Source organism: Lutra lutra, chromosome 6, assembly GCF_902655055.1.
Source record: "Lutra lutra chromosome 6, mLutLut1.2, whole genome shotgun sequence".
Taxonomy (NCBI): domain Eukaryota; kingdom Metazoa; phylum Chordata; class Mammalia; order Carnivora; family Mustelidae; genus Lutra; species Lutra lutra.
In genome coordinates, this window is record NC_062283.1 from 471,862 (window position 1) to 1,048,577 (window position 576,716).

Consider the following 576,716-nt stretch of genomic DNA (forward strand, 5'->3'; position numbering starts at 1 on the left):
CACTGTTGGTGTATAGACCACAGCGTCCTCGTCCAGTTGTCCATCAGCGGACACTCAGGTTGTTTCCCAGTCTTGGCTACTGTAAACAAGGCAGCTGTGAACATGGGGGTGCAGCTATCTTGTCAAGTTAGTGTTTTCATTTCCTTTGGATATATTCCCAGGAGTGGAATTGCTGGACCATAGGGTAGCTCTATTTTTAGTTTTTTTTGGATCCTCCATACTGTTTTCCACAGTGGCTACACCAGTTTAAAATTCTACCAACAGTGCACTAGGGTTCTCTCTTCTTCACACTCAGGCTGACATTTCTCGTCTCTTTGATAATGGCCATTCCAGCAGGTGGAGGCGATACGTCATTCTAGTTTGAACTGGAGCACCTTTACATGTACCCACTGGCCTGAAAGGCATTTTCTGAAAGTGACTAAGTCATTGAAAATAGGTTTTTATACTTGTGAAGACTGTGAGATCATATATTGGCAGGTTAAACTACACAATTGACCCTTGAACAATGGGAGGGTCAAGGTCACTAACCCCTGTAAAATTGAAAATCCAAGTGTAACTTTCAACTCACTAAAAACTTAATTACTGAAAGCCTACTGTTGGCAAGAAACCTCATGGATAACGTCTAGTAACATACATTTTTTAGGTTATAGGTATTCTACAGTGCATTCTTATACTTAAGAAGGTAAAGAAAATCTTAAGAAAATTACAAGGAAGAGAAAGAATACATTTACAGTAGTGTACTGTACTGAAAAAGTTCACACATAAGTAGACATATGCAGTCCAAATCTGTTGTTCAAAGGTCACCTGTTTTTTTTTTTCGCTCTTTTAAAACACAGCAAAATGGAAAACTGCTAGCAAATTTAGATCTTTAATAGCAAACAAAAATGCTAGCTTTCCTTTATGTGTTCAAGGAGTATTATGAGTACATTTTTAAACCTGCGATTACTACCTATTTTCTCTTCAATCTAGATCTCTGTAATGTGTCATCAGGAAAATAGGAGTATAAAACAAACACTTTCCGAGACACAGCAGAATTATGTAATCAAATGTGAGTTGGCTTCAACTTATACAATGTTCTATATTGATTATATTTCAATAAAGCTAGGGAAAAAATGAAAATAAATGTTTTTAAAAATAAAATTTGAAAGTATACGTTAAAAAAAAATGTGAGTTGGCTTCCTAAGTCATCAGTTACCTGACACTTACTCTCAGTGGATCACAGATCTTCAGAGCAGCAGCTCATTTGGAATTAGCTGTGACGGCATTTCACCAGGGCGGTAAGGAAGGCTGCTACACTACTCTGTGACCTAACCTTGAGTTTCTCATCATGTCATCTCTTTCAGTGTAACTATCTACTGGTGACTTTCTGCAGCCATGCATATTTTTAGTTTGAAGGGAGAATTAGTGATATCCCATCTGTCAGCTAACACTCAGGAAAAATAAAAAGCTCTGTGGAGAAGGTCGTGTTGTGCAATGATGATGACAAATTTTATCAGAACCATGGACAGCAGCAACCACCCTACTACCCTGCCCTGAATTACAGACTTAATATGTGCAGGGAATAGCCCCAGGCCACGTACATGTAACTACACAACATACGCAAGAGATAGAAATGGGGAACATTGCTCCTGCCAATGAAACCAGAAATGGACAAAATAAGAACATTTGGAAGATATATAGGTTGTGAGTGGACTTCAAAGCTATTCAGACCGATTTCAATCTCTGATTTTAGAGTTTTATTTTTAAATTTACTGCTGGAATATCAGCAGATGCCTGAGTTTGACTAAAACACTCTAGGATGATGCTAGAATGTGTGTGAGGCTCATGCAGATGAAATACTGTTTTTGTTGGATTATGTTCTGAAAATTGTTTCAATAAGCATTTGCCTTCAGTTTTCAAGGAAATTTTCAATGTTCCAGAAGAAAATGCTGTGGCTCTGTATCTTGAGGACTGCCTTCTAGCTTAAAGATAGAAAGACCTGGGGCGCCTCGGTGGCTCAGTGGGTTAAAGCCTCTGCCTTCGGCTCAGGTCATGATCTCAGGGTCCTGGGATTGAGCCCCACATTGGGCTCTCTGCTCAGCAGGGAGCCTGCTTCCTCCTCTCTCTCTGCCTGCCTCTCTGCCTACTTGTGATCTCTGTCTGTCAAATAAATAAATAAAATCTTTTTTTTAAAAAAAGAAAGACCTAAAATGTTTTATAAGGAGTTTTCTTTAAAAAAAAAAAATCAAGACATCACAACAGCTGGTATGTATATCCTAGAGAACCAGGCAAGAAAAGGAGACTATAAATATGGCAAAACAAAACTGGGTGTGTTTTTGAAAAGAATATAGGGAGATGTGATTTAGGGAACCATTCTGTGTTACATTTATTGATATTTCAATTACATATGATATCTGTCACTGCTTTTGACACTAAGGAGGGTCAACAAATTTTTGAAATGACAAAATGCAAATTATATTAGTGATTGGTGTAGCAAAAACATTGGCTTGAAGAATTATCAAAATAATCTTACAAATCCTTAAAAAAAAAAAAGCAGCAGGACCTTTAATAATAAAAAAATTCCCTGATCCATTCCCCTTTAATGCTTTATCTAAAAATGGAGCTCTTGTATTACTCATTTTGGTTCATTGATTTTTCTCTACTATGGTAAAAGGTTATTTCTCAAATATCCTTAGCTCTCTCATTTTCCACATTTGTTACCCTTTTTAGTTAAATCAAGACAAAATGTTTTACTCTCATAAAATTTATATTTTGTTCTTTGCCCCGAGTTCATGAAGTGTTCTGTAACCTTTATTTCTCGTAGAGCTCTTTCTCCCTGATTCTCCCCAGACTCACAGCTTACATCGCCTGTCTTAAATTGTTCTAAAAACTAAAAAAAAAAAAAAAAAAAAAAAAAAAAAGATTAATCTCTTACGTATTCCTTTTTATTCACCAAACACGTCTCTTTCTCCGGAAACTGCAGGCCTGCCTTTGTAGTCTGGACTGGCTGCCGTCTCTAGGTCTGCTGCTCCAGGGGCCGGGAGGTCTGACATCATTTCCTTCATCACCTTTTATTTATGGTTTATTTCCTTATAATGCTAAAATGTCTAAGTAACCTTCTAGGATCATATATGCGGAAACAAGTTTTCTGATGTCTGCAATTATTTTTTATTCTAACTCACACTTAGTTGAAAATACTGAGTAGTGAACAGCTGGTTTAAAATCCTCTCTCAAAATTAAAAACAAAACAGAACAAAAAACAAAAACCACTCCGCTGTCATCTGTTACCCAGTGTTGCTGATGAGAATAGCAATGCTAATTAAATTATCCCAACTTCGTAGGTAAGTACTTCCTCAGCCTCTTCTGCCTCCTCCCTCTCCTTCCTCCAGACAAAAAAAAAAAGGGAAAAAAACACAACTTCTGAATTTCTTCAGTTTTTCTGCAATTTCGCAGCTCTTCATCACAGTACCAGGATTTATATTTTCATGGGTTCCGGATGCTTCTTCCATGTGAAGACACATTTTTTCACATTGCCCTTCTGGAACCCCCGTCTGGCTGACGTTGGAGTCGCAGCAATGTTCTCGGTCGGCTCCTTCCTCTGGCATATTCTGTGACATCGTTTCTCTTGGAATATCATCCTTTTTCCTACTTGCTGTTCAGCAATGATACTTTCATTTCTTTTCCCCTCCCAGTACCCTTCTGCGCCTCACTTCTTGTGAACAGCATCACACTCCATTGCACACTTCTTCTGAAGACACATTCGTTCCAGAAAGACTTTGCTTATACATCTTGCTCTCCTGCTCTCCCTCTGCAGGGCTCAGGCTTTCCTCGAATCCGTGCTGGGCTTGACGGTCTGTTTGGATTTAACCAGGAGACAGGGTGAGCAGAAGCCAGGAGCACCGTGTGCTTTGCTGGGCTGGACTGATGGAGCTGCAGTGCTCAGGGTGCGGCTGGAGGGCGGGGCGGACTTTTCCAGCTGGGGGGGGGGGGTCTAAATGCTGGTTTGTGAAGAACTTTCTACCCTGGGGCTGTTCATTTCTCTTTCCCTGGGCAGCAGAGTACAGTCTTCTGTGTGGAAGACATTTTACCAGTACTCGAGGGGAGAAGCCTGCTGTTGGAAATACTGTTCCACTCATATTTCTGTTTCCTTTCGTGTCTCCCATCTGCCCCAAGTTATCCCCACCTTCTCCAAATACTGATCTCCAAGGTTATCCATGGGACAAAGTCTTCCTGTGGCTCAGAACTTCGGTCTCAGAACCGAGGCTCACTCTTGTTCTTCTCCGAGTCACTGGTTAACCATCTGACCCATCTGTTCTCTGGGACTTACAACTGTGTGGAAGTGTTTTGTCTACTACTCGCACCCCATCTTTTTCTCTTTTTCTTTTTGTTATGAAATTATACCCTTTTACTTCATTTATTTTCAATTTACTGTGTCTTCAGAAAAATGAAAAAGGTATGTATGACCGATTTTTCTTTTAGATAAATGTTACTGTTTGGAAAATTAGTGTACAACTTGGCAGAGAAAGAATGTATAGCTTCTGACTTTTCAGATCTAATTTTATGATGGTTCAAATTATTTTTCTTTATCTAAATATACTTGGAGTTCTTAGAGAAATGTCAGACCACACAATTACCTAATATGACTGCCACTGGCATGCAATGGGTTATTTCAAAAATTAAGGCATGATTCTGTGAAATAGTGTGTGTGTGTGTGTGTGTGTGTGTGTGTGTGTGTGTGTGTGTATTTTCAAGCCTGGAGTATCTAGTACTTTAGGGTCTTCTGATAATTTTATTCAACATATTATTCAGAGTCTTAGCCACAGCAGTTAGGCACAAGAAATAACAAGTACCCAAATTGGAAAAGAATAAGTAAAACTGTCACTATTTGCAGAACCTATGATTTTATATTTAGAAAACCCTAAAGACTTTACCAAAAAAATGAGAACTTAGAAATTCAGCAAAATTGCAAAGTACAAGGTCAATACACAAAAATCTGTCCCATTTCTCTCTGTTATAAACAAACTATCAAAAGAATTAAGAAAATAATTCCATTTACAATTGTGTCAAAGGAATAAAGTATCTAGGAATAAATTTAACCAAGGAAGTGAAAGGTCTGTCTCCTAAGATGTGTATACAGTTGATACAGAAATTAGAAATAAGTTGAAAGACACTCTGTGCTCATAGATTGAAATAATTCAGATTTTTAAATGTCTATATTATCTTAAACCATCTGTAGATTAAATGAAATCCCTATCAAGTACCAGGCAGCATTTTAAAACCAAAATAGAACAAACAGTGTTAAAATTGGTCTGGAACAACCAAGATCCTAAATAGCCAAAGCAATCTTTTTTTTTTTTTTACAGAATATTTATTTATTTATTTATTTATTTTTAATCATTTTTTAAAATTTATTTTCAGCATAACTGTCTTCATTGTTTTTGTACCACACCCAGTGCTCCATGCAATCCGTGCCCTCTCTAATACCCACCACCTGGTTCCCCCAACCTCCCACCCCCCCACCTCTTCACCCTTTAGATTGTTTTTCAGAGTCCATAGTCTCTCATGGTTCACCTCCCCTTCCAATTTCCCTCAGCTCCCTTCCCCTCTCCATCACCCCATGTCCTCCATGCTATTTGCTATGCTCCACAAATAAGTGAAACCATATGGTAATTGACTCTCTCTGCTTGACTAATTTCACTCAGCATAATCTCTTCCAGTCCCGTCCATGTTGCTACAAAAGTTGGGTATTCATCTTTTCTGATGGAGGCATCATACTCCATAGTGTATATGGACCACATCTTCCTTTTCCATTCGTCCGTTGAAGGGCATCTTGGTTCTTTCCACAGTTTGGCAACCGTGGCCATTGCTGCTATAAACATAGGGGTACAGATGGCCCTTCTTTTCACTACATCTGTATCTTTGGGGTAAATACCTAGTAGTGCAATTGCAGGGTCATAGGGAAGTTCTATTTTTAATTTCTTGAGGAATCTCCACACTGTTCTCCAAAGATAGCCAAAGCAATCTTAAGAAGGAACAAATCTGGAGGCATCCTGCTCCCTGATTTTGGACTATATTACCAAGCTACAGTAATTAGAACAGTCTGGTGTTGGCAAGAAAACCAACACATAGATCAATGGAACAGAATAAGGAGAAATACAGTCATGGATGTATGAGAACTTATGTTAAAGAAGACCAGAATATAAAATGGAGAAAAGATAGTCTCTTCAATACATGACATTTGGAAAACTAGACAGCAATATGGGGGACAAAAAAAGGAAAGGAAAGAAAAAGAAATCAGACTATCTGTTATGCCATATACAAAAATCAACTCAAACTTGGCTGAGGCCTTGAACCTAAGACTTGAACCCACAAAATGCTCATTAAAAACAAACAAACAAACAAACAAACAAAAACCTAGGTGGTAAATTCCAGGACACTGTTCTTAGTGATTTTTTTTTTTTGTGACTCTAAAAGCAAAAGAACAAAAGCAAAAATAAGTGGGACTATATCAAACTAAAAAGCTTCTGCACAGCAAAGGAAACCATCAAGAAATCAAAAGGCAAATGATTGCAGTCATTTCTCCCATTCAAATCATATATCTTATTAAGGGGCTAATATCCAAAATATATTTAAAAGACCTCATACAATTCAATAAAGAAAAATCTGATTAAAAAAATAGGCAGAGGATGTGAATAGACATTTTCCCAAAGAAGAGGTACAAATGGTCAACATGAAAACGTGCCAAAATCCCTAATCATCATGGAATTGTAAATCAACATTCCAATGTCATATTACCCCATACCTATCAGAATGGTTGTTATCAAAAAGACAATAAATAAGGGGGCACCTGGGTGGCTCACTCAATTAACGTTCTGAGTCTGGATCTCAGTTCAGGTCATAATCTCAGGGTTGTGAGATTAAGCACCATTTCAGCCTTGATGTGGGGCAGGATCCCACTTTAGATTCTCTTCTTTCCTTCTCACCCTTTGTACTCCCCACCCCCAAAAAAGACAAGAAATACCAAGTGTTGGCATAAAGAAAATGAAACTTCTGTGCAGTGTTACTAGAAATATAAATTGGTACAACCAATATGGAAAACATTACACAGGTTCCTCTAAAAATTAAAAAAAGAAATGCCGTATGAACCTGCAATTCCACTTCTGGGCATTTATCTGAAGTAAATAAAAACACTAATTTCAAAAATGCACATGCATATGCACCCGTATGTTTATTGCAGCATTATTTGTAATAGCTAAGATACGAAACCACCTACGTGTCCATGAATGGATGAATGCATATGGATGATGTAAAGGGGTGTGTGTGTGTGTGTGTGTGTGTGTGTGTAAAATGTGTGTATATATATTATATACATTTAAAATATATGTTATATATGTTTTATGAAAGGGGGTATAATATATAAAATATATACATATACATTATAGATCTATAATTGAATACTGTGTTTTATATGTAGGAATATATATACGTAAGGAATATTAGGAATACATATATACACACTATATATCTGTATGGATATGTAGGTATTTAGGAAAACTACTCAGCCATTAAAGAGTGAAATCTTACTATTTGCAACAACATGGATGAAGCTTGAGGGTATATGCCATGTGAAATAAGTCAGAAAGAGAAAGAGAAATCCATATCATGTTACTTTTATGTGGATCCTAAAAAACCAAACAAATGAACAAGATCGAATAAAACTCACAGATACAGAGAACCAGAAGGGTGGTTCCCAGAGGACAGGAGGGTGGGAGGTTAAGTGAAACGAATGAAGGGAGTCAAGAGGTTTCAGTTCTAGTCATGAAATAAGTAGGTCCTGGGGATATAATTTCATAGGATGGTGACTAGCATCAATAACATTGTATTTCGGGTGCCTGGGTGGCTCAGTGGGTTAAAGCCGCTGCCTTCGGCTCAGGTCATGATCCCAGGGTCCTGGGATCGAGCCCCACATCGGGCTCTCTGCTCAGCGGGGAGCCTGCTTCCCTTCCTTTCTCTCTGCCTGCCTCTCTGCCTACTTGTGATCTGTCTGTCAAATAAATAAATAAAATCTTTTAAAAAAAATAACATTGTATTTCATTGCATATTTGAAAGTTACTAAAGATAAATCTTAAATGCTATATTCATAAACAGAAATGTTCTGTATCATTGTACGAAGACATAGTAACTACTTACTGTGGTAAACATTGGGCAGCATATATAAGTAGTGAATCATTACGTTGTATAGCTGAGACTAATGCAATGTTACATGTCAATTACACCTCAAAAATATTCATAAATGATGGTGAAATGAAAGAAAACTTTGTTTTCTATAGCAAAATACTGCTTGGGATAAGCAAAGGTAGAAATCAATTTACTGTTTCTGTCCTTACATCTAGAAACAAAACACCTGTGTGGAAGGACTACACTGATACTGTATTTCTGCTGTACTGTCCAGCGTTTGCTGCACAACACGTTTCAACTGTTAAAAATAAGGGGGGGTGAGGAGTAGAGAGGGGGCCCTTGTGTTACAATATAGAACTACTGTCCTCATAGATGTTGCTGTCAACAATTCTCGACGGTAAATGAAAAACAGTTCTAGATAATGCCATAAAATTGCGATCTCTCAAGAACCAGCTCACAAGCACATTTAACCATGGTGTGAAATGTGGACAAAGAACATAAATCCTCCAGTAAGAAATCAAAAGGTGTAGCAGGGGAAGACGTCGCAGCAGGGTGCTTTAGCCCAAAGGGGCATCGCAGGAATACTTGCAAGAAAATGGGACAGATTTTGCTTATGCTTTGAAGGCAAAGAGTCAGTTCAAAAACTGTAAATAGAAAGAGTTCAGGGTCCCCAGGAAAAGGAAAAGGAGACGTAGCTTCTGTGACACAAAGTCTTTAGGCTCCCAGCTATTTTCTGAGATCTGTACTCTACTTACCCAAGCACATGTGTTGCAAAACCCCTAGAAAGTATCAGAATTACAACAACAAACAAACAAAGCAAAAATCTTGGTAGTTAAGGACCTTAAGAGAAAAAGGGACTCCAAAAAAGGAACAGTCTATAGACAAGGAAAGAGCCTAAACAGATCAGAGAGACACTAAATGAGTAGAAATCCACCCCCCCAAAACACACAGCGCTGGGTCAGAAGTAAGCAAGGCCCTGCATTCCCTACCTGAGATAAGGAGCCCCAAACCCCATCTAGTTCATTATTTACTTTTTATTTTGCTTATTTTTTAGTGTCAACCTTTCGTTTAAATCCCAGTTGGTGAACATACAGTGTAATGTTAGTTTCGGGTGTAGTTACTCATCATTTACATATGACCGCCAGTGCTCATCCCAGCCAGTCCCCATCTAGTTCTTACCGTCTCTCAGGACATACCGACAGCCCCCTTCCCTTCCTCCTACCTCTGCTTCATTATCATGTTAAAATCTGCACAACGCGTGTATAGGCCTGTTTCCTACGTACTCACGCATGACCTCACACCCACCGGGACATGCGATGACAACACTCCCTTTTGTGAACATTCATCTTAACCCTAAATAAAAGAAACCCACTGCCCCTAACTGGGGAGTCACAGCTTTGTAATGTATTCCCCAACATCTTCTTTGCCTCAGAAAACACCTTCCTATGACAACTCTGCCTGGTAGTCACTCTCTGTAACTCACCAAGAAGGGAACTCACGTGAGTTCTGTCACAATACTGGTCTTAGGAGACAGTTTTTAATACAGAAGCCAGTTAAATCTCTGCAAGGCCTTGGAGAAAATGTTTTGGCTTCAGATGGCAAAACCCTCAGATTTAAATGGAAATGAAATCTCATGGAAAATCACATTGACAAAAAACCACTGGAAAATTGTGGGTTTTTTGTGCTTAGGCTTGAGAGTGCGGGAGGAAATCAAGTCTTGAGTCTTACTGTAGGATGGGAAGCACTACCGGACAGAATGAACATTTAGCTTCCTTTCTAGACTGAGCCAGTGGAACCCTTTTTCTGAACCTTTGGCTTGACCAGAGTAGTGGACTTTGAGAGAAGAAAATGTCAGGGAGCCGTGGTATGCGGTCTGATGGCACTCACGTTGAGGTGACTGCTCTGTCCTAAGCCAGCAGTGTATTTCTGTGACAGTTCCTGTTAAGACTATCTTGCCGTTCATGAAGGCAGTGAATATTTTGCTACTGTTTTCCATTCTTTCATGTGTGAGCAAGCTGCGGGGTTTAACAAGCATCCTGCAAAAGGGTAGAATTTGTTTCATTTCAGTTGAAAATAAATCCCTTTGATATAACTCAATTTTGACCGAGAATTAAGTATTTTGTGCAGCAAAAACTAGGCACAGGTCTCACATTAAAGAATTTTCAATTCTTGCAGCATAAAAATACTTTTTATACATACAAACTTGTAAAAGGAGTTCAAGGAAATAAAGCCTTTATGTTAATTCCGTAATTACTATGCTTAACTATTCACTTCTGTGATACCACTCCATAAGGAATGTTTTTTCAAAGTCATATAAATTTGTGTCTTAGACTAATTTGTTTGCATATTGTTTTGGATTATGGCTAAGTTAAATTTTGCTATTGAACACTGTCAATAACATTAATCATCATTAATTAATGATTAATTAATTAATTGATTAATCATTAATTAATTAATCATTCATTAATGAAAATCAACAATCAAATCAAACAAATCAACAGCGTGCTGGTCTCATAACAAAGCTTCAGCCACCAGCATTTTCCCCAGTTATTAATACCAAGTATTACTTCCTTATTTTGGTATTTCATTAAAGAAGAGTTTTCTTAAAAAAAAAAAAAAATAATAATAATAATAATAATAAGGGGCACCTGGGTGACTCAGTAGGTTAAGCCTCTGCCTTCAGCTCAGGTCATGATCTTGGGGTGTTGGGATTGAGCCCCGCATGGAGCCCTGCATGGGGCTCTCTGCTCAGCAGGGAGCCTGCTTCCCACCCCCCACCTCTGCCTGCCTCTCTGCCTACTTGTGATCTCTCTCTGTCAAATAATAAAAATCTTTAAAAAAAATTTTTTTAATTGAAAATGAAAAAAAATAAAGAGTTTTCTTTTCTCCCTTATATATTTGTATTAGTATGGACTCATGAGTTCCTGTTTTATGAAAGGGTGTATAATCAGATAGTTGTAATTATTTTGATGCCCAGTTGTCCTCGATAATACTCATTGAGAGAACCATCAAGCAGGCTTTTATATCCTTTGACATGTCTTTATCATTCTTTGAGCACATCTTTGCTCTCTGGGATAAGTTATTCCTGGACAGGAAGTCCTGTTAGTGCAGACTGTATTTAGAAGCCAGAGATATGGTAAGTGGCTGTCAGTGAGCCTATACTCATCTGTGAACACACACACACAAACCCCTGATTCTCATTATTTGTAGCATAAACATAGAATGTATTCAATGAAGTCATTGCAAGTTCCAGATTAGGAAACACTGAATCATTGTCCCTGTGGGTTTGGAGCCTCTGGTCACATTTCCACTAGTTGATCAATACATGACCACATTCTCTGCGTGTTTCTGGTTGAAAACCCATTTTTAAAAATATATATTATTGATTCATTAACATATACCTCATGGTAACAGTGTAAGTCAAACCTGAACAAAGCTCATCTAAAACATGTATTTTTTCCATAAGACACATCATAGTTACTCTGTACTAGGAACACCAGATGGAGGGGCCCCAGGGTGGCTCATTTGGTTAAGTGACCAACTCTTGATTTTGGCTCAAGTCATGATCTCAGGGTTGTGAGATCAAGCCCTGCTTCAGGCTCTATGCTGGGCATGCAGCCTGCTTAAGATTCTCTTTCTCCCACTCCCTCTGCCCCCTTTCTCTCCCTCTCTTAAGTAAAAAAAATTAATTAGTAAGTTACTTAATTAAAACTTTTTCCGGGGGGAGGAATTAAGATGGCGGAGAAGTAGCAGGCTGAGACGACATCAGGTAGCAGGAGAGCAGCTACATAGCTTGTCAAACCATTGCAAACACCTACAAATCCAATAGGAGATCGAAGAGAAGAAGAGCAACAATTCTAGAAACAGAAAATCAACCACTTTCTGAAAGGTAGGACAGGGGAGAAGTGAATCCAAAGCGATGGGAAGATAGACCGTGGCGGGGAGGGGCCGGCTCCCGGCAAGCGGCGGAGCAACGGAGCACAAAATTGGAACTTTTAAAAGTCTATTCCGCTGAGGGACATCACTCCAGAGGCTAAACTGGTGTGAAGCCCACACGGGGTCAGCGTGGCCCAAGGTCCTGCAGGGTCACAGAAGGATCAGGGGGTGTCTGAGTGTCACAGAGCTCACAGGTATCAGAGCAGGAAAGCCGGCTACAGAGATGGAGCCGAGGAGTGAGCTCTCAGCTCGGGGTTACCTTGAACTGGTCACAGGCTGGGTGAGCTCGGAGCGTGGCCAGAGGCCAGGGAGACGGGAGTGATTGAACACTCGTCTCTGAAGGCACACTGAGGAGTGGGGCCCCGAGCTCTCTGCTCCTCCGGGCCGGAGGATGGTGGACGCCATCTTTATTCCCGTCCTCCGGAACTCTACGGAAAGCGCTCAGGGAACAAAAGCTCCCGAAAGTGAACCCAAGCGGTTAACTTAGCCTGGCCCCTGGCAAGGGTGGTGCAATTCCGCCTCAGGCAGACACTTGAGAATCACAGCAACAGGCCCCTCCCCCAGAAGATCAGCAAGAAATCCAGCCAAGACCAAATTTGCTTACCAAGGAGAACAGCAGAATTCCAGAGCAGGAGAAAACAAAGCATGGAATTCATGGCTTTCTCCCCACGATTCTTTAGTCTTACAGTTAATTAATTTTTTTTAATTTTATTTTTTCTTCTGCTAGATATTTTTTAACTTTTACCCTTTCCTCTTTTAACTTTTTTTAAACTAGTTTATCTTAACAATAACTTTCATAAAAAATAATAATCTTTTTTGAACCTTCATTATTATAGTCAAATTTTATCCTTCATTGTATCTAACTTTATTTTTTGTATACACATAGGGTTTTTTCTTCTAAAAAATTTGGGGTACAACTTTTTCTAATAGATCAAAATATACCCTAAATCTAGCTCCGGGCTTGTTCTAGTCTCCAGCCCAAGCAAATTCTCTCCATTTCTTTTTCTTTATTCTCTCAACCAACTTACTTTACCAACTCCTTTTTTAGAAATTAAAAAAAAATTTTTTTCATCTTTATAGGCATATTCCATCCCTTCATTGTGTTTACCCTTATATATGTTTTTCATTCTTTAAAATTTTGGAAGGTAGTTTCTTCTAAGAGACCCAGATACTCCCAAAATTAAGTGGGTGGCCCTGTTCTAGTCACCAGTCTAATATATATATATATATTTTTTTTCTTTTTTATGTTTTTTCTTTATTTGTTTTCTTTTCTTAATTTTTTTTTCTGAACTTTTTATCCCCTTACCCCCCCCCCAAAATTTGGGGTCTCTTCTGATTTGGTTAAAGCACATTTTCCTGGGGTCTTTGCCACCTTTTCAGTATTTTATATCTTCCTTCATATATTCTTATCTGGACAAAATGACATGGTGGAAAAACTCACTACAAAAAAAAGGACAAGAGGCAGTACTGAAGGCCAGGGACCTAATCAATATGGACATTGGTAATATGTCAGATCTAGAGTACAGAATGACGATTCTCAAGGTTCTAGCCGAGCTCGAAAAAGGCATGGAAGATATTAGAGAAACCCTCTCCGGAGAGATAAAAGTCCTTTCTGGAGAAATAAAAGAACTAAAATCTAACCAAGTTAAAATCAAAAAAGCTATTAATGAGATGCAATAAAAAAATGGAAGCTCTTACTGCTTGGATAAATGAGGCAGAAGAAAGAATCAGTGATATGAAAGACCAAATGACAGAGAACAAAGAGGCTGAGCAAAAGAGAGACAAACAAATACTGGACCTCAAGGGGAGAATTCAAGAGGTAAGTGACACCATATGATGAAACAACATTAGAATAATTGGGACTCCAGAAGAAGAAGAAAGTGAGAGGGGAGCAGAAGGTATACTGGAGAGAATTATTGGAGAGAATTTCCCTAATATGGCGAAGGGAACAAGCATCAAAATCCAGAAGGTGCAGAGAACCCCCCTCAAAAATCAATAAGAATAGGTCCATACCCCATCATCTAATTGTAAAATTTACAAGTCTTAGCGACAAAGAGAAAATCCTGAAAGCAGCCCGGGACAAGAAGTCTGTAACATACAATGGTAAAATTATTAGATTGGCAGCAGACTTATCCACAGAGACCTGGCAGGCCAGAAAGAGCTGGCATGATATATTCAGAGCACTAAACAAGAAAAACATGCAGCCAAGAATACTATATCCAGCTAGGCTATCATTGAAAATAGAAGGAGAGATTAAAAGCTTCCAGGACAAACAAAAACTGACAGAATTTGCAAACACCAAACCAGCTCTACAGGAAATATTGAAAGGGGTCCTCTAAGCAAAGAGAGAGCCTAAAAGTAGTAGATCAGAAAGGAACGGAGACAATATACAATAACAGTCACCTTACAGGCAATACAATGGCACTAAATTCATATCGCTCAATAGTTACCCTGAATGTAAATGGGCTCAATGCCCCAATCAAAAGACACAGGGTATCAGAATGGATAAAAAAAACAAAACCCATCAATATGCTGTCTACAAGAAACTCATTTTAGACCTGAAGACACCTCCAGATTTAAAGTGAGGGGGTGGAAAACAATTTACCATGCTAATGGACATCAAAAGAAAGCTGGGGTGGCAATCCTTATATCAGATCAATTAGATTTTAATCCAAAGACTATAATAAGACATGAGGAAGGACACTATATCATACTCAAGGGGTCTGTCCAACAAGAAGATCTAACAATTTTAAATATCTATGCCCCTAACATGGGAGCAGCCAACTATATAAACCAATTAATAACAAAATCAAAGAAACACATCGACAATAATACAATAGTAGTAGGTGACTTTAACACTCCCCTCACTGAAATGGACAGATCATCCAAGCAAAAGATCAGCAAGGAAGTAAAGGCCTTAAATGACACACTGGACCAGATGGACATCACAGATGTATTCAGAACATTCCATCCCAAAGCAACAGAATACACATTCTTCTCTAGTGCACATGGAACATCCTCCAGAATAGATCACATCTGGGTCATAAATCAGGTCTCAACCAGTATCACAAGATTGGGATCATTCCCTGCATATTTTCAGACCACAGTGCTCTGAAGCTAGAACTCAATCACAAGAAGAAATTTGGAAAGAACCCAAATACATGGGGACTAAAGAGCATCCTACTAAAGAATGAATGGTTCAACCAGGAAATTAAAGAAGAATTGAGGGGCGCCTGGGTGGCTCAGTGGGTTAAGCCTCTGCCTTCAGCTCGGGTCATGATCCCAGGGTCCTGGGATCGAGCCCCGCATCAGGCTCTCTGCTCAGCAGGGAGCCTGCTTTCCCCCTCTCTCTCAACCTGCCTCTCTGCCTATTTGTGATCACTGTCTGTCAAACAAATAAATAAAATCTTTAAAAAAATTTTTTTTAAAAATTGAAAAAAATTCGTGGAAACAAATGATAATGAAAACACAACAGTTCAAAATCTATGGAACACAGCAAAGGCAGTCCTGAGAGGAAAATATATAGCAGTACAAGCCTTTCTCAAGAAACAAGAAAGGTCTCAAATACACAACCTAACCCTATACCTAAAGGAGCTGGAGAAAGAACAACAAAGAAAGCCTAAACCCAGCACGAGAAGAGACATCATAAAGATCAGAGCAGAAATCAATGAAATAGAAAACAAACAAATAAAAAAACCCCAAAAAACCCAGCAGAACAAATCAACAAAACTGGGAGGTGGTTCTTTGAAAGAATTAATAAGATTGATAAACCCCTGGCCAGACTTATCAAAAAGAAAAGAGAAAGGATCGAAATAAATAAAATCATGAATGAAAGAGGAGAGATCACAACCAACACCAAGGAAATACAAACAATTCTAAGAACATACTATGAGCAACTCTATGCCAACAAATTTGACAATCTGGAAGAAATGGATGCATTCCTAGAGACATATAAACTACCATAACTGAACCAGGAAGAAACAGAAAACCTGAACAGACCTATAACCAGTAAGGAGATTGAAACAGTCATCAAAAATCTCCAAACAAACAAAAGCCCAGGGCCAGATGGCTTCCCAGGGGAATTCTACCAAACATTTAAAGAAGAATTAATTCCTATTCTCCTGAAAATGTTCCAAAAAATAGAAATGGAAGGAAAACTTCCAAACTAATTTTATGAGGCCTTGATCCCAAAACCAGACAAGGATCCCATCAATAAAGAGAATTACAGACCAATATCCTTGATGAACACCGATGCAAAAATTCTCACCAAAATACTAGCCAATAGGATCCAATGGTACAATGAAAGGATTACTCACCACGACCAAGTGGGATTTATTCCAGGGCTGCAAGGCTGGTTCAACAGCCACAAATCAATCAATGTGATATAACACATTAATAAGAGAAAGAACAAGAACCATATCATACTCTCAATAGATGCTGAAAAAGCATTTGAATTTGAAAAAAGCTGCAGACTTTCCCAAGAGAGAAAAATCACAGGTGCAAGCACATGATCCCATCCAACACTCTCTACCCGTATCCCTATACTCACACAGACACTATTACACACATTTCCATATATTTGGACTTGCACACATTAAAAACTCTAATAAATTCATATGTTTTTATAAAGAAGCATGTATTCCTGATTTCTGTTTAGAGAATCAGAATAAAAATTTCATTTAACCAGAAGTCAGTAAAATATGACCTATGGGAGAAATCCAGCCCAGTGGCCGATTTTATAAATGAAAGTATATTGGAATACAGCCTGACTCCTTTATCTCGTGTATTATTTGTGGCTGCTTTCATGCTGTAATTACAGAGTAGATACAGGACTGTATGGCCCACAAAGCCTAAAGTGCTTGCAAACTAGCCATCTGAAGAAAAGGTTAGCCAAATCTAGAACAAAAATCTTTATGTGTGGGGAAACAAAAATTCAATCTTTAACCTATTCTTAAAAATAAATTAAAAAAAAAAAAAAGAACGCTCTGACAGCATGGTGGACTGAATAAGACCATTATCTGCCAAAAGACCCTACAGTAATGGATAATGTGGGAGAAAATTATAAAATAAGGTTTCACCTCTGCACAGACCAGGGCACTGCAAGTGAGGTTCCTACACAGATTCTCCTGAGGCTGCCCCAGGGGACAGGAGACAGAGCTCCAAACACTGAAACCAGAAGCCATGAGGGAGGTTATATGCACTCAGGGTCAAGGTTCTCTAGGAGGGAAAGAATAAAAATCAAAATAAATTGTCACATCTGGGGGGGAAAAGAAAATCAAACTAGCCTATGCTACGAAAAAGTCAGTCTGAACTTACACTGCCAAGCCAACATATTAACATGATCAAACCCATCTGCTATACAGAGGTATTTCCACAATCAAGCCTTCATAGAACTGCCATAAATTAACCAAGCTACACTCAAGATCAGTTTACAAACCAAAATTTTAAAAAAAGAATTCACAATTAGATAGCATCAAAGACAGCCCATAAAGGAGGAATAGCACCCAGAAACTTAATAGAAAAATGTACACCCAAAACAATAACATATCTAGGAATAAACTTAACCAAAGAGGTAAAAGAACCGCACTCTGAAAATTTCTGATGAGAGAAACTGAAGATAACACAAAGAAACAGGAAAACACTCCATGCTCTTCAATTGGAAGAACGATTGTTTTTTTCTTTTTCTTTTTTTTAATCATTTTTAAAAATTTATTTTCAGCATAACAGTATTCATTGCTTTTGTACCACACCCAGTGCTCCCTGCAATCCATGCCCTCTCTAATACCCACCACCTGGTTCCCCCAACCTCCCACCCCCCACCTCTTCAAACCCTTCAGATTCTTTTTCAGAGTTCATAGTCTCTCATTGTTCACCTCCCCTTCCAATTTCCCCCAACTCCCTTCTCCTAACTCCCCATGTCCTCCATGCTATTTGCTATGCTCCACAAATAAGTGAAACCATATGATAATTGACTCTCTCTGCTTGACTTATTTCACTCAGCATAATCTCTTCCAGTCCCGTCCATGTTGCTACAAAAGTTGGGTATTCATCCTTTCTGATGGAGGCATCATACTCCATAGTGTATATGGACCACATCTTCCTTATACATTCGTCCATTGAAGGGCATCTTGGTTCTTTCCACAGTTTGGCAACCGTGGCCATTGCTGCTATAAACATTGGGTTATACATGGTCCTTCTTTTCACTACATCTGTAGCTTTGGGGTAAATACCCAGTAGTGCAATGGCAGGGTCATAGGGAAGTTCTATTTTTAATTTCTTGAGGAATCTCCACATGTTTCCCAAAGTGGCTGCACCAACTTGCATTCCCACCAATAGTGTTAAGAGGGTTCCCCTTTCTCCACATCCCCTCCAACACATGTTGTTTCCTGTCTTGCTAATTTTGGCCATTCTAACTGGTGTAAGGTGATATGTCTCAATGTGGTTTTAATTTGAACCTCCCTGATGGCTAGTGATGATGAACATTTTTTCATGTGTCTGATAGCCATTTGTATGTCTTCATTAGAGAAGTGTCTGTTCATATCTTCTGCCCATTTTTTGATATGATTATCTGTTTTGTGTGTGTTGAGTTTGAGGAGTTCTTTATAGATCCTGGATATCAATCTTTTGTCTGTACTGTCATTTGCAAATATCTTCTCCCATTCCGTGGGTTGCCTCTTTGTTTTCTTGACTGTTTCCTTTGCTGTGCAGAAGCTTTTGATTTTGTTGAAGTCCCAAAAGTTTATTTTGGCTTTTGTTTCCTAACAATAGCATTGAACAGAAATATAGACACAATCTACAGAAAGAAAGACTTCAAAGGTAACACGATGTCAATAAAAATGTATCCATCAATAATCACTCTCAATGTGAATGGCCTAAATGTGCCCATAAAATGGCACAGGGTTGCAGACTGGATAAAACGACAGGACCCATCCACATGTTGTCTACAAGAGACCCATTTTGAACCTAAAGATACACCCAGACTGAAAGTGAAGGGATGGAGAAGCATCTTTCATGCCAATGGGCCTCAAAAGAAGGCTGGGGTAGCGATTCTCATATCAGATAAATTAGATTTTAAACTGAAGACTGTAGTCAGAGATACAGAAGGACACTACATCATTCTTAAAGGGACTATCCACCAAGATGATCTAACAATTGTAAATATCTATGCCCCCAATATGAGAGCAGCCAATTACATAAGAAAACTGTTAATCAAGATAAAGAGTCATATTGATATGAATACATTAATAGTAGGAGATCTTAACACACCTCTCTCAGAAATAGATCATCAAAGCAGAAAATCAATAAAGAAACAAGAGCATTGAATGACACATTGGACCAGATGAACCTCATAGATATATACAGAACATTCCACCCTAAAACAACAGAATACTCATTCTTCTCAAGTGCACATGGAACCTTCTCAAGAATAGACCACATACTGGGTCACAAATCAGGACTCAACCCATACCAAAAGACTGAGATTATTCCCTGCATATTCTCAGATCACAATGCTTTGAAACTGGAGCTCAATCACAAGGAGAAGTTCGGAAGGAACTCAAACACCTGGAAGCTAAAAACCACCTTGCTTAAGAATGCTTGGATCAACCAGGAGATCAAAGGAGAATTGAAACAATTCATGGAAACCAATGAGAATGAAGACACTTCGGTCCAAAACCTATGGGATACAGCAAAGGCGGTCCTAAGGAGGAAATACATAGCCATCCAAGCCTCCCTCAAAAAATTTGAAAAATCCAGCATACACCAGCTGTCTCTACACCTTAAAGAACTGGAGAATCAACAACAAATCAAACCAACTCCACACATAAGAAGGGAAATAATCAAGATTAGAGCTGAGATCAATGAGGTAGAAACCAGAGATACAGTAGAATGTATCAATGAAACGAGAAGCTGGTTTTTTGAAAGAATCAATAAGATCGATAAACCATTGGCCACACTAATCTAAAAGAAAAGAAAGAAAGCCCAAATTCATAAAATTATGAATGAAAAGGGAGAGATCACAACTAACACCAAGGAAGTAGAAACAATCATCAGAAGTTATTATCAACAGTTATATGTCAATAAGCTAAGCAACCTAGATGAAATGGATGCATTCCTGGAAAACTATAAACTCCCAAAATTGAGCCAGGAAGAAATTGACAACCTAAATAGACTGATATCCAGTAATGAGATTGAAGCAGTGATCAAAAACCTCCCAAAAAACAAGAGCCCAGGACCTGATGGATTCCCTGGGGAATTCTACCAAACTTTCAAAGAAGAAATAACACCTATTCTCCTGAAGCTGTTTCAAAAAATTGAAGCAGAAGGAAAACTTCCAGACTCTTTTTATGAAGCCAGCATTACCCTGATCCCCAAACCAGACAAAGACCCTACCAAAAAGGAGAATTTCAGACCAATTTCACTGATGAATATGGATGCTAAGATTCTCAACAAGATCCTAGCAAACAGGATCCAACAGCACATTAAAAAGATTATACACCACGACCAGGTGGGATTCATTCCTGGGCTACAAGGATGGTTCAACATTCACAAATCAACCAATGTGATAGAACAAATCAATAAGAAAAGAGAGAAGAACCACATGGTCCTCTCAATTGATGCAGAAAAAGCATTTGACAAAATCCAGCATCCGTTCCTGATTTTTAAAATTTTCTTAAAGATTTTATTTATTTATTTATTTGACAGAAAGAGTGCACACAAGCAGGGGGAGCAGCAGAGGGAGAGGGAGAAGCAGGCTCCCCGCTGAGCAGGAGCCCTATATGGGGCTGGATCCCAGGACCGTGACCTGAGCTGAAGGCAGACGCTTCACAGACTGAGCCATCCAGGTGTTCCAGAAGAACAAATACAGTTAAAATGTCTGTATCACCAAAAGCAATCTACAGATTTAATGTAATCCCCATCAAAATGACAGCATTTCTCACAGAACTGGAACACACAATTCTAAAATTTAGATGGAACCAAAAAATTCCGCAAATAGCCAAAGTGATCTTGAAAAAGATAAAAATTGGAGGTCTCCCAGTTTCAGACTTTATATCATTTTACAAAGCTTTAATAATGAAGAATACGGTTGTAGCACAAAAACAGGCACATAGACCAGAAATAAACCCACAATTATACGGTCAGTTAATCTTGTAAAGGAGGAAGGAATATGTGACCGGCAGAACTGTCTCTCCAACAAACACGTTGGGAGAACTGGCCAGCAGCATGCCCAAGCAGGAAGCTGGACCGCTCTCTCTCAGTGCACACAGAAAAAAACTCAAAATGAATTAAGAACCAGGTGTGAGACCCGAGATATAAAAAGCCTTGAAGAGAGTGCGACAGTGACCTCTGACGCTGGCTGTAGCAACCTGTTTCTAGATCTGCCTCCTGAGGCAAGGGAAATAAAAGCAAAAAAAGCTAGTGGGACTCATCAAATAAACAGCCTCTGCACAGCAAAGGAAGCCACCCACAAAACTGAATAATAATGTACTGAATGGGAGAAGATACATGCAAATGACGGATCTGATAAAGGGTTAATATATAATTTTATATATATATATATTATAGTAGACTATTAGAGATACTATTATATTACATATATTATTACTAATATATGTACTACTATATTAGTATATTACACAAATATATATATATATATATATATATATATATATATATCTTTAAAGAAAAGTTCCACAACTCAACATCCAAACCAAAGAATCCAGATAAAAAAATGGGCAGAAGACATGAACTTTTTTCCAAAGAAGATGTCTAGAGGGCCAAGAGACACATGAAAATATGCTCAACTTCACTCATAACCAGGAAAAATGCAGATCAAAACCACAATGAGATACCACCTCACCCATTAGAAGGACTAAAAACAAAAATCAAGGAACAACATTGTTGCTGACAATATGGAGGAAAAGGGTACTTGGTGGCTTGTTGGTAGGCATGTGACGTGGTGCGGCTACTGTGGAAAACAGTACGGAATTTCCTACAAAGTTAAAGACAGAACTACCTTGTGAACCAGTCATCACACTGTTGGGTATTCCTTCACCCCCAAATCCAAACACACTAACTCAAAGGGACACATGCACTGCTATGGTTGTTGTAGCATTATCTACACTAGCCAAGTTACGGAAGCAGCCAGTGTCCATAGATAGATGAGTGGATAAAGAAGGTGTGTGTGTGTGTGTGTGTGTGTGTGTGTGTGTGTGTGTATGAGTGAGCACGCACATATTACACACAGTGCATTAGGATTCAGCCATAAAAAGAACTCGGTCTTGCCATGTGCACAGCATGGATGCAGCTGGAGAATATGTTAACTGAAAAAGCTGGAGAGAGATCAATACCATGTAACTACCAACGGATAGAATTTATTATTTTTATTATTTTTAAAAGATTTTATTTATTTGTCAGAGAGAGGGAGAGAGAGTACGTGCACAAGCAGGGGGGCAGCAGGCAGACGGAGAAGCAGGCTCCCTGCTGAGCAAGGAGCCCGATGCTGGACTCGATCCCAGGACCCAGGCAACACGAGCTGAGCCCAAGGCAGATGCTTAACTGACTGAGCCACCCAGATGTCCCACAGGTAGAATTAAAAAACAAAATGAACAATGAGAAGAAACAAACTCTTACCTATACAGAGCAGCTGATGGTCACCAGCGTGGAGTCGGGTGGGGGAGAAGGGGGAAGTAGGTGGCGGGATGAAAGAGCATCCTTCCCGTGATGAGCACTGAGGGATGCCCAGAATTGTTGACCTGCCCACTGTATCGTGTACCTGAACCTAATGTAACACTCTGTGCTAACTATGCTGTACTTAAAATAAAAACTTCATAAAGTCAATGGTGTGTAAACAATGACTCTTGGAACACTGAGAAAAAAAGTAACAGAAAATCTGAAAAGACTCTACAAGGACTTAGCTTACAAACCTAAAAAAGAAAATATATTTAAAAAGGTGGAAATGCAAGTTGGTGCAGCCACTTTGGGAAACATGTGGAGATTCCTCAAGAAATTAAAAATAGAGCTTCCCTATGACCCTGCAATTGCACTATTGGGTATTTACCCCAAAGATACAGATGGAGTGAAAAGAAGGGCCATCTGTACCCCAATGTTTATAGCAGCAATGGCCACGGTCACCAAACTGTGGAAAGAACCAAGATGCCCTTCAATGGACGAATGTATAAGGAAGATGTGGTCCATATACACTATGGAGTATGATGCCTCCATCAGAAAGGATGAATACCCAACTTTTGTAGCAACATGGACGGGACTGGACGAGATTATGCTGAGTGAAATAAGTCAAGCAGAGAGAGTCAATTATCATATGGTTTCACTTATTTGTGGAGCATAACAAATAGCATGGAGGACAAGAGGAGATGGAGAGGAGAAGGGAGTTGAGGGAAATTGGAAGGGGAGGTGAACCATGAGAGACTATGGACTCTGAAAAACAACCTGAGGGTCTTGAAGGGGCGGGGGGGGGGTGGGAGGTTGGGGGAACCAGGTGGTGGGTATTAGAGAGGGCACGGACTGCATGGAGCACTGGGTGTGGTACAAAAAACAAGGAATACTGTTATGCTGAAAATAAAAAAAAAAAGTTAGACACCAGGGAAATTGGTGAGGAGACGGGTAATGTAACCATTAGAATTTCTGCAAGTTAAAATACAGCTCTTGTAAGTTAAAAATTCAGCAGAATACTTAGAATAAAGAATATCTTTATAACGTCTGGAAAGTAAATAAGTAGCACTGGATCAGCTGATCTCAACACAGCCCATATGGATTTTCCCCCGACTCATGTAGATTTAGTCAGCGTACAACACTGCATAAGTTTAAGGTGCATATATGTTTTTATCTACTTATGCATTGCAATGCAGTTACCACTGTACTATTAGCTAGTAGTTCCATCACATGTAATAGCTATCATTTCTAAAAGGATATAAAAAATAGAAAAGAGGGGATAAGGGACACCAAAATAGAATGGAAAATTCAAGTATAAATTCAATAAAATAAGAAATTTTTGAGAGGCAGTATTAGAAGAAATAATAATTAATAATTTTCTAGAACTTTTGAAAACTATTAGTCCTCCCATTAAGGAAGCTGAAGTTATTCTCTCCATAAATACATAGATAGGGAGATACATGTCTCTCTTTTTTTCTCTCTCTATCCATACACACGCGTGCACACATGCACACACACACAGGTGAACTCCTTATATGTGCACATTATAGTAAAAAAGGGGAAAAAAATCAAAGCAAAGAATATTAAGGCAGAGAAAAAGGGTAGTAATTCTAAACATGACATGATAAAAATTTAGATCAGTGCCAGGATTCATGTTTACAATACAGACCAGATCCTAGAGAACATTTTCCGTGTGCTCAGTGATAACAATTTAGGTGTTCCTATGCTACTAAGGTATCATTCAAGATCAAGGGAAAAAAGAGCATTTCCAGACAAAAGAATGCACAAGGAAGTCTACTACTCGTAGACTATGGTAGAAAGTCTTACACCTGATTTATGTTCAGACAAAACTAAGCTTAGAATGAAAACAAGAGATTTAAGAAGAAATGGTGACAGAACAAGTCATACATTTTTTAAAAAATTATTAATTGAAAATTACTGTGCTATTTCTAAACAGGCAGTAGCATTAAAAAAATAAAGTGCATAAAAAAAATAGAAAATGAAAATTCCAAAGAGGAGTGGATAAAATAGGAAGATAGTTGCCAAAGAGGGGTCTGAGCACACATACTGACCCATGTCCATGTTTAGACACATTGAAAAACGAGGGTCATTAAATGTACTTGCCACAAGCCCAGAAATCTGGGGATGTATGAGTGAGCTGGGGATGCAGAGCACAGTGGGTAACAGAATTAAATCTATTTATGGGAGAATACGAGATGGTGGACATTTCTTTACTGGTGAAGCAGAGGAGGAAGTGGCCAGCCAGGTAATCTGGAAAGACTCCTAGAAAAAGCAAGACAGGCAGAAAGCTTGGGGGTTGAGAGTGGTTTCTAGGAAGTCCATATATGGGACAGTTGGACTAGGTGACCCCCCCAAGACTCACACTCTTGGTCCTGTACCCTGTATCTGGCCATTTCAGATGACACAGAGGACAGGGAGTAAGGGGCACAGATGTTACCCAGGTCAGTGGAGAACTACACGCCTCAACAGAAATGTATCATCATCCCCGAAAGCTATGAGAGATCCCATGGTGGCTGCTGGTTCCAGAATCTAAATTACCTTCTTATTGCTACACACGCTGCACATCAGCAGCAGAGCAAGGAATGACCAAGAAGAAGTAACAGCGTGACAGGAATGAAAACAGTGAGAATTGCAGGCTTCAAGAGAAAACTGTAACATTTCAAATTTACATTTTCAGAATGATTCAAGGATGTACTAGTTCCATAAAGCCAGAATATTATATAAAATGAACTACAAAAAGAGTAGGATGGGGTGGGAAGAGACTTTTAAAATGGTATACTCAGTATGGAAGTTAAAAAATTTTAAAGCATTAAAAAAATGCAAAAAAAAAGGAAATTTTATTCAGAGTTAAAAAAAAGACTCATTGATTGAGAAAATCATTCTCAATCATTCAAAAGGAAATTTTATTCAGAGTTTTTAAAAAAACTCATTGAGAAAAGATTCAAAGATTGATTCTAAGAGAAAAGCAGCCCAATGCAGCATTCCAATAGCATCCGTATATGAATGGCATGAATTTGAGCTGCGGAGGGAAAGAAATGGAGGAGAAATACCCACAGCAGGAAGAGAAGTCATTTATAAAAGCTGAGGGGGAAAACCACACAAATTTCACAATAAAAGGGACTGCTCAGTACCCTTGAGAATAGGTGGAGAATATAACTAAATAAATCTTCCCCTCGATACGTAACTTTGAAATGCGGAGCATTAAGTGTCTAGAGAGAAAGTGTAGGAGAACTGCATCAGATTTTCATCAGAGTGGAATCGACAAATAAAATTGTGGTGGATCTTTAACATGGTGATTGTAAAATAGGATTTGGAACCTAAAATTCTCTGTCTACCAAGACCACCAGACAGAAATTTTACCTATGTTTTCTTTCCTCCTGTGTCTTCCTCACTCTGTGTATCTTCCTGCCTCCCTGCCTCTTTCCCTATCTTCATTTCTTTTTAAGGATGTTGTCTCAACATATTAATAAGAGAAATACAAGTTAAAAGAAGGCTATACCCACAATAGTGAAGTTCACCTAGTATTCCAGCAAAACAGAAATGGTAACTTGATATGTGCCTAAGAAGACCTTAAAATCCATGAAATTAAGAACATAAGCTGAGTGACATCTAAAGAAAAAATAGCTTGAAGAAAAGGAACTGATTAGATTCCAAAATATATGTGTGGAATAAATAGTCCACGCTAAAGAAGGCTCACATTACTTCAGGCCAAAAGGACAGTGTAAAGGTGAAATAGAAATGCTGAGTGAAATAAGTCAAGCAGAGAGAGTCAATTATCATATGGTTTCACTTATTTGTGGAGCATAACAAATAGCATGGAGGGCATGGGGAGTTAGGAGAAGGGAGTTGAGGGAAATTGGAAGGGGAGGTGAACCATGAGAGACTATGGACTCTGAAAAACAATCTGAAGGGTTTGAAGAGGTGGGGGGGTGGGAGGTTGGGAGAACCAGGTGGTGGGTATTAGAGAGGGCACGGATTGCATAGAGCGCTGGCTGTGGTACAAAAACAATGAATACTGTTATGCTGAAAATAAATTAAAAAAAAGATTAAAAAATAAAATAAAATGATGATTCAAAGATAAAAAAAAGAAATTCTGGAGAAAGACAAGGAAATGACAGATGCTGGCGAGGATGTGGAGAAAGGGGAACCCTCCTACACTGTTGGTGGGAATGCAAGCTGGTGCAACCACTCTGGAAAACAGCATGGAGGTTCCTCAAAATGTTGAAAATAGAACTACCCTATGACCCTGCAATTGCACTGCTGGGTATTTACCCTAAAGATACAAACGTAGTGATCCGAAGGGGCACGTGCACCCGAATGTTTATAGCAGCAATGTCTACAATAGCCAAACTATGGAAAGAACCTAGATGTCCATCTACAGAAATGGATAAAGAAGATGTGGTATATATACACAATGGAATACTATGCAGCCATCAAAAGAAATGAAATCTTGCCATTTGCGACGACGTGGATGGAACTAGAGGGTATCATGCTTAGCGAAATAAGTCAATCGGAGAAAGACAACTATCATATGATCTCCCTGATATGAGGGAGAGGAGATGCAACATGGGGGGTCGAGGGGGTAGGAGAAGAGTAAATGAAACAAGGTGGGATTGGGAGGGAGACAAACCATAAGTGACTCTTAATCTCACAAAACAAACTGAGGGTTGATGGGGGGAGGGGGTTGGGAGAGGGGGGTGGGGTTATGGATATTGGGGAGGGTATGTGCTATGGTGAGTGCTGTGAAGTGTGTAAACCTGGCGATTTGCAGACCTGTACCCCTGGGGATAAAAATATATGTTTATAAAGCTGTAAAAAAAAAAAAAAAAGAAAGGATGAATACCCAAGTTTTGTAGCAACATGGACGGGACTGGAAGAGATTATGCTAAGTGAAATAAGTCAAGCAGAGAAAGTCAATTATCATATGGTTTCACTTATTTGTGGAGCATAACAAATAGCATGGAGGACAGGGGAGATGGAGAGGAGAAGGGAGTTGAGGGAAATTGGAAGGGGAGGTGAACCATGAGAGACTATGGACTCTGAAAAACGATCTGGGAGTTTTGAAGGGGTGGGGGGTGGGAGGTTGGGGGCACCAGGTGGTGGGTATTGTGGAGGGCGAGGATTGCATGGAGCACTGGGTGTGGTGCAAAAATAATGAATACTGTTATGCTGAAAAAATAAAAAAATTAAAAAAAAACGAATCTAAAATAACTGTAAGAAATCACTCTTTTGAGACCTTGATGATGAGTAAGAAGACAGAATCCATTTCAACAAGGCATGGGCTGCATGCTTGAGTGGCTCAGAGCTACGACACTGACTCACAGGGAAACAAGTTTGCATCAGTTTACTACTGCCTGTGCAAGCAGCAGGGTTCTAAGTCATAGAATTTTAACATTTATCGTTTTTCATCTTCGCTGAAAACTTCAATATTCATCAGTGTAAGTTTTAGTCAACCTAGGCAACATGAAAGCAAAGATTATAACTGCCAGAAAATGATTGATGGGAGGAGAAACAACTGTGGGGGGAGGAATTTTCATCATCTGAGAGGCAAATCAAGAGGCAGCATGTAAACCACTTAGGACAAAAAATAGAAGATACAAGGTATCATTTAAATATCCCAGAAGTAAAAAAGTTAAAATGATACGAGTGGTGACAGGATGGTGAATTTGATCTGTACTCTTAGCCATCCTAGCAGTGAGTCATGAGATAAATTCTACAGATAAATAAAGAACACAGACCATGTTATTCAGTGATACGGAGGTAACGGTCAGATCTGTGAGAAGCAGTACTGGGCTGGGCTAGGACTCCAGCTTTCAGTTATGATCCCTCATTTTTTGGGGCCATGCAAATACCCCCATTGTATATTAAATATGAAAAAAACAAATCAGTGACTGTATACATGTCTGTTTTTGAAATTTTAATTATGAAATTAATAACATTATACATATCAAATATAGGCAAAATTTATTTTTATGGGCCATAAACTGATAGTTTTCCTATGTCAATTTAAAGTAAATGTAACATAATTTTCAGTAGTGACCTTTACTCACTCTTAATTTACTCACATGTTCTGCCTGTAATCAAATTTAACAGTTTGCATATAAACATTATAGTGTTCATTTCTTTATTACATTTAATTGGCCTCCATTTGTCAGTGGGTACTTAACAAAACTTAGTCCACATTGTAGCGATATTAGATAAAATACTGTTTTAAGTGTAATAGACAAGGTCTAAATGATTTTCTCTAAATAAATCAATTACAGAGCAACTGATATCAATTCAACTAGGAAGTTCATCATTGGCTTTACTTCAGCCAGTATTTATAATGAATTCACCAAGGATAATTTTCTTGAATATATCTGCCAACCAATAAACTCACCAAATGTATTATAACATTATTCTTCTTTCACATAAAAAATTATGAACATGTTTAGTGTTTTTAATCAATATTCATCTACTTTCTGATAAGTACTAGTGTGGTTTTAAAATGGAAGAAGGCAGGGGTACCTTGGTAGCTCAGTGGGTTAAGCCTCTACCTTTGGATCAGATCATGATCTCAGGGTCCTGGGATCAAGCCCTGTGTCCAGCTCTCTGCTCAGCAGGGAGACTGCTTCCTTCTCTCTCTGCCTAACTCTCTGCCTTTTTGTGATCTCTCTCTCTCTCAAATAAATATTAAAAAAAAAAATAAAATGGAAGAAGGCAAAGAATTAACAAGTCATTTTACAATAAGAAGCAATTACATGGAAAATACCTAATAGTAGGTTTCATGGGTGTGCAACATAGACAGTCACACAGAGCCCCATGCTGAGAAACTCTCCCTTGGTTTCATGCTCTGCTGTGGTTGTCTTGTACATGCTAGTCATTTAACACAAGGCCCTACATTTTCATTTTTTATTGGGTCCTCCAAATGATGCAGAAGGGCCTTCAACAAATGGTGTACTTAAAGAACACAAGTACTCCTTTCTGGAAGAAAAATCTGACTTACTCTATTTTAATTTTCCTAAAATCTTGACATTTTCTGTAAATTTTTTTCCTACAGTTTTTACTTCTTGGGTCCCTAGAGTCCAAAAGCAAAATTAATATGAATAATGATTGAGTTTAATACTTAAAATATATACTTTAGAAGAGTAAAGTTTATATAGAGGTGATTTTTTTCCTAGAGTTTTTAAATATTTTTTTCTCTTTTATTTTAATAAGTCATTATCCAACATTTTCTTTAGCCCAGATATGGGTGTGAGGTCTAGAAGACATACACATACAAATAGTTTCCTCTGATATTAAAAATGGAGACTTTTTTGTGTGTCTGTGTCATGCTTTAGCTCTGTTAAAAAGACTTTTGAAAACCAATTTAAAATTTAAACATAGATTTATTATGTCAAACGTCTGGCCATATAGGTTTTAGAAATAATGTATTAAAATTAATTTGCTATATTATTCCTTTGCTCTTAGGAAAGTAGAGTCTTAGCTTTATCTAGACTATAATTGTTTTTCTAAACTAATTTAGTCCTAGTGTTCCAAGATCAAAGGCCAGGGTACGTATAGGAGGTAATTTGCTATCTCTCCCAATGGGTAGGAGAGAGAAAATGATCCCTGTGGCCTCTGTCTTTCAAGAATGCTGGTAAAAACCCAAAAACAAAAACAAACAAAAAACCAGATTAATCAAAAGTAGTTGATTAGTTGATCATGGTATCTACTGAAAAATTACCAATACCAAAACTCACATTTTAATTATATTCAGGAATTAGGATTTGAGGATTTTAAGGTTATCTCACCTAAGTTTCTCTGAAGATCAGAACTCTGATTACTATTGAAACACATACGGGAACATAAGTTCCAAACATGGTGGCCTGTGCTATATATGGGCTATCTTATTTTACCTAAGAGTAAGAATTTTTTCCTGTAAATTGGACAGCTATGAATAGAAGAATGAAACTCAACCGTTCTCTTAAACCATACACAAAGGTAAACACAGAATAGATAAAAGACCTCAACATGAGGCAGGAATCCATCAAAATCCTAGAGGAGAACATAGGCAGTAACCTCTTCGACATCGGCCACAGCAACTTCTTTCAAGACATGTATCCAAAGGCAAAGGAAACAAAAGGGAAAATGAACTTTTGGGACTTCATCAAGATCAAAAGCTTCTGCACAGCAAAGCAAACAGTCAACAAAACAAAGAGGCAACCACGGAATGGGAGAAGATATTCACAAATGACACTGCAGACAAAGGGCTGATATCCAGGATCTATAAAGAACTCCTCAAACTCAATGCACACAAAACATAATCACATCAAAAAATGGGCAGAAGACATGAACAGACACTTCTTCAGAGAAGACAGACAAATGGCTAACAGACACATGAAAAAATGTTCATCATTAGCCAGCAGGGAGATTCAAATTAAAACCATATTGAGATATCACCTTACACCAGTTAGAATGGCCAAAATTAGCAAGACAGGAAACAACATGTGTTGGAGAGGATGTGGAGAAAGGGGACCCCTCTTACATTGTTGGTGGGAATGCAAGTTGGTGCAGCCACTTTGAAGAAGTGTGAAGATTCCTTAAGAAATTAAAAATAGAGCTTTCCTTTGACCCTGCAATTGCACTACTGGGTATTTACCCCAAAGATACAGATGTAGTGAAAAGAAGGGCCATCTGTACCTCAATGTTCATAGCAGCAATGGCCACAGTCGCCAAACTGTGGAAAGAGCCAAGATGTCCTTCAACAGACAAATTGATCAAGAAGATATAGTCTATATATATAATGGAGTATTATGCCTCCATCAGAAAGGATGAATACCCAACTTGTTTTTATCAACATGGACAGGACTGGAGGAGATTATGCTGAGTGAAATAAGTCAAGCAGAGAGAGTCAATTATCATATGGTTTTGCTTATTTGTGGAGCATAATAACATGGAGGACATTAGGAGAAGGAGAGGAGAAGGGAGTTGGAAGAAATCGGAGGGGGAGATGAACCATGAGAGACTGTGGACTCTGAGAAACAAACTGAGGGTTTTGGAGGGTGGGGGGGGGAGATTGGGTGAGCCTGGTGGTGGGTATTAAGGAGGGCACGTATTGCATGGAGCATAAACAATGAATCTTGGAACACTGAAAATAAAATTAAATTAAAAAAAAAAATAACTGGAGGCATCACATTGCCTGATTTCAAGCTTTACTACAAAGCTGTGATCACCAAGACAGCATAGTACTGGCACAAAAACAGACTCATAGACCAGTGGAACAGAGTATAGACCCCAGATAAGGACCCTCAACTCTATGGTCAAATAATCTTTGACAAAGCAGGAAAAAATATCCAGCAGAAAAAAGTCTCTTCAATTAATGGTACTGGGAAAATTCATTTTTAAGTTCTACACATGACTGAAATCATATGATATTGGTCTTACTCTGACTGGCTTATTTCACTTAGCATTATGTATTCTACCTCCATCTACGTCACAGCGAATGGCAAGATTTCATTTTTTATGGCTGAGTAATATCCCACTGTGTATTACTCAGCCATAAAAATAATGAAATTACACACACACGCGCCACCCCTTCATCCATTCATCAGCTGACAGAGTTGGACTGTTTCTATAATTTGGCTATTGTAGATAATGCTCCATGTATCCCTCTGAATTGGTATTTTTGGATTCTTTGTGTTAATACTTAGTAGTAAAATTGCTCGATTGTATGGCAGTTCTATTTTTAACTCTTTGACCGAACTCCATACCGTTTTCCAGAGTGGCTTCACCACTCTACACTCCCACCAACAAGGCAAGAGGGTTTCCCTTCCTCCACATCTTCCCCAACACCAGTTATTTCATCTGTTCTTGATGTCAGTCACTCTGACAGGTTGGAGTGGACAGCTGACCGTAGTTTTGTATATCCCTAGTGGTCAGTGATGTTGAGTGTCTTTCCATGTGCCTGTTGGCCATTCGTATGTCTTCTTTGGAAGAAGGGCTCTTCATGTCTCCTGCCCATTTTTTAAAAAGATTTTATTTATTTATTTGACAGAGATCACAATTAGGCAGAGAGGCAGGCAGACAGAGAGAGAGAGAGAGAGAGAAGGAGGAGGAAGCAGGCTCCCTGCTGAGCAGAGAGCCCGATATGGGGCTCGATCCCAGGACTCTGGGATCATGACCTGAGCTGAAGGCAGAGGCTTTAACCCACTGAGCCACCCAGGTGCCCCTCCTGCCCATTTTTTAATTATTCATTTTGGGGGTTTTGAGTCTCTTAAGTTCTTTATACATTTTGGATACTAACCCTTTATCAAATATGTCACTTGCAAGCATCTTATCCTATTCTGTCATTTGCCTTTCATTTGTTGTTTCCTTCACTGTGCAGAAGCTTTCATTTTGACAAAGTGCTTGATAATGACATGCAAAAGAATGAACATGGACCATTTTCTCATACCATACCCCAAAATTAATTTGAAATGGGTTGAAGACCTAAATGTGAGACATAAAAGCATAGGAGAACTGCGGAAGTACTAGAGGAGAACTCAGGAAGTAAACTCTGACATTGGCTATAGCTACTTCTTTCTAGATACATCTCTTGAGGCAAGGGAAAGAAAAGTAAAAATAAAACAATGGGACTTGACCAAAGTAAGTTGTCTTCTGATTATTAATCCACTATCTTTTGTAAAGTATGGCCTGCCTCCCTCTTTTGAGATTGACAGGCCTTTTTACTGGTCAAGCAGATACACCCCAATGTCCTTTATATGTTTGTTGTTGTTTTTTGGCGATTGTCCCTTTTTTCATTTGCATAGTATAAAATCGGAATAATTTGATTAATACGTATTTGGAAAGACGTAAGAACTGTCCACTCAGTGACCTTCTATCAGATGACTCATTCTCATTTTTACTCTAATAGCAGGAATGAATGTTTATATGGAGTGGCCCCAAACTTATCTGCTCTGTATTTTTTTCCGTGTCTATTAGACTCAGCTGGGAAGCCTAATTGCCTGATTCCTTAGAAAACATTAACCTGTATTTCTCAGTATACATGTTACACGGTCTTTTCCTTTTTCTTCTTCCATTCTCAACAGTTTGCTCAAGGAAACTATATATATATTTTTAAGATTTTAATTATTTATTTGACAGAGAGGGAGATCACAAGTAGACATAGAGGCAGGCAGAGAGAGAGGAGGAAGCAGACTCCCTGCTGAGCAGAGAGCCTGATGTGGGGCTCAATCCCAGGACCCTGAGATCATGACCTGAGCTGAAGGCAGAGGCTTTAACCCACTGAGCCACCCAGGTACCCCAGAAACTATATTTTTAGGGATGCAGTTAGGGGTGGCTAAAATACCCACAGCAGGTATTTTAGCACAAGTACAGATACACTGATTTTCACAGTAGTTTCAAGGACAACTAATTTAAGACCAGATCTCCAAGTGCCATTTTAAAATAGTACCAGGCTAGTAAAGAATCACTCAAGAATGCCACTTAAGACCCAGTCATTATTTTAGAAAAATAATACTCAAAATCATGGTTATTTTATGCCATTAGGAAACAGACATGGGAACATGAACCCTGTGAATAAAAAAAGTAGCAAGTCCCCTGCTAGATGAGATCATGGTGGATTTAACCTCTAACAGAGAAGTGAGAGGAGGAAGAACCTCCCACATGCTGTGAAGAGGAAAACAGGTGAAATTTAAACATGGGAAATGGCCATCCCCAGAGGTAAGGCAGGAGAAGTAAGGGTCACTTGTTGTCAAGGGACAGCAAGGGGCCTGGCGCAGAGTAAGGATGTATGTAGAGGAACAGGAGAAAGTTAACAGGTGGCTGAACCTTACACAAGGCATCAGGCCCTCTACCCTTCAAGCCCAGATGAGTAACTTGGCGGATGAAACAGTCTCATTTCTATGGGAAACACTTTTTATCAGTTCTTTAATACAAAGTATCTCACATTTAATGAAATATTTTAAGAAATGTGACACCATATTACTCTCATAATAATGCTATCAGACCCAGAAATGTCCAGATGTTGCAATTATCAGAAATGGATTAAGGTGATTATGATTAATGTGCTAAATAATTTAGAAAAGTAAGCAACATGAGGGAACAAATAATGCTTTTTAATAAAGAGACAGAAATTTCCAAAAGCACTGCATGGAAATACTACAATAATAAAAAAAAACCCTCATATTAGGCATTAAGATTGATTTTTGGGGGCTTTCAAGAGAACTGTAAATAGCAGATAAAAATCAATGAATATATACATATCAGACAAAATGTGGAAGAATTTATCTCCAGCAGACCTGCTATATAAAGTCTGTTAAAAGAATTTCTTTAGACTGAAGAGAAGAGATGCCATATAGAAAACGAATTATGAATAGATGGCAATGCCTGGAAGAATAAATACATGGTAAATACAACAATATAAAAAAAAAACAACAACTAAAATCCTCTTCATAAATTAGTATTTGGCCTCATTAGTATCCCTCCTCCAGTCTTTAATTAGGCAAAGAAAGTCAGTAAATATATAGAAGATTGGAAGAGCTGTACCATTTTGACTTAATTGATGTTATATAACATCACACCGAATACTGGTAAAATACACATTTCTCTCAAATGTACTGGAAATACTTAGTGAGAGGAGCCATATGCTGAGCCACAAAACAGGCCACATTTTGTTAGAGGAGAAACCGTACAGAGTTTGTTCTGTACTACAGTAGGATCCAACTCTAAGTCACTAAGTATGAATCTAGGAAATCTCCACATGCTTGAAGACCATACAATCTACCTCTAATAGATCATGAGTCTAAAAATAAAAAACCCTCAAGAATAACTGATGAAAACACAACGTATTAGAAGTTGTCTCAGATGCTAATCAGTGTTTAGATTTATGGCATTAAATGCAATTAAAAAAAGGAAAAAGGAGTCCAATCTAGGACATAAACTTCCACATCAACTGAAGGACGCCTCGCTGGCTCAGTGGGTGGAGCCTGTGACTCCCGATGTGAGTGCAAACCCCACACTGGGTACTGAGATGACTTTAAAAAAAAATCTTAAAGAAGCTAGTTGAACAAAATAATCCCGGAGTAAGTCAAAGCTGTCAACATAAGAAAAAAAAAAACACCCTTTTATATATTTAATTTATTCCATTAAAATTAAAGGAGAAATATTATGTGCTAACTGCAAAAGATGTGTTGAATACACTTGAGAAAATGCAACATACATTCATGATAAAATTACTCAGTAAATTAAGAATACTAGTAAATTTTCTCAACCTCATAAATTAAATCTCAAAATCAAAAACAAAATTGAAACCAAAAGCTACAGCTGATTCCATAATTAATGCGGAAATACAGACCACTTTACCCATGATCAGGAGCAAGACAACATGTTTTAGTCTTACCAGAGAAATTAAACAGTATATCCAAGACCATATAGCTAGCTCAATACGTCAACAGTCCTGAAGTCCAATCATACCTCAAATAACATTTTAATAGCTAAGAAAATAAGAACCAGAATGGTATTTTGGAAATAAAATATTACAAAGACTGAACAACAACCACCACAATAAGCCACATAAGGAATAATATTTTAAGGCTCTCATGCTCATGTTTTCCATATACAGAGATAAATACACACACACACACACACACACACACACACACACACACCTGTATCTCCAACTCTTGTCAATGTCAGTATTATCTGAGGTTTTCCAAAATTAAATGTAGTAGCTGATCTCCATTTTCAGTGTGATCTCTCTATTATCAGGAAACTATGGTACATATGTGGGACTTCTAATTCATCTGTAATGCTTTTTCAGAACTTTCAGAGTCACCAAGAAAAGTGATCTCACAGTCTTGGCTTCAGAGAGGACCATAAAAATAGTTCTTGACTCATTTATTCAAGTATGTTGTACTCTTAGGAATCACTTAAGAAATTAAAGGATATATTTCAAACCGTAATACTTGGAGAAAATAAGGGAACAATTTAAGTCATAATGAAATTAAGTTTGGAGATATATAGATTTATAGATTATGGCTTTATATAAGACAATCAGATGGTTCTTGGTAGCACATAATCCTGAAACCTTTCTTATGTAGAGAAGTAGCACTGTCATCTTTTTGTCACATAAATCAAGTATTTTCCTAACTCTGTTACATCTCTAACTTACAATAATTATTTGTTTCCATTCCTCCTTTCATATTCTTTTGTCCATTCCCAAGGGAAATTCATAGGGCACTGCTATCCTACTCGGCCTCAGAGCTGAACACAGTTCCTAACTCAATATAGCAGTTCTGAATTTAATTCAATTGGATTTTAAGGATAAAGCAGACATCCCTAAATTCTAGAGAGAGCAGAATAAGACTCTTAGAATCAAAGGTTAAAAACATGGACAACTAGAAAAGCCAACACACAAGGAGAATTTGGACATGAGAGTGTTTAAGAAAAAAAAAACAATTAAACTCTGAAAAACATTGTAGTAGCCAATTACAGAAAACAAGAAAACAAAAACAATTTGTTCAGCACAGTGGAATATTTTAGTAGTTACACTTCTCCAATGAAGACATACAAATGGCTATCAGACACAAAAAAATGTTCATCATCACTAGCCATCAGGGAGATTCAAATTAAAACCACATTGAGATACCACCTTACACCAGTTAGAATGGCCAAAATTAGCAAGACAGGAAACAACGTGTGTTGGAGAGGATGTGGAGAAAGGGGAACCCTCTTCCACTGTTGGTGGGAATGCAAGTTGGTGCAGCCACTTTGGAGAACAGTGTGGAGATTCCTCAAGAAATTAAAAATAGAGCTTCCCTATGACCCTGCCATTGCACTACTGGGTATTTACCCCAAAGATACAGATGGAGTGAAAAGAAGGGCCATCTGTACCCCAATGTTTATAGCAGCAATGGCCACGATCGCCAAACTGTGGAAAGAACCAAGATGCCCTTCAACGGACAAATGGATAAGGAAGATGTGGTCCATATACACTATGGAGTATGATGCCTCCATCAGAAAGGATGAATACCCAACTTCTGTAGTAACATGGACGGGACCGGAAGAGATTATGCTGAATGAAATAAGTCAAGCAGAGAGAGTCAATTATCACATGGTTTCACTTACTTGTGGAGCATAACAAATAACATGGAGGACACGGGGAGATAGAGAGGAGAAGGGAGTTGAGGGAAACTGGAAGGGGAGGTGAACCATGAGAGACTATGGACTCTGAAAAAAAACCTGAGGGTCTTGAAGGGGCGGGGGGGTGGGTGGGAGGTTGGGGGAACCAGGTGGTGGGTATTGGAGAGGGCACGGATTGCATGGTGCACTGGGTGTGGTGCAAAAACAATGAATACTGTTACCCTTAAAAGAAATAAAAAATTAAAAACAAAACAAAAAAAAAACCATAATGTTAACCTTTCATGGGACAATTATTTATATACACAGAAATCCATTATGCATTCTAATGAAAAATTTGGGAAAAACTTGACTTAAATATCTATATAGATGTCTCCTTCTGCTGTTGAAAGCAGGATCATTTTGAGACCGCATTGAGTCAACCCTCAGATGTCCCTAACAATCTTCCAGTGAACTATTACATTTTGGATTATGGGGAATAGGGACAAACTACCTCCTCTTAGAGGAGAGCATGATAGAGTAACTTGTAAATGGATGTAAGTAGCAGTGACACAGCACTGAAGACTTCCATACTAGTTTCAGGTATAGATCAACATTTTTTTCGAAACTAACAGGTTTCATTGCCTCTACCAAGTCTTACTTTTGTTATTCTTTTTTTTTTTTAAGATTTTTTATTTATTTGTCAGAGAGAGAGAGGGAGAGAGAGCAAGCACAGGCAGACAGAATGGCAGGCAGAGGCAGAGGGAGAAGCAGGCTCCCCGCCAAGCAAGGAGCCCAATGTGGGACTTGATCCCAGGACGCTGGGATCATGACCTGAGCCGAAGGCAGCTGCTTAACCAATGAGCCACCCAGGCGTCCCTTACTTTTGTTATTCTTAACCAGAAATATCAGTATTCAAAGCATAGACTGTGCACTTCCAAAATTTGACATTAATTAGGCTGAAGACATTTTTTCACTGACAGGTTTGAACTTTTTGGATAACCATGAAATTAAATTTCATGAATATAAAGTAGGGTGCAATTATTTCCTTTTTGGAGAATTAATGAATTTTATCAATTTCCTTTAAAGGTTTTAATTAATAATACCAACTGACCACGTACCCACATTTTACTAAAATTATTCTATAATGTACAAATTCTGAGGTCAGAACCGTGTTCTTATTTTTGTCCGACAGATACATATGTATTATGGTAATAGGGTATCTCCAACAAAGTCAATATAGAACATAAGAAGGCTATCCATTTACTACTCCTTAATTGGAAGAAAAATTCTCATGTATGGAAATAAATACAATTTAAGTTTAGCCTCTGCATAGACTAGTACCATTTTAACAAAATTAAACACAAATTTTAGTAAGAAAAGTGAAAGTTACATTTATTTGGTCACTTAATGAATTAAAAATTTAAAACATCTACCATTTGTTCTTAAAGTCATGGGGAATGTATTAAAAGAAAAAAAGGTTTTGTCCTTAAAAGATTTTAATCTGGGACGCCTGGGTGGCTCAGTTGGTTGGACGACTGCCTTCGGCTCAGGTCATGATCCTGGAGTCCCAGGATCGAGTCCCGCATCGGGCTCCCGGCTCCACGGGGAGTCTGCTTCTCTCTCTGACCTTCTCCTAGCTCATGCTCTCTCTCACTGTCTCTCTCTCAAATAAATAAATAAAATCTTTAAAAAAAAAAAAAAAAAAAAAAAAAAAAAAAAAAAAAGATTTTAATCTATAAAAGGACATCAGAGGATATGTAAATCTTGGAGGTGAAAACAAAGGAAAATAATTACACAACTTCTTTTCTGCTGCAAAAACCATCAAATTCTCCATGAATTACAAAAATAATATTTATTTTTAACTCATGTTATGTGAAGTCTGCTGGATGGTTGTAGCTCAGACAGTTGGTTCAAATTTTCTAGGCTCTGTTAATTTGACCGGTTTATAGGAAATTTGAAATGGGATGTCCATATGAAAATATTCCCTAAGAACTAAATTAATGCACACATATTAGGAATGAATTTCATAAATATGCTTTCTTTTATGTTCTCTTTGCCCAAGACAGCACTGTAAGTAGCAAAATGTTATTCATTGCCCTTCTCAAACTAATCTGTTATGGTTTTATAAAGAAACAGTCCCAAATGTCCATGCTGATTGTTCTAGAAAAATCTGTGTTTTATTTCTTTGAGTCCCTGATTGCCAACAGTTAGACTCCCTTTTGAATTCAACTTCTTATAGGCATTAATAAGATGAAATTAGTAACATATCACTTGCAATATTAACATTCTGTCTCAAACTTGTTCTCCCAAAGCAACTTCGCTAGGTGTGTTTTCTACCTCCTGCTTTAACCAGGCTAACACTTGTAACTTTGCCGAAACAAACTATGGACCGCTACTTTTTCAGTTTTCTTTAACAGTAAAATCCATAAGCCTCCGGTCAGGTTACCAAAGGAAAGAAAAATTACAAGAGAAGACACAAATGACAAATATCAGAAGTTGGAAAGTCCCCGTCACTACTGATCCCATGAACATTGCAACATTAGTAAATGAGTATTATCAACAACTCTGTGCCCACAAATTCGATAATTGATGAAATAGAGCATTCCCTCAAAGTCATCATCTAAAGAAACTCTTACAAGATGTAGAATCTGAATAGATCTCTATTAAAACAACCAATTCAGTGATTAACAACCTCCCTGAATAAAATTACCTATTGCAGATGGTTTCACTAGTGAATTCTGACAAACATTTCAATAATAATAATACCAGCTCTCTATAATCTACCCAAAAAATAGCTAGCAAACCTTTCCTAAGTCATTCTGTGAGGTCAGTATTACTCCAATAACAAAACTGGACGGCAACATGAAAAAAAAAAGAACTACAAACCAAGAGGTTTCACGAACACAGATATAAAAACCTACAACAGAACATTAGTAAATAAAATTCAACCTTGTATGAAAACAATTATACACCATGAACAATTGGAATGGATTCCAGGTATATAAGGCCGTATCAATATTTTAAAATTATAATCCATCACAACATGTTAGACATGAAAAATTGTATTGATACAGAATTATTTGAAAAATGCAATACCATTAATGATTAAAAAAAAAACAAAAACTTCCAACTAGACATAGAGGGGAAATAAATCAAGCTGATTTAAGTTAAAACTAATATCCTATTTAGTGGCGAGAAACCAGGTACTTTCCCCCTAAGATCACGAACAAGGCAAGGCGATCTCCTTCCACTCCCCTTATGAAGCATTGTACAGGAAGTCCTTGCTAACATAGTAAGAAAAAAAAGTACATAAAAGGACACAAGTTGAGAAGAAAAAATAGAGGGCCAATGAAAGCACATGCGAAGCTGCCCGTATCTTACGGCACTGGGGAACTGCAAATTAAAACAAGATAGCACTGTGCATCTAGAATGATTAAAACCCCAAACGCTGACGACACCAAAATACTGGTGAGAATGTGGAGCGACAGAAACTCTCATTCACTGCTTGCACGAGAGAAAATGGTCTGACCACTTACATTTAGAACACAGTGTGGAAGGTTTTTTTTACAAAGTTCGTCACAGTCTTATCACAATCTCCATCAGTTACTACTCTAAACATATTTACTCAGAGGAGTTGGAAACTTAACGTTCACACAAAAAGCTGCACATAAAGGTTCTATCACTTCATTCGTAATCATAAAATATGGGAAACAACCAAACGATAGCTGATATATTGGTGCATCGTAACAGTAGAAAATTATTCAGCAATAAATAACAATCAAGTTTTGAAGGAACAGAGAGAAACGCTAAATATTTATCACGGAGAAGCCCGTCCACAAAGATGACGTACAGTGTCACTCCAGCTAAATGACATTCTGCAAAGACAAACACATGGAGAGAGTAAGAAGACGAGCGGCTGCTGAGGATGAGGGTGTGGATAAAGCACAGGCAGTTGCAGGGCAGTGAAAACACCCTGCGGCACACTGCAATGAAGCAGATACACGATAGTACGCATTTATCACAACTTCCAGAATGTACAACACGGAGAGTGACTCCGACATAAACCAGGTACCTCAGGACACGATAGCATATCAGGAATGGTTTGGTTTTAACAAAGGTACCTCACCAGTGCGGGAAATCACTAACGTGGGAAACTCTATGTGGAGGAGGAGGATATATACCAAATTCACTGTTTCTGCTTCATTTTTCTAGAACCCAAAACTAGTCTAAAATACAATCTATTAATTTAAAAGGCCCCTAATGTCCAGTCCCAGTACCGCATGGAAAGAACTTGGAATTTCTTGCTAAGTTAGAATAAAAACACTAAACAGAGAGAAAAATCTGGAACTCTCCACGACTCTCAAGAGAAGACAGGACACAGGCCAGCAAATCAGCTGCCCCCAGCACCAGAGAGACAAGCACAGGGAGACAGGGGAGTTAGGACTTACCGCAGCAGAGACTCCAGCAGAAAGCACCACTGAGGGAGAACTAGGGTAAGAAAACCCCGAGTGTGGTTGCTGAGCTCCCAGGGGCTGCGCACAAACAGCTCTGAGGTTTTAACTCCGGGGTGAAGAGTCAGAGCGCGGCCCCCACCAGCTTTACCTCCCAGAGCGCGACCAGGTTTCCTCAATAAGGAATGGAGCAGACCTCCCCCACTGTTGTTCGGGGCAGGGCCTGGGCAGATTTGAAGTTGGTAAATGTAGTTATTGAGGATGAAATGCTCGGTGTGTTGGAACTTATTATACTATTCCTTCTACTTTAGGGAAAGTTTGAAATTTTCCACAGTACGGGCGCCTGGGTGGCTCAGTGGGTTAAGCCGCTGCCTTCGGCTCAGGTCATGATCTCAGGGTCCTGGGATCGAGTCCCGCATCGGGCTCTCCGCTCAGCGAGAAGCCTGCTTCCCTCTCTCTCTCTCTCTGCCTTCCTCTCCGTCTACTTGTGATCTCTCTCTGTCAAATAAATAAATAAAATCTTAAAAAAAAAGAGAAATTTTCCACAGTAATAAAAACAATGTTAGAAAGCTAAAACAAACAAAACCTGAAAAGAAAAAGAACTAACGGGAGCAAACTGCTTTCCTCTTAATGAAGCCTGCCCTCCAGGGAAACTATGTAACCAGAGTGGAACCTGCGGGGTTTAGGACACCCAGCTCATCTGCTGAAAGAGAAATAGCCAAGTCCAGCTGGTCTCATTGTCCACGGCAAAGACGGGAAAGAGCCAAATATAGACCATTCTAGCCATCCTGTACCGCCTAAAAGAAAGGGAAAAAGCAAACAAAACAAAACTGAGAAATGCTTATATGAAGTGCATAGCTCAGAAGAGACATACATTAAGTAAAAGACTCACTAAAATGTCATGAGGCTTAACCATAGGACTATAGAAGGCTCCCCCTCTCCTCACGCCTCATACTGCAACACCAAAGGTCTATTTTTTTATTTTTAAAAAGATTTTATTTATTTACTTGACACAAAGAGAGAAATCACAAGCAGGCAGAATAGCAAACAGAGGGAGAGGGAGAAGCACCCCCTCCCCCCTGCCCTGAGCAGGGAGCTCTATGTGGGGCTGGATCCCAGGACCCAGGCATTGTGACCTGCACCAAAGGCAGCTGCTTAACCAACGGAGCCACCCAGGACGCTGCAAAAGTCTATGTATAACTGGTCCATTCACCCAGTACATCCTGTCTGGCTATCAGGAAAAAACAAAGCAGACCAAAAGGGCAAAGAAAGCAATTTGAAGAGAGAGCAAGCATCAGAAACAAACATGGTAAGGATACTGGAATTATCAGACCAGGAATTTAAAACAACCGTAATTAATATTCTAAGGGAATATGCAAGAATACGTGGGCCGTGTGAGTGAGAAATGAAAATCCCAGGGACCCAAAAGAAATGTCAGACACGGAACACAGTGTGATGGAAATGAAGAACACCTTTGTTGGGCTTGTTAGAGGACTGGACACAGCTGAGGAAAAAAGCTCTGCTTTTGGGACTATCTCAATAGGAGTCTCCAAACTGGGGGAAAAACACCTCAAAACAGATACAGTACAGTCAGGAGCAATAGCATCAGTGTAGCTCAGGATTGCCTCCTAATAATCTCTAACTTCCGAAGAGTTGATGAAAAAGTTGTCCTCAACATACATACTGAAAAAGAAAGCTAATTCAGTTTGTTAATTTCCAAGATTATCCACGGTGAGCTAGGTGGGATTCATCCCTGGGACGCAAGGATGGTTCAACATTCACAAATCAATCAATGTGATAGACCAAATCAATAAGAGAAGAGAGAAGAACCACATCGTCCTCTCAAATGATGCAGCAAAAGCATTTGACAAAATCCAGCATCGGTTCCTGATTAAAATGTTTCAGAGTATAGGGATAGAGGGAACGTTCCTCAACTTCATAAAATCTATGAAAAACCCACAGCGAATATCATCCTCAGTGGGGAAAAGCTGACAGCCTTCCCATTGAGATCAGGAACACGACAAGGATGCCCACTCTCACCACTCTTGTTCAACATAGTACTAGAAGTCCTAGCAACAGCAATCAGACAACAAAGAGAAATAAAAGGTATCCAAATTGGCAAAGAAGAAGTCAAACCCTCTCTCTTCGCAGATGACATGATACTTTATATGGAAAATCCGAGAGACTCCACCCCCAAACTACTAGAACTCATACAGCATTTCAGTAACGTGGCAGGATACAAAGTCAATGTACAGAAATCAGTTGCTTTCTTACACACTAACAATGAAAATACTGAAAGGGAAATTAGAGAATCTACTCCATTTACTATAGCACCAAGAACCATAGGATACCTGGGAGTAAACCTAACCAAAGAGGTAAAGGATCTGTACTCGAGGAACTACAGAACACTCATGAAAGAAATCGAAGAAGACACAAAAAGATGGAAGACCATTCCATGCTCTTGGATCAAAAGAATAAACATTGTTAGAATGTCTGTACTGCCCTGGGTAGGTATTAAGGAGGGCACGTATTGTGTGGAGCACTGGATGTGGTGCATAAATGAAGAATCTTGGAACACTGAAAAAATAAAATTATATTAAAAAAAAAAAAAAGAAGGGCGCCTGGGTGGCTCAGTGGGTTAAGCCGCTGCCTTCGGCTCAGGTCATGATCTCAGGGTCCTGGGATCGAGTCCCGCATCGGGCTCTCTGCTCAGCAGGGAGCCTGCTTCCCTCTCTCTCTCTCTCTGCCTGCCTCTCTGTCTACTTGTGATCTCTCTCTGTCAAATAAATAAAATCTTTAAAAAAAAATAAAAAATAAAAAAAAGAAAAGAAAACCTGAAAATCATGCTATGTAGATTCCCATATTCTGCATATTCTTTACAGTGTTTAACATAAAATACTAATTTATGCCAGATTGATGTTTTCAGCTTAAGGGATTAGGGGTCCTGTTTCAGCCATTTGAACAGAAGCTCAGATCAAACAAGTATAAAAAACTTATTCCCATCACCTCGAGAAGATAACATAGTTTACACTTTTTTTTTTGGCCAAATCTTTATACTTTCTTTTTAATAGCAATCACGTCCATGAACCATGACATGAGCGATCAACACATTCCAAAATGCAAATACAAATGCAATGGTGCCATCAGGAATAACGCCATTGCAACCAGAAAGCAGAAACCGTTTTCCACCTTCATTGCTTTATCTGTGGTTTCAAAGATGGTTTACACACCGCTGTGTGCAGTGCCTGAATGCCAAGAAAGCAAGAGACAAATTCCATTCGATTTTAAGGGTTCGAATGGTCCTCTTTGTGCTGACCCTCTGGCCTCCAGGCTGGCGGGGGCGTCCGTGCGCAGCCCCTGTGTCTGCCATGTTGTCCCCCTGCCAGGGCAATGTCCACCACAGAGCTGGTCCCCCACTTTGACACTCTGCCAGTCTTGTGGCGGGGTGGGGGGGAGTGGGCAGCGCTGCTGATCTCCAAGTTGTCTTTAGGGTCACTCGTCACTTTCCCTGGAGAAGAAAGCTTGTTCACAACCAAAGAGCCCCATTTCCCATCCTGTAGAATCCCAGGAGTCTGGCGATCTTGGTGTCAGCAGGACACACCAACCCGTGTTGTAGAAAGTAGGTGAGCAGCTCTCCTGGCCTTGCACAGTACACGTGAGTAGAGCCGAAGAATGTGTTGACTGTCCCTCCATCTGCCATCCTGTCACTGATGACAGAGGTAGCCCTTATGATAACAGAGACACCTGTTATGGGTACATTTACAGCAAAGTGTGTGTGTGGTACCCGTGTGTGTGTTCAGAAGGTGGCGTCCAGTCGATTGCCTTCCAGTGAAACAGAAGCGCAGGCACCCGAGGTGCTTCTCTCTCCAGAGACCTGCCTCTCCCTCTGATACAGACGGGAAGCTGCCTGGGCAGGAGCTCCAGAGGTGCTGCTGGGTGGACAAGCCAGCCCGCTGCTGCCCGCAGGACAGCCTGAGCTGACAGGCTGCCCTCAAGTGGCTTCTCCACTGCCTGTCCCAGATCTGGGAGTGGGATCGAACTTTGCATCACGACCAACAGCTGCTACCGCTGGATGGTCATTCTTCCAAGAAGATGGGGACTTTTTCCTCATGTGTGGAAAAATAAAGGAAATTTATTTTAAAAGTTGAGGGACTCCAGAGCTAATTCCCTTTAGCAGTGAACAGAATCAGGTGTGCACGTGGTCCAACATTTACTATATTTTTGGCCACAGGAAAGTGACCACCTCCTTCTCTTCGCAGATACAAATCACCTCGTCAGCAGCTTGGTTAAGAGGAATGTGAGAGCAGAGTCTGTTTCAGTGCAGCATCTCCTTGAAAAATAATGGTTATTTCTGGAACAGAAATACCCCAGGAAAACATCATCGTAATGGAGAGTTGCATCAAGCAAAGTGAGGCCACTTACCTACCATCTTTGTCAGAGACATGGGGCAGCCCCAATTTTCCCTCCTGACTGTATGGACAAGGGAGCCCAGCAGGTAAATCCACACTCACTTCAGGGGTGTCATGGCATTCAGGGTTTGATTTTAGCACCGAAGGGCATGGCCAGGGAGGCAAATGCTAAACACTGTGACCACCAGTATGAGTTTCCTCCTGTTGCTACAATTCTGGAAGAAGGGTTGATAATGGTTTCATCTCAACAGAAGTTCAAAATGCAACTGATGGTTGCCATGATGCTGATGAAAATAAACCACTTATTTCGTTTAAACTGGATTAAGTAACGATTGTGTGAGATCAGGTATTATAAGGGCTGAGGGCTCTAAGAAATATGTTTTTATTTCTTATTCAAGGTATTTACGAGAAAGTCAGAAATTTTCATTGAAGGTTTTTCTTTTTTATTTGTAAGAAAGTTGTTCAGATTTGACCCCACAGGTAATTCATCTACCAGAGTCATTTGGAAACCCCAAACCGACGGTTCAGAGGAGCAAATGTTTATGACGACATTTCCTGATCTGTGCAACTGAATAGTTTAAGGGACGCTGGTGAGTTTTACACAATTTACTTTATGAAGTATCAGCGGACTGCCTTAGATGGCCGAATTCATGTGCTTTTGTAATGAAAGCATATTGAAGCACATAGACCGTCGGGGTCACTGCAGAGAGAGACCACGAATTAGATTTTTCTAGAGAGCAGTATTCATAGAGACACCAGACCTATGACTCAACTAGGAAGATCACAGAAGTTCTCCTTAATGTTCTTATCATGTCAGTCATTATTTGCTTCACAGGAAAACAATGATTATTAACTGTAACCATGCCTAGCAGCTGTTCTTGTATGAAAACTCTAACTAATCTTTGTGTCTAATTCTGTACACCTTCTCTCTCAGATCCTTGCTCACCAGATGTATCTTTTAATTTATCTGTTACATCTATTGTCTATCATGTACTGCATATATAAAACAGTCATCTTTTCAATTTCTTTGCTTTTTCACAGCATATGCATTGACGGCCTATGTGTTTTATCTTCGGACAGTTTGATGTACAGTTCAAATCTGTTTTGGTGTGTGATTGTAATGTGTATTCTGTGTTTCTATATTTCCTTTCAATGGCTTTAATGTTCTCATGACTATGGGTTTTATCTTTCTGTCTACCTAACAACTCAACTTATATTTTTTATTTTGCATAATTTTGTCCTTGTCTGTTGTTTTTCTCTATATAAGTCCAGCGTCCGAGTGCCCATTTTACTCCGTTTATTATTTTTCTATTGGTTATGATATCTGACTTTCTTCCCGTAGGAAGATAACAGGAATGACAAAGAAGGGTGACTCACAATTAAGAAGGAATGAAAGGGACAGATTTTAGCAATCCAGTAGGTTTTATCTTACTGGGCTTTTCTGACAAGCCCCAGCTGGAGACAGTCCTCCTTCTGGTTGTCTCTACCATATACATTCTGACAATGGTGGGGAACGCAGTGATCATACTGGTCTCCAACTTGAACCCCGAGCTCCACATGCCCATGTACTTCTTCCTGTCAAAGGAAGAACATCACCTTCATCACCTTCCCTAATCTCTCCTTCCTGGACCTCTGCTTCACCACCAGCATCGTTCTGCACATGCTGTGGAATCTCGAGGGTCCTGAGAAGATCATCAGCTACCCTGGCTGTGTGATCCACCTCTGCGCTGCCCTGGGGCTGGGCTCCACGGAGTGCGTGCTCCTGACTGCGATGGCTTCAGTGCCATCTGCCAACCACTGTCATGTCGCCATGCACCCGAAGCTTCTCCAGCACCTGGATGCTGTGGCCTGGACCAGTGGTTTCGTGGAGGCCACGGTTCAGACCATCCTCATCTTCCAGTTGACTCTCTGCAGCCACCACACAGTGGATGATTTTATGATTTTACGTGCAAGGTGCCTGCCCTGATTGAAATTGCCTGTGTGGACACCACCTCCCTACAAAAAACAAGCTCTCTGTAGCAGGTGTCCTCTGCTTGGTTATACCTCCGGGGCTCATTCTGGTCTCCCGAGGCTGCATCGCTAGGAGTGTGTGAGGATGAAGTCCGCCGAAGGCAGGAGGAAAGTATCTGGGACCTGCGGGTTCCCTCTCCTTGTCATGGTTTTGTTCTTTGGGACTTCCGTTTCTGTCTCCATGCAGCCCAAGAGCAAGTACACACAGAACCACCGCAGTTTCCTCAGCCTCTTCTCCAATGCAGTGACTCCCTCACTTAACCCTTTGATTTACGCCTTGAGACACGAAGAGGTTAAGTGGGCTCTGAGAAGATTGCTGGGGAGAGATCCCCTTCGGGGAAATGTGAAAGACACTCACGCAAGCCCCCAGAGACCGAGGACTTTCAACATCATCTAATTATGGCTTCTCGCGGCATTTATAAGGATCACAGCTTCATCTCCTAAATAAAATAGCTGTGAATTTTCCTTTCCATGGCATCCTGAAGTTACAACTCCAAATCCTTCTTATCCTCCGTGCCAAAAATGCCATGCCTCTTTTTCTGGTTATTTCGTGAAGATTCTTTGAATAAATAAATATTTATAGGAATGCACATGGGTATCTGAATTACACTTTCATAAATCCTGGATTTCTTGCTCTAGGAATTAACTAATGCCATGCCTGAACAATTATGGTAACTCTAGTGCCTCATCACAAAAGTCAACCTTCCAGCTTCCGGCGGGAGAGCTCTGGTCACAGCTGGGTCAGTCTGGGTCTCCCTGAGGACACGGCTCTGCAGCAGGCTCTCCCTCTGCAGCTTGCCTGAGTGCAAGGGCCCTGAAAACCCACAGCCGCCTGACAGTGTGCCTTCAGCAGGGTGTCCTTGATTCTTGTGCACACAGAAGAGCATCTGGGGTTAAGTACACTCAGGGATTTGTCTGACCTCTCCCACCCACAGAGAAAACCACTGAGGAAAAGGGGCCATGAGACTCAGGAATTCTGTTATGCATGTCTCATCACCAGAGACTCACTCCCAATCTCCTCTGATCGACCCTTTAATGCTATATCTGAATCTAAGACACATATGCAAACACATTTAAGTACTCTCATTAAATCTGAATATTTAAATCTCAGTCAGATTTATTTACAAATAAAAATGATTGTCTTTGTCATATTTAATATTCCCTTTGATTGATATTGTAACTGCATAGAATTTATAAAAAATTTTTTCTTTATATTGAATATAAAGTTTTTACCCATTCTAGTAACATACTTGAAAATGCTGGTAATTTTTTAAATTTGAAAATATTGGATTTGTTTTCCCTACTTTCACAGTAGTTAGTGATTTACAAAATATTATCAAATCCTTATTGTCTTTAGTTCTAGAGCCTGCTTAGACATGGACATAGACACGGACATAATCACCCCTCTGAAAAGATCTCACACATTAGAAAGAAGCCTGAGCACCAGGGCTGTCCCTTCCCAGCAGAGACATTCTTTGGTCTTTTCACTCTTATTTATTTTGGAGAAAGAAGCTGCAGGGAATCAGAATTAATGGAATGAACTTTCCTGGAATTTGTTCCTGCACCAGACCATCCATACCCAGTGCTGGTCCTTGCTGACATCTGGGGACAAGCAGCTCCAGCCTCTGATCCTTGGTCTCCACGTGGGTAGAACGACAACAATAGTCCACAGGTAGCTTTTAAGGTCAGACATTAGACAAACATTGAAGGATCTTGAGCTGCCTTTCTATATAGTCAGAATCTGGTAAATGGTGGGTATCCTATGGTTGGTGCTACTCTCAGAGCTGGTGCTGAGGAGAACGAAGTCCAAAGCCTCTTTGAAACCAAATGGCACAGAGTTTGAGGACCAAAGTCAGCAAAGAATTTCTCCCTTATTAACACTCGGGAGTATTGAATAGAGAAGATATGGAGGATAAGTTAATTCATGACAATATAGATATTTAAAACAAATATTAAATGTTCAAGAAGATGCATTTTTGTACTTTTTACATATTTTATTATTATTATGTTCAATTAGCCAATATACAGTACATCATTAGGTTTTTTTTATATTTTTGACTGCTTTCAAAATAGTATATATGTTTTAACAACATAATCTGTCACGAGAAGGGACTTGAGTCTGTGTGTGGATGTGTGTGTGTCTGTGTGTGTGTGGTTAGCAAAAGGCTAAAAATAAAGTAAAATAAATAGGTACATTGTTTATTCCTGCATGGAAGGAATATACATGAAATGAATTTTAATCTTTACATTTTTATATATTTTATAAATTCGCTCTGAAAAGCATTATTATATTTGTTTTAGTAAAAGTGTCCACAATTAAATATTTTAATATTTGTATTATACATAAATTACTTGAATGAGTTGGCCAGTTTTTGTTTTGTTTTGTTTTGCACCGGCTTTATTTGAAGAATACAGATTGAGTTTTTGCTAAAATATGGATATCTGGCAAAACACACATCTTGGTCATTAGTGAATATCACTATTATCCTCTGATAAAATTATCACATTCTTTGATCTTTTTGAGCTAATTGAGATTTATATCTCAAGTAAAACTGCACATCTTTAAGGTGTATAATGTGATGATGTGATACACATTTGCATTCTGAAGTGATTAGCACAAGTTATTAACACACAGTGTCACCTCACAGCAATTGTGTGTGTGGCAAAAACACTTGAGGTCTACTCTCTCAGCACTTGTCATGGGTACAATACAGTATTGTTCCTAGGAAACCTGGCTGTCCATCACACCCAGAGCTTTTCATCATACACAGTGATTAAGGCACAGACCTTCACTATGTCCTTTTACAGCTCCTACAGGAGTAGCTGCCGGCCCTCATACATGCCAGCACCTCTCCGAGAACCAGGTGCTCACATCCCAGGCAATGCCCTTCAGATGCCTACAGCTTATTTCTCTTCAGAGCAAGTGTGTGGTGGATTTCCAACACATGGAGTCAGAATTCATTTGCGCATATGCAAATTTTGTAAATTACATAACAATCCTTTAAATTATTTAGGGTAATCATTTTTAGTTCATTATTCTCCTTTTCTCCTTGAATTTAAATTTCTCCTTTGAATTTAAACTTTCTTTTTAAAAACATTTTCACCATAGAGACTCTTGATAAGAATATCCCACTTTTTTCTTTTAATATTCTGCAACAAATACCTCTGACATGTGTTTACTTTTTGGGGCATGTTTATGTATTTTTATAGTACATGCGACTCACAGAAAGAATTAATTCTATATCATGTAACAATTAAGGTTGAAATGTTTTAAGTATTTTTTGTGGAAGGAAATAATGTGCTTCATGGAGTTTTAGGGAATTGAGAGTCACGTGGGACCAGAGACCAGGGCAGAGTCGGAAGGGCTAGAAAATGCCTAAAAGTACAGAACGAGAATTGTCTGGATTTCTGAGATATAAACTAGAATCTGTTCAGCAAGCCCAGATGGGCGTTTTTTGTAAAACTGTCTAGTGTTGGACTCACCTATTGAGATGCTTTGGTAGCCAACTCCCTTCCGGAATCTGGCGATCAGAAGTTTGACTGAGAGTACAGAGGTGTCTCCAAAATTACTCTACCATCGTTAAAGAAGGTCCTTACAAAATAGGTTGCAGAGAGCCTTCACTTTGTTTCTTTCTTTACTCTTGGGTTGTGTGTGCATTTTTTCAAAGAACAGATTTTCCTGGTCCTCTGGTATCTACCCAGTCAGAGTCAGAACCTTTCTCTTACCCAGGGTTCTCTGGAGAGCTGCCTTGACCTCCTTGTTCCGTAAACTGTAGATGATGGGATTGAGCATGGACGTCACCACGGTGTAGAACAGAGCTAGGAGTTTATCTGTTCCTGGTGAATGGCTGGCCTTGGGTCTCAAGTAGGTGACAGACCCGGAGCCATAGAAGAGCGTCACGACAAGCAGGTGGGAAGAACAGGTGGAAAGAGCTTTATGGCGGCCTTCAGGGGAGGGCATGATCAGCACGGCAGCCAGGATTCTGCCATAGGAAGCAATGATTAGTAGAAACGGACTGGAAATGCAAAGAATGGCCGCAACAAAGACGGCGGCCTCGTTATGGGATGTATCACCACAGGCAAGAGCCAGGATAGGGGGGAGGTCACAGAAGAAGTGGTCTATTTCACAGGGGCCGCAGAAGTTCAAGGAGAAAATGTAGTTGGTCTGGCCCAAGCCTACCATGCAACCCACTCCCCAGGAAGCAACTGCCAGCTGGGCGCACACCCCCCGGCTCATTCGCGTTGCATAGTGGAGTGGGGAGCATATGGCCATGTAGCGGTCAAAAGCCATGGCTGCCAAAAGACAGCACTCGCTGATACCAAAAAATGTGAAGAAAAACATCTGCGTAGCACACCCCTCCCGGGAGATGCCCCGGGCCTCACTCACGAGGCTCTGCAGCATCCTGGGTATGACCGAGCACGTGTAGCCAATCTCTAAGAGAGACAGGTTGGTCAGGAAGAAGTACATGGGCATATGGAGGACGGGGTTGGTCCAGATGGCAAGGGCTATGAGGGCATTACCCATGAGGGATGCTAAAAACATGAGTAGGACGAGGGTGAATAAAAGGAAACATTGTTCAGTGACCTCCGAGAACTTGGCAAATACAAAGTGCTTGACAGACAGGCTGTTGTCCTGCCACAGGGAGCAGCTGAGGTTCATGACCTGGGGAAAAGGACAACAAGGAAAATGTCATTCAGCTATAAGTGCAAATCTCTATATTGCTTTTCCTAAGTCAGAGAGATGCATTTCTGACCACAATTCCAAAAATCAAAAAGCTTGGAAATTACACCCGTTCTCACAAGTTTACAAACCAAATCCTATTCCGTGTTCATGAAGCCCGTTTATCTGTTCAAAAATATACCAAGTCACACTGAAAAGAAATTTAAAAAATAAACAAAAATTTTTTTAAAAAGACAAAAACACACCTAGTCATCAAGCATAAAATTGGGGGAAAAATAGCTTAAGCTCAATTCCTTCTTCATTTCTCTCATTAATCAGTTGTCAAATACTGCCAGAAAAGGTTTTCTCACACCTGTCATTTTCTCCCCATTTCTTTTGCCACTGAATTCGTCACACATTCATTCAGCAAGTGTTTTTTGAGCACAAAGTATTCTGCACTTACTACTTCAGGTCCTGAAATTTAACAATAAAAAAACAAAACACAACTCAACATTTCTTCCCAAATGGAACTTATTTAGTGAAGGAAAGCAGAAATTAAATGGGCATTCAATGAATAAAGAATTGCTGTAATTCAGAGCATTAAAGCCAGTGTCCTGGGGACTTGGTGTTGGAAGGGGGCTTGGGGCATGGCGCAGCAGGAGCTCAGGTGTGAGGACCCCCACACCCTCACACCACACTGACCCTGCATGCTGAGTTCCCTGCTCAAGACGACAAACTTCTCTACCTTTCGCACTTGTCATCTGCCAGCCTTTCCCCATCAGAGGGTTCTTTGCTAAATGGAAGTTACCTCTGCCTTCAAGTTAACATTCAAATGTCTTCATGTAATTCTTGCAAATCCATGGATTGGCTCACCGCCAATTGATAGAAACTTTGATCTTATCCCATAACCAAAGGACCTCTTAGTACAGTATATCCAGCTACACACACTAGCAGCCTTTAGGGTGTGCCTTGCTTGCTTGATTTCCTAGTCTTTGTGCTCATTTTCTTGCAGGGGCTTGACATATGCCTCCTTGACTGTCCACCTAGTCTCCTGCTCAGTGTGCTCAGATTGCAGGACAGTGTCTTCTCCTTTCTGGAAACTTCTTCCCCACTGCTACACCCCACTGCTACACTTTCCCACTGCCTCACCCCCATACTCGGGAGGGAAACCCCTCCACGTGTCCCCACCACTCAGTGATCTCCATGAGAGCACCATCATAGCACTTCAAGGACAACCAATTGTTCATTTCTTCCTGAGCATAGCCTGGACACAGACATGGAGAGCAGAACTGCATTTCTCACCTTACTTACCATTATACCCACTACACTTAGTAATGAATAGGTTCTCCTGTAACGAGGAAAAGCTGGAACACTAAGCTTTCCTCTGGCTGCCCAAGCATCTGCCCATGGGTGCCGAGTGTGTTTTCTGAAGTTAATTACGATAAAGCTCATCTCCCTCAAATGTCTCAATATGACAGTTGTCTCTCAACCTAATACCTATGAGTTCCTGACAAAACATTCCTCATTCTTCTTTGTGGGTATACTGCCATTTGGCTTTTCTTTTGAAATGTCATCAAGCACGAGTCTAAGGAATGTTTGCCATGAAAAGGGCAGACGACAAAGGAGGTTTTGCGTCCACTGCTCTGGACTCTATGTGTTCATCAGCATAACATGAGACCATGTTTACACTACATTTGTTTAGAACACATCATTATTTATTCCACAGTAATATTTGATGCAGGTAAATATAACCAAAAAATGTGCTTTTTGAGGTTCCAAGTTACTATGAAAAGACAAATATATTAGGTGCATTCACAAAAGATACATACAAAAACATACATTTTTGCATGTATTCATCCATCCGTACACCCACACACAAAAGCACACAGATTCAAATCCGTACTTAGGAGCATCAGAATTAAGAGTATTTTGGAGATATTCTATCTGGGTTCAGATCCTAACACAGCCATCTAATGCTGGGCCAAAGTTAACATTTACTCAAACTATCTGTTTCCTCAATTTTTCCACTTATTAAAGGAGATTATAGTGGTATATTCCTCATGGGGTTGCTGTGAGGATTAAGTGAGCTAATTCCCATAAAAGCACTTAGGAAAACGGTTCAGTACTCAGTAAGTATCAGCCACCGTTGTGCCTGCGTCCATGTGTATGTTACTATAGGTTCACCTCCATATATTCCCGCTTGTGGAATTTCTTTTTCGTCACTGTCCCTAATCATCCTTCTTGACGTTCATCCGCTCTTCATGTTTTGCCATGCACATGCCATGATGGAGAGAAGAACAGCAGAAAATACGTACATACATATATACATACATACACACAAGCACAAAAATGCCACCCAAACATTATGTCCTGGGAAAAGATGGTGGTGTCATGGATCATTTGAATCTACTGCTTTGCTGTAATTTACTCTACTGAGCCTTGCAAAAGCACCCAAAGTTAAGGATGGGAACAAGAGAACACTGAAAAAATAAAATAAAGTAAAAAAAAAAAAGGAATAATCACAGACATATGAAGGTTATGTATCTATAAGCATAATATAATGTGATCTAACACTTATCCAACAAATATTGCTTGCAACTTTAAATACCTGTGCCTTGATTCGCAGACCTGTACCCCTGGGGATAAAAATATATGTTTATAAAAAATAAAATTAAAAAAATAAATAAATAAATACCTGTGCCTTGTAATAATATTTGCAATTAAGTTGGAATTAAAAATGTTTTAAATATGGCAAAAAAAAGGATGGGAACAAGTGGAAAAATTCAAAACTGCGAAATATGAAGTAACAACTCTGCATAATGTCAGGGATTCCAATACATGTGACTGTTGGAAACCCTGCTCACATGTCACGTAGTAAAGTAGCCATACATATATTAAAGCATTTGTAGGCATCTTCCTGACATAGTAGTTGATTTTAATATGTATGGTTCCCATGAGGTAAGGTAATTCAGGCAAGGCTAAAGCAAAGAAAACAGGTCATGATTGCTTATCTTTTTTTTTTTTGACCCAAAAGATTTTCTTAAATATCCTAACTCTACAGTAGTCAGATTCTCTTCTCCCTCCCTAACAGTCATTTGGCTCGACATGGAAATAGGTAAAATCCGATTTTTGAAATTACACTTGCTATTGTTTTCATGACCTTCCACTGACCTTAGACTGGGGGGCCTGGGGTCCATGTAGTAGCGACCAGCTTTATGTACATACCAAGAACAATTTATTTTAATCACTGCTATGGAAAGAGTGAGATACTTGAAGCAGGTGCCAGGTGTCTCCAGAAAGAGCATTAAGCCAATAGAACCATTGGATTTGAACATTGCTTCTGTCCCTCACCTGACATATTTTCTTAACTTAAAGTTTCTGATTCATCATTTCCATGTAAGTGAAGGATAAAGAAGCCCTTCCTTTCCTTCTTGTGTTGGTTAGAGTTAAAAATGCAAACTATAGAGACAAATCATGAAGATAAGGTAAGAAATGGCCTTAAAATGCAACTTATCAGCATCAAAACCTCTTGTTTTTTTATAAAACACCATGTTAATGAATTCATAGGACACTGCATGGAATATTCTCTATTATTATCAGTATCTATTGTTATAACATGTTATATACAAAATAAAGGTGTATCTCATTAATATAAATGTCCTATATATTATTATCAGTCTATAAAAGTGTCCTATGAAGAGTCCCTGATTAAGCAAATGGCACTGTCATATAATCTGAAGATACAGGAGTTTCATGCTCTATGAGAAATTCTATTTGTAGATTCCTATTCCACGTAATAAAGATTAAGTGGCCTTTGAATGCTGGTGAGATTCTGAAGGTTTACATATTGAGGTGGACTTTCAGTGTCATTTGGATATGTGAGAGAAATAGAGAAATAAGGCAATGTCAAAGGCTCAGCTTCATCGGCTTCCTCGCCCAACCCTAAGAGCCAAGACAAGCACTCAGTATGTGATTCTGGCTTGGAAATAACCCAGCACAAGAGATTCATTTTGGGTCATTTCCACACAATTAGATATGTTGCTTGAGTGTCTCAGCCTCTTATTAATCTCTGTTTTCATAACAAATGTTTATTTTTCCTATCAATCAAAGGAAAGCATGATAACTGTTATTGGACACTATAACTGAAACACTACAGGAAACATTTAGTAAATATTAATCCTCATTATTATGAAATTTTCACTTCTGAAATGTCTTTATGTAAATGGCTTATTACAGATTATAGAAATGATTACCCACTGCTTTCCACAATTTCCCCAGTCACTGCACCTAGGATCTGATAACAAGGTGATGCCTTATAATGACGCAGCGGAAACTATTTTATCATTCGACTGGACTCTGGTGTGCAGGAGAATCCAGGCATTTCCTTCCCCAATGGTAACAGACAGTTCCTATGAAATAATTAATTTAGAACAATTCACAGGAAACTTATGACAGGAATACTGGTAAACTGAGTAAGTTATACTCTTTGGAGAAGGAAAAAGCTGATTATGGTTACGGTCAGCATAAAAAAATGCTTCAGGCTTGGCTGTCCATGTTCACATTGGAATTCACCGTCTTCCACAGCCCTCTTTTCTTAAGACATCTCTTGCACCAGGTACCTGTAATCCTAACATTTAAGGGAAACACTAGATAGTTGTTGCTTCTGATAAGCCACTCCCTGACTTTCTCTGCTCTGTCCCCTTACCTTACAACCTCTCACACTCCAGATGATGTAAGTCTCCCAGTCCTCTTAGACTCTGCACCTAGAAGCTTTTGTGGTAGTCAGTGCTGCATCCTGTCTCAGGAAGCCTGTGTGTCTCATGGGAGAGCATCACGTAACCTCCAGTCATGCCCGCCATGCTCCCTTCTCCCCTCACCACAGAAGCGTGCAAGGCTGTGCCAATCACTGGGTGATACAGTTGAGCCTTCCTCCTTCCTGAAAAACCCTAGAGTCTGAACATGTTATATTTCAATTCTTCTTGTTCTGGATTTGTATCCTTTCCCCCTCCCACAGGAGGCACATTTTCTTTTCACTGGAGAGTGTAGGAAGATGTTTGATTCTCTCTCTCAGTAATTGTCATGGGCAGGTCCGTCTCTCTCTGTTGGTGAATGCTAACATTTAGGAGAACAGAAATAAACATAAAGGATAGAAAACTCAATAGTTAAATATAATGAATAGCTTATACTTTGGAATTCCGTGTAAAGAACTTAGTGTCCCAATAGCTCTTGGAGGAGGAAGGCAAGATGGTGGTGAAGGGGACCCCTTTTCAAGGGGTCCCCTGAATTCAGCTGGATATCTGCCAGATAATTTTGAACACCTATGAAATCATTGTGAGATGTAAGAATATATATCAGGATCTCTACAAGCAGAAAAGTGACTGCTTCTTGCAAGGTTGGACGTGTGGAGTCGTGAATCCACGGGGTAATATAAGAAAAGAAACAGAAGAGGGAGGCAGCCTCCATAAGCTGGCTCCTGGAAGATGATAGAACACCAGAGTGCAAAATCAGAACCCATAGAAATCTGCTCTAGGACAGATATCCCTCTCTGAAAGGGGCTCTGGAAATGAAAAGGCAGAATTCTAGGTAGAGCATTGTAGTCTCAGGATACGAGGGACCTCAGAGAAAAGGGGGAGCCTGAACTGGTAGACTGCCATAGCATTGGAGCCAGGAGGGAGGTTACGGTCAGCAAGACCAAGAAGAGACCCTCAGCTTGGATTGCCAGAAACTGAACTCAGTGGGTCGCTATCCACTCTTTCCTTGAACAGCCTGAAAAAGATGTGAAAGCTGAACATAGGACTGGGCAAAAAATCGTGGAGCAGTAGTGGCCGGGAAAGGACTTTAGGGTGGAACACAGACCTGATTCTGGAGTTTTGGGTGTGTGCATGACCCACAGCCACTTGGCGGTTTTCGAAGCACAAAAGGCAGAGTCACCCCCAGGCCCCTTAAAACACTTTTGAGAGATTGCAGTGGGCACACACTGCAGGAGGCTATGGTTTGGGGCACCTACAGAAGTGGAGACTGTTTGTCCCAGAGGGTTTATTAAAGAGGGCAGAATGCAAATTTTCTGCTCTGGCCCAGAGGTTTGGCTGTGGCCATATTGGCCCTGATCCCCTGAAGAGGTGTGGAAAGACCCCAGGGAACAAAAGCCAAAAAGAGGTCCAGTTTCCACTGAGCCCATCCCCCTGACAGGGTGTGAGGCAACTCTGCCCAGACAGGGATACCTGAGAAACAGTGAGGCAGGCCCCTCTCCCAGAACACAGGCTGGAAGGACAGGTGGAAACAACCCTATGGACACCATAAGACTGTAAAATCCCACTGCCAGGGTGAAATTGTATATTGAACTCCAGGCATTGCCTCAAGACTTGTTTATTTTTCAGATATAATTCTTTTCTTTTCTTTCCTTCTTTTGTTTTCCTTCTCTCCTGCCATTTCCCCCTGCTGTATTTTCCTTCATACCTTATCCTCATTTCAACTAGATGTCTATTACACCAACTCACTATTCATAGTGTCTTTGAACTTGTATTTTTACACACCTATTTTTTTTATAGATGTATCTTTTAGCCCATGTTTTACCCTATTCTGTTTTCCCTTTTTATATATAAAAGTTTTACTTTCCTCATAATTTTGGGATGTAGTGGCCTCTAAAACACATACTAAAATACACCCAGGGAAAACTGAAACACCCTGCTTTGTCCACACTGAGAGTTTATGGCCTGCCTTCCCATCTCCTCTTTTTTGAGATTATTTCTTTATTTTTTATTTTTTCTGTTTTTTATTTTTACTCCTGTGTTTCATTTTAGCTTTGACTTTTTGGTGGTGGCAACTGACCACTCTGGATTTTGCTAGGGTACATCTATCTTGGGTCATGGTTGATATTTTGGACTCCATCCATTTGCTCATCCATCCCTCAATAGAATGACTAGGAGGAGGAACTCCAAATAAAGAAAAGAACTAGAGACAATGTCCTCTGCAACAGAAAAAATGCATATGAACATAAGGAAGATGAGAAATATAGACTTCAGGAGAGCAACCATGAAGTCAATAGCAAGGCTTGAGAAAAGTATTAGTGACAATATAGATTCTCTAAGGGAAGAAATGAGATCTAATCAGGCTGAACTTAAAAATGCTGTGAATGAGATGCTGTCTAAACTGAATAACAGCAAGGGTAACTAAAGCAAAAGAATGAATTAGTGAGCTAGAAGAAAAGCTAATATAGAGGAAGGAAGCTGAAGAAGGTAGGGATAGGCAACTAGTAGCACATGAAAATAGACTTAGAGAGATGAACAACACCGTGGAATGTTTTAATGTCAGAATTATTGGGATCTCTGAGGGGGGGTGGGAGAGAGAGGACTAGAAGATATATTTGAACAAATCACAGCTGAACTTCCCTAATCCGGGGAAGGAAACAAACATTCATGTCCAAGAAGCAGAGAGGACCCCTCCCAAAATCAATAAAAATAGATCAATATCCTGACATGCAACAATGATACCTACAAATTTTAGAGCAAAGGAAGCTATCCCGAGAGCATCTGGGGGTAAGAGATTTCTTAGGTATGGAGGGACAAACTTCAGAATAACATCAGACATGTCCACATAGTCCTGTTAACCCAGCAAGTGCTGGCAAGTCACATTCAGGGTATTAAATGAGAACATGCAGCCAAGAATACTTGACCCAGCAAAGCTGTCATTTGGAACAGATGGAAAGATAAATAGCTTTCAGAATAGGCAGAAGCTTAAAGAATATGTTATCACCAAGCCGGCCTCGTAAGAAGTATTAAGAAGAATTCTGTTAGTGAAGAGAAACCCCAAGAGTGGCATAGACCAAAAAGAAACAGAAAATCTACGGAATGACACTAAATTTTTTTTTTTTGAATGACACTAAATTTATATCTTTCAATAGTTACTTTCAATGTGAATGGGCTGCATGCTCCCATGAAAAGACACAGAGTTTCAGACTGGATAAAAAAGCAGGACTCACCCATATGCTATCTACAAGATACTCATTTTGAATCTAAAGTCACCTCCAGATTGAAAGTGACAGGATGGAGAACCATTTACCATGCTAACAGACCTCAAAAGAAATCTGAGGTAGAAATTCTCATATCAGAAAAATTGCATTTTAAGCCAAAGACAATAGTATATCATACTTAAAGTGTCTCTCCAACAGTGTGGAGATTCCTTAAGAAATTAGAAATAGAGCTTCCCTATGACCCTGCAATTGCACTACTGGGTATTTACCCCAAAGATACAGATGTAGTGAAAAGAAGGGCCATCTGTACCCCAATGTTTATAGCAGAAATGGCCACGGTCACCAAACTGTGGAAAGAACCAAGATGCCCTTCAACGGACGAATGGATAAGGAAGATGTGGTCCATATACACTATGGAGTATTATGCCTCCATCAGAAAGGATGAATACCCAACTTTTGTAGCAACATGGACGGGACTGGAAGAGATTATGCTGAGTGAAATAAGTCAAGCAGAGAGAGTCAAGTATCATATGGTTTCACTCATTTGTGGAGAATATGAAATAACACAAAGGACATGGGGAGATGTAGAGGAGAAGGGAGTTGAGGGAAATTGGAGGGGGAGATGAACCATGAGAGACTGTGGACTCTGAAAAACAGTATGAGGGTTTAGAAGGGGCAGAGGGTGGGAATTTGGGCCAGCCTGGTGGTGGGTATTGTGGAGGGCACGTATTGCATGGAGCACTGGGTGTGGTGCATAAATAATAAATTCTAGTACACTGAAAAATAATTTAAAAAATTAAAAATTAAAAAAATAAAGTGTTTCTCCAACAAGAAGCTCTAACAATTTTAAATATCTATGCCCCAACATGGGAGCAGCAAATTATATAAACCAATTAATAACCAAAATAAAGAAACATATTGATAATAATACATTAATAGCAGGAGACCTCAACAGTCCACTCACAGCAATGGACAGATCATCTAAGCAGAAGATCAACAAAGACACAAGGGCTTTGAATGAAACATTGTACTAGATGTACTTTGTAGATATATATAGAAAATTCATCCTAAAACAACAGAAAATTCATTCTTCTCAAGTGCACATGGAACATTCTCCAGAATAGACCACATACTGGGTCACAAATCAGATCTCAATCAATACCGAAAGACTGGGGTCATTCCTTACATGTATTCAGACCACAGTGCTGTGAAACTGGAATGAAACCAGAAGAAGAAATTTGGAAGGAACTCAAACACTTGGAAGTTAAAGAGCATCCTGCAAAAGAATGATTGGGTCAACCAGGAAATTAAAGAAGAGCTTAAACAATTCATTGAGACTAATGAGAATGAAAACACATCAGTTCAAAACCTATGGGATACAGAAAAGTGATCCTAAGGGGGAAGTACATAGCCATCCAAGTCTCTCTCAAAAAAATAAGATAAATCCCATGCACAAGTTAACCTTACATCTAAAGGACCTGGAGAAAGTACAATAAATAAGGCCTAAACCAAGCAAAAGAGAAATAATAAAGATTAGAGCAGATATCAATGAAACAGAAACCAGAAAAACAGTAGAAGAGATCAAGGAAACTAAAAGCTGGTTCTTTGAAAGAATTAATGAGATCAATAAACCCCCGGCCAGACTTATCCAAAAGAAAGGACAAAGGACTCATATTAATAAAATCATGAATGAAAGGGGAGATATCATAACTAATACCAAGGAAATAGAAACAATTATTAGAAATTATTACCAGCAACTATTTGCCAACAAATTAAGCAAACTGGAAGAAATAGATGCCTTTCTGGAAACTTATAAACCACCAAGACTGAAACAGGAAGAAATAGACAATCTAAATAGATGAATAACCAGCAACGAAATTGCAACAGTAATCAAAAACCTTCCAGAAAACAAAAGTCCTGGGTGTGGTGCATAAACAATGACTTTTGAAACACTGAAAAAATAAAACAAAAAGCAAACAAATAAAAAAAAAAAAAAAACAAATAAAGTCCAGAGCCAGATGGCTTCACAGCAGGGGAATGCTACCAAACATTTTAAAAAGAAATAATACCTATTCTACTGAGGCTGCTTCAAAAAATAGAAATAGGAGGAAAACTTCCAAACTCATTCTGTGAGGCCAGCATTACCCTGATCCCAAACCAGACAAACACCCCATGAAAAGGAGAATTACAGAGAGGGAGCGAAACTATGAGAGACTCTTTACTATAGGAAACAAACTGAGGGTTGCTAGAGGGGAGGTGGGTGGGAGAATGGGGTAATTGGGTGATGTAGATTAAGGAGGGCATGCGATATGAGGAGCAGTAGGTGTTACATGCCACAGATGAATTACTGAATGCTACATCTGAAACTAATGATGTTGGCTAATTGAATTTAAATAAAAAAAGAAAGTTGAAGAAATAGAAAAAAAGAGGATTACAGACCAATATCATTGATGAACATGGATGTAAAAATACTCAATAAGATTCTACCAAATGGGATCCAACAGTACATTAAAAGGACTATTCACCATTACCAGTTGGATTTATTCCTGGGATGCAAGGTGGTTCAACATTTGCAAATCAAACAATGTGATAGAGCATATTAATAAAAGAAAAGACAAGAACCGTATGATTCTCTCAATCAATGCACAGAAAACATTTGACAAAATATAACATTCTTTCCTGATTAAAACTCTTCAAAGTATAGAGGTAGAGGGTACATACTTTAATATCATAAAAGCCATCTATGAAAAGCATGCAGCGAATATCATTCTTAAGATCAGGAACACGACAAGGATGCCCACTCTCACCATTATCGTTCAGCATGGTACTAAAAGTCCTAGCATCAGCAACCAGACAACAAAAAGAATAAAAAGCATTTAAGTTGTCAAAGAAGAAGTCAATCTCTCTTTCTTCATAGATGATATGATACTTTATGTGGAAAATCCAAAAGAATCCACACTCAAGTTATTAGAACTGATACAGCAATTCAGCAATGTGGCAGGATACACAAATCAATGCACAGAAATCAGTTGCATTTCAGGTGCCTGGGTGGCTCAGTCGTTAATCATCTGCCTTGGGCTCAGGTCATGATCCCAGGGTCTTGGGAATGAGCTCAGCATCAGGCTCCCTGCTCAGTGGGAAGCCTGCTTCTCCCGCTCCCCCTGCTTGTGTTCCCTTTCTCACTGTGTCTCTCTCTGTCATATAAATAAATAAAACCTTAAAAAAATCAGTTGCATACAAATTTTAGGATTATCTGCTCCAGCTCTTTAAAAAATACCAGTGGAATTTTGATCGGAATGGCACTAAAAGTATAGATTGCTCTAGGCAGTATAGACATTTTAACAATGTTTATTCTTCCAATCCAAGAGCAAGGAATGGTTTTCCATCTTTTTGTGTCTTCTTCAATTTCTTTCATGAGTGTTCTGTAGTTCCTCGAGTACAGTTCCTTTACCTCTTTGGTTAGGTTTTTTCCCAGGTATCTTATGGTTCTTGGTGCTATAGTAAATGGAGTAGATTCTCTAATTTCCCTTTCTGTGTTTTCATTGTTAGTGTATAAGAAAGCCACTAATTTCTGTACATTGACTTTGTATCCTGCCACGTTACTGAAATGCTGTATGAGTTCTAGTAGTTGGGGGGGTGGAGTCTTTTGGGTTTTCCATATAAAAAATCATGTCATCTGCGAAAAGAGAGAGTTTGACTTCTTCTTTGCCAATTTGGATACCTTTTATTTCTCTTTTTGTCTGATTGCTGTTTCTAGGACTTCTAGTACTATGTTGAACAAGAGTGGTGAGAGTGGGCATCCTTGTCATGTTCCTGATCTCAACGGGAAGGCTGCAAGCTTTTTCCCACTGAGGATGATATTTGCTGTGGGTCTTTCATAGATAGATTTTATGAAGTTCAGGAATGTTCCCTCTATCCCTATACTTTGAAGCATTTTAATCAGGAACGGATGCTGGATTTTGTCAAATGCTTTTTCTGCATCAATTGAGAGGACCATGTGGTTCTTCTCTCTTCTCTTACTGATTTGTTCTATCACATTGATTGATTTGCGAATGTTGAGCCATCCTTGTAGCCCAGGGATGAATCCCACCTGGTCATGGTGGATAATCTTTTTAATGTGCTGTTGGATCCTGTTTGCTAGGATCTTGTTGAGAATCTTAGCATCCATATTCATTAGTCATATTGGTCTGAAATTCTCCTTTTTGGTAGGGTCTTTGCCTGGTTTGGGGATCAGGGTAATGCTGGCTTCATAGAAAGAGTCTGGAAGTTTTCCTTCTGCTTCAATTTTTTGAAACAGCTTCAGGAGAATAGGTGTTATTTCTTCTTTGAAAGTTTGGTAGAATTCCCCAGGGAATCCATCAGGTCCTGGGCTCTTGTTTTTTGGGAGGTTTTTGATCACTGCTTCAATCTTGTTATGAGATATCGGTCTATTTAGGTTGTCGTTTTCTTCCTGGTTCAATTTTGGGAGTTTATAGTTTTCCAGGAATGCATCCATTTCATCTAGGTTGCTTAGCTTATTGGCATATAACTGTTGATAATAACTTCTGATGATTGTTTCTACTTCCTTGGTGTTAGTTGTGATCTCTCCCTTTTCATTCATAATTTTATGAATTTGGGCTTTCTCTCCTTTCTTTTGGATTAGTGTGGCCAATGGTTTATCAATCTTATTGATTCTTTCAAAAAACAAGCTTCTAGTTTCATTGATACATTCTACTGTATCTCTGGTTTCTACCTCATTGATCCCTGCTCTAATCTTGATTATTTCCCTTCTTATGTGTGGAGTTGGTTTGATTAAGTTGTTGAGTCTCCAGTTCTTTAAGGTGTAGAGACAGCTGCTGTGTTCTGGATTTTTCAATTTTTTTGAGGGAAGCTTGGATGGCTATGTATCAGAAGAGACCCCAAATCACTAAGGAAATGTTGAAAAACAAAAATAAAACTGGGGGCACCACATTACCTGATTTCAAGCTTTACTACAAAGCCATGATCACCAAGACAGCATGGTACTGGCATAAAAACAGACACATAGACCAGTGGAACACAGTAGAGAGCCCAGATATGGACCCTCAACTCTATGGTCAAATAATCTTCGACAAAACAGGAAAAAATATACAGTGGAAAAAAGACAGTCTCTTCAATAAATGGTGCTGGGAAAACTGGACAGCTATATGCAGAAGAATGAAACTCGACCATTCTCTTACACCATACACAAAGATAAACTCAAAATGGATAAAATACCTCAACGTGAGACAGGAATCCATCAGAATCCTAGAGGAGAACATAGGCAGTAACCTCTTTGATATCAGCCACAGCAACTTCTTTCAAGATATGTCTCCAAAGGCAAAGGAAACAAAAGCGAAGATGAACTTTTGGGACTTCATCAAGATCAAAGCTTCTGGACAGCAAAGGAAACAGTCAACAAAACAAAGAGGCAACCCATGGAATGGGAGAAGATATTTGCAAATGACAGTACAGACAAAGGTCTGATATCCAAGATCTATAAAGAAGTCCTCAAACTCAACACACACAAAACAGATTATCATATCAAAAAATGGGCAGAAGATATGAACAGACACTTCTCCAATGAAGACATACAAATGGCTATCAGACACATGAAAAAATGTTCATCGTCACTAGCCATCAGGGAGATTCAAATTAAAACCACATTGAGATACCAGTTTACACCAGTTAGAATGGTCAAAATTAACAAGACAGGAAACAACAAGTGTTGGAGAGGATGTGGAGAAAGGGGAACCCTCTTACACTCTTGGTGGAGATGCACCCACTTTGGAAAACAGTGTGCAGATTCCTTAAGAAATTAAAAATAGAACTTCCCTATGACCCTGCAATTGCACTACAGGGTATTTACCCCAAAGATACAGATGTAGTGAAAAGAAGGGTCATCTGTACCCCAATGTTCATAGCAGCAATGGCCACGGTCACCAAACTGTGGAAAGAACCAAGATGCCCTTCAATGGATGAATAGATAAGGAAGATGTGGTTCATATACACTATGGAGTATTATGCCTCCATCAGAAAGGATGAATACCCAACTTTTGTAGCAACATGGACGGGACTGGAAGAGATTATGCTGAGTGAAATAAGTTAAGCAGAGAGAGTCAATTATCATATGGTTTCACTTATTTGTGGAACATAAGGAATAACACAGAGGACATGGGGAGATGGAAAGGAGAAGGGAGCTGGGGGAAATTGTGTGTGGGGGGGGAGATGAACCATGAGAAACTGTGGGCTCTGAGGAACTAACTGAGGGTTTGAAAGGGAAAGCGGGTGGGAGGTGGGGTGAGCCTGGTGGTGGGTATTAAGGAGGGTACACATTGCATGGAGCACTGGGTGTGGTGCATAAACAATGAATTCTGGAACACTGAAAAGAAATTTAAAAAATTTTTTTAAATCTAAAAAAAAAAAAAAGACATCCAGTTGGCTAACAGACACCTGAAGAAATGCGCAACATCACTCATTGTCAGGGAAATACCAGGATGAGATACCACCTCATACCTGTCAGGATGGCTAAAATTAACAACACAAGAAACAATGGGTCTTGGCCAGCATATAAGAAAGAGTTGCACTGTTTCTTGCACTGTTGCTGAGAATGCAAACTGGTGCAGCTAATCTGAAAAATAGTGTGGAGGTTCCTCAAAATTTAAAAATAGAACTAACCAATTATCCAGCAATCGCACTAGTAGGTGTTTACCTAAAGGATACAAACATACAGATATGAAGGTTTACAGGTATCTCCATGTTTGTAGCAGCATTACCAACAATAGCCAAACCATGGCGAGAGCCCAAATAACCATCAACTGATGAATGGTAAAGAACCATAACCAACAATAGCCAAACTATGGCGAGAGCCCAAATAACCATCAACTGATGAATGGTAAAGAAGATGTGGTATATATACAATGAAATATTACTCATCCATCGAGAAAGAATGAAATCTTGCTATTTACAATGATATGGATGGAGCTAGAGGGTATTATGCTAAGTGAAATAAGTCAGTCAGAGAAAGAGAAATACCATATGATTTCACTCATATGTAGAATTTAAGAAACAAAATAGATGAATATATGGGATGGGGGAAAAGAGAGAGGGAAATAAACCATAAGAGATTCAATGATAGAAAACAAACTGAGGGTGATGGAGGGAGGTTATTGGGGGATGGGCTAGATGGGTGATGGATATTAAGTAGGGTACTTTTTATGATGAGCACTGGGTGTTGTAAGTCAGTGATGAATCACTGAATTCTATTCCAGAAATCAATATTGCACCGTACATTAACCAACTAGAATTTAAATGAGTATTTGAAGAAAAAAGAACGTGTACAACTCAACATGCAAAATCCCCCAATAATCCAATAAAAAATGGGCAGGAGATATGAACAGACATTCTCCAAGGAAGACATAGGGATGACCAACATACACATTAAGAGAAGGGGCGGCGGGTGGGAGGTTGGGGGATCCAGGTAGTGGGTATTGGAGAGGGCACGGATTGCATGGAGCACTGGGTGTGGTGCAAAAATAATGAATACTGTTATGCTGAAAAATATTTAAAAAGTAATAAAAAAAAGTAAAAAAGAAGAGATACTCAATATCACTGAGTATCAGGGAAGTACATATCAAAACTACAGTGAGATACTATCTCACGCAAGTTAGAATGGTTAAAATTAAAAACACAAGAAACAATAGGTGTTGGTGAGGATGTGGAGAAAGGGGTACCCTCTCAGACAGCTGGGAATGCAAACTGGTGCAGCCACTCTGGAAAATGGTATGGACATTCTCAAAAAGTTAAAAATAGAACTGCTCTATGAACTGGGAACTGCACTAGGGATATTTACCTAAAATATACAAAAATGCTATTTCAAAGAGATACACACACCCAGATATTTATAGCAGTATTATCAGCAACAGTCAAGTTATGGAAATAGTCCAGGTGCCCATGGGCTGATGAATGGATAAAGATGTGCTATACATCTTGGAATATGCAATGGAACATAACTCAGCTGTAGAAAAGAATGAACTCTTGCCATTTGCAACAACATGGATGGAGCTTGAGAGTATTATGCTAAATGAAGTAAGTAAGTCAAAGACAGACAAATACCATATGATTTCACTCATGTGTAAAAGTTAAAAAGCAAAAGAAATGAACAAAGCAGCAAAAAGAGAGAGAGAGAAACAAACCAAGAAACAGACTCTTAACTGTAGTGAATGAACTGATTGCTATGAGTGGGAGGTAGGTTGGGGTTGGGTAAATAGGTGATGGGGATGAAGGAATGCACTTGTGGTGATGAGCACAGGTGTTGTGTGGAAGTGATGAGTCACTATATTGTATACCCGAAACTAATATTACTACTAATATTAATTGCTGACATTAACTAACTAGAATATTTATTTATTTATAAGTGCAAGCAGGGAAGGGGCAGAGGGAGGAGAGAGAGAATCTCAAGTAGACTCCAGACTGAGCATGGAGCATGATGCTGGTCTCAATCTCACCACCATGAGATCATGACTTGAGCCAAAATCAAGAGTCAGAACTTACCCACACTTACCCATCTATATGCCCCTAACTGAAATTTAAATAAAAACTTTTTTAAAATGAAAAGGCAACCTACTGAATAGACGATATTTCCAAATGATATATCTGACAAGACATTAATATACATGATATATAAGGAACTAATGTGATTACTACATTAGTTTTACATTTGAGAGTTCTGAATTCATAAAATATACTCAAGGACAAAAAGGAAAAAAAATTCGTACCCAGCCTATACAATATCAATCCTCTGTTGTAATATGGAACTCCAAAAGTGGGTCGGACTTCTATGATAGATCCATGGCTTCATAAAAATCAACCCCAAAATACTTGATTTGCCCCCTGTTGTTATATGCAGTAGCCAAACCCTCAGGGCTGCATTTACTTTAAACAAAAATTTCAGATTAAAAACATGTGTTACCAATGGGGCACCTGGGGGGGCTCATAGGGTTAAAGCCTCTGCCTTTGGCTCAGGTCATGATCCCAGGGTTCTGGGATCAAGCCCCACATTGGGCTCTCTGCTCAGCAGGGAGCCTGCTTCCCCCACCCCCTGCCTGCCTCTCTGCCTACTTGTGATCTCTGTCTGACAAATAAATAAATAAAATATTTTTAAAAGATGTGTTACCAAACAAAACACAACCCCCCAAAAACCCAAAAAACAAAAAACAGAAAACAAAAAACCCCACCACCACCACCAACAAAAAACCTCGTACGAATCAACAACAAACAACAATATGATTTAAAAGTTTAAAAGTTTCTATCATATGATCTCCCTGATATGAGGGAGAGGAGATGCAACATGGGGGGTTGAGGGGGTAGGAGAAGAGTAAATGAAACAAGATGGGATTGGGAGGGAGACAAACCATAAGTGACTCTTAATTCACAAAACAAACTGAGGGTTGATGGGGGGAGGGGGTTGGGAAAGGGGGGTGGGGTTATGGATATTGGGGAGGGTATGTGCTATGGTGAGTGCTGTGAAGTGTGTAAACCTGGCGATTCGCAGACCTGTACCCCTGGGGATAAAAATATATGTTTATAAAGCTGTAAAAAAAAAAAAGAAAAAGAAAAAAGAAAGGATGAATACCCAAGTTTTGTAGCAACATGGACGGGACTGGAAGAGATGATGCTGAGTGAAATAAGTCAAGCAGAGAGAGTCAATTATCATATGGTTTCACTTATTTGTGGAGCATAACAAATAGCATGGAGGACAAGGGGAGATGGAGAGGAGAAGGGAGTTGAGGGAAATTGGAAGGGGAGGTGAACCATGAGAGACTATGGACTCTGAAAAACGATCTGAGAATTTTGAAGGGGTGGGGGGTGGGAGGTTGGGGGCACCAGGTGGTGGGTATGGTAGAGGGCACGGATTGCATGGAGCACTGGGTGTGGTGCAAAAATAATGAATACTGTTATGCTGAAAAAATAAAAAATTAATTAAAAAAAAAGTTTAAAAGTTTCAATAGACATATTTTTAATAAGACATCTAGATGGCCATAGATACATGAAACAATATTCAACATTAATTATCAGGGAAATGCAAATCAAAACCACAGTGAGCTACCATCTCACATGCCTCAGAATGACTAGTATAAGAGACAAGAAATAACAGGTATTTGTATGGAAGAAGAGAAAGGGGAATGCTCTTGCACTGTTGGTGGAAATACAAACAGTTCAGCCACTCTAGAAAATAGTATGGAAAAAACTAAACATAGAACTAGAACTACCATTGTGGCAATTCCACTTTCAGGTTTTTATCTAAAGGAAATGAAACACTAATTTGAAAATATATAGGCACTTCTCTATTCATTGCAGCATTATTTATGTTAGCCAAAATACTAAAGCAACCAAGGTGTTTATCAAGAGATGAATAAAGAATACAAACACACAAACACACAATGGAATATTACTCAACCATAAAAAAGATTGAAATCTTACCATTTGTGACAACATGGATGGACTGCCAAGGTATTATGTGAGGTGAAATAAGTTTGATGAATAAAGATGAATATCATAGGATTTCATTTATAGTTGGAATCTTAAGAAGAAAAACAAAACAGACTCTTATAGGGGAAAAACTTAAGGTTGCCAGAAGGGAGGGAGGTGGGAGTGGATGAAATAGATGAAGATAATTAAGAGGGACAAACTTTGTGTTATGAAATGATTAAGATGTCAGGATGTAAAGTACAGCATAGGGAATACAGTCAGTAATATTGTAATAACTTTCTGTGGTCACACATTATAACTAGACTTATGATCATTTTGTAATGTATACAAATATTGAATCACTATGTTATAAAACTAATACAACATTGTATGTTAACTATACTTCAGTGAAAAAATACTGTAAAAATTTTAATTCTTCATGGTAATTATCTTGTAATATGCAATGTTCAATATATTTTAATATCTGAAGCCCTTCAATTTTAGACATCTACTGAAGGTTTTTTAAAATTATATTTTTGCATAGCACACATTGTCTTTCTATTTCATTGCAAATACTTTATCTGCTTTGTAAAATTATAAAACTGAGAATTAACATTGAATGAACTGTTCAGCATCATAACATTTCATCAAGATATACACAGTAGCTCAAATCTGTTGGAGGTTTTGAATATACCTGAGATGTCCATCTGGTCCAGTGTGCAAGTTAAAGCCTTTATTTCTTTGTTGACCTTTTGCTTAGATGATCTGTCCATTTCAGTGAGGGGGGTTTTAACATCCCCAACTATTATTGTATTATTGTTGATGTGTTTCTTTGATTTTGTTATTAATTGGTTTATGTAGTTGGCTGCTCCCATGTTAGGGGCATAGATATTTAAAATTGTTAGATATTCTTGTTGTACAGATCATTTAAGTATGATATAGTGTCCTTCCTCATCTGTTATTATAGTCTTTGGCTTAAAATCTAATTGGTCTGATATAAGAATTGCCACCCCAGTTTTCTTTTGATGTCCATTAGCATGGTAAATTGTTTTCCACTCCCTCACTTTAAATCTGGAGGTGTCCTTGAGTCTAAAATGAGTTTCTTGGAGACAGCATCTCGATGGGTCTTGTTTGTTTGTTTTTTAAATTTTATTTATTTATTTCACAGAGAGAGAGAGATTGCAAGTAGGCAGAGAGGCAGCCAGAGAGAGGCGGGGGGGAGCCGGCTCCCTGCTGAGCAGAGAGCCTGATGCGGGGCTTGATCCCAGGACCCTGAGATCATGACCTGGGCTGAAGGCAGAGGCTTAACCCACTGAGCCACCCAGGCACCCCAGGTCTTGTCTTTTTATACATTCTGATACCCTGTGTCTTTTGACTGGGGCATTTAGCCCACTTACATTCAAGGTAACTATTGAGAGGTATGAATTTAGTGCCACTGTATTACCTGTAAGGTGACTGCTACTGTATATTGTCTGTTCTTTTCTCGTATGTTACTTTTAGGCTCTCTCTCTCTCTTTTTTTTTTAAATAATTTTTTTAATTTTTTTTTCTTTTCAGCCTAACAGTATTCATTGTTTTTGCACCACACCCAGTGCTCCATGCAATCCGTGCCCTCCCTAATACCTACCACCTGGTTCCCCCAACTTCCCACCCCCTGCCCCTTCAAAACCCTCAGATTGTTTTTCAGAGTCCATAGTCTCTCATGGTTCACCTCCCCTTCCAATTTCCCTCAGCTCCCTTCTCCTCTCCATCACCCCATGTCCTCCATGTTATTTGTTATGCTCCACAAATAAGTGAAACCATATGATAATTGACTCTCTCTGCTTGACTTATTTCACTCAGCATCATCTCTTCCAGTCCCATCCATGTTGCTACAAAAGTTGGGTATTCATCCTTTCTGATGGAGGCATCATACTCCATAATGTATATGGACCACATCTTCCTTATCCATTCGTCTGTTGAAGGGCATCTTGGTTCTTTCCACAGTTTGGCGACCGTGGCCATTGCTGCTATAAACATTGGGGTACAGATGGCCCTTCTTTTCACTACATCTGTATCTTTGGGGTAAATACTCAGTAGTGCAATGGCAGGGTCATAGGGAAGCTCTATTTTTAATTTCTTGAGGAATCTCCACACTGTTTTCCAAAGTGGCTGCACCAACTTGCATTCCCACCAACAGTGTAAGAGGGTTCCCAGAAAAGGAGAATTTTATCTGAAAAATAAGTCGTGTGGCAAAGGCTAGAGCTCAATATGCTATTTTCCCAGGTGTTGGAATTCTATAGTCTTATAGGATCTGTAGGCTTGTTGTCCACTTGTTCTTCAACCTGTCTTCATGGGGAGAGGGGCCTGCCATGCTGTTTCTCAGGTATCCCTGCCTGGGCAATGTTGTCCCACCCCCTCTCATGGGTTTGGGCTCAGTGGAAACTGGTCCTCTGGCTTTTGCTCCCTGGAGGCTTTTCACATCCCTTCAGAGGATTAAGGCAAAAATGGCTGTGCCCAAATCTCTGGCCCAGAGCAGAAAGGTTACAATCTGTTCTCTTTAATAAACTCTCCAGGACAGAGTCTCCACTTCTGTCTGTGCCCAAAACTGTAGCCTCCTGTTGTGCGTGTCCACTGCAACTCTCTCAAAGGTAGACCCAAGGGCCCTAGAGTGCCACTGTCCTTTGTGTTTCTAAAACCACAAGCAGCCACAGGTTCCTGCAGACACCTGAAGCTGCTGGATCATGTCTGGGTGCCACCCTGATGTCCTTCTGGGCCACTACCACCCTGTGAGCTTTTGCCCAGTTGCAGGCACTGGTTCTAGACTTTTTCAGGCTGCTCAGGAAAAGAGTGATTATCCACCAGTGCAGCTCAAGGTTTATGATGATCTGAGCTGAGAGCCCCCTCCTGGACTCATTGACCATAACCTGCTTCCTGGCTCCACTGCTCAGGCAGTGTACTGGTTTAGGCACCCCCTTTCAACCTGTGGCTCCTCATATCCTGAGACCACAGTGACCTACCTAGAATTCTGCTTTTTCATTTCCAGAGCCCCTTTCAGAGAGGGATGTCTCTCACTAGAGTAGATTTCTAAAGGTTCTGATTTTGTGCTCCAGTGTTTTATCAATTTCCAGAATCCAGCTTATGGAGGGTTCCTCCTCACTTTGCTTATCTTCTGATATATCCCCACAGATTCACAACTGCGCACATCCCACCTTGCAAAAAGTAGTTGATTTTCTGCTTCTAGAGATTGAAATATATATATTCTTACATCTCAGGCTGATTTCGTGGGTATTCAAAATGGTTTGATAGATATCCAACTAAATTCAGGGAACCAGTTGAAATGACATCCCCTATTTCTCCACCATCTTGAATCCCTCCCCCAGCAGCCCTACTTTCACCTACAGGATAGTTGCTACTTATTGACCACGTCACACCATGAGCCAATAACACCCATAACAACTATCCCCTGCCCAGGATGTCCCTGAATGGAAAGCTCAAAATAAAGCCATAAAACAACCTCTGTCCTTATAGTCTTCTTCTTAGTCATTCCCTGTATTCTTTGCAACTGAGCAGAAGGATATCAAAATTTAATAAATATTGTTTTTTAATATTTTATTTATTTATTTGATAGGCAGAGATCACAAGTAGGCAGAGAGGCAGGCAGAGAGAGAGGAGGGGAAGCAGACTCCCCGCTAAGCAGAGAGCCCAATGTGGGGCTCGATCCCAGGATCCTGGGATCATGACCTGAGTGAGCTGAAGGCAGAGGCTTTAACACACTGAGCCACCCAGGCACCCCATAAGCATTGTTCTCTTATAGACAGTGAGAAACTACGTTACATCCTCACAGAAATTATGCTGTTATTTCTGAGCAGAAAGTGAGAGTAACAGGTCCTGATCCTAGCTCCACCTATATAGGAAATTGGCACCAGTGAATGAAAGGCAACTAAGGATTTAACACAGTTAACTAGACAATCTACACAACAAAGTCAGTAATTTATACTTATTATTTTAGTGAAACTAATGAGAACAGTCAACACTTATAGCAATAGCTAAAAAGCAACAAATAAATCTTTGGTTCATAATATTCAAAAGTCCAAATGCATACAGCATGGTAATCAGCCTGAGGCAGGAACTGGAGAACAATTCTCTCTCCACTAAACAATACAGAAGATTTTGTTTAGTATCTGCACTCACCATTTGACCATAAGCTCCATGGTGCTGATGATTTTGTCTTATCTACCATTATATTCCCAGCCCTACTACATAATAGATGTATAATGGAAAGTGAATGAACAAGAATTGGATCTGATGGAAAGAAAGCTATTTGATTATAACAGCATCTAAAAATGAATAAAAAATACAAGTCTATTCCTGTAATTAGGGGTTTGGCATGTCAGGGCTCAAACTAAGAATCTGGACCCTAAACTGGTGAGTGTGGACTTCTACTTGGCTGACACCTTGCACTGGGTAGTTCTGGGCACATGATGGGCAATGGTCCTGCTGTGGCAATGAGGCTCCAGTGACTGGGAACTGAGACCCACCAGATCAGAGTGCCAGAGAACACAGAAGTTCTTTAAAGTTTTCTGTCTCAAAACTTTCAGACCCTTTTTGGGCTGGACATTTGGATGAAAGTTGTAGTTGAGCTTGGAGGAAAATAGAAAGAAGGAAAAAGAAAGAAATGTCAAGACACAAAATATATTGCTTGGTCTTTTATTTTGGTCTGTGTTTCAATTGTATTGAGCATTCTTTAAGAGAATGATGTTAAGTGTAGTCATTTCTATATCATACAGTGCCTCAGTCAGCACCCTGAAGAAAGTGAGGGCCTAATCAGTCACTGATGAATGAGGCTGAAGTCTCAGGGTGAACAAAATGCAGCTAACTCTCCCCTAATTTGGGGCTAGATGGTAAATCTTCAGCTTTTTGCAATGAGTTTCTTCTCTCTTCACAAGTTAAGCTAGAGACCAATATATGTCAGCCACTTCAGTTATTCTGGGAATCCCAGGTCCTCCTCCCCAGCCTTATTAGCGCCCCCTTGACCTCCTTGTTCCTTAAGGTGTAGATGAGTGGATTAAGGGATGGGCTTGCAACAGTGTAGAAAAGGGTGAGGAACTTGTCCTGTTCCTGAGCATAGCGGTTCTTGGGTTGGAGGTAAACAGCTGTGACCGTGCCATAGAAGAGGGATACCACAAGAATGTGAGAAATGCAGGTGCTGAATGCTTTCTTCTGCCCTGCAGTTGACTTTATTTTCAGCACAGCCTTAGCAACAGCCCCATATGAGGAAAGAATGACCACTAGGGGTACCACCAGGAGAATGATACTGGCTATGGACATCTGGATTTCATTGTAGGTGGTGTCTGCACCAGAGGCCTGAATCAGGGCTGGGACTTCACACACAATGTCATCCACCTTGTGATGGGAACAGAAGGGCAACTGGAGGGTGGCGGGAGACTGGACCAGAGACTGGACTAGGCCAGTCCCCCATGCAAGGATGGCCAGCTCCAGGCAGAGTTTGGGGTGCATGATAGCAGTATATTGCAGTGGATGACACACTGCCACATAGCGGTCCACAGCCATGACCACAAGAAGGACACATTCAGTGGCCCCAAGCCATAAAAAGACATAGAGTTGAATGGCACAGCCAATGTAGCTGATGGTCTTCTTTGGACCCCAGAAATTAACTAACATCTGTGGAACGCAGCTGCTGGTGAAACAGAGATCTAGCAGGGAAAGGTTGCAAAGAAAGAAATACATGGGGATGTGGAGTTTAGGATCCTTTGAGGAAACAAGAATTATGATTATATTTCCTGCAACAGTCAAACAATAAAAGATCAGAACAACCCAGAAAAGTATCTTCTCCAAATGTGGCTTCTCAGAAAAGCCCAGGAGGATGAAATCACTGTGGCTGTCATTGCAAATTGTGATCATAGCTTCTGGAGCAGTCACCTCTTTGGAAAATTGTTCAAAAGTAGTGCTCAAGTTGCATCTCCTCTCCCTCATATCAGGGAGATCATATGATAGTCGTCTGTTAAGGGGGTAGGAGAAGAGTAAATGAAACAAGATGGGATTGGGAGGGAGACAAACCATAAGTGACTCTTAATCTCACAAAACAAACTGAGGGTTGATGGGGGGAGGTGGGAGAGGGGGGTGGGGTTATGGATATTGGGGAGGGTATGTGCTATGGTGAGTGCTGTGAAGTGTGTAAACCTGGCGATTCGCAGACGTGTACCCCTAGGGATAAAAATATATGTTTATAAAAAATAAAATTAAAAAAAAAAGTAGTGCTCAAAAGCCTGTGATGGTTCCGATACAGAGGCAGAAAGAGGAGCAGTATGACTTATTTGACTCCTTCCTACTCAAAGATGAGATTCTGCTAACTATAGTTTAGGGAAAAATAAAAGATTCAGTGACTTGTCCTAATCTTTGATACATGTCATTCATAAGGTCTCTGTTTCTTTTCCTCTTTTGCATCTTCTTCATATTTTACCCAATTAGAATTTCTCATTATAAATATTATGTAAAGGATATATTAAACAGCTATTAGTGAAAATCGCTTTGCTAAGTAATAAGAGACTATCCTATCTTTGCTTTGTTGTACATTTACAACATTCATCATAGAGTTTTTAATAAAAATTACTGTTTAACCATATCTTCTTTTGGCCTTTATGTCTTCATTTTGTTGTCTTGTTTCTCTGTATCTTTATATCTCAATTTATCTGAACATTCTGCTCCCATTGTCTTCCCATCCTGTCCTTCAATCTCCTCCTTCTTCTTCCTCATTCCTTCTCACCTTCTCTTGATTTCTGAGCTTGAATTCCTCCTCAGTTACTTAATGCTATGTGATCTTAGGAAAGTTATTTAAACTTTTTTTCTTACCTTAGTTCTTTCCTTAGATTTTCTATTTGGAAAATAGAGTACAATCATAGAAACTACCTATGGGTGTTGGAGGAATTAAATGTGAAAACACAAAGAAAACAGAGAGAGAGAGAGAGAGAGAGAGAGAGAGCCTGGCCCATGGTAACTATGTGATGTGTGTTAGCTACAATTATCACCATGATAATGATGACACTATTCAAATGTTTGTTCCAGATTTAAAAAAAAATCAAAATAGATAGGCAACATTTTGTAGAGAATATGAGTGGCATCATTAAGAAAAAAGAAATATTATATGTCTATATAATCTCCTTTCTAAAATAATTAGGAATGCAATCATACTGTTGAGGATCCATATCTGTACTCTCTACTCTGTTCCATTGGCCTATATGCCTGTTTTTTTTGCCAGTACCATGCTGTCTTGGTGATCAGAGCTTTGTAGTAAAGCTTGAAATCCAGGCAACATGATTCCCCAGTTTGTTTTCCTTTTTCAATATTTCCTTAGCAATTTAGGGTCTTTTCTGGTTCCATACAAATTTTAGAATTCTTTGTTCTAGCACTTTGAAGAATGCCAGTGGAATTTTGATTAGGATGGCATTGAAAGTTTAGATGCCACTGGGCAGTAGAGACATTTTAACAATGTTTGTTCTTCTTTTTTTTTTTTAATTTTTTAATTTATTTTCAGCGTAACAGTATTCATTCTTTATGTATTATAATATATATATATGTATATATATATGTATATATTTATTTATTTTTTCAGCATAACAGCATTCCTTGTTTTTGCACCACACCCAGTGCTCCATGCAATCCGTGCCCTCTCCAATACCCACCACCTGGTTCCCCTAACCTCCCACCCCCCGCCCCTTCAAAACCCTCAGATTGTTTTTCAGAGTCCATAGTCTCTCATGGTTCACCTCCCCTTCCAATTTCCCTCAATTCCCTTCTCCTCTCCATCTCCCCTTGTCCTTCATGCTATTTGTTATGCTCCACAAATAAGTGAAACCATGTGATAATTGACTCTCTCTGCTTGACTTATTTCACTCAGCATAATCTATTCCAGTCCCGTCCATATTGCTACAAAAGTTGGGTATTCATCCTTTCTGATGGAGGCATCATACTCCATAATGTATATGGACCACATCTTCCTTATCCATTCGTCTGTTGAAGGGCATCTTGGTTCTTTCCACAGTTTGGCGACCATGGCCATTGCTGCTATAAACATTGGGGTACAGATGGCCCTTCTTTTCACTCCATCTGTATCTTTGGGGTAAATACCCAGTAGTGCAATGGCAGGGTCATAGGGAAGCTCTATTTTTAATTTCTTGAGGAATCTCCACACTGTTCTCCAAAGTGGCTGCACCAACTTGCATTCCCACCAACAGTGGAAGAGGGTTCCCCTTTCTCCACATCCCCTCCAACACATGTTGTTTCCTGTCTTGCTAATTTTGGCCATTCTAACTGGTGTAAGGTGGTATCTCAATGTGGTTTTAATTTGAATCTCCCTGATGGCCAGTGATGATGAACATTTTTTCATGTGTCTGATAGCAATGTTTGTTCTTCTGATCCATGAGCATGAAATCCTTTTCCATCTTTTTGTGTCTTCTTCAATTTCTTTCATGAGTGTTCTGTAGTTCCTTGAGTACAGATCCTTTACCTCTTTGGTTAAGTTTATTCCAAGATATCTTATGGTTCCTGATGTTAGAGTAAATGGAATCAATTCCCTAATTTCCCTTTCTATATTTTCATTGTTAGTGTATAAGAAAGCAACTGATTTCTGTGCATTGATTTTGTATCCTGCCACATTACTGAATTGCTCTATGAGTTCTAGTACTTTGGGTGTGGAGTCTTTTGAGTTTTCCATATAAAGTATCAAGTCATCTGTGAAGAGAGAGAGTTCAACTTCTTTCTTACAAACTCTGTGGTCAAATAATCTTAGACAAAGCAGGAAAAAATATACAATGGAAAAAAGTCTCTTCAATGAATGGTGCTAGGAAAATTGGACAGCTATGTATAGAAGAATGAAACTCAACCATTCTCTCACACCATACACAAAGACAAACTCAAAATGGATGAAAGATCTCAATGTGGGGCAGGAATCTATCAAAATCCTAAAGGAGAACATAGGCATTAACCTCTTTGACATCAGCCACAGCAACTTCTTTCAAGACTCATCTCCAAAGGCAAAGGAAACCAAAGTGAAAATAAACATTTGGGACTTCATCAAGATCAAAAGCTTCTGCACAGCAAAGCAAACAGTCAACAAAACAAAGAGGCAACTCATGGAATGGGAGAAGATATTCACAAATGACAATACAGACAAAGGGCTGATATCCAAGATCTATAAAGAACTCTTCACACCCAACACCCACAAAATAGATAATCACATCAAAAAATGGGCAGAAGACATGAACAGACACTTCTCCAATGAAGACACACAAATGGCTAACAGGCACATGAAAAAATGTTCATCATCATTAGCCATCAGGGAAATTCAAATCAAAACCACCTTGAGATACCAGTTTACACCAGTTAGAATGACCACAATTCACAAGACAGAAAACAACAAGTGTTGGAGAGGATGTGGAGAAAGGCGAGCCCTCTTACACTGTTGATGGGAATGAAAGTTGGTGCAGCCACTTTGGAAAACAGTATGGAGATTCCTCAAAAAATTAAAAGTAGAGCTACCCTATGACCCTGCAATTGCACTACTGGGTATTTACACCAAAGATACAGATGTAGTGAAAAGAAGGGCGATCTATATCCCAATGTTCATAGCAGGAATGTCCATAATCGCAAACTGTGGAAAGAGACAAGATGCCCTTCAACAGATGAATGGATAAAGAAGATATGGTCCATATATACTATGGAGTATTACACCTCCATCAGAAAGGACGAATACCCAACTTTTGTATCAACATAGATGGGACCTGAGGAGATTATGCTGAGTGAAATAAGTCAAGCAGAGAGAGTCAATTATCATATGGTTTCACTTACTTGTGGAACATAAAGGATAAGGTAGAGGATCTTAGGAGAAGGAAAGGAATAGTGAATTGGGGGAAATTGGAGGGAGAGATGAAGCATGAGGTACTGTGGATTCTGAGAAACAAACTTAGGGTTTGGAGGGGAGGGAGGGGTGGGGGTGGGTGAGCCTGGTGGTGGATATTAAGGAGGGCACATATTGCATGGAGCACTGGGTGTGATGCATAAACAATGAATCTTGGAACACTGAAAAAAATAAAATTAAGATGTTAAAGAAAAGTGGTAATTTACATTTTTATGTGATTATTTAACTAATGTTTGTCTCCCCTTCTGAACTGTAAGCTCCACTGAAAAGGGGCTCTGCCACTTACTTTCTTCTCTCCACTGTACTCCCAGAACCTAACATACATGCTTGTCACATAGTAGGTGCTTTAAAAATACTTCAAGTGACTGAAACAATGAAAAAAAAAAAAAAAAGAAATGTAATCATACCAACTCCCGCCATTATAACTTACCTATCTTTATATTACAAAGCAGATATATCTGTATTTATTGTTCTTTCCTTCACACAAAACCTGATTACAAAACAAGTTTGGGAAATGCACTATCTTTTATTCATTTATGCAGTAGATCAAAAGAGATTCAGGAAATACTTGTTTCACTCCATCACTGGCCTATTCACTTAATGTACTAAAGGGCTGAGTGCTCCTTTTCCTTCTTCACCTTTTTGCTTTCCTTACTCTCGTTCCTGCTTCTCTGCTCTCACCAACTGTCCTATCCATGTGGCATGACAGTCTCTCCTCTTGTTAAGGTTGTTTATATGGTACTTTGTAAATTTCCAGTGTTTCTATTCACAGTGAGCCTTTGCCAATGGAGTCACCCAACAAGACTCACTGAAGGGAAACAATCAGTGTTAAAACAACAGATTTTGCCAATCTATGCCCCACAGTGATTCCTTCGAGTGCATGTTCATCCAAAAAATGTAAACTCCTAGACTCCCTTCCTTCTCCCAAATCAGTATATTTGACGAAGTCTTACTTATTCCAATCTTTAAATAAAAATGTTCATTTTCCGAAAAAATTTCCAGTTTATCAAATATTAAGTTAAGCCAAATCATCAACAGGAAAAGTGAATTGGGGTAAATTGGAGGGGGGTCAGAGCATGAGAGACTGTGGACTCTGAGAAACAAACTGAGGTTTTTGGAGGAGAAGGGTTTCGGGGGTTGGGTGATCCTGGTGGTGGGTATTAAGGAGGGTATGTATTGCATGGAGCACTGGGTGTGGTGCCTAAACAATGAGTCTTGGAACACTGAAAAAATAAAATAAAATAAACATAAAAAAATCCTAATGGTGGAATTGCAGATACTATTCCCACCTCTATGTTTTATAGTTTATCATTTTTTTCCCAAATTATTCCACATAGAGTTGAGAAAATGCACCTATAATCAATGAATAGAGAGAGATTTTAATTAGAGATCTACAAATTAAACAGATATTTAGGATCAGTAGCAGCACAGCCAAACTTGTCTGAGCTCTTACCATGTAACTGACAATTGCCAAATGGATTAGTTTATTTAATCCTCACAGAATTTTTTTTTCAGGTAGTAAAACATGCTTGATTCATCTTCCTATACCTTATCATATATTTTTCATCACTTTTAAATAGTCCCAATAATGATAAAGTGAACTGGAGAAAATGAAATGCTTGGAAATACAGTTCAAAATGTTTAAAATCCTATTAAAAAAATAAAGTTGGTCAAATGGCCCACGCAAGCAAGAATTCTCAGAAAAATCATGGCATGACCTGATACAATCTATTTTATAGTCATACCTTCGAGGTGAATTCTTGATCTCAGTTTAACCCAGTTGAAGAACATGATAAATCATCATGAAGTTATTTATCTAAAGTTTTCACAGCAGTATGTGTTTTTGCTTTCACACAACTTGCTCGAAGTTCCTCTCCAAATATTCTGGCCTTACTGATTCCTATCTGATCCCCTGTACTGGATTGTGTCTGACTTTATCCACACACTAGAAGTAGACCCATCAGTCATTAGTCCCCATGCTCACAGGTAGCTCCCAAACACGGTATCACTCATGTCTCATATCTTTGTTTCACTACTGTGCATTTCAGAAAATCCATACCTCTTCTTCCAGTCTCTGTCCTCTTTTCTGTACTATTGTTCCTTTATTTTCTGTAGCATTTTTGCAAAGTAGAGTTGAAATGTTAGCATTGTGTTTGTAAATCTGAGTTTGATACTTCAGGGAAAGAATAAAGTGTGATGTTTAAAAGAATCTCAGAGTCTTGCAGATTTTCTCATCTTCTAAACCAAGCTACCTCCTCTTCTATCCTGTGACTTTCATCCACTTGCAGTAACTACTGTTTTGTATTCTTTGTCTATTAAGGTTGCTCCTTCTTTTCTGCTTTTCTTCTTCCTTCCTTCTTTCCTTCCTTCCTTTCCTTTTTGATAGTAATGTTTATACCTATTTATATCCTTATCTATGTATCTGTATCTCCATCCATCCATGTTCTTTCTCTCAGTTGCTTTCTACTTTCTCACCATTAGAGATGTATGTTTCCTCCATGGATCAACTATTCTCCAAAGGTTCATGGGTTGGAGGAGAGAGTCTTTGAGTAACTGTTTACTGCACAATATACAAGAATTCTCTTCATCACTGTTCTGTTGACACTTGTCTTATTCCCTCAAATATCAATTTTCCCTGTGATTTTTCTCTTAGCTCACCTCCTCTGCCTGTCAGAACAGGAAAAACTCCTGAGACTCAATTAAGTGTGATTCCTGTAGCTGCCAGTGTGGAATACAATATTTACAATATTTACATCTCACCTTCTAAGGCAGGTGTCTCTGGTGCCAATGTAGCTCACTTTCTCAGCCCACCTCTGATTTCAGCAGAGCTGCAATGAACAGTTCTGTGTGAACCCAGATTCATCTTACACACCCTGACAGTGACCCATTTTGAGCAGGCTGCGTATGTCTTCCCTGTCTGCTTCAAGGCTTTTTCTGACACAGGGGGAGCCAACCTGGCACTTAGACAAGTGCCACACAGAAACATAAGAGATTTAATGACCCTAGGGGAAATCTTCAAACAAGGCAGGATGGTAATTAGTGGGAAATGCAACCCTTCTTTCAAGCAGAAGCATACCTCCTCTATGCTTTTCAGGAGGTCCTGGGAGAACTGAGCTCACGTAGTGCACAACTTGGCTACTACACCCTTAGGTTGGTTTGCTTTCTTATCTCTCTCACTCTGCTTCCCTCACTCATTCTTCTTGAAATCACCTCCTAAATCAAGTGTTCTAACCTAATTTCTTCTCTCAAGCTCTGTTTTTAGGGCACCTAAGCAGAGTTGCAAGAGGAGAAAGCATTCTTAGATGACCTTTCACAAGAGGCATCACTCACCAGACAGCAACAAACGTCTCATTAATTTGGGGCAAATGGAATTGTGGTAACTCACAGCATGCTCTAACATCAGCATCACTAATGAATGGTCTTACCTGGTGTGGCTTGGGAGGAGGTACATGTAGGACGAGAAGCACTGGGGTATATGGTACATCTAACCCTTGAGAGATATGGGAGTAGTGATAATTAGATTATTATTAGGTTTGCTGGTTTTCATTGACTGTCTTAGGAGCCTCGAAGAAAAAGAATAGTATTCTTCAGCCAACCAATTATCAACCTAGAGTTGTGGTTCTCAAACTGCTTGTTACCAAGAGTTCTTGGTTCAATAGGTCTGGGGTGAGGCCCAAGAATTGGCATTTCTAACAGGGTCCCAGGTGATGATGATGTTTCAGGTCCAGTGACACACTTTGAGAATGCTAACTTAGGGAATGTTACAAAAGCAAATAGGTTTCATGTAAGCGTCAAAGGAAATTCCTATATACTATATAGGGAAGACTGTTGAAAATCAAACCCAGGACTTAGTTGTTAGGGCTACAAGGCTGCAAGGGAGACAAAATAATCTCAATAGTCCTTTTATGGTAAAGCCAAGACACTTATGGTGAAGGATTCAGACAATGAGACCTGGGGTAGCAACTATCTATTCAGTTGCATCTTAACATGAACTTCCAGATTTCTCTGAACCTTCCAAACTGGAGAAATGAGTCTCCCACATCTTGCTAGAGAAGAGAAGGCTCCACTTGCCTGGAGATAACGTAATGATGACCCAGTCCTTCCTCAAAATCTCTCATGGCCCTTAATCAGCACCTTGAGAGCCATTACTATGGTCCCTGCTATCAGAGGAAGTGGCTTATTCTAAAATCTGTAGGACTTGGGTAACATATACCATCAGGGACTCTTAGAGGTAAAACAACATAAAGCTGGATGTAGGAAGCTTATAGACATGGAGACACTTTTCCAAGATCTAGGAATTGAACTACTGGAAAGGAACTCCCGGATCCAGTATAACAGTATAGGGGTGTCCATATACACATATATACCACATCTTCTTTATCCATTAATCTCTGGATGCACACTGGGTTGCTTCTATAATTTGTATAATTTGACTATTGTAAATAACACTGCAATAAACATAGCGGTTCATATTTCTTTCCAAGTATGTGTTTTTGTTTTCTTTGGGTGAATACCCTATAGTGGAATTACTGGATCCTATCATAATTCTATTTTTAACTTTTTGAGGCACCTCCATACTGTTTTCCATAATAGCTGCACCAATTTACATTCCCACCAAAAATGCATAAGTGTTCCTCTTTCTCCAATCCTCACCAACACTTGTAATTTCTTGTCTTTTTTACTTTAGCAATTCTAGCAATGTAAGGTGATATCTTGTTGTGGTTTTTATTTGAATTTCCCTGATAATTAGTAATGTTGAGCACCTTTTCATGTGTCTGTTGGCCATCTGTATGTCTTTTTTTGAAAAATGTCTATTCAGTTTCTCTGCCCACTTTTTAATCAGATTACTTTTTTTTCTGTTGACTTGTATAAGTTCTTTATATATTTTAGATGTTAGGCCCTTATCAGATATATCATTTGCAAGTATCTTCTCCCATTCAGTAGGTTGCTTTTTTGTTTTGTTGATGGTCCTTTACTGTACAAAAGTTTTGTATTTTGATGGAGTTCCAATAGTTTATTTCTGTTTTTATTTCCCAGCAGCACACCAGAGGCTGTTTTTCAAGAGGTGTTTAATCCTCTAGTACAAATATGAGGGTTTTCCTAAAACCCTAAAGGTTTTCTTTTTTTTCTTTTTTAATTTTTTTATTTCTTTTCAGCGTAACAGTATTGGTTTTTTTTTAATTTTTTAAATTTATTTTCAGCGTAACAGTATTCATTGTTTTTGCACCACACCCAGTGCTCCATGCAATCCGTGCCCTCCCTAATACCCACCACCTGGTTCCCTCAACCTCCCACCCCCCCCCGCCCCTTCAAAACCCTCAGGTTGTTTTTCAGAGTTCATAGTCTCTCATGGTTTACCTCCCCTTCCAATTTCCCTCAACTCCCTTCTCGGTTTTCTTTTGGTTTTCTCATAAACTTGGCATATCCTGATGCTATTTTTTTTTTTTAACCAGAAGTTAAAACTCTACTACCATAAGGCCTTACAAAATGTATGGCTCAGGTTTCAGGGTGACTTCTACTGTAGTGTAGACCTGCCTTGGAACACATTCAAAGCTGGAGTCTTCTGTGTTATCAGTACCTGTACTGGAGCAATATTCCACAGTGTCGAATATGCTTACTACAATACACAGAGAGACATGCCAGGCACTTCTCTTCCTTTTTCATGATAAGATATTCTTTTTGTGTGTGTGTGTGACACTTCCCAATTTTTTTTGATAAGATATTCTTAAAGCAACAGTGTGTTATACTTTCTTTTTTGTTTTTGTTATTGTTTTTTAACATCTTAATTTTATTCTTTTCAATGTTCCAAGATTCATTGTTTATGCACTATACCTAGTGTTCCATGCAATTCGTGCCCTCCTTAATACCCAACACCAGGCTCACCCATCCCGCCAAACCCCTCCCCTCCAAAACCCTCAGAATTTTTTTGTTTTGCAGAATTCTCAGCGTCAGAATCCAGTGTCTCTCATTTTTTGTCTCCTCCTCCAATTTACCCCAATTCACTTCTCCTTTCCTTCTCCTAATGTCCTCCATTTTATTCCTTACATTCCACAAGCTAAGTGGAATGTAAGGAATAATGATATTATGATATTTGATATGATATCAAATATGATATGATATATGATAATATGATATCATATGATAATTGACTCTCTCTGCTTGACTTATTTCACTCAGCATAATCTCCTCCAGTCCCTTCCATGTTGATACAATACCCTGCAATTGCACTACTGGGTATTTACCCAAAAGATACAGATGTAATGAAAAGAAGGGCCATATGTACCCCAATGTTCATAGCACAGCAATGGCCACAGTCACCAAACTGTGGAAAGAGCCAAGATGCCCTTTAACAGATGAGTGGATAAAGAAGATATGGTCCATATATACAATGGATTATTATGACTCCCTCAGAAAGAATGAATACCCAACTTTTGTATCAACATGGATGGAACTGGAGGAGATTTTGCTGAATGAAATAAGTCAAGCAGAGAGCATCAATTATCATATGGTTTCACTTACTTGTGGTGCCTAAGGAATAACACGGAGGACGTTGAGAGTTGGAGAGGAGTGTGAAGTGGGGGAAGTCAGAAGGGGAGACAAACCATGAGAGACTATGGACTCTGAGTAACAAACTGAGGATTGATTTTGGAGGGGAGAAGGGTGGTGGGTTGGATGAGCTTGGTGGTGGATATTGAGGAGGGCATGTATTGCATGGAGCACTGGGTGTGCTGCATAAACAATGAATCTTGGAACACTGAAAAAAAATTAAATTTAAAAAATTTTAAAAATAAAAGATGAGACCCCCCCCCCCGCCAAAATCTACCCCCAGAGCAATCTACCCTATGGATACAGTCCCATTCAAAATAGCATTGACATTTTTCACAGAGCTGGAACAAACAATTCTAAAATTTGTATGGAAAAAGAAAAGACCCTGAATTTCCAGGGGAATGTAGAAAAAGAAAACCAAAGCTGGGGACATCATGATGCCTGATTTCAAGCTCTATTACCAAGTCATAGTCACCAAGACAATATGGTATTGGCACAAGAAAGACACATAGATCCATGGAATAGAATAGAGACCCCAGAAATGGACCCTCAACTCTTTGATCAACTAATCTTCAATGAAGCAGGATAAAATATCCAATGGAAAAAAAAGACAGTCTCTTCAGGAAGCAGTGCTGGGGAAATTGTACAGCCACATGCAGAAGAATGAAACCGGACCATTCTCTTACACCATACACAAAGATAAACTCTAAGTGGATGAAAGACAACAATGTGAGACAGGAATTCATCAAAATCCTAGAGGAGAACATAGCCAATAACCTTTTTGACATTGGCCACAGTGACCTCTTTCAACACATGTCCCTAAAGGCAAGGGAAACAAAAGCAAAGGTAAAGTTCTGGGACTTCATCAAAATAAAAAGCTTCTGCACAACAAAGGAAACAGTCAACAAAACTAAGAGGCAACCCACAATGGGAGAAGATATTTTCAAATGACAGAACAGATGAAGGGCTCCTATCCAAGATCTATAAAGAACTTCTCAAATTCAACACCCAAAAAACCAAATAATCCAGTCAAAAAAACGGGCAGAACATATGAACAGACACCTCTCAAAAACGACATACAAATGGCTAACAGACAAATGTAGATAAGCTCAACATCACTTGGCATCAGGAAAATACAAATCACAACCACAATGAGATACCCCTTTCCACCAGTTAGAATGGATATAAATAACAAGACAGGGGACAAAAAGTGTTGATGAGGTTGTGGAAAAAGGGGAACCCTCTTATACTGTTCGTGGGAATGCAAGCTGATGCAGTCACTCTGGAAAACAGCTTGGAGGTTCCTCAGAAAGTTAAAAATAGAACTGCCCTACAACCCACCAATCGCACTAATGGGTATTTACCCCAAAGATACAGATGCAGAGAAAAGTAGGGACACATGCTCCCCAATGTTCACAGCAGCAATGTCCACAATAGGCAAACTATGGAAGGAGCCAAGATGCCCTTCGACAGACAAATGGATAAAGAAGATGTGGCTGATATCGAAGAGATTACTGCCTATATTCTCCTCTAGGATTCTGATGGATTCCTCTCATGTTGAGGTCTTTTTTCCATTTTGAGTTTATTTTTGTGTACGGTGTAAGAGAATGGTCGAGTTTCATTCTTCTACATATAGCTGTCCAGTTTTCCCAGCACCATTTATTGAAGAGACTGTCTTTTTTCCACTGATATGTCTCCAAAGGCAAAGGAAACAAAAGCAAAAATGAACTTTTGGGACTTCATCAAAATCAAAAGCTTCTGCACAGCAAAGGAAACAGTCAAGAAAACAAAGAGGCAACCCACGGAATGGGAGAAGATATTTGCAAATGACAGTGCAGACAAAAGGTTGATATCCAGGATCTATAGAGAGCTCCTCAAACTCAACACACACAAAACAGACAATCATATTAAAAAAATGGGCACAAGATATGGACAGACACTTCTCCAATGAAGACATACAAATGGCTATCAGACACATGAAAAAATGTTCATCATCACTGGCCATCAGGGAGATTCAAATTAAAACCACATTGAGATACCACCTTACACCAGTTAGAATGGCCAAAATTAGCAAGACAGGAAACAACATGTGTTGGAGGGGATGTGGAGAAAGGGAAACCCTCTTCCACTGTTGGTGGGAATGCAAGTTGGTGCAGCCACTTTGGAGAACAGTGTGGAGATTCCTCAAGAAATTAAAAATAGAGCTTCCCTATGACCCTGCCATTGCACTACTGGGTATTTACCCCAAAGATACAGATGTAGTGAAAAGAAGGGCCATCTGTACCCCAATGTTTATAGCAGCAATGGCCATGGTCGCCAAACTGTGGAAAGAACCAAGATGCCCTTCAATGGATGAATGGATAAGGAAGATGTGGTCCATATACACTATGGAGTATTATGCCTCCATCAGAAAGGATGAATGTCCAACTTTTTTGCAACATGGACGGGACTGGAAGTGATTATGCTGAGTGAAATGAGTCAAGCAGAGAGAGTCAATTATCATATGGTTTCACTTATTTGTGGAGCATAACAAATAGCATGGACGACAAGGGGAGTTAGAGAGGAGAAGGGAGTTGAGGGAAATTGGAAGGGGAGGTGAACCATGAGAGACTATGGACTCTGAAAAACAATCTGAGGGTTTGAAGGGGTGGGGGGTGGGAGGTTGGGGGAGCCAGGTGGTGGGTATTAAGGAGGGCATGGATTGCATGGAGCACTGGGTGTGGTGCAAAAACAATGAATACTGTTATGCTGAAAAGAAATTTAAAAATTTTAAAAAAACACAAAAAGATGTGGTCCATATATAAATGGAATACTACTCAGCCATCAGAAAGGATGAATACCTACCATTGCATTGACAGGGATGGACTTGAGGGGATTAAGCTAAGTGAAGTAAGTAAATCAGAGAAAGACAATTATCATATAGTTTCACTCATGCATAGAACCCAAGGAATAGTGTGCAGGACCACAGGGGAAGGGAGGGAAAACTGAATGGAAAGAAATCAGAGAGGGAGACAACCCATGAGAGACTCTGGACTCCAGGAAACAAACTGAGGGTTACAAAAGGAGGGGGTAGGGGTATAGGGTAACTGGGTGATGGGTATTAAGGAGGGCAAGTGTTGTGATGAACACTGGGGGTTATAAACAACTAACTAAAGCTGCATCAAAAACTAATGATGTTGAACAAGAGTGGTGAGAGTGGGCTCCTTGTCATGTTCCTTATCTCAAAGGGAAGGCTGTCAGCTTTTCCCCACTGAGGATGATATTCGCTGTGGGTTTTTCATAGGTAGATTTTATGAAGTTGTAGCCACTTTGGAAAACAGCGTGGCGATTCCTTAAGAAATTAAAAATAGAGCTTTCCTATGACCCTACAATTGCACTCCTGGGTATTTACCCCAAAGATACAGATGTAGTGAAAAGAAGGGCCATCTGTACCCCAATGTTCATAGCAGCAATGGCCACAGTTGCCAGACTGTGGAAAGAAACAAGATGCCCTTCATTGGACGAATGGATAAGGAAGATGTGGTCCATATACACTACGGAGTATTATGCCTCCATCACAAAGGTGAATACCCAACTTTTGTAGCAACATGGACGGGACTGGAAGAGATTATGCTTAGTGAAATAAGTCAAGCAGAGAGAGTCAGTTATCATATGGTTTCACTTATTTGTGGAGCATAAGAAATAATACGGAGGATATGGGGAGATGGAGAGGAGAAGGGAGTTGGGGGAAATTGGAGGGGGAGACGAACCATGAGAGACTATGGAATCTAAAAAACAATCTGAGGGTTTTGGAGGGGAGGGGATGTGGGTGGTTGGGTGAGCCTGGTGGTGGGTATTATGGAGGGCACATATTGCATGGAAGAGTGGCTATGGTACATAAACAATGAGTTCTGGAACACTGAAAAGAAATAAAAAAAAAAATAATGATGTAAAAATAATGATGTACTATATGTTGGTTAACTGAACATAATAATAGTAAATAAATGGCCAGATTGTAACCTGAAATTAAAGATATGAACATTAATTTTCACGGACCTGGAACAAACAATCTTAATATTTGTATGGGACCACACAAGCCTCTGAATAGCCAAAGCAATCTTGAGAAAGAAAACCAAAACTGGAGACATTATGATGCCAGACTTCAAGTTATATTACTAAACTGTAGTAATGTAGTACTGGCACAAAAATAGACACATAGATCAATGGAATAGGGTAGAAAGTCCAGAAATAAACCCACAAGTGTGTAGCCAACTTTCCTTGTCATAGTATGCAAGAATATGCAATGGGAAAATGACAGCCTCTTCAACAAGGTGTTTGCAACTCTGGAAAGTTACATGCAGAAGAATGACACTGGACCACTTTCTTACACCATACACAAAAAATAACCTCAAAATGGATTAAAGACCTAAATGTTAGAAAGGAAACCATAAAAATGTCAAAAGAGCACAGGCAGTAATTTCTTGGACATTAGCAATAACAACTTTTTTGTAGGTATGTCTACTGAAGTAAGTAAATAAAGCAAAAATAAAATATTGGAACATCATCAAAATAAAAGCTTCTGCACAGTGAAGAAAACAACCGACAAAACTAAAAAACAGTCTACTGAGTGGGAGAAGTTATTTGTAATTAACATTTCTAAGAAACGGTTAGTATCCAAAATATACAAATAACTAATATACCTTGGTGTGTTTGGATGGCTCAGTTGGTTCTGTATCTGCCTTTAGCTCAGGTCATGATTCCAGGGTCCTGAGATTGAGCCCCACATTGGGATCCCTGCTCAGTGGGGAGCCTGCTTCTCTCTCTGTCTCTGCCTCCTCCTCGCTTGTGCTCTCTTGCTCTCTCACTTGCTCACTCAGTCTCTCTCTCAAACAAATAAAATCTTTTTTTTTAAAGAACTTATACAACTCAATTCCAAGAAAACAAATAATTCAATTAAAAATATGCATAGGATATCGGGGAGGATATGTGCTATGGTGAGTGTTGTGAAGTGTGTAAACCTGGCGATTCGCAGACCTGTACCCCTGGGGATAAAAATATATGTTTATAAAGCTGTAAAAAAAATATATATATGCATAGGACATAAACAGACATTTCTCAAAAAAAGACATACATGTGCCCAACAGATATATGAAATGATAATCAATATCTCTCATTATCAAGGAAATGCAAATCAAAACCTCATACCTATCAGAATAACTAAAATCGAAAACACTTGAAGCAACAAGTATTGGCAAGGATGTGGAGAAAAAGGAACCCTCTTACACTGTTGGTGAGAATGTAAACTGGTACAGCCACTGTGGAAAACAATGTGGAGGTTCCTCAAAATACTGAAAATAGAAGTGCCCTATGAGGGGCAGCTGGGTGGCTCAGTTGGTTAGGTGTCTGCCTTCAGCTCAGGTCATGATCCCACAGTCCTGGGATGGAGCCCAACATCAGGCTCCCTATTCAGCAGGGAGTCTGCTTCTCCCTCTCCTTCTGCTGCTCTCCTAGTTTGTGCTCACTCTCTCTTTCTCTCTCTCCCTCTCTCAAAAAAAAATAAAATCTTAAAAAAAAAAAGAAGTGCCTATGATCCAGGAATTTTGTTACTGGATATTTATCCAAAGGATACAATATCACTAATTTGAAGGGATATATGCATCTCTATGGTTATTACAGCATTAATACCCACATTACCCAGCATAATACCCAAATTATGGGAACCTAAGTTCCCATCAATAAGTGAATGGATAGAGAAGATGTGGTATATAAATATAATGGAATATTATTCAACCATAAAAAAGGGAAATCTTGCTATTTGCAACAATATGGGCAGATTTAGAGGGTATAATACTAAGTAAACCAGAGAAAGAGAAATACCATGTGATTTCACTCTTATGTGAAATTTAAGAAATAAAGCAAATGAACAAAGGGAAAAAATGAGACAAACCAAAAAACCAGACTTTTTAAAATTATGGTCAGTTAGCCACTGTATAGTACACATTAGTTTTTGATGTAGTGTTCATTATTCATTAGTTACGTATAACACCCAGTGCTCATCACAACACATGACCTCTTTAATCTCTCTTACCTATACAGAGCAAACTGATGGTTACCAGTGGGAAAACAGGTGAGGGGTTGGGTGGAAATAGGTGAAGGGGATTAAGAGTACACTTATCTCGGTGAGCACTGAGTAACATAGGAAATTGTCGAATCACTATATTGTAAACCTGAAATGAATATTACGCTATCTGTTAACTATACTAGAATTAAAATTTTAAAAAAGAAAATCTTAAAATTTAAATAATGATTATATGCTATATGCATGATTTTATAATTTATAAAGATGCATTATACACAAAAGAAAAATAAGTGAAAATAAATAAATTAAAATCCCAGCCAGTAATTTTCTGAGAGTATATCTAAGCTTGTATTCAATTCGATTTCAGTTTTCTTTATCGTATTCAAGTCTTAGGTGAGCACATATTAAGTTATAAATTGCACAAAATCAACTTATATTCAAAATCTAGTCTTATGGTAACCCACATCATTTCTATTAGTTCTGCCTTGATGGATTAATGGTAACCTTAAAAGTCGAAGTGATCATTTACATGTTGCGGGTTGGTTTAATATAGTTATTTAAGCTGAGTATCACTAATGGGTACAATCTAAACATATTCATATTCATCAATGAAAAACAGGAATACTTTCTTCCAAATACACTATGAGTAGACTAACTCTCTGACCATGAACCCATTTAAATGGAATTTGGGCTATAAGTTCATTTACCCTTTTGCTTTCCTGAGTAAACACCTCCACATTTTTTCCTAGTTTATGTTTATGCTTTCTGATTATTGTCTTTCCCCTGGCTTTAACATTTGTGAACCACCTGTGTGCCTGTGTTATCCTGCCAGTGCAGTTGGGGATAGAGCTCATTATTTCCTCTCTGGACACAATGACCAATTAAACTCAAGAGACCCTGGAATCCCTAGCGCTAAAATAGAGGACGCAGCATGTAGGAATAGTTAGCCCTTAAAGGGACATCCTCTCTCTATGTCTTAGCCAATGTTCTCCGTGTAAACTCCCCTAGGAACCTGGTGAGCAGAGCCAACATCAGTCAAACATGCTCCAGCAACTGAAGACATACCTATAAATCACTTTTATTTCATTGTAAGGACTTTTCTCATATTATACATTCATGATGCAGCCCAGGTCACATGCCAATGTCATTCCGATCTGTGGGCAAAAGGTCATTGAATAAGAATGTTACAAAGGTTGAGAACTCAAAAGGGAATTGCATATGTCGACCATGTCTCAGAAAGAGGGCACACAGAAAGGCATAGGTATTTCTCTGATACTTGAAAGAAAGGTGAGTAATGGCTGAAGCAAGGAATTCTGTCCTCTGGTCACCTCACCCACGTTCCTGCCTCTGGTGAAGTAATCAGTGTTTGGTTTGTTTCCTAGGGATCTTAAAATAGATGTCAAATATTTTCAGTGATTCAAACCACCCTGGTTATCATTTCACCCTTTAGAATGCACATTTGACCATCATATCACCAAACATTAAAACCATCAGTGGGATGTTTTAAAGCAAAACATGAAATAGTGGTATTTAAGGTTTCTTTTGATTAGTGCAAGATATATAAATAGGACAGATGTAAGATGACAGTGAAATAAATGAATGTGTACTTGTCAAAGGAGGAGTCCAGTTTTCTGATAACAGGAAAGAGGATTCAGAACGAGTAGATCCCACTGTCATACAAAATGTGGGGAGAGCAGAAGATGTGAAAAAAAGAGAAGAAAATACTGATGCTGAATAGAGTCATCTTATGGCCCACACCTTTCAGATAACCCAGTACCCCTACTGCCCATTGATTTGACTTTCATTTACTGGAAACTATGGTCTCAGTATAATGGTACAAGCAAAGAAAAAGTGACATATATATTTAATCATCTCACATTATAATATAAATTTACAATTAGTGTTGGCACCACCAACAGTAAGTTTGGTCATATGTCTTCTGATGTGCATGCCAAGCGGAAATAATGGCCCATTATTATGTTAATGATTAGTACCAATGACTGGTATCCACGATGCTCTAAGGGACGAGTAGCTCATACTCAATGCTTGCTGTCTCAGGCACTCATGACTTCAGAGCTGTGCACTGCCTCATTCGAGCTTCACAGTAACTCTCGTTATCAGTGCAGAGATTCGTTCTAAATGTGGCAGAAGAGGGCTCAACAGTGTGCTCTGGATCATACACCTCAGAAATGAAACGTGGGCATGTGGTAGATCCAGGGGCTGTTTTCCTAACAGCTAACTTTTAAAGGTGATTTTTTTCTACCATTACCAAATGAGTAGATAATGTGATACTTCCTTGTTATTTTGATTTGTGTTTCCTTAATGACAGAAAATTTCTATATCTTTTCTATTTTTAATTTTGCTTCATATTTTTTCTCCCCCAAGTTGTTTATTTATTGGATTTTTGGTCTTGTCTCATAATTATTATGTAATAATTCTCTCTTGAGGGGGGTGCCTGGGTAGCTCAGTAGTTAAGCATCTGCCTTCAGCTCGGGTCATGATCCCAGGGTCCTGGAATCGAGCCCCACGTTGGGCTCCCTGCCCGGCGGGAAGCCTGCTTCTCCTTCTCCCACTCCCCCTGCTTGTATTCCCTTTCTTACTGTCTCTGTCAAATAAATAAATAAAATCTTTAAAAACATATTCTTGGATTTTATTTATTTATTTGAGAGAGAGAGAGACAGAGACAAAGTACCAACATGTGGAGGGGCAAAGGGAGAGGGAGAAGCAGGTTACTTGTTGAGCAGGGAGCCCCATGCAGGGCTCAAGCCCAGGACCCTAGGATCATGACCTGAGCCAAAGATAGGCACTTAACTGACTGAACCACCCAGGTGTCCCTATGTAATAATTCTTTGTTTTAAGATAGCAACCATTTTTGACATAAACACTGCACATTTTTGATCTGGCACTTTGCTTTTATCTTTATGTATCATAATTTTTCCTGTGAAAATGGGTGGCTCAGTGGGTTAAAGCCTCTGCCTTTGGCTCAGGTCATGATCTCAGGGTCCTGGGATCGAGCCCCACGTAGGGCTCTCTGCTCAGCAGGGAGCCTGCTTCCTCCTCTCTCTGCCTGCCTCTCTGCCTACTTGTGATCTCTGTCTGTCAAATAAATAAAATCTTAAAAAAAAAAAAGAAAATTTTAAATTTACATGTATGCCAACAACAGTCAAATCTCATATCCTTTTGCATTTTTCAACTGAAGGTGTATTGCTGTTATTTATCAAGGAATAATATATATGTGTTGCTAGAAAGCTGAAATTGAACCCACATATCGCAGAAGGGTAAAAATATTTTCTAAAATTTTTTTGAGAGACAAGAGTGTATGCACAAGCAGTGGGGAGGAGCAGAGGGAGAGAATCCTAACCAGGCACAGTATGGAGCACAATCTCAGAACCCTGAGATCATCTGAGCCAAAATCAAGAGTCAGATGCTTAGTGGACTGAGCCACTGAAAGTGCCCTGAAAGGGGTTAAAGTTCTTAGAGCTATCTCTCCTCACACTGGTGTAGGTGTACAGTGGCCCGTTCTCCCTCTGGAAAAGACAGTCCGCCCCCACGTAAGGTAGGTCTGTCTTTGTTGTGCTACCCTCCGTCTTCAGTGCCCCACCCTCTGTCTAGCCGCACTCACTATCTTTGTGCTTGTAAATTCAAATGGTGTTAAGTCCTATTAATGATCTGCCTTTAAAAACACAAAGTGGATTGAAGAAACTTCAATGAACTTGGGTCATATCATTAACTTACCTGATCACTTCCACAGACTGAGGAAAATTAACTTGATAATATGATTCTTGATGGTCTTTTTTCATGTATAAGCACCGCTGTGTGGCGTAGTCAATCTTGCTGTGCTCTCTGCATACCTGGAGGGAGACATGGTATAGAAAAAAGAATTGCCCTTAAGTCCTGGCCTCACCACTACTGAGTATGCAGATCATTTATGGTCACTGAGTCACAGTAGCAATAAAATGTAGATCACATCTGTTTTTCAGTGTCTGTCACATGTCAGTCAAGCAGGGATTAGATGATCAAGTGTTGGGGATGAAGGAGTACACTTGTCCTAATGAGTACTGGGTAGTGTATGGAAGTGGTCAACCACTACATTGTACACCTGAAACTAATACTACACTGTATGTTAACCAACTGGAATTTAAATAAACATTTTTAAAAAGATATATAAAGATGTGGGCAGTTCCCACCTGTGGTTAACACAATAAATTTTGTCAGCCATAATTTTACTACCTTGAATCAAATCATCTAGGACCAATATTTTGTACACACATAAGAAAGGGAGAACTGAAATGTCTTTTACCACTTACAGTTGTCTGTGCTCTCTGCATATAATTTATATACTTTATCATTTAAAACTGATGCTCTACCTCATAAATTTAATTGAACATAACTACTAAAAAACAGGGGAACTACTTTCTAACCTAAAAGAATCATACTGTATTTCACAGGGGTTCCATTTAATTGACTACAAATTATATTTGGTGTTTAATTATTCATTATAATAATCAAAATTGGTTCAGTTCCAATAAGAGTATTCAATAATTATGTATTGATTACTTTTCTATTTTATATTTTTCTAGGAATGAAAAATAAGTGAGTCATCATGAACTGGGCTAACGAGAGTTCCTCAAGAGAATTTATACTACTTGGCTTCTCAGACAAGCCCTGGCTACAAATGCCTCTGTTTTTGCTCCTATTAATATCATACACAATCACCATCTTTGGCAATGTGTCCATAATGATAGTGTGCATTCTGGATCCCAAACTTCACACACCCATGTATTTCTTTCTCACTAATCTCTCCATCTTAGATCTGTGCTATACCACAAGCACAGTCCCTCATATGTTGATAAATATTTGTCGCAACAAAAAGACCATCAGCTATGGTGGCTGTGTGGCCCAGCTCATTATCTTCCTGGCCCTGGGTGCTACTGAGTGTCTCCTCCTGGCTGTCATGTCCTTTGACAGATATATGGCAGTCTGCAGACCCCTGCACTATGTAGTCATTATGAATCATTGGTTCTGCTTAAGGGTGGTAGTCTTCTCGTGGCTCACTGGCTTCAGTAACTCAGTGTTGCAGTCTTCCTTGACCCTTAACATGCCACGCTGTGGTCACAAAGAAGTGGATCACTTTTTCTGTGAGGTGCCTGCCCTTCTCAAGTTGTCGTGTGCTGACACAAAGCGTATTGAGGCTGAACTCTTTTTCTTTAGTGTATTGATTCTGCTAATTCCAGTGACATTGATCCTCATTTCCTATGGCTTCATAGCTCATGCAGTATTGAGAATCAGGTCAGCAGAAGGACGACAAAAAGCTTTTGGGACATGTGGGTCCCATATGGTAGTGGTGTCTCTATTTTTTGGAACAGGTATATACATTTACCTACAACCACCTTCATCCACCTCTAAGGACTGGGGAAAGATGGTTTCCCTCTTCTATGGGATCATCACACCCATGTTGAATCCCCTCATCTACAGCCTTAGAAATAAAGATATGAAGGAGGCCTTCAAGAGGGTGATCCCAGGGGCGCCTGGGTGGCTCAGTGGGTTAAGCCGCTGCCTTCGGCTCAGGTCATGATTCCAGGGTCCTGGGATCAAGCCCCACATCGGGCTCTCTGCTCGGCAGGGAGCCTGCTTCCTCCTCTCTCTCTGCCTGCCTCTCTGCCTACTTGTGATCTCTGTCTGTCAAATAAATAAATAAAATCTTTAAAAAAAAAAAAAAAAAAAAAGAGGGTGATCCCAAGAATCTTTTTCTACAAGAAATAAGTACTCCTTTGTGATAAGAATCTTCTGAGCCTCTATCCTTGAAGATGGTAATAAGGTTTGAACGGATTTTCTTATTTTTCAGGCTCTTATGATTTCACTGGCTCTTATGATTTCAAAAGTTAGAAATGTTTTCCTCTTTTCAGAAAGCAATGCTGAGACCGTAAGATACCTTATTTAAATTAAAAACTTCTTTGCTTTCCAGAATTTTGTTCCTTGAGGACCCTTGGGTAATTTACCTTCCTATTTATATGTTATTTGTTCTACTACCAACCATTGTCTACCATCTTAGTTTGGGATTTCTGCATCTTTATAATTTCTTTTTTTAAAGATTTTATTTATTTATTTGACAGAGATCACAAGTAGGCAGAGAGGCAAGCAGAGAGAGAGAGGAAGGGAAACAGGCTCCCTGCTGAGCAGAGAGCCCAATGCAGGGCTTGATCCCAGGACCTGAGACCATGACCTGAGCCGAAGGCAGAGGCTTAACCCACTGAGCCACCCAGGCGCCCCTGCATCTTTATAATTTTTTAAAAGATTTTATTTATTTGACACACAGAGAGAGATCACAAGTAGGCAGAGAGGCAGGCAGAGAGAGGGGGGGAAGCAGGCTTTCTGCTGAGCAGAGACCCGGATTCAGGACTCGATCCCAGGACCCTGAGATTATGACCTGAGCCGAAGGCAGAGGCTTAACCCACTGAGCCACCCAGGTGCCCAAGCATCTTTATAATTTTTAAAAGATATTTTTATTTATCTATTTATGAGAGAGTGAGAAAGAAAGAGAACACCAGTTTGGGAGAGGAGCAGAAGGAGAAGCAGCCTCCCCAGTGAGTGGGGAGCCTGATGCAGGGTTGGATCCTGGGACTCCAGGATCATGACCTGAGCCAAAAGCAGATGCTTAACTGATTGAGCCATCCAGGTGCCCCCCTGTCACATCTTTATCATTAAATAGCCCATGATCTCAAGGCAAAAAATTCCCATCATCACCCAAGCCTTCAGTAACTTCACTCTCACACGCCTTGATATGCATCATCTTCTCCTTCCAGAGTTGCTTGAAACATGTAGTATCTGCCTCTAATCTAGCAGGCTTAAACTAGTGAGGTGTGCACATCTCATACTAGAGACTTAAAATATCAGCTAAGTTTCATTTCTTGCACTATGTTTAATTTATCATTTTATTCCCATGGACAGCATTTCTCCTTTTTCTCCTGTTGGAAAATTTTTATTTGTCTCAAGTTCTGCCCCAAACATGCAGGGTCTCCTCTAAATTAGATAGCTGTAGACCAGAAGAAAAGTAGTCAACAGTTACCCTACTGAAGAAATACCCTAGTTTCTGGAGGAAATGACCCTTAAACCCAGACACTTAAGTAATAATTTGCAGTTAGCAATGTAAGGATATAGATGAGGCAACATTCAGGCAATATAGAAAGGGTTACAAAACAAAGCTTTACAGTATTTAATATTATATTTAACATTTTCATGTTAAATTACAAGGAGTTTAATATGATTACAATATAAAGTAAAAAAAAAACACACAAAATGAGGCTGGAGAGGTGAGCTGAGAAGTGTGGCTGTATCAAGTTAACAAAGCAGAATAATTTCAGTGTAGAAGGTGTCAACATCAGTGGAAAGTAACTAAAAAAATAAGTACAGAATACGGCTTTTATATAATTTTCATGTGTTTACTAAATACAGCATTTCAAATAAATGAGAAAAGGAATAACTTTAAAAATATGGTGCTTAAAAAGTTGCTTTTCTCAGAAAAATTATTAAGAAATTTAAGGTGCAAAAACAAATGAAAACAATAATATGCCTCATACAGATGACTTTTTAAAATTGTTTTCTCTTGTTGAGTATATGATAAGCATTCCAAACCCAATATATTCAAGCCAAGCACCTGCTCTTCCTTCTCAATACAAAATCTTCCTCATCCACTCCCTATTTTAATGAAGACAGTCACCTGTTGTTTACGTGTGCAGATCAGAAACAATGAACCGTATCTTACACCATTACCTCCATAGCTTTGCACATCAAAACCATTACCAAGACATAACAATCATTTCTCTTTGGTATCTCCCATTTCTCCATTGTTTTCTTCTTCACACATATATATATTTTACATGTAATGGAATATTACTCAGCCATAAGAGAGAACAAGATCATAACAACAACAAAAAGGAGGATGGAATCACCATTTGCAACAACGTGAATGGAGCTACAAAGTATTTATTCTAAGTGAAATAAGTCAGTCACAGAAAGAGAAATACCATATGATTTCACTCATATGTGGAATTTTAGAAATAAAACAAATGAGCAAAGGGACATAAAAAGAGAGAGAGGCAAACCAAGAAACAGATGCTTTACCTTAGAGAACAAATTTATGATGACCAGAGGGGAGGTGGGAGTGTGGGTGGGTTAAATAGGTGATGGGGAGTAGAGGTGCACTTGTGAAGAGAACCAGATTTTGTATGGAAGTGTTGATTCATTATATTGCACACCTGAAACTAATATTACACTGTACATCAACTAACTAGAATTTATTTTATTTTTTTAGAACATAATTTTATTTTTTTATTATGTTCAGTTAGCCAGCATACAGTACATCATGAGTTTTTTTGTTTGTTTGTTTTTTGTTTTGTTTTGTTTTTATTTTCAGTATAACAGTATTCATTGTTTTTGTACCACACCCAGTGCTCCATGCAGTCCGTGCCCTCTCTAATACCCACCACCTGGTTCCCCCCAGCTCCCGCCCCCCCACCTCTTCAAACCCTTCAGATTGTTTTTCAGAGTCCATAGTCTCTCATTGTTCACCTCCTCTTCCAATTTCCCCCAACTGCCTTCTCCTAACTCCCCATGTCCTCCATGCTATTTGTTATGCTCCACAAATAAGTGAAACCATATGATAGTTGACTCTCTCTGCTTGACTTATTTCACTCAGCATCATCTCTTCCAGTCCCATCCATGTTGCTACAAAAGTTGGGTGTTCATCCTTTCTGATGGAGGCATCATACTCCATAGTGTATATGAACCACATCTTCCTTATCCATTCGTCTGTTGAAGGGCATCTTGGTTCTTTCCACAGTTTGGCAACCGTGGCCATTGCTGATGCTCTGTTCAACAATTCATTAGTTGTATATAACATGAAGTGTGCATCACAACACGTGCCCTCTGTACTGCCCATCACCTGGTTACCCCACCTCCCACCCCCACTCTTCTGTAACCCTCAGTTTGTTTCTTGGGGTCCTGAGACTCTTGTGGTTTGTCTCCCTCTCTGATTTCTTTCCATTCGGTTTTTCCTCCCTTCCCCTTTGCTCTGGTCCTCTGCTCTACTCCTTATGTTCCACATATGAGTGAAACCATATGATAATTGTCTTTCTCTGACTTATTTCACTTAGCATAATGCCCTCCAGTTCCATCCACGTTGACACAAATGGTGGGTATTCATCCTTTCTGATGGCTGAGTAATATTCCATTCCATATATGTACCACATCGTTATCCAATGATCTGTTGAAGGGTATCTCAGCTCCTTCCACAGTTTGGCTACTATGGACATTGATGCTATGAACATTGGGGTGCATGTGGCCCTTCTTTTTGCTACATCTGTATCTTTGGGGCAAATATCCAATAGTGCAATTGCAGGGTCATGGGGTAGCTCTATTTTTATTTTATTTTTCAGTGTTCTCAGATCCATTGTTTATGTACCACACCCAGTGCTCCATGCAATACCTGCCCCCCTTAACACCCACCGCTAGGCTCACCCATCCCCCACCCTTCTCTTCCCCAAAACCCTCAGTTTGTTTCTCAGAGTCCACAGTGTCTCATGCTTCATCTCCCCCACCAATTCATCCCAATTCACTTTTTCTTTCCTTGTCTTAATGTCCTCCATGTTATTTCTTATGCTCCACAAGTAAGCAAAAACCATATGATAATTGACTTTCTCTGCTTGACTTATTTCATGCAGCATAATCTCCTCCAGTCCCGTCCACATTGATACCAAAGTTGGGTATTCATCCTTCCTGATGGCCGCATAATTTTCCATTGTATATATGGACTCTATCTTCTTTATCCATTCATGTGTTGAAGAACATCTTGGCTCTTTACACATTTTGGCAACTGTGGTCATTGCTGCTATGAACATTGGGGTATAGATGGCCCATCTGTCCACTACATCTGTATCGTTGGGGTAAATACCCAGTAGTGCAATTGCAGGGTCATAGGGAAGTGCTATTTTTAATTTCTTAAGGAATCTCCACACTGTTTTCCAAAGTGGCTGCACCAACTTGCATCCCCATCAACAGTGTAAGAGCATTTGCCTTTCTCCACATCTCTCCAACACTTGTTGTTTCCTGCCCTGTTAATTTTGGCCATTCTAACTGGTGTAAGGTGGTATCTCAATGTGGTTTTGATTTGAATTTCCCTGATAAAGTGTAGTTCCATTTTTTCTTTTTTTTTTTCATTTTTATTTTTTAAATTCTTTTCAGTGTTCCAGAATTCATTGTTTATGTGCCACACCCACTGTTCCATGCAATATGTGTCCTCCATAATACCCACCACCAGGTTCACCCAACCTCCCACCACCGCCTCTCCAAAACCATCAGATTGTTTTTTAGATTCCATAGTCTCTCATGGTTCATCTCCCCCACCAATTTCCCCCAACTCCCTTCTCCTCTCCATCTCCCCATATCCTCTGAGTTATTTCTTATGCTCCACAAATAAGTGAAACCATACGATAACTGACTCTCTCTGCTTGACTTATTTCACTAAGCATAATCTCTTCCAGTCCCCTCCATGTTGCTACAAGTTGGGTATCCACCCTTGTGATAGAGGCATAATACACGATAGTGAATATGGACCACATCTTCCTTATCCATTCTTCTTCTTCTTTTTTTAAAATTTCTTTTCAGCGTAACAGTATTCATTGTTTTTGCACCACACCCAGTGCTCCATGCAATCCGTGCCCTCCCTAATACCCACCACCGGGTTCCCCCAACCTCCCCCCTGCCCCTTCAAAACCCTCAGGTTGTTTTTCAGAGTCCATAGTCTCTCATGGTTCATCTCCCCTTCCAATTTCCCTCAACTCCCTTCTCTTATCCATTCTTCTGTTGAAGGGTATTTTGGTTCTTTCCACAGTTTGGCGACTGTGGCCATTGCTGCTATGAACATTGGGGTACAGATGGCCCTTCTTTTCACTACATCTGTATCTTTGGGTTAAATACCCAGTAGTGCAATTGCAGGGTCATAGGGTAGATCTATTTTTAATTTCTTAAGGAATCTCCACACTGTTTTCCAAAGTGGCTGCACCAACTTGCATTCCCACCAACAGTGGAAGAGGGTTCCCCTTTCTCCACATCCTCTCCAACACACGTTGTTTACTGTCTTGTTAATTTTGGCCATTCTAATTGGTGTAAGGTGGTATCTTAATGTGGGTTTTTAAAAATATTTTATTTATTTGACAGACAGAGATCACAAGTAGGCAGAGAGGCAGGCAGAGAGAGAGAGAGAGAGGAGAAAGCAGGCTCACTGCAGAGCAGAGAGCCCAATGTGGGGCTCGGTCCCAGAACCCTAGGATCATAACCCAAGCCAAAGGCAAAGGCTTTAACCCACTGAGCCACCCAGGTGCCCCTCTCAATGTGGTTTTGATTTTAATCTCCCTGATGGCTCCCTGATGTTCATCCCTTATGAACATTTTTTCATATATCATTCATGATGATGAACATTTTTTCTTGTGTCTGTTAGCCATTTGTATGTCTTCATTGGAGAAGTGTCTGTTCATGTCTTCTGCCCATTTTTTGACATGATTATCTTTTTTGTGTGTGTTGAGTTTGAGTTCTTTCTAGATCCTGGATATCAGCCCTTTGTCTGTATTGTCATTTGTGAATATCTTCTCCCATTCCGTGAGTTGCCTCTTTGTTTTGTTGACTGTTTCCTTTGCTGTGCAAAAGCTATTGATCTTGATGAAGTCTCAAAAGTTCATTTTTGCTTTTGTTTCGTCTTTGGAGACATATCTTGAAAGATTTGCTGTGGCTGATGTCAAAGAGGTTACTGCCTATGTCCTCCTTTAGGTTTTTGATGGATTCCTGCCTCATATTGAGGTCTTTTATCCATTTCAAGTTTATCTTTGTATATGGTGTAAGAGAATGGTTCAGTTTCATTCTTCTACACATAGCTGTTCAATTTGACAGCACCATTTATTGAAGAGACTGTCTTTTTTCCACTCGATATTTTTTCTTGCTTTGTCGGAGATTAGTTGACCATAGAGTTGAGAGTCTATATCTGGGCTCTCTACTCTGTTCCACTGGTCTATGTGTCTGTTTTTATACCAGTAACATGCTGTCTTGGTGATCACAGCTTTGTAGCAAAGCTTGAAATCAGGCAACATGATCCCCCCCGTTTTGTTTTTATTTTTCAACATTTTCTTAGCAATTTGGGGTCTCTTCTGATTCCATATAAATTTTAGGATTGTTTGCTCCAGCTCTTTGAAAAATGATGGTGGAATTTTGATTGGGATGGCATTGAAAGTATAGATTACTCTAGGCAGTATAGACATTGTAACAATGTTTATTCTTCCAATCCATGAGCATGGTCTTCCATCTTTTTGTGTCTTCTTCAATTTCTTTCATAAGTGTTCTGTAGTTCCTCGAATACAGATCCTTTACCGCTTTGGTTAGGTTTATTGCCAGATACCTTATGGCTCTTGGTGCTATAGTAAATGGACTCGATTCTCTAATTTCCCTTTCTGTATTTTCATTATTAGTGTATAAGAAACCAGCTGATTTCTGTACATTGATTTTGTATCCTGCCACATTACTGAATTGCTGTATGAGTTCTAGTAGTTTGTGTGTGTAGTCTTTTGTGTTTTCCATATAAAATATCATGTCATCTGTGAAGAGAGAGAGTTTGACTTCCTCGTTGCCAATTTATACCTTTTATTTCTCTTTGTTGTCTGATTGCTGTTGCTAGGACTTCTAGTACCATGTTGAACAAGAATGGTGAGAGTGGGCATCCTTGTTGTGTTCCTGACATCAAAGGGAAGGCTGTCAGCTTTTCCTCATTGAGAACGATGTTCACTGTGGGTTTTTCATAGATAGATTTTATGAAGTTCAGGAATGTTCCCTCTATCCCTATACTTTGAAGCATTTTAATCAGGAACAGATGCTGTATTTTGTCAAATGTTTTTGCTGCATCAATTGAGAGGACCATGTGGTTATTCTATCTTCTCTTATTTATATGTTCTATCACACTGATTGATTAGTGAATGTTGAACCACCCTTGCATCCCAGGGATGAATCCCACCTGGTCATGGTAGATAATCTTTTTAATGTACTGTTGGATCCTATTAGCTAGGATCTTGTTGAGAATCTTAGCATCCATATTCTTCAGGGATATTGCTGTGAAATTCTCCTTTTTCATGGGGTCTTTGCCTGGTTTGGGGATCAGGGTAATTATGGCTTCATAAAAAGAGTCTGGATATTTTCCTTCTGCTTCAATTTTTCGAAACAGCTTGATGAGAACAGGTGTTATTTCTTCTTTGAAAGTTTGGTAGAATTCCCCAGGGAATCCATCAGGTCCTGGGCTCTTGTTTTTTGGGAGGTTTTTGATCACTGCTTCAATCTCGTTACTAGATATCAGTCTATTCAGGTTGGCAATTTCTTCCTGATTCAGTTTTGGAATTTTATAGTTTTCCAGGAATGCATCCATTTCATCTAGGTTGCTTAACTTATTGGCATATAACTGTTGATAATAACTTCTGATGATTGTTTCTACTTCCTTGGTGTTAGTTGTGATCTCTCCCTTTTCATTCATAATTTTATGAATTTGGGCTTTCTTTCTTTCCTTTTGGATTAGTTTGGCCAATGGTTTATCAATCTTATTGATTCTTTCAAAGAACCACCTTCTAGTTTTGTTGATGTGTTCTACTGTATCTCTAGTTTCTATCTCATCGATCTCTGCTCTACTCTTGATTATTTCCCTTCTTGTGTGTGGAGTTGGCTGAATTTGTTGTTGATTCTCTGCTTCTTTAAGGTGTAAAGACAGCTGGTGTATTCTGGAGTTTTCAATTTTTTTGAGAGAGCCTTGAATGGCTATGTATTTCCCCCTTAGGACCGCCTTTGCCATATCCCATAGGTTTTGGACCCACATGTCTTCAGTCTCATTGGTTTCCATGAATTGTTTAAGTTCTTCTTTGATTTCCTGGTTGATACAAACATTCTTGAGCAGGGTGCTCTTTAGCTTCCAAGTGTTTGAATTCCTTCCGAACTTTTTCTTGTGGTTGAGCTCCAGTTTCAAAGCATTGTGGTCTGAGAATATGCAGGGAATAATCTGAATCTTTTGGTATCAGTGAAGCCCTGATTGTGACCCAATATGTGGTCCATTCTGGAGAAAGTTCCATGTGCACTTGAGAAGAATGAGTAATCTGCTGTTTTAGGGTGGAATGTTCTGTATAAATCTATGAGGTTCATCTGGACCAATGTGTTATTCAAAGCTCTGGTTTCCTTATTGATTTTCTGCTTGGATGATCTGTCTATTCCTGAGTGTGGCATATTAAGATTCCCTACCATTAATGTATTCATATCAGTGTGACTCTTTCTCTTGATTATGGGCTGCTCCCATATTGGGGGCATAAATATTTATAATTGTTAGATCTTCTTAGTGGATAGACCCCTTAAGAATGATGTAGTGTCCTTCTGTATCTCTGACTACAGCCTTTAGTTTAAAATCTAATTTATCTGATATGAGAATTGCTACCCCAGCCTTCTTTTGAGGCCCATTGGCATGAACGATGCTTCTCTATTCCTTCACTTTCAGTCTGGATGTATCCTTCAAAATGGGTCTCTTGTAGACAACATATGAATGGGTCTTGTCGTTTTATCCAATCTGCAACCCTGTGTTGTTTTATGGGCACATTTAGGCCATTTGTGTTGAGAGTGATTATTGAGAAATACATTTTTATTGACATCATGTTACCTGTGAAGTCTTCGTTTCTATGGATTTTCTCCATAAATTTCTGTTCCGTGATATTCTTGGGGTTTTCCTCTTTTATAGAACCCCCCTTAATATTTCTTGTAGTGCCGGCTGGGTGGTGTCATACTCTTTTAAACCTTACTGGTCTTGGTGCACCTGGGTGGCTCAGTGGGTTAAGCCTCTGCCTTCAGCTCAAGTCACGATCCCGGGGTCCTGGGATCAAGCCCCACATTGGGCTCTCTGCTCAGCAGGGATCCTGCTTCCTCCTCTCTCTGCCTGCCTCTCTGCCTGCTTGTGATCTCTCTCTCTGTTCAAAAAACAACAACAACAACAACAACAAACCCTTGCTGGTCTTGGAAGCTCTTTATTTCTCCCTCCATTTTGAAAGTCAGTCTTGATGGATAAAGTATTGTTGGCTGCATGTTCCTCTCATTTAGTGCCCCGAATACATCTTGCCAGCCCTTTCTGGCTTGTTGGGTTTCTGTGGACAGGTCTGATGTTATTCTGATGGGCTTTCCTCTGTACATAAGGAATCTCTTCCCCCTAGCTGCTTTCAAGAGCTCCTGTATAAAATTATGATTCATTGTTTTCACAATCAGGTGTCTCGAGGACTTTCTAGATTCTATGATCTTGGGAGGAGACCTTTCTGCCTCTAGGACATGAATGCTGGTTCCATTCGCCAGATTGGGAAAATTTTCATGGAGAATTTGTTCAACTATATCCTCTAGGCTTCTTTCTTTCTCCTCCCCCTCAGGGATTCCAATAATTCTGACATTGGAACATTTCATGACATCATTTATTTCCCAAATTATGTTTTCATGTTCTACTTCTGTGAAAAAAAAATAGATGGTATTTTGATAGGGATTGCACTGAATGTGTAGATTGCTTTAGATAGTATAGCAATTTTAACAATATTTGTTCTTCCAATCCATGAGCATGGAATATTTTTTGTTTCCTTTGTGTCTTCATCAATTTCTTTCATGAATGTTCTGTAGCTTTCTAAGTACAGATCCTTTGCCTCTTTGGTTAGGATTATTCCTAGGTATCTTATGGTTTTGGGTGCAATTGTAAGTGGATTTGATTCCTTTTTTTCTCTTTCTTTGTTCTCATTGTTAGCGTATAGAAATGCAACTAATTTCTGTGCATTGAATTTGTATCCTGCCACTTTGCTGAATTCCTGAATGAGTTCTAGCAATTTTGGGGTGGAGTCTTTTGGATTTTCCACATAAAGTATCATGTCATCTGCAAAGAGTGACCGTTTGACTTTTTTGCCAATTTGGATTCCCTTTATTTCTTTTTGTTCTCTGATTGCTGAGGCTTGGACTTCTAGTACTCTGTTGGACAGCAGTGGTGAGAGTGGACATCCCTGACCTATTCCTGACCTTAAGGTAAAAGTGCTCAGTTTTTCCCCATTGAGAATATTTGCTGTGGGCTTTTCATAGATGGTTTTTATGGAATTGAGGTATGTTCCCTCTATCCCTATATTTTGAAGAGTTTTAATCAAGAAAGGATGATGTATTTTGTCAATTTTTTTTCTGCATCAATTGAGAGGATCGTGTGGCTCTTGTCCTCATTTATCCTAGCAGTTAAATCCTCCGTTTTTTATTGCACAGCATTAATAGCATTTTTTTATTTCAACTTGGTTAACTTTTAGTTCTTTTATTTCTCCAGAAAGGGATTCTCAAGTGTCTTCTATACTTTTTTCAAGACAGTCAGTATCTTTATAATTGCTTTTCTGAACTCAAGTTTCAACACCTTCCTTTCTCCAAGCTGATTAAGTCCCTGGTAGTCAGTACTTATTTCCTTTTTTGAGATGAGATTTCTGTCTTGTCATTCTGTCCAGGGAACAACAGATGAATGGGGGAACAAAATGTTACATGCCCACAACAATCCCAGAGAAATATACACTAAACAAATCAGATGTGACCCAAAACCCAGGAAGAAAAAAGGAGAGAGAGAGAGAGATCATCAGACAGATGAGCAGAATAGAGCAATACACGAAGTTCTGTGAGTAATTTGGTCTGGTTTTTTTTTTTTTTTTTTAGAAAAGTAGATCCCGGAGGAGGAGTCAAGATGGCGGAGAAGTAGCAGGCTGAGACTATTTCGGGTAGCGGGAGATCAGCTAAATAGCTTATCTAAAGATTGCAAACACCTACAAATCCAACGGGAGATTGAAGAGAAGAAGAACCACAATTCCAGAAACAGAAAATCAACCACTTTCTGCAAGGTAGGACTGGCGGAGAAGTGAATCCAAAGCGACGGGAAGATAGACCGCGGGGGGAGGGGCCGGCTCCCGGCGAGCGGCGGAGCAACGGAGCAAAATCAGGACTTTTAAAAGTCTGTTCCGCTGAGGGACATCGCTCCAGAGGCTTAACTGGGGTGAAGCCCAGGCGGGGTAAGCACGGCCTCAGGTCCCGCAGGGTCGCAGAAGGATCGGGGGTGTCTCAGTGTCGCAGAGCTTACCGGTATTAGAACGGAGAAGCCGGCTGCAGAGACAGAGCCGAGGAGTGACTCTCAGCTCAGGGTTGCCTTGAACCGGTCGCAGGCTCGGTCAGCTCGGAGCGCGGCCGGAGGCCAGGGTGACGGGAGTCATTTGGCGCTGTTCTCTGAGGGCGCACTGAGGAGTGGGGCCCCGGGCTCTCGGCTCCTCCGGGCCGGAGACCGGGAGGCCGCCATCTTTATTCCCGTCCTCCGGACTCTACGGAAAGCGCTCAGGGAACAAAAGCTCCCGAAAGCGAACCCGAGCGGATGACTCAGCGCGGCCCCGGGTAAGGGCGGTGCAACTCCGCCTGGGGCAAAGACGCTTGAGAATCACTACAACGGGCCCCTCCCCCAGAAGATCTACGGGAAACCCAGCCAGGACCAAGTTCACCTACCAAGGAGAACGGCGGAATTCCAGAGGAGAAGAAAGCAAAGCACGGAACTCATGGCTTTCTCCCCATGATTTTTTAGCCTTGCAGTTAATTTAATTTTTTTTTCTTTTTCAATTTTTTTTTCTTTTTCTCTTCTTCTGCTAAATTTTTTTTTAACTTTTACCGTTTTCTTTTTTTAACGTTTTTTAAATAGTTTATCTAATATATATATATTTTTTCCTCTTTTTATATTTTTTCTTTATCGGCTTTCTTTTTTTTAATAGTTTTTTTTTTCTTTCTTTCTGAACCCCTTTTTATCCCCTTTCTGCCCCCTCACAATTCAGGATCTCTTCTGATTTGGCTAAAGTATATTTTCCTGGGGTTGTTGCCACCCTTTTAGTATTTTACTTGCTCCTTCATAAACTCTTATCTGGACAAAATGACAAAGCGGAAAAATTCACAACAAAAAAAAGAACAAGAGGCAATACCAAAGGCTAGGGACCTAATCAATACAGACATTGGTAATATGTCAGATATAGAGTTCAGAATGATGATTCTCAAGGTTCTAGCCGGGCTTGAAAAAGGCATGGAAGATATTAAAGCAACCCTCTCAGGAGATATAAAAGCCCTTTCTGGAGAAATAAAAGAACTAAAATCTAACCAAGTTGAAATCAAAAAAGCTATTAATGAGGTGCAATAAAAAATGGAGGCTCTCACTGCTAGGATAAATGAGGCAGAAGAAAGAATTAGCGATATAGAAGACCAAATGACAGAGAATAAAGAAGCTGAGCAAAAGAGGGACAAACAGCTACTGGTCCACGAGGGGAGAATTCGAGAGATAAGTGACACCATAAGACGAAACAACATTAGAATAATTGGGATTCCAGAAGAAGAGGAAACAGAGAGGGGAGCAGAAGGTATATTGGAGAGAATTATTGGAGAGAATTTCCCCAATATGGCAAAGGGAACAAGCATCAAAATCCAGGAGGTTCAGAGAACCCCCCTCAAAATCAATAAGAATAGGTCCACACCCCGTCACCTAATAGTAAAATTGACAAGTCTTAGTGACAAAGAAAAGATCCTGAAAGCAGCCTGGGAAAAGAAGTCTGTAACGTACAATGGTAAAAATATTAGATTGGCAGCAGACTTATCCACAGAGACCTGGCAGGCCAGAAAGAGCTGGCATGATATATTCATAGTACTAAATGAGAAAAACATGCAGCCAAGAATACTATATCCAGCTAGGCTATCATTGAAAATAGACGGAGAGATTAAAAGCTTCCAGGACAAACAAAAACTGAAAGAATTTGCAAATACCAAACCAGCTCTACAGGAAATATTGAAAGGGGTCCTCTAAGCAAAGAGAGACCCTCAAAGTAGTAGATCAGAAAGAAACAGAGACAATATACAATAACAGTCACCTTACAGGCAATACAATGGCACTAAATTCATATCTCTCAATACTTACCCTGAATGTTAATGGGCTAAATGCCCCAATCAAAAGACACAGGGTATCAGAATGGATAAAAAAACAAAACCCATCTATATGTTGCCTACAAGAAACTCATCTTAAACCCGAAGACACCTCCAGGTTTAAAGTGAGGGGGTGGAAAAGAATTTACCATGCTAATGGACATCAGAAGAAAGCAGGAGTGGCAATCCTTATATCAGATCAATTAGATTTTAAGCCAAAGATTATAATAAGAGATGAGGAAGGACACTATATCATACTCAAAGGAACTGTCCAACAAGAAGATCTAACAATTTTAAATATCTATGCCCCTAACGTGGGAGCAGCCAACTATATAAACCAATTAATAACAAAATCAAAGAAACACATCGACAAGAATACAATCATAGTAGGGGGTTTTAACACTACCCTCACTGAAATGGACAGATTATCCAAGCAAAAGATCAACAAGGAAATCAAGGCCTTAAATGACACACTGGACCAGATGGACATCACAGATATATTCAGAACATTTCATCCCAAAGCAACAGAATACACATTCTTCTCTAGTGCACATGGAACATTCTCCAGAATAGATCACATTCTTGGTCCTAAATCAAGTCTCAACCAGTATCAAAAGATTGGGATCATTCCCTGCATATTTTCAGACCACAATGCTCTAAAGCTAGAACTCAATCACAAGAGGAAATTTGGAAAGAACCCAAATACATGGAGACTATACAGCATCCTTCTAAAGAATGAATGGGTCAACCAGGAAATTAAAGAAGAATTGAAAAAATTCATGGAAACCAATGATAATGAAAACACAACGGTTCAGAATCTGTGGGACACAACAAAGGCAGTCCTGAGAGGAAAATATATAGCGGTACAAGCCTTTCTCAAGAAACAAGAAAGGTCTCAGGTACACAACCTAACCCTACACCTAAAGGAGCTGGAGAAAGAACAAGAAAGAAACCCTAAACCCAGCAGGAGAAGAGAAATCATAAAGATCAGAGCAGAAATCAATGAAATAGAAACCAAAAAAACAATAGAACAAATCAACGAAACTAGGAGCTGGTTCTTTGAAAGAATTAATAAGATTGATAAACCCCTGGCCAGACTTATCAAAAAGAAAAGAGAGAGGACCCAAATAAATAAAATCATGAATGAAAGAGGAGAGATCACAACGAACACCAAAGAAATACAGACAATTATAAGAACATACTATGAGCAACTCTACGCCAACAAATTTGACAATCTGAAAAAGAAATGGATGCATTCCTAGAGACATATAAACTACCACAACTGAACCAGGAAGAAATAGAAAGCCTGAACAGACCCATAACCAGTAAGGAGATTGAAACAGTCATCAAAAATCTCCAAACAAACAAAAGCCCAGGGCCAGACGGCTTCCCGGGGGAATTCTACCAAACATTTAAAGAAGAACTAATTCCTATTCTCCTGAAACTGTTCCAAAAAATAGCAATAGAAGGAAAACTTCCAAACTCATTTTATGAGGCCAGCATCACCTTGATCCCAAAACCAGACAAGGATCCCAACAAAAAAGAGAACTACAGACCAATATCCTTGATGAACACAGATGCAAAAATTCTCGCCAAAATACTAGCCAATAGGATTCAACAGTACGTTAAAAGGATTATTCACCACGACCAAGTGGGATTTATTCCAGGGCTGCAAGGCTGGTTCAACATCCGCAAATCAATCAATGTGATACAACACATTAATAAAAGAAAGAACAAGAACCATATGATACTCTCCATAGATGCTGAAAAAGCATTTGACAAAGTACAGCATCCCTTCCTGATCAAAACTCTTCAAAGTGTAGGGATAGATGGCACATACCTCAATATTATCAAAGCCATCTATGAAAAACCCACCGCAAATATCATTCTCAATGGAGAAAAACTGAAAGCTTTTCCGCTAAGGTCAGGAACACGGCAGGGATGTCCGTTATCACCACTGCTATTCAACATAGTACTAGAAGTCCTAGCCTCAGCAATCAGACAACAAAAGGAAATTAAAGGCATCCAAATCGGCAAAGAAGAAGTCAAACTATCACTCTTCGCAGATGATATGATACTCTATGTGGAAAACCCAAAAGACTCCACTCCAAAACTGCTAGAACTTGTACAGGAATTCAGTAAAGTGTCAGGATATAAAATCAATGCACAGAAATCAGTTGCATTTCTCTACACCAACAACAAGACAGAAGAAAGAGAAATTAAGGAGTCCATCCCATTTACAATTGCACCCAAAACTATAAGATACCTAGGAATAAACCTAACCAAAGAGACTAAGAATCTATACTCAGAAAACTATAAAGTACTCATGAAAGAAATTGAGGAAGACACAAAGAAATGGAAAAATGTTCCATGCTCCTGGATTGGAAGAATAAATATTGTGAAAATGTCTATGCTACCTAAAGCAATCTACACATTTAATGCAATTCCTATCAAAGTACCATCCATTTTTTTTCAAAGAAATGGAACAAATAATCCTAAAATTTATATGGAACCAGAAAAGACCTCGAATAGCCAAAGGAATATTGAAAAAGAAAGCCAAGGTTGGTGGCATCACAATTCCGGACTTCAAGCTCTATTACAAAGCTGTCATCATCAAGACAGCATGGTACTGGCACAAAAACAGACACATAGATCAATGGAACAGAATAGAGAGCCCAGAAATGGACCCTCAACTCTATGGTCAACTCATCTTCGACAAAGCAGGAAAGAATGTCCAATGGAACAAAGACAGCCTCTTCAATAAATGGTGTTGGGAAAATTGGACAGCCACATGCAGAAAAATGAAATTGGATCATTTCCTTACACCACACACGAAAATAGACTCAAAATGGATGAAGGATCTCAATGTGAGAAAGGACTCCATCAAAATCCTCGAGGAGAACACAGGCAGCAACCTCTTCGACGTCAGCCGCAGCAACATCTTCCTAGGAACATCACCAAAGGCAAGGGAAGCAAGGGCAAAAATGAACTTTTGGGATTTTATCAAGATCAAAAGCTTTTGCACAGCAAAGGAAACGGTTAAGAAAACCAAAAGACAACTGACAGAATGGGAGAAGATATTTGCAAATGACATATCAGATAAAGGGCTAGTGTCCAAAATCTATAAAGAACTTAGCAAACTCAACACCCAAAGAACAAATAATCCAATCAAGAAATGGGCAGAGGACATGAACAGACATTTCTGCAAAGAAGACATCCAGATGGCCAACAGACACATGAAAAAGTGCTCCATATCACTCGGCATCAGGGAAATACAAATCAAAACCACCATGAGATATCACCTCACACCAGTCAGAATGGCTAAAATTAACAAGTCAGGAAATGACAGATGCTGGCGAGGATGCGGAGAAAGGGGAACCCTCCTACACTGTTGGTGGGAATGCAAGCTGGTGCAACCACTCTGGAAAACAGCATGGAGGTTCCTCAAAATGTTGAAAATAGAACTACCCTATGACCCTGCAATTGCACTGCTGGGTATTTACCCTAAAGATACAAACGTAGTGATCCGAAGGGGCGCATGCACCCGAATGTTTATAGCAGCAATGTCTACAATAGCCAAAGTATGGAAAGAACCTAGATGTCCATCTACAGACGAATGGATAAAGAAGATGTGGTATATATACACAATGGAATACTATGCAGCCATCAAAAGAAATGAAATCTTGCCATTTGCGACGACGTGGATGGAACTAGAGGGTATCATGCTTAGCGAAATAAGTCAATCGGAGAAAGACAACTATCATATGATCTCCCTGATATGAGGGAGAGGAGATGCAACATGGGGGGTCGAGGGGGTAGGAGAAGAGTAAATGAAACAAGATGGGATTGGGAGGGAGATAAACCATAAGTGACTCTTAATCTCACAAAACAAACTGAGGGTTGATGGGGGGAGGGGGTTGGGAGAGGGGGTGGGGTTATGGACATCGGGGAGGGTATGTGCTATGGTGAGTGTTGTGAAGTGTGTAAACCTGGCGATTCGCAGACCTGTACCCCTGGGGATAAAAATATATGTTTATAAAGCTGTAAAAAAAAAAAAAAAAAAGAAAGAAAGGATGAATACCCAAGTTTTGTAGCAACATGGACGGGACTGGAAGAGATTATGCTGAGTGAAATAAGTCAAGCAGAGAGAGTCAATTATTATATGGTTTCACTTATTTGTGGAGCATAACAAATAGCATGGAGGACAAGGGGAGATGGAGAGGAGAAGGGAGTTGAGGGAAATTGGAAGGGGAGGTGAACCATGAGAGACTATGGACTCTGAAAAACGATCTGAGAATTTTGAAGGGGTGGGGGGTGCGAGGTTGGGGGCACCAGGTGGTGGGTATTGTAGAGGGCACGGATTGCATGGAGCACTGGGTGGTGCAAAAATAATGAATACTGTTATGCTGAAAAAAAATTAAAAAATTAAAAAAAAAAAGAAAAGAAAAGTAGATCCCAAAATTGTAAGGAAAGAAAACTATATTACCAAAATAGAATTAAATACAATGAAAGGATAGAATATAACTGTACACATCGAGATACCACCTTACACCAGTTAGAATAGCCAAAATTAACAACTCAGTAAACAGCAATTGCACTATTGGGTATTTACCCCAAAGATACAGAGAAGGGCCATCTGTATCCCAATGTTCAAAGCAGCAATGGCCACAGTCACCAAACTGTGGAAAGAACCAAGATGCCCTTCAACAGATGAATGGATAAAGAAGATGTGGTCCATATATACAATGCAGTATTATGCCTCCATCAGAAAGGATGAATACCCAACTTTTATATCAACATGGATGGGACTGGAAGAGATTATGCTGTGTGAAATAAGCCAAGCAGAGAGAGTCAATTATCATACAGTTTAACTTACTTGTGGAGCACAAGAAATAACACAGAGGACATGGGGAGATGGAGAGGAGAAAGGAGTCGGGGGAAATTGAGGGGGAGACAAACCATGAGAGACTGTGGACTTTGAGAAACAAACTGATGGTTTTGGAGGGGAGGGGAGTGGGTGAGCCTGGTGGTGGGTATTATGGAGGGCTTATATTACATGGAGCATTGGGGGTGGTGCATAAACAATGAATTCTGGAACACTGAAAAGAAATGAAAAAGAAAAAAAAGAAAAAAGAAAAAAATTTTAAAAAAGAATGTAACCATAAAAATAGAAATTAAAAGACAAGATAAAACAAAATAACAACAACAGCAAAAAGAAGGGACTATAAATAGACAAGTGAACAGAATAATACACTATTCCTGAATGTATTTTACTCAGTTTGTTAGAGAAAACTACATCACAAAATTGTAAACATTTGTATTATGGAGAGCACATATTGCATGGAGCACTGGGTGTGGTGGAAAAACAATGAATTCTGGAACATTGAAAAGAAATTTTAAAAATAAATAAAATTTTTTAAAGAATTAAATACATCAAAAGGATAGAATGTAACTGTAAAGATGAAAATTTAAAAAGACTTTAGAGGGGGAGACAAGATGACGGGGAAGTAGGAGGAGGCGCCCTTTCAACCTGTACCCTAAAGTGAGTTGATTACCTTCCAAAGACCTCCGATCACCCACGAAATCAGCCTGAGATCAGAATTATACACATCTGGATCTCTACAGGAGCAGAAGACGCCAGTGGGCAGGTAAAGCGGAGTGGGAATGGGTCGGACTGATATCGGAAGATAAACAAAAGGGGGAGTGAGCCACCAGAGGCGACCCATTGGAAAGTAATATCCCAATATGAGAGTGCCCTGCGTCTGGGGACCAGTATTAACTTGGAGTCTGGTAGAAAGCACTCAAAAAGAGCAAGGGATCGCGGGGAAGGGGGTAATTGTGGGAATTGGGGCGGTTAGGGACAGGGGCTTAAATCCCCAGACCCAGGACAGCCACCCCTGGCGCAGAGCCAGAGGGATTGCGGTGGAGAAACCAGGTCTTGGTCCCTGAGCCACCAGCGCGTGAGACAGCGCGTGGGGTCCGGCTCCCGTGAGGGGCTGAGAGCCTCGCCAGCCGGCAGAAGCACAGCCTTTTTGCAGTCCACACGTGAGTGCCCTGCAGTGCTATCAGAGTCCAAGTCGCACCCCGCGCCCTCCCCTGAGAGAGGTACGCACAGGCGCCAGGCCAGCCCGATGCTCTCGGACCCGGAAAGACCAGGCACTCCCATCCTGGGCCAGCGGGAAAATCTCAGTGTGCAATCGCTGCTTGGAACCTCTCTGGCAGTCTGAAGCTGCCCAGACAGCCGCTGCTGCCATGGCTTTGGGTACAAGCAAAATAATCCTGCGTCCCCAGGGACTGCGACTCGGAACCTGCTCTGCCAGCAGCCAAGGGGGAATTTATTTGGGCTCTGTAGCCAGACTGAGGCTTCTCTCTGAGAGGGAGGTCAGGGTGCAGTTTGCTTTCCTCTAATCCTACGAAAACCATCAAAAGTGGTCAAGGCGAGAGAGAAAAAAAAAAAAGTGAACAAACATAAAAACCTCCAGAGAACAAAAGCCTGAAAAAAAAAAACAGTTTCCTCAGAGCCCACCCCCTTGAGGGGGGCAGGAGGACTTAACTCCGAGAACATCACTGACTGAAAACCCACGTGGCAGGCCCCTCCCCTAGAAAACCAATCAGGAAAGAAAGAAAGAAAAAAAAAAAAGACGACAAGAGAACAACCACCATGACTTCATAGGACAACTTTTATTTTTAATATGTTCCCATTATTCTGGCTCATTTTTTTTAATACAAATAATTTTTTAACCTATTTACCATCACAGTGAGATGTCCAGTACATCAAATTCCATAATAACCTTCTAACCTGAACTTTTTGAGACATACACCTGTGTTTTTCTTTTGCGTTTCTATTTTTTAAATTTCTATTTTTTAACTTTAATTAGTTTAGTCTAGTTTATTCCTTTTTTACTTTTATTTTCTAATATTCATATAGAGTTAAACTTCAAGGTAATCCCCTTTCCCCAATCAATGCTACCCCTATAGGTAAACCAATTTTTTTTTTTTATAAACATATATTTTTATCCCCAGGGGTACAGGTCTGTGAATTGCCAGGTTAGGTAAACCAATTTTTAATCCCCCTTTATCTTAGGAAAGTTGAGTCCTTTAACAAAGATATCAAGATACATCCAGGAAGAATCAAAACAACCTTCCTCGCCCACACTGAGAATTTATAATAGAATTTATAGCCACTCTCCCATCTTTTTCTTCCACCAGTGTTCCTGTGTTTTTGTGTTTGTCCTGATAGTATATACACTTGAGGTTCTTTTTGATGAGGTTCTTCCTTTATTTGCTTATCTATATATATATTATTTTTTTTCTTCTCTTGTCATATGCTTTTATCAGTCATTTTATTTGTCTTTTTTTGTTTGTATACTTCAAAAATCTTACCTTAGGGCCCATTTTGGCTGAACCTTCTCTTTTATCTTCCCTTTTTTTCCTGTCTCTCTCTCTCTCTTTTTTCTTTTTCTTTTCTTTTTTCTCTCATTTGGGTGGGGAATCCTGATTGCTCAGAAGCGTTCCAGGGTGCACCTTGACTGCACCATGGTCGATACATCCAGCTACATCCGTTCAGCCATCTCTCACCAAAATGACTAGGAGGAGGAATGCCCAACAGAAGAAAAATACAGAGGATGGGCCTTCTGCAACAGAGCTAACAGCTACCAACATAGACAATATGTCGGAAAGAGAATTCAGGCTAACAATTATCCAGGCAATAGCTAGGTTGGAGAAAGCCATGGATGACCAAACAGAATTGATTAGGGCTGAACTGAACTCTAACAATGTTAGAGCAGAGCTGAAAGCTACCAGGGCTGAGGTTCACAATGCTCTCAATGAGTTCCAATCTAATCTAAATTCTCTCAAAGCTAGGGTAACTGAGACAGAAGGTAGAATTAGTGATCTGGAGGACAAACAGATAGAGAGAAAGGATCAGGAGGAAGCCTGGAACAAACAGCTTAGAAGCCATGAAAACAGAATCAGGGAAATAAATGATACCATGAAACGTTCCAACGTCAGAATTATTGGAATCCCTGAAGGGGAGGAGAAAGAAAGAAGTCTAGAACATATAGTGGAACAAGTTCTTCATGAAAATTTTCCCAATCTCGTGAATGGAACCAGCGTTCATGTACTAGAGGCTGAATGGTCTCCACCCAAGATTATAGATTCCAGAAAAACATCAATGCACCTGATAGTCAAATTGAGGAATCATAATTGTAGATATAATCTCTTGAAAGCCGCTAGGACAAAGAGGCTCCTTACTTACAGAGGAAAGCCCATCAGAATAATGTCAGACCTGTCCACAGAGACCTGGCAAGCCAGAAAGGGCTGGCAAGATATATTCAGGGCACTAAATGAGAAGAACATGCAGCCAAGAATACTTTATCCAGCAAGACTGACATTCAAAATGGATGGAGAGATAAAGAGTTTCCAAGACCAGCAAGGCTTAAAAGACTATGCAACCACCAAGCTGACACTGCAGGAAATATTAAGGGGGGTTCTATAAAAGAGGAAAAATCCTAAGAATAGCATTGAACAGAAATATAAAGACAATCTACAGAAAGAAAGACTTCTGGGCGCCTGGGTGGCTCAGTGGGTTAAGCCGCTGCCTTCAGCTCAGGTCATGATCTCAGGGTCCTGGGATCAAGTCCCGCATCGGGCTCTCTGCTCAGCAGGGAGCCTGCTTCCCTTCCTCTCTCTCTGCCTGCCTCTCTGCCTGCTTGTGATCTCTGTCTGTCAAGTGGATAAATAAAATCTTTAAAAGAAAGAAAGAAAGAAAGACAGAGTTCAAAGGTACCACGATGTCAATAAAAACGTATCTATCAATAATCACTCTCAATGTGAATGGCCTAAATGTGCCCATAAAATGGCACAGGGTTGCAGACTGGATAAAACGACAGGACCCATCCATATGTTGTCTACAAGAGACCCATTTTGAACCTATAGATACACCCAGACTGAAAGTGAAGGGTTGGAGAAGCATCTTTCATGCCAATGGGCCTCAAAAGAAGGCCGGGGTAGTGATTCTCATATCAGACAAGTTAGATTTTAAACTAAAGACTGTAGTCAGAGATACAGAAGGACACTACATCATTCTTAAAGGGACTATCCACCAAGATGATCTACCAATTGTAAATATCTATGCCCCCAATATGGGAGCAGCCAATTACATAAGAAAACTGTTAATCAAGATAAAGAGTCATGTTGACATGAATACATTAATAGTAGGAGATCTTAACACGCCTCTCTCAGAAATAGACAGATCATTGAAGCAGAAAATCAATAAAGAAACAAGAGCATTGAATGACACATTGGACCAGATGAACCTCATAGATATATACAGAACATTCCACCCTAAAACAACAGAATACTCATTCTTCTCAAGTGCACATGGAACCTTCTCAAGAATAGACCACATACTGGGTCACAAATCGGGACTCAACCGATACCAAAAGACTGAGATTATTCCCTGCATATTCTTAGATCACAATGCTTTGAAACTGGAGCTCAATCACAAGGAAAAGTTCGGAAGGAACTCAAACACCTGGAAGCTAAAGACCACCCTGCTTAAGAATGCTTGGATCAACCAGGAGATCAAAGAAGAACTGAAACAATTCATGGAAACCAATGAGAATGAAGACACTTCAGTCCAAAACCTATGGGATACAGCAAAGGCGGTCCTAAGGGGGAAATACATAGCCATCCAAGCCTCCCTCAAAAATTGAAAAATCCAGAACACACCAGCTGTCTCTACACCTTAAAGAATTGGAGAATCAACAACAAATCAAACCAACTCCACACATAAGAAGGGAAATCACCAAGATTAGAGCTGAGGTAGAAACCAGAGAAAAAGTAGAACGTATCAATGAAACTAGAAGCTGGTTTTTTGAAAGAATCAATAAGATCGATAAACCATTGGCCACACTAATCTAAAAGAAAAGAAAGAAAGCCCAAATTCATAAAATTATGAATGAAAAGGGAGAGATCACAACTAACACCAAGGAAGTAGAAACAATCATCAGAAGTTATTATCAACAGTTATATGCCAATAAGCTAAGCAACCTAGATGAAATGGATCCATTCCTGGAAAACTATGAACTCCCAAAATTGAACCAGGAAGAAATTGACAACCTGAATAGACCGATATCTCATAACGAGATTGAAGCAGTGATCAAAAACCTCCCAAAAAACAAGAGCCCAGGACCTGATGGATTCCCTGGGGAATTCTACCAAACTTTCAAAGAAGAAATAACATCTATTCTCCTGAAGCTGTTTCAAAAAATTGAAGCAGAAGGAAAACTTCCAGACTCTTTCTATGAAGCCAGCATTACCCTGATCCCCAAACCAGGCAAAGACCCTATCAAAAAGGAGAATTTCTGACCAATTTCACTGATTAATATGGATGCTGAGATTCTCAACAAGATCCTAGCAAACAGGATCCAACAGCACATTAAAAAGATTATCCACCACAACCAGGTGGGATTCATTCCTGGGCTACAAGGATGGTTCAACATTCGCAAATCAATCAATGTGATAGAACAAATCAATAAGAGAAGAGAGAAGAACCACATGGTCCTCTCAATTGATGCAGAAAAAGCATTTGACAAAATCCAGCATCCGTTCCTGATTAAAACGCTTCAAAGTATAGGGATAGAGGGAACATTCCTGAACTTCATAAAATCTATCTATGAAAGACCCACAACAAATATCATCCTCAAAGGGAAAAAGCTTGCAGCCTTCCCGTTGAGATCAGGAACACGGCAAAGATGCCCACTCTCACCACTCTTGTTCAACATAGTATTAGAAGTCCTAGAAACAGCAATCAGACAAAAAGAGAAATAAAAGGTATCCAAATTGGCAATGAAGAAGTCAAACTCTCTCTCTTCGCAGATGACATGATTCTTTATATGGAAAACCCAAAAGACTCCACCCCCAAACTACTAGAATTCATACAACAATTCAGCAACATGGCAGGATACAAAGTCAATGTACAGAAATCAGTGGCTTTCTTATACACTACCAATGAAAACACAGAAAGGGAAATTAGAGAATCGATTCATTTACTATAGCACCAAGAACCATAAGATACCTGGGAATAAACCTAACCAAAGAGGTAAAGGATCTGTACTCGAGGAACTACAGAACACTCATGAAAGAAATTGAAGAAGACACAAAAAGATGGAAGACCATTCCATGCTCTTGGATCAGAAGAATAAACATTGTTAAAATGTCTATACTGCCTAGAGCAATCTATACTTTTAATGCCATTCCAATCAAAATACCACTGGTATTTTTTAAAGAGCTGGAGCAATAATCCTAAGATTTGTATGGAATCAGAAGAGACCCCGAATCGCTAAGGAAATGTTGAAAAACAAAAATAAAACTGGGGGCATCATGTTACCTGATTTCAAGCTTTACTACAAAGCTGTGATCACCAAGACAGCATGGTACTGGCATAAAAACAGAAACATCGACCAGTGGAATAGAGTAGAGAGCCCAGATATGGACCCTCAACTCTATGGGCAAATAAACTTCGACAAAGCAGGAAAAAATATCCAGTGGAAAAAAGACAGTCTCTTCAATAAATGGTGCTGGGAAAACTGGACAGCTATATGCAGAAGAATGAAACTCGACCATTCTCTTATACCGTACACAAAGATAAACTCAAAATGGATAAAAGACCTCAACGTGAGACAGGAATCCATCAGAATCCTAGAGGAGAACATAGGCAGTAACCTCTTTGATATCAGCCACAGCAAATTCTTTCAAGATATGTCTCCAAAGGCAAAGGAAACAAAAGCAAAAATGAACTTTTGGGACTTCATCAAAATCAAAAGCTTCTGCACAGCAAAGGAAACAGTCAAGAAAACAAAGAGGCAACCCACGGAATGGGAGAAGATATTTGCAAATGACAGTACAGACAAAAGGTTGATATCCAGGATCTATAAAGAACTCCTCAAATTCAACACACACAAAACAGATTATCATACCAAAAAATGGGCAGAAGATAAGAACAGACACTTCTCCAATGAAGACATACAAATGGCTATCAGACACATGAAAAAATGTTCATCATCACTGGCCATCAGGGAGATTCAAATTAAAACCACACTGAGATATCACCTTACACCAGTTAGAATGGCCAAAATTAGCAAGACAGGAAACAACATGTGTTGGAGGGGATGTGGAGAAAGGGGAACCCTCTTCCACTGTTGGTGGGAATGCAAGTTGGTGCAGCCTCTTTGGAGAACAGTGTGGAGATTCCTCAAGAAATTAAAAATAGAGCTTCCCTATGACCCTGCCATTGCACTACTGGGTATTTACCTCAAAGATACAGATGTAGTGAAAAGAAGGGCCATCTGTACCCCAATGTTTATAGCAGCAATGGCCACGGTCACCAAACTGTGGAAAGAACCAAGATGCCATTTTGGCCATTCTAACTGGTGTAAGGTGGTATCTCATTCTAACTGGTGTAAGGTGGTATCTCTGGTTTTGATTTGAATCTCCCTGATGGCTAGTGATGATGAACATGTTTTCATGTGTCTGATAGCCATTTGTATGTCTTTATTGGAGAAGTATCTGTTCATATCTTCTGCCCATTTTTTGATATGATAATCTGCTTTGTGTGTGTTGAGTTTGAGAAGTTCTTTATAGATCCTGGATATCAACCTTTTGTCTGTACTGTCATTTGCAAATGACAGTACAGTCCTGGAGTTTTTTAGTTCTTGTTGATTGGTAAACTCAGTCTTGGCTGGATGTTCTTGTTAATATTCTGTGGGAGGGGCCTGTTGTGTTGATTCTAAAGTGTCTTTGCCCTAGACAGATCTGTATCACTCTTGCAGGGTGTCAGGCTAAGTAGTCTGCTCTGGTTTGCTCCATGTGGCTTTTGTTCCCTGAATGCTTTAAGCACAGCTTTAGAGGTTGAGAATGAAAATAAACAAAATGAAATTGTGGCCTCCCAATCTCTGCCTCTCAATCCAAAAGCTCAGTGCCGGGGCGCCTGGGTGGCTCAGTGGGTTAAAGCCTCTGCCTTCAGCTCGGGTCACGATCCCAGGGTCCTGGGATCAAGCCCCACATCGGGCTCTCTGCTCTGCAGGGAGCCTGCTTCCTCCTCTCTCTCTTTCTCTGCCTGCCTCTCTGCCTACTTGTGGTCTCTGTCTGTCAAATAAATAAATAAAATCTTTAAAAAAAAAACATTATAAAAAAACAAAAGCTCAGCGCCCCATTCCTCAGTGAGCCCTCAGAGAAAAGAAGTCAGTCACTCCTGTCTCCCTGTTTTTGGCCGTACTCCATGCTCATGGGGCCTGTGAATGAGCATTTCTATCTAGGGCACATGACCCCAATTTGAGTCTCCAAACCCTGTGGATACCTGTGGGACATTCCCGTGTTCTTCTCCTGGGGGAGGAAAGGGGGTCTCCCCATTTCTGCAGCTTGTTGAACCCCTGCTCAGAGAACAGTGGCCCAACTATGCTGTGGTTCATGGTTTATGGCAACCCCAAGCTGAAAACCCACTCCTGGGCTCACTCTTTGCAGCTGGCTTCCCCACACCAATGCCCGGGAGCTCTGCCACATTCAGGCATCCCTGGTCTTCCTGTGACCCTGAGGATCCTGAGATCACACTGTTTCAGGTAGTGTTTTGCTCCTGCTTAGCCACCTGAGTGACATCACTCACTGGAGCAGACTTCCTAAAAATTCTGCTCTTGTGTTCTGCTGCTATATCACTTGCCAGGAGCTGGCTGATGGAGGCTCCCTCCCCCCACCTTCTATCTTCCAAAATATTTCCTCAGATTCACTTCTCTGCACCTCCTACCTTGAAAAAAGTGGTCACTTTCCTATTTGTAGAGTTACAGATATTCTTAGATCTCTGGTTGAGTTGTCAGGTGTTCAGAATGATATGACAGCTATGTAGCTGAATTCCTGAGACCAGACAAAATTAAGGTCTCCTACTCCTCCTCCATTTTGGAACTAACAGGGTTGATCAATCTTACTAATATTTTCAGAGAATCTGTTCCTGGTTTCACTGATTTTTGTGTTGTATTTTTAGGTTCTATATATTTTTTTCTGCTCTAATGTTTATTTCCTTCCTTCTTCTGGCTTTAGGCTTCATTTGTTTTTCTTTCTCCAGTTCCTTTAAGTGACAGCTTAGGTTGATTATTTGAGAGATTTTTCTTGCTTCTTGAGGTAAGACTATTTGCTATCTATTTCACTTTGGAATCGCTTTTGCTGTAACCAAAAATTTTTGGACCATATGTTTTCATTTTCATATGTTTCCATGTATTTTTAAATTTCTCCTTCAGTTTCCTGGCTGACCCATTCATTCTTTTTTCAATTAATTATTTAACTAATTTTTATTATGTTCAATTAGCCAACATATAATTTGTTTTTGATATAGTGTTCAACAATTCATTAGTTGCTTATAATACCCAGTGCTCATCACATGATCAACACATATGACTCCTTAATACCCATTAAGTATTAACTCCCCCACCTCTTCTCTTCTGTAACCCTCAGTTTATTTCCTGGAGTCTGGAGTCTTTCATGGTTTGTTTCCATCTCTGATTTCTTCCCATTCAGTTTTCCCTCTTTACCCCTGTGGTCCTCCATGCTATTCCTTATGTTCACCATATGAGTAAAACCTTATGATAATTACCTTTAGTCCCATGTTATTTAACTTCCATGTATTTGTGGTCCTTCCACATTTTTTTGTGGTTGACTTCAAGTTTCACAGTGTTGTGGTTGAAAAATCTTTTTGTATTTGTTGAAACCTGATTTAGAACCTAATATTTCATCAAAAAATATTAAAAGCAAAAATAATATATTATCCAACAATTCCAGTACTGGTGATTAGGTAAGAATGAAAACACTAATTCCAAAAGATATGTATACTCCTATGTTTATTCCAGCATTATTTACAATAACCAAGATGCAGAAGTAACCCAACTGTCCATTGACAGACACACACACACACATATATATATCTCACATCTTCCTTATCCATTTGTCCATATGTATATAGTATATATATATGCTATATATATATACACTTATATATGTGTGTATATATATATAGCATATATATATGCATATGTGTGGTGTATGTGTATATATAAAATTTAGACATTAAAAAGATAACTTGACCGTTGCAACAACATGGGTGGCCTAGAGAATATTATGTCAAGTGAATTAAGTCAGACTGAGAAAGACAAATATCATAAGATTTCACTTATATATGGAATATAAAAAAATAAACAAGAAGCAGATTCAGACCCATAAATACAGAGAACAAACTGACAGTTGCCAGAAAGAAGTGGGTGGATAGATGGGAAAAACAGGTGAAGGAGAGTGGGACATACAAGTTTCCAATTGTAGAATAAGTAACTCACAGGAATGAATGGTACAACATAGGGAATATAGTCTATGAAATTATAGAGTTATACAGTGACAGATGGTGGCTACAAATATGATGAGTACATCATAATGCATAGAGATATTGACTCACTATATTGTACATCTGAAAAAAATAGAAAATTGTGTTTATTTTTAAACAATCTTGCAAAGCTTGTTTTTTCCACTTACTAGTTTGCAACATTTTAAATTGTTACTGTAGTATTTCATTCTGAAGCCAAATCCACTGAGATAGTGACAATAAGAAGAAATCTCTCCAATGTTTATTTCAGCATTGTCCACAATAGCCAAAATATGGAAAGAGCCCAGATATCCACCCACAAATAAATGGATAAAGAAGAGGTCACACACACACACACACACACACACACACGCACACACACTGGAAAATTACTCAGCCATCAAAAGTGAAATCTTAGGGCACCAGTGTGGCTCAGTTGGTTAAGCATCTACTTTTGGCTCAGGTCATGGTCTCAGTTTCCTGGGATCAAGCCCTGCATCAGGCTCCCTGCTCAATGGGGAGTCTGCTTCTCTGTCTCCCTCTGCCCCTCCCCCATGCTCATTTTCTCTCTCTCTCTCTCTAATAAATACATAAAATCTTTTTAAAAATGAAATATTCAAACTGAGGGTTTTGGAGGGAAGGGGGCTGGGAGGTTGGGTGAGCCTGGTGGTGGGTATTATGGAGGGCATGTATTGCATGGAGCACTATGGGTGCAGGTGCATAAACAATGAATTCTAGAACACTGAAAAGAAATTTAAAAAATAAATAAATAATTTAAAGAATTAAATTAAATTTTAAAAAAGAGAAATATTGCCACTTGCAACAACATGGATGGAACTAGAGGGTATTATGCTAAGCAAAATAAGTCAGTCAGAGAAAGACAAATACCATATAATTGCACTCATATGTGGAATTGAAGAAACAAAACAGATTAACATAGAGGAAGGGAAAGAAAAATAAAATAAGATGAAAATTTAGATAGGGGCAAGCCATAAGAGATGTGGAACTCTAGGAAACAAACAGGTTCGCTGGAGGGGAGGTGAGTGGGAGATGGGATAACTGGGTGATGGGCATTAAGGAGGGCTCATGATATAATGAACACTGGGTGTTGTACGAACTGATGAATCACTAAATTCTACCTCTGAGACTAATAAAAAAATAAAGAACAAATCTATCATTTCTCTATTGCAATGTTTCATTAAAACTAAATTTTATCTGTCATGGTTCAGTTATATTTTGAAGCATCTAGACAAGTTACTAACATATGTCAGCACTCAACAGTTATTTAGTGATTGAATGAATAAATAAATAAATAAATAAATAAATAAAATAACTTATATTAAGTTTTCTTGACATAATGATATAGTGCTTAAGCCAAATGAGGAAATGTTTAGTATAGTCAATGTTAGGCCAGGTAAAAAGTATATACTGTTCTAGACTATTGTGGGAGAAATATTTGAAGACAAGAGCCTTTAGGTTCCTTAGAAAGCATAGTGAAGGTGACCACCACATTTTTCTCTGTGTAGAACTAGAAATATTCTGCTTTTCTATAGCAGTTTTCAAGAAAGAATAGCCTGAGAAAAATATAAATAAAAGAAAAGTCTATCTTGACACCGAAAGCAATTGTCTTAAAATTTCCCTGAGCTCCAAGAAAGTTTTCCATGATATTGTTGAAGTAAATGAGTTTTTTAGGATTCTTTTAGTCCTGAGTCCATTTCTCACAACAAGGAAAATGCCAAAATTTATCTTTCCACTTTATTGTGGAAAAAAGTAAGTTAGAAGGTAGTATTCTCATGAGAGACTCTCTACAGTGTTTCTTGCTAAGAAATGTCCCCTGAGGTTCATTATCTGTATGAAGAAAATGCCCCACAACTTTATGCAAAGAGAGAACACATCTTAACAAAGATGATTTTAGAGAGAAATTGGTTTCCACATATAAATATATTTGTGATCCTTCAAATCAAATAAATGAATATTATTAAGGAACTAAGATATGATGAAGTGAAGCCACTGAACACAGAGAGAATATTCAATCCTTATCTCTAATACTTAATGCAGTTGGAAAGAAAAGATCAATGTCAATTTTGCAAAAACAAGGAGTACGACCACTGAATACCTGCCATGATTTAAGGTGGGTGTTGGATGTAGGCAAGAGTGATCTATTTAGCTTCATTAATTTTATCTTTTTGTAACTCTATATGTGTTGTCACCTCTCTATGCAGAGTTTTATACTAAAATAAATGTGGAAATAAATTGACACTTTTAATAATGCAACATCATTATAACTTATAACATTAAAACATGCTTCCTTTAGTGAAAAATAATGTAGGGACACTGTTTGCATTAGTGGGTTTTTCTGTGAATTAAAATATATGTATCCTAGCATTAAAAAGCTTAACATCATGAACACCAGATTCAAGCTATATGATAGGAGAGATTTGGGAAATGAAAGGGAAGAAAATGTAATCCTTAAGAGGCTTCTGACAAGGGTAATACACTGTGAATATTTAGATGCAACTGAAACAAGGATTAATGAACTGATATAGACTCTTAATCACCACTGGGCACTACACTTCATAAAAGTAATCACCCACATATTAAGTATTTCATTTAATGAGGCATAGTCACACATATTGGATTAATTAATCCTCACAAAACACAGCTGTTAAGTAAGCAAAGCAGAAAAGGTTTATGTGTTAATTATCAGCAGTTGACTGGATCCAGGTTCTCTGACTTCATATCCTCTTTTCTACTACAACACTGTTTTTAAACTTCTTTCCACTTCTAACAACAAAATATACATTTTACATCATAACCCAAGTCACACATGTACACATACACTCACAAGTACAATGGAAACAAACAGCAAATCCATAAAGAACCATAGAGCTGTCAAGTTTGTGATAGATTACAACTCCTGATGTGACAAGCACCAGCACATATCATTATCATTTTTAAAACACTGATGTCTTGAAAGTCTCATGTCACCAGGATTTAGCATTTGATTTGTTCCTCAAGTACTGAACATGTGGTAAGGAATCATTTCCTTTCAGCTGATGTTTCCTGTTATGACAAAAGGTTTACACTACCAAAGTCACTTTAGGATTTGAGGCATAGACCCAAGGAACAGCACTATGTCTTGTTTCTATGCATTCAGACTGATCTGGCTGGAGCTCAGAAAGTCCTGAACTTACCTAAACCAAGTCATGAATTCAAGCAGAGTGGCCAGGGCCAGCAGATGGTGGATGAAAGAAATGAAGCCATGTGGTAAGTCAGCATGGGTGGTTCCTCTGACACAAGAGCAATGCTGACTTTCCCCTTCCCTAATCATTTTTCTATAAACATTCGTTCTATTGCATCTCCTAGGCAAACTATAGAGATTTGTTGGTCTTTCTTTTAGATGTGCTTCAAAATAATCATGTTTGACATTTAGACTCCCACTTTTTCATGAGTACAAATATTAAATCACTTCACTGGAGTGACACCACAGAGAAACTCCCTGCATATTTTACTATACTTAAATGACTAAATGGACAATCAGGAAAATCCAATACGGAAGTAAAAGTCCTCACTTTGACTTGAATCCACCAATAAGAGGAATGATGGTCATGAGTCTGGGCAATGCAAGTACTCCAAAGGTCTTCATCCTCTTGGGTTTCTCTGACCATCCCTGGTTGGAAATGCCGCTCTTCATAATGGTGTTTGTGGCTTACATCTGCACACTGGTTGGAAACATCTCGATTATTGTGGTGTCCAGGGTAGACCCTCATCTTGACAGCCCTATGTACTTTTTCCTTTCCAACCTCTCCTTCCTGGACCTGTGTTTTACCACAACCACCATCCCTCAATTGCTGTGGAATCTCTGGGGACCAGATAAGTCCATCAGTTATGGGGGCTGTGTAGCCCAATTCTATATGTTTCACTTCCTGGGGGCCACAGAATGCATCCTCTTGGCAGTCATGTCCGTGGATCGGTACGTGGCCATCTGCAAGCCCTTGAGGTACCAGGCTATCATGGACCGGAGATTCTGTGTCTCCCTGATGGCTGTGGCATGGATAAGTGGTTTGGCTAACTCCTTGCTTCAGTCATCCCTCACTATCCAGCTGCCACTTTGTGGTAACAACAAGGTGGATGACTTCCTGTGTGAGATTCCAGTGATGATCAAGATGTCCTGTGTCGACACCACTTTCAATGTAACTATGCTCTCTCTTGTAGGGACGTTCTTCACCCTGGTTCCCTTGTCTCTTATCCTTCTCTCCTATGGGTTCATTGTAGCTACAGTACTCAGAATTCAGTCATCAACAGGAAAAAAGAAGGCCTTCAACACCTGTGGCTCTCATGTTATTGTGGTCTCTCTCTTCTATGGGCCAGTAATATGCATGTATGTGCAACCTTCTGGTACTAAATCCCAGGACAAGGACAAACTCATGGCTCTGTTCTACAGTCTGCTGACTCCTATGCTTAACCCTTTTATTTATACTTTGAGGAACAAGGACATGAAAGGGGCAATAAGGAGGCTTCTCCTCCCATTTAACCATCAGAGAAGAGAATAAAACACAGCTATTTTATACTCCATACTCTCCATGTAAAACTCCAAAGAGCCCTTGCTCTATATATGTCTCTGGATGTAACCCTCTTCCAAAATGGTTAGAATCCTTCAGTCATTATCTGATCTCCACATATGTTTATTCACAAAGTGCTATGATTTATTGGCCCTCATTTTGCAATGTGAACCTTAATTCCCACTTGTAAGTTACATGAGAGTGAATCCCTGTCATTAAGTCCTCTAAGTCCATTGAGAGATGCTGCTATAGGAATCTGAAAAGTTGCTCACTGACTCATCCATCACCAGTCAAACAAAAGGAACCCTCTCATTTTATGCATAATCTTATAAAAATAACACAAGTATCATGTCATCTGTGAAGAGGGAAAGCGCGACTACTTACACAAGTTAGAATGGCAAAAATGAACAAAACAGGAAAAAACAGATGTTGGTGAGGATGTGGAGAAAAGGGGAACCCTCTTACACTACTGGTGAGAATGCAAACTGGTACAGCCACTCTGGAAAACAGTATGGAGATTCCTCAAGATGTTAAGAATAGAACTACCTTATGATCCCAGCAATTGCACTACTAGGTATTTACCACAAAGATACAGATGTAGTAAAAAGAAGGGGCATATGCACCCCAGGGTTCATAGCTGCAATGTCCACAATAGCCAAACTGTGGAAGGAGCTTCGATGCCCTTCAACAGATGAGTGGATAAAGAACATGTGGTCCATATATACAATAGAATACTTACTCAGTCATCAGAAAGGATGAATACTGAGCTTTTGCATTAAGAAGGATGGGACTGGAGGAGCTTATGCTGAATGAAATAAGTGAAGCAGAGAAAGATGATTAACATATAGTTTCACTTATTTGTGGAATATAAGGAATAGTTATGGAGAACATTAAGAGAAGTAAGGGAAAATGAAGTGGGGGGGAACCAGAGGGGGAGAAGAACCATGAGAGGCTATGGACTCTGGAAAACAAACTGAGGGTTTTGGAGGAGAGGGTGGTGGGGGAATGCGTTAGGCTGGTGATGAGTATTAAGGAGGCATGTATTGCACAGAGTACTGGGTGTTACATGCAAAAAAATGAATCATGGAACACTACACAAAAACTAGTGATGTACTGTATGGTGACTAATAAAACATAAAAACATCTTTTTTTTTTAAGATTTTACTTATTTATTTGTCAGAGAGAGAGAGAGAGAGAGCGAGCACAGGCAGAGTGGCAGGCAGAGGCAGAGGGAGAAGCAGGCTCCCCACAGAACAAGGGGCCTGATGTGGGACTCGATCCCAGGATGCTGGGATCATGACCTGAGCTGAAGGCAGTGGCTTAACCAACTGAGCCACCCAGGCGTCCCTAAAAACATCTTTTAAAAAATGAAAAAAAATGGGGAGGGGAAAGATGGCAGAGAATTAGGAGACCCTGTTTCAACCGGTCCCTTCAAGTGAGCTAAATATGTATCAGAACACTCTGAACACCCATGAAATCAGCCGAGATGTAAGATTATACACTTTTGGATCTCTACAGGGGCAGAAGACATCAGTGGAGAGGTAAAGCAAAGTAGGAATGCTCAGACTGATATCAGAGGATAAACAGAGGGGGGAGAGAGCCACCAGAAGTGACCCATTGGAAAGTAATACCCCAATACAAAAGTGCCCTGTCACTGGGGACCAGCATTAACTTGGAGTCTGGTTAAAGCACCCAAAAAGAGCAAAAGATCTTAAGGGGCAACTGGTGGAATTGGGCGGTGATGGGCATGGGCCTAAGCCCACGGTCCCAGGATGGTCACCACAGGCAACCACCTGTGTCAGAGAGAGTCCAGCAGAACCTGAAGCCAGTGGTCCGTGGGCCCACAGCTTTCCACTGCTTGCACCCCTGTCACACCTAAGAGAGCCTGGTGTAGGCGCCAGATGGCAGTCTCTAGGACCGCAGCCTTCTGCAACTGGCCACTGGGTTCTGACCATACCCAGTCAGTATGGCCAGCGTGGGCCTGGACCCCAGACAGCAGTCCCAGCAAAGGCAGCCACCAGAAGCAGGCTCCCTGGACCAGTGACACTCATGGTTTTAGTGGCACAGGGATACAGAGACAAGCGGAGGCCCTGGGTGACCACTGGGACAGGGGCTGTGGGTGCGCACCACCTGTGGGAGGTTGCCCTGTTCAGTGGAGTTTGCGGAGGGGGAGTCTGTGTGTTCTGGATCAGCCAGAGGGGAACAGTCTGAGGCTTCTCTCTGAGGCGGAGGTTTGGGTGCAGACAGATTCTTTCCTTGCTCTGGCCCTCTGAAAAGCTGCAAAAAGCCACTAAAGAATAAAAACCTCCAGAGAACAAAAGCCTGAAAAACTGGTTTCCATAGATCCCAGTCCCTTGATAGTGGGCAGGGGGACTCAACCCAAGCTACTGATGGGAGAACAACGCAGTAGGCCCCTCTCCCAGAATACAAGCCAAAGGAACAAGAGGACAAACACCACAGGGTCTCCATAAAACTGTAAAACCCCAACATCAGGGAAAAACAATATATTAAGCTCCTGGGTGCCTGGATTATGGTTGATATTTTCAGCTATACATCCCCTCAACCACCTCTCACTAAAATGGTTAGGTGGAGGAACACCCAACAGAGGAAAAATTCAGAGACTGTGCCTTCTCCATCAGAACTATTGGATATAGACATAAACAGTATGTCAGAGAGAGAATTCAGGGTAACAATTATCCAGACAATGTCTAGGTTGGAAAAAACCCTTAGTGACAACATAGAATCTCTAAGGGTGGAAGTGAGAGCTGACCTGACAAAAGTTAAAAATGCTATCAATGAGACCCAATCTAATCTAAATACTCTGCAGGTAGGGTAGCCAAGGCAGAAGACTGAATTAGTGATCTAGAAGAAAAACTGATAGAAAAGAAGGATCAGGAGGAGGCCTGGAACAAACAGCTTAGAAGCCATGAAAACAGAATTAGGAAAATATATGACACCATGAAACATTCCAACATCAGAATCATTGAGATGCCTAAGTGGGCGGAGAAAGAGAGAAGACTAGAAGACTTAGTTGAACAAATTCTGGATGAAAATTGGTGTGATGTTCATCATCACTAGCCATCAGGGAGATCCAAATTAAAACCACACTGAGAGGGCGCCTGGGTGGCTCAGTGGGTTAAGCCACTGCCTTCGGCTCAGGTCATGATCTCAGGGTCCTGGGATCGAGTCCCGCATCAGTTTCTCTGCTCGGCAGAGATCAGATCCTGCTTCCCTCTCTCTCTCTCTGCCTGCCTCTCCATCTACTTGTGATCTCTCTCTGTCAAATAAATAAATAAAATCTTTAAAAAAAAAAAAACACACACTGAGATACCACCTTACACCAGTTAGAATGGCCAAAATTAGCAAGACAGGAAACAACATGTGTTGGAGGGGATGTGGAGAAAGGGGAACCCTCTTACACTGTTGATGGGAATGCAAGTTGGTGCAGCCACTTTGGAGAACAGTGTGGAGATTCCTTAAGAAATTAAAAATAGAGCTTCCCTATGACCCTGCCATTGCACTACTGAGTATTTACCCCAAAGATACAGATGTAGTGAAAAGAAGGGCCATCTGTGCCCCAATGTTTATAGCAGCAATGGCCACGGTCGCCAAACTGTGGAAAGAACCAAGAGATTCACTTTAAATTCAAAAATGCAGAAACTGAAAATACAGAAAAAGATACTCCATTCAAACAGAAACCAAGAGCACTAATGGCTATATGGAGTTCAAAAAAATATGCACATACAGATATAATTACTGTAGACGAGTAACAACAATTTACAATGCTAAAACTGATCCACACACCAATGAGATGTAACAATCATAAACATATGCATCCAGCAACAGACTCCCAAAATACATCACGTAAAAACTGATTGGAGAAACAGATAATTCCATAATAATGGTTGAACTTCAGGGCACCCTTTCTTTTTTTTTTTTAATTTCATAATTTTTTAAAATTTTATTTTATTTTTTCAGTGTTCCAAGATTCATTGTTTATGCACCACACCCAGTGCTCCATGCAATTTATGCCCTCCTTAATACCCACCACCAGGCTCACCCAACCCCCCCCACCTCCCCTCCAAAACCCTCAGTTTGTTTCTCAGAGTCCTCAGTGCACCCATTCAAGGACGGACATGACAACCAGCCAAAGATCAGCAAGGAAATAGAATATTTGAATGACACTATGAATAAACCAAGCCCAACAGTAATCTCTAGAACACCCAACTCCACAATAGTAGAATACATGTATTTCTCAGCACTCATGGAACATTCTATAGAAAGCCAATAAGCTAGGCCATAATCAACTAAAAACAAATTTTAAATGACTGAAATCATATAAAACACATCATCTAATCACAATGGCATCAAATTAGAAATCAATAAAAAGACTGAAAAACACAAGTATGTGGAATTTAAACAATGTGAATGAATTCCCTAATAAATGGTCAGGGAAAAAAATCACAAGAAAAATTAGTAAATAATGTGGAAAGAATGGAAAAAGAAGCACAACATACAAAATGCTGCAAAAGTATATTACATAGAGATGTATTTTTAAAAAAACTTCCAATTTCTCTGTGATAAAAATGTATGTGTTATGTGTTTGTAAGTCAAGTGACATAATAAGTACAGAATAGGGGCGCCTGGGTGGCTCAGTGGGTTAAAGCCTCTACCTTCAGCTCAGGTCATGATCTCAGGGTCCTGGGATTGAACCCCGCATCAGGCTCTCTGCTCAGCAGGGAGCCTGCTTCCTCCTCTCTCTCTGCCTTGCCTCTCTGCCTACTTGTGATCTCTGTCTGTCAAATAAATAAATACAATCTTAAAAAAAATACGTACATGGGGTGCCTGGGTGGCTCAGTGGCTTAAAGCCTCTGCCTTCGGCTCAGGTCATGATCTCAGGGTCCTGGGATCGAGTCCCACATCAGGCTCTCTGCTTAGCAGGGAGCCTGTTCCCCCTCTCTCTCTGCCTGCCTCTCTGCCTACTTGTGATCTCTGTCTGTAAAGAAATGAATAAAAACTTTTAAAAAATAAGTACAGGATAACTGTCTTTTTTTGAGCACTAATAACCATTATATTTTCACATAGGTAAAGTTAGTTAATGGAAATTTATATCAGCTATGATCTCAGCAGAAAATTTATGACACACTGCAACTGGAAAAATGAGGGAAGTTTAACAAAGAAAGGATTTACAAAGGTGTGGGAAGGACTGCGAAACACCAGTAAGAGATTTCTATATGTATATTATACCCGAAATACATTATAAACCCAAGGCCTGAAGTAGCAAAACAGAGAAGAAGTACTGAAAACCAGAAAGAGAAAAATCCGTGGTTACCACCAGGACCTGTGGCTTTTGGTGAAACAATGCAGGCAGACTGGTTGGTCCAGCTGAGAGGAAGTTGGTGGATATCCCAACCCAGCTGTTCTCTGTCTCCAGCCCTTAAAAGGTGGCTCTCATTGCCTGATCCCAACCAGCAGCCAGGTATCAAGTAACCATCTTGATTCAGCCTCTCAAGGTACAGCAGAGGGTAGGAACAACATTTGGAATAAAGAATGGATCTGGGGTGGAAGAGAGGGATGAAGAGTATCTACCACACATGAAACATGGAACAGTGCACATCTATATATTCCTGGTGGCTCAAGGAAAGAAGTAGGATTGCAAACCACAGGAAGGGTTGTCAAAGGGAAACCATTCCATTTCTAAGTGATAGTGTATTTGAATTTGTCCCTCAAAATGATTCCCTGTTGAATTACGTGTGAGATATTTTTAAAATCTTAATGTTTATCTACATATCTAATATTATGTGAGAGACAGAGAGAGAAACAGAAAGACTGTCATGAAGTCTTTGTTATAAAATTTTTAAATATTTAACACTGGGTGTTTCATGCAACCAATGAATCATGGAACACTACATCAAAAACTAATGATGTGCTATATGTTGGCTAATTGAATATAATACAGATGCTAATGTAAATATTTAGAGCTTTTAATTTTAAACATCACTGATTCCTTCTTATTGGAAAGATCAATTATTATATTTTTCCTCTCTTTCCAAGTCACTTTTGTGCTCCTTTATTGTTAGGTCTAGAAACAATTAAAACTTATGAGAGAAAGAGAGAGGAGGTAAGAATAAGAGGACCCTTGGCTTACCCCAAACCTTGAAAACAACTAGATAACTATTGAATCATTCTGAATACTCAAGAAATTGACCTGAGGACTGACAGGAAAAAACTGCACAACTAGGAAAGAAGAGGCCACATTGAGGAAGGTAGGAGGTGTGGAGAAATGATTTGGGGGAGAAAAAGATTGTGGGTGCTATGAAGAGGTGGGAGCCCTAATCACAGAGAATGGCAATGGAGAGAAGAGCACACAGGGATATGCAGAAGTAGAACACATCCTCAAAGCCATTGGCTGGGAAACTGAGGGGCTGATTTTCATGTTTCTGTAACCAGTGGGCTCAAAGACTGGAGCTTTAGAGGTTGGTGGGCTTGGCTGGGATAGAGTCCTGAAGACGCTGCCCACTCGTGGTGAGAAAGCAGGTGAACGGCCCTGGGGAAGATGGTGCGATCTGAGGGGTGTCTGAGGCACACAAGGGAGAGACTGCTCTTCTTTGAGCACCTCTGTGAGAGGTGGCATTTTCAGAGTTGCCTCTTCGGGGATAAAAGAACCAAGGTGCACCATTCCCACCCCCCACCACTCAGCATAGGTGCAGAGACACCTGCCAAGGGCAGCTAACCTAGACACTGGCTGTTTAGCCTGCTTGCTCCAATTCCTGTGCCCCTGCAGTCTGACACAACTGCCCTTCTTGGACAAACCTACATCCATCCTGATTTGGTGAGACCTTCCCCCAGGAGACCAGTACAGTTTCCAGCCACAACTGGTCCCTAAAGTTTGGTATTTTAAAAGTCAACAGGCTTGGAATACCTGGGTGGCACAGTAGGTTAAGCATTTGAGGGTTTTTTGGGCTCAGGTCTTGATATCACGAGATCAAGCCTTACACTGGACTCTGTGCTGGGCATGGAGTCTGCTTAAGTTTCTCTCTCCCTTTCTTGCTGCCCCACCCTTCTTGCACAGTCTTTCTCTCTCTAAAAATGAATAAATATTTAAAAGATAAAATAAAAATAAATCAATAAATCAATAAAAGTCAGCAGGCTTGACTGGTATAGAGCCCAAAGTGCACTGTGCAGACAAGCAAACAGGAAACAGTGTGAAAACAGTGATCTGAAAAATGCCTGGGATGCACAAGGAGAAATTATTCACTCTCCTGGGAGTGCTTCCCTCTGAGTAGCAAGCACAGACTCCCAGTTTTAAGGGAGCTGGATGGTACCGTTTCCCTCCCTTCCCCCTCAGCATAAGTACAGAACCACCTGAAGTAAACAGCACAGAGCCTACACTGCTTAACCAACCTAAACTGTTAGGACCAAGTACTGTCCCCTTCTGCTCTGTTGGTACTGCTTTTCTCAGGCAAATGTACCTTAGGCCCAGCACAGTAGGGCCCTTACCCAGAAGATCAGCAGAAAACCCCATATAAGCCATACTTCCTGACCACAGAGTTCTGCAAGTCTTCAGTTCTAACTGAAGTAGCATCAAGTCTCATTTAAGAAGCAGACTAGAGCACACCTAGTTAAAACTCACTGCATTCTGGCCAAAGTCAAAACACTGTCCACTGAAGGTAAGGAGAGTCTCTACAGACAATTGTCTGAAGGATAGAGCAGCTAAAACACAGCAGCAGAGTGCATATACCACACACCAGAGACAACAGCTGAAGGGCCAGGCCAAGGACATTATATGACCTCTTCTTCGTAAAGCCATTACCATCAGGAGCAGGAACATAACCAGCTTTTCTTTTCTTTTTTTTTTTTAAAGATTTTATTTATTTATTTGACAGAGAGAGATCACAGGTAGACAGAGAGGCAGGCAGAGAGAGAGAGGGAAGCAGGCTCCCTGCTGAGCAGAGAGCCCGATGTGGGACTCGATCCCAGGACCCTGAGATCATGACCCGAGCCGAAGGCAGCGGCTTAACCCACTGAGCCACCCAGGCGCCCGTAACCAGCTTTTCTAATACACAAAAGACAGACTTAAAATGTGAAGACAGAGGAATTTATACAAAAAAAAAAAAAAAAAAAAAAAAAAACAAGAAAAGTCATGTCCAGATATCTGATCAAAACAGATATAAGTAGTATGCCTGATGGAGAATTTAAGCCAACAATCATAACGATACTTACTGGGATTGAGAAAAGCATAAAAGACATCAGGGAGACCCTTACCACATAGATAAAAGAGCTAAAAACTGATCAGCCAGAGAAGAAAAAATGCAATAACAGAGATTTGAAACTGACTGGAGGTACTGACCACAGTGATGGAAGAAGTGGAGGAACAAATAAGTGATATAGAAGATGGAATAATGGAACATAATGAAGGTGAACAAAAGACAGAAAGAATTATGAATCACAAGAATAGACTTAGGGAACACAATGACTGCATCAAACATAATAACATTATAATAACACAGGAGTCCCAGAAGAGAGAATAGGGTTTAGAAGGTTTATCTGAAGAAATCATAGATAAAAAGTTCCTTAATCTGGAGAAGGAAACAGACATCCAGATCTAAGAGGGATGGAAAATTTCCATAAGATCAACAAAAGCGCACCAACTACATATTGTAATTAAATTTGCAAAATATAGAGATAAAAAAAAATCCTTAAGCAGCAAGGCAAAAGAACTCCCTAACTTACAAGGGTAAGACCTATAAGGCCAGCTGCAGATCTCTCCACAGAAACTTGGCAAGCTAGATCAAAGTGGCATGATAAATTCGATGTACCAAATGGGAAAAATCTGTAGCCAAGAATACTCTATCCAGCAAGGATATCATTTGGAAGAAAAGGAGAGATAAATAGTTTCCCAGACTAACAAAAAGTAAAGGAGTTTGTGACCACTAAATCAGTCCTGCAAAAAATATTAAAAGAGATGTTTTGAGTGGAAAGGAAAGACCAAAAGCAACAAAGACCACAAAAGAACAGAGAAACTCTTCAGAAACGATGACAAAACAAGTAATAAAATAACAATAAATACAAATCTATCAATAGTTGTAAAATACATTTACATACATAAATGTAATGAACTAAACACTCTAATCAAAAGACATAAGGGGAGTTAGGAGAAGGGAGTTGGGGGCAATTGGAAGGGGAGGTGAACAATGAGAGACTATGGACTCTGAAAAACGATCTGAGAATTTTGAAGGGGTGGGGGGTGGGAGGTTGGGGGCACCAGGTGGTGGGTATTGTAGAGGGCATGGATTGCATGGAGCACTGGGTGTGGTGCAAAAATAATGAATACTGTTATGCTGAAAAAATAAAAAATTAAAAAAAAAAAAAAAAAGAAGGGCACCATGTCGTAATACGGGGAACTCTCCAACAAGAGGATCTAACAATTGTAAATATTTATGCCCCTAACTTGTGAGAATCCAAATATATAAAACAATTGATAATATACATAAAGTAACCCATTGGTAATAACACAATAACTGCAGGAGATTTTAATACCCCACCTACAGTAACAGACAGAGCATCTAAGCAGAAAATCCACAAGGAAACCATGACTTTGAATGACATACTGGATCAGATGGACTTAACAGATACATTCAGAACATTTCATCCTAAAGCAGCACAATACACATTGTTCTCAAGTACACAGGTATATTCTCCAGAATAGATCACATATTAGGTCATAAATAGGTCAGAAAGTATAAAAAGACTGAGATCATACCATGCATCTTTTCTGATGAAAATGCTATGAAACTTCAACTCAACCACAAGAAAAAATTTGGAAAGATCACAAATACATGGAGGTTAAACAACATGCTACTAAGAACAAATGGGTCAATCTGGAAATCAAAGAAGAAATTTTTTTAAAAATACATGAAAACAAATGATAATGAAAACATAATTGTCCAAAATCTTTGGGATGCAGTCATGTATAGCAATACAGGCCTACCTTGAAAAGCAAGAAAAATCTCAAATGAACAAAGTAAATTTACACCTAAAGGAGCTAGAAAAAGAACAACAAATGACATCTAAAGCCTGCTGAAGAAGATAAATAATAAAGATTAGAGCAGAAATAAATGATATAGAAACTAAAAAATATATAACATATCAATGAGTCCAGGGGCTGGTCCCTTGAATAAAAATTAATAAAATTGAAAACCCCCTATCCAGACTTATCAAAAAGAAAAGAGAAAGGACTGAAATAAATAAAATCACAAATGAGAGAGGAGAGATTACAACCAACACCACAGAAATACAATTATAAGACAATATTATGAAAAATTATGTCAACAAACAGGACAATCAAAGAAATGGATAAATTCCTAGAAACATAAACTACCAAAACTGAAACAGGAAGAATAAAAAACTGGAACAGACCAATAACTGCAAAAAACTGAATCAGTAATTTTAAAAAATCCCAAAAGGGGCACCTGGATGGCTCAGTGGGTTAAAGCCTCTGCCTTCGGCTCAGGTCATGAACTCAGGGGCCTGGGATCGAGCCCCACATTGGGCTCTCTGCTTGGCAGGGAGTCTGCTTCCCCCTCTCCCTCTCTGCCTGCCTCACTGATGACTTGTGATCTCTGTCTGTCAAATAAATAAATAAAATCTTAAAAAAAAAAACCAACAACTCCTAACAAACAAAAGTCCAGGGTCTGATGGCTGCACAAGGAAATTCTACCAAACATTTAAAGAACAGTTAATAGATATTCTTCTTAAACTATTCCAAAAAAATAGAAATGGAAGAAAAACTTCCAAATTAATTCTATGAGACCAGAATTACCCTGATTATAAAACCAGTAAAAGACTCCACTAAAAAACAGAACTATAAGCCAATATCTCTGATTAACATGGATGCCAAAACTCTCAATAAAACACTAGTAAATCAAATACAACAATACAATAAAAGAATCATTTACAATGAGAGACTATGGACTCTGAAAAACAATCTGAAGGGTTTGAAGAGGTGGGGGGTGGGAGGTTGGGGGAACCAGGTGGTGGGTATTAGAGAGGGCACGGACTGCATGGAGTACTGGGTGTGGTACAAAAAACAATGAATACTGTTATGCTGAAAATAAATTTTAAAAAATGATTAAAAAAAAAAGAATCATTTACCACGACCAAGTGGGATTTATTCCTGGGTTGCAAAGGTGATTCAATATTCACAAGTCAATCAATGTGATACACCACATTAATAAAAAAAAAAAGAATAAGAACCATATGATCATTTCAGTAGATGCAGAAAAAGCATTTGATGAAGTACAGCATCCATTCATAATAAAAACCCTCAACAAAGTAAGGTTACAGAAACATACTTCAACATACTAAAGGCCATATATGAAAGACCCACAGCCAATGTCATCCTCGATGGGGGAAAACAGAGCTTTTTCTCTATGGAGCAAGTCAACGATATCCACACTCACCATTGTTATTTCACATAGTACTACAACTCCTAGCCATCAGACAACAAAAAGAAATGAACATTCTAATCAGCAAGGAAGAAGTCAAGCTTTCACTATTTGGAGATGACATGATACTCTATACAGAAAACCCAAAAGATTCCACCAAAAGTTTATTGAAACTGATACACTGATTCAGTAAAGTCATAGGATACAAAATCAATGTACAGAAATTTGTTTCATTTCTACACACCAATAATGAAGCAACAGAAAGAGAAGTCAAGGAATCTTCCATTTACAATTGCACAAAACCCATAAAATACATAGGAATAAACCTAATCTAAGTGGTAAAAGATCTGTACTCTGAAAACTATAAAACAGTTATGAAAGAAATTGAAGAGGACACAAAGAAATGGAAAAACATCCTATGCTCATGGATCAGAACAAACATTGTTAAAATGTCTATACTACCAAAGCAACCTACATATTTAAAGTAATCCCTATCAAAATACCAGATGAATTCATGTATCAGTTGTAGCAGTTTTTTGGTGGAGTCTTTCAGGTTTTCTCCATAGAGTATCATGTCATAATGAATGTTTGTAAATAGTGAAAGTTTGACCTGTTAAATAGTGAATAGTTTGACTTCTTCTTTGCTGACTTTGATGCCTTTTATTTCTTTTTGTAGTCTGATTGCTGAGGCTAGGACTTCTAGTACTATGTTAAGTTGAGAGTGGACATCCCTGGTGTGTTCCTGACCTTAGGGTAAAAATTCTCAGTTTTTTGTTATTAGCTGTGGGTCTTTTGTATATGGCTTGTATGATGTTGAGGTATGAATTGCTACCTCTATGTTGAGGTATGAATTAATATGAATTAATACCTCTATCTCCACACAGTGGAGGTTTTTAATCAAGTTAGAAAGTTGTATTTTGTCAACTGCTTTTTCTGCATCTATTGAGAGGATAATATGGTCCTTGTCCTTTACAACTGTGAATCACTATATTCTACCCCTGAACTACCCTGTTAACTAAACTGAATTTAAATTTAAAAAAAATTTAAATACCACCAGCACTTTTCACAGAGCTAGAACTATCCTAAAATTTGTATGGAACTAAAAAGACCCCAAATAACAAAGCAATCTTGAAAAGCAAAGCTAGAGGCATCATGGTTCTGAACTTCAAGTTGTGTTACAAAGAGGCACTAATTAAAACAATATGGTGCTGGCATAAAAACAGACATGTAGATCAACAGAACAGAATAGAACACCTGGAAAAGAACCCACAACTACATGACCAACTAAAATTTGACAAAGCAGGAAAGAATGTCCAAAGGAAAAAAAAAGATAATCAATAAATGGTGCTGGGGAAACTGGACAGCAACATGGAAGAGATTGAAACTGAATCACTTTTTTTATAACATACACAAAAATAAATTTAAAAAGGGTGAAAAACCTAAATGGGTGAAAAACGTGAGACAGGAAACAAACAAAATTCTAGAAGAGAAAAAAGGCAGTAACCCCTTTGACATCAATCCTAGCAACTTCCTTCTATTGTCTCCTGGGACAAGGGAAACACAAGCAAATATAAACTATTGAGACTTCATCAAAATAAAAAGCTTCTGTACAGTGAAGGGAATGATCAACAAACCTAAATGGTAACCGATGGAACAGGAAAAGATACTTGCAAATGACATATCTGATAAAGCATTAGTATCCAAAATCTATAAAGAACTTACCAAATTCAACACCCAAAAACAAATAATCCAGTTTAAAAATGGGCAGAACAGAGGAATACACATTTTTCCAAAGACAAAGGAGTGAATAAGAGACACATGAAAAGATACTCAACATCACTCATCATCAAGGATATACGAACAAGAACCCGATGAGATATCATCTCACACCTGTCAGAATGGCTAAAATTATCAGCACAGGAAACAACTATGTTGGCGAAGATGCAGAGAAAGGATATCTTTCTTGCACTGTTGGTGGGAATGCAAACTGGTGTAGCCACTGTGGAAACAGTATGTAGGTTCTTCAAAAAGTTAAAAATAAAATTATCCTATGATCCAGCAACTTCACTACTAAATATTTAACCAAAGGATACAAAAATACTAATTTGAAGGGGTATATGCACCCCAATGATTATAGCAGCATTATCAACAATAGCCAGACTATGGAAAGAACACAAGTGTTCATCAACTGAGGGATGCATAAAGAAGATGTGTGTGTGTGTGTGTGTGTGTGTGTGTGTGTGTGTGTGTGTAATATCACTCGGTCAACAAAAGAATGAAATCTTGCCACATGGAACAACAAGGATAGAACTAGAGAGTATTCTGCTAAGTGAAATAAGTCAGACAAAGACAAATGCTTGATCTCAATTATATATGGTATTTAAGAAACAAAACAAAGGAACATGGGGTGGGAAGTAGGCAACCAAGAAACAGACTCTTTTTTAAAACATATAATGTATTGAGGGAGGAGCAAGATGGCGGAGGAGTAGGATACCTAATATCATCGGGTCCCAGGAGTTCAGCAAGATAGTTATCAAGCCATTCTGAACACCTACAAACTCAACAGGAGATAGAAGAGAAGAAGAGCAGCAATTCTAGGAACAGAAAAGTGACCACTTTATGGAAGGTAGGATGTGCAAAGTGAATCCAAAGCAATGGAAAGATAGACCGTGGGAACAGGGGCAGGCTCTTGGCAAGAGATAGAGCAGTGGAGCACAAAATCAGGACTTTTATAAGTCTGCTCCACTGAGGGACGTCGCTCCAGAGGCTAAGCCGGGGGTGGAGCCTTCGTAGGGACATTGTGGTCTCAGGACCCTTAGGGTCACAGAAAGACCAGGGGTGCCTGAGTGTGGCAGAGCCCCCAGGCATCAGAGCGTGAAAGCTGGCTGTAGAGATGGAGTCAAGAAGTGGGCTCTCACCTCAGGCTTACCTTAAACTGTGATCAAGGCACAGGTGGCCACTGCTTTTCAAGCAGGGACCCCACAAGCAGCAGATCCAGGGAGATCCCCTTCTTTTTTTTTTTTTTTAAAGATTTTACTTATTTGACCGAGAGAGATCACAAGCAGGCAGAGAGGCAAGCAGAGAGAGAGAGAGAGGAGGAAGCAGGCTCCCCGCAGACAGGAAAGCCCGATACGGGACTTGATCCCAGGACCCTGAGACCATGACCTGAGCCGAAGGCAGAGGCTCAACCACTGAGCCACCCAGGTGCCCCAGGAGATCCCCTTCTTCCTCCTCTGGGAAGAATGGCCTGGGAACATGCAGCAAGGATCTGCTGGGTTTGGAGACTCCAAATGGGACCATGCACCAGAAAGAGAAATGCTCAGTCACAGGCTAGGTGAACTTGGAGCGCGGTTGGAGACCAGGGAGGCAGGAGGGATTGACTGCTTTTCTCTGAAGGCGCACTGAGGAGCGGCCCGAGCTTTTGGCTCCTCTGGGCTGGAGACTGGGAAGCTGCCATCTTCATTCCCATCCTCCAAAGCGGTACAGAAAGTGGTCAGGAAACAAAACCTCCCAAGACCAAAACCACGCAGATTGCTTAGGCTGGCCTCTGGCAAGGGTGGTGCAATTCCACCTCAGGCAAAGACATTTGAGAATCACAGTAACAGGCTCCTCCCCCAGAAGATCAGCAAGAACATCCAGCCAAGACCAAGTTCACAGATCAATGAGAACTGTGGAATTCCAGAGATGCAGGAATGCAACACACAGAAGTCATGGTTTTTTCCCCATGATCCTTTAGTCTTTCAAAGGTAAATTTTTTAAAAAGATTTTATTTATTTGACGGAGAGAGATCACAAGTAGGCAGAGAGACAGACAGACAGAGGGGAGAAGCAAGCTCCCCACTGAGCAGAGAGCCCAGTGGGGGGCTTAATCCCAGGACCCTGAGATCATGACCTGGGCTGAAGGCAGAGGCTTAAACCACTGAGCCACCCAGGTGTCCTGAAAGTTAAATTTTTTAAAATTTTTTTCTTATTCTATTTTCTTTTTTTTTATTTCTTTTCAGCATAACAGAATTCATTGTTTTTGCACCACACCCAGTGCTCCATGCAATGCGTGCCTTCTCTTTCCTATTTTAACATTTTTTAACTATTTTATCTTATCAATACCTCTTTAAAAATCTTTTTTAATTTTTATTGTTACAGTCATATTCTATCCTTTCATTGTATTTAGCCTTAGTTTTTGTAAACATACAGGTTTTTCTTTCTTTAAAATTTTGAGATAGTTTCTTCTAATAGATCAAAATAAACACTAAATCTAGCACATGGCTTTGTTCTAGTCTCCAGCCTGATCACAGTCTTTCCTTTTTTCTTTTTCTTTTTTTAAAGATTTTATTTATTATTTGACAGAGAGAGAGAGATCACAAGTAGGCAGAGAAGCAAGTAGGGGGGTGGGAAGCAGGCTCCCCACTGAACAAAGAGCCTGATGCAGGGCTCGATCCCAGGATCCTGGGACCGTGACCTGAGCCGAACACAGAGGCTTAACCCACTGAGTCACCCAGGCACCCCACTTTTTTATTTTTTCAACCAACTTCTTATCAATTCTTTTTAAGGATCTTTTTAAATTTTCAACTTTACAGTCTTATTCCATCCCTTCATAATATATATCCTTATTTTTGTATATATATGTTTTTCTTTCTTTAAAATTTTGCGAGACTATTTCTTCTAACAGACCAAAATACACCCAAATCAAGTGTGTGGCTGTGTTCTAGTCACCAGTCCAATATATATATCACCCCAATGATTACAGCAGCATTATCAGCAATAGCCAGACTATGGAAAGAACACAAGTGTGTGTGTATACACACACACACACACACACACACACATATGCATGTATATGTATATGTATGTATATATATGTATATATACATATATGTATTTATATACATGTACTTGTGTATATAAAATATATATGTATGTATATATGTGTGTATGTATATATGTGTGTATATATTATATATACATATATGTATGTATATATGTATATGTATATATACATATATGTATGTATATGTGTATATGTATATATACATATATATATTTATATACACACTTGTGTATATAAAAATATATATAAATGTATGTATATACATATATATTTTTCCCCCTCCTTTCTTCTCCCCACCACCCCCAGTTTCGGGACTCTTCCAATTTGGTCAGTGTATATTTTTCTGGGTCATTGCTACCCTTTAGTATTTTGTTCTCTCATTTATCTATTTTTTTATTTTTATTTTTTTAAAGATTTTATTTATTTATTTGAGAGAGAGACAGAATGAGAGAGCATGAGAGGGGAGGTCAGAGGGAGAAGCAGACTCCGTATGGAGCTGGGAGCCTGATGTGGGACTCGATCCCAGGACTCTGGGATCAGGACCTGAGTCAAAGGCAGTCACTTAACCCACTGAGCCGCCCAGGCGCCCTCATTCATCTATTCTTATCTGGATAAAATGACAAGGTGGAAAAACTGACCTCAAAAAAAAAAAAACAAAAAAATGAGGCAATACCGATGGCTAGGGACCTAATCAATACAGACATTAGTAAGATGTCATATTTGGAGTTCAGAATGGCAATTATCAAGGTGTTAGCTGGACTCGAAAAAAGCGTGGAAGATACTAGAGAATCCCTTTCTGGAAAAAATAAAAGAACTAAAATCTAACCAGATTGAAATAAAAAATTAATTTAAATTTCTATTAAATGACCTATTTTTTTCCATTTTTTATGAACATATAATGTATTATTTGCTTTGGGGGGTACAGGTCTGTGAATCACCTCTTATTCAATTCACAGCACTCAACATAGAACATACCATCCCCAATGTCCATCACCCAGCCACCCCATCCCTCCTATCCCCCAAGAAACAGACTCAACTATAAAGAACAAACTCATGGTTATTAGAGGGAAGTTGGACAAGGGAATGGGATAAATGTGTGATGGAGATTAAGGAGGACACGTGATGAGTACCTTATTTTGTATGTAAGTGCAGAATCCCTAAATTCTAGACCAGAAACCAATATTACACTGTATGTTAAGTAACTGGAATTTAAATAAAAATGTGGACAAACTCATGTCTCAAAAAAAATCTCTGAGAGGTATTCTATAAATGAACAAAGATATTAAAGGAACTCACATTCAAATTCCCCAAAATCACTTGTTCAAACTAGATCTACTCTAATTATTTCCTATTCATGTAGTGATCAATGATTCATTAATTGTGTACAATACCCAATGCTCATGAGGTCACATGCCCTCCTTAGTGCCCATCCTATTTAAAATTAGTGTCCAGTATGTTGGGAAATAAAATGAGTTGATTTTAAAACAAATCTAGTAACAGAAGAAACTTTTCTACCACTCTCAGTTCAGTAGGTAATTAAGAAGCATTTCCATGGTGAAGTCTCCCAAGGAACTTTCTCTGCTAGCTCCTCTGGGATACACATAAATGGCCTGATTGAAAACAATGCCCAAGGGTCTGAAGAACATTCTACAAATAGCACACCCAGAATGGATTCTTGATGTTCTCTACTACTGTCTTTCTAATCCAGGGTTTTTTCTCTCATCGTCAGCATTGTTAGAAATGAAAAACACATTTCTGAAGTTAATTCTTAGGTACTCATCTATGTACTACAGTTTCTCTATCATTCTCTGAAAGTTTGGAAATACATGTCTTCTTCCAAAATTCCTTTCGATTGAGTGATACTTATCAAAATAAGGTGAGTAAAAGGACACTTGTTTTAAAGTGCCCATTCTTGGGAGGGTGGGAATGTGTGTACATCACAGTTCCTAATATATATAAGAATAGCAGAAAGCATTTCATTTCAGGAACACTTTTCTAGACTTTGAAAATACTAGTTTGGGGGCAATAGAATGCAAGCAGATTACTTTTGGTAATTAATCTCTCTCAGGCTTTCACTTAAACCAAAAGTGTGTGATGAAGATGATGTAAGGTTAAAATAAGCTGGAATGAAACTGTGATTGGAGGTATAAAGGAGGTGTCAAAAGGAATAAAGGCTGGCACTTCATTAAACGGACTTTAAGCATCCATGGATAAACGGACCCCTGTGCGGTAAAACAGCGATGAAAAAATCATTGGAAGTAGAAGATCCAAAGTCATGGATTCAAGAACTAACAGGAATGAAGTCCTGTGAAAATGACATGGTGAAGCTTACAAATCTAAGATAGAATTGTGACGCTCAAATATGCATAATGTGTGTATTTTATTGATTAAGACACTGCTGTGGTATCTCTAGGGAACTATTTAAAGAGCTTAAGGAGGAGCTGGACTGGTCACCATCACAAACAAAACTAGTCTATGAGATGAGTAATATGAACAAAATTCCAAATAATACAAATTTAATAAAATTGTTGAAAGCATACTTGAATCATTAAGGTTAGATAAAATTAACTGTGGAAGAATTCATAGAGGCTCAAATCTGAAGTTACTCCTTAAAAAATTGAGTTATGTTCCATGACAGGAAAATCTAAAAGGTGAGTATAATCATATTAAATGACAAGACATGAAGGATTTTAGTGGACAACTATTTAATAATGTGAGTAGATCATAATTTTAGAATACTCATTTTAACTAATTAACTCATATCACGCTTTTACTTCAGATCCCATCTAAAACATAGACTCTTTACCTGAAAAAGAACTTAGACAAACATGTGTTCCTAACATAGTGCACTCATACCACATCTTGAGTAATGTCAAGTTCAAATAAGGTGTAGTAGACACATTCATTCAGGAAACATCTCCAGACTACAGATGCTTTCTTTGGAATTTTGAGAGTCTGAAATCATAGTTTTATTATCTAACTACCTCATTTGAGTAATTAATTGCTTTTTGATCTTTAGAACCTCCCTAATTATTAGAAGGCAATCATTCACTGAATGATCAATTATATCCTAAGTGAATGATTAGCAATATCCTAAAATATGGATACCAAAATTTCCTTTCTCATAAGTTCTAGGGAGGAGTCCTAAATGATGTAATGTGTGCAAAATCCTTCTTGGAGTTTTCAGCACCAGGGCTTATTAAGGATTAGTTGGCATTATTATTATTTTATTGTTATTTGTGCACTTCTGACCTAGGGATAGTGTGTAATCAAAGAGCAACATTCACATTTTAGTCATGAGTAGTTTGTTTTTGTTTTTGTTTTTAGTTTTTATTCTAATTCCAGTTAGTTAACATACAGTGTGATACTAGTTTCGGGTGTACAATAGAGTGATTCAAAGCTCCCATACAACACCTGGGGCTCATCACAAATGCATGCCTCCTATCCCCCAAGAAATAGACTCAACTGTAGAGAACAAACTCATAGTTACTAGAGGGGAGTTGGACAAGGGAATGGGATAAGTGTGTGATGGGGATTAAGGAGGACACATGATGAGTATCTATCTGTGACATCTGTCACCCTCTTGATTGCCAGGGTCGATTAGGATGATCTGGCTAGTTAAGCAGGTGGCCCCTTCCTCCCTCACTACTCCATGTGTGTCCCTCCCAAAACTGTGCACTCAGAGAATGACCTTCCCCAATAGAACAGGACCGTTCTTTGGTCAAGGCTGTATGAGTAGCTGCACTTCCCCCACTAGAACCTCCAAACAAAAACTTGGGTTTTGTGTAACACCTCACAAGATGGCTTTGAGGATTTAATGAAATATAGAATGTGAAAACTGTACTTTGTAACCATACAAACATAATGTTTGTTACTCTTAAACCACTAACTCACTAGTGAGGTAACTCAGAATTTGTCACTGGATGCATCATAACCATAATCATAATCTATCTTATCTTGCAAAAAAAATTGTAGATATAACAAAACACAGTTTACCACTAAAGGAAAGAACAGTATAAATTTAAAAAAAAATGGTTCTCTAGTTAATCTTTCCAAAACACTACTTTACTCAGCTGGTTGATTTTCTTGTTACAATGTGCTTATCTTAAAAAAAAAATGGAACACTACACCAAAAGCTAATGATATACTGTATGGTGACTAACACACACACAAAACTAATACTGTGAAAAGAAAGAAAAAGAAAAGGAATATGTAAAATAGTTTGTGAATATGTGTGTGAGTCTCTGGTCCTGACTGAATTGGAATATCGGCTTTCCTCCTGACACCAGTTCTCTGAAGTTAAAAGTTGTATTTGTAGCTATTTACAATCAAGTGGATCACTAATAACTGTGCAAACTCCTATAAAAATAGAATCAAAAGTCCACTTAATAAAGGAAAATCACTACCAGATAGTAAATTAAGTTTTAATGGAAAAATCAAGTGCCCAGTTTGAAGGAAGTACTTATACAAGAAAATACACATCCCCAAATAAATTCTTCAGCATGGGAAACATATGTCATGGCTCAGCTCTCAGTTCAGACTTCAGGAACCTGACATTTCTTGCTCACTTCCAAAATACCAAAACGGACTTGTACAAAATCTACCTTCTTACTCTCCATAGAGATGATAAAACTATTCAACTGACTACTTGAGTTTGGACAAGGCTGTCATGATGGTATTAGAGCTCGTGTTCTCCTTCTTGTGTGTCAGCTACCTCAAGAATTCCACTGCTCATAATATTTCAGTAATACCTTGCATCAGTGTCCCCGGGGCCCCATCTCACATCCACTCTATCAGACACCAAGAGACAAAAATCGATAAATTGCATTTTAACAATCTCCTCATATGATTTTTATGCAAGCAAGCAAAGTTTGAAAATCATTACTTTGGAGTTTCCAAAACACAAGATGCTTCCACTTTCCATTTAATCCTCTTTCTAACACAAGGAGATTGTCGTTGTCATGCTTTTATACATTGAGTTTCAGCATGGTCAGGCTATTTTTCTAAAGTCACCAGCTCTGTTTTGTAGTGTCAGGAGGGAAAGTAAGTCACCTGGTGTCAGATCCCTTTTATTATTTCCCTCACAAGATTCTGTAGCCCATCCTCTGTCAGTGGATGACACATACAGTTCTCCTAACTCTTCCTATATTTTCTGCCACTTCTCTGCTGTAGGTGAAACAAGGTAAAGACTGGTGCAATGAACAACAGCCATCCTGAAGAGTTTATTCTACTAGGCTTCTCAGACCGTCCTTGGCTGGAGCTTCCTCTGTTTGCTATTCTTCTTATAACATACCCCATGGCCATGGTTGGAAACATAGCCATTATTCTAGTGTCTAGGTTAGATGCCCATCTGCACAGCCCCATGTATTTCTTCCTCACAAACCTCTCCTTCCTGGACATGTGCTACACCACAAGCATTGTCCCTCAGATGCTGTTTAACCTGGGAACTGCTCGGAAGACAATCAGCTATCTTGGCTGTGCGGCTCAGCTTTATTTCTTTCACATAATGGGGGGCACAGAATGTCTGATTTTGGCTATTATGTCTTTTGATCGCTATGTGGCTATCTGCAAGCCTTTGCACTACACCCTCATCATGAACCCACGTGTCTGTACCCTGTTGGTATCCACTGTGTGGCTGACTGGAATCACCTATGCTGTCTCAGAGGCCACTGCTACCTTACAGTTACCACTGTGTGGCCTCAATAAATTGGATCATTTGGTGTGTGAGATTCCTGTTCTGATAAAGGCTGCCTGTGGAGAAAAGGCTGCTAATGAGCTTATGCTCTCTGTGGTGTGTATTTTTATGTTAGCTGTTCCTCTGTGCTTAATTCTTGCTTCCTATGCTTGTATTGGACATGCTATATTTAAAATTAAGTCTTCTGAGGGAAGGAGGAAGGCCTTTGGGACATGTTCCTCCCACCTCATTGTAGTTTTCTTGTTTTATGGTCCAGCCATTAGCATGTACCTTCAGCCCCCCTCTTCCATCTCAAGGGACCAGCCCAAGTTCATGGCACTCTTCTATGGAGTGGTGACACCTGCACTGAACCCTTTTATCTACACCCTGAGGAATAAGGATGTAAAGGGGGCATTAGTCAACCTAGTGAGGGGCATATTCACTTCCAAGTGATAGCTGGGAAATAAATAGAAAGTATTTAAAATTACAGTAGGTTTATAGGGTTTTCTCTAATAATTCACTCTTGTGTCCTATTTCCCCAAATTTTATGTGAGATATTCATGTGCTGCATTTGATACAGTGATGTTAGGCGACAATGATGCTTGGCTCTATGCACCACTAAGCACACTATGTTTGTGAAAATGTAGTGAAAGTAGTTCTACACTGTACTCTGAAATACTAATTGTACTAAGTAATAAAATATGTAATAATATAAATTAAAATATAAACCCATTAGTTCAAACTAATCATTATAAAATAGTACTGCAACCCCACATCTGTGCACTTTGTATCATAATGTCACTTGAGAGGTATTTTTCACTGGTCTCTGCCATAGTAGCTCATGTCTCAGTGGGCAGCTGGGCTAAGCTGTGCATTCCCTGTTGGGCACCCCACCCTTCAGAACAACTTCAAGCCTTCTAAGTTTATCAATTCAATTATGGAGACACTATTGTTTTTTTTTAACAGTTCAAAAAGATCTTTATTCTTTATTACTATTTTCTCTTAAGTGATATTAGTCATCATGCAGTACATCATTATTAGTTTTTGATGTAGTGTTCCAAGATTCATTATTTACATATGACACTCAGTGTTCCATGCAATATGTGCCCTCCTTAATACCTATCACCAAGCCAACCCATCCCTCCATACCCCCAAAACTCTCGGTTTGCTTCTCAGAGTCCACAATCTCTCATGGTTCATCTCCCCCTCTGACTTCCTCCCCTTCACTTTTCCCTTTCTTCTAATGTCTTCCATACTATTCCTTATGTTCCACAAATAAGTAAAACCATATGATAATTGGCTTTCTCTGCCTGACTTATTTCATGCAGCATAATCTCCTCCAGTCCCATCCATGTTGATGCAAAAGTTGGGTATTCATCCTTTCTCATGGCTGAGTAATACTTTATTGTATATATGGACCACATCTTCTTTATCCATTCATCTGCTGAAGGGCATCTTGGCTCTTTCCACAGTTTGGCTATTGTGGCCACTGCTACTATGAACATTGGGGTACATATGGCCCTTCTTTTCATTTCATCTGTATCTTTGGTGTAACTATATGGTCAACAAATCTTTGCCAAAGCAGAAAAAAATATCCAATGGAAGAAAGACAGTCTCTTAAATAAATGGTGCTGGGAAAATTGGACAGCTATGTGTAGAAGAATGAAACTCGACCATTCTCTTACACCATACACAAAGATAAACTCAAAATGCATGAAAGACCTCAATGTGAGACAGGAACCCATCGAACTCCTAGAGGAGAACATAGGCAGTCACCTCTTCAACATTGGCCACGGCAACTTCTTTCAAGACGTGTCTCCAAAGGCAAAGGAAACAAAAGTGAAAAATGAACTTTTCAGATTTCATCAAGATCAAAAGCTTCTGCACATCAACGGAAGCAGTCAACAAAACAAAGAGGCAACTCAGGGAATGGGAGAAGATATTTGCAAATGACACTATAGACAAAGGGCTGATATCCAAGATCTATAAGGAACTCCTCAAACTCAACACACACAAAACAAATAATCACATCAAAAAATGGGCGGAAGACAACAGACACTTCTCCGAGGAAGACACACAAATGGCTAACAGACACATGAAAAAATGTTCATCATCACTAGCCATCAGGGAAATTCAAATCAAAACCACATTGAGATATCACCTTATACCAGTTAGAATGGCCGAAATCAACAAGACAGGAAACAACAAGTGTTGGAGAGGATGTGGAGAAAGGGGAACCCTCTTCCACTGTTGGTGGGGATGCAAGTTGGTGCAGCCACTTTGGAAAATGATGTGGAGGTTCCTCAAAAAATTGAAAATAGAGCTACCCTAGGACCCTACAATTGCACTACCGGTTATTTACCCCAAAGATACAGATGTAGTGAAAAGAAGGGCCATCTGTACCCCAATGTTCATAGCAGCAATGTCCACAATAGCCAAACTATGGAAGGAGCTGAGATGCCCTTCAACAGATGAATGGATAAAGATATGGCCCATACATACACAATGGAGTATTACTTAGCCATCAGAAAGGATGAGTACCCAACTTTCTCATCAACATGGATGGGACTGGAGGAAATTATGCTGAGTGAAATAACTCAAGCAGAGAAAGTCAATTATTATATGGTTCACTTACTTGTGGAGCATAAAGAATAACATGGATAACATTAGGAGAAGGAAAGGAGAAGTGAACTGGGGAAAATCGGAGAGGGGGATCCCTGAGAGACTGTGGACTCTGAGAAACAAACTGAGGGTTTGGGAGGGGAGGGGGATGGGGGGTTAGGTGATCCCAGTGGCAGGTATTAGGGAGGGCAGGTATTGCATGGAGCACTGGGTGTGGTGCATCAATAATGAATCTTGGAACACTGAAAAAATTAAATTAAATTTAAAAATTTTAATTAGCCAACATATAGCACATCACTAGTTTCAGATGTAGTGTTCAATAATTCCTAAGTTGCATATATGATTTATGGATAAATGAATCCAAATCAATAAAAGCAGCATCTTGCATGTAATTGAACTTATGTGACATTTGTCTTTCTCTGTTTGAGTTACTTCATTTGGCAGACTACCCTCTAGGACCACCCATATTGTTGTGAGTGGCAAAATTTCAATCTAAAAAAACAAAAGGAGCAAAGAAAACCAGAAACAGATTTATAAATAGAGAGAACAAACTAGTGGTTGCCAAAGGGGGGGTGGGAGAGGGTAGAGGGATGGGTGAAATGGGAGAAGGGGATTAAGAAGCAGAAAATTCCAGTTCTAAAATAGATAGGTCACAGGGATGAAAAGTATAGCTTAGGGAATATAGTCAATAATATTGTGATAACTTTGTATGGTGATAGACGGTGATTATGTTTATCATGGTGAGCATTTCATAATGTTTATGATTGTTGAATCATTATATTGAACACCAGAAACTAATATAACATTGTGTCAACTACACTCAAAAACAAAAGCAAAAAAGTGTCCCAGGGATTTGGTCACTTGTATTTTTCCTGCTTTTTCTCTGTCCTCTAAGGGAAGAATAGGGTTTTCCTCTTAATCCCTAAATAAGTACCTTGTTTACCCATAATACAGTTATGATCTAGAAGGGTAGTTATGATCTAGAAGGGAGGAGAGGAATGACCACAGCATCTTGGTTTGATTTATTGATGGTGGCCCCACTATTTTCTGAGAAGCCAGAGACCTGTGGCATTTGCTTGTCCTTTCTCCCAAAATGGTGAAGACATCTCTATGGACCTGGTTAAAAAGCAGTGTTTGTTGTTTAAAGTTAGAAATATAGTTAGAGAGATTCTCAAAGTACACACTTCTTCCTAAGTAGGAAGGCAGACCCTGGGGACCTCATTATTGAGCTGGCTAAGAAGAGGGACTGATAGCGAGGAGCTCATTTTCCCCAGGTCCCCAAGGACTTTGTCATACTTGGCAGGGAGACATGATGAGATGTTTTGTCCCCGCTCAGTACAGCCATTGAAATTTCCAATATTTCATTTCTATTCACATGGCAATGTAACCTCTGGGGTTGTCTCTTTCAGAGAAGAAAGAGACAATTAAGGACCATTTCTTGTTGAAGGCTAATTGAGGCCATCCCCCTCCCTGAACCTGTCCCCTCCTGGGCCCTGCCTTTAGTGATGGTGCCACTGGGACACCGCCTCAATGCTCTTGCCACCTCAGTCCTCAGAATTGTCAGTAATCAGCATCAGGTGAAGGATTTGATAGGGACCACTATGAGAATAGGTCCTAAAAGGGGCAATATGTTTCTGTACATTCCAGAGATAATGATCACAATGATCTTTAATGCATAATTATTCTTCTTAACCCCCTGCCACTTCAAACCCCTTAGATTGTTTTTCACAGTCCATAGTCTCTCATGGTTCACCGCCCCTTCCAATTTCCCCCAATTCTCTTTTCCTCTCTAACTCCCCTTGTCCTCCATGCTATTTGTTATGCTCCACAAATAAGTGAAACCATATGATAATTGACTCTCTCTGCTTGACTTATTTCACTCAGCATAATCTCTTCCAGTCCCGTCCATGTTGCTACAAAAGTTGGGTATTCATCCTTTCTGATGGAGGCATAATACCCCAGAGTGTATATGGACCACATCTTCCTTATCCATTCGTCCGTTGAAGGGCATCTTGGTTCTTTCCAAAGTTTGGCGACCGTGGCCATTGCTGCTATAAACATTGGGGTACAGATGGCCCTTCTTTTCACTACATCTGTATCTTTGGGGTAAATACCCAGTAGTGCAATCACAGGGTCATAGGGAAGCTCTATTTTTAATTTCTTGAGGAATCTCCACACTGTTCTCCAAAGTGGCTGCACCAATTTGCATTCCCACTAACAGTGGAAGAGGGTTCCCCTTTCTCCACATCCTCTCCAACACATGTTGTTTCCTGTCTTGCTAATTTTGGCCATTCTAACTGGTATAAGGTGATATCTCAATGTGGTTTTAATTTAGATCTCCCTGGTGGCTAGTGATGATGAACATTTTTTCATGTGTCTGATAGCCCTTTGTATGTTTCATTGGAGAAGTGTCTGTTCATATCTTCTGCCCATTTTTTGATATGATTATCTGTTTTGTGTGTGTTGAAACTGGGGGCATCACGTTACCTGATTTCAAGCTTTACTACAAAGCCGTGATCACCAAGACAGCATAGTACTGGCATAAAAACAGACACATAGACCAGTGGAACAGAGTAGAGAGCCCAGATATGGACCCTTAACTCTATGGTCAAATAATCTTCAACAAAACAGGAAAAAATATCCAGTGGAAAAAAAACAGTCTCTTCAATAAATGGTGCTGGGAAAACTGGACAGCTATATGCAGAAGAATGAAACTCGACCATTCTCTTACACCATACACAAAGATAAACTCAAAATGGATAAAAGACCTCAACGTGAGACAGGAATCCATCAGAATCCTAGAGGAGAACATAGGCAGTAACCTCTTCGATATCAGCCACAGCAACTTCTTTCAAGATATGTCTCCAAAGGCAAAGGAAACAAAAGCGAAGATGAACTTTTGGGACTTCATCAAGATCAAAAGCTTCTGCACAGCAAAGGAAACAGTCAAGAAAACAAAGAGGCAACCCACGGAATGGGAGAAGGTATTTGCAAATGACAGTACAGACAAAAGGTTGATATCCAGGATCTATAAAGAACTCCTCAAACTCAACACACACAAAACAGATAATCATATCTTCTCTTGCATATCTTGATCCTAACATGCACCAAGCTGCATGCTGATGGCCTCCCTTTGTTTTCCTGAAGGTGATGCCACAAGTTAAGTATGTGATTTCTGACTGGTCAGCAGACCTTGGCCTGCTTTTGGAGCATGTTCTCTAGCCATCCACTGGAGCTTGCTCTTGCTACTATCCTCAGGACCATGCACAGGGAGCTGGTGGCAGTGTGAGGGGAACACAGGGAACTGGAGGTCCCTATGGGTATCTTATGCTGCCATGATGTTGATGTCACTCTCCCTGAATTTCTATTCCTGAGGATCATGTCCTCATAATTATTTGTTAGAAAATATAAATTTTATTCAGAGTTCAGTACATAAATACAGAGACATCTTAGACAAAATCGTACATAATGTAGACAATTAATTTATTACAAGGCAATGGAGGGAGTAGAGGAAAAACTCTAGACTGGGCTTCCTCTAAAAAGCCAAACAGTGGGACAACTAATCCCAGCAGAAGTGATAGGCTGCCACCAGGTTTACTGAACTCAAGAATATATTGTTCTGGCTGATATCTGTTGTTCAGGAAGCCAGGATCAGTATAGAAATGAAAAACACTTCCCTCAAGTTGACATTCATGGAATACAAATTTTTTTTGGGACAGCTAAGAAAATCACCGAAAGAGTATGTGTTTCACAAGAAAAAAGAAGGCATGGAGCCCACTAACAGAACACCACAGAGGACAAGTAGAAAATTATTTCATAGGATGATTGGAGGGGGGTGTCAGGATGGCACTCATGTGCAGGAGAGTGGGGTCACTGAGGAGATTAAGTGTGCTTGTTAGTTAATTACAGGGTATTATAAAGGAGAAGAAGGTGATAGGCCTGTTCAGGTTGGATTTAATAGATACTACCTAAACAACAACAACAACAAAAAATAATAGCTTAAGTGTATTATTTGGAAATAGATAAATGCCAAAAGGAAAAGTCAAAATATTTCAAAGTGGGTGCTTATTTATGAAAGGTGTCAGGGATAGAGAAGGATGGAACAGGTGACTGTTTCACAAGTGATCAAAAGAATTCATCATATAATGTTAATTTTGTAGATATGTAATCTTTATATTACACACTATATAATGTTTATATGTGTTATATATTTATGTTTATAGTATTATATATGTTTATACATACATTTATATACATATATACATAATATTTATATGTAATGCTTATTTATTGCTGTATATTTCTGTAATATTATGTATTTATATATGTATATAAAACTACATAAAATATTTATAAAATTGATTAAATTCTAAATTAAATTACATTTTAATATTAGTATTATGACTAAAGTTACATTAGTCTTTTTTTTTTTTTTTTAAAGATTTTATTTATTTATTTGACAGAGAGAGATCACAAGTAGACGGAGAGGCAGGCAGAGAGAGAGAGAGAGGGAAGCAGGCTTCCTGCTGAGCAGAAAGCCCGATGTGGGACTCGATCCCAGGACCCTGAGATCATGACCTGAGCCGAAGGCAGCGGCTTAACCCACTGAGCCACCCAGGCGCCCCAATTAGTCTTAATGTAATATACATAAGAAAGTGTTTTACCAATGAATCTTGGAACACTGAAAAAAATAAAACAAAAAAAGGGATTTTACATTTTTCTATCCTTTTTTTATTATTTTCTTATTTCTTGTTTTATTTATATTTCATTTATTCATATAGTTGACATAATATTACATTTGTTTCAGGTGTACAGCATAGTGATTGGACAACTCTCTACCTTCTGCTATACTCACCACAAGTATGGCTACCATCTGTCACCATACTGTGTTGTACCTTTTATTCCCATGAATTATCCATTCCATAACTGGAAGGCTAAATCTCTCAATCCCCTTTACCCATTTTGCCCCCACCCCAGCAACTGTCAGTTTGTACTCTGTATTAACAGGTCTGATTCTGCTTTTTGTTTCTTTATTCATTTGCTTTATTTTTTAGATTCTCTATATAAGTGAAATGATATGGTACTTGTCTTTTTTTAAAATAATTTATTATATTACTTTAGTCACTATACAGTACATCATTAGTTTTTGATGTAGTGTTCCATGATTCATTGTTTGTGTATAATACACAGTGCTCCATGAAATACATGCCTTTCTTAATAACCGTTATTGTGCTCACCCATCCCCCCACTCACCTCCCCTCTGAAACCCTCAGTTTGATTCCCGGAGTCCATAGTCTCTCGTGGTTCATCTCTCTCTCAGATTCCTGCCTTCATTTTTCCCGTCCTTGTTCTCATGTACTCCATGCTATTCCTTACATTCCACATATAAGTGAAACCATATAATTGTCTTTCTCTGTTTGACTTATTTCACTTAGCATAATCTCCTCCAGTCCCATCCATGTCAATGCAAATAGTGGGTATTCATGCTTTCTGATGGTTGAGCAATATTCCATTGTATATATGGACCACATCTTTATCCATTCATCTGTTGAAGGGCATCTTGTCTCCTTCCACAGTTTGGCTATTGTGGACATTGCTGCTATAAATATTTGGGATGCATAAGACCCTTCTTTTCCCTTTATCTGTATCTTTGCAGTAAATACTCAATAGTTCAATTGCTGGGTCATGGGGTAGCTCTATTTTTACCATCTTGAATAACCTCCATACTATTTTCCAAAGTGGCTGTACTCATTCCCACCAACAGTGTAAGAGGGTCCCCCTTTCTCCACAACTTTGCCAAGACTTGTAGTTTCTTGTCTTGTCAACTTTTGTCATTCTAACTGGTGTAAGGTGGTTTCTCATCGTGGTTTTGATTTTAATTGCCATGATGGCTAATGATGTTGAACATTTTTTCATCTGTCTGTTAGCCATTTGTATGTCTTCCTTGGAGAAGTGTCCATTCAGAGGAAAAAGATGGTGAAGGGGTAGGGGAACGTCTTTCAACCTGTCCCCTGAATTGCACTGGGTACCTAGCAGACAATTCTGAACATCCATGAAACCACCCTGAGATTTAAGAAGGTACAACTGGATCTCTACAAACAGAGTATCTCAGGACATTGGTCTCAAAGTATGGGGAGCCGTGATTCCACGAGCAGATAAACAGAAGGGGGAGGGAGCTGCCATAAGCAGTTGAGCTGAGAAGGTGAAATAGTAGTTTTCTATCCTTGTACAAACAGAATATTACATCACTTTCTCTATAAAATCACAGGAGACTTTAATGGTTTACATTAATGGAAGATAGCTTTGTATGGCAATGGTTTATCTCTCACATATATTAGCAAAATGTGTGTGGCTGAACTTATATTGGAGTGACAAAGAGATCTGGCTTTGGAGCCAGCATACTTGGTTTCATATCCTGCTGCCACCACTAACACTGTAGCAAAAGATGAGTGGCTTAAGTTCTCTGTACCTCAGTTTCCTCATTTAGAGAAGTTGGTAATTACACTAGCTTTCTGTATAGGATACTGGTGGGGATTAAAAGGGCCAACTTATGCCAAGTGTTTAAAATATTCTAATGCTTATTAAGTGCATTAGAAGTATTTGCTATTATTACTAGGGAAGGCACATCAAAACCAGTGTAAAATCGGAAGGTAGTATGTAAAGCCTAGGGTATCCAGACAGAGTTCAAATGTGAAAGGCAAGTGAGATGAGTTGGGCTATTGTAGAACCAAAGCACTGTTAGAGTTTGGAGGAAATAAGGGAGATACAAGCTTAAGACTTTCTAATTAATGTCTGTGCCTCTTGCTAGATGAGCAGATATGCAATATAGAAAACAGGCCACAGCATTAGCCATGTGATTCGTTATTAGGAAATGAAAATCCCTTCATGGACAGAGATTTTAATGGGAAGTCAAGGGAAGTTGTTAATGGAAGATTTTTGAAAAATTAAAATTGATAATCATCATAACGTTCAGTATAAAAGGTTTGAGTGATATTTGAATTATTTTCAAAAATTTCAGAAGTTTTTTTTTATTTAAATTCCAGAGTTAGTTAACATACAGTGTAGTATTAGTTTTAGGTGTAGAATTTAGTGATTCATCGCTTACATACAACAGGATTGCTCATGACAAGTGATTCCCTCCACTCACTTCCCCCCACATCTCCCCTCTGATAATCACCAGATTGTTCTCTGTAGTTAAGAGTTTGTATCTTGGTTTGCCTCTCTCTCCCCCCACCCTTTGCTCTCATTGGTTTTATTTCTTAAATTCCACATATATACTAAATCATGCAGTATTTGTCTTTCTCTTACTGACTTATTTCACTTAACATTATACTCTGTAGCTCCATCCATGTCATTGCAAATGGAAAAACTTCATTCTTTTTTTAAGGCCAAGTAATATATTAATATATGAATATTATGACTTTTTTTTTTTTTCTCAGATCTAGGGTTAGGTTTAGGTTTAGGACCAGGTTGATGGTAAGGGTTGGTGTTACTGCCAGAGTGATGGTATGTGCCTGGTATCCTGCAGCTCAGAGACTCTCAAGAGGGTTAAGTTTATGTTAGGGTTTGAATTAGGGGTTAGGAATTAAGAGTTAAGGGTTAGAGTTGGGGCTAGGGCTAGGGTTTAGTTAATGAATGTGCCTAGCAATGTGTAGTTCAGAGACATTTCCATAGAATGAAACACCAGAGTCCTGTTGGGGTGAGAATAGATATGATTGTGGAAGGAGATGAGAGAAGATGAGATGAGAGAGATGAGGGAAGGAGGGTATTTGGGGCTCTAAATACTCTTTAAATAGGTTCTCTAAATTCTGTAGGCATAAACTTACAATTGAATTTAAAAGACAACCAAGGGGGCGCCTCGGTGGCTCAGTGGGTTAAAGCCTCTGCCTTCAGCCCAGGTCATGATCCCAGGGTCCTGGGATCAAGCCCCACATCGGGCTGTCTGCTCCGCAGGGAGCCTGCTTCATCTTCTCTCTCTCTCTCTCTCTGCCTGCCTCTCTGCCTACTTGTGATCTCTGTCTGTCAAATAAATAAATAAAATCTTTTTAAAAATAAATAAATAAATAAATAAAAATAAAAGACAACCAAGAAGGCATAAATGGTGTAGGATGACTCTCAAAGACCACTAGGTTAATAAAGAAAAGTTTAGTTTTAATATATTCCACCTTTCCTGTTTCATGACTCCTGAATCTCCCCTACTTCTAACCAGTTGTCTGGTAAATTTGGACTCTACCCTGATGGGAAGGAGTGGAAAAATCAGGTGACTCTGCAGAACCGATTCCCTTCATTGACAATACAACTCAAAGCAACGTTTCCCCTGTCATTTGGTGATAAGTTTTGTGGCATCTTGGTACAAATGCAACATCAAGTTGAAGGTATTTCTGTGAAGAGGTTTATTTTGACAAACTCAACACCCCAAAAACAAATAAACCAGTCAAGAAATGGGCAGAAAACATGAACAGACACTTCTCCAAAGAAGATATTCAAAAGGCTAACAGACACATGAAAAAATGTCCAACATCACTAGCTGTCAAGAAAATACCAATCAAAACCACAATGATATACCACCTCACACCAGTCAGAATGGCAGAAATACTTAAAATAGGAAACAACAAATGTTGGCAAGGATGTGGAGGAAGAGGAACCCTCTTACATTATTGTGTAAGAAGGCAACCTGGTGCAGCCACTCTGTGGAAAACTATATGAAGGTTCCTCAAGGCATTAAAAATAGAGCTACCCTACAACTCAGCAATTGTTCAACTAGGTAGTTATCCCAAAGATACAGATGTAGTGAAAAGAAGGGGCACATGCTCCCCCATGCTGGACATATGTCCCCAATGTGGACATAGCAGCAATGTCCACAATAGCCAAACTGTGAAAGGATGTGAGATGTCCTTCAACAGATGAGTGGATAAAGAAGATGTGGTTCATATATACAATGGAATACTACTCAGCCATCAGAAAGGATGAATACCTACCATTTGCATTGACATGGATGGAACTGGAGGGCATTATGCTGAGTGAAATAAGTCAATCAGAGAGAGACAATTATCGTATGGTTTCATTCATATGTGGAAATAAGGAATAACACATAGAACCATAGCAGAACGGAGGGAAAACTAAACGGGAAGAAATCAGGGAGGGAGACAAACCATGAGAGACTGTGGACCCCAGGAAACAAACTGAGGGCTACAGAAGGGAGGGGGTTGGTGGTATGGGGTAGCCTGGTGATAGGTATTAAGGAGGGCATGTGTTGTGATGAGAACTGGGAATTATACACAGTTAATGAATCATTGAACACTACATCAAAAACTAATGATGTACTATATGTTGTTTAACTGAATATAATTAAACAATGAGTTTTATCTTGTGAACATTATACTGTTCTTACCTGGACAGTTCCTTGAAGGGCATTAATTGCAATATTGAGATTTGTATTCCCATGGTCCCAGTCAAGGAATGAAAGTCACATTATTCTTTTTGTTTCCACAAAGGTTCTGTTTGCTCTGGGATAAGAATTCCATCCCCTGATACCTTAAATGCCCTAAAGAATTCCTGCATTCTGTTCAAAGCACATCTTTTGGACAAGACCAGGCTTTCTCTTCTGTGATATTGATAATCACAGTTTGTTTTAGACTCTGCTTCCCATGGATAGATTTTGAACATTAGCACAGATGATACAGAAAGACAGGGTGATATTTTCAGATTGCATGGCAGCCTGAATGCTTGTGTTGCTAAGTACACAGTAAGGCATAGGCCAGGAAAAGACAGCAGGGAGAGTGGATAAATACAGGAAAGTCAACATGGAAAGGTTGAGAGAGTGTCGCTTAGTCAAGTTCAGTTCAAAGGAACAGATATGACAGGAATTCAGAGAATGTTAGTGACACTGGGGTGAGAAGACACTGCTAAGCCATCCATTTTCCCTATAATGTTTGTCTTCAAGGAAGAGAGAGAGATTTTATTCCACAGTTCAAAAGGTACCATTGATAGGGTCTTCATTCCCCCTTCTCCACTAAGAGGAAATCAAGCCATGAATCTCCGAACTTCTTTCATCATGAATTCTGAATTTTTTGCCCCTTATCTCCTATCCCTTTTTACTTCTAGGAGAATGCTGAACAACAGCTGGTACAGCAGTTAAAGAAACAACACATAACTCCCATTTTCTTTTAATTAATGTAGTAAGGAATTCAGGCAGCTTTGTAAGGGAAGGAAATTTTGCCTGCCTCAGAGAAAACACCCGCAGCATCTGAATTAAAATATTTTGTGTTTTATTACTACTTATTTTAGGGAAATAAGAAAGGAATCCCTTGGAACACCCCCCCCCCATCCCTCATGAAGTTGACACTTACCTTATCAATAATATTAAAAAGCATATCATTATCTTTGAGAGTTAGTCTTAAGGTCTTGGGTCACATTCAATGTTCCTATCTTTCTAGCTGTAACTCAACCAATAAGACATCCCTTATCTTTTTCAAGGTTACAATATTTGAGCTAGTAAAAGTCCCTCAAAAGACTGCAGGTGGGTCTGTTCTGGTTGAATTTGTCTTTGCCATCTTCTTATCAGAGAAGATGGCAAAGAGTGAGGGGCAGATGTGGCTGGGGAAACTGTTTGGGAACATGTAAGTGTGAGCTATTATATCTTTTAATAGCAACTATATATTAAAGTGTTCGTCTTTTCTATGAAAAATTAGTAACACACAAGAGAAAAAGCCAACTGAAAACCAAATTATTAATGTACATTTGAGTTGCTTAACTTCATTTTTTTACAAAAGAACAAACACAAGATAAATTGTTAATTGGATTTTATGCAATACTCACAATCTTTGTCCATTAAAACTCAATTAATTTTCTATTCAGAGGCATCAATTGAGATTGTAGAAAACCTAAAAATGTGGAATAATTATAAATTATGACTCAGAGTTCAAATGTCTTAGCTGCTGTTCTTAAGCACATGAAATTTTATGGAAACTTTCTTTCCATGCTGTTGTCCAGGCCTCACAGCCTGTGATTCACACCCTTTCAATCCCAAGCACCACCACTGGTTCCTACCCTCTTTCCTGCTCCAAACACCATCCCCTTTCCTCTTGCTCCCTCTGCAGTTTCCTTCAACTCTGTATTTTCATTTTGGTCATGCAAAGCTAGTTGTAGTCTCATTTGTGATTGGAAGCATTCTATTACTGAAACATCCAGTCTATTTCACTTTTCAATCAGGATTAAGATCTTTATTTTAGCTCATAGTGTGAATACTCATTTCTGGATGTGTGTTACATACATGCACCCTTGCTTATAGTTCCAGTCGCATGCTATTTTCTGTCTAGATATAAGCTATTAGCATAAATAAATAAGAATATTTTGTTCATCTTACAATGCAATTGAAGCTTATTTTTTTTCACCCAATGTTGACATTTTAAAATTGTTACTGAGTTATTTTTCATCTCATGGTAAACCCCCATTTATATGTAAGATTATTTAAACTACAGATGTCCCTTTCTCTGTCCCACAAAACAAGAAGTAACCCTGAGATATATAAAAGGAGAATAAAGTGAAAGCATTTCTTTTTGTAAAACTAAAAAAGATTATTTTTCATGAAAATTGTCTTTTGGCTGTGTGGGATGTGATCTTTAATTTTTATTTACCCAAATACTAAATTAGGGATGCATGAAAAGAACTCATTCTCTTGAAAAGTTATTGATTTTTACCCACAACAAGAAAAATATCTGAATGACACATAAAAATAAAGCTATAAAAATGCTATTCTCATAAGAGCAGTATTTAGAAATGTCATAGGTTTTTGCCAGTCTGCGAGTAGGAGATTGGCAATGAGTGGGCAGCCTTTGAGTTTATGATTCTTCCTTCAGGTACAGGGAAAAATGAATGATGAGGGGAGAAAATGCAAGTTCTGAAGGCTACTTTGTTCTACTGGGTTTTTCCAATTGGCCTCATCTGGAGGTAGCTCTCTTTGTGGTCATCTTGATGTTCTACTTGATGACATTGGTAGGCAACCTGTTTATCATCATCTTGTCGTACCTGGATGCTCATCTCCACACACCTATGTACTTCTTCCTCTCAAACCTCTCTTTTCTGGATCTCTGCTACACCACCAGCTCCATCCCTCAGTTGCTGGTCAAGCTCTGGGGCCCAGAAAAGTCCATCTCTTACACCGGTTGCATGATTCAACTTTACTTTGTCCTTGCACTGGGAACCACAGAGTGTGTCCTCCTGGTGGTGATGTCCTATGACCGTTATGCAGCTGTCTGTAGACCCCTGCATTACGCTGTCCTCATGAATCCTCGTTTCTGCCACCTGTTGGCTGTGGCTTCCTGGGTCAGTGGCTTTACCACCTCGGCACTTCATTCCTCCTTTACCTTCTGGGTGCCCTTATGTGGACATCGCCAAGTGGACCATTTCTTCTGTGAAGTTCCCGCACTGCTGCGATTATCATGTGTTGATACCCATGTGAATGAGCTGACCCTCTTGATCATGAGCTCCATTTTTGTTCTCATACCACTCATCCTCATTCTCAGCTCATATAGTGCCATTGCCCGGGCTGTGCTGAGGATGCAGTCAACCGCCGGACTTCAGAGAGCTTTTAGGACATGTGGAGCCCATCTTATGGTTGTGTCCCTCTTTTTCATACCCGTCATCTGCATATATCTGCAGCCACCATCAGGAAAGTCTCAAGATCAAGGCAAGTTCATTGCCCTCTTTTACACTGTAGTCACGCCTAGCCTCAACCCTCTAATCTATACTCTGAGAAACAAAGATGTAAGAGGGGCAATAAGGAGACTCGTGGGGCAGGAGAGGGAGATGTGACAGAGAGATCACAATTTCTGTCCTGCAATTTTTGTTCAGAGTCTTGTCCATCTTGGAGGGTGGTTTCCCTGATTCTTTGATACTTATTTTGTTCTACACCCCAGGAAATATATAAGAAAATTTCAGCCCTAATTTTGGGTTCTTTTTATTGGCTTATTCTGAAAATACTATCTAAAGAAAACATTTTTTGTTTGTACCACTTTAACTTTAATAATTCCATATTTAGTGTCCATAGAAATTAGAGACTGGGTTTTAAGGATAATGTGCTAATTTATGAACTGAGAATTAATATCTACAGAAAGGGAAACAATATAGCAAAGGCACAAATGAACGGAGTCTTTAGTCATTAACAGGCATTTGATTTAGCTAAGTGGTCAAACTGTATGACAGTTCTTTGGTTGAAGCATACTATTTTAAGATACTAAATTATATGAGTGTTTTACCCTATAGGTATATACACTAGTTACAGTGAAGAGTATAAAGAAAGATCTATTCAAATGGATAAACACCCATCCATGTGTTCATCTACTCATTCATTCATTTATTTACTTTGTTAGCTAAATGTCTTCTAGATTTTACATTTTTGCTAACATAGACAAACACTATGATAAATGGTAGACACTCTTTTTTATGTAAATATAACTCATTTTCTGGTGGAAGAAATGAAAATGTAAGGTGAAAAATGAAGTATCTTTACATGACTTAATTTGTCACTGGGCATGGTGCTAATAAATTAGGGTAGCTTTGATGATGAACACTGGGTGATATACTCAACTAATGAATTACTGAACATTATATCAAAAACAACTGATGTACTATACCTTTGCTAATTGAATTTAAATTTAAAAATTAAGGGGGAGAATGAGGTAGGGGAAATCGGAGGGGGAGATGAACCATGAGAGACTGTGGACTCTGAGAAACAAACAGGGTTTTGGAGGGGTTTTGGTGGTGGGTATTAAGGAGGGCACATATTGCATGGAGCAGTGGGTGTGGTGCATAAACAATGAATCTTGAAACACTGAAAAAAATAAAAATAAAAATATGATTTCTAAAAAAATTAAGGTAACTTTTATTTTTTATTTTTTATATATTTATTTTTTTAAATCATTTTTTAAATTTATTTTCAGCATAACAGTATTCATTGTTTTTGTACCACACCCAGTGCTCCATGCAATCCGTGCCCTCACTAATACCCACCACCTGGTTCCCCCAACCTCCCACCCCCCACCTCTTCAAACCCTTCAGATTGTGAACTATTTTTTTAATTGAAATTTAATTTAATTAACATATAGCACATTATTAGTTTCAGAGTTAACTTAGTGATTCCTCAGTTTCATATAACACCCAGTGCTCATTACCTCAGTGCCCTCCTTCATGCCCATTACCCAGTTATAGGGTAGCTTTTTATTTATTTATTTTTTTGCACGTGTTAAACTACTTTTTTTTTTTTTTTAATTTTAGTCCTCAGAAAGGCAGTTCAATTACTGTGGAGTACTGGGTACAAGACAAATTAGCAGCACTATATCCAGTAGGCCACATCATATTTTATTTCCTTTCTTTTTTTTAAATTTAAATTCAATTAGCCTTTGTAGAGTACATAATTTGTTTTTGGTATAATGTTAAATGATTCATTAGTTGCAAATAACACCCAGTGTTCATATCACTTGCTCTCCTTAATGCCCATCACCCAACTACCCCATCCCCACATCCACCTCCCTTTCTCTAACTTTCAAAACTAAGGATACACTATATATTGGCTAATTGAACATAATTTTAAAAATAGGGTATCTTTCTATTTTTTATTTTTTATTATGTTATGTTAGTCATGATACAGCATATCATTAGTTTATGATATAGTGTTCCATGACTCATTGTTTGCCTTTTTAAAATTTAAAATAAAACCAATAGTCTGGCCATAAATCTTGAAAAATCAATATCATTTGGTAATTCCTATAGGAAGATGACAATAATTAAAGAAAACCCAAACCACAGTATGTGTTTAATTTGCTTTGACTTAGTTAATGACATACTGAAGAGACAGTAAAACTTTTCTTTTAAACATTGTTACTCTTTGCTAAGCAGAATTCATTTTTAATGTTGAAAAGAAAATTGATTCATATCCTTTAATTTATCACTATTAGTGGTAGATAATAACGTTGATGAATCATGGGTGGAAGAGACTCCACTTCCGTGTGATTTTTTTAATTACTTAATAATATGAATATGTCATATTTTTCTTGTGATCACTTGACCAATTTATTACACATATCATTCTCCCCCATCACCACTTGAAATAAATCAACTTTGCATATTCTACTTCAGAGTGGAAGACATGTTCAGTCGAAGCTAGTCAGCTTATAGATAGGAACAGTGGTCTAGGGACAATTTATTTTATTTTATTTTATTTTGTTTTGTTTTGTTTTGTTTTATTTTGTTATGTTAGTCACCATACAGTACTTCATTCGTTTTTGACATAGTGCTCCATGATTCATTGTTCACAGACAATTTTTTTTAAAGCGGTATCTTAGAAACTCATTACATTTGTAGCTGTAGATATTACAGATATTAGATACAGAATTACAGATATTAGTTGTGGTTTTTCACCTCTTTTAAGATCTAGATGTAATTGACCTAGATCTTTTTAAATAGATCATAAAACTAAGAAAATAGATGTGCTGGATTTCCCCTAGGTTCCTGAGTGCATTACCATTATGTGGTCTGCTGTACTTGGATTCCCTCTCTGCATATTTTGTTTTATTCTCTCATCTTTTTATTTTTTTATTTTTATTTTTTAAATTTCTTTTCAGTGTACCAGAATTCATTGTTTATGCACCACACCCAGTGCTCCATGCAATCAATACATGCCCTCCTTAATACCCACCACCAGGCTCACCCAACATCCCACCCCCCTCCCCTTCAAAACCCTCAGATTGTTTTTCAGAGTCCATAGTCTCTCATGGTTCGTCTCCCCCTCCAATTTCCCCCAACTCCCTTCTCCTCTCCATCTCCCCATGTCCTCTGTGTTATTTCTTATGCTCCACAAATATCTCATCTTGCTTTTAATCTCTCACTGGACATGAACACTGATAAAAGGTACAGTCCCATGTCTTGAACCTATCCACAAGTAAGGCTCATGTATGTAACAGAATTTTTATTAAATATTAAGTAATTAAATAATAATTTTAATATTAAATCATGTGATGGGATCACTTCACATATCACACAAACTTTACAAAATGTGAAAACACAGACTCCTCCTGCCTCCCTGGAAATCTTACCATTGGGAAACCTCATGTAGCACTCCAATCTTTCAATATATAAATGGTTCTCTTTTTTCAAGTCTAGCAAAGTATAATTTACATACAATAAAATCCATCCACTTAAAATGTACATTTCAAAGAGTTTTCACAAATGTATAGTTAAACCTGTTGTGTCTTGTGTTGTTAATTTTAGCCATTCTGACAGGTGTGAGGTGGTATCATCCTGGTTTTGATTTGTATTTCCCTGATGATGAGTGGCATTGAGCATCTTTTCATGCTTCTGTAAGTCATATGGACGCCTTCTTTGGAAAAGTGTCTATTCATGTTATCTGCCCAATTCTTGACCAGATTATTTGGGTTTTTTGGGGTTGAGTTTAGTAAGTTCTTTATAGATTTTGGATACTAACCCTTTAACAGATATGTCATTTGCAAATATCTTCTCCTATTCCTTAGGCTGCCATTTAGTTTTGTTGATTGTTTCCTTCACTATGCAGAGGCTTTTTATCTAGATGAAGTCCCAATAGTTTATTTTTGCTTTTGTTTCCCTTGCCTGTGGTGACATGTCTAGTAAGAAGTTGCTACAGTTGAGGTCAAAGAGGTTGCTGCCTGTTTTCTCCTCTAGGATTTTGATGGACTCCTGCCTCTAACTAAGGTCTTTGATCCATTTTGAGTTTAGCTTTGGGTATGGTTTAAGAAAGTGATCCAGTTTCAAGAGATTATGCTGAGTGAAATAAGTCAAGCAGAGAGAGTCAATTACCATATGGTTTCACTTATTTGTGGAGCATAACAAATAACATGGAGGACATGGGGAGATGGAGAGGAGAAGGGAGTTGAGGGAAATTGGAAGGGGAGGTGAACCATGAGAGACTATGGACTCTGAAAAACAACCTGAGGGTTTTGAAGGGACGGGGGGTTGGGAGGTTGGGTGAGCCTGGTGGTGGGTATTAAGGAAGGCATGTATTGCATGGAGCACTGGGAGTGGTGCAAAAACAATGAATACTGTTACACTGAAAAGAAATTTTAAAAAAAAGAAAAGAAAGAAAGAAAGTGATCCAGTTTCATTCTTCCTTTGCTGTGAATTTTTCATAGATGGTTTTTATGAAATTAAGGGAAGTTCCTTCCATCCCTACAATATGAAGAGTTTTAATCAAGAAAGGGTGCTGTACATCAGAAAGGATGAATACCCAACTTCTGTATCAATATGGATGTGACTGGAGGAAATTATGCTGACTGAAATGAGTCAAGCAGAGAAAATCAATTATCATATAGTTTCACTTACTTTTGGAGCATAGGGAATAACATGGAGGACATTAGGAGAAGGAAACAAACAGGGTCTTGGAGGGGAGGAAAATGGGGGGATGGGTAAGCCTGGAGGTGGGTATTAAGGAGGGCACGTATTGCATGGAGCACTGGGTGTGGTGCATAAACAATGAATCTCAGAACACTGAAAAAATAAAATAAAAAAATTTTTAAAAGGGTGCTGTATCTTGTCAAATGCTTTTTCTGCATCAGTTGAGAGGATTATATGGTTCTAGAGTTTTCTTTTGTTTAAATGCTCTATCATATTGACTGATTTGTGAATGTTGAGCCACCCTTGCATCCCAGGCATAAAACCCACTTGGTCATGGTAAATAATCCTATGAATGTACTGTTGGATCCTATTGGCTAGGATCTTATTATTGAGTATTTTGGCATCCATGTTCATCAGAGATATTGGTCTGTAATTATCCTTTTTGATGGGGTCTTTGCCTGGTTTCAGAGCAGGGCAATGATGGCCTCATAAGAGGAGTTTGGAACCATGGTACTAGCACAAAAACAGACACATAGACCAATGGAACAGAACAGAGACCTCAGAAATGGACTCTCAACTCTCTCGTCAATTAATCTGTGACAAATCAGGAAAAAACATCCAATGGAAAAAAAGACAGACTCTTCAATGAATGGTGCTTGGAAAATTGGACTGCTACATATAGAATGAAAGTGGACCATTCCCTTACATCATACACAAAGTTAAACTCACAATGCATGAAAGATCTCAATGTGAGACAGGAATCCATCAAAATCCTAGACGAGAACATAGGCAGTTACCTCTTGGACATTAGTCCACAGCAAATTCTTTCAAGACATGTCCCCAAAGACAAGAGAAACAAAAGCAAAAAGGAACTTTTCAGACTTCATCAAGAAAAAAATCTTCTGTACAGCAAAGGAAACAATCCACAAAACTAAGAGGCAACTCATGGAATGGGAGAAGATATTTATAAATGACATTACAGATAAGGATCTGAAATCCAAGATCTGTAAAGTACTTCTCAAACGAACACCCAAAAATAAAGAATCCAGTCAAGAAATGGGCAAAAGATATGAAAAGAAAATTCTCTAGAGAAGACAAAGAAATGGCTAACAGACACATGAAACATTGTTCTACATTACTAGCCATCAGGGAAATAAAAATCAAAACCACACTGAGATACCACCTTACACCAGTTAGAATGGCAAAACTTAACAAGGCAGGAAACAACAGATGTTGACAAGGATGTGGAGAAAGGGGAACCCTCCTACACTGTTGGTGGGAATGCAACCTGGTGCAGTCACTCTGGAAAATAGTACGGAGGTTCCTCAAGATGTTAACAATAGAGCTTCCCGAGGGGGAGGAGTCAAGATGGCAGAGGAGTAGCAGGCTGAGATGTCATCAGGTAGCAGGAGTTCAACTAGATATTTACCAAACCATTCCAAACACCTACAAATCCAACAGGAGATCGAAAAGAAGAGCAGCAATTCTAGAAACAGAAAATTGACCATGTTTGGAATGGTAGGACCTGAGGAGAAGTGAATCCAAGCGATGGGAAGATAGACCACAGGGGGAGGGGCTGGCTCCTGGCAAGTGTCAGAGCAACGGAGCACAAAATCTGAACTTTTAAAAGTCTGCACCACTGAGGACATCGCTCCAGAGTCTAAGCAGGGGTGGAGCCCTCACGGGGACAGAGTGGTCTCAGGTCCCGTGGGGTCAAAGAAGGATCGGGGGTGTCTGAATGTAGCAGAGCTCACAGGTAGTAAGAGTGGGGAAGACAGCTACGGAGATAGAGCTGAGGAGTGAGCTCTCAGCTCCAGGTTTCCTTAAACTGTGATCCGTGGCACAGTCAGACCACTACTCTTTGAGCAGTAACCCCACAAGTGCCAGATCTGGGGAGACATCCACCCCCAGAAGAGCAGCAGGGGTCTGCTGGGTTTGGAGACTCCAAACAGGTCTATGTGCCAGAGAGAGAAACACTTGGTCACAGGCCAGGTGAGCTCAGAGCACAGCTGGAGACCAGGGAGATGGGAGGGACTGAATGCTTTTCTTGGAGGGCTAACTGAGGAGTGGGCCCCGAGCTCTCAGCTCCTCCAGGCCAGAGACTGGGAGGCCGCCATTTTCATTCCCCATCCTCCAGAGCTCTACAGAAAGCATTCAGAGAACAAAAGCTCCCGAGAGTGAACCTGAGCAGATTACTTAGCCCCTCCCCTGTTAATAGATCAAAATATACCTTAAATCTAGTACAAGGTTTCTTCTAGTCTCCAGCCTGATCAAATTCTCTCCACTTTCTCTTTCTTTCTTTTCCCAACCAACTTATCTTATAAACTCCTTTTTTAGAATTTTTAAAAATTTTTTTATCTTTACAGTCATATTCCATCCCTTCATCATGTTTACCATTATTTTGTGTGTGTGTGTGTGTGTGTGTGTGTGTGTGTGTACACATTTTTCTTTCTTTAGAAGTTTGGGAGGTAGTTTCTTCTAAGAGACCAAACTACTCTCAAAATCAAGTGGTTGGTTCTGTTATATTCACCAGTCTAATATAGATATTTTCTTTCTTCTTTTTCTTTTTAAAAATTTTTATGAACTTCTTTTTACCCCTTTTCTTCTCCCCATGATTGGGGGTCTCTTCTGGTACGATTATGCACATTTTTCTGGGGTCTTTCCCACACTTTTAGTATTTTATACTCTTGTTCATATATTCTTATCTGGATAAAATGACAAGGCAGAAAAACTCACAACAACAACAAAAAGAACAAGAGGCAGTACCAAAGGCTAGAGACCTAATCAACACGGACGTGGGTAATATGTCAGATCTAGAGTTCAGAATGACAATTCTCAAGGTGCTAGCTTGGCTCAAAAAAGGCATGGAAGTAGGGAAACCCTGTCTGGAGAAATAAAAGCCATTTCTGGAGAAATAAAAGAACTAAAATCTAACCAAGCTAAAAATCAAAAAAGCTATTAATGAGGTGCAATAAAAAATGGAGGCTCTTACTGCTAGGATAAATGAGGCAGAAGAGAGAATTAGTGATACAGAAGACCAAATGAGAGAGAATAAAGGAACTGCACAAAAAAAGAGACAACTACTAGACCACAAGGGGAGAATTCAAGAGATAACTGATACCGTAACACAAAACAAATTAGAATAATTGGGATTCCAGAAGAAGAAGAAAGAGAGAGAGGGTGGAAGAAGGTATATTGGAGCAAATTATTGTACAGAATTCCCCTAATATGGCAAAGGGAACAAGCATCAAAATCCAGGAGGTGCAGAGAACCTCCCTCAAAATCAATAAGAATAGGTCCATACCCCATCATCTAATAGTAAAATTTACAAGTCTTAGTGACAAAGAGAAAAGCCTGAAATCAGTCCGGGACAAGAAGTCTATAACATACAATGGTAAAAATATTAGATTGACAGCAGACTTATCCACAGAGACCTGGCAGGCCAGAAAGAACTGGCATGATATATTCAGAGCACTAAATAAGAAGAACATTCAAACAAGAATACTATATCCAGCTAGGCTATCATTGAAAATAGAAGGAGAGAAGGGAGATAAAAAGCTTCCAAGACAAAAAAAAAAAAAAAAAACTAAAAGAATTTGCAGACAGCAAACCAGCTCTACAGGAAATATTTAAAGGGGTCCTCTAAGCAAAGAGAGAGCCTAAAAGTAGTAGACCAGAATGGAACAGACAATATACAGTAACAGTCACCTTACAGGCAATACAAAGGCACTAAATTCATATCTCTCAATAGTTACCCTGAATGTAAATGTGCTCAATGCCCCAATCAAAAGACACAGCATATCAGATTGGATAAAAAACCAAAACCCATCAATATTCTGTCTACAAGAAACTCATTTTAGACCCAAAGATACCTCCAGATTTAAAGTGAGGGGGTGGAAAACAATTTACCATGCTAATGGACATCAAAAGAAAGCTGGAGTGGCAATCCTTATATCAGATCAAATAGATTTTAAGCCAAACACTATAATAAGAAATGAGGAAGGACACTATATCATACTCAAAGAGTTTGTCCGACAAGAAGATCTAACAGTTTTAAATATCTATGCCCCTAACATGGGAACAGCCAACTACATAAACCAATTAATAACAAAATCAAAGAAACACATCAACAATAATACAATAAGAGTAGGGGACTTTAACACTCCCCTCACTGAAATGGACAGATCATGCAAGCAAAAGATCAACAAGGAAATAAGGACCTTAAATGACACACTGGACCAGATGGACATCACAGATATATTCATAACATTTCACCCCAAAGCAACAGAATACACATTCTTCTCTAGTGCACATGGAACATTCTCCAGAATAGATCACATCCTGGGTCACAAAGCAGGTCTCAACTGGTACCAAAAGATTGACATCATTCCCTGCATATTTTCAGACCACAATGCTCTGAAGCTAGAACTCAATCACAAGAGGAAATTTGGAAAGAACCCAAATACATGGAGACTAAACAGCACCCTTCTAAAGAATGAATGGGCCAACCAGGAAATTAAAGAAGAATTGAAAAAATTTATGGGAACAAATGATAATGAAAACACAACTGTTCAAAATCTGTGGGACACAGCAAAGGCAGTCTTGAGAGGAAAATATATAGCGATACAAGCCTTTCTCAAGAAACAAGAAAGGTCTCAGGTACACAACCTAACCCTACACCTAAAGGAGCTGGAGAAGAACAACAAAGAAACCCTAAACCCAGCAGGAGAAGAGAAATCATAAAGATCAGAGCAGAAATCAATGAAATAGAAACTAAAAAAACAACAGAACAAATCAACGAAACTAGGAGCTGGTTCTTCGAAAGAATTAATAAGATTGATTAAACCCCTGGCCAGACTTATCAAAAAGAAAAGAGAAAGAACCCAAATAAATAAAATCATGAATTAAAGAGGAGAGATCACAACCAACACCAAAGAAATACAATTATCATATGGTTTCACTTATTTGTGGAGCATAACAAATAGCATGGAGGACAAGGGGAGATGGAGAGGAGAAGGGAGTTGAGGGAAATTGGAAGGGGAGGTGAACCATGAGAGACTATGGACTCTGAAAAACAATCTGAGGGTTCTGAAGGGGCGGGGGGTGGGAGGTTGGGGGAACCTGGTGGTGGTTATTAGAGAGGGCACGGATTACATGGAGCACTGGGGTGTGGTGCAAAAACAATGAATACTCTTATGCTGAAAAGAAATAAAACATTAATTTTTTTAAAAAAAGAACATACTATGAGCAACTCTACATCAACAAATTCGACAATCTGGAAGAAATGGATACATTTCTAGAAACATATAAACTACCACAACTGAACCAGGAAGAAATAGAAAACCTGAACAGATCCATAACCAGTAAGGAGATTGAAACAGTCATCAAAAATCTCCAAACAAACAAAAGTGCAGGGCCAGACAGCTTCCCAGGGGAATTCTACCAAACATTTAAAGAAGAATTAATTCCTATTCTCCTGAAACTGTTCCAAAAAATAGAAATGGGAGGAAAACTTCAAAACTCATTTTACGAGGCCAGCATTACCTTGATCCCAAAAACCAGACAAAGACCCCATCAAAAGAGAGAATTACAGACCAATATCCTTGATGAACACAGATGCAAAAATTCTCACCAAAATACTAGTCAATATGATCCAAAAGAACATTAAAAGGAGTATTCACCAAGACCAAATGGGATTTATTCAAGGGCTGCAAGGTTGGTTCAACATCTGCAAATTAATCAATGTGATACAATACATTAATAAAAGAAAGAACAAGAACCATATCAAACTCTCAATAGATGCTGACAAAGCATTTGACAAAGTACAGCATCCCTTCCTGATCAAAACTCTTCAAAGTGTAGGGATAAAGGGCACATACCTCAATATTATCAAAGCCACCTATGAAAAACCCACTGCAAATATCATTCTCAATGGAGAAAAACTGAGAGTTTTTCCGCTAAGGTCAGGAACACGGCAGGGATGTCCATTATCACCGCTGCTATTCAACATAGTACTAGAAGTCCTAGCCTCAGCAATCAGACAACAAAAAGAAATTAAAGGCATCCAAATCAGCAAAGAAGAAGTCAAACTATCACTCTTTGCAGATGATATGATACTATATGTGGAAAACCCAAAAGACTCCACTCCAAATATGCTAGAACTTGTACAGGAATTCAGTAAAGTGTCAGGATATAAAATCAATGCACAGCAATCAGGTTCATTTCTTTACACCAAGACAAAAGAAAGAGAAATTAAGGAGTCAGTCCCATTTACAATTGCACCCAAAACCATAAGATACCTAGGAATAAACCTAACCAAAGAGGCAAAGAATCTATACTCAGAAAACTATAAAGTACTCATGAAAGAAACTGAGGACGACACAATGAAATGGAAAAATGTTCCATGCTTATGGATCGGAAAAACAAATATTGTAAAAATGTCTATGTTACCTAAAGCAATCTACACATTTAATGCAATCCCTATTGAAATCCCATCAATTTTTTTCAAAGAAAAGGAACAAATAATCCTAAAATTTATATGGAACCAGAAAAGACCTCGAATAGCCAAAGGAATATTGAAAAAGAAAGCCAAAGTTGGTGGCATCACAATTCCAGACTTCAAGCTCTATTACAAAGCTGTCATCATCAAGACAGTATGGTACTGGCACAAAAACAGACACATAGATCAATGGAACAGAATAGAAAGCCCAGAAATAGACCTTCAACTCTATGGTCAACTAATCTTCAACCAAGCAGGAAAGAATGTCCAATGGGAAAAAAGTCTCTTCAACAAGTGGTGTTTGGAAAATTGGACAGCCACATGCAGAAAAATTAAAATGGACCATTTCCTTACACCACACACAAAAATAGACTCAAAATTGATGAAGTACCTCAATGTGAGAAAGGAATCCATCAAAATCCTTGAGAAGAACACAGGCAGCAACCTCTTTGACCTCAGCCACAGCAACTTCTTCCTAGGAACATCACCAAAAGCAAGGGAAGCAAGGGCAAAAATGAACTATTGGGACTTCGTCAAGATCAAAAGCTTTTGCACAGCAAAGGAAACAGTTAACAAAACCAAAAGACAACTGAAAGAATGGGAGTGGATATTTGCAAATGACATATCAGATAAAGGGCTAGTTTCCAAAATCTATAAATAGCTTATCAAACTCAACACCCAAAGAACAAATAATCCAATCAAGAAATGGACAGAGGGGGGCGCCTGGGTGGCTCAGTGGGTTAAGCCGCTGCCTTCGGCTCAGGTCATGGTCTCGGGGTCCTGGGATCGAGCCCCGCATCGGGCTCTCTGCTCGGCAGGAAGCCTGCTTCCCTTCCTCTCTCTCTGCCTGCCTCTCTGCCTACTTGTGATCTCTCTCTGTCAAATAAATTAAAAAAAAAAAAATCTTAAAAAAAAAAGAAATGGACAGAGGACATGAACAGACATTTCTTCAAAGAAGACATCCAGATGGCCAACAGACACATGAAAAACTGCTTCATATCACTCGGCATCAGGGAAATACAAAGCAAAACCACAATGAGATGCCACTTCACGCCAGTCAGAATGGCGAAAATCAACAAGTCAGGAAATGACAGATGCTGGCAAGGATGCAGAGAAAGGGGAACTTTCCTGTACTGTTGGTGGGAATGCAAGCTGGTGCAACCACTCTGGAAAACAGCATGGAGGTACCTCAAAAAGTTGAAAATAGAGCTACCCTATGACCCAGCAATTGCACTACTGGGTATTTACCCTAAAGATACCAATGTAGTGATCCGAAGGGGCACATGCACCTGAATTTTTATAGCAGCAATGTCCACAATAGCCAAACTTTGGAAAGAACCTAGATGTCCATCAATAGATGACTAGATAAAGAAGATGTGGTGTATATATACAATGGAATACTATGCAGCCATCAAAAGAAATGAAATTTTGCCATTTATGATGATGTGGATGGAACTAGAGGGTATCATGCTGAGTGAAAAAAGTCAATCAGAGAAAGACAATTATCATGGATCTCCTTGATATGAGGAAGTTGAGAGGCAAAGTGTGGGACATAGGAGGTAGGGAAGGAAAAAATGAAACAGGATGGGATCGGGAGGGAGACAAACCATAAGAGACTCTTAATCTCACAAAACAAACTGAGGGTTGCCGGGGGGAAGAGTGTAGACAGAGGGTGGTTGGGTTATGGACATCGGGGAAGATATGTGCTATGGTGAGTGCTGTGAAGTGTGTAAAACTGGTGATTCACAGACCTGTACTGGTGAGGCTAATAATACATGATATGTTAATTTTAAAAAAAAGAATAGAGTTCCCCTACAACTCATCAATTGTACTACTAGGTATTTATCCAAAAGATACAGATGTAGTGAAAAGAAGGGGTACATGCACCCCATAGCTTATAGCAGGAATGTCCACAATAGCCAAACTATGGAAAGAACCTAGATGTCCATCAAGACATGAATGGATAAAGAGGATGTGATACACACACACACACACACACACACACACACACACACACACACACACGGAATACTATGCAGCCATAAAAAATGAAGTCCTGGTGGTGGGTATTATGGAGGGCACATATTGCATGGAGCACTGGGTGTGGTGCATAAACAATGAATTCTGGAACATTGTAAAGAAATTTTTAAAATAAATAAATATTTTTAAAAAACTAATCATGTACTATACAGTGGCTAACTAAACATAATAATAATTTTAAAAATGAACTCTTGCCTTTTGCAATGTCGTGGATGGAACTAGAGGGTATTACGCTAAGTGAAATAAGTCAATCAGAGAAAGACAATTATCATATGATTTCACTCAAATGTGGGATTTAAGAGACAAAACAGAGGAACATAGGAGAAGGAAGGGAAAAATAAAATATGATGAAGTCAGAGACAGAAAAACCATAAGAGACTCTTAACTCTAGGAAAGAGACTGAAGATTGCTGGAGGGGACGTGGATGGTTGGATGGGGTAACTGGGTGATGGGCATTAAGGATGGCACATGATGTAATAAGCAATGGATGTTATATGCAACTGATGCATCACTGAACTCTACTTCTGAAACTAATAATACGCTATATGTTATTAATTGAATTTAAATAAAAATAGGGATAAAGGGAACATTCCTAAACTTTACAAAATCTATCTATGAAAAACCCACAGCAAATATCATTCTCAGTGGGGAAAAGCTGACAGCCTCCCCTTTGAGATCAGGAACACAACAAGGATGCCAACTCTCACCACTCTTGTTCAATGTGATACTAGAAGTCCTAGCAACAGCAATCAGACAAAAAAATAAAAGGTATTCAAATTGGCAAAGAAGAATCAAACTCTCTCTCCTCACAGATGACATGATACTTTATATGGAAAACACAAAAGACTCCACCCCTAAACTACTAGAACTCATACAGGAATTCAGTAACGTGGCAGGATACAAATTCAATGCACAGAAATCAGTTGCTTTCTTTTTTTTTTAATTTAATTTTATTATTTTTGGTGTTCCAAAGATTCATTCTTTATGCATCACACCCAATGCTCCATACAATATGTGCCCTCTTTAACACCCACTACCAGGCTCACCTAACCTCCCATCCCCTCTCCTCCAAAACCCTCAGTTTGTTTCTCATAGCCCATAGTCTCTCAGGGTTCATCTCCCCCTCTGATTTCCCCCAATTCACTTTTCCTTTCCTTCTCCTAATGTCCTCCATGTTATTCCATATGCTCCACAAGTAAGTTGCTTTCTTACACACTAACAATGAAAATATAGAAAGGGAAATTAGAGAATCAATTCCATTTACTATAGCACCTAAAACCATAAGAGACTTTGGAATAAACCTAACCAAAGAGGTAAAGGATCTCTACTTGAGGAACTACAGTACACTCATGAAAGAAATTGAAGAAGACACAAAGAGATGGAAAAGCATTCCATGCTCATGGATCAGAAGACCAAACATTGTTAAAATGTCTATTCTGCCAAGAGCAATCTATACTTTCAATGCAATCCTGATCAAAATTCCACTGGCATTTTTCAAAGTGCTGGAACATACAATCCTAAGATTTGTATGGAACCAGAAAAGACCCTGAATAGCTAAGGAAATAGTGAAAAAGAAAAGCAAAGCTGGGGGCATCACATTTCCTGATTTCAAGCTTTACTACAAAGCTGTGATCCCCAAGACAGCACGGTACTGGCACAAAAAAAAATAAATAAAAAGTAAGAAAAAATGTTTCTACTTTCCCTTCCCTCCACAAATTAGATTACCTCTGACAAATTATCCCTCAGATTTGGCCCTTAGCATAATGAGGTGCTAGGGAAATATTTCAGGTAATTCAGGACAACCCATTTCCTTCCCTACGAACACAGTTTAAAGCATTTGTATTAGTGATGGTTGGTTTGTAGGTTCCTTGTTACCTTAAGTACAGGAGTGTGGTATCATGTTAAAGATATTCCTCAGAAGCTGTTCTAACCAGGACAACTCCTGGAAGAACATTAATTGCCTCTCTGGGATTTACCCTCCCAATGGCCCCAGTCAAGAGAAGCAAGTCATATTCTTTTTGTTCCCATAAAGGCTCCAGCTGCTCTTGGAAAATGGTCCATCCCCCAGTACCACGAAGGCTCTAATTTTTCCTCCTTTCAGCAAAACCTGAATCTTTATGGTAAACTCGGGACTCTCGCTTTTATAGCGATGATAATCACAGTAATTTTCAGACTCTGTTTTCCTAATATGATATAGCGGATTAGAATTTGTGGTGTGGTCAGCCATTTATGTTGGCAAGTTCAAGGAGATGAAAACTGGAGGTTAGACAGGTCCACAAGGAAGGAGGGCATAGATCATGAAGACAGATGCGGGGAATGTCAACAGTCACAGGAAGGACAAGTGCTATTTAAGCACAGGTAAGGGCATAAAAGGACTAACATAAGAAAAAAGTAAGCTGGCCAGTGATTTGCAGACGTAGAAAGATTTGTGTCCACCATTTTTCCTTCATTGTGCCTTACTTCAAAAAAAGAGAGGAGATGTTTCACGCCATAGCCGACAAAAGCAACTAGTCATAAAAACCTTTATTTCTCCCTTTGCCAGTAGGAAGAAAATTAAACTATAACGTATCTACCTTTTCTCTAGTTATACCTGGTGTCCTTTTGTCCCATATCTCCTACCCCTTTCTAACTTCTGTAGAAAGCTAAGGGTTAGCCATGCAACCTCACAGCTGCACTTTCAGTCAACGTGTCAAGTTATTCAGGTATCTGTGCAAAGAAGAAGAAAATTATGTCTGCATTGGGAGGAGTAATGGGGATCCAGTTGGGATCGTGTTTCTCGGATGTTTTATCTCCCATTCTCAGGAAAGCAAAAGAGAATCTCGGGATTTTTCCATCATTCCTCAAGTGGAGGTGACCTCTAAGTGAAATAATCTTCATGATTTCCTATCTACTGCTGTCGTTTGGTTCAGCCACAGCAGACTTCTTCACTCAGCAGGCTGCAGTCAGTCCTACTTCCAGTGAGGTCTGACCCTCAGCCATGGAGAGGGAGCCCCCCTTCCAAGTTTGGCTTTTCTCGGGTACTGTCCCTTGGTCCCAGATATCCTTTATAGCTCTATTTACATCATTCTACTCTCCTTCTATGGTTTAATAATTCTTTGTATTAAACTTCTGTTGAATTACAAGAGAATTCCTTTTTAAGCACTCCACTTGTGTGATCATCCTGGATGGATTCTGAGTTATAGAACATGGCCTAGGTCCATGTAACCACTAGTAACTGATTAAGAGTTATAAGGCCTGAATAAGTCCTGTAGCCTTGGGCCAAACTGTCCAAAACTTTCCTGCTCAAACTCAATCAAGGAGCTATTTCTAATATCTTTTTCGAGAATTACATTTGTGGAAGGTAAGCCACTGAGAGGTAACCACAGGTGGCTCTGCTGTGGTTTCTCCCTGCCTTCCTTCCTTTCTTTTTTCTTTCTTCCTTGGTTTCTCTTTCTTTTTTTGTATATGGTTATTTTTTATTTTTATTTAAATTCAATTAATTAACATATAGTGTACTGTTAGTTTCAGAGGTAGAGTTTAGTGATGCATCAGTTGCATATAACACCCAGTGCTCATTACATCAAGCGCCCTGCTTAATGCCCATCACCCAGTTACCCCACCCTCCCCCGCAGCAACCCTCAGTTAGCTTCCTAGAATTAAGAGTCTCCTATTGTTTGTCTTCCTCTGTTTTCCTCTTTTTTATTTTTGCTGTAGCTTATTAGTAAGTGTGAGGGATAATCAGCTGTGGAAGGAGGGAAAGGACAGAGCAAAGCTGAATGAGGCAGAGCCTTGTCATCCTAACTACAGAACAAAAGGAACATCAAGTCTCTCCTAAGAAGGACTGAAAGCCCACAAGAAAAAAAGAATCACCTAAGAGATAGAACTGTTCATAAAGGGAACTTTCCAGAACGCTCGGTGGAGCAGAGGAGCGGCGGCTGCCCGAGCAGTGCCGAGCAACTCGCTCAGCAACATGCTCCTTCCCACTCCCCCCAGTATCGGCCCTCTCACTGGCTGTAGAAAATGGTGAAAGAAACCACTTACTATGATGTTTGGGGGTCAAACCCAATGCCACCCAAGAAGAATTGAAAAAGGCCTACAGGAAACTGGCCTTGAAGTACCACCCTGAAGTACCATTTATATAATGGTGCAACAAGAAAACTGGCTCTGCAAAAGAACGTGATATGCGATAAATGTGAAAGTTGAGGTGGTAAGAAAGGAGCAGCCGAATGTTGTCCCAATTGCCGAGGTACTGGAATGCAAGTAAGAATTCATCAGATAGGACCTGGAGTGGTTCAGCACATTCAATCCGTGTGCATGGAGTGCCAGGGCCATGGTGATCGGATCAGACCTAAAGATAGATGTAAAAGCTGCAATGGAAGGAAGATAGTTAGAGCGAAGAAGATTCTAGAAGTTCATATTGACAAAGGCATGAAAGATGGCCAGAAGATGTAAGGACATATTTTACTGTTCCTGCTCCCCTTCCCCCAGGGGACTTAAAAACAAGTCCCAGAAACCAGCTCCAGTGGTGGAGGCCAAGAAAAACAAGGCTGTACCCACCTTGGGTCTGGCCCTGACAGAAGTACAGCCATCTCGGCAAAGCAAAAGCCGGCACCTTGCATGGTAAGAGTGGGTTAGCATAAGAATGGCCATCCTGAAGGCCAGGAAGCCATTTCACTGAGCGCCCCTAACCAGCCCACACGCGCTCATAACTTGAGATAAGAGAAAGTAGCTAAAACCTAAGAAACAACTTAATCATATACCACCAGGGCGGTTAGGCGATGGCGCCACAGGGACCAGATGTTAAAGAAAACAAATAGTTAACTTGCAGAGATCACAATCCTGCAAGACAGGAATCTCCCTTGGTTTGCAAATGTCCTGGTGATTTAACAACAAAAAGGCTATCTCTTCAATGACCCAATTTCCAGAGACAAATGGCTCAGTTCCTCAAGGCCTAAGGTCGCCCTCCCCACCATAAAACTGAAGGAGGCTGAGGCAGAAGGAAATGTAAATAAAGTTAAATTTCTTCTCAACCTAAATCTCACTTAACCCCCAGGATGGCGCCAGGGTGACACCGGGGTGATAAAAGGTTAAACAAAGTTAAACTGTCAAAGTGGGACGTAAGATATGTATGTAGCTATGGGAAAGTGCCTTGAAAATGCTATATAAACCCTTGGCTTTGAGTGCTCGGGGTCCTTGTTGAAACCCGCTGCGCTGGGCAGATACTTGGACCCCAGCGAGCTGGAAATAAACCTCGCTGTGTGACTTGCATTATCGAGAGTGTTCTCTGTCTAACTGAGGGGTGGTCAACTCCGTACCCTAACAAAGATTACATTCCATGGTGAAGGAGACCAAGAACCAGGACTGGAACCAGGAGATATTATCATTGTTTTAGATCAGAAGGACAACGTTGTTTTTACTCAGCAAGGAGAAGACCTTTTCATGTGTATGGACATACAGCTGGTTGAAGCACTGTGAGGTTTCAAAAGCCAGTGTCTACTCTTGACAACTGAACCATTGCCATCACCTCTCATCCAGGTGAAATTGTCAAGCATGGAGATATCAAGTGTGTGCTAAATGAAGACATGCCAATTTATCATAGACCATATGAGAAGGGTCACCTCATCATCGAATTTAAGGTAAACTTTCCTGAGAATGGCTTTCTCTCTCCTGATAAACTCTCTTTGCTGGAAAAACTCCTACCTGAGAGGAAGTAAGTAGAAGAGACTGATGAAACGGACCAGGTAGAACTGGTGGACTTTGATCCAAATCAGGAAGGACGACACCATTACAATGGGGAAGCATATGAGGATGTCCCAGGGGTGGTGTTCAGTATCAGACCTCTGATGGGGCCAGTGAATAACACTGCTGGCATTTTATGTGCAGTAGTGAATGAGTGAAGGACTATAATCATAGCTCACTACTTGCTATTGTTTTTGTTTAAATATTCAACTATAGTAGTGTTTTAAAAGTTAAATGAAGGGGCACCTGGGTGGCTCAGTGGGTTAAGCCGCTGCCTTTGGCTCAGGTCATGATCTCGGAGTCCTGGGATGGAGTCCCGCATTGGGCTCTTTGCTCAGCAGGGAGCCTGCTTCCTCCTCTCTTTCTGCCTGCCTCTCTGCCTGCTTGTGATCTCTCTCTGTCAAATAAATAAATAAATAATCTTAAAAAAAAATAAAAAAATAAAAGTTAAATGAAGAATGAACTCAAAATATAAAAGCTCAAAAAAAAGAACTGCTCGTAAAATGTACTTAATTTTTTTTAACAAAAAGGAAACATAAAGATTCACTAGGCACAGTATATATTTCAATAATTTTTCAACAAATATGCAGAGTGCTTCTTGAAGTTGGAGAATAAAATTATATGTAGAAATTATAAATTATGGCCAGAATTCAAATCCTGCCTCAGTTACTGTCCTGGACAGGAGGGAATAATGTGGACACCTTCCTCAGGCCTGTGACAGACACAGATCCAGCTTTAAGCCCTATGGTCAGGGTACTTTCTGTTTCCCTCCAGCCTCATGCTCTTCCTCCTTTGCTCTTTCAAAGACTCTGTAGCTTCCTTTTCCTAAAAATCCCTTTTCAAATTCAGTTCCATTTACACGTCCTCTGTGAAGCATTCTAGCTTTCCCCCCACTCCATGTCACAGATCTGTTCATAGGAACTCAATATTCCAGCTTTGTTCATATCATGAGTTGATGTGTGTCTGTGTGTCTCTTTTGTATCTCTATTGGTACCTTAGTTTTCAGCTTAGAAGTAAGCTCTTAGTGCAAGCAAGCAATCAGAAGATAAGGTTCTTTCTACCAGAATATTTAACTGAAGCTCTAGACTTTTCACCCTATGTACAGTAGCCCCATCATCTGAGGCTTCACTTTTTGTAGTTTCAGTAATACTGTGATCAACCATGGCTTACAGAATCAGGTGATCCTAATGAGGCTTCATCAGAAGGTCAACAGCAGCCCGAAGCTACTTCTCATACATGCATCAGTCATGTCATTTCATCTGCTCAGGTGGACATTTCATCGTCTCCCAGCATCACAAGGAGAAGAAGGGTGAGGGCCATAAGGTATTAGAGAGAGACCCCACACTCACATAACTCTTTCAACAGTACCTTGTTATAATTGTTCTATTACTAGACATTGTTAACCTCTATTGTGCCTAATTTAAAAATTAAACTTTATCATTTCCTTTATGTAGGAAAAACGTAGTATATATACGGCTTGGTACTATCTGTGGTTTTAGGAATCCCTGGGGGCCTTGGAATGTACCCCCTACAGATAAGGGGGTCTACAGAAAACAATTTGAAGTCAGTAATAAATCTGATATTGTTTATCATGACTTTTTTGTCCATGTGAAATTATTGGGATTACAATTATTCCGGTTTTTTTTTTTTTATAATCAGAACAATGGAAATAGACTGAAAATATTGACAAGAAAACTAAAGCTATTCATCAAAAAAAAAAAAAAATAGATTATTTGTTCCATGGAAATTTCCTTCTGTTTGCTCTGTTAGGAATTTTTCAAGTCACTATTTACTTAGATGTTACCCTGGGATGGGAATGAGTATTTGACAGTTGAGAGGCTATTTTTCCATAATATGGTAAATATCTGGATAAAATATAAAAGTGAAAATTTTTATTTTATATTTGCTTTCTGTAATTTTTTATTATGGTTAAATTTTAAATTTACAGCAGAATTGCAAAAGTGGTACAAAGAACTAACATTAACCTGTTAGCTAGTTCCTGCAATAGTCTGTATTATACCTAAAAAGATGTTTTCTGTCCATCTACCTACCTACCTATCATAATCTCTTTTTCTGGACCATTTGAGAACAAGTAGGAGATGTCCTGTTTAGTCATTGTTTATTTACTAAGAACAGGGACTTTATTTTATATAACCACTTTAGAGTTGAGAAAACAGAAAATATAGTGTGGATACAATATTATTATCTAATTCACGGTTCATAGTCTTTTTTCTCCATTGCTCTCAATAATGTTGTTAATACCTGTTTTTCCAGTCCAGGTCCACATAGATAACATGTCTCTCATCTGAACCAGTTCCTCAGTCTTTATTTGTATTCATTTAACTTAATGTTTTGAAGAGTACAGGGGAGCTACTTTGTCCAACCTGTCTCAATTTGAATTTGTCTTATGCATGTTTGTATTTGTGATTAGAATCAGTGCATTTTTGGCAGGAATGTCATTGAAGTGACATTGTGTCCTACTCAGAGCATCATGTCGCTAGGCACATGATGTTGGTTTGTCTCAACACTGGTAATGTTAACACTGAGTAGTCTTGACTCTGGTGATGTCCAATGCCATTTTCTACCATGAAGTTTACTATTTTTCATTTTGTAATTAACAAGTAATTAGTGTTATAGACTGTGGAAATATTCTGTTTCTCAAGACATTTTCATTCACTAGTTTTTAACACTTATTAATCATTTTTAACTCTACCATTCTTTCCATACATATTATTAAGATCCTACTGACAGGAATAATTTTTCTCCTCAGTAATTAATTTTTTATTTATACATATTTTATATATCACTATGAGCTTTTGGATTCTTTTTTTTAATTCATTAGTATCACAGTTCCTTTTTAATGCCCAAATTGTCCCAGAGTTGAAGAGTGGCAGGCCTTTCAAACTGGCTTCTCTTTCTTTTTCACATGTCCCTGTGATTCTTGGAGCATTACTTTACTTTTTTTGGAATGTATGTGTTTCTTTCCTCAGGTAATAAGAAATGAATAATGATGGGAAAAAACACAAGTTCTGAAGGCTACTTTGTTCTACTGGGGTTTTCCAACTGGCCTCATCTGGAGGTAGCTCTCTTTGTGGTCATCTTGATGTTCTACTTGATGACATTGGTAGGCAACCTGTTTATCATCATCTTGTCGTACCTGGATGCTCATCTCCACACACCTATGTACTTCTTCCTCTCAAACCTCTCTTTTCTGGATCTCTGCTACACTACCAGCTCCATCCCTCAGTTGCTGGTCAACCTCTGGGGCCCAGAAAAGTCCATCTCTTACACCGGTTGCATGATTCAACTTTACTTTGTCCTTGCACTGGGAACCACAGAGTGTGTCCTCCTGGTGGTGATGTCCTATGACCGTTATGCAGCTGTCTGTAGACCCCTGCATTACGCTGTCCTCATGAATCCTCGTTTCTGCCACCTGTTGGCTGTGGCTTCCTGGGTCAGTGGCTTTACCAACTCGGCACTTCATTCTTCCTTTACCTTCTGGGTGCCCTTATGTGGACATCGCCAAGTGGACCATTTCTTCTGTGAAGTTCCTGCACTGCTGCGATTATCATGTGCTGATACCCATGCAAATGAGCTGACCCTCCTGATCACGAGCTCCATTTTTGTTCTCACACCACTCATCCTCATTCTCAGCTCATATAGTGCCATTGCCCGGGCTGTGCTGAGGATGCAGTCAACCGCTGGACTTCAGAGAGCTTTTAGGACATGTGGAGCCCATCTTATGGTTGTGTCCCTCTTTTTCATTCCCGTCATCTGCATATATCTGCAGCCACCATCAGGAAAGTCGCAAGATCAAGGCAAGTTCATTGCTCTCTTTTATACAGTTGTCACACCTAGCCTCAACCCTCTAATCTATACTCTGAGAAACAAAGATGTAAGAGGGGCAGTAAGGAGACTACTGGGTTGGGAGAGGCCCATGAACTCGTGATCTTCACAAGACAGTGGAGCCCCTCTTCAGCAGGGGACTCATATGCCTCCATCCATCAGCCAGTCTCCTGCCTACTCACTGTGTCCGCACCAGTGGAGCATGTGTTTTGTAAGGCCACAGAGCTCTTGCCCACAAATATGAATTAAACAGTTTGCCCACATACCAATTACACTTCAACAGAGAAAACAGCTATGTAAAATCAAAATTAAACATAAATATTAAATATTTTTAGTGGCACAATAAATAAAACAAAGGTATCCTTTTCTTACTTGAACATTAAGAAATGAAATTCCAATAGGAAGATGATATACTTAATTTTAAAAACCTAGACTGTGGTTTTTAATTTCTCACTTTCAAGGCAGAATTTGCCATTAAATATTTTCTATTTTTGGTTTAGCTAAAGATGTAGTTAAATACCTTAACTCTTCCCTGCCACACTGTTAGTCCTTTTTGAATAGTAGTTCATATAGAGAGGAATTTTGGTCTGTATTCTTTAAGACCCCATTATCAATAGTAAGAAAATAAATTGAACAAATTATAGAAAGAAAGTCCCTGAAATAATGAACAAATGTAAGTATCTTAAAAAAAAAAACATAAGTATCTTGTATTTTTCTCTTTCCTGAGGCAGTGGAAAGTATATAAAAGGCAAAAAATCACTTATACAGGTCTGAGATATGGCCAATAATCTAAGAGTCATTATAGGCCAGGTATCATTAAAAGTAAGTGCTTGGTGGGCTACCTGGTGGCTCAGTCAGTTGAGTGTCTGACTCTCGGTTTCAGCTCAGTTCATGATCTCAGGGTCCTGAGATGGAGCCCCATCAGGCTCTACCTTCAGTAGAGAATCTCTGTTTGAGATTCTCCCCCCTCTCTCTCCCTCTGCTCCTCCCCTGACTTGTGTGCATGCTCTCTATCTCTCCCTCAAATAAATAAATAAAATCTTTTAAAAAAGAAGTAAGTGCTTGGGGTACCTTCAGAGACTGAGGAGCAAAAATACATGAAGCAGACAGAGTTCTGGGCCCTGAAAATGAGTGCATGAAACCAATCAGTGTTCGAAAGAATTACCTGAGAATATATCAGAATAATTTTGTGATAAAAGCGGCATGGGAAATGTTACTTTTTTTTCTCCTTAAGCTTGATCTAATTTGAATGTTTGAGGTCAGTAAGTACATAATGAAAACCAACTTACATATTTTCTAAATAAAGAAATGTTTGTTTTAAATAAAAGGAGTAGTTTTGTGGCCTATATCATTGCCAACCATCTCCCTCTAAAATATGTGTGCTATCCAAATAACACTTAATGCAGGTAGAGTGAAATTGCAGGTGAAGAACAATTCTATAATGTAAAATATTTGGCAACCTGATCTTTGTGTGGTAATCAGAGAATCAGTTGTAGTTTTTGAGGCCTTTAAAGTTTATAGAAATTATAGAAAGATTATATAAAGATTATATAAAGATTATATAAAGATTATAGAAATCCCCATTTCTATGGGGCCTTTGAGGCCTTTAAAGTTTATAGAAATTATAGAAAGATTATATAAAGATTATATAAAGATTATAGAAATCCCCATTTCCAAAATTATTAAGATGAAAAACACATCCCCAAATGTCCACTCCATTTCCTGTGTGACTGAAACTACACTGACAGTGTTGACTCTTCTCTTCTCCTTTGTGTATCTATGATTTTTCTTTATGTCCAGCTAGACATAAACAATACAGTGAAGATTCAGTTGCCCTATTCTACTGTCCAAGAAACAAAAAACCTAGAATCATGCATATAAGAGAACTTTTAATAAATAACTGGGACCACATAGAGTGAACCATCACAGAACAAAAACACTTTAAAAAACAAGCAACATATTTTGATTCTCCAAATCATCTTGCACTATGGAAATCTTGCTGTTTGAGACACCTTATGTAGTACTATAGTCTCTCACCATCTAACTTTAAAAAAAAAAAAGAAAGTTTAAGATTCCCACTCTCTCTTTTTTGTTTTTGTGCTTCCAAAATATATACTCTTGTACATGTGTAGACTCTTGGTTTGGGAATGCCAAAATTGTGGCATATGTGATGTTGATTTCTAGCTGCATTAGGATGCTATTCCCATTTAATTTGTGATCTAAAAGAAAAATCAGTTACCAAAGCTTTTTCCAACAACACAGATATTATTGTTTTGTACTTTTCAAACCATTTATGTGCACCTTATGCAATCTGATCACAGACATGATGGTAGGTATGTTTTTTTCTCTCTTTGTAAATGAAGATACTGCAGGGAAGAAGATACATGACTTGCCTAGGCTAGACTTGCATATGACAAAAACAGGGTTTTAACAACAGATTTTTAGCCCTGAAGCTCCCTTTTAGAGTGACTAACACCCAAGGTAGACTAGAATCCCTAGAATCCTCCCACTGCCCACTCTCAACTTCTAACCAACTTTCGATAAATTGGCATTTACACAGCACACATGGATCTGGGCCACAGGCAACCTTACTGAAGAGCAAGCAGTGGAGCTGGCCTTCTCCCAGCTGCCAGCCATGCCCAAATACACTGACACCCCAGCTGCTGCTGGGCCCCAGGAAATCTCTCCCACTCAGCCACACAGGTGTCCTTCAGTGTTTTCCCACTTCATCTTATACTTGCTCCTGTGCAGAATATTCCCTATTCACATGCCCAGTTATTTCTCCCTGTTGTGTCTCAACAGAACAGGATTACTAGCACAGATATGTCATCCAGGTCATCACAGAAACCAGCTCTGATTTCCAGCAGGTTCACTCATTCTCTGTTCTTCTGTTGGCTTCAGGGTCACATGTCGTGTATCTGTTTGACAAATATGTGGCTGAATAACCAGTGGGTTATGTTATGACAAGTGATTTAAAAAATAATAAACTCAGAAAGGATGAATACCCAACTTTTGTATCAACATGGCTAGGTCTGAAGGAGATTATGCTGAGTGAAATAAGTCAAGCACAGAAAATCAATTATTGTGTGGTTCCACTTACTTGTGGAGCATAAGGAATAACATGGAGGATATTAGGAGAAGAAAAGGAAAAGTCAATTAGGGGGAATCAGGGTGGGGGAGACAAACCATGTGAAACTATGGACTCTGAGAAACAAACTGAGGGTTTTGGAAGGGAAGGGGGTGGGGGCTTGGGTCAGCTTGGTGGTGGGTATTAAGGGAGGGCATGTATAGCATGGAGCACTGGGTGTGGTGCATAAACAATGAGTCTTGGAACACTGAAAAAATTAAATTTAATTTAAAAATAAAAATAATAAATAATAATAAAAATTTCAAATTCACAGCCATCCTATTCCAATTATAACTTCGCAACAATAATCAAAACCACATTGAGATACCACCTTACACCTGTTAGAATAACCAAAATTAACAAGACAGTAAACAAGTGTGGGAGAGATTGTGGAGAAAGGGGAACCCTCTTATACTGTTGGTGGGAATGCAAGTTGGTGCAACTACTTTGAAAAACAGTGTGGAGGTTCCTCAAAAAATTAAAAATAAAGCTATCCTATGACACAGCAATTGCACTACTGGGTATTTACCCAAAAGATACAGATGTAGTGAAAAGAAGGGCCAAATGCACCCCAATGTTCATAGCAGCAGTGTCCACAATAGCCAAACTGTGGAAAGAGCGGAGATACCCTTCAACAGAAAAATGGATAAAGAAGATGTGGTCCATCATCAGAAGAAAGCAGGAGTGGCAATCCTTATATCAGATCAATTAGATTTTAAGCCAAAGACTATAATAAGAGATGAGGAAGGACACTATATCATACTCAAAGGAACTGTCCAACAAGAAGATCTAACAATTTTAAATATCTATGCCCCTAACGTGGGAGCAGCCAACTATATAAACCAATTAATAACAAAATCAAAGAAACACATCAACAATAATACAATAATAGTAGGGGATTTTAACACTCCCCTCACTGAAATGGACAGATCATCCAAGCAAAAGATCAACAAGGAAACAAAGACCTTAAATGACACACTGGACCAGATGGACATCACAGATATATTCAGAACATTTCATCCCAAAGCAACAGAATACACATTCTTCTCTAGTGCACATGCAACATTCTCCAGAATAGATCACATTCTTGGTCCTAAATCAAGTCTCAACCGGTATCAAAAGATTGGGATCATTCCCTGCATATTTTCAGACCACAATGCTCTAAAGCTAGAACTCAATCACAAGAGGAAATTTGGAAAGAACCCAAATACATGGAGACTAAACAGCATCCTTCTAAAGAATGAATGGGTCAACCAGGAAATTAAAGAAGAACTGAAAAAATTTATGGAAACAAATGATAATGAAAACACAACGGTTCAGAATCTGTGGGACACAACAAAGGCAGTCCTGAGAGGAAAATATATAGCGGTACAAGCCTTTCTCAAGAAACAAGAAAGGTCTCAGGTACACAACCTAACCCACACCTAAAGGAGCTGGAGAAAGAACAAGAAAGAAACCCTAAACCCAGCAGGAGAAGAGAAATAATAAAGATCAGAGCAGAAATCAATGAAATAGAAACCAAAAAAACAATAGAAAAAATCAACGAAAATAGGAGCTGGTTCTTTGAAAGAATTAATAAGATTGATAAACCCCTGGCCAGACTTATCAAAAAGAAAAGAGAAAGGACCCAAATAAATAAAATCATGAATGAAAGAGGAGAGATCACAACGAACACCAAAGAAATACAGACAATTATAAGAACATACTATGAGCAACTCTACGTCAACAAATCTGACAATCTAGAAGAAATGGATGCATTCCTAGAGACATATAAACTATCACAACTGAACCAGGAAGAAATGGAAAGCCTGAACAGACCCATAACCAGTAAGGAGATTGAAACAGTCATCAAAAATCTCCAAACAAACAAAAGCCCAGGGCCAGATGGCTTCCTGGGGGAATTCTACCAAACATTTAAAGAAGAACTAATTCCTATTCTCCTGAAACTGTTCGAAAAAATAGAAAAAGAAGGAAAACTTCCAAACTCATTTTATGAGGCCAGCATCACCTTGATCCCCAAACCAGACAAAGATCCCATCAAAAAGAGAACTACAGACCAATATCCTTGATGAACACAGATGCAAAAATTCTCGCCAAAATACTAGTCAATAGGATTCAACAGTACATTAAAAGGATTATTCACCAAGACCAAGTGGGATTTATTCCAGGGCTGCAAGGCTGGTTCAACATCCGCAAATCAATCAATGTGATACAACACATTAATAAAAGAAAGAACAAGAATCATATGATACTCTCCATAGATGCTGAAAAAGCATTTGACAAAGTACAGCATCCCTTCCTGATCAAAACTCTTCAAAGTGTAGGGATAGACGGCACATACCTCAATATTATCAAAGCCATCTATGAAAAACCCACTGCAAATATCATTCTCAATGGAGAAAAACTGAAAGCTTTTCCGCTAAGGTCAGGAACACGGCAGGGATGTCCGTTATCACCGCTGCTATTCAACATAGTACTAGAAGTCCTAGCCTCAGCAATCAGACAACAAAAGGAAATTAAAGGCATCCAAATCAGCAAAGAAGAAGTCAAACTATCACTCTTTGCAGATGATATGATTCTATATGTGGAAAACCCAAAAGACTCCACTCCAAAACTGCTAGAACTTGTACAGGAATTCAGTAAAGTGTCAGGATATAAAATCAATGCACAGAAATCAGTTGCATTTCTCTACACCAACAACAAGACAGAAGAAAGAGAAATTAAGGAGTCCATCCCATTTACAATTGCACCCAAAACTATAAGATACCTAGGAATAAACCTAACCAAAGAGACTAAGAATCTATACACAGAAAACTATAAAGTACTCATGAAAGAAATTGAGGAAGACACAAAGAAATGGAAAAATGTTCCATGCTCCTGGATTGGAAGAATAAATATTGTGAAAATGTCTATGCTACCTAAAGCAATCTACCCATTTAATGCAATTCCTATCAAAGTACCATCCATTTTTTTTTCAAAGAAATGGAACAAATAATCCTAAAATTTATATGGAACCAGAAAAGACCTCGAATAGCCAAAGGAATATTGAAAAAGAAAGCCAAGGTTGGTGGCATCACAATTCCGGACTTCAAGCTCTATTACAAAGCTGTCATCATCAAGACAGCATGATACTGGCACAAAAACAGACACATAGATCAATGGAACAGAATAGAGAGCCCAGAAATAGACCCTCAACTCTATGGTCAACTCATCTTCGACAAAGCAGGAAAGAATGTCCAATGGAAAAAAGACAGCCTCTTCAATAAATAATGTTGGGAAAATTGGACAGCCACATGCAGAAAAATGAAATTGGATCATTTCCTTACACCACACACAAAAATAGACTCAAAATGGATGAAGGATCTCAATGTGAGAAAGGAATCCATCAAAATCCTTGAGGAGAACATAGGCAACAACCTCTTCGACGTCAGCCGCAGCAACATCTTCCTAGGAACATCGCCAAAGGCAAGGGAAGCAAGGGCAAAAATGAACTTTTGGGATTTTATCAAGATCAAAAGCTTTTGCACAGCAAAGGAAACAGTTAACAAAACCAAAAGACAACTGACAGAATGGGAGAAGATATTTGCAAATGACATATCAGATAAAGGGCTAGTGTCCAAAATCTATAAAGGACTTAGCAAACTCAACACCCAAAGAACAAATAATCCAATCAAGAAATGGGCAGAGGACATGAACAGACATTTCTGCAAAGAAGACATCCAGATGGCCAACAGACACATGAAAAAGTGCTCCATATCACTCGGCATCAGGGAAATACAAATCAAAACCACCATGAGATATCACCTCACACCAGTCAGAATGGCTAAAATTAACAAGTCAGGAAATGACAGATGCTGGCGAGGATGCGGAGAAAGGGGAACCCTCCTACACTGTTGGTGGGAATGCAAGCTGGTGCAACCACTCTGGAAAACAGCATGGAGGTTCCTCAAAATGTTGAAAATAGAAATACCCTATGACCCTGCAATTGCACTGCTGGGTATTTACCCTAAAGATACAAACGTAGTGATCCGAAGGGGCACGTGCACCCGAATGTTTATAGCAGCCATGTCTACAATAGCCAAACTATGGAAAGAACCTAGATGCCCATCAACAGACGAATGGATAAAGAAGATGTGGTATATATACACAATGGAATACTATGCAGCCATCAAAAGAAATGAAATCTTGCCATTTGCGACGACGTGGATGGAACTAGAGGGTATCATGCTTAGCGAAATTAGTCAATCGGAGAAAGACAACTATCATATGATCTCCCTGATATGAGGGAGAGGAGATGCAACATGGGGGGTTAAGGGGGTAGGAGAAGAATAAATGTAACAAGATGGGATTGGGAGGGAGACAAACCATAAGTGACTCTTAATCTCACAAAACAAACTTAGGGTTGATGGGGGGAGGGGGTTTGGGAGAGGGGGGGTGGGGTTATGGATATTGGGGAGGGTATGTGCTATGGTGAGTGCTGTGAAGTGTGTAACCCTGGTGATTCGCAGACCTGTACCCCTGGGGATAAAAATATATGTTTATAAAAAATAAAATTTAAAAAGAAAAAAGAACAAAAATCGGTAACATTCCAGTGGGGGGGGAAAATAGATGTGGCCCATATATATAATGGAATATTATGCCTCTATCAGAAAGGATGAATACCCAACTTTTGTATCAACATGATCAGGACTGGAGGAGATTATGCTGAGTGAAATAAGTCAGGCAGAGAAACTCAATTATTACATTTCACTTACTTGTGAACATAAGGAATAGCATGGAGGACATTAGGAGAAGGAAGGGAGAAACGAAGGGGGAGAAATCAGATTGGGAGACAAACAGCTCATAGCTTCGTTGATCTCTTCTACTGTTCCTTTGGTTTCTATTTCGTTTATTTCTGCTTCTTTATTTCCTCACTCCTGCTTTGCTTAGGCTTTATTTGCTGTTCTTTCTCCAGCAACTTTAGGTGTAAGAATAGCTTGTGTGCTTGTGATTTTTCTAATTTTTTGAGGGATTGTATTGCAATGTACTTCCCTCTTAGGAATGCCTTTGCTGGATCCCAAAGGTTTTGCACAGTTGTGTTTTCATTTTCATTTGTTTCCATGAATTTTTTAATTCTGCTTTAATTTCCTGGTTTACCCATTCATTCTTTAGTAGGATGCTCTTTAACCTCCATGTGTGAGTTCCTTCCAAATGTCCTCTTATGATTCAGTTCAAGTTTCAAAGTATTGTGGTCTGAAAATACATAGGAAATAATCTCGATCTTTTGGTATTGGTTGAAACCTGATTTGTGACACAGTACGTGATCTATTCCAGAGAATGTTCCATGTGCACTAGAGAAGAATGTGTATTTTGTTGCTTTAGGATGGAATTCTCTGTATATAAGAGATAAAGTCCATCTGGTCCAGTGTGTCATTAAAAACCTTGTTTCTTTGTTGATCTTCTGCTTAGATGATCTGTACATTGCTGTGAGTGTTGAAGTCTCCTACTATTAATGTATTATTATCAATGTATTTCTTCATTTTGGTTATTAATCATTTGATATAGTTGGATGCTCCCAAACTAGGAGCGTATTTATAATTGTTAGATCTTCTTGTTGGGTAGACACTTTAAGTATAATATAGTATCCCTCTTCATCACTTACTACAGTCTTTGATTTAAAATCTAATTTGTCTGATATGAGCATTGCTCCCCCAGCTCTCTTTTGAGGCCCATTTGCCTGATAATTGTTCTCCACCACCTCACTTTCAGTCTGGATATATCTTTCGGTGTAAAGTGAGTCTCCTGTAGAAAGCATATGGATGGGTCTTGCTTTTTAGCCAATCTGATACCCTACGTCTTTTGATTGGAGCATTTAGCCCATTTCCATTCAAAGTAACTATTAAAAGATATGAATTTAATGTCATTATAGTGTCCCTGTTTCTGTAGATTGTTTCTGTTCATTTCTGCTCTATATTTCTCTTAGGGTCTCTCTTCACTTACATAATCCCCCTTAATATATTTTGCAGGTCTGGCTTGGTGGTCACATATTTTCAGTTTTTGTCTGTCCTGCAAGGTCCTTATTTCTCCTTCATTCAGAATCACAGCCTTCATAAATAAAGTATTCTTGGCTACATGTTTTTCTCATTTAGTGTCATGAACATATCATGCCAGCACATTCTGGCTTGTCAGGCCTCTGCATAAGCCTAATACCAGTCTAATGTTCTTGCTCCTATAGGTTAGGGAGTTTTTGTCTCAGGCTGCTCAGGATTTTCTCTTTAACTCTGAAATTTGCAAGCTTCATGACTATACATCAGGGTGTTGATCTATTTTTATTGATTTTGGGAGGGGTCCTCTCTACCTCTTGGACATGAATGCCTGTTTTCTTTCCCAGATTAGGGACATACTCAGCTACGATTTGTTCAAATATACCTTCTGTCCCTCTCTTTTTTTCCTCTACTTCTGGGACCCCCAATAATTCTGATATTGTTTCACTTCATGGCATCAATGATCTCTCAAAGTCTCTCCTCATGGTCCATAAGTTGCTTTTGTCTCTTCCTCAGCTTCTTTCCTGTCAACTTGTGTTCTGTATCACTTACTCTCCCTCATTAGCCTAGCCTTTAGAGCATCCAATTTAACCTGCATCTCAGGTAGAACATTTTAAATTTGGCCTTATTAGATCTCATTCCTGCACTAAGAGATTCTCTAGTGTCTTTTATGTTTTTTCAAGCCCAGCTAGTAAGTTTATAATTGTTATCCTGAATTCCAGCTCTGACATTTTACTTATATTCATATAGATTAGATCTGTGGCAGAGAGTATTACCTCTTGCTCTTTACTTTGTTGTGAATTCCTCCTTCTAGTCATTTTTTCCAGAGAAGAGTGGATGAATGAGTGAGAACTGTCAAAAATATCAACCACAACCCAAGCAAAATGCACACTAGACAAGTCAATGAGGTCAGAAACTAGAAAAGAAAAGAAAAAGAAGAAAAAGAAAAAAGGAAAATAAAAAAGGGGGGCAAAGGGAAGAGAGAGTATAATCTCACAGGATGGACAACACAGGGTGATCCACTTGGCCCTGAGTGTATTTTTGGTCTGTGTTTTAGAAGACACAAATCCCCAAATTGTAAAGAAAGCAAAAATTATATATGTACAAAAATAAAATTGAATAGAGTCAAAGGAAGCTAAACATGAAGAATATATCTATAAAATGTAAATGTAAAAGATGTTAGTTGAAAAAATACTTAAAAATAAAGAGCTTATACCTTGGCTAATTTAATTTAAATTTAAAAAAACGGGGGATGTCTCAAGGAGGGTGGGGCAGAAAAAAATAATAAAGAGCTGATAAAAAAAGAAACTACTTGACAAGGGAAAAAAGAAATGGAAATTGTTAGACTACTTCGGGTAGCGGGAGATCAGCTAAATAGCTTATCTAAAGATTGCAAACACCTACAAATCCAACGGGAGATTGAAGAGAAGAAGAACAGCAATTCCAGAAACAGAAAATCAACCACTTTCTGCAAGGTAGGACTGGCGGAGAAGTGAATCCAAAGCGACGGGAAGATAGACCGCGGGGGGAGGGGCCGGCTCCCGGCGAGCGGCGGAGCAACAGAGCAAAATCAGGACTTTTAAAAGTCTGTTCCACTGAGGGACATCGCTCCAGAGGCTTAACTGGAAGCCCAGGTGGGGTCAGCGCGGCCTCAGATCCCGCAGGGTCGCAGAAGGATCGGGGGTGTCTGAGTGTCGCAGAGCTTACCGGTATTAGAACGGGGAAGCCGGCTGCAGAGACAGAGCTGAGGAGTGACTCTCAGCTCGGGGTTGCCTTGAACCGGTCGCAGGCTCGGTCAGCTCGGAGCGTGGCCGGAGGCCAGGGTGGCGGGAGTCACTGGGCGCTGTTCTATGAGGGTGCACTGAGGAGTGGGGCCCCGGGCTCTCGGCTCCTCCGGGCCGGAGACCGGGAGGCCGCCATCTTCATTCCCGTCCTCCGGACTCTATGGAAAGTGCTCAGGGAACAAAAGCTCCCGAAAGCGAACCCGAGCGGATGACTCAGCGCGGCCCCGGGTAAGGGCAGTGCAACTCCTCCTGGGGCAAAGACGCTTGAGAATCACTACAACAGGCCCCTCCCCCAGAAGATCAATGGGAAACCCAGCTAGGACCAAGTTCACCTACCAAGGAGAGCGGCGGAATTCCAGAGGAGAAGAAAGCAAAGCACGGAACTCATGGCTTTCTCCCCATGATTTTTTAGCCTTGCAGTTAATTTAATTTTTTTTTCTTTTTCAATTTTTTTTTCTTTTTCTCTTCTTCTGCTGAATTTTTTTTAACTTTTACCGTTTTCTTTTTTTAACGTTTTTTAAATAGTTTATCTAATATATATATTTTTTTCCTCTTTTTATATTTTTTCTTTATCGGCTTCCTTTTTTTTAATAGTTTTTTTTTTCTTTCTTTCTGAACCCCTTTTTATCCCCTTTCTCCCCCCTCACAATTCAGGATCTCTTCTGATTTGACTAAAGCATATTTTCCTGGGGTTGTTGCCACCCTTTTAGTATTTTACTTGCTCCTTCATAAACTCTTATCTGGACAAAATGACAAGGCGGAAAAATTCACAACAAAAAAAAGAACAAGAGGCAATACCAAAGGCTAGGGACCTAATCAATACAGACATTGGTAATATGTCAGATATAGAGTTCAGAATGACGATTCTCAAGGTTCTAGCCGGGCTTGAAAAAGGCATGGAAGATATTAAAGCAACCCTCTCGGGAGATATAAAAGCCCTTTCTGGAGAAATAAAAGAACTAAAATCTAACCAAGTTGAAATCAAAAAAGCTATTAATGAGGTGCAATCAAAAATGGAGGCTCTCACTGCTAGGATAAATGAGGCAGAAGAAAGAATCAGCGATATAGAAGACCAAATGACAGAGAATAAAGAAGCTGAGCAAAAGAGGGACAAACAGCTACTGGACCACGAGGGGAGAATTCGAGAGATAAGTGACACCATAAGACGAAACAACATTAGAATAATTGGGATTCCAGAAGAAGAGGAAACAGAGAGGGGAGCAGAAGGTATATTGGAGAGAATTATTGGAGAGAATTTCCCCAATATGGCAAAGGGAACAAGCATCAAAATCCAGGAGGTTCAGAGAACCCCCCTCAAAATCAATAAGAATAGGTCTACACCCCGTCACCTAATAGTAAAATTGACAAGTCTTAGTGACAAAGAAAAGATCCTGAAAGCAGCCCGGGAAAAGAAGTCTGTAACGTACACTGGTAAAAATATTAGATTGGCAGCAGACTTATCCACAGAGACCTGGCAGGCCAGAAAGAGCTGGCATGATATATTCAGAGTACTAAATGAGAAAAACATGCAGCCAAGAATACTATATCCAGCTAGGCTATCATTGAAAATAGACAGAGAGATTAAAAGCTTCCAGGACAAACAAAAACTGAAAGAATTTGCAAATACCAAACCAGCTCTACAGGAAATATTGAAAGGGGTCCTCTAAGCAAAGAGAGACCCTCAAAGTAGTAGATCAGAAAGAAACAGAGACAATATACAATAACAGTCACCTTACAGGCAATACAATGGCACTAAATTCATATCTCTCAATACTTACCCTGAATGTTAATGGGCTAAATGCCCCAATCAAAAGACACAGGGTATCAGAATGGATAAAAAAACAAAACCCATCTATATGTTGCCTACAAGAAACTCATCTTAAACCCGAAGACACCTCCAGGTTTAAAGTGAGGGGGTGGAAAAGAATTTACCATGCTAATGGACATCAGAAGAAAGCAGGAGTGGCAATCCTTATAGCAGATCAATTAGATTTTAAGCCAAAGACTATAATAAGAGATGAGGAAGGACACTATATCATACTCAAAGGAACTGTCCAACAAGAAGATCTAACAATTTTAAATATCTATGCCCCTAACGTGGGAGCAGCCAACTATATAAACCAATTAATAACAAAATCAAAGAAACACATCGACAAGAATACAATCATAGTAGGGGATTTTAACACTCCCCTCACTGAAATGGACAGATCATCCAAGCAAAAGATCAACAAGGAAATCAAGGCCTTAAATGACACACTGGACCAGATGGACATCACAGATATATTCAGAACATTTCATCCCAAAGCAACAGAATACACATTCTTCTCTAGTGCACATGGAACATTCTCCAGAATAGATCACATTCTTGGTCCTAAATCAAGTCTCAACCGGTATCAAAAGATTGGGATCATTCCCTGCATATTTTCAGACCACAATGCTCTAAAGCTAGAACTCAATAACAAGAGGAAATTTGGAAAGAACCCAAATACATGGAGACTATACAGCATCCTTCTAAAGAATGAATGGGTCAACCAGGAAATCAAAGAAGAATTGAAAAAATTTATGGAAACAAATGATAATGAAAACACAACAGTTCAGAATCTGTGGGACACAACAAAGGCAGTCCTGAGAGGAAAATATATAGCGGTACAAGCCTTTCTCAAGAAACAAGAAAGGTCTCAGGTACACAACCTAACCCACACCTAAAGGAGCTGGAGAAAGAACAAGAAAGAAACCCTAAACCCAGCAGGAGAAGAGAAATAATAAAGATCAGAGCAGAAATCAATGAAATAGAAACCAAAAAAACAATAGAACAAATCAACGAAACTAGGAGCTGGTTCTTTGAAAGAATTAATAAGATTGATAAACCCCTGGCCAGACTTATCAAAAAGAAAAGAGAGAGGACCCAAATAAATAAAATCATGAATGAAAGAGGAGAGATCACAACGAACACCAAAGAAATACAGACAATTATAAGAACATACTATGAGCAACTCTACGCCAACAAATTTGACAATCTGAAAAAGAAATGGATGCATTCCTAGAGACATATAAACTACCACAACTGAACCAGGAAGAAATAGAAAGCCTGAACAGACCCATAACCAGTAAGGAGATTGAAACAGTCATCAAAAATCTCCAAACAAACAAAAGCCCAGGGCCAGACGGCTTCCCGGGGGAATTCTACCAAACATTTAAAGAAGAACTAATTCCTATTCTCCTGAAACTGTTCCAAAAAATAGAAATAGAAGGAAAACTTCCAAACTCATTTTATGAGGCCAGCATCACCTTGATCCCAAAACCAGACAAGGATCCCAACAAAAAAGAGAACTACAGACCAATATCCTTGATGAACACAGATGCAAAAATTCTCGCCAAAATACTAGCCAATAGGATTCAACAGTACATTAAAAGGATTATTCACCACGACCAAGTGGGATTTATTCCAGGGCTGCAAGGCTGGTTCAACATCCGCAAATCAATCAATGTGATACAACACATTAATAAAAGAAAGAACAAGAACCATATGATACTCTCCATAGATGCTGAAAAAGCATTTGACAAAGTACAGCATCCCTTCCTGATCAAAACTCTTCAAAGTGTAGGGATAGACGGCACATACCTCAATATTATCAAAGCCATCTATGAAAAACCCACCGCAAATATCATTCTCAATGGAGAAAAACTGAAAGCTTTTCCGCTAAGGTCAGGAACACGGCAGGGATGTCCGTTATCACCACTGCTATTCAACATAGTACTAGAAGTCCTAGCCTCAGCAATCAGACAACAAAAGGAAATTAAAGGCATCCAAATCGGCAAAGAAGAAGTCAAACTATCACTCTTCGCAGATGATATGATACTCTATGTGGAAAACCCAAAAGACTCCACTCCAAAACTGCTAGAACTTGTACAGGAATTCAGTAAAGTGTCAGGATATAAAATCAATGCACAGAAATCAGTTGCATTTCTCTACACCAACAACAAGACAGAAGAAAGAGAAATTAAGGAGTCCATCCCATTTACAATTGCACCCAAAACTATAAGATACCTAGGAATAAACCTAACCAAAGAGACTAAGAATCTATACTCAGAAAACTATAAAGTACTCATGAAAGAAATTGAGGAAGACACAAAGAAATGGAAAAATGTTCCATGCTCCTGGATTGGAAGAATAAATATTGTGAAAATGTCTATGCTACCTAAAGCAATCTACACATTTAATGCAATTCCTATCAAAGTACCATCCATTTTTTTCAAAGAAATGGAACAAATAATCCTAAAATTTATATGGAACCAGAAAAGACCTCGAATAGCCAAAGGAATATTGAAAAAGAAAGCCAAAGTTGGTGGCATCACAATTCCGGACTTCAAGCTCTATTACAAAGCTGTCATCATCAAGACAGCATGGTACTGGCACAAAAACAGACACATAGATCAATGGAACAGAATAGAGAGCCCAGAAATGGACCCTCAACTCTATGGTCAACTCATCTTTGACAAAGCAGGAAAGAATGTCCAATGGAACAAAGACAGCCTCTTCAATAAATGGTGTTGGGAAAATTGGACAGCCACATGCAGAAAAATGAAATTGGATCATTTCCTTACACCACACACGAAAATAGACTCAAAATGGATGAAGGATCTCAATGTGAGAAAGGAATCCATCAAAATCCTCGAGGAGAACACAGGCAGCAACCTCTTCGACGTCAGCCGCAGCAACATCTTCCTAGGAACATCACCAAAGGCAAGGGAAGCAAGGGCAAAAATGAACTTTTGGGATTTTATCAAGATCAAAAGCTTTTGCACAGCAAAGGAAACAGTTAAAAAAACCAAAAGACAACTGACAGAATGGGAGAAGATATTTGCAAATGACATATCAGATAAAGGGCTAGTGTCCAAAATCTATAAAGAACTTAGCAAACTCAACACCCAAAGAACAAATAATCCAATCAAGAAATGGGCAGAGGACATGAACAGACATTTCTGCAAAGAAGACATCCAGATGGCCAACAGACACATGAAAAAGTGCTCCATATCACTCGGCATCAGGGAAATACAAATCAAAACCACCATGAGATATCACCTCACACCAGTCAGAATGGCTAAAATTAACAAGTCAGGAAATGACAGATGCTGGCGAGGATGCGGAGAAAGGGGAACCCTCCTACACTGTTGGTGGGAATGCAAGCTGGTGCAACCACTCTGGAAAACAGCATGGAGGTTCCTCAAAATGTTGAAAATAGAACTACCCTATGACCCTGCAATTGCACTGCTGGGTATTTACCCTAAAGATACAAACGTAGTGATCCGAAGGGGCACGTGCACCCGAATGTTTATAGCAGCAATGTCTACAATAGCCAAACTATGGAAAGAACCTAGATGTCCATCTACAGACGAATGGATAAAGAAGATGTGGTATATATACACAATGGAATACTATGCAGCCATCAAAAGAAATGAAATCTTGCCATTTGCGACGACGTGGATGGAACTAGAGGGTATCATGCTTAGCGAAATAAGTCAATCGGAGAAAGACAACTATCATATGATCTCCCTGATATGAGGGAGAGGAGATGCAACATGGGGGGTCGAGGGGGTAGGAGAAGAGTAAATGAAACAAGATGGGATTGGGAGGGAGACAAACCATAAGTGACTCTTAATCTCACAAAACAAACTGAGGGTTGATGGGGGGAGGGGGTTGGGAGAGGGGGTGGGGTTATGGATATCGGGGAGGGTATGTGCTATGGTGAGTGCTGTGAAGTGTGTAAACCTGGCGATTCGCAGACCTGTACCCCTGGGGATAAAAATATATGTTTATAAAGCTGTAAAAAAAAAAAAAAAGAAAAGAAAGAAAGGATGAATCCCCAAGTTTTGTAGCAACATGGACGGGACTGGAAGAGATTATGCTGAGTGAAATAAGTCAAGCAGAGAGAGTCAATTATCATATGGTTTCACTTATTTGTGGAGCATAACAAATAGCATGGAGGACAAGGGGAGATGGAGAGGAGAAGGGAGTTGAGGGAAATTGGAAGGGGAGGTGAACCATGAGAGACTATGGACTCTGAAAAACGATCTGAGAATTTTGAAGGGGTGGGGGGTGGGAGGTTGGGGGCACCAGGTGGTGGGTATTGTAGAGGGCACGGATTGCATGGAGCACTGGGTGTGGTGCAAAAATAATGAATACTGTTATGCTGAAAAAAATAAAAAAATTAAAAAAAAAAAAAGAAATGGAAATTTTTAAACTGAAATATGAATGAATCATGAGAAAAAAACTTGAAATCTAGATACTATTTCCCTGTAACCCTGGAGTTTTACAGTCCTGTGTGGTTGGTAAACTTGCTGTTCACCTGTTCTTCCAGTTGTTCTTCTGGGGAAGGGGTCTGCTGTGCTGATTCTCAGGTGTCTTTGCCTGGGTGGAGTTGCACCACCCCTCGCAAGGGAGCCCAGTCTCAGTGTAAGCAATTTTTGGTTGCTCTGTGTGGCTCTTGTTCCCTGAAGGCTTTCCACCTTTCCTTAGAGGATCAAAAAAAAAAAAATGGCCACACCTCAATCTCCCTCCCCAGAGCCAAAAGATCGCAGTACCCTCTCTTCAATAAACCCTCAGGGATAAAAAAAAAAAGTCTTCACTTTTGTGTGTGCCAAACTCTTCAGATTCCTGCACTGAATACCCACACCTATTCTCCTAGGGGAAGGCAGAGGGTCCTGGGCTTCTGCATGTTTTAGGGCCCTGGCATGGAGAGCAGTTGCCCAGAACTGTGCCCTCTCCAACCCTCCTGGGGGAAGGTTGCTGCTTTCCTGGCTTTTGCAGGACACACTGAGAGGTGTCTGAAGATTGTATGTGCACCTGCTTCACCCCTCTCAGGGGAAGGCGGAGGGTCCCCACATTCCTGTCCTTTGCAGGGTTCCCATATGGAGAGTGGTCACCTGATTGGGCCACAGCTCATGGTTTATGGTGAACCAAGCTGAGAGCCCCCTCCTGGGCTCACTGGCCATAACAAGTTTCCCTGCTCCAATGCTTGGGAACTCTACCAGCTCAGGCACCCCCATTATTTCTGTAAGTCTGGGGATCCTAAAATCACACTGTCCCAGCTATAATTCTGCCCTGTTTCACCACTTGAGCACCTTTCAAGCAGGAATGTCTTTCACTGGAGCAGATTTCTAAGTGTTCCAATTTTGCCTTCCAGGGCTCTATCGCTTTCCTGTAGCGGCGCTTACTGAGACTCCCTTCCACCGCTGTTTATCTTCTGATATATCCCCTCAGAATCACTTCTCTGCACCTTCTACCTGGCGAAAGTGGTCACTTTTCTTCTTGTAGCACTGCGGGTATTCTTTTCTTACATCTCAGGTTGAATTCATGGCTGTTCAGAATGATTTATAGTTATCTAACTAAATTCAAGGGACCAGATGAAATGAGGTCCCCTATACTTCTGCCATCTTGCCTCCTCCATAGCCTTTTACCTGGTAAGTCATTCGCAAATACTTTCTCCTATTCCATAAGCTGCCTTTTAGTTTTGTTGACTATTTCCTTTGCTACTCAAAGCAACCTACACATTCAAAGCAATCCCTATCAAAATATCATCATCACCTTTCACAGAGCTGGAAAAAACAATTCTAAAGTTGATATAGCACAAGAAAAGACCCCCAAATAGCCAAAGGAATGTTGAAAAACATCCTGGGGCTAATAATACATTATATGTTAATAAAAAAATACAAAATTTTTTTAAAATTTAAATTTAATTTTTTTAAAAGAGTCCCCGGTCCCATCTTCTTTCACTTTTTCCCTCCCTACCACCCATGACCCCCTTCCCTGCTCTCAAACTCCTCATATCAGATATGATAATTGTCTTTCTCTGATTGACTTATTTTGCTTAGCATAATACCCTCTATTTCCAACCACGTCATTACAAATGGCAAGATTTCTTTTATTTAATTTTATTTTTCAGATGGCTACATAGTATTCCACCATATATCACATCTTCTTTATCCATTCATGTGTTGATGGACATCTAGGTTCTTTCCATAGTTTGGCTATTGTGGACATTGCTAATGGGGTGCATGTAATGGGGAGCTATGGGGTGCATGTATCTTTGGGGTAAATACCTAGTAGTACAATTGCTGAGTTGTAGGGAAGCTCTATTCTTAACATCTTGAGGAACCTCCATACTGTTTTCCAGAATGACCGCACCAGGTTGCATTCCCACCAACAGTATAAGAGGGTTCCCCTTTCTCCATACTCTTGTCAACATCTGTTATTTCCTGCCTTGTTAAGTTTTGCCATTCTAACTGGTGTAAGGTGGTATCTCAACGTGGTTTTGATTTCTATTTCCCTGATGGCTAGTAATGTAGAACAATGTTTCATGTGTCTATTAGCCATTTCTACGTCTTCCCTGGAGAATTTTCTGCTCATATCTTTTGCCCATTTTTTTTTTCTTTTCAGCATAACAGTATTCATTGTTTTTGCACCACACCCAGTGCTCCATGCAATACGTGCCCTCCCTAATATCCACCACCTGGTTCCCCCAACCTCCCACCCCCAGCCCCTTCAAAACCCTCAGGTTGTTTTTTGAGTCCATAGTCTCTCATGGTTCACCTCCCCTTCCAATTTCTTGACTGGATTCTTTATTTTTGGGTGTTCATTTGAGAAGTACTTTACAGATCTTGGATATCAAATCTTTGTCTGCAATGTCATTTATAAATATCTTCTCCCATTCATGAGTTGCCTTAGTTTTGTTGATTGTTTCCTTTGCTGTGCAGAAGCTTTTTGTCTTGATGAAGTCTGAAAAGTTCCTTCTTGCTTTTGTTTCCCTTGTCTTTGGAGACATGTCTTGAAAGAAGTTGCTGTGGACTAATGTCCAAGTGGTAACTGCCTATGTTCTCCTCTAGGATTTTGATGGATTCCTATCTCACATTGAGATCTTTCATGCATTGTGAGTTTATCTTTGTGTATGGTGTAAGAGAATGGTCGAGTTTCATTCTTCTGCATGTGGCTGTCCAGTTTTCCGTCATCATTTATTGAAGAGACTGCTGTTTTCCATTGGATATTTTTTCTTGATTTGTCAAAGATTAGTTGTCCATGGAGATGAGGGTCCATTCCTGGTCTATTCTGTTCCATGGGTTTATGTGTGTGCTTTTGTGCCAGTACCATGCTGTCTTGGGGATCACAGCTTTGTAGTAAAGCTCAAAATCAGGCAACATGATACCCCCAGCTTTTTCTTTTTCAACATTACCTTGGTGATTCAGGGTCTTTTCTCATTCCATACAAATTTTATGATTGTTTGTTCCAGCACTTTGAAAAATGCCATTGGTATTTTGATAGGGATGGCATTTGAAATTGTAGATTGCTCTAGGTAGCACAGACATTTTCACAATCTTTATTCTTCCAAACTGTGAGTATGGAATTGTTTTCCATCTCTTTGTGTCTTCTACAATTTCTTTCATAAGTGTTCTGTAGTTTCTAGAGTATAGATTCTTTACTTTGGTTAGGTTTATTCCTAGGTATCTCCTGGTTCTTGGTATTACTGTAAATGGAAGGGATTCCTTAATTTCTCTTTCTACAGTTACGTTGTTAGGGTATAGAAATGCCACTGACTCCGTCCATTGATTTTGTATCCTGCCACATTGCTGAATTGCTATATGAGTTCTGGTAATTGGGGGGTGGAGTCTTTTGGGTTTTCCACATAAAGTCATCTGCCAAGAGAGAGAGTTTGACTTCTTCTTTGCCAATTTGAATGCCTTTTATTTCTTGCTGTGGGCTGATTGCTGAGGTTAGCACTTCTAGTATTATACTGAACGATAGTGGTGAGAGTGGGCATCGCTGTCATGTTCCTGCCCTTAAGGGAAAGGCTCGTAGCTTTTCCCCATTAAGAATGATATTCATGTGGGCTTTTCGTAGATGGCTTTTATGATATTGAGGAATGTTCCCTCTATCTCTACACTCTGAAGAGTTTTGATCAGGAAAGGATGTTGTATTTTTCAAACGCTTTCTCTGAGTCAATTGAGATGATCATGTGATTCCTGCCTCTTCTTTTATTAATGTGCTCTATCAGGTTGATTCACTTGTGAAAGTTGAATCACCCTTGCATCCAGGAATAAATCCCACCTGGTCATGGTTAATAATTCTTTTAAGGTACTGTTGGATCCTATTGGCTAGGACATTGTTGAGTATCTTGGCATCCGTGTTCCTCGGGGATACTGGTCTGTAGTTCTTCTTTGTGATATGGTCTCTGCCTAGTTCGGGATATGGGTAATGCTGGCCTCATAAGATGAGTTTGGAAGATTTCTTCCTGTTTCTATTTTTTGAAACATCTTCAATAAAATAGGCATTATTTCTTCTTTAAATGTTTGGTAGAATTCTCCCTGGCAAGCCATCTTGCCCTGGACTCTTGTTCTTTTGAGAGGTTTTGATTACTGCTTCAATTTCCTTCCTGGTTATTTGTCTGTTCAGATGTTCTACCTCTTCCTGTTTAAGGCAACTGTGAAGGAGGTATTGTGTGGATGAAAGAACACTGGCAATACTCTACACCACATTCAATACATATTATGTGAGGCATTTCTGTGTCGTTCTGAGTGGGAAAGTAAAAATTATCCAGTGACTCACCCTCTTCATGTCTCAAGAATTATGAAGTGCAGAGGAGACAATTTTTTTAAATTTTATTTATGTTTTCAGTGTTCCAAGACTCATTGTTTATGCACTACACCCAGTGCGCCATGCAATATGTGCCCTCCTTATTACCCACCACCAGCCTCTCCCAACCCCCAACTCCCCTCCCCTCCAAAACACTCAGTTTGTTTCTCAGAGTCCACAGAGGAGATAGTATTTTATGTCTGATTGATTACAATTATTAAGTAATGGGTTTTTTAGAGAGGTATCCCATCACAGAAAATGTCAAAGTTTAATTCAAAAGTCATCACATTTCCCCAAAAAAAACTTGATATTATGGCATGATAAATGGAAATGAAAGCATTTATTCATTTTAAGAAATTACACTACATAAAAATGTACAAATCTACATTTCTCAATATTTCCATAAATTCTTTCAAAAACAATGAATACTGTTACACTGAAAAGAAATTTAAAAAAATTTAAAAAATGCTTGTCCACAGCAAAAATAAATAAATAAAATAAAAATAAATAAATAAAATTCTAAGATCTATAGATAGATCAAAGCCAAATCCTAACTAATATCAAAGGAATCATATTGTTTTTTTCCAATAAGGTTGAGACAGTCATGGAATAAATGTTTCATGAATGAATACATAATGAGTAAGATGGTCTGATCACATTTTAATCCCTTTAATTTGTGTCTTCTCACTTCCCTGTATCACATTAATGAAAAAATAACTTAAATAATAAAGGACATTTACTCAAGATATTGATAAAAGTTTGTATGGCATCACAAGAGATTTAATATACAAGATCATGATTTTGTATATTATTACTTAATATGCAAACCATACTGTATATGTATCCATTCACTCAAGTCTATATTTCTGAAGATCCAAGCATTAGCACAGAAAATATAAAACTAGATCATCAAAACAGTTTCTGTGGGTCGTTAGAATGAATTAAATGTATTCAGATTTATGTTTACATCCTCTTTGTGTAATATTACAAACAAAATTACAAATTCCTAGTGAGCTATTTTCTCTGAAGGTATGCTAATGATGAGAGTCATAATAGAGCTAAGTAAGATGGTTATAGTATTGCTGCATCCACAGAATGTTCATATACAGGAACTTTTCTATTAGTTGTGTTGGTGGTCTCACAATTGGTTGCTTCAGTAGAAAGTAAAGACAGATTCACACCAATAGTGCAGAAGGATTTCTTTTCCTCCACATCCTTGCCAACACCTGTTACTTCTGTTTTTGATTTTAGCCATTCTGACAGGTGAAAAGTGGTATCTTATTGGTCTTTTAATTTGCATTTCACTGATGATTAGTGATCATGAGCATCCTTTCATGTACTCATTGACCATCTGTATCTTCTTTGGAAAAATGTCTATTGAGATCCTCTGCCCATTTTTAAAATTGGATTTTTGGGGTTTTTTGTTGTTGTTCAGTTGTACAAGTTCACTATATCTTTGGGTATGAGCCCGTTATTGGATATATCATTTGAAAACACCTTTTCCCATTGAGTAGGTTGAGTTTTGTTTTGTGGATGGTTTCCTTGCTGTGCAAAACATTTTTATTTTGGTGTAGTCCTAATAGTTTAATTTTTCCTTTGTTTCCCTTGTCAGAGAAAATATATTTAGAAAAATGTATCTATGGCTGATGTAAAAAAAAAACTATTTTTTGCACCATTGGTTGAGATACAAATTGGTGCACCACTATGGAAAAGAGTATGGAGATTCCTTAAAAGATTAAATATATAATTACCATATGATTCAGTAATTCCACTGCTGAGTTACCCAAAGAAATCAAAGAAGAAAAAAAAAAAAAAAAAAACCACTAACTTTTGTCTCTTTGGTTTTTTTTATTTTTGTTTTGTTTTGTTTTTTTTAAAGATTTTATTTATTTATTTGACAGACAGAGATCACAAGCAGGCAGAGAGGCAGGCAGAGAGAGAGGAGGAAGCAGGCTCCCTGCTGAGCAGAGAGCCCGATGCAGGGCTCGATCCCAGGACCCTGAGATCATGACCCGAGCCGAAGGCAGCGGCTTAACCCACTGAGACACCCAAGCGCCCCTGTTTTTATTTTTCATTTAATTTTATTTTTTCAGTGTTCCAAGATTCATTGTTTATGCACCACACCCAGTGCTCCATGCAATACATGCCGTCCTTAAATTAATATCCACCATCAGGCTCACCCATCCTCCTACCCCCTTTCCTTCAAAATCCTCAGTTGGTTTCTCAGAGTCCACAGTCTCTCATGCTTCATCTCTCCCTCTGATTTTCCCCAATTCACTTTTCCTTTCCTTCTCCTAATGTCCCCATATTATTCCTTATGATCCACAAGTAAGTGAAACCATATGAACCCTTATATTTATTGCAGCCTTACTTTAATAGGCATGATAAGGAAACAACCCAGTTACCACTCATAGGTAAATAGATAAAGAAAACAGTGTATGCATACGCACAGTGGAAAAGTACTTAGCCATAAAAAGAACAAAACCTTGCCATTGGCAACAACATGGATGTATCTAGAGGGAAAAATGCTAAGTGAACTAAGTCAGGCAGGAAAGACAAATACCATATGAGTTTACTCATATGTGGAATTTAGGAAACAAATGAACAAACAAAAAAAGAGACAAACAAAAAAGTAGACACTTAAACATGGAGAACAAACAAGTCCTTGCCACAGAGGAGGAGGGTCATTGATGGGTGATACAGATAAAGGGGATATAGAGTACCCTTATCATGTTGAACACTGATAAATGTACAGAATTGTTGAATCATTATAGCGTACACCTGAAACTACTGTAACACTCTATGTCAATTACACTCCAACGAAAAACGAAATAAAGACAATTAGAAAATATATTTCATTGCCTTATCCAGGGTAATATTTTGCCATGAATCTGGTTCCTCTTCAATTTTGTAGATTCATGGTCAACTCTCACGAGTTTCCTCAGTGCATTCTTCATGTCCTTATTCCGCAGGGTATAAACAAGAGGGTTGAGACTTGGAGTGATGATTGTGTAAAAGAGGGTGAGGAACTTGCCCTGGTCTTGGGAGGCACTGTTACCCGGCTGTAAGTACATGTAGATAATAGTTCCATAGAAGATGGACACAACAGTGAGATGAGATCCACAGGTATTAATTGCTTTTTGTTGGCTTGCTTTTGACTTTATTGTGAGCACAGCTTTGGCAATGTAGCCATAGGATATAAGAATAAGGCTGAGGGGTGTAAGGACAATGACAATGCCTAAAGCAAAAACAGACATTTCAACTGTTGTGGTGTCTATACAAGCTATTTTGACCATAGCTGGCAACTCACACAAGAAATGATCCAGAAGACTGTTTCCACATCGAGGTAAATTCAGGGTGAGTGTACATAATACTACAGAGTTGGCCAAACTAATGCTCCAGACTGTGATTACCATCTTGAGACAGAAATGTGGGTTCATGATTACCAAGTAATGCAAGGGCTTACAGATAGCTATGAAACGATCATAGGACATAACAGCAAGGAGGAGACACTCAGAGGACCCCAACCACATATAAACATAGAGTTGAGTGACACAGCCCACATAGCTGATGGTCTTGTGAGGTCCCCACAAGTTAACCAGCATTTGAGGGATGATGCTAGTTGTGAAGCACAGATCCAGGAAAGATAAATTCCTAAGGAAAAAATACATTGGTGTTTGAAGATGCGGATCCAGCAGAGATGCAAGGATGATGGCTGTGTTACCCACCCATGTAATGAAGTAGAAGATAGTGACAACTCCTGATAGGACCATCTCCAGTTTGGGATGGTCAGAGAAACCAAGCAGAACAAAACTGTGTAGAGAAGTGTAATTGTTTTGGTCCATAGTTCCTCAGTGACCAAGTCCTAGAAAGAGAAGAGTAGAGGTAGGTGAAGGAGGATGGGGAGGAAGAGGAAGAGGAGCAGGAGAAATTTGTCAATACAATCTATATAAATACAGAATTTTTAAAGGGAAATAATTTATGTTAATACTTAAAAATAATGGGTAAATACAGTAAACATTAGAGTCAAGTAATCTGGTCTTTGTTGTAGATCCTTTTATAGTGATGCTTCATATATTTTTAATCTATGTGAGCTTGGCGAGGTTACTCTTAAACTCAAGCTCTGAAATTTCTTGCATTTAAGTTTGGAAGTTTGGAATAGATCTGGTTCTAAAGTGATGTGACCCTTTGATCCTGTACAAATCTTCCTGGCTTGATATAGTGAACACACTATTTTAGTTGGTCAGCAAATTCACCTATAAAATGTAATTATTTTGCAAATGTCAGAGCAAGAAAAGAGTGTTCCTCTTTTCTCATATCTTAGTGAGTAGCACTGTTGATGTCCCAGTTTCTTAGGTAGGAGATATAGCATTTATCTTTAGCATCTTTATCTCCCTAAAATTTAATAAATTTAATAAATTTTAAATTAAATAAACTTAATTTAATTTAATTTAATAAATTTAGCAAATTTATCTCCCTAATTCTGATACCTAACTTTTCACTCAAACTGGTAAGCTTGAATGCAAATTACATTTTAACTATCCTCTCACTTTTTTTTCACTTCAACTTTTTTTTAACATCTTAATTTGTCTTTTCATGTTCCAAGATTCATTGTTTATGCACCACACCCAGTGCTCCATAAAATACATGCCCTCCTTAATACCCACTACTAGGCTCACCCATCCTCCCTCTCCCCTCCAAAACCCTGTAAGTTTCTCAGAGTCCACAGTCTCTCGTGCTTCGTCTCCCCTTCTGATTTACCCCAATTCACTTTTCCTTTCCTTCTTTTTAAAAAATTTTTCATAGTGGAAAAAAAATAAGTTAGTTAAAATACAGTGTAATATTAGTTTCAGGTATAGGATTTAGTGATTTAATCTTCCATACAACATCCAGTGCTCATCAAAAGTGCCCTCCTTAATCCCCATCAACTATTCAACCCATCCCCCTTCCCATCTCCCTTCTGGTAACCATCAGTGTGTTCTTTCTAGTTAAGAGTCTGTTTCCTTACAAATCAAAACCACAGTGAGATACCAAGTGAGTATACCAGTGAGATACCAGTGAGATACACAGTGAGATACCACGCCAGTCAGAATGGCTAAAATTAGTCAGGAAACGACAGGTGTTGGTGAGGATGCAGAAAAAGGGGAACCCTCCTACACTGTTGGTGGGAATGCAAGCTGGTGCAGCCACTCTAGAAAGCAGTATGGAGGCTCCTCAAAAAGTTGAAAATAGAGCTTCCCTAAGACCCAGCAATCACACTACTTGGTATTTACCCAAAGATACAAATGTAGTGATCTGAAGGGGCATGTGCACCCAAATGTTTATAGCAGCAATGTCCACAATAGCCAAACTATGGAAAGAGTCTAGATGTCCACCAACAGGTGAATGGATAAATAAAATGTGGGGGAATATATATACACACACATATATAGAGAGAGATCTATATATATAGATCTATATATGCATATATATACATATATATATAGTGGAGTACTATGTATATATACATATATAAATATATATATATACATATATATACACACATATATATATATAGTGGAGTACTATGCAGCCATCGAAAACTGAAATCTTGCCGTTTGCAACAATGTGGATGAACTAGAGGATATTATGCTAAGTGAACTAAGTCAATCAGAGAAAGACAATTATCATATGATCTCTCTGATGTGGGGAATTTGAGAATCAGGGTGGGGGTGGTGGGAAGGGAAGGAAAAATGAAACAAGATGGGACTGGAAAGGGAAATAAACCATAAGAGACTCTCAATCTCAAGAAACAAATTGAGGGTTGCTGGAGCGGGGGAGAGGGGATAGAGTGGCTGGGCTATGGATATTGGGGAGGGTATGTGCTATGGTGAGTGTTGTGAATTGTGTATGACTGACGATTCAGTCAGTCAAATACATAAATAAATAAATAAATCTGTTTCTTGGTTTGCCTCTCTGGTTTTTTTCCATCATGTTCATTTGTTTTTTGGTTCTTAAATTTCACATATGAATAAAATGATATAGTAGTTTTCTTTCTCTGACTGACTTATTTTGCTTAGGATAATACTCGCTAGTTCCATCCATGTCTTTGCAAATATATATACCACATCTTCTTGATCCTTTCCCTAGTTCATGGGCATTTAGGTGGTTTCTGAAATTTGGCTATCACTGATAATGCTGCTATCAAAACCAGGGTGCGTGTATTCCTTCATATTGGTGTTTTTCTATCTTTCAGGTAAACCTAGTAGTGCAAAATAGAAAACCCAGAAATAACCCACAACTATAGTGTCAATTAATCTCCAACAAAACAGGAGAGAATATCCAATGGAAATAAGAGTGTGTCTTCAACAACTGATATTGGGAAAACTGGACAGCAAAATGCAAAAGAATGAAACTGGACCACTTTCTTACACCAGACACAAAAATAAATTCAATATGGATCAAAAACCTAACTATGACCCAGGAAACCATTAAAATCCTGAAGGAGAACACAGGCAGCAACATCTTTGACATCGGCTAAAGCATCTTCTTATTAGCTATGTCCCCTTGGAAAGGGAAACAAAAGCAAAATAAACTATTGATTGCTCTAGGTAGTAAAGACATTTTAACAATGTTTATTCTTCCGATCCATGAGCATGGAATGGTCTTCCATCTTTTTGAGTCTTCTTAAATTTCTTTCATGAGGTTTCTGTAGTTCCTCAAGTACAGATCCTTTACCTCTTTGGTTAGGCCTATTCCCAGGTATCCTACAGTTCTTACTGCTATAGTAAATGGAATTGATTCTCTAATATCCCTTTCTGTATTTTCATTGTTAGTGTATAAGAAAGCAAATGATTTCTGTACATTGATTTTTCATCCTGCCACATTACTGAACTGCTGAATGAGTTCTAGCAGTTTGGAGGTGGAGACTTTTGGGTTTTCCATAAAAAGTATCATGTCATCTGTGAAGAGAGAGACTTTGACTTCATTGCCAATTTGAATACCTTTTATTTCTCTTTGTTGTCTGATTGCTGTTGCTAGGACTTCTAATACTATGTTGAACAGGAGTGGTGAGAGTGGGCATCCTTGTCATGTTCCTGATCTCAAAGGGAAGCCTGTCAGCTTTTTCCCATTGAGGATGATATTTGCTGTAGAGCAATTTAAACTTTCAATGCAATTTCAATCAAAATTCCACCAGCATTTTTCAAAGAACTGGAGCAAACAATCCTAAAATTTGTATGGAATCAGAAGAGACACCAAATTGCTAAAGAAATGTTGAAAAAGAAAAAGCTGGGGGCATCACATTGCCTGTTTTCAAGCTTTACTACAAAGCTGTGAACACCAAGACAGCATGGTACTGGCATAAAAACAGACACATAGACCAGTAGAACAGAGTAGAGAGCCCAGATATGGACCTTCAACTCTATGGTCAAATAATCTTTGACAAAGCAGGGAAAAATATCCAGTGGAAAAAAGAAGAGTCTCTTCAATAAATGGTGCTGTGAAAATTGAACAGCTAATAAGTGACTCTTAATCTCACAAAACAAACTGAGGGTTGATGGGGGGAGGGGGTTGGGAGAGGGGGTGGGGTTATGGATATTGGGGAGGCTATGTGCTATGGTGAGTGTTGTGAAGTGTGTAAACCTGGCGATTTGCAGACCTGTACCCCTGGGGATAAAAATATATGTTTATAAAGCTGTAAAAAAAAAATTGAACAGCTATATGTAGAAGAATGAAACTTGACCATTCTCTTACACCATACACAAAGATAAACTCAAAATGGATAAAGGACCTCAACATGAGGCAGGAATCCATCAGAATCCTAGAGGAGAACATAGGCAATAACCTCTTCGACACTGGCCACAGCAACTTCTTTCAAGATATGTCTCCAAAGGCAAAGAAAACAAAAGCAAAATGAAATTGGGGGACTTCCTTAAGATCAAAAGCTTCTGCACAGCAAAGGAAACAGTGAACAAAACAAAGAGGCAACCACAGAATGCAAGAGATATTTGCAAATGACAAAATAGACAAAGGGCTGATATCCAAGATCTATAAAGAACTCCTCAAATTCAACACACACAAAATAGATAATCATGTCCAAAAATCGGCAGAAGACATGAACAGACACTTCTCCAAAGAAGACATACAAATGACTAACAGACACATGAAAAAGATGTTCATCGTCACTAGCCATCAGGGAGATTCAAGTCAAAACCACATTGAGATACCACCTTACATCAGTTAGAATGGCCAAAATGAACAAGACAGTAAACAACAAATGTTGGAGAGGATATGGAGAAAGGGGAACCCTCTTACACTCTTGGTGGGAATGCAAGTTGGTGCAGCCACTTTGGAAAACAGTGTGCAGATTCCTTAATAAATTAAAATAGAGCTTCCCTATGATCCTGCAATTGCACTATTGGGTATTTACCCCAAAGATACATATGTAGTGAAAAGAAGGGCCATCTGTACCCCAATGTTCATAGCAGCAATGGCCACAGTCGCCAAACTGCGGAAAGAACCAAGATGCCCTTCAATGGACAAATGGATAAGGAAGATGTGGTCCATATACACTATGGAGTATGATGCCTCCATCAGAAAGGATGAATACCCAACTTTTGTATCAATATGGACGGGACTGGAAGAGATTGTGCTGAATGAAATAAATCAAGCACAGAGAGTCAATTATCATATGGTTTTGCTTATTTGTGGAGCATAAGGAATAACATGGAGGACATGGGGAGATGGAGAGAAGAAGAGAGTTGGGGGAAATTGGAGGGGGAGATGAAGCATGAGAGACTATGGACTCTGAAAAACAATCAAGGGTTTTGGAGGGGAGGCAGGTGGGAATTTGGGTGAGCCTGGTGGTGGGTATTATGGAGGGCACGTATTGCATGGAGCACTGGGTGTGGTGGATAAACAATGAATTCTGGAACACTGAAAAGAAATGTAAAAAAAAATAAAAATTTTTAAAAAATAAACTACTGAGACTCCGTCAAGATAAAAAGCTTCTGCATGGTGAAGGACACAATGAACAAAATCAAAAGGTAACCTATAACATGAGAAAAGATATTTGCAAATGACATATCTGATAAGGGCTAGTATCCAAAATATATGAAGAAATTATAAAACGAAAGAAAAAAAAAGAACTTGTAAAACTCAACACCTAAAACACAAAGAGTCTGGCGGGGGGAAATGGGCAGAAAACATGTATAGACATTTCACCAGAGAAGACACCCAGATGGCTAAGAAACTCAGGAAAAGATGCTCATCATCATTTATCATCAGGGAAATGCAAATCAAAAGAACAATGAGATACCACCTCACACTGGTCAGAATGTCTAAAATTAACACACAGGAAACAATAGGTATTGGTGAGGCTGTGGAGAAAGAGGAACCCTCTGACACTGTTGGTGGGAATGCAAACTAGTGCAGCCACTCTGAAAAATAATATGGAGGTTTCTCAAAAACCTGGTGGTGGGTGTTAAGGAGGGTACAAATTGCATGGAGCACTGGGTATTATACATAAACAATGGATCTTGGAACACTACATCAAAAATTAATGATGTACTGTATGGTGACTAACATAACAATTTTTTTTTAAAGTTAAAAATAGAACCACCCTAGGATCCAGCAATTGCACTAGGATGTATTTACCCAAAGGATACAGAAATACTAATGAAGAGATTCATTCACCCTGATGTTAATAGCACCATGATCAACAATAGCCTAATCATGGAAAGAGCCCAAATGTCCATCAGTTGGTGAATGGATAATGAAAATATGGCACATACCTATATACACAAAGGCACATTACAGTATATTCAATTATACTATTACATTATATATGTTTACATATATCATGTATATATGATGTATATATATAAATATATACATATTTCCCTATATAATATTATTCAGCCATAAAAAAGAATTGAATCTTGCTATTTGCAATGTTATGGATGGAACTAGGTAGTATTATGCTCAGCAAAATAAATCAGTCAGAGAAAGACAAATGCCATATGATTTCATCACATGGAGAATTTAAGAAACAATACAGATGAATACAGTGAGGCATCATGGGGAAGAAAGGAAAACCAGGAAATACACTGTTAACTACAGATCAAATTGATGGTTACTAGAGGGAAGGTGGGTGGGTTGGGAGAAATAGGTGAAGGGGATTAAAGGGTGCACTTGTGATGAGCACCAAGTGGTGTACAGACATTTTGAATCACTAAATTGTATCTGAAACTAATACTGCACTGTATGTTAACTAACTGAAATTTAAATAAAAATTTGAAAAATGAAAAAAGCTAACCAATTATAATCATGTATTCTTTAAGTAAAAATTTGTTTAACAGCCCCCCATGGTGGTTCGTAAGTGTTAAAAACTGTGCCTAGTGTCTGTTGCTCTCCACTCAATCCATGACACCTGAAGTATTCCCCGCAATACTATCTAACCATGTATCTGTGTATCTGTGCATCCATCTATCTGTGCACATATCATGTCACCTATCCTCTTCCTTAACCTCTATAATTTACATAATTTTTGAATAAAGACAAAATGTCACTGTATAAATAATGGTGAAAAATCACTTAAAGTTGTTAGTTAGCATTTTTTGTTAGCATTTTGTTTAAGAATTTATGCTAGTGTTTATGAAGTCACCTGGATGGGATGATAGAAGGTGGCAGACAAATGGAAAAGATCTGTGGTTAAATCTATACAGTAATAAATAAGATTTATTCAGTTTGATGGAAAGTAACCTAAGACATTGGTTTCCACTCTAAGGGATGTTTTTGATCACTGCTTCAATCTCGTTATGAGATATCGGTCTATTCAGGTTGTCAGTTTCTTCCTGGTTCAATTTTGGAAGTTTATAGTTTTCCAGAAATGCATCCATTTCATCTAGGTTGCTTAACTTACTGGCATATAACTGTTGATAATAACTTCTGGTTATTGTTTCTATTTCCTTGGTATTAGTTGTGATCTCTCCCTTTTCATTCATAATTTTATTAACTTGGGCCTTCTCTCTTTTCTTTTGGATTAGTGTGGTCAATGGTTTATCAATCTTATTGATTCTTTCAAAAAACCAGCTTCTAGTTTCATTGATGCGTTCTACTGTATTTCTAGTTTCTATCTCATTGGTCTCTGTTCTAATCTTGATTATTTCCCTTCTTGTATGTGGAGTTGACTTAATCTGTTGTTGATTCTCCAGTTCTTTAAGGTGTAGAGACAGCTGGTGTATTCTGGATTTTTCAATTTTTTTGAGGGATGCTTGGATGAATAATAAGCTCAGCCTTATTCAGTAGTGTGATACAGGCAGGGTTCCTACAGCCATGCATGAGGACATCAGAACTGCTTAAATTTTTTAAAGCTGAATAGATTGTCAGTAGTCCTTCACAGCTTCCTATCACTGAGTATAAAATGATAACTTCTTACCACCTGAAGCCATAGTAACATCCAGAATGCGTCTATTAAATATAACTAAGACAAAAATCCATGATTGAAAAGTAACAGTTAAATGTCAAACTGGTGACTCTTTCTTTCTCTTTTTCTGTGTAGATATAGTACAAGAAGTTATGCTTAATGCTTATAATGTCATTTCAAATATGTTCCCTGGACATTACAAGAAATTACTTCAAAATGTGGCTGTGATTCAAAGGTGGACTGTTTAGAAGACCAGCTGATATACTGGCTAAGGTAGTTGTTTTGAGTCAAAAAGAAAAAATAACTCTGAAGTGTATTACACACCATTAGAGGTATACAATGTCTGAGCAGGGGAATGAATACATAATTAATACTTTTTTTTGGTTGTTTGTTTTTACTCTTCTTTTAATTTAATTTAATTTAATTTTTTCAGTGCTCCAAGATTCATTTTTTTATGCACCACACCCAGTGCTCCATGCAATATGTGCCCTCCTTAATACCTACCACCAGGCTCACCTAACCCCCCCTTCCCCTCCAAAACTTTCTGTTTGTTTACTCTTCCTTTTTAAAATTTTTTATTATTATGTTCAGTTGCCCAAAATACAGTATACCATTAGTTTTTCATGTACTATTCAATTGTTCATTAGTTGCATCTAACACCCAATACTTATTTATTTTTTGACAGACAAGTTGGTGTGTGTAATAGTGCCTAACTTCTGAGTAAGACAGACTCGGTTAAAATTATATGAAAACAAAAATGAAATTCTTTTAAAATGAAAGCCATTGCCATGCTGTTAGTTGGTTAGTTATTTCCATCATCACTATAATCTTCAGAGTAATTCAGGAGAGGAAAAAAAATCCATCTTCTGCCTATTAAAAACCTGACACATGCAGTCTTTAAATAATTTTTCATGGTTATCATGAGATTTATAGAAAATAAAAAATATGTAATTCCTTCCTAGCTCCACGGTCTTCATGAATAAAATATTGTCTTTTAGTTCTTCATTTGCAATTTAACTTACATTTCCCTCTTGTATTTCTGCCAGATCAAAATGTTTGAAATCACAAATGAAGAAATAGTTTCATGCTCCACAAGTAAGTGAAACATTGGGAGAAGGAGAGGAGAAGGGTATTGGGGGAAATCAGAGAGGGAGATGAACCATGAGAGACTGTAGACTCTGAGAAACAACCTGAGGGTTTTGGAAGGGAGGGGAGGGGGGTTTGGAGAGCCTGGTGGTGGGTATTAAGGAGGGCATGGATTGCATGGAGCACTGGGTGTGGTGCATAAACAATGAATCTTGGAACACTGAAAAAATAAAGTTTAAGAAGAAAGAAAAAAAGAAATAGTTTCATCTCCTTCTCTTATAGTGGAAAATGCACTTAATCTTTCATAATAGAGATAAAAAGGAGAATTTTTCTGCAGATATTTACAATATTTTTTAATCTAAGAATTCTAAAAGAAAACCACAAGAATTAGTCCATATAAGTCCTAGGGTTTGTTTTTTTTTTTCCTTTTACCTCCCGCAAGTTGTTCTACCATGCCAGGCACATTATTTTCCAAGAGATATTAAAGATTAACATTACTGTGATCCAGAGAGAGTTCCCCTGATATCCCACTTCTTGACTAGTGAAGATCCCACAATGTGTGGAAAAGTTACGCATTTGCTGTCCAGAACTGCGGTTCCTTCATATCTTCCCTGCAATGCATCTGTGAGTTCTGCTGCTCCCCAAGTGGGTTAGGGAACTGATTCTGAACAGGACTCCTCCTTCTTGAACATGTGACTTCACATAAGGGGATGAAACCTATAAACAGATTCTTACTACTTGTCTGACTTTAAATTAACCTGCAAACAGATCTTAGTCCCAGAGACACCTTATAAAAGCAACCATTAATTCAGAATAAGAATTGAAAAAAATTTCCCAATGTTGCCTGAAAACCCAGATCCTCAAGAAAGATTTTCTAAATCATTGACCTGCATCCAATTGATGTCCACAGTGTATCACAGAAAATGTCAGTTCATAAAAAGGTTGGACAATTGGACGAAATCCCAGTCGTTCACTAGGGGACACGGAATAAATACCAAAGTTATGCCAATATGAAGGAAAACTATAAGGTGGATGGTGGGGGTGGGGTGGGGAGAAAATGTATATTCAGAAGTTTTTCTCTAGCTAGTGAATATGTTACAAATAAAATGCACAATTAAATGTGAATTTCAAACTCTAGAATTATAGTTTATATTAATCTTTAAGATACTCTTAACTATTAAAGGCACATATTTGATTTGAAAATAATTTGGCTGAAGCAAATATCATTAAAGAACCTATAATAGTTATCTGATAGTCAAGTTAAAACAGTTACGTGTGAAAGAAATCCTTGAGGAGAACACAGGCAGCAACCTCTTCGACCTCAGCCACAGCAACATCTTCCTAGGAACATCACCAAAGGCAAGGGAAGCAAGGGCAAAAATGAACTATTGGGATTTTATCAAGATCAAAAGCTTTTGCACAGCAAAGGAAACAGTTAACAAAACCAAAAGACAACTGACAGAATGGGAGAAGATATTTGCAAATGACATATCAGATAAAGGGGTAGTTTCCAAAATCTATAAAGAACTTAGCAAACTCAACACCCAAAGAACAAATAATCCAATCAAGAAATGGGCAGAGGACATGAACAGACATTTCTGCAAAGAAGACATCCAGATGGCCAACAGACACATGAAAAAGTGCTCCATATCACTCGGCATCAGGGAAATACAAATCAAAACCACCATGAGATATCACCTCACACCAGTCAGAATGGCTAAAATTAACAAGTCAGGAAATGACAGATGCTGGCGAGGATGCAGAGAAAGGGGAACCCTCCTACACTGTTGGTGGGAATGCAAGCTGGTGCAACCACTCTGGAAAACAGCATGGAGGTTCCTCAAAAATGTTGAAAATAGAACTACCCTATGACCCTGCAATTGCACTGCTGGGTATTTACCCTAAAGATACAAACGTAGTGATCCGAAGGGCACGTGCACCCGAATGTTTATAGGCAGCAATGTCTACAGTAGCCAAACTATGGAAAGAACCTAGATGCCCATCAACAGACGAATGGATAAAGAAGATGTGGTATATATACACAATGGAATACTATGCAGCCATCAAAGAAATGAAATCTTGCCATTTGCGACGACGTGGATGGAACTAGAGGGTATCATGCTTAGCGAAATTAGTCAATCGAGAAAGACAACTATCATATGATCTCCCTGATATGAGGAGAGGAGATGCAACATGGGGGGTTAAGGGGGTAGGAGAAGAATAAATGAAACAAGATGGGATTGGGAGGGAGACAAACCATAAGTGACTCTTAATCTCACAAAACAAACTGAGGGTTGATGGAGGGAGGGGGGTTGGGGGGGTGGGGTTATGGATATTGGGGAGGGTATGTGCTATGGTGAGTGCTGTGAAGTGTGTAACCCTGGCAATTCGCAGACCTGTACCCCTGGGGATAAAAATATATGTTTATAAAAAATAAAATTTAAAAAACAAAACAAAAAAAAAACAGTTATGTGTGAAAGAGAAGATGTTCAATCTGCACAGCCCTAAATGACAACTTGAGGATCACAAGATTTGTATTTTTATTCAGTTCTAACATGCCTTTGTCTTGATGACCACGATAAGTGACTCTTGTGCTTCAGTGTCTATGACAGTTAGTTTCGTTGTGTCTGAGGTCACTATCTAAACCCAAGACCCTGAAACAAGTATCTATCTGAAGACGTTTATGGGTTGCTTTGCAAACATAAGTTGAAGGTGCACACCATATAGAATACATGAGCACAAACTGACTCATGACACATCTTTAAATACATCTTGAAATAACTTCCCATCTCTGAATAATACAATTTTAAGTACCTGCTTCTGTAGGATAGAAAGCAGAGTATTCTACATTTGAGATACACTACAGTATGATGTCGATGGAGCCAGATTTCTTGGGCTGAAATCCTGTTGATTCTAGTCACCAGTTTGCGTGAACTTATGAAAATTACTTAACTTTTCAGTGCCTCAGATTTCTTGTCTATAATAGGAGGATGATAAGTAATATATATTTTAAAGGATTAGTATGAGAACTAAATAAATTTAACATATGTAAAATATTGCCATATTGGCTGGCATACAGTAAGCATTCAAATCAGTATTAACTATTATTATTGCAGTCAATTCAGGGGGTCTCTATGCTGTAAAGATACTTTTATCAATTTTGGGAGAGCTCATACCAGTATTTGACAAAATATCTGGTAAACACTTTCCCCTTTCAGCCACTTCTTTTAACATTATATATAGGGACAGCATATGTATAATTTTGTGTAACTATCCTGTATAATACCATTATTAATATGATGATAATAAGAAATATAAAATCAGCCAATGGCACATTTTTATCTATCTATATTTTATCTATTTTATCTATCAAAATTTTCACATATGGATACTTGAAAATATGCACCTTAACTAAAGATCTCAATTTACAATCTTGTGTTTTTCTTCTTTTTCCCTTTTAGTTAAATTTTTTATAGCTCTTTTTGTTTTTTTTAAATATTCTTTAAAAGTTGTAATTGTATTTCTTAAGAGGAAAAACAAAAATGTAGATCGTGTGTTTATAGTGAGATTATACATTATTATACATCATATATACATAGAGTATATGTATTATATTATATAATATATTATATTATTATACATTATATATACATATGTTATATGTATATTATATAATATATTATATTATACATTATATATACATATATATGTATATACATATATATACATATGCATATATACATATACATACAATATATTTGTATATGTATATATACATATATTTTGGATGTATACACACACACACACACACATATATATAAAAAACATTCCCACACAGCGATTTCTTTGTCTCTCACACCTTGTTCTGTGATTATAGTCCATAGATTTGCTATGCTGGACACATGAGAGAAATCATCTTTAATCTTTAAGCATTCTTTAATTTTTGAAAAATTTCTCCAACAAGAAAGGAAACAACAAATGTTGGAAAGGATGTGGAGAAAGGGGAAACCTCTTACACTGTTGGTGGGAATGCAAGTTGGTGCAGTCACTTTGAAAAACAGTATACAGTATGGAGATTCCTTTCAGAGGGGGAGACAAACCATGAGAGACTGTGGACTCTGAGAAACAAACTGAGGGTTTTGGAGGGAGGGGGTGGGGGACTGGGTGAGCCTGGTGATGAGTATTAAGGAGGGCACGTATTGCAAGGAGTACTGGGTGTGGTGCATGAACAATGAAATTTGTAACACTGAAAACAAAATTTAATTTAATTTAAATAAAGAAATTAAAAACAGAGCTATCCTATGACCCTACAATTGCACTACTGGGTATTTACCCCCTAAGATACAAATGTAGTGAAAATAAGGGCCATATGTACACCCAATGTTCATAGTAGCAATGGCCACAATCGCCAAACTGTGGAAAGAGCCAAGATGCCCTTCAATAGACAATGGATAAAGAAGATGTGGTCCATATATACAATGCAATATTACTCATCCATTATTAAGCATGAATACCCAACTTTTGTATCAACATGGATGGGACTGGAGGAGATTATGCTGAGTGAAATAAATCAAGCAGAGAAAGTCAATTATCATATGGTTTCACTTACTTTTGGAGCATAAGGAATAACATGGAGGACGTTAGGAGAAGGAAAGGAAAAGTGAATTGGGGAAGTCAGAGGGGGAGATGAACCATGAGAGACTATAGACTCTTAGAACCAAACAGGGTTTTGGAGGGGAGGGAGATGAGGGGATGGGTGAGCCTGGTGGTGGGTACTAAAGAGGGCACATATTGCATGGAGCACTGGGTGTGGTACATAAACAAGGAATTTTGGAACACTGAAAAAATAAAATTAAATTAAAAAAGAAGAATTTCTCGCTGGTTATCTAGAAATGAGCAAACCTAGATTGTGAAGAAGGTGCTTTTGCCTTACATGTATAATATAATGTCTTTTGAACCTCTTTGACTAAATCAAAATGTTTTTCTGTCCCCTTTTTATTAGCCCATTGTTTTTCTTGCTAGTTTTAGCCCAACTTGTGAGGGCCATTTTAAATCTAATGCAAAGTCTGTCAGAGAAAGATAAATAGTATACAATCTCACTTATATGTGGAATTCAAGATGCCAAAGAATCAAAGAGGGGCTCTGGGTGGCTCTGCCTTCTGCTCTGAGCCTCTGCCTTCAGCTCAGGTCATGATATCAGGGTCCTGGGATTAAGCCCCGCATCGGGCTCTCTGCTCAGTGGGGAGCCTGCTTCCCTCTCTCTCTCTGCCTGCCTCTCTGCCTACTTGTGATCTCTCTGTGTCAAATAAATAAATATTTTTAAAATCTTTTAAAAGAATCAAAGAAAGACAAGAGAGACAAAAGAACAGATTCTTAAGCATAGAAAACAAATGGGTGGTACCAGAGGGGAGGTGGAGGGGGATAGGTTAAATTGGTGATAGGGATTAAATAATGCTCTTGTTGTGATGAGCACTGGGTGATGAATGGAAGTCTTGAATGATGATATTGTACATCTGAACTAACATTACACTGCCTCTTAACCAACTGGAATTTAAATAAAAACTTTTTTTAAAAAAAGTATTGTCTTAGTCCATATGGGCTGCTGTAACAAAACTGCTATGACTGAAGAGGCCAGGATCAAGGTATTGACAGATTTGGTGTCTTGTGAAGTCTGCTTTCTGGTTATAGACAGCCATCTTCTCACTGAGTCCTCATACAGGAGTCATACAAGAGAGTTCTGGGTCCTCTTTATAAAGGCATTAATCACATTCACGAGGAGTGCTTGTTCATGAGCTAATCAGCCCACAAAGCTTTACTTCCTAACACTTTCACAGGGTGTATTAGGATGTCAACATGTGAATTTTGTGGGGACAGAAAGATCACTCCATAGTATGTACCTTCCTAGAATTAAAAAAACATAAGGTCCTAAAGAATGTATCTTATCTCTCTTATTTACCACTCTACCCAAATGATCACTCAACAAATACTGAGCACCTATATTTGATGAACAAAGGAGGCATAGCAAGACACAATAGTCAAAAGAGAAAAGTCTCTGCTTCCACAGATCTTACTTTCATTTGGGGAAGACAGGCAAATATGCATTGAGTACAGTGAGCTTGGCTGTGGTGAGTGCTAAGGGAAGTGAGGCAGGGAGCAGATGGTATGTGATGGAGGAGGGTAGTATGGTGCTTGGGCTGTCCTTAGAGGAGGCCTCTTTGAGGAGTCATACTATTGAACAAAAGTATCAAACTTGAAAAAATCATCAGTAAACACAATCTGTAAAGTACAGTCACTGTTTTTAATCTTAAGAACTTTCAGGAGTCGGCTTGTGTCAGGTTATAGGGCTCTCACAAAGGTAGCCAGAAAAATGTGGATGTGGTTAATATGCTTCATGACATATGTCATCAGAGTGAGAAAGAGAGCAATTTTGGGAATTACTTTACAATGAGGCAAAGTCCATGCTGGTCAAATCAGATTTAATCTCTAGGCATATTGTATATATAAATATATAATAAAATTATATAATAAATTCATGTTAGTTAAAAAAAAAAAGGAGTCTATCCTTTGTCCTTTGATTTGCCTCTTTTTCCCCCGTGTTCACTGTTTGTTTCTTAAATTACCATGAATGAAATCCTGTGGTATTTGTATTTCTGTGACTTTTTTTGCTTAGTGTATACTCTAGCTCCAGCAACATCATTGCAATGGCAAGATTTCATTCTTTTTTGTGGCTGAATAATATCCCCTTGTATATATATGCCACATCTTCTTTATCCATTCATCAATTGATGGACATCTGGACTCTTTCCATAGTATGGCCCTTGTTGACAATGCTACTATAAACTTCATGGTGCCTGTATCCCTTTGAATAAGTACATTTGTATCCTTTGAGTAAATTTCTCCTAGTGCAATTGGGTTGCAGGGTAGCTCTATCTTTAACTTTTTGAGGAATCTCCAATCTGTTCTCTAGAACTGCTGACCAGTTTGCATTCCCATGAACAGTGTAAGAGGGTTACCCTTTCTCTACATCCTCACCAATATCTTTTATTTCCTGAGTTGTTAATTTTAGAAATTCTGACAGGTGTGAGGTGGTATCTCATTGTGGTTTTGATTTGCATTTCCCTGATAATCAGTGATGTTGACCATCATTTCATGCATCTGTTGTCCATTTTATGTCTTCTGCCCATTTCTTAACTGAAATATTTGGGTTGTGGGTGTTGATTTTCCTATGTTTTTTATAGATTTTGGATACTATGCCTTAACAGATATGTCATTTGCAAAGATCTTCTCCCATTCCATAGGTTGACTTTTCCTTTTGTTGATTGTTTCCTTTACTGTGCAGAGATTTTTATCTTGATGAAGTTCCAATAGTTCTTTTTTGTTTTGCTTTCCCTTGCCTCAGGAGAAAGATCTAGTAAGAAGTTGCTACAGCCAATGAAAAAGAGGTTATGACCTGTGTTCTCCTCTAGGATTTTGATGGTTTCCTGTCTCACATTTAGGTCTTTTATCCATTTTGAATTTATTTTTGTGCATGGTATAAGAATGTGCTCCAGTTTCTTTTTTCTGAGTGATGCTGTCCTGTTTTGCCAACACCAATTGTTGAAGAGACTCTGTCCCCCCCCCACACACTGGATACTCATTCCTGCATTGTCAAAGATTAGTTTATCATACAGTTATCAGTCCATTTCTGGGTTTTCTGTTCCATTCATCCGTGTGCCTTTTTGTGTGTGTGTGAGTACCATACTGTGTAGATGACTATAGCTTTGTAATATAACTTGAAGTCCAAATTGTGATGCTTCCAGATTTGCTATTTTTTTAATTTAAATTTTATGAGGCAACATATAGTACATCATTAGTTTCTGAAGTAGTGTTCAATGATTCATCCATTGTGTATAAGACCCAGTACTCATCACACCACATGTGTTCCTTAATGTACATCAAGCAGGTATCACATCACTCAGCGACCTCCCTTTCAGTTTGTTTACAAGAGTGAAGAGTCTCTCATGGTTTGTGTCCCTCTCTGATTTCTTCCAATTTAATTTTCCCTCCCTTGCCACACGATGCTCTGCACTATTTCTAATGTTGCACATATAAGAGAAAGCATATGAATATTGTCCTTCTCTGATTTACTTATTTCACTTACCATAATACTGTTGAGTTCATCCACACTGATAGAAATGGTAGTTATTCATCCTTTTGATGGCTGAGTAATATTCCACTGCATACATAGACGACAGCTTCTTTATTATTCATCTGTTGAAGGGTATCTCGGCTCCTTCCGCACTTTGGCTTTTATGGACATTGCTGCTATGAACATTGGGGTGCCTGTTCCCCTTCCTTTCACTACATCTGTATCTCTGGAGTAAATACCGAATAGTCCAACTGCTGGGTCATAGGGTAGCTATGTTTTGAACTTCTTGAGGAACCTCCATACTGTTTACCAAAGTGGATGTACCAGTTTTCATTCCCACCAACAGTGTAAGAGGGTTCCCCTTTCTCCACAACTTCTCCAACATTTGTGGTTTCCTGCCTTGTCAATTTTTGCCATTCTAACTGGTGTAAGATCTGTCTCCTGTGGTTTTGATTTCACTTCCCTGACAAGTGATGTTGAACATTTTTTCATGTGTCTGTTAGCCATTTATATATCTTCCTTGGAAAAGTGTCTGTTCATGTCTTCTGCCCATTTCTTGACTGGATTATTTGTTTTTTGGGTGTTAGTTTGAGAAATTCTTTATAGATCCTGGATATCAGCTCTTTATCTGTAATGTATTTGCAAATATCTTCTCCCATTCCAAGGACTGCCTCTTAGTTTTATTTTCTTTTAATTTGCTGTGCATAAGCTTTTTACCCTGAAGAAGTCCGAGAAGTTCATTTTTGCTTTTGTTTCTCTTGCCTTTGGAGATGTGTCTAGCAAAAAATGCTGTGGCTGATGTCAAAGAGGTTACTGACTATGTTCTCCTCTAGGATTTTGATGGATTTCTGTCTCACACTGAGGACTTCCAACCATATAGAGTTTATCTTTGTGTATGATGTAAGAGAATGATGCAGTTTCATTCTTCTGCACATGGCTATCCAATTTTCCCAGCACCATTTATTGAATAGACTCTCTTTTTTCCATTGGTTATTTTTTTCTTTTTTATTATTATTTTTCATTATGTTATATTAGTCATTAGTTTTTGACCAATGACATAGAGTTCATTATTGGGGTTTTTTTAAATTTTTATTTATTTTTTTAATTTCTTTTCAGTGTTCCAGAATTCATTGTTTTATGCACCACACCCAGTGCTCCATGCAATACATGCCCTACATAATACTCACCACCAGACCCACCCAACCACCATCATTGGTTTTTGAGGTAGTGTTGTAAGATTCATTGTTTATGTATAGCACCCAGTGGTCCATGCAATACATGCCCTCCTTAATATTCATCACCAGCTAACCCATCCCCCCACCCCTTCCCCTATAAAACCTTCAGTTTGTTTCTTGGAGTCCACAGGTGCCTTGAAATAAACCTAACCAAAAAGGTAAAGGATCTATACTTGAGGAAATACAGAACACTCATGAAAGAAATCGAGGAAAACACAAAAAAAGATGGAAAAGCATCCCCTGCTCATGGATCAGAATAATAAACATTGTTAAAATGTCTACACTGCCCAGAGAAATCTATACTTTCAATGCCATCCTAATCAAACTTCCACCAGCATTTTTCAAAGTGCTAGAACAAATAATCCTAAAATTTGTATGGAACCAGAAAAGACTCCAAATCACCAACGAAATTTTGAAAAAGAAAAACGAAGCTGGGGCATCATGTTGCCTAATTTCAAGCTTTATTACAAAGCTATGACTGCCAAGAAAGCATGGTACTGGCACAAAAAAACAGAAACATAGACCAATGGAAGAGAATAGGGAGCCCACATATGGACCTATAACTCTATCATCAAATAATCTTCAACAAAGCAGGAAAAAATATCCAAATGAAAAAGGACTGTCTCTTCAATAAATGGTTCCAGGAAAATTGGACAGATACGTGTAGAAAAATAAAACTTGACCATTATCTTACACCATATACTAAGATAAACTCAAAACTTATTAAAGGCCTCAATGTGAGGCAGGAATCCCTCAAAATCCTAGAGGAGAACATAGGCAGTAACCTCTTCAACATCGGCCACAGCAACTTCTTTAATAACACATCTCTGAAGGCAAGGGAAACAAAAATAAAGGTGAACTTTTGGGACTTCATCAAGATAAAAAGCTTCTGCACAGCAAGAGAAACATTCAACAAAACTAAGAGGCAATCCACAGAATGTGAGAAAATATTTGCAAATGACACTACAGACAAAGGGCTAATATCCAAGATCTATAAATAACTTCTCAAACTCAACACCCAAAAAACAGATAATCAAGTCAAAAATGGTCAGAAGACATGAACAGACACTCTCCAATGAAAACATACAAACAGCTAGCAGACACATGAAAAAATGTTCATCATCATTAGCCATCAGGGAAATTCAAACGTATTGCCTGGAGCACTGGGTATGGTGCATAAACAATGAATCTTGGAACACTGAAAAAAATAAAAGAAAATTAAGATGTTTTAAATAAGTAAATAAATAAAAAATTAAAAACCATGTTGAGATACTACCTTACACCAGTCAGAATGGCAAATATTAACAAGGCAAAAAACAACAAATGTTGGAGAGGATGTGAAGAAAGGGGAACCCTCTTACACTGTTGGTGAGAATGCAAGTTAGTGCAATTTCTCTGGAAAACAGTGTGGAGATTCCTCAAAAAACTAAAAATATATCTATCCTATGAACCAGCAATTGCACTACTGGGTATTTACTCCAAAGATAAAAATGTAGTGAAAAAGAAGGGCCATATGCACCCCAATGTTCATAGCAGCAATGTCCACAATAGCCAAACTGTAGAAAGAGCTGAGAAGTACTTCAACAGACAAATGGATAAAGAAGATGTAGTCCATATATACAATGGAATATTATATGGCCATCAGAAAGGATGAATACCCAACTTTTCAATCAACATGGATGGGACAGGAGGAGATTATGCTGAGTAAAATAAGTAAAGCAGAGAAAATCAAGTATTGTGTGCTTTCACTTATTTGAGGAACAAAGAAATAACATGGAGGACATTAAGAGAAGGAAAGGAAAAGTAAACGGGGGATATCAGAGGGGGACACAAATCATGAGAGGCTATGGACTCCAAGAAACAAGCTGAGGGTTTTACTGCATGGCAAAGGAAACTCAACAAAACAAAGAGACAACCCACAGAATGGGAGAAGATATTCGCAAATGACAGTACAAAGGGCTGATATCCAAGATCTATAAAGAACTCCTCAAACTCAACACTCACAAAACAGATAATCACGTCAAAAAGTGGGCAGAAGACATAACAGACACTTCTCCAATGAAGACATACAAATAGCTAACAGACACCTGAAAAAATGTTCATCATCACTAGCCATCGGGAGATTCGAATCAAAACCACACAGTTAGAATGGCCAAAATTAGCAAGACAGGAAACAACATGTGTTGGAGAGGATGTGGAGAAAGGGGAACCCTCTTACACTGCTGGTGGGAATGCAAGTTGGTGCAGCCACTTTGGAGAACAGTGTGGAGATTCTTCAAGAAATTAAAAATAGAGCTTCCCTATGACCCTGCCATTGCACTACTGGGTATTTACCCCAAAGATACAGATGGAGTGAAAAGAAGGGCCATCTGTACCCCAATGTTCATAGCAGCAATGGCCATGGTCACCAAACTGTGGAAAGAACCAAGATGCCCTTCAATGGATGTATGATAAGGAAGATGTGGTCCACGTACACTATGAAGTATTATGCCTCCATCAGAAAGGATGAATACCCAACTTTTGTAGCAACATGGACAGGACTGGAAGAGATTATGCTGAGTGAAATAAGTCAAGCAGGGGGAGTCAATTATCATATGGTTTCACTTATTTGTGGAGCATAACAAATAACATGGAGGACAAGGGGAAATGGAGAGGAGGAGGGAGTTGAGGGAAATTGGAAGGGGAGGTGAACCATGAGAGACTATGGACTCTGAAAAACAATCTGAGGGTTTTGAAGGGGAGGGGGGTGGGGGGTTGGGGGAACCAGGTGGTGGGTATTGGAGAGGGCATGGATTGCATGGAGCACTGGGTGTGGTGCAAAAACAATGAATCCTGTTACGCTGAAAAGAAATTTTAAAAATTAAAAAAAAAAAAAAATATATATATATATATATATATATATATATATATATATATATATATATATATCAAAAAAAAAAAAAAAAAGACAAGGCAGAAAAACTCACCACAAAAAAAAAAACAAAAAACAAAAAACAAGAGGCAGTAACGAAGGCTAGGGACCTAATCAATACGGACATAGGTAATATGTCAGATCTGGAGTGCAGAATGATGATTCTCAAGGTGCTAGCTGGGCTCAAAAAAGGCATGGAAGATATTAGAGAAACCCTGTCTGGAGAAATAAGTCCTTTCTGGAGAAATAACAGAACTGAAATTAAACCAAATTGAAATCAAAAAGGCTATTAATGACATGCAATCAAAAATGGAGGCTCTTACTGCTAGGATAAATGAGGCAGAAGAGAGAATTAGTGATATGGAAGACCAAATGCCAGAGAATAAAGAAGCTGAGCAAAAGAGAGACAAGCAACTACTGGACCATGAGGGGAGAATTCAAGAGATAAGGAATACCATAAGACAAAACAACATTAAAATAATTGGGATTCCAGAAGAAGAAGAAGAAAGAGAGAGAGAGGGGAGCAGAAGATATATTGGAGAGAATTACTGTAGAGAATTTCCCTAATATGGCTAAGGGAACAAGCATCAAAATCCAGGAGGTGCAAAAAATGCCTCTCAAAATCAGTAAGAATAGGTCCACACCCCGTCATCTAATAGTAAAATTTACAAGAGAAAATCCTGAAAGCAGCCCGGGGCAAGAAGTCTGTAACATACAATGGTAAAATTATTAGACTGGCGGCAGACTTATCCATGGAGACCTGGCAGACCAGAAAGAACTGGCATGATATATTCAGAGCACTAAATGAGAAAAACATGCAGCCAAGAATACTATATCCAGCTAGGCTATCATTGAAAATAGAAGGAGAGATAAAAAGCTTCCAGGACAAACAAAAACTAAAAGAATTTGTGAACACCAAACTGACTCCACAGGAAATATTGAAAGGGGTTGTCTAAGCCAAGAGAGAGCCTAAAAGTAGTAAACCAGAAAGGAACAGAGACAATATACAGTAATAGTCACCTTACAGGCAACACAATGGCACTAAATTCATATCTCTCAATAGTTACCCTGAACATAAATGGGCTCAATGCCCCAATCAAAAGACACAGGGTATCAGAATGGATAAAAAAAAAAAAACCATCAATATTCTGTCTACAAGAAACTCTTTTTAGACCCAAAGACACCTCTAGATTTAAAGTGAGGGGGTGGAAAAGAATTTACCCTGCTAATGGACATCAAAAGAAAGCTAGGGTGGCAATCCTTATATCAGATCAATTAGATTTTAAGCCAAAGACTATAATAAGAGATGAGGAAGGACACTATATCATACTCTAAGGGTCTGTCCAACAAGAAGATCTAACAATTTTAAATATCTATACCCCTAACATGGGAGCAGCCAACTATATAAACCAATGAACAACAAAATCAAAGAAACACATTGACAAAAATCCAATAATAGTAGGAGACTTTAACACTCCCCTCACTGAAATGGACAGATCATCCAAGCAAAAGATCAACAAGGAAATAAAGGCCTTAAATGACACACTGGACCAGATATATTCACAACATTCCATCTCAAAGCAACAGAATATACATTCTTCTCTAGTGCACATGGAACATTCTCCAGAATAGATCACATCCTGGGTCATACATCAGGTCTCAACCAGTATCAAACGTCTGGGATCGTGCATGCAGATCCTGCATATTTTCAGACCACAATGCTCTGAAGCTAGAACTCAATCACAAAAGGAAATTTGGACAAATACATGGATATTAAAAAGCACCCTTCTAAAGAATGAATGGGTCGACCAGGAAATTAAAGAAGAACTGAAAAAAATTCATGGAAACAAATGATAATGAAAACACAATGGTTCAAAATCTGTGGGATACAGCAAAGGCAGTCCTGTGAGGAAAATATATAGCAAATCAAGCCTTTCTCAAGAAACAAGAAAGGTCTCAAATACACAACCTAACCCTACACCTAAAGGAGCTAGAGAAAGAACAACAAAGAAAGCCTAAATCCAGCAGGAGAAGAGAAATCATAAAGATCAGAGCAGAAATCAATGAAATAGAAACCAAAAACACAATAGAACAAATCAACAAAACTGGGAGCTGGTTCTTTGAAATAATTAATAAGATGGATAAACCCCTGGCCAGACTTATAAAAAGAGAAGAGAAAGGACCCAAATAAATAAAATCATGAATGAAAGAGGAGAGATCACAATCAACACCAAAGAAATACAAACAATTATAAGAACATATTATGAGCAATTATACACCAGAAAATTTGAAAATCTGGAAGAAATGGATACATTCCTAGAGACATATAAGCTACCACAACTGAACCAGGAAGAAATAGAAAACCTGAACAGATCCATAACCAGTAAGGAGATGGAAGCAGTCATCAAAAATCTCCCAACAAACAAGAGCCCAGGGCTAGATGGCTTCCCAGGGGAATTCTACCAAACATTTAAAGAAGAATTAATTCCTACTCTCCTGAAACTGTTCTAAAAAATAGAAATGGAAGGAAAACTTCAAAACTCATTTTATGAGGCCAGCATTACCTTGATCCCAAAACCAGACAAGGATCCCATCAATAAAGAGAATTATAGACCAATATCCTTGGTGAACACAGATGCAAAATTCTCACCAAATTACTAGCCAACAGGATCCAACAGTACATTAAAAGGATTATTCACCATGACCAAGTGGGATTTATTCCAGGGCTACAAATTTGGTTCAACATCTGCAAATCAATCAATGTGATACAATATATTAATAAAAGAAAGAACAAGAACCATATCATACTCTCAATAGATGCTGAAAAAGCATTTGACAAAGTACACCATCCTTTCCTGATCAAAACTCTGCAAAGTGTAGGGATAGAGGGTACATACCTCAATATCATCAAAGCCATCTATGTAAAATCCACCGCAAATATCATTCTCAATGGAGAAAAACTGAGTGCTTTTCCACTATGGTCAGGAACACAGCGAGATGTCCATTATCACCACTGCTATTCAACATAGTACTAGAAGTCCTAGCCTCAGCAGTCAGACAACAAAAAGAAATTAAAGGCATCCAAATCTGCAAAGAAGTCAAACTATCACTCTTTGCAGATGATAAGATAATTTATGTGGAAAACCCAAAAGACTCCATTCCAAACCTGCTAGAACCTGTACAAGAATTCAGTAAAGTGTCAGGATATAAAATCAATGCACAGAAGTCAGCTGCATTTCCATACACCAACAACAAGACAGAAGAAAGAGAAATTAAGGAGTCAATCCCATTTACAATTGAACCCAAACCATAAGATACCTAGGAATAAACCTAACCAAAGAGGCAAAGAATTTATACTCAGAAAACTATAAAGTACTCATGAAAGAAAATGAGGAAGACACAAAGAAATGGAAAAATGTTCCATGCTCACCAATTGGAAGAACAGATATTGTGAAAATGTCTACACTACCTAAAGCAATCTACCCATTTAATGCAATTCCTATCAAAATCCCATCCAATTTTTTCAAAGAAATTGAACAAATAATCCTAAAATTTATATGGAACAAGAAGACCTCAAGTAGCCAGAGGAATGTTGAAAAGAAAGCCAAAGTTGGTGGCATCACAATTCCAGACTTCAAACTCTATTACAAAGCTGTCATCATCAAGACAGTATGGTACGGACACAAAAACAGACACACGGATCAGTGGAACAGAATAGAGAGCCCAGAAATAGACCCTCAGCTCTATGGTCAACTAATCTTCGACAAAGCAGGAAAGAATGTCCAATGGAAAAAAGACAGCCTCTTCAACAAGTGGTGTTGGGAAATTGGACAGCCACATGCAGAAAAGCGAAACTGGGCCATTTCCTTACACTACACACAAAAATAGGCTCAAAATGAATGAAGGACCTCAATGTGAGAAAGGAATCCATCAAAATCCTTGAGAAGAACACAGGCAGCAACCTCTTCAACCTCAGCTGCAGCAACTTCTTTCTAGGAACATCACTAAAGGCAAGGGAAGCAAGGGAAAAAAGTGAACTACTGAACTTCATCAAGATAAAAAGCTTTTGCACAGCAAAGGAAACAGTCAACAAAACCAAAAGACAACTGAAAGAATGGGAGAAGATATTTGCAAATGACATATCAGATAAAGGGCTAGTATCCAAAATTATAACAAGCTTATCAAACTCAACACCCAAAGAACAAATAATCCAAGAAATGGGCAGAAGACATGAACAGACATTTCTGCAAAGAAGACATCTAAATGGCCAACAGACACATGAAAAACTTTTCCACATCACTCGGCATCAGGGAAATACAAATCAAAAACCACAATGAGGGGGCTCTGGGTGGCTCAGTGGTTAAAGCCTCTGCCTTCGGCTCAGGTCATGATCTCGGGGTCCTGGGATCAAGGACCCTCCCTGCTCAGCAGGGAGCCTGCCTCCTCCTCCTGTCTCTCTCTGCCTGCCTCTCTGCTTACTTGTGATCTGTCAAATAAATTTTAAAAATTCTTAAAAAAACAACACAATGAGATACCACCTCACACCAGTCAGAATGGCTAAAATTAATAAGTTAGGAAATGACAGATGCAGAGAAAGGGGAACTTCCCTATACTGTTGGTGGGAATGCAAGCTGGTGCAACCACTCTGGAAAACAGCATGGAGGTTCCTCAAAAAGTTGAAAATAGAGCTACCCTGCGACCCAGCAATTGCACTACTGGGTATTTATCCTAAAGATACAAATGTAGTGGGGCGCCTGGGTGGCTCAGCGGGTTAAGCCGCTGCCTTCGGCTCAGGTCATGATCTCAGGGTCCTGGGATCGAGCCCCGCATCGGGCTTTCTGCTCAGCGGAGAACTTGCTTCCTCCTCTCTCTCTGCCTGCCTCTCTGCCTGCTTGTGATCTCTCTCTGTCAAATAAATAAATAAAAAATCTTTAAAAAAAAAAAAAAGATACAAATGTAGTGATCCAAAGGGGCACATGCGCCTCACTGTTTTTAGCAGCAATGTCCACAACACCCAAACTATGGAAAGAATCTAGATGTCCGTCAACAGATGAATGGATAAAGAAGATGTATATATATATATATATATATATATATATATATATATATATGCAATGCAGCCATCAAAAGAAATGAAATCTTGCCACTTGCAATGACATGGATGGAACTAGAGGGTATTATGCTTAGCGAAATAAGTCAATCAGAGAAAGACAATTATCATATGATCTCCCTGATATGAGGAAGTTGAGAGACAATGTCGGGGGTTTGGGTGGTAGGAAAAGAATAAATGAAACAAGATGGGATTGGGAGGGAGACAAACCATAAGAGACTCTTAATCTCACAAAACAAACTGAGGGTTGCCGGGGAGAGGGGGGTAGGGAGAGGATGGTTGGGTTATGGACACTGGGGAAGATATGTGCCATGGTGAGTGATATGAAGTGTGTAAACCTGGCAATTCACAGACCTGTACCCCTGGGGCTAATAATACATTATGTGTTAATAAAAAAATAAATTTTTTTAAAGATTTTATTTATTCATTTGACAGACAGATATCACAAGTAGGCAGAGAGGCAGGCAGAGAGAGAGGAAGGGAAGTAGGCTCCCTGCTGAGCAGTTGAGCAGAGAGCCGAAGTGGGGCTCGATCCCAGAACCCTGAGATCATGACCTCAGCCGAAGGCAGAGGTTTTAACCCACTGAGCCACCCAGGCACCCCAAAAAATAAAAATTTTTTTAAAAAACTAATGATGTATCGTATGGTGACTAACAACACAATTTAAAAAAAAAAAAAAGGTTCATCTCTGAAATTAATTTCCATGGAGGATATTTAAAAGAAAAAGACAAGATGAAACATGCCTTAAGAGAAGCTTTCCTGCATGGCAGAGGCCAGGGGCACAGGGCAGCCACGGAGCAGCGGCAGCTGAGGGTATCAGATCACCTACTGCCTGGCCAACAGCAACTCCAGCACGTTCATCACAGTGGAGAAGGGTGCCATGGTGAAGCAATTCACGGCCACTGAGCTGGCCCCAGAGTCAGCATACATCTTCAGGTTGATGACCAAGATGAGGCAGGGCTGGGGGAGCCCCCAGAGACCACCGTCATCACCACTGAGAAGTGAGATCACAATGCTTTGAAACTGGAGCTCAATCACAAGGAAAAGTTCGGAAGGAACTCAAACACCTGGAAGCTAAAGACCACTTTGCTTAAGGATGCTTGGATCAACCAGGAGATCAAAGAAGAACTTAAACAATTCATGGAAACCAATGAGAATGAAGACACTTTGGTCCAAAACTAATGGGATACAACAAAGGTGGTCCTAAGGGGAAAATACATAGCCATCCAAGCCTCCCTCAAAAAAAAATGGAAAAATCCAGAATACACCAGCTATCTCTGCACCTTAAAGAACTGGAGAATCAACAAGAAATTAAGCCTCACACACAAGAAGGGAAATAATCAAGATTAGAGCAGAGATCAATGAGAGAGAACCTAGAGATACAGTAGAATGTATCAATTAAACTAGAAGCTGGTTTTTTGAAAGAATCAGTAAGATCGATAAACCATTGGCCACACTAATCCAAAAGAAAAGAGAGAAAGTCCAAATTCATAAAATTATTAATGAAAAGGGAGAGATCACAACTAACACCAAGGAAATAGAAACAATCATCAGAAGTTATTATCAACAGTTTTATGCCAATAAGTTAAGCAACCTAGATGAAATGGATGCATTCCTAGAGAACTTTAAACTCCCAAAACTGAACCAGAAAGAAATTAAAAACCTGAATGGACTGATATCTAGTAACAAGATTGAAGCAGTGATCAGAAACCTCCCAAAAAACAAGAGCCCAGGACTTGACCTATTCCCTGGAGAATTCTACCAGACTTTCAAAGAAGAAATAACGCCTATTCTCCTGAAGCTGTTTCAAAAAATTGAAGCAGAAGGAAAACTTCCAGACTCTTTTTATGAAGCCAGCATTACCCTGATCCCCAAACCAAAGACCCTACCAAAAAGGAGAATTTCAGACCAATATCACTGATGAATATGGATGGTAAGATTCTCACCAAGATCCTAGCAAACAGGATCCAACAGCACATTAAAAAGATTATACACCACGACCAGGTGGTATTCATTCCTGGGCTACAAGGATGGTTCAACATCCACAAATCAATCAATGTGATAGAACAAATTAATAAGAGAAGAGAGAAGAACCACATGGTCCTCTCAATTGATGCAGAAAAAGCATTTGACAAAATCCAGCATCCGTTCCTGATTAAAACGCTTCAAAGTATAGGGATAGAGGGAACATTCCTGAACTTCATAAAATCTATCTATGAAAAACCCACAGCAAATATCATCCTCAATGGGAAAAAGCTCACAGCCTTCCCGTGGAGATCAGGAACACGACAAGGATGCCCACTCTCACCACTCTTGTTCAACATAGTATTAGAAGTCCTAGCAACAGCAATCAGACAACAAAGAGAAATAAAATGTATCCAAATTGGCAATGAAGAAGTCAAACTCTCTCTCTTCGCAGATGACATGATACTTTATATGGAAAACTTGAAAGACTCCACCCCCAAACTACTAGAACTCATACAGCAATTCAGTAATGTGGCAGGATACAAAGTCAACGTACAGAAATCAGTTGCTTTCTTATATACTAACAATGAAAATACAGAAAGGGAAATTAGAGAATTGATTCCATTTACTATAGCACCAAGAACCATAAGATACCTGGGAATAAACCTAACCAAAGAGGTAAAGGTTCTATACTCGAGGAACTACAGAACACTCATGAAAGAAATTGAAGAAGACACAAAAAGATGGAAGACCATTTCATGCTCTTGGATCGGAAGAATAAACATTGTTAAAATGTCTATACTGCCTAGAGCAATCTATACTTTTAATGCCATTCCGATCAAAATTCCACTATTATTTTTCAAAAAGCTGGAGCAAATAATCCTAAAATTTGAATAGAATCAGAAGAGATCCCGAATTGCTAATGAAATGTTGAAAAACAAAAAACTGAGGGCATCACGTTACCAGATTTCAAGCTTTACTACAAAGATGTGATCACCAGGACAACATGGTACTGGCATAAAAACAGACACATAGACCAGAGGAACAGAATAGAGAGCCCAGATATGGACCCTCAACTCTATGGGCAAATAAACTTCGACAAAGCAGGAAAAAATATACAGTGGAAAAAAGTCTCTTCAATAAATGGTGCTGGGAAAACTGGACAGCTATATGTAGAAGAATGAAACTCAACCATTGTCTTACACCGTACACAAAAACTCGAAATAGATAAAACACCTCAATGTGAGACAGGAATCCATCAGAATCCTAGAGGAGAACAAAGGTAGTAACCTCTTTGATATCAACCACAGCAACTTCTTTAAGATATATCTCCAAAGGCAAAGGAAACAAAAGCAAAAATGAACTTTTGGGACTTCATCAAGATCAAAAGCTTCTGCACAGCAAAGGAAACAGTCAAGAAAACAAAGAGGCAACCCACAGAATGGGAGAAGATATTCACAAATGACAGTACAGACAAAAGGTTGATATCCAGGATCTACAAAGAACATCTTTAATTCAACACACACAAAACAGATAATCATGTCAAAAATTGGGCAGAAGACATGAATGGATACTTCTCCAATGAAGACAAACAAATGGCTATCAGACACATGAAAAAATATTCATCATCATTAGCCATCAGGGAGATTCAAATTAAAACCACATTGAGATACCACCTTACACCAGTTAGAGAGGAGAAGGGAGTTGGGGGAAATTGGAAGGGGAGGTGAATCATGAGAGACTATGGACTCTGAAAAACAATCTGAGGGGTTTGAAGCGGCAGGGGGGTGGGAGGTTGGGGGATCCAGGTGGTGGGTATTGGAGAGGGCACGGATTGCATGGAGCACTGGGTGTGGTGCAAAAACAAGGAATACTGTTATGCTGAAAAAAAAAATTTAAAAAAAAGAATGGCTAAAATTAGCAAGACAGGAAACAACATGTGTTGGAGAGGATGTGGAGAAAGGGGAACTTTCTTACACTGTTGGTGGGAATGCAAGTTGGTGCAGCCACTTTGGAGAACAGTGTGGAGATTCCTCAAGAAATTAAAAATAGAGCTTCCCTATGACCCTGCAATTGCACTATTGGGTATTTACCCCAAAGATATAGATGTAGTGAAAAGAAGGGCCATCTGTACCCCAATGTTTATAGCAGCAATGGCCACAGTCGCCAAACTTTGGAAAGAACCAAGATGCCCTTCAACAGATGAATGGATAAGGAAGATGTGGTCCATATACACTCTGGAGCATTATGCCTCCATTAGAAAGGATGAATACCCAACTTTTGTAGCAACATGGACGGGAATGGAAGAGATTATGCTGAGTGAAATAAGTCAAGCAGAGAGAGTCAACTATCATATGGTTTCACTTGTGGAGCATAACAAATAGCGTGGAGGACAAGGGGAGATGGAGAGGTGATGGGCATTGAGGGAAATTGGAAGGGGAGATGAACCATGAGAGAGTATGGACTCTGAAAACCAATCTGAGGGATTTGAATGGGCAGGGGGTGGGAGGTTGGGGAGCCAGGTGGAGGGTATTACGGAGGGCACGTATTGCATGGAGCACTGTATGTCGTGCATAAACAATGAATTCTGTTACACTGAAAAGAAATAAATAATAATTTTAAAAAGAGAGAGAGAGAAGCTTTCCTAAAATAGTTGTTTGTATAACCCTCTGACAATAGTCTAAGAATTGTTAATCACCTCTGTGTGCATCAGTCCCCATGGGCTACACCATGTTAACCTTCTAGCCTTTAGAGTCCTACATAAACGTTACTTGGAGCATACATAGACCAGCAGAGGGCTCTCCTGGTTTAATTGGGCAGAGATCCACCTACAAATGTGTTTAACAGGAGTGCATATGAAAAGACTACAAATATCACAACAAAAATACATTTAACAAACCAAATTCACCAACATTTCTACCAGTCCCACGTCTAATTTTCCTTCAACATCCAATTTAAATAGAAACTTCATGGAATCTTGGTTCAGTTGTTGCATTTCAATGCAAATGTGATCATGGTGTTAGTACAAGAAAGTGGGGGCTAATCAATATTTCATGGACTCAGTAACTTGCCGAACAAGAATCCTGACTATGGGTGAAATGAAGGCTCGTCATCATGGGAACATGGGTATCTTTGGACTACATAAGAACACAACAGCTGTGAATTCTTCCCTCCTGAAACGTAAATATGTTCTAATTTTCTTTATCATTTTCTCTCCATGTCATTCTGCACATTCAAATTATATTTAAATATGTTTGCTTCTTTCATCTTACATTTCAAGGAAAAAATTAATTTGTAAATTCATGCTACACTATTAGAAAATGGAGTCCATACTCTGAAAAATGAAAAACCTGTTTCAGTGAAAATATTGCACACCTCTTTTTTAACATGTTTCTTCAGCTTGTGCTCTCTCATTTTTTGTCACGTTCACCTTCAGATTAAAATTATAATAGTTAAAAGTTGGCCCAAGGCTAAAACCAATATGGAAAATGTTCACAAGCACAGAATGAAAATTCCTATATTTGGTATCATAACATTAAATTACATGAAGTATAACTCCAGGCTTGACACTTCTGAAAAGGATACCTGGGTTCTTATAGGACCCAAGGCATAAACTGACCTGGTAATGTTTTCCACCTGGTAAACTAACATAAATTTTAGGAACTACATGTATCATGGATGTTTGCTGCCTTCTTTAGTGGGATAGCACACCTAAAGTACTTCTCAACTCATAAAAAAAGGCGCTTTTTTAAAGATTTTATTTATTTATTTATTTGACAGACAGATCACAAGTAGGCAGAGAGGCAGGCAGAGAGAGACAGGAGGAGGCAGGCTCCCTGCTGAGCAGAGAGCCCGATGTGGGACTCGATCCCAGGACCCCGAGATCATGACCCGAGCCGAAGGCAGGTCACTTAACCACTGAGCCACCCAGGCGTCCCAAAAGGCTTTTTTTTTTTAAGTTAAAAATTCCTTAATTTTTATTCCTGGTTACCACTACCACAATTTACATGGCAATTTACCTGATGCAATGAAAAGGAAAAAAGACAAAGCTACAATAGATAAAAGACCTCAGGAATGTACATCTAATTGACAGTACATTGCATTAATCAACAGCTGCACTTTGTGCAAACTGTGGCTGTGACAGTCCTGAACAAGAAGGGTTTCCTGTTTAAGCTGCAGTAACTTTTCTGACTACGGATCATTGTTCCTTCTGTGGCAAAATTTACATTTCCTCTAATGTATTTGGGACAACTGTCTCAAAGTAACCTGCAGATTTCCTGACAACTCCTTGCTCTCTCTCCTACTAAGAACTGTAGCCCTTTTCTTCTGAAAATTTTTTTAGAACCTTCTGCTACCATATCCCTCACTTCCACCACCAGATCCAACCACCACCATAGGGACTGCCCGAGCTTCTTCTACCAAAACTGCCCCCCTTCATGGGTCCATAATTTGATTGTTGTTGCCCACTATAGTTTCCAAAATCATTATAGTTCCCACCACCACCAGAGTTACCAGCTCCAAAATTTCCTCCTTCATGTAACCATCATATCCTCCACCACCACCTCCTTATCCACCACCTTGGTTTTCATATCCTGGTCCACCACCACCATAGCCTCCTCTACTACTATCAACAGGACCATCACCATAGTTGCCACCATCACCTCCTCCATAACTACCTCTACTGCCACCACCACCACCATAGCCTCCTCTTTCACCAAAGTTTCCACCACAGCCAAAGTTACCACCACATCTGAAATTTCCTCCATGACCCATGAAGTTGCCAGATCCACCTCCAAGACCTCTTTGTGATCCAGCAGACTGCATTTCTTGTTTATTTATTTATTTATTTAGGATTTTTTTATTTATTTATTTAACAGAGAGAGAGAGAGAGATCACAAGTTGACAGAGGTAGGCAGGGAGAGAGAGGGAAGCAGGCTCCCTGCTGAGCAGAAAGTCCAATGTGGGGCTCAATCCCAGGACCCTGAGATCATGACCTGAGCTGAAGGCAGAGGCTTAACCCACTGAGCCACCCAGGCGTCCCTAAATTTCTTATTTAGAAAGGGTCTTTTTCACTTCACAATTATGCCCATTAATGGTGTGGTATTTCTGAACAACAATTTTATCAACAGTATCATGATCATGAAAACTTACAAAAGCAAATCCTCTTTTTTCCACTCTGCCTGTCTTCCATAACTATTATGGTTTCAATCTTGCCATATTTTTCAAAGTAGTTTCTCAAACTGTATCCTTCTGTATCTTCTCTAATACCACCAACAAAAATTTTCTTCAGTTAGATGGGCACTAGGCTTTACAGAATCCTCTCTAGAAACAGCTCTCCTTGGTTCTACTACACGCCCAACAACCTTGTGTGGTCAGGCACACATTGCTGCATCCACCTCTTCAACACAAGAATAAGTGACAAAACCAAACCCCCTGAACCGTTTTGTTTGGGGGTCTCTCATCACCACACAATCTGTAAGTGTACCCCATTTTTCAAAACGTTCTCTTAAACTATCATCTGTAGTTTCAAAGCTCAAACCACCAATAAACAGTTTTCTCAACTGCTCTGATTCCTTTGGATCAAGGCCCTCCGTTTTGGAACCGGACTCACCTCTTCCAACTCGAGTTCAATATGGGACCAAAAGCCAAAGGCATTTAATAAACCATGGTGAGTCAAAGGGATAGCAAAAAGAAAAACATGGTAATTAAACATCATACAGTGTTAGGAAGAGCTGACAACCATCAAACACTTAGTATAGAAACATAAATCAAAGCACATATTTGATAATAGGCTCTAATATCAAAAGACATATAAAAAAGTGAATTGGGGGAAATTGGAGGGGGAGATGAACCATGAGAGGTTGTGGACTCTGAGAAACAAACTGAGGGTTTTGGAGGGGAGGGGGATGGTGGGGTTAGACGAGCCTGGTGGTGGGTATTAAGGACAGCACATATTGCATGGAGCACTGGGGGCGGGGTGCATAAACAACGAATCTTGGAACACTGAAAAAATAAAAATTTTTTAAAAGGACATATAAGCAAAAGACATATAAACAATTTTTAATGAGCTGAGCCAAACAATACTGCCTAGAGAAGCACATATGGGTAATCAAGCTATTAAATACTCGGAGGTGATTATCATAAACACCAGGATAGTGGATACTTTAGGGACAGGGATGGGTAATGATTGGTTGAGGCACAAAGAGAAGCTCTTGGGTACTTACCAAGGTTCTATTTCTTGAGCTGCATGTTAGTTATAATAATATTCACCTTAACTCCTTGAGGCTTTTGTATTTTTCTGTATCTATCTTTCATTGTGCAAAAAAACTTTTTTATAAAGAAATAATGATGAATTGACTTATTCCGTGTTATGTCCAGAATAAAGAAAAAGATCCAGTGCTCTCTTAAAGAGGAATCTCTGACTTAACATAAAGAGTAAGTAAAAAGCAAAGATTAAAGGACAGCTATGAAGTTCTGAAAATAGAAGACAGGTGAACATTCTGTGGGAGACCTCCTTTGTCGGACAGAAGGCTGGATCATGTTTTCTGAGTCTATTTCAACTCCAAAATTCTAAGGCCTTTTAATTCCCAAAACTATCTCAATCCTACTTGGTCAAAGAATGCCCAGTGCATTTTGTAATCAGGGCATGTTAAGAGCTAAGTCTTCTGTCATCTCTTGCCTCTGGTTTATCAGTTCAGTAATACATCGAGCTTGTGGGCGCTTTTGTGTACATGAGTGGCCATACATTCAAAAAGTTATGTAAATGTAAAATTTTAACCATTCCAAGTTCAGTTCTAGACCATCATAGTGAAATCACCAGCGTGAAAAATGAAGAGAGTAAGGAGTGAATAGAATAATAATAATTTGTGGGTAGTTGAATACAATTTTTTTAAGATTTTATTTATTTATTTGACAGACAGAGATCACAAGTAGGCAGAGAGGCAGGCAGAGACAGAGAAAGGGAAGCAGGTTCCCCACTGAGCAGAGAGCTCAATCACAGGGACTTGGGACTTGATCCCAGGACCCCGGGATCATGACCTGAGCCGAAGGCAGAGGCTTTAACCTACTGAGCCACCCAGGAGCCCCAATTTTTTATTTTTTATTCATATTCAATTAGCCAAGGTATAGTACATCATTAGTTTTTTATACAATCTTCAATGATCCATTACTTGCACATAATACCCAGTGCTCATCACATCACAACCCCTCTTAAGGGCCATCTCCCAGTTACACCATGCCCCACACCCTCCTCTCTTTCCTCAACCCTCAGTTTGTTTCCCTGAGTCAAGAGTTTCATATGCCTTGTTTCCCTCTCTGATTTCTTCCCCCTAGGTGTTCCATCCCTTCCCCTATTGTCCTCTGCACTAACCCTTATGTTCCACATATGAAGGTGAATACAATTTTTACTTTTGAGAATTAAATATAAACAAAACAGAGTTTCTAGTGTTTTTACAAATACTAACCCTCACCACCACCTTTTGAGGAACATTATTATCGTCACTGAACATATAAAGAAGCTGGTGTGAAAAAATTACATAACTGCCCAAGGACACATTACCGCCAAGTAGTGAAGCTCTGAGTCCAGAAGCTGTGCACTTAACCACTATGCTCAACATAGCTGGCATCCACCACATAAAAACTTCACAGTCATTTATTAAATAAAATTCCCATTTTGAGAAAAAATATATCCCTAACCCATACTACTTGGGTAGTACGGTGATAACATACTACTTGGTAATAAGAGCTCCTTCTTCATGATTGTAACATTTTCATGTTTTAATTCAACTGTTTGTAACAATGATATACAGTAAGTAATTTATCTTATTTCACTGAAACTGCAACAAATAAAAAAATTTATTTTTCCTTGGCCCCAAACACACATGAATATAAAACACCCTAAATCTGTAGTTGATGGTCAGAAATTATAGGCATAAAGAATTATAAACCAAAATAATAGAAAATATTTATAAACTAATTCAGTCATTAAAACTTCCATATATTTAATGATATAATTCAAAAATAGAGAAATACATATATATCTGTCACCTTTCTGTATTCATTTAGAACTGAAATGGAGTTTTACCTATAGAGCTCCAAAGCAACCAGAGGATTGACTCAGATAGTTGGTATATTATATGTGGAAAAACAACTCGCTGACCATTATACGAGCTGTTTTTTATCGAGTTACCTACCTTGCTACTTTTGCTGAATGGCCAGGTGAGCAGGAGCTGACACAGGTGATTGCTGCATGTATGTGGTAACTGGAGGATTCTGGAATTACTTCAGATTTTAACTCTGAAACAAATCAGTAAGGCTATTTAAATACTTTATTGGCAGTTGTGAATAATATTCAAAAAAACACAGGGCCCCTGTACATGGCAATGGAAGTTAATAAGAAAGATGTGTTTTCCTAGCACCAAAATGCATGCACAAAATGGGGCAATAGTAGGGAACACCAAAATTGATATAGGAACAGCAGTGTCTACAATATTCAATAGGAAGGACAACAAGAGGAGGGGGTTGGTGATGGTGGTGATAATGGATGGAATTAATGCATTTGGAAATGAATATAGAAACTGATCCTGCTACCAAATGGTGGATCTTACTCCAAGAAAATGGATCATTTAACTTTTTATCCCAAATGCCACTCCTTTGAAAAGGGAAATTTTTGTTATGATCAAGTGATGCTTATGTCACATATTCAAGAAGGAAAAATATGCTGAACACATTTCTAATTTTTCTCAAAATATATCTGAATCTTAAATCATATTATTAATTTCATGGATTCATTACTTAACCAAAACACACAGAACTATAAGTTTCATGGCATAATTACACCCTTTCAATGATTTACAATTCAGTGTGACCAGGTTTACCATATTATTTTTAAAACCACACTGGTTATGAGTAAACACAGAGGCTTTGGGCAATGAGCACAGGGAGTGTTAACAGAGGTGGTCCAAATGGGAGAGAGCACACAAACAACTGAATTGGGGATACTTATGGTAAGCTACATGGCAGGCTATTTCTGCCTAGGGCTGATGCTATTTTGATTACCATGATCTTGTCTCCTAGACTTTCCTAAGGAGCCATGGACACAAACAATGGAAGTTCCACAACAGATTTCATCCTGCTGGGCTTTTCTGATCGACCCCAATTAGAACCCATCATCTCTGGGGTGGTCTTCATCTTCTATATTGTGACTCTGGTAGGAAACACAACCATTATTCTTGTATCTTACCTAGACCCCCAGCTCCATACGCCCATGTATTTCTTCTTATCCAATTTATCTTTTTTGGATCTCTGCTATGCAACTAGCATTATCCCCCAGATGCTGGTAAATCTGTGGGGCCCAACAAAGTCTATTACGTATGGAGGGTGTGTGCTCCAATTCTTCTTTGCCCTTGACCTGGGAGCCACAGAATGTCTTCTCTTGGTTGTGATGGCCTATGACCGCTATGCTGCTGTCTGTCAACCTCTTCACTACACTGTCATAATGCACCCTCAGCTTTGCCAGAGTATGGTGTTCACCGTGTGGTTAGGTGGCCTTTGCAGTTCGTTAATTCTTTGCTCCCTGACGTTGAAATTACCAAGATGTGGGCACCGGGAAGTGGATACCTTCTATTGTGAGATGCCGGCCCTGCTCAAGATGGCCTGCGTCTACTCCAAAGTAATGGAGGTCATCGTCTTTGCTCTCGGGGTGGTATTTCTTCTAGTACCGCTATCACTAATTCTCATCTCATATGCAGTAATCACTCAAGCAGTCGTGAGAATCAAGTCAGCAGCAAGGTGGAGTAAGGTCCTTAACACATGTGGTTCCCACCTAACAGTAGTAACTCTGTTTTACGGAACAATCATTTACATGTACATGAGGCCACAGAATAGCACATCCCAAGATGAGGGGAAGTTCCTTTCTCTCTTTTACACAATCATCACACCCACCCTTAACCCTCTGATCTACACTTTAAGAAACAAAGATGTAAAGAGTGCAGTAAACAGAATACTGTGTGTCAAAAAATGGTCAGCCAAATCATGAATTAGATGGAAGAGAACTAACAAAGTTGAGGGAAATTGGAAGGGGAGGTGAACCATGAGAGACTATGGACTCTGAAAAACAATCTGAGGGTTTTGAAGGGCCGGGGTGTGGTCGGAGGATGGGGGAACCAGGTGGTGGGTATTGGAGAGGGCACGGATGGCATGGAGCACTGGGTGTGGTGCAAAAAACAATGAATACTGTTATGCTGAAAATAAAAAAAAAAATATATATATATATATATATATATATATATTGACCTTTACCAACAGAATATTAATCAACTCATTTATGCAAAGAGTATTTATTGGATGTTTACCATGTACTAAGAATAATAATAAGTACTGACTTTTTAAAATATTTTTAAAGTTTTAAAAAAATCATTATTGAATATTAGGTACTGACTTTCTAAATAAGTAGGAACTAGACAGAAATTATGAGAGAAGGGAATTGAGGGAAATTGGAGGGGGAGATGAACCATGAGAGACAATGGACTCTGAAAAACAGTCTGAGGGTTATGAAGGGGCGGGGGGTGGGAGGTTGGAAGAGCCTGGTGGTGGGTATTATGGAGGGCACGTATAGCATGGAGCACTGAGTGTGGTACATAAACAGTGAATTGTTTAAAATGGGGGAAAAGAAGAAATTATGAGAGAGATATAGACACATAAAGAAATTTCAATTCATACATTTAAAGCGCTTCAGGACTAATCACAGGCCACAGAATAGTAAACATATAGTTATAATTAGCTGACCATAGAGTTGAGGGTCCACATCTGGGCTCTCTATTCTGTTCCACTGGTCTATGAGTCTGTTTTTATGACAGTACCATGCTGTCTTGGTGATCACAGCTTTGTAGTAAAGCTTGAAATCAGGTAACGTGATGCCCCCAGTTTTATTTTAGTTTTCAACATTTCCTAACGATTCGGGTCTCTTCTGGTTCCATACAAATTTTTGGATTATTTGCTCCAGCTCTTTGAAGAATACTGGTGGAATTTTGATTGGAATGGCATTAAAAGTATAGATTGCTCTAGGCAGTATAGACATTTTAACAATGTTTATTCTTCCGATCCAAGAGCATGGAATGGTCTTCCATCTTTTTTGTGTCTTCTTCAATTTCTTTCATGAGTGTTCTGTAGTTCCTCGAGTACAGATCCTTTACTTCTTTGGTTAGGTTTATTCCCAGATATCTAATTGTTCTTGGTGGTAAAGCCTCTTGGAGAACAGTGTGGAGATTCCTCAAGAAATTAAAAATAGAACTTCCCTATGACCCTGCAATGCACTACTAGGTATTTACCCCAAAGATACAGATGTAGTGAAAAGAAGGGCCATCTGTACCCCAATGTTTATAGCAGCAATGGCCACAGTCGCCACCCTGTGGAAAGAACTAAGTATGCCCTTCAAAGGACAAATGGATAAGGAAGATGTGGTCATATCACTGTTGAGTATTATGCCTCGTCAGAAAGGATGAATACCTAACTTTTGTGTCAACACGGACGGGACTGGAAGAGATTATGCTGAGTGACATAAGTCAAGCAGAGAGAGTCAATTATCATATGGTTTCACTTATTTGTGGAGCATAACAAATAACATGGAGGACAAGGGGAGTTAGAGAGGAGAAGGGAGTTGAGGGAAATTGGAAGGGGAGGTGAACCATGAGAGACTATGGACTCTGAAAAAACAATCTGATGGGTTTGAAGCAGTGGGGGGGGGGGGAGGTTGGGGGAACCAGGTGGTGGGTATTAGAGGGGCACGGACTGCATGGAGCCCTGGGTGTGGTACAAAAACAATGAATACTGTTATGCTGAAAATAAATCTTTTAAAAATGAGGTAAAATAAATAAATAAATAAATAAAAACATATAGTTATGAGATGTGATTAAGTATAGTAATAGAACAAATGTAGAAAGTATATAGAAGTTATTTCACACTTATTTTAATATAGGATTAACAGGATACTTATTACTTTCTTTGTAGAATTATCATTTTATTGAAAACTAACCTTTCTTTCATCAAACTGATACTTCCAACATTGCCTTTGTGGTGGAGACCAACTACCCACTGATACCCATTCCAACCTTCTTTCTTTTTTTTAAATTCCACATAGAATGAAATTGTATGATAATTGTCCTTACTATCTTGTTTTCATTTAGCATAACACCCACTAGGACATACACATCATCGAACATGACAATATTTCATTACTTTTGATGGTTAATTAATATTACATTGTGTATAACCACATCCCTTCCTTATCCATTTATCTCTTGATGGATATCTGAGCTCATTCCATAGTTGGCTACTGTGGAAACTGCTGATATAAACATTGGGGTGCAGGTGTCCCTTCACATCAATGTGTTTGTATCCTTTGGATAAATACACAGTAGTGCAATTGCTGGGTTTTAAGTTAGCTCTATTTTTAACTTTTTGACGATCTCCATACTGTTTTCCAGAGTGGCTGCACCAGCTTGCATTGCCACCAACAGTGTAAAAGGGTTCCCCTTTCTCCACATCCTTGCCAACATATGCTGTTTCATGAGTTGTTAATTTTAGCCATTCTAACTGGTGTGAGGTGTCATCTCATTATGATTTTTATTTTTATGTTCCTGATGCCGAGTGATATGGAGCAGTTTTTCATGTGTCTGTTGGCCATTCGTATTCATCTTGGAGAAATACCTGCTCATGTCTTCTACCCCCTTCTTGACTGGATTATATGTTTTTTCAGTACTGATTTTGATAATTTTATACATTTTGGATACTAGCCCTTTATCTGGAAAAGACATTTGCAAATATCTTCTCCCATTCTATAGGTTGTCTTTTTTTATTGTGTTATGTAGTCACCATAAATACATTATAGGGGGGCGCCTGGGTGGCTCAGTGGGTTAAGCCGCTGCCTTCGGCTCAGGTCATGATCTCAGGGTCCTGGGATCGAGCCCCGCATGGGCTCTCTGCTCAGCAGGGAGCCTGCTTCCTCCTCTCTCTCTGCCTGCCTCTCTGCCTACTTGTGATTTCTGTCTGTCAGATAAATAAATAAATAATCTTAAAAAAAATACATTATTAGTTTCTTTTCTTTTTTTAATTTTTTTGTTTTTTAAATTTCTTTTCAGTGTACCAGAATTCATTGTTTATGCACCACACCCAGTGCTCTATGCAATACGTGCCCTCCACAATTCCCACCACCAGGCTCACCCAACTATAGGTTGTCTTTTGGTTTTATGGCTGTTTTCTTTGCTGTGCAAAGCTTTTCATTCTGATGAAGCCCAATAATTCATTTTTTGCTTTTGCTTTCCTTGCCTTTGGAGACATGTCTAGCAAGAAATTGCAGTGGCTGAGGTCAAAGGTTTCTGCCTGTGTTCTCCTCTAAGATTTTGATAGATTCTTGTCTCACATTGTGGTCTTTCATCCATTATGAATTTATTTTTATGTATGTTGTAAGAAAGTGGTACAGTTTCATTCTTCTGCGTGTGGCTGTCCAATGTTCCCAGCACCATTTATTGATGAGACTCTCTTTTTGCCATTGGATAGTCTTTGCTGCCTTGCTAAATTTAGTTGACCATAGCACTGAGGGTTCATTTCTGGGTTCTCTATTCTGTCCATTGATCTATGTGTCTGTTTTGGTGCCAGTACCATGCTGTCTTGATGACTACAGCTTTGTAATATATCCTGGTGTCAGGTATTCTGACGCCACCAGCTTTGGTTTTCTTCCTTTCTTTTTTTAAAGACTTTATTTTATTCACTTATTTGAGAGAGAGAAAAAAAGAAAGAGACAACAAAGCACAAGAGAGTATGAGCCTGGGGATCAGTGGAGGGAGAGAGAGAAGCAGACTCCCTACCAAGCAGGGAGCCCAATGTGGGGCTCGATGTCAGGGCTCCGGGATCATGACCTGAGCCAAAGGCAGATGCCCAGCTGAGCCACCCAGGCACCCCTGCTTTTCTTTTTCAACATTCTTTGGCTATTCAGGTCTTCTCTGGTTCCATATAAATTTTAGGATTTTTTTTCCAGTTCTGTGAAAAAAGTTGGTGGTATTTTGATAGGGATTTCATTGAATGTGTAGATTTCTCTGGGTAGCATAAACATTTTAACAATATTCATTCTTTCAATTCATGAGCATGGAATGTTTTCCCATATTTTTGTGTCTTCTTTGATTTCTCTCATAAGAGATCTACAGTTTCCAGAGTACAGATCATTTATCTCTTTGGATAGATTTATTCCTAGGTATCTTATGTATCTTATGGATTTGGTGCAATTGTAAATGGAATTGATTCCTTCGTTTCTCTTTCTTTGTTCTCATTGTTAGAGTATAGAAATGCAAGCTGCTTTTGTACATTCATTTTATATCCTGACACATTGTTGAATTTCTGTATGTGTTCTAGCAATTTTGGGGTGGAGTCTTTTGAGTTTTCTACAGAGTATCACTTCATCTGTGAAGAGTAAAAGTTAATTTCCTCTTTGCCTACTTGGATGCCTTTTTATTTCTTTTTGTTTTTTGATTGCTGAAGCTAGGACTTCCAGTTCTATGTTGAACAATATTGGTGAAAGGGGACATCCCTGTCACATTCTTAACTTTAGGGAAAATGCTCAGATTTTCCCCACTGAGGATGATATTTGTTGTGGGTTTTTAACATATGGCTTTCATGAAATTAAGGTTCCCTCTATCCCTACACTGTGGAGACTTTTTATCAAGAAAGGACCAGGTGGTGGGTATTAGAGAGGGCATGGATTGCATGGAGCACTGGGTGTGGTGAAAAAACAATGAATACTGTTATGCTGAAAAGAAATAAAAAATTAAAAAAAAAGAAAGAAAGAAAGAAAGGATCCTGTATTCTGTCAATGCTTTTTCTACATCTATGGAGAGGATCATATGTTCTTGTCCTTTCTTTTACTAATATTGTGTATAACTTTGACTGATTTGCAAATGTTGAACCAAACTTGGCCTCCCAGGAATAAATCCCCACCTGGTCATGGTGATAATTCTTTTAAGGTAGCGTTGGATCCTACTAGTTACTATTTAGTAAGAATTTTTGCATCCTTGTTCATCAGGGATATTGGACTATAATTCTCTTTTTTGATGGGGTCTTTGTGTGATTCAGGATCAAGGTAATGCTGGCCTCATAAAATGAGTTTGGAAGTTTTCCTCCCACTCCTTTTTCCGGAACATCTTCATAAGAATAAGTATTATTTCTGAACAGACATTTCTGCAAAGAAGACATCCAGATGGCCAACAGACACATGAAAAAGTGCTCCATATCACTCGGCATCAGGGAAATACAAATCAAAACCACCATGAGATATCACCTCACACCAGTCAGAATGGCTAAAATTAACAAGTCAGGAAATGACAGATGCTGGCGAGGATGCAGAGGAAAGGGACCCTCCTACACTGTTGGTGGGAATGCAAGCTGGTGCAACCACTCTGGAAAACAGCATGGAGGTTCCTCAAAATGTTGAAAATAGAACGACCCTATGACCCAGCAATTGCACTGCTGGGTATTTACCCTAAAGATACAACGTAGTGATACAAAGGGGCACGTGCACCCGAATGTTTATAGCAGCAATGTCTACAATAGCCAAACTATGGAAGAACCTAGATGTCCATCAACAGACGAATGGATAAAGAAGATGTGGTATACAGACACAATGGAATACTATGCAGCCATCAAAAGAAATGAAATCTTGCCATTTGCGACGACGTGGATGGAACTAGAGGGTATCATGCTTAGCGAAATTAGTCAATCGGAGAAAGACAACTATCATATGATCTCCTGCTATGAGGGAGAGGAGATGCAACATGGGGGGTTAAGGGGTAGGAGAAGAGTAAATGAAACAAGATGGGATTGGGAGGGAGACAAACCATAAGTGACTCTTAATCTCACAAAACAAACTGAGGGTTGATGGGGGGAGGGGGGTTGGGAGGGGGGGTGGGGTTATGGATATTGGGGAGGGTATGTGCTGTAGTGAGTGCTGTGAAGTGTGTAAACCTGGCGATTGGCAGACCTGTACCCCTGGGGATAAAAATATATGTTTATAAAAAATAAAATTTAAAATAGTAAAAAAAAAAAGAATAAGTATTATTTCTGCCTTAAATATTTGGGAGTATTCCAATGGGATAGCCTTGATCCTGGACTCTTGTTTATTGGGAGATTTTTTTATTGTTGTTTCAATTTTTTGCTGGTTAGGGGTCTGTTCAGGTTTTCTATTTCTTCCTGTTTCAGTTTTGGTGGTTTATATGTTTCTAAAAATGCATCCACTTCTTTCAGACTGCCCAATTTCTTGGCATAGAATTAATTGGTCATAACATATAATATTCTGTTATAATTGCTTGTATTTCTCTGGTGATGGTTGTGATCTCTCCCTCATTCATGTGATTTTACTTATTTGGGTCATTTCTCTTTTCTTTTTCATAAGTCTGGCCAGGGGTATATCAATCTTATTAATTCTTTCAAATAATCAGCTCCCAGTTTGTGGGATTTTTTCTACTGTTCTTTTGATTTCTTTTTTTATTTTTTATTTCTTTTCAGCGTAACAGTACTCATTGTTTTTGCACCACACCCAGTGCTCCATGCAATCCATGCCCTCTCTAGTACCCACCACCTGGTTCCCCCAACCTCCCACCTCCCCACCCCTTCAAAACCCTTAGATTGTTTTTCAGAGTCCATAGTCTCTCATGGTTCACCTCCCCTTCCAATTTCCCTCAACTCCCTCTAATCTTTATTATTTCTCTTCTCCTTCTGGATGTAGGCTTTATTGGCTGTTCTTTCTCCAGCTCCTTTAGGTGTAAGATTAGGTTCTGTATTTGAAATTTTACTTGTTTCTTGAGAAAGGCTTGTATTACTTTATACTTCTCTCTTAGGGCAGGCCTTGCTGCATCTCAAAGGTTCTAAACTGTTGTCTTTTCATTCTCATTTGCTTCCATTAATATTTTTAATTCTTCTTAATTTCCTGGTTGACACATTCATTCTTTACTGGGATGTTCTGTAACCTGTGTTCCTTCCAAATTTTCTCCTGCGATTAAATTCAAGTTTTAAACACTATGGTTTGAGAATAGGGAGGGATATAAACAATAAATCCTGGAACACTGAAAAAATAAAATTAAATTATAAGAAAAGAATATTCAGGATAAAGATGTTGTCCATATATACTATTGAGTATTATGCCTCCATCAGAAAGGATGAATACCCAACTTTTGTAGCAACATGGACGAGACTGGAAGAGATTATGCTGAGTGAAATAAGTCAAGCAGAGAGAGTCAATTATCATATGGTTTCGCTTATTTGTGGAGCGTAACAAATAACAAGGAGGACAAGGGGAGATGGAGAGGAGAAGGGAGTTGAGGGAAATTGGAAGGGGAGATGAACCATGAGAGACTATGGACTCTGAAAAACAATCTGAGGGTTCTGAAGGGGCAGGGGGTAGGAGGTTGGGGGAGCCAGGAGGTGGATATTATGGAGGGCACATATGGTGTGGAGCACTGGGTGTGGTGCATAAACAATGAATTCTGTTGCCTGAAAAGAAATTAATTTTTTTAAAATGAAAAAAAAAGATGAAATCAGAGAGGGAGACAAACCATAAGAAACTCTTAATCATAGGAAACAACTGAGGGCTGCTGAAGGGGAGGGAGATGAGGGGATGGGGTAACTGGGTGATGGACATTAAGGAGGGCACATAATGTAATGAGTGTTATATACATGATGTAATGAGTATATTTAAGACTGCTGAATCACTGATCTCTACCTCTGAAACCAATAACACATCATATGTTAATTATTTGATTTTAAATTTTTTAAAATGGAAAAAAATTAAAAATTCCTTTAAAAATTAAAACAAAAAGTCCAGTTAAATGTGTTAATTTTATATAAATGATTAACATTATATTTTCAATCTTCAGTAGTAAATACATACATAAACAAATCCATTTCTGAATTTAATTTCCATGGAGGAATCTAAAAGGAAAAATAAAGACAAAAAGAACAGGTGAAACCCAATGTCTTAAGGGAATCGCTCCTAAAATAGTTATTTGGATAGGCCTCTGACCCATGGTCTAAGTCCTATTAATCCCTCTGTGATGCACTAGTCCTAGTGTCTACACCACCTTAACTTACTAGCCTTTAAGTCCTACATAAACACTTCTTGGAGTACACAAGTGTAGGGCTCTCCTGGTTTAATTAGGCAGAGATCCACCCACAAATGTGTCTCTAACAGGAGTGTATACAAAAAGATTGCAAATATCCCATCAAAAATACATTCAACGAACGAAATTCATCAGCTTTTACACCAGTCCCACATTTAGTTTTTCTTCAACATTCACATTAGAGACCTCACTGAATATTAGTGCAGCTGTTGCATTTAAACACAAAAGTGATCGAATTGTTAGCACAAGTAGTCGGGACTAATCAGTATTTTATGAACTCAGTAACTTGTCAAAGAAGAATCCTTCTGATTACCGCTGAAATGAAGGCTCGTCATCATGGGAAGATGGGTACCTTTGGACTATGTAAGAATATGACAGCTGTGAACTCTTCCCTCCTGAAATGTAAATATGTTCTAATTTTCCTTCTAGTTTACTCTCCACATCATTCTGTACATTCAAATTATGTTTAAATATGTTTGCTTCATTTGTGTTATGTTTCATAGAACAAGGTAATTTGTAAATTCATGCTAACTATTAGAACCTGAAGTCCATACCATGAAAAATGAAAATCTGTTTCAGTGAAAACATCACATGACTCTTTTCTTAACATCTGTTTCTTCTACTTGTGGTTTTCTCCTTTTTTATTTATTTATTTATTTATTTATTATTGACAGACAGAGATCACAAGTAGGCAGAGAGGCAGGCAGAGAGAGGAGGAAGCAGGCCTCCCCGCCAAGCAGAGAGCCCGATGCGGGGCTCGTCCCAGGACCCCAAGGACCATGACCAGAGCTGAAGGCAGAGGCTTTAACCCACTGAGCCACCCAGGCGCCCCTCTCCTTTTTTTTTAATCACATTCACTTTAAGTTAAAATGACAATCATAGCGAAATTTGTGCCAGGACTTAAATCAATATGAATAGAGGCTGGTGGTGGGTACTAAGGAAGGTATGTATTGCATGGAGCACTGGGTGTGGTGCATACACAATGAATCTTGGAACCCTGAAAAAATAAAATTGAATTTAAAAAAAACAAAGCTAATGAAATTAAGCTTTAGAATGCCTTGTTTGGATAGACCCCCACTTAAATAAATACTCAATTTTGTTCCTTCAAAAAAAATGAAATAGTTTACAGCATAAAGGAAAAGTCCAATACCTGGATTCACAACATACAATTGCGTGAAGGATAATTCCAGCTTAACACTTCCAGTAAGTACCTGAGCTCCTATGTGACCCAAAGTGTCAACTCAACTGTTAATGTTTTTCCCCTGTTAAACCAAGCAAACATATATTTTAGGAACTATAACACACCTCATGGGTGCTCACTGTCTTCTCACACACCTATGGTATTGTGTTCACGTCTCAGCTCATAATCAAAGGTATTTGATAAACCATAGTGAGTCCAATGCATGGCAACCAGGAAAGTGTACTAATTAAACATTATACAGTGTTAGAAGCAGCCGACAGCCATCAAACACTTAGTCTAGGAATATAGACCTAAGAGTATATTGATAAGAGATTCAATATTAAAAGAAACTCAAAAGACATATAAAATATTTTAATGAGCCCAACTAAACATATTGTCTACAGGTGCACATTTGATAATCAAGCTACTAAATACAGATGAGTACTAATGGCACCTTAGTGGCGTGGTTGTTTAAGGGTTCGACTTTTGGTTTTGGGTCAGGGTGAGAGTCAGTGTCATGAGATTGAGCCATGCCTCTGCCTCTGTGCTCAGCATAACCTGCTTGAGTTTCTCTCTCCCTCTCCATCTGCCCCTTCCCCCCATGCTCTCTCTCTCTCACTCTCTAAAATATATTTTTAAAAAATTTTTTAACCTAGGTGAGTATTATAAACATCAGAATAGTGGATAGTTGAGAAACAGGAAGTGTAATGATCAGGACCAGTCATGAAGCATGGAGCACTGGGTGTGGTACAAAAACAATGAATACTGTTATGCTGAAAATAAAAAAAAAAAAAGAAAGAAAAAGAAAAAATAAAGAAAAACTTGAAAATAAAATAAATAAAAAAGAAGAAGTTCCTGGGGTGCTTGGCAAGATTCTATTTCTTGATGTGCCTGTTCGTTACAAGAATATTTACCTTCACTCATCAAGCCTTTGTTTTCCTCTGCATCTATGTTTTGTTGTATAATAAAACTGTTCTTCATAATGAAGCCATGTTGAATCGACATATTCTCTGTTATTTCCAGAATAAAGAAAAAGCATGAGTCTTGGATGTTAAGGAGGCATCTCTGAGCTCAACACAAGGAGTATGGATGAGGCACAGATTAAAGACGCAGAGCTATGAAGCTCTGAAAACTGGCGTCTGTGGGTATTCCATGGAAGACCTCCATCCTAAGGCAGAAGGCTGGATCACACTTTCTGAGTCTATTTCAGCTCTAAAGTTCTGTGGCCTTTTAATTCCCAGCACTATCCCAGCCTTATGTGGTCAAAGGATGCCCAGTGCATTTTGTAACCTACACATGTTGGGAGCTAAGTCCTCTGTCCTCTCCTGCCTCTGGGTTTATCAGTTCAGTATGTACACCATGCTTGTGGTCACTTTTGTGTACATGAGTGTGTGTGCATTTGAAAAGTTTTGCAAACATGAAGTTTTAGGCATTCAGGTTCAGTTCTAGACCATCATGGTAAAATCACCAGTGTGAAAAATGATGACAGGAAGGAGTGAATACAGTAACAATAATAATTTGTGGGTAGGTTAATACAATTTTAATTTTGATAGTTAATATGAACCAAACACAGTTCCTAGTGTTTTCACAATTACTAAACCTTACCACCTCCTTTTGAGGAACATTATTATCTTCACTGAACATATAAGGAAGCTGGTGTGAAAAAATTACATAACTGCCCAAGGACACATCACCTCCAAGTAGTGAACCTGGGATTTGACACCAAGCTCTGAGTCCAGAATCTGTGCACTTAACCACTATGCCCAACTTAGCGGTCATCCATCACATAAAAATATCACATTCATTAATTAAATTAAATTCCATTTTGTATTGAGAAAAGCTATATCCCTATCTCATGCTACTTGGTAGTAACAGTTCTTTTTCATGTTAATAATATTTTCATGTTCTGACTAAACTGCTTGTAACAACCATATATGGTAGGTAATTTAATTCACCTTATTTTACTGTAATGACAGCAAGTAAAGTTATTATTCCTGGTCACAAACACACAACAAATATAAACTACCCTATGTCTGATGTTTACGGCCAGAAATTCTATGCAAAAAAAAACCACAAATTTACAAACCAAAAAAATAAATAAAAACTAAAAAATATTTATAAACTAATTCAATCAATAAAATTCTGTCTACAAAGTGATATCATAAACTATTCAGAAATAGTGAAATTTATGTGTTCCTTATCTCTTTTCTGAATTCTTAGAGAACTAAAATAAGGTTTTACCTATAGAGGTCTGAAGCAAGCAGAGGATTGACTCATTTGTGGAACTGGGAAATTCCACAAAGAAAAACAACTCACTGACTGTTTACTGAACTTCTTGTTCCAGTTACCTGCCATCGTAATTTTGCAGAATGGCCAGGTGAGTTGGAGCTAACACAGGTGGTTGCTGTGTGTGGGTGGTAACCCAATGTTTCTGGAATTAGTTCAATCTTTAACTCTGCAACAAATCAGGAAGGCTATTTAAATGCTATACAGCAGTCATGAATGGCATTCTAAGAAATATGGGTCCTCTGCACATGGAAAAGAAGGTTAATAGGAAAGATGATTTTTCCTGGCATCAGAAAAGGTCAGTAGAGTGGGGAACAGCAAAACTGATAAAGGAACAGCAGTGTCTGCCATGTTGAAGAGGAGGGAAATCAAGGAAGGGACAGTGATGATAATGGCTGGAATGAACACATTTGAAAATGAATATGGAAATTGATCCTGCTGCCAAAAAGTGGAGATTGTCCCTAGGAAGTGGGTCCCTTAACTTTTTACCTGAAATTCCACTTCTTGATAAGGCAAAAATTTGTCATGACCAGGTATGCTTATGTCATAATTTCAACAAGAAACAACTCTTCCAATCTTAAGTAATATTAAATTTATGGATTTATCACTTAATCAAAACACACAGAAACATAGGTGACATGGAATCATTAAACCATTTCAATGACATATAACTCAGTGTGACTGGGTTTGCCATATTACTTTTAAAACCACTCTGGTTATGAGTAAACACAGAGAGGCTTTGGGCAATGAGCACAGGGAGTGTTAACAGAGGTGGTCCAAATGGGAGAGAGCACACAAACAACTGAATTGGGGATACTCATGGCAAACTACATGGCAAGCTTTTTCTGCCTAGGGCTGATGCTATTTTGATTACCACGATCTTGTCTCCTAGACTTTCCTAAGGAGCCATGGACACAAACAATGGAAGTTCCGCAACAGATTTCATCCTGCTGGGCTTTTCTGATCGACCCCAATTAGAACCCATCATCTCTGGGGTGGTCTTCATCTTCTATATTGTGACTCTGGTAGGAAACACCACCATCATTCTTGTATCTTACCTAGACACCCAGCTCCATACGCCCATGTATTTCTTCTTATCCAATTTATCTTTTTTGGATCTCTGCTATACGACTAGCATTATCCCCCAGATGCTGGTAAATCTATGGGGTCCGACAAGGTCTATTACGTATGGAGGGTGTGTGCTCCAATTCTTCTTTGCCCTTGACCTGGGAGCCACAGAATGTCTTCTCTTGGTTGTGATGGCCTATGACCGCTATGCTGCTGTCTGTCAACCTCTTCACTACACTGTCATAATGCACCCTCAGCTTTGCCAGAATATGGTGCTCACCACATGGTTAGGTGGCCTTGGCAGTGCCTTAATTCTTTGCTCCCTGACGTTGAAATTACCAAGATGTGGGCACCGGGAAGTGGATAATTTTTTCTGTGAGATGCCAGCATTGATCAAGATGTCTTGTTTCTACTCAAAAGTAATTGAGGTCATTCTCTTTGCTCTCGGGGTGATATTTCTTCTAGTACCTCTATCACTAATTCTCATCTCATATGCAGTAATCACTCAAGCAGTCGTGAGGATCAAGTCAGCAGCAAGGTGGAGTAAGGTCCTTAACACATGTGGTTCCCACCTCACAGTAGTAACTCTGTTTTATGGAACAGCCATTTACATGTACATGAAGCCACAGAATAGCACATCCCAAGATGAAGGAAAGTTCTTTACTCTCTTTTACACAATCATCACACCCACCCTTAACCCTCTGATCTACACTTTAAGAAACAAAGATGTGAAGAGGGCAGTAAAGAGAATACTGTGTGTTGAAAAATGGCCAGCCAAGTCATGAGTTACATGGAAGAAAGCTAGTAAATAATACTGACTTTTACCAACAAAAGATTAATTGATTCTTTTCTGCAAAGAGCATTTATTGGGTGTTACCATTGTACCAAGAATTGTACTAATTAATGGCACTGTAATAAGTGTAAAGAGGAGAAAAAAGTTTAAGAAGATAGAGATACAGACACATAAAGAAACTTCAATTCATACACTTAGAATCCTTCAAGACTAATCAAAAACTGTAGATAACAAAACATATAATTATGAAATGCAGTTAAATACAGTAATAGAGATATGCACAAAGTATTAACATTTCACATAGAAATTATTTTAATATAGGATTACACCGTACACTAATTTTTTCCTTTCCTCACTGACCAATTTTATAGGAATACCCTCTCTTCATCTACCTGATAGTGATATTGGGGCTTCTGTACTGGAGACCATCTGCCCACTAATACCCATTCCAACTTCTCCTAGTTTTAACTGGACACAGGGCCACAAAGTGTGTATTGCATTTCTGAGCCTGACCTTCACCAACACAATGCCAGGAAGCAATGTGTGTAACTCCTGGGTTATCTTCTCAAATATGAAGCCATTTGCTCTCACCCTTCTCACTCCCCTTCATCTTGGCTGGAATGTCAATGTGGAGAGTACCTAGCTTTACCAAAAGCCCTAATAAGGAATGGAAAAATAACATGGAAATGTCCACCCCTGCAGCAGAGAATGTCTCCAGATTATTACAGGAGGAAAATCTTCTATATTATTTAATATTAATTAAGCCCTTTACTTTAGGCTCCCTCTGTTAGAGTAGCTTAACTTTTACCCTCTGTGGCCTGATAAGGAGTTTGAGTGTTTCCTGTAAGGTAGTGTGCCCTTGGACCACCGGCAATAGCATCACTTGGCCCCTTATCAGTAACGCACACTCTTGGGCCCTCCTCAGACCTACTGAACCAACCATTTATGATGGACCCAGCAACTGATATTTTTAACAAACACTACAGGTATTAGGCTAAACTTTCAGAATCACTATTATAGAGAATAGGGAGATGTTGAGTCTCTAAACAGAAAATTAACAGGGCTTTACAGATTTTAATTAGTTTCCTTCCCATACACCTGTGAAAGTAGGTGAGTAATGGTTTCTCTAGGCTCTTAGATAAGAGAAATGAAGGAAATGAGGAGTATCACCTAAAAGAAATCCATATAAAAGGGTATTCATTATTTAATAGTATCTTCTTACTCTGGTTTTGTATTTTTTTCTTTTATTAAGTTAAGGTGGTAATAGATGGTCATTTTTTGGAAAGGGGCTTGATGTTCTTATTTGGCAAAAGAAAACATAGCAATCTCATGTTTGTTCCCCATATGTTTGTACTTTGCTTTACTGGTAAATACATTCAAACTCTGATAATCTGGATGCTAGAGAGAGAAATACTCCCTTCTATACAAGATGACCATTTCAAGAGACTGGAAATCCTCTCTGCACAAGACAGTCCTCACATTTATGGGGTCCTTGCTCTGTGATTTCAAGGTCAAGTAAACTGCCATCCACCTGCAGTACTGGGTGGGAGTACAGGATTTGTAAGACTTAATGGTCTTTTCTCTCCTGTCTTCAAACCTTGTGGTTCCCAGGATTCCACAGGGAAAACACTATACCTTTATTTATAGTTTTAATACCTTTTTGCAGGTAACTTTAAAATCATCAGATGTGTAAGCCTTAGCAATAATAAGGAATCTGAGAGAGGGTGATGATACCCAAAGACAGGAAGCCCTAGAGACAACAGAAACTTTATGGTGTTCTAAGGACTTGGGAGGAGAATGTACGGAATGGTGGCAGTGTGGCCCTTGGAAACGAATATCACCTCTTCTTTGTGAAAAATGCTTGTCCCCAATCTTGATAACCTACTGATTTATCACTTACAAACCTCTCACTAGACTCCTAAACCCAGTTATAATCTTACCTCTGGATAGATATTCTTACAAATCTCATCAATCTGCCCTTTGAATTCCCTCCAAAACCAGTCCCTGCCACTATTATGGCATTATCTCATTTTATATATTTGTCTGTATGTATGTTTGAGGAAAGGCATTGGTGAGCTTTTCAACAACATAGAACCTCTTACTCATGTGTGATTTTCATGTGTCTAAATTGGCTTCTGACATGAATTACATGTTTAATAAATACAGAGATTGAATAAGTGAATGGATATTTTCTTAATAAATATACATGAAATGTTCTTATTCTACAGAGTATAACAAATATTCATTGGGCAATGAATACAGGAGCAACGTCTTTAGGCTTTTAACATTTAGAACATTTGCAACACCTGACAACTAAAAGAAGGGAAAGATACTCTAGGTTTTTTTTCACCCTCATAATATTATGGAATCCTTTTAAGTGTGTATTTGGACATGAGAAAAACAGGAAGAATAAAAGAAAAAGTTTCTCAATTATCTCATAACCTAGAAATAATGACTGCTAACTCTTTAGTTGATTTCCTTTTAAATTATTCCCTTCCATATTAAAGTTTTAGTCACACTGAGTAGCTGATTCATAGTATTAGAAGTCCTAGCAACAGCAATCAGACAACAAAGAGAAATAAAAGGTATTCAAATTGGCAATGAGGAAGTCAAACTCTCTCATGATACTTTACATGGAAAACCCAAAAGACTCCACCCCCAAATTACTAGAACTCATACAGCAATTCAGTAATGTAGCAAGATACAAAATCAATGCACAGAAATCAGTTGCTTTCTTATACAATAAAAATGAAAACACAGGAGGGGAAATTAGAGAATCAATTCCATTTACTATAGCACCAAGAACTGTAAGATACCTGGGAATAAACCTAACCAAAGAGGTAAAGGATCTGTGATCGAGGAACTAGAGAACACTCATGAAAGAAATTGAAGAAGGCACAAAAAGATGAAAAAACACCCCATGCTCATGGATCAGAAGAATAAACATTGTTAAAATATCTATACTGCTTAGAGCAGTTTATACTTTAATGCCATCCCAATCAAAATTCCACTGGCATTTTTCAAAGAGCTGGAATAATCCTAAAATTTGTATTTCTCCCAAGGTACAAATTCACATCAGACAAATCACTCCCAAGGGCAAGTGATTGGTGGCCTTTGAAAGAGCAACTGTATGTGAACAGACACATGACGTAACTGTGATGTGAAAATGTCACAGGGAAGAAGATGCTGACAGTGAGAAGACTGGAAAAACAATATCACACTGTTATAGCACATGCTTGTCCCTGTCCACACAGATGACAGAGATCTCCTGTGAGACAACATGATGGATGAGGGAAACATACCCAGGCTCCAGCACCTGAGAAAGTATGAATGGTCTTCTAGGTAAGTGACTGACATCTTGGACCCAGGGATGGCTTCAGCTAATCAGGGTCAAGTGCTGGAGATTCCCTGGAATAACATTTAAAAGTTTTATAACACAAAGAATAATTGTGAGTTTGGGGAAACAGACATCTCATTTTTCCTGGTTGTATCAGTTATCTGCTGCCACATAAACACTTATTTTAATTCTTTATTTAAATGCAATTTAGTTAACATATACTGTTTTATTAGTTTCAGGAGTAGAATTTAGTGATTCACCAGTTTCATATAGCACCCAATGCTCATTACATCAAGTGCCATCCTTAATGCCCATCACCCAGTTACCCAATCCTCCCACCAACCTCCACTCCAGCAACCCTCAGTTTGTTTGCTATAGCTCAGAGTTTCTTACAGTTTGCCTCCCTCTCTATTTTTACTGTATTTTATTTTTCCTTCCCTTCTCCTATGTTCATATGTTTTGTTTCTTAAATTCTACATATGAATGAAATCATATGGTATTTGTCATTCTCTGACTTATTTCACTTAGCATAATACTCTCTAGTTCCATCCACATCATTGCAAATGGCAAGATTTCACTCTCTTTGATGGCTGAGTAATATTCTATTATCTATAGACACCACATCCTCTTTATCCATTCATCTAAATGGACATTTGGGCTTTTTCCATATCTTAGCTACAGTGGACACTACTGCTATGAACAGTGGGGTGCAGGTGCCCCTTCAACTCACTATGTTTGTATCCTTTGGATAAATGCCTAGTAGTATAATTACTGGGTTATAGGGTAGCTCTATTTGGAAAACAGCATAGGGGTTCCTCGAGAAGATAAAAATAGAGCTACTCTATGAGCCACATAAATACTTTTTAAAGATAAAGCAGGACTGCTAGAAATATATTATTATATATTAGTATTATGTTATAACATACAATATATGTAATAGAATATTACTCAGCCATATAAAAGAATGAAATCTTGACATTTGCAATGATGTGGATAGATCTAGAGTATAATGTTAAGCAAAATGAGAGTCAGAGAGAGACAAATACCATTATGACTTCACTTGAAGTGGAATTTAAGAACCAAACTATAGAGAACAAACTGATGGGTACTAGAGAGGCAGTGGGAGGATGGGTGAAATAGGTGAAGGAGATGGAGAGTACACTTATCTTAATGGGCACTGAGTAATGTATAGAATTTTTGAATCTATGGAATGTATAGAATTGGTTGATATTGTATACCTGAAACTAATATAATACTGGATATTAACTATACTGGATTTAAAATAATTTTTTTAATTAGGAAAAAAGAAATGACAGAATAGGTTGAATATCCCTTCCCCACAATTCTGAAACTAAAATTCTGTTCATAACTCTGTTGGCAGCATATCTATCCTAAATAGATATGAGGCTATTTCTGCTCCCAGCTTTCAGTTCTGATAAACAAAGTCAGATCAGTGTTAAAACAATTCCTTTGCAATAGAGAATAATATTAGCTACATGTCATTTGTCATTTCTTCAGAGAATACTCATTATTAACACTTTATAAAACTATGCATTTTCTTTGGAGGATTCAAAAGAAATTAGACTGTTTTAGATGCACTGGTGGAATCAAGGAAATATGTGAAAGAATAACTTAAAGTTAATCATTTTAAGTGCACATTAGAGTAGCCATATGAAAAGGATGGGTCACATTTTATGTTCATGTTAGTCAACAAAAATATCAGTGGGAAAGTTTCTGTCCTTTTATCAGTTATCTTTCTGGAAGAAATGTTCCATGAATTCTGAGCACAAATATGGCCTATTGCTTTTCTTTATTATCATTACTTTCCAATATATTCATCAGCCCCCAGTTGTAGTATTACCAGAATGTCCAGTGCCTGCATTTTGGGCTCCCCTTCCCCATGAATGGTCACCAAATTTCAATTCCAAAAGTAAGTGTCACAGTGGTGCATGCCAACCAGGAAACACCCTGTGTTAAGTGCACTACTTCCATTACTGCTTAGTGCCATATGTGCCATGGTGCCTATTGGGGGATGATCCCACAGGTGCACAGGAACTAGTGTGGGATGATGGTTCTTTAGGTATAAGCCCTGACCATTCCTATCATAAGGAGGACCAGTATTCCAGATCTCTGAACCAGCTTCAGTGGACCTCCTCTGGAGGCACACTCCCCTCTCCAAATTTTCATGACAGTTGCATCCCTGTGAGCCCTGTGTTCAGTCTCTGAGGTGGCTGATACACCAGCATGATAGAGGCCTTTGTGACAAGACCACAGCTAACATCACACTCAATGGTGGATGTCCGCCTTGACCACTTCTATTCAACACAGTACTAGAAGTCCTAGCCAGAAGAACGAGGCAAGAAAAAGAAATAAAAGCATCTAAATCAGAAAGGAAGAAATAACTGTCTGTATATGCAGATGACATGATATCCTACATAGAAAATCCTAAAGACTCCACCAAAAAACTGTTAGAACTACTGAACAAATTCTGTAAAGTTGCAGATGTAAAATCAATATACAAATATACATCATTTGTATAGACTAATAACAAACCACCAGAAAAAGAAATCAAGAAAATTAATCTCACTTACCATTGCATCTAGAAGAATGAAAGAGGTAGGAATAAATTTCACCAAGAACCTGAAAGACCTATACACTGAACACTGTAAGGGAATATAATATATTGAAGACACAAATAAATGATCATGGCTTGGAAAAATATTGTTAAAATGAACATACTTCCTAAAGCAAGCTACAGATTTGATGCAATCCCTACCAAAATTCCAATGCCATTTCTCACAGAAATACAAACTAACAGTCCTAACATTTGTATGGAACCACAAAAGAACCTGAATCATTAAAGAACCACAAAGTTTAAAGCATCACACTTCCTGATGTCAACTACATTACAAAGCCAAACTAACTACAGCTGTGTGGTATTAAATAAAAACACATACATAGATCAATGGAATAAGAGAGAAATCCCAGAAAGAAATTCATACAGAATATGGGCATTTAATTTTTTATTATATGCACATAATGGACTATTACTTATCCATGAGAATGGACATCTTGACACTGTGGCAACACAGATGGACCTTGAGGGCATTATGCCAAGTGAGATAAGTTAAAGACAAATACTGCATGATATTACTTATACGTGGAATCTTTATAAAAGAGTCAAGCTCACTGAGACAGAGTAGTGAAAAGGTTGGCAGGGGCTGGGGAATGGAACAGAGGTTGATAAAAAGGCACAAACTTCAGCTATAAGATAAATAGGTCTGAGGAGCTCATGTAGAACATGGTGATACTGTATTTTATCATTGAAATTGCTAAGAGAATAGAATTGAAATACTCACCAAACAAAACAAACCAAAAACATGAGGTGATGGATAAGTTAATTAATTACTTAGGGAGAGAGTATCATTTCACAATTTATATAAAACAGCAAATCATGATGATGTTTACTTTAAATATCTTACAATTTATATCTCACTATATTTCAATAAACCCTAATTTTAAAAAGACATTAAAAATAAAGGAGAATTAGGGGAAAGTAGTAGAAAATGCTATTTTAGAATGGGTGGTCTGGGAGGGCTCTCTGCCCAGACAGCTGAGTAGAGCAAGGGGGTCAGTCTCAAGACAGTAATGGGAAGATGATTCCCAGGAAGCTGCAAGTGATATACTTCACCGTGTTTGCTGAACAGCAAGAAAATGGGGAAAGTGGCAGAGTCATAGAAGACACACAGCAGCAGCAAGGAAAGAACTAATCATGAGAGGGCTTCTATTCATATGATGTTTATTCTAAATGTGATCATTCAGGACTTGAGAAAAACTGGAGAAGCTATGATGGCAGAGTAGTAGGAGGACCCTAGGCTTGCCCCATTCCTGGAACACAGCTAGATAAATATGAAATCATTCTGAACAGCTGATAAATCAATCTGAGGACTGACAGAACAAACTTCAAACTAGAGGAAGGTAAGAGGTCAGACTGTGGAAAGCAGGAGGTGCAGAGTGGTGTTTTCATTGACAAATGGATCAAAGGTGCTGCACAGAGGAGGAAGCCCTGGTCACAGATAGAAGCAAGAAAGAAAGAGAGGAAAACAGGGGATCACACATAGAAAACACTCCCTCAAAGCCACTGACATGGAAAATGAGAGGAGCTAAACTTCATGCGTCTTTACAAAATGGATACAAAAACTGGAGTATTAGATGTCTGGCTTGTGGGCAGAGTGGAGCCCTGAGGGAGCTGCAGTACTTCTGTGGAGAAGAAGGGCAGATAGCCCAGTAGCAGATGGTGTGAACTGAGGAGATGGTGTGCACAGGGAGAGAAGGCTCCCCCATCTTGGAGCATACCTGGTAGAAGCAATATTGCCTCTGCAGAGACAAAAGAACTGGCAGATGTCATTACCCTCACACCTACCTCAGCATAGGCACAGAGACACCTGCTGAGGGCAGCTAACCTGGATAGCTCTTTGCTGCACTTTATTCCAAATTCCATGTTCCTGAGCTTTGGTGGGACTGCCTTTCTGGGACAAACCTGCATCAGTCCCAGTGCAATAAGATCCTCCCCACAGAGGACCATGCCAGTCCCTAAAGCTGGAGTTTAAAAACTCAGCCAGCCTGTCTAGGATAGAACATAGGTGCATCACACTGCCGGGAGTCAGACAGTCTGGACACAAATAAGGTGAATGCAGGGATCTGAGGGATTCTTGGGACATACCAGGGAAGGTAGTTCACTTTTCTGGAAGTGTGTCCCCAACAACAGCATGTGGAAGCTCCCTTCTCCAAGATGAGTGAGGCAACCGGTGTCAATTCCCTCCCCCATCCCTCAACATAAACTAACTTCAGCAAGAAACACAGCACCAACAGTACAGCCTAAACTGGTTACACCAAGTCCTGCCTTCTCCTCACCGTCTGCTGGTACTCCTTTTCTCAGGCAAGTGTGCTGAGAACCAGAGCAGTGGGACTCTCTCCCAGAAGAAAACCCACCCATACACATGATGTTTATTGACCATAGAGTTCTGCAAAGCTTCAGCTCTAGTGGAAATAGCATCAGGTCTCTTTTAACAAGCAGACAAGAGCACATCCACATTCTGGCCAAGGTCCAAACACTTCCTGCTGCAGGCACAAAGAAATTCTGTAGAGGACTGGCCTGAGGGAAAAAGCAGCCATAACACAGCAGCAGGGTGTAAGCACCACACGTCATAGACACTTCCTGAAGCACCAGGCCCTGGACAGTAAATGACCTCTTCTTACAAAGCCATTACTCTCAGGAGCAGGAACACATAACAGGCTCTTCTAACACAGAGAAGAAGACAGAGAACTAGATAAAATGCCAACCCAGAGAATTCGTCCCAAAGAAAGACCAAGAAAAGGTAAGAGCTGGGGATCTAATCAAAACAGATATAAGTAATATGCCTGATCCAGAATTTAAAGCAACGATCATAAGGATATGCGCTAGTCTTGAGAAAAGCATAGAACACACCAGGGGGGTTCTTACCGCAGAGATAAAATACTTAAAAACTAATCAGCCAGGCGCCTGGGTGGCTCAGTGGGTTGGTCCACTGCCTTCGGTTCAGGTCATGATCTCGGGGTCCTGGGATCGAGTTCCGCATCGGGCTCTCTGATCAGCAAGAAGCCTGCTTCCCTCTCTCTCTCTGCCTGCCTCTCTGTCTACCTGTGATCTCTCTCTGTCAATAAATAAATAAAAATCTTAAAAAAAAATTGGGGGGTAAAAATATACACCTTAATAAAATTAAGTTAAATAAATAAACAAATAAATAAGTAAATAAAAGGCAAACCCCATTCTTAGTTTGCTATATATACAAATGGTCTCTGACTGAATTAGAAGGGTAATTAAAATTCCCATAAATGAATAAAAAGACTTTGGAGACTTTGTCTCCTCTTTTTGGGGAGATGATGAGAGCATTTTTATTTGTCTGAACAATCGCTCTCTCAGGTTAGGCAGAAGCAGAAAGTTGCTATGCTAGTTTGTAAACATTCATCTATGTGTGCAAGGAGATGTACAGACGCTGAGAATCTAAAGATGAGTTGAGCATTACACAGGACACACAGCTAGCCAGTGCCACATACTAAACTTTCTACTCTGAACCTGACTTTCTGTACCGGGCTTTGCAGTGCTGGATTGGGTCATCTAAAATGACATTTTTTCTTTGCCAAGGCACTTTTAGTTGGATTCTATCAGACAGCCAGAAATAGGTATTCGAAGGCTGTATGAAATAGGAAGAACTTCCTCATTACTCTGTTTCTGTTTCTGTTCCTGTGAGCATCCCCAGTGACACCACATAATCCAGTCTCCATGTAGTCACTGACCTACCACCACCATGTTAGCTCTTCAGATTCACCAGCACCCACAGGAAAGTGCCCCCTCCTCAGTGCTCTGCAGGCACTGCTGCAGCCAGGGGGAACTTCTAGTGGGTAGTGTTGAGTCCCAGCTCTACCTGGCCCCGCACAAAGTGCCTGGGCTCTCTGCCCTTATACCCCATCCCTGGGCTAGAAGCTGGTTCCTACACTCAACATGCAGACACTTCAGTGTTTCCTGCACTTGACAAGACTACCAACATCTACTCGAAGTATTTTTATCTTAAACATGCTTTCATTGAAACAGCTTATATTTCTTCCATGACTGAATTGTGACTGAAACTCTACCTAAAAAACCCTTAAAGGGAGAAGCAAGATTTTGGAGGAGTACGGGACCCCATTTCACCGGCCCCCTGAATTTAGCAGGATATCTACGAAACCATTTTGAACACCAACAAAATCAGTCTAAGATGTAAGAATACATATCTGGATCTCGACAAGCAGAAAAGCGGCTGTGTTTTGTAAGGTAGGACGTGCAGAGTCGTGAATCTGCAGGGACATATCGGAAGATAAACAGAAGGGGGAGGGAGCCTCCATAAGCTGGCTCCTGGAAAGTGATAGAACAAAATCAGAACCCTTAGGAATCTGCTCTAAGAGAGACATCCCTCTCTGAAAGGGGCTCTGGAAATGAAAGGCAGAATTCTATGTAGAGTATTGCTGTCCTCTGATACAAAAAGCTTAGAACCAAAGGAGATTCCTGGTAGCAGATTGTCCAAGCAGTGGAGCCAGAAAGCAGGTATGGCCAGTGAGCCCAGGAAGGGACTCTCAGCTCAGATCGTCATAAACCACAAGCCGGGTGAGATGAGAATCGCTCTTCTCTTGAGTAGCCTGAAAAAAATCAGGAACCTGCACCTGGTGAATAGGCAAAAACTCTGAGGGTGTAGCGCCAGGAAAGGTCTTTAAAGTAGGAAAAGTAGGAAGGAAGGAAGGATGGAATGAGCCAGGAGAGAGTGAGCCATGATCCAGGACTTGATCCAGGAGCTTCAGGCACCTGTGTATGCCCATGGCCACCTGCGGTTTTAGAAGCATAGAGGGCAGAGGCAGTCCTGGGCTCCTGTGACCACCTCTGAGAGAGCTGCTATGGGTGCACACAACAGGACGCTGTGCTTTTCAGCAGTGCAGACAGATATGGAGGTGGTTTGTCTTGGAGGGTTTACCGAAGAAAGCATACTGCAATTTCTCTGTTCTGGGTCAGACGTTCGGCTGCAGCCATTTCTGCTCTGACCCTTGGAAGAAGCAAAGAAAGCCACCAGGGGAAAAAAGTACAGAGGATGGGTTTCCAATGAGCTGATCCCCCTAATGGGATGGGAAAACTCTGCCCAGGCAGGGATACCTGACAAACAGCGAGGCAGTCCCCTCCCCCAGAAGATAGTCTGGAAGAACAAGTGGATGACAACCCTATGACCCCATAAGACTGTAAAATCCCAGGACGCCTGGATGGTTCAGTCGGTTAAGCAGCTGCCTTCGGCTCAGGTCATGCTCCCAGCATCCTGGGATCGAGTCCCTCATCAGGCTCTTTGCTCAGCAGGGAGCCTGCTTCTCTCTCCACCTCTGCCTGCTTGTGCATTCTCTCTCTCTCTCTCCCCGACAAATAAATAAATAAATAAATAGATAAATAAAATCTTAAAAAAAAAAAAAGACTGTAAAATCCCACTACCAGGGGAAAATTGTATATTGAGCTCCAGGCTTGTTTATTTTTCAGATATAACTCTCTTTTTCTTTCTTTTTCTTTTTCTTATGCTTTTTTTCTTTTTTCTTAATCTCTCATTCCAACTAGAGGTTTTTTATATCAACTTATATTTCACAGTAGCTTTTTAACTTGTATTTTTCAAACCTATATTTTTATTTTTTTAATCATTTCATTCATTCTTTTTTTTTATTAATTTCTTTTCAGCCTAACAGAATTCATTGTTTATGTACCACACCCAGTGCTCCATGCCATACGTGCCCTCCATAATACCCACCACCTGGCTCCCCCAACCTCCTACCCCCAGCCATGCAAAACCCTCAGGTTGTTTTTCAGAGTCCATAGCCTGTCATGGTTCATCTTCCCTTCCAATTTCCCTCAACTCCCTTCTCCTCTCCATCTCCCTATGTCCTCCTTGTTATTTCTTATGCTCCACAAATAAGTGAAACCATATGATAATTGACTCTCTCTGCTTGACTTATTTCACTCAGCATAATCTCTTCCAGTCCCGTCCATGTTGATACAAAAGTTAGGTATTCACCCTTTCTGATGGAGGCATAATACTCCATAGTGTATATGGACCACATCTTCCTTATCCATTTGTCTGTTGAAGGGCATCTTGGTTCTTTCCACAGTTTGGTGACCATGGCAATTGCTGCTATAAACATTGGGATACAGATGGCCCTTCTTTTCACTACTTCTGTATCTTTGGGGTAAATACCCAATAGCGCAATTGCAGGGTCATAGGGAAGCTCTATTTTTAATTTCTTGAGGAATCTCCACACTGTTCTCCCAAAGTGGCAGAACCAACTTGCATTCCCACCAACAGTGGAAGAGGGTTCTCCTTTCTCCACATCCTCTCCTACACACGTTGTTTCCTGTCTTGCTAATTTTGGCCATTCTAACTGGTGTAAGGTGGTATCTCAGTGTGGTTTTAATTTGAATCTCCCTGATGGCTAGTGATGATGAACATTTTTTCATGTGTCTGATAGTCATTTGTATGTCTTCATTGGAGAAGTGTCTGTTCATGTCTTCTGCCCATTTTTGGACAAGATTATCCTTTTTGTGTGTGTTGAGTTTGAGTTCTTTGTAGATCCTGGATATCAGCCTTTTGTCTATACTGTCATTTGCAAATATCTTCTCCCATTCCATGGGTTGCCTCTTTGTTTTGTTGACTGTTTCCTTTGCTGTGCAGAAGCTTTTGACCTATATTTTTAGATATATGCTTTATTATAGTCATAGAGCACATTAATAAAAGAAAAGGACAAGAACCATATGATCCTCTCAACTGATGCTGAAAAAGCATTTGACAAAATACAGCATTCTTTCCTGATTAAAACTATTCAAAATATAGGGATAGAGGTAACATACCTCAATATCATAAAAGCCATCCATGAAAAGCTCACATGAGTATCATTCTCAATGGGGAAAAGCTGAGAGCTTTTCCCTTAAGGTCAGGAACACGACAAGGATGCCCATTCTCACCACTATTGTTCAACATAGTACTAGAAGTACTAGCCTCAGCAATCAGACAACAAAAAGAAATAAAAGGTATTCAAATTGGCAAAGAAGAAGTCAAACAATCTCTCTACACAGATAACATGATACTTTATGTGGAAAACCCAGATGAATCCACCCCCAAATTACTAGAACTCATACAGCTATTTAGTAACATGGCAGGATACAAAATCAATGCACAGAAATCAGTTGCATTTCTATACACAAACAATGTGACTGAAGAAAAAGAAATTAAGGAATCCATTCCATTTACAATAGCACAAAAACCATAAGATACCTAGGAATAAACCTAACCAAAGAGGTAAAGGATCTATACTCTACAAACTACAGCACACTTATGAAAGAAATAGAGGAAGACACAAAGAGATGGTAAAACATTCCATATTCATGGACTGGAAGAATAAGTTATATTCATGTATATTCATACAATTATGAAAATGTCTATGCCACCCAGAGCTATTTACACTTTCAGTGCCATCAATACCAAAATACCACTGGCATTTTTCACAAAGCTATAACAAATAATCCTAAAACTTGTATGGAACCAGAACAAAACCTGAATCACTAGGGGAATGTTGAAAAAAGAGAAACAAAGCTGGAGGCATCATAATGCCTGACTTCAAGTTCTATTACAAAGCTGTGGTCATCAAGACAGTATGGTATTCACACAAAAATAAACACACAGACCAATGCAACAGAATAGAAAGCCCAGCTAGGGACCCTCAACTCTATGGTCAACTAATCTTTGACAAATCAGAAAAGAATATCCAATGGAAAAAAAGTCTCTTCAGTAAATGGTGCTGGGGAAAATTGGAAACCCACATGCAGAAGAATGAAACTGGACCATTCTCTGACACCATACATAAAGATAAACTCAAAATGGATGGACGACTTCAATGTGAGACAAGAATCCATCAAAATCCTAGAGGAGAACACAGGCAGTAACTTCTTCAACATCGGCCATGTTTCTCTAGAAGTGAGGGAAATGAAAGCAAAAATGAACTACTGTGTCATCACACACAGAAATAAGGTTCTCAGACAGCAATCTGAGTGGTCATGCAGAGCTGCCTCTGAAAGGGAGAGTAGCCACAGCTGAATCCTGCACAGAGATTTTATTTTTTTTTTTTTATCAGAAAAGCAAGGACAGATGCTTCCAAGTGTGGAAAAGGAGTACAAAGGGATGGCAAATATCTTAAAGTAGGCCTGCATTATCCCCTGCACATAGGCATGCAGGGAGTTAATCATGGATAAGGGAGGAGCAGGATGTTTAGGCTAGTAATCACCAGGTTCAGAAAGGGAAGACTGGGGACGCCTGGGTGGGTCAGGGGTTAAAGCCTCTGCCTTCGGCTCGGGTCATGATCGCAGGGTACTGGGATCGAGCCCCACATCGGGCTCTCCGCCCAATGGAGAGCCTGCTTCCCCACCCCCCACCGCCACCTACTTGTGATCTTTGTCTGTCAAATAAATAAATAAAATCTTTAAAAAAAAAAAAAAGAAAAGAAAAAGAAAGAAAGGGAAGACTGAGGGTTACATTCTTTCATACATACTAACATATGCCCTGCCCCTGGGGATTGTGGGATTCTGCTCCTGCCAGGGCCATTGCATTCAACAGCCTGAGAAGAGGAACACTGCTGACATTTCAGCTGATTCCACAGACAGTCCCTAGGGATTATATATTTTCTAAGACTAACTTAACACTATTGAGACTTCATCAAGATAAAAAGCTTCGCACAGCAAAGGAAACAGTTAACAACACTGAGAGGCAACCTATGGAATGGGAGAAGTTACTTGCAAAAAATTCATGGAAACAAATGAAAATGAAAGCACAACTGTTCAAAATCTTTGGGACACAGCAAAGGCGGTCCTGAGAGGAAAGTATATAGCAATACAAACCCTTCTCAAGAAACAAGAAAGGTCTCAAGAATACAACCTAACCCTACACCTAAAGGAGCTAGAGAAAGAACAGCAAAGAAACCCTAAATCCAGCAGAAGAAGAGAAATCATAAAGATCAGAGCAGAAATCAATGAAATAGAAACCAAAAGAACAGTAGAACAAATCAATGAAACTAGGAGCTGGTTCTTTGAAGGAATTAATAAAATTGATAACCCCCTGGCCAGGCTTATCAAAAAGAAAAGAGAAAGGACCCAAATAAATAAAATCATGAATGAAAGAGGAGAGATCACAACCAACACCAAAGAAATACAAACAATTGTAAGAACATATTACAAGCAACTATACGCCAGCAAATTTGACAATCTTGAAGAGATGGATGTATCCCTAGAGACATATAAGTTACCAAAACTGAACCAGGAAGAAATAGAAAACCCGAACAGATCATAACTAGTAAGGAGACTGAAGCAGTCATCAAAAATCTGCCAACAACTAAGAGCCCAAAGCAAGATGGCTTCCGAGGGGAATTCTACCAAGCATTTAAAGAAGAATTAATTCCTATTCTCCTGAAGCTGTTCCCAAAAAATAGGAATGGAAGTAAAACTTCCAAACTCATTTTATAAGGCCAGCATCACCTTGATCCCAAAACCAAACAAAGACCCCATCAAAAAGGAGAATTACAGACCAATATCCTTGATGAACAGAGATGCAAAATTCTCACCAAGATACTAGCCAATAGGATCCAACAGTACATTAAAAGAATTATTCACCACGACCAAGTGGGATTTATTCCTGGGCTGCAAGGTTGGTTCAACATCTGCAAATCAATCAATGTGATACAATACATTAATAAAAAAAGAATCACATGATACTCTCAATAGATGCTGAAAAGTCATTTGACAAAGTACAGCATCTTTCTTGATTAAAACTCTTCACAGTGTAGGACAGAGGGTACATACCTCAATATCATAAAAGCCATCCATGAAAAAACCACAGTGAATATCACCTTCAATGGGGAAAAACTGAGAGCTTTTCCCTATAGTCAGGAACATGGCAGGGCTGTCCACTATCACCACTGCTATTCAACATAGTACTACAAGTCCTAGCCTCAACAATCAGACAACAAAAAGAAATAAAAGGCATCCAAATTGGCAGAGAAGAAATCAAACTCTGCTCTTTGCAGATGATATGATATTTAACGTGGAAAACCCAAAAGACTCCACTCCAAAACTACTGGAACTCATAAAGAAATTCAGTAGTGTCAGGATATAAAATCAATGCACAAAAATCAGTTGCATTTCTGTAAACCAACAGCAAGACAGAAGAAAGAGAAATTATGGCATCAATCCCATTTACAATTGCATCCAAAACCATAAAATACCTAGGAATAAACCTAACCAAAAAGGCCAAGAATCTGTACTCAGAAAACTGCAAAGTACTCATGAAACAAATTGAGGAAGACACAAAGAAATGGAAAAAAGTTCCATGTTCATGGATTGGAAGAACAAATATCATGAAAATGTCTATGCTACCTAAAGCAATCTACAAGTTTAATGCAATCCCTATCAAAATGCCATCAATGTTTTTCAAAGAAATGAGACAAATAATCCTAAAATTTATAAGGAACCAGAAAAGACCTCGAATAGTCAGAGGAATGTTGAAAAAGAAAGCCAAAGTTGGTGGCATCACAATCCCGGACTTCAAGCTCTATTACAAAGCTGTCATCATCAAGACAGCATGGTACTGGCACAAAAATAGACACATAGATCAATGGAACAGAATAGAGAGCCCAGAAATAGACCCTCAACTGTATGGTCAACTCATCTTCGACAAAGCAGGGAAGAATGTCCAATGGAAAAAAGACAGCCTTCAATAAATGGTGTTGGGAAAATTGGACAGCCACATGCAGAAAAATGAAATTGGATCATTTCCTTACACCACACATGAAAATAGACTCAAAATGGATGAAGGACCTCAATGTGAGAAAGGAATCCATCAAAATCCTCGAGGAGAACACAGGCAGCAACCTCTTCGACCTCAGCCGCAGCAACATCTTCCTAGGAACATCGCCAAAGGCAAGGGAAGCAAGGGCAAAAATGAACTTTTGGGATTTTATCAAGATCAAAAGCTTTTGCACAGCAAAGGAAACAGTGAACAAAACCAAAAGACAACTGAAAGAATGGGAGAAGATATTTGCAAATGACATATCAGATAAAGGGGTAGTTTCCAAAATCTATAAAGAACTTAGCAAACTCAACACCCAAAGAACAAATAATCCAATCAAGAAATGGGCAGAGGACATGAACAGACCTTTCTGCAAAGAAGACATCCAGATGGCCAACAGACACATGAAAAAGTGCTCCATATCACTCGGCATCAGGGAAATACAAATCAAAACCACCATGAGATATCACCTCACACCAGTCAGAATGGCTAAAATTAACAAGTCAGGAAATGACAGATGCTGGCGAGGATGCGGAGAAAGGGGAACCCTCCTACACTGTTGGTGGGAATGCAAGCTGGTGCAACCACTCTGGAAAACAGCATGGAGGTTCCTCAAAAATGTTGAAAATAGAACTACCCTATGACCCAGCAATTGCACTACTGGGTATTTATCCTAAAGATACAAACGTAATGATCCGAAGGGGCGCATGCACCCGAATGTTTATAGCAGCAATGCCTACAATAGCCAAACTATGGAAAGAACCTAGATGTCCATCAACAGACGAACGGATAAAGAAAATGTGGTATATATACACAATGGAATACTATGCAGCCATCAAAAGAAATTAAATCTTGCCATTTGCGATGACGTGGATGGAACTAGAGGGTATCATGCTTAGCGAAATAAGTCAATTGGAGAAAGACAACTATCATATGATCTCCCTGATATGAGGGAGAGGATATGCAACATGGGGGGTTAAGGGGGTAGGAGAAGAGTAAATGAAACAAGATGGGATTGGGAGGGAGACAAACCATAAGTGACTCTTAATCTCACAAAACAAACTGAGGGTTGATGGGGGGAGGGGAGTTGGGAGAGGGGGGTGGGGTTATGGACATTGGGGAGGGTATGTGCTGTGGTGAGTGCTGTGAAATGTGTAAACCTGGCGATTCACAGACCTGTACCCCTGGGGATAAAAATATATTATATGTTTAAAAAAAATAAAATTAATTAAAAAAACTGATGATTCACAGACCTGTACCCCTGAGGCAAATAATACATTATATGTGAATTTAAAAAGAAAAGAAAAAAAATGGCCATTTGCGAGTGAAGAGATAAAATAATTGTAATATAGTCACATAAAAGAACATTATACAGCGGGAGGAATAAAGGAACCACACACACCTATGCAAACAATATTGGATAATCTGACAAAAATGTTAGGTAAAGAAGGAAAGTCTCCAAAGCACATATAAGATATGATATCTTTTGTGGGTGTTCAAATAAATTAAATTTTAAAATACATGGTATTTAGGCATTGATATATGTAGGTGAGTATGTTGATATAGAAATTATATTCTAGGGGCGCCTGGGTGGCTCAGTGGGTTAAGCCGCTGCCATCGGCTCGGGTCATGATCTCAGGGTCCTGAGATCGAGTCCCGCATCGGGCTCTCTGCTTAGCAGGGAGCCTGCTTCCCTCTCTCTCTCTCTCTGCCTGCCTCTCTGCCTACTTGTGATCTCTGTCTAAAAAAAAAAAAAAAAGAAAAAAGAAAAAAAAAGAAATTATATTCTAATGTAAGTGTGTGATGAACACCAAATTCAAGATCACAAATTCCCTGGGGGTCAGGTAGGAACAAAAGAGAGTGTAAAAGCATAGAGGTAGCTATAGGCTGGTAGTTAAGATCCCAGTTCTTATGACAAGGATGCCCACTCTCGTCACTGGTGTTCAACATAGTACTAGAAGTCCTAGCAACAGCAATCAGAAAACAAAAAGAAATAAAAGGTATTCAAATTGGCAAAGAAGAAGTCAAACTCTCTCTCTTCGCAGATGACATACTTTTATGAAAAACCCAAAAGACTCCACCCCCAAACTACTAGAACTCATACAGCAGTTCAGTAATGTACAAAATCAATGTACAGAAATCAGTTGCTTTCTTTTACACTATCAATAAAAAACAGAAAGGGCATTTAGGGAAATTAGAAAATCGATTCCATTTACTATACCATCAAGAACCAGAAGATACCTGGGAATAAACCTAACCAAAGAGGTAAAGGATCTGTACTTGAGGAAATACAGAACACTCATGAAAGAAATTGAAGAAGACACAAAACGATGGAAAAGCATCTCCTGCTCATGGATCAGAAGAATAAACACTGTTAAAATGTTTATACTGCCTAGAGCAATCTATACTTTCAATGCCATCCCAATCAAAATTCCACCAGCATTTTTTCAAAGTGCTGGAATAAATAATCCTAAAATTTGTATGGAACCAGAAAAGACGCCGAATTGTTAAGGAACTGTTGAAAGTGGAAAAAGAAAAACAAAACTGGCTGCATCATGTTGCCTGATTTCAAGCTTTACTACAAAGCTGTGATCACCAAGACAGCATGGTACTGGCACAAAAACATAGACCAGTGGAACAGAGAGCCCAGATATGGACCCGCAACTCTATGGTCAATTAATCTTCGCCAAAGCAGGAAAAAATATCCAGTAGAAAAAAGACAGTCTCTTCAATAAATGGTGCTGGGAAAATTGGACAGTTATGTTTAGGAGAATGAAACTTGGCCATTCTCTTACACCAAACACAAAGATAAACTCAAAATGGATAAAGAACCTCAACATGAGGCAGGAACCTATCAAAAGCCCAGAAGAGAACATAGGCAGTAACTTCTTTGACATCAGCCACAGCAACTTCTTTCAAGACATGTCTCCAAAGGCAAAAGAAACAAAAGCAAAAATGAACTTTTTGGACTTTATCAATCAAAAGCTTCTGCACAGCAAAGGAAACAGTCAACAAAACAAAGAGGCAACCCATGGAATGGGAGAAGATATTCGTAAATGACACAACAGATAAAGGGCTGATATCTAAGATCTATAAAGAACTCCTCAAACTCAACACTCAAAAGCAGATAATCACATAAAAAATGGGCAGAAGACATGAACAGACACTTCTCCAAAGAAGACATACAAATGGCTAACAGACACACAAAAAAATATTCATCATCATTAGCTATCAGGGAGATTTAAATCAAAACCACATTGAGATACCACCTTACCCCAGTTAGGATGGCCAAAATCAACAAGACAAGAAACAACAAGTGTTGGAGAGGATATGGGGAAAGGGGAACCCACTTATACAGTTGGTGGGAATGCAAGTGGTGCAGCCACTTTGAAAAACAGTGTAGAGATTCCTTAAGAAATTAAAAATAGAGCCACCCCTGGAACTGACTACTGGATATTTACCCCAAAGATAGAGATGTAGTGAAAAGAAGGTCCATCTGTACCCCAATGTTCATAGCAGGCAAATGGCCACAGTCACAAAACTGTGGAAAGAGCCAAGATGCCCTTCAACAGATGAATGGATAAAGAAGATATGGGCCATATATACAATGGAGTATTATGCCTCCATCAGAAAGGATGAATACCCAACCTTTGTATCAACATGGATGGAACTGGAGGAGATTATGCTGAATTAAATAAGTCAAGCAGAAAGAGTCCATTAACATATGGTTTCACCTACTTGTGCAGCATAAGGAATAACACGGAAGACAGTGGAAGGAGAGGAGAAGTGAGTTGGGCAAAATTTGAGGTGAGATGAACCATGAGAGACTATGGGCTATAAGAAACAAACTGAGGGTTTTGGAGGGGAGGGGTATAGGGAGTTGGGTGAGCCTGGTAGTGGGTATTAAGGAGGACACATATTTCACGAAGCACTGGGTGTGGTGCATAAACAATGAATCTTATAACACTGAAAAAAAAATTAAATTACCATTTAAAAAAATAAAAACAAATTCCTAAATTAAAAAAAAAATCCCAGTTTTTGAGTTGAATGGTAGGCTAAAATATATTCATGGTACAATTTTTAATTTACTGAAAATGGAACAATGATGATATGGCTCTTGAAATACAAAATTATGATTATTTCATAATCTTTTAAAAAGCAAGTATTTTCTTTCCTGCAAAAATAACACCTACATAATCACCTATATTTCTACAACTTGACTGATGTCTTACCCACTGGGAAAAAAAACAGTTCAATTAAATCTGTTAAATTTATAGATATAACTTAAATCATATTTTTTATCTCCAACAACAAATTTAATACATAATGACAGTCATCTCTGAAATTGATCTTCATGGACGAAATCTTTAAGGGAAATAAAGAATAAAAATCATGATAAAACCCAAATCTTTTTTTTTTTTATTTTTTTCAGCATAACAGTATTCATTATTTTTGCACCACACCCAGTGCTCCATGCAATCCGTGCCCTCTACAATACCCACCACCTGGTGCCCCCAACCTCCCACCCCCCACCCCTTCAAAATTCTCAGATCGTTTTTCAGAGTAAAACCCAAATCTTTTTTATTACATTTTATTTTTTCAGTGTTCCAAGATACATTGTGAAACCCAAATCTTAAGAGAAGCTTTCCTAAAATGGTTGTTTGGATAACCCTCTGACCACAGTGTAGGATCTGTTAATCACCTCTGTGGGGCACTAGTCCCCAGGGTCTGCACCATGTTAACACACTAGTCTTTACAGTCCTACATAAGCACTTCTTGGAGCACACAAAGACCAGGGGAGGGCTCTCCTGGTTTAACTGGGGAGAGACCCACCCACAAATGTGTCTAGCGGGAGTGCACATGAAAAGACTACACATATCCCATCAAAAATACATTTAACAAGCCAAATTCATCAAATTTTCCACCAGTCCCACAGAGAGTTTTTCTCCAGCATCCACGTTAAACAGAGACTTGCCCGAATCTTAGTTCAGCTATTGCATTTCAATGCAAAAGTCATCGTGGTGTTAGTACAAGACAGACAGTGGTGGCTAATCGGTATTTCCTAGACTCACTAACTGGCCAAACAAGAATCCCTCTGATTACCCACGAAATGAAGGCTCCCCATCATGGGAACATGGATACCTCTGGACTACATAGGAACACAACAGCTGTGAATTCTTCCCTCTTGAAACGTAAATATGTTCTAATTTCTTTCTCGTTTCCTCTCCACACCATTCTGCACATGAAGTTATGTCTAAATATGTCTGCTTCACTTCTCTTACATTTCACTGAACAAAGTAACATGTAACTGGATTCTGTATTGTGAAAAATGAAAAACTGTTTCAGTGAAAACACTGATGCCGCTTTCTTAACATCTGTTCTTTCTGCTTGTGCTCTGTAGTTTTTATATCATGTCCACACTTAAATTTAAATCACAATAACAGCTAAAGTTTGTAGTTTTTATATCATGTCCACACTTAAATTTAAATCACAATAACAGCTAAAGTTCGAGACCAAGGCTTTGAAAAATCCTATATATGAATTCACAACATAAAATTACACAAAGTGTAATTTCAGGCTTCACACTTCCAATAAGGATACCTGGGTTCTTATGGGACCCAAAGCTCCAGCTGAGATGGTGATGTATTTCAGCTGCTAACCCTAGCTAAAGTATTTTAGAAACTGCATGTGCATCATGGACGCTCACAGCCTTCTTCAGTGGTACAGCACACCTACAGTACTATGTTGATCTCTCAACTCACTAATGGAAGGCACTCAATAAACCATGGTGGGTCCAAGGACAGCAACCAGAAAAGCATGGTAATTAAATATCACACAGTCTTAGCAAGAGCTGACAACCATCAAGCACTTAACCTGGGAACATAATGCTAAATGTATATTTCATAATAGGTTTTAATATTAAAGGAAACTCAAAAGACATATAAAAAATTTTTAAGGAGTCAAACTAAACAATGTTGTCTAGAGATGCACATTTGAGTAGTAAAGTTTAAAATACAGGAGATTAGGGTGCCTGGGTGGCTCAGTGGGTTAAGCCGCTGCCTTCAGCTCGGGTCATGATCTCAGGCTCCTGGGATCAAGTCCCGCATCGGACTCTCTGCTCAGCAGGGAGCCTGTTTCCCTCTCTCTCTCTCTCTCTCTCTCTCTCTGCCTGCCTCTCCGTCTACTTGTGATCTCTCTCTGTCAAATAAATAAATAAAATCTTTTTAAAAAATTAAAATAAAATAAAATACAGGAGATTACTATAAATATCAGGATAGTGGATACTTTGGGCGACAGGAAGGGTAATGATCAGACAAGTCATGAACAGAAACTCTTGCAGTACTTGGTAGCATTCTATTTCTTAAAAGGAAAGCCACTTTCGCTTCTTTTTTTTTAAGATTTCTTTTTTTAATGTGACTCATAAAGCCTTTTATTTTAATTTTTATTTTTTTAATTTCTTTTCAGTGTTCCAGAATTCACTGTTTATGCACTACACCCAGTGCTCCATGCAATACGTGCCATCCTTAATACCCACCACCAGGCTCACCCAACCTGCCACCCCCCACCCCTCCAAAACCCTCAGATTGTTTTTCAGAGTCCACGGTCTCTCATGGTTCATTTCTCCCTCCAATTTCCCCCAACTCCCTTCTCCTCTCCATCTCCCCATGTCTTCCACGTTATTTCTTATGCTCCACAAATAAGTGAAACCATATGATAAGATTTTTTAACTTATTTGACAGATGGAGATCACAAGTGGGCGGAGAGGCAGGCAGAGAGAGAGGGGAAGCAGGATCCCCACTGAGCAGACAGCCCAATGAAGGGCTGGATCCCAGGACCCTGGGATCATGACCTGACCCAAAGGCAGAGGCTTTAACCCACTGAGCCACCCAGGTGCCCTTGTAGGATTCTATTTCTTGACATAGGAGACATGTCTTGAAAGAGGATGTTGTGGCCAATGTCAAAGAGGTTACTACCTATGTTCTCCTCTATGATTCTGATGGATTCCTGTCTCACACTGAGGTCTTTCATCCATTTCAAGTTTATCTTTGTGTACGGTGTAAGAGAATGGTCGAGTTTCATTTTTCTACATACAGCTGTCCAATTTTCCCAGCACCATTTATTGAAGAGCCTGTTCTTTTCCCACTGTATATTTTTTTCCTGCTTTGTCAAAGATTATTTGACCATAGAGTTGAGGGTCCCTATCTGGGCTCTCTACTCTGTTCCACTGGTCTATGTGTCTGTTTTTGTGCCAGTACCATGCTGTCTTGGTGATCACAGCTTTGTAGTAAAGCTTGAAATCAGGCAACATGATGTCCCAGTTTTTTCTTTTTCAACATTTCCTTAGCAATTCGGGGTCTTTCCTGGTTCCACACAAATTTTAGGATTCTTTGTTCCAGCACTTTGAAAAATGCTGGTGGAATTTAGATCAGGATGGCATTGAAAGTATAGATTGCTCTAAGCAGTATAGACATCTTAACAATGTTTATTCTTCCGATCCATGGCCATGGAATGCTTTTCCATCTTTTTGTGTCTTCTTCAATTTCTTTCATGAGTGTTCTGTAGTTCCTCAAGTACAGATCATTTACCTCTTTGGTTAGGTTTATTCCAAGGTATCTCATGTTTCTTGGTGCTATTTTAAATGGAATCGATTCTCTAATTTCCCTTTCCTTTTTAATAAAGATTTTTATTTATTTATTTGACAGCAAGATCTCAAGTAGGCAGAGAGGCAGGCAGAGGAAGAGGGAGAAGCAGGCTCCCTGCTGAGCAGAGAGCCCAATGTGGGGCTCGATCCCAGGACACTGAGACCATGACCTGAGCCGAAGGTAGAGGCTTAACACACTGAGCCACCCAGGTGCCCCAATTTCCCTTTCTGTATTTTTGCTGTTAGTGTATAAGAAAGCAACTGATGTCTGTGCATTGATTTTATATGCAGCCACATTACTGAATTGCTGTATGAGTTCTAGTAGTTTGGGGGTGGAGTCTTTTGGATTTTCCATATAAAGTATCATGTCATCTGCGAAGAGAAAGGGTTTGACTTCTTCTTTGCCAATTTGAAAACCTTTTATTTCTTTTTGTTGTCTGATTGCTTTTGTTAGGACTTCTAGTACTATACTGAACAACAGTGGTGAGAGTGGGCATCCTTGCCGTATTCTTGATCTCAAAGGGAAGGCTATCAGCTTTTCCCCATTGAGAATCATACTCACTGTGGGTTTTTTATAGATAGATTTTATGAAGTTGAGGAATGCTCCCTCTATCCCTATATTTTGAAGAGTTTTAATCAGGAACGGATGTTGTATCTCATCAAATGCTTTTTCTTCATCAATTGAGAGGACCATGTGGTCCTCTCTTCTCTCTTCTCTTATTGACTTGTTCTATCACATTGATTTGCAAATGTTGAACCACCCTTGTATCCCAGGGATAAATCTCATCTGAGAGTTAGTTACAAGAATATTCACCGTAACTCATCAAGCTCTTGCTTTTGTCTGTATCTATCTTTTATTCTGTAACAAAACTGTTTTTCATAGTGAAGCCATGTTAAATTGACTTATAAAATGTTATTTCCAGAATAAAGAAAAAGAGCCAGTGCTCTGTTAAAGAGGCATCTCTGAACTCAACATAAGGAATGGGAGGCAAAGATTAAAGGACAGATATGAAGCTCTGAAAACTGGAGTCTGTGAGTATTCCGTGGAAGACCTCCACCCTAAGGCAGAATGCTGGATCATACTTCCTGACTCTATTTCAACTCTAAAATTCTATGGCCTTTTAATTCCCATAACAATCCCAATCTTATATTTTTAAAGAACTCCCAGGCATTTTGAAATTTAGGCTTGTTGGAAGCTAAGTCCTCTGCCCTCTCCTGCCTCTGGGTTTATCAGTTCAATATATACATCGTGCTTGTGTTCACTTTTGTATATGAGAGTCCGTGCATTTGAAAAGTTACGCAAACATAAAATTTTAATCATTCCAAGTTTAGTTTTAGACCATCAAAGTGAAATCACTGGTGTGAAAAATGAAGAGAATAAGGAGTAGAATAATAATGATTTGTGGGTTGATGAATACAAATTTTAGACACCAAGCTCTGAGTCCAGAATCTGCACTACACCCCACTTAGCTGACATCCAACCACAGAAACTTCATATTCACTAATTAAATTTCCATTTTTGGAAATGGAAATATCCACGGAAATTTTGGAAATGGGAATTACCTCATACTACTTGGTAGTAATAGTTCTTCTTCATGATTGTAACGTTTTCATGTTTTAACTGAACTGTTTATAACAATGACATCTTGTAGATAATTTATCTTATTTACTATAACTGCAGCAAATAAATTTATTATTTCTTGGCTCCAAACACACCATGGATATAAAGAACTCTAGTTCTGAAGTTCATGGTCAGAAATTATATGAAAAAAATTACACACCAAAAAAAAAAGAAACTAAAAAATTAAAACTAATTCAGTAATAAAATATTCCATCTATTTAATGATAAAGTATTCAGAAATAGTGAAATATGTTTTATCTCTTTGCAGTAATCTTTCAGAAGTGAAATAAGATTTTCTCAATAGGGTTCCAAAGCAACCAGAGGATTGAATCCTATGATTGTTAATTTCCACGTGGAAAAATCATGCACTAATCATTTAAGTAGCTGCTTTTTGTTCGAGTAAACCACCTTGCTACTTTTGCTGAATGGCCAGGTGAGTAGGAGCTAACACAGATGGTTGCTGTGGGTACATGATATCCCAATGTTCCTAGAACTAACAGTTCAATTTTTTTACATTTTTTTATTATGTTATGTTAGTCACTATGCAGTACGTCATTAGTTTTTTAGGTAGTGTTCCAAGATTCATTGTTTATGTATAACACCCAGTGCTCTATGCAATACGTGCCCTCCTTAATACCCCTCACTGGGCCAACCCGTCCTCCCACTCCCCTCCCCTATAAAACCCTCAGTTTGTTTCTCAGAGTCCACAGTCTCTCATGGTTCGTCTCCACTCTGATTTCCCCCCACATTCATTTTTCCCTCCCCTCTCCTAATATCGTCCATGCTAGTCCTTATGTTCCACAAGTGAAACTATATGATAACTGACTTTCTGTTTGACTCATTTCACTCAGCATACAGTTCAATTTTTTATTCTGTGACAAGACAGTAAGGCTATTTAAATGGTGTAACAGCAGTCATGAAAGGTATTCAAAGAAATACATGGCCGCTGTACATGAAAACGAAGGTCAATAGGAAAGATTATATTTCCTGGCACCCAAAACACATGCAACAAAAAAGGACAGTATTGTGAAGAACACTAAAATTGATAGAGGAACATCAGTGTCTGCAAAAATGAATAGAAGGGGCAACACTGAGGAGGAGGTTGGTGGTGATGAAGACTATAATGGCTGGAATGCACACATTTGGGAGTGAAGATGAAAGCTGATCCTATTGCCAAATGGTGAAGTTTATCTCAAGAAAATGAATCATCTACTTTTTACCCCAAACTCCACTCCTTTGATAAGGGAAAAAATTGTCATGACAGAGTGATGCTTATGTCTACATTTAAGGACAACTCCTCAAAATACATCCTGCTCCTAAATTATATCATTAACACGTAGATTTATTAGCTTTCCAGGTACATAAAACTATAGGTGTCATGGCTTATTAAGCTCTTTCAATGATTTACAACTCAGTGTGATGCATTTACCAATATTTTTAGATCACTCTGGTTATGAGTAAATATGGAGAGGGAAATATTGGGCAATTAACCCAGGGAAAGTGTTTACAGAGGTGTTCCAAATGGGAGTGAACACACAAACAAGTGATTTTGGGATACTCATGGCAAACTACAGAGATTTTTTTTTTTAATTTCTTTTCAGTGTACCAGAATTCATTGTTTATCCACCACACCCAGGGCTCCATACAATACATGCCTTCCATAATACCCACCACCTGGTTCCCCCAACCTCCCACCCCCCCACCTCTTCAAACCCTTCAGATTGTTTTTCAGAGTCCATAGTCTCTCATTGTTCACCTCCCCTTCCAATTTCCCTCAACTCCCTTCTCCTAACTCCCCATGTCCTCCATGCTATTTCTTATGCTCCACAAATAAGTGAAACCATATGATACTTGACTCTCTCTGCTTGACTTATTTCACTCAGCATAATCTCTTCCAGTCCCGTCCATGTTGCTACAAAAGTTGGGTATTCATCCTTTCTGATGGAGGCATCATACTCCATAGTGTATATGGACCACATCTTCCTTATCCATTCGTCCGTTGAAGGGCATCTTGGTTCTTTCCACAGTTTGGCAACCGTGACCATTGCTGCTATAAACATTGGGGTACAGATGGCCCTTCTTTTCACTACATCTGTATCTTTGGGGTAAATACCCAGTAGCGCAAATGCAGGGTCATAGGGAAGTTCTGTTTTTAATTTCTTGAGGATTCTCCACACTGTTCTCCAAAGAGGCTGCACCAACTTGCATATCTTGAAAGTTGTTGTGACCAATGTCAAAGAGGTTACTGCCTATATTCTCCTCTAAGATTCTAATGGATTCCTGCCTCATGTTCAGGTCTTTTATCCATTTTGAGTTTATCTTTGTGTATGGTGTAAGAGAATGGTCGAGTTTCCTTCTTCTACACATAGCTGTCCAATTTTCCCAGCACCATTTATTGAAGAGACTGTCTTTTTTCTACTGGATATTTTTTCCTGCTTTGTTGAAGATTAGTTGACCTTAAAGTTGAGGGTCCATCTGGGCTCACTACTCTTAACTACGGAGATTTTTATTTCTACCTGGGGTATACGCTATTTATTATAACTCCGGTTTGTCTCCTAGAATTTCCTGAAGAGCCATGGACACAAACAATGGAAGTTCCACAACAGATTTCATCCTGCTGGGCTTTTCTGATCGACCCCAATTAGAACCCATCATCTCTGGGGTGGTCTTCATCTTCTATATTGTGACTCTGGTAGGAAACACCACCATCATTCTTGTATCTTACCTAGACACCCAGCTCCATACGCCCATGTATTTCTTCTTATCCAATTTGTCTTTTTTGGATCTCTGCTATGCAACTAGCATTATCCCCCAGATGCTGGTAAATCTATGGGGTCCTACAAAGTCTATTATGTATGGAGGGTGTGTGCTCCAATTCTTCTTTGCCCTTGACCTGGGATCCACTGAATGTCTTCTCTTGGCTGTGATGGCCTATGACCGCTATGCTGCTGTCTGTCAACCTCTTCACTACACGGTAATAATGAACCCTCAACTTTGCCAGAAGATGGTGCTCACTGCCTGGTTAGGTGGTCTTGGAAGTGCCTTAATTGTTTGCTCTTTGACTTTGAAGTTGCCCAGATGTGGGAACAGGAAAGTGGATCATTTTTTCTGTGAGATGCCAGCATTGATCAAGATGGCTTGTGTCTATTCAAAAGTAATTGAGATCACTGTCTTTGCTCTTGGAGTGGTATTTCTTCTAGCACCTATATCACTAATTCTCATCTCATATGGAATTATCACTCAAGCAGTCATGAGGGTCAAGTCAGAGGCAAGATGGCGTAAGGTCCTTAATACATGTGGTTCCCACCTCACAGTAGTAACTCTGTTTTATGGAACAGCCATTTACATGTACATGAAGCCACAGAATAGCACATCCCAAGATGAGGGGAAGTTCCTTTCTCTCTTTTACACAATCATCACACCCACCCTTAACCCTCTGATCTATACTTTAAGAAACAAAGATGTAAGAGTGCAATAAAGAGAATACTGTGTGTATAAAGATGGTCAGCCAAGTCATGAGTTAGATGGAAGAGAGCTAGGAAATAATACAGACCTTTACCAACAGAAGATGAATCAACTCAGTTATCCAAAGAGTATTTATTGGGTGTTTAACATGTACCAAAAATTGTACTAGGTACTGACTTTATAAATAAGTAGAAAGAAGACAGAAATTATGATATAAAGATACAGATACATAAAAAAAGAAACTTTGGGGGCACCTGGGTGGCTCAGTGGGTTAAAGCCTCTGCCTTTCGCTCAGGTCATGATCTCAGGGTCCTGGGATCGAGCCCCGCATGGAGCTCTCTGCTCAGCAGGGAGCCTGCTTCCTCCTCTCTCTCTGCCCACCTCTCTGCCTACCTCTCTGCCTACTTGTCATTTCTGTCTGTCAAATAAATAAAATCTTAAAAAAAAAAAGAAAAAAGAAACTTTGGTTCATACACTTAGAAAACTTCAAGATTAATCAGGGATTGGGGCACCTATGTGGTTCAGTCGATTACTGTCTGCCTTTGGCTCAGGTCAAGATCACAGGTTCCTGGGATCAAGCCCCAAGTGGGGCTCCTTGCCAGTGGGGAGCCTGCTTCTCCCCCTCCTTCCCACTCAAGCTCTCTCTCATTATCTCTCTCAAATAAATAATATTTTTAAAGATTAATCAGGAGCCACACAAAAGTAAACACGTAATTATGAAATGTGATTAAGTACAGTAATAGAGATATGTACAATGTATTAAGAAAATAGGGGCGCCTGGGTGGCTCAGTGGGTTAAAGCCTCTGCCTTCGGCTCGGGTCATGGTCCCAGGGTCCTGGGATCGAGTCCCGTGTCGGGCTCTCTGCTCAGCAGGGAGCCTGCTTCCTCCTCTCTCTCTCTGCCTGCCTCTCTGCCTACTTGTGATCTCTGTCTGTAAAATGAATAAATAAAATCTTTAAAAAAAAAAAAGAAAATATTTCAGGGGCACATGGGTGGCTTGGTGGGTTAAGCCTCTGCCTTTGGCTTAGGTCATGGTGTCAGGGTCCTGGGATTGAGCCCCGCATCGGGCTCTCTGCTCCGCGGGGAGCCTGCTTCTCCCTCTCCCTCTGTCTGCCTCTCTGCCTGCTTGTGATCTCTGTCTGTCAAATAAATAAGTAAAATCTTAAAAAAATATATTTCAGAAGGAAACTTATTTTAACGTAGGACTGCACTGGACACACCCTGATTTCTTTCTTCCTAGAATGGCCCCTTTCATGGGAAACACTCCCTTTCATGCACCTGATACTGCCCACAGGTTCTATGTGCTGAAGACCAACTACCCACCAATATCTGTTCCACATTCAGCTTCTAGTTTTAACTAGGCACAGGATCCCATGCTGTATATCACATTTCTGGACCTGGCCTCCACTAACACACTGACAGGGAAGCAATGTGGGCCAATCCTGGGGAATCTTCTCAGATATGAAGCCATTTTCTCTCACCCTTCTCCCTCCCCTTCCTGTTGGCTGGAATGTGAATGTGGAGGGCACCTAACTTTACCAAAAACCCTAAACCAGCACAGTGATGCCTCTCCACTACAGGAGAAAAAGCTTCTATATCATTTAATATTTTTATCATTTAATATTTAAGTCACTCTATTTTTTAAGATGTTAATATTTTTATCATTTAATATTTAAGTCACTCTATTTTTTAAGATTTTATGTATTTGCCAGAGAGAGAGAAAGGACACAAGCAGGGGGATTGGGAGAGGGAGAAGCAGACTCCCCACTGAGCAGGAAGCCCGATGTGGGACTCGATCCCAGGACCTGAGATCATGACCTGAGCTGAAGGCAGATGCTTAGCCAACTGAGCCACCCAGGTGTCCCTAAGCCACTTTATTTTGAGGTCTGTTAGAGTAGATTAACTTTTACCCTTCATGGCCTGATAAGGGGTTTGAGCTTTTTCCTTGAAGGTAATGTCGCTCTTCAATCAGCAGCAACCACATCATTTGGCACCATATTAGAAATGCACACTCTTGGGCCCACCTCAGATGTACTGAACCAACCATCTGAGGATGGACTCAGTAACTGATGTTTTTAGCAAGCACTACAGTTGATCAGGCTGAAGTTTGAGAACGACTGTTACCGAGAATAGAGAGATACTAAGTCTCTAAACAGAAAAGTAACATGGTGTTATAGATTTTAATTAGCTCCCTCCTATACACCTTTGAAAGGAGGTGGGTAATTGTTTCTCAAGACTCTTAGATAAGAGAAATGAAGGAAATGAGGAATTTTGCTGAAATGAAATAAAATACAAAAGAGTATTCAATTATTTATTAATTTATTTTTAACAATACTATCTTCTTGCTCTTTAGTTTTATAATGTTCATTCTTTTATTGAATTATGATGGTAGTAGATGGTAATTTTTTGGACAAAACCTTGATGATCTTATTTCACAAAACAAAAATTTAGCAATTTCATGTTTTCTCCCCATATATTTTTACTCTGTTTTACTGGTAAATACATTCCAACTCTGAGAATCTCTATGCTGCAGAGGAAAGTACTCCCCTTCTCTACAAGACAACCATTACAGAGACTGGGATTCCTCTCTGCATGTGAGAGTCCTCACATCGACAGCACCCCTGCTCTGTGATCTCAAGTCCCAGCAAGCCACCAGCACCTGTAGTATTTGGGTGGAGTATGGGGGTTGTAAGGGTTGATGGTCTTATTTCTCCCATCCTCAAACCCTTTGGCTCTCAGTATTCCACAGGAAAAACACTATAATTTTATTTTTTCCCAGCAATATAGAAATTTACTTCTCTTTCATGTTAAAGAAGTCTGGAAGAAGGCAATTTAGGACCAGAACTCAGTGCACCATTTCTCTTCTATCCCATCCTTTGTACTTAGATTCCAACTTTTAAGGTTGCCTCAAACTTTTGAGGTGCAAATTGGCAGCTGGAGTTTCAGACATTTTGTTCAAGTTTTTTTTTCAGTGTTCCAAGATTCTTTTATTTTAAAGTTTTGATTCCTTTCTGCAGGTATCTTTCACATTCCAGGTGTGTAGGCCTTGGGAATAATAAGGAACCAGAGAGGGTGATGATATCCAAAGACAGGATGGCCTAGAGACAATATAAACTTTATGGTGTTGTAAGGACTTTGGGAGGAGAACATACAGAATGATGAAAAGTGTGATCCCTGGAAACGAATTATCAACTGTTCTTTGTGAGAAAAGCTTATCCCAAACCTTGAGAAACCAGTGATTTATCACTTACAAACCTCTTACTCAACATCTACATTCAGTTGAGATCTTACCTCTTCTGAAAATTCCTTACAAATCTCACCAATCTGCCCTGTGAATTTCCTCCAAAATTTGTCCCTGTCACTATTTTGGCATTATCTCATTTTACATATTTGTATGTATGCTTGAGGAAAGGCATCGGTGAGCTTTTCAACAACAAAGAACCTCTATTCGTGTGTGATTTTGCTGTGTCTAAATTGGCTTCTGACATGAACTAGATATTCAGTAAACATCTAGAGGATGATTAAGTGAATGAAGAGTTTAATAAATATACATTAAAATATTCTTATTTTACAGAATATGGCAAATGTTCATTAAGCAATGAATGCAGGAGCAACATCTTCAGGCTTTTAACATCCAGGACATTTGCAACACTTGACACCTAGAGGAAGGGAAACAGCATAGTTCTCCTTTCACCTGCATAATACTATAAAATCCTTATAAGTTTGTATCTGGACATGAGAAAAACAGGAGGAATAAAAGAAAAAGTTTCTCATTATCTCATAACCTAGAAATAATGATTGCTAATGTCTTAGCTGATTTGCTTTTAAATTAGTTCCTTCCATACTAAACTGAGTCACACTGAGTAGCTGATTTATTTCTCCCAATCTATGCATTCACATCAGTTGTATCACTCCCAAGGGAGAAAAACTTGGCTCCTGGAGGAGTGGTAATATTCTCAGCTCATACAGTGATTGGTGACCTTCCTAAGAGCCACTGTACTTGAACAGACACATAGTGTACCTGTGATGTGAAAATGTCATCAGTAGGGAAATGCTGCTAATGACAAGATTAGAAAAACAATATCTCAGTGTTTCATTACATGTCTGTCCCTGTTGGAATGATGACTGTGATCTCCGCCCCACCAAGAGCCAAACCGATTCATGGGGTGCACATACTTAGGCTCTAGCACCTGAGGAAGGCATGAAGGTTTTCTAGGTTGGTGACTGACACCTTGGACCCAATGATCACCTCAGCTAATCAGGTTAAAATAATGGTGACTCCCTGGAATACTATAAAAAAGAAGGTTGATCCATGAGAGACTATGGACTCTGAAAAATGATCTGAGAATTTTGAAGGGGTGGGGGGTGGGAGGTTGGGGGCACCAGGTGGTGGGTATTGTAGAGGGCACGGATTGCATGGAGCACTGGGTGTGGTGCAAAAATAATGAATACTGTTATGCTGAAAAAATAAAAAATTAATTAAAAAAAAAGAAGGTTGATAACACAATATACTATCAGGAATTGGAGAAAATAGACACCTTGGGCATTCCTGGCTGTGTTACCTGCTGCCACGTAAACATTTTTTAAAGATACAAGCAGGAATGCTACAAATAACAGACATAGTTTGAAAATCCCTTCTCCACGATGCTAAATTTAAACAGGGTGGAAAATTGAAAATGTTCATAACTCCATTGGCAGTAAACCTGTCCTAAACAGATGTAAGGATATTTCTGCTATTTGCTTTCAGTTCTATTTAAGAAAGGCAGCTAAGTGTTGAAAGAAAACAATTCCTTTTTAAAAGAGGATAGTATTAGCTGTCATTTGTCAGAACAGCAGATACTTCCTAAGGAGGACACTCACTACTATCACTGCCTTAGAGAACCATGTATTTTCATTGGAGTTCAGGACAAAGAGAAATCAGACTCTGTTTTAGGATGCAGTGATGGCATAAAAGGAAATACTGACAAAAAATAATCTGCACTGATTTTTTTAAGATTTTATTTATTTATTTGACAGAGGGATAGAGAGATCACAAGTAGGCAGAGAGGCAGGCAGAGAGAGAGGGAAGCAGGCTCCCCGCGGAGCAGAGAGCCCGATGCGGGACTCAATCCCAGGACCCTGAGATCATGACCTGAGCCAAAGGCAGCGGTTTAACCCACTGAGCCACCCAGGCGCCCGAATTTTTAATCTGAGATCTTATTTTACTTTTTTTAATCTACAATTTTAAGTACACATTTATAGTAGCCATGTGAAAACATGGGTCATGTTTTATGTTCTTCTTAGCCAATGAAAATATTTTTAAAATGTTTCTGTCCTTTGTATCATTGTATCTTGCTGGTAGGAAATGTTCCATGTAGAACAAATAATCCTAAAATTTATATGGAACCAGAAAAGACCTCAAATAGCCAGAGGAATGTTGAAAAAGAAAGCCAAAGTTGGTAGCATCACAATTCCAGACTTCAAGCTCTATTACAAAGCTGTCATCATCAAGACAGTACGATATTGACACAAAAACAAACACATAGATCAATGGAACAGAATAGAGAGTCCAGAAATGGACCCTCAACTCTATGGTCAACTAATCTTTGACAAAGCAGGAAAGAATGTCCAATGGAAAAAAGACAGTCTCTTCAACAAGTGGTGCTGGGAAAATTGGACAGCCACATGCAGAATCAAACTAGGCCATTTCCGTATACCATACACAAAAATAGACTCAAAATGGATGAAAGACCTCAATGTGAGAAAGGAATCCATCAAAATCCTTGAGGAGAACACAGGCAGCAACCTCTTTGACCTCAACCACAGGAACTTCTTCCTAGAAACATTGCCAAAGGCAAAGGAAGCAAGGGCAAAAATGAACTACTGGGACTTCATCAAGATCAAAAGCTTTTGCACAGCAAAGGAAACAGTCAACAAAACCAAAGACAACCAACAGAATGGGAGAAGATATTTGCAAATAACATATCAGATAAAAGGCTAGTATCCAAAATCTATAAAGAACTACCAAATTTAACACCCAAAGAAGAACAAATAATCCAATCAAGAAATAGGCAGAAGGCATGAACAGATATTTTGGTAAAGAAGACAATCAAATGGCCAAAAGACACATGAAAAAGTGCTCCACATCACTCAGCATCAGGGAAATACAAATCAAATCACAGCAAGATACCACCTCATACCAGTCAGAATGGCTAAAATTAACAAGTCAGGAAATCACAGACATTGGCAAGGATGCAGAGAAAGGGGAACCCCCCTACACTGTTGGTGGGAATGCAAGCTGGTGCAACCACTCTGGAAAACAGCATGGAGTTTCCTAAAAAAGTTGAAAATAGAGCTACCCTACGACCCAGCAATCTCACTACTGGATATTTACCCTAAAGATACAAATGTAATGATCCAAAGGGGTATGTGCACCTGAATGTTTATAGCAGCAATGTCCACAATAGCCAAACTATGGAAAGAACCTAGATCTCCATCAACAGATGAAAGGATAGGAAGATGTGGTATATATATACAATGGAATACTATGCAGTCATCAAAACAAATGAAATCTTGCCATTTGCAATGACGTGCATGGAACTAGAGGGTATTAGGCTAAGCAAAATAAGTCAATCAGAGAAAGACAATTATCATATGATCTCTCTGATATGAGGAATTTGAAATGTAGGTCAGAGGTGAGGGGGTAGGGATGGGAAAAAATGAAACAAGATGGTACCAGGGAGGGAAACAAACCTTAAGAGACTCTTAATCTCAGGAAACAAACTGAGGGTTGCTGGGGGGTAGGGGAGGAGGGATAGGGTGGCTGGGTTATGGACACTAGGGAGGGTATATGCTATGGTGAGTTTGGTGAATTGTGTAAGACTGATGATTTACAGACCTGTACCCCTGAAGAAAATAATACATTATATGTTAATTTAAATAATAATAATAATAAACAACTAATGATGTATTATATGGTAACTAACATAACACAATAAAAATGTAAAAAAAATTTTTAAATGACTCCTCAGGCAAAAAAAAAAATTTTTTTTAATTAGAAAAAAAGAGAAGCAATGCCAAAGAACAATTGTCAGAATGAACAAATGGGTTTTTCATAGACAATTATACAAAGCACTAAGTGTATGAAGATGTACTAAACCTTGTTAGTTATTAGGGAACTGACAGTTGAGGCCACAGCTAGATAACTTTTATGATCTCTCAGTTGGCATGATTCAAAAGACCAAAAGACTAGGCAATGGAGAAAATATAGATCAATGGAATAATTTATACAAAACTAGGGTAGGATAAACTGATAGAACCACTTTGGGAGATAATTCCTTGTAAAATTTGCTTATTCCATAACCAGCAATTCCTGTCCTAGGCATATACCCAAAAGACCTTCCTGTATGCACGCCTCAAGAGACATAAACAAAATTGTTCATCCTAATGCTAGGAGCCAAGAATATGAGCCAAGAATTATAATCAGCAAAAACAGCCATCAGGGAGTGAAGAGACAAAATGATCCTTTTTTTTCCGTGACTCTAAGATAGCCACACAATGGAATATTATACAGTAGTGTAACTAAATGAACCACAGTGGCACCAAAAATACTGGATAATCTCAGTGACAAAATGTTATCTGAAAAGGGAAAGTCCCCACAGTACATATAAGATAATGATACCTTTTGTATTTCATCAAAAATGGAACAATGATGATATGGCTCATGAACCACAGAATTATGATTATTCCATAATTTTTTTAAAAGCAAGTATTTTCTTTCCTGCAAACACACACCTAGTTAATATTCTCTTATAATATAATATTCTCCTATTCTGCCTATATTTCTCCAACGTGACTGATGTCTTACCCAAAGAAAAAGTTCAATTAAATGTGTTAATTTTTATAGATATGATTTACATATTTACAATCTTCAACAATAAATTTCACACCTAAATAAATTCATCTCTGGAATTAATTTTCATGGAGGGTAGCTAAAAAGAAAAAGAAAGATGAAATCAATGTCTTTTTTTTATTTATTGTGTTATGTTAGTCACCATACAGAAACCGACGTCTTAAGGGAATCTTTCCTGTAATACTTCTTTTTTTTTTTAAAGATTTTTTTATTTATTTGTCAGAGAGAGAGGGAGAGAGAGCAAGCACAGGCAGACAGAACGGCAGGCGGAGGCAGAGGGAGAAGCAGGCTCCCCGCCAAGCAAGGAGCCAGATGTGGGACTCGATCCCAGGACGCTGGAATCATGACCTGAGCCGAAGGCAGCTGCTTAACCAACTGAGCCACCCAGGCGTCCCTGTAATACATCTTTGGATAAGCCTCTGACCATAGTGAAGATCTGTTAATCACCTCTGTGGGGCACCAGTCCCCATGGTCTACATCACATTAACAGACTAGCCTTTAGTCCTACATAAACACTTCTTGCAGCGCGCACAGATCAGTAGAAGGCTCTCCTGGTTTAACTGGACAAAGAACCACCCACAAATTTGTGTCCGACAGGAGCGCACATGAAAAGACTACATATATCCCACCAAAAATACATTTAACAAACCAAATTCATCAACTTTTCCACCAGTCCCACAAATAGTTTTTCTCCTCCATTCACATTAAATAGAGACCTACTGAATCTTAGTTCAGCTACTGCATTTCAATGCAAATGTGATTGTCGTGCTGGTACAAGAAAGTGGGAGCTAATCAGTATTTCATGGACTCAGTAACTTGCCAAACAAGAATCCTTCTGATTACCCATGAAATGAAGGTCCATCATCATGGGAACACGGGTGTCAGTGGACTACGTGAGAAACCAACAGCTGTGAATTATTCCCTCCTGAAACGTAAATATGTTCTGGTTTTGTTTCTAGTTTTCTCTCCGCATCATTGTGTACATTGAAATTATGTTTAAATGTGTTTGCTTCATTTGTCTTACATTTCAATGAACAAAGTCAAATGTATAATCTGTGCTATGCTATTAGAAACTGAAGTCCATATAATGAAAAATGAAAACATTTTCAGTGAACATCACATGCCTCTTTTTTAACATTTCTTTGTTCTGCTTGTGCTCTCTTGTTTTTAATATCCCATTCACTTATAAATTTAAATTACAATAATAGTTAAAAATTGAGACCCAAGGCTTAAATCCATATGAAAAATGATTATAAGCATCAAAGTCCTATACTTGGATTCACAACATAAAATTACATAAAGTGTAATTTCAGGTTTGACACTTTCAATATGGATATGTGGGTTCTTATGCGACCCAAAGCTTAAACTGAACAGTAATATATTTCACCTGCTAACCCTAACATATATTTTAGAAACTGTAAATGCATTATGGATGCCACAGCCTTCTTCAGTGGCATACCACACCTGCAGTACATGGTCACTCTCAACTTACTAATCAAAGGCATTCAATATGCCATGGGGAGTCCAAGGATAGCAACCAGAAAAGCATGGTAGTTAAACTTCATACAGCGTTAGGAAGTGCTGATAACTGTATGCATGTAGTCTGGGAACAGAAACCTAAGACTGTATTTGATAATAGGTCCTAATATGAAAGGAAACTCAAAAGACATATAAGCAATTTTTAATGAGCTGAACTAAACAATATTGCCTAGAGAAGCATATTTGGGTAATCAAGCAATTAAAATACAAGGAAGTGATTACTATAAACATCAAGATAGTGGATACTTGGGTGACAGGGAAAGGTAATAATTGGTTGAGACATAAAGAGAAGCTCCTGGGGTGCTTGTCAAGGTTCTATTTCTTGACCTATTAGTTAAATAATATTCACCTGAACTCATTGAGCTTTTGCTTTTTTCTGTATCTCTGTTTTATTGTATAGTAAAACTGCTGGAGCCCTGTTGAACTGACATATTCTCTGTTATTTCCAGAATACAGAAAAAGCATCAGTGCTTGGATGTTAAGGAGGCATCTCTGAGCTCAACACACAGAGTAGGGATGAGACACAAGTTAATGGCGCAGAGCTATAAAGCTCTGAAAACAGGAGTTGTGTGAACGTCCTGTGGAAGACCTCCTTCGGAGGCAGAAGGCTGGATCTTGGTTTTTGAGTCTATCTCAACTCTAAAATTCTATGGCCTTTTAATTCTCGATGCTATCCCGATGTTATGTGGTCAAAGAATACTGAGTGCATTTTGTAATCAAGGCATGTTGGGAGTGAAGTCCTCTGTCCTCTCCTCCTCTGGGTTTATCAGTTCAGTATATACGTCATGCTGTGGGCACTTTTGTGTAATCAAGTGTGTGTGCATTTAAAAAGTTAGGCAAACATGAAGTTTCAAGCATTCCAGTTTAGTTCTAGACCACCAATGTGAAAAATTAAGACAGAAAGGAATGAATAGAGTAATAGTTTGTGGGCAGATGAATACAATTTTAATTTTGAGAATTAAATGTGATGAATAAAAGCACAGTTCCTAGTATTTTCACAAACACTAACACCCACCACCTATTTTTCATGAAATTAGTATCATCACTGAACATACAGAGAACCTGGTGTACAAATAGTTTACGTTAACTACTCAAGGACACACTACCTCCAAGCAGTGAAGCTGGGATTTGATAACAAGCTCGGAGAAATCTGTGTGCTTAGGCACTATGTTCAACTTCGCTGATATCCAACCACATAAAAATGTCATACTCAGGGGACGCCTGAGTGGCTCAGTTGGTTAAGCGGCTGCCTTCGGCTCAGGTCATGATTCCAGCGTCCTGGAATCGAGTCCCACCTCGGGCTCCTTGCTCAGCAGGAAGCCTGCTTCTCCCTCTGCCTCTGCCTGCCACTCTGTCTGCCTGTGCTCACTCTCTCTGACCAAAAAAAAAAAAAAAAAAAAAAAAAGTCATACTCATTACTAAATTAAATTTCCATGTTGTAATGAGGAAAAACTATATCCCAATCTCATACAACTTGATAATAACAGTTTCTTTTTCATGACTGTAAGATTTTCGCGCTCTAACTAAACTGCTTATAGCAATGATATACTACAAGTAACTTAATCATATTTTATTGCAACTGTAACAAACTTTTTATTCCTTGGCCCCAGACAAACTGTGAATATAAAACACCCTAGGTCTGAATTTCATGGCCAGATTATAGGCATAAAACATTTAAACTAAAAAAATTTAAAACTAAAAAATACTGTAAGTTAATTCAGCCATTAAACATTCCATCTACTTTAATGATATAAGTAATCAGAAATAAGTCAAGCAGAAAGAGTCAATTATCATATGGTTTCACTTACTTGTGGAGCATAAGAAATAACACGGAGGACATGGGGAGATGGAGAGGAGAAGGGAGTTGGGGGAAATCGGAGGGGGAGATGAACCATGAGAGTGGACTCTGAGAAACAAACTGAGGTTTTTGAGGGGTTCAGTGAGCCTGGTGGTGGGTTTTAAGGAGGGCTCGGATTGCATGGAGCACTGGGTGTGATGCATAAACAATGAATCCTGGAACACTGAAAAAATAAAATTAAAAAAAAAGAAATAGTGAAATTTATGTGTTCTTAATCTTTTCTGTAATCTTTCAGAATTGAAATGAGCCTTGCATACAGAGTTCTGAAGCAAACAGAGGATTGGCTCATATAACTGGCAAATTCATGGGGAGAAACATCTCATTGACACTTTACTGAGCTGCTTCTTGTTCGTTACCTACCTTGCTACTTTTGCTGAATGGCCAGGTGAGTAGGAACTAAGAGAGGTGTTTGCTATATGTACGTTTATGTAAATGTATCTGGTAACCACATGTTTCTGGAATTAGTTCAGTTTTTAACTCAGCAACAAGTCAGTAGTCTATTTAAATGGTGTAATTTCGGGGCGCCTGGGTGGCTCAGTGGGTTAAGCCTCTGCCTTCGGCTCAGGTCATGATCCCAGGGTCCTGGGATCGAGCCCCGCATCGGGCTCTCTGCTCAGCATGAAGCCTGCTTACTCCTCTCTCTCTCTCTCTCTGCCTGCCTCTCTGCCTACTTGTGATCTCTCTCTCTCTGTCAAGATAATAAATAAAAAATAAAATCTTTAAAAAAAATAAAAAATAAATGGTGTAATTTCAGGGGCACCTGGGTGGCTCAGTGGGTTAAAGCCTCTGCCTTTGGCTCAGGTCATGATCCCAGGGTCCTGGGATCCAGCCCTACATTGGGCTCTCTGCTCAGCAGGGAGTCTGCTTCCCCCCCCCCTCTCTCGGCCTACCTCTCTGCCTACTTATAATCTCTGTTTGTCAAATAAAATAAATAAAATCTTTTAAAAAAAAATTAAATGGTGTAATTCCAGTCATGAAAGGTATTCCAGGAAACTCATGACATTCATACATGGAAATGAAAGTTAATAAGAAAGATAATTTTTTCTGGCACCAAAAACACGTGCACAAAAAAAGGTCAGTAGAGTGGGGAGCACCAGAGTTGATACAGGAACAGAGGTGTCTGCAATGTTGAATAGGAGGGGAAATGAGGAGGACATAGGTGATGATGGAAATTACAATGGCTGGAATGCACACACTTTGAAATAAATAGGGCAAGTGATCCTGCTACCAAATGAGGGAACTTATCCCATTTAAATGGGTCATTTAACGTTTTATCTCAAACTCCACTGCTTTGATAAGGGAAAATCTGTCATGATCAAGTATGCTTACATTATAATTTCAACAAGGAAAAAATCAAAATATCCCACTCTTCAATTACATCAACTTAATGGATTTATTATTTAATCAAAATAACACAGAACCACAGGGGTCATAGCAAGTTAAGCTCTTTCAATACAATTCAGTGTGATTGGATTTGCCATATTATTTTTGGAACCACTCTGGTTATGAGTAAACACAGAGAGGCTTTGGGCAAGGAACACAAGGAGAGTGTTAACAGAGGTGGTCCAAATGGGAGAGAGCACACAAACAACTGAATGGGGATACTCATGGCAAACTACATGGCAAGCTATTTCTGCCTAGGGCTGATGCTATTTTGATTACCACGATCTTGTCTCCTAGACTTTCCTACAGAGCCATGGACACAAGCAATGGAAGTTCCACAACAGATTTCATCCTGCTGGGCTTTTCTGGTCAGCCCCAATTAGAACCCATCATCTCTGGGGTGGTCTTCATCTTCTACATTGTGACTCTGGTAGGAAACACCACCATCATTCTAGTATCTTACCTAGACACCCAGCTCCATACGCCCATGTATTTCTTCTTAACCAATTTGTCTTTTTTGGATCTCTGTTATACATCTAGCATTATCCCCCAAATGCTGGTAAATCTATGGGGTCCTACAAAGTCTATTACGTATGGAGGGTGTGTGCTCCAGTTCTTCTTTGCCCTTGACCTGGGATCCACTGAATGTCTTCTCTTGGCTGTGATGGCCTATGACCGCTATGCTGCTGTCTGTCAACCTCTTCACTACACAGTCATAATGCACCCTCAGCTTTGCCAGAAGATGGTACTCACCGCCTGGTTAGGCGGTTTTGGCAGTGCCTTAATTCTTTGCTCCTTGACTTTGAATTTGCCAAGATGTGGGCACCGGAAGATAGACAATTTTTTCTGTGAGATGCCAGCATTGCTCAAGATGGTTTGTGTCTATTCAAAAATAATGGAGATCACTGTCTTTGCTCTTGGAGTAATATTACTTCTAGTACCTCTATCACTAATTCTCATCTCATATGGAGTTATCACTCAAGCTGTCTTGAGGGTCAAGTCAGAGGCAAGATGGCATAAGGTCCTTAATACATGTGGTTCCCACCTCACAGTAGTAACTCTGTTTTACGGAACAATCATTTACATGTATATGAAGCCACAGAATAGCACATTACAAGATGAGGGGAAGTTCTTTACTTTCTTTTACACAATCATCACACCCACTCTTAACCCTCTGATCTACACTTTAAGAAACAAAGATGTAAAGAACGCAGTAAAGAGAATACTACATGTAGAAAAATGGTCAGCCAAGTCGTGAGTTAGATGGAAGAGAGCTAGGAAATAATATTGACCTTTACCAACAGAAGATGAACTGATTCATTTATGCAAAGAGTATTTAATTGGTGTTTACCATGTACCAAAAATTGTACTTGGCACTGACTTTGTAAATAAGTAGGAAATAGACAGAAATTACAAGGAGGGCACATATTGCATGGAGCACTGGGGGTTATATGCAAAGAATGAATCATGGAACACTACATCAAAAACTAATGATGTACTGTATGGTGACTAACATAAATTTTTAAAAATTATAAGGAGAAAGAGATACAGACACATAAAAAACTTCAATTCACACCCTTAAAAAGCTTTAAGAGTGGACTCTTAGAAACAAACTGAAGGGGGTGTCTGGGTGGCTCAGCCGTTAACTGTCTGCCTTTGGCTCAGGTCATCCTGGGATCAAGCCCTGCATCAGGCTCCCTGCTCAGCGGGAAGTCTGCTTCTCCCTCCCCTACTCTCCCTGCTTGTGTTCCCTCTCTTGCTTTGTCTCTCTCTGTCAAATAAATAAATAAAATCTTAAAAAAAAAAAGAAACAAACAAACAAACTGAGGGTTTTGGAGGGGAGAGGGTGGAGAGTTGGGTGAGCCTGGTGGTGGGTATTAAGGAGGGCATGTATTGCATGGAGCACTGGGTGTGGTGCATAAACAATGAATCTTGGAACACTGAAAATACAAAATAAAAAATAAATAAAAAGCTTCAAGACCAATCAGGGGCTATACTCAAGTAAACATATAATTATGAAATATGGTTAAGTACAGTAATGGAGATATGTACAAAGCATTAAGATATTTCATAGGGAATGGGGTGCCTGGGTGGCTCAGTGGGTTAGGCCTCTGCCTTCAGCTCAGGTCATGATCTCAGGGTCCTGGGATGGAGCCCCACATCGGGCTCCTGCTCACTGGGGAGCCTGTGTCCTCCTCTCTCTCTGCCTCTCTGCCTGCCTCTCTGCCTACTTGTGATCTCTGTCAAATAAATTAATAAAATCTTTTTTTTTAAAAAAAGGTATTTCACAGGGAAATTTAGTTTATGTAGGATTACACTAGACTCTGATTTCTTTCTTCCCAGATTACCATTCAGGCCAATGATACTTGCGAGCAGAGCCTTTGTGGGGGAAAACAACTGCCCACTGATATCAGTTCCACATTCTACCTCAAGTTTTAACTGGGCACCAGGCCACCATGCTGCATATCATAATGCTGGACCTGGCCTCCCACCAACACACTGCCAGGGAAGCAATGTGTGCAACTCCTGAGTTATCTTCTCAAATATGAAGACTTTGCTCTCACCCTTCACCCTCCCCTTCCTCTTGGCTAGAATGTGAATATGGAGAGTACCTAGATTCGCAAAAAAAAAAAAAAACCTAAGTGGGAACGGAACACTAAGACGGGAACAGATCCACCCCTGCAACAGAGTAACACCTCCACACTATTACAGGAGAAAAAGTTTCTACATCATTTAAAATTAAACCACTCTATTTAGGGGTCTCTCCGTTAGAGTAGCTTCACTTTTACCCTCCATGGCCTGATAAGGAGTTTGGGCTTTTTTGCTGAAGGTAGTGTGGTCCTTCAACAAGCAGCAACAGCATCGCCTGGCCCCTTATCAGAAATGGACACCGTTGGGCCCATCTCAGACCTACTGAGCCAACCATCTGAGCATGAACCTAGCAACTGACGTTTTTTAACAAATACTACAGGTGATAGGACAACAGTCTGAGAACCACTGTTAAAGAGAATAGGGAGATTTTAAGTCTCCAAACAGAAGAATAACATGGTTTTAGGAATCTTAGTTAATTTCCTTTCTATACACCTGTGAAAGGAGGTGGGTAACAGTTTCTCAAGTCTCTTAAATAAGAGAAATGAAGGAAATGAAGAGCTTTGCCTAAAAGAATTCAATATAAAATAGGTTATTTGTTATTTAATACTATCTTTTGGCTGCTGAGTTTTTAATTCTTTAAATTCAATTTAGTGAATCTTGGAACACTGAAAAAATGAAATTAAATTAAATTATTAATTTTGAGTTAATATATTAACTCAATTGAATTAAATAAATTCAATTGAGTTAATATATACGTATGATTAGCTTCAGAGGTAGAATTCAGTGATTCAACAGTTGCATTTAACACCCAGGGCTCATTACATCAAGTGCCCTCCTCTTAGTTCTTCAGTTTTTTGTTTTTTTTTTTTTTTAAAGATTTTATTTATTTATTTGACAGAGAGAAATCACAAGTAAGCATAGAGGCAGGCAGAGAGAGAGGAGGAAGCAGGCTCCCTGCTGAGCAGAAAGCCCTATGTGGGGCTCGAACCCAGGACCTGGGATCATGACCTGAGCCGAAGGCAGCGGCTTAACCCACTGAGCCACCCAGGCACCCCAGTTCTTCAGTTTTATAATGTTCATTCTCTTATGAATTATGGTGGTAGTAATGGTAATATCTGAAAGGGGCTTGATGCTCTTATTTGACAAAACAAAAATCTGGCAATCCTGTGTGTGTGCCCCCCAAATTTTTTTTCTGTTTTACTGGTAAATACATTCCAACTCTGAAAATCTCTTTGCTGGAGAAAAAACTACTCCCTTTTTCTATAAGATGACCGTTTCAAAATGGCTATCAGACACATGAAAAATGTTCATCACTAGTCATCAGGAAGATGCAAATCAAAACCACACTGAGATACCACCTTACACCAGTTAGAATGACCAAAATGAACAAGACAGGAAACACCGTGTGTTGGAGAGGATGTGGAGAAAGGGGAACCCTCTTACACTGTTGGTAGGGATGCAAGCTGGTGCAGCCACTTTGAAGAACAGTGTGGAGATTCCTCAAGAAATTAAAAATAGAGCTTCCCTATGACCCTGCAATTGCACTACTGGGTATTTACCCCAAAGATACAGATGTAGTAAAAAGAAGGGCCATCTGTACCCCAATGTTTATAGCAGCAATGGCCACGGTTGCCAAACTGTGGAAAGAACCAAGATGCCCTTCAACAGACGAATGGATAAGGAAGATGTGGTCCAAATACACTATGGAGTATGATGCCTCCATCAGAAAGGATGAATACCCAACTTTTGTAGCAACATGGACGGGACTGGAAGAGATTATGCTGAGTGAAATAAGTCAAGCAGAGAGAGTCAAGTATCATATGGTTTCACTTATGTGTGGAGCATAACAAATAGCATGGAGGACAAGGGGAGTTAGAGAGGAGAAGGGAGTTGAGGGAAATTGGAAGGGGAGGTGAACCATAAGAGACTATGGACTCTGAAAAACAACCTGAGGGTTTTCGAGGGCAGGGCGGTGGGAGGTTGGGTGAGCCTGGTGGTGGGTATTATGGAGGGCACGTATTACATGGAGCACTGGGTGTGGTGCATAAATAATGAATTCTAGTACACTGAAAAGTAATTAAAAAAATTAAAAATTTAATTTAAAAAAAAAGATGACCATTTCAGAGACTGGGATCCCTCTCTGCATGTGAGAGTCCTCACATCGAAGGCGCCCCTGCTCTGTGATCTCAAGTCCCAGCAAGCCACCAACCACCTGGAGTATTTGGGTGGGGTTCTGGGGATGTCAGGGTTAATGGTCTTTTTTCTCCCATCCTCAGACCCTGTGGCTCCTGGCATTCCACAGAGAAAACACTATACCTTTATTTTTATTCCTTTCTTCAGGTAACTTTAACATTCCAGGTGTGTAGGCCTTGGGAATAATAAGGAACCAGAGAGGGTGATGATGATATCCAAAGACAGGTAGCCCTAGAGACAATATAAACTTTATGTGTTATAAGGACTTTGGGAGGAGAAGATACAGAATGATGAAAAGTGTGACCCCTGGAAATGAGTATCTACTGTTCTTTGTGAGAAAAGCTCTCCTCCAGTCTTGAAAAACTAGTGATTTATTACCTACAAAGTTTTACTTGACTCCTAAACTCAGTTGATACCTTACTCATGAGAGAGGTAAGATCATCAATATATCCTTTTTATTCCTTCCAAATATCATCAATATGTCCTTTTAATTCCTTCCAAAACCTGTCCCTGTCACTATTTTGGCATTATTTCACTTTATATATTTGTTTGTATGTATGTTTGAGGAAAGGTATTGGGGAGCTTTTCAACATAGAAACTCTTACTCATGTGTGATTTTGCTGTGTCTATACTAACTTCTGACATGAATTAGATATTCAGTAAATATCTGGAGAATGATTAAGTGAATGGACAGTTTAATAAAAACATATGAAAATGTTCTTATTTTACAGAATATGACAAATGTTCATTGACAATAAATACAGGAACAATGTATTCAGGCTTTTAAAATTTAGGACATTTGCAACACCAGACACCTAGGAGAAGGGAAAGATAATACAGGTTTTCTTTCACCTGCATAATGGTATAGAATCTTTTTTTTTCCATTTACTTTTTTTTTAAGATTTTATTTATTTATTTGACAGACAGAGATCACAAGTAGGCAGAGATGCAGGCAGAGAGAGAGAGGAGGAAGCAGGCTCCCTGCTGAGCAGAGAGCCCGATGTGGGGCTCAATCCCAGGACTCTGGGATCATGACCTGAGCCGAAGGCAGAGGCTTTAACCCACTGAGCCACCCAGGCACCCCCCATTTACTTTTTTTAATTTTATTTTTCCAGTGTTCCAAGATTCATTGTTTATGCACCACACCCAGTGCCCCATGCAATACGTGCCCCCCTTAATACCCACCACCAGGCTCACCCAACCCCTCATCCCCCTCCCCTCCAAAACCCTCAATTTGTTTCTCAGAGTCCACAGTCTCTCATGGTTCTTCTCCCCCTCCAATTTCTCCCAATTCACTTTTCCTTTCCTTCTCCTAATGTCCTCTGTGTTATTCCCTATGCTCCACAAGTAAGTGAAACCATATGATATTTGACTCTCTCTGCTTGATTTATTTCACTCAGCATAATCTCCTCCAGTCCCGTCCGTGTTGATAAAAAAGTTGTGTATTCATCCTTTCTGAGACTCTTTTTTAAGTGTGTATTTAGACATGACAAAAACAGGAGGAATAAAAGAAAAAGTTTCTCATTATCTCATAACCTAGAAATAATGACTGCTAACATTTTAGCTGATTTCCTTTTAAATTATTCCTTTCCATATTAAATTTTGAGTCACACTGAATAAGCTGATTTATTTCTCCCATTCATATCAGTTGTATCACTCCCAAGGGAGAAAAACTTGGCCCCTAAAGGAGTGGAAAAAGTCTCAGCTAGTACAATGATTGGTGGCCCTCCAAAGACCACTACACGTGAATAGAGACACCATATAACTGCAAAGTGAAAATGTCACTGGGAGGAAGATACTGACAGTGACAGCAAGACTACAAAACCAATGTCTCAGTTTTAGAGCACATACTTGTCCCTGTCTGCAAAGATGACTGAGCTCTCCCCTGAGCCAAGCCAATTCACAAGGAAACATACCCAGGCTCTAGCACCTGAGGAAAGCATGAATGGTGTTCTAGGTTGGTGACTGATAGCTTGGGCCCAAGGATGGCCTCAGTTAATCAGGTTCAAATGCTGGAGATTGCCTGGAATACCATTAAAAAGTTTGGTGACACAATGTACTCTCAAGAATTTGGAGAAGATGGGGTGCCTGGGTGGCTCAGTGGGTTAAAGCCTTTGTCTTCGGCTCAGGTCATGATCCCAGAGTCCTGGGATCGAGCCCCACATCGAGCCCCACATCAGGCTCTCTGCTCAGCAGGGAGCCTGTTTCCTCCTCTCTCTCTGCCTGCTTCTCTGTGATCTCTGCCTGTCAAATAAATAAATAAAATCTTTAAAAAAAAAAAAAAGAATTTGGAGAAGAAGATATTTCACTCTTTCCTGGTTGTATTAGTTTTCTGCTGCTACATAAACATTTTTTAAAGAAACAAACAGGACTGCTAGAAATGACAAACATAGATTGAAAATCCCTTATCCAGAATTCTGTATCTGAAAGTGTTAATAACTCTGCTGGCAGCAAAGTGTCCTAAATGGATGTGAGGCTGTTTCTGTTCTCTGCTTTCAGTTCTTTAAAGAAAAGGCAGGGGGACACAGAGTTGTATTACAAGAAAAAAAAAATAAAATCACAAAGGAGACTTCCCTTTCAGAATCATTAAACAAATAAAAATAAAAATAAAAATAGGCCCTTCTCATTAAAAAAGAATTCCTCTGTTAAGAGCGAATAATATTAGCTATTTGTCTTTTGTCAGAAACAGTAGCTACTTTTTAGGGTGGATACTCACTATTACCATACCTACCATACATTTACTACCATAAAACCATACATTGTCTTAGGAGTTAAGGATTCAAGAAAAATTAAACTCCTTTAGGAGGCAGTGGTGGCATCAAAGGAAATATCCTAAAGAATAACTTATCTTTCACCTATTTTTATCAACAGTTATAAGTCCACATTTATAATAACCACATGAAAATGATAGGTCACATTTCATGTCCTTGTTAGTCAATGAAAATATCAAAACAAAAGTTTCTGTTCCTCATATCATTGTATCTTGCTGACAAGAAATGTCCCATGAACAGAAACAGATGTAGTGAAAAGAAGGGCCATCTGTACCCCAATGTTCATAGCACCAATGGCCACAGTCGCCAAACTGCGGAAAGAACCAGGATGCCCTTCAATGGACAAATGGATAAGGAAGATGTGGTCCATATACACTCTGGAGTATTATGCCTCCATCAGAAAGGATGAATACCCAACTTTTGTAGCAACATGGACAGGACTGGAAGAGATTATGCTGAGTGAAATGAGTCAAGCAGAGAGAGTCAATTATCATATGATTTCACTTATTTGTGGAGCATAACAAATAGCATGGAGGACATGGGGAGATGGAGAGGAGAAGGGAGTTGAGGGAAATTGGAGGGGGAGGTGAACCATGAGAGACTATGGACTCTGAAAAACAATCTGAGAGTTTTGAAGGGGCGGGGGGTGGGATGTCGGGTGAGCGTGGTGGTGGGTATCATGGAGGGCATGTATTGCAGGGAGCACTGGGTGTGGTGCATAAACGATGAATTCTGGTACACTGAAAAGAAATTTAAAAATTAAAATTTTTTTAATTTTAATAAATAAATAAAATAAGAAATGTCCATGAACTCTGAGTACAAATATGGCCTCTTGATTTTCTTTATTACCATTATTTCCCAATTTATGCATCAATCCCCAACTGCAGTACTACCATACAACCTGTGTCTGCATTTTGGGCTTGCCAACCATGAACGACCTCCAAACATCAAATTCCAAAACGAAGTGCCTATCAGGGGGTGTGCCAACCAGTAAATTTACCCTGTATTAAGTGCCCTACTGCCATGTCGACTCAGTGCCACAGGTGCCATGGCTCCTATTAGGGGATGAGGCCACAGGAGCTACAGGCACTTTGGGAGGTGATGGTACTTCAAGTATTGGCCCTGACCATCCCTATCATAATGAGGGCTAGTATTTGAGATCTCTGCCTTGGGAGGCACAATCCCCTCTCTGCTTTCACATGACAGATGGGTTGCTGTGAGCCCTGCATTCAATCTCTGAGTTGGTTGATACCACAACATTTATTTTTTTAACATGTTAGTTAGTTAGTTAGCTAGCTAGCTAGCTAGTTGAGAGAAAAAGGGAGAGAGAGAGTATGCATGAGTCAGAGGGAGGGTCAGAGGGAGAGAGATAAGCAGACTCCCCACTGAGCAGGGAGCCTGACACAGGGCTTGATTCTAGGACCCTGAGATCACGACTCAAGCTGAAGTCAGACACTTAAACCAACTGAGCCACCAAGGCACCCCAACACCACAACATTTAAAGGCCTATGTAATAAGCCCACAGCAGGCATCATATTCGCTGGTGGTTGTCCCTCCTCACCACTTCAATTCAGCACAGCACTAAAAGTCCTGGCCGGAGCAACTGAGTGAGAGAAAGAAATAAAGGCATCAAAATCAAAAGGAAGAAATAAAAAATGTCTGTATATGCAGATGTCATGATATCATATATAGAAAATCCTGAGGGAGGAGCCAAGATGGCAGAGTACTAGGATGACCCGAGGCTTCCTTTTCCCTTGAATACAGATAGATAAATATCAAATGAATTAGAATAACCGAGAAACCTATCTGATGACTGACAGAACAAACTGCACAACTAGAGGGAGAAAAGAGGCCATATCTTTGGCATTATCTCACTGCCAGATCCATGGTGGGTCGTGGGTACTGTGAGGGGTACTGTGAGGGGATCGTGGGTACTGTGAGGAACTGTGGGTACCGTGAGGGGGTACTGTGAGAGGATCTTGGGTACCATGAGGTACTGTGGGTACCGTGAGGGGTACTGTGAGGGGATCATGGGTACCGTGAGGTACTGTGGGTACCGTGAGGGGGTACTGTGAGAGGATCGTGGGTACCATGAGGTACTGTGGGTACCGTGAGGGGGTACTGTGAGAGGACTGTGGGTACCGTGAGGGGGTACTATGAGAGGATCGTGGGTACTGTGAGAAGGAGGAGGCCCAGTCACAGAGAGAAGTGAGAGAAAGACAGAGAGAGAGACAGAGAGACCGCACAAGTAAAACAATTCCCCCCAAAACAAAGATTTTTCTGAGTTTTACAAGAAGTGGGGCTGCGAGACTGCAGTTTTAGAGTCTGTGGCATGTCTGGTGTGGACCCCTGAGGGTGCTGAAGTGCTCCTGTGGAGGAGAGCAGACAGCAGAGAGCCTGGGAGCAAACTATGTGACCTGAGGATCCCCTGGGACAAACTGGGAGAGACAGTAGCCCCCTCTCCATCAAGTGCATCTGGAAGACTTGGCAATGTCTCACCAAGGACAAAAGAGCTGGTGGGTGCCATTACCTCCCCACCCCCCACAGCATAAGCATGAAGACACCTGCTGAGGGTGGCTAACCTGGACACTGACTCTTTGCTGGGCTTTACTCCATGCTCCAAACACCTGTACTTGGGTGCAAATGTGGGCAGTGAGACCCACCCCACAGAGAATCAGTATGGGTCCAGCCCTGCCAGATCCCTGAAGTCTGGAGTTTTAAAGCTCAGCCAACCTGCCTGAGAGAGCAGACGCGTGCACCGTGCTGCCAAGCAGGCAGATGGCCAGGACACAGACAGGGTGAAGGCATGGGTCTGAGGGGTGCCTGGGACACAAAAGGGGAGACTGCTCACTCCTCTGGGAGGGTTTCCCGGATACCAGTGGGAGTGAAATCACCTCTCCAGGACAAGGGAAGGGGCTGGTACTACTTTTCTGCCCTGTCCCTCAGCATAAGCTGACTTCAGGAAGCAGCAAGCAGCACAGCGCCACGAGGAGTGGCCTAAACCACTTCAATCAAACTCAGCCGCCCTGTACTCCGCAGGTGCTTTTCCCAGGCAAGTGTGCCTGAGAACCACAGAAGTGGGCCAGCCCCCCAGGATTCCAGCACAAATCCCCTGCATGCACCGCTTCTACTGACCAGGGCTCTACAAAGCTTCAGCTCTAGAGGTAATAGCACCAGATCTCTTTTAAGCAGATCAGAGCACACGTACTTAAAACACGCCACACTCTAGCCACAGTCCGAACACTCCCCACTGCAGGCAAGGAGAAACTCTGCAGGTGACTGACCTGAGGGAAAGAACAGCCGAAACACAGCAGCAGAGCGCATGCAGCACACGCCACACACCCCGAAGTGCCAGGCCCTGGACTTTCTTACAAAGCCATTACTCTCGGGAGCAGGAAACATAACAGGCTTTCCTAACACAAAGAAGAAAACAGAGACCTAGACAAAGTACGAAGACAGGAATTCAACACACACACACACACACACACACACACACACACACAAAATGAAAAAGAGAAGGCCACAGCCAGGGATCTAATAGAACCAGATATAAGCAATATGCTGATACAGAATTTAAAGCAACAATCATAAGGATACTAGCTGGGCTTGAGAAAAGTATAGAAGACATCAGGGAGTCCCTTATCACAAAGATAAAAGACATAAAAAATAGTTAGGCCAAAGAAAAAATGCTACAACTGAGACTCTGAACTGACTGGATATAATGACCACAAGGATGGAAGAAGGACAAGAATGAATAAGGGATATTAAGATAAAATTATGGAAAATAATGAAGCTGAAAATAAAAGGGAAAAAGGTATTGGATCATGAATGTAGACTTAAGAGAGTCATTTACTCCATAAACCAAAATAACATTCTAATCACAGGAGTCCCAGAAGAAGAAGAGAAGGGAAAGAGGATAGAAGCTTTACTCAAGGAAGTTATAGCTGAAAACTTTCCTAATCTGGGGAAAGAAACAGACATCCAAATCCAGGAAGCACAGAGATCTCCCAACAAAACAGCAAAAGCAGGCCACCAGTGAGACATATTATAAATCAAAAGGTGAAATATAGAGATTTTAAAAACCCTAACAGCAGCAAGATATCAGCCCCAATGGAGAAAAGGTGAAAGTTTCCCTCTATGGTCAGGAACAAGACAGGGCTGTCCTCTGTCACCATTGCTACTTAAGAGTACTAAAAGTCCTAGCCTCAGCAATCAGACAACAAAGAGAAATAAAAGGCATCCAAATTGTCAAGGAAGTAGTCAAACTTTAATTATTCACAGACAACATGATACTCTATGTAGAAAGTGCAAGAGATGGGGCACTTAGATGGCTGTCAATTAAGCATCTGCCTTCAGCTCAGGTCATGATCCCAGGGTCCTGGTATTAAACACCACATCGGGCTCTCTGCTCAGCAGGGAGCCTGCTCCTTCTCTCCCCCTGCCTCCAGCTCTGCCTACTTGTGCTCTATTTATCTATCAAATGAAATTTTTTTAAGAAGGAAGGGAGGCAGGGAGGGAGGAAGAGAGAGAGAGAGAGAAAGGAAAGAAGGAAGGAAGAAAGGGAGAGGAAAAAAAAAAGAAGTGAAAAGAAAACACAAAAGACTCCACCAAAAACTTGGTAGAACTGATAAAATGGATAACACTACAGTTTGCAACATCAAACTAAAGAAATCTATTGGGCGCCTGGGTGGCTCAGTGGGTTAAGCCGCTGCCTTCGGCTCAGGTCATGATCCCAGGTCCTGGGTTCGAGCCCCACATCGGGCTTTCTGCTCAGCAGGGAGCCTGCTTCCTCCTCTCTCTCTGCCTGCCTCTCTGCTTACTTGTGATTTCTCTCTGTCAAATAAATAAATAAAATCTTTAAAAAAAAAGAAATCTATTGCACTGGTGTGGTGCATAAATAATCTTGAAGCACTGAAAAAATAAAATTAAAAAAAAAGAAATCTATTGCATTTCTATGTAGCAAAATGAAGCAGCACAAAGAAAAATCAGGGAAGTTCAAATCAAAACCACATTGAAATACCACCTTACGCAGCTATATGTAGAAGAATGAAACTCGACCATTCTCTTACACCATACACAAAGATAAACTCGAAATGGATAAAAGACCTCAACATGAGACAGGAATCCATCAGAATCCTAGAGGAGAACATAGGCAGTAACCTCTTCAATATCAGCCACAGCAACTTCTTTCAAGATATGTCTCCAAAAGCAAAGGAAACAAAAGCCAAAATAAACTTTTGGGACTTCATCAAAATCAAAAGCTTCTGCACAGCAAAGGAAACAGTCAAGAAAACAAAGAGGCAACCCACGGAATGGGAGAAGATATTTGCAAATGACAGACAAAAGGTTGATATCCAGGATCTATAAAGAACTCCTCAAACTCAACACACACAAAACAGATAATCATATCAAAAAATGGGCAGAAGATAGGAACAGACACTTCTCCAATGAAGACATACAAATGGCTATCAGACACATGAAAAAATGTTCACCATCACTAGCCATCAGGGAGATTAAAATTAAAACCACATTGAGATATCACCTTACACCAGTTAGAATGGCCAAAATTAGCAAGACAGGAAACAACATGTGTTGGAGGGGATGTGGAGAAAGGCGAGCCCTCTTACACTGTTGGTGGGAATGCAAGTTGGTGCAGCCTCTTTGGAGAACAGTGTGGAGAATCCTCAAGAAATTAAAAACAGAACCTCCCTATGACCCTGCCATTGCACTACTGGGTATTTACCCCAAAGATACAGATGTAGTGAAAAGAAGGGCCATCTGTACTCCAATGTTTATAGCACCAATGGCCACGGTTGCCAAACTGTGGAAAGAACCAATATGCCCTTCAATGGACGAATGGATAAGGAAGATGTGGTCCATATACACTATGGAGTATGATGCCTCCATCAGAAAGGATGAATACCCAACTTTTGTAGCAACATGGAGGGGACTGGAAGAGATTATGCTGAGTGAAATAAGTCAAGCAGAGAGAGTCAAGTATCATATGGTTTCACTTATTTGTGGAGCATAACAAATAGCATGGAGGACAAGGGGAGATGGAGAGGGGAGTTGAGGGAAATTGGAAGGGGAGGTGAACCATGAGAGACTATGGACTCTGAAAAACGATTTGGGAATTTTGAAGGGGTGGGGGGTGGGAGGTTGGGGCACCAGGTGGTGGGTATTGTGGAGGGCACAGATTGCATGGAGCACTGGGTGTGGTGCAAAAATAATGAATACTGTTATGCTGAAAAAATAAAAAAAATTAAAAAAAAAAAAAAAAAAAAAAAAAAAAAGGACTATACTGCCATAAGCAATCTACACATTTAATGCAATCCTGATCAAAATACCACTAGCATTTTACAGAGAGCAAGAACGAACAATCCTAAAATTTGTATGTGATCACTAAAGATCCCAAATAACCCAAGCAAAATTTTGAAAAAGTAAAGAAAAGAAAATCACAATTCTGGACTTCAAGCCACATTACAGAGCTCTGGAGATCAAGACAGTAGGGTACCAGCACAAAAACAGACATACAGATCAATAGAACAGAATAGAGAGCCCAGAAATGAATGCACAACTCTATAGCTAACTACTCTTTGACAAGGCAGGAACATCCAATGAAAAAGGACACTCTTGTCAAAAAATAGTGTTGGAAGAACTGGACAGCAACAGGCAGAAACTGGATGACTTCTTACACCGTACACAAAGATAAACTCAAAATGGATGAAAGACCTCAATGTGAGACAGGAATCCATCAAAATCTTAGAGGAGAACACAGGCAGTAACCCCTTTGACCTAAGCTGCAGCAACTTCTAGCAAGACACGTCTCTAAAGGGAAGAGAAACAAAAGCAAAAACAAACTTTTGGGACTTCATCAAGATAAAAAGGCTCTGCACAGTAAAGGAAACAGTCAACAAAACTAAAAGGCAACCTTAGGAATGGGTGAAGAGTTTTGCTGATGAGATATATAAAAGGGCTAGTATCCAAAATATATAAAGAACTTGTCAAAATCAATACCCAAAAATAAATAATGTACTTAAGAAATGGGCAGAAGACATGAATGGACATTTTTCCAAAGAAGACATCCAGATGGCCAACAGACACATGAAAAAGTGCTCCACATCACTGAGCATCAGGGTAATACAAATCAAAACCGTAATGAGATACCACCTCACACCAGTCAGAACTGCTAAAATGAAGAAGTCAGAAAACCACAGATGCTGGCGAGGATGCAGAGAAAGGGAACCCTCCTACACTCTTGGAATGCAAGCTGGTGCGGCCGCTCTGGAAAACCGTATGGATGTTCCTCCAAAAGTTAACAACAGAACGCAGCAATTGTGTTACTAAGTATTTGTCCAATGGATACAAAAATACTAATTCAAAGGCGTACATGCACCTTGATGTTGACAGCAGCATTAGCTGCTATATTTAATTTAGATACAATAGCTAAATTATGGGAAGAGTCTGAACATCCATCAGCTGAATAGTAATAACCCATAAAAAAGAATCTTACCATTTACAATGACACAGAAGGAGGTAGAGCGTATTGTGATAAGCAAAATAAGGCAGTCAGAGAAAAACAAAAACCACATGAGTCGATTCATACGTGGAGATAGGAAGCAAACCAAATGAGCATAAGGGGGAAAGGGGAGAGAGAGGCAAACCAAGAAAGAGAATCTTGATTACAGAGAACACACTGACCGTTACTATAGTGGCGGTGGATGGGAGGATAGATTAAATAGGAATATTAAGGAGGGCACTCATGATGAAACACACTTGATGTGTGTTGTATGGAAGTGTTGAATCACTAAATTGCATACCTGAAACTTATTGCAGTCTAAGCTAATTAGATGGAATTTAAATACAAATTTTTCTGAAGAAAGAAATAAAGGGGAAGAAGCAAGATGGGAGAGGAGTAGAGGACTTCATTTCAACTGGTCCTCAGAATTTAGCTGGATATCTACCGAACCAGTTTGAACACCAACAAAATCATCCTGAGATGCAAGAATACATATCTGGATCTCTACAAACAGAAAAGTGATTGTGTTTTCCAAGGTAGGACGTGCAGAGTCGTGAATCCGCGGGGAGATATTGGAAGATAAACAGAAGAGAGAGGGAGCCTTCATAAGCTGCCTCCTGGAAAGTGACAGAACACCAGAGCGCAAAATCAGAACCCGTAGACATCTGCTCTAGGACAGACATCCCTCTCTGAAAGGGGCTCTGGAAATGAAAAAGCAGAATTCTAGGTGGGGCACTGTGGTCTCAGGATACGAGGAGCCACAGACTGGAAGGGGGTGTCTGAACCAGTGCACTGCCCCAGCAGAGGAGCCCGGAAGCAGATTGTGGTCAGTGAGCCCAGGAGGGGGCTGTCAGCTCAGATCGCCATACACCTCAAGCTGCACTGGTGGATAATCACTCTTTTCCTCAGCAGGCTGAAAAAGTCTAGAACCTGTGCCCAACCAGGCAATAGCTACCAAGTGGTAGCAGCCCAGACAGGACATTAGAAAGGCACCCAGACATGACCCAGGAATCTAAGGTGCCTGTGCACACAAGCCCACTGCCATTCATGGTTTCAGAGTCACAAAAGGCAATGGCACTCCCAGGACCCTGGGACTACCTCTGAGGGAGTTGCGGTGGGCATGCCCCACAAGAGGCTATGGTTTGGGGCACCTACAGACGTGGAGACTGTTGGCAGACAGAATTTTCCACTCTGGGCCAGCGGTTTGGGTGTGGCCACCCTTGCTCTGATCTCTAAAGAGGCTCAGAAAGCCTCCAGGGAACAAAAGCCACACAGAGGACTGGTTTCCACTGAGCCCATCCCCCTGACAGGGTGTGGGGCAACTCTGCCCAGGCAGGGATACCTGAGAAAGAGTGAGGCAGGCCCCTCTCCCAGAAGACAGGCGGGAAGAACAGGTTGACAACAATCCAATGGATCCCATAAGACTGTAAAATTCCAACACCATGGGAAAATAGTATATTGAGCTCCAGGTCTTGCCTCACCACTCATTTATTTTTCAGATAAAATTCTATTCCTTTTTTTCTTTTTCTTACCCTTTTTCTTTTACATTTTTACATTTTTCTCATTTCAACTATTTCTCATTTCGATACTTATTATACCAAGTTATATTTCACAGTAGCTTTTTAATTTGTATTTTCTCACACCTAAATTTTTATAGATATATGCTTCATTAGTCCTTTCTTCACTCTATTCAATTTTATCCATATATATATATATATATATATATATATATATATATATATATATATATATATAAAAGTTTTACTTTCCTTGCAATTTTGGGATATAGTGCCTTCTGACACACAGACCGAAATTCACCCAGGAACAAGTGGAATACCCTTCTTTGTTCCCCCGCTTTTTTAAAATTTTATTCTTGTGTTTCACTTTGGCCTTATTATTCTGTGATGGCTTCCGACCACTCTGGATTTTGCTTTGCTAGGGTGCATCTTGCTTGGGTCATGGTTAAATATTGGACTTATTCACCCACCCATCATTTTCTGGACAGAATAACAAGAGGGAGGAGCTCACACCAAAAAAGAACCAGAGGCAGTGTTCTCTGCCACAAAGCTAATTGATATGGATACAAGCAAATGTCAGAGAAAGAATTCAGGAGAGCAATCATAAAGTCAATAGCTAGGCTTGAAAAAAGCATTAGTGACAATACATGATCTCTAATGGCACAAATGAGATCTATCAGGCCGAACCTAATAACTCTATGAATGACCTGGTTACCCAGAGCCCAGAGTCTCTCACGGTTTGTCTCCTTCTCCGACTTCTTCCCATTTAGTTTTCCTTCTGTTGCACGTATAAGTGAAAGCATATGATAAGATGAAAACAGTGGAAGTGAAAACAGTGAGGGAGTCAAATCATTAGAGACTCTTAACTCTACAGAGGTGCTGGGAGGAGGTGGGTGGGAGGATGGGGTAACTGGGTGATGGGCATTAAGGAGGGCGCTTGATGTAGTGAGCACTGGGTATTATACGCAAGTAATAAATCACTAAATTCTACCCCTGAAACTAATACACTATATATTAACTGACTTGAAATTAAATAAAATCTAAAAAATAAAAGTAGACATAGGATATCAAAGTGCAGACATGGTTAAAATTGAGACAGCTGAATTTGAGCTGAATTTGAGGTTTGACCCTGTTACCATTCATTCTTCTTGAAGACAAACCTTCCCACACTGCTCTACTTGAGAAACAAAGCCCTATATCATCTATACAGTAAGAGCATCACGTTTACTCCAGCACAATTACAGTCCCTCTCTTCAAAGGCGATCACTATTATGGATTTTGTTTTATCTTTAGAGTTCTTTATTTTATTACATAGTAATATATCTTGACATAAAATGAAATAAAATGCTGTGGGTATTTAAGCTTGAAGTGTATGGCATTATATGTGTTTTTTTGCAGCTGGTGTTTTCAAGTCCTGTTAAGAAGAATCATTATGCATTAAAGATCACTGTGGTCATTATCTCTGGACTGTACAAAACATACTGCCCCTTTTAGGACCTGTTCTCACAGAGGTTCCTACCAAAGCCTTCACCTGCTGCCACTCTGAAGGCGTGAATGATGCTGATCACTGGCAATGTCTGAGGACTGAGGTGCAGCGGCATTGAGGAGGTGGCCCAGTGGCACCACCACTCAGGGTAGGGCCCACAGGGGGACAGGCTCAAGGAGGGGGATGGCCTCAATTAGCCTTCAACAACAAACAGTCCTTAATTGTCTCTTTCTTCTCTGAAAGAGATGACCCCAGAGGTTACATTGCCATGTAAACAGAAATGAAATACTGGAAATTTCAATGGCTGTACTGAGTACGGGGACGAAACATCTCATCAGGTCTCCCTTCCAAGTATGACAGAGTCCGTGGGGACCTGGGCAAATGAGCTCCTCACTATCAGTCCCTGTACTCAGCCAGCTCAATAATGAGGTCCCCAGGGTCTGCCTTCCTACTCAAGAGGAAGTGTGTACTTTGAGAATCTCTCTAACTACATTTCTAACTTTAAACCACAAACGCTGCTCTTTAACCAGGTCCACAGAGTGGTCCTCACCATTCTGGGAGAAAGGACAAGCAAATGCCACAGGTCTCTGGCTTTTCAGAAAATAGTGGGGCCACCACCAGTAAACAAACCAAAGTGCTGTGGTCATTCCTCTCTACCCTTCTAGACCATAACTGTATTATGGGTAAACAAGGTACTTATTTAGGGATTAAGAACCAACTCTATTTTTCACTGAGAGGACAGAAAAAAGACAAGAAAAATACAAGACACCAAAGCCCTGGAATTTCCCCCCCCCCTTTTTTTAAGTACAGTTGGCATACAATGTTACATTAGCTTTTGGTGTTCAATATAGTGATTCAACAATCATATACATTATGAAATGCTCAACATGATGACTATAGTCACCACTGTCACCATACAATGTTATTACAATGTTATTGACTATATTCCCTATGTTGTACTTTTCATTCCTGTGACCTATTTTAGAACTGCAAGTTTCTGCCTCTTAATCCCCTTCTCCTATTCACCCATCCCCCTACCTGCCTCTCTGGCAAACACCAGTTTTTCTTCTGTATTTATAAATCTATTTCTGGTTTTGTTCGTTCCTTTTTTTTTAGATTGAAATCTTGCCATTCACAACAATATGGATGGACCTAGTGGGTATTCTTTTTTTTTTTATTTATTTGACACAGAGGGAGATCAGAAGTAGGCAGAGAAGCAGGGAGAGAGAGGGGGAAGCCGGCTCCCTGCCGAGCAGAGAGCCCCATTTGGGGCTGGATCCTAAGACCCTGGATCATGACCTGAGCCGAAGGCTGAGGCTTCAACCCACTGGGCCACCCAGGTGACCCTAAGTATACTCTTAATACCCTTTATATATTTCACTCATCACCCCACCCACCTTTCCTCTGGCAATCACTAGTTTGTTTTCTGTATTTATTTTCTTTTTTTGTTTGTCTCTTTTTTCTTTATTTGTTTTGTTTCATAAATTCCACTGATGAATGAACTCATACGGCATTTGACTTATTTCACTCAGAATTACACTCTCTAGGTCCATCCATGTTGTCACAAATGACAAGATACCATTCTTTTTTATGGTGAAGGACCTGAATAGTATTTCTAAAGAAAACGTCCAGAGGGCCAACAGACACATGAAAAGATGCCCAACACCACCAGTCATCAGGGAAATGCAAATCAAAACCGCAACAAGATGTCACCTTTCAACTGTCGGAATGGCTAAAAGAAAAAAGAAAAGTAATAAGTGTTGATGAGGATGTGGAGATAAGGGAACCCCCTGCCCTGCTGGTGGGGTGTGAACCGTTCAGCTACTGAGGAAGACAGTATGGATGTTCCTCAAAGAGTTAGATAGCGTATGATCCAGTATTTGCACTACTGGCTATTTAAATGAAGAAAACAAAACACTTCTATTTTATTATTTTATTTTATGTTAGCTTATTTTGTTAATTCTAGCATAGTTAACCTACAGTGTTACATTAATTTCAGGTGTACAATATAGTGGTTCAACAATTCCATACATCACCCAGTGCTTATCATGACAAGTGGGAAAAAAGAAAAACATCAAAAGGAAAACAAAAATACTAATTCAAAAAGATATAGGCCCCTATGTTTATTGCAGCATTATTTTCAAAAGCCAAGATATGGAAGCTACCCAACTGTCTAATGATAGATGAACAGATAATGAAGTTGTAGTATATATATCTACATATATGTACACATACGATGGAATATTACTCAGCCACAAAAATGTACATAGTTTTAGATTTAAAAGACAGGGTACAGGGCACCTGGGTGGCTCAGTGGGTTAAACCCTCTGCCTTCAGCTCGGATCCCAGGGTCCTGGGATCGAGCCCCACATCAGGCTTCTGCTCAACGGGGAGCCTGCTTCCCTCTCTCTCTCTGCCTGCCTCTCTGCCTTCTTGTGATCTCTGTCAAATAAATAAATAAAAATCTTATAAAGAAAAAAAAAGCATTTCAGGTCACTCACACTTACTGAACTCTTATATTCCAGATGCTGTTTTTTAGCACCTTTTTTCATTGTGTTATTTTAGTCACCATACAAAATTTTATTTTTTACAGTAAGTTTCAGGATGACTTCTAATACTTTGTATAAAATACAGTTTTAGCTTATTATCAGTTAAAATTTAGATATCTTGGATCAATTTTAGTCATAAAACTAGCAGCTATGCCAAACACTGTAAGACTTTTGAAAGAAATGCCATCTGTTAAACTACATTTAAAATATGACAGTGATTTCTCACTGACTGTTCTGTTTGTCACATCTAAGAACACCAACAGCAACATTAAGATTAGTCTTTTAAAGGATATATCAGACTTTTAAGTAACATGTCATTTTTTCTCACATTAACACAATTTTTCCCTGCATTAATGAGGTAATACTATAAAAGTACATTTGCTTATATGCAAAAAAATTTTAAAAAGTATTTCAGGGGAGGAGCTAAGATGGTGCAGTAGGAGAACCCTCAGCTTGCCTCATCCACCAAACACAACTAGATAAAAATCATACCATACTGAGCACCCAGGAAATCTATCTGATGACTAACAGAACACACTGCACAGCCAGAGGGAGAAAAGAGGTCACACCGTGGAAAGTGGGAAGCACAGAGACATGGTTTGAGGGAGAAATGGATCATGCGTACAGTGGAGGAGAGGGAGCCCTGGTTGTGGAAAGACAGGATGGGGGGCGGGGGGCATACAGAGGATCACAAAAGGCAAACCATTCCCCAGACACTAACTGGGAAAACAAGAGAGGCTGGGTTTTGTGCATTCTTAAACCAGCAGGGCTCAAGGACTGGAGTTTCAGAGTCCATAGGGTGGCCAGCATAGAGCCCTGAAGGTGATTCAGTGCCCCTGCAGGGAAGGCAGGCAGATGACCTAGGGTCAGACAGTGCGATCTGAGGACTGCCTAAGATACTTCAGGAGAGACTGTTTCCTCTTCTTATTGCATGACTGATTGAGGTGGCATAGACTCCCTGATGACAAAAGGGCTGGCCGTCACCATTACCCTTTCCAGCCCCGGAGCATAGGCACAGAGTCCTCGATGGAGTGTGGCTAATTGGACCCTGGCTCTCCAATGCGCTTTGCTCCAAACCCCATACTCCTGTGCTCTGATGTCACTGCCTATCTGGGTCAAGCATGCAGTCAATCCCTGCACAGCAAAACCACCCTCCAGAAGTCCAGGTTCCCTAGTGTTTGGAGTCTGAAAACTCAACTGTCCTGGCTGGGCTACAGCCCAAAGTGCACCGCACTGCTCCAGGCAGGCAAACAAACCAGATACACACAGGGTGAAAACAGAAATCTGAAAAATACCTAGGACACACAAAGGGAACTTACTTTTCCAGGAGGCCTTTCCTGATGGCAGCAAGTACGAATGCCTGATGCTGGAGATGAGGGAGAGGGCTGGTGGCGCTCCTTCCCCTGACCCTTAGCATAAACTAACTTCGGTCAGCAGCGCAGCTCCAACTGTGTTGGCTAACACCAAGCAGCACCCCACTGCACTCTGCTCCTACTTCTATTCTAGGGCAAGCGTGCCTAAGAACCAGTACAGTGAGCCCCTTGCCCAGAAGATCAGCACAATCCGCCCCCCCCCCCCCCCCGCACACACCACAGAGTTCTGCAAAGCTACAGCTCTAGTGGAAACAGCATCAGGGTTCTTTTAACAAGCAGACCAGAGTAGGCCAAGTTAAAATTCGCCACACTCTGGCCAAGGTTCAAACACTCCCCACTGCAGACAAGGAGAAACTCTGTACTGCACTGACCTGAGGGATAGAGCCCCACAACGCAGCAGCAGGGTGCAAGCAGCACACACCAGAGACACTTCCCGAAGCACCAGGCTCTGGACAGTATATGATCTCTTCTTACAAAGCCATCACTCTCGGGAGCAGGAAACATAACAGGCTTTCCTAACACAGAGAAGAAGACAGAGACGTAGGCAAAATGCCAACACAGAGGAATTCATCCCAAAAGAAAGAAAATTTCTTTTCTTTAGAAATTTAATTTAATAGAACTAGACATAAGTAACATGCCTGATCCAGAATTTAGAGCAACGATCATAAGGATACTACCTGGGCTTGAGAAAAGCATAAAAGACAGCAGAGCCCCTTACTGCAGAAATAAAACAGCTAAAAACTAAGCAGGCTGAAATGAGAAATGGAATAACCAAGATTCAAAACCCACAAAGATGGAAGAACCAAAGAAATGAGCAAGTCATATATGAGACAGAATTACGGAAAATAATGACGGTGAACAAAAAGAGGGAAAGAAAAACCGTGACCACAAAAATAGACTTACAGAACTCAGTGACTCCCTAAAGAATAATAACATTTCTATCATAGAGAAGTCCCAGAGGAAGAAGAAAGGTAAAACAGGGCAGAAGCTTTACTCAAGGAAATTATAACTGAAAACTTCCCTATCTCGGGAAGGAAACAGACATCCAAATTCAGGAGGCACACAGAACTCTCCCAAATATGGCAGGCCTGAAGACAGTGGCATAAAATATTCAACATACAGAATGGGAATAATACGCAGCCAAGCATACTCTATTGAGCAAGGCTATCAGAGCAGAAGAACAGGATAAACAGATAATAAAAAAGACCTTCCCAGACAAAAACAAAATGAGTTCATGAATGCTAAACCAGCCCTGCAAGAAATTATAAAGGGGACAATCTCAATTTAGGAAAGAAAAGGCCAAATTTTACAAAGCCTTGAAAACAAAGAAAATCTCCAGAGACAACAATAAAACAAATAATAAAAGGGCATCAAATTCCTATCTATCAATTATCACTCTGCATGTAAATGGACTAAATGCTCCAATCAAAAGACACAGGGTATCATAATGGATTTAAAAGGAAAAAAAAAAAAGACCTTTCTATATGCTGCCTACAAGAGACTCATCTTAGACGTAAAGACACCTGCAGATTGAAAGTGAGCAGATGGAGAAATGTTTCTTGTGCAAATGGACATGAAAAGAAAGTCAGAGTAGGAATACTTACCTAAGACAAACTGATAAAGAAGATGTGGTCCATACATACAATGGACTATTACTCAGCCATCAGAGAGGATGAATATCCAACTTTTGTATCAACATGGACAGGACTAGAGGAGATTATGCTGAGTGAAATAAGTCAAGCAGAGAGAGTCAGTTATCATATGGTTTCACTTACTCATGGAGCATAAAGAATAACATGGAGGACATTGGGAGAAGGAAAGGAAAAGTGAATTGAGAGAAACAGATGGGGAGATGAACCATGATAGACTGTGGACTTTGAGAAACAAATGGAGGATTTTTGGAGGGAGAAGAGTGGGGGGTTGGGTGAGCCTGGTGGTGGGTATTAAGGAGGGCACATATTGCATGAAGCATTGGGTGTGGTGCATAAATAATGAATCTTGGAACACTGAAAAAATATAATTAAAAAATAGGGAAAAAAGACAAATTAGATTTTAAACCAAAGATTATAACATGAGATAAAGAAAGGCACTATATCATAATTAAAGGGGTCTACCCAACAAGATCTAACAACTATACAAATATATGCCCCCAACACGGGAGCATACAAATATATAAACCAATTAATAACAAAATTAAAGAAATACATTGATAGTAATAAAATAACAGGAGGGGACCTTAACACCCCACTTACAGCAACAGACAGATCATCTACGCACAAGATCAACAAGGAAACAAGGGTTTTGAATGACACACTGGACCAGATGGACTTAACAGATACATTCAGAGAATTTCATCCTAAAGCAGCAGAATACATACTGTTTTTGAAGGCACATGGAACATTCTCCAGAACAGATCACATACTGGGTTCACAAAATCATGTCTCAACCATCACCAAAAAATTGAGATCATTCCATGAATATTTTCAGACCACAATGCTATGCAACCTGAAGTCAACTATAAGAAGAAATTTGGAAGGACCACAAACACATGGAGGTTAAAGAACATTCTACTAAAGAATGAATGGGTCAACCAGGAAATTAAAGAAGAAATTAACAAATATATGGAAACAAATGGAATTGAAAATATGATGGTCTAAAAACTGAGATGCAGGGACGCCTGGGTGGCTCAGTTGGTTAAGCAGCTGCCTTCGGCTCAGGTCATGATCCCAGCGTCCTGGGATCGAGTCCCACATCGGGCTCCTTGCTCAGCAGGGAGCCTGCTTCTCCCTCTGCCTCTGCCTGCCATTCTATCTGCCTGTGCTCACTCTTGCTCTCTCTCTCTGACAAATAAATAAAATCTTAAAAAAAAAAAAAAAACTGAGATGCAGCAAAAGCACTCTCAAGAGGGAAACAGCAATAGAGGCGTACATCAGAAAGCAAGAAAAATCTTAAATACACAATCAAACCTTATACCTAAAGGAACTAGAAAAAGAAAAAAAATGAAGCCAAAGGTCAACAGAAGAGAAATAATAAATTTTAAAACAAATAAATGTTATAGAAATTAAAGAAAAAATAGTAGAACAGATCAATGAAAGCAGGAAACGTTTCTTTTAAAAAAATTAATATAATGGATAAACTCCTAGACAGAAATGAAAGAGAAAGAACCCAAATAAAATCACAAATTAGAGAGGTTAATTCCTAACCACCACCACAGAAATACAATTATAGGAGAATATTATGAAAAATCATATGCCAACAAACTGGACAATCTAGAAGGAATGGGGAAATTACCAGAAACATGTAAACTACCTAAACTAAAACAGAAAGAAATGGAAAACTTGAACTGATAATGAGCAAAGAAACTGACTCAGTTATCAAAAATCTACCAATAAACAGAAGTCCAGGGCCACATGGTTTCACAAGCAATTCTACCAAACATTAAAATAAGAGTTAATACCTATTCTTCTCAAACTATTCCAACAAATAGAAATGGAAAGGAAAATTCCAAATTCATTCTATGAGGCCAGAAAAACCCTAATTCCAAAACAACACAAAGCTCCCCCTCGAAAAAAGAGAGAGAGAGAGAGAACTAGAGGCCAATATCCGTGATGAACATGGATCCAAAAATTGTCAACAAATACTAGCAAATTGAACCCAATGATACATTAAAAGAATCATTACAAAAAAAAAAAAAAAAAAAGAATCATTCACTGGGGCACCTGGTGGCTCAGTCAGTTAAGCATCTGCCTTCAGCTCAGGTCATGATTTCAGGATCCTGGGATTTAGCCCATCAGGCTCCCTGCTCAGAAGGGGGCCTGCTTCTCTCTCTCTCTTTCTCTCTCTCCCTCTGCCACTCCCCCTGATTGTGCTCTCTCTCTTTCTCTCTCTCTTCTAATAAATAAATTAAATATTTTTTAAAAATCTCTCACCAAATCAAGTGGAATTTATTCCTGTTGCAAGGTGGTTCAATATTCACAAAACATTCAATGTGATACACTACATAAATAAAAGAAAGGATAATAACCATAGAATCCTCTCAACAGATGGAGAAAAAGCATTTGGCAAAATATAGCAACGTTTCTTCATAAAAGCCCTCAACAAAGTAGAGATAGAGGGAACACACCTCAACTTATAAAAACCACATACAAAAGACCTACAGCTAATATCATTCTCAATGTGGAAGACAGACAGTCTAACTCTACAGGCAGGAACAAGACAAGGATGTTCACTCTCACCAGTTATTTGACATAGTACTGAAGATCGTTGCCTCACCAATCAGACAACAAAAAGAAATGAAAGCATCCGAATCAGGGAGGCAAAGTCAAATATTCACTATTTGTAGATGACATGATAGTCTATGTAAAAAACACGAAAGAACCCACCAAAAAATTGCTAGACCTAATACATGAATTCAGCAAAGTTGCAGAATACAAAATTAATGTGCAGAAGTCTTTTGCATTTCCATGCACCAAGAATGAAGCAGGGGAAAAGAAATCAAAGAACCACTCCCATTTGCAATGCTACCAAAAACAGTAAGATACCTAGGAATAAACTTAACCAAAAAAGTAAAAGATCTCTACTTTAAAAACAATAGAAAACTTATGAAAGAAATTGAAGGTGACACAAAGAAATGGAAAAATATTCCATGCTCATGGATTGGAAGTACAAACATTGTTAAAAATGTCTATTTTTAACTACTTTAAACCAATCTACACATTTAATGCAATCCCAATAAAATAACACCAGCATTTTACACAGACCTAGAAAAAAATCCTAAAATTTGCATGATACCACAAAAGACTCTGAATACCCTAAACAATCCTTGAAAAGGCAGAGCAAAGCTGGAGGCATCATGACTGTGGACTACAAGCCATATTATAAATATGCAGTCATCGAGAAAGTATGGTACTGATGTAAAGTTTTTCCGGCGAGATAAACACAACACCAGGCAAAGTGGGTGCAAGGCAAGATTTATTAAAGGCACTCTCCGGCGAAGTTTCAGGGCTCAGGAGAAGGGGAGCCGGGAAAGTTGCGCTGGGAGGAGGTGGGCACCCTCCGGCGAGGTTCCGCGACTCTGGAAAGCAGAGTGGCGGAAGTCGCGCCCAAGGCAGGGAGAAGGGGGCTTTTAAGGGGTCTCAAAGGGAGTTCAGGGGTCTTTTGGCAAGTTTCCCTTATTTGGATATTTCGCCTGCTCGTCGGGGTCCCATTGGTCCACTGGAGCCCGCGGCTGGGGTCTCAGATTCCCGCTTGTCAGGGTCCCATTGGTCCACCAGAGGCCGGGGCGGGAGTGTTTTCAGATTCCTGCTTGGGTCTTTGTTCTCCTGTCCAAGCTTAGGTTTTGTGGCGGGAACTTTCGCCATCTTAAGTAGCCCTTTCTTTCTGCCAGCCCAACAACTGACACAAAAACAGACACACAGATCAATGGAAGAGAATAGAGAACCCAAAAGTGGACCCTCAACTCTAGGGTCAACTAATCTTCCACAAAACAGGAAAAAATATCCAAAGGAAAATCTCTCCAACAAATGGTGTTGGGAAAACTGGACAGCAACTTGTAGAAGAATGAAACTGGACCACTTTCTTACACCATACACAAAAATAAACTAAAAATGGATGAAAAACCTAAATGTGCTACAGGAAACAAATCAAAATCTTTGATATCAGCCACAGCAACCTCTTTGACCTTGGCCGTAGCAACTTCTTACTAGACACGTCTCCAGAGGCAAGGGAAACAAAAGCAAAAATAAACTATTGGGACTTCATCAAATTAAAAGGTTCTGCATAGCAAGGGAAATAATCAACAAAAATAAATGGCAGCCTATTACAAAATGGGAGAAGATATTTGCAAATGTCTTCTCAGATAAAGGGCTACTATACAAATCTATAAAGAACTTATCAAACTCAACACCCCCCCAAAAAAAATCAGTCAAGAAATGGACAGAAGACATGAATAGATATTTCTCCAAAAGAGACATACAAATGGCCAACAGACACATGAAAAAATGCTCAACATCACTCAGCATCAGGGAACTATGAATCAAAACCGCAATGAGATACCAACACAAAGTAGTCAGAATGGCTGACGTTAACAACTCACAACAGCAGATGTTGGCAAGGACGTGGAGAAAGGGGAATCTCTTACACTGCTGGTGGGAATGCAAGCTGGTACAGCCACTCTGGAAATAGTATGGAGATGCCTCAGAAAGGAAAAAACAGAGCTACCCTACTAGGTATTTATACAAAGGATACACAAATACTGATTCAAAGGGGCACCTACACCCCAATGTCTATAGCAACAATGTCCACAATAGACAAAATACAGAAAGAGCCCAGATGTCCATCAGCAGATGAATGGATAAACATTTGCGGATGAATGGATAAACATTTGCAGATGAATGGATAAACATTTGCAAATCAATTAATGTGATAGAACAAATCAATAAGAGAAGAGAGAAGAGAGGACCACATGGTCCTCTCAATTGATGCAGCAAAAGCATTTAACAAAATCCAGCATCCGTTCCTGATTAAAACGCTTCAAAGTACAGGGATAGAGGGAACATTTCTGAACTTCATAAAATCTATCTATGAAAAACCCACAGCAGGGACGCCTGGGTGGCTCAGTTGGTTAAGCGGCTGCCTTTGGCTCAGGTCATGATCCCAGGGTCCTGGGATCGAGTCCCACATCGGGCTCCTTGCTCAGCAGGGAGCCTGCTTCTCCCTCTGCCTCTGCCTACCTCTCTGTCTGCCTGTGCTCGCTCACTCTCTATCCCTCTGTCTCTGACAAATAATAAATAAAATCTTAAAAAAAAAAAAAAAAGAAAAACCCACAGCAAATATCATCCTCAACGGGGAAAAGCTCACAGCCTTCCCGTTGAGATCAGGAACATGACAAGGATGCCCACTCTCACCACTCTTGTTCAACACAGTACTAGAAGTCCTAGCAACAGCAATCAGACAACAAAGAGAAATAAAAGGTATCCAAATTGGCAATGAAGAAGTCAAACGCTCTCTCTTCGCAGATGACATGATTCTTTATATGGAAAACCCAAAAGACTCCACCCCCAAACTACCAGAACTCATACAACAATTCAGTAACGTGGCAGGATACAAAGTCAATGTACAGAAATCAGTGGCTTTCTTATACACTACCAATGAAAACACAGAAAGAGAAATTAGAGAATCGATTCATTTATTATAGCACCAAGAACCATAAGATACCTGGGAATAAACCTAACCAAAGAGGTAAAGAATCTATACTCAAGGAACTACAGAACACTCATGAAAGAAATTGAAGAAGACACAAAAGATGGAAAACCATTCCATGCTCTTGGATCAGAAGAATAAACATTGTTAAAATGTCTATACTGCCTAGAGCAATCTATACTTTTAATGCCATTCCAATCAAAATTCCACCGGTATTTTTCAAAGAGCTGGAGCAAATAATCCTAAAATTTGTATGGAATCAGAAAAGACCCCGAATTGCTAAGGAAATGTTGAAAAAGAAAAACAAAACTGGCTGCATCATGTTGCCTGATTTCAAGCTTTATTACAAAGCTGTGATCACCAAGACAGCATGGTACTGGCATAAAAACATACACATAGACCAGTGGAACAGAGTAGAGAGCCCAGATATGGACCCTCAACTCTATGGTCAAATAATCTTCGACAAAGCAGGAAAAAATATACAGTGGAAAAAAGACGGGCTCTTCAATAAATGGTGCTGGGAAAATTGGACAGCTATATGTAGAAAAATGAAACTCGACCATTCTCTTACACCGTACACAAAGATAAACTCAAAATGGATAAAAGACCTCAAACGTGAGACAGGAATCCATCAGAATCCTAGAGGAGAACACAGGCAGTAATCTCTTTGATATCAGCCACAGCAACTTCTTTCAAGATATGTCTCCAAAGGCAAAGGAAACAAAAACGAAAATGAACTTTTGGGACTTCATCATGTTCAAAAGCTTCTGCACAGCAAAGGAAACAGTCAACAAAACAAAGAGGCAACCCATGGAATGGGAGAAGATATTTGCAAATGACAGTACAGACAAAAGGCTGATATCCAGGATCTATAAAGAACTTCTCAAACTCAACACACAGAGATAATCATGTCCAAAAATGGGCAGAAGACATGAACAGACACTTCTCCAATGAAGACGCACAAATGGCTATCAGACTCATGAAAAATGTTCATCATCACTAGCCATCAGGGAGATTCAAATTAAAACCACATTGAGGGCGCCTGGGTGGCTCAGTGGGTTAAGCCGCTGCCTTCGGCTCAGGTCATGATCTCAGGGTCCTGGGATCGAGGCCCGCATTGGCCTCTCTGCTCAGCGGGGAGCCTGCTTCCCTCTCTCTCTGCCTGCCTCTCTACTTGTGATCTCTGTCAAATAAATAAATAAAATCTTTAAAAAAATTTAAAAAAAAAATAAAACCACATTGAGATACCACCTTACACCAGTGAGAATGGCCAAAATTAGCAAGACAGGAAACAACATGTGTTGGAGAGGATGTGGAGAAAGGGGAACCCTCTTCCCACACTCTTGGTGGGAATGCAAGTTGGTGCAGCCACTTTGGAAAACAGTGTGGAGATTCCTTAAGAAATTAAAAATAGAGCTTCCCTATGACCCTGCCATTGCACTACTGGGTATTTATGCCGAAGATACAAATGTAGTGAAAAGAAGGGCCATCTCTACCCCAATGTTTATAGCAGCAATGGCCACGGTCGCCAAACTGTGGAAAGAACCAAGACGCCCTTCAACGGACGAATGGATAAGGAAGATGTGGTCCATATACACTATGGAGTATGATGCCTCCATCAGAAAGGATGAATACCCAACTTTTGTAGCAACATGGACGGGACTGGAAGAGATTATGCTGAGTGAAATAAGTCAAGCAGAGAGAGTCAATTATCATATGGTTTCACTTATTTGTGGAGCATAAGAAATAGCATGGAGGACATGGGGAGTTAGGAGAAGGGAGTTGAGGGAAATTGGAAGGGGAGATGAACCATGAGAGACTATGGAAAAAGATAAATACCATATGACCTCAACAATGTGTAAATTTAAAAAAAAAAAAAAGCTTAGACACAGAGAACAAAGGAGGTGGTTGCCAGAAGCAGGGGTTGGTAAAATGGTGAAGGGGATCAAAAATTGAGTCAATTATCATATGGTTTCACTTATTTGTGGAACATAACAAATAGCATGGAGGACATGGGGAGTTAGGAGAAGGGAGTTGGGGGAAATTGGAAGGGGAGGTGAACAATGAGAGACTATGGACTCTGAAAAACAATCTGAAGGGTTTGAAGAGGTGGGGGGGTGGGAGGTTGGGGGAACCAGGTGGTGGGTATTAGAGAGGGCACGGATTGCATAGAGCACTGGGTGTGGTACAAAAACAATGAATACTGTTATGTTGAAAATAAATTTAAAAATGATTATAAAAAATTGTTATAAAACAACTAACTGATTGGGATCTAAGGTACAGAATGGTGACTATAATTAATAATACTGTATTGCATATTTAAAAGTTGCTCAGAGAGTAGATCTTTTTTTAAAGATTTTATTTATTTGAGAGCGAGTGAGAGAGAGAGAGAGGGTGAGCAGAGGGAGGGCAGAGGGAGAGGGAGAAGCAGACTCCCTGCTGAGCAGGGAGCCCAATGCGGGACTCAATCCCAGGGTCCTGGGATCATGACCTAAGCCAAAGGTAGATGCTTAACAGACTAAGCCACCCAGGCATGCCTCAGAGAGTAGATCTTAAAAATCGTTATCACAGGGGTGCCTGGGTGGCTCAGTGGATTAAAGCCTCTGCCTTCGGCTCGGGTCATGATCTCAGGGTCCTGGGATCAAGCCCTGCATCGGGTTCCCTGCTCAGTGGGGAGCCTGCTTCCTTCCCTCTCTCTCTCTCTCTCTCCCTACTTGTGATCTCTGTCTGTCAAATAAATAAATAAAATCTTTTTTAAAAAATCATTATCACAGGGGTGCCTGGGTGGCTCAGTGGGTTAAAGCCGCTGCCTTCGGCTCAGGTCATGATCCCAGGGTCCTGGGATTGAGCCCCGCATCGGGCTCTCTGCTCAGCAGGGCGCCTGCTTCCCTTCCTCTCTCTCTCTCTGCCTGCCTCTCTGCCTACTTATGATCTCTGTCTGTCAAAAAAAAAAAAAATCATTATCACAAAATTTTAAAAAGGCTTGTAACTATGTACAGTGAGGAATGTTCACTAAACTCAGTGTGGTGATCATCATCTTGCAATATATACGAATACTGAATCATTATGTTATACACCTGAAACTAATATATCAACTGTACCTCATATTTTACAAAAACGCATGAGATACCACATCACACCAGTCAGAATGGCTAAAATTAACAAGTCAAGAAACAACAATTGATGTTGGCAAGGATGTTGACAAGGATGTGGAGAAAGGGGAACCCTCCTACACTGTTGGTGGGAATGCAAGCTCGTGCAGCCGCTCTGGAAAACAGCATGGAGGTTCCTCAAAAAGTTGAAAAAAGAGCTACCCTACGACCCAGCAATCACCCACAAATACCAGTAAATACTGGGTATTTACCCTGAAGATACAGATGTAGTGAAAAGAAGGGGCACCTGCACCCCAATGTTCATAGCAGCAATGTTCACAACAGCCAAACTATGGAAAGAGCCCAGATGTCCATCAATAGATGCATGGATAATGAAGATGTCATATCTATCATATATTATACACATACACATACACACAATGGAATAGTACTCAGGCATCTTGCAATGACAGGGATGGAACTAGAGGGTAGAGGGGATTATGCTAAGCAAAATAAGTCAGTCAGAGAAAGACAATTATTATATGGTTTCACTTATATGTGGAATTTAAGAAACAAAAGAGAGGATCATAGGGGAAGGGAGGGAAAAATAAAACAAGAGGAAATCAGAGAAGGAGGCAAACCCTCAGAGACAACTAACTATAGGGAACCTACTGAGGGTTGTGGAGGGCAAGGGAGTTGGGGATGAGGTGACCGGGTGGTGGGCCTTAAGGAGGGCATGTGATGTAATGCTTGCTGGGTGTTGTATGCAACTGATGAATAACTGAATTCTACCTCTGAAATTAATGATACACAATGTTAATTAATTGAATTTAAATAAGTTATTAAAAAAAACTGACACTAGGCGGTATCAGACACACTGACTGGTAGAGCAGAATTCAAATCCCAGAAACATGCTAGCACACTCACACGCACACACACACACACATGCAGGACCTTGATATATTCAAGAGCTATGAGGGAATCACTGGGGAAAGAAAAACTATTTCAATAAATTAAACTGGAATTTGGTTACTTACATGGCAAAAAATGTTGGTCTCCGACCCTCTACCACATACATACATTAATCCCAGGTATATTTAGGGTATGACTTTAAAACATGGGGTGCCTGGGTGGCTCAGTGGTTTAAGCCTCTGCCTTCTGCTCAGGTCATGGTCCCAGGGTCCTGGGATCGAGTCCCGCATCAGGCTTTCTGCTTGGCGGGGAGCCTGCTTCCCCCTCTCTCTCTGTCTGCCTCTCTGCCTACTTGTGATCTCTCTCGCTCTGTCAAATAAATAAATAAAATCTTTTTTAAAAAATAAATAAAACATTTCAGAACTTTAGTATCTTTCTCATTTCAGAATACAGAAGGATTTTTTTCTTTTCCAAGATTTTATTTACCTATTTGACAGAGAGAGAGAGAACAAGTTGGGAAATGGCAGGCAGAGGGAGAAGGAGAAGTAGGCATAGGCAGAGGGAAAAGCAGACTCCCCAGTAAGCACAGGGCTCAATATGGGAATGGATCCCAGGACTCTGGGATCATGATCTGAGCCGAAGGCAGATGCTTAACCAATTGAGCCATCTAGGCACCCCTAGAGAAGGACTTCTTAAAGACCAATTAAAAGATTATTCCATGTTTCAACACTGAAAAAATAAAATTAACTTAAAAAAAGATTCTTCCATGTTTTAATTTACAAATCCTGATGACCAAGAGACTTTTTCTTCTATTTTTTATTATGTTATGTTAGTCAAAGTAAAATGTCAAGCAACAAACTAAGAGAAAATGTTGCAGAGCACACAAGCAACAAATAGTTAAAAGCAATTATAAAGAACACTATAAATTAAGAAGGAAAAAAGCAGAAGCAATGCCAAAGAACAATTGTCAGAATCTACAAACAGGTTTTTCACAGAGAGACAACTGTACATAGCAGTAGGTATATGGAAATGTAGTCAATCTCATTAGTGATTAGGGAAATGAATATCAAGGCCACAACTCGACAGCATTTACAATTTTTCAGCTGGCAATGATTTAAAAGTCTGCAACACCAGGCATTAGAGAAAATGTAGGTTAACGGAATAATTTATACAAAACTAGCATATGATAAATTGATAGAACCACTCTGGAGGAAAATGCCTTCTGAAGTTTGCTTATCTCCTAACCAGCAATCCCTGTCCTAGGCATACACACAAAAGACCTTCCTGCATACAGGACCCGGGACATAAAAAAAAAATCGTTCCTCCCAATGCCTTTCATATAAGCCAAGAACTGTAACCAGAATGTGAAGAGACAAAATAACTGTAATATAGTCACAAACGGAATATCACACAGTAGTAGAAATAAATGAACCACACCTACACAAAATAGACTGGGTAACCCCACTGATAAAATGTTGGGTGAAAAAAGGAAAGTCCCAAAAGCACATATAAGATGTGATACCTTTTGTGGAAGTTCAAATAAACTAATCTTTAAAATACATGCCATTTATGGGGCACCTGGGTGGCTCAGTGGGTTAAAGCCTCTGCCTTCAGCTCAGGTCATGTCCCAGAGTCCTGGGATCGGGCCTGCATCGGGGTCTCTGCTCAGCGGGAAGCCTGCTTCCTCCTCTCCCTCTGCCTGCCTCTCTGCCTACTTGTGATCTCTCTCTGTCAAATAAATAAAATCTTAAAAAAAATAAAATACATGCCATTTAGACATCAGACAGTGGCATATGGATGCGCACGAGTTGATACACAAATCACATTCTAATGCAAGTGCGTGATGAACACAAAACTCAAGATCACCCGGGGGTCAGGTGGGAACAAGAGAGTGTAAAGGCACAGAGGTAGCTACAGGCTCGTAGTAAGATCCCAGCTCCCAAGCTGAGTGGTACACTGCATGTGCTCATGCTACTATTTTTAACTCACTAAAAACGGAACAAGGATGATATGGCTCATGACTCACATGTTTATGATTATTTACATGTTTATGATTATTTAAAAAAAAAATTTTCTTTCCTGCAAACACAACACCTAGATGATTGCCCACTATTCTCCAATTTAAAAGTTCAATTAAATGTGTTTATTTTTATAGACATGATTTACATTATATTTTCAATCTTCAATAGTAAATTTCATACATAAGTAAGTTCGTCTCTGAAATTAATTTCCATGGAGGAAATCTAAAAGGAAAACTCAAAAAAAAAAAAAAAAAGAACAAGTGAAACCCGATGTCTTAAGGGAAGCTTTCCTAAAATAATTGCTTGGCTGAGCCTCTGACCATAGTCTAAGATTTGTTAATCACCTCTGTGGGGCACCAGTCCCCAGGTCTATAGCACATTAACATTTACAGTCCTACATAAACACTTCCTGGAGTACACTCAGACCAGCAGAGGGCTCTCCTGGTTTAATTGGGCAGAGACCCACCTACAAATGTGTCCAACAAGAGTGTACACAAAAGACTACAAATATCCCATCAAAAAAAAAAATTCAACAAACCAAATTCATCAAATTTTCCACCAGTCCCACATGTAGTTTTTCTCCAACATCCACATTAAAGAATTCACCAAATCTTAGTTCACCTGGTGCATTTCAATGCAAATGTGATTGTGGTATTGGTACAAGAGAGTGGGAGCTAATCAGTATTTCATGGACTCAGTAACTTGCCAAACAAGAATCCTTCTGATTACCCACAAAATGAAGGCTCACCATCACAGGAACATGGGTGTCAATGGACTACATGAGAAACCAACAGCTGTGAATTCTTCCCTCCTGAAAGGTAAATGTGTTCTAGTTTGTTTCTAGTTTTCCCTCCACACCATTCTAAACTTCAAATTACATTTAAATACATTTGCTTCTATTCTCTTACATTTCACTGGAAAAAGGAACATTAGAAACTAAAGTCCAGGGGTGCCTGAATGGCTCAGGAAGCATCTGCCTTCAGTTCAGATCATGATCCCAGGGTCCTGGGATCCAGCCCTGCCTGGAGCTTCACTGCTCAGTGGGGAGCCCTGTCCCCTCCCTCTCCATCTGCCTGAGTTGATACACAAATCAACTCCACCTGCTCATGCTTTCCTCATTCTTGCTCTCTCACTCACTCTCTAATAAATAAATAAAATCTTTTTAAAAAAAAAAGAAAGAAACTGGTCCATACCATGCTATGCTATTAGAAACTGAAGTCCATACCATTAAAACTGAAAATACGTTTCAGTGAAAATATCATGTGCCTCTTTTTTAACATCCATTTATTCAGCTTGTACTCTCTCCTTTTTAATATTATGTTCACTTGTGTATTAAAATTACAAAAATAGCTAAAAGTTGAGACCCAAGCCTTAAACCAATATAGAAATGTTTACAACCATAAAGAAAAAGTCCTATATTTTGATTCGCAACATTAAATTACATAATGTGTAATTTCAGGTTTGACACATTTAATCAGGATTCCTGGGACCTTATGTGACCCAAAGCTTAAACTGAGCCAGTGATGCTTTGAACCTGCAAAACCTAGCTAACACGTGTTTTAGAAACTGTACGTGTATTGTGAATGCTCCTAGCCTTCTTCAGTCATACAGCATACCTAGAGGACGTGCTCACTTCCCAACTCGCTAACTGAAGGCATTCAGTAAACCACGGTAAGTCCAATCGATCGCAACCAAAGAAGCGTGGTAATTAAACATCACACAGTGTTAGGAGAAGCTGACAGCCATCAAACACTTACTATGGAAACATAAACCTAAGAGCATATTGGATACTATGTTCTAATATTGAAGGAAACTCAAAAGACATATAAACAATTTTTAATGAGCAATATTGTCTAGAGATCCAAATTTTGATAATCTACCTATTAAAAGACAAGGGGGTGATTACTATAAACATCAGGATAGTGACTATTTTGGGGAAAGGGAGAAGTAATGATTGGGCTACAACTGGAAGAAGCTCCTGGGGTGCTTGTCACGGTTCAACTCCTTGATCTGCCTGTTGGTTACAAGAAATTCACCTTAACTCATCAGACTTTTGCTTTTCTCTCTATGTTTTGTTGTATAACAAAACTGTTCTTTTTTTTTTTTTTTTTTTTTTTTTGACAGAGATCTCAAGTAGTTGGAGAGGCAGGCAGAGAGAGAGAGAGGAGAAAGCAGGCTTCCCGCTGAGCAGAGAGCCCGATGCAGGGCTCGATCCTAGGACCCTGGGACCATGACCTGAGCCGAAGGCAGAGCTTAACGCACTAAGCCACCCAGGTGCCCCACAAAACTGTTCTTTTAATGAAGTCATGTTGAATTGACTTATTCCATGTTATTCCCAGAATAAAGAAAAAGAGCCAGTGCCTGGATGTAGGGATGAGGCACTGATTAAGGACAGCTATGAAACTCTGAAAACGGGAGTTGTATGAACATTCTGTAGGAGACCTCGTTCCTAGGGCAGAAGAGTGGATCCTGCTTTCTGAGTCTATTTCAGCTCTAAATTTCTGTGGCCGTTGAATCCCCACGCTATTCCACCTTAAGGGGGCAAAGAACTCTAGTGCATTTTGTAGTCAAGGCATGCTGGGAGCTAAGTCCTCTGTCCTCTGTCCTCCGCTGCCTCTGGGTTTATCAGTTCAGTATATATATTGTGTGTTTCACTTTGTGTACATGAATGTCTATGCATTTAAAAAGTCATACAGATGTAAAATTTTAAGCATTCCAAGTTTAGTTCTAGCCTATCACAGTAATATCAGTATGAAAAATGAAGAGAGCAGGGGTAAACAGAATAATAATTTGTGGGTAAATGAATACAATTTTTAATTTTGAGAATTAAATATAAACCAAGTTCTGTTCCTAGTGTTTTCACAAATACTAACCCACAACACCTCCCTTTGAGGAATATTATTGTCTTTACTGAACATACAGAGAAATCTGATGTGCAAACAGTTTACATAATTGCCCAAGGACACATTACCTCCAAGTAGTGAGCCTGGGCTTTGACACCAAGCTGAGTCCAGAATCTGTGCACTTAAGCACTATGCCCAACTTACCTGATATCTACCACATAAATACATTTAATTTCCATGTTGTATTGAGAAAAAATATATCCCTATCTCATACTACTTAGTAATAACAGCTCCTTTTCATGATACAACATTTTCATGTTCTAACTAAACTGCTTGTAACAAATACTATAGGTAATTTAATTTACCTTACTTTACTGTAAATGCAGCAAATAAATATATCAGTCCTTGTCCCCAAACACACTATGAATACTAAGTACCCTAGGTCTGAAATTCATGGTCAGAAATTATATGCATAGGGCACCTGGGTGGCTCAGTGGGTTAAGCAGCTGCCTTAGGCTCAGGTCATGATCTCAGGGTTCTGGAGTCGAGTCCGCATAGGGCTCTCTGCTCAGCAGGAAGCCTGCTTCCCTCTCTCTCTCTGCCTACGTGTGATCTCTCCTGTCAAATAAATAAATAAAATCTCTTTTTTAAAGAAATTATATGCATAAAACACTTATAAACCAAAAAAAACCTTAAAAGATTATAAATAATTCAAAGATTAAACATTCCATCTATTTAATGATATGATATTCAGAAATAGTGAAATTTATGTTCTCCTAATCCCTTTTCTGTAATCTTTCAGAATTGAAATGAGGCTTTACCTATAGAGTTCCAAAGCAACCAGAGGATTGACTCATATATTTGGTAAAGGCCAAGCAGAGAAACAACTCACTGACTACTTACTGAGCTACATCTTGTTTGAGTGACCGATTCTGCTAATGGTCAGGTGAGCAGGAGCTGACACAGGTGGTTGCTGTGTGTGAGTGATAGCCAGTGTTTCTGGAATCCGTTTTTAACTCTATGACAAGTGAGTAGGCTGTTTATACGGTGTGATAGTGGTCATGAAAGGTATTCCAAGAAACACATGGCCTCTGTACATGGAAATGAAGGTTAAAAGGAAAGACAGCATTTTCCTGGCACCAAAAAAGATCACTATAATTGGGAACACCAAAATACACAGGAGAGCTGTGTCTGCAATGACGAACAGGAGGGGAGAAGAGAGGAGGAGGTTGTGGGGACGGTGATAGCGATGGCTGGAATGAACACATCTAGAAGTGAATATGGAAAGTGATCCTGCTACCAAACAGTGCAGCTTATTCCAAGAAAATGGGTCATTTAACTTTTTATCTTAAACTCCATTCCTTGACAAGGGAAAAATATGTCATGCATTCAAGAAGGAACAATACCTCAAAATATATCCCGCTCTTCAATTATAACATTAACTTCATGGATTTCTTAATTAATCAAAATACACAGAACCATAGGTGTCATGGTATATTAAATCCTTTCAATGATTTACAATTCAGTGTGATTGGGTTTACCATTTTATTGTTAAAACCATTCTGGTTATGAGTGAACACAGAGAGGCTTCTGGCACAGAACACAAGAAAGCGTTAACAGAGGTGTTCCAAATGAGAGAAAACACAAGAATGAGTGAGTTTGGGATATTCATGGCAAACTACAGAGATTTTTATTTCTGCCTAGGGCTGATGCTATTTTGATTACCACGATCTTGTCTCCTAGACTTTCCTAAGGAGCCATGGACACAAACAATGGAAGTTCCACAACAGATTTCATCCTGCTGGGCTTTTCTGATCGACCCCAATTAGAACCCATCATCTCTGGGGTGGTCTTCATCTTCTATATTGTGACTCTGGTAGGAAACACCACCATCATTCTTGTATCTTATCTAGACACCCAACTCCATACGCCCATGTATTTCTTCTTATCCAATCTGTCCTTTTTGGATCTCTGCTATACGACTAGCATTATCCCCCAAATGCTGGTAAATCTATGGGGTCCGACAAGGTCTATTACATATGGAGGGTGTGTGCTCCAGTTCTTCTTTGCCCTTGACCTGGGATCCACTGAATGTCTTCTCTTGGCTGTGATGGCCTATGACCGCTATGCTGCTGTCTGTCAACCTCTTCACTATACGGTCATAATGAACCCTCAACTTTGCCAGAAGATGGTGCTCACTGCCTGGTTAGGTGGTCTTGGAAGTGCCTTAATTGTTTGCTCCTTGACTTTGAATTTGCCAAGATGTGGGCACCGGGAGGTAGATAATTTTTTGTGTGAGATGCCAGCATTGATCAAGATGGCTTGTGTCTATTCAAAAGTAATTGAGATCACTGTCTTTGCTCTTGGAGTGGTATTTCTTCTAGCACCTATATCACTAATTCTTATCTCATATGGAGTTATCACTCAAGCTGTCATGAGGATCAAATCAGAGGCAAGATGGCATAAGATCCTTAATACATGTGGTTCCCACCTCACAGTAGTAACTCTATTTTACGGAACAATCATTTACATGTATATGAGGCCACAGAATAGCACATCCCAAGATGAGGGGAAGTTCCTTACTCTCTTTTATGCAATCATCACACCCAGCCTTAACCCTCTGATCTACACTTTAAGAAACAAAGATGTAAAGAGTGCAGTAAAGAGAATATTACATGTAGAAAAATGGTCAGCCAAGTCATGAGTTAGATGGAAGAGAGCTAGGAAATAATACTGACCTTTACCAACAGAAGATGAACTGATTCATTTATGCAAAGAGCTCTTAATGGGTGTTCACCACATACCAAGATTTGTTGTAGATATTGACTTTGTAAATAAATAGGAAATAGATAAAAATTACAAGGAGAAAGAGATACAGACACATAAAGAAGCTTCATACAGAGAGAGGAGCAAGATGGTGGAAGAGTAGGACACCCAAATATCATCAGGTCCCAGGAATTCAGCTAGATAGTTATCAAACCATTCCAAACACCTACAAACTCAACAGGAGACAGAAGAGAAGAAGAGCAGCAATTCTAGGAACAGAAAAGCCACCACTTTATGGAAAGTAGGACATGCAGAGAAATGAATCTGAGGTAACCTACGGGAAGACAGACCACAGTGGGGAGGAACAAGGGTGGTGCAGTTCTGCCTCGGACAAAGACATTTGAGAATCACTACAACAGGCCTCTCCCCCAGAAGATCAGCAAGAAATCCAGCCAAGACCAAGTTCACTGATCAACGAGAACTGCGGAATTCCAGAGATACAGGGATGCAACACATAGAATTCTTGGCTTTTTTCCATGATTCTTTAGTCTTTCAAAGTTAAATTTTTTCATTTTATTTTCTCTTATTCTTTTTTAATTTTTCCTCTTTCATATTTTAATGATTTTAACTACTTTATCTTAGCAATACCTTTTTTAAATCTTTTTAAATTTTCATTGTTAAAGTCATATTTTATCCCTTCATTGTATTTAACCTTATTTTTTGTATACATATAGTTTTTTTTTCTTTAAAAAATTTTGGCATACAGTTTCTTCTAATAGATCAAAATATACCCTAAATCTAGTGCACAGCTCTGTTCTAATCCAGCCTGATCACATTCTTTCCTCTTTTTTTTATTCTTAATTCAACCAACTTATCTTATCAATTCCTTTTTTAGAATCTTTTTAAATTTTCATCTTTACAGTCATATTCCATTGCTTCATCATGTTCACCCTTATTTGTGTGTGTGTGTGTGTATATATATACATATATAAGTTTTTCTTTCTTTAAAACTTTGGGAGGTAGTTTCTTCTAGCAGACCAAAATACACCCAAAATCAAACGTGTGGTTCTGTTCTATTCACTAGTCTAATATATATATATATAATTTGTTTTCTTTTTTCCCCCTTTCTTCTACACTCAGTTTTGGGTCTCTTCTGATTTACTTAGTGTATATTTTTCTGGGGTCATTGCTATCCTTTTAGTATTTTGTTCTCTCATTCATCTATTTATATCTGGATAAAATGACAAAGCAGAAAATCTCACCTCAAAAAAAAAAAAAAAGAACAAGAGGCAATACCAATGGCTAGGGATCTAATCAATATGGACATTAGTAATATGTCAGAACTAGAGTTCAGAATGATGATTATCAAGGGGCTAGCTGCACCGAAAAAATCATGGAAGATACTAGAGAATCCCTTTCAAGAGAAATAAAAGAACTAAAATCTAACCAAGTTAAAATTTAAAAAGCTATTAATGAGGTGCAATAAAAAATGGAGGCTCTTGGGGCGCCTGGGTGGCTCAGTGGGTTAAGCCGCTGCCTTCGGCTCAGGTCATGATCTCAGGGTCCTGGGATCAAGTCCCGTATCGGGTTCTCTGCTCAGCAGAGATCCTGCTTCCCTCTCTCTCTCTGCCTGCCTCTCCATCTACTTGTGATCTCTCTCTGTCAAATAAATAAATAAAATCTTTAAAAAAAAATGGAGGCTCTTACTGCTAGGATAAATGAGGCAGAAGAGAGAATTAGGGATATAGAAGACCAAATGATGGAAAATAAAGAAGCTGAGAAAAGAAAGACAAACAACTACTGGACCACGGGGAGAGAATTCAAGAGATAAGTGATACCATAAGTATTAGAATAATTGGGATTCCAGAAGAAGAAAGAGAGAGTGGGGCAGAAGGTATATTGGAGCAAATTATAGTAGAGAATTTCCTTAATTTGGTGAAGGGAACAAGCATCAAAATCCAGAAGGTACAGAGAATCCCCCTCAAAATCAATAAAAATAGGTCCACAACCCATTAGATAGTTTTACTATCTAATAGTAAAACTTACAAGTCTTAGTGACAAAGAGAAAATCCTGAAAGCAGCTCGGAACAAGAGGTCTGTGACATAAAACAGAGAAATATTAGATTGGCAGCAGACCTACCCACAGAGACCTGGCAGGCCAGGAAGGACTGGCATGATATATTCTGATCACCAAATGAAAAAATATGCAGCCAAGAATACGATATCCAGCTAGGCTGTCATTGAAAATAGAAGAGATAAAAAGCTTCCAGGACAAACAAAAATTAATTTGCAAACACCAAACCAGCCCTATAGGAAATATTGAAAGGGGTCCTCTAAGCAAAGAGAGAACCTAAAAGTAACAGACCAGAAAGGAACAGAGACAATATACAGTAACAGTCACCTTCTAGGCAATACAATGGCACTACATTCATATCTTTCAATAGTTACCCTGAATGTAAATGGGCTAAATGCCCCAATCGAAAGACACAGGGTATCAGATTGGATTAAAAAAAAAAAACAAGCCCCATCAATAGCTGTCTACAAGAAACTCATCTTGGACCCAAAAACACTTCAGATATAAAGTGAGGGCATGGAAAACAATTTACCATGCTAATGGACATCAAAAGAAAGCTGGGGTGGTGATCCTTATATCAGAAAATTAGATTTTAAGCCAAAAACTGTAATAAGAGATGAGGAAGGACACTATGTCATATTTAAAGGGTCTATCCAACAAGAAGATCTAATAATTTTATTTTTTTTCAAAGATTTTATTTATTTATTGGACAAAGAGAGATTACAAGTAGGTAGAGAGGCAGGCAGAGAGGGGTGGGGGAAGCAGGCTCCCTGCTAAGCAGAGATCCCAATGCAGGACTCGATCCCAGGACCCAGAGATCATGACCAGAGCCGAAGGCAGAGGCTTACCCCACTGAGCCACCCAGGTGCCCATGATCTAATAATTTTAAATATCTATGCCCCTAACATGGGAGCAGCCAATTATATAAACTAATTAATGGCAAAATCAAAGAAACACATCAACAATAATACAATAATAGTAGGAGACTTTAACACCACCTGACTGAAATCTATCATATCTATCAATATGACAGATCATCTAACCAAATATCAACAAGGAAATAAGGGCCTTAAATGATTCACTGGACCAGATGGACATCACAGATCTATTCAGAACATTCCATCCCAAAGCAACAGAATACACATTCTTCTCTAGTGCACATGGAACATTCTCCAGAATAGATCACATCCTGGGTCACAAATCAGGTCTCAACTGATTTTCTGACCACAGTGCTCTGAATCTAAAACTCAATCACAAGAGGAAGTTGGAAAGAACCCAAATTCATGGAGGCTAAAGAGTATCCTATTACAGAATGAATGGGTCAACCAGAAAATTAAAGAAGAATTTTAGAAATTCACGGAAAGAAATGAAAATGAAAACACAACTGTTCAAAATCTTTGGGATGCAGCAAAGGTGGCTAAGAGGGAAGTATATAGCAAAACAAACCTTTCTAAAGGAACAAAAAAGTTCTCAACTACACAACTTTAATAAGAAAGATTAGAGCAGAAATCAATGACATAGAAACCAAAAGAACAGTAGAATATATCAATGAAACTAAGAGCTGATTCTTTTTTTTTTTTTAAGATTTTATTTATTTGACTCAGAGACAGAGAGCACAAGCAGGAGGAGCAGCAAGCAGAGGGAGGGGGAGAACCAGACAACCCACAGAGCAGGGAGCCCGATATGGGGTTCCATCCCAGGATCCTGAGATCAGGACCTCAGCTGAAGGCAGAGGCTTAACCAACTGAGCCAGCCAGGCACCCCTAGGAGCTGGTTCTTTGAAAAGATTAAGACTCACCGTTTAATCCCAGCCAGCTCCTCCAGATCTGAGGGAGACTGCTGCAGAATCTCACTGCACACACTCCATCAGAAACAATTTTTTCCTTCAGCAGAAACAAAGCAGCCCAGTAAAATGTGCCTTTGCCTTTCTGGGACCAGAAAGCTGATTCTGTGATTTAGTTCCCTCTTGCTACAACATGTTTATATATTTGTGGGAGTTTTTTGGGGGGTGGGGGTGAAATCATATTGGGTATAAGGTGTGCAGAAAAGTGTGCAAATGGTTAAACGTCCAGCAGGATGAACTTTCATGAAGCAGAAGCACCCACGTGACTACACTCTGTGCACCTCGGTTGCCTACTCCTCTGTGCCCCCTTTAGGCAGTGTCTCCCTGCCTCCCACCTCTACCTGAGGTAGTAATTTTCCTGGCTTCTAACCCGATTGGCTACTTTTGCTTGTTTCTGATCTTATATGAAGGGAACAAAGCAGTATACATGCTTTTGTGTTTGGCTTCTGTCACTAGTCACAGCTAATTGCGTATGTGTTGTGTCACGTGGTAATATTACACTTTGTTATTTCACCGTTGGACATTTGAGTTACTTCCAGTTTTGCTTATTACAAAGGGTGCTGCTGTGAACGGTGGGAACCTGTCTCTTGGTGAAACCATGTATGTATTTCTGCTGTGCTCGTCACTAGGTGCTATTGGGCTGGAGAGTGTGGGAGTTTCCTGAAGCAGTTGTACGATTTGCCGTCCCGGCAGCCACGTTAAAATATACCGTTGCTCGGCAAGCCTGCCAACACTCAGAGCACCTTGTTCCTTTTAGACACCGCAGTAGGCATGCAGTGAGGGCTCCTGAGGTTTTCACTGGCACTTCCCTGTTCACCAATGAAGCTGAGCCTGGAAACATTCCCAGGCTATTTAGACGACTCTGTGATGTGCCTCTTGTTTTGCCACACTTCTACTCAGTTGTCTGCCTTCCGGTGATTGATTTGTAGGAATTATTTATAAGTTTTGGATACTCAGAATATTTTAAATCCATCTGTCATTTAGTCTCTGCTTATTTATTCCCATTCCAGGCTTTGAGGTGGCTTTATTTTACTCTCTAGGTAATCATGCCCCGTTCCCTTCCATACAAGGAGCACTGCAGTTTCCCAGACATGCTATGTCCTCCCCGCTGGAGTGGGGTCAGAGGTCTTATGTTTCTGATCCGTGAGCAGCAGACTTGAGAAAGCCCCAGAAGCTTCTGTGCAGGTGAGTCCTAAAGACTAAAGAAACATAAAGAGTTTCTACTTTCTGTTGTCTTCTTTATCTTAGCAACTTCAGAACATTTCAAAGAGTACTCCCAACTATGAATCTTACACTTAAAATCTTCCAGAAAAACAAATACAGAAAAACTGCACACTGGAGTTACAACCTATCCTTCAAAAAGCATGTGGATCCCTTACACTAGGATCCATTTTATTTTTATCACCGTAGATACAAGTGTGTAATCCCCTCTTATCACACTCTTAACCCACAACCTTCGTCTTCAGGCTTGGTCAGTTACTGGGGTACAATGGGAGTTTCATGCCAGTCTTCCTTGATGTCCTCTTGGCTTTGTTTTCAAAAGGCATATTGATCAACTGGAGAGTATTTCCCTGAGTGATGTAGAAGGACCACTTGAAACTGAGTCAGTGGAGTGCTCATCACAAATACAGATTCCTGAGCAGCACCTGGACCTCCCAGCTAACACCGGGGGCAGGACTGAATCTGCACTCTTAGTAGCACCCCAGTTCATATGCCCACTATGTTTAGGAAGCACTGTACTAGCCTGTGAGCTTCCTGAAGTGAGGGACTAGTTATCCCTAGAACACAGTGGAGTGGACTTCATGATACATAAATATTTGTTATGTGAACTCTGAAAAAGCCACAGGTAACTATTCCCTTATTTCAGTTGGCATGGTTGTATCGCGTCTACTGATAGCATCCTCACTGGGGGATATATTTTATATCATACAGATACTGAAGGTAAACTCTATTCTGGATTTTGATGAAGACATTATTCATAGAATAAGTGGAATCTATGCTAGAAAAGACTTTGCATTCATGTTAGGGAGACAGAACAAATATATTCTCACCTGATTCAATGAGAATTAACAAAATAGCATCTATAAAAATTCAGATATTAGTGCAGAGTGAACAGTAATTTCTTTTTTTCTTCTTGGAGGGGGAATAATTTTTTAATTTAAATTCAATTAACATATAACATATTATTGGTTTCAGAGGTAGAGGTCGGTGATTCATCTTATATAACACCCAGTGCTCATTATTACATCATGTGCCCTCCTTATTGTCCATCACTCTGTTACATCACACCCACCACCTCCCCTCCTGCAACCCTTAGTTTGTGTCCTGTAAGAGTCTCTTGTGGTTTGTCTCCCTCTCAAGTTTCAACTTGTTTTATTTTTTTCTCAGTTTCCCTATGATCCTCTATAGCTGTCTACAAGAAACTCATTTTGGACCCAAAACAAAAAAATTGTTTCTTAAATTCCACATATGAGTGAGATCATATGATAACTGCCTTTCTCTGATTTATTTCACATAGCATAATACCTTCAGTTCCATCCATGACATTACAAATGGAAAAATTTCATTTCTGATGGCTGTATGATATTCCACTCTGTGTGTGTGTGTGTGCGCGTGCACGCATGCGTGCGCACACATGCACACATCTTCTCTATCCATTCACCTATCAATGGACATATGGGCTTCTTCCAGTTTGGCTATTTTGGACATTCCTGCTATGAACATTAGGATGCATGTGCCCCTTCTTTTCACTACATCTGTATATTTGGGGTAAATACCAAGTAGTGCAATTGCTGGGTCATAGGGTAGCTCTATTTTTAACATCTCGAAGAACCTCCATACTATTTTCCAGAGTGGCTGCCCCAGCTTGCATTCCCAGCAACAGTATAGGAGGGTTCCCCTTCCTCTGCTTCCTCGCTAAAATCTGTTGTTCCCTGACTTATTAATTTTAGTAATTTTGAGTGGTGTAAGATGGGGGGATATCACTGTGGTTTTGATTTGTACTTCCCTGATGCCAAGGGATGTGGAGCATTTTCTCATGTGTCTGCTGGCCATTTGTATGTCTTCTTTGGAGAAGTGTCTGTTCGTGTCTTCTGCCCATTTCTTGATGGATTATTTGCTTTTTGGGTGCTGAGTTTGAGAAGTTTTTTATAGATCTCGGATACCGGCCCTTTATCTGTAATGACATTTCCAAATACCTTCTCTCATTCATAGGCTGCCTTTTAGTTGTGTTACTTCCTTCACCATGCAGAAGCTTTTTATCTTGATGAAGTCCCAGTAATTCATTTTTGCCTTTGTTTCCCTTGCCTCCAGAGATGCACGTGTCTAGTAAGAACTTGCTATGGCCAAGGTTAAAGAGGTTGCTGCCTATGTTCTCCTCTAGGATTTCAATGGTTTCCTTCTCAGATTTAGGTCTTTCATCCATTTTTAATTTATTTTTGTGTATGGCATAAGGAAGTGGTCCAGTTTCATTCCTCTGCATGTGGCTTTCCAATTTTCCACACCATTTGTTGAATATCCACTGTATATTCTTTCCTGCTTTGTTAAAGATTAATTGAGCATATTAGTTGTGGGTCCATTCTGGGTTTTCTATTCTCTTCCATTGATCTTTGTGTCTGTTATTTTGCCAGTACCATACTGTCTTGATGACTACAGCTTTGCAATAAAGCTTTAAGTCCAGGATTGTGATACCTAATTTCCTCTGTCTTTGAATAAACAGAAACCCTGATTGGGCTGGATAGACTCTGTTTCTTTTTTTTTTTTTCTTTTTAAAGATTTTGTTTATTTATTTGACAGACAGAGATCACAAGCAGGCAGAGAGGCAGGCAGAGAGAGAGGAGGAAGCAGGCTCCCTGCTGAGCAGAGAGCCCGATGCCAGGCTCCATCCCAGGACCCTGGGATCATGACCTGAGCTGAAGGCAGAGACTTTAACCCACTGAGCCACCCAGGTGCCCCTAGACTCTGTTTCTGTGCAAAATAACCTAGGTTTGAGATCTGAGACTCTGGAGTCATTGGTTTCTCCTCTTTTCTTTATCCTCCTGTGTAATTTTAGACTATTTTTTGACGTCTTGGGCCTCAATCTTCTCAAATGTGAAACGAAGGAATTGTATTTATTCCTTTTTTGTGATCACTATGTACCATCCAGACTTGCAATTCTATTATCCTAATCATTAAATTTGATGCCAGGCAACATACTAAGTGATTTCAGTACATGACCTCATTTAACCCTCAGAACAACTGTAAAAGGTACTTAGACAGGATCCACTTGGCAGATGAGGAAACTGGGACATGAGGTACAACTTGGTCAGAGTCTCACACACACAGGAACCAAGTGAGTTAACCTGAATTCAGTCCCATAGTTAAGTAAATTTGGTTCAATTTTGATGTGCTTTAAGTGACGTTAATTGTGACCATTTGCAAAGATATGCAGTCATCCGACCCACTGAAAGGAACCAAGACCCCTAGAGAAATTGATTACGCCTTGGAGAAATGATGCAGGAAATATGCCAAATAAGCCTGAAATATCTTGTCCTGCTACAGAATAAAAAAGCTAACAAAGACTCTCAGAGTTACATAAAAAGGGCACAGGAGACAAAACAGAGGCACTCCCACCCGCCAAAGAGGAATCATCTGAACATCAAAAATAATGACTCGGATGTGTTTTTTTAAAAATCCATGAGTTTGCAGGGCACCTGGGTGATTCAGCTGGTTAAGTGGCTGACTCTGGATTTTGGCTCAGGTCAGGATCTCAGGGTCCTGGCATCAAGCCCTGCCTCAGGCTCTGTGCTCAGCCACAAGTCGGCTTGAGGACTCTCTCTCTCTTCCTCTCCCTCTGCGCCTCACCCCGGCTCATGCTCTCTCTCTCTCTCTCCCTCTCTCTCTCTCTCCTCCTCTCTCTCTCACATAAACCTTTTTTAAAGATAAATAAAAATAAAAAATCCATGAGCTTGTAAAGAGGTTCAAAAAGAGAAACCAAGGCCAAAAAAAATTAGTTATCAATTGCTGCATAAAACCATACCCTCAAAATTTAGAATCAGACATCGAATATTTATTACCTTACAGTTTCTGTCGACCAGGAACCTGAGAGCAGTTTAGCTGTTGGTGTGGGGTGTCTGCGCTGGGCCGCAGTCATCGGAAGCCTTGGCTGGCGGCTGGAGGATGCAGTTCTAAACTCACTCATATGGCCGTTGACGGGGGGCTTCCGAGGGAGGGAGAGAAAGAGAGACAAAGCTGGAAGCCACAGTCTCTTTCATAACTTTACATTCGAAGTAACGCAACATCACGTCCCCCATATTCAGCTGGTCGCACACACCGGCTCCGGCAGTGTGCGAGGCAGCTACACGAGGAGTGACTCCTGGAAGGCAGGGCTCGCCGCTGGCAGCCTCCAAGGATGGCCAACACACGGCTGACCGCGGCACCCAGGGCAAGCGACTGTTTACTCCGAATACCGGCAATTAAACTGAGGAGGAAACATTGTCTTTTGTTTGTGCTACCTTTCAGGATAACCAAATAGCCCGAAATTTATACGCCGATAAGAAAAAAAAAACCCTTTAAAAGAAATTCCTGTTCATCGACATGACAAAAATCACTGAACGAGAAAAATCACCATTTTGCAAACCCGAATGAAACGGCTGATTTGGGCAAAGATCCGTAGGTGAAACCAGCCAGTGAAAGGGGCGGGGTGGGGGGGGCGCTCCGGAAGGACGAGGGAACGCGCGGCGCTTAGCTTCGCACGGAGCGAAAGTCAGAGCTCTGTGCCTCCTGGGGTGAAGCGAGAAGGACGCGTCCAAGAGTGACTCGCGCCCTAAGGGTAAACCGGACTCGAACCAAGCCCTCGGGGCCAACTTCTAGTTAACGGGAAACTCCAGGCTGGAGGAGTAAGCGAAGATGCAAACGGACAAAACCAGCACGTGAAGATTCAGGACAAACCACCCCCCAGTTTGTTTCACTGGGGGGGAGGGAGGGAGAGATGGAGGAGGAGCTATTCTAGGTCTAAATTAAAAGAAAATTAAGAGAAACGACCCCAAACAAGCACGGAGACTGTGTGTCTTGGTTCGGAGAAGAGTGTCGCGTGTCTCACGGACGAGCCGAGGCCCTGCGACAGCCCGTCCCGCAACGGGCGCTCGGGCCCGCTGTACCGGCAGTCGTCACTGAACAGGTTTAGTGGGAAAACGGCACTGGGTCCCGCCGGAAAGCGCCCATCACGCATTGCGGGACCACGACGCCGGGACCACGTCTCCGGGTTTGCTCTCAGAGGCTCCCGCCGGAAACGCGGGACTGCGGGCGACCGGCGGGCGCAGCAGCGTCTCAGCGTCGAGCCCGAGCGGAGGGCACCTGCGGGCTCACAGGCCGTCTCTCCACTTTCGTGTCGGCTGCAACTGCTCAGAACCACTTTTTTAACTTCTGAGAAAGAGCACTGCGTCATTTACCTCGTGCTTTTGGCTCATATTTAAAGTGACTTTTTCTTGTATTTACATCAGAAAACCCCCGCGCGCCGCAGCGGGAAGGCGAGCCCGCGCTACAACGGGTCGCGGCGCTGACGCACGCACGCTGCGACCCCGCGCCCCTCGCGCCTTCAGACATTCGCGCGAACTCCCGGGACGTGCGCGCGAGAGAGCCCGGAGGAATTTCCGGGGAGGCCGGGACCAGCGAGGGGCCGCATTTCCTAGAAAGCCACCGGAAGTGGGTGGTGGAGGACTGGGAAGCGGCGCAGGCGCAGAGGTGCCTGGTTGCTGGTTGCTTGGGGGTGGACGGGCGGGAAGGCCTGCACCTGCAGCCGGTGTGCGACGGGCGCTCAGCCGCGGGCTCCCGAGCGGCCAGCCGGCACCGCAGGGTCTTCCGCGGGAGGGGCAGGCTCCGCAGCGGGGTCGCCCTGCAAACCGGGCTCTCCCGCAGGTGCTCCGGCCTGCTCCCGCTCTTCTTGCTCTCAGCGGCCCCTCCCTTCTTTTATCCCGTCGACTCCTCACCGGCGTCCGCGCCTGCGCTCATTCCTTGAGCCGCTGGTGCAGGTGCTGTTTGGGGCGTTGCAAGCACAGCCGTGCACACAGTGTCCAGAACTCCCTGCCCTCCAGAGCCTAGGAGCCTAGAGTTAGGGAGGGACCGACCAGACGTAACAGACGCGGGACTAGAGTAATTTACCGTGTCGGGAAGTGGGCGAGCGCTGTTGGAAAAAAGAGGAAAGGTAAAGCCAGGTAAGGCGTCTGGGTTGGAAAGACAGCAGGTGGCGACCTTAGTAGGGCACCTAGAGTCGATCTCGGGAAGAAGACAGGCAAGCACTGGGAAGCCAGACCATTTGCCGTGAGGATTGCTTGAGGTGCAGGGACAGCTGGTGCAAAGGCCCTAAGCTGGAAGCCAAGGGTCTGTGTGCGTGAGGTCGGTTGAACGAGGAGACTAGTAGGAGCGGTACTCGGCCCATCCACCTAGACTTGTATGCCCCTGGGAGACCAGCTTTATTCTGAATAAGCGGCAGAGATGGCCAGAAGGAATGGGCGCATTTATACAGCTTTGTACACCACCGCTTTGAGTAAACTGGAGACTGGGAGGCTTTAAACGGAGATGAAATAATCCAGCTTAGTTTTAAGCCTACCTGTCCAACCGTTGTGTTGAGAAGAGGCAGAAGGGAAGGACAGACGCAGGGAGACCAGCTAGGAAGAATGGAGAGCAAGGCGGCGGATGGCGGCCTGGACCAGGATGGTAGCTGTGGAGGTTCTGTTCCAGATACGTACCATTTTCAGTTTGTCTTCCTGGGCTCCCTCTTCCACAGATAATCCCCAGCCACTCCTCTCTGTGTTCGCGGGCCTCTCTTCCTTTTAGTGGAATATTCAGAAGACAAGGGGTAAGACCACAGCTAGCTCAGTGCTGCTCAGAAACCCCAAATCCAGGGCACTGTGTGACACATCAGGCCAAATACCAGCTGGCCTGTGGGTCAGCAGGGGCCCTTTGGCTGGCATCCCCCAGGCCACTTCCAGACTTGTCTGGGCAAAGCCAGAACTGACTCTGGGATTTTGACCCAAACAGCAGGGAAGAATCTGGACTGTAGTGGAAGACTGTAAAGAAAGCTGGGTAAAAAGATGCAGGAGGTAAGGAAAGGAGGGTCTGCGACACTTCTCCAAGAGGAGGAAGGAGAAGCGAGAACAGAAAAGGAAAGCAGGGGGAACGTGGTGGAAGTTTCCTGCTTCAAAATATTTTTGCTGGACGGCCTTGTGACCGTGAAAGCTTTCCAGTGATAGAGAGGAATTGGAAGTCTTCTCTGTTTTTTCATAAAGTGTATCAGGGACTGAGTCCCTGATTTTCTCTCCCCCTACCCTGCCCGGAATGTCTGGGAGTTGATTTCCACAGACAAAGCTTCATAGTTGCTTAGAGCTTGTTTTCCTCCCATCCGTAACTTCCCTGAGTTTTTCTGTGCTTCGTAATAGGTGATGGTGTCACATGAGAGTCCAGGCCCTCCACGCCAGCTGCCTGGGACCCCTGATGCTGAGCTCCTTCAGGAAAGAGGTGAGGCACACAGGGTATTGTGCCAGGAGGACGGCAGCTGAAAACAGCTGGGATGCGGCATGGGCAGTGGGTGGGGGCAGGAAGGACATGCTTCCTGGAGCCTGGAAATCCACTCATTACTGAGCATTTACTGGACATCTTCTGTTATTTCTATGCTAGGCTTGGATCAGTATTGAGAGGAACTATATTCAGTTTCTGCCCTCATCCTACATCCAATTTGGAAAAAATCAGAATCATAAGAAAAGATCCTACAAAGCAACTTATCAAAGAATTGTATTCCTTATTATATATACTTAATGACATGTATAACTTGACATGTATGATAAATAACTTACATATGTGTACATGAAACGTATGGTATCATTCGGTAACTCCTACCCCACCAGTTTTGCCAACATGTCCATGTTGAGCGTATATAATTTTACTTCTGTAGACCTTTTTGGAACCTTGAGATTTTAAAAGTATAGAATGAGTCCTTGAGAAACAAGATAAAACAGCGGCAAAGAAGGAGCAAAGGTTTTGTCGTGAAGCTTTTGGAAAAATTAAGGAAGATGGGGAAATGTGAGGCTGGGCTTTAGAGGTGCTGAGTGGTGACGTGTGAAAAGCAAAGTGTTCTAGACTGTGGAGAAGTAGCTGATGGAGGTAAAACCCAGGAGACGACATTCAGCAGTTCTAGAGTCCCAGTCAGACCCTAAAAGGCACAGACTTTTGGGCAGAGGACTAGGCACTTGGGGACCCCAAAAGTAGGCTTTTAGTATGTATCATCTACAAAGAAGAAAAGTATATTATTAGAACTTCCAGAGGAGAAATCCTGAAATTTCCACTGTATAAGGAATCATAAATGAAAATTAAAAATACAGAACATCTTTGATATAAATTTAGGTAGAAGATAATCAAGATTGCTTAACTTGGGTGTTATTTCCTTTTTTAAATATAAAATTATACACACTTCTTATGGTTCACATCAGACCTGAGTCTCCTGGTCCTCCTTTTCTTTCTTTTTTTTTTTTTTATTAAAGATTTTATTTATTTATTTGAAAGACAGAGATCACAAGTAGGCAGAGAGACAGGCAGACAGCGGAGGGCCGGGGTGGGGGGAAGCAGGCTCCCCGCCGAGCGGAGAGCCGGCCACCGAGCGGAGAGCCGGATGTGGGGCTTGATGCGGGGCTCGATCCCAGGACCCTGGGATCATGACCTGAGCTGAAGACAGAGGTTTTTTTTTTGTTTTTTTTTTAAAGATTGTATTTATTTGACAGAGAGAAATCACAAGTAAGCAGAGAGGCAGGCAGAGAGAGAGGAGGAAGCAAGCTCCCCGCCGAGCAGAAAGCCCGATGCGGGACTCGATCCCAGGACCCTGAGATCATGACCTGAGCCGAAGGCAGCGGCCCAACCCACTGAGCCACCCAGGTGCCCCTGAAGACAGAGGTTTTAACCTGCTGAGCCACCCAGGTGCCCCACCAGTCCTCCTTTTTCATAAGACCTTAAATTTTCTTCCCAGTGGGGATTGTGAGGACCATAAAGTTCACAGTCATCTGACATAAAATATAAGTGGATGAATGTCATCCTAGATTATATCCATACACTGTCTTAACAAATAGTTACCAACTGAATGTTTGTATCCCTCAAAATTCACGTGTTGAAGACCTACCCCCACATTGTGATATTTAGAGGTGGGGCCTTTGGGAAGTAATTTGGTTGAGAGAAAGACATAAGGGTGGAGCCACATGAAGAAATTAGTGTCCTTATTAGAGGAGGAGACCAGAACTCCCGTGGGGTCCCCCAGGTGAGGACAGAAGGACGGCAAGCCAGGCAGAGCCCGTGCCGGCTCCTGGTTCTCAGGCTTGCAGCCTCTAGAACCGTGAGCAGTAGGTTTCCAGTATGTAAGCCACACATTCTGGGATATTTTGTTATGGTGGCCTAAGTTGGCACAGGTAGTTTCATGCCATTTGAGCACATAGCCTGTCTCCCAAGTTCATGTTTAACTTGAGGGCAGAAACTGACCTTTGAAAATCTGAAGCTGAAGAAAAAAGCCTAAGAATCACTGTAGTGACCAGGGATTGAGGAGGGACAAACAATGACCATGTAACCGGTATAGAGTTTCAGGTTTGTTTTTTTTTTTAAAGATTTTATTTATTTATTTGACAGAGAGAAATCACAAGTAGGCAGAGAGGCAGGCAAGAGAGAGAGAGGAGGAAGCAGGCTCCCTGCTGAGCAGAAAGCCGATGTGGGGCTTGAACCCAGGACCTGGGACCATGACCTGAGCCGAAGGCAGCAGCTTAACCCACTGAACCACCCAGGCGCCCCTCAGGTTTTTTTTTTAAGATTTTATTTATTTGACAGAGATCACAAGTAGGCAGAGAGGCAGGCCTATGGGGAGGGGGAAGATCCCAGGACCCTGAGACCATGACCTAAGCGGAAGGCAGAGGCTTTAACCCACTGAGCCACCCAGGCGCCCCTAGAGTTTCAGTTTTGCAGGATGAAGTTCTCGAGATTATACAACACTATGAGTGTTGTCAGAGCTGCTCAACAGTACACTTAAAAATGGTTAACGTGGGGTGCCTGGGTGGCTCAGTGGGTTAAAGCCGCTGCCTTCGGCTCAGGTCATGATCCCAGGGTCCTGGGATCAAGCCCCGCATCGGGCTCTCTGCTCAGCAGGGAGCCTGCTTCCCTTCCTCTCTCTCTCTGCCTGCCTCTCTGCCTACTTGTGATCTCTGTCTGTCAAATAAATAAATAAAATCTTTAAAAAAAAAATGGTTAATGTGGTAAATTTTGTAACATTTTTTCCCCACAATTCAAAAAAATTCTTAGTGTGATGAGCACTTAAAAAAAAAAAAAAAACCACTGAGCATTCACAAAACTCCCAGTCTGTGAAGGGGGTATGGTAGGAATGCCGCTGCGATATATATCCGGAGGGGAGTCTGGGTTAAATAGGGGTGTGCTTTGTCAAAACTCATCCAGTGGGATGAGCTTTTTTGTTTATTTTACTGTAGGAACCTTCTCCTCAACAGGAAGGTAAACAGATATCGAACTCTTGTTCATGGTACGTGCCATAAAGAGTTTCAGGGTGCAGAATGCTGATATCTTCAGTTACTTTGAAATGCAGCAAAAAAGAAAGTGGGCTAATAGAGGGCTAGTTAGATGGACAGATGTATGACCGAGCACACACTCCAAACGTTTAGGTGAGTTACTAAAGGCTGCTTACTAAATGATTCTTTCAGCTTTTCTCTATACTTGAAAATGTTCGTGACAAAATGTGGATGGAAAAAAATAAATACAGTTGGAGGGTTTCTGTTTTTGATGCCACAAGGAGCCGAGCAGAATGAGCTGTGCGCAGGCCTGGCGGGTGTGGGACGGTGTGCGACCAAGAATTACAGAGCGAGTGACGAGGGGACCCACACGGACTAAAACAGCCCAGGTCTTGGTCAAAAGCTGAGAATAACCTAAACCGAAGAAGAATTGTGGGAAGTTTCTCTGGGAAAAAAAACCAGTTTGCTCCCAAATTGAAGTTTTGGTAAAACTGGAATGAAATTTGGGGGACCTCAGGCCACAGGGTAATCCTCGGGTCTCACCAGCTGGTGACTAACCCCACTGGAATCTTCCGACCCGGATTTGAGATGTGCCTATGAACGCTCTGGAAGACTTGGTTGCCGCCAACACCGAAGCCGCGGAAAGGCGGAGATGAGGCCCGGCAGTGGGCTGCACCGCAGTGCTGTGGGCGGGAGGGCTTATGCTCGGGGATTACTAGGACAAATTCCGGATCGCAGGGGGAAGGTGGTGTTCCTCTAAGAAACTAACTGGAGGTAGAGCAGTCATTAAGTTAGTGAAAGGAATAAGCTTCGGGCCTGTCCCGGGTGGGTGCGTCCGCTCTACACCTTCCTCCTTTCTGCTCCCCCGCCCCGTCCGCTCCCCAGGTCTCTCGAAGAAGTGACTGGAACGTTCGAATACTAGAAGAGAAGTTATCGCACGAGCCGGGAGTCGGTGATGTGGGCTCGGGGAGCGGCGAGGCCATCTAGGAAACGCGCACGAGGTGAGGGAGGGCGCTGGCCATGCGCCCGACTTGGTGCCACCGCCCGCTGCCCAACACCGAGCCGAGGCTGGAGAGGTAGCGCGGAAAACGGAGCTTGAGAAGCTTCTACGTCGGGGAAGACGGAAGGAAAGCAGAGGTTTCGGTAATACTGTGCCGCGTTGATCCGCCTCCTTTCTCTCTCAGCCCTGCCGGTGTCGCAGCACCGCGCGTCTGCCCCGGAGGGAGGCCGAGCAGCCCCGCCAGGAGCGAAGAGCGCGGGGGTGAGCCGCAGCCCTCGCAGCCCTCCCCGCCCTCCCTCCCTCCTGACAGCGCAGCCCCGTCCGCTTCTCTCGTCCCCCGGCCCCCGTGCAGGGCTGCCCCGCAGAGGAGCATCCACGGGGTAACGCGCCCTTCCCTCTGGTTCCTCTGCCGTTTGTGGCCACTCCTCTCACCTCGGCCCCGGTGCACACACAGGCACCCGCTCTCGTTTCTGCGAACCTTCTCCCGAAAGGCCTCCCGCGCCCGCGTCTAAGCGCACCGTGGGGTTTCCTGCAGGACCGCGGGCGCGCGCGACCTTGGGACTCGGTGACGTTTGAGGACGTGGCCGTGCGCTTCAGCGGCGGAGAGTGGCGGCGTCTGACCCGCGCTCAGCGGCGCCTCTACGCGGCCGTCATGCTGGACAACTACGGGCTCGTGGTCTCGCTCGGTAAGGACGTCCCCGCGGGGCTCGGCGCTGTCTCCTCTCCTCTCCCTTCAGTTGCGTTGTTGGGCGACGCCTGCCGGGCCCCCTGACCCGCCTCTGTCTCCGAGCAAGACAGTTGCCAGGGCAGGAGCTGTTCCCCGGGGTCTCCCCTTCTGCCTTCTAAGAACGACTCTCCTGAGAGCATCCGTACACGTGTCTCCGTGTGACCAGACCCCTGAGAACCCTCTCTCCACCCCAGTGGCCATTTCTTTCCTGTTTTCCTGCACGCGCAGAGGGGTCAAGGCTGGGCGCTAGGACCCTTGTCATGCCGCTCTGCGCACTCATTCCTTCTACACAACCAGGCTTCGCGGGCCCCAAGCCGCCTCTCATCTCCTGTCTGGAGCGGGGCGCCGAGCCCCGCGTTCGCGATCTGCAGGACTGGGGGCTCCTGAGCTGCTCCTTCCCAGGTGAGTGAGGGAGGCGCTCCAGCCTCCTGCTGGGTGCCCTGGGGAGGATGGTCAGACGATGTTCTTGGTGCTGGGTTATCCGTCCCCACCTGCCCAGGCACCCGAACACAGAGGAGACAAACAGCAGCAAACTATTCAAGCAGTTACTCTGTCGTCATCTAATTGCCTCTTGGCGCCTATCTAAAGGCTGTGCAGTTTGGTCCCAGAAACAGCTCAGCGAATTCATCTCCCTGCTGGGTATCAGTCACCCCAGTGCTCAGGGAACGCTGCTTTTCTGCCCTGAGTTTTTGCTCAGGACCTTCCCCACATTGAGCCTCGGGCCTCTGACCCTTTGCCCTTCTCCGTTCCCTCACCGGCCCCAGCTCTTAGCTCCTCAGCAGGTGCTGGCTGCATGGACGCGGCTCACTTCTCCCCTTTCCTGGCCAGCACCCTCGTTTCTAACCCCTGGTGTTTACTAGATAGCGCATTGCCCTCTGGAGAGGCAAAACTCTTCTCTCCCCGCAGCCCGTCTCCACGGAGCCCTCCCTATTTCTGTACTTGGGTCTACCTCTTTCTCACGTTGCCTCTCACACTCCCTGACCTGCCTACCGGGTCAGCTGTAAAACAAGTATCAGCTCCTCATTCAAACTGTTTCCCTACTCGTCCTTCAAAAAAGCGTCCCATATTTGTAGACCAACCCAACTGCCCTATCACAATAACTGCTCTTCCTTTCTCCTATCTCCTGCCATCCCACAAACATTTATTGAGCAACTACTGTATACCAGGCACTAGACGAGGAACTAGAGATGGCGGCAATGTTATTGCCTAGTAGGGAAGGCAGGTAGTGAGTGATGCCACAGCACAGAATAGTAAGAGTCACAGAGATGTACCTGGGACATGGAACACAGAAGAGAAGCATCTATCCCTGACCTGGGATCCAATGACTGTGGAAGGAAGGACTGTGAACTAAGCGTGCTGCATAAGTGAGATGGTTTAGTGGAAGAAGGGGAGAGGCATTCTGGGAATGTGGGCAAGTGTTGAGGAGGGAGAACATGAAGTGTGAGCTGCGTGACCAGAGCAGAGGGCCCCGGGAGGCCAGGGTGGGGAGCCGTGATTCAGAGGGGTTTTTGTAAACTGCAGGCTTTGAACTTCATCCTGACAGTCGCAGCTGACACTGCTGAAGCATGCACGTCCGTGTGGCAGTGCTCCACACACATGAGTTTCGGTACCGATCCTGTCTCACAGATGAGCCGCTGAGGCCCAGGGTCATGCAGTCGTCCTCCCAGGTTGCACAGCCAGTAAAGGTCAGAGTTAGGATTTCAGCCCGGAGGGCCCACTCCAGAGCTGGAACTCTGACCTGCACGCTGGTTATCGTGCAGTGCCACTGAGATACTTAAGCTGAGGCACGGCATGAGAGGATTTGATTTTTAGAAAGAGAAATCTGGAAGCAGAGTAGAGCATAGATTCAAAGGGAGCCAGGTTAAAGGACACTTAAAGGGAGGTGGGGTGGCAGTTACAGAGCGAGAATGCCCTGAGGAGAAATAGAGAGGAAGAGGTAGAGCTGAGATTAAGAGATTTAAACTCTGGTTGCCGGCAGTAGAAATTAACTCAAGCTAACGTGAGCAAAACAATGAGAATTTATTATTCGGGATGTCCTGGAAGCTAAGAGCAGGGGGACATCAGGCCCCTCGCCCCACTGTCCCCTCTGCCTCTCGGTAGGTCTGCGTCCCTCCTTCCTTGGAGACTGTCCCGCTGGCTGCTGGGGGCTGAGGCAGAATGTTCCCTTCCCTGAGCCGTGCGCCATCCCCACAGCACCGGCTGTTGTCAGAGCCTGGGTCCAGAGTCTAAGCAGAGAGAACCTGGCCTGATTGGGGGAGGGACAGCCAAGACTGGATGTACCCTGCACCCCGGTGGGCAGAGCTACACTGCAGAGCATGGCAGACGGGTTCCTGGGGTGCTAGGCCACAGGCCGTGTCCCAGGTGGAATTTGTGAAAGGTCAGCTGAGCAAATCTGAGGGAGGGAGAGGGTTGGGTGTGACTCAGTCTCCTGACCCGGGTGATCAGGCGTATGAATTGGCCATTCACTACACCGGGAGAGTCTCGAGAACATGCAGGTTGCCAGGGGCTTCTGTAAGGTCTGCAGAGTCCGAGCTATCCTGGTACTTCTCACTATGCCAAGCTGCCCCGGCCTTTGGCCACGACGTAGGGCTTTTCCAGCCTGGGAAAGTCACGTACTCTTCCAAGGGCTTCACCCTTTCCCCTCCCCGATCTGCCGTGTTTATTTCCTTAGTGTCAGCAGACCGGACCAGGCCCGGGACTGAGAGGGCAAGTTCAGAGCAGGAGGTGTCTGAGGGTGGGGAAGTCGGCGGCGTCCTGTCCGGGCACCCTGAGGCTGGAGGAGCTTGTGTCCAGGATGTCAAGTCGGAGAATGCACGGCACCCGGCCGGGGTGGAGACACTGGGAGAGGAGAAGGGGACCCTCGAGGAAGGAAGGGCCTGGGCGGTGCTCGCCAACAACTTGAGCTCAGACTCCAAGTGCACCCCGCGCACCCGAGCCCTGACCGCACGGAGCCCCCGCCCTGGTGCCGCGCGCGGCCATACCTTCCCGCTTCTCCACGGGCGCGTCCGTGCTGGCGAGAAGCCCCACGCGTGTCACGAGTGCGGGAAAGCGTTCAAGACCAGAAAGCAGCTGCGTGTGCACCGCGTCACGCACACGGGGGAGAAGCCCTTCCGCTGCGCGCAGTGCGGGAAGGCCTTCAGCAGCCCGTCGGCGCTCTGCCGGCACCGCAAGGCGCACGGCGGGGAGAGGCCGCACGGCTGCGGCGCGTGCGGAAAGGCCTTCAGCAGCGCGAGCCGGCTGCAGCGGCACCAGCGGGTACACAGCGGCGAGCGGCCCCACGAGTGTGCGGTGTGCGGCAAGACCTTCCGCTTCCGGCACTGCCTCACCCTGCACGGCCGCACGCACACCGGGGAGCGGCCGTACGCGTGCGGGCAGTGCGGCAGGGCCTTCCGCTGCAGCTCGGACCTCGCCAAGCACTGCCGGATCCACAGCGGCGAGCGGCCGTACCCGTGCCGCGCGTGCGGGAGGGCCTTCCGCCGGAGCTCCGACCTGCGCAAGCACGCGCGGACGCACGCGCGGGAGCCCGCAACAGGCTGCCCACAGTGCGGCGGCCGCGCGGGGCCGCGCCGCCCCCCGACGGCCCACGCCCCCGAGAAGCCCTACCCCTGTGGGCGGTGCAGCCGCGCCTGCCGCCCCCAGGGCCCACGCGGGGCTCCTGAGCGCGCGCGCCGCGGCGAGAAGCCGCACCCGTGCGCGCACTGCGGCAAGGCCTTCCACGATCGGCACGGCCTGGCCGTGCACCAGCGGCTGCATACCGGTGAGAAGCCGTTCGCCTGCCCCGAGTGCGGGAGGGCCTTCCGCGGGAAGTCCAACCTGACCAACCACCGGAGGATCCACACCGGCGAGAAGCCGTACGCGTGCGAGGCATGCGGGAAGGCCTTCCACCACCGCTCGGGCCTGACGCAGCACCGCCGGATCCACAGCGGGGAGAAGCCCTACCCCTGCCGCGAGTGCGGCGCCGCCTTCCGCCAGCGCGCCGCCCTGGTTGGGCACCAGCGGGTGCACACGGGGGAGAAGCCCTACGCATGCGAGCAGTGCGGGAAAGCCTTCAGGGTGAGCGCGAACCTCTCGGGACACAAGAAGAGGCGACATCGAGGATGGCGAGGCCACGCGTCTGGGGAGGGTGGGAAGGCCCCCTTCCCCGGGACCTGTCCGACCTCCTCCGTAGGCGGGGTTTGACCCGCAGCCCTTGCGGATGCCATCTGTGTTGGCGCTTTACGTTCTCCTTCCGCCCTGGAGCCTGGTTCTTCCCGGCTTGCTGCCCCCGACTGAGCTCCCCGGAGCCTGACCGCCCTGGGGAGTGTTGGGGCGAGCACCTGCACTGCCAATGGGGAATGCCAGTCAGTAATGCTACCAGGTATCTCCTAGCCTCGGAGCACGCCAGCCACTCTTCTAAGGGCTGTGCAGTGCCAACTCGTTGACTGCATAAAACATCCCTACAGGATGGGGAAATTAGGGCATAAAAAGATGAAACTTGCTCAGGATCACTTAGCTACTAAGTTCTGCACAAACCCCCCCCCCCCCCAACCGCCCTGACAGGCTCCAGCCTGCACCCCGCCAAGACGCCTGCAACCCATCTCTTAGATGTGAGGCTACAGCTCAGTTCAGCATGGAGCACGTTTTAGTTGATAAAATATTGATCAATTTTAGCAAGGTTTTGGTTTTGTTTTAACTTAAAGACTGATGGTACTTTTCCATATGGGCTCAGAATTGCTGAGACCGGGATGGGAAAGGAAGACAGGACCGGGCAGATTTAGAAATCATAGATAAGTGGGATCTAGCTATGCGCTGCTCCAGTAACAGTTTACATATGGAAAGACCATGAAGCCCATCTCACTTTGTTATAAATACATCAAAATGTCAATGTGTTGATTTCTTAAAATTTGCTGTATTTATTTGCATGACATATGAAATGCTCTTTAAAATGTATGAGAAATTTGCATCTATCTTTCCAAGTCTTTCAGTATCTCTTAACAGACACCCTTTCTCTTTCAAACGTTACGTATTTTTTACAGACAGAATTAAAATAAATAACCACAACCAACAAGGCTGTTAATTAGACATTGAAAATCCCAGGGGCACCTGGGTGGCTCAGTTGGTTAAGTGTCAGACTCTTGATTTCAGCTCAGATCGCGATCCCAGGGTTGTGAGATTGAGTTCCCCACTTGGTGGAGAGTCTACTGGAGATCCTCCCTCTCTCTCCTCCTTCTCCTCTCTCTCTCCTTCCCTCCGTCTCTTTAAAAAAAAAAAAAATTAAAGATTTTTAACCTCATCACCTTAATGCAAAATCTGAGAAATATGTCACTCTGAACATTGATACCATGAGACTGTTTCCACTTTACCTTCACAACGGAAGTAGGGAATGCACACTTCACTCAGTTTTCAGAAGTGGAATAAGATCCAGGTTTCAGATTTTGAACCACCCATAAGCAGAGATGAGTTCTACAGCTTCTACACATGGTGCAGTTGGGTGTCCTGCCATCCCCACAGAGCGAGTTTCACTCACTGCCCACAAAACAGTCTTTCGAAATCTTCAAGACAAATCAAGCAAGCACTTCTTTTTCCACAAGGCAAAATACCTGAAATTTCTTTAATGCTTTCTCACTGTTTATTTTAAAATGTTTAGAAAACAGCTGAAGATTCCCGGAGCTGAAGCTAGGTGTCTGGGGTTTCTCGCTGCAGACCCGAGAGCCCGCTGGCAGTCTCCCCGGTGGGTGTCTGGATCACAGCAGTGTTCTAGGAAGACAGTGGCCAAGTGGAAGACGGGTTTGTGAGGGTCATGTCTCGAAGTCTTGGCCTTTCCTTCTGTTCCCTTGGTCTACTGTCCTCACAGGGCGCTGACCTGGTTAATTACCACAGCTTTAAAATCTCTAAGTCCTGGGGCGCCTGGGTGGCTCAGTGGGTTGAGCCGCTGCCTTCGGCTCAGGTCCTCGGGGTCCTGGGATCGAGTCCCGCATTGGGCTCTCTGCTCAGCAGGGAGCCTGCTTCCCTTCCTCTCTCTCTGCCTGCCTCTCTACCTACTTGTGATCTCTGTCTGTCAAATAAATAAATAAAATCTTTAAAAAAATAAAAAAAAAATAAAATCTCTAAGTCCCATTTCTTTTTCTTCAAGACCAAGTTGACTGTTCTTGGTCAAGACTGTATGTGTCCATGCACGGGAAGACTCAGTGTTATAAATATATCAGTTCTTCCCAGAATTGATCAATAGCTTCATTGCAACCTGAGTAAAAATTCCCCAGAGCGCATTTTTGTGGACAATGACAAACTGACGCTAAAATTTCCTAGCCAAGACCTACAAAAGGCAACATTTTATCCTTCTATGAGTAAACTTTGGCTAATATTTGTACCTTCAGGCTAAGAAAGGATTTCTCAAGACATCAGAAAAGGTTAATTTTAAAGAAAATTTTCTGATAAATACAGCTAGATTAAAATGAATTTCTTTAATCAAATTCGCCACAAAAAAAAGGGAAAATACAATTTTCTCATGACTTAAGATATTTTGAACACACACACTTGGCAAATAATTTTTATCTAAAATATTTTAGTTTGGGGGCGCCTGGCTGGCTCAGTTGATTACATGGCCCTGGATTTCACCTCAGGTCATGATCTTGGGGTTGGGAGAGCCACTCCTGCATCAGCCATTGAGCTGAGCACAGAGTCTGCTTAAGATTCTCTCTCTCCCTCTGCCTCTGCCCCTCCCTCCCCCCTTCACAGTCTCTCAAAAATAAGTAAATAAATATTTTAGGTTGAGTCTCATGAATCGCTGTATCTAAAGGTTGAATCGTGACAGTTTAATATGATTTGACCTTATATAAAAATTCCTTTAGGGGCACCTGGGTGGCTCAGTGGGTTAAGCCTCTGCCTTCAGCTCAGGTCATGGTCTCAGGGTCCTGGGATCAAGTCCCACATCGGGCTCTCTGCTCAGCAGGGAGCCTGCTTCCCCCCACCCTACCCCACCCCACCCCGTCCCCTCCCTGCCTGCCTCTCTGCCTACTTGTGATCTCTGTTTGTCAAATAAATAAATAAAATCTTCCAAAAAAAAAATTCCTTTAAATCAATAACCAAAAGACAACCCCCAAAAAGTCAGAAAGTGTGAATAAGTACTTCACAGAAAATTTAAAAACAGCAATGACTAAACAGAAAGGAGTCCAGCGTCCATAATAAGGAACTCGGCACAGTGACAGCGTGAGACTCCTGCTAGACTGAGAAAGACGAAAACAACAGGCCTCGCCAAGTGTTGGCCTGGACATGAAGTTGCCGTATGTTTGGCTGAGGCTGTGAACTCGTGCAGCCGCTTTGGCAGGCGAGAATTCTACCACTGAACCACCAATGCAGTGCAGCCGCTTTGGAAAACGAACGGATGCTGTCGAGTAAACCCGACCTGTCCCCTACCACCTTACAGATCCATCCCTCGGGACACGGCCCGAGACACGCTCGCGCGCTCGCACTCACAGCCAGTACAAGGGCTTCCACGGAGCTGTCGCTCATCATTGCAAAACCCAGCAACAACCCAGATGTTCAGCAACACTAACTAGAAAAACATATTTTGCCATATTGAAACAATGGATGCCTTACGGAAACAAACGTGAACGACCTAATCGCGTTATCCACACTGAAATGTGAGTCGAGAGTGGACAGTTCGAATGGGAAGAGCAAGGCCCGGGAGACAACATACAGTTTGGTGCCGTTTGTATGAAGTTCAGAAGCGAGGAAAACAAAGTCATACACTGACTGGAGAGCTACTCATAAGTGCATTATTTGTGTATGTAAAGGAACGATAAACACAGAATTTATCATGGGGTTACCTGTGAAAAGGAGTCACAGTGATGGGATAGGAGAGAGGCACATAAGTTGATGCTAATGTCTTAGTAATATTCTAGCCCAGACCTGGCCAATAGAAACGTAATGCCAGCCACAAACATAATTTAAAAGGTCATCATTAAAAGAATGAAAAGAAATTAATTTTAGTAGTGTATTTCAAAGTGTCCCACTATGTTTGAACTATCATTTCAATATACAGTCAAAAACATATTAATGAAGTATTGTATTTTTTGCTGTATTCTACATTTACAGCTACGTTTTCATTAGAAATACTATATTTAGGTCTGTACTTGGATTTCATAAAGCTTACAGTTGAAAAAATAAATTCACAAATCAAGTTGTCCCAAACATACTAAGAAGTTTTCTGATAGGCTGCTGGGGGGTGGAGGGAGGGCTGGAGTGGCTGGGGGATGGACACTGGGAAGGGTGTGTGCTATGGTGAGCGCTGTGAATTGTGTAAGACTGATGATTCACAGATCTGTACCCCTGAAGCAAATAATATATTATATGTTACCAAAAAAATAAATAAAAAGGGAAGTTTTGCAGTAACAGAATGCAGAATGTTCTTTTTAAATTTAAATTTTAAATAGAATTAAAAATTCACTTCCTCACTCACGTGAGCCACGTTTGAAGTGCCAACTCACCACCTGGAGCTTGTGGGTGCCGTACTGGACAGCGCAGCTCTACATTTTGAGTGATCTGTTCAAAAGTGCTCGTTTTGATATTGTGCTTCAAAATGTTTACACTTGCATATCTTCTCAAATATATAAAATAAAAGGGAAACAAAAAAAATCTAGAGAAGGAATCCCATTTAGCAGAAGTTCCAAAACAATGAAATGAACAAAAGACACAGGAAATTATCTAATCGTGTAAGAAAATCCGTTCCTACAGGGAAAGGCCTGCCAAGCACATGGTTCGATGAATGGCAAAACATCTGCACAAGATACTGTGGATAAAAGAAAGACGTCAGAGATTTCAGGCAGGAAAAAGAAAAGTCAAAGATAAAGGACAAGAAAATAAATTACCATTGGAATAATCAAGAAGAGCACCTGAAGATGACAGACAGCAGAGTAATGCCTTCAAAATCCTAAGGGAGAGGCGCCTGGGTGGCTCACTGGGTTAAGCCTCTTCCTTCAGCTTGGGTCATGATCTCAGGGTCCTGGGATTGAGCCTGCATCAGGCTCTCTGCTCAGCAGGGAGCCTGCTTCCCCCTCTCTCTCTGCCTGCCTCTCTGCCTACTTGTGATCTCTCTGTCAAATAACTAAATAAATTTTTTTTTAAAAAATCCTAAGGGAGGGACACCTGGGTGGCTCAGTTGGTTAAGCAGCTGCCTTCGGCTCAGGTCATGGTCCCGGCGTCCTGGGATCGAGTCCCGCATCGAGCTCCTTGCTCGTCGGGGAGCCTGCTTCTCCCTCTGCCTCTGCCTGCCATTCTGTCTGCCCGTGCTCGCTCTCTCTCCCTCTCTCTCTGACAAATAAATAAATTAAAAAAAAAAAATCTTAAAAAAAAAAATCCTAAGGGAAACAATTTTAACTTAGATTTCTATAATCAAATGATTAATCAATTATTAGGTAAAATAAAGATATTTTAAAGACATGAAAGGTCTCAAAAATTTTATCTCACATGTTTTTATCTTATCATAAACTCCACTCAAGCAAATCAGTGAAATCAAGAATTTTAAAAAAGAGAGATGGGACCCAAGAAGCAGACTTTACAGCAAAAGGAAGGAGGTGTCAAAGGCAAACCCCCAGTTCTGTGCAGTGGATCCGGACGAACATGATGGAGAAGCAGTCTGGGAGGAAGATCTCCAGGGAAAAATAACACCCGATGCACTGACCAGAAAGAAAAGAGCATTTAGGAGTTTCACTGTTATTTTGAAGAATTAGGGAATAATATCAAGACTGACAGGAAACTAATCAAGTGACAAGATAAGGCAACCAGTAAATCCAATGTGCTCAAATTTTACAAAATGGAAAATATCAGGTAGTTCATCCGTATCAACATAATTTCAGACATGTCTCAGCATGAGAAAATGCATTGTACCGGGAGGAGAGAAGATGGAAATCAGTTGTGGGATAATGAGCACCAGAGGGCAACTCTCAAATTTCAAAGTGGAAAGCAAGGACAAGTGACTAAAAGAGCAAATAAGGAAATAACAATAGGAGTATGATTTTTTGGCTTTATGCAGTCTCCTATGCTGCCTCCCTTCCCAGCAGTGTAATTCCTAAATTCCAGTTGTAACTTACACGTAACTGGTAACAATTTAAACACCTTTCCTTTTCTCTGCCTGTTGACAACATGTGTCTATCAAGAACTGTGAATATTCTGATATTTCACTGTATTTCTAAGGTAACTAATTAACCTGTCAGTTTCAAGGTGGCTCGTGGAACACAAGAGACTGCTGGGTCAGAGATGGAAGGCAAAAATTTACCTTACCATCTCAGGATTTTCATTGGGGCCTGACATGGGACATGGACAAGAGAAAACCATACAAACTTACTTCATGAAAGTTTTACATGACAAGTGAACCCTCAGAAGGAAACGAATATCCAGAAAAGTGGCAAAACTGAACTGCTTTTACATTAGGTTGAACAAAGGAGAGGCAATGGTGGACAAGTAAAACAGATGAGGAGGCTACAGGAAGAATTATTTTAACAAGATCGATACAGAATCCTTCCAGCTTTGACCTCCTACCCTGGATGTTAAGAAAATTACTTTCAGGGGCGCTTGGGTGGCTCAGTGGGTTAAAGCCTCTGCCTTCAGCTCGGGTCATGATCCCAGGGTCCTGGGATGGAGCCCTGCATGGGGCTCTCTGCTCAGCGGGAAGCCTGCTTCCCTTCCTCTCTCTCTGCCTACTTGTGATGTCTGTCAAATAAATAAATAAAAATCTTTAAAAAGAAATTTCTTTCATCTTGGTACATAAGGAGGACATCTTCCACATAAGGGTTTTATCTCCTGCTTTCCAGAAGAAAAAGGAGAGGGTCAGAGCACCCTTCTTGCACCTGTATTGTTAAGTGCCTTTAGCTCGAAATAATTCTTATGCCAAAGTCACATATTCCGCCACCCTTCAGAGATAAAGGACATTTTATTCTCAGGTAAGAGCAGGAGCCACATTATCAGCCTCCCTGCAGATGCCTCACAAGCACCCATTCCCACAAGGTGGCTCCGATGGGTCAGACGGATGCTGCACATGGAAGGGGCAGTGTCGCAGGACAGGAAGCCTAGGCACAGGGAGCTCAGAACCCCAGTCCTTCGCACCAGACGTGACACCATGTCTGTCTTCCAAGGCTGTTCTTTATATGCATATCTTTGGAAGACAGTCCAGGACAAAGGACAGTTACAGACTCTGTGGAATAATAAGAAAGATGTATTTGGTCTTTGTCCCCAGTTGCTGACATAGCTTCTACGTCTCTTGGAATTTCCTGCATGCCAGCAGCGTCTTTTATTCTAACAAGGCCATGCAGGGTAGATTCCTAGACACTTTCAGAACGAGTCTAGTAGCTGAAAGACCAAGCCATAGTTAGAAGCCTAGAACCTCCAGCCACCACCTCCTTCCCCAACCTTCCCAGGAGGGGAGAGGGGCTGGGGATTACAACCTGTCATGCCTACACGATAAAACTGTCCATTAAAAAAAATAATAATAATAACCTAAGTGACAGAATTAGGAGAGCCTCAGAAATGTTGAAGGCATGGTGGTGCTGGGAAGGCGGCCCAGCTATGGTGGGCACGGAAGCTCTGGAACCCCCAACCCCCGCCTAGCTTGCCCTGGGCCTCTTATCCAATGCGAGGAGGGGGTCTTTGGAACCCCAGATTTGTAGCTGTTCAGTCAGAAGTAAGGGAAATCTGGGACTTGTAAATGCCATCTAACGTGGACTGCAGTTGGGGTGTCCAGCTGGTTCAGTCCTACAGCCTGTGCCTCTTCATCCTGGGTTATAAGTTTGAGCCCCACCTTGGATGTAGAGATTACTTAAGAAGTAAAAATATTTAAAATAAATAAAGTGGCGTACAGTCTTGTGTGATTTGTTGGTGTCTGCAGAGAATCAGAGAATTGGTTTTGGTGAGTGAAATGATAAGGATCCCCACCACGCACGCAGAAACGGACTCGGTGGAGACCTGCCGGCCATCCCACCAGTAGTAACTGATGAGAGAGCAGGAAGCTGGCTGAGGACAAAGCAAGAGCTGGTACCTTGCACCCCCTCTCCACCCGCTCCCCTCAGTAATATGTGTGACATTCCTCAGGCACCCCTGGCTGCCCTAAAAGAAAAACAAATAGTTAACTTGCAGAGATCACAATCCTGCAAGGCAGGAGTCTCCCTTGGTTTACAAATGTCCTTGAAATTTACAACAAAGAAGTTACCTTATCAATAGCCCAATTTCCAGAGGCACATAACTCAGTTCCTCAAGCCCTAACATCACCCTCCCCTCCATAAACAAAACTGAAGGAGGCTGAGGTAGAAGGAAAAGTAAATAAAGTTAAATTTCTTCTAAACCTAAATCTCACTAACAAGGACGCTTGATAGCAGGATTGTGACATTCCACCAGGAGACTCCCAATTGTCTTCATGTTAGTGCCTCATTAGAGGGAAAGCGGCCTTGGCTTGATAGTAACCAGGCCTTCAATATCCTGACAGTCTTCTTTACCCCATAGCCCTTCTGAACACCCCTTTGTTCTCACCCACCCAACTTCTGTGTATATAATCAGCCACTCCTCACATCCCCGGGGCAGCATCTCCGTCTGCCCACGGGTCCTGTCCCCGTGCTCTAATAAACCACCATTTTGCACCAAAGATGTCTCAAGAATTCCTTCTTGGTCATTGGCTCCGGACCTCACCCCACCGAACCTTACCTAGGTTCTAGAACTTCATCAGTAACCACGTGGAACACGGGGCGCGGCCTTCTAGCCAGCATGCAGCCTGTGCTCTTCTCGAACTTCTCCATCCTCTTAAATCTGGAGCTTCGAAGTCCACACACAGAATGATCTTTTTTGGCAGAAATTATACCGTATTTGCACAATGACTTACCTAATGCTTGTGAACCCCACTGGACTCTGAGCTTCATGGTGAGGGCAGGGTACTCCGAGCTCTCCTGCTCCATACCCCCTCCCTATCCCCTCCCAACCCCCTCCCTACCCCCTCCCAACCCCCTCCCTACCCCCTCCTAACCCCCTCCCTACCCCCTCCCAACCCCCTCCCTACGCCTAACTGTAACGCTGGAGCTGGTAGGAGGGAGAGAGGGAGGCCAGGGAAGGCTTCCAGGAGGAAACAGCCTCCAAGCTAAGGACTAGAAAATGAGAAAGAGACGCCATGGGTGCATAAGGTCTGCTCAGGGCAGGGAGCCCCAAACCGACGGTCGCAGAGACGCGGCACGCAGGTGAGTGGAAGCAGAAAAGCAGCAGAGGGCGAGAGAACCGGCGCTGGAGTGCACCCGACGCTGGGGTGCCCCTGAGGCTGGGAGCGGCCCCCGACGCTAGAGAGCACCGGGGGTGGGGGCACCCCGAGCTCGAGGGCACCTGGCGCTGGGAGTTGGGGGGGTACCCGAGGCCGGACGACACCCGAGACTGGGGGGACCCGGCGCAGGGGGGGACCCGAGGCCGGACGACACCCGAGGCTGGACCGCACCGGGCGCTGGGGGGGGGGGGGGGGTCCGCGGTCGTGGGCCCATCACCGGCGCTTTCCCATCTGCAAGTGAGGCCGCGGCTGCAGGAAGATGAGCGACGTCGCGGGCGCGGGCGGCTCGGTCCGAGCGCGGAGAGGATGGCCGCCACCCGAAGTACAGGACCTCGTGCACGAAAGCACTTCTGGGCCGTGGGACTGCGTCCCCGCCGCCCCTGCCCCGCACTGGCCTGTCCTAGAGGCCGAACATTCCAGGGCGGCCCTCCGGCCTCTGCGCAAACAGCGGTCCCTGCAGGACAACTGACCGGAGGACGCGGCCGCCCTGGGCGCGAAGGAAAAAAGGCCTTGGCAGCGGTGGGATTCGAACCCACGCCTCCGAAGAGACTGGAGCCTTAATCCAGCGCCTTAGACCGCTCGGCCACGCTACCACTTCCGGTATGGGGCCTCCCTCTCGGCCCTCTAGAGACCGGAACAGCGCCCCGCCGGAACCCCGCTTCCGGACCCGCTGCCGGCTTCCGTCACTGCGCGCCGGGAGCCCCGCCCACCCGAGCCGCCGGGCGGCCGCGCGCAGTCCCTTCTGTCGTCACCGCGCAGGCCGTCAGCCGCGCGCGCCGCGTCTCCTTTGCGCAGGCGCGGAGCTCCCCCGGCCCGACGCCGGGACCGGTCGCGGATGTCCGGACGCGGGCAGGCGCGGTGCGCGTTTTACGTCAAAACTAAGGTCGCGGTCGCTAGCCGCAGTCTCCGCTCGGCGCTTCACTGCCAGCAGTTCAGGGCGTGGAGCGAGCGGGCATTACGGTGAAGACCGGCCTTCCTCACAGGACCCCCGAACTGCTGGTGGGGGGCTCTGCGCGGTAACGGCTACCACAGGCCCGGGCCGCGCTCTCCTCACGGTCAGCTCCCGCAAAGCTCTCCCCGTTCGGCCTTCGCAGGCCTCCCCCTCGTCTAAAACGGCGCAGACGGCTCTGATGCCCGGAGTTGCTCCCGCGCAGCCTGGAGGGCCCGGGGGCTCCGCCCACTTCCGACCCCCGCAGAGTCCCCGGGCCACGGCGGTGTCAGGGTTGGGTCACGGGGCTTTCCTGGAGTGCCGTCTTCGGGAGACGTGCACAGACCCAGATGGGACCAGACAGCCTGGCGTAGGGAGCCAGAGACGCCCCTTGGAAGTGTCGGCCTGACGGGTTGCTTGCGGAGCTCCCGGCAGGCCCGTGGCGCCTGCACCGCGGTCGCAGCGTTCGTCCGCCTGAGGAGGAGGAGACTGTCCCGGGTGGCCGAACCCTGGCTTTGCACCCTGTGGATGGCGGGACTGTCTCCCACCAGGGCCAGGAACTCCCTTACTCCCAACCCAGGGCCTCTTGTTGTGTTAAGTTGTGCTTAAAAATAGACATTACCTACAATCTAGCATTTTAACCATTTGTGAGTGTAAAGTGGCGTTGGACCCGTTCACATCCTGCTCGTGACGTCCTCTCTTTCCATTCCATTTCTTAAACAACCCCGGGATCACAACTCAGAGCCCAAAGAGAGCCCCGCACACCCCTCTGTGTGGGACTGGTTCATGTTTGTCCATCTTCCACCCTCCTTTTAGTGGAGAGAAGGTGGCCTGTGAAACAGCCAGTGACTGTGGAATGAGACTGAGGATTTCCTTGGGAAGCAGGTGGGAAGGGGAGGACAGATGGATGAATACTCAATCAGGTGATCCTGTTGCTACAAAAAAAAAAAAAAACAAATAGATACATAAGTAATGTGAAAGGTCACAAAGTGATTCACCGGTGTCTCACCATCCTTAGTTGCGACACTGTAGCAATTCCCAGATGTTCTTTCCTGGGGGGAGAGAATCTTCTATCAAGAGAGCAAAAGCAACACTGTCACCCCCTTCCCGATTTCCTTGTCAAAGGAAGCCTCACTGTTACCTGTTCCACCATGTATCCCCAGGTGGGAGACTCCTTCCTCGCCTGTGGTGTCTGCTGTCCTCACCTGGGCTCTCTCTGATTCTCCTTCAATCCCTCACCCTGGCAGCAGACTCCTCTCCGATGTCGGGACTGCGTGTTCCCAGGGGTTCTGGATCTCTGAGAGCAAGATAGCCAGGCACTTGGTGACCATTTTAGGCTTAGAGACACAGAGCAAGAGTACCCTCCTGCTGGGTGTTGAGTCAGTGGTCCCTCAAGACATCAGTCCAGGAACCAGTTTTCTCTTTCTCGTGTTTGCATTCCTGCACGATGAACTCAGGGGGAAACGTACAGAACATGAGGACATAAGTTGAGAGAAAGTGACTGTATCAGCAGTCCACTCACTCATTCAGCAAGACTGAATTCAGTGCGAGCTACAGACAGTATAGTCCCGCAACTTGCCCTATATACTGAAGCTATTCTGTGCCTTTCTGCCTAACCTCTCACTGGAAAGCAGCGGTCCAGGCCTAATGGCAACTGCTTCCTGAGCGCTGCCATATTCTGTCTTCTCTGTATTTACAGCAGTCCTTTGCTTCATTTCTTTTTAAATCTCTTTTTAGGGAGTAGTCTGGATGGGACCCCTGAATGTGCTTAATGCTTTTTTTTTTCTTTTTGGTAACTCCTCCACATAAAGCTCATCAGATTAGAGACAAGGGACTCTTCTTTGTAAGCTGTATGATTTTTCTCCTTCTCTAATAAGCTGGTACTCTTTTTCCACAGAGAAAAAAATGTCCCTAATCTGTATCTTAGCACAGTGGGTCCTGGCCCTGTTTGCCCACCAGACTGCTCCTTGTGGACTTTGGTTTCCTGCATATACTCAGTGCCAAGCTAGTGTCCAGGTCCACAGTAGGCAAATTTCTTAGACAACTTAATCTTACACGTGTGTTAAAGTTACTAACTGGAGGAGAGGACTGACCAGATGACAAAGCAGTGTTCCAGCTCAGAGGTTTCGGAAATCATGAATTTTATATGGGGGGGGGGGGGGAGGCGGGGAAGGCAGGGGATGTGCAATTAACCAGAAGACTGCGGCTTCGTTTAATACGGTCAAGTACAAATCACGTCCCCGTCTGCTGGTGAAGCGCGATGAGAGGCACCACAGTGTTCGTGTGGCGGGTTGCAGAGGTCAGACGTGCTTGGAACTTTTACGAGAAATGAGAAGGAAATAAGCACTACAATGTGACCCCTGCTTAGACGGACCGAGTCTCAAAGACTCGGGCCAGGGCGCTCGGCCGGGACCTAGGCAGCACAGAGACCCAGAGCCTGGACAGAGTCGGCTGGTGACAATCTGCGTTAGCGGGTGCGCGGTCCGGAATGCTGGGGCCGCGCGCGCCAGCGTCCGGGGGGTCCTCCGGCAGTTCCCCGCCCCGGACCCCTGATCCGACAGCTACAGCCACCGGCAGACGGGACTGGGCTGGGACCCGGCGGGACTGGGACCGGGGTGGGGGCGGGGGGTGCTGCGGGGCGACCCCGCGCGCACTTGCTGCCGCCGCCACGTGACTTCCCGGCTCCGCCTCTCCTAACCGTCCTGTGGGTGCTCGCCAGGTGAGGAACGATCCTGCGGGCGGCCGTTTCGGTCCGAAATTCGGGGGTGGGGGACATCAACCTATCTGAGATGGCCCGACAGGCCGCCTCGCGGACCACGTGGGGGGTGGGGCGTGCTCTGTAACTCCGTTGCCTGTCGTTTACACTTGGAATATCAATACTGCTGGAGAATTTCTAAGCAAAAGGCACCTCGTGTGAAAATGAGGAGTTAACTCTTCCAGAATTCAAGGCCGAGTCTTTACAGGATACTCCGCACCGGCCTGGCGGCGAAAAGACCCGGCGCGGGCGCGGGGAGAAAAATAAAAAAGACCATTCCCTGACCGGGAATCGAACCCGGGCCGCGGCGGTGAGAGCGCCGAATCCTAACCACTAGACCACCAGGGAGGTTGAAGAGGGGTTGTCTGAAGCGGCCTATGGGCTGGACGCACCTGGCCCGCCCTCCAGCGCCTCCAAGCGCCGGTTGGGCTGCACCTCCCGCGCTGCCCCGCGCGGGAGGACCGGCGGCGGTGACAGGCCCCTGAGCGGTCCTCAGGGCGCGGAGGCGGGCGGTCCTCCGGTTCGTCGTGGGCCGCACGCGTCCCAAGGCGGAAAGGCTGCCCGACTGACCCTGGGCTCCCTCCGAGTGCTTGTCGCGCCGCGTGTCAGGCGAGCACAGATCGTACCGCGCGTGGAATGACTCCGGCGACCAAGTCATCTGCGTTATTGGGAAGCTGGGGGCGGGGCCGAAATAGCTCAGTTGGGAGAGCGTTAGACTGAAGATCTAAAGGTCCCTGGTTCGATCCCGGGTTTCGGCAGGAAGAGGTCGTCTTTTGGAGCCTGGAACCGTGAAAATACCGAATCTGCCTACAAATTTGAAAATATTCGTTGACCCGAGAAAACGCGCGGCCTTTTTCCCAAACAGAGAAGGCACGGGAAGACTGTGCGGTTCGAGGGTGGCCCCGGGGCGGGGCCGCGGCAGCACCGTGCGGGAGGCCGCGAGCGCGGGGGATGCCCCTTTCCGTGCCCACCGACGCGCAGCATCTCGGGCCCCGGCCTCCGGCCTCGCCCGCCAGCCCTGGGCTCCTCCGCGCGGACCCGCCGGTCTCGCTCGGACGGAGCTTTCCCAGCCGCCGGGAGCCGCACGGTCGTTCCGACCCCACCCCCGTCCCCCAGTCCCCCGCGCGCCGGACCGGTGCTCGGAAGAGCCGGGGCGAGGAAGGTCGCCGTGAGGGACGCCGCTCCCCACGTGCCTTCAGCAAGCGGGTGCTGAGTAGGAGGACCCCCGCAGCTCTGACGCGCGACAGAGGCCCGCCAGGGGGACAGCAGGGCGGGGCCCGGGCAGCGGAGCCATCGGAGCTGAACCCCGCGGGCCGGCTGCAGGGCGGCGGGAGGGGAGGGACAGGACACTGCCCCGGCCTTCCTCCTCCCCCTCCTCCTCATTCTCTGGCTCTGCGCACACCCCAGTCTCGCCTTCTTTCTACTCGAAGGAGCAGTGCTCCCTCTTTCCAGGAGTCAATAGTGCTCCCTCTTTCCAGGACGCCCTCCCCGTTGTTCCGCCCTGCCTGTGATCGCTCTCCCTTCGCTGCCTGCCTTCAGAGTCCGGAACGTCTAACTGTCCCTCTTCAGATGGCAGAGACAGACCACAAGCCCTCCTGTCCTGCCGTCATGACTCTTGCCCAGATGCGCCTTCCACCCACCACCAAGCTTGTTGCAGGAAGAACTTTTGTCTCCGCTCCTTTCCTTCCTGGGTTGCTCATCCACTGAGGTGTGGCTTCCAGTCCCAGGAGAATAGGACCCTCCACTTCCCAGCCTTCAAATGCCGTGATTCTTGGTGGTCCTAAAGTTAATTGTGTGCAGGCTGCAAAGGACAGACAACTCTTCCCTCCTGGAGCAGTTCCTGTGCTTCTCCCGCACCTCCTGCCACTCTTCTCTGTGCTCTGGCCCTCTGTCTCTGACTGTCCTCTCCCCTCTTGTATGGACACTTTAGAAGTGGCTCCTTTTCAGCTCCCGAACTCCATCTTCTTTGAATTAAATCTTTGTTAGACAACTGTAGATTCACATGCAGTTATAAATAATACAGAGATTCCAACTAGGCCCCTTTACCTCGGGGTCCCCAGTGGTGACATCCTGCCAAACGTCAGAGCACCAGCACTTCCAGGATACCGATTCTGATAAAGTCAAGGTACAAAACCCATCCTTCACCACCATCACGGATCCCCAGTTTGACCTTTCCTAGCCACATCCACTTTGCTCCTGCCCCTCTCCCCCATGTGGCAACCCCTGATCTGCTTTCCATGTCCATAGCTTGGCAGTTTCAAGAGTGGGGTGTAAATAGATTCGCCCAGAATGTCACCTGTTGAGATGTGGAGGTGGGCTTTGGCTCTCACTGTAGTTCTCTGGGGGTCCGCCTAGGTTTTCCAGGGCAAGCGTCCCTTCCTTCCTCTTGATGAGTCCTGTTCCGTGCTATGCATTTACCACTGTGAACATCCTCCCACTGAGAGACACCGGGGTCGTTTCCAGAGTTTTACTATTGTGAATAAAGCTGTTGTAGACCACTGTGTACAGGGTTTTCTTGTTTTGTTTTGTTTTTGTAAATACCAGCCTTCATTTCTTTCTCTGGAATAAATAGTCAGGAGTGCGACTGCTGGGAGGTATGGTACTTGGATGTTAGCTTTTTAAAGAAACTGCCCAGCTGCTTTCCAGAGAGCCTGCATGGCTTCAGACTCCCAGCCGCAGCTGTTTCAGCCACTCTGATAGGTAGACAATGGCATGTCCTTGTGCTTGTGATTTGCCTTTCCCTAGTGGCTAATGATGTTGAAACCTTTCTCAGCTGCCTATTTGCCATCTCTGTATCTTCTTTGGTGAGATCTCCCTTCAGATCTTTTGTCCAATCCAATAAGAACATTCATATCCAGGTTTTTGTGTGAGAAGTCCCTGAAAAAACTTTAAGTTCAGACCCATTACAAATCTGTCCTGGATTATACAGTCCTCACACAATGCAATTCCTCCACAGCAGTATTTACAAAATGTGATACAGTCTTACTGTTTTGGGAAAGGCCCAGGGCAGAATGCAGAAATCCCCAGGATAGTAGGTGAGTAAGAAGAGTTTCTTCCAGTCCCAACCGACTACACCGCCTTTCCCCGCGGGCAAAACCTAAAGGCCAAACATAGGATAGTGTTTAAAAAAAAAAACAAACAGGCCCCAAGTGGAGTCACTTCTGCTAAGCCCATGTCACCAAACCAAGACTTAAGGACAGTTTTGGCTCTCCCAGAAATGGAATCTTAAACCAATCAGTTGAGAATCTCCTGATGGGCACTAGTGAGGTAGCCTGCCTGAGGGATACCCGCCCACCCCCCACAGAAGTCAGCCTTCCCAGAGGAGAAGGGGCCAGCAGGTCTTAATTGGTGGATGACCTCACCTTCTTTCGTGAGGCTGGAGAAGGCCCATGCGACAGATTATCTCTTTGGTACAAATCAGAAAATTCCACACCGACCTGTTAAGACTTTCATTTCTGGGGGAGGTGGACACTGTAGTCAGGTTAGGTATTAAGCCCAGGTTAGGTGATTTGCCCTAAATGACACCATCTGGAGCCTGGAGTTTTCATTTTTAACAATGATAAATATATATTCAGTCTTTGTGGTGTTCCTGGTGCAGAGCTCCGACAGTCCTTGGAATTTCCTCGGTGAGGAGAGCCACAGAGGTGCCTTTGTTATGTTAATGGATGACTTTGGAAAGCTCTAGGTCCTCTGTGGAAGGACACTGGTTGCCAGGGAAACCAACCTTGAAAATCACTAGTTACTGGTTCAACTAGACCCAAGGAGAGAGTCAAGGGTGCACGGGCTGAGAGAAAGGAGACCTACGTTGTGTAATAGCCCAGGAGACTAACCCGATGGTCACACCCTGTGGCCCAGTCCCAGTGGATCTGAGCTCACCTAATGGAATGTCACTGAATTGACCCTGTGACAGTTCTGCTGGACAAGACAGTTAGTGAGGCTCTAACAGGAGGCCAGCAAAGAGGAGGCCACGACCCACTGTGGGGAAGGTCAGAGGCCAGCACTGGTCCTGGCAGCACTCCAAAACAAAGCAGCAAGAAACTGGATTAACCCAGACAGGCCCAGGATGGCTGACGAAGTAAAGTAGGCCACAGTTCCCATCTCCCTTGATTGTGCTACATTAACATACTAAAATCTCCTCCCTAGGGTGCCAGGACTAGAAACCCCTAACCAAACAGCGGTGGGGGCAGTAACCAGAAGAAAAGCATGTGAGCTTGTTTTCAAGAAATCCGTCGTCTCAGGTAATGACTATTCTGCCCCCTCGTGAACAGCTGTTCGTGAAAGAAAGCAGCCCAAACCCCAGGGAGGGCAGCTCTCTGTCCCATGAGCTGCCTGCTCTCAGGTCTGCAGACAATAAACCTTCTTGCCAGGGTGCCTGGGGGGCTCAGTCCTTAAGCATCTGCCTTCGGCTCAGGTCATGATCCCAGGGGCCTGGAATCAAGTCCTGCTTCAGGCTCTCTGCTCTGCGGGGAGCCTGCTTCTCCCTGGTGTCCCCCCTGCTTGGGCTCTCTCTGTCCCTCAGGCAACAGTTCCAGGCTGACTCATAAGGACTCTCGAAGCTTCTAACCCGGTGTCTTGGAAAGCTCCCTCCAGGACAGCTCCCTCGGAGAGCGCAGTGACCGGACTGCGAGAAAACCAAGCCCCGAGGAGAGGCCCGGGGACCCTGGGCAGCAGCCTTGGCTGAGCTCCGAGCACATCACGAGCTGATGACGAGTGTCAGCCGGTCCCGAAAGCGGGCCCTTCGGGACACCCCAACCCAATCAAGCCCGGCGGGCTGGAGTTCTTGCTGACTCCCCGGGGCCCAGCTCCGAAGCCGGCTGTGGTCTCACCGTGCTGAAATCCAGGCGATGGCGGGCTGCATCCCTCTCCAGGAAGCTTGCAGAACCCAGTTCTTTGTTTCCTGAAGGCTGGAAGCCAGTGGCCGGTCCCGGCTCGCACAGGCTGCTGGCCGCTGTGCTCGAGCCATCATTCGTGGGCCTTCCGACATCACACCTCTCTTTCTGGCTCTCTGCTTCCCCTGCCACTTTCAAGGACTCCTGTGACTAGGATCACCTCCATGTCTCAGTCCTTAACCTTCCCGTTTGCAGAGTCCCTTTGGCCCGTGCCATTCACGGGTCCCAGCAATTCGTGGGTGTCTGCGGGGGGCATCACCCTGCCCACCGCAAGCCACTCTGCTTTGGAACTCTTCGTTACATTGTGGTAGATCGTCAGAATACCTGTGAGCTCTACCCTGACAAGGCTCAAGACTTAGGGCTTGACCTCAGAGCCTCTCGGAGCCAGAGAAGTGTCCCTCTGAACATGGAGGTCAGCGGAGCCGGTATTATCACGCCAGCATGTGCAAGGGTGACCACAGCCAGCATGCAGAGAGCCTTTATGCAAATCATGCAATAATGACCCACTTTGACGGATGAATTCCAGAAAGGCAGCCCTCGGGCCTGATGAAGTTCCAGAAGGGGGAAGGAAGGCTGCCTCTCTTCAAAGACTCACGGCTTAGCTCTCAGGGCTCAGGCCGACCTCAGCCCCCATACCCCGGCCCCACCGGCGTCTTGCAGGACACCTCCTGGGAGAAACGGCGTGGGCCGCGCAAGAATAGAAGCCAAGAAGCCAGACTGGAGGAAAGCCCCAGGGAGGAGGCGCAGGAGGACACAAATCTGGCAGTGAGAGAAGGAAGACAGATCCAGGGAGTACAGAAGAGGGAGAATTCCCGGGACTTGTGGATTCCCGGGACTGGCAGAGTGTGGCAGGTACGACTGAGCCAGCACGCTGGCACGTGGACTCCCCAAGATCAGCACGATGGGGTCCGGAGCCGGAGGAGAGGAAGCCAGCAGAGCTGATGAGGACATGTCGCCGGGAATCAGCTCCTAAACCCACTGGAGCGTTGGCTCGGAAGGGGGATCCCAGCAGGGGAGGAGGACAGGGGAGGAGACTGAGAAGAAAAAGGAGGAGAAAAAAAAAAAGGATATGAATATGGTAACAGGAAAATATTTCAGGATAAAATCGGATAAAATCTAGGCTAGTCTTTTTGTCAAAAGGAGAGAAATCTTAACATATCCCTTAATCTGAGAACTGTGGTTTCCTCCTGCTTACAAACCAGTTTCGGTACATTTGCCCGAATGGACCCGAGCTGCCTGTACTTCTCACCCTCTCCAGGTATATGTGAAACTCGTGAGAAAAAATCCTGCCACGCTGTCTTCCTTTCCCGCTGCTGCACAGGGCACACCGTGGACTTGCCAAACCTTGTTGAGCAAACGGGGCCAGGTGTGCACACGGGGTGTGGGTTCCCTCAGCCTTTGCTGCCCATCCCACCCCATACCCCCCTAGGCTTTTCATTTCTAAAGATTATTTCCTTTCCCTTCCTGCCCTGATGTATCTCAAACTTTTCTACTAGGATCCATAATTAGAAATACCATTCACGTCACAACCCTCACTTACTTGTAATGACGCCGACATTTTGGACTCAATTCTCCTTCACCTAAATGAAATGAAATTCTAGTTCTGATCCATTGACATGATTTCCTGACACACAAAGGCAACATAACCTGCGATTTGGTGAAAAACACACAACCTTTGACCTTACACTTATTTTAAATTTCCAGTAGCAGCCCAAGATGCGCATTTCAATTGTACCTTATACTGACCACTTCTGGTCTTTTTAGCTCTTTTTCTCTTGCCCACTGGCAAATGATGTAATGCATCTCCTTCCTCCTCAGCTCTTTACCTCCTTCCTTATGCAACCGCGATCTCATGGGCCATCGCCAGCATTACTAACTTGGATAGCCTTCGTGTCCTTTGTCCCACTCCCAACAACTGGTCAAATCAAACACTCCACCACTTTCTCCAAAATCTCCATGTCCTCATGGGTAGAGAATCCCTCTAACAGTGCTCCTCTCTTTAGCCCATATCTCCTCTCTTTGAACCAGACTTCAGCCTCCACTCCACAAACCCAGCCAAGTCCAAGCAGACTCCATCTTGAGAAACCCGGTGGCCGATTCTTGGTCTTTGGTTTGCTCTGCTTCTCAGGAGCATCCGGCCCAGTCTGTATTTCCTCTTTATGCAAATGCATTCTTCACTTGGTTCTGGAACACCCCACCCTCTGTTTTCTTTCTACTTCATTGTAGTTCCTCCTTTATTTCCTCCTCTTCCCAACCTCTACATTTTGGAGTTCTCCAGGGCTCTGACCTCAGTTCTCGTCTATTCTGTATGTGCACCCTCGGCCTGCCCGAGCTCACTGATCACGTGACTGTGGGTACCGTCTACACCCTGATGATTCCCACAACTTACGCCTCCAACCCCATTTCCCACTGAGCACAGCCGTGGATGGGACTGCCATCTCCACTGAAGGGCCAAAAGGCACGAACGTGCTCACAGAGGCCTTGATCTCCTCCCCAGCCTGCAGACCTGCTTCTTCTCCAGTTCTCCTCATCTTGATAAAAGCACAGCAGGAATTTGAACTTGCGAATAAAACCTGGATTTAAATAAGTTATACTTTTAGTAAAGAAATGAAGAAAGTCCTGTTTCATTTGGCTGCTTGGTTGTCCTTTCCTGGGACCCTTGTTTTTTCTTTCTTTCTTTTTTTTTTTAAAGATTTTATTTATTTATTTGACAGAGATCACAAGTAGATGGAGAGGAAGGCAGAGAGAGAGAGGGAAGCAGGCTTCTTGCTGAGCAGAGAGCCCGATGTGGGACTCAATCCCAGGACCCTGAGATCATGACCTGAGCCGAAGGCAGCGGCTCAACCCACTGAGCCACCCAGGCGCCCCTGTTTTTTCTTTCTGAAGCAATCTTATTTCCACCAAAAAATGAGTCTTTCGTGTGTGTGTGTGTAAGCCTTTGTCACCATTTACATCACATACCATTAAACAACGTTGGAGAAAGAGCATACACATTTCTGTTTTACTGTGGTCTTTTTCACAACCCTCATTCTCCAAGTGTTCCCAAATTCAAGAAAGACATTCTTTTTATCTCGTACTTTGGAAGTAAAGATTCTACAGAAGGCCAATGTTTTAACCTTTTTCCTACAGCCCACAACAATGATAGTCATCATTGAGACACACACTTAAGAAGGCTATTTCCTTCCATTTCTATAAAGTCAGAAATCTCACTAGTGTATATGCACATTTTGAAGAAAGTAAACAGTGACCATAAAGCTGCATAAACCATGACAGCCTCAATCATGAGTCAACAAACCACATTTCTTTTTAGCAGTGCTGCCTATAAGATGCATGGGACATTCACCAGATAGTATCTTCTCATTTTCTTTGGTAAAAAGTTTATTGGCTAAATGGAATTTGGAGCAAGTTCCCATTTGTATTTTAACAAGATACCAAAAATCATTTGTTTTATGTGTCTGATAGTTTCATTAAGTATACACACTGATCAGGAAGAAGGTTTTCCGTGCTCTGCACCAATAAAAGTAGGTCTGAGCTGGGGGATTTTGTGCTGCTGCTGCTGTATTTTGACACATGACTCAAGTCGACATCATATTATAGAGAGCAGTCATCTGACATCATATTGTAGAGAGCAGGTCGTCTGACGTCATATTATAGAGAGCACCTCATCTGACATCTTATTGTAGAGAGCAGGTCATCTGCTGGAATCAGCTCCTCCCTGCAAGAGGCCAATAGGCGGTATGGAAATGCTGCGTTGTTTGTCCACACAACCTCCGAATCAGGAAATAGAACCATCAGTAAGATAATGTGTGGGTGTTTTCTAGTATTAGACCCAGCGCTATTTTCAACCAAGTGTTGGTGTCATTTGGGGAGAGAAAAAAAATCCTTGATTCAGAATGTCGTGGACTTGTAGGTTCAGTTTCCCTGTGTAAGTCCACACTTCCTTCTCCCCCAGGTCACGTCCCAAACCCTCTCTGCATACTGTGCCTTCCCCTCATCCACATCCCTCTGTATCTGGTCGTCCAACTGGCCTTGAAATAACACAGTGGCTTCGACTTTTTCGGTGACGTCTGGGTCGTGCTGGCGTTTCTGCGGCAATCGTTCTGATTTTCCCGATCTAAACCCTTAGACACTGCGGTCACGCTACTCACAGGGAAAACAACGAAACTAGCTTGGGAACGAACAAGTCGGGGGATGGCAGGTACGTAGCTCAGGGAATAACCAAGGGCCCCGTAACAGCGCTGCGCGGGGACAGCGGAAGTGCAGACTTGCCCCACACCCGAGGCCTCTGTCCCACCGCGGGTCAACCGCACTGCAATCAGAAGTCGTTAAGCTGCACGACTTGAACTCAGCACAGCGGTTCATCTCCAGGCAGAACCACACTTGGTTCTTGGCGAAGCGAAGTCACCGAGGGCCGCAGCTCCGAGCGCGCGCCCCCGCGAACCACAGACCAGGGCTCGCGGGATAGGCAGGGGGGTGGCAGCGATGGCAGATGCAGAAGCGGGATGACACAGGGCAGGTGCACTTGACAGCCCCGGGTTGGCTGGAGGGACGAGGCCGTGCAGGATGTGACACTCCTGCGCGCTGAGCTCCGAACCGAGGGGGTCTCCGGGCAGGTGGACACCCGGGGGACCCTCCTCCCGTCCCGCACCCCAGCCCGAGCGCTGGCACACCTTGACATGCGCTCCGGACGCCTCCCCCTGGGGACCGTTCACAGTCCCGCGGGTCCCCGGGCCGGACGCCTGCGGACCCTGGACTAGGGGCTGTCTCCTGAAACGGAGGGCCGCAGGCTGCAGGAGGAACTTGGCCGTGTTGTGCAAGGTGGTCGCACGCGAGCGCGTGGACTACTGGTGAGCAGGCGGTCTCCGTGCAGAACGCCCGCGGACGCGGGGCGGGTAAGTGTGCGGGTCTCCCTCACTGACATTTGGGAAACGTCCTTCTGGGGCCGGGGGCAGAGTCGTAGCTCAGAGAAAGGGGCCCAAGGCAGGAGCGCCAACGGCTACTTTCTCCTTCTGACTCAGATTTTAGAAGCTGTTGCAGCAGAACCTTTCATTTTTGAAGTGTGAGGGGAAAGAAATCTGGGACAGAACGACGTTGAAGCAACGTAAAACCCACTGTTAAATTCATGTGCTTAGGAGCCTTTCCCGCCTGCCTCCTTAGCGCAGTAGGCAGCGCGTCAGTCTCATAATCTGAAGGTCCTGAGTTCGAACCTCAGAGGGGGCAGTTCTGTTTTTGCCCTAAGTCAGGAAATGGCACCCTGGCCACTGAGCCTGACCTTCCGCTGTCGGAGGGCAAGAACCAACTTTCTTCTTCCTGGATTGGTAGATCCATACACACGGAGACTCTTTTTTCCTTCTATACCTGCAATGACTTCATCTCTTTCCAATGAACAAGCTCTTTTGTCCAAGTTCCTCTGACTTCTATCCCTTCCTGGGAGGTTATTCCTCTATTGATGCAAATTAATTTATTGGGGGGGGGGAGACAATGGACAGATAAATGAAAACCTGACACTGAATTTTCTCAGCAAGTGTTGTGGCTTCCTTTTCTTAGATGCATGCTATCTTCGTGCCCTGGCCTCCCTGTCTAATCTGGTCCTAACTGGTCTCCCATCTGTACAGCAACGGTCAGTGAGCTACAAAAACACATGTCCAAGGATTGCCAGCAGCCACCAGAGCTGAGAAGAGGCAAGGATTCTTCCCTGGAACCGTCAAAGGCAGCACAGCCCTGTCGATAGCCTGATTTGGGGCTTCTAGTCTCCAAAACTGTGAGTAAATTAATTTCTATTGCTTTAAGCCACCTAATTTGTGGCAACTGGTTAAGGCAGCCCTAGGAAATTAATACTCCATTCTGCCTCTCAGCCACCAACCCCCCACTACACTGATGCCCCTCTTTTTCTTCTTCTTAGCAATTACTACTATATGAGGTTACCTTCTCCTTTTATTTAACACCAGTATTGCCTATTACCCATCTACCTACTTAGACTGTATATTCCCTGAAAGTCATCCCTGGTCTGTCTCATCCACTCCGGTATTCCCAGTGCTGAGCTCAGCATCAGACAAAGAACACTTGTCAACTAATTCAATGAATTCATTAGAATATTAAATCTTGGGACGCCTGGGTGGCTCAGTTGGTTAAGCAGCTGCCTTCGGCTCAGGTCATGATCCCAGCGTGCTGGAATCGAGTCCCGCATCCGGCTCCTTGTTCGTCAGGGAACCTGCTTCTCCCTCTGCCCCTGCCTGCCATTCTGTCTGCCTGTGCTCACTCTCTCTCCCTCTCTCTCTCTGACAAATAAATAAATAAAATCTTTAAAAAAAAAAAAAAAGAATATTAAATCTTTTTCTTCCACATTCCTTACCACTCTCTTACTCAAGGCAACGAACATCTCAAATCTGGATTTTTGCGATAGTCCCCCAGGAGACACACCTGCTGAAATTCATCCTGCAGGCCACACCTCTCTGATTCAGTCAGTGCTGGAAGGAGAGGGTAGTACTTGGACGGCTCCTGCAAAATGTCTGGACCTGAGAACTTGAATTTCAGGGGAGCTCTCTCAACAGTTCATTCTGATGCAGACTTGAAAAGGCATATAACATGACTCATCTTAGTGTCTTCTGGACCCTCAGCCTCTGGTTCCAGAAGCCTCCATCTGCTGCAGTTTAAGAAATGCACTTAAAGATTTGGGAGAGGCCAAAGAACTGGATGGGCTATTCAAGGCAGGTGCTTAGAGAATGCTTGATCCTTGTTTAGCCATTCCAAGCCAGAATGTGAATATATTACAGCCATATCTGTGGTATATTAGCATATTCTCACCTGTGTAAAATAAACTCTCCAGTGGAAACTGAATCTGTGCGGCTGTTGAATGGACAAAGAAGTTGTGGTACACACACACACACACACACACACACACAGGAATATTATGCAACCAAGAAAAAACCAAAATCTTGCCATTTGCAACAATGTGGATGGAACTAGAGGGTATTATGCTAAGTGAAATAAGTAGATCAGAGAAAGACAACTACCATATGATCTCTCTAATATGAGGAATTTGAGAAACAAGACAGAGGATCATAGGTGAAGGGAGGGAAAAATGAAACAAGATGAAACCAGAGAGGGAGTCAAACCATAAGAGACTCTTAATCTCGGAAAACAAACTGAGGTCTGCTGGAGGGGACTGGGGGGAGGGTGGGAAGGCTGGGGTGGCTGGGTGATGGACACTGGGGAGGGTCTGTGCTATGGTGAGCGCTGTGAATTGTGTAAGACTGATGAACCACAGACCTGTACCCCTGAAGCAAATAATACATTTTATGTTAATAAAAAATGTAAAAAAATGTGCACCTGTGATAGGAGAAGTGGAAGTAATAAAATATCAATGACTATGATATCAAGCAATAATGGCTGGTACGTTCACCCCCAAAAACAGGGCCAAGCTGGTTTAAAGTTGTGTTCGCCCGTGTGGTTGGCCCCGGCAGACATGGGAATACGGAGTTCTGATCATAGCATGCTATTTTCCTAAACAAGATTACAACGCCTTTATAAGGTATTGTACAATGCAAGGTTAGATGGGAGTCTTTAGTTCTACTTAAGTTTTATACTTGTCACCCTTATGGAACTTGAATGTCCAAAAAAGCCTCCACAGCCAATCGCCCCAGGAGATTCTAGAAATGGCCAAACACATCCTGTGCAAAGAGGGTGTAGTAACTTCACTCTGGCCTAATTCATCTTAGTTAAATGAGGTCAAAGGCAAAGATTACTTGTCTCTGAGACCATGCATAGTTAGTTCTCTTCACAAAGTTTTGGGCCGTCTTTCTGTAAAGCTCCCACTTTTCCACCATTATCTTTTTTCACTTACTTATCCATTTTGTGGGCTAGAAGTACCTGACTCCACAGGTTTTCTGTTGGTTTTGCAACGTAGGAAATCTGTCCCCGTCCTGCATAAAACAAACAACCTGACAAAGGTGCAGGTAGACCTAGACACTGAGAACCAGGAGATATTCCCAAATGGGGGGCTTGAAGTCTGGTGTTCTACCAACTGAGCCACCCAAGCCTTGAAGCAAGGTTTGTTCCTTTTATGTCCTAGTGTGAAAAAAAAAGTGTTTGTCCTAAGTGCTAAAGCTTTCTTTTTATTTTTTCATTATTAACAGTCTTAACGTCTCTCTTTTTAAATTTTGTTTGTGTTCCTTTTCCTTACTCCCAACTCCATCTGTCGCACCTTTGAATAGGGCTCCAGACAACCTCTGCCCCCAAGTCACTGGGGAAAAGTAACTTACAGCCTTGTTTTAACACCATGATGGCCATGTAGTTCATTTCAATTATGCATTTATTCATACCACCAGTAAAGGCAGATTTGAGGTAGTCTTCACAACTTCACTATAATAAGATTAAAATGGAAAAAGCTAATAGACTTAAATCAGGATAAAGGGAGAACAGAGGTGGAAAATTATTTTTTAAATTGCATATTATAAATAGTGCTTCCAACACCCTCACACACAACCTCCAATAGCTCGGAGTGTAAAGGGAGGTGACCCCTTCAAGGGGGTGACAGGAGACTTCTCCCAGGAAGTGTTGTTTAAACTGAGAATTGAAGGCTTGGGATAATAAGTTGGAGAAAAGCCAGCACTCCCAGAAGAGCAGAGAGCACAGCACCTTCAGAGAGCTGAAGGCAGGCCCCAGGTGCCAGCAGGCAGAAGGCTGGGGAGAGAGCTGATGGCCGGGAGGGGGCACAGGAAGGCAGGGGCCTAGCAGGATGGACAGGTTCTGAGGTTATTGTGGCAGGTGTGTGGAGTGGGGACCTCACCCTTGCAACAATGCAAAGTCACTGGGGACTTTAAGCAGGGAGAAACGACATGATCGGAAATGATCTTGGAGAAACTATGCTGGTCTCACACACAGAATTGGCCAAGAGGTGATGGGAACACAGAGTAGGCCAGTGCGCCGAAGAAGGCCTAACGGATTTGACCCAGTGGCGGTATGGCGGGAGGACAATGGTGCAGAGCACATTCTAGGCCCAGGATTCCAACATGTGGTTCAGCTGATTGCCTTCAAATCCCCTGGCAAAGCTTTGGGAAATGTAACTGGCGGAAGCCCAGCACTGACGTCACAGCATAGAGTATACAAAGACGGATTTAAAGCTGTAAGAGAGCGGATTCAGAGGGAAGGACACAGCTTTGACTAGTGCCTGGCGTATACTCGGTTCCCTTACACTTATTCTTACTGAGTAAATGCTTGCTCCATAAGCTGCGATGTTAAGAACAAGGTATTAAATATCCATCATGTTCGCTTTTGTCTGAGCCCGGTGTTTACTTTGACTCTGAACATCGCTCTGTGTTTCTCTTTGGTGACTTAGAGTCCAATAAACAGTGCCAGGCACAGTAAAAGAGGGACAATGCGAGGAGACTGAGCAGGATAATTTTTTTCACATAGGATGTCACTGGTGATCTGGCGGTAAGCAATTTCAGAATGGTAAGAGATGACTAATGTGTAATAATAAAAATGTGTTGCTCCCCAACCTACATCCCCCCATCCCCAAACAGCCTTCTGTCCGCCCCTCCTCTCAGCGCCCCAGAGCCAGTAAGTTTCTGACCCTGGTGTTTTTGTTACAAAAACAATTGCCAAGCCTACCTGAAAGGCGTTTTGAAAATCTTCTCACCATATCAGCAATTGGTATAAGAAAGAACCGGAAGTTTGGAATATTGAACGCTTAGTGGAAAATCGCTATTTTGTAACTGAACATTACTTGGTTCTGTTGAACAACAGCAAATTGCCCTTCAGTCTTATCAAGCGATTTCCTCCAATTAAAAATTTATATATATAGTACAGTTTGGGGCGGGGAAAAAGATTAAAGAACAAAGATTCGTCAAGGTTGAAAGCAAAACGCGTGCCCCCTCTGAGGTTCGAACTCAGGACCTTCAGATTATGAGACTGACGCGCTGCCTACTGCGCTAAGGAGGCACCTGACTCCCTGCTTTGCGCAAAACATCTACCAACACCACTGTGCGACCTAGTGTTCTCCAACTCAGCAAACCAGGGTTTCAGGACAGCTCGCGCCGGTACCCAGTTTGGGGCTGGGAGCTGCGCTGGACAGGGCGGCCGGCCCCTCGCGGCCCTTCCCGCGGAGACGCGGCGGCGCGCGCACCTGAGCCCGGCTGCACCGCAGTCCCGCGCCGCCCCACCCGGGGCACTGGGACCTCCGCGGAGGCGGGACACAGGGGACAGTCCGCGGGACTCCTCGCCGGCTTCCGCTCCTCCTTCGCGGCTCCGAATGGCAGGACTCGCTCGATCCTGGGGTCGGGGAGCTCCCTTCCCGCCGACCCAGCTCATCTGCAGCCACACCCTCGCTGCAGCGCCGGTGCCCCAGCGGGTGGGGGGCTCCGCCCGCGGCGTCGGGTTCAGGACCAGCCTGGAGTCGCGAGGAGGCCGAGTGCGGCGTAGGGCGGGCCGGGGTCCCGGCGCGAGCTGGGGCTGGGAGCTGCGAGGGCACGCGAGGAGGGCCGGAGACGCGAAGAGGGCCAGGGACGCGAGGAGGGCCGGGGACGCGCGACCTTCAGGTCCGAAAAGCGCAGGCAGCGCTCGAAGGTTGGGCGGTAGCGTGGCCGAGCGGTCTAAGGCGCTGGATTAAGGCTCCAGTCTCTTCGGGGGCGTGGGTTCGAATCCCACCGCTGCCAAGACGTTTTTGACGACTTTCCGCGAAAAGGTCATTTCTCGCTTGCAGTTTGGGCAGTTACCCACAGGCTCCGAGTCCAGGCAGCGGCCTCTCTGCTACACCCTTTGTTTTCCCCGGTGCCGCAGAGCGCAGCCGTGCACACCGCCCCGAGTGCGCGGTGGGTGTTAAATCGACAAGAAGGTAGTGAGCATCTACTGCTTGTGCTACCGACGCCCCCCATCCGCGTGCTTTCGCCCCCCAGAAGGATCCGACGTGTGTCAGACCTCCATTCAATACACTCATGGAATTTAGACGCTATTCGTTAGGCACCTTCCCTGTGCCGGGGGCTTTCTTAGACCCTGCAGACATAGCAGCACTTACTAATTACTCCATAAACGCCGGACGAAGGAACAGCGGTCGGTCAGCCCGAGTCCGCCGTCCTGGGCCTGCCCGCAGCCTTTGGTTTCACGCTCTGAACCTTCCTGGTGCGGACTGGAGCCGCGGCGACTGCGCGCACCGCCTCGCCTCCGCAGCGCTCATCCCGCGGACCAGAAGCGCCCGCCCTCCGCGTCCCTGCGCGCGCGTGGGCTCCCCCTGTTCCAGCTCCAAGCACTTCCCTGCGCCCTAGGTCTCAACTTGGAAGCGCCTTCCCCTGGAAGCTTCCCTTGATCTCCCCCTCCAGAATTACAATTAGTCTCTGAAGACATCGAGAGGAACAACAGCAAGGTTTGGTGACAAGCATTAGACGCAGGACGCCCCAACGCGACGCGACTTCTACCGTCCAGAGTGCGCTTCGACTCTGAATACGAGCTCGATGATAGTGTTAGCAGAGCCAGCAGCGTAGGCGTATAGAGCACAGGGTGTAGAAGGACACACTTGTTCTGCTGGTAACAGTGATCAAGGACGGAAAAGGGGGAGATATAAGTTCGTTTTGCTAGAACGAGTGCACATTTGTTTCATAAATCAAATGAGTGGATTCACGACTTTATAGGTGAATTTTTGAAAATCCCAGTCTCCGAGCAAAGGAGAAAAGCGGAGAGCTGGGGAGAGTGCAGCAGGCCTCAGCGCGCCGGCCTGTCCCCGGCAGGCTGTCCTCGTTTGCTTCCTACCCTTCACTGGGTATCGCTGTCGGTATGTACAGGCATGCTCCATTGTCGCTCTATCCTTCACGTGGCCTTTACTGTAACTTTTGGTAACTTTTGTGTAATTGCCTGCTTTCCCTCGTGCATCATAACCTTTCTCAGATACAGAACCACATTTCTCTGGCTTCCCCATATCGGGAAGACTGAAGAGATGTTTGTGCTAAATGCCAATAAATAAACATACCAAAGAACAGCTTTCTCATTTGTAGACTCCTGATTCTGCCATAATGACTCGCTCTTTCTGGATTCAGCTCTGCTACCAGGCGCCTGCAAGCCATTCATTCTTGCTTAGATTACCAGACAACAGATCGTTCCTGGAGTGTGGAGCCCAGGCATCTCTCCGCCCTCCCCACCGCTCTCTGGTGGGCTTCCTCTTTTTTCTTTTTTTTCTTTTTTGCATTCACCATGCAGTATCTGTGAACCACCCCCCACTCCCCCCCCTCCCCCGCAATCCAAGGGAAAGGTGCAGGCTTTTGAATTCTGCCCTCCAAAATGAACCAACCCATGGCCGTCTGCCCCAGTTTCCAGGTCTTTACCCACTGTCCTTTCCTAGGGAATAAATGTGCTAAGGTTGAAAAAGCAGTCATTCCTACCCGTTCCCGCTTGCCCATCCTCAGAGAGGAGCTGAAAGCCTATAGTTAAATACGGGATTTTTGATGTGCTGGTATCCTTTTAAAGCCAGCGGACATTTTTCTTACTCTTTAAGAAATAAGGTTCTGGCTCATGGGAATACAAAGGACGCCACCTGTACTGGGGGAAGAAGAGTTGGTTCATTACTCAGACCGAAGATTAAATTAGAGCCTCTTCTAAGGCCAGGAGACTCGTGGCCATGGAATGCAGTTGTGTGTGTAAACACGTGGACTTCGGTCACCTGCCGGAAGTCTTCCAGTTCCACAGCTCCCCTCCCTCCACCGTGTTTGCTGAGCCTCTGTTTTGTTACAGGCACCTTGCTGGGTTGGAGATTCAGCAAAAGGATGAGTCACAAAAAATGATCCGGGATTCCTTAGCAATTCAGCCTTGGGAGACCACCAGAGCACAGTGAGAACAGAGGGTCAATGCTTAATACTCACATTGAGTGAAGGCTGATTGACACCCGAGTATTTCTTCCAGTCGTGCTGTATATACAATCTCTCTGTTGTGTGATGCTCTTACAGTTACTCGGTAAATAATCATGTCGTCCCAATAAAGTTAAGATTTTGGAAAACCTAATGAGAATGCCTAGCACGAGGATGCCTTCTCTTGGCCGAGGACACCTATTTGTTTCCGAATGAACCTTGGAATGTCCACCTGGGAGCTGGGACCTGGAAAGGACAAACCAAACCAAAACACAACACAACATGCAACAGTCACCCCGCTCAGCCTTGTCCGATTCAGCCTATGGAGAGAAAGAGAAGTCCCAAAAGTCCATCGCTGGGCTCTTCCCCTGAATATTCCTGCACTGATCCTTCTATCTCTGTCCCCAAGCAGCGCGCTCAAAGAAGCTTCTAACAGTACCGGAGCTGCGGTGTCAGGAGGAACGAGGAGGGTCGGACGCTGGAGACATTTTGGAGCTGGACCACAGATTTTCCGATTCCGAGCCCATCGCCCTAGAGGCGTCTGCGGGACTTTGATGAGCAAGTGAAGCTGTAGAAGGGAGATGCTGTACTTTTCTTTTCTCCCTTTTGAACGGTGAGATGAAAATGCAGTTTGCCTTTGCGCGAGTCAGAAATGAAGGCAAGATCAAAACCCCCAGAACACCCTCCGGACCTGCGCCGCCCCAACATCGAGGGAAAGAAACCGGGAGTCAGGCGGGGTGAAAGAGGTGGGGGGAGGGCCCCCTCCCACCACTTGCCACTCCTGTATTTGGCTAGTCCATCGCCTTGAGGCTGGGAAGTGCAGGGACGTTCCATCCCCCCGCCACCCCAAAATGCCCTCGTAGATGTAAAATAAATCAGGAAGAAGAGACAGTCGTTTAAAGTGGTGCTTCTTTTTCGGCTGTATTCTATACAGCGCTCATTTAAATTAAAAAAAAAAAAAAAACAAACCCACTAAGGAAGAGATCTCAGATGGACAGTGTAGACACCTGTCACCAGGCCGGGTTCCATGGTGTAATGGTTAGCACTCTGGACTCTGAATCCAGCGATCCGAGTTCAAATCTCGGTGGAACCTTCCTGTTTGCGCCCTTTTTGCCTGACTTCCCCGCTTCTCTTTGGCCCAGCGGATTTTTGATGGGCCGGGGCAGGACCCACGCGCGGGCCGCCACCTCTCCGGCCCTGGGTCCATGCGCGCCGGGGGATGGCGTGTGATGCACAAGCAGGGTACAGGGGTCGACGAGGGCCCTGGTCGACTGCAACCAAAAAGGGGTAAGAAGGAGACCGACCTCTCCGAGGCCCACCGTTTGGGTAGCAAAAGGAAAAGCAGAGAGAAGCCGCGAGACACGCGGTTGAGACAAGAGGCGGGGGGAAAAACGGTGTGTCAGAAGTGGGATTCGAACCCACGCCTCCATGCGGAGACCAGAACCCTCAGTCGGAGGAAGCAGAGCTTGAGTCTGGCGCCTTAGACCACTCGGCCATCCTGACACCCGCGGGCGCGATCCCCAAATGAGTACACTCTGTCTTTGTTACGAACGAACACCCACTCGGAGCCGCTGGGACTTCCTGCCGCCTAGGGCGCATCTGAGAAGCGGAACGAACGGAACCACTTTCTCGGCAGATCTGGATGGAAATCCGAGCGAACTGGCGAGGCTTTGCTCTGGCGAAGGAGGCGATTAGGGATACCACTGCCGCCCTCCGCCTTCCCCGCCCCGCCGGACCCGGGGGCGCAGGAACTACACTGGCTGGCCCTGGAGAGCCCCTGTGTCACCCCGCGGCGCGGCTCGGGAAGGACGCGGGCAGCCCAGCCGAGAAATGGGCGAGCAGATGTAGACTGGGAGAGCACAGGAGCGCGGGTGTAGACCGCAGAGGGGCGGGGTGAGCGGGCCGGGAGCGGCAGGTGGCTGCTCACTGGGCTGCGCGCGCGGGAACCCGGCACGGTTGCAAGGGAACGTCGGGCGGAGTCCCGACCCCCCTCGCCGCGGATCCCGGAGCCCGAGGGCAGGTCCGCCGGCTGGGTGTGCTTCCCGCAGGAGCCCGGGGTCCGCGGGCGACCAAGGACACGCACTTTGAAGACCCCGCAACCACACGGTCTCCACGCGTCCGCAGGCGCTCCAGCCAAGACCTTGCCCCGCGCCCACGGTCCCAGAGCCGGCCTGCGGGTGCTTCAACCACGAACCACGAACAAAACTCATCAGATGCTTGTGAAAATGTTTCTAGGATAAAGACCAAAACTCACAGACAGGACCAGGGAAAAGAACTAAAGCGAAACAAACACATGCGGGAAACTGAATTGTATAAAATTAAAATTTAGTCCTCAGGTAAGAGAAGATACAGATTCCTGGAACAAAGAGAGAAGGGGGAAATCTGAAAATTAATATTATGATGCAGAAATGTCTTTTTAATAATTTCAAAATAAGATTGCAGAAAGTTCCTTTGAAGTGTGGGGTGGAGATGGAAAGCAGGACAGAGTCCAACAGAACATAAAATGGTGTTTGGTAGAAGGTGTGCCATCAAGCCACCGGGGTTTCCAGGGAGAGAAAAGGGGGAAATGAAGGAAAGGAGATAGAAACATGACACGAGATTATTTTCCAGAACCGAAGACCTTAAATCTCCAGGCGAACATAGGTCCATCAAACGCCCTGCGCCACATGTGAGAAAAGCCCCACATCATGAAATATCGGAACCTCAGGGTTAAAGTGAAGATGCTACACGTTTCCAGAGAGAAAAGAAAAACGTGGCACACAAAGGGCTAGGATCAGGATGGCATCTTCTCCACAGCTGGAAGAGCAGGACGTGGAGATCACGTCCACGAAAGAGAACCCTGTACGTACGGGTTCAGAACCCAGCCTCGCGGCCAAAAAAGCGCGAGCGGGCCTTTCCGGTCTTGCAAGGTTTCAAAAAATAATAAGAAGAAATAAGAAATTGCCTCCCATGTCCTCTTTCCCAGGACACTTCTGAGGAACTGTTCCTCCAAACATGGAGTTCCAGTAAGAAAGAAGTGAAATCTGGAATAGGGACGCAGGCACGGACCCTCTCCAGGGTTGGGGCGCGCACGGGAGCAGCAGGTGCCGTCCCGCAGCAGGGAGCAGGGAGCAGGGATCACAGCCCGAGCTTCAAGGGACAGGACGTTTCACTGCGCTTGGTGGTAACATGGTCAGAAAGCTGCTGTCTAATTAGGAATAAACACTTAGAAAAGTAACCAAAGACAGAGGGGGGCAATTAGGTCTGGGAGGAACAAAGGCTGTCAGAGGGAGGAAAAGTAATTATGGTAGATCATGTAGCCGCGCTCTGCAAACTATTATGAAGTCATAAGGACGAGGACTTAACGCTGATTAAACTAAAAATGAAATACATATTTGAGAATTTATTTAATAAGTATTTGCTGAATTAATAAGGAAGTGAGTAAATAAATATATCCACAAAAAGCAATTCATGAAGAACATATGCTTAAATATGAAGGATTCCTATGGATATATTCTTATCATAAATATGCTTTCAAGAATATATGCTCTTTTACATCCCTCAATCTGTTCTTTCTCTGCTTGGCCAAGGACAAATGAAGTCTTCCCTAAAACGCCATTATTAAGACAAATAATGATCTTAATGGTCAATTATAACCTCACAGAAATCTTTAAAAGCTGCTAAAACCACCCCAATGTATATGAATTGATGTAAATTTTATAATTGGTTAAAAGAAACAAGTAAGGGGCGCCTGGGTGGCTCAGTGGGTTAAGCCGCTGCCTTCGGCTCAGGTCATGATCTCAGGGTCCTGGGATCGAGCCCTGCATCGGGCTCTCTGCTCAGCCGGGAGCCTGCTTCTCTCTCTCTCTCTCTCTCTCTCTCTCTCTCTCTCTCTGCCTGCCTCTCTGTCTACTTGTGATCTCTCTCTGTCAAATAAATAAATAAAATCTTTAAAAAAAAAAGAAACAAGTAAATTTGGTGAGCTGGTTTTCCATTAACACATCTACTTTCTGGTTTTAAGGACATAGTGCTAAAATGAAGTGAACAGACATATAAGCATTTGCAAATTTATGATCCAGCTTTTCATTAACTGGTGCTGGACCAGCTGGGAAAAAATGGACCTAGACCCCTATCTCACACCTGTTAAATAACAAAATTCAACTGACTAAATTTTAAAGATCTTGTTGGCTTTGTTAATCAGCTCGTGAATTGGGCAGCACCCCATCTGGCAAGTAGAGGGTAGCTCCCAAGGGCTACAGAAAGGGGAAGGTTTTTAAAGGCAGGACAAGAAAGTTATCAACGGAAAAGAAGGATTATTTCAGGTTCAATCACCTTCATTTGGGGACGAAAGGGTTTAGTAGTTGGCGACGAAAGGGTTTAGTAGGCGGATGACTTTTGGGGGATGAAGAGGGCCCATGTTACAGGTTAATGGGCACTGACCAGGAGATTCCCTGTTGACTGGTAAAAGCTTGCATTCCTGGGGGCTGAAACTGCAGTCCTGATAGGGATTTGTCTTGGTTCATGACTTGGGGCCTTAACCTAAGTGGTGCCATTTTGGGATTGTGGTTTTCTTTTTAACATATTAAACACAAAAATGAACTCAAAATGGATCATACACCTAAGTAAGAAAGGGACAGTAAAGCTTCTAGAAGAAGGAGAATATCTGAATGAACTTGGGGTAGACAAAGATTTCAAGAACAGCAGTAGTAACCAAAAAAAAAAAAAAAAAAAGTTGATAAAGCGGAATTCATCAAAACTAAGGACTGCTCATCAAAAAAAGATCATTAGGGGCGCCTGGGTGGCTCAGTGGGTTAAGCCGCTGCCTTCGGCTCAGGTCATGATCCCAGGTCCTGGGTTTGAGCCCCACATCGGGCTTTCTGCTCAGCAGGGAGCCTGCTTCCTCCTCTCTCTCTGCCTGCCTCTCTGCCTATTTGTGATTTCTCTCTGTTAAATAAATAAATAAAATCTTAAAAAAAAAAAGATCATTAACAAAGTTAAAAGGGAAGGCATAAACGGGGAAAAATATTTGTTTTATATGTATATATATATGTGTGTGTGTGTGTGTGTGTGTGTATCTGGCAAGGGACTCGTGCCAGAGCACTCCGGTCAATCAACAAGAAAAAGACAAATACCTTAACTTTTTAGGGCAAGACTTGATCATGCACTTCCCTGAAGAGGCCGTTCAAATGCTTCGGAACCCTATGAAAAGAGGCTCAAGACCAATAATCAGGGAACTATAAATTAGAACCACAGTGAGTTACTGTTACAAATTGACCTGAATGTCCAAACTTTAAAAAATAAAGCAAATATACCAAATGTTGGTGAGTACATAGAGCAATTAAAATTCCCACATATGACCACTGGAAATGGAGGAAGCAGGCTCCCTGCTGAGCAGAGAGCCCGATGCGGGGCTCGATCCCAGGACTCCGAGATCATGACCTGAGCCGAAGGCAGTGGCCTAACCCACTGAGCCACCCAGGCGCCCCCATAAGCCATCTTTGATCCATTGATTCTGCTCCTAGAAATGAGTGCATCTGTCCATCTACAGACATGTGTGAAATGTTCAGGGAAGTTTTATTCACAGCAGAACAGAATTCTTAAGACAGCACAATACCCATCAGTGGGAAAATGATCAAATAAATCATGATATATTCACATAGTGAATGCCTACAGCAGCAGAAATAAAAATTGAATTACTGCTATGGATAAGACTGTATCTTACAAATGTAATGGGTAAGAAAAGAAAAGAAAAAAAAGAGGAAAAAAGGCCAGACACCAAAAAGTGTTTATTGTATGATTCTATTTATTTATTTTTTAGTTTTTTAAAAATTTTTAAAGATTTTTTTCTATTTACTTATTTGACAAACAGAGATCACAAGTAGACAGAGAAGCAGACAGAAAGAGGAGGAAGCAGGCTCCCTGCTGAGCAGAGAGGGATGTGGGACTCGATCCCTGGACCGACCTGAGCCTGAGCTGAAGGCAGAGGAGAGACCTTAACCCATTGAGCCCCCAAGGCACCCCATAGTTTTTTAAAAATTTTTGATATATAATTCACACAATTATACTTATTAGTTTCAGGCGTACAATGTAATGACTCAGTATTTGTACACATCGCAAAACGGTCACCACTCTAAGAGGTGACGTGATGTTCTTCAGGCCCAGCGGACTCTGGTCCTTCCATCATTTCCTCCTTGCTTTCCAGGATGACACTCCCACCCCCCAGGGTTACAGTTCGTAACCACGTGCTGATCTGCCTGATCACCCAAGGCCACTCCTTATTATAACTCTTTCAAATGGGTAACAAAGTACACCCCAACAAGGGCTCCCTGGGGTGACCCCTTCTCTCCGGGGGGCATCGACTGGTCAGTCAGAAGGCAGGTGCTCTCTGTTCATCTACAGCCTCCGTCAGGGAATGGCTGGAAGGATGGACCCAGCGGAGCACCCCCCCCCTCCCCGCCGTAGAGCAGTCACACAGTGTCATGGACTGAGTTGTGTCTCCTCGAAATTCACATGCTGACGCTCTAACCCCCAGTGCGACCCTATTTGGAGACAAGGCCTTTATGGAGGTGGTTAAGGTGCAGCGAGGCCATGAGGGTGCAGTGAGTGTCCTGAGAAGAAGAGGAGGAGCTCCAGGAGCCAGTGCACAGGGGAAAGGCCGTGCAAGGACACACGGGGAGAGTCGCCGCCTGCACGTCAAGGAGTGAGGCCTCACTTATAGTTTCCAGAAAACAAACTGAGCAAATAAATTTCTGCATGTGCAAACCACCCAGTCTGGTATTGTCATGGCAGCCAGAGCAGACTAAGACACGTTCCCTGGTGGCTGGTGGCCCCAAGACACCACGGCAGAGGACGTCAGTCCTCCTCAGGCCGGCCAGGCATGGGGGTACCTCTCTGCCCTACTCTGTTCACAGGCCAGCCCAGACTCAAGAGGGTGGAATAGAACCAAACATCCTTTTTTTTTTTTTAAGATTTTATTTATTTATTTGAGAGAGAGAGAGAGAGAGAGAGAGAGCACGAGCACCGGAAAGTGGGGTGGGGAGAAGTAGACTCCCCACTGAGTGGAGAGCCTGGTGTGGACTCAGGACCTGGGACCAGGACCTAAACTGAAAGCAGACACTTAACCGACTGAGCCCCCCAGGCATCCCGAGACCTCACATCTTCGCGGCACCGTGTGCACATGGGGAGGAGAGAAGCTGAGGGTGAGCACCCTCTGGGCCGCTGCTGTCCCTGCCCCCACCCATCCCTGGAGGTTTGTGAGCTCCCGAGCAGCCGGCGTCTTGGCTGGGCTGTTCACCAGGTACTGTGCTCACATCAGTGTCTATGCAAAATGCTCCCGGTTGCTCTCCAGCTGAACGAGGGCTAACCGGAGGTTCGCCATACACGTCCCTCAACCTTTCCGTATGCTGGAAAATTTTTATCATATACATTTTGGTTACGATTGGTGGCTTAGTTATATGTCTTCTCTACTTGAATATAGAAACCATAAGGGCAAGGAACATGGCTTTGTTGTTTATCATTGTACCCCAGGGGCTGTATTATGATGCGTGCTCAAGAAATATGTAATTAACCATGAAAAGAAATAAATAAAACTAACAAGAAAACAAAACTGAAAAATCCCAAAAAACTCTAACTTCTCAGGGACTTGCACAAACTTCTCCCTATTTCAAGAGTCCCTTTCCTTCCTTATGATTATCCTTTTGAATAAAGTCTCTGCTAAGTCCAGATTTGTTTTCATTAGACAAATGTTTCTGGATAAACATTACTTACAAAAGTTAAAATACTGGGGCACCTGGGTGCCTCAGTGGGTTAAAGCCTCTGCCTTCGGCTCAGGTCATGATCCCAGGGTCCTGGGATCGAGCCCCGCATCGGACTCTCTGTTCAGCAGGGAGCCTGCTTCCTCCTCTCTCTCTCTGCCTGCCTCTCTGCCTACTTATGATCCCTGACTGTCAAATAAAATAAATAAAAATCTTTAAAAAAAAAAAGTTAAAATACTTAAGGTTAACTTCTTTTATGCCACAAAAAATGTCTATACTAAAGAATTTCTGTACAGTGCCAATAAAATGTAAACAGGGAAAACTATGAGTTCCCATCATCTGTCAGCAAATCACAGCAAAATGTAACGCCTTCCATTACACGTACTTTTGCTTCTTTTGTTTCAGATTTTGTCTTTTTTCCCCTTTTTATAAACAATAAAGTTTTTTTTTAATTAAAAAAAATAATCCAAGTGCCTATACTCAACAAAAATCCCCCAAACCCTTGCTGTCTAGAAGGACAGGTCAGGGGCACCTGGGTGGCTCTGGGTAAGCCGCAAAGGATTTGAGCACAAAGAGGGACAGTTTTAAGTTGTGGGGGAAAAAAATCTGAGGAGAGAAAATGACTCGACTTCTTGGCTTGTAACCCTCTGGTCTCTTGCCTAGCTCTCTAAAATCCCTCCCTCTTTATAACCCTTAAATTATCTGTACTGAACAGTGTTTGCTTGTAGTAAAATAAAACATATATTGTAGAAAAATGCAGCCTAGACAGTAGACATCACTCGTCTCCTCCTCCCAGTTCTTCTGATACATCACACCCATTTTTAAAAACTTTATTTATTTTAGAGAGGAAGCGAGAGCAGGGGCTACTAAGGGAGAAGGAGAGAGTATCCCAAGCAGACTCCACACTGATTGATCTCACGGCCCTGAGATCATGACCTGAGCCGAAACCAAGAGTTGGACCTTCAACCCACTGAGCCACCCCCGGCGCCCACAATGCATCACACCCTTACAGATTTGGGTTATATTCCTCTATGTATTTTTTTAGTGTGCACATTTGTACATTATTATCTTACAAAAAAATTCATTCTAGGGGCGCCTGGGTGGTTCAGTGGGTTGGGCCTCTGTCTTCGGCTCCGGTCAAGGTCTCGGGGTCCTGGGGATCGAGCCCCGCATCGGGCTCTCTGCTCAGTGGGGAGCCTGCTTCCCCCTCTCGCTCTCTGCCTGCCTCTCTGCCTGCTTGTGATCTCTCTCTCTCTGTCAAATAAATAAATAAATAAATAAATCTTTAAAAAAAGAGTCATTCTACACAAGGTGCTGCAACTTGCTTCTAACAAAACAGAATGTGGTGTCCTTTCACATCAGTACTGCATTCTTTTTTTTTTAAATTTCTTTTCAGCGTAACAGAATTCATTGTTTATGCACCACACCCAGTGCTCCATGCAATACGTGCCTTCCATAATACCCACCACCAGGCTCACCCACCCCCCACCCCCCACCCCTCCCAAACCCTCAGTTTGTTTCTCAAGAGTCCGTAGTCTCTCATGGTTCACCTCCCCTTCCAATTTCCCTCAACTCCCTTCTCCTCTCCATCTCCCCATGTCCTTCGTGTTATTTGTTATGCTCCACAAATAAGTGAAAATAAGTGAAGCCATATGATAATTGACTCTCGCTGCTTGACTCATTTCACTCAGCATAATCTCTTCCAGTCCTGTCCATGTTGACACAAAAGTTGGGGATTCATCCTTTCTGATGGAGGCATCATACTCCATAATGTATTTGGACCACATCTTCCTTATCCATTCGTCTGTTGAAGGGCATCTTGGTTCTTTCCACAGTTTGGCGACCGTGGTCATTGCTGCTATAAACATTGGGGTACAGATGGCCCTTCTTTTCACTACATCTGTATCTTTGGGGTAAATGCCCAGTAGTGCAATTGCAGGGTCATAGGGAAGCTCTATTTTTAATTTCTTTTTTTTTTAAAGATTTTATTTATTTATTTGACAGAGAGATCACAAGCAGGCAGAGAGGCAGGCAGAGAGACAGGAGGAAGCAGGCTCCCTGCTGAGCAGAGAGCCCGATGCGGGACTCGATCCCAGGACTCCGAGATCATGACCTGAGCCGAAGGCAGCGGCTTAACCCACTGAGCCACCCAGGCGCCCCTCTATTTTTAATTTCTTAAGGAATCTCCACACTGTTCTCTAAATTGGCTGCACCAACTTGCATTCCCACCAACAGTGGAAGAGGGTTCCCCTTTCTCCACATCCTCTCCAACACATGTTGTTTCCCGTCTTGCTAATTTTGGCCATTCTAACTGGTGTAAGGTGGTATCTCAATGTGGTTTTAATTTGAATCTCCCTGATGGCTAGTCATGATGAACATTTTTTCATGTGTCTGATAGCCATTTGTGTGTCTTCATTGGAGAATTGTCTGTTCATGTCTTCTGCCCATTTTTTGACATGATTATCTGTTTTGTGTGTGTTGAGTTTGAGAAGTTCTTTATAGATCCTGGATATCAACCTTTTGTCTGTACTGTCATTTGCAAATATCTTCTCCCATTCCGTGGGTTGCCTCTTTGTTTTGTTGACTATTCCTTTGCTGTGCAGAAGCTTTTGATCTTGATGAAGTCCCAAAAGTTCATTTTTGCTTTTGTTTCCTTTGCCTTTGGAGACATATCTTGAAAGAAGTTGCTGTGGCTGATATTGAAGAGGTGACTGCGTATGTTCTCCTCTATGATTCTGATGGATTCCTGTCTCACGTTGAGGTCTTTTATCCATTTCGAGTTTATCTTTGTGTACAGTTACATAGATTCTTTTTAATGACAGAATCACATTGTAGTGTGTACCATCATTTTTAAACTAACACATTTTTGATGATTTCTTTCTTTGCTCTTTGTTCTTTTTAACTACTTTGGTTCTCCTTGTTTTTCTCACTAGACTCCCCCCCCCAAAAAGATTTGAATAGTAAGTAAACCTGAAAATAGCAAGATGGATGACGTCTTATAACAGAAATTTCCAGATGCTGAGGAATTGAGAGACTGTTATCTCAAAATGAAATACCTCGTTTCTTTTACTGTTAGAAGAAATTTCAGAGCTTGTTTGTAAATGGACCAATATTTCTCAAAATCAAAAAGGCAATTTCTGAAAAAAACCTCATTCCTTTACTCAGGCAAAACCATTTTGACAGGTCAAAATTTAAAGCAGAGTACCCATTCTTCTGTGCAGAAAGGAGTGCCTTATATCCTTGAGAATTCGTCTGTGTCTTTATTTTCTTTTAATTTGCCTTGGATAATGAAGGCATGTACATGGCACAAAATTCAAAAAATACAAAGGGTCCACCAGCTTTTCACCCCAACGCAGAAATGTGGAAATGCCTCCAGATTCCTGAAGTCTGATCCCTTCTCGGCAGGATTTTAAAATTTTGGACCTGGCAAGCCCCTCCCTCCACCCTGCTCTTTTCACCCCTCCCTCTGGCTACCCATCCATCCCTTCCAGATCAGCAAGATGGCAAAGGAAACGAGGGGCTGTAGGGTTCCCGACTTTGTCCCCTTCTGCGCACTGCCCCGAAATGCTCATCCGTCTGGGGTAAGATGAGCGATGGAGGAGCAGGCTTTTTACCGTCCCTGCACTGGAGACGGTTCTCATTTTGTTACGAAGGTTTTCTCATCTTGCGTTCACGGTTTTTGTGCCGTCAGGAACTGGGCCTTGGTTAATGACAGGTCTGGCCTTCATCTTCTCCAGAACGTGGGATTCCCCCCAGCACAGTGGTTTCTGTTATTCCATGGGCCCTCCCAGCACACATGACAGCTTGTGTGGCCCCCGTGACTCAGCCTGCATCGCACACACACCCCTCAGGCTGTCTTCCTGTGATGTTTGGCTCTGGGCTGAGGGAAGATGCTGGAAGATGAAGCAGACAAGGACAAGATGCAGAACAGGGCAGGACTGGCTCTGGTCATATTTCACCTACTATTTTGAGTGACATCAGGGACATGGGGGGAAGGGAAGAGGCAAAAGAAGGTGTTTCCTAGACACTGAAGTTAGGTCACAGATATTGCTGACTCAGGGCTTGTGACGGAAACTGCTAATACCCACGTTCACCTTCCTCCTTCTTTGCATAGGAGCCCCAGTGTTCATACTGGTTAGCAATATGTGCTCTGAAAGACTGCCCTTCCTGACGTCCTTTCCCAGGGGCCAAAGACATTTCAGGGAAAGTGGTTGTAGGTAATTACTTTCTGAATAGGATTTTCAAGACAGTGTGATGATTTGTCTTGCTGGTGGAGGCAAGCTGAGGACAAAGCAGAAGCTGACACCCTGCGACCTCCCCCCACCCCCTACTCCTGGGTGGGACATTCCTCCAGGATCTCCCAGCCGTCTCAAATGTAATGCCTTGCTAGAGGGGAAAACAACCTTCACTTGACAATGGCAAGGCCTCTGGTATCTTTCAGGTCCTCTTTAGCATATGAAAGTTCTTTCAAACCCTCCCTTTTCCTTGCCTCTCCCAAACCCCATAGTCTATAGTCGGCTGCCCCACACACAACCCCAGGCAGCAGCTCTTTCTGCCCACAGGCCTGGTCCCCATGCCTTAATAAACCACCGTTTTGCACCAAAGATGCCTCCACAGTTCCTTCTTGGTCATGGGCTCCAGACTCTACCCCACTGAACCTCACCTGTATTCCAAAACCACATCAATGTGGTATGATGTTGGGGGTCTGGCAACAACAGTCAAGAAAGATTTCTTAGGATATTTTCAGTACAGGGACGCCTGGGTGGCTCAGTGGGTTAAGCCGCTGCCTTCGGCTCAGGTCATGATTCCAGGGTCCTGGCAGTGAGTCCTGCGATTGAGTCCCGCGATTGAGTCCCGCGATCGAGTCCCGCGTCGGGGTCTCTGCTCAGCAGGGAGCCTGCTTCCCTCTCTCTCTGCCTGCCTCTGTCTACTGTGATCTCTCTCTGTCAAATAAATAAATAAAATCTTAAAAAAAAAAAGAGAGAGATTTTCAGTACAAGAAAGATGGTTTTATTAGAGCGTGGGTGATGGGGTCGATCCTGCTCAGTTTAGTGCCCTGGGGATGAAGGGTCCAAGGAGGGAGGGGTCAAGAGTGTCAAATGTCCCCAAACCATTAAGATAAAGACTGCAAAGTGCCCTCTGGATTTAGCTAAGACTAGCAGAAATTACAGGTACCCTTAGGGTAGCTGGATTGAGTAGAGGGAGTAGGTAGGAATTAATTTTGAAATAAAATATTTGAAGGGCACCTGGGTGAGCATCTGACTCTTGGTTTTGGCTCAGGTCATGGTTTCAGGGTTATGGGATCAAGTCCCACCTCAGGCTTCATGCTCCGCATAGAATCTGCTTGAGATTCTCTCTCCCTGGCCCTCTGCCCCTCCCCCTGCTTGTGCACATTCTCTCTATATAAAATAAATACATAAATCTTTAAAATGAAATAAAATATTTTATTGATATAATACTTGTATTTTCAATCAAAAGCACAATGAGATACCACCTCACACCAGTCAGAATGGCTAAAACTAACAACTCAGGAGAAACAACAGATGTTGGTGAGGATGTGAACAGGAACCCTTCTACACTGTTGGTGGGAATGCAAGCTGGTGCAGCCACTCTGGAAAACAGCATGGAGGTTCCTCAAGATGTTAAAAATAGAGCTACCCTATGACCCAGCAATTGCACTACTGGGTATTTATCCAAAGATACAAACATAGTGATCCAAAGGGGCACATGCACCTGAATGCTCATAGCAGCAATGTCCACAATAGCCACACTATGGAAAGAACCTAGATGTCCATCTACAGATGAACGGGTAAAGAAGATGTGGTACACACACACACACACACACACGCACACGCACATGCACGCGCACATACATAGTAGAGTATTACTCAGCCATCAAAAAATGAAATCCTGCCATTTGCAATGATGTGGATGGAACTAGAGGGTTTTATGCTAAGAGAAATAAGTCAGTCAGAGAAAAACAATTACCATATGATCTCACTCATGTAGAATTTCAGAAGCAAAACAGAGGAGCATAAGGGAAGAGAGGGGAAAATAATACAAGATGAAGGAGACAAACCATAAGGGACTCTTTTATTTTTTAATATATAAATTCATTCTTTTTTTTTTAAGATTTTATTTATTTATTTGACACACACACACACAGAGAGAGAGAGAGAGAACACAAGCAGGGGGAGCAGCAGAGGGAGAGAGAGAAGAATGCTCCCCACAGAGGAGGAGGAACCCAATGTGGGACTTGATCCCAGGACCCTGGGATCATGACCTGAGCCAAAGGCAGTTGCTTAACCAACTGAGCCACCTAGGAGCCCCCATAAAAGACTCTTAATCACAGGAAACGAACAGGCTGCGGGAGGAGAGGTGAGTGGCGGTAATGGGGATGGACATTACAGAGGGCGTGTGATGCAGTGAGCACTGGGTTTTATGCTGTAAGGGCCTATTTAGCCAGAGCAGCTCCACCATGTCCGCAGGGGACTTACTTAAAAACAAGTCCCAGGTAACAAAGCCCAAATACAAGGGTGGGTCAGGCAGGGTGGAGGTATCCAATCAGTGGGGGCCATACTGTCTCCCTAGCTACCAAGGAGTATGGGCCCTGCCCTTTGGGTGCCCTTTGGCCGCCAATTCTGACCAAAGTGATAGGCTACTTCAAATATCTACTATAGGGTAAATTGCAATTCAATTGGTCACTTATGTGTGACCTAGCAGGACTGTGCAGCTTTCTCTGTTACAGTCTCATTGGTCACTGGTGCGTGGCCAGGCCCAACCAAATGGCCTTTGCCCTTAAAAGCTAGTCTGTAAAGAAGAGAGGGGTATCCTCTTTGCAAGAGACGGCCCTGGCCGTTCGGTTTGATTCTTGATGCTTGGCGTGAAATAAAGCTTTGCTTCACCTTTGCTTTGTATCAGTCTCGGTCCTTTGACCATGGACCCAACAATATAAGACTGATGAATCAATGGCCTCTACCTCTGAAAGTAATAATAGACTATATATTAGTTAATTGAATATAAATTTTAAAAAATATGGAAAAAATTTTTAAAAAAATAACTGTATTTTATTAGTTAGGTTTAGTTCTTTGTTGCATATGCAGACAAACCAAATAAGAGGCTTAAACAAGACACTGGCTTTAGTCCCGCTCACATACACGAAGTCTGACGCAAGCTGTAGTGTATAAGGACCGGCTTATTTACCTTTCACTACACCACGCTAATTGGCTCCCGGCGCTCAAGACTGCTTCATGGTCCAGGGCAGCTGCCCAAGTTCCAACCATCCTGTGCACATTCCGGGCTGAATGAGAAGGAAGGACAGAGGTTAATCCCAGTGTTAGAGCTCACAGTTAGTTTAGACTCTAACAGGATGCCTGGAGGCCAGCAAGGAGGAGGCCATGGCAGGCTGTGGGGAAGGTCAGAGGCAGGTCTGGGCAGCATCCAAGAGAAGTCGGATCCCATCAGACAGGCCCAAGATGGCGGCGCCACGACAGGAAACCCTTGAGCAAGTGAGGAGGAAAAGGCATCGAATCCCTGCTTCCAAGAAATCCTTGCCCTAGTTAACAACTGTTGGTAGAAGACAGAAGGTGAACCCCACAGGCAGGCGGCTCGCTGGCTTGCACACTCCCTTGCCCTGTCCCTCTCCACCCCTGTAGCCCACTCCATCTCTCTGTTTCTTCCTCTCACATCTTGAGGTACTTTCACTGCTTTTTAAAAAAGATTTTATTTATTCATTTGTGAGAAAGACGGAGCACAAGCAGGCAGAGCAGGAGACAGAGGGAGAAGTAGACTCCCTGCTGATGGAGATGCTCGAGGCAGGACTCCATGCCAGCCTGGGATCACGACCTGAGCGAAAGGCAGGTGCTCAGGTACTTTCACTTTAGTAAACTTCCCTGGTTGTGTCTCTCATCCACTATGTTGTGTGTCTGTCCTTGAATTCTGTCTCCTGATGAGACCAAGAACCTTTGGTGACGTTTTTGGGCCAGGCTGGATGGAGGCCTCAGGACCTGCGCGACAGACCATAAGCAGACAGACACGGTTCCGCTGGTAGCGTTGCCTTCGTGAGCCTGGCTGAGTGCCGGCTGCAAAGGGCAATACCTTTGAGCTGAGTATATTGCCATCTGGAATGAAATTAAGTAAGGAGTGGAGATTGGCAATAAAATAGTGAACAGTCCTTTCTATGCTGTATTAAGATTGAAAAGAACTTATTAAAACAAATATGTGTACTAGAAGTCCCAGGCTGGAGGCCAGGAGCTCGACCTCATCTGCACAGATGATTGTACAATTTTTAGTTTCCAACACTTAAAAGTCAATAGGTTTCATATAAAACCTCAGATTCTGGGAGGCCTGGGTGGCTCACTTGGTTAAGCTTCCAACTTGGTTTCGACTCAGGTTGTGGTCCCAGGGTCCCAGCATCATGCCAGCATCGGTGGCTGCGCACAGCACGGAGTCAGCTTGTCCTTCTCCCTCTGCCCCCGCCCCCAGCTCATGCTCTCCGGCCCTCTAAAATAAATAAATAAACCTTTAAAAAAAGAAAAACCCTCCAGATTTCTGCCTTCCCTTGACTGAAAATCTGGCAGTTTGCTGGGCCCAGGTTCTCAATGGCAATCTGTAGCGAGAGAAGTAGCTGCCTCTGGGGAGGCACATCCGTCCTACAATGAGTCACTGTCCTCGTCTTTCCCTATTGGCCCCTGGTCTAGACTGCTATTGCAGTTCCCCTCTTGTTTTTAACCAGCATTTATGTTTGCATGCTGGTCACTTTACAAATAGATAAATAATAATGATGACTTTCAGTGTGATTAGAGGGACTACAAATTGAGATCAGAGAGAGTCTGGAGGGGAGTCTCTGTTTCCACTTAAGCATCTGATACCAGTTTCCTTATTTATTTGTTTGTTTTTTACTATTTTATTTATTTGACAGAGAGAGACACACGGCGAGAGAGGAAACACAAGCAGAGGGAATGGGAGAGGGAGAAGCAGGCTTCTCGCTGAGCAGGGGCCCCGATGAAGGGCTCAGGGCTCGATCCCAGGACCCTGGGATCATGACCTGAGCAAAAGGCAGTCGCTTAATGACTGAGCCACCAAGGCGCCCTATTTATTCTTTTTTAACAGGGGAAAGGAAGAACACAGTCCCCCACTCCCACAAATTATGTGGTCGAGTTTCCCACATTTGGGGAAATCTCAGGCGTCAGCAAGATGTTGAACTACATGAAAACCAAAGACACTTCCTAATTTAAACATATGCCCTGATGGAGAACTTTGAGAGAGAGGTGAGTGTTCTATACAAGGTAATCAAAATCCTCCCCCAGAAAATAAGTACTCAGAATCTGAGGTTCTATGTGAACGTGGGAGGCTGACTGGAAAGGAGAGAGGTCAGTGTGGTCATTTGTTTAGGCTATCCGCTCAGGAAGGAGCAGGACTGCTGAGCAGGCCTTGCAGAGGACTGTGGTGGGCACAGCCCAAGCCCCACCAGGCTGGGTTGGGATGATGGCTTCCTAGGAGGAGAGTGAAGGCGTTAGTTCATGCTGGAGGCCAGAAGTGCTAACCCCATGCTCAAGGGTTTGAACAATGTCCTGGAGGCTCAAAAGGAGGCTATGAAGATTTCTGAGTGAGAAGGGAGAGAATGAAAGGGGCATTTTAGGAGCTTTCTAAGGATGATTCTCACCCCAGAGGTGAGAGGGTTAGAGGGAAAGACTTGCAATAGGGAAATGAGTGGACATGCTCACAGCCAAGCCTGATACCAACTCATCTAAAACACACCTGCAAACTGACACGTGTTGAAATCATTCTGGTCAAGGTGTAATATTAGAAATGACAGTACCTAGAGGCAAGTTGAGAAATAAAGCAACGCAAGGCTGTCTGGATTCAATGAAATCAAGAGGATGAAGTCAATACTGAGGAAACAGCAAAGGAGACCCGGAAATGCCAAGGCAGGAACTGTGGGTAAATTTACTGGATCACTGGATCTTATTGGAGTGGGATTGTCGCTCTCCTGAGCTTCGGGAAGGAGCACCCGCGAGCTGGGTCCTATTCAATACCGCACGCACTGTGTGTTTTCTACGCTAATGGATGAAAACCGGCTGGTTAAAAAACTCAAAGATGTGATGAGGTCTCCCTCCTTGTTGGGCTATAATGCTCATCCCGGTTTCTCAGGAGAAGAGACACCAGTTGGCTCTGGCACAATGGGAAGAACCCGAACAGGGCTTGTCTGACTCATTCTGTCTTGCAGAAATGTTGCCATCAGGTAATTAACTTTCTTTTTCGAAACAAAATTGCAAGGGCCTGCAAGTAGGGATGTTGAATGGTGCAACTCAGTTGGCTACTCCCCTCCTCCGGCCTCCTTGGAAGGCCAGGCGTCTCCCGAGCCGCACCCACATCAAGCCCGCGCTCTGCGGCGCCGAGGCCTGGGCGCCCGGCAGGACACCCAACAAACGCCTCGAGGTCCAGGCCCAGGCCACGGGAACTCGGCGCGGGGCCGGCAGCGCGCAGGCGGGGTTACCGCGATCCCGCGGGACACCGTCGACCGCGGTCACCGGACCCCGAGGAGCTCGCCCCCGCGCGCCGCGCCGCGCCCCGGGCGCTGGCGGGGCCTCCCCATTCGCTCCGGGAGGAACCGTGCGCCCCCGAGGCCGCTAAAGCGCATCGCGACAGGGGCCCGCGCCAAGCCCCGCCCTGGGGCCGCCCCTTCCGCTCGCGCCTGGATCCGCTCGGACGCGGCCACGTTGTCCTGCGCGCCCCGAGTGCCGGCTGCGCGAGTCCGGCCGGCGGCGCCCCTCGGCGGCCCCTCGCGCAGCCGCGGGGCTCGGCGGGGCCGCGCGATCCCCCAGGCCCGGTCGGCGGGGGCACCGCAGCGCGGGGAGGCCCGAGCCACGCCAGGGACCCGCACGCGCGCGCGCGCCCGGGATCCGGGCCGGCAGGCACCGCCCTCCGCCCGCCCGCCTCCCCGCGCCGCCCGGAAGCCGCGAGCGGGAGAGCGCGCGGCAGAGTTGGGCTCCGCGCAGAGCTGGGCGCCGGGGCCCATGCCCGTGCGCCCCCGCGGGCCCGCGCCATGGCCTCCGGGAGCGTGGCCGAGTGCCTGCAGCAGGAGACCACCTGCCCCGTGTGCCTGCAGTACTTCGCCGAGCCCATGATGCTCGACTGCGGCCACAACATCTGTTGCGCGTGCCTCACCCGCTGCTGGGGCGCGGCGGAGACCAACGTGTCGTGTCCGCAGTGCCGGGAGACCTTCCCGCAGCGGCACATGCGGCCCAACCGGCACCTGGCCAACGTGACCCAGCTGGTGAAGCAGCTGCGCACCGAGCGGCCGTCGGGGCCCGGGGGCGAGATGGGCGTGTGCGAGAAGCACCGCGAGCCGCTGAAGCTGTACTGCGAGGAGGACCAGATGCCCATCTGCGTGGTGTGCGACCGCTCCCGCGAGCACCGCGGCCACAGCGTGCTGCCGCTCGAGGAGGCGGTGGAGGGCTTCAAGGTGAGGGCAGCGCGGCGAGGGAGGGGCGGGAGCGCGAGCGGACAAAGGGAGGAGAGAGCCAAGGGGCTTCCTCTTTTCCGCCTAGAAAATGGCTGAGCCGGACGTGTGGTTCACAGCCGTCATTTCCTCTCTGTCCGCTCCAGAGCCTCCGCACTCAGATTTGGGAGAACCTGTAGCTGGTGAGGAAGCCAGAAGTGCCCCCCCCCCCCGCGCCTCCCCCCCACGCCCCGAGGGGCCCCTGGGTCTCCCCGCTCTCCGGCACGTTACACACCGAGAACCCGCCCGCTCCCTGACGGTGTAAAGGATGTGCGTAAAAGCAGGCACCCACCGCCAAGCTCGTGCTCCTATCGGATCACGGGTGATCTCACACAAAACACACTCGGACGTCAACTGGCTCTGTGCCCCGCCCGCAGGTGCCCATCACTTAGTCTGTGAGCATTTCCCCAGCGCTTCCCTGTGCTCCGGCCTGTTCTAGAAGCCCATGGAAAAGAGCAGCTCTTTCCCGCTGAAGTCCTTTAACCAGATTACACAGTTACCATGAAGATTACACGGAATCAAATGAGTGGGTAGCTCTTTGTGAATCGTTGGACCGGTGGAGGCGCATGGCCAAACAATGACATGGAAACAAAGTGTTGACTAGAACAGTTGTAAGGCAACATTCTGTTATCTGTGTATTTGCCGGCTGGAGGACAGAAAGGTATACAGTTATGTTTAAATGTGTGTACGTTTGTGCATAATTAATCACTTATTATTCATGGTACTTTTGGATATATTGTTTTACACTGGCAGTAACTCTGGAGTAGTAATCGCCTATGCCACATGTGAGGAAAATGAGACGTTAACTCATTTTCTCTGTATGTGTCTGGAGAGCCACAACCCAGCTCTAAGCCTCATAGTCCACTCACCTTTCCACTGAGCCGTGCGGTATCCGTCCAGGCATGGGCAGGTGACCCACCAGTTTAAGATACACACAGACTGCCACAGAGAGGTGTGGAGACCCCTGTGCCCTGCCAGTGGCAGGAAGTCCAAGGACAGGCGCTAAGCAGGGACATGGCCTCAGGAGTGGTTGCACGTGATAAGCACGTGAGCTGTGCTGATGCTAAGGTCTGCCTAGTCTTGAACTGTGCACCTGTTTGTGCTTTCCTCAGGAGCAAATCCAGAACCAGCTGGACCACCTGAAAAGAGTGAAGGACTTAAAGAAGAGGCGTCGGGCACAGGGGGAGCAGGCACGGGCTGAACTCTTGGTAAGGGGATTTGGAATTCACAGATGACACCACTTCTGCAGGCCACTTTGTGTTTTGTAAGGCTAACGTTACTTCCCTTACCCTTAGCGCATCAGGACGCCCAGAACTTCAGCTGTGGGTGAGACAGCCCCAGGTGGGAGTGGGGAGCTCACCTGGAGAACCAGAGGAGTCCCACTTTCGGGGGGAAGAGATAGAAGAGCTGAGTTGGAACCTGTGGGGATCTGACCTATTGGAAGTTTATCCTGCTAGTCTTGTGTAGATCAGGGCTGATCCTTGACGACACTGATGTAGGGGAAGTTCTTGGGCACAGTTAGCCTCCTTTGGCGCCATTCTGTAGATGGCTGCTAAGGGTGGCTGAGGAGGGGACGGATGTGCCCATTTGTGATAGGATATATGGGGCTTTTGTTCTGACGACCAAAAAATTTAAAAAAAAATACAAAGTATGGAGACTTTTATAATAAATCCTTATATCCACCACAGAGGTGCTCAAGCAGTTTTGTTTTTTTTTAACAGTAAATAAAATATGAGAAATTCTCAAGAGGAGCAAACTGTTAACAAACTTGTGAGGTTTTGTCAGTCCTGGACAGGGTGTCGTAAAGGACTTTTGGGCAGGGAACGTCGGATTCCACCATTTGTTGTGCCCCCACACTCCTCCCTGAGACCTCATCTCCCTGAGCTTGAAAACAGGGCTGCCGGTTGGACAGTCTCCTGGCGCATCTGCATAGAATCCCCACACACACAGCCATTGTGTCCCCTGTGGGAGGACTGTCAGGGCAGAAAAAGCCCTTCCCTGAGAGTCAGGACACTTGGACATACTTCTGGTTCTGACCCTCCCTGCTGGATAGACGGGGAGAATGGTACACCGTCTCTGGCCTGCTTCCTCCTCTGTGGAGTGAGGACGTTGGACTCGACCTGTGGTTTTCATCAAGGCAGGTGCTGCCCTCTCCTTCCCTCCTGTGGTGTGTGGCTGTTCCTTTGGTTGTCACTCGAGGAACTGAGTCACTGGGGAGAGAAGGCAGAGATGCCAAATGTCCTGCCGTCCAAGGGAGTTCCACGCTGGGCAAAATTGTCCCTTCGTTTCCCCGGCCCCGCCGCCCCAACAAACCAGCCTGCCAGGAGCAGCACCTTCTAGAAGCTGAGAATCAGTTGTTCTTTACGGCCAATTTCAGCTTTAGTTTTCCATTTTTTTTTTTTTAAGATTTTATTTATTTGACAGACAGAGATCACAAGTAGGCAGAGAGGCAGGGAGAGAGAGATAGAGAAGCAGGCACCCTGCTGAGCAGAGAGCCCGATGCGGGGCTCCATCCCAGGACCCTGAGATCATGACCCGAGCCGAAGGCAGAGGCTTTAACCCACTGAGCCACCCAGGTGCCCCTTAGTTTTCCATTTCTAAGGTTATGTTGTATCACTTGTGTCTTTGAAAGACTCTAGCTGAGGGGAGCTGTAACCTTACCAAAGCGACTTGGAAGGAAGGTGTGTGCGGTCCAGTGAGTGCCCAGGAAGGGCTGTGAGAGGGACAGAGAGGACCGTTAACGGGAAGATGCTTGGGGAGGGGAGCTGAGAGCAAGTGTCAACAAGCTTCCGGAAAGGGTCGGACAGTGTTTTTGGCTCTGTGGGCCATATGTGGCCGTGCCCCAGAAAATCTTCCTTCCCCAGGAGTAAAGAAAGGGAGTTGCTGATGATTTCTTGAGCACAGAGCCCTAGAGTCCTGTCGGGGGGTGTGCGGGGAGAAGGAAGGGCACCCTGGCTTCAGAAACAAATCTGCAGGAGAATGAGCGGCACCCACGGCTGTGAGGGGTGGTTGAGGAACACTGCGGGGAGCCAGAAACGGGGTCCGGGCTACACAGGAAGGGCCTCAGGGCCATGGTCCCAGTCCCGGTCCACCACCGTGTGGCACCTGGCTGACCCCATCCCTTCCCTGGCGTCTTCCGTGGCTCCCAGTTGCCACAAGTCTTGCCCCACCTGGCCTGCCGGCCGTTTTACCCTCTTACCTTCTCTGGCTTCCCCTCTGTGCTCATGGCTCTGCCGGACGGAATCGTTGGCTCTGCCCGTCCTTCCAGTGTTGTTTCCCCTGTCAGGAAGCCCCGTCTGCTCTCCGACCACAGGGGACAAGACTGCCCTGTGCTCCTGTGGAGGCTGTACCAGCTCTCGCAGTGTGGGCCGTCCTGGCCTCACATCTGGGACGACTGTCATGGGACTGATAGCTTTATTATCCCCGGGGCGACTCGCCTCTCAGCCACTGTGTGTCCAGTCCGTAAAGCCTGACACTGGGAGCTAGTGAACAGGATGCTGGGATGAGATGATGAGCTCTTGGGCTGGGGAGTCGGGAGCAAACACGAAGGCTCTAGAGGGAGCCTTCCCTCCGGTCAGCGCCCTTCCCTGTCGTCTGCACAGAGCCTGACCCAGATGGAGAGGGAGAAGATCGTCTGGGAGTTCGAGCAGCTCTACCACTCCTTGAAGGAGCACGAGTACCGCCTCCTGGCCCGGCTCGAGGAGCTGGATTTGGCCATTTACAACAGCATCAACGGCGCCATCACCCAGTTCTCCTGCAACATCTCCCACCTGAGCGGCCTGATTGCGCAGCTGGAGGAGAAGCAGCAGCAGCCCACCAGGGAGCTCCTGCAGGTGAGGCTCGCGGCGCCCGCCAGCGCAGCCCTGCCCCAACGTCTCCCTTCTTTCTTTGCCGGGCAGCTCAGGGCCCTTCCTCCCCTGTCTGCTCCGGCACTTGGCGGGCCCTGGCTCAGCTCTTGGCTTGTCAGAGGGAAGACCTGCCTCGCGGGAGCTCCGGTCCCCACGGCTTGGATCGGGCGGTTGGGTGGTCTCACAGAAAGGGCAAAAGAGGAACATATGCCCAGGCCCGTCCTGTGCCACCTGGTCTGATCACATGCAAGCCTCTTGACCTCTCCAGGCCCGGTGACCCCATGGAATGAGGGGTTCGGCCCCCATGCCATTTAGAGACTGTCTCAGTGCAGTATCTTGTAACGTGAACCTCTGTGTGTGTACCGGCCCGGCCACGAAACAGTGAGCCCTTGAGTGGGGGCGGCTGGCCGAGTGGTCCCTGCTTGCGACAAGGTGTCGTGCAGGCGATCCCTGGCCATCCCGGGTGATCCCGGGTGATCCGGCTGCGCTGACCTCAGCGGGACCGCAGGACAGGAGCTGCTGTGCGTTCGGTGCGTGTGAATTGTCTGTTCAGGGTCAGGCAATGTTCCAGGCAGCAGGATTAAGTAGTGAGGAAGCTCTCCTGGAGTTTATGATCTGCTGTGGAGGGCAAATGGGAGAGAAGTGAGCCGTGGGCATGACTGGTGTTGATAAAGGTCGTATGGAGGCCTAGGGCAGGAGTCAGCAAACTGCCCCACCCTCCGCTTTTGTATGTCCTGCAGGCTAAGCATGGTGTTCACAGTTTTGGGGACTTTTTGTGTGTGTTTTTTGTTTCTTTGTTTTCTCGGTGTTTCTGTTGTTGTTTTTAGTGGAGAAGGGGCAGCGGGAGAGGGGGAGGGAGCATCTGAAGCCGGCAACCACACTCAGTGCAGAGCCCGACCGGGGGCTCGATCCCACTACCCTGAGATCATGACCTGAGCTGAAGTCAAGAGTTGGACGCTCAACCGATTGAGCCCCCTCACCCCGGCACCCCTGGTTTTTACAGATTTATTTGTTTAGATTTTATTTCTTTGAGAGAGGGAGGGAGAGCATAAGCAAGGGGAGCAGCAGCAGAGGAAGAAGCAGGCTGTCTGCTGAGCAAGAAGCCTGATGCGGGACTTGATCCCAGGACCCTGAGATGACCCGAGTCAAAGGCAGGTGCTTAACCGACCAAGCCACCCAGGCACCCCTGATTTTTACAGTTTTTAATGATTGGGAAGAATCAGAAGCATTTTATCTCACAATAAGTGAAATCATATAAAACTCAGGCTCCATTGTCCATATGTCAGCATTAGCCACACATGTCCCCGGACGTACTGTGCGCGCTTACCTTCCGCCGCTGCAGCCCAGCAGAGTTGCACTTGTTGGATGGTGCACGGCTTACGAAACCCAAAATATGTACCATCCAGCCTTTAGGAAAAAGTTGCCTGGCTCCTGCTTCAGACTCCCGAGAAGGCCTAGCCTTGAGCCTTAGTGAACACCAGTATTTAATTGCCAGGGAGAAAAGGAGGAGTTTTCAGTGGGAACACTTGGCCAGAGACGCAGAGTAGGACCAGGAAAGAGGGAGCGGACAGCAGAGTCTCAGGCCCTTGGGGTCTGACATCCGAGTGGTTTAAAGCCGTGGGCGTCACTGATGCCAGCAGAGGTACTGCCGCAGTGAGCAGTTTGGGCAGGGGCCGCGGTCGGGGCAGTGGGGACCGGTGCGAGGAGGTGACTGTGTCAGGGAGAAAGGCCATGAGGACGGTGGGCCGGTGGGGCTCCCGGGGAGGGATGCTTAAACAAACGAGCTGAGGGGCGCCTGGGTGGCTCAGTGGGTTAAAGCCTCTGCCTTCGGCTCAGGTCATGATCCCAGCGTCTTGGGATCGAGCCCCTATTGGGCTCTCTGCTCAGCGGGGAGCCTGCTTCCTCCTCTCTCTCTGCCTGCCTCTCTGCCTACTTGTGATCACTGTCTATCAAATAAATCTTTAAAAAAAAAAATGAAACGAGCTGAACTTGGTGGAAAAGAGTCTGCAGAAGAGTCTGGGTAAGGATCGGGTGCGGAGAGTCGCTGAAGCTGTGATTGATGAACTTGCCCCTCCGGGCTGTGCCGAGAAGACAGGCGGAAGGCGACTGAGGAGCGCGTCTAGGAGGTGGTTTTGGTTGATCCTCTGCGGGAGGCGGGGGCAGGTGGGTGCTCCGGGCAGTCGACGTTGGGTGTCAGGAACCCGCGGCTTCTGTTCTCCCGACGTGGGAAAGCAGGTTCCCTGCGGCTGGTGAGCAGGCGTGAGGAGAACATTCGCTCTGAAGGCTGGGGCGGTTCGCAGGTAGCTTGTGAGACACGGGGGTTCCTCAGGCGGCCAAGTGCTCGTGTCCCGGGGCCGGTCGGCCTCGTTGGGTGACGCTCACTCTCACGGGACTGCTGTGGTGCAGATGCGGGACACGCAGGTGCGCCCGCCTTAGGGCTTCGTAAGATGGAGCCGAGGGCTTGGGTTTGTTCTGTTCTGGTCATAAAATACGTGCAGCAGTAGTTCGTCATTTCAGCCGTTTCAGGGTCTGCGACTCGGTCGCGTCCGGCGGGTCAGGAAGTGAGTGTTCGGTCACCACAGCTGTGTCGCTCTGGAACGCGGGCCTCGCTGCAGAAGGACACCTTGTGTCCGCGGAACGGTCGCTCGTTCCGGTCTGCCTGTCTCCCGGCTTTGCCTGTAGTACTTGGCCTTTTGCCTCGGATTTCTTTCACCGCGAGTCCTTTTGTCATGGTTCCCGCCTGTAGCCGGTCAGTCCCTCTCTCTCAGGGCCCGCTGCTGCAGGACGAGCCCCGCGCGCTTCCCGGCTGCATCCGGGAGCTCCGGGCCGCGGGCTCTTCCCGCCTCCGGGCGCCCGGGAGCCGCCAACGGACGCGGGCTCGCCTGTGCTGGGGACGCGTCCGGCGTGCGTTTGTGCGCTGCAGGGACGGGCCCTGGAGGTCTTCAGTGTTTTTTTTTTTTTTAAGGCGGAGGATATTCGTGAGGACATTTTTGAAGAGATGGTTCTGTAGAAGAAAGAGGGGGTCACGGACGTGGAATGAGAGGGAGACAGGGCTGAGGCGGATGTCACTGGAAAAGCAAGTGAAGTCTTCCTCGAGGAGACACCCAGATGCGTTCCCACCGAGGTCAGGAAGAGGCAAGATGCCCACCGCTGTCTGCCTCTGTTACCCTTGTACAGAGGTTTCAGCCCGTGTAGATGAAGCAGTTGCAAGCATAAGAGTGGGAAAAGCCTGGGCACTTGGCTGGCTCCGTGGGTGGAGCCAGGTGACTCTCGAGCTCAGGGTCGGGTTCGATCCCCGTGTTGGGTGTAGGGTTTACTTGAAAATAAAATCTTTTTAAAAAAGGATGAAAAAGGGGTGGCTCAGTGGGTTAAAGCCTCTGCCTTCAGCTCAGGTCATGATCCCGGGGTTCTGGGGGCTCTCTGCTCAGCAGGGAGCCTGCTTCCCTTCCTCTCGCTCTGCCTGCCTCTCTGCCTACTTGTGATCTCTGTCTGTCAAATAATAAATAAAAATCTTAAAAAGAAAAAAATGAAAAAGAACAGTGTTATAAAAGACATTAAACCATGTCATTTGGAAAATATATGTTATATAATTATAAAGAATCAGTGCTAAAATTAATTAAAGAATTCAGCAAGGCAGCAGGATGTAAGGTTAACAGACAGAAATCGGCAGGCTTTGTGCAGATAACCATCAGAAGACATTTTAGGAAAGAATACCCCATTTCCTATTGAAAAACAGAAGAGGACACCTGGGTAGCTCAGTTGGTTAAGCACCTGCCTTTGGCTCAGGTCATGATCCCGGGGTCCTGGGATCGAGCCTCACATCAGCCTACCTGCTTAGTGGGGAGCCTGCTTCTACCTCTCCTTCTGCCTGCCACTCTGCCTACCTGTGATCTCTGTCTCTCTGTCAAATAAATAAATAAATAAATCTTTAAAAAAAAAAAAGAAAAAGGCAAAATACCTGGGAATAAATGTAAATAAACTTATAAACAGTATGTGAAAACCTGTGTGGAAAATATTATAAGACACTCCTGATGGACACAAGGTAGACTTGAACTAATAAAAAGACATTTCTTGTTCTTGTCTAAGACATGTCAGCATCATCCAGTCAGTTCATCTTAAGTTAATTTATAAACTTAATGCAATATCAACAAAACCACAACACACTTTATCTGGAGCTAGACAAATGGATGGTACATTTCAGATAGAAAAATAAGCCCATAAAAATAGCTGGGAAACACTGAGAACGAAGAACTGGGGTGGGAACTGACCCTGTTAGACATGAGAACATCCTGTGATGCCGGTGTGGCTAAGACAGCTCATGGTAGCACCACAGAGAAACACACAGACACTGTAACCATTCAGAAGACCGGTGTCACAGGTTGCCTGGGTGGCTAAGTCGGTTGAGTGTCCACCTCTTGATTTTGGCTAAGGTCATGATTTCAGTGTCCTAGGACTGAGCCGCATGTCAGCCTCCGTGCTCAGCAGGAGTCTGTTTGAGATTCTTTCTCCCTCTCTCTCTGCTCCCATGCACATATAGACTCTCTCTCTCTAAAATAACAAATAAGTCTTCAAAAGACCAGTGTCAAATTGAAAGAAAATTGCAGCAAATATCACAAATAGGGACCATAGAAATAGTATATAAAGAACATTCAAAAAATTGTGAGGTGGGCAAGTTCTACAGAAAAATGAGCAAAAGATATGAATAGGCACTTTGCAAAAAAATATGAAACTGGACATGAATTTGTGAAAAAGCGTTCTGTTGTACTTTTAATGAGATGCTAATTAAAAACCATACTATAATACCCTTTCTCCCCCATTAGAATAGCAAAATTTTCTTAATTCAGTACACCGTTAGCAAGGATGTAGGAGAGAGAAACTCACATACTGGTGGGAAGACAAATTGTTTTGGCAGCATTTAACGAAAGTATACATGCAGTTAGAATTTGACCAAGAGTCCTTTCAGGAATTTACCTTGAAGATATACTCAAGTATGAAAGTAGGTACAGAAATATATACGTACAAGGTACTAGTGTAACATTGTAACTGCAAAATACGGGGTGGGGGGGACCACCTTCCAAACCAAGAAAAGGTAGTTGAACCAACTGTGTGTGTATGAAGTGGAATACTATGCAACTGTGTAGAAGAGTAAGGAAGATAACCTCTGAACTGATAGTGGTTTCCAGGAATGTGCTCTTTTTTTTTTTTAAAGATTTTATTTATTTATTTGACAGAGAGAAATCACAAGTAGGCATAGAGGCAGGCAGAGAGAGAGGAGGAAGCAGGCTCCCTGCTGAGCAGAAAGCCCGATGTGGGGCTTGAACCCAGGACCTGGGATCATGACCTGAGCCAAAGGCAGCGGCTTAACCCACTGAGCCACCCAGGCGCCCCCAGGAATGTGCTCTTAAGTGAAGATCATAGTACAGAAAATATAGAGTATGCTACTTTTTGTGTAAGAAAAAAGTATCTGCTTATTTTTGCAGAGGAAACAGGAAGGATAAACCAGATGGGAGTGGGGAAAATGGGGTGGGAAGAGATAGGATAAAAAGTGATGGAGACTCTGACCCAGTTTCAGACTTCTTGAGCACCAAAATAAATAAAAACAGTGATGGATTATACCCTGTTAAATAAAATAAGAATACATGGGTCCATATAATAATAAATGGGGAAATCACTCCTAGTAAAATGTCGATTAATATAGAAGGAATTTTGAAGCTAGCCAATGACCCTTTAATAACCATCATAGTAAAAGGTAATTCAGGCAGTGATTATCAATGGATGCTAAATCTGGTAAGGAAGTCTGATAAGGGTTGGAGTATTAACATAATTTCAAAGTATCACTTTTTGATTGGTTCTTAGTTACAAAAAGAAAGATAGTAGCTATACAGCAATCAAAATAGAGCCATCAGGGGCACCCGAGTATCATGTACCTTTAGAAGGACATACCATGCTCTAGCCAAAGATGATACAGCTTGGCCTTAGTCACGCGGGGAAGAGCTGACAGACGCCGTGGAGGGATGGCCACCTGTAGACAACACAGCGTGCGTGAAACCAACGGCACTGCCATGAAAGACAGATCCGTGCGAAGGGACTGTTCCAGATATGTGTTGTGATGCTAAGTGTGCAGAATGGTCATGGAGGGGAGCAGCTGGGAGGAGCTTCGTTAAGAAGACTGGTCAGACTGGGCTCTGGACTGTGGGTTAGATAAAGGTTCATTTAGACCCTCGATTCATTGATCTTTAGATCACTGTTGCTTATAACTACTGTAGTTGTGTAAGAAAATGTACTTGCCCTTAGGAAATACGGAAGGCTTAGGGGGCAGGGACACATTAGAGAATGTAAAGAGTGATCTTTCAAATGGTTCTGAATATAAACGTGGATATAATCATCTGGAAAGAAATATACAGGAGCTCTGTGCTAGCAGCTCTTCTGCATATTTGAAATTATTTCACAATAAAAGGTCAAAGCAAGCTGGATAGGTAGGCCGTTGTGGTTCCACTGGTGGAGCGCTTGTTAGGAAGCTTGAAACTGAGATCCTTGGCTGGTGGGGCAGGAGCGGTACACGGGAAATGCCGGGGTAGTGAGTGGCGCTTCCCAGATTTCTTGCTCCTAGACTGTGAGCCTTGTTCCCCTGGCTTCTCGCAGGAGGGTCAGGTTAGCTGGGTTTTCAGCAAACAGCTGAAAGAGAACTGAAGTTACGACTTCTCATGGTCATCCTTTTCCTTTCTCTTGTAGGACATCGGGGACACACTGAGCAGGTACCATATTCCCCCTCCCCAGTGTTAAAGCAAGTGAGGAGGCTGTTTTTGCCTCATGCTCGTGAATCCTGGAAGGAGCCCAGAGCCGGAGAAGGACAGCTCACCAGAGTGACATGTTCCCTGCCCGTCTCTGCACAAGTCACTCGAGTATACAGAGCTGGATGGACCAGTTCTCCATAAAGCTTGGGACTTCCGGACAAGCCGGGAGGGGGCGTGGGTGGCTGGGGCTGCCATGGTTCATGAGGACGTAGCCATGGTGAGAGTGGAGGCTCCTACACACATGGGCACAGTGCAGGGTTTCTTGTGGTCATCGCTGCCTCCGGGTTTCAGAGTCCTCCCCCAATGACCCCCACCCGCACCCCAGTCCCTCTGTGGGGAAAATTCGGTCTTAGAAGAGTGTGACTGGCTCAGAGTTACCGAATTCGTGTGAGTTTCCTGGGTCCTGGCCCTTGTTCTCATTGTTGCGCGGGCCGGCGGGGTCGGCGTGGGGAACGTGCTCCCTGTGCAGGAATGCCCACAGGGCAGAGACTGGCTTTGAAGCTGGCTCAGATACTGGACGGGGAAGACCCTCCAGAGGCGGGCCGCAGGGCTGCTTGGGAGCGTTTGAGGGGCCGGGCCGGGCCGTGTAGGTGGAGTAGGTTGGCTGCAAGTGCGGGGGGGTAGACTGTGTGGGTAGAGTTGAGGGTTTTGAGGGAGAGGAGTTAGTGCATGTCCAGCCCCAGCCAGATGCCCCAGCGATTACTGCCCTGACTTGTCACTTTTGCTGTCTGAGGCCAGTCTGGTTCTGGTCCAGCACGGGCATACATGTGTCCAGAGCCTCGCACTCCGTGACATTAGTGTTTGGCTGTGGCCGTATGAGACAGGAATCCCAAAATGTCATTGGCTTAAGGCGTAAACACAATTTAAGATGTTGTCGCCATGTAGGAAGTGTGCAGGTAGGGACCCCTGGGCTGGGCTGCTGGTCTCCTTCCCTTCACTCTCCTGCCTCGATGTGACAGCCTGAGATGACAGTGCGATGGTTGCTGGAATGCCACCTAGCCTGGGGGAGAGAAGTCACAGCATAGTCCTTTTTTCAGCAGGCTTCTCAAACTGCCACAAAACACTCCTTACCTCTTATTGGGCAGAACTCAGTCACAGGGTCACATCTAGACTGGACAGCCATGAACCCTATAGAACTTGGATGATGGGAGACGGGATATTAGAGAGGCATCCGGCAGTCCAGTTTCGCCACGGACCTGAGCAGGGCGGGTACCTGTCTGGAGGGTTCTCACCGTTTTGGGAACCTGAGGGCTCTGGCTTGTTGCCCACTCTGGATCTCCAGGATCTTGTCTAGGAATCCAGGGCTTTCTGGCAAGGTCAGCCTTGTATTCAGTTAAGTTCCGTAACCCTTTTTGAGGACGAGCCATTTGAAAATCCATGAGCTCGGGGCTGTGGGGGTAGTGAACGTGAGTAAGCTGTTTCTCCTGCTCCCGTGTTGAGCAGTACAGTCTAGGAGGAGGTGGGGGGAGCTGGCGTGGCTGCTCTTAGAGACTGCCGGTTGGCTTAACCTGGGCTTTGTCTGGGCTCTTCAAGGTGTGGGGTTGGGGGAGGGATTTACTTTTTTTTTTTTTTTTTAAACTTAGAGCGGAAAGAATCAGGATCCCTGAGCCCTGGATCACACCTCCAGATCTGCAAGAGAAAATCCACATTTTTGCGCAGAAATGTCTATTCCTGACCGAGAGCCTGAAGCAGTTCACAGGTAATAGGAGAAGAGGCGTCCGTCAGGAGAATGCATTCGTGCTCTGGATGTCTGTCTTGCCTGAGAGGAGGATATATTTCTCAGCTAGGTGTGGGATGAAAACTGATTGTCTTCTTTTCTCCCCTTAGAAAAAATGCAGTCAGATATGGAGAAAATCCAAGGTAAATTTATATATTTACTGGGCTTTTGATGTTGAAGTTTCCTGGGAAGATAGACATCTGCTTTAAAAGTGGGGGGACAGGCAGGGGTGACACCCCAAGCAGCCTCTCTCATCTTCCGAGTCCTCCTTTTCTTTGTTTCAGTTAATGGCCTTGCGCGCACTCAGTTCTCAGTCTCTATTAATGGGGCTGAAAAACAGGCAATCTGAAAATTAATCCAGAATTTGCTTAATTCTTTCTTTAATTGGGAAGAAGAATGAACAGAAACTATCCTAGCTGCATTTCACTTGAGGCAGTATTTAAAGTTGTAATTTGCCGAGCCCCTCCCGCTCATGGGCATTGGTGCTGGCCAGGACTGGGGAGTCAAGCAAGCGCTTACTAAATACAGTGGCTTAGGTATTCAAGGGAAGGCCTTCTAATTGTAAAATTTTCTCTCCATGAGCCACATTCAATAAAGATTTGGCTGTATCCTAAATGCGAAAAATCCTGGACAGTGTATTGGGATTTGAAATAGGGAAACCCTTTTTTTCTTTGTTACAAATCACAAATCCCCCTAATCTCAGGTGATTTCCTGTGCAATGTATCCTAAGACTTTGTTTGCATTTTGTTGTTCCAGATACATTATGTAGGAGACACTCCAGTGTCTTCCACAATCACACAAATAGGGACAGGCTGCCCTAGACACAGTGGGTGACACCGGAAGGCAGGACTTTCCTTGACTGGTTCACACTGATTTCTCCTTCTCTCCTGCCACTTAAAGGCTCATGAGAGCTTGTTTGTGAACATGCTTTGTCTGCTGTTAAGTGCTGGTCAAGGGAGTGGTGGTGTTCGCCCCCACACAGTGGTGGACAACCACGAGTGGAGCCCCCCAGCCATGGAACAGAGGTGGCTTCGGAGAGCCGAGAGTTGCGCATGACTGGGGACGTGGAACCGTGTTTCCCGCTGCAGGGTCAGCTGCCCGCTGGAGGGCGGAATCCTTGATCTTGGCTCAGTTTGACCCCATTTGCTCCCCGTCTCAGGCACATGGTTACCCTTCCACCCAAATATCCCAGTCCCTGTTGCTTTAGGGCTCTTGGTTGAACGATGGAGTCAGATGTTGGTAGAGACGGCAGCCCACGGCCGATGACCGCAGTCCCCAGCTGTCTCCTGAGACCCTGGCTTCACGTGGGCTCTGGCTGTTCGGTTCGGTAGTTCTTGGAAATACTCACAAATCCGTAACTTCTTCTCTCTTGTTCTTTCAGAATTGAGGGAAGCTCAGTTATACTCAGGTAGGTGATGGAGATAAGAAGGTGATGTAAACAGGAGTAAAACTCCTAAACACCTAACTGCTGTTGTGAATGGTCTTGGAAATTGCCTGAACTGGGGTTCTCTAGATGACGTGTATCAAAGAGATAAACAGCAACCATGAAAAAAACCATTGATTGTTCTATGCGTTTACAGTATCTTTACCTCCTAAAATGCCTCAGAGCTGAAGCTGGTGGCCTTTGGAGTAGGAGGAAATCAAGGTCAGGCGCTTGAGTAGAAAGCGCAGTCCCCAAACAGGGGTCCTGCCGCCTGCCCGCCCTCAGGGCAGCGTGTGCTCTGCAGAAAGCAGTCATCCTTCCAGAAAGAGTTAGGGGGTTCGGCTCTTCTCCTGAGTGCTGGGGAGTGTGGGGATCTCGGGTCATGCCTTCCCTGTGCCGGGGCAGGAGTGGAAGCTGTCCTTGACCGTCACTGTCACCGAAGGGTCCGGAGACTGGGTAGTTCTGTGCTCCTGGGGGTGTTCGCATCTTAGGTGTGTACTTCCCATGGGGGCGCGGCACCCTCCCCGTGGAGAGAGGCCTGCAACAGGTGTTCTCGCCATGGTGTCCTCCCGTGTTTCGTTCTTTCAGCAAGTGTTAGCTGGAGACCACGTGCGTGTCCCACACTGTTGAACAGCGTGTGGGCTTCTGTGGGCGCGAAAGAGGCTGGAGTTCGCTGTCTGATGGGGGGAGCACACCCATGGCCTGGGGGACAGAGCGGTGACTGCTGTGCGCGGGTGGGTGGGTGAACCACGAATCTAGGACCTGGCACTCCTGGTCCCCTCCACGGTTGCTCATCACGAACCTTCCGTGGGAGCCCTTCAACCTGCTGAGCCGTGGTCCTGGGACACCATGTTGGGAGTGTTTAGCCTGAGCAAGACTGGAAAACCAGGACAGGGAGGATGGGTTTAGGTTCGGGAGAGGGCGAGGGTGAAGGCTGGTGAGCAGCGGTGTTTGGAGGGAGATGCGGGTGTTGCACGGACCTTAGAAAAGGATGAAGGAGTTTGCAGGTGCTGAGTAAGATCTCATGGAATGAAGGGTATAAAATAGTGATTTGGGGTTTTTTTGTTTTTAAAGATTATTTATCTTAGTGTGTGTTTGTAACAAGTGGTGGGGAGGGACAGAAGGAGAGGGAGGGATAGAAGCCCGGGCAGACCCCCCGTCACAGGCCGGTCCCAGGACCCTGAGATCAGGACCTGAGCCGAAACTAAGAGTCAGACACCCGGCTGACTGCGCCCCTGAGTGGTACAGGTTTGCAGTCCCCTGTTCACATACCCAGAAGGCTAAAATTTAAGTAGGGAATTAAGTTTATAATGGATAATGTGGCTTAAGGTGTTTTTACAAAAGGGAGCAGAGGTGAAATCAGTACTTTCCAAGTTTGTTGGCTTAGAAAGGCAGTCTGCCAACGCAGACAGTTTGTGGAGCGTAAACTCCAGGATGACCTTCGTGAGAGAACGCAGCCTCTCGTGGGGCGTGCGTGCTCTCTTCTTGGGGGGAGGTGGGACACGAGCTGGGTGTCCTCCACTGTGCGCCCAGCCCTTGGCTGACTGCCCCGTCCCCCCCGTGTCTCCACAGTGGACGTGACCCTGGACCCAGACACGGCCTACCCCAGCCTGATTCTCTCCGATAACCTGCGGCAAGTGCGGTACAGTTACCTCCAGCAGGACCTGCCTGACAACCCCGAGCGGTTCAATCTGTTCCCCTGTGTCCTGGGCTCTCCGTGCTTCATCGCTGGGAGACATTATTGGGAGGTAGAGGTGGGAGATAAAGCCAAGTGGACCATAGGTGTCTGCGAAGACTCCGTGTGCAGGAAAGGCGGAGTCACCTCGGCCCCCCAGAACGGATTCTGGGCAGTGTCCTTGTGGTATGGGAAGGAGTACTGGGCTCTTACCTCCCCGATGACTGCCCTCCCCCTGCGGACCCCCCTCCAGCGGGTGGGCATTTTCTTGGACTATGATGCTGGCGAGGTCTCCTTCTACAACGTGACAGAGAGGTGTCACACCTTTACTTTCTCTCATGCTACCTTCTGTGGGCCTGTCCGGCCCTACTTCAGCCTGAGTTACTCGGGGGGGAAGAGCGCAGCCCCCCTCATCATCTGCCCCATGAGCGGCATCGATGGCTTTTCTGGCCACGTTGGCAATCATGCTCATTCCATGGAGACCTCCCCTTGAGGCAGGCGGCAAGCTAGGGCTGGGAGGGCTGTTGGCCGTGACCCTGCCCCAGGCCTAGGTGTCTGGCTGCCTTGCCTCTTCCCACGTATCACAGCTGGATGTCCTCGCTGCTCCCCGTGACCCTGCTGTGGGAGACGGGTATCCACTGCCCTCTCCCTTCCCATGCAAACTGTCAGAAGATTGCCCAGACATAAACACCCGACGTCCACCTCCGGTGTTTCCACACTGGTTCTGTGCGTCACTGGAGGGGTAAAGAGCAGGGATGACCTTGGAGAGCCAGACCAGATTCCTCGCCGCGGCTCACCTGGCTCCCCCCGGTTCAGCCCCACATAGTGATCGTGGATGTTTGCTGTTTTCCGGACCAGGGCTCCTTTCTGAGGACTTAGAGTGGACCTACCTGGCCCTGTGAGCATGGCTCCCCCTGTCCCAGTATTTCCTTTGGGAATAGGACCTCCGCCCTGACTCCCACTCTGCCGTAGTTTGATTAACTCCAGTAAAGAGGCTTCTCTGTGTTTTGATTCGTTACAGTTACTTGACAGTAACGGTGGGAAGTGGCCCCACCTCTGTTCCGGGATAATGTTCTAATCAATGTGCTCTTTGCCTCTGCATCTTTTCCGAGGGCTCTGTCTGCTCCCTTCATGCTAACGGAAGGTGCATCCTGGTGTTGGGCGCCCCTCACCCAGGATAATTTTCTGCCAACACCATCCATGGTTCCTGGATCCCCTCCCGCTCACGTTTGTGGACTGACGGTCAGTCGTACGCCGTCCCTGGAATGATTCTGAGGCAGTATTCTGGGGGCCCATTGACTTTGTGCCTCCATTGGGGAATGGGGGAATTGACCTTTCTGAGATGTGTACCATTAAGGGGCAGTTCCATCCCTATAGCCATCGGGTCATGAGGCATTCTGGGGCTAGAAGGCTAAGGCAGATGACTTCAGGCCCCCACAGTGGTTCTTAGTCCTGCTTCCCTTTGGATACGTGCCCTCTGTTTGAAAATAAAGTGAGTATGGATGTTGTTTACATTGTTGTTTTCTGGGTCTTGGTAGGACTGGGTTGGTGGAGGTCGGGGTGGGAGTGAAGGCCTTGGTTAAGGGTGTTGATTTCCCTCGTGGGTCCAGAATCCTGCTCCGGCCAATCTTTTATGTCAGACTGGACAATAAAACTGCTCCGGTGGTACCATGTCACGGTCTCAAGGCCTGGAGAAGCCTGCGGCTCTGTACTGGCTGATCTTGTAACCTCAGTAGGAAAGGGTTCTCTCGAGCCCCCCCTTTTTTTAAAAAAAATATTTATTTATTTCACAGAGAGAGATCACAAGCAGGCAGAGAGGCAGGCAGAGAGAGAGATAGAGGAGGAAGCAGGTTCTCCGCTGAGCGGAGAGCCCGATGCAGGACTCGATCCCAGGACCCTGAGATCATGACCTGAGCCGAAGGCAGAGGCTTAACCCACTGAGCCACCCAGGTGCCCCCTCTTGAGCCCTTTTTATAGCTGGCAGTGGGATAACGCAGCAACGCTTGGCATAGATCAGAGGGCTGAGAGCCACCAGCCTCCGCCCTTAGGGATGCAAAGGTCACCCCGTGCTGAGGAGGCAACACCAGGTTGAGAACAGCTCATTCCTGGGATTTGGATCTTTTCTGCATCTGGACATGGCCTCAGAAGACAACATTGTGTGGTCTATACTTAGTCCTGTCAGAGCACTGAGGTTCCGTATTTGAAGATCATTAATAGAGGTCCTAATTCATTCATCTCATCCTGTTAAGGGGCGTAATACACTCAGGGCCTGTGGAGAGGGCTGTTTACATACATACGGCTTGTAAAATACTCTAACAGACATGGACCAAGGCACACAGTAGTTTCTAGGGCTGCCCTTAATTTACAGATGCACAAACGGAAGCACAGGGGGGCACCTCGCTCATCCAAGGTGCACAGCCCGGAAGCAGCCGAGCCAGGAACCAAACAAAGACGGAACACTTGACCACATACACCTCGCCCCTCCCCTCAGGATATGCGGACGATGCACTCGTGGGCAGGAAGGCAGAGCGTGGGCTGGAAGCCTCCTGTGCTGGTCCACTGACCGGGCCCCCTGCCTTTCCCAGGAGCTATCTACTCCGTGTAAGGGTCTGACGTTGGGTGAGAGTCCCAGTTCACACTGCATTCCAGTCTCACCTAGCTTAGCTCACGGGGCAGGGAGGAGGAGCAAGAGCTTGCAAAGAGGATGCCTTGCGGGCATCAGAGCAAATGTCCTTGGTGCGGACGCCTGTCCTTGGGGCCAGCGTTGGAGCTGTCTGCAGGCTTACAGGGGCTCCCCAGGACACCCAGGGCTCTGGGAGCAGCATTTTTCTAATAGCCGCAGCAGCTAGAGCAGCGATGAGTGTCGGGTTCAACAACACGACTCCCAGCAAGATATGGATGTGCTTTCAGGAGTGAGTGTTCCCAACCATGCTGGGGGAGGTGTCAGGGGGTGTCAAGAGACCACATACCTCATGATACCCCCCTTTTTTTTTTTAATTTGACAGAGATCACAAGTAGGCAGAGAGGCAGGCAGAGAGAAAGGGAAGCAGGCTCCCAGCTGAGCAGAGAGCCCGATGCGGGGCTCTATCCCACAACCGCGAGATCATGACCCAAGTGAAGTCAGAGGCTTAACCCACTGAGCCACCCAGGCGCTCCATGATACCCTTTTTATAATATGAGCAAAGGATTGTGGTTACCAGTGGAGTGTGGGAGGATGGCAAAGAGGTATGTTACTGGTTAGCTTCTGGTTCTTATGGGTTCCTAGGTATTTAAACATTATTTAAATTTTTTTTTTAAAAGATTTTATTTATTTATTTGACAGAGAGAGATCACAAGTAGAGAGAGAGGCAGGCGGAGAGAGAGGAGGGAGCAGGCTCCCTGCTGAGCAGAGAGCCCGATGCGGGACTTGATCCCAGGACCCTGAGATCATGACCTGAGCCGAAGGCAGCGGCTTAACCCACTGAGCCACCCAGGCGCCCCGAACATTATTTAAATTTTTAATTTAAAAAAAAGCAACCCTGCCATTCTGGATGAGGTTGCATGAACTTGTAAATGATTCTAAATTTACGCATCTGCCAAAAGGTAGGCAACATCTGAATTCGTTGAATGAGGATTTGGGCGCTCAAGGCAAACGCGGGGCCCAGTACCATCCTTTTGGCTCCTGTCCTTTCCTCAGAACGCCAGAAGTTGTTGATTAGCAGGACTTCAACCACTCGCTGGTTAGACCTTGTTGCCCCAGGATATTTATTACTGTCTTCAGCTGCCCCTGTTGTGTCTGATACTGGCCTGGCAGGCTGAGAAGAGCATCTCGCCCTGGAAGAGGCCAGGGCAGAGAACAAGAGGAAACAACATGGGTCCTGCCCCCCAGGATGTGCAGTGGAGAAGATGAGAAACACTTGGGATAAGTGCCTAACACCAGTGCCGTGTAGGAGATGGAAAGCTAATCGCTGTCCTGACAGTAAATGAGCCATTTGTCCATGCCTCCCGTTGTCTGCCATGGAAGTCACACACCTCCCAGCAAAATCAAAAAACTTCAGAGTTTCTCTCTTCGTGCACTAATGGTGGGTGACAATGATTCTTTGATTCAAATGACACAATGACCCAGTGTTGGGGACCCCAGCGGAACTTCACTACCCAGGAGGAGACGAGAACATGGCTTCTGTTCCTGGAAAAGTTCATGAAGTCAGTTAAGAGGAGGAAAAATAATGAAAATGCAGTGTCAACAGAAGCTGATTTGTGGGCAAGTGCAATGTGTGGCACAGATGGCCCTGCTCTGAGGAGGCCGCAGTCCCACCGCCTCACTCTGAGGGTGAGGGGCAGGTACTCCTGAGCTCAGGCCTGTGGTAGAAGTTGTCCTTGATCATGTGACTAAAGCACAAGACCCAAGTACCTCCCCTAACCCAAGAAGTCCCCTGTGCCAGGACTCCGGAACAGGAGTGAGCCCAGCCACGCCGGGGTAGATCACAGGCACTGGCCATGCTAGCGTGTGACTCGGGTAGCTCGGATTTCAAACTCCACACTGTAACTGACCATGACAGTATTGGCCGCCGCAGTTCCTTTTTCCCTATTGGAGAGAAAGCACAAATACCTCAGATTTGGCTTATTTGTGGGCTTAATTTCATCCTTGAAGTTTGAATGAAATCAGGGCATTTGAAGGTCACTTTTTGAGGTACACTCTTCCCTGATGCCTCATTCAGAAGGCACAGGATGTGTCTGGATAATAGTGCGGGACGCAGTTGCCAAATCTAGTTTGGGACTTGTGATGCACGACAAGAATGTAACAGAGATTTTTATTTTCATGTCGAGATTTCACATTTCTCAACCTACATTTTTTTAAAACCGTAAAGAAATATGCCAAAGTATTAACAGATGCTTTTGATGAGATTATGAATGATTCCCTTACCACCCCGTACTGAACCCTTCACTATGGAAACCTTTAAGCACACACAAAATGAGGGAATGATTTGGAAACCCTATAGCATCCCCTAGCTTCAACAATCAATTTATGGCCAGTCCCATTTCCAGTGTAACCTTTGAATTTCTGCCCTATCCCTGTTTTTTATTTTTTTTTAAGATTTTATTTATTTATTTGACAGAGATCACAAGTAGGCAGAGAGGCTGGCTGGGCTGGTGGGGCTGCGGGGAGAGAAGCAGGCTCCCCACTGAACAGAGAGCCCAATGTGGGTCTCGCTCGCTCCCAGGACCCCGGGATCATGACCTGAGCTGAAGGCAGTGGCCTAACCCACTGAGCCACGTAGGCACCCACCACCCTATCCCTGTTACTCTAAAGCCAATCTTGGACATGATAAAGAATCAGATGTGTTTTTAAATCAAAACATTGATTTAGAGGTTGGGAATTAAATTATTATTTTTTTAAAATAGGTATAGACCACTGTCAGCTTGTTTTCTTTTTAGTTCCCTCTACCCTTTAAAATTTTCAGGTCCTTCAAAGTCCCTCTTGTGGAAGATGTTTTCATAAAAACGTAGGATGGGCGGGTCCTATTGCACAGTAAATAATAAAATATTTACATATTTGGGGCGCCTGGGTGGCTCAGTGGGTTAAGCCGCTGCCTTCGGCTCAGGTCATGATCTCAGGGTCCTGGGATCAAGTCCCACGTCGGGCTCTCTGCTCAGCAGGGAGCCTGCTTCCTCCTTTCTCTCTGCCTGCCTCTCTGCCTGCTTGTGATCTCTCTGTCAAATAAATAAATAAAATCTTAAAAAAAAAAATTTACATATTTAATTATACCTCACCTTATTCCAGAAAGGAGCAGGGAGTTTGACATGCCGTAAAAGAAGAAAGAGAAATAAGGATGGGACAAAAGTGACCAGGAATACAAGTAAATGTATAGCATGATAACGAGAAACAAATATGACCATACCTTGGTTTTTAAAGATTGTTAAGGGAACTTTGTTAATTTTATAGCTTATAGTTTCTATGAGATGAAAATTGAGTAAACAAGGGACAATGAGATTAAAAGATAAAATATAGTAAAAGGAGGGGCGCCTGGGTGGCTCAGTAGGTTAAAGCCTCTGCCTTTGGCTCAGGTCATGATCCCGGGGTCATGATCCTGGGGTCATGGGATCGAGCCCCACACTGGGCTCTCTGCTCCACGGGGAGCCTGCTTCCTCCTCTCTCTCTCTGCCGGCCTCTCTGCCTACTTGTGATCTCTACCTGTCAAATAAATAAATAAACCTTAAAAAAAATAGTAAAAGGAATTTCTGCCTGGGTTCTTGGCAAATAGAACCTATCACAAGGGTTTATCTTTCATCTAATGAGTCTTGCAAATGAATAAGGAAAGATGAACACCTCGCTAAGAATTGATAAGCAACTAACTGCAAACATGAATGCCGAACCTCACTAATAAAGCTCTGGAACAATGACTTGCCACGTTTCACCCATTAAAACGTTCTGCTGCTTAATCATAGTATCTTTTGTTGGTCAGGTTTGCCGTATCTAGTTGCTTCAGATTTTCTGGTAGGCAGTTGGACAGTATGTATCAAAAGCTTTTAACACTGGATAAACTTTAATCTAGGGAGTCTACTTCTAGAAATGTAAGGAAATAACTAGACATTTGCAAATATTTATCTACACAATAATGTTCTTTTGAGTGTTGCTGACAAGAGAGAAATTAGAAATAATCCGGTGTCCAGCGTGCCGGTTTGATACGGGGTATCTGCAGTAGCTTGCAATCAGAAGAACAGGAGCAATTCCACATTTTTAAGAGGTTACAATTGCCACATCTAGAATCCCTTCTGGGGTAACTTCCTTCCCATAGAACTATCACTTATGAAAGAGAGTACAGCAAATCTCTCATCTCTGAGGGAGGGAAATTAGGAAACCATTGTTTCCTGTCTTCCTCACTACCATTTTCTCTCTCTCTTTTTTTTTTTTGAAAGACAATATTTATTTTAAGGAAAAATGAGCAAATCAAACTCGTAGGAGGCTCGATTCTGAAAGTCATCTATTTACTAGAATACACATAAGACAATCTTAAAATTGAAGTATGAATGAGGCTTACAACATAGACCAAAAAATTTCCTCTTTCCTACAGAAAAATATAACCTAACAATGAAAAACACGTTTTTTTTTTTTCCTTTCCAGAAAAAAATGGCATGGCTTGATAATAAATTCTAAATGAAGCCTAAAAATATTTACCTATGCCACCTATTATGAAAATTTTATCCCATAACGTAGTGTTCTGGTTGTATCTTCACTAACAAAATGTTTAACTCCAAAAGCAGCAGTCATGTATGGTAAATCTGGCACCAACATCAAAAGAAAAAATTGTTTAAAAAAAAGGTGCAAAAGCATTTTAAGTACAACATATCACAGAAAAGAATATGAATTCAAGTTTGTAATTTTATATATACACACTCCAAAGAGGCTGTCAGTACCCAAAGTATTTTATTGCTATATTAGCAATGGATTTTCAGATGTTTTTAAGGGCTACATAAAAATAGATTCAAGGAACATATTAAACTGAAGTCCTAGATCAAAATGTTTGGTTTAAAGAATTTTCTACAACAAATTTTATGTTTATGTAGGAAAAGTTATATAACCTTATATGAAAATGTCATTAAGCATTTTCTACACCATATTAAATGTATTCCCCCAGAGGGAAAAAAATAAAATAGCTAAAATATATTAGAGTAAGATTACAAAACTATCATAGAGCTTTTGAACATGCATCTGTTTACTGAATTAACAGTCTACAAGATGTTTATTTCATTATGGACCATAAGGAAATGAGCTGGTGACAGTTATCCTTTGCATAACATTATCAACTCACTTTAGCCACAAGTATATCCTTAGTAGGCGTGTAGAAGACGTATGTCCGCTTACCTCTTACTAAGTCATCCACAGGTTTATTTAGAAGATGAAGGTGCAGAAATATGTGAAGTGTATTTTTCTTTCTTTCAAACAACATCCCAAGCATGGCATAAACAGCCTAAAATTATAAAATACTTAACGGGGCTTCTAGTTTTCTACACAGATTGCTAAAATGTGAATTAAGTTGCCCAAATCAGTACATCAAGTAACAAAATCAGCCATGAAGCATTAAGGCTGAAAAGCATGAAATGTTTCATATGTGAGTTTTTAAATTATTTAATTTGTATAGAAAAATTTTATTCACAATATAGTGTGAGAGAAAACGCCACAGAAATGCTAGGCTGGCGGCAAGAAGGTTGCGCGCAACAGCGGCTTTGCATTTTATAGCGATTTTTGTTTATAAAGACTAAGGCTCTGCAGCCACGATTCTCACGTGGCCTTCGATGTGGGTCAGGAACGGAACAGGAACGCCGCGTAGTGCAAAGCCATTTGCTCCTTCACTACCAAAAACGGTGCGAGACCGAGGAGTCCGGACATCTAAGCGGCGGCCACCACAACTCATTATTTCTCTTCACGAAGAAGAGAGACCCAGTCTTTGCCTAGCACAAAGAAAAACGTTTTCGCGTGAATACAGAAAATAACCCGCTGGGACAAAATGTACTTAAAAGTATCAAATCCGTCCCCACGCTCTGAGCTTGGCCCCCAGCAGGGCGGCCGAGGCAAGGGGTCGACCCCCTGCTGCGCCCTGGGCGCTCGCCGGCTGCGTCCCGGCCCCGCAGGCTGCGCGGTTTCCTCCGCCGCGTCCCCAAGCCCCCGCGCTCGCGTCCGGCCGGAGGACCGGCCCCCGGCGAGGCTCGCGGGTTGCGGTCCCGGGCCCGGAGGACTCCGCGCACAGCGGGCAAAGCGGGGGAAGCCCGCGTCGGGGGGCGTGGCGCCGGGCCGCAGCTGTCCCCCGCCTGACCCGGGTCGGAGGGCTCGGATCCCCGCGCCCGAGAGCGGCCCGAGGACTGGGAGTAGGGCCTGTGCCGCTCCCCGGCCCTGCACCTGCCCCCGCCGCTGCCCTGTCCCTCTCCCTGACCCTCCCCCTGTACCTGCCGCTGCCACGGTATCTGTCTCTGCACCCACACAGGCGGGCCGGGACGCGGCTGCGGGCGAGAGACTGGAGCCGAGCGCAGGGCTGGGAAGCCGGCGCTCAGTCCTCCAGGCGCGCCCGCCGCTGTCCGGCCCGGGAAAGCTGCGTCCTCCCGCGAGCTCCCTCCTGCGGCGGCCGCCCCGTGTCGTCAGCGCTCCCGCCAGCGCGCGGGCGCACGTCACAGGCGCGTCACGCCTCCACAGCTACTTTAGCAGAAAATCTGCCGCTTTCCGCAGAGTGTCAGGATGGCCGAGTGGTCTAAGGCGCCAGACTCAAGCTCCGCTTCCCCGCGCTGGGGATTCTGGTCTCCGAATGGAGGCGTGGGTTCGAATCCCACTTCTGACACATCATTTTTCTCCTCCTAATTTCCTACACAACGAGACGGATCGGAGCAGCGGGGATAGAGGTCTTACCGACCTACATTATTAAAAATTGACTTAAATTTTTCTTACAGGGCTCTTAAGACACCGAAACTAGAGGAAGCAAAAATATCGCGATACGTTCTGAAAGCCGAGCGATCTGGCGCCGCCTTAAAGGAGAGCAGCGACCCTGAAGAATGGCATCGCGAGATGTCTGGAAAGCGCGAGACTTGGGGCGGGCGCCGGTTTGTGGCGCGCCGGAGGAGCGGCGTGATGGCGGGTCTCTCCTCGCGGGCTCGGGCGGCCGGCTCTGCCCCGGACCGCGTCCCCGACCGGCACACCCCTGCGGCAGTTTTTCCCGCCGCAGTGCCCAGGAAGGCCTTCACGGTCCTCCGCGCTGGTCGGCGTTTGCAGCAGCCGTGGAGCCCGACGCCCCTCCCCGTGGCAGCGTCCGGGTTCTTGTGCTCGGTCCACGCGGTCCCTTCTCACCGACCCGGAGGGAACGGCTGCCGCCCGCTCCGCCCCCGCTGGTCGTGTTCCGGCCCGGCCGTCTTCTCGCGGACGCCCGGCTGCGCCCGGGAGCGCCTTCTCCGGACAGACGCGCGGCGCCCCTGCGTTCCGCCCCGGCGGCGCCCTTGCCTCCCCGAGGGAGGAGGGCCCGTGTGCGCCAGGGGCGGCCGCCCGGGGCTGCGGCGGGGACACCACCAAATAGGGTAAAAAAACTAGAAAAAATAAATTCCTGTCCTTGTGTTACAATGAAAGGACCTCGGCTCTGCCTCCGGAGCGCAGGCCCGCGCTTCCTCCTCTCAGGGACCAGCGTCCGCCCCCAGTCGGGGTTCAGCGCTGAAGGCCGCTCTGGAACAGTCGGGTTTGGGTGCCTGAGCGCTTCTCGCTGTTGGTGACGAGGGAGCAGCAGGCGCGCCGAGGGTGAAGCAGAAGCTGGCGCCCCGCAGCCCCCGCCAGGGGAATGTGTGACATCCTCAGGGACTCGGCGGCCCTAAAGGAAGAACAGACAGCTGACTTGTAGAGAAGATGATCCTGCAAGGCCGGAGTCTCCCTGTTTGCAAAAGTCCTAGTGATTTACAAGGAAGGGGCTTTCTTACCAGTAGCCTAACTTCCAGAGACCCATGACTCAGTTCCTGAAGCCCTAACATCTTCCCCTCCCTAAAACAGAGGGGGGCCGAGGCAGAAAGAAATATAAATAAAACTGAATTTGTTTTAGAACTGCAGCCACTTGATAAGGACGTGGGATAGGAGAAATGGAACATTCCTGCTCCCAACTGTCTTACAGTGACTGCCCGGCTACAGGGGAAAACCACCTTAACTTGAGAGTAGCAGGGCTCTGGTATCCTGTGAGCCCTCCTTAGCACCTGACAGTACTTTCCAAACCTCCCTTTTCCTCACCTCCCCCAGCCCATCGTAAGTAAGCAGCCACCGCACAACTGACGTCACCTGCATTCCATAAGCACGGCATCAACACCGCCCAGGACCTTACTCTCTCATTATCAATTTTACAGGAATCGTCAAAATGGGAGAGAGGGCGCGGGTGAAGAGAGAACAACAGAATTCTCGGGAGACATTCGTCATGGACGAGATCCACCTGTCCCATCTGAAGGGCCCGGTTCTGAATTGAGACGGCTGGAACCAAGTGGTTTCACTACTACCAAGTAGGCTCACTCCCTGCGCTACTTAAGTTAACTGTGCCCAGGCGAGATGTGCAATGAAACTTAAGACTGTAAGGACCTACTTATACTTAGCAAGAGGCTTTCATTAAAGTTAAACTGTCCCGGGACGCCTGGGTGGCTCAGTTGGTTAAGCAGCTGCCTTCGGCTCAGGTCATGATCCCAGCGTCCTGGGATCGAGTCCCGCATCGGGCTCCTTGCTCAGCAGGAGCCTGCTTCTCCCTCTGCCTGCCATTCTGTCTGCCTGTGCTCGCTCTCTCTCCCTCTCTCTCTGACCAAAAAAAAAAAGTTAAACTGTCCCTGCTCCCCTTCCCCCAGGGGATTCACTCAAAAACAAGTCCCGGAAACCAGCTCCAGGTAACAAAGCCCAGATACAAGAGTGGGTCAGGCCAGGTGGAGACATCCGATCAGTCGCGGGAGGGGTGGGGGTGGGATGCCTACTGTCTCCCTGGTTACCAAGGGGTATTGGCCCCACCCTTTGGGAGTCTTTTGGGTGCCAATCCCAACCAAGGTAATAGGGTGGGTCAAATGTCTACTAGGGTAAATTGTAACTCAATTGGTCACCTAGCATCACTGGAGTTTCCTGTGTGTGTTACAATCTCATTGGTCACCTGTGCGTGGCCAGGCCCGACCGCATGGCCTTTGCCCTTAAAAGGCAGACTGTGAAACAGAGAAGGGTCGCCCTCTCCTGTAAGAGGTGGGTCCCCGAATGTTCGGTTAGATTTTTGATGCTTGGCGTGAAATCAAGCTTTGCCTGACCTTTGCTTTATATCAGTCTTGCTCCTTTAATCACAGACCCATTATTGGGGCATAACAAAGACAAGGGGAAACAAAACCAACTCTGACAAGGTTTCTATTATTATTAAACACCCGTACAGCACATACTATATCTTATGCATGTATGAACACTGTCCTCATAAAATCATTTTCAGAGGAGCCGATAAATGGATTTCTGAAGACCCTGGAAGAATCTGTAGCTTCTGACTCACTGGGTGAGTTACAAAAAGGCAGGAAGATAATGTGAGGGAGAGGAGATAGTAACCGTTTCACCTGGAAAATTCTAGAAGGAAAAAAATAAAGATGCTTCTGACTTTTCATATCTCTGGCATAATTGGATTTTTAAAGGTTAACTTTTGTTTTATATTTTTGAGCTTTTAAAAAGATTATTTACTTATTTATTTATTTGAGAGGGAGAGAGAGACCATGAGAAGAGGGAGGGTCAAAGGGAGAAGCAGACTCCCTGCCAAGCAGGACTCAATCGCAGGACTCCAGGATCCTGACCTGAGCTGAAGGCAGTCGCTTAACCAACCAAGCCACCCAGGCACCCTAATTTTAGTTTTAAAACAAATACCAAAATATATGGTTACAGAATTTTGACAAAACTTTTTTTTAAAAGATTTTATTTATTTATTTGACAGAGAGATCACAAGTAGGCAGAGAGGCAGGCAGAGAGAGAGAGAGAAGGAAGCAGGCTCCCTGCTGAGCAGAGAGCTCGATGCGGGACTCAATCCCAGACCCTGAGATCATGACCTGAGCCAAAGGCAGAGGCCCAACCCACTGAGAGGAACTTTCCCCTTTCTGTTTCACTCATAAATGCCTCTTGGAATTATTGGGAAGATACTTAACTGTCTTCACCCTCTTCTTTGTCCTCCCCATAGGAAGAAAAATCTGAGTGAGAGTAATAGTTTTTCCCTCTTGGGTTCACATTTTTGGGTGGCAGTAATATTCAGCTGTGGTCCAGTGGTCTCTTTAGCTCTTTGTATTGGTGGTTTGATAGAACACATGTGCCTTCATAGAGCTGCTGGATGAGTGTGTCTACTGGGTTCCAAGTATAGACATGGGAAGAAGGAGTAAGGAAAGCCCATTTTAGTTTCAGATCCAAACCGTGTTCTTTGGTCTACGTTTGCCAGCCACAGGTTGGTATTTTTTTTCTGTCATTGGTTTGTATACTCTTAGTTTCCAAGTTGTTAATAGACTGTGTTTTAAAAAATTACAAATTTGTGATTCTCATATAAATGAAAATGAGTATGTGTCAAATAATGTAACAACCAGTAAGATGTTACAACTGGCTCAGAAGAAAATTCATGATGAATCACAGGCCTCTGCGTCTGAAACCAATAATACACTATATGCTAATTAATTGAATTTAAATTTAAAAATGTTAAAAAAAAGAAAAAAAATCGAAGTGTTACATATTTATAGATAATCTGGAATGCTGAAGTAAATTTACAAATAGGTTTTTTTTTTAACTGTCAATTTGCAGGGCGATGATCATTTGCATTCCACTGGACACAATTTCCCTTGCATTTCTGTGGATGAAAATCATTTGCACTGTTACCAGTTTCCTACAACTCAGAGTTCTGAGATAGCTCAAAATCAATGAAAATCACTGTTATGGACTGAATGGGTCCCTCCAAAAGTCGTATGTTGAAACCCTGCCCCTAAGGTCATGGTATTAGGAAGATAATTAGGATTAAGATGTGAGGAAGGTAGAACCCTCCTAAATGGGATTAGGGTCATTGTCAAGAATCCTGAGAGATCCTGCTTCCTTACTGTGCTTTTCAGCAATGTGAGAACTAGCAATTAATATTTGCTCATGTTTTAGAGCCCAAGTGAGACTAGAGAGGATGTGGAACATGAGTTAGGCAACCAAGTAGGATGGCTTTTCAAAGGTGTCAAACTGCAGAATTCTGCTATCATAGGCGTGGGGGGAAAGCACTCCTGCTGAGTAAAATTGTGAAGATCTCAATCTGGCTGCCTCCCAGTTGAGTTCTTTGATTATCAGACCCTTTAACCTCATGCCTTATTTCCAGGATCAAATGAGATAATGTGTGCACCGTGCACGCCTCTTCCCAGCACAGAGAAAGAGGTCTGCAGGTGCTCTGGGCAGTGCTGGTGGGAGAGCAAACTTAACTCTGGAGGGACGGTGTAGTGGTCGCCCCTGGATAGCCTGGAAGGCCTCTGAGCACAGTGAACGGAGACCGCCCGCGTCCGAGAGAGCCCTCCAGAGCGACTTTGGTTCCCCCGCTGGCTTCTCTAGGACGCGCCTCTTTAAGGTCCGCCGGAGCCGAACTTTACTTACGCGCGCGGCCCAGGCCTCTGTGGGATCCCTGCTCAGTCCTCCGGCTGCGGCCGGCGGGGTCGGGGAGCCTACGGGGACGCTGAGAACCTGCAGGGGGGCGGTCGGAGGGGGCCTGGTTAGGCCCCTCGGCGTGCCCCTGGTCTCGGAACGCGGCCTCCCCGCGGCCCGGCGCACGCCCCCTCCTCCAGGCTGGCCGTCGGAGCTCTCGCGGGTTCGCGCGCGGTGCGGGCTCGGGGACGTTCACAGGAAGAGGCGCGAACTCGAGACCTCCCTGTCTCCGTTGTCGGAGCCTGGAGTCACCGGGAATGACCGAGCACTGCTGGTTTGCGTGCGCATCCTGATTGGTTGTGACATCAGGACGTTGGCGGGAGAGCGGGGACGGCCTCGGGGCCCCCAACCTGGCCACGGAACCCCGCGCTCGGTGGCTGTCCCCGCCGGAAGTCTGCGCCCCTGGAGCAGCGTGGCGCAGGGATGGGGGGGCGGGAGCCCCGTCTGGCGCGCACCGGACCAAACAGTCTGCACTGGGCGGACCCGGCCTGAGCTCTCACGGGCTCGCGCTCCGAGAGCAGGGATGGTCGCCCCAGGGTGGGGATGGAACGGGGTGGGGGATGTGAGGCCCCGGAAGCAGCACGACCCTGCGGTGCGCGGGTGCTCTCGCCGCCGGCCCCGAACCCCGTCCCACCTAAGCTCTGGAGAAAACGCCCCCTGACCTACCCCGGGGAGCCCCGGGGGTTCTCTCCGGTCCGCGCCGCGGTTGTGCGGGGGCAGGAGCCCCAGGGAGGGCTTTTCTGAATCGCCCCGCAGGCCTCGCGTGCGTTTCCAGGGCGGCCAGCCCGGGCCCTGCTGGGCGTCGCGGCGCTTCGGAAACCCTGAGGGCCGAATCCAGGTAAACGGGACGTGTGGACGGGAGCTGGGGTGGAGGGAGGCGTGGAGGCGTTAGTAAAGTGCCTCACCGGGTCGGCACCCGACCGGCCAGAGGCGAGCAGCGGGCCGCTTGTGAGTCCCAGCGGAAGGGCCGCGAATTCGCCGGGAAGCAGGAAAGCGAGGGAGGGAGCGGCGGTGGAAACGTCTCGTGGTCCCGCGCCGCCACGGGCCGTCAGGGCCTCTGCAAGTCCGCCCCAGGGAAGCCTGAAGTTCACACACTCTGCAGGGTTCTGTCCTCCTCTCCAGTGTGTGTCCTTGAGTACCGAGAAAGGCTGGCTTTATTGTGGAAAGACTTCCCATACTCATTTACCTGACTACTATGGGACTCACGTCTAGAAGAACATTACTGCATCCCGCAGTGTCAGAAGCATGCGGTACTGGTCTGGGAGGACCGAAACCCCGACCACGGGGGACCGTTTTTTAAGTTACGCTCTTAAAAGAAAAACAAACAAACAAAAAAGTAACACATTTATTAAGCACAGTGTACTTGTTGATACAAGTGTTCCATTCTGTCTAAAACTATGAAGCGGTGTTCTGTTTCTCAAGGTTTCCCCGTCTAGGAGATGCAGTCTGCGTGCTCTCCACTTGCTTGGGAAATGGCCTTTCTTTACTTGCTACAGTGGAAACACATACACAAGAAGCTAAGGAGGGGCGCCTGGGGGGCTCCGGTGATAAGCCTTCGGATCAGGTCACGATCCCAGGGTCCTGGGATGGAGGTCCTGGGATCCATCCCCGCATCAGGCTCCCTGCTGGGCGGGAAGCCTGCTTCTCCCTCTCCCACTCCCCCTGCTTGTGTTCCCTCTCTGTCTCTCTGTCAAATAAATACATACAATCTTAAAAACAAACAAACAAACAAAAAAACAGCTAAGGAATATGATTCTCCCTTCCAAAAAAGAATCAACTTTGAATTAAAAGGAAACTATAGAGCAAATCACAACAAAATACTTGGTGTATTCGAGCAGTAAAGAAATTCTCTGTGCGAATATTCCCGGGTCCTCCAGCCAGAGCGTCGCTACCTTGTGACTACATTTGGAAACATATTTGGGGATAATTTTTGGTTGTTGCAATGAATGGGATGTGTTACTTATATTTTGTGGGTGGGGTCCAGAAATTCTAAACATGGCATAGTAAATAGCACATATTTTCATAGGTCATTCAGACAGTTGTGTAGAAGAGAGTATATTGCAGTGGAGTATAAAGAAAGAATTTTTCCATCCAACCTGCTAGTAATATTCCTTTTGGAAAACATTGAAGTAAAGCGTAGGGAGTATTTTCAACCCAGGGGGTTAAACAAAGGTTTGTTAATTCACTTAGGTTCAAGCTGCAAGTAAGACTGAACCGTGCTCTCTTCTTTATCCAAAGTGTTGCATTTCCTTTATGTTAATGCCATGTGGTGTGATAAGGGAATTAAAGGGTCTGATGCTGTGGTGGCTAACCTACTTAGGCCAAAGGCTAAGCCTATCGGTGCTTCAAGATTGTGGAATTATATTCAATGGTTGTAAAGAGCCAAGGAGGCTTTAAGTGTCTGTCTGTCTCACAAGCACACACTCCCCTGGTCTTCAAGCCTCTTCCACAACCTCCTCTGTGTGGCCCCCAAACCACCCTGTGGATATTACTGTCTAAATTTACTTGTCTCTTTGGCTTACTTCCTGTCTAGGTTCATCTCCTGGAGGAAGAAATTGTGTCTTTCATTCACCTTCAAATGAACAGATCTGATTCTGGGGTCCTGAGGTTTATTTCTCGCTCACTATCTTGCATTCTGTCTCCTTCTCTACCCTTGCATCTTGTGCCTTCTGGAATTGCGCGGAAGTCATAACAGCCCTGTTTAGCTCAGACGGTCAGTGGGGATTCCTCTCAGCTCCTGCCCTCCTTGCCGTCTGCTTGTCTGCACCAAGCCAGCACCCTGGGAGGATGTTGTCCCCTTAGACATTTACTCTGGTCACTGGAAGTTTATTCTAACCTGCTTATTTGAAATCTGACGCTTCGAGCTTCATTACAATTTCATTCAGTACAAGCTACAAATAAAATTTACCTTCCCACAGGAAATCTCAGCCTACTTGCAGACTCAGGGCTGTATAAGTAGTGAAATGCAGTTACACATAATATTTTATATTATTTACTGTGTGTGGCTATTGGAAAGCCAAATATTGGACAGTCCGTGAAATCAGCTTATATGGTGAGAAGCTCCAAAAAGGCAGAAGGCTGGGCCCTCCCTTTCTCTCCCAAATGGCCTTTGTTTTGAATGTCTTTTGTTCTTCATACTCTGAGACTCTTTTGCAACCAGTTATTTCAAATTTGGATTTGATACGTTTAGATAAATATAAAGTCATCTGGTCTGAAACTACAACTTTTATTATTATTAATCATTAATCGCTAAAGTATCAAAACAAAAGGAAAAGCATTTTATTTGCTTATTTTTTTTAAAGATTTTTTATTTATTTGTCAGAGAGAGAGGAGAGCGAGCGAGCACAGGCAGACAGAATGGCAGGCAGAATGGCAGGCAGAGGCAGAGGGAGAAGCAGGCTCCCCGCCAAGCAAGGAGCCCGATGTGGGACTCGATCCCAGGACGCTGGGATCATGACCTGAGCCGAAGGCAGCTGCTTAACCAACTGAGCCACCCAGGCGTCCCTTATTTGCTTATTTTTAAACTTTATTTATTTGACAGAGATCACAAGTAGGCAGAGAAGCAGGCAGAGAGAGAGGGGGAAGCCAGATGATGATCTGAGCTGAAGACAGAGGCTTAACCCACTGAGCCACCCAGGAAAAGCATTTTAAGCATCAAAACTGAAAAGCACATGTCCAAAGAATAAAAATCCTTAAACGAAGTAAATGTAATTTTGTGAGAACTCATTGCACAGTCTGCCTTTTTCTCCTTTCCCTACAGGTTTGTGAATACATTATCATGTGTTTTTGGTGTTCGCAGTTAAGAACCAGTGTCCCCTGCCGATAGCCTGTCTTCCCTCAATCTCACTTCCTCAGTCCCTTTTGTTTTTTTAAAGTTTCTTTCTTTCTTTCTTTCTTTTTTTTTAGTAATTTCCACACCGAACGTGAGGCTTGAACCCACAACCCCGAGATCAAGACGCTCTTCCAACTAACCAGCCAGGTGCCTCTCTTCTTCATCCTTTAGAAGCACAGACTTCTTAGCAGAATAAGAATTTAGGTGGACAGCACTTTAGGACAACCCATGGATTGTGAAAGAAACAGTAGCAGGTCTCTCTGGGGGCCATCACTTCCCTGTCCCCAGCGTTTAATTTCCAGATCGGTTCTGCTTCCCTTGGGTCTTACACAGAGCAGCTTGCTTGTAAGTGAATCTGATGGGCACAGGCAAGGCTACATGGTTGTGCACGAATGAAACAGTTTGGAGGGTAATACAAGGTCAGCACCTGACTCCTTTGGCTTTTTACATGTGAGTAAGATAATACAGAATAGTGCAGGCTTGGGCACACATACACCAGAGTTAAAGTGAACAGAGGTTAGCTAGGGCCCCGCAAAAAAGCATGTCATGCAAAGTCATGAAGCATTCCATATTTTTAAAAAACTAAAAATTAAATCAAACAGGAAATGCAGGTTTGACTAAGCTCTCCTTAGGATGGCAAATGTCATCCTAACAATTGAGTCATATCATGGTGAAGCCAATATTCCCCAGGGTAAAGCATGTCTAGGATTTTAAAAGTCAAGTTAAAATTCAGCTGAATTGTGGCTAGCTCCCGCTTCACTAAAAATGAAGATACATTTTGAAAAGGGGCAGCACATTCAGCATAGAAAGTAGGTGCAGAGGTCAGGTGACCCAAGTACCTGATACCTCCACCGACAAGTGAGCACTGACAAGAGAGCGTACATGAGGTAAGTGTGCTCCAGCAGCAGAAGGCTTCTGGGACAGTCCCAGGACAAGTACCCAAACTTGTTTCTCTCTGAATCATTAGGCCAGGACTCTTCAGTAGAGAATTCAGCGAGTCCTCTGGGATCCTTCAGTTTTTAAATAAATTTGGTGTAGAATTTGTTGAAATGACACAGTATTCTGATTTTAACTCCATTTCATTCCATTTTATTACAGATATTCCCCTTTCATGGAACATGAGATAAAAAGAGACTATGATTCACCACTTAAAACAGCACGGCCTTCCTCAGCATGATAAAGGGCATTTACGAAAAACCTACAGTGAACATCGTCCTAAATGTTGGGGGAATAGAAAAGCTTCCTCCCTAAGATCGGGAATGAGACAGGATGCCTTTCTCACCACTATGCTATTCACATTGTACTGAATGTTCCAACCAGAGAAGGAGACAAGAAAAAGCAATCCAAGACACCTGAGTTGGAAAGGAAATAATAATACTGTCTCTATTCACAGAGGTATATGATCCCAAAGAACCCATAGGTCCTTTGTATAATGCTAACAATGAACCCAGCAAAGCTGCACATACAAGACAATCACATAAATCAGTTCCATTTCTATCTACCAGCAATGAACAGCAATCCACAACGAAAATCAAGAAAGCAATCCCAATTACAATAGCATAAGCATAAAATACCTGGGAATGAATTCAGCCAAGGAGGCAAAGGACTTGTTCACTGAAATCTATCAAACGTGTCTGAAAGAAATTAAAGAGGACCCAGAAAGGACATCCCATGTTCCTAAATAGGAAGACAGATATTGTTAAGGTGTTAGTACTACCCAAAGTGGTCTACAGATCAATACAATCCCCATCAAGAGTCCAACAACCTTTTTTTTTTTTTTTTGCAGAGAAGAAAAAGCCATTCGTCCAGTTCATATTAAATTCCAATATGAATCGCTGAAGCAATCTTGAAAGAGAAGAACAAAGGTGGAGAGTCACTTCCTGATTTCAGAGCTTCGTGAAAGCTACAGTAACCAAAGCTGTGTGGTACTGACAGAAGGACGGACAGACCAGTGGGATAGAACTGGGAGTCCATGGGGAGCCTGGGTGGCTCAGGGGGTTAAAGCCTCTGCCTTCCACTCAGGTCATGATCCCAGGGCCCTGGGGATTGAGCCCCGCATCCGCATCGGGCTCTCTGCTCAGTGGGGAGCCTGCTTCCTCCTCTCTCTCTCTCTCTCTCTCTCTCTCTGCCTGCTTGTGATCTCTGTCTGTCAAAAAAATAAATAAAATCTAAAAAAAAAAAAAAAAAAAAAACACTGGGAGTCCACCAGAAAACAAATAATCCAATTTAAAAAGGGAGAAGACCTGAACATTCTCCAGAGAAGACATGTAGATGGCTTAGAGAGCATCACTCATCATCAGGGAAATGCAAATCAAAACTGCAATGAGATGTCACCTCACACCTGTCTGTACGGCTTAAATCAACAACTCAAGAAAGCACAAGTGTTGGCGAGGATGTGCAGGGGAAGGAACCCTCATGCACTGTTGGTGGGAACGCAAACTGATGCAGCCGCTCTGGAAAACTGTATGGAGGTTCCTCAAGACATTAAAAATAGAGCTACCCTATGACCCAACAATCACACTACTGGGTATTTGCCCCCCAAATACAAAAACACTAATTTAAAGGTATATATGCGCCCTGTGTTTGTTGCAGCATTATCTACAACAGCCAAATTATGGAAAGAGCCCAGATGTCCATTGACGAATGAATGAATGGAGAAGACGTGGTACATATATACAATGGAATATCACTCAGTCATCAGAAACAACGAAATCTTGCCATTTGCAACAACAAGACTGGCTCTAGAGAGTATAATGCTAAGCAAAATATGTCAATCAGAGAAAGAGAATTATGATTTCACTTACATGGAATTTAAGAAACAAAAGAAATGAACAAAGGGGAGATAAAGAGAAACCAAGAAACAGACTCTTAACTATAGAGAACAAACTAGTGGTTACCAGAGGGGAGGGTTGGAGGAAATAGGTAATGGGGATTAAGAATACCCTTATCACGGTGAGCACTGAGTAATGTATGGAATGGTTGGATCATTACACTGTACACCGGAAACTCATACAACACTGCTAGAATATACTGGAATTAATATTTAAAAACTTCATTAAAAAACAGAGTTCAGAAACAAATCCGTATGTTTGTGACCAAATGATTTTTTTTTAAGATTTTATTTATTTATTTGACAGAGATCACAAGTAGGCAGAGAGGCAGGCAGAGAGAGAGAGGAGGAAGCAGGCTCCCTGCTGAGCAGAGAGCCCGACATGGGGCTCGATTCCAGGACCCTGAGATCATGACCTGAGCAGAAGGCAGCAGCTTAACCCACTGAGCCACCCAGGCGCCCCCAAATGATTTTTAAAAAAAATGTATATTTATGTGTATTTGTAGTTGTGATTTAAAAACCCATAAAGTTTTCCATCTTAATCATTTTTAAGTGTGGTAAGTAGTGTTTCGTATATTCATATTGTGGAATAGATCATCAGAACTCTTTATCTTGCAAAATTGACACCAGGTACCCATTAAAAGATTCCCCATTCTCTTTTTCCCCACAGAATGGTAACCACCATTCTATTTTGTTTCAAATTGGACTAGTTTAGAAACTTTGTATAAGAGGAATCATACAGTACTTGTGTTTCTGTGACGGGCTTATTTCACTTCACATAGCGGGCTCAGGGTTTATCCATGTGTAGCATGACAAGATTTCCTTCCTTTTTAAGACAAAGTAATATTCCATTGTATGTGTGTACCACATTTGGTTTATCCATTTATCCTTCCAACGACATCTGGGTTTCTTTCCCCTCTTGACTATTGTGAATACTGTTGCTATGAACATGGGTGTGCAAATATATCTTTGAGACACTGCTTTCATTTTTTCTGGATACATACCCAGAAGTGGAATTACTGGGTCATTTTTTTTTTAAGATTATTTATTTATTTATTTATTTGACAGAGAGAGAGAGAGATCACAAGTAGACTGAGAGGCAGGCAGAGAGAGAGAGGGAGGGAAGCAGGCTCCCTGCTGAGCAGAGAGCCTGATGCGGGACTCCATTCCAGGACCCTGAGATCATGACCTGAGCGAAGGCAGTGGCTTAACCCACTGAGCCACCTAGGCGCCCTACTGGGTCATTTTTAAAATGGTACTATTTTTAATTTTTTGAGGAACCTCCCTGTTGTTCAGATCCATTCATGGCATTTGCACTCTTGGTAAGACTGAACCCATGATGACTAAACTAATAGTAGTTGCTGGGGAGGACAGTTAAGTGTAGGGTAAGAGCCTTTGGTGGCTTCTGTATTTAGGCTTCTCTCTGAGATCACTGCTTGGGAGTTAGTGTTGTATTTATGGTACCTAATGAAAGTCTGGAGAACATCGATTTCAAACCATGTGCAAAGGCACAGTCACAGGGACCTAGTCAGGGATCTTGTTCCTAGAAATTCAACCCATCCTTACCCCCTTTTCACTGATTTTTTTTTTTTAAGTGAGCTCTTCCCCCTTCCTCCCGCCTCAGAAAAGTTCAGTGATACGAGCTTTGGGAAAAGCAGGCGTCTCCAGGTTGTCCACGAGTTAGCAGTTTTTCCTTCTGCCAGGAACACGCTGCCCTAAGACCACTCCTTATTCTTGATCTCCCCCATTGCTTATCTCCTTCCTAGGACTTGCGACGCGTTTTAGTCGTTGTGTTGGTTTCCTTGATGTCCTCTGTCGGGTCTACTAGAAAGTAAGAGCCTTGAGGGCACACCTGCTACTTGTGCCCTGTGCGTTGGTGAAGCAAGTGTCACACAGTGAACAGCCCGAGTGCGCCTGTTAAATGAGAAGGAAAAGGTTGCCCAGAGGACTGGAGGTGTTGTGCCCGTCTTACTCGCGCCGGAGGAAAACAGCGACCACGAAGGGACTCGAACCCTCAATCTTCTGATCCGGAATCAGACGCCTTATCCATTAGGCCACGCGGCCAGCCGACAGATAGGTTCTTCTCTGCTGGGCACCAAGAGTATGTGGCGCCGTGGGAAGGCGTCCTTCCGCGACCGGCGCGGGGGATGTTGCTCCTCCAGAGCTCCTCGTTCGAGGTTAGCTCCACCGACAGCCGAGCCGCGGAGCCGGCGGAGCCCCCGAGGACGCACAGTCGAGTCTGGAGCCCGCGAGGACGCACAGTGGAGCCCAGAGCCCGAGAGGACGCACAACTGAGCCACGAAGCCCGCGGAGCCCGCGAGGACGCACAGTTGAGTCTGGAGCCCGCGAGGACGCACAGTCGAGCCAGAGCCCGCGAGGACGCACACCTGAGCCTCGAAGCCCGCGGAGCCCGCGAGGACGCACAGCGGAGCCTTGGAGCCCGCGAGGACGCACAGCGGAGCCTTGGAGCCCGCGAGGACGCACAGTCGAGCCCGGAGCCCGCGAGGACGCACAGTCGAGCCCGGAGCCCGCGAGGACGCTCTACTGAGCCTCGGAGCCAGCGAGGACGCACAGTCGAGCCACAGACCCCGAGCCCGCGAGGACGCACAGTCGAGCCCGGAGCCTGCGAGGACGCACAGCGGAGCCACAGACCCCGCGGAGCCCGCAAGGAAGCACAGCTCCGCGTCAGAAAGGGGAGGCCGGCTGCCAGAGGGGAGCACCTCCGAGGCGTTGATGATGCTTGGAGAAGTGGCGCAGGTACGCGGGGCTAACGTTGCCACCTGCGCGGGGCGTGGAGGCCTGGAGGGCGCTGTGAGCTCTGGGGACGAGCGTCCCTACCGTCGACGCGGCGGTGTGCCCTGCCTCGTCTCGGGTTAGTGCACAGAGCAGCAGGGGTGGAGCGGGGGAGGGGGACGGTCGCGGCTGTGAATCGCCCAACCCTGGGAGTCAAGCCGTAGCCCCCGTCTGTCCGTGGACTCGATGGTTTGGGTCCCTTGGAAATGACGAGTTTTTGAAGCAAACCCAAGTCAAAGCAAAGTTCTCCCCTCCCCTCTCCCACTCTCCCACGGAGAGGGTCTCTCCTGCCGACGTCTCCCGCATCTCCCAGTTTTCCCCAGCAGTGTGTTCCCTGGGGATTAAGGCAAAGCCAGCGTCTTTGGATGCCGGCTGTGGAGGCCCGAGGTCCGGTCACAGCGACCAGGGAGAGACGCGCGACGGCGCGGAGGGTGTCCCCGAGGAGCGCAGGGCCTGGCGTGGTGACGCGTGGGTTATAGAAGCCGCTGCCCAGCAGGGACGGAGACAGAAATACCCCAGTTCATCTTAGGAAGGTCGTGTCAGGGAGGAAAGAGTGACCCTCTTTGAATCTCTGGCTGTGTCCAGAACAGATTATCAGGAAGAAAGCATCCAGCTTTGTTAGTGTAAGTTTTGGGTGAGGTGGGAGGCTTTATTTATTTTTTTTTTTTTAAGATTTTATTTATTTGTCAGAGAGAGAGGGAGAGAGAGCAAGCACAGGCAGACAGAATGGCAGGCAGAGGCAGAGGGAGAAGCAGGCTCCTGCTGAGCAAGGAGCCCGATGCGGGACTCGATCCCAGGATGCTGGAATCATGACCTGAGCCGAAGGCAGCTGCTTAACCAACTGAGCCACCCAGGTGTCCCATGGTGGGAGGCTTTAGAGGAAATGAAGACCCCAGGGAACGGTTCAATCTGAATATTTCTATGCTGGGTTCGATGAAGAGTGAGGAGACACATCGCAGAGGTCAAAAAGCACGAGGTAGGTGTAGGGAACGGACTGTGCTTAGCAAGGCCTGTTTGTAGGGTTCTTCCTGATTTCCCTTTGTTTTCTGCAGGTAAGGATGGTCCTTTCCTCTCAGTATAGGGAAGGGGCCTCTCACTTGATGGTTTTATGACCGAATTCAGGGGTGGGAGGAGGGTCAGAGTGACCCTCCCAATTCTGCTATTGGGGGGGGGGGCAGCGCCCTGAACCGCAGGGTATCCGTTGGGTAAAAGGTGAAAGAGTTACTATTCCTGTTCACCAAGCATGGTCACGCTAAAATATTATTTCTGCAAGGAGTGGGGTTCCTCAGTCAATTTCTTTTGAAATAGGGCCAGGAGAAAATGATTTCAGTGAAAAGTAAGCTCTAGCCGCGGAACTTCAAATCTCCATTGTAATGCTGGGCGGCCGAACTATTTCACTCGTGGAGAACATTATGTGGATTCTTTGCATGAGGTGATCTTTCTAGCATTGATCAGGGAAAGGTGCCTGAGTCCTGGGGAGGGCTGGGTGGACAGAGAAGATGAATCCCCACTCAGTTGTCAGCTACCCAAGTAATGGTTGGGTCCACTTGCCACAAACCTCACTGAAAAAAAGCTTCACACAGTCTCTCGAAATCTCTTAGACCCTAACTAACTTCTCTCTGTCTCTCTCCCCTTCCCCTCCTTGGCCTGAGTAACAAATTTCCCTTCCTCCACTCACAATGAGAAATCAACATATTGCACTTTTTTTTAAAGGATTTTATTTATTTATTTGACAGAGAGATCACAAGTTGGCAGAGAGGCAGGCATAGAGAGAGGGAGAAGCAGACTTCCTGCCAAGCAGAGAGCCCGATGCAGGGCTGGATCCCAGGACCCCGAGACCAAGACCCGGAGACCATGACCCGGAGACCATGACCCCGAGACCATGACCCCGAGACCATGACCTGAGCTGAAGGCAGAGGCTTAACCCACTGAGCCACCCAGGCGCCCCATATTTGCACTGTCTTAAAAGTAACTTTAGGGCTGAAATCTTAGAGATTTCCTTCAGAGAGGGAACGAGGAGATGTAAAGGAGTGGGGGGGAAAGGGAAAACGTTCTGACATCATAAGATTTACACCTATAGCTGTCTTCCTTCTCATCTGCAGTCCCAGTTTCTGGATTTTTGTTGACCAGGACATGCCCCTCTGACCTTAGGGATGCGGGGGAATTCTGTTTTCCATTGAAACAGAAACCTGAGGTTCCAAATCTGGGGGCTTTTCTCTGAAGGGATGATGGGGGGAATAGAGAGGGTAGGGGACAGGGAGAGGGACGGACATACAGCTCAGCAAACTATGTAGACCTGCCAGTTCTGTGATGGCCCAAAAGGCAGAAACAAAACCATTTGACTCATAATTCTAAGACAAAAAACATGCTAGAGTTTGTGATTTTATTAATAATCTTTTGGCCAAAGAGTGAAAATACAGATGGAAAGAATCTTAATGCCCCCTAGCAAACAAATTTAGAAATTTGAAGGTGGGTTGCAGATCCAAGTTGGGAATAAGTTTTGCATGACAATTAAGTAGCACTCTTTAGAAACAGGTGGCCACAGTCCAGAGGAGATAGCATTGCACTTAAAAAAAAATATTTTTAAATTTACACTCAATTAGCCAAGGTTTAGTACATCATCAGTTTTTGATATAGTGCTCAGTAATTCATTAGTTGAGTGTATCACCCAGTGCTCGTCCTACCACGTTGAACTTCCGGAGTCTAAACTCTGTAGTGGATTCTCTTGGGTTTCTATCTTGACATCATTACATGTCCCCTAACCCAATTTTGTACTTTTTCTTTCTTCCCTTCATTGTTCTTGAATGTGGTTACGCTAGACTGACCACACTATTCCTTAAATATGGTGCTGGCTTTGGATTCATATGGACGATCTGATTCTCTTAAGAAAACACTCACTTTTTAGTTTTAGGATATGGTGGCAGCATAGAAACAAGCTTCCCCAGTCTGCCTGGGGAAGTGTCTGATTTTTTAATTCTTTTCCTTTTTAGACCCCATGCTAAACATGACATCCCCGGGACTTATTTGCCTGATAACTGGAAGTTTGTACCTTTTTATTCCCTTCACCCATTTTGCCCTCACTCTGGCAACCACTGATTTGTTCTCTGTATGGAAGAGAGTTTTTGGTTGTTTTGTTTTGTTTTAGGTTCTACATATAAATGAGATCATAACGGTATTTGTGTTTCACTGTCTGATTTATTCCACTTCGCATAAAGGCCTCAGGGTCCATCCATGTTCTCACAAATGGCAGGATTTCCTTCTCTTTTTGGTTGGACCACATTTTTTTAATCCATTCATCCGTCAATAGGCACATCGGCTTTCTTCTCATATCCTGGCTATCGGAAGTCGTGCTGCAGTAAACACGGGGTGCAGATAGCTTTACAGATTCGTGGTTTTGCTTTCTTTGGATAAATACCCAGAAGTGGAATATCTGGATCATGTGGTAGCTCTGTTTTTAATTTTTTGAGGATTCTCCAAACTGTTTTCCATAGTAGCTGCACCAATTTGGAGTTCGAATTTTTCCAAATTCCTTTTGACTCCTACTGAGATCATTTCATTTTTTTCTCCTTCAGGCTATAAATTCATCTTAATAATGGATTTTTTTTCCCGATGATAAATCATTCTCAGGTTCCTGGAAAAATAGTGGTTCAATATGATGTTCATTTTAACATGCTAACATCTTATTCATCATTTTTGTAACAATACACATGAATAAGATTAGTCTTTGTTTCCTTTACATTCCACTTTGGAAAGTTTTGGAGTCAAGTTTATACAAGGTAGCTTAAATGAACTGGAAAAATTATTATTATTTTTTAAATTCTTTAGTAGGGCACCTGGGTGACTCAGTCGGTTAAGCAGCAGCCTTTCGCTCAGGTCATGATCCCAGGGTCCTGGGATGGAGTTCTGCATCAGGATCCTTGCTCAGCGGGAAGCCTGCTTCTCTCTGTCCCTCTGCCTGCCACTCTGCCTGCTTCTGCTCTCTGTCAAACAAATAAATAAATAAAATCTTATAAATTCTTTATTTAAGTTCAATTTAGTTAACGTATAGTATATTATTGGTTTCAGGGGTTAGGTTAGTGATTCACAAGTTGCATACAACACCCAGCACTCATCACAGGTGCCCTCCTTAATGTCCATCACCCAGTTACTCCATCCCTCCCACCCCTCCCCTCCAGCCGCCCTAACTTTGTTTCCTAGAGTTTAGAGTCTCTTATGGTTTGACTCCCTCTCTATTTTCATCTTATTTTATTTTTCCTTCCCTTCCCCTATGAGGAAAACTTAATTTTTAAAAATATACTGCAAAACAGTTTAAATGCTATTAGAAATGTACATAATGTTATTTCAAAGCCCATCATCATTTTAGGTGACTACATTGCTTTTCTTTAACCAGCTACTCGAGGATTTCTGAAAATTATTACTATATCCTGAATAAGTTTTTGGTTCTACGCAAAATTTAAAGCTGTTCGGATAAGGCACTGGAGAGCTATTGATGGAATGAGTTGGGGATAATTAGGAGCAGCTCAAGTTCCCTGAAAACCAATAATTTCAGAGTTCTGTTCTTTTCTTTTTTTCTTTCTTTCTTTCTTTCTTTCTTTCTTTCTTTCTTTCTTTCTTTCTTTCTTTTTTGATTACAGAATTGTCCAATAAGAAGTTATTTCAAGTTGGGGCACCTGGGTGGCTCAGTGGGTTAAGCTGCTGCCTTGGGCTCGGGTCATGATCTCAGGGTCCTGGGATCGAGTCCCGCATCGGGCTCTCTGCTCAGCAGGGAGCCTGCTTCCCTCTCTCTCTCTCTCTCTGCCTGCCTCTCTGTCTACTTGTGATCTCTCTCTGTCAAATAAATAAATAAAATCTTAAAAAAAAAGAAGTTATTTCAAGTTGGAGTACTTCAACTTTGAGAATGTTCTTCTCTAGCAAGAAAAGAAAGTCAAGACTGAGGTCAGAATGCTGTGATTCAAATTGGCTGCATGTCCGTATCTTGCTAAGCAGTACTGGTCACAAGGAAGGCGCATGCTACTAATGGTACTAATATTGTCTTTTCCAACACAATTAGAGGTATCCTGGCCACAAATAATTCTTAGCAGCAGGCTGGACTAGAAACCAAAGCTGTTGTGAGCAAGACTCAAGCTTGCAGGGGGAGCCCCAGTAGAGTTCAAGCGCAACACCTCAGCATTTGGCTATCCCAGCACTGGACCTCACCCTTCTTGGTATGTCAATATCAATCATAATGTTTTGCTGCAACATCATAATGATTGGGGTAAACATGGGTGATTTAAAAAATCCAGTAGCAGGGGAGATCCATGTCTTATGGAATCCAAAACTTATATAGTATTGGGGTGCCATCTTTAAGGAAAAAAAAACACAAAATTGTGAATACAAAATTAGCTATGAAAGTAAATATTTATTTAGAATAAGAAAACAAATGGAAACAAATTATAAATTTTTAAAAAGTTCATGAATTCTACAAACATTAGAAATAGTTAACTTATTAATATACCTCTATGTTTCTTCTCCATTATTTAGCTGCATTATTTTCTTTTTTTCTTTTTTTTTAAGATTTTATTTATTTATTTGACAGAGAGAGATCACAAGCAGGCAGAGAGGCAGGCAGAGAGAGAGGAGGAAGCAGGCTCCCTGCTGAGCAGAGAGCCCGACGTGGGGCTCGATCCCAGGACCCTGAGATCATGACCTGAGCCGAAGGCAGAGGCTTAACCCACTGAGCCACCCAGGCGCCCCTAGCTGCATTATTTTCTATTACTTTTCATATAATAACAGTTTTGTAGCATTATTTTCTATAGAGAAAATAGATAATTCAGTCTTCTAACATGGTTAAATTATTTTTTAAAGATTTTATCTATTTATTTGACAGAGAGAGATCACAAGTAGACAGAGAGGCAGGCAGAGAGAGAGGGAAGCAGGCTCCCTGCTGAGCAGAGAGCCTGATGCAGGACTTGATCCCAGGACCCTGAGATCATGACCTGAGCCAAAGGCAGAGGCTTCACCCACTGAGCCACCCAGGTGCCCCTAAATTATTTTTTAATATAGTTTAGAAAAGGTGTTTTTTGTTTTTGTTTTTTGTTTTTTTGGGTTTTTTTTTGGCTTCACAACTGATTGCAATGCCAATCATATTTTTGGGATTGGGAAATTGGGAAATACTTGAAGGTTGTTTTGCTTTGTTTTTAAGATTTATTTTTTTGAGAGAAATCAGGGGAGAGGGAGAGAGAATCCCAAAGAAACTGCCCTGAGTGGGGAGCCCTGGACCTGGGGCTCATGGGGCTCAATCTCACGACCCTGAGATCATGACCTGAGATGAAACCAAGGGTTAGATGCTTACCCCCACAGAGCCACCCAGGCATCCCTGAAGCTTTTTCTAGTATGGACTGCATTTCCACGCTTCCACAGCATCCGGGAAGAGGGAGTGAAAAAGAACCATGGCTGGGGAAGGAAGTGTGATGGGAAGATCACGGTAGCCTGCAGGCTGGGAGCTCCAAGTCCTCTTGCAGAATCCAGGATGGTGGCTAATCCTTGCTCTTCTGGTGTTTAAAGAATGGTAAAAGAAAACCATTTAGGTCATCCAAACAACCTTTTACATTTCATGAAACTGACATTCTCCTTTCAGAGAACTTCAAAATGGGAATAAAAGGCAGGAAGCTTTAAAGTATAAAGAAAAAGAACAAGGAAGAGAAAAAAAATTGCTGATCGGCTGGGCTACATCAACCTTGTTTGGAGTGAGAAGGCCTGGAGCTGGCCTGGCGTTTGGGGAATGACTGGACATTCTGCAGGTCTGGCCAAGCAGGTCATCCACAGGGACGTGGAACTCACCTAAGTCTAGGTCTGCAGACGTGGCACCCCCTGGCAGGAGTGGCTCCAACCTGGGTTTGGAAAGTGATTTAAACAAGTGTTTATGTAAGAAGAAGGAAACAATAGAGAAGTTAATTGTAAGAATTCCAGAATAATCCGAATTCCCTCAGTACCTTTTACTTGCTAAATACTTTCACAAATGCAGAAAGAGTCAAAATAAATCAAGTCAGAAATAATAATTTCTACCTGTCTGGACAGGATTTCTAAGGATTCCCCATTCTCTTCCCCCGACGTGGAGCTGGAGTGGAGGAAGGACAGGGAGGGTAGAATCATGAGCTCCTGTTTTTCTCCTTGGGCCTTTGCAAGAAGCTTTCCATGAGCAAGTTCCACGTGGGGTTGGCTCTCTGAAGCTGAGGAAATTTCTTGTACAGTACAACAGAAAGACACAGAAATGGGAAGTGAAGAAATTCAGAGATGACTCCAGGTAGTTCAACAACCAACAGGAATTCTAAACAAGAGAAGGAAGAAAATGAGAAGACAGAAGAAAAGAAAAAGAAAAGACAACAACAACAGCAAAAAATTATCAAAGAAATATTTTAAAATATGTTCCTAGAATCAAGGGCTATGATTTATAGATTAAAGGTGAACTAATTGGATCCATCTAACAGCATGAAACCAAACAACCCCCTAAGCAGAAAGGAAATGTATTTCTTGTACACACACAGTAGAGAATGGGGATCCTGATCAATGGGGGGGGGGGGGGGGTTCCTTCAGTCAACAGGTCGAGGACCCAGCTCCTTTCAGTGTGTGGCTCACCATCTTCAACACATGGTTTCCAAGTCAGCCTGCTCATTAGGAGAGTAGAGGAGAAAGAACTCAGAGGACTGGTTAAGAAATGTTCTTATGGGGCCCCTGCTGCCTCAGCTGGTTAAGCCACCAACTCTTGACTTAGGCTCAGCTCACGATCCCAGGGTCCTCAGGCCCCCTACTCAGTGAGGAGTCTGCTTCTCCCTCCCACTCTACTCCTCCCTCCTCTCATGCTTGCTCTTGCTCCCTCTCAAATAAGAAGAATCTTGAAAAGAAAAGTCTTTATGATTCAGCCCTGCAAGAGCAACAAGTCACAGCTATTTTCGTAGACGCTCTGTTCGGCCCGCAGACAAAAAATCAAAATCCCTACATCCAAGGTCTCTGCGGACTTCCAGAGCCATGGTTATCAGACATTTCCAGAAGCTGTTCCAGATGTGTCTAAAAATTGTTGTCCAAAACCAAACTCATGCTCATCTTCTGGGTCCCATCCCACTGACTACAAATAAAGCCAAATTATTAAGCAGCAGCTGGACTGCTCCCAGCTTACTAGCTTGGTGAAAGACAAGGACATCCACCAAGTCAAGCGGGCTCTAAATCCTGTTTACTCACGTTCTGAGTCCTGTTCCAAAGGTCCCACCCTTCCATCTCTGCAGCCTCTGCTGGTTTAGGCCTGGAGCCTGGTTGCATGGGACCACCCACAGGTACCACCTACCAAGCGGCCTCCCCTAGAGCAGGAGAGACATCCCCCCCCCCTTGATTAACAAAACGTTGAACAATTGGCTCTGCCATCCTATGACAGTCAGTTCCGGCTCTCCCTGTCTTTCCCCATCCTGCTCTTCAGATCGTTTTCAGCCCCAGCTCTGTGTGAGTAGCAGAAGAGGCCCCGGCAAACTCGAGGAGACCCTCCAAGGCCAGCCGGCGGGTGACAGCTTTACCCTCGGAGGAGAAAGACAGTTTGCACACCCATGGAGGGAACCTGAACCTTGGATCCTGTAAGTAAAACACGCGTAAATGTCTACATTCAGAAGCTTCGTTTTTGTTTTTTTTTTTTTTGGAGAATCTTGTGAAGCATATGCATTTGTCTACACTGTCTTTCTGTCTCTGCCCAAGATTCCCAACTAAGCGCCCAAAGGGAAAGCGAGCGCCCAGCCGGTGTTTGTGCGCGCTGTCCCCGCGGTGCAGGCCCGGCCGTCCGGAGCCCCCTTGCACACCCGGCACCGCTGCCCGATGGCCGCAGGCTGGCTTCCCTGCTCAGGACAGCCTCGAGTGGTGACAGGCTTCCAGCGCAGGGGCGGGAAGGGAGCAGGTCTTCCGAGGTTGAGGCCTAGGGACTGCGAAGGGAGGGGAGGGCATTCGCAAGCATATGGCAAGAGTGCGTGCTTGATAAAGTGTGCCCTGGTGTGCAGCTTGCGTGCAAGAGTGCAAGAGCGCGTGCTTGATAAACAAAGTGTGCTCTGGTGTGCAGCGTGCGTGCAAGAGCGCGTGCTTGATAAACAAAGTGTGCCCTGGTGTGCAGAGAAGCCTCTCCTGCGTCTGAGCCGCTCGAAACAGAACGTGGTCGTGGGACAGCTCCTGGCGGTGTAGGCTCCCCCTCTGCGCTCCGGAGCAGTGAGCTACGCGGGAGGTCAAGAGCCTTTTCGAGCCTGTCCCGGCTGGCTTGTCGTCCCCGGGGACTCGTGCAGCTGCCCCAGGCGCCCTGCGGGGGGTGCTGCCCCCGGGATCAGCGGGTGGCGGGGGCCAGCGGGTTTTGCAGACCCAGACTCGGTGGGAGGCGCCCCCTTCCGCGCTCTCGGCCGTCGGTGCGGGCTCCGGCCGCGAGAGGGCGCTGCAAGGGCCGCCTCGCCTGGGGGTCTCCGCGCCGGGGCACGGGGATCCCGCCGTCCGCCACTAGCTGCGGCAGGTGCGTCCCCCTCGGGTGCTACGCGCACGGCCGCTCCGGCCCCGCCGCACTTCCGCTCCTCCACCCTCCGGTCGCCCATTCCCGCACCGAGGCCTCCTCCCGGGCCTCACGTCCCTGGCAGGTGGCGACCGGAGTGAGGTCTGCGGACCGGACGGGGACCGTCGTGGACCGGCCGGCCACACACCGGAGTCTAGGCCGGGAGGCCCAGGACTGACCTCAGCGCCGCGAGCCGCCATCGGCCGAGATGAGACATAACAGCACTCCCGAGCCTCTCCTGAGCGCGAGGGGGTGTAGCTCAGTGGTAGAGCGCGTGCTTAGCATGCACGAGGCCCCGGGTTCAATCCCCGGCACCTCCAGTTTTGAGATCAGTGTCTTTGCTGCAATTTTTGCCCACCCACACCCCCCACCTCCGTCGCCTCATCATTTGTTAAGTTGTGTCTGCTGCTCCCTTCTTCCCTCCTTTCGTTCCCTTGCAATTCTTCGAAGGTGCACGGAAAACGAGGAGAAGGCACGCGGCTCTGTTCCAGGCCTGCGGGCACCTGCTCACTCCAGATTCCCAGCCCCGAGAACACGCGCCGCACCCAGTTAAGCAGCGCGTCCCCGAGGTTCCGTCCCTCAGTACCACCGAAGAACAAGGCGCTCAGAAAGGGGAAAAGGTAAAAGCAGAAGCAGGGAAGCCGTGCACGGGACATTCTCCTAAGCGAGCCTCGCTTTCTGCCCTGGTGCCCTCCCTCCCGCCTCGCCCCTCCCTGGACTGCGCCCCTTCCCCACTCCCCGTCCTTCCCCCCCACTCTGCTGTTGTGCGTCTGGGGCGGTTCTTTGACCCGCTGTTCCTGACTGTAATTTCAGGAACTTTTAAAGCATACAGTAAGCTCCGGATGGAGATAAAGGTTCCTTATTGTGTTAAATAAATTAGATCCTTCTTACCCGACTTGAAGAAGCACCTGCTTGGCTCATTTTGAAACATAAATTAGGGAGAGGAATCAGAAAATAAAGACAGAGCCCCGTTCCCTTTCCTTATCACTCCTGACGCCATCCCACACTTTGTAAGGCTTCGCACCGGCCTGTGTGAACATCCCAAGACACACTCCCAAGCTTCAAACACACCCTTGGCAAAGAGCCAGTCCAGGGCCAGCTGCCTGGCCTGGGAGCATGCATGCTAATGGCATGGGCTACCCTCACAAGGATGGCTTCGGAAAGAGGCCTGTGCACGCCCTGGAAGGAGGGATGATGGGGCTGTTTCCGTGGAGAATTCTGGAGGCCTGGGAAAATCCAGTGTGGACTCCATATGCATAGGAGGAGACATAGCCTGGAGGCCCCAGGCCATAAGCACCTGTTACCCGCAGGTAAGCATGGCACCGAGTGGACACTCCAGAGTTTAAGGGAATATTTGTGTTTAACTAGAACTTTCCAACATAGTTCTAAGGTTAACCTCACCGGCTGTCTTTCCTAATATACCCAGTTTCCTGACTTATGTATGTGTATGTCTGGCAGTGTCTCTTTTGGAAAGAGATCTTGCACTTGCTGGACACAGGACTGTATACTTGCCATTAGATGGTGACAGTACTCACAAAATCAGAAGGTTTTGTAGGGGAGGAAAAAGATTCCCTCCACCCTCCCAGGGTCCCTGGCTGGGTCTAACATTAAAATGACAGAGACAGATTAACAGGACAAAACAATAGACATTTACTTAATAGAAGTTCTACATGACACCATGACATGAGAGCCTTCCCCAGGAAATGAAGCCCCAGAGAAACAGACCTGGTTGGATGCAGTGTGGGCAGTCACGGGGGGCTGTGATAGGTTAAGGAGCATGAGGTCAATTGCAATAAATTGTAAACAAATAAATTGTAATAAATTGAAATAAATTGTAAAAATAAAATAAGTTATAAAATAAGTTATTATAAATACAAATAAACTGTAAAAAATGATAAATTGAGGAATATGAGAGGTTAAGCAGTATGAGGTAACTGCAAAAAATGGTTAGCGAGTATGAAGCGATTATAGTAAATTGGGGGAACTCAGCAAGCTTTGTTTGTTAGGAATCTTCTTGACATCCCTTTGTCTTTGAAAGTAAGGATGTTCCTTTCCATCACAGGGAGGGCATCTCTCACAAGTCACCTTTTACCACCTGTTTCAGGGAAGTAGGGCAGTAGGGGAGGTCAGAGTGACCTTTCTGCTTTTGCTGTTTCCTCGGATTCCTTCAGCTTGAAGTATTTAATATGCCTAAGTGCCATCTTTTGGGGTAGCATGTCCTGAACTCCCTCAGTAACAGGGTAGAATCTGTCAGAGGAGGAAATCAGTCTGAACTTCACAGAGTCCTCTAACGATGTTTTATGGCAAGGGTGTGTGAGGATTTGGGGGCATAGCTTGTATTATGTTAGGACTTGTAAATCAATTAAACACAGAGGCCGGTAGACAGAAGGGGCTCTAATGCCAGTATAAGATTAAAAAGGAAGCCTGTATATGTTCGAGGTTGGGAAGCAGAAACAAGGACAACCAGTCACAGCCAACGAGGCATTCTAGACACTCGAATAACTGCCTTTTTTTGCTTCTGTGGGTTTTGTGTCCAGCCTGTCCCCCAGCCTTGAGGGCGGGGGGCAGCATGACCCTAGCCGATCTGAATCAGTTTTTGCTCAAATAAACTCTTAACATGCTTCAGTTTCTCTTTCACTGGGTCTAAAGGTAGAGTTTTAGGATAAAAAAAGTTCTTCTGAAAAGTGGAAAATGTTGGTTTAAAAAACTATAAATTGAATTTGGCTGCTTTCTCAGTTTTTGTATGTTTTTCAGTTATATGTTTCAGTGGGAGAATCTTAAGAATTTTATCAGAGCTTTAGTTTTGTTTCCGTGGGGAGGGATTATGTTAAACTGAGATAGAAAAGACTCAGCCACCCAAACAACTTCCTGGTTTTGTAAACTTTTCCTCAGAAGAACTGAAAAGTTTGGAAGAACTTGTCCTTGCCCTTAGGAACGGTCTAGAGAATGTTGTGGGCGCCACCAAATGGCCATGTTGGGAACACTAAGGTCATTTGCTGTGCATGACAGTTTTGAGAGGGCCAGTAACTCTGTCCTAGTAGACTGTTGTTTGTGATTATGTCCTTCTGGATTCTCAGTCACATGGAGACACGGTTTTTCCAACACCGAGAACAGGTGTCTAGGGTATTTTCTTCAGCTTCAAAAGGTCTAATTTTAGGATAGGCTTCAATATCCCTATTGACCTTTTTTCAGATGTTGATTTCCCTCTAATAAATCATTAACATTTTCCAATTTTTTAAAGTAGGCTCCGCGCCCAGCATGGACCCCAACACAAGGCTTGAACTCATGACCCTGAATCAGGACCTGAGCTGAGCTAAGAGTCAGACTCTCAGCAACGGAACCCCCAAGGTACCCCTCTAATTTTTAATTTTGGTTCCCCAAGACAGTTAAAAATCTCTGTGTTCCCACTGTGGTGAACAGAAGCGTAATGTATAGAGAATCTCTTGTCCACCTGAAACTCACGTAATACCATGTGTCAGCTATATGTCAATTTAAAAAAAATCTCGTCCCCATACCGTGGCATTTCAGAATCAGTCCGAAGTCGCGTGTACTCTGGGTGTAGATGTTAACCCTTCAACTTTCAGCAGGTTCTCCTGCTCACCGTAGAACCATCAGTCCCACCATCTGAGTAGATGTTGGCAAAGGGGTAGGTAGCTTCCTTTACTGAATTTAAGGAAGTTACAACACAAAAATATACCTTGGATTTTTAAAGCTATGAACCATCGATGCATCACGGTTGTTCCCGGGCACTGTCAGTCAGTAGGTGGCACATATTCCCCCTTTCTCTGACAGAGACAATGAGGCTCATTAGTAGACTCATATTAGCAGAGAATTCTGGTCACGTCTGTCTCCTTCACCGGTTCAAAAACATACTCATGCCTGACCTCACTAGACCTTTTGCCTCTGACAAGCGTGGCAGGAGCCGGAGGCAGCAGCCCCCCCAGCGCGGGTCCTAACAGGATTGTATTCTAGAACTTCTACTTCTGTATGTTCTTGCTCATATGATCCATGTCTTTTCATAGCTCACAAAAACCGGTGAATCAGAAGATTTTTCTCTGTGTCACTGTTTTCCCCCTCCTCTCCTCTGAACGGGAGGGTATGTCCAACGTATGTGAGGCTTTCCTTGGGGAGACCCACCATGTACACCATCTACATACACTCCATGCCCTGCCAGGTCCTACGGCCCAGGGGACAGCTGCTGAGGGGAGCGAGTGCACCTGCCTAAGGCAAGCAGCCAGCTCCACGGGAGGGTGACTGCTTTGGTCTCTGGGACAGTGAAGGGAGAGGAACCTAGTGTTCTGGGGTGGTTGGTTGGTTGGTTGAAGATTTTTAATTTTTAATTTTTAAAATTCTTTATTTTTTAAAATTCAGTTTAGTTAACATACACTGTCTTAACTAATTTCAGGGGCAGAATTTAGTGATTCATCAGTTGCATATTATCATCAGTGCAGATATTCATCAGTGCTCATTACATCCCATGCCCTCCTTAAAGCCCAGCACCCTGTTACCCCATCCCCCCACCTCCACCCCTCCAGCAACCCTCAGTTTGTTTTCTAGAGGTCAGTGTATCTTATGGTTTGTCTCCCTCTCTGTTTTCATCTTATTTTATTTTTCCTTCTCTTCCCCTAAGTTCATCTGTTTTGTTTCTGACATCCCACATATGACTGAAGTCAGTGGTAGTCGTCTTTCTCTGATTAAGTTACTGCACTTAGCATAATACCCTGAGTTCTGTCTGCATCCTTCTAGTGGCAGGAGTTCATTCTTTTCTGGGGCTGAGGAATACCCACTGCCTTACACATACACTACATCTTCTTTCACCATTCATCTGTCGACGAACAGCTGAGCTCTTCTCATATTTTGGCTCTTGTGGACACTGCTGCTGTAAACATTGGGGTCCTCGTGTCCCTTCAGATCACTGTTTGTATTTTTTTTGTATTTGTATTTGTATTTTTGTATTATTTTTTTGTTTGTATTATTATTTATTTTTTGTATTATTGTTTGTATTTTTTTTGTATTTTGTGTTTGTATTATTTTTTAAGTAGTCTCTGTGCCCAACATGGGGGTGGAGCTCATGACCCCGAGATTGAGAGTCACCTGCTCTACTGAGCGAACCTAGTTTACTAAAGCGGTTATCTACTTTAAACCGTGCTTCAGGCCACTAGCCTACAGAGGACCGGATGGGTTTTTAAATCAGAATAAAATTTCAGGGTGCCTGGGTGGCTCAGGCCTTTGAGTGTCTGCCTGTGGCTCGGGTCATGATCACAGCCAGGGTCCTAGGATCCAGTCCTGCGTGGAGTCCTGCACTGGGCTCCCTGCTCAGCATGGGGTCTGCTCCTCCCTGTCCCTCTGCATCTCCCCCCACTTGTGCTCTATCTCTAATAAATAAATAAACCTTTTAAAAATTATTTTAAAAAAGAATCTCTGTATAGTGGTTTACCAGCAAACAGAAAGGCAACAACATTTTGGTCATCCGTGGACTTTTTTCATTTTTTGGTTGAAACAGCTGTACAGAGCCAAGTACAGTATATGCAATCAATGATTTGCTCTTCCTCAATCAAATTATTTCCAACTCATTCCCGATTTCCAGTAAAGGCCCAGAGACGTAGAGGCTCAGACCCAGAGAACGAGACCCTTGGAGTTCTGTCCTCCATATTATCAAATTCTCTTACCTATATCATTATTTTGTTTCTCATAACCCCACAGATTCGATGCGAAGTGGTGTGTGAGGCACGTGTTAGGACACGTGAGGATTATGATACCAAAAAGAATTGGACAGAAACATCATGTTGAGAAGTGTCCGTCAATTCTTTTTTGAGTACTTTTAGCATATTTGGGTTAGTTTGTTAGGGTTACTGTCACAAATTACCACAAACTGGGGGGCTTAAAACATTACGAATTTATTCTCTCAGAGTTCTCTAGGCCAGAGTCCAAAATCACAGTGTCAGCAGGGTTCTGCGCGCTCTGAGTCTCTAGGGAAGACTGCTTCTTTGCCTCATCTCAGTTTCTGGAGACTTCTGCCCCCCCCACTTCCGGTCTCTGTCCATCCTGGTATGGCCTCCTTCCTGCTGCGTGTCTGTGTGTGCATGTTTTCCTCGTCTTATAAGCACATCAGTCAGTGGATTTAGGGCTCACCACATTTCAATACGATCTCCTCCTAACTAACCACATTTACAAAGACTCTATTTCTAAATAAGATCGCAAATAAGGTCACTCTATTTCTAAACAAGGTTACAAAGACCCTATTTCTTAATAAGGTCATATATTTCTAAATACGGACCTCTAAATAAGGTCACATAAATGAAGCCAAGTGGATGTGAATTTTTGGAGGACACTATTCAACCCATGACAATAGCAAATATATGTTGTTTTTTGTTAAACGGTTTTTAGAATCTATAGAGATGGTCATGTATGTTTTTTCTCCTTTTCTCTATCAACATGGTGGTTAATGGTCTATATTCATGTTGTTAAAGATAAGCCAGAGCTGGATAGGAGCTAAAGCAGGAAAAACAGATTTCATTCAGGAATATTGTAATAGGGGAAAGAGACTTCAGTATGTAATTGGGACCAATTCCAAATATAGTATTTGACAAGTGGGAATTTATAGCCAAGAGTGGGGTGGGGATCCATTGGTGGATAGATAATTATTAAGAAGGAGCATCAGGCAGAAGGGTGGGTTCTGGCTATGTGGAAGCCCGCCAAGGTGATCCTACATCATCTGAGGGTGGGAGCAGAGGATGAGGAGCCCAGTTAGATATCCAGGGTGATCAGATATGGAGGATGGGGGAGTCGAACCGAACTAATCCAACCCAATTAAGGATTTTTGCTAAAACTGAATGATGCAGAGATGAAATGGAAGTCCAGAAGTTGGGGCCCTCTTGGAAAGGAGAGCAGGGGACCCTGAGTAGCTCGGTGGAGAAGAGAATCTTTAGTGATGTCTTTCTTAATAACAAGCAATCTCTGCATTTCTGAAATAAACCCCAGTTGGACCTCCCAGATTATGTGAAATAGGCCTGTAGTTTTAATTTTTGGTGCAAACTGAAAAAGTTTGTGATTAGTGTTATACTCACTTTATGTGATGAATAGGAAGTTTTTCTTCTTTTTCTCTGCCTTGAATAATCTAAGTAGCATCATGATTTTCTGATATTTTAATTTGGTAGAATTTGCTTGTGAAAGTATTTTCGCCTGGTACCCATTGTCGGGGGCATGCCTATTCAGCTATTTTCTCTTTTTCTAAAGCAATGGTCCGTTACTTCTGTCTCTACAAGGATTAATTTGGATAAATTGTATTTACAAAATCCACTTCCTCTAAGTTTTCAAATCATTTGAGTTGTGCTATGATGTTTCTTACGATTTTTTAAAAGCTCTTTTAATGGTTACTTTTTCCAGTCAGTTCAATTTTATGTATTTGCACTATTTTCCCCCCTAATTAGGTTAGCTAGAGGTTTGTCTATTTTGCTGCCTTTTCAGATGTCTAGTTTTTTGTTTTGTTTTGTTTTTGTTTTTGTTTTTTAACTAGTTCCACTTCTTAAAACTCATTCTTTTCTGCGTTTGTCTCTAGCAGCCCTTCGTTCTTTTAGTTTATTTTGGTTCCTCTGGTTAATTTTGTTGTTCATTTTCTAAGGTCTTAGCTGGGTATTTGGTTCATGTATTCCTCACTGGCTCTCACTGGCCAAGCCCTGGGGAACCACATTAGGTTATTCTGTCTTTTGCCTAAGTGGGCGGCTTGTCCCGTGCCTGCTGCAGCGGGCTGGGGCTGCGGGGAGGGCGCGGCGCGCTAGTGCCCCGCAGTCCCACGCAGGTGTGGGTGACAGGTGTGGGTGACAGGTGTGGGAACCTGGCCCTGGGGCGGGGTCCGCGCCTGTCCTCGCGCGCCTCTGCTCCGGGGCTCGGCGGAGCGCGCGCATTCTGTCCGTGTCCCCGCACGGTGCCCTGTGGCCTTCCGGTAGCCGGGAAAGCGGGAAAGGAGAGCAGGGAGGCCCGAGAGAAACCCGGCTTGGGGGAAGTTGGGGGGCGGGGGGTGAGGGGAGAGGCACCCCCGGAGCGGACAGATCCGGACACCCCGGGTCGACGCTCTGGGACGTGGTTTCTCTTCTGTCGGCGACAGGGACGCGCTGCTGCACTGGAGATTTCAGACAGTGCGGGAGGAAGTGGGGGCTGGAGGCCGGGGGCAGCCCGGGGTGGGACCCGCCCGAAGTGCCCGCGCTCCCCTTTACTAGACTCTGGGCGCAGCAGCTCCCTCACGGGGGTGTAGCTCAGTGGTAGAGCGCGTGCTTAGCATGCACGAGGCCCCGGGTTCAATCCCCGGCACCTCCACTTTTGCTCCCGCTCTTTCTCGCGGCTTTCGCTCCCTCCTTTCCGCGGTCGGTCTCGGAGCTGCGGCGTCTGCGAGCCTCGGGCTGGGCCATGCCGAGGGGCTGCGCGGGCACGCGGGGAAAGGTCGCCCGGAAGACGCGCGGGGGCTGTCGCGTCGGCCGCATTTTGCACGATCATTAGTGGAGCAGCGAGGGAAGGCGAGGACCGGCGGCTGGAGCCGCGAACGACCGCTCCCGGACCCTGTTCCTAGTCCCGGGCTTTCCCGCCGCGGTCCTTCCGCTGGCGGCCGCCGGGGGCCTCTGCTCAGGCTCCTGCACTGCGTCCGGCCCGGCTCGTCCCCGCTCCCACCCGAGAACGCGCTTCGCTGCGGGCGTAGGGCGCGCAGAGGTAGTGTTCCCCGCGCAGAGGCGCGCTCTCGCCGTGCCCGGTGCACTGGGTGGGCGGCCCTGAGAGTGGGCTGCAGACGCGGGCGCCAGCCCCACCCAGACCCTCCGATCGAGAACCTGGGGCCTGAGCGGTTCCTTCGCCCTGAGCCTGTGAGAAGCACTGGTTTGGGTGCTGGGTGCTGGGACGGCTCAGGACGCTGTATCTGATGTGTCTGTATTTTCACTTTTTCCCATTTCCGATTGGAAATGTAGGAAAATAATTGCAAAAATGTCCTTCTATTGTTGGGCCATTTCTGTGTCCTAATAATTGACCTTGTTCTCTCCCATGGTAATATAGTATTTATTAATATTTTCCGAATCAACACACATAATTGAATTTGATGTGAAGTTTCTTTTTATTTTTAATAAAAACATGCAAGTTTTGCAATCAAGACTGTACTAACTTCCGATATGAACCTTTTTGTGAGGAGCTTCTAGTAATCTAACTGGTATCTAGGTTTCTGCAGGAGCAATTTAGGGGTTAATTACTCGATGACACGGGCAACTTTCACAGTTGTGTTTTCACACACCCAACAGCCTAGATAATATTCCCCCATCCTCCCAACACTTACACTCACACACTCACAGACACACACACAACCACATGCAAGAACTCGCAGAGCTCTGTGGACACCATTGCTCTAGCACTGAATGCCAGAGAGAACTGGCACATCTGTTTCCTCCTATCTATGCCACCAGCCCCTGAGCCGACCAAGAGAGAAACTCTGCCAAGTGCATAAGGTCCTCTGAATTGTAAGACACCCAATGATGTACTTACTAATATAGCAAAGACATAAGATGAATGAAGAAGAGAGAACACCTACTAGGAGACCGGTACCGGGAAATGAGTCTTTTGGGTGTTCCACGGAAGTTTCTAGGCCATGGTGCTAACCAGTGTGAATCCTAGGGGCCGAGACTGGTCTGGGAAGAAGAGTTCTTTTGCTTCGGTTTCCACAGCCATCAATAAATGAGTGCCTGGACACTTGCAGTTCTCACTCTCTAGGACACCTGTGCCTCGCCGTCACACCCACGCCCAAGCACTCGGGTCATGGCATTGGGTGGGGTTCACTGTGCTGCATCCGGGGCAGACCCTATAGATGGATATGTTGAATGCGACATGCCCCAAACCACACCCATCTCCTCCTCTCCATCCCCTCTCCATCCCCCACAACAGTGATGAGAACAAACCTCTCTTTTCTGCTTGGGAGAACCGCGGGATCTCTTTCTCCAGTCTCCCTCTCTTTCTGGCTCTGGAGACCGGTGGGGAGGCAGCTCTCTGCATCCCGTGTCTAGCTACCCACTAACTTACTTTCAGAATTGCATGCTTCTTTCCATCCCTGAATCTGTCGTTGGTTCTCGCCATAGGCGCAATAGTCCTGGAAGATCCCCCCCCCACCATGAGCCTCCAGTCCGGAGTCCCTGACCCAACTGCTTCCCTGGGGCATTCCCATCAGAATCTTGCCCTTAACGTTCCTATGGAGCCAACAGCAAAAGCAACAAGAGCCATCCCCCCGAAAGGCCGGCCAGTTTTCCCACGAGTGATTTCAATATTGTGTGCCCCCTTTCAGGCTTCGTTTGCTGAAGGATCAGTCTCCCCTCACAGCCCCCGGGGCTCTTGGTACGGAAGGAGTCACTCCATCCACCTGCCACAGAAAAGAGCACAAGCCCTGGGGACGGGGGCGGGAGGGTGGGGGGCGGCGCCCGAATGCAGGGAGGCCGTCCCAGCCCGCAGCGAGCTGTAGCTCAGTGGGAGAGCACGTGCTTGGAAGGTATGGGGACTGGGCTCAACCCAGGCACCTGCAGCCGCTGGCACCTCGTCCTTAAAGGATACCGAGGGCGCCACCCTCCTTTCTTGCTTCCCTTACTCACTCGTTGCCTGCTCACCGGAAAAGCACCCGCTTGACCCAAGACGATCGTTTTGACTCTACCCTGTTTAGACCCCACGAGCGTCAGAGCCACTCAGGGCAGTGGCAGACTAGAGTTCACGCGGTCTCTTGGTTTCCTGCGGCAGGTGCAGCGCATTAACCCCCAGCAGCCGGGTGCCCCCGCCTGCCTCGGCCTCAAGGTCACACTGTCCTGCCTCGGCCTCAAGGTCACACTGTCCCCTCCCCCGAGCGCGGGAGACCTCCCTCTGCATCTCTCTTGTAAGGACGCCTGCGCTAACAGTGGACCCACGCACTATCCAAAGCGAGGGCCCCACTTCGAGACCCCAACTGTAATCACACCTGCAAGGACATTCCTTCCGTGTAAGGGACACAGGGGCCAGGGCCTGACACCTGCTATCTTGGGAGCCTTTATTCAGCCTAGGAACCCCTAAACTCGAAACAGCAAGTGGGCACCATACCAAAAACCTGTCATGTCGGCCTCTATTTTCCACTACAATTGAGAGAAGGAAAAACGGAGAAGGGAAGAAGAAAAAGAAGAGGTCTGTAGTTTCCTTTCTTTCCCATGAAGTTTTTGGGAGGAAGAATCAAGTCTTCTGTCTGACTTTTCTACTCATCTCCTTCTCCATCACCAAAACATTGGGCCAACAACAGCAGAGGACACTAGGTGATTGGGGGGGGGGTGCTGCCACAAAATGACAGCTGTTGAGGCCTGACTCTGCCAAACGTTAAAACAAACACAAAACTGCCTTAAATCGCCCAGATAGTCACATGTGCAAATGGCTAATTCGTGCTCTACAGTTTCCTTTCATCGCTCCCTTCTTTTATCATACGTTTTCTGAAAAGTATACCCAGAAATGTCCGTTAACATCAAACATGCTACTGTGAAGAAATGGCAAGAAAGGAAAAAAAAACTTTTGGTATGTGTCACAATGGCAGTTATTAGCTGTCCAGACAAGAAGACAAAGAGTTCATAGGTGTCTAAGACATCCCACTGCAGGGAGAGAGCAGTCACTCTCTCTACCGCTCCTTGTCCGTACTTCAGCTCTGTGTTTTCCAGGCGCTCCTCCAAATTACTAGTGCACTGAAGACCTCACTCAAGGGCTGTTAGGGTTTCAGTCCAAAGCTACCTGCCCCCATCATCGTCACAGAGCATAGAGAGGAAGAGTGCACCAGCTCCCATCATCGCTGTTTCTTCCCCAACCATGGGAGCTCCTCTCTGCTTCCCAGCTCTGAGAAAGAAATTCAGTCTCTTTCCAATGTCCTTTGTGTGAAAGGGAAACAGAGCAACACACCTGCTAAATTCTACTATTATAAATTGGCAAGACTGCATCTTTATCTCTGCTTAGCAATATTTTAAATAGGGTGGGAACCACCTGAGAAGCACATACTGTCCCAAGGTCAGGACAAAGGTCACCCCTCTTCCTCAACCAACAAATCAATGTATCATTTACCTACATACCTACCTACCTAGAGACATCATTATTTTTCTATACTATTTGAGAACCATTTCCGGACATTATGTCTTTTTGTCCACAATCTTTTTATTGCAAATTTCCACCATTATCTTTTTATTATACATGGCAGCATATTTCTTAAGAGCAAGGACATTTCCTTACCACAGCACAGATTTCAAATTCAGAAAATTTAACACTGGTAAAATAATATTATCTAGTATACAGTCTACAGTAACTTGAATTTTACTAACAAAATCCTTTATAGAAATTTCTATCCCAAACTAGGGTCCATTCCAGGACCACGTATGAATTTAGTTACTCTTTAGTCTTTTTTAATCTAGAATGGTTTCTCAAGCTTCTAGTTTGTTTGTTTGTTTGTTTTAGATTTTATTTATTTATTTGACAGAGAGAGATCACAAGTAGGCAGAGAGGCCTGCAGAGAGAGAGGAGGAAGCAGGCTCCCCACTGAGCACAGAGCTCGATGAGGAGCTTGATCCCAGGACCCCAGACTCGGAGATCATGACCTGAGCTGAGGGCAGAGGCTCAACCCACTGAGCCACCCAGGAGCTCCTCAAGCTTCTCATTTTTTCATGAGATCGACGTTTCTGAGCAGTGCATGTCTATGATTTTGTAGAATGTTCTTCAATTTACGTTGTGATTAGACTGAGGTTGTGAATATTTGGGAGGAATATCACAGAAATGGTGTTTCCCTCTATTACACCAGAAGGCATGGGATGTCAGTTTTCCCCATTATTAGTAATGTTTGCTTTGATCACTTGGTTAAGGTTGTGTTCACCAGGTTTCTTCCCTTAAAATGATCATTCCTCCTTATAATTAATAAGTAACCTATAAGGAAATACTCTGAGACTGTATAAAATCCTGATCCTCATCAAAATTTTACCTGTGTTTTTAGCCCTGATTTATCAATTTTGCCTGAATCTATCATTGTTCTGATGACGGCCAAGGGGTGATTTTCTAACTTATTTTTACTTCTATTATTACACATGCTGCCAGAAGGAAAGTTTTCCCTTTCTCCATATTTATTTATTTAAGTATCCAGGGGTTATAATCACATGTCATTATTCATGCTCAAAGCATGTCCAGTTTGACCAGTGAGAGGCCCTTCAGGTTGGCTTCTGGGTCCTTCTGAACTGTCTGCATCATTTTTAAGCACCGACATTCTAGCACAGAAAGATGCCTTAGGTCCATCTTGTTCATCCCCAGGGAAACTCCAGACAACTGTAGCCAGAAGAGTGTGGTCCAAGATGCTCCAGGGCCCAGCAGAAGTGGGGGGGGTAGCTCAGTGGTAGAGCGCATGCTTAGCATGCATGAGGCCCTGGGTTCAATCCCCAGCACCTCCAGTTTTGGTTTCTCTTCTCACCTCTCCTGCTGCCCCAAATGAAATGGCTCTTGTCCAACTTGACTTGTCCTGGCTGCTGCTGTCCTTTCTTGAACTCTCTGGGGCACAAGAAGTAGTTTTGCTCATTCCCTGAAGTTCGTTGTTCATTCTGTTATTTGCCAAGTCTGTGCGAGTGCTCTCAGTCACGAGCATGTGGGCCACCGTCAGCAGGCCACAGACACAGCAGTGATGTCAGGTCCAGTCCTAGAGTCAGTGATTTCCAAAAACATCTCTGGTTCCTTTTAGGGGGGCTGGTATTTAAAAGTCAAGATATTGGGTAGCATTGGTATAATTTCTTCTAGGCCCTGTTAGAGGACAAATCTGGGGGCAGGTGGCAGCTTTATATATGTATGATTCCACACTGATGCTTCTAATTCCCACCCTGAGCCAACCAGCCTATTCCTTCTTCCTTCCTTCTCTAACAGAGAGGGCCTCGATTTCCAACACCAAATATGTATTCATTTTTCCAATCACACAAAAATAAATTCAGATACACACAAATGAAAACAGTCACACAAAAGATCAGAATTACCACACCCTTAAACACTACAAACAAAACAAAACAAAACCCCACTACGTAGGGTCAAGGTGTTTGCCTTTCCCCCGTCCTCACCATTAAGACAAGCACTGTGTGAAACGTTTACTTGGATCTGTTCTTTCTTTCAATGTGGTTATGTTCCGTTCGGTTTGTTTCTGTTTGTGTTCAGTTTTCGAGTATTTGTACACACACACACACACACACTTGGGTCAGTTTAATTTTTTTTATCATGTAAAACATTCATGTATCCAAGAGTTAAAAGAATGCTGAAGGTAATACTCAGAAAAGCTGCGAGAGGATGTTGTGCCGAGATGCACGCGGCCGTGGGCTGACGTGAGCTCCGGGCAGTGCGTGGGACATGGGTCAAGAAGCCGTCTCCGAGGCAGGCTGGCCCTGAGCTGACTGCGAACGAGGAACCTGCCTTTTTCTGCCACTGAGGTCCTTTCTCCTGCAGTAGCCGAGCTGCAGAAAGGATGAAGTGTAGGGAGTTTAAAAATAATGGAACCAAACGTCTAGGGGTTCTGCTTGGATGACTTAGTCCTGAGACCAAGACAACTGTAGCCAGGAGAGGGTGGCCCAAGGTCCTCTAGGGCCCAGCAGAAGTGGGGGGTGTAGCTCAGTGGTAGAGCGCATGCTTAGCATGCATGAGGCCCTGGGTTCGATCCCCAGCACCTCCAGTTTTGGTTTCCCGTCTCTACCTGCTCTTTTAACATCTCCTGCTGCTCCAAATGGCTCTTGTCCAACCTGACTTGTCCTGGCTGCCGCTGCTCTTTCTTGGCCTCTCTGGGGCACAAGAGGTAGTTTTGCTCATTCCCTGAAATTCTTTGTTCATTCTGCTATTCACCAAGTCTGTGCAAGCGCTCTCGGTCATGAGCATGTAGAGAATTCAAGGACAGAAACAGCACAGTCATGAGCGTGAGCAGGAAGACAGGAGGGAAAGGACCGTCTCACGATGAGAGAGCAGCAGCTAACGGGGGACAAGGCTGGGTGCCCTGGGGTTTGGGTTCTGCCTTTCATTGACAGCTGTTTGCAGTGGGGTAGGGGGAAACTCATTACGTGGGGTGGACATTTCTTGCAAGCAGGATTTGGGGGGTTTCCTCCTCACCAGCTCAGGGGTTTCAGGTCGTGGCACCTCCATCTTGGGCCTGCCTGGTGGGATCCGGCTTCTGGCGGACGCTGCCAGGATGGGCCTCTGACCTTCCCCACAGCCGCCATGGCCTCCTCCTTGCTGGGCTCCGGGCCTCCCATGAGAGCCTCACTGCCTCCAACAGTAGCAAGCAGTTCAGTTTCCTGTTGTGCCGAATCCGAAAGCATCTGGGAATGTGGGCCTGTGTGGCCTCATGGACACGCCATCAGATTCTGCATCCGGGTACGCTTTCATATTCGCTCATGGCATTATGATTCTTCTGTCTCTTTCTAACCCAGCCTGCAGAGGCTCCGAAGCTTTCACTGAACTATTTCACCAGATCTCACTGCGGCTGGTGGATGCAGGCCTTTTCCATCAGAGACCCTCAGCTCTGGGGCCACACTGCTGGCTATGACAAGTGAAGATAAGACAGCCGTCACCTCCGCTGAAATCTGGTGGAGAGAAATGTCCTTTCTGGGTGTTGTACAGGTGCTTCTGGGCTAAGTGGTGACCACCATTTTAGTGGACACTGGTGGACACCGACGGCAGGTGTCCACGATTAGTCTGGGGGGCAAGCATCTTAATACCGCCTTGCTTTGACCAGTCGAGTCTTATTTCAGTCATCAAAGAAGCAGTCAAGGTATTAAGCATCCAGACAGCAGAAAAGCAGCCTCGCTTTCTAGTTTCCCTCCTTCCCTAGGCTCCCAGTTCAGCTCTGCCCTGCACAGGTGGAGGTTTGGCCTGGCTGGGGATGGACCCTCAGTAGATGAACGTTGTTTCCTGCTCTGGGGAGGAAGAATCTGGAAAAGAATGAAAATAGTTTTGGAGAAGATCATCCCAAACCTCACATCCAAATTTACCCTCCTACCAAATTTGGGCTAAAGGCCAAAAAGCCTTGACTAGACAACAGGGATTTGAGAACCTGTCCAGAGAAACTCAGGGTTTCCTTAAAACTCAGGGTTTCCTTAAAATTCACCCGAAGGGGGTCACTCCTGGTTGCCATTTCCTGCATCCAGAGAAAACCGTTCCTGAAATTCTGAAAACCCCTGAAACTATTTCTACCTTATTTAACCAGAGGAGTCCAGAGTCCCTGCACTGTCTGATTGTAAGAGTTTCCAGGGCTCACAGATGGACAAAACCGGTTTTCAGGCACCAGTGTGGAGACCACAGTTTGAAATGCAGTAATGAAGAGGCAGTGCTGGGGGCGGGGGTGTTTCAAGGACTTCCTTCTTTCCAGGCTTCTTTTCTTGTTATTTAAACTGAGGCTTAAAGTAAAATGCTTAAGTCTCAACTAACGAGCTGGGTGGTTGGGACAGATTCCTGCACCAGGTAACCAACACCCCAAGCAAAGATCCAAGATTCAGCTCCCAGGAGCTTCCTTGGGCCTCGTCACAACCTGGATCACTTTCTGACATCTACCATCATAGAGTAGTTCTTCTTGTGCTTTGAAATAATAGAGATTCAGACAACACGTACTCACTTGAGTTTTAGACAATGGAACCATACATTTGTGAAGAATTTTCAAGACAAAGGGGTTTGGGCTTGGGGCAGTAAATGGGGAAGAAGTAACAAGGCTTATTTTTATGCCTTTCTCCGTCGGGTCCCTTGGCTCTGTGCTGAGGATGCCTCCCACCAGGAAGGGTAGCCTTCATGTCAGAGACTTACACCAAAGAGAATCAGAGTGTCCTTGCACTAGCTGTTGCTCAGATACCTTTAATACAAAATGATCAGTACCCCAAAGTGGCATACTTTTGATGAAGTTCTAGAACATAGGTGAGGTTCGGTGGGGTGAGGTCCAGAGCTGATGACCAAGAAAGAATTCTTGAGACATCTTTGGTGCAAAATGGTGGTTTATTAAAGCACAGGGACAGGACCCGTGTACAGGGAGAGCTGCTGCCCTGATATCCTGAGTAGTGGCTAATATATTCACAGGAGTTGGGTAGGTGAGGACAAAGGGGGTGTTCAGAAGGGCTGTCAGGATACTGGAGGTCTGGTTATTGTCAAGTCAAGGCTGTTTTTCCCTCTAATGAGGCACTAACATGAAGATAGTTGGGAGTTTCCTGGTGGAATGTCACACATGTCACGGAGGTGGGGGGGGGAGGGTGTAAGGTGACAGCTTTTGCTTTGTCCTCAGCCAGCCTTCTCTTCCCTCATCACTTTGGGGTGGTGCGCCCTACTCCCCTTCACAAGGGAAACGCTCCTGCATTTCTCTCAGGTGTAAGTGTGGAGGCTCAGGGCGGGAGGTTATAGGTCTGTTTAGTTCCGGTCAATATTTGTAGGGGCGGCTGGCAGGCTCACACGATGGAGCCTGCAGCTCTCGGTCTTGCGGTTGTGGTTTGAGTCCCACGTTGGGTGGAGAGATCACTTCGGAATAAAATCTTAAACGTTTCCAAATGATCTCCCAGCACTGGTGCGTTCGCAGTCTGTCAGCAGTGCATGAGAGTCCCCGTCGCCGCACCCCCAGCAGGATGTCACCCTGTCTGTCCTCAGTTGCCGGTGATGCTGGTGAGAAGTACAAGGCAGTGATTTTAAACCCAAATTTCCCTCTTAGCAAAGGATGTTGAGCACCTTTTACACCGCTTAGTGGCTGTCTGGGCTGTGCCCTTTCCTGATACGTGTGTTCATTTGCTCTGTTTGAGATTTTAATCTTTTCTTGGAGTTTTGTAGTTCTTCACATATCCCAAATAAGAGCCTTCTGTAATTTAGAGTGTTGAAATATCTTCTCAGAGTGTGGCTTATTGGCCTTTCTTTTTTAGAAGATTTATTTATTTGAGAGAGGGAGACAGCAAGAGGGAGCACAAGTAGGGAGGAGAGAGAGACAAGCAGGCTCCATACTGAGCTTGGAGCCTGATGTGGGGCTCCGATCCAGGACCCTGAGATCATGACCTGAGCTGAAGGCAGACGCTTAACCCACTGACCCATCCAGGCGCCCCCCCCCGCCCCCGCTTTTAAAGATTTATTTATGGAGCGCCTGGGTGGTGATGCTGTCTGTGGGGACGGTGCGGCTCGCGCCGGTGCGTCCTCTCCTCGGCGGGATCCCCACACCCCGAGTCCCCGCACGTCCCCCGCGTCCGCGCACGCTCTGCACCGCGCCGTCCTGGGGGTGTCCCCGATGCCCGCGCCTCTGCGCCCAGGGCCCCGCGCGGGCCAGACCCGAGGAGCGCAGGGGTGGAGGCGGGCGGCCCGGCCAACGTCCTCAGCCCCGGGCAAGGAGCCCGTCGCCGCGCCCCGGGTCCCGCGCGTCCTCCGCTCCCGGCAGCGCCATCCCGCAGAGCCACGGGAGACCCGCGGGTCGTTCCGCGCAGAGTCCGCGCCGGAGCGGGCTGGGGGGTGCGGCGGCCCAGGACGGCCCCGCGGAAAGCACTTTCCGGACCGGCCGCGTCTCCCCGCCCGCCGCCTGCGTTGCTCGTCCGGGGCCTCTTCCCGCGCGTGGCTTCGGCCGAGGCGGCGGCGGGCGGGGACCGAACAGGGTCGGGCGGCGGGGCCGGGGCCTGCAGGTGCGCAGCCGAGGGAGCGCGGCGGGGGAGCGCGCTGGACTGAAGGTCCGCGGGTGCCGGGTTCGGTCCCGGGTCTCGGCACCCGGTTTTGCTTTGGCGTCGGGGTCCCCCCTTCATGGTTGCGCCCCAGTTCAAACCGCGGGTCTGTACCGACAGCTTCCACCGCTCTCTGCAAGGCCCATCCGGCCGTGTCGTCCCTCTGGCTTGGTCTCTCTGTTCACCGAGCTTTTCCGTGAGATGTGAACTGACACAGTGAGCAACTTCATTTTAAGTTTTAAAACCTAAGAAATTCCAATATGCTACATGCGGTTCCACCTACGATTCGTTTCTGTTTTGATGGTGTGTGTGTGTGTGTGTGTGTGTGTGTGTGTGTGTGTGTGTGGTTTTTAATCACAACAAGGTGGGGGGGGGAGTGCTGAAAACCAGAAAAGGAGCCCCGGCACTGTGTGTCGTTGGAGGTATGCGGTGTGCGGATGCATGTGGCTGTCATACATGCGAGGACAATTCTGCAGTCAGAAGATCTGGGCTTATATCTTGAGTCCACTGTTACGAAACTGCTGGAATCAGGGACACTCTTGAGCATCACTGAGCTTTGAAAAGGTTCTGAAAACATTCTGGGTTTTCTTGTTGACAGGACACTCCTTTCAGCCTCGCACCCCCATCTAGAATCTGCACATGTTAAGTCATTTCTGTTTTGGTATTCAGGAAAGAATGAAAATAAGCATCGCAGTAAGAATTATTCGGCTCAACATTCACAAGGGAGCTTAGAACCCAGAAAAATCAAAGTGAACGGACAGTAAAGTCATCAAAACTCAGGGACAAATACCCCATATTTTTCTTCAACTTCTTTTTTGAAATTATTTGTTAGGGGGCGCCTGGATGGCTCAGTCGATCCCAGGCTTCTGGCATTACCTTGCCCCCCATCCGGCTCCCTACTCCGTGGGAAGCCTGCTTATCCCGCTCCTACTCCCCCCTGCGTCTGTTCCCTCTCTTGCTGTCTCTCTGTCAATTAAATAAATAAATGAATAAAATCTTAGAAAAATTAAAAAATTATTTGTTAGGAAGAATAGGTAATTCTTGTGTCTGTTGTCAGGGTCTCCTACATTGCCTGCATGCCAAGATTCAGAGTGAAACGACCCTTTAAACAAAACGCTGAATGCACCGCTCTAGGGTTTCCTTCTAGGGTCATAGCTTTTTTCCATCAAACCCGGTCTCTTACATTCTCATGGAGCAAACAACAGCTTCTATGACACATTCTAGGCAAGAAAAAGCTGAATTTTAATGGTCTTGTGTCTCAGGTGATCAAAAGAGCTGAAAATTGGGACTTGGTTGATTCCTTGCTAGGAATGGGAGAAGGAAGGAAACTGTAATCACATTTTAAAGCCACAGTGGAAACTTTTGGGTTATTATCTGACATGTTTCCAACCTTCCACTTCAAGCTCTACACTCTGAAGAATCAGTCCCTTTCTCTAGTTCCTGAAGGTCTCCTGCCCAGGGCAGCTGCTGATGTCCCTTAGCTCTGAGACCATGATGCTCAGGGAGAGCAGGGGCCTCAGAAAACAGCCTTATCTCCAGATAAGCCTTAGCAAAAGGCTGTTTCAGAGGGGGGTGTAGCTCAGTGGTAGAGCGCATGCTTTGCATGTATGAGGCCCCGGGTTCGATCCCCGGCACCTCCAGTTTTAGTTGTTTCCCCCCCCCCTTACTTTTTCCTAACATCATTCAAAGCCATTCTTCAAAAAACACTGATTTAGCACTCCTAACTTTTTTCTTGCTCCATTCCTGCACATACGGAATGAAAAAACATAACCTAACAGAATGCCTTGAATTCTCCTTCATCTTTTGCTGTGAACCTCCATATCACCTACAGTGACAGGGACAGAAGACAAAAGGAAGAAGGAGGAGGAGAACCAGTCCTAGAACAGCATCTCTTAGACCGGAGCAAAGCCGTGCCCCTGAATGAGTGACGCACCTTGGTTCCCGTGGCAGACTATTATGAAAGAGAGGGAGAGACAGTGAAGAACAGCCTTGCCCCACCTCCGTTTTCTTTAGTTCTATTTGTTTTCTGGGCCGAAGACAAAAGGAAGGTAGCATGACCCCACTGACTGCTCCATCAGGACCCCCAGGACCTGTGTGGAGAGCGCCACCAACAGCTCAGTCCCACAATGGGTGGGGGGACCCGAGTCCTTGCAGGTGAAGGAGCCACAGGATGCTGGACGTGGGAGGAAAGATTGTCAGGGAATTAATTAGGGGCCTTCCGAACGCGAAAGAAATAAATACGGATCAATGCATTCTCAACCGATATTCCATAGTATGAATTTTCCTGTATTTCTTCACTCACCGCGTTTGCACCATTGTTTTATTTTTTATTTTTTTTTTTAAAGATTTTATTTATTTATTTGACAGAGAGAGATCACAAGTAGACGGAGAGTCAGGGAGAGAGAGAGAGAGAGAGGGAAGCAGGCTCCCTGCCGAGCAGAGAGCCCCACGCGGGACTCGATCCCAGGACCCCGAGATCATGACCTGAGCCGAAGGCAGCAGCTTAACCCACTGAGCCACCCAGGCGCCCCTGCACCATTGTTTTAAATCTTTAAATCAAACATGGCCTGCAGACCTCAGTTAATGTCAGATGAAGGTGCTCATATGAAGAGGTGGGAAAAGTTTTTTCTGTCACAGTGGGAAAGAGATGCGGGCAGGGAGAGTTTCTGATGAAGCCTTTCTACTTGGCTTGCAGGCAGCTGCCTTTTTTCTCCCTGCGCACTGTGGCCTCACACGGCCTTTCCTTTGTGTGCACACTCTGGTGTCTCTTCCTCTTCTTATGAGGAGGTCCCCACCTGTAGGGCCTCATTTAACCTTTACTACCCCCCTAAAGGCCTGACTTCAAATATAGTCGCAATAGGGGCTGGGACATTGACATATGTATTTGTGGGGAGGACAAATATAATTTGTCCAAATATAATTCAGTCTCTAATAGCACTTTTTTTTTTTTTTTTTTGAGAGAGAGAGAGAGAGAAAGCAGGGGGAGGAGTAGAGCTTGATGAGGGGCTCGATCCCATGACCCGGAGATCATGACCTGAGTCGAAATTAAGAGTCGGACACTTAACCCACTGAGCCACCCGGCATGGCTCTAACAGTACCTTTTCAGAAATTCCAAAGTCTGTGGTCTCAAAACTGCTGCTATCTGGGGAGTTGTTTCCTGTTGGCTCGAAGTGTCTTCAGGAGGAAATGAAATTTGTTCCCAGTTGGTGACTGTCACCCTCCACCCCGCTGGGGTGTTCTCATTTCCAGATCCTGTGTCCTCCGGTGAAAAGGCCTACATTAGGCTCTCCCCAGCGGGCGACCGCCTTCAGAAATCTGCTTGGCTGTGGACTGGCCCTGTGCCCTGTGGCCGATTATTTGCTACAGGACGCAGCTTTTGGAGGGAGATAATGTAGTCGTTTCACGTATTTTCTATTATGTTTGTTTTCTGTAGGCGTTTAAGTAAATAGTGTGTGAGGTGTTAGAAAGGACACTAAAATGGGCGATCGTGTGGAATTAGAGTGCTGTCAACTTCCAAAATCCAGGTCCAACCCCAAATCGATAGTTTAGGTGACTTTGTGTTCACACCAAAGACCCCCTGAGTTTTCTCTGGATGAATTCAAATGGGCCCCAGAAGACTTTACCAAAATGCCTGGGGTCGGATCAAGCTATTTGGGTTTCTCTTGGGGCCTGGGTGGCTCAGTCGTGATCCCAGGCTCAGGTCATGATCCCAGGGTCTTGGGATCAACCCCCCATCAGGCTCCCTGCTCTACCGGAAGCCTGCTTCTCCATCTCCCACTCCCCCTGCTTGTGTTCCTGCTCTCGCTGTGTCTCTCTCTCTCTGTCAAATAAATGAATAAAAAATATATATATATATATATATATATATATATATATATATATATATATATGTATATAAAAGCTATTTGGGTCTCTCAATTAGAAACCCAAACTTGGACGACTCCAACCCCTCCAGCAACCTCACTTCTGGGACCGCAAAAGTGCAAGTGTCCCCTCCACCCTCGCGGTTGGGACTCTGACCGGCTACCTGTCCAGCCCTAGTCCTTTGGCCAGTTCTCTCGTCTAGGATCAAAGCGCTGAAAACTATAATCGAGTGAATCGTGATGAAAACATCTTGGGTCAAGTCAGGCTCGTGCTGGGGACGGAGACTTGGTGGCTCCCAGGCCGCTCCTCCCAGTCCTCCATCCTGCTCCTGCGCGCCCTTCTCCCCTCCCCTCTGCCCGGCCCTCCCCTCAGGCCAGGACGCTGCCTACTTTCCCCTGAACTCGGTCCTGCGGAGTGTGCGAGGAAATCCGAAATCTCCCGGGACCGGGTGAACCAGGAAGCGCCCGCGTTTAAGAGCCGCGCGCGGGGTTTGGCCGCGGGAGGCCTAGCGACCCCGCGGTAGGTGGGTCGAGCGATGGAGGACGTGGGCCCCGGGCGGGCTCCCGGGAAAGCGGGGACCGGGAGCGCGGCGCGTGCGGCGGGGAGCAGAGCGGAGGCGCTGGGGGCGAGCAGGTGCCAGAGGGCGGGCGCGCGCCGGTGCGCGGTCTGGTGAGCTCCGACGGCAGGGAAGCGGGGCGAGGGGTGGGATCCCGGGGGGTGGGATCCCGGGGCGCGGGAGCGGCGGGCGGGAATCCCGGGGCCGGAGCCGGGGGTCGCGGCTGGCAGAGCCCCTTCCGAGGGCCGGAAGCGTCTGCTGGGGACCAAGGGCTCCAAGAGAGCACGGCCGGCGGCGCGTTCCCCGCCTCGGCCTCCGCGCGTCTCCGAGGCGAACCCGGGGCCGCATCCGCCCCCGCCGCGCTGGGCCCCGCGCCGGCCACGGTGGGGACAGCCGGTGACTGCCCCCCACCCCGCGGGTCTTCAAGGAGCGCTAGGGGCTGTGGCTTCCGTTCTTTCCCGCTTCCTCGCGGGGAAATATATTTGCGTACGATATATCTGATAAGGGTTAACATCCAAAGTATATAAGCAGCTCACAAAACGGGGTGGCAAAAAGCCCCAGATAACCGATTAAACACAAGCAAAGAACTCGAGTGGACATTTTCCCAGAGGAGACACAGGACTGGCGAAGAGGCGCGTGAAAAGATGCTCAGTGTCACCGACCACCAGGAACATGCAAGTCAAAACCGCGGTGAGGGCTTGTTCACGCCTGTCGGAGTGGCTGGTATCAAGAGACAAGAAATAACAAGTGCTGGGGAGAGTGTGGAGAAAAGGGACCCTGGTTCCCGCTGTTGGCGGGAATGCAAGCTGCTGCAGCCACTGTGGACACACCAGTACGGGGGCTCCTCAAAAAACTGGAAATAAAACTACCACATGATCCAGCAACCTTACTTCTGGGAATGTATCTGAAGGAGACGAAAGCATGTTGTGGAAGAGGTATCTGCTGCCCTCTGTTCACTGCAGCGCTGCAGACGGTATCTAAGACCTGGCAACAGCCCAAGTGTCCGCACGGATGAGTGGATAAAGAAGGTGTGGTACACACACACACACACACACACACACACACACGAACACTATTCAGCCGTAATAAATAAGGACTTCCTGCCATTTTCCACAACATGGATGGACCTTAAAGACATTATTTTAAATAAGTCAGGCAGAGAAAGACAAATACTATATGACATTAATTATATGTGGAATAAAAAGAAAATCACCCCATCTTGTGTGTGTGTGTGTGTGTGTATATACATTACTCAGCCATCAAAAAATGAAATATTGCTGGGGCGTCTGGGTGGCTCAGTGGGTTAAAGCCTCTGCCTTGGGCTCAGGTCATGATTTCAGGGTCCTGGGATCGAGCCCCGCATCGGGCTCTCTGCTCAGCGGAGAGCCTGCTTCCTCCTTTCTCTCTGCCTGCCTCTCTGCCTACTTGTGATTTCTCTCTCTGTCAAATAAATCAATAAAATCTTAAAAAAAATAAATAAAATGTTTTTAAAAAATGAAATATTGCCATTTGCAAGGACATGGTTGGAACTGGAGGGTTTTATGCTGAATGAAATAAGTCAATCAGAGAAAGACAGTTATCATATGACATATCATATTCCACTGATTTGTGGAATTTAAGAAGCAAAACAGAGGACCATAAAGGAAGGGAGGGAAAAATAAAACAAGATGAAACCAGAGAGGGAGAAAAACCATAAAAGACTCTTAACTCTAGGAAACAAATTGAGGGTTGCTGGGTGGGGGCCTGGGCTAACCGTGTGATGGGCACTAAGGAGGGCACGTGTGGTGATGAGCTCTGGCTGTTATATTCAACTGATGAATCACTGACCTCTACCTCTGAAACCAAGAATACTTTACATGTCAAGTAATTGAATTATTTAAAGAAAGATGTGGCTAAATGGGAATAAAAAGATCCATTTTGAAAAACTACAGTTAATAGTTTGGCAAATGACTCATCCTAAAGTCTGACACATGCATAAGATAAAATAACAAAAGCAACTTTTACATGCAGCAGCATGAATTTAGTGCATTTAAAAAAATCTCATTTGACTTTGATAATAACCTTGTGAATCAGGCAAATCAGGAGTTATCTGCATCCTATAAATGAAAAGATAAGCTGGACACTTACAAAAAAGTGCTTCCTGTTTAAAAAATAAAACAAGACAAAACAAAAAAAGCCTAAAAAAGCACCCAAGACACTAGCAGGGAAAAAGGATCAGACTATGGTTCCAGAGGCAGGGGGTGAGGGAATTTGATGAATGTGGTCAAAAGGGAAAAACTACCAGTTCCAGACAGATAAGCACTGGGGATGTAATGTTCAACATGTTGTCTGCAGTTAACTCAGAAAGTTGTTGAGTGTAAATCCTGAGTTCTCATCACAAGGAGAAAAACATTTTTTCTTTTCTTTCTTTCTGTTTCGGATCTGTATGAGATGATGGATATTAACTCATTGCGATAACCATTTTGTGATATATGTAAGTCAAGTTATTATGCTGGTACCTGTTAAACTTACACAGTGCTGTCTGTCAGTTACATCTCAGTAAAACTGTAGAAGAAGGTAATTTTTGTGCGTGTGGAGGTTTGATTTATGGTGCAGGATGTGTTCTTTTTTTTTTTTTTTTTTAAAGATCTTATTTATTTATTTGACAGAGATCACAAGTAGGCAGAGAGAAGCAGGCTCCCCACTTGAGCAGGGAGCCCGATGCGGGGCTCCATCCCAGGACCCTGGGATCATGACCTGAGCCAAAGGCAGAGGCTTCAACCCACTGAGCCCCCCAGGCGCCCCTGCACAGGATGTGTTCTATGTTGTTACAGGTTCTGGGAGCCTGGAAGCTCTGTAGTGTGGTGCACAAGTGCCACAGTCGCTCTCCCAGCTTGGTGGAGGGACACTTCTTACCATTTTATGATGGTCCTTCTGTCTCTGCTAATGATCTTTGTTCTGAGGTTTACTTTACTGATGTTAGTACAGTAACTCCAGCTGCCTTTCAATTGTTTGCATAACATATCTTTGTTCACCCTCATTGTTTCAACCTCCCTGTTCAGTTATTTTTTTTAAGATTTTATTTATTTATTTGACAGACAGAGATCACAAGCAGGCAGAGAGGCGGGCAGAGAGAGGAGGAAGCAGGGTCCCCGCTGAGCAGAGAGCCCGATGTGGGGCTCAATCCCAGCACCCTGAGATTATGACCTGAGACGAAGGCAGAAGCTTAACCCATTGAGCCACCCAAGCGCCCCCAGACTCCTATTTCTAACTTTTAAACAGAAGCCCTTAGAACCCTGCTTTCCAGAGAAACGACTATAGTTGGCTTTTCTACCCTTCTCCTCCTCTTCTTGGCCATGATCTTTAGCGGGTCTTGTAGCCAGAAATCCAGGCTTGACACACTGCTGACAACCACTTGTCACTGCTTTTCCAGTCTTATTTAGTGACTAGAGGCCAAGGACAAAATTTAAGTTATTAGTAGCTCAGCAGCACCCAGGCTTTCGACTCATTTCAGGATTCCAAAGACTACTCCAGAATCCGCAGGTAAATGTCAAATGAAAGTTTGTGTTTCTTGTTTGGCAAGAAAGGAACGACCACGAAGGGACTCGAACCCTCAATCTTCTGATCCGGAATCAGACGCCTTATCCATTAGGCCACGCGGCCACCTGGTGAAGCCATTTTTCCAAACCTGGAAGCTGAGATGAAATAGGTTTCTGCTTTCAAAGTTTTAACTTTGCAGCTGGAAGAGGATTTAATTATCAGCACCAAAAAAAAAGGAGGGGGGTGTAGAATAGAACTCCATCCGGGGTCCCTAACAATCACTTAGAACTAGTGCATGGTGAGATCGTGGAAGTATTTTACTATAATTCCTTCATGCCGGAGGCTGTAACAACTTGACTCTCCACCAGGCAATGAGAAGAATCACCCCCACGTGGGGCGGGGCAGTGGGTCCGCCGCCTCCCGGGGAGAATGGAGCACTCTGTCCCCACGTCTGAGGTGCAGTGTGGTGACTCCCAAACTAGGAGCAGCTGGGGAGGAGGGGAGGGCGACAGTGGCTTGAGGGAGCGGCTGCCTCACCCACTCCTTAACGCCCCAAGCAGTTTGCCTAAAGGTGCTCTGCTGCCTGCGGCCCTCGGATCCATCCCCGGACAACCCAGGGCCGCGTGTGCATGAGTCCGGCGGACCCTCAGACTCGCTCACTTGCTGAGACTGTCCTCAGTTGTGGTGGATTTTGTGCTGGAGGAATAACAGACTAAAACCTCAAAATGCCACCAAATTTTTTTAAACTGGTATTTTTTTGTTCGGTCTGGGAGAGGAAAAGATTCCCGGGCAGGCCTACGCCGCGGAGTAAGGCTGGTGGACTGGGCACAGGCAGCGACATTTCTTCCTTCCAGAGACGGCTGTGGCACGACGGCAAAGACTGGCACCGAGATTTAAAAACTGATACTACACAGCTAATAAATAGCTTTTGAAAACCGCATAAACCTTTCCTTACACGGATGACACCATTCCCTCCGGAGCCATCCACGGCTTCTTTCTCTGAGATTTTTATCGGGCGCGCTCCAGGGAGCATTTCTTTAAAATTTTAAATGTTTTCAACAAAGTATTTTGTGAGGAAGCCAAGGAAGATTGGAAAGCACGGAACTCCTGTTCTTGCTGCCTCCGTCTGAGATATTTTCCTTGAGACAATGGGTGGCGGAGGGTGTCCATAATCAGAAGAGACTCGTGTCATGGAGTTTTGAAAGAGAGTCCCCCCCCCCCCATTTCCTTAGGCGACTTGCCAGACCATGGATCAAATCTCACGTTCACACCTTTAGCGCAAGAATCCCCCAAGGGGTCATGTCAGCCACCTCATCTAGGACCCTAGGACCTGTCTTAATTCTTGAATGTGGGAAGTGCAGCACGCCCCGTGTCCTGTGTGTCTCACTGACGCAGACACAGAGGACAGGGAGAGGAAGTGGTCTGCGGTCAGCTTTTCTGATGTCTTTTCTTTCTGTTCTTCTTTCTCGCTCTTTAATGACGCCGGCATTGGAACCGGAGGGGGGTGCCGGCTCGTGTGCAATGACCGCCTCCCGCGGGACGTCCGAGGAAGCGACGCCTCCGTTGTCTCCTGAACGTAGGGACTCCCCAAGCCGGCTCAGTCGCAGCCCAGTGGTGCCGCGGCCCGCGGAAACCCTGTCACTTGCGATGTCAGCAGCGAACAGTGAGACAGACGTGAAGAAGGAAGAGGTGGTGAATCTGGCGGGGCAAGTGGGTGGGGGGTGGGAATGAGAAGGAACGTTAAAGGGAAGGAGCGACGCGGACAGCTTCAGCTTGAAGGAAAGTGTGGAGACTGACCCCAGGCCCTGCCTGCTGACACTCCCTCTTCCCCTCCGTGCACTGTGTGGACACTTGGCTGTTTAAAAAGTCCCTGATTCATTACCACCATTGTCTGTATTTGGAGAAGGAATAGTTGGCAGAACAAGGCTGTGTTTAGCACGGCTATTTCTCTCTCTCTCTCTCTCTCTTTTTTTTAAAGATTTATTTATTTGAGAGAGAGAGCGTGCACACACGCAAGCAGGGGGAGTGGGAGAGGGAGAGGGAGAAGCAGACTCCTGCTGGGCAGGGAGCCCGATGCGGGTGGATCCCAGGACCCTGAGATCATGGCCTGAGCCAAAGGCAGACATTTAACCAACTGAGCCCACCAGGCGCCCCTAGCACAACTATTTCTAAAATCTTTAGGGCAAGATCACCCCAGGGAAGAGCCTGCATACCAGGCTGACCCTGCCACACGCACCGCCCTGCCTGCGTGGCTGTCCCTGTCATGGCTCAGCCCCTGGGTCTGCTGGCCAGGGGAGCGCTGGCGAGGCAGTCCCACCCGCCAACAGAGAGGGGCCCATTGTGGAACATTGTCTTACATCTTCAGGTTCTTCCTCCTTCACTGGCTTCCCCCCACTCCCCCTGACTACAAATGCTGCAAGACAACGCAGAAGGACACAAACAGAACAGAACAGAAGCGGGGAGCAGCCTGAGTGCTAACTTGGGAGACTTAGGGGCAGGAGCTCTACAGAAGTGGGTTCCTCTGTGTCTAGCAGTGTGGCCTGAAACCTGACGGCTTTAGCTGGGAGACGTTGCATGGGGTGGCGGGTGGGGCGGGGGGGAGACAAGGAAGAGAGAAAGAAGAGACGGCCCCCCAGAGACTGTAACATCGCTCTCAAAGAGCACTTCTTCACTGTGAGTAGAATTCAAGGTATATCGTTTGTGAACAAGGACATGAAGCTTAGTCAGGACTGGCTAAATAAGTAAGCCTAGATTGGATACCCGTGGGAGACCTACCGCGGGAGCCTGGGTAGCTCAGTCGGTAGAGCATCAGACTTTTAATCTGAGGGTCCAGGGTTCAAGTCCCTGTTCAGGCGCACCTTCTCCCATTTTACCCTAATTTCCAATAAGTACACCAGGGGTCAGGCAGTGAATGGGTCCACGTGTACCTTGACTGGAACCTTGTTTACACAGACACGATCTCTATAAAGATTGCCAGCCTGGAGATTTGCATTTTTATGTGGTTTTTAGAGAAGAGTCATCAGTTGGCCAGAAAATGGAGAGCAATCAAAATTTCTGAACTCTAAAAACAAGAAAAAAAAAATTGAAACCAGAAAAACAATTTTAGGGGTGCCTGGGTGGCTCAGTGGGTTAAGGCCTCTGCTTTTAGCTCAGGTCACGGTCCCAGGGTCTTGGGGCGCTCTGCTCAGAGGGGAGACTGCTTCCTCCTCTCTCTCTGCCTGCCTCTCTGCCTACTTGTGATCTCTGTATGTCAGATAAATAAATAAAATCTTTAAAAAAATTTTTTTAATCAGGAACCACAGAGGTCAGGAAGCGTGGCACATTTTCAAGCACTGAACGAAAAGAACTGTCGACCCAGAATACCGTATCCAGAGAAAATATCCCTTAGGAATGAAGGGGAAACAATGTTCCAGACCCAGGAAAACTAAGATAATTGGTATCAGCAGAACTACCCTAAAACAACAGCTCCGGTAAGTTCTCCACCAGACAGAAAATGATAAAGGAAGGAATGTTGGACATCAGGAAGGACAAAAAAAAATTTTTTTTAAGCAAGAAACATACTAAATACAGTAAATTTTCCTTTCCTTTCCGTTTCCGTTATTCTCTAATCTTTCCACTGTTTGGCTTCACTGTGAGCACAGGACGTTGGCATTTTCCATCCCATGATTTATGGAAAAGCCTCCGAAGGACAACTGAATGTTGACCAAAACATCCGATCATCTTACCCAAACTTGGTTCTGAAGCAGGGATCAAGTCAGCCCCAGGCTGTCCCATCTGAACTATTCCAGGCCACTCGGACAGATTAATATTTCAACTGCTTCTTCAATTGTTCGTAATGTTTTTAACTTTCACTTTTGGAAGATTTCATGTTCCTTAAGCACCGCCATTTTCTACCATCCCCCACCCACTTAACACTCACCAGTAAAGATTTGGGATCCAGTTTTCGGGGGTGCTCAATGGATGGTGTGGGGTGGAAGCCAGAAGAAAAGTTCTGTTGAAACGACTCTGCTTCTCTGTTTCCTGTTTCCCAACTCAGAATGAAAAGACTCAACAAAGACGTCTGTCAGGTTCTTTATTTTTCCTCCTCTTCCATTTTTTTTTTCCTGTTCTGCTCTTCGATGTTACTGAAAAATAGAACTCAAGGTGAACTTTTAACTATTGTGGTTAGCATGTTTCTTGAAGAAAATTTAGGGTAAACTGGGTTCTCCTGCACTTTTTCTTTCCTGCCCCATCTTGTCTTCCTTTTGCCAAAGCAGCCATCCTGTGTGGCACCGAAGGTCGTGGGGTAGGACAGGGCAGCAGGAAGACAATGCACTGGATCATTGCATTTCTTGTCATGTAGGCAGGGAAGGCCAGAGAGAATGACTGAAAAGTACAGGAGCGGTTTGGTTACACAGGAAAGAACACACGCAGAGATACAGGGGCTTGTACTCAAGACCTTGCACGTCAGTCCCGAAGGACAGAAAAGTCAGCTTGTGCTACATATTCTTCATAAAATATCAGGGTCATTTTTGGATGGTTTTGGAAAACCTAACAGTTGAAAGGGAAAGTCCACTAATTTTGAAATCATTGAGCTAGAGCCTCTCTTGGCATTTCTGATTCAAGAAACGTCCCGCTCCAATCTGAAATTGGTACACAGTAGCTGAAGCATATTCCAACTTAACGCACTAAGGGGTACCTGGCCGAAGGGGCAGAGCCTGCAGCTCTGGATCTCAGGGGTTGTGAGTTCAAGCCCCACACTGGGTGTGGAGCCTGCTTAAAAAGGAAGTCTGTAAATTTAACCTGTTTACCCATTACATGCAATAATTAGTCATATATGTAACTATTTGTGTAATTAACCAAAGTAGGTACGTTTTCTCTTTTTCTGACCTGTGAAAATTGTAACAGAAAGCATCAAAATTTTTTAAAAAAGATTTTTCATTTATTTATTTGACAGAGATCACAAATAGGCAGAGGTAGGCAGAGAGAGGGGGGAAGCAGGCTCCCTGCTGAGCAGAGAGCCCCAATGCGACGTGGGGCTCAATCCCAGGACCCTGAGATTATGACCTGAGCCGAAGGCAAAGGCTTTAACTGACTGAGCCACCCAAGTGCCCCCATCACAATTTTTTTTTGAGCTAATTAAAGATGTGGAACACAGTAAATACAGCTCATTACTTTTGGTCTCTTTTTCTACAAAGAGCTGGGAAAATATTTGGTGTAGTCCAACAGTTACTTGGAAGACCTCCAAAGACAATTTTTTCAAAAGTTAAAATCAACAATGATAAGTCATGCTGATCATATGTACCCTTAATATGTGATGAAAAAATATGTATGATCTGTACATAGATTTATATATATAAGTATATAAATTATATCTATATATTTATCTCCATTCTTCTTCCCCAAAACTCATAGCCCCAGCCTAATCATGACAAAAAGAACAGTTGAGTTCCAGTAGAGGGGCATCCTACAACATACCCAGCAGAATTCCTCTCAACTATCATAGTCCTTGTGATTGCTAATTTTGCATCAGAGATTAGACTAAGGGGTGCCCAGATAACTGATAAAACATTATTTCTGGGTGTGTCTGTGAGAGTGTTTGGAGAGGTTAGCATTTGATTGTTACAAAAAAAAATAGAGAATTTGCTTGAAAACCCCCCAATCAGACATAACCACATAAGCCACATAAGCAAATCTTTTTTTATGAATACAGGTGAAAACCTAACTGAAGTTACTGCTTGCAAATGTCTTTAATAATCATAAAAGAAACTTAAGTCATCTTCCTAAAGTGGTGTAAGATAATCACTCTCAACCATCCCTGCTGTCTCGAAACCTCCACTGTAATAACCAATCACTGTAAGGGTTCAACAGTTTCCTCCTTTTCACTTTACAAGCCGTCTTGTCACGTTATAACCCCACGCTTCGTACCAGTTTTGTAACTGATGACTCTCGGTTCAGAAACTGTCCTTTTTAGGGGCGCCTGGGTGGCTCAGTGGGTTAAAGCCTCTGCCTTTGGCTCAGGTCATGATCCCAGAGCCCTAGGCTAGAGCCCCGCATCAGGCTCTCTGCTCAGCAGGGAGCCTGCTTCCCCCCCCCCCTCTCTGCCTGCCTCTCTGCCTGCTTGTGATCTCTGTCAAATAAATAAAATCTTAAAAAAAAAAACAACACTGTCCTTTTTTGCACAGTAAACCCTTTGTCAATACTATTTCACTGACCTGGCTTTAATTTTTACTGCTTTTGGATTTTTGACAATCTCTTTATAGCCTATTGGTGTTGTCTTTCTGGAGAACCTTGACTAATACAGTCATCAAAACAAGAAAAATCTAAGAAACCGTCACTCTTTTCTTTTGTTGCCACCACCATCACCACCACAAGCCTAAAGCCACAAGACAACTAAATTACCGTGGTACAGGCAAAGCGTGCCAGGCTAAAAACCCAGGAAATCTAACAGACTATGGAATTTAGTTGAGAAATATGTATGGGGCTCCTGGCGGGCTCAGTTGGTGGGGCGTCTAACTCCTGTTCTCCAGGATTGTTTGTGCCCCACGCTGGGTATAGAGATTACTTCTCAAAAATAAAATCTTCAAAAAAAAATGTATCAATGTTGGTTTATTAATTTAGTTAACTATCATCTTTTTAAAAAAAATTATTTTAAGAGAGAGCATGATGGGGGTGGGGGCAGAGGGAGAAGCAGACTCCCCACTGAGCAGGGAGTCTGAGGCGGGGCTGGATCTCAGGACCCTGGCATCATGACCGACTAAGCCACCCAGATGTCCCTAAAGGTATCATCTCAACATTAGATACTAACACGAGAAACTGCGTGCAGGGTATTAAGAATCTCTAATATTCTCTCAGTTTCTCTGCAATTCTCTGCAAATTTATTACTGTTCCAAAGTTTAAAAAGCTGTATTTATAAAACAAAAATGATCTTTTAGACAAGAGAAGAACGTGTTTCAGAGCCAAGATGCTGCTGCTGAGTGCGTACATTTCTTACACAGCTCCTGGACCCATCAGCGCTCACACTGGACATGAGGGGGACTTCGAGGGCCTCTGCCGCCGACGTCTATGGAGATGTCCTCGTCACATTCAACACGGGATAAAACAAAATCGTAACCATGTGAACGGTAAAGTACACTGCAGATGCTCCCGGGGCTGCTCCCAAAGGGAGCTTGATTCAATCCTTTGCGTATTGAGTTTAGAAGAGGTCAGGGTGCCACTTCCAGTCGACGAACGGGAGAAGAATTAGGCAAAAACAAGTCAGCTGCAAGAGAAAGGGAGCAGGGGACGACAGTCGGAGAGACTGCTGCCACGGCCAACCCCTCAGTCTCGCTTTTATTAGATAGAAACAATAACCCACAAAGAGCCGATGAAGGGCAAACGTTAGTCGTACGTCTTGTGGACAAACAAGGAGGGTGAAGTTTACAGTTAACCAAGCACATTCAAAGGACTCCTCTAACTAACAGCCGGTGCTTTTGGGAGGAGAGAGGAGCGATAACAGAAAAGGGAAGCGGGCGGCGCTCCCAGCTGCTCCGCTTCAAGGTCGTCTATCGTCCTCTCCCCCAAAGGCCTGCTGCCAGCAGGTGTTTTTCTTCACGCTGTATCTAAATTAACTAGTCAAATCTTCCAGGGATTATAGTTTAAGGAACACATTGTTCTGAGGGGCAGCTGCATTTCCCTCTTTTTGTTTGTGAAGAAGTAGAAAAGTCGATTTTGCAGCTTCTTGATCCTCAGTCGTTGGAGTTTCGCGTGCATCAAAGGACGAAGCACAAAAAGAATAATCATTCCACCTGCGACGCCGAGACCAGTTTGTTTGATCCAAGTAAAGGGGTTTAAGTAGACAGAATATCGTTAATTCTTTGAGTAAAACTCACTCCTGGAACTGATTGTAATGACGAGTGAGTAATACTTTGAATAGGATCTTGAAGTTGTTTAATATCTAAAGTTAGATTATCACCATAATGGTTAGTAATATGCCGGCAACTTTTGCTCCAAGATACTTGATTATAGGCATGGGGAGTAATAAAGAAGAAACATTCCAGTCCCATGAAATATGAAGTCTGAGCTTCATATTTTGTATATCATCTCCTATGTATATCATGGCTGCTTCTAAATCAGAGATACTTTCATCTAATTTTTGATCTATGATCATTTGTTAATTCCAAGCTCTGCTAGCATTCTCACGCCACTTTTGTACAAACTGTGTGGTTTGTACAGTTTGATGCAAGGCTATTCCTGCAGTGGTAGCTGTAGCAGTAATGGCTGTAATTCCTAAAATAGCTGTTTTAAGCAACCCAAGAAATCTTTTTGTTCTATGGACCCAGTCCTTCAAAACTGTTGAAAGTATTATGTATATCTGGAGAGCTTTCCCAAACACCGTGGTGTTTCACTGGTAACCAAATGCCTGTTCTTCTTCTAGCTATATGAGAATGATAGGTTTGTCTGTATAAACATTCTCATCTACACAGATGAACAGTTTACATTTGAGACAGCTTATTTCTCTATCGCTATGATCAAAGTCATTTTTCCAGTAACAAAAACATAGGGATCTCTAACACAAGCTTTTACCCATTCTTTATCCATTGGGAAAAAAGAAAATGCATAGTCATTAGACTGATGAATGTAAGAGCCATTCCAAGCTCTTATGTGATTTAAAGCAGTGGTGACCTTCCATAAATTCTTTTGTCTTTTATGAGAATTAACAAAAGAAGTTGGCATAGAAAGTCCTTGTCCAAGTCAGACCAGAGGTGCATCTCCTGAGGTTAAGGTTTGTGGTAAAATGGGATCATCAAAAACTTGCCATTTTAAATGTCAATGAGAGGAGCAGGGTCTCCCAGTGCAATTGGTGACTGCCATCCCCTTAGGGGACCAGTCCCATACAATTCCATAGGAATCATTAATAACAATACTGGGGTGAGAAGCTTGACAATCCTCCCATAACGGGCGAATTCCCTCATCCGACCACATTTGTGTTGGTTTGCATTCGGGAATAGGGGGTGCTGCTGGGTTATAGCCAGGACCCCGATATTCATGGGCTAGGAATCCCTTAGTGGAGAGTAAATGTAACTGATCTTTAGTGAGATAATTATCAGTAGGAAAGTCCACCAACCATCTTTGATCATCAGGGATAAGACAACTTGAATGATTGCTGATACATATTAGTCTATTTTGATATCCTAAGGTAAGATTAGTATTTGTGCCCTCCTCTAAGGGTAATAGCGGCAATCTAGGATCCAAAATTTCAGGTACCCATTTTGAGGCATTTAAATAAATTGGTATTCTATCTTCTCCCCACTCTACTGGACGGAGCAGGGGAGGATTGGGTATATTAAGGCCAGTAAGTAAAGTTATGTATTTGTGCATAACATCCAGGAAGACTTACGGCTACAGTGACGAGCGCCATCATAGTTACCGCCAGGTTGTTAGGGGTGAGAGGACGTTGCTCATTCTCCAGAACTTCCTCCGCTTTCTTGGTCAGCTCCTTTATCTGGTCCCAAGTTGGAATCTTTGCTCTGTCTGTCCCAGGTATCATGACTCGAGTGTTCTTTAAGGTGAGACCCTCGAAGCTGATGATCAGTGGTGGGTCTGGTTCGAATCCAGATCTTTTCCTCTCGCTCATGACAAACCTTTATGAAACGAGAGAGTACCCATCTGGGCTCCACGGCCTCATTGGGTAGTACACATGCATATCCCTTTCCCCAGGTAACTAAGTTACCAGGGAGCCATTGATTAGAAGTACTATTTTTCCACCAGATTGGAGGATAAATTTTGTCTTGTTTTTGTTTACTAAAATATCTATCGCTGAAGTGTTTTTATCGTCACGATTCAAAAAATTAAGAGTAAATAAAAGTTGTGCTACTACCTCTTGAGGAGGACCTTGTATTTTCTTTTTGTTTATGAAGCTGTAATTTTAATACTTGATCAGCCCATTCTCCAATTCCTTGACCTTGAGGATTATACGGGATGCCAGTGGGATGTTTAATATTCCATAGATTAAAGAAGGATTGTAACTTACTGGAAACATAAGCAGGCGCATTATCAGTTTTTACGGCTTTAGGCATTCCCATGACTGCAAAGGCAGAGTGGAGAGGTCTGATAACATGCGTAGCAGTTTCTCCTGTTTGCGCTGTAGCCCAAATGAAGCGAGAATGTGTGTCTATAGTGACATGAACAAAAGTTTCCCAAATGAAGGGGTGTGAGTAACATCCATATGCCGTATTTTATGGGCTGTCATGCCTCGTGGGTTGATACCCGCTGGCTGTGTAGGCAGATTGACAGCGGCACAAGGAGGGCAGGAGTGGACAATAGAATTTGCTTGTTCCTTAGTAATAGGGAATGTGCCAAAGTCCTTTTTGGTTAACGTGTAAGAGAGTGAAAATCGGAGGCTTCCTGAAAAGCTGAGAAAACAAGAGAATCAGCTATTTCATTACCTTTAGTTAACGGCCCAGGAAGGCCGTTGTGACTTCGGATAGGAGTAGCATAGAAAGGGCCAGAACACTGATGAATGAGGGATTGTCAACGATGAGGTAATGAGTGGAGGGAGACATCAGTAGTAGAAATAGTAGCAGTTTCAATATGCTGTAAAACATACACTGTATACAAAGAATCAGATTAACAGATTAAATGCATAAGAAACGTCTTGAAAACAATGCAATAACCGGCGTTAATTCTGATTTTTGTGCTGAGAGACCTGTAGTAGATTCGATGTTCGAAGTAGGACCATAGTAACAAGCTTTACCTTTGACAGAGCCATCAGAAAAGTAAGTAGGGGCATCTGTTACTGATTTTTAGAAGTAACTTTAGAAGGACAAAAGCAGTGTGTTTTAAAAAGGAAACAACAGGTAAAGAGGGATAATGCGAAGTGTTTCCAGTAAAGCCACTAAGGGCATTGCCAATATAAATTATTTTAGAATGCCATTTCAATTTGTGTCTTATTTAAAGGCAGAGCAATAACCTGCGGATCATACCCCTGTATTTGGGGAGTTCTTTTTCTTCCTAATTAGGATAATACAGCCAATATGGTCTATATAGGTCTATATAGGTAGTGTTTTAACAGTATTATTTGGGAGAAAAATCTATTCTATAGTTTTTCCTGAATAATTAATCCAGTGGGTGTATGTGGAGTATGAAAAATGAGAACATCTAACGGTATCCCAGGTTGGACTCTATCCGTTTGAATTGAATGAATCTGGCTTTCAACAAATTGTAATTCTTTTTTTTTTTTTTTTTAAAGATTTTATTTATTTGGGGCGCCTGGGTGGCTCAGTGGGTTGAGCCACTGCCTTCGGCTCAGGTCATGATCTCGGAGTCCTGGGTTCGAGCCCCGCATCAGGCTCTCTGCTCAGCGGGGAGCCTGCTTCCTCCTCTCTCTCTGCCTGCCTCTCTGCCTGCTTGTGATCTCTCTGTCAAATAAATAAATAAAATCTTTAAAAAAAAAAGATTTTATTTATTTGACAGACAGAGTTCACAAGTAGGCAGAGAGAGAGGAGGAAGCAGGCTCTCTGCTGAGCAGAGAGTCCAATGAAGGACTCGATCCCAGGACCTGAGCTGAAGGCAGAGGCTTAACCCACTGAGCCACCCAGGTGCACCCAAATTGTAATTCTTTTAAAGCCTCTTTTGATAGGGTCCTGGGGCTGTTTAAACTAGGATCTCCCTTTAAAGAGGCAAATAGATGCTGTAAAGCATAGTGGGAATTCCAGTTTTAGGTCTTATCCAATTAATGTCTCCCAATAACTTTTGCAAATCATTCAAGGTTGTAATTTTATCTCTATGGGTTTGAACTTTCTGTGGTTTAACTGAGGTCCTATCCATAATGACCCCCAAATATGAGAAAGGTGTGGTGACTTGTATTTTTTTCGGAGCTATAATTAGTTTGTATTTTTCCAATTGCAATTAAAGCATTCTGAATGCATCCTGTAATTCCATGTTGTCAGAGGCTGCACATAATATATCATCCATATAATGGATAAGATAAACTTGTGGAAACTGATTTCTAACTGGCTGTATAATTTTTGCCACATACTCCTGACAGATAGTGGGGCTATTTAACATTCCTTGTGGAAGAACCTTCCATTGATATCATTTGGCTGGTTCTTTTAAATTTACACTGGCAATAGTGAAAGCAAAACGGGGACAGTCTTCCTTAGCAAGTGGTGTAGTATAAAAGCAATCTTGTATCTATGTGATAATTTTTGGCCATTCGCATGGGACTAGATTAGGCGAAGGCAATCCAGGTTGGAGAGACCCCATGGGTTGGCGAGCAGAATTAACCTCATCCAAGTCTGTTAAAAGTCTCCATTTTCCTGATTTTTTCTTAGTAACAAAAACTGGTGAATTCCAAGGACTGTGAGATTCTTCAATATGTCCCTTTATCTGTTCCTCCACTAAGGTTTACAAAGTAGTAATTTCTCTTCTGTTAAGGGACACTGCTGCACCCAAATGGGTTTGTCCTTCTTCCAATTTAACTTAATGGGTTCAGGAGCAGCGGCCCTCAGTGAAAAATCTGGGGATCTTCCTTAAGGGAAGGTATAACCAGAGAGGCTTCCCACTGACTTAGTAAATCTTGCCCCCAAAGGTTAATGAGCAAGTCTACAATATATGGCTGTAGATAACCCTTTTGACCCTCAGGTCCGTCACAGAAAAGAATATTGAAGCTTTGGGGGCGCCTGGGTGGCTCAGTGGGTTAAGCCGCTGCCTTCGGCTCAGGTCATGATCTTGGAGTCCTGGGATTGAGCCCCGCATCGGGCTCTCTGCTCAGCAGGGAGCCTGCTTCCTCCTCTCTCTCTGCCTGCCTCTCTGCCTGCTTGTGATCTTTCTGTCAAATAAATAAATAAAATCTTTAAAAAAAAAAAAAAGAATATTGAAGCTTTGACGTGCATTGCCAGCCTGGCCTAATCCTGTAATAGTAACAGGAGAGGAATTATATGGCCATTTTTTAGGCCAATGTAATGAGCTTATTATAGAGACATCAGCTCCAGTATCAATTAGACCTGAAAATTCCTTTCCTTGTATTTCAAGATGACAAATTGGTCTATCTTGATAAATTTTCTCAGTTAAATATGCTCCAGTTTTTCCAGTACTTCCAAACCCATTGGAGTTTATTTTTAGATTGACCCTGGAGATAGGGTTAAAGTAACAACTGGGCAATGCAGTCTCCTTTTTGAAAATGGTATGGAGCCACAGTAGTTAACATCACTGAAATTTCACCAGTATAATCTGATAATCAATAATGCCAGTATGAACTAGTACTCCCTTTGAAGTAAGGCTAGATCTCCCCAAAAGTAACCCAGTGGTCCCCTTTGGTAAAGGGCCATAAATATTAGTTGGAATTTTAATGGGAAGCTTGGTAGGCATTAAAAGATCATCTTTGGGAATGGGGCTATCTAATCCAGCACTACCAGTTGTGGCATGAAATATTTTTTAAATGGTACACTCGTCTGAAAGCTGGGTGTTATGGGAGCATTGGCCCTCTTGTTTTTCGGGGCTGAGGGCTTGCCCTGAAATAAGTTTCCCTGAAGGGGGAATTCATCCTTGCTAACTCTGGAACGACATTGACTTGCCCAATGATTTCCCTTTTTACATTTGGGACAGAGACCAGGTGTTTTATTTTTTATATTTTGCAGAGGGAATTTTCCTTTTTGCCTACACTGAGCTTTAGTATGCCCTACTTGCCCACATTTGAAACACTGTCCTTTAAATTTTCCTGTGGTCAGAGCAGCCATTGCTTGAGCTAACAAATCAGCTTCACAGGTCTCTGTTCCTACTCCTCGGCAGAGCTTACTATAATCTGTCAATGTTCCCTTGCCTTTAAAGGGTGATATCAGTTTCTTACAATCAGCGTTAGCATTCTCATAAGCCAACAGCTGAAGAATGGTATCCGCAGCCTCAAGATTATTTATCTGTCTTTTGACAGCCTCTTGTAATCTTGCAGTAAAATCAGTATAGGTTTCTTTTGGACCTTGTATCACCTTTTGAAAAGAAGAGCACTTCTCGGGGCGCCTGGGTGGCTCAGTGGGTTAAGCCGCTGCCTTCAGCTCAGGTCATGATCCCAGGTCCTGGGTTCGGGCCCCACATCGGGCTCTCTGCTCAGCGGGGAGCCTGCTTCCTCCTCTCTCTCTCTGCCTGCCTCTCTGCCTACTTGTGATTTCTCTCTGTCAAATAAATAAATAAAATCTTTAAAAAAAAAAAAGCACTTCTCTCCTTGGGGATCTATTCTTTCCCAGGCTCTCAAACAGCAACACCGGAGCTGCTCAATAGCTTGATCATTCATTAATACCTGGCCTTGCATCGGGGCCCATGGCCCAGTACCCATGAGCTGTTCCATGGAAATAGGAACATTACGAGCTCTGTTATGGGCAGCTGCTGTTTTTTTTTTTTTTTTTTTTTTTTTAAGATTTAATTTATTTATTTGACAGACAGGCAGGCAGAGAGAGAGGAGGGGGGGGAAGCAGACTCCCCGCTGAGCAGGGAGTCCCATGTGGGGCTCCATCCCAGGACCCTGAGATCACGACCTGAGCCGGGGCTCCATCCCAGGACCCTGAGATCACGACCTGAGCCGAAGGCAGAGGCCCAACCCACTGAGCCCCCAGGCGCCTGGCAGCTGCTGTTTCTCCGCGATCTTGCCACCACGTTTTGAATTGCAACAACTCACTTGGAGATAGAACTGTTCTTGTGAGCAATGAGCAATGACCAATCTGTCGGAATAAGTCGATTGCCTTCTGCGATGCCTTAAATGATTCCCGTTGTAAATGGAGAATTAGCTCCATAGTTTTGTACTGCTTGTTTTAGCTCCTTCAATAATTTGAAGGGAAATGGCTCATGCTTGGCCTCATAGACACCATTAAGGTTGTTAGGATCATGTCCTGGAGCGACATGTTCTGTAATAATAACCAGGAAATTAAAATGCAAGGCATCTAGGTCTCCCGCTCGCTGTGCTTCAAGGAGGCCTTTCTGAATAGCTGATAGCATGTATTTTTCCTCTTTTTCACTAAATGGTGCCTTCTTATAGGACAGTGGAGCTGATGGCAACAGTGCCATGGGCACCTCTTGTTCTGTTATTGGAGGAGAAGGAGATTCCTCCTTTATATATTCCTTTCTGATGGCCTTAGTAATTTCTTTCTCCTTCTGAATGGCATGTTCAGGATCCTCTTTTTTAGTTTCTCCTGAACATTCATTATTGCTCTCTGAATCAGGGGTTTGTAAAGGCTCCAAAACGGAGCGAATGAGGGTCCAAGTAGGGCACATAGTAATTGGAATTGGTTTTCCTTTGGTATATAAGTTTTAACTCATAACCTACTTTTTTCCATGTTTGCTAATCTAAAGTCCCTAATATAGGGAACCAGGAGCAATGTTCTTTAATTACCTTTAAAAGCTCCATGAGTTGGCCCTCGCTGACTTTCGCTCCTCCTGCCTTTAGGAGCCGTCTCAGTAAGCAAACATAAGGGCGATAATCATTTGTGCTCTCTAGACTCCCCATCCCTGCTGTAAGTACCCACAACTCACCAGCGGGGGTAAAAGGCACGGCGGGGCAAAAACTCACGTTGGGGCGGCTTCTCCTGTTTCAAGTCCCTGTTCGGGCGCCACTTGCCGCTTCCAGTGGGAGAAGAATTAGGCACAAACAAGTCAGGGCAAGAGAAAGGGAGCAGGGGACGACAGTCAGAAAGACTGCTGCCACGGGCAACCCCTCAGTCTGGCTTTTATTAGATAGAAACAATAACCCACAGAAGAGCCGAGGCAGTTAGTCACACGTCTTGTGGACAAACAAGAAGGAGGGTAAAGTTTATAGTTAACCAAGCACCTTCAAAGGACTCATCTAACTAACAGCCGGTGCTTTGGGGAGGAGAAAGGAGAGATAACGGAAAAGGGAAGCGGGCGGAGCGCGCGGAGTGGCAGGAGTTCCCAGCTGCTCCGCTTCAAGGTCGTTTATCGTCCTCTCCCCCAAAGGCCTGCTGCCAGTCTGTGTTTTTCTTCAAGCTGTATCTAAGCGTGCTTGGTAACTAGTAAAATCTTCCAGGGGTTATAGTTTAAGTGATACATTGTTCTGAGGGGCAGCTGCATCAGGGGAAGAGGAAAGAATTCCCACCAGCGGGGGGTGGTGAATCCTCAGACCCGGCGGGTCGCAGGTCGGCAGAGCCACCTCGGAGTACCAGGGTTTCAGTGGGACTTCACACCAAAGACCTTCGTCTTGCTTCACCTCTCCCCTCATTCTTTCCCTTGCATTTTGAACCCTAACAGGCTAACAGTCCCGTCAGTGAAATGCCCAAGCAGAAAACGAGGTTTACAATGTTTCTGAACCGGGCGATGCTCCCACCTGGGGTACACACGACCCCGCCCTTCCCAAACTGCCAACACGGCGGCCCTGCTCTAGATGCTGGACGGCAGCTATCCGGCCGAAAACGCTCAGCCTCCGCGGGCTGGGACAGGAGTCACTCAGTGTCACACCATCCTCGGCCGAACCAGAGGCATCTGTGGGAAGCACCCTTCAAAGCCCTTACCCTGTCTTCCGAGGGCCTGGAGACCGTGCGGCAGGAACGCAGGCACGGCCACTTTCTACCTTCAGTCCTGTCCCCATCCTACCTGTGCACTTAGACCCGACCCCAAATCCCTCCTCTCCTGTCCTTGCCCCTCGCTGTCTCTTCTCTCCTCCATCAGCTTCATGTGTGTCCCGCCGGGCGCCCGGCCCCTGTCCCTTCTCTAGCCCTCCCCGCTGACCCCTCCTCGCTCCTCTTTTTCCAGGGACTTGCCTTTCCCGACGCAGCCCCCCCCCCCTCCCCGGCCCCTCTCCTGCCAGAAGGCTTAAGATTTTCTCCAAAATTCCTATGTAGGTTCACAGCTGCACCCAGGCTTGCCTGGAGGTGGGAAATGGCGACTTTGCGCTTCGGGGCCTGATGACATCTGCGGGCCGGTGCAGGGGACACTGCTTCCAGCGGCGCTGTGCTTCCCCGTGCGCGAGCAGCTCGGTCTGAGGCGCTGTAGCCACGGGGGCGTCCGCGTTTGTCGCCGTCGTCCGCCTCGCGGGTACTGTCTTCCGAAGCCGAGCGGCCGCCTGAACTGGCTGCGGTCGCGTCCCGGACGCCGGGCGCAGAGCGGCAGCCGGGACACGCGCTTGCGGCTCGTTTCCGGCCCCGGACAGCGAGTTAAGTACGTCCTGTCGGGCGGCTCCGCGGCGCTCACTACTCACTGCCTTGGGCGGTGCTAGCAGCTGCGTGGGCGCAGCGGGGCGTTTCTGAGAATCGAGGACCCGAGGACCGACACGGGTTCCCCGCTCGTGGCGGCGGGAGCTGGCGGGACCCGCAGCGGGCGGAGGGCAGCCCGGGATGGGAAGAGCCGAGCGCGGGGCGCACTCCCGCCTCTCCGAGCGCCCCTGGGAGACCCTGTGGGCTCAGACTTCGGGATGGAGGCGAGCACGACCGCCCCGGACGCGGCTCTGGATAAATTCCGGGCGGCACGCCCCGGGCGCCCCCGTCCGCGGGGGTGTAGCTCAGTGGGAGAGCGCGTGCTTAGCATGCACGAGGCCCCGGGTTCGATCCCCGGCACCTCCACCGCCGTGCGGCCTCGCCCCCGGTGCGGGTGAAGAGGGGTGGTCCGGCCTTGCGCTTTTCCTTTAAGTTACTGGTGGTCTGGCGCTGAACCACTTACACCGTGGCCCTGCCGCACCTCGGATCTCCCCACCGGCTGCCCCGCACAGCGAAGCCAGAAAGAGCCCGCTCCCCCGAAGCACGGCCCAGGGACGGCCGGTTATGCTTCGTGGCGGCTTCTACCGAGAAGTGGGCGAAGAACCAGGCGAAGGGGCGGCGGGAGGAGGCCCTCGGGAAAATTCCTTTAGATCCCCCACCCCTGTCCCTCGGCTGCGCCCCGGGTCGATGCCCCGCCTGCTGCTCCGGAGACCTCGTCCCGCCCGCACTCGCCCCTGCACCCCGACTCTGTCCCCGCGCTCGCGCCGCGGCAGGCCCGCGCAGTCACCCGGCCCGGAGCGCTGCGGTCCCGGCTTCTTCCTGGGAAGAGGTGTTCAGTGTCCCGCCCAAGCGCTCGCCATGCCGCTCGGAGGCTTCCAAGGCCCTTCTCTAAACTCGGATTTCCAGAGGAGCCGGAGCAGCGGGCGGCCCTTAGAGCCCAGCCCCGCAGGTTTCAGGAGTCCCCAGGAGCGCGGGGGCGCTGCGCCTTCCCGTGGAACGAACGCTTTGAAGCCCCCTTTCCGTAGGAGGAGGAGAACCTTCTGGTCTCCTAATCCCCCGGTGGAACCGGAGACAGAGAAACGCCCGCCCGAATTGCGGGAAGTTTCCGCGCGGGTGAGGATCCGCGGGGGCCCCGTGCGCCTTCCTCGCGGCTCCTGCCGGGTCCTCCTCTTCTGCCCCCTTCTTCACCACGTCCTGTGTCGCCTCCTCCACTCCCCACCTCTCCCCTCCCGGAGCCAACTGAACCTCGCCCGGTGATTCGAGGGAGAGGAGGGGAGGCGACTGGGGAACCGGAGAGGTGATCGAGAACTTACTGGGATATTCGGGAAGGTACAGGTTTCGCACCGGGAGAAAAGTATCCGAGTGGAAACTGAGACAATACAATCGTTTATGGTTACCCCCCCCCCCCACACACACACCCTCATATTTGGTCACTACCAATTTTGCCAACAGGAGGGAATCTCTATTCTTTGCGCCCCGGTGATGGCTGAGCTTGGAGGCGCGCCTCCCAGCCGGGGTTGGGGTGCGGAGGTTGTTATGAATGGAAAGTGCTTCTGGGGACCGCTTCTTGCTCTGCCTCCAGAAGGCCTCCCTGTACTTCTCTGTGGGTCCTGGAGACAGAAGGTAGAGTCCTCCAGGCGAAACCACTGCCCGGTTTCGGAACATGCTGCTGGGCTCCAGACTTTGCTATAGCAACCACTGACGACACACAATTACTGTTTTTTTATTTGGGATGTTTCCTTTTCCCATCTGGATCTAACTTTCCAGAGACAATCTTTCTGGTTCTGTTTTTTCAGGCCCTTCCTCTAGCATTTCCTGCTGGAGGGGACAGCCCATAGGGCTGGAGGAGCAGAGACCCCCGTGGAATGAGGTAGGAAACCCGTGACACCGCGCTACTAGCTCTAGAAGGAGCGACACATTCGGAGCCCCAGCCTTCAGCCCACTGTGACATGCTCTGAGGGTCTAGGGCTCAGCTACTGCTTTCCCCTGGAGAAACATATCCCACATATGGGTGCCCTTGCCGGTTATGTGGCCAGAGTTCCATTGCTTTATGGCGACTTCTTATCTCTCATCGCTTTTAACAGCTGCTTGGGAGAGTCTCTGAGAGATTCTTCAGGGCTCCATGCGAGATACAGCGAGGCTGCAAAGAGCAAGGGGAAGATCACGCTGGAGAATGGGTGCTTGCCAAAATGGAAGAGGGGGGTCCAAGCTGTTTCCCACGGCTGATGACTCTGCGTCCCAGTCAGGAGGCAAGAGAGTGAGCATCAGAGGGAAGGAAAGCTCATTCCCTTAGCTTTTGCGCTGATATAATTTAGGGAGCAGCGTGACTACAACACACCTGGACCGAGGTAGCCGGAGATGGCCAGCTGGCAAAGGGCCTGTCTGGGGCTTGAGTCCTCAAGGAGATGGAGCTTGTGATGGATCCCTGATCCCTCTCCTGATCTCAGAGGAACTAGGAGGAACGTGCTTCTGGCTTTTCCAAAGGAGGGAATTTAGATGTCATCTTTTAAATTTCGACTTCGCATTTTAAAGCATCCCTTTCTAATACAGAAGGTAGCATGTAAAGGCTTTGCAAAGGAAAATGGACCGATTCTGGCGCATTCACCCAACATACGACCTACCGAGATCGCTGATATTCCATACTCCATAGTTTGTGCCGTCTCTTTAACAAGTGATAACAAGTGATGTTTACTTGTTTGTTTAAATACAAGCAACTTATACATTTGTCCTTATTCCCACCCAAACAGCTTTGGCCACATCTTCCTCCAGGACATTCGCTGTGGTGCTGCACGAGGTGTTAATTCAGTTAAAGATCTGGGAACAAAAGAGTTCACGAGGACACGTGGAAGGTAAGGAATCTAAAACCGTTGTTTGCCGTTTTCTGAGACTGAGCTTCAGCGCGGTGCTCCGTGAATGTTTTGTGTAAACTTCTTGTGAACATCAGTTTAATAGGGAGTACGCGTAACCGTGCTCCAGATTCCAGGATCTTTCCTTTGCGGTCGGTGCGCGCTCGCTCGTCCGAGGAAGCTAGCGGTCTCCGGCTCCCAGAGGATGCTCTGGACGTGCGCGAGGCTGGGGTCAGGGTCGCCCGCACGCTCCAGGGCCGCGCTCCGCGCCCCGCTCCCCGCCCCGCGGAGGCCGGGCTCCTGGCGCGCTCCCCGAGGCAGGGGTGGGGAGGAGCGGGGGAGACCGGTCACTACGCGTTGGACCGCGCAGTCCCCTCACAACCTAGGAGACTTCACGGATCTTTTTCCCCCTCTTTTCTGTTGGGGGATTCCGCCAAACGAGACGAAAAGTGCACGGTCTGTGGGTGTGGCTGCAGCTTGGTGTTTGGGGCGGCGGCGAGACTGAGGAGTGCCGCTGTCTTTCTTTTCTCATCTCTTCCGTGAATGTCCGCGTCTTGGGGACCCCCAGGTCCCACGGAGTAGAAATGACACAATACTGAAAGGAACACGGTAAGGCGCGCGAAAAAGCTCGGATGGAGGAGCCGGGGGTCGAACCCGGGGCCTCGTACATGCGAAGCACGCGCTCTACCACTGAGCTACACCCCCGCCTGCTCGCGGGCTCTGGGGATCCTCCATAAATTTGAAGTCGTGTGTGTGGCTCGCGTCCTGTTTCTGTTGGAGAAACCAAATGTGTCCAGCGCGACTAGGTTTCGGGAAGCCCTTTTGTTGTCAGGTGGGACAGGTCGGTCGTGGAGTCTGAGCCACTTCATGTGAGGTTTAAGAGTTTCATCAGTTCAAGGCCTGTTGACTCATTGTTTCCTTTTTTTGGTCCCTTATTTCCAGCGTTTACATGGAAGCCGCCGGGAGCTCTCCCCAGAGCGCGTTAGTGTGTGGTCCCCAACACCTCGCAGCCTGCTGCGGGCTCCGCTGGCCCCTGGGAAGCAGGACTAGGGGAGGTGAGCCCGGGCTGCTGCAGGAGAGAGCCTTACCTGTGCACAGTGCCCTGATTGTCTTGCTCTGTCCTAGTCTAAGCAGCTGACTTCGGAGGCTCTTTCAGGATCTACTAGATCCGTAAGACGATGAATTTAATAGTGAAAGGCACGGGAGAAATCTGAGGAACAAGGTAGACTGAGACGGGGTTTGGGTTCTCATTGGAGTCTGACAGTACTGAGGAAGACCTGCAGGTTGGTTGCACGGATGGTGATGACTTTTGCAAAGAATAGTAGATACAGGAGGAAGGGTGAGAGTTCTGCTCGGCTGACCGGCTGACGTTGTTACTGGTTGGTTGATTTGTTTTTGCTTTGGGAGCATAGGTGAAGCAATAAGGGGGAAATATATAGTTTGGGTTTGGACATGACATAACTTACGTGTCTGCACCATGGCCCCCTGAGGACGTCTACCTGGAGGCCATTACAGTCAGAGTTTAGAACCCTGTAGATATCTCTGAACCTGAATTTCCGACATGCATGCATGTGCCTGGGAGGAGAGGGCATGTTAGAAGTGCGTGGAATAAGGGCTTAAAGTTCTCTATCAAAACTGGTAGATAAGGAACTTATTACTTTTTTTAAAAAAATGAGAGTGCCTTAAAAAATGGTTCTTTATTTAAAAAAAAAAAATGAGAGTGCCTTGGTGGCTCAGTTGGTTAAGTGGGGCCTTCCGCTCAGGTCATGATCCCAGCATGGTGGGATCGAGTCCCACGTGGGGCTCCTTACTTGGCAGGGAGCCTGCTTCTACCTCTGTCTGCCTGTGCTCTCTCTCTTTCTGACAAATAAATACAATCTTCAAAAATTAATAAAAATGACAGTGCTTCTAGACTGATCTCATTTAAAAAACCATTTATACTCCTTGTTGTGGTCTTAACTTTTCCTTGGAACACCAGTCAAAGTCCTGTTTCCCACCATCAGCTTCCAGATAAGGTGATGATCTCTGCTTTGCCCCTCTTTGCCAATCTGTGACTATTTTAGTTATAGAATGCTACGTATCAAACTTCTCAAAACCGAGTGACTTTAAACAACTGTTGATTACATTTGCTCATAATTCCAGGCAGAAACTTGGGCCGGGCCTCCCCTGCTCTTTGGAGTTGGGGCTGTTCACTGCACTTCGCGGAGCTGGTAGCAGAGCTGGACTCAAAGGTCGGAAGAGCCTCCACTGCAGGGTATCGGCACTACCCTGTGTGGCTTCCCAGTCACTTTGCCATTCCCGGTTCTAGCTCAGGCTTTCTCCTAGCGTGGCGATCCCAGATCGCATCGCAGTCAGACTCCCACGGAGCGCCTTCAGAGAGGGGCTATTTCAAGAGAAACCAAAGCAGAAACTGCACTTACAGCATCTGTGCAAGGAAACAACATCGGTTCCTCTCGTCCCCAGAGGACCGCCTTTGTGTAGATATACTGTCCACAGGGAGGGTCTCCTGCCTCCAACACACTCGGAGTTGCAGAACAGCTGTTCTCAACATTTCCTGTTTCTCAAAAGGAAACAGGAGCTGGCTGACTTCTTAGAAGCCAAGACTTCTCCATTATGTGGATTTATGTGCAAGCGAAGCGTTCTCTACTGTGGGGGACGAACATTAATTTGTCTCCAAAATTAAAGCAGACCGATGATGGGATTTTCCTTACTTTGTCATTTTTCAGGTTCTTTTTTTTTTTTTTTTTTTTTTTTAAAGATTTTTATTTATTTATTTGACAGAGAGAGATCACAAGTAGACGGAGAGGAAGGCAGAGAGAGAGAGAGAGAGGGAAGCAGGCTTCCTGCCGAGCAGAGAGCCCGACGCGGGACTCGATCCCAGGACCCTGAGATCATGACCCGAGCCGAAGGCAGCGGCCCAACCCACTGAGCCACCCAGGCGCCCCATTTTTCAGGTTCTTACAGGAAAAACAAAAGTCCGTGTTTGAATTCATGTGTTCTGTTTCTGGTATGTAATAAAGGATCTGGAGAGTCATTTGTCCGAGGCATTCAGCTTGCAGTCCAAAGTGTTTTCCAGACATAGCTGGACTCTCACATCACCTGATTTTTCTCATGCCCTTGTCTTTAGGATTAGCTTAAAGAAATTGCACTGGTCTCCCTCTCTCTCTCCCCTCTTCCACCTCTTCCCTCCCCTTCTCTCCTCCACTCATCCCTCCTCTCTCCCTCTCTCTTCCTCTTACTGTGGATCTTCCTTAAGTCCTATTGTAAAATGGTACTCCAGGTGACAAAACTGGTTGCATTTGCAGATGTCGAATAAGACTTTCTGTCTCCTTTCTTCCTTCTGATGTCACACCAATCACTTTTAAACAAAGAATTAGCAAAAAACAAAAACAGAAAAGAAGATTTGGCATGCCAGAAGGAGTGTACGGATGTGGAGCACATTGGTGATAGGAAAAAGAAGAAAGTGCCTTTGGAGGTGCTGGGTATCGAACCCAGGGCCTCATGCCTGCAAAGCATGCGCTCTACCACTGAGCTACACCCCCAGGCGGAGACTGCTTCTTCTGTGATATTTTAGGAAATATGACTATCTTCTGTATTCTTTGGCAAGGCTGTGTGGTGTGTGTGTCAGAAAATTTATTCTCTTAATGGTACTAGTTCTACAATTTCTAAATTGGATTTTTTTTTTTTTTTGGCTGGACCCAATATAGTAAATTCTAAGTCCAAATTGATACCATTCCAGCTCCCAGGTTCTTCCCAGCTGGGGTTAGTCTTCTTTAAGAGCTTCTTACTATCCTAATGCCTGTATTTTGTCTTGTTTTGTTTTGTTTTTGACTACTATTCTCTGGAGTCTCAGGTTGGGAGTTTCACTTGTCTTCATTCTTTTTCTCTATGGTGTCTTTCTCCTCCACAGATCACTCTACCTAATCTGCACTGACCGTCTTGTCTGTACCCACCTCTTCAAGTGTCATTGGTCTGTGATTACTCTCTTCCTTCACTTTCTACATTGAACCTTGCCTTGCTCACCAGTCATCTTCAACACCAGGATATCTTCTCCAGAAAACCAAGGAAGCACTTTGACAGCCTCTGTGCAGAATGAAAATGATTATTGCTTATTTCCAACTGTGCTGTGTCCCTCATTCCGTATCTTGAGAAATAGTCTTCACCCTGTGGACAGCTGGCAAATCTAGAAAAGAAAAAGGAAGGGGGAGGAAGGAAGGGGGGAGGGAGAGAAGTAGAGAGGAAGAAAATGTTTAAGTTCAATTTCCTTCCTTCTCCCTGCCTCTCCATTCCCAAGCAACCTCTGACCTAATTCCCTGTCACTGTAGTTTAGTTTGCATTTTCTGACGTTTTATACAAATGGAATCATATCATTTTTACTTTTTTGGTTTTACTTCTTTCACTCATCATAATTGTCTTGAGATCACCCATGTTTAATGTATCAGTAGTTTATTCCATTTTGTGCTGAGTAGTACTCCGTGGCATGGACAGACCACAACTGGTTTATCCATTCACCCATTTATGGTAAGCCTTTGGGTTGTTTCCAGTTATTGGTGATTACAAATAAAACTGATGTGAATATTTGTATACAAGAATTTGTATGCTCATAACAGTTTTACTTCTTTTCCATTGGATACATACTTAGAATTTGCATGGCTGGATCATGGGGTTGGTACACCTACAACTTTTTAAGAAACTGTTAAACTGTTTCAAAGCAGTCCTCTTTTTCATTACTGCTGATGGTGTATGAGAGTTTAATTTCCTTTGCATTCTTACCAACATATGGTATGGCTAGCGTTTTTAAATTTTAACAACTCTTATAACTGCAAAGGTCTTCATTATGGGCTTAATTTGTATTTCCTTAATGACTGATGTCGTGCATCTTTTGTTTCTTTGCCATCCTTATATCTTCATTGACATCCTCTGCTTAAATATTCTGATATTTTATTATAAAAAACTTTATTCATTTATTTGCAGAGAGAGAGAGAGCACAAGCAGGCAGGGGCCAAGAAGAAAGAAGCAGAGAAAGAGCAGGAATCCCAATGTGGGACTCGATCGCAGGACTCTGGGATCATGACCTGGGCCAAAGGCAGCAGCCTAACTGACTGAGCCACTCAGGCATCGCTATTTGGGTATTTTAAATCAGGGTTTCTTATTGTTGACTATTAAGAGCCCTTTATATATTCTAGCTGTAAATCCTCTATCAGATATATGGTTTGCAAAGGTTGTCTCCCAGTCTGTGACTTGCCTTTCTGTTCTTTTAAACATGCTTTGCGCAGAGCAGGATTTAACATTTTTTGATGAGGTTAAATTTATATAATTTTATGCTTTCGTTGTCATATCTACAAAGTATTTGTCTGACCCAAGATCACAAAGATTTTCTCCTGTGCATGGGACCCCGCGAAATTTTTTCTTTGGTTTCCTTAATTTTCTGAGATGTATCTGGGTTAACTGGCAGGATGAGGAAGAGAGGAAAGGCTTTATGTTTTGGAACCCTATTACCTCTCTTGTGTCTTACTCCTCCATCTACCGTCCCCCGCTGCCAGGAACTATGGGTGGAAGATAATAGATGCCCCCAGTTTCTGGGTGGATAATGTGCCGGACACTTCAACAGCAGCATTTGAAGAATCCGGAATCCCCTAAAATGGAAGACGAAAACAATCCCAAGTATTGAAAAATAAATATCGGAAAACACTACCTCCAGGCAGCCGAAATAGCTCAGTTGGGAGAGCGTTAGACTGAAGATCTAAAGGTCCCTGGTTCGATCCCGGGTTTCGGCAGGCGGAGTAGCTTTTGTCCACCTCAGAGACAGCCGGCCTGCCACCCCGAGACCTATTTTTGCCATCTTGAAACTCGACAATAATTACACCTTGAATTTGTGTTTTGTAATTGATGTTCAAGGGGACATCCGAACAGGCATCTGAACAAAGGAAAGGAGGGCAGTGTGCGCGTCTGGCTTTCGTTGCTTTTCCTTCTGCAAACAGCGATCCCCAGGCCCCATGAATCTTGATGTGTGAAGTGAAGGTGAACAGTAACATTCCTGCTGATAATTTACAAGTGGAGTCCACTTAATTAGAATGACATTAAATCAGCAAGTGAAAAATAAATTAACAGGTCGAGAGAGACCAAGAAAGGGGAAAAAACTTTATATTTTATTACCACTTTTAAGGGCACTTTCCCTCTCCTTTAAAAATACATTCATTCATTCATTCGTTCGTTCGTTTGCTGGGTCATAGGGACAGCCAAGAGGGAGAGTCAATGTCATGGTGAAAGCCACAAGCCTGCTTACACGTGCCCCCAAGAGCGACCTCATTATACCCCAGATTCTTACTGCACAAGAATCAAAGCGAGGCCTTGGCGCACCGAGGCAGAGATTCTGGATTTCCGTTAGCGCTCGGCCGGGGTCAGACCCGATTTTACACCCGCGGAGGGAGGGCCAAGTCTGATGCTGGGTGCAGCAGGTGGCGAAGACCCGCGCAGGGCCAAGCGGACAGTGGGCCGTAGACTTCTGTGCTGTTTAGGATGAGGGACCTTACATTTTCATTTGGCACAGCGTGCCCCCGCTGTAACCCGTGCAGATCACCGGCCATCAACATTCACATCTCTTGGATTCAGTACATCTACCCCATGGCCACTCCAGGCTCCGCACACACCCGCAGCTGAGTTATGATCTCCTGAGCACTGGCAAGTATCGTGTTAAAGTCACGTCCGCAGTTCCCCTCTGAACTTCAATGAGTCCGTCTGTGAACTGTATGAACTCGGGGTTGGAATACCCCAGATAACATTGCCCGGAAAATCCCAAGGGAACTCGTGGTTTGTATTTACAAAAAGACGCATCAAGAAAACAGGGAAGCATGCTAGTGTCACCTTACTGCTCCTTGCTTTCGCAGCAGTTTTGCTTTGTGCAGCTGTACCAGAATCAGTGCCATTTTGCAAGTCGGGGCTGGAGGGGTGAGGGTTGAGGAGTGTATGGAGGGAGCCCTATGGTCGAAATGGAAAGAGCAAGTCCAAGTTTAAGAAAACTGGCAAAACGGCTTCTTGATTAGCAAGCACACACGCGTGGCTGCCCAGGCCCCACTGGGATTCGAACCCAGGATCTCCTGTTTACTAGACAGGCGCTTTAACCAGCTAAGCCACGGAGCCGCTTCGGAAGGGCCCTGGAATTCCCGCATCCGAGGAGGATTTTGCCCGCGCAGCTGTGTTTCTGAGCAGACCCGCCCTTCTTGGCCTTTCTTCTGCCCAGAGCAACCCGGACGGGAGCAACCGTGGCCCGCACACCCGCCCAGTGGTCTTCTCGCCTTGCGCTGCACAACCTCGTGGCAGTTGGCTCGGATTCTCGATGCGGCCTCCGGGAAGCGCGCGCAGACGGAGACCAGAGGTGGGCGGCGAGTCCCCAGGCCCCGCGGCGTCCCTGCGGACCAGGTCCTGCGCCTCCCGGCGTCCTGCGTCGTGGCGCGGGGCTCCTCCTATGCTCCCGGGGTCCGAGCCGCCGCCACCAGCGCTCGGCGGGGCTGCAAGGGCGCGTCTGCAGAGCTGCCCCGGACCCAGGACCCCAGACCACCGGGAGCTAAACGGAGACGGGCGGGCGGGCAGTGTCACGGTCTTCTTTCGGCCCGGCAGGGTGGTCGGGAGCCCGGCAGCGGGCATCTACCCCCTGTTGTTGAAAACCCCAGAGGAGACCCTCCCCGTCATCTTCGGCCGTTGTGGGGGGTCGTCTACCAGATGAAGACCGCACGCAGGAGGGAAGTGGCGGGCGCGTCTCCTCCTCCTGCCGCCTCCTCTCCTGTGAAGTTCGGCTGCGACGGGCGCTGCCGACTTGTCTGTCCTCACTCCGGGGGCAGCTGCTCCCTGCGGGTTGGGAATGCTGTGACGAGTGTCCAGCCTGGCCATGTTCATGTAGATTGTTTTCCTTCAGCGAATGTGCGTCGTCCTTGGATTCCGCTTCTCGGCATTTTGGGAGATAATGAGAGACGAAAAGAAGAGGAAAAGGACGAACCTCAAGAAGTATTTCCTTTGGTTTCCTTTATTCTCCGAGCGGTGCCTGGGTCCGCTCACAGGATTCGGAGGAGAGAAAGGCTGCGGGGCTGGACCTCACTGCCGCGCCCCCCGCCCCCTCTTCCGCCTGCCACCCCCTGGCGCCGGGAACTGGACCAACCTGCGCCCACGGGGCCTCCGAGCCTGTCCGGGTCGGCACAGATGCCGCACAGCTGGACAGTCACACTTAACGGCATCCAGAACCCCGAACGAAGGCTGAACCCCGTCCGCGGAGTGCGGGGTGGGGGAGAGGCAGGGAGAGGGCGTGCGTGGGTGGCCGGAATAGCTCAGTTGGGAGAGCGTCAGACTGAAGATCTGAAGGTCCCTGGTTCGATCCCGGGTGCCGGCAGGCGAGCGTTTTGGCCCCGGCCGGGTGGTTGCGGCTCCTGGGGGCCCAGGACTGTAAACGAAGGGACTGCGTGCCAACAAGACTTAATAGATGTACAGTGAAGTCCGGATTTCATAAATTCCGCCCCTCACAATATGCTCTGTTTTTACACAGTTTGTACAGATTTTTGGAGTAGTCACTGTTGTCGGCTTGGGCCGCACTCACACCCCGCGCACTTTGCCCCGCTGCTTGCGGGCTGCAGCCCCGCGCTGCTTGGACACGGCCTGTGGCGCCCCCTCCGCACCGCCTCGCGCGCGCCACTTGCCGCGGCGACAGCGACAGCGACGGGTCCCCAACTTCGTCAGGGTCCGGTGCGTGTCCGCCCGGAGCGTCTGCTGCCTTCCTTCCCCCCGGGGCTTACACGACACGGGGGAGGAACAAAAGTGCGCCGCCACCGCCAGCCCCTTGGTCAGGGGCCGTGCAGTCCCCGCTGTAGGATAGCTAACTGTGTCCATGGACATTGTCACCGGCCCCGGGCTCCCGGGAGCCGCAACCACCCCGTAGGGGCCAAAACGCTCGCCTGCCGGCACCCGGGATCGAACCAGGGACCTTCAGATCTTCAGTCTGACGCTCTCCCAACTGAGCTATTCCGGCCACCCACGCACACCCTCTCCCTGCCTCTCCCCCACCCCGCACTCCGCGGACCGGGTTCAGCCTTCGTTCGGGGTTCTGGATGCCGTTAAGTGTGACTGTCCAGCTGTGCGGTATCTGTGCCGACCCGGACAGGCTCGGAGGCCCCGTGGGCGCAGGTTGGTCCAGTTCCCGGCGCCGGGAGGTGGCAGGCGGAGGAGGGGGGCGGGGGAGGGCAGCGGTCCCGGCGGCAGGGGCGGGGGCAGGTGGAGGAGGGGGGCGGGGGGCGCGGCGGTGAGGTCCAGCCCCGCAGCCTTTCTCTCCTCCGCATCCTGTGAGTGGACCCACGCACCGCTCGGAGAAAAAAGGAAACCAAAGGAAAGACTTCTTGAGATTCGTCATTTTTCTCTTCTTTTTGTTCCTTTGTCTTTCATTATCTCCAAAAATGCTGAGAAATTTTGATGATGGGGAGCAGTAACTTTGAACCCCAATTGAGCAAATGTTATCCCCAAAGATATTTCCATTCTTCTAGTTATTAGTAGTAATAATAATTGGACTCAACTATTTATACTTTAATTTCATTTTTAGAAGTGGAAATTTTTTCTCTGTTTTATATAAGTACCTATATCCTTGATTTTGCCATGTGACCTGCAAATTCTAAAATATTTACTTTTTGGCCATTTACGGGAAAAGTTTGCTGAAACTCCTGCTCCAGTGGACTATCTTCTCCGAGTCCGTGTGTTGGTGAGAACAGCCTCTTCCTGAAAAGTCCCTGCGGTGGCCATGCTCTGCTGTGCGGGAGCGGCTGTCATAGGTGCTATGGTAAAAACGACTCCCTGAATCCGGTTGTGGTGATGGGACGCGGGAGGGGCTGGGTGTATCTATTCCAGCAGGGCGTCCTGGGTCCTGGGAAGTACCTATGGGGCAGATTCAGGGATTCAAATAGATGTGCAGTAAAGTAAGCCTGATTCTATCCATCCCACGACGTGTATAAGCCACCTCTCCGACCGGGAGACCACAGTGGCATCCTGTGTTCCAGTATTAATGTCGTCTCAGAGTCATGTTCAGTAGTCTCCATACATTCTGTCTTCAGCACACAGTTGCCTCGGTGAGTGGACTTTCTTTGGGGAAGACTGGAACAGAAATATTCACCATATACATTTTTCGTTGTGTACCAAGTTCCCTTCTCACATGGAGCCAGGCTCCTCTTCATTCAGCGAGGCCTGGACTGGATTCCTGCACACGAGATACGAAGTGGGGAAGGCTAGCTGGAAGCCATGAGTCCTCTACGCGGCAAAATAATAGACACAAAGGACATTGCAGTTCTGGAAGAATTCTCAAGACAAGTGCCATCAGCAAGGACATGAAAGCTGTACAGGGAGGTGTTCTTACCACATGTCCACTCAGCTTGCCTGCCGGTCTGTGCAGAAGACAAATAGGGAGTGTGGCAGCGAGCGGTTGTGAACTTAAGGAAGCCGTGATTTCGGTTCTGGCTGCCGTCCCAGCGACAATTCCAGTTCCGTCACTGGGACAAATCGGCGGGTCGCTGATGCTTTAGGCACAGCTTTTGCTGTAAAACACAGTTCTCTCTTTACGCAGCTAGAAATTGGCCACTGTTTGGGACTGAATTCTGTCTCTCCAAAATTTACATTGAGGTCCCAACCCACAGGATCTCAGCCTGGGACTGTATTTAGAGATAGGACCTTTAAAGAGATGATTAAGGTAAGATTGAGGTCATATGGGTGGGCCCTAATCCAGGGTGACTCCTGCAAGGACTGCGTCCTTGTAGGAAGGGAGGCAAGAACACAGACAACATGCATACCGAGGAGAGACATGTGACCGCACAGCAAGGTCGCTTCGAGAGACTCCTGGAGAAACCAGACCTGCTGACATCCTGATCTTGGACTTGGAGCCTGCAGAACTGTGAGAAAATGACTTCCTTTGGTTAAGCTGTGGAATGTCTGGTGTTTTGCGCTGGCAGTCGTGGCAGCAGAGCCACATAGGCCTCACGCAGGGCTTATCTTTGGTCGGCAGGGCCAGGAAGCATTTGGAGTTCTAGCATTCTTCTGTAAGTGAATCACAGGACAGACCCTTGAGATTCAGGGGCAAACTATGGCGTCCTCTGCAAATTATTATGCTCTTTAAAAACTAGTTTCTGGCTTGTTGCTGGCTGTGGGAGAGCACGAGTGCCTGAGCACGAGTCGCCAAGTTACGGTGAGCGCCGGACTTCCAGGCGTGGCGTGGTCTTGCCTAATCTGCACGGTAATGCCGGCCGTGCAGAGCAGCGCTCATCACTGGGCAGAAATAGGAAATCCAAGCAGCTGTCCCAGTGGAAGCCTTTGTGGGAGGAAACAGTGTATATTGCCGTGGCCCTTACACGTGGTACGTTTCTTCAGCCTATATCTGCAGCCTCGTAGGGTGTTTCTCTGGGGTTTTCCTTCAAATTTTATTTAAATTCTAGTTCATGTACACACAGTGCAGTGCTGGTTTCCGGAGCAGAGTTCAGGGACCCATGTCTCACATACAAACCATGTGCCCCGCGCAGCAGGTGCCTCCTTAGTGCCCATCCCCCGGGCAGCCCATCTCCTTCCTCCTCCCTCCATCAACCCTCACCGTGTTCTCTGTCGCACAGCACTGCTTTCGGGTGTTCAGGAAACCTGCAGCGATCCCGGCGTTGAAGCTAGCCGTCTAGGGTTCTCTCTGAGAGTCCGCTGGTGGTCTCTACGGCAGGGCTCCGCATCCCAGCATGTCCTGGGACGACAGTGGTCACAAGGAGGGTGCACGGGGGAGGGTGAGTCAGGAAGGCTCGTGTTTGGGCTCCATACAGAGGCCTCCCACGTTCCACACCAGGATGTCGGGTCTGCGACCCCCTCCAGTTAACTGGCGTCTGAAGATGGAAGGTGTCCAGTCAACAACTCGACACGGCCACCCTCTAAGACGGTCCAGAATTGGAACTGGCCACCTCGCCTCGGATTCTCAGGCTGGGAAGACTGAGTCCCAAGTCCGAAAGCACCAGAGCTGTGGGGGAAACACATTCTGAACACGTGTACACATTCTCTAAAAACTTGTACATGCTGTTGTGAGATGCGAGACGGCAGATTTCTGGAACCCACGACAATATTCTGTCCAGCATTCTGTACAACTGTTGCAAACCCCGAGCCTCCATAAGCTGTCATTCCACGGGGAGCCGGTGATACCCCCTGTGTCAGGTTCACGACGTTTGGCCACAACCATATCAGAGGGTCAGACCGTGTATATTTTCACCCAAATAGATACTCTAGTATCGATTTGCCTCTACCTCTCGCGATGCTCCCTCAAAACCACCATCCACAAGTTTACGGAATGTCTCATGTTCCACAGCATTCCACGGCATTGCTTCTGAGATAATAAAACCATTTTACAGCAAAGGAGGTGTGGCAGTGGGCTAATATTCTGGAGTTTGCTGGTCTTGCCACGTTGCCATCACTCTGAAGCGAGCAACTGGCCGGATGGGACGCGGGAACAACCTTTCAAACATGGGGTGTGGCACCAGCGAACAGACAGCCTCCCCTGGAGCGAGGGTAAGACATCGGAGAGGTGGGAAATGCTCTGAACCAGGGACCGGTTTATGGCACTGTAACTCTGTCATCAGGACTCAGGGTTGCAGGAATCAGAGGGAGGAAATGGGCCTCAGTCCTGCTGTGGAGCTGATGGCCTCGGGAACATCGTGCTCCCGGTCGGTGGTCCTGCTAACCTTCGCTGGACTCCAAAGCCTTTATGTGTGTCCTCCAGTGCTCTCTGTGATCGGAGCTGGTGTGTAACAGCACAGTTTCATACAGCCAGGGAGCCGGTGTCCGAGGGGGTGCCAGGGACCACTTGAAGCCATGAAATCCCTGCATTCCTTACGCCGCACAGGAGCTGGTGGGGAGGATGTGGCCTGTCACGCTGTGTGGACGAGCGGAGGGATGAGAGTTCTTTATGACGAAAGCTGAGTACCTTACCCTCATCGGGTAAGGCTGGGAGACCTGTTGTGGTGCCTTGACTTCCACCTCCACGTTTCTCAACCTGGGAAGCACCGAGTTGATAGAAAGAGTGATTAGTTCTCTCCTGTGGGGCACCCGGTCACCTTGCTCAGGAAGAGCCCATGAATGACTCACTCTGTCTGGTGACTGGACAGGGGCTGGAGAAGGGGGAGGGACCGTCACCGGGCGGGTTTGCATCTCAGCCCGCAGCTGTGGCACTGAGCCGGTGCAGTTGCAAAAGTAACGCTGTTTCAGGGATGATGGACTGAGACTCTTCCTGTTTCTTCCTCCCCCTGCTCTTTTCCTTTCGTCGCCTCCATATATCGCCAGTGGAGGAGCGTCTTCAGGCTTGATCTAAAGCTGCCATGCCTGTGGCCTCGGGTTCAGGAGATCCTGCACAAGCCAGATGTCCCTGTTTTGTTTCCGTCACTCAAATGTTCCTTGGAGGACAGGCCTCGCCAGTAATATGGGGCCCATGGCATTGAAATGGGTCCGGGGCAGAGGCAATCCACGGAGGGCATGAATCTAACTTTGATACGAGCAGGGGAAAGTGAGTAAATTGAAAGGGAGAGAGGAAAGTGAGAAAGGTTTGTCTGAGCTGGTTTGAGAGACTGAAGGGAAGGGCAGGGATGGCGGGGCCAGGCTGGGGGCCCTTCATGTCCTGCTCCCGACCACTGAGCTGTGCTCTCTGATGATCCAAGAGTTCAGAAAAATACTGTCCCAGCTGACTTCCGGTATTTGCTGCTGGTCTCCGTGGAATGAGATGAGGGCTTGACAAATGCAGACTCTCTTACTAGCTTTGAGCCCCAGGTGCATGACCAGGGGAGCTGAAGCATCTGGCCTTGTGTGGTTCCAGTGCGGGCTGTCCGGCTGCTCAGCGAGGAGAGCACAGGGAGAGCAGCAGGCTGGCAGAGGGAGGCAAAGCTTGGTTTGCAGCTGGGACTCTATAACAGAAGGGCAGATTGGCAATAGAAAAACAGAGTTTATTAATATGTGTAGTGAGTATCACCCGGGATTAACCTAGATGGATACTAACTGAAAGCGGAGGCTTAGAACTTCTCAGCATCTCCTACAAAGAACAGTAAATTTGCAGAGAAATGACAGGCCAGAGGGAAGCAGTTTGAGGCTCTAAGGGTAGAGAACTGGGAAGGTAGATCCACGGGAGGAAAGTAATAGAGGAAGGTTTGTTTGCAGATTCCTCTGGTGCCTCTCTGGGCTGATAAGTCTCAGTCTCCTGTAAAAGGAGAATTTATGTCCTGACTTGAGTCAGAAATGGGGGCTAGACAGAGCTTTTCTTGTGTTTGCTGCTTCTTAACTGCTTTCTATTCAAAGTAATTTTTATGTCAGAGTGGTATATTTTGGGTGGCAAATTTTGGTTTCCTTCCCTTCCCTTGTCTTATCTAATGGGACCATGTTATGGCAGGTGATATTTTAGGGTTAATTTGTCAACTAACCCAAAAGCGTATGAAGACCTAAGAAGTTACAAGTGTGCTTTTTGTATCTTTTAAAAAAAAAAAGACTTTGTTTATTTCACAGAGAGAGACACAGCGAGAGAGGGAGCACAGCAGGGGGAGTGGGAGGGGGAGGAGCAGGCTTCCCGCAAGCAGGGAGCCTGACGTGGGGTTCCGGGATCATGACCTAAGCAAAGGCAGTCGCTTAATGACTGAGCCACCCAGTGTCCCATGTCGTTTTGTATCTTGTTATATTTAAATGCTTTTAATTAAGTCCATTTTACAAATTTACAGTTTAACATTGGTAGCTAAATTAGAATTTTAGAACTCTGTCATTTATCAAAGCAGCAAAGACTAACCAATGGAAAAAAGACAGTCTCTTCAATAAATGGTGCTGGGAACATTGCACAGCCACATGCAGAAAAATGAAACTGGACCATTCACTGAGTCCATACACAAGGATAAACTCAAACTGGATGAAAGACCTCAATGTGAGACAGGAATCCATCCAAATCCTAGAGAACACAGGCAGCAACCTCGTCCACATCAGCTGTAGCAACCTCTTGCAAGACATGTCTCTAAAAGCAAGGGAAACAAAAGCAAAAATGAACTTTTGGGACTTCATCAAGATAAAAAGCTTTTGCACAGCAAAGGAAACAGTCAACAAAACCAAAAGAGAACCTACAGAATGGGAGAAGATAATTGCCAATGACATCTCAGATAAAGCCCGAGTACCCAAAATCTGTAAAGAACTTACCAAACTCAACACCCAATGAACAAATAATCCAATCAAGAAATGGGCAGAGGGGCGCCTGGGTGGCTCAGTGGGTTAAGCCTCTGCCTTCAGCCCAGGTCATGATCCCAGGGTCCTGGGATCGAGCCCCACATCAGGCTCTCTGCTCAGCAGGGAGCCTGCTTCTTCCTCTTCTCTCTGCCTGCTGCTCTGCCTGCTTGTGGTCTCTCTCTCTCTGCCAAATAAATAAATCTTAAAAAAAAAAATGGGCAGAGGACATGAACAGACATTTCTGCAAAGAAGACATCCAGATGGCCAACAGAGACATGAAGAAGTACTCAACATAACTCATCATCAGAGAAATACAAATCAAAACCAAAATGAGATCCCACCTCACGCCAGTCAGAATGGCTAAAATTAACAAGTCAGGAAATGACAGATACTGGCGAGGATGCGGAGAGAGGGGAACCCTCCTACACTGTTGGTGGGAATGCAAGCTGGTGCAGCCACTCTGGAAAACAGCATGGAGGTTCCTCAAAAAGTTGAAAACAGAGCTACCCTACGACCCAGCAATTGCACTACTGGGTATTTACCCTAAAGATACAAATGTAGTGACCCCAAGGGGCACATGCACCTGAATGTTTATAGCAGCAATGTCCACAATAGCCAAACTATGGAAAGAAGCTAGATGTCCATCCACAGATGAATGGATAAAGAAGATGTGGTATATATATACGATGGAATACTATGCAGCCATCAGAAAATGAAATCTTGCCATCTGCAATGACGTAGATGGAACTAGAGGATGTTATGCTGAGCGAAATAAGTCAGTCGGAGAAAGACAATTATTGTACGGTTTCACTCATATGTGGAATTTAAGAAACAAAACAGAGGATCATAGGGGAAGAGAGGAAAAAATAAAACAAGACAAAACCAGAGAGGGAGACAAACAGTAAGAGACTTTTAATCTCAGGAAACAAACTGAGGGCTGCTGGAGGGGAGGTGGGTGGTGGGAAGGGGTAACTGGGTGATGGACATTAGGGAGGGCACTTCATGTAATGAGCACCGGGTGTTACATGCAACTGATGAATCACAGACCTTTACTTGTGAGACTGATAATACATTATATGTTAATTGAATTTAGATTTTATTTTTTGTAAGATTTTACTTATTTATTTGCCAGACAGACAATCAGGCAGGGGTGGAGGAGGGAGCAGGCTCCCTGCTGAGTAGAGAGCCCAATGTGGGGCTCCATCCCAGGATCCTGGGATCGTGACCAGAGCTGAAGACAGAGGCTTTAACCTGCTGAGCCACCCAGGTGCCCTGAATTTAGATTTTAAAAAAGAAAATTCAAAAAATTATATCATTTATTTATTAAAGAATGTATTTATTAAGGATTTAATTTATTTTGCTTGAGAGAGAGAGGGAGGGAGAGAGCACTAGCAGGGGGACCCCAGAGAGGGAGGGAGAAGCAGGCTCCCCACTCAGCAGGGAGCCTAACTCAGGGCTGGATCCGAGGACCCCAGGATCATGACCTGAGTGGAAATTAGATGCTTAACTGACTGAGACATCCGGGCACCCCTATGTAATTTATTTTTCAACCTAGTTTATTGAAGACTAAACTAGATTCTTTTTGACTTTTTTTTTTTTAGTATCTCAATATGATGAGAATAGAAATGATTGCAAAAAATGAAGACCAAAATTGGTCCTGCTGGTTTTAGGTGGAAATGTCGTCTTTCATAGGTTAAATTTGGCTTTGCAGTCTTCATTGATGGTGAAGTGCACTCGGGAGTATTTGCAGAAAAGCGTTGGCTAATCAAGCAACAAAGTCATTAAAATAAGTTACATTAACACCAAAACATGAAATATATTCAAAACTAATGGAATATTTTGAAAGGAAGATTGAATCCAAGATCAGATGTTTACTATTTACATAATATTTTATTTATTATTATTATTTTTAAAGATTTTCTTTATTTGATAGAGAGATCTCAAGTTGGCGGGGGGGGGGGGGGGGGGGAATGCAGGCTCCCCACCGAGCAGAGAGCCCGAGGCCATGCGGGGCTCGATCCCAGGACCCTGAGATCATGACCTGAGCTGAAGGCAGAGTCTTAACCCACTGAGCCACCCAGGCACCCCATAATATTTTATTTTACATAACTTTTAAAATTTTACATATTTTTTACATTTTACATAATAATGTTAATAATAACATTGTTTTACAATATTTTACATAATAACATTTAGTGATGCAGGCTGTTACAAAATCATACTTTATTAAAAACTGTGATTGCCAAGACATTAGCCAAAGGTTGCATCAAAGATGTCCCAGAAGTGGTGAATGAACATACGGCAAAATAAAATGTGTCCATACCAAAGAATACCAAGAAAGAAATTATTGATGAAATTGGGTTTTCATAGCTGAATTTTTATGACCTTAGTTTTTGTCTGCTTTCATTTTTAGTATTCTAATCTCAGTAGTGGACTTACCCTTCATTTAAGAATGTTAAACGTTGTTCTTTCCTGGAACCCTTAACATTTAGACATTCCAGACAAAGGCAAAACTCTACCGGTGATGGTATGTCATCTGCAAGGCTGTTTGGCAGTAGGAAAAATTAAAAGGCTCAGTTAAAATGACCAGAGATGTTCAATAATTTTCACCATGTCACCAGAGAAATCAAGATGGCCCAGTGTCATCGTAAGAACACACACAGCACATTCACGCACGCAGATGCAATAGAGATTCTTTTCTGGTGTCTTTTGACTGACCCTCACCCTACATGCGCACACAGACAAAACCTCAAGGTAGAAATGAATTAAATGAATTAAATGAATTAAAGAATGTGTTGCAGGAATGCCTGGGTGGCTCAGTCAGTTAAGCGTCTACCTTTGGCTCAGGTCACGATCCCAGCGTCCTGTCCTGCATCGGGGTCCTTGCTCAGCGTGGACCCTGCTTCTCCCTCCGCCTGCTGCTCCCTGGTTGTGCTCTTTCTCTTTCTCTGACAGATAAAGAAATCTTTAAAAATAAAAAACAAAAAAACAGCGTGTGTTGCTGAGTAGCGTATTGGAATTCTTGCCCTCCAACTTTTTAACATTTTTTCCAATTAAACTTTAGATTTTAGGGGAGCCTGGGTGGTTCATTCAGTTGGGTGTCTGATTCCTGGTTTTGGCTCAGGTCATGAGCTCAGGGTCATAAGATCGAGCCCCAGCTTGGGCTCTGCGCTCAGCTCAGAGTCTGCTTGAGATTCTCTCTCCCGCTCCCTGGGCTCCCCCCTCCACCTTGTGCATATGCGCACTCCTGTGCTCGCTCTCAAATAAATAGACAAATAAACAAGAAATAAATAAAATCTTTTTAAAAACCTTTAGATTTTATTTTTTAAAATTTTAAATGGACTCACAACCAGAACTGATCAGCTAGCGCAGTTGATGGATGTGTGATAGTCCCATTTGGATTGTGCAGTTTGGGTACCAAGCTCTTTATCAGAAAGGGGGATAGAGGGGCGCCTGGGTGGCTCAGTGGGTTAAGCCTCTGCCTTCGGCTCGGGTCATGATCTCAGGTTCTTGGGATCGGTCCCCACATCGGGCTCTCTGCTCGGCAGGGAGCCTGCTTCCCCCTCTCTCTTTGCCTGCCTCTCTGCCTACTTGTGATCTCTCTCTCTCTCTCTCTGTCAAATAAATAAATAAATATTTTAAAAAAGAAAGAAAGAAAGAAAGGGGGATAGATTACAAAGTCAGAAAGACCAGTTGGTTTTGAGGTACACCCGTGATTATGGTTACGTGTGTGTACATGCTCAAGCGTCTGGGGTGGAGAAGCCTGAGCCAGAGGCTGACTTCTACCATGAAGGTGGAGAAAATGCTGAGAGAAAGGACAGGATGGGGGAGAGAGCCAGGGGTGGGATATTGGGAAGACGTGAGGGTCTGAGGAACGATGCTCCCGGAAGAACCTACAAGTGGTAACTGACCAACAGACATCTCCGTTAGAAGAGAAAACCGTCTTTCCCACAATCCAGGTGTAGTGTGGATTTCAAGAACATGATCTTACCAAAGTTGAGGAATCACTGCCCTCAGGAAATTATCTTCTCGGTACTCTGCAATAGATACAAACCTAGAGTGATGTAGAATTTTCTTTCGGATTCCTCCTAACACTCCTAACAAATTGAAAAACCCACTCTGTTTACAGGTTGTAGTGTGACATAAAAACGTTTCTCTCTTATGAATAACTATGTATTTACAATATGTACAGAATTTAAATTAAGGAGTGAAGATATTTGGAGGAAAAATGAAAGAGTGTGATCTTCTTGGAACATGTTTGGCGGAATCACCAGGGGAGAGGGGAGAGTGGAAGGTGTGTCTTCCTGGGCTGGTTGCTGTGTGAAACCCAGAGGCGGGGAAATGCTTGGAAATGAGCATTTACTTTGGGTGGAGCACACCCCCTGGAGTTTGTAAGTTAATTCCGGGGACAACCGGTGATTGGGCATGACTTCCAATGTCGCCCACATTTATGGGATGGGAGAGATGCACGGTTCCGAAACTCCTGAAGCAAAACCTTCACAGAGCCTCTTGATTAACGCAGCGGTCTGGTTTCCTAAAAGGGGTGTGTTATTGCCACAAACACTGAATTAACACAAACCAAACCAGTCACCTCTTTTGTGATCGAGAATAGCCATTCTCCTTCGCTCAGATCTCTTGCTTTGCCCTCAGGTCTCCCTGTGCAATATTTTCTTCTGGTTTAGGTCAGCCATCAAAACTATTTTACCTGACGAACTGGGTGGCATGATCAAATTCACAAGGACTCATCAAAGTTATCACTGTTATGGGGACTGTGGATTTAAAACTCCCTGGGGAAGAAGGTAGGATTGTCCCACAAGCACAAAGCGATTGTCCACGTCGGGGGACAAGGTGCGTCTGCGTTCTTTGACGCTCCCCTAAGTTCCTAGAACACCTGCTCTACATCTTTTGTGGCCTTTCCAAGAGGCGGTGCTCTGACAACAACACCAGAGTCTGAGCTCAGGGCCAGTGGGATGGGGAACTTTTCCCGCACTCTGGTCACTTCTTTAATTTTGGAATCCAAACAGGGCCATGTGGCAGGGAGCAGCGTCTGCCTTCTCAGCTCACACCCACATCCTTGAGCACTTCTCGGTCTTCCCGGAGATGGAGAGGGAACAGAGGGCGGCCTGCTTCTTTGGCTGGGATGGACTTCCCCGACCTGTCACACCTGTCTCTAGACCTGTCACGAGGGGACGGTCACCTGCTCGGTTCGCAGGGCTCAGGACCAGCAAATTATGCAGCCCGCTAGTGCCACTGCTCATTGTAGGGCAATCCTGTGTTCTCCGTTCCAGAGGAGAAACCGTCCTCCCAGGAAGCACTCGAGCGGGCTGACTTTTTCAGATTTCCTAGGCCTTTAATTTTAAACTTTCCCTTACCTCCAGGAGAGACCCTCTTGACCTGGTTCCGGATGCTAGTTTGGGGCACCCGGAGGGCGAGGTGGGTGTGGGTCGACTGTGTCAGGAGCTGCCCTTCCAGGTCAGAGAGGTTCTGGCTCTCCGAACGCACATTTTCCCCACAGCGCGGTTTTTGTGGAGTGTGAGACTTTATAGAACACAGCAGTGGTTTCTCCGGGTGGATGGAAGATAAAAACACCGACTTTGAGCAAATGAGCATCAACTACCACTTTGTATTCCAAAATGTCTATCTAGGGAGTTCACCGAGAGAGCATGTCCCTCCCAACAACGGGAGCACTGCAGACAGAAACCTGGAGTTTTTTCACTCAAAGATCAAAAGGTGTCTGCACCAGGAGATGCCAAGGAAACCTTCCGGAAATGGAGGTGCTGGGGATCGAACCCAGGGCCTCGTGCATGCTAAGCACGCGCTCTACCACTGAGCTACACCCCCGACACACTTGCTCTCTTTTTCTGGTTTTTCTTTTTTTCAGAAGCGTTTTAATCACAGTCATCTACGTCCCCTGGAGTCCCAAGGACCTGAAGCTGCTAACAAAAAGACTCTTTATATACAGCTCCCTTATTCTGGAAGCCCCTAGATTGCATTCTCTTTCCAGCTGCATGAAGAGGAAGGCAATGACGCTGGACAGAAAGGCACCTGCCCGAGACCCACTCATGCTGGTCAGCCCACCCTGAAGCCGGGGCCACACAAAGTTTTAAGAGAAGAGCCTGGTCCCAGCTCTGTCTGCTGGAGGAGCGTGGAAACAGTGTGAGACAGCTAGTCCCCTCCTTAATTTCCTAATACCGATCCCCACAAGGAACCAGGGCTGCAGGAAGAACTTGCAGTGGCCGGGGTTGGGGCAGGGAAATCACAAGAGGAGCCTGGACCGTCTCTCCTTGCCAGAAGGTAAGCAAGTGCTCGGCAGGTGAAGGTTAGCTTAGGACACACGAGCCACTAGACAAATCTTGGAGACACTGAGCATTAACATTAACCAAAAGACAGGGGCGCCTGGGTGGCTCAGTCGGTTCAGCATCCGGCCCAGGGCCGCGAGCTCGAGCCCCGCGCTGGGTGGAGTGCGGAGCTCCCTCGAACAGAAATAAACACATGAATTGAACGTCTGAGTCCTCTGATGAGGGAGAAGTTTTCTTCGCAACGGTCTGCGCGTTAGTAAGTGTTGGACCACTGAGTCTCCTCTTCGGTGGAAGGAACTTGAGTTCAAAACAAAGATGCACCTACACCTACGTCATGACGGTTGGAAGGGACCGATTGTTAGTGTGTTGCGCCAGGAATGGGCTTACAAAGAACAGATGCGTTTCTTTCCCTTCCTTCAAGTTCCCCTCGGAAATAACTTCTTCTGGAAGAGGTGCACTGTCCACAGGACCTTGTTTCCTAATGCCCTCCCCGCCTCCGGCCCGTGCGGCTCTCAGGACCCGAGAAGCGCACGCGGGGCGGTGAGGACACCCCTCTCCAAAGACGTGGGGCGCAGCGGTTTCGGAGAGGAGGGGCTGACACACTCCTTGCCCCTCATTTCACACCCGTACTGTGGAGTAGTTCACCGCAGCCTCATCTCCGCACCTGGACCGGGATTTCCTGGGCACCGCTGGTGGTGCCCGCCTCCCTCCCTCCCACCCTCCTCCCTCAGAGCCCCCCACCTTTCCTCTTGATCCTGTGCAGGTGCGGGTCTTTGCACGCCCTGCGCCGCCTCTCACAGATTTCTAAGCGCGCCGAAGATCGGAGAAGGACGCGGAGGACCAGGAGAACACTTGGTCCTGAGACCGCCCTAGGGGGGCCAGGCGGCGCGCGGCAAGCACGGAGCGCCGGGGCTGCAGCTCGGAACGCCCGTCTCTTCGCGTGAGCGTTGCGGAAGCGAGAGCGTCGCGCCGAGCGGACCCTGGCCCTTCCGCCGAGTCCCGCACCTGAGGACGCTCGCCGCAGCCAGCAGGGTGGGGCCCCCAGGCCGTGCGCGCGAGGGGGTGTAGCTCAGTGGTAGAGCGCGTGCTTAGCATGCACGAGGCCCCGGGTTCGGTCCCCGGCACCTCCACGCATGCCCGGTTTCCCTGCGAGTTCCGTGGCCTCGACTCTTCAGGACGGTGTTCTCTTTTCATGCCGGGCATGTGTGGGCGGATAGGGCAGAGCAGAGACTAGGGAAAGAAAGTGCAAGTTTTCTTCTCTATTGATAGAATAGCGCGAGAAAAAGGAATAAGTCCAAAAGGAGTAAGTCCGGCGGATTTTGTCCGAGGGCTTCTCAGTCTTTTTTGTCTTTCCATTGCCCTTTGTCTTTCCTGTTCCTGCAAACGTAGCGCTCATTCATTGCAATTCCGAGGGCCTTGGTTCCTCCAAAGCCGCAGCGATAGTACCCGAGGCATTCAGATCTCCTCCCGACTTGCTTGTGCCCAGACAGCCAGGTTCTGCCAGGGCAAAAGGAATCAAAGCCACCGAGTTCCCGTAAAAATGGAGAAGCCCCCAGAGGCCCCCCCACTGGAGGTGCCGGGGATTGAACCCGGGGCCTCGTGCATGCTAAGCACGCGCTCTACCACTGAGCTACACCCCCTCTGGTACTTGTGGGCCCCACCCTGCTGGTTGCGGGGATCATCTCCAGGTGCACGAGATCGTAGCGAAAGGGTCAGGGTCCGCCCGGTGCAACCCTGCTGTTGGGAAACACCCCAGAGAAGAGACGTTGCTTTGCTGTGCAACGGGGTTACAAAGGAATACGCGCGGAAGCCACGGAGATTCCCGGGGGACGCCTTTCACAGTCTCCGGTTTGCGATGAAAGTCGATGAGAAGGATAACGACCCGCTCAGCAGACCAAACTCTCGGCTTGGAAGGTCTGACTCCCCCGGCCAGGTTAGAACCCGCCGGCTGCAGGGCTTGATGATGGGACCGGGATGTAGAACACGGGTCGGGTGGAGCGCTGTAAGGTCTGTCCGGACAGACTCAGGTTCTGCGAGAGCTGGACACCCGCCTCTCCCAGCTTCCTGGGTTTGCAGCTGCACGACTCCAAACCCTGCTTCTGTGTTCACCAGCCGTCTCCCTGTGTGTCTGCCCCAATTCCCTCTCCCCGCAAGGACACCCGTCAGCTGCATTGGCCCTGCCCTCAGGTCCTCATCTGGGCTTGATGACATCTGCAAAGACCCTATTTCCAAATCAAGTGACATTCTGAGGTTCCAGGAGCCCATGAATTTGGAGGGAGGGCACCATCCACCCAGCACAGCTACCCTACAGCATGAGATGTGTTCATCGCAGTTCTCTCTGTGTCTCGTAATATGAGTAACAGGGGAAGTTAAATACGATTTAAAGAGGCATGTGAGATGCCAAATAAGCTGCAACATTATTTAAGAAACAGGGCTGACCTTTCTCAAAACTTAATGATACCAAAGCAGAACAAAACCCAAACAAAACCCCCCTTCAGCATCAGTGTCGGAGGGACACAGAGATTAAAGTACAGGGAAGCTTCGGGGACAGCATTGCTGAAACCCAAGTTCAGCTCCCGGTCTCTTGAAAGGCCAGTACTCAACAGATGAGTTGCGACTGGAAACAGATATGACCTTTATTCAGGAGGCTGGCACCAGGGGAGAAGGCGGACTCTGGTCCAGAAGCTGACCCTGAGGTTTCTGCCTGGCCCGGGGGGTCTAGTTAATCAGTTAAGGGGTGCAGTGGTCTATGGCATTCTTGATTACGATGGTGCTAGCGACGGACATTATTGTGGTGCTGGAGGCTGTGCAAGACAGTTCGGTTCCTTGGTCTTCCCATGACTCTGGTGATACGGAATTGTCTCCCTTCACCTCCTTTCTTCTTGCTATTTTCTGCTCCTTGACAACAGTGGACTGCCCTACCCAGGGTGATTGGGATCGCGTAAGAGAGAAATGAGCCACAAGTAGCCACTGGATTAATCAGCTTTTTCACCCGAGCTACCATTTTGCAATATTATTGAGGAGAAAGGAAGATGAAAATGAGAAAAAGAAAAAAAAAAAAAGAAGCCCATGCAAAGACATATGCTGCCCACTTCTGAAGTCCTTTTCTGTCCTTGCTGTTACTCTCTGTTTTAGTCTGTGCGACCTTCGTTGCAGACTTTTTCTCTACCCCAAGTCCAGTCGTCATTATTCGTGACCTAGGTGAGCATTACCAGCAGGAACCATGACGCTTCCTTTCATTTTAGTCTATTACATCTAAGAAACAATGTAGAGAGGTTCCAGAAAGCTCCAAACTGAGTCAGGAAGCATTATCCTCAGTTTTGCATTTTCATGAGGCTATGAAGAGGAGAGGCTTGGAGAATGGGTAGTGTGAAGGGCTCAAAATTGCCCATTGATATCAGAAGATAAGGAGGTTTTAGGATGTTTAATTGTGAGCTCTTAATCTTCTGGCTGGGACTGAGATGTTTTATTGTTATTGTATTAAACTTCATTGTTAATTCATGTCCAGGTGTTCTCAATGCTAACACAGAGCCTAAAACCACATAATGGTGGCAGGAATTTTCTGTTCCTTGCTTCTAATACAGAAATAAATTGACCTAAAAACAACAAAAACCCAGAAGAAATCCTGTCCTTCCCTATCCCTCACTTCCCACCTCCAAACGTGGCTCCAAATTCTGTGTCAATCTACATTCAGTTTGTATTTTTCTTGTATCCTCAAATCTGTCTTTCCGTTTTCATGTGTTCACCCACCTCAGCCTCCTAAGGGTCTCTGAAGTTGCCTTCCCGCCTGCAGTGGGGGCTGGATACCAGGCTCGCTGGGTTGCCCGTGTTCCACCAACGGTTCTCTCGCTCCCTGCGGCTCTGGCTTCGCTCCCTCTGAGTCTTGACTTCAGGGGCCAGATGAGGAGACAGGAAGCTGTGCGGGAGGAGGCGCACCTGTAAGAGAAAGCCGGCTTGATTAGCCTCTAAGAACGAGAAAGTTTTAACAGCGGCTGGAGTTCTGAAACCTCACGCTGGGAGACGAAACCGTCACCGACTGGGCTATGCCGCTCCATAGGCAAGGACGTCGTGGAATTCTAACCGAGTGGACTTTTGCCTCGTACTTTCTCCTTATTCCAGGTTTCCACACCGACTTTGCTCCCACTTATATCTGAGATGGTCAAGCCTGAATCAACACTACTCCCTGGTTCCTGCGGGAGCTGCCGGTTAACAGGGGGCCCCAGACCCCGCCCCCCGCACGTGTTCGCCTTGTGCGCCAGCAGCACCGAGAGCCGCCGGGGCGGCTGCGGACTAGGCACGTCAGATCTTCTTGTGGGACAAAGGTCTTCAGGGCCTTCTCTTTCTCAGGGAGAAGGGGGACCTTGTCCAGTGTGTGTGTGTGTTCAGAAGATGGGGAGAACGATACAGTGGACCACCTGTAGATATATCTCCTTTTGGGTGGAATCCTGCCAATAAATCACTCCAGTCTCCGGGTGCTTGGTTTTTCCAGGCTAGTGGCTCTCAGACTGGTTGATTAACAGAACCACCTGGGAGACTTTAAAATCATAGAAATTATTGACTGATTCTTCTCTCGATTTCGGCTCAGGTCCTGATCTCAAGGTCATGGGTTGGAGGCCCGCTGGGAACCCTGTCTTGAGCACCGCTCCCCCCACCCCCATGTGGGGATCTGCACTCAGTAGCGAGTCTCCTGGAGTCTCTCTCCGTCCCTCCCTCAATCCCCACTTCACCACTCCCTTTCTTCTCAAAATAAACCTTAACAACAACAATAACAAGGTTCCTGTGGGAGTTGACGGTCCCATAAAACATTGGCCAAACTCAGAGCTACTCTTTGTGTCTTACAGGACGCAGTTGAGGATTTCTCTAGGCCTACAGAGGTTTTATAAGGTCTTAGATCTTTGCGAAGGCTTTACAAAACCTAGAGTCCCAGCTCACGTATTTCCTCTTTGAGCTTTCTTTCTTTAGGGGAGGATTCTGTCCGAACAAAGCTCTGTAATGAACTGTAGCTTTTCCTTCCTTTTCTCTTCCCTCTTCTCCGTAAGAGATCTCCGGAGGCCAGAGCTGAAGCATGCGCTAGCTGGGGCTGCACCAGGGACTACCAGAGCAGTGATTCTTTCGTCAGAGCCGTTCTTCATTCATGACCAAGTTTTGCGATCAGTTCACTCCTCTTCTGTCGAATCCCCCCTCCCTTAGCCTAAATTTCAAGATCAGCACCATGTCACCCATCTGACCGTGTCTTCTTTCTCACCAACATTATTACTTTATTCCACTTTTTTCATTTTTCTCCCACCTGGACCAAAGTTCCCCGAGGTGACGCGCTGCGAACCTTCTATATATCTGCACGATCTTATAGGTTATCGAAAATCCGAATAGCAAAATGAAAACCATGTAATCAATAAAATAGTAGCTAGTAAGCATTTATTGTGCATATAATAACAGCTCATGAACTGGGAGCTTTCACATTTAAAGCCGATGTGAAGCTCAGGGCATGACATCACGGGATTTGGCTTATAATGTGAAAAGGAGGAAGCTGTTTATTTAGTTCTTATGGTAATGGTTATTGCAGTGGGGGGTTCCGGATGGCAAGGGATTGCTTAAGAGGGATTATTTTACACCGGTTTTAGGAAGATGGCTTGTTTCTTTTATGATTATCAGAGGCGTTTACATAAAGTAACCTAAGTTTCCCTTGTGTTCATGAGATAAGCTAGATGTAGTTTGGCTTATGTGGCTGAGGTTGTTTTGTCTGCTCAGGCAATTTTCCGGTCTGGTCTGGGTTTTGTACTTAATTTTAACAGGATCTTCCTTGCCTTGTAGTCACACAGAAGTTGAGACAAAAGGAAATTGGAGTCAGACGTGCACATCCCAGCTGGGATGCTCTGTGGTGCAGAACTAGAGCCAGTGCTCTGGTAGACTTCTGGTGAGCAGACTGGGGGGCTGTTAGTGGCAGAAACGCTCTCTGGTCTAGCATTCAGATACCCTTCTTACAACATAAAAAAAGTTTCGGGCTAGGATTTTGTGGAATAGGGACGTTAAATGCAGTAAGCCTTGTTCTACCAACCGTTTGATCCTGTAACGGTGCAGAAATCAGCGCAAGCAGCTGTTGTTGGGATTTCCTGCAGTCTAGGGTCTATGCAGGTGTGCAGCTCGTGCAGGGAGACCCAGTGTAGGCCTGGGTTCCTTCAATTCAGACTTTCCCTCTCCCATACCAAGCTGTACACATCTAAGTTTCATCAGCACAAGGAAGACAAGAAGGAGTGAGAGAACGAAAGATCATGCTCACTTAGGATCTCGGGGAAGGAGACCAATAAGCGTGTTATGGCCTCATGAATAAGCTCCTGCTGCTTTCCTCCGCGTCACAGTTCACCGAGGAACTGGAACGGGAAAGAAAGAGGAGGGGCAGCTGGCTGGCTCTGTCCGTGGACTATGCGGGTCTTGCTTGTGGAGTTGTGTGTTCCAGCCCCATGGGGGGACACATTATTTAAAAATAGTATCTTTTAAAAAAAGAAAGAAAAGAAAGGGCAAAGGAAAGAAAAGCAGGCCGTTGTGCAATGCCTGTTAGATGTTCTTTTTGGTATCCTCAGTAGAACCTGTGTGAAGGCTGAGGAGCAGAAAACCATTGATTTTTCTCTGCCCTCATTGTCCTTACACACACACACACACACACACACACACACACACACACAGGGAGAGGGAGAGACAGACAGACAGACAGACACGTCAGTAAGCCAGAATAATCACCAAATGCGGCAGGATATCAATACCAACTTCCGAGGGAGGAAGCAAGGGAAAGACCTTTCTCCAGGAATGCGGTGCTTTCTGAACCGAACGCTGGGGAAACGATTAGTGTCTGAAGTCCGAGGTGTGGTGGAAACAAGTCAGGAAAGCTGTAGACTAAAAGGTCCACCAGTCCCAGATCCCCAGTTTGGAAGGTTCACAAGTGCCGTCAAGGAATTCTTCCCACAGCGTGTCAGCTGATGGCAGACCTCCTCTGCGATCACGGTCCCCAGTAAATCTTCCAGAGGACTCAGGGAGGAGAATCAGAGCTGGCCGCCTTCCGTCTTCCCCAGCTTCACTAGCAAACGCTTAACGTTTTTAAGTCTTTAAATGAAAACCCGCCAGAAACATGTTCGTCAGTATTACGGGAGACTCTTAGATGAAGAGCCTTAGGTCTCGAAGTCAGTTGAGATGTTCGATGGACACGCTAAGCTGAAAGCCAGCTTTCCAGAACAAATGGCTTTTCCTCTGTCTTTCCCAGACCAGCCATTCCTACTTGCTTTGAGGTGTCCAGGACTCCCCGAGTTTTCCAGCCCACTGACCACACCACGTGGAGGTGTCCAGGCTCTTCGACTTCATTCTTTCAAATACCCTCATTGTTCGCGGCTTTCTCGCTGTGTCAGTGTGTTCAGAGCGAAGGGAGTTTGCCGGCCTCGCTGGGTCTCCCAGCTTTGCTCGGGCCCTGCACCTGCCCTCTTCCTCGCCCGCCCCTGTTCATTCCTCCAGTCTGCCGGCTGGGCGGGGGAAGGGGAGGAGTCACTTCGAGAGACTCTTGAAGTGGCTATTGTTTGTAAAACCCTTTGTGGACATAATCGTCCAGAGAGGGACAGAGAGGGATAGTGGAAGCAGATTGAGGCCCAGCGCTAAGAGGGGGACGCCAGAGCCAGCAGGTGCCAAGTTTAGTGACTGGTCCCCCCCAAGGCTCCCCCTGAGGTTGGCTGTCTGGGGTCCAGAGGCGCGTGGAGCTGAACCGTTACGCTGCGGTCTGTACAGGAGACGTTCTTGGAACTTTCCTGGTGGAGGCAAGTAGCTGTCCCCCAGCACTCTGCTGGTGAGCGGGCCCTGGAGCAGGTCACCCGAGTGCGGAGGCCTGAGATTCGGTTTATAATCTGGTTACCCGGGGAAGCCTGTGCCTACTACCCAGTGTAGTAATTTCAAAAAGAGCAACATTTAACCCGGTAGACATTCTGCAGACTATAATTCTGCAAACTATAATTCTAATAGTTTGAAAAATGGGAAAACAGAAGTAATATTTTACCAAACAAGAAAGACCCAGGGAAGCGAGGGGGGTGTAGCTCAGTGGGAGAGCGCGTGCTTCGCATGTACGAGGCCCCGGGTTCAATCCCCGGCACCTCCACTATTCATTTTTTCCAGGATTAGAAAATCTACTGGATTACTTTTATTGTTTTCGCGTTTCTCCCCTGCGGCTTACAGCTCCCGGCATCCGTAGCTGCACAAGGAAGACAAAGGGGAGGAGGGTCGAAAGAAGGAACCAAGCCCACCAGAAGCTCCTCCTTCCGAAGCCACTCCAAACCCGCACGTTCTAAGTGGGTTTTATTGGGTCTAACCATACAGGGCGGGACAGAAACAGGACAGACTGGAGGGAAACAGAAATCTACACCCTCCCTCCGTGTCAGTTCTCTGAGCGGTCAGCTGTGCTCATCCGACCTGGGTGTCTGGCAGGAGGAGGACAGCTGCTCCCCCAAGGCCTTGGGGTCTGGTCCCCTCTCCGTTCGCCCCGCGCGCGTCCCCTGTGCGCGCAACCACCACCAATCACCGCGCGCGCGCAGCTGGGGTGCCGGGGCGGAGAGCAGGGCATCCCAAGCCTTCCCCGGAGCGATTGTGCACATAAGCGACTGTTCCACCCCAAACAGCGGCGCTTCGGGACCGTGGACGCTGCCAGCGCGAATGTTGAAAAGACAATTGGAAGCTTGGAGGCTGGACGCTCTCAGACCTCAGGAAAAGCTTGATTTGGGAAATTAGGCGTAAGATATTAAAGGCATTTTGCTCGACGCCGGATTTGGGGAGAGCAGTTGTTCTTGTAGATGGCAAATTGAATCTCACTGGAGATTTCCACATGCCACGTGGTAGAAAACATCCAAATCTGTACACACACGCAGCTGAAATAAGACCGCGAGGGTGTTACGGGCGAGCGAGGAGCACAGTTCTTTCGCTCCCACACGTCTTACTTCTGTGCACTGAATTCTAGTTTCTTGTGTTTGAAATATTTTCCAGGGCCAAGACGGAGCAGCTTCTGGGGGGGGCGGGTGCCACGTCAGCAAACCTAGACTTAGGTTTCCACGTTCCTGTGGATGACCAGCTTGGCCAGACCTGAGGAGTACCCGCCCATTCCCCAAACGCCCTGCCAGCTCGGGCCTCCCTGCCCCAAACAAGACTGAATCAGAAATCTTCCGTTTGTCACTTCCTTGTTCTTTATTTTTTTTATAAATTCTTTCTCCTATAAAAGATTCCTGCCTTCTACCCCATTTTGCAGTTCTCTGACTGTCCACATCATGAAGTGTTAAAGAAAGTCTGCATCACCTCAACTGTCTTCTGCAATCATTTCTTTTTTAAGATTTTTATTTATTTATTTGACAGAGATCACAAGTAGGCAGAGAGGCAGGCAGAGAGAGAGGAGGAAGCAGGCTCCCCACTGAGCAGAGAGCCCGATGTGGGGCTCCATTCCAGAACCCTGGGATCATGACCTGAGCTGAAGGCAGAGGCTTTAACCCACTGAGCCACCCAGGTGCCCCCTGCAATCATTTTTAACACTTGTTTTTGGAACTTTAAGGAAAGTCATAAAGTGGAATCTGTGAGTTATCGCCAGACCAGAGATCCCAGAGAGAGATGCAACCCAAAGGGGCTGTGTTTGGGGTGGGGGGGAGAGGAAGGGTAAGGGTAGACGGATGTGTGAGTTTTTCGTGTTTCCTAAAACAAACACTGTCCTACACAGGAGGAGCCAGAACACTACAGGACTGCTTTTTTCTAAAGATGAGTCTAGGCTGGGTGGATGTATCAAAACGGGTTCTATTTTCATTTCCTTTTGGATGCCAGTTTGTGTATCAACGGTGCAGAAACTGTAAATGCTGAGTTTCAAGAGACAGAGCAAGGCTTGAGTCATGTGTGCACACAGAAGAGCTCCCTCCTCAAAGGCAATTGGGCCAGAAAGGGTGGGATCAGCCATTCACACAGGAAAATGGAACAGACAAGACTCCGGACTCCACGCAGGATGCCATTTATACAGCCTGTGCTGTGACCACCCAAGGCACCTGCGTCTGGGGTGTTGCTTTTAGACTCTCCAGGCTGAGAACTGCTTTTAGGAATCTGTGGCTATTTCAGGGCAGATGCCAAGTAAACACTGCTTTTAAATTCCTTTTTGGGTGCTGTTCTCTCGAATTTTCCATCTGGTAACTCTAGGCAGAGAACAAAAGGTTGTGCTTGATAGTTTTCCCTTCCAGGAGCACCGGAGTGTCCTTTTCGTCTTCCTCTTCTTACTCTCACTGGATTAAATACGAAGCCTCTGCATGGCCTCAAGTACGGCAGTGGGGCAGAACCATGAAAGAAAGTCTGGAGAGCACACTGGGAGTCTGGCCGCTGTGGTCTCCAGGGGAATCCAGGTGCTGGGCACCCTTTCCAGGAAAGGGAAACAGCTACTATACCCAGGGCATCGAAACCTCACCTTTGGCCCCCCATGGCCACAGGGGTCAAGTGCCCCTGAGCTTGGACCTGCAGATCTGTCCTTGTCTGGCCAATCTCCGTGGCATGGGTTTCCCACAACATCACCACAGGGTCCACTGCTCCTCGGTACCAGAGACCTGTCGGCAAATGCAGAGGAGTGGGCACAAGGAAAAGACAACATTCAGAAAGTTGTCTCTGGAAATCTAGGGCCAGACGGAAAGAGAAGACAGAAAATCTTCTGCTACTCAAGGAAAAGGGGAAGAGTCCGCTCCGATCACGGTTCTGGCACCTTCCAGACAGAATGAATCTGAACGTCAATGAAGCATCTTCCTGAGGACTGTGACATGTCTGGCCAGCTCGGTCACCCGGTCACCCCGAGTGGAACTCTGCAGAGAGCTTGCCTCCGGCAGCAGGAATTTCACGTGGTCATCAAAGAGAAGACGGTCTTGTGACTTTTTGAGGGCCCAGAGAGACCCGTTGGAAAAGGAGAGTTAGGGATCCTTGGTTCGTATTTCTGGAAAACAAACGAAAGGCTGGCTTGAGACTGATTTTGGACCCTGGGTTTCGTCGTCCTCTGTGCTTCAGGGATCTTCCTGCTCCTCTCAGCTTGCTCCAAGTCCCGGTCCTCCGTTAATCCTCGGGAAAGCATTTCCATCCCACCGGGGACAAGTCTCACCACGGGGACGTTTACCTGTGTCTTCGAATTCCTCCTCTCCCGGGACTTCTCTGCCCTTGAGCCTCGGAAAGGCCCGCGGGGGTCCTGCGGAAGGATACGGAGACCAGGCCTGTGCGGTGTGGCCAAGCCCCGACTCCGGTCCTTCCGCGGAGGCGGCGGCGCGGTGTCCGTCGCGGGACCTGGCTGGACGGACGGCGCGCCCGCGAGTGCCCACGCCGACCCGGGCCCGCGGCGCGTGTGTTCGGGCGGACGGAGGGGGACGGTGGAGGAGAGCGGTCCCGTCGGACCCAGAACGGCTTTCGGAGGGAACTGCCCGGAGTGAGGAGCGCGCGAGGACGCCGGGCGGGCCGGTACCGCGTCCGCATTCAGGTGCGCCGTGCGCCCCGTTCCCCGTCCGCCGCCGGGCGCGCCGTGCGTCCGGAGCGCGTCTGCAGCCAGACCCGGGGCGCCGACGGCCACGCGCTCCGCCTCAGGCCACCTTGCGTCGCACTCACGCGGGGCTGCACGGAAATTTATACCGCTGAGAGGCTCCCCGGAATGAACATCTGGCAGGTCCCGGAAGCCCAGACCTCGAGAGCTGGGAACGCAGAACCTGGTAGTTTGGACCGCGTAGCTGGGAAGGCCTCCTGTAGGAGGAGGCGGAGGGAGGGAGAGGGGTTGAGGCGTGGGCGGATGGGGCGAGCGAGGTGGCCAGCTGGGGCTGCCGCCGAGCGAACTGGGAAGACCCTGGCTCTGGGGCCTCCCCCAGCCCAACCCGGAGATGTCGGGGAAGGGTCTGGGTCTTGGGAGAAGGAATTCAGGGACAGACGTGCCGCGCCGGGGTGAGCGACGCGAGCGGGACAGGACACCCGAGAGCAGGGGGGAGACTCGGAGACGCGCCCCTGGGGGTTCGGTTTCTGTCTCTGACTGACGGCTGTTTGCTGTACGGCGGGAGTAGTCGCTACTCGGGGCCGGAAGCGGGGTCTCCTCACCGGCCCAGGGGCTGCGGGTCGTGGCGCCGCCATCTTGGGCCTCCCTGGTGGGATCCGGCTTCCCGCGGACGCTGCCCGGACGGGCCCCCGACCTTCTCCACAGCCGGCCGTGGCCTCCACCTTGCTGGCCTCCGGGCCTGCCGCGAGAGCCGCGGTAACTGCCTGCTCCGACTCGACTAACAACGTAGGGAGACGAGGGCTGGATGTGGATCTTTAGACGCGAAGAGGGTTTGGGTGGATGGGCAGGAAGGACGCGTCCGCCCGCGCCTGTTCTCTGCGTCCTCTACGTAGGGAAACACCGGAGTCCCGTGTGTTTTCAGGGAGGTGAGGCGAAGACCTTTGTCCCACGAGAGGGTCCCACTCACTTTTACCCTGGCGGTGGCACTCGAGAGCGTCGCGGGGACTCTGCAGACTTGAGCCCTTCGGAGCACGGCCTCTGCCTGCGTTTCTGGAGGGAAGACCGGTTGTTCCGGGCCGGAGCCCGCCGTGTGGGGGCGCGGGGGCGCCGGCTGCTCTGAGCGTGTGAGCTCCGTGCGCACAAGGTTGCTTTCAGCGCGTCGGAGCAGGTGGACCAAAGTCCCCGGTCGCCCAACGCACTTACCTTTACTGGGCTGACAGAGAAGACCCGGCACAGGAGCCCGGATAGCTCAGTTGGCAGAGCATCAGACTTTTAATCTGAGGGTCCAGGGTTCAAGTCCCTGTTCGGGCGGTAAAGTTCTTTTTCTTTTTTTCCCTTGTATTCTCACTTCCAAAGAAGTGTTAGCGGTACTTCCGTCCCTGGTCGAGGGGATTGGACCCTGGCTTGGGGAGTGGGTACTCTGTCTTCGCTTGTGTAGGGGGAGGAGCCTTTATCAAGCTATATGAAAAGAGCGCTGTCCTGGTTATTGATAAGGTCGCTCCGTTTCCTCCAGAAGGGGAGAGGAACTTGGATTTGAACCTGATTAATTTAAAATACCTACATATTTAAGATACAGTCTTGTGAAAATATTTGACAACCACAGCAATTCCTGAAAACTGCTATTCTGTAGAAATCTCTAAGATTTTCTTTAAAAATTATTTTTATTATTATGTAGCTACAGAGGAGAAGGGCAGTACATAGAGTGAGAATTGAGAAGGGTTCATAGTGATTTGAAGATTGGGAACGCGTTGATGGTATTCATGGAAAACCATATAGAGAGCCAGAGTGATCTTGGGCTCTGGATTCATTCCAGATAGCATAGCGCTTCTGGAACTTCTTAGAAATCCCAGGAAGTGCTTAGAAGTTGAGGCGAGGTTATTGCCTTCTCCTCTTTGCCTTCTGCAAGGAACAAGTCTCTTGTTCCTGTTCCCAGAAATCCCCTGCAGTCAATTGTGAACTTCCCAGGATCTTGTTTTGTCTGTCTCTCAGTTGTGTCATCCCGCTGCCGGTCTCTGAGGAAGAGAGGTGTGTGAGCTGGGGAAACGGGCTGCGCTAACTTGGTTCTGTGTCCTGGTGCAGAGTGCAGCGAGGCTTATGGCCAGCACTCCTGTAAGTCATCACTCTGCACGGCAACTGGAGCAGGCTGGTCCCCAAGTGGGCTGTTGTACATTCCTGACATGGAGGGGTTCTTTTCCATTTACTTCCAGCTATACCTCCAAAATTTTCCCTGAATTTTTGTGGCCAGTCATTCTTTGCCAATGTTACTGAAACGTCTGTCCAAAGGAAGGCTGTGGGATTAACTCTTAAGTTACAGAATTTTTTGAGAAACTGAGGAACTCATTTTAATCAGTAGACAGAACACACCCATGACCAATACACTCTCTTCAGAAAATGCCCAAATGTGGGCCACTGAGGTGGGGCAACCGATGAAGTGTCTAACTCTTGGTTTCAGCTCTGGTCATGATTCTATGGTCTTGGCATTGAGCCCCACATTGGGATCTGTACTCAGCATGCAGTCTTCTTGAGCTCGTCTCTCTCGGTCTCCTTCTGCCCCTCCTGTTCTTGCTGTCTCTCTCTAAAATAAATAAATAAAGTCTTCAAAAAGAAAACCCCCAAACATGAAGTGTATGTCTAACCCATCTATGCCGTGAGGGAAAACAGAAGCCTTCTGTGCCTTTTTGGAAGGACTCCAGGCCCATTGAAGGCGTTCAAATGTTCGTTTAATGCTGCTCCTGCTTTCCACTAGGATCTTTGGCAAATCCCCACTGTGACATCATAGGTCAGTTGTCAAAAGTTAAATCAAGTGATTTTTTTCATGTCTGCAATTTGGAGTAAGGATGTAACAGAAGAACAGAACACAGTAATCATGAGGGACTGAAGTAGAGGAATACAAGGCCTTTTCAGTTAGGACATGTGGTCGTCCTGTCCCTTTTATAGCAGGGGAATGGAGGAAGAACTCTGTTACTTGCCTATCCAACCCAGTTTTCTCAGGGATCCCTTATAATACAGCAATATTAAAGGGAAGATATAAAACATTTTCAATATTAAAGGAAGAACTAAAACACTTTAAAGATTTTTATTTATTTATTTGGTAGAGAGAGATCACAAGTATGCGGAGCAGCAGACAGAGAGAGACGGGGAGGCGACTTGGGGCTCGCTCCTTCCCATGACCCAGAGATCAGGATCATAACCGGAGGCAAGAGGCCCAACTTACTGAGCCATCCAGGTGCCCTGAAATAAAAACACTTTAATAGTTAGAAGGAAATACAGGGGGAACCTGGAAACTAGTTCATACAAGTAACGACCTGGGAAGGACAGAAGGTGATACGGTTCTTCAGGTTGCTGTTGCCTAAATCAGTGGTTGTGAAGATGAGGCTGGGGGTTGGCAAACCTGAGGGAGGAACTAAGTGCATCACGAGAAGTCATATTTGTTTGTCTTCCTCGTGGGCGTTAACTCAAGGATTACTTTCTCAGTGGACTTATTTAGGAAAATATTTAAGCATCTGTTCCTCCTTACTTCCCAGTTAGAGGAAAGGACATATATCACATCACATGTTATAGGAAGAAGGGTCTGTACAACACATGCGCACGCGTGGTCACCCATCGTTCATTTGCAGGCTGCCTGTCTGTGGAGTACCTGATTTTTTTTTTAAGATTTTATTTATTTATTTGACAGACATAGATCACAAGTAGGCAGAGAGGCAGGCAGAGAGAGAGGGAGAAACAGGCTCCCTGCTGAGCAGAGAGCCTGATGTGGGGGCTCGATCCCAGGACTCTGAGATCATCACCTGACCGAAGGCAGGTCATGGTCATGAGCCACCCAGGCGCCCCGGAGTACCTGATTTTAACAGTGGTCAGGAGTAAATGCTGAACTCACGATTGAAATAAGATTCTGTTTTACTTTACAGACTATATTATCCAGTACTTTATAATGCTATCCTGGAAGCTAAAATTCACTTCTTAAAATTGAGCTTCATTGCTGTTGTTACACATGCCATCATAGAAAAATAGCAAGGAAGGAAAAATGTTTAGTGAGGTAAATTATATGCATTAAAAACCATAGCCATAAAAAAAAAAAGCTGTAGTCATTCTTACTTGAAAGAATCATTTGTCTGGCTAAAGTCAGGAGCAACAGGAATGATGTAAGAAGAAAAAAGAGGCAGCATATCAAAAAATATTATATTGTGGGGCACCTGGGTGGCTCAGTGGGTTAAGCCTCTGCCTTCGGCTCAGGTTATAATCTCAGGGTCCTGGGATCCAGCCCTGCATCGGGCTCTCTGCTCAGCAGGGAACCTGCTTCCTCCTCTCTCTCTCTCTGCCTGCCTCTCTGCCTACTTGTGATCTCTCTCTGTCAAATAAATAAATAGAATCTTAAAAAAATACATTACATTGTGCTCTGATAATACATTTATGTTACATTTATGTTCTGATAATACAATTTGCTCTATCAAAAGATAGAAGCAGCTAAAAACCCATGTAAGAGAAAGCTCATACAAAGGCTAAGCAGGAAATAAATATCTACCAGTGTATTAGTTATCTGTTGTTGCATAAGAAATTACCCCATCTTTTATGATTGGTCCCTCAAATTGTGCAATTCTTCTGCCTCATTTTAATCATTAGAAGAGAATCATTAAGTCCAGTCTATATTCAAGGGAAGGGAAATTAGTTTCCTCTTCTTAAAGAGAGGAGTTATCAGATAGAGATCACAAGTAGGCAGAGAGGCAGGCAGAGAGAGAGGGGGAAGCAGGCTCCCTGCGGAGCAGAGACACCCCCCCCCCAACCCCTGCCAAGCAGGGCTAGATCCCAGGACCCTGGGATCATGACCTGAGCTGAAGGCAGAGGCCTTAACCCACTGAGCCACCCAGATGCCCCTATTTTGTATACATTCTTATAACACCATGACAGACAATAATCAATTAGAAGGAAATACAGGGGAAATAAATATTTGTAATTGTAATAAAATATAAACTCATAACAAATTAAGCTAAAAGTACATCAATTATGTAAAGAAAAAAAATCTTTTTTTTTTTTTTTTTTTAAGTGGGGGAAGGAGGGGAGGGGCAGATAGAATCTTAAGCAGGCTCTACAACCAATGGGGCTCCGTCCCAGGACCCTGAGATCACAACCTGAGCTGAAATCAGGAGTCAGAAGCTTAGGGGCTCCTGGGTGGCTCAGTCATTAAGTGTCTGCCTTCAGCTCAGGTCATGATCCCACAGTCCTGGGATCCAGCCCTGCATTGGCCTCCCTGCTGGGTGGGAAGCCTGCTTCTCCTCCTCCCTCTCCCCTGGCTTGTGTTCCCTCTGTGGCGCGCTGGTGCGCACGCGCTCTCGCGCTCTCTCTCTGTCAAATAAATAAAAAAATAATCTTTAAAAAAAAAAGAAAAAGGGCGCCTGGGTGGCTCAGTGGGTTAAGCCGCTGCCTTCGGCTCAGGTCATGATCTCAGGGTCCTGGGATCGAGGCCCACATCGGGTCTCTGCTCAGCAGGGAGCCTGCTTCCCTCTCTCTCTTTCTCTGCCTGCCTCTCCATCTGCTTGTGATCTCTCTCTGTCAAATAAATAAATAAAATCTTTAAAAAAAAAAAAAAAGAAAAAAAAAGAAAAAGATGCTTAACTGACTGAGTCACCCAGGTGCCCCCCAAAGCAACATTATCTTAATGAGGGGCTTATATACCTATTCTAGTGCATGGAGAGAATATCCTGTTCCTAGTTCAGAATGCTTAGTATTTTCAAATATCAGTTCTCCCCATATTAGCATATAAATGAAAAAATTCTTCCTTAAAATTCAGATGTATATTAGTTTCGATTTTTTTTGAAAAAAATCTCAGAATGGTAAGAGAAGGTTTGTCTTAGTAGATATAAAACATACTATAAATCTACAGTAATTAAACCAAAATGGAAATGAGTCAGGAATAGACAGTAAGATCAGTGATATTGCTAAAAGTAATGGGGCCAAATATACATAAACTCTTAAGAGGTTTATAATAAAAAATAAGGGGTGCCAGCAAGGGTCTCCCTGCTCAATGGGGAGCCTGCTTCTCCCTCTCGCTCTCCCCCTCCCCTCTACTCACGCTCTCTCTCTCGCTCTGCCCTCTCTCAAATAAATAAAATATTTTTAAAAATATAAAATAAAAAAATAAGACATACATGCTGGAGTCCATTATCTTGGGTTCAAATCCCAGCTCTGACATTTACTAGTCATATGACTTCAGAGGAAATATTTGATCTCTCATTTTCTGGGCAGTTAAATGAGGATAATAATAGTTATCTACTGCACTGCATAAGATCTTTTTGAAGGTTAAATAAGATAATATAAGGATAAAATAATACAAAGATTCTAAACCCAGAGCCCAATGATCCCCAATGGAGAAACGGGTAGATTTCAGGGGTTTAAGAACTTGGAAGGGGAAAAATTACAAATTTATATTTACTAACCTCTAACCATAACTTATTATTCCTTTGATGAGTATAGGCAGCAAGCCTCAGAAGTGGGGGAAGCATCTGTGGTCTTGTCATCAAGAGAAATCACAGATATGGTTTACATCCATCATGAGTTGGAACTATGAAAGTTTGAAGACCCACCACCAACCTCTCTTACTGGACGTAGCTGACCGACTCTGGGCAGCTCTCTACCAAACTGTGAGGTCTCTCGTCCTCACACTGGTGGTCCCAGCAGCTGCACAGCATGTCAGTACTTCCATCACAGTTGTTTATTGATCAGTACGAAGAGGTAGTGAGCAATTGTCACTGTGCAAGTTCTGTAGCGCTGAGTGTTTCAAATGAAAATTTTTAATTCTTGGGAGGCAGTGTAGCCCTTTGTGGCAAGGATATGCACACCAGCTTGTACACGGTGAAACAGGAACGCTCAGGCAGCAGGGACGGATGAGACAGCCATTCAGTTGTGTTACTTAAAATTCCTGTTCAAAGATTTTCCAGGGGTACCTGGGTGGCTCACTGGGTTAAAGCCTCTGCTTTTGGCTCGGGTCCTGATCCCAGGGTGCTGGGATCAAGCACCGCACTGGGCTCTCTGCTCAGTGGGGAGCCTGCTTCCTCCTCTCTCTCTGCCTGCCTCTCTGCCTACTTGTGATCTCTGTCAAATAAATAAATAAATAAAATCTTAAAAAAAAAAGATTTTCCAGTGATAGCGATCATTCACGTTGTTTTCCATGTTCACTTGGGGTCTTTTTTGAGTTCATTCTTCTTGGCTGTTTTTGTCTGTAAACAATGACTATTTTGTTTTTTTTTTTCCCCCAGTCATTTAAACCTCTTGCTTTTATTTTGCTGTATTGTACTCCTACTGTATTTGTTTACTGCAGGAGAGAGAAATTTTAGTACATTAATATAATATACAACTACTGAAAATGACATTCTAGACATCGAAGATACAGAGGTGAATAAGATACAGTTCCCAGCATGAAGGAACCCACAGGTTTGTGGGGCTGTACCTAGATACATTTTTATAAAGATTTTATTTATTTGAGAGAGAGAGTGAGAGAGCACGAGAGAGGGGAGGGTCAGAGGGAGAAGCAGACTCCCCACTGAGCAGGGAACCAGATGCGGGACTTGATCCTGACCTGAGCCAAAGGCAGTCCCTTAACCAACTAAGCCACCCAGGTGCCCTACCTAGATACATTTGAAAACATATATGACAGTATATTTCCAGCTTATTACAAAAACCAAGGAGAATGGAAAAATACTGGAATCACATAAACAAAATGTTAACAGATTTGAATTTGAAGTAGTAGAATCTGTCCTGATTTTTATTTCAGCCTTCTTGCTTATCTGTATTTTGCCATATTTTTTGCAAAGAACATGTATTTCTTTTAAAATAAGGGGGAAAAAACTGTAAAAGTTATCCTGAAATCAAATCTTTCCAGAACTCGCAAAATTTGTTTGGTCCCTTGCCAGTCACTACAAGGAGTTAGTCTTCTGGAAGGAAAGAAACAGGAAACCAGTTCTTACTGCACAGTGTGACAGGCCCAGAGCAGGGCTAAGAGGGAGCAGTCTGGAGAATACGGTATCTCCTAGAGCTCATGTGATTAATCACTGATTTGCAAAATTGAGTGTTAAAGTTTATAAAACATACCTTGCTCTGTCACTTTGGACAATACATTAAGCAAAAGCATGGTAGTGTTCTTGGGAAACACTGCCCAATACAATGGGCCACAAATGCCAACCACATAGAGAATTTAAAATTTTTTTTCTTTTTTTTAATTTTTAATTTTTTAAGTAACATATAATGTATTATTAGCCCCAGGGGTACAGGTCTATGAATCGCCAGGCTTACACACTTCACAGCACTCACCATAGCACATACCTTCCCCAATGTCCATAACCCCACCACCCTCTCCCGACCCCATTCCCCCGGCAACCCTCAGTTTGTTTTGTGAGATTAAGAGTCTCTTATGGTTTGTCTCCCTCCCAATCCTATCTTGTTTCATTTATTCATTTCCTACCCACAACCCCCCCACGTTGCCTCTCAATTTCCTCATATCAGAGAGATCATATGATAATTGTCTTTCTCTGATTGACTTACTTTGCTAAGCATAATACTCTCTAATTCCATCCATGTCATCACAAATGGCAAGATTTCATTTCTTTTGATGGCTGCATAGTATTCCATCATATATATATATATATATATATATATATATATATATATATATATATATATATATATATATACCACATCTTCTTTATCCATTCATCTGTTGATGGACATCTAGGTTCTTTCCATAGTTTGGCTATTGTGGACATTGCTGCTATAAACATTCAGGTGCATGTGCCCATTCAGATCCCTACATTTGTATCTTTAGAGTAAATATCGAGTAGTGTGATTGCTGGGTCATAGGGTAGCTCTATTTTCAACTTTATGAGGAACCTCCATGCTGTTTTCCAGAGTGGCTGCACCTGCTTGCATTCCCACCAACAGTGTAGGAGGGTTCCCCTTTCTCTGCATCCTCGCCAGCATCTGTAATTTCCTGACTTGTTAACTTTAGCCACTCTGACTGGTGTGAGTTGGTATTTCACTGTGGTTTGATTTGTATTTCCCTGATGCCGAGTGATGTGGAGCACTTTTTCACGTGTCTGTTGGCCATCTGGATGTCTTCTTTGCAGAAATGTCTGTTCATGTCTTCTGCCCATTTCTTGATTGGATTATTTGTTCTTTGGATGTTAAATTTGATAAGTTCTTTATAGATTTTGTATACTAGCCCTTTATCTGATATGTTGTTTGCAAATATCTTCTCCCATTCTGTCAGTTGTATTTTGGTTTTGTTGACTATTTCCTTTGCTGTGCAGAAGATTTTGATCTTGATGAAGTCCCAGATGTTCATTTTTGCCCTTGCTTCCTTACCTTTGGAGATGTTCCTAGGAAGAAGTTGCTGCGGCCAAGGTCGAAGAGGTTGCTGCCTGTGTTCTCAAGGATTTTCATGGATTCCTGTCTCACATTGAGGTCTTTCATCCATTTTGAGTCTATTTTGTGTATGGTGTAAGGAAATGGTCCAGTTTCATTCTTCTGCATGTGGCTGTCCAATTTTCCCAACACCATGTGTTGAAGAGACTGTCTTTTTTCCATTGGACATTCTTTCCTGCTTTGTCGAAGATTAGTTGACCATAGAGTTGAGGGTCCATTTCTGGGCTCTCTGTTCTGTTCCATTGATCTATGTGTCTATTTTTGTGCCAGTACCATACTGTCTTAATGATGACAGCTTTGTAATAGAGCTTGAAGTCTGGAATTGTGATGCCACGAACTTTGGCTTTCTTTTTCAATATTCCTCTGGGCTATTCGAGGTCTTTTCTGGTTCCATACAAATTTTAGGATTATTTGTTCCATTTCTTTGAAAAAACTGGATGGGATTTTGATAGGGATTGCATTAAATATGTAGATTGCTTTAGGTAGCATAAACATTTTCACAATGGAATTTCCAATCCATGAGCATGGAACATTTTTCCATTTCTTTGTGTCTTCCTCAATTTCTTTCATGAGTACTTTATAGTTTTCTGAGTATAGATTCTTAGTCTCTTTGGTTAGGTTTATTCCTAGGTATCTTATAGTTTTGGGTGCAATTGTAAATGGAATGGACTCCTTAATTTCTCTTTCTTCTGTCTTGTTGTTGGTGTAGAGAAATGCAACTGATTTCTGTGCATTGATTTTATATCCTGACACTTTACTGAATTCCTGTACAAGTTCTAGCAGTTTTGGAGTGGAGTCTTTTGGGTTTTCCACATAGAGTATCATATCATCTGCGAAGAGTGATAGTTTGACTTCTTCTTTGCCGATTTGGATGCCTTTAATTTCCTTTTGTTGTCTGATTGCTGAGGCTAGGACTTCTAGTACTATGTTGAATAGCAGTGGTGATAACGGACATCCCTGCCGTGTTCCTGACCTTAGCGGAAAAGCTTTCAGTTTTTCTCCATTGAGAATGATATTTGTGGTGGGTTTTTCATAGATGGCTTTGATGATATTGAGGTATGTACCCTCTATCCCTACACTTTGAAGAGTTTTGATCAAGAAAGGATGTTGTACTTTGTCAAATGCTTTTTCAGCATCTATTGAGAGTATGATATGCTTCTTGTTCTTTCTTTTATTAATGTATTGTATCACATTGATTGATTTGTGGATGTTGAACCAACCTTGCAGCCCTGAAATAAATCCCACTTGGTTGTGGTGAATAATCCTTTTAACGTACTGTAAGATCCTATTGGCTAGTATTTTGGTGAGAATTTTTGTATTTGTGTTCATCAAGGATATTGGTCTGTAATTCTCTTTATTGATGGGATCTTTGTCTGGTTTTGGGATCAAGGTAATGCTGCCCTCATAAAACGAGTTTGGAAGTTGTCCTTCCATTTCTATTTTTTGGAACAGTTTCAGGAGAATAGGAATTAGTTCTTTAAATGTTTGGTAGAATTCCCCTGGGAAGCCGTCTGTCTCTGGGCTCTTGTTTGTTTGGAGATTTTTGATGACTGCTTCAATCTCTTTACTGGTTATGGGTCTGTTCAGGTTTTCTGTTTCTTCTTAGTTCAGTTGTGGTAGTTTATATGTCTCTAGGAATGCATCCATTTCTTCCAGATTGTCAAATTTGCTGGCATATAGTTGCTCATAATATATTCTAATAACTGTTTGTATTTCTTTGGTGTTGGTTGTGATCTCTCCTCTTTCATTCATGATTTTACTTATTTGGGTCCTATCTCTTTTCTTTTTGATAAGTCTGGCCAGGGGTTTATCAATCTTACTAATTCTTTTAAAGAACCAGCTCCTAGTTTTGTTGATTTGTTCTGTTTTTTTTTTTTTTTTTTGTTTGTTTGTTTGTTTCTATTTCATAGATTTCTGCTCTGATCTTTTGATCTTTACTATTTCTCTCCTTCTGCTGCGTTTAGGCTTTCTTTGTTCTTTCTCCAGATCCTTTAGGTGTGGGGTTAGGTTGTGTATTTGAGACCTTTCTTGTTTCTTGAGAAAGGCTTGTATCGCAATATATTTTCCTCTCAGGACTGCCTTTGCTGTGTCCCACAGATTTTGAACCATTGTGTTTTCATTATCATTTGTTTCCATGAATTTTTTCAATTATTCTTTAATTTCCTGGTTGACCTGCCACTTCCTGTTGGCAAACGGGAGAAGAATGAGGCACAAACAAGTCAGCTGCAAGAGAAAGGGAGCAGGGGACAACAGTAGAAAAGACTGTTGCCCTGAACAACTCCTCAGTCTTGCTTTTATTAGATAGAAATGGTAACCAACAGAAGAGCCGAAGAAGGCTGAACATGAGTCATAGGCCTTGTAGATAAACAAGAAGGAGGGCAAAATATGTCTGGACAAGCAGTATAAAGTTTATAGTTGAAGAAGCACATTCAAAGGACTTATCTAACTAGCCACAGGCGCTTTTGGGGGGAGAAGGGGGAGATAATGGAAAAGTGAAGCAGGCGGCGTTCAGCCCTGAGCTAGCCGGGCATCCCCCGCTGCTCATCTTCAAGGCCGTATATCATCCTCTCCCCCAAAGACCTGTTGCCAGTATGTGTTTTTCTTAAGGCTATATCTAAATGTGCCTGGTAACTAGTAAAATTTCCCATGGGTTATATTTTAAGTAATACATTGTTCTGAGGGACAGTTGCATTGACCCATTCATTCTTTAGAAGGATGCTCTGTAGCCTCCATGTATTTGGGTTCTTTCCAAATTTCTTCTTGTGATTGAGTTCTAGCTTCAGAGCATTGTGGTCTGAAAATATGCAGGGAATGATCCCAATCTTTTGGTACCAGTTGAGACCTGATTTGTGACCCAGAATGTGATCTATTCTGGAGAATGTTCCATGTGCACTAGAGAAGAATGTGTATTCTGTTGCTTTGGGATGGAATGTTCTGAATATATCTGTGATGTCCATCTGGTCCAGTATGTCATTTAAGGCCTTTATTTCCTTGTTGATCTTTTGCTTGGATGATCTGTCCATTTCAGTGAGGGGGGGTGTTAAAGTCCCCTACTATTATTGTATTATCGTCAATGTGTTTCTTTGATTTTGTTATGAATTGGTTTATATAATTGGCTGCTCCCATGTTAGGGGCATAGATATTTAAAATTGTTAGATCTGGGGCCCCTGGGTGGCTCAGTGGGTTAAAGCCTCTGCCTTTGGCTCAGGTCATGATCCCAGGGTCCTGGGATCGAGCCCCGCATTGGGCTCTCTGCTCAGCAGGAAGCCTGCTTCCTCCTCTCTCTCTGCCTGCTTCTCTGTGATCTCTGTCTGTCAAATAAATAAATAAAATCTTTAAAAAAAAATAAAATTGTTAGATCTTCTTGTTAGACAGACCCTTAGAGTATGATATAGTATCTTTCCTCATCTCTTATTATAGTCTTTGGCTTAAAATCTAATTGATCTGATATAAGGATTCCCACCCCAGCTTTCTTTTGATGTCCATTAGCATGGTAAATGGTTTTCCACCCCTTCACTTTAAATCTGGAGGTGTCTTTGGGTCTAAAATGAGTTTCTTGTAGACAGCATATTGATGGGTTTTGTTTTTTTATCCATTCTGATACCCTGTGTCTTTTGATTGGGGCATTTATTCCATTTACATTCAGGATAACTATTGAAAGATAGGAATTTGGTGCCATCGTATTGCCTGTAAGGTGATGACTGTTACTGTATATTGTCTCTGTTCCTTTCTGGTCTACTACTTTTAGGCCCTCTCTTTGCTTAGAGGACCCTTTTCAATATTTCCTGTAGAGCTGGTTTGGTGTTTACAAATTCTTTTAGTTTTTGTTTGTCCTGGAAGCTTTTTTTTTTTCCCCCCAAAGATTTTATTTATTTATTTGACAGACAGAGATCACAAGTAGGCAGAGAGGCAGGCAGAGAGAGAGAGGGGGAAGCAGGCTCCATACTGAGCAGAAAGCCCAATGCGGGGCTCAATCCCAAGACCTTGGGATCATGGCCTGAGCTGAAGGCAGAGGCTTTAACCCACTGAGCCACCGAGGCACCCCTGTCCTGGAAGCTTTTTATCTCTCCTTCTATTTTCAATGATAGCCTATCTGGATATATTATTCTTGGCTGCATGTTTTTTTCATTTAGTGCTCTGAATATATCATGCCAGTTCTTTCTGGCCTGCCAGGTCTTTGTGGATAAGTCTGCTACCAATCTAATATTTTTGCCATTGTATGTTACAGACTTCTTGTCCCAGGCTGCTTTCAGGATTTTCTCTTTGTCACTAGGACTTTATTAGGAGATGGGGTCAGGACCTATTCTTATTACTCAGGTGGGTTCTCTGCACCTCCTGGATTTTGATGCTTGTTCCCTTTGCCATATTAGGGAAATTCTCTACAATAATTTGCTCCAATATACCTTCTGCTCCCCTCTCTCTTTCTTCTTATTCTGGAATTCCAATTATTCTAATGTTGTTTTGTCTTATGGTATCACTTATCTCTCGAATTCTCCCCTCGTGGTCCAGTAGTTGTTTGTCTCTCTTTTGCTCAGCTTCTTTATTCTCTGTCATTTGGTCTTCTATATCACTAATTCTTTCTTCTGCCTCATTTATCCTAGCAGTAAGAGCCTCCATTTTTTAAAAAAAGATTTTATTTATTTATTTGACAGAGATCACAAGTAGGAAGAGGGGCAGGCAGAGAGAGAGAGAGGAAGGGAAGCAGGCTCCCTGCTGAGCAGAGAGCCCGATGTGGGGCTTGATCCCAGGACCATGGCCTGCGCTGAAGGCAGATGCTTAACCCACTAAGCCACCCAGGCACCCCAAGAACCTCCATTTTTTATTGCACCTCATTAATAGCTTTTTTTATTTCAGCTTGGTTAGATTTTAGTTCTTTTATTTCTCCAGAAAGGGCTTTTATTCCCCAGACAGCATTTCTCTAATATCTTCCATGCCTTTTTCGAGCCCAGGTAGCACCTTGAGAATCATCATTCTGAACTGTAGATCTGCATATTACCAATGTCCATATTGGTTAGGTCCCTAGCCTTCGGTACTGCCTCTTGTTCTTTTTTTTTTTTTTTTGTGCTGACTTTTTCCACTTTTCATTTTATCCAGATAAGAATATGAAGGAGAGAAGAAAATACTAAAACACTAAATACTAAAGAAAATACTAAAAGGGTGGCAAAGACCCCAGAAAAATGTGCATTAACCAAATCTGAAGAGACCCCAAATCATGGGGGGAAGAAGAGAGGTAAAATGAAGTTAAAAAAAAATTTTTTTTAAGGGGCACCTGGGTGGCTCAGTGTGTTAAAGCCTCTACCTTTAGCTCAGGTCGTGATCCCAGGGTCCTGGGATTGGGTCCTGGGATTGAGCCCAGCATCAGGCTCTCTGCTCAGCAGGGAGCCTGCTTCCCTTCCTCTCTCTCCACCTGCCTCTCTGCCTACCTGGGATCTCTGTCAAATAAATAAATATAATCTTAAAAAAATTTTTTTTAGGGGCACCTGGGTGGCTCAGTGGGTTAAAGCCTCTGCTTTCGGCTCAGGTCATGGTCTCAGGCTCCTGGGATCGAGCCCCACATCTGGCTCTCTGCTCAGTGGGGAGCCTGCTTCCTCCTCTCTCTCTCTCTCTCTCTCTCTGCCTACTTGTGATCTCTGTCTGTCAAATAAATAAATAAAATTAAAAAAAAATTTTTTTAAAGAAAAAAAAGAAAAGTCTGTATATAGACTGTTGAATAGAACAGAGCCAGTCACTTAATTTCTGGAGTATTTTGGTCTCTTAGAAGAAACTCCCTCCCAAAATTTTAAAGAAAGAAAAACATATATATATATATATATATATATATATATATATATATATATATATACACACACACACACACACATACAAAAATAAGGTTAAACACAATGAAGGGATGGAATATGACTATAAAGATGAAAAATTTTTAAAAATTCTAAAAAAGTTGTTGATATTTGGTGGGGAAAAGAAAGAAAAAGAAAGTGGAGAGAATTTGCTCAGGCTGGAGACTAGAACAAAGCCCTGTGCTAGATTTAGGGTGTATTTTGATCTATTAGAAGATGTTGTATCCCAAAATTTTTTAGAAGGAAAAAACCCTATGTGTATACAAGAAATAAAGTTAGATATAATGAAGGATAAAATATGACTATAATAATGAAGGTTTAAAAAGATTTTTTATGAAAGGTATTGTTAAGATAAACTAGTTAAAAAATGTTAAAAGAAGAAAGCAAAAGTTAAAAAAATTAGAATAAGGAAAAAAAGAAAATAAAAAAAAATTAACTTTGCAAGGCTAAAGAATCATGGGGAGAAAGCCATGAATTCCATGCTTTGCTTTCTCCTCCTCTGGAATTCTGCTGTTCTCCTTGATCAATGAGCTTGGTCTTGGTTGGATGTTCTTGCTGATCTTCTGGGGGAGGGGCCTGCTGTAGTGATTCTCAAGTGTCTTGTGGGAGGCAGAATTGCACCACCCTTGCCAGGGGCGGGGCTAAGTAATCCGCTCTGGTTTGCTCTTGGGAGCATTTGTCCCTGATTGCTTTCCATAGATCTCTGGAGGACGGGATTGAAAATGGCTGCCGCCCAATCTCCCGCTGGGAGGAGCCGAGAGCTTGGGCCCTACTCCTCAGTGCACCCTTGGAGAAAAGCGCTGAATCCCTCCTGTCTCCCTGGTCTCTGGCTGCGCTCTGTGCTCACCCAGCCTGTGACTGAGCATTTCCATCTGTGGCACATGCCCCGTTTGTAGTCTCCAAACCCAGCAGATCCCTGCTGCTCTTCTAGGGGGCTGTCCCCGGATCTGCCACTTGTGGGGTCCTTGCTCACAGAGCAGTGGTCTGACTATGCCATGGACCACCGTTTAAGGCAACCCCAAGCTGAGAGCTCACTCCTTGGCTCTCTGTAGCTGGCTTCCCAGCTCTAATACTTGCGAGCTCTGTGACACTCAGGCACCCCTGATCCTTCTGCGACCCCGTGGGACCTGAGACTACACTGTCCCAGTGAGGGCTCCACTCCCGCTTAGCCTCTGGAGCGATGTCCCTCTGTGGAGCAGACTTCTACAAGTTCCCATTTTGTGCTCTGCTGCTCTGCTGTTTGCGGGAGCCAGCCCCTCCCCCCACCATCTATCTTCCTATCGCTTTGGGTTCACTTCTGCGCATGTCCTACCTTCCAGAAAGTGGTCGCTTTTCTGTTCCTAGAATTGCTTTTCTTCTCTTCAATCTCCTGTTGGGTTTGTAGGTGTTCGGAATGGTTTGATAACTGTCTAGCTGAACTCCTGCGACCTGATGTCATCTCAGTTGCTACTCCTCCGCCATCTTGACTCTTTCCCCTAGAATTTAAAATTTTCTAGTAGTCACACTGAAAAGAGAAAAAACAGGTGAAATGAATAACATATTTTATTTAGTTCAGTATGTACAAAATATCTTTTCAACAAGTAATCCATAAAAACATATTGTCTAGGTATTTGTTTTACATTCTTTTTTTCATACAAAGTCTGAAACTGGTGTATATTTTCTACTGACAACACATCTCGAGTCAGACTGGTCATATTTCAAGGGGCCAAAAGTTCTCTGTGCCAGGCTATCATATTGGACAGCAAAGTTCTAAGAACTAACACATTTGAGCAGACAGAAGAAATATATAGAACGTGCAAAGTGCTCACACATGAAAGCAGCCCCATAACTCATATTCAAAATCTGTATGCAAACTCTCATTCATTTTTGTGAGGTGATCCTGAGGCACTGGTAAATTGCCGCTGTTCAGAGTTATCTGGAACAAAATCTTGGAAAAGATTTTGGACATATGTGGACAAAATCTTGGGGGAAAAAAAGAGTTATCTGAATTCTTCCTAATAAAGTGCTTCATATTTCATATTCTTCTACCATCTTTTTTCTTTCTGGTACCTAAAGACTAATATATTTTTTCTGTGAGTGACAGAAGACTGTCTTTTAACCAGATCATCCACTCACAAAATGGATTCAGAAAATGAATGGATCTGAAACAAAAGAGCCATCTGACTCTCTGTCCGTGGATATTCCCTCTATCACTTCCTTCAGGCAGAAAGCCATATTTAAATTTTCCAAGTCTGTGGTACTTTTTCCAAAGCCCTTTGAATCCCTTAATGTTCCAGAAATTACTTTGTGATCCACTGGGGAGAGAAATTCTTGTGCTCACACACAAAAAAAATGATCTTAAAATGTTGATAATATACTTGTAAAGCTATTCCAGTATGTATATTGTTTAAAAACAGAATGTGTAACAGTAAAAAGCTAAGATACATATTTGAAAAGAGATTCAGATATACATATTTGCAACAAAGGAAATTTTCATAAACAAGCTAAAATTCACATCTGAAAGGAAACTCAGGTATACATTTGAAAAGATAGCAAGTCACAGTATCTTTCAGGGGAAGAAAACGAGGTGAGGTAAAACAAATAATTTTTAGTTGGGTTTGAGACTCTGCAGTTGGTATGATGTTATTTTGATCATGAGAGAACTTTGTTCTCAGGAGTTCTGTATATATCTGTTCAATCAAACTAGCTAATTTTTGTTAACTAGTTAACTAGGCTCAGCTCTTCTATATCCATACTTTATTTCTGTCTGCTAGATTTATAACTACAAGCCTAGTGAGTTACAGTCTTCCATTCTGGGTAAAGATAGGCTGTTTAATAATTGAAGTAGCAAAATCTGGGTAGTTACCTAGGAAGAAAAAAATGATACCATATTCCACAATATAAAGCAGGATGAATTCCAGATGGTGTTTCCAACTGTGATTAAAAAAATTCAAGACTAGGGGTGCCTGGGTGGCTCCCTCCAGCAAGAATCTGACTCTTGATTTTAGTTCACATAATGATCTCAGGGTCTTGGGATCAAGCCCCATGATAGGACTCCGAACTCTACTTTGGATTTTCCCTCTCACACTGGCCCTCCCCCTGATTGCTCATTGTCTCTTTCTCTCTCTCTCTCGCTCTCTAATAAATAAAATCTTTTTAAAACTTCAAGATTATTTGAAGGAAAATACTGACAAACTTTATTTCAAGAGAGCTTCTGAAAGAGTGGTAAGAGTATAGTGAATGTTTCCTTAATATATTTACCCTTCTCCTACTTTCCAAATTTTGTGCAATAAATATGTATTATTAGAATAATCATGGAGTAAAACAAAACACCCTGTATGACAGAGTAAAAATCCACAAACAAATTCAAAGAGAAATCTTAGGCTAGGAAAAGAGAATTGCTATTCATATCACCAAAAGGATTCCCCGTGTCACTCAGCATAGGCTTGATTAGAGTGTAAGAGGAAACTAGCCACAAGATCTCAGCGACTTATCAATAAAAGCTTATTCTTAGCATGTGATATTTTTTTCCTCATTGGTTGGCTGATGGCTTTCCTCCCCAGTATGCTCAATCTGGGATTTATGATGATAAAGTAGTGTAGGGGAGGAAAAAAATCTAGTTCTTCTACCCAGTTTAAATTCATTGCCTGGGGCCTTGCAAATTAAACTGACAAAAACCAGATTAACATGTAGAAACTGAACACAGGTTTCCTGATACATGCAGCCTGTGTCACATGGGAGTTCTTCATGATGAGTAACTAAGAGGGGTAGCTCAAACTTGGGCTTATAGAGCATCTTAGCAAAGAACAATACATTTGTAGAGAAGTGACAAAGGACAAGGGCTTTGGACTTTCAAGGGCAGCAAACTGTGGGAAGGCAAATCTAGGGGGGAAACCAATGGAGTGAGTCTTACCTGGGGGAATCCATCTCAGCACCAACTTTCCACTTTTTCATGGCCATAACAGCTCCCCAGGAGAGGGAATTTGTGACAGCCCTCATTTCTCAGAAGTTTCTGCTTTTACTTAGAGGAAGTTCTGGGAAAGCTTCTTTTTTGCATCTGTTTCTCATTTGCCTTTAAAAGTTTAAGTGAGAAGCCACATGCCTTTGGGGTGGGAAAAAAATGGTCACACCTAACTTCAAGAGAGCAGAAAAGCATGTTCAGAACATGTATCCAGAAATGAAGAGGGGATATATTTGGGAAAATACCAATTACTGTGCTCCTCTACATATAAAAGGAGCCAACAAATCAATCAGAAAAATATCAAAGATTTACCAGAAAATTTGGCAAAGAACATGAAAAGATTGTTTACAGAAGGAAAATAGAAATGGGTCCTAAAAAAATGGGTCTTAAATATATGAAATATATGAAAAGATGCTGGAACTCATTCATAGGAACAGAATTGAACATCAAAGCTTCTCTGATTACGAGGCAAATTGGTTATGCGTTGGTAATTAATAAAACTGAGAATAGATATGTGGAAATTCATTACAGTATTCTTTTTTGTTCTCATGTATGTTAAGATGTTCTGTAATAAAAAAGAAAAGGAAAAATTACACTGACTAATTCACACAAAAAGAAATAAAAATCTGAATAAATCTACTCATGTTAAAGAAATTGAATCAATAAGCAATAACCTTCCGAAACAGAAAGCTCCAAGACCAGATGCATTCACTGGGGAATCTACCGAACATTTAAGGAAGAAATTATACCAATTCTCAACAGTCTTTTCCAGTAGAAAGAAACATCAGGAATACTTACTTAATCATTGTATGAGGCCAGCTGTATCCTAACACCAAAATCAAAGACGTTCCCAATAAAGGAAACTAGAGACCAGTATCTCTCATGAACATAAATGCAAAAATTCTCAAAAAATAGCAAATCAAATCCAACAATGTATAAAAAAAAATTCTACCTCATGCCCAATTAGGATTTACTGCAGGTATGTAAGGCTAGTTCAACATTTGAAACTCAGTTGATGTGATCCATCATATCCACAGGCTAACGAGAAATCATAGGACCCTATCAGTAGATGCAGAAAAGCATTTGACAAAATCCAACTCTCGTTTTGATAAAAACTCTCAGCAAACTCAGAATAGAAGGGAATGTCCTCAGCTTGATAAAGAATACGTCTCTACAAAATCCTACAGCTGACAGCTAGTGGTGAGAAATGGAAAGCTTCTAGCTAAGACCAGGAGTAAAGCAAGGATGTCCCCTCTCATTACTTTCTCCACATCATTGGAAGTACTAGCTGATGTAATGAGAGAGAGAGAGAGAGAGAGAGAGAGAGAGAGAGAGAGATAGATAGATCCAGGGTACACAGGAAGAATGAACACCTGCATGGATAGCTTATTATCACACAGAGGTCATGGGCTACCTTCCCTTCCCTTCAGTGTTGCACGTTTTGTGGGTTCCGACAAATGTATCAAGGCATGGGTCCACCAGTAACAGTATCAAAGCTTGTGGCTTATCGCCAGCAACAAACCAGAGTTGCCATCCTTCCACACCTTCCCCACTACTTGGTGCTCTTGGTGTGGTTTGGCCATCCCAATAGGTGTGTCCTGGTACCTCATTATTGTTTTAATTTGCATTTCCCTCATGACTTTTGGTGTGGTCCATCTTTCCATATGCCTGATTGGGATATTTATACCTTTGGTGAGAATCTGATAACGTATTCTGTCTGTTTTCAAAATCAGCGGTTTCCTTATTGTTGAGTTTTAAGAGTTCTTTTTATACTTTGGATACCATTCTGGAACCATGTCTGTGTCTTTCAAGTATTTCTCCCAGTCTATGGCTTGTCTTCTTGTCTTGAGAGTGCCTTTCTCAGAGAAGAAGTTTTTAATTTTAATGAAGTTCCACTTACCACTGACTTTTTTTAATGTCATTTTTACTTTTGAACAGCCGCTTTTCTCTCCTGTATGACTTCGTAAGTGAGAGAAAACGGGGGGCGGGGGGTCCCAGGGGCCTTTTAGTGGATGGCGGCTGTCGGGGGGCTCGGGTGGGCGGTGCGGGCTCCCCGGAGGCGGCCTCGCGGGGGCTCGGGCGGTCGCGAGCGAAGAGAAGCCGGCACGTGGCTGGAGGAAAGCGGGACAGAAGGAATCTCGGGCTTCTTGATCCCTCCCGGAGCCCGAGTTCCCGGGTGGGCGCTGCAGGGTCCGGAGCCGGTGCCTCGGGGACCCACGATCGGGCAGGATTTGCGCGGGTCCGCGGGTCCGCGCAGGTTGTTCCTGAGCGGGGTCGCGCCGGGCGCCCCCGAGACCCGCGCGGCTCTCAGCCGACTCGGCGGCCGGCCTGGGCGGGCCTTTTCCGGGAGCCTCTGGAGCCAGGACGTGCCTCCGAGCGTCCTGGAATTCCCCTGCGCGCTTCCTGCGGGCACCGGGTCGGGCCCTGGGCTGCGGGACGGCCGTGGCGGCTTCGCCCTGCGCATCCGCGGGCGCCGGGGGCCGTGGCCGGCTCGGGACCGGGGCGGCGCGGACGCGACGGACGAGGCTGCGGGGTTCTCCCTCCCGCACCGCCACACTTAGGTCGGAGACCAGACAGCGCCGAAGCGTCGCGCGCATTTAACAGGACAGGAAGGCTGCCCGGCCGATGCCCCTCGCCAGGGGATGTAGCTCAGTGGTAGAGCGCATGCTTCGCATGTATGAGGCCCCGGGTTCGATCCCCGGCATCTCCACTCTTGCTCTTTTATTCCCTTTGCCGACTGGTTCGGCCTCTGCTCGAGAAGTTCCAGATGAAACGTTTTAGCCCTTTCTCACCTTTAACCGTTATCGTCCCCTTTAAATAGAGCTATTTCCTGTCGGTCTGTTTCCCTCTCTAGCATCTCACTAACCACCGCATATTCCCTGCTCTCTGGAAATTTCCCTGGGGTGTTTTATCATGCAGTGAGAGGTACAAAGCCAGAGGGACAATTGAGATGAAATTCCTCCTATGAAAGCATCCGGGAAGAGGGAGTACAGCTGCGTAGCACAGAATGATTTAGCTCAGTTAAATGAGGTTCCATCCATTCTCACTTTCCGCTGGAAAATAATCAGTGAAAGTAAAATACCTTTTAGTAATTTTTTAGGGGCTGGTAGGATAGGGTTTTTGGTATTGAGGTAGGAGTTGCATATCAATATTCAGGGGTCCACCCTAAGACCATTAGGGGAATTTCTTCCTAGACCATAGTTACTAACCTAGTTACCATTTCATTTCTCACTGCCTCTTTGGCTTTACTTAGGATTCTGTGCAGGAGAGCTGGTCCTGTCCAGTGCAGGAGGTCTGGGAAAAGGTTAGAAATAGCTCATGGAAGCGTAAAGTGGAGTTGGTTAGAAACCCGCAGGCGACTGTGGGACAACACTGGAGATCCTAATGAGGCGGCATTCTGGCCATCTCTCATCAGATGGTTTCTAATGGCACATACATTCATGCCTTGATCCAACTCAGTGCTTTGAAATAGTGATAATGTAATAACAATAATTTGCTGTTTCTGTTCACATTTAAAAATACAGTAAAATGGCACTGTGTATTTGTCTGCCCTTATTTAAAGGAAATCCAATAATTAATAAACCTTTGTTGGGTGGTTTTTTAATGTTACTGTGTAACTGTGCTAAATCAGGAGATAACAACTGAAAGGAGGAGAGGCAATTTATAAACCATATTTGCATCTCTGTTATAATTAGCATATTGGAGGTTTGTAGGAGATATGCTGGGACAGAGCAGAGGGTAGGATCAGTTCTTGAGGAGGTAGGTTAGGAAAATCCTCACAAACGAAGATACCAGTGAGTAAGTGGGAGGTTTGCAGTTGGAAATGAGGATCATGGTGTGATTCTGGTCATAATAATCATGGACATGGCATGAAGACATGACACAGAACATTGGAAAATTTAGATAGTTACACATGCCTGGATCACAGGATGCTATAGGGAAGTGTAGGAGATGTAGGACTGTATGGCTTATCAAGGATTTTGGGCTTTATCAGTGTTCTTGGTTGCAAAAAGCAAACACTGAGTATGGTTAACTTAAGTGGAAAAGAATATCTACTTGGCCAGGTTTAGATCAATGCTAGTAGCCTTGACAGTAAGTGTCTGACTCTGAAATTGTCAGATTCCCTAAACGTAATAAAGGATCACACACACACACACATTTCCGATGACAATGTCCCTGTGGCTGCTTTCCCAGAGGACCCAGTCAGCAGTGAGGAGACACTGAAGCATTATAGACAAGACATTGCTACAGTCAGGTTATTCTGTAAACAGTGTGAGAAATGGATTAGGAATGGTGGTAAAAGAAGATGAAAACAAGATGTATTTGGTCATTACTGTAGGAGTCCCAAGAGCTGTGGTGGGGACCTCCTCTGAGGAGTGAGCATCAGGACATCAAGACCTGTGCTAAGACCATTCCTTATGAACCCAAAGTAACGGAGTCAGAGGCTTGAATGCTCCCAAGGACCTGGACAGTAGGCAGAGCTCATTTTTTTTTTTTTGGAATAAATTAAGGTCCAACAGAGGATGCATCTCTGGAATATAGCTAAATTTTGAGAGCATTTCAGTCTTTTAATTTCTTAATCACTCCTTCTCACCCATTTTTCCACTTCCATTGCAATCTTTTGGGCTACAGAGGATGGTTAATTTACTTGGAAACCGTTTGACCAGCTAAGCCCTCTGTTTCTCCTTCTTACTATCCCAGTTCACCACTGCAGACGTGAGCCCTCCAGTGCTCTACCCTGTCTGGTACCTTGCAAGATGTAAATGCCTCCTTCCTTCCATTTTGAGGCCTTAGAGGTGCGTTCCATCTCACCCAAATGCTTCAGCTCCGCTCTCTGTAATTCATGGTTCCATGTTGGACAGGCCTCCTAGACGAACTCTCCTGGTTTAACTTCAACTGCCTTTTCCTAATGACATGCCTGTTTCAAGTTGAATCAGCACAGTCTTCAGTCTTGGAGTCAGGAGGAGGGTTGGCACCTT

At 43.0% G+C, this 576,716-nt stretch overlaps 15 protein-coding genes, 2 long non-coding RNA genes, 30 other non-coding genes and 3 pseudogenes across 63 annotated transcripts; 32 read left to right on the forward strand and 18 right to left on the reverse strand.

The window, feature by feature from the left end:
- Positions 1-51,934: 51,934 nt before the first annotated feature.
- On the reverse strand, positions 51,935-363,738 carry LOC125101887 (olfactory receptor 2W1). Of its 3 annotated transcripts, none has more exons than XM_047732455.1 (4): positions 362,239-362,567; positions 254,981-255,083; positions 98,087-98,202; positions 51,935-53,399 (listed from the first exon to the last, which is right to left on the reverse strand). In XM_047732455.1, exon 4 carries the CDS (start codon positions 53,394-53,396, stop codon positions 52,431-52,433), a length of 966 nt encoding a protein of 321 aa, XP_047588411.1. In that variant the 5' UTR covers positions 53,397-53,399; positions 98,087-98,202; positions 254,981-255,083; positions 362,239-362,567; the 3' UTR covers positions 51,935-52,430. The 3 variants fall into 3 exon arrangements, with proteins under 3 accessions (XP_047588411.1, XP_047588408.1, XP_047588410.1); XM_047732452.1 differs by lacking the exons at positions 51,935-53,399; positions 98,087-98,202 and adding exons at positions 217,497-218,811; positions 363,613-363,738 and having other exon boundaries at positions 362,239-362,381; XM_047732454.1 differs by lacking the exons at positions 51,935-53,399; positions 98,087-98,202 and adding an exon at positions 217,497-218,811 and having other exon boundaries at positions 362,244-362,567.
- Positions 76,791-77,735, reverse strand: LOC125101889 (olfactory receptor 2H2-like). The gene has a single exon (XM_047732457.1). It carries the CDS (start codon positions 77,733-77,735, stop codon positions 76,791-76,793), a length of 945 nt encoding a protein of 314 aa, XP_047588413.1.
- On the forward strand, positions 98,955-100,114 carry LOC125101896 (putative olfactory receptor 2B3). Its single transcript, XM_047732463.1, has 2 exons — positions 98,955-99,863; positions 100,079-100,114. The coding sequence occupies exons 1-2, from the start codon at positions 98,955-98,957 to the stop codon at positions 100,112-100,114; spliced, it is 945 nt and encodes a 314-aa protein (XP_047588419.1).
- On the forward strand, positions 132,401-134,757 carry LOC125101897 (olfactory receptor 2B11-like; the record flags this gene model as incomplete). The annotated part of the gene is made up of 2 exons (XM_047732464.1): positions 132,401-133,314; positions 134,739-134,757. Coding segments are annotated over exons 1-2 (933 nt in total), but the record flags the coding sequence as incomplete, so codon positions are not given.
- LOC125101895 (olfactory receptor 2B11-like) lies at positions 154,823-155,752 on the forward strand. The gene has a single exon (XM_047732462.1). It carries the CDS (start codon positions 154,823-154,825, stop codon positions 155,750-155,752), a length of 930 nt encoding a protein of 309 aa, XP_047588418.1.
- LOC125101893 (olfactory receptor 2J3-like) lies at positions 169,792-170,734 on the forward strand. The gene is given in 2 exon segments (XM_047732461.1): positions 169,792-169,808; positions 169,810-170,734. Coding segments are annotated over 2 exon segments (942 nt in total).
- On the forward strand, positions 188,043-189,778 carry LOC125101899 (dnaJ homolog subfamily A member 1-like; annotated as a pseudogene).
- LOC125101900 (olfactory receptor 2J3-like) lies at positions 192,550-193,491 on the forward strand. Its single transcript, XM_047732467.1, has one exon. The coding sequence runs from the start codon at positions 192,550-192,552 to the stop codon at positions 193,489-193,491; it is 942 nt and encodes a 313-aa protein (XP_047588423.1).
- On the reverse strand, positions 251,278-254,544 carry LOC125102565 (heterogeneous nuclear ribonucleoprotein A3-like; annotated as a pseudogene).
- Positions 255,748-256,824, forward strand: LOC125101890 (olfactory receptor 2W1-like). Its single transcript, XM_047732458.1, has one exon. It carries the CDS (start codon positions 255,880-255,882, stop codon positions 256,822-256,824), a length of 945 nt encoding a protein of 314 aa, XP_047588414.1. The 5' UTR covers positions 255,748-255,879.
- On the forward strand, positions 268,427-270,265 carry LOC125101888 (olfactory receptor 2W1-like). Its single transcript, XM_047732456.1, has 2 exons — positions 268,427-268,503; positions 269,305-270,265. Exon 2 carries the CDS (start codon positions 269,321-269,323, stop codon positions 270,263-270,265), a length of 945 nt encoding a protein of 314 aa, XP_047588412.1. The 5' UTR covers positions 268,427-268,503; positions 269,305-269,320.
- Positions 298,873-299,775, forward strand: LOC125101898 (olfactory receptor 2W1-like). Its single transcript, XM_047732466.1, has one exon. The coding sequence runs from the start codon at positions 298,873-298,875 to the stop codon at positions 299,773-299,775; it is 903 nt and encodes a 300-aa protein (XP_047588422.1).
- LOC125101891 (olfactory receptor 2W1-like) lies at positions 312,747-313,691 on the forward strand. Its single transcript, XM_047732459.1, has one exon. It carries the CDS (start codon positions 312,747-312,749, stop codon positions 313,689-313,691), a length of 945 nt encoding a protein of 314 aa, XP_047588415.1.
- LOC125101892 (olfactory receptor 2W1-like) lies at positions 352,261-353,205 on the forward strand. The gene has a single exon (XM_047732460.1). The coding sequence runs from the start codon at positions 352,261-352,263 to the stop codon at positions 353,203-353,205; it is 945 nt and encodes a 314-aa protein (XP_047588416.1).
- On the forward strand, positions 363,173-375,668 carry ZNF311 (zinc finger protein 311). Of its 15 annotated transcripts, none has more exons than XM_047732441.1 (8): positions 363,913-364,078; positions 364,255-364,374; positions 365,201-365,262; positions 365,599-365,677; positions 369,888-369,964; positions 370,239-370,389; positions 370,728-370,832; positions 373,102-375,668. In XM_047732441.1, exons 3-8 carry the CDS (start codon positions 365,254-365,256, stop codon positions 374,607-374,609), a joined length of 1,929 nt encoding a protein of 642 aa, XP_047588397.1. In that variant the 5' UTR covers positions 363,913-364,078; positions 364,255-364,374; positions 365,201-365,253; the 3' UTR covers positions 374,610-375,668. The 15 variants fall into 15 exon arrangements, with proteins under 15 accessions (XP_047588406.1, XP_047588397.1, XP_047588392.1 ...); XM_047732440.1 differs by having other exon boundaries at positions 363,945-363,962; positions 364,255-364,364; positions 364,947-365,262; XM_047732442.1 differs by having other exon boundaries at positions 363,945-363,962; positions 364,255-364,364.
- Positions 375,669-384,208: 8,540 nt separating this feature from the next.
- Positions 384,209-384,290, reverse strand: TRNAL-AAG (transfer RNA leucine (anticodon AAG)). The gene has a single exon. It is a non-coding gene; the product is annotated as a tRNA-Leu (tRNA).
- A 3,366-nt stretch (positions 384,291-387,656) lies between these two features.
- Positions 387,657-387,728, reverse strand: TRNAE-CUC (transfer RNA glutamic acid (anticodon CUC)). The gene has a single exon. It is a non-coding gene; the product is annotated as a tRNA-Glu (tRNA).
- Positions 387,729-388,065: 337 nt separating this feature from the next.
- TRNAF-GAA (transfer RNA phenylalanine (anticodon GAA)) lies at positions 388,066-388,138 on the forward strand. The gene has a single exon. It is a non-coding gene; the product is annotated as a tRNA-Phe (tRNA).
- Positions 388,139-397,416: 9,278 nt separating this feature from the next.
- On the forward strand, positions 397,417-397,489 carry TRNAM-CAU (transfer RNA methionine (anticodon CAU)). The gene has a single exon. It is a non-coding gene; the product is annotated as a tRNA-Met (tRNA).
- Positions 397,490-402,138: 4,649 nt separating this feature from the next.
- Positions 402,139-402,211, reverse strand: TRNAM-CAU (transfer RNA methionine (anticodon CAU)). The gene has a single exon. It is a non-coding gene; the product is annotated as a tRNA-Met (tRNA).
- Positions 402,212-402,842: 631 nt separating this feature from the next.
- On the forward strand, positions 402,843-402,924 carry TRNAL-AAG (transfer RNA leucine (anticodon AAG)). The gene has a single exon. It is a non-coding gene; the product is annotated as a tRNA-Leu (tRNA).
- Positions 402,925-406,120: 3,196 nt separating this feature from the next.
- On the forward strand, positions 406,121-406,192 carry TRNAQ-CUG (transfer RNA glutamine (anticodon CUG)). Its single transcript has one exon. It is a non-coding gene; the product is annotated as a tRNA-Gln (tRNA).
- A 304-nt stretch (positions 406,193-406,496) lies between these two features.
- On the reverse strand, positions 406,497-406,602 carry TRNAL-CAA (transfer RNA leucine (anticodon CAA)). The gene is made up of 2 exons: positions 406,565-406,602; positions 406,497-406,542 (listed from the first exon to the last, which is right to left on the reverse strand). It is a non-coding gene; the product is annotated as a tRNA-Leu (tRNA).
- Positions 406,603-415,544: 8,942 nt separating this feature from the next.
- LOC125102268 (uncharacterized) lies at positions 415,545-423,326 on the reverse strand. The gene is made up of 3 exons (XR_007128087.1): positions 422,592-423,326; positions 420,036-420,132; positions 415,545-416,725 (listed from the first exon to the last, which is right to left on the reverse strand). It is a non-coding gene; the product is annotated as an uncharacterized LOC125102268 (long non-coding RNA).
- LOC125103462 (uncharacterized) lies at positions 421,941-422,127 on the reverse strand (annotated as a pseudogene).
- A 219-nt stretch (positions 423,327-423,545) lies between the features above and the next one.
- On the forward strand, positions 423,546-441,304 carry TRIM27 (tripartite motif containing 27). Its single transcript, XM_047733274.1, has 8 exons — positions 423,546-424,299; positions 425,448-425,543; positions 427,938-428,168; positions 434,916-434,938; positions 436,561-436,676; positions 436,805-436,837; positions 438,076-438,102; positions 439,690-441,304. Exons 1-8 carry the CDS (start codon positions 423,880-423,882, stop codon positions 440,283-440,285), a joined length of 1,542 nt encoding a protein of 513 aa, XP_047589230.1. The 5' UTR covers positions 423,546-423,879; the 3' UTR covers positions 440,286-441,304.
- Positions 441,305-446,302: 4,998 nt separating this feature from the next.
- Positions 446,303-448,983, reverse strand: LOC125103128 (uncharacterized). Its single transcript, XR_007128288.1, has 2 exons — positions 448,715-448,983; positions 446,303-448,222 (listed from the first exon to the last, which is right to left on the reverse strand). It is a non-coding gene; the product is annotated as an uncharacterized LOC125103128 (long non-coding RNA).
- Positions 448,984-448,994: 11 nt separating this feature from the next.
- TRNAL-CAA (transfer RNA leucine (anticodon CAA)) lies at positions 448,995-449,100 on the forward strand. Its single transcript has 2 exons — positions 448,995-449,032; positions 449,055-449,100. It is a non-coding gene; the product is annotated as a tRNA-Leu (tRNA).
- Positions 449,002-458,960, forward strand: LOC125103127 (uncharacterized). The gene is made up of 4 exons (XM_047734955.1): positions 449,002-449,827; positions 450,632-450,781; positions 457,833-457,905; positions 458,857-458,960. The coding sequence occupies exons 1-3, from the start codon at positions 449,325-449,327 to the stop codon at positions 457,858-457,860; spliced, it is 681 nt and encodes a 226-aa protein (XP_047590911.1). The 5' UTR covers positions 449,002-449,324; the 3' UTR covers positions 457,861-457,905; positions 458,857-458,960.
- Positions 458,961-462,579: 3,619 nt separating this feature from the next.
- TRNAR-CCG (transfer RNA arginine (anticodon CCG)) lies at positions 462,580-462,652 on the reverse strand. Its single transcript has one exon. It is a non-coding gene; the product is annotated as a tRNA-Arg (tRNA).
- A 10,518-nt stretch (positions 462,653-473,170) lies between these two features.
- On the forward strand, positions 473,171-473,242 carry TRNAA-AGC (transfer RNA alanine (anticodon AGC)). The gene has a single exon. It is a non-coding gene; the product is annotated as a tRNA-Ala (tRNA).
- Positions 473,243-481,163: 7,921 nt separating this feature from the next.
- Positions 481,164-481,235, forward strand: TRNAA-AGC (transfer RNA alanine (anticodon AGC)). Its single transcript has one exon. It is a non-coding gene; the product is annotated as a tRNA-Ala (tRNA).
- A 5,054-nt stretch (positions 481,236-486,289) lies between these two features.
- On the forward strand, positions 486,290-486,361 carry TRNAA-AGC (transfer RNA alanine (anticodon AGC)). The gene has a single exon. It is a non-coding gene; the product is annotated as a tRNA-Ala (tRNA).
- Positions 486,362-487,542: 1,181 nt separating this feature from the next.
- On the forward strand, positions 487,543-487,614 carry TRNAA-AGC (transfer RNA alanine (anticodon AGC)). Its single transcript has one exon. It is a non-coding gene; the product is annotated as a tRNA-Ala (tRNA).
- A 5,550-nt stretch (positions 487,615-493,164) lies between these two features.
- TRNAA-UGC (transfer RNA alanine (anticodon UGC)) lies at positions 493,165-493,236 on the forward strand. Its single transcript has one exon. It is a non-coding gene; the product is annotated as a tRNA-Ala (tRNA).
- A 6,349-nt stretch (positions 493,237-499,585) lies between these two features.
- On the reverse strand, positions 499,586-499,658 carry TRNAR-CCG (transfer RNA arginine (anticodon CCG)). Its single transcript has one exon. It is a non-coding gene; the product is annotated as a tRNA-Arg (tRNA).
- Positions 499,659-502,317: 2,659 nt separating this feature from the next.
- Positions 502,318-502,390, forward strand: TRNAK-UUU (transfer RNA lysine (anticodon UUU)). The gene has a single exon. It is a non-coding gene; the product is annotated as a tRNA-Lys (tRNA).
- A 14,589-nt stretch (positions 502,391-516,979) lies between these two features.
- TRNAA-AGC (transfer RNA alanine (anticodon AGC)) lies at positions 516,980-517,051 on the forward strand. Its single transcript has one exon. It is a non-coding gene; the product is annotated as a tRNA-Ala (tRNA).
- A 3,113-nt stretch (positions 517,052-520,164) lies between these two features.
- Positions 520,165-520,236, reverse strand: TRNAA-CGC (transfer RNA alanine (anticodon CGC)). The gene has a single exon. It is a non-coding gene; the product is annotated as a tRNA-Ala (tRNA).
- A 2,765-nt stretch (positions 520,237-523,001) lies between these two features.
- Positions 523,002-523,073, reverse strand: TRNAA-UGC (transfer RNA alanine (anticodon UGC)). The gene has a single exon. It is a non-coding gene; the product is annotated as a tRNA-Ala (tRNA).
- Positions 523,074-525,235: 2,162 nt separating this feature from the next.
- Positions 525,236-525,308, forward strand: TRNAF-GAA (transfer RNA phenylalanine (anticodon GAA)). Its single transcript has one exon. It is a non-coding gene; the product is annotated as a tRNA-Phe (tRNA).
- Positions 525,309-526,597: 1,289 nt separating this feature from the next.
- TRNAT-AGU (transfer RNA threonine (anticodon AGU)) lies at positions 526,598-526,671 on the reverse strand. Its single transcript has one exon. It is a non-coding gene; the product is annotated as a tRNA-Thr (tRNA).
- A 1,167-nt stretch (positions 526,672-527,838) lies between these two features.
- TRNAF-GAA (transfer RNA phenylalanine (anticodon GAA)) lies at positions 527,839-527,911 on the forward strand. Its single transcript has one exon. It is a non-coding gene; the product is annotated as a tRNA-Phe (tRNA).
- A 560-nt stretch (positions 527,912-528,471) lies between these two features.
- TRNAF-GAA (transfer RNA phenylalanine (anticodon GAA)) lies at positions 528,472-528,544 on the reverse strand. Its single transcript has one exon. It is a non-coding gene; the product is annotated as a tRNA-Phe (tRNA).
- Positions 528,545-540,525: 11,981 nt separating this feature from the next.
- Positions 540,526-540,597, reverse strand: TRNAA-AGC (transfer RNA alanine (anticodon AGC)). The gene has a single exon. It is a non-coding gene; the product is annotated as a tRNA-Ala (tRNA).
- A 1,516-nt stretch (positions 540,598-542,113) lies between these two features.
- Positions 542,114-542,185, forward strand: TRNAA-AGC (transfer RNA alanine (anticodon AGC)). The gene has a single exon. It is a non-coding gene; the product is annotated as a tRNA-Ala (tRNA).
- Positions 542,186-542,623: 438 nt separating this feature from the next.
- On the reverse strand, positions 542,624-542,695 carry TRNAA-AGC (transfer RNA alanine (anticodon AGC)). Its single transcript has one exon. It is a non-coding gene; the product is annotated as a tRNA-Ala (tRNA).
- Positions 542,696-549,111: 6,416 nt separating this feature from the next.
- On the forward strand, positions 549,112-549,183 carry TRNAA-CGC (transfer RNA alanine (anticodon CGC)). Its single transcript has one exon. It is a non-coding gene; the product is annotated as a tRNA-Ala (tRNA).
- A 4,604-nt stretch (positions 549,184-553,787) lies between these two features.
- Positions 553,788-553,860, forward strand: TRNAK-UUU (transfer RNA lysine (anticodon UUU)). The gene has a single exon. It is a non-coding gene; the product is annotated as a tRNA-Lys (tRNA).
- Positions 553,861-574,375: 20,515 nt separating this feature from the next.
- TRNAA-CGC (transfer RNA alanine (anticodon CGC)) lies at positions 574,376-574,447 on the forward strand. Its single transcript has one exon. It is a non-coding gene; the product is annotated as a tRNA-Ala (tRNA).
- Positions 574,448-576,716: the final 2,269 nt, after the last annotated feature.

Excerpts from the sequence above, each read along its gene's own strand:
- LOC125101888 (XM_047732456.1), top strand. The coding sequence starts at position 269,321 with ATGGACACAAACAATGGAAGTTCCGCAACAGATTTCATCCTGCTGGGC.
- TRIM27 (XM_047733274.1), top strand. The coding sequence starts at position 423,880 with ATGGCCTCCGGGAGCGTGGCCGAGTGCCTGCAGCAGGAGACCACCTGC. Across the intron at positions 425,544-427,937 it reads AGGCACGGGCTGAACTCTTG|AGCCTGACCCAGATGGAGAG; the intron begins GTAAGGGGATTT and ends TCGTCTGCACAG. Across the intron at positions 436,677-436,804 it reads GAGCCTGAAGCAGTTCACAG|AAAAAATGCAGTCAGATATG; the intron begins GTAATAGGAGAA and ends TTCTCCCCTTAG.
- LOC125101889 (XM_047732457.1), bottom strand. The coding sequence starts at position 77,735 with ATGATCACAATTTGCAATGACAGCCACAGTGATTTCATCCTCCTGGGC.
- LOC125101891 (XM_047732459.1), top strand. The coding sequence starts at position 312,747 with ATGGACACAAGCAATGGAAGTTCCACAACAGATTTCATCCTGCTGGGC.
- LOC125101896 (XM_047732463.1), top strand. The coding sequence starts at position 98,955 with ATGAACTGGGCTAACGAGAGTTCCTCAAGAGAATTTATACTACTTGGC. Across the intron at positions 99,864-100,078 it reads TGAAGGAGGCCTTCAAGAGG|AGGGTGATCCCAAGAATCTT; the intron begins GTGATCCCAGGG and ends AAAAAAAAAAAG.
- LOC125101898 (XM_047732466.1), top strand. The coding sequence starts at position 298,873 with ATGGACACAAACAATGGAAGTTCCACAACAGATTTCATCCTGCTGGGC.
- LOC125101892 (XM_047732460.1), top strand. The coding sequence starts at position 352,261 with ATGGACACAAACAATGGAAGTTCCACAACAGATTTCATCCTGCTGGGC.
- LOC125103127 (XM_047734955.1), top strand. The coding sequence starts at position 449,325 with ATGTCTGGAAAGCGCGAGACTTGGGGCGGGCGCCGGTTTGTGGCGCGC. Across the intron at positions 449,828-450,631 it reads CGGGGACACCACCAAATAGG|GAATCGTCAAAATGGGAGAG; the intron begins GTAAAAAAACTA and ends TCAATTTTACAG. Across the intron at positions 450,782-457,832 it reads AGTGGTTTCACTACTACCAA|TAATTTCCACACCGAACGTG; the intron begins GTAGGCTCACTC and ends CTTTTTTTTTAG.
- LOC125101887 (XM_047732452.1), bottom strand. The coding sequence starts at position 218,791 with ATGGACCAAAACAATTACACTTCTCTACACAGTTTTGTTCTGCTTGGT.
- LOC125101900 (XM_047732467.1), top strand. The coding sequence starts at position 192,550 with ATGATGGGAAAAAACACAAGTTCTGAAGGCTACTTTGTTCTACTGGGG.
- ZNF311 (XM_047732436.1), top strand. Across the intron at positions 369,965-370,238 it reads CAGGAGCGAAGAGCGCGGGG|GACCGCGGGCGCGCGCGACC; the intron begins GTGAGCCGCAGC and ends GGTTTCCTGCAG. Across the intron at positions 370,833-373,101 it reads CCTGAGCTGCTCCTTCCCAG|TGTCAGCAGACCGGACCAGG; the intron begins GTGAGTGAGGGA and ends TTATTTCCTTAG.
- LOC125101895 (XM_047732462.1), top strand. The coding sequence starts at position 154,823 with ATGAACAACAGCCATCCTGAAGAGTTTATTCTACTAGGCTTCTCAGAC.
- LOC125101890 (XM_047732458.1), top strand. The coding sequence starts at position 255,880 with ATGGACACAAACAATGGAAGTTCCACAACAGATTTCATCCTGCTGGGC.